Consider the following 576716-nt stretch of genomic DNA (forward strand, 5'->3'; position numbering starts at 1 on the left):
GTGCTTACACACAAAGACTAAAAAATTGTACTTCAGAATAAAAACTAAATGAAAACACTCCTTTGGGCACAGAAGCAGTTTGGCCAACACTTTTCTTGAAAGTGCATGAAGACAACTTTTATGAAGGTTGTTATAGTTCTTTAAAGATAACCTAGCAACAACAACCTCTATGAAAGACAATACAGCAGCAACAACCTCTAAAAAGGACAATATACAATCAACAACCTCTATGAAGGACAGAGTAGCAATAACAACCTCCTTGAAGGACAATGTCCCAGCAACAACCTCTGTGAAGGACAATGTCCCAGCAACAACCTCTGTGAAGGACAATGTACCAGTGAGAACCTCTATGAAGGACAATGTACCAACAGCATCCTCTATGAAGGACAATGTACCAGGGACAACCTCTATGAAGGACCATGTACCAGTGACAACCTCTATGAAGGACAATGTACTAATAACAACCTCTATGAAGGACAATGTACCAACAACAACCTCTATGAAGGACAATGTACTAACAACAACCTCTATGAAGGACAATGTACCAGCGACAACCTCTATGAAGGACAATGTACAATGACAACCTCTATGAAGGACAATGTACCAGTGACAACCTCTATGAAGCACAGTGGAGCAACAACAACCTCTATGAAGGACAATGTACCAGCAGCAACCTATATGAAGGACAATGTATCAACAACAACCTCTATGAAGAACAATGTACCAGTGACAACCTCTATGAAGCACAGTGGAGCAACAACAACCTATATGAAGTATAATGTACCAGCAACAACCTATATGAAGGACAATGTACTAACAACAACCTCTATGAAGGACAATGTACTAACAACAACCTCTATGAAGGACAATGTACTAACAACAACCTCTATGAAGGACAATATACTAACAACAACCTCTATGAAGGACAATGTACCAGCGACAACCTCTATGAAGGACAATGTACAATGACAACCTCTATGAAGGACAATGTACCAGCAGCAACCTATATGAAGGACAATGTACCAACAACAACCTCTATGAAGGACAATGTACCAGTGACAACCTCTATGAAGCACAGTGGAGCAACAACAACCTCTATGAAGTATAATGTACCAGCAACAACCTATATGAAGGACAATGTACAATGACAACCTCTGTGAAGGACAGTGTACCAGCGACAACCTCTATGAAGGACAGTGTACCAACAACAACCTCTATGAAGGACAATGTACCAGCGACAACCTCTATGAAGGACAATCTACCCACGACAACCTCTATGAAGCACAGTGGAGCAACAACAACCTCTATAAAGTACAATGTACCAGCAACAACCTATATGAAGGACAATGTACCAGGGACAACCTCTTTGAAGGGCAACGTATCAACAACCTCTATGAAGGACAATGTACCAACGACAACCTCTATGAAGGACAAAGCAGCAATGACAATCTCTATATCTTCAAAACATTATCAGTCATGTTCTTTCCACCAGTAATTCTTACTTCTAGTTATTTATCTAAAAGTTATTGTCACTACTGGGCAAGAATATATCTATAAAATAAAATTTTTTTTTTTTTTATTTTTTTTTTTTTTTATAAAATAAAATTTTATAGATTTTTTTAATCTATAAAATGACAGCTGTCACTGTTTTACTTGTTCTTACAAAATTTTAGAAATATCAAATTGCTACAATTTAACAACATTGCAGCAAAAGATGCTATGTGATGGCATCCATAAACCCTAGAAAAATAAAGATACAGGTCTGTTGGTTTTGGTATACAAAGTGATTACACTATACAGCATTATTTGGAAAACTAAAGTGTGAAACAATGTGTACAATTGCTAATGGAGGGTTCTTGGAGCAGAGCTGAAGGGCTTAGGTGGGGATGGTAGGAGCTCATTACACTTTCTACCTTTTACATGGCCTTTCTTGTGCATGATTTAAAATTTTCTAAAATTAAAATCAAAGATCTCAGTAGGGGCTGAGGGTACCTCAATGGTTTTGCTGCTTCTCAGAATCCAGAGACATAATGCGTACACATTCTATATGCCATGTTCCCATCACATTGGTATGTTGAAATAAATCTTCCCTGTGGCTTTAGTCTGACCCACACTCTGCCTAGATCCTGTTGAGTTCATTTCATCGATAGCCAGATGGTGTCATTTTGTCCCCTGCACACTGGCCCCTACCGAAGATGACTTACCCCAGAACATCAAAAGCCTCGTTTGTGAGGGTAGGGATGCCCCTGAACCCTGCAATGATGAACTCTCCGCTTCACTGGGGTCCAGGTCTGCCCCAGGGTCCAGACCTCTGGAGAACAGTAGGGCCCATCTTCAGAAAATAAGAGACATTTGTTCACTGAGCTTACTGAATGAAGGCATGTTCCCTTTCCTTTTGAATATTAAAAAGTAAATATTTCCAGCAGATGGGAAACAGGAAACAGAGCAGGGTCCTTACCGTCACTAGCAGCTTGGACCCAGAACATACACTAAACACACAGACTCAGTACGATGAAGCCGCAAGAACAGAGGAGCATCAAAGGGCCCTTCAGGCCAAGGGCACCCTCACCCTCCCAAGCAGGTGCTCACCGTCCTCACTGTAGCCTTTGTCTCTGAGCCTCCTCCTGCTGACATATAAACACAGGCTGACTCCTCACTGCCACACACTCGGGCTTCTGCTCTCTGTGCTCCAGGAGACCCCAGCATGAGGACCCTGGCCATCCTCGCTGCCCTTCTCCTGGTGGCCCTTCAGGCCCAGGGTGGACCACTGCAAGAGAGAGCTGAGGAGGCCCCAGCCGAGGAGCAGCCTGGGGCACAGGACCAGGATGTGGCCATCTCCTTTGCAGAGGATGAAAGCTCAGGTCTCAGAGCTGCAGGTGAGAGACCCCAACACTGCAGAGCTGGGGTGTCTAGAGAGGAGAACCATATGCCTCTAGAATCAGTCCCAGAAACTGGCTCTACCTCTTTAGGTGATTACTATACTGGGCCTCAGTTTCCTCTTGTATATACTGAAAGGTAATAACTAAATGATTTTGAGGGGCCTTTCTTTCTCCAGTGATTTTTCTATGACAATGCTGTGATGTTCACTACCTTTATACTATGGGGAATCGTACTAGGGGTATGTACTGTGTCATAGATAAGATTCCACCATTAAAGAAATGTATTTCACATTGTCTGTGAGAGGAGCCTAAGAAAGTGGAGACTAGCCCAAGGATGTGTATTTTAGGTGGAAGCCAAAAAAGTGATACAACAGGAGTGGGCCTCTAACCCCCTGTGGGACCAGCATTGCCGCCTACTTTTATTCCTATTCATCTGGGCTGATGGCGCTGCCAGCTGTGATGTTGCCAATAAAACAAACCCACTCAACCCAGAATGTAGCTGCAAAGGGATTGCCTCTCCCTCCCACCTCCGACCCCAGTCCTAAAGCCTGATTCTCTCTGTGTCCTCAGGCTCAACTAGGGGTTTGAACTGCTACTGCAGAAGCCGAGGCTGTACTCGGCCAGAGCGCGCCTATGGGACCTGCACCTCCGGGGGCCGCCGCTACACCTTATGCTGCCGCTGAGCATCAAGGACACAGAGCTATGGGCTTTGAGACCTAGAAGGGAACTTTCATTCCTTCTATTCCTTGTCAATTTCTTCCCTCATCCCAAATAAAGTCCTTGTAGCAATTTCTGTGTGGTTGCACCTTTTCACATTTGAAATGTGTCTTTTTGGAGACTGTTTGAGGTGCAAGTATTGGAAACGTAAATCCAGCGTTTGGAGGATAATACCATTCTACATTTTAGGAACATCATGTTGAGCAAAGGCTTCAGTCACAAACTGCCATGAAAGGGTGTACAAATCATGCTGATCTCTGCCTCGACCCCTGCCTCTTCTCACTGAGCCTCATTTAATTGGAATTGCTCCTCATGACAGCTCCACATGCCACACAAACATCAGTCTCTCGTTCACACAGTCACAATGTCCCCACTTCTCAGGAAAGACCACCATCCTCTTTTCCAAAGTGTTGCAGTTTTACTCAATAGTTCTTCATCACACATTTGCCCTCTAAGACTTGGGGTTGTATCAGCTCCATGAAATAATTTTAATTAAGATCAGAATATAACTAATAAACATGTCATAAGTAGAACAAAAAGCCTAGGAACACCACACTAGCAATTCACTCACTATCAATATCACACAGTGATACCTAGTAAATCGGGGTTTTATATCCATGAAGTGGGTTTGCACAGACACCCACACACAATGCACTCATGTAAGTCCTCAGCTCTTCTTTGCCACACACACTCTATTTGCCTTAAATCTACAGAGAATAGATTTGATTCTTCCTGTGAAATGCAGCTTCCCAGGGTTGCAGGGAAAAGAGCCCTGAGGGCAGCATCTCACCAGGAGCCTGAGTCCCTGCTGATGCTGTGGGTGCTGAGGTTCTGACCCCAGAATGTCACGTTCATCTGAAAATGAAGCAGGAAAATGGGTGTGGAGAAGAGATGGCAGCCGGGCCTCTCGGGTCCTCAGAGTATGTGCTGGGACAGCCGCAGCTCTCTTGCTGCTCTGTGTGCAACTGCCCAGCCCGATGAGCACACCATATTTGGGGTCTGTGTCCTGTGAGCTTGCCTTCCTCCTGTCCTCCAAGGGGACCTGCTCACTGCCTACACCTGGTGTCCTGTGGGGCCAGCGTGACATCTAGGTGGGCTGTGATGTGACTCTTCCTCTTGTCCCTTGTTTCTCTCTGTGTCCCAGACACTCCATGTTCCTTGAACAATCATCCAAGGTATCCTGAAAAAGGCCTATCAGGCCCTGACCGCAGAGCCCTGGGCAGTAGTCCAGTGTGGGCCTCAACATTCCCTGTGACCCTGTAGTTCTTGTTGTGATTCCACAACAGATATTGCAACAAAAACTACATCTGTTCATGTCATGTTGATACCCTCAACAGAGCACTCACTGACCAATGGGTGACAGAGAGAACACTGTGAAGAAAGGGACAGTGTGTCTATGACCACAATACCACCCTGAATGCACCCTTTCACGTCTGATCTCAGAGCTAAGCAGGATTGGGCCTAGTTGGTACTTGGATGAGAAAGAAAGGGACAGCACTTCAAGTAGGAATATTTGCCATTCTTGACTTACAACAATTTAAGGACCCATGGCGGTTGCTATGACCACCAACATCAACTGCAAGGGCTGAAATTTTTCAGTTAAAAAATACCACCTGGGAGTAGGTATTCTCCACACCCACTCCATGCTGACTCAGAGCAGGTCTCAGTCCCAGGCACAGGGTCTACCTGGCTGAGGACAGCCCAGGCTCCATGCACCCCACTGAGACCCCATACAGCTAGGGAGACATAACACACCCCTCAGGGAAGACAGAGTGGGCCTGTGTCTGACCAAGAAATGGTCTCCACTTTTCCACCTTGTGTAGAAAGTGAAGGTCACATTGGGGTTCAGGGTGTGAAGGCTGGACAGCCTTCCATGGGTTCTTCTTCCCCTCACTGAGTTAATGTCACGAATCCTTGAACTAGCTCTCCATCTTGTTCCTAAACGTGTCCTGGGCCAGGCTGACCCCTTCTCAGGGCATCTTCACTCCACCCAGAAAGACAGCTGCCTCCCTCCCCCAGCTCCTGGGGTCTCTGCTACAAATTCAGTTTGTCCCTGAGGTCTTTCCTGATTTCTCAATGCTAAATTGCAACAAGTTTCCCCTGGGAACCTCAATCTCCCTTCTTCCCTTTATTTTTAACTGAAAATTTTCAGCTCATCTCATTTTACACATTTCACCAGCTCCTTTCTGTAACATGTGTCTCCTTGTACAAGGAAAGAGCTCCAGGTTCCGCTTGTCTCTCTACCATAGTGCCCAGATGACTGCTTAAAGCATAGCTAGTGATCAGTAGTTTTAATTTTAATTGGACCCAACATCAAATATTGACAGAAAGGTATATTATTATTACTAAATTACATAGAAAACATGTGACACCTACAGAGGTTAAGAAGTCCATGTGTATAGCACATGGGACAGTCACCTTTATAAAGCTTACAAAAATCATTGAAGACTATGTTTTAGGAGAATATCATCGGTAAAAGGGGAAAGGGAGGGGACTAGGATGAGTGGAGGGAGGGTATTTGGTGGGACCACACCTACGGTGCATCTTACAAGGGTACATGTGAAACATACTAAATGTAGAATATAAATGTCTTAACATAATAAGTAAGAAAATGCCAGGAAGGCTATGTTAACCAGTTTGATGAAAATATCTCAAATTGTATATAAAACCAGTGCATGGTGTCCCATGATTGCATTAATGTACACAGCTAGGTTTTAATTTTAAAAAATCCAAATAAAGAGATAGTTTTCCAAAAACACACACAAAAATGTGGCATTAGGAAGCCTTGGGATTTCAGGAAGAAGAAACCATAATGATTCAAGTGGCAAGGAAATACTTCATGGTGAATCTTTTTTTTTTTTTTTTTTTTTTTGTGGAGACAGAGTCTCACTTTATGGCCCTCGGTAGAGTGCCGTGGCCTCACACAGCTCACAGCAACCTCCAACTCCTGGGCTTAAGTGATTCTCTTGCCTCAGCCTCCCAAGTAGCTGGGACTACAGGCACCTGCCACAACGCCCGGCTATTTTTTGGTTTTGCAGTTTGGCCGGGGCCGGGTTTGAACCCGCCACCCTCGGTATATGGGGCCGGCGCCTTACCGACTGAGCCACAGCCACCGCCCTTCATGGTGAATCTTAAACTGAAACAGGTATGTTTAAAGCATGGTTAGATTTAAAGAACAAGTAGAAGCAACATTTTAAGTAGAAAAACTGGAAATTTCAAGAGGAATTGATGTTGCAAAAGAAAAGGATAGAAGAAAATTCAAGCTGACATGCTCAGAGATAGCTCCCCATTCAAGGGAAGGGCAGGTGCAGGATGGAACATGCCTGTCTACTCCAAGCTGATGCAGGCACACTGGGGACCCCCCCCCTGTCTGCTGCTACCTCATCTATACTGGGTAATGAGAGATGCAGACTCTAAAGACAGAGATGGTGCAGGGATGTGTGAGGGCCTCCAGACAATAAGGGCAACTTGCCCAGGCTCAAGTAAAAGCCAAAACTAATTGTAGTACAACCTCTGTAAGTTGATGCCCCAAGGTACTGTAACAAACTGGTCAACATAGGGTGGTCAACATAAGAAACTAGGGAGGAATTCTGGGAAGATGGGTGACTAGTAACAACCCTCCGCAGAGGCTCCTGACCAGAGGGAGAAAAATTGGACAGAATCAAAAGTGGGAAAGCTGAAGCCAAAGGTGGGGAGTTGAGCCAAGAAAGAAGTTCGGCAAGCTGTGACTTCAAGGAAGAACATTCAAGAAAACAAATTACAGGTACAAAGCCTATCGACTAGTGGATGATAGGCTTTGTACCTGGTGCAAAGTGGGAGGCCCACCAAGTGGGAGACCCACTGCTGCTCTCTGAGAGTGAGCAGGGAACAAAAGATGTCTCATTCTACCTCACTGGAGACAGCCACTAAACATCAGGTCTCTTTCTCCAGGTTCCACTTGTGAACCTAGATACCACCTTGCTGGGCATAAAATTGAACAAATATTTTCCCCCACAATTCCAGACTCCCAGTCCACCCTTTCCCCCTCTCACGGCAGTCTGAAGTTCTGCTTCCTGCAGAGTGCAGAGTGTTTGGTCTTTTCCTGAGAGATCTGGGCAGAGTGTGAGCCACTGAACATTAGGATGGAATCTGTGACTAGTGGGGAATAAAGAGCATGGGAAGAAAGAGACACTTGGCAGAAGGAGAAGCAGTCCCCGGTTATGACTTTGCCCAGCCACAATGGTGGTGTTGACCCTCAGTTAGGGCTGTGTCTGGCAGGAGTGGGTGCAGAACCCCTAGTTCTAATGGTGCCTGCAAGCAGGAGAGTGGTTGCCCAGTGTGGACTGTGCTCAGTGGGCAGGGCTTGTCCCTAGCTTCTACTGGGCCAGTGAGCAAAGGCTTGCCGGATGTGAGCCAAGACCTGAAGGCAACAGTGTGGTCTCCTGACTCCATCAGAGCCAAGAAGCCTCTGAGTGTGGACTGAGACCAGCAGGGGCATGGTCCCCGTCTCCAACTGGGCCAGTGAGCACAGAAGCAGACACCAGTGTGGACTGAGTCTGGTCATAGGGGTGTGGACCCCTGCTCCAATTGTTGGAGACTCTTGAATCCCTCTCCATTGAGCAGTGTTTATACTGCCCAAAACAATTTGATTGGAACTTGTGTCTGGGGCAGTCCACCTGGGGACAATCTGAGGTTGACCTTGGAAATTCTGTAGTGAAAAGAACTGAGTAGTGGGGGCAGGGTGCCACAGCTGTCTGTATCTCTCCACAGCCAAGGTTTAAACCCAATACAGTGGCTTCTTAGGATAGGGTAGAGATTGGCTGATATCAAAACAGAGCCAGCTTGAGCTAGCTTATCAAGTAGGTCCTCAGAGTCTCTGACCAAAATTCTGAAAGGGGCCTTTTTAAGGTTGTAGGGGATAAGCCACAATTACAAAGCCAGGCACTTTGGTAAGGAGATGATTAACTCTACTACCTGGGAACCCCAATTCAATCTCACCCTACCAGTTCTAATAACAAATGGTGGAAAATAAACATGGCGTGGAACCAACAGAAGATTTCTGGCAACATGAACAACCAAAGTAGATCAACCCCCCCACACACACACAAGGAATGACAAAAGAGATACAACTGAAGATGCCATGAATAAACAGATGGCTGAACTGTTAGAAATAGAATATAGAATATGGATGGCAAATAAGATGAATAGAATGGAAGAAAAGTTAGAAATTTAAACCCAAAGAGTAGTTCTAAAGTTGTCTCAAGAAATTAATGATTTCAAAGACAAAGTCACCAAAGATATGCACATAATTAGAAAAGAGAAAGCAGAGCTCAAGGAAATAAAAAAGTCAGTTAAGGAGCTCCAAAATACAGTAGAATCCCTTAGTAATAGAGTTGACCAGGCAGAAGAAAGGATCTCTGAAATTGAAGACAAAGCTTTTAAACATTCCCAAACACTCAAAGAGGCAGACAAATGGAGAGCAAAAACGGATCATTCCCTGAGAGACTTGTGGGATCACTCCAAAAGATCAAACATTTTTCTTATAGGAATTCCTAAAGGAGAAGAGGATGTTCCTAAAGCTACAGAAGCTCTACTCCAAGAGTTTATGGAGGAAAATTTCCCAAGCATTGCAAGAGATACAGAAATTCAGATAGTAGACAGTTTCAGGACTCAAGCAAGACTCAATCCAAATAAAGCATCTCCTAGGCACATTGTGATTAACTTTGCCAAACTTAAGATGAAGGAGAAAATTCTGCAAGCAGCCAGGCATAAGAAAAGCATAACCTGCAAAGGGAGAAATATCAGAATGACTGCAGATCCCTCAACCAAAACATTTCAAGCCAGAAGAGGATGATCATTGACCTTCAATCTCCTGAAACAAAACACCTTTCAGCCCAGGATCCTATATCCAGCTAAACTGAGTTTCATTTATGATGCAGAAATCAAAAACTTTAATGACATACACATGTTGAAAAAATTTGCCATAACTAAACCAGCTCTCCAGGATATTCTCAGACCCATTTTCCATAATGACCAGCACAATGCTCTACCACCAAAGTAAACTCTCTCAGAAATTTTTGAACAAAACCCAACTTCCACAGTGGTGAAACAATTAAAAATGTCCACTGGACATTTGAAAAACATGACACCCAAAACACTACCAGCCTTATCAATTCTCTCAATTCATGTGAATAGTTTAAATTGTCCTCTAAAGAGGCACAGACTGGCTGACTGGATACATAAATGCAGACCAGATATCTGCTGCATACAAGAATCTCATCTTACCTTGAAGGATAAAAATAGACACATGGTGAAAGAATGGACTTCTGTAATACAGGCAAATGGAAACCAGAAAAAAGTAGGGGTTGCAATTTTATTTGCAGATACAATTGGCTTTAAACCAACAAAGATAAAAAAAAAAAAAATAAGGATAATATGGTCACTACATATTTGTCAAGGGAAACACCCAACATGAAGAGATTTTGATAATTAACATTATGCACCCAACCAGAATGCCCCTCAATTTATAAAGCAAACCCCAATGGAGATGAACAACTTGATATCTTCCTGCACTACAATAGTTGGAGATTTTAACACCCCTTTCACAATCTTGGATAGATCAAGCTGGCTTTATTCCAGGGTTACAAGGCTGGTTCAACATACACAAATCTATAAATATAATACATCACATAAATAAAATAAAAAACAAAGATCATATGATTCTCTCAATTGATGCAGAAAAAGCTTTTGATAATATCCAGAATCCTTTCATGATCAGAACACTTAAGAAAATAGGCACAGAAGGGACATTTCTTAAACTAATAGAGGCCATCTACAGCAAACCCACAGCCCTATCATATTGAATGGAACAAAATAGAAAACATGTCCACTCAGATCTGGAACTAGACAAGGATGCTCACTGTCTCCACTGTTACTCAACATAGTAATGGAAGTCTTAGCCATCACAGTCAGGCAAGAGAAGGTGATCAAGAGTATCCAAATAGGGTCAGAGGAGATCAAACTCTCATTCTTCTCAGATGATATGATCCTATACCTGGAAAATCTCAGGGACTCAACCACAAAACTCTTAGAAGTGATCAAGGAATACAGCAGCGTCTCAGTATACAAAATCAATACTTACAAATCAGTAGCTTTTATATATTCCAACAATAGTCAAGCTGAAAATATAGTCAAGGACTCTATTCCTTTTATAGTAGTGCCAAAGAAGATGAAATATCTGGGAATTTACCTAACAAAGGGTGTGAAAGATGCCTATAAGGAGAATCATGTGAAACCTTGAGAAAAAAATAACTGAAGATGTTAACAAAAGGAAAAACATATCATGCTTATGGCTGGGAAGAATCAATGTCCATACTACCCAAAGCAATCTACAGATTTAATGCAATCCCTATTAAAGCACCATTATCATACTTTAAAGATCTTTTAAAAATAGTGTTTCATTTTATATGGAATCATAAAAAACTCAAATAGCCAATACATTACTCAGAAATAAAAACAAATCAGGAGGTATCATGTTACCAGACTTCAGGCTATACTATAAATCTATAGTTATCAAAACAGCATGGTACTGGCACAAAAACAGAAAGGTAGATTTATGGAACAGAATAGAGAATGGAGAGATGAACCCAGCTACTTATTGCCATTTGATCTTTGATAAACCTATCAAAAATATTCCGTGGGGGAAAGACTCCCTCTTTAACAAATGATTCTGGGTGAACTAGCTGGCAACCTGTAGAAGAATGAAACTGGACCCCCACCTTTCACCATTAACAAAAATTGATTCTCACTGGATCAAAAATTTAAAATTAAGACATGAAACTAAAAATACTAGAAGAGAGTACAAGGAAAACACTTGAAGAAATTGGCCTGGGAAAATATTTTATGAGGAGGACTCCCTGGGGAATTGAAGCAACACCAAAATTACCTTACTGGGATCTGATCAAACTAAAAAGCTTTTGCACAGCCAAGAGCACAATAAGTAAAGCAAACAGACAACCTTCAGAATGGGAGAAGATTTTTGCAGGTTATACTTCCAACAAAGGTCTGATAACCAGAATCCATAGAGAACTCAAACTAATCAATAAGAAAAGAACAAATAACCCCATTTCTATGTAGGCAAGAAACTTGAACAGAAACTTCCCTGATGAAAACAGTTTCATGGCCTGCAAACACATGAAAAAATGTTCATCATCTTTAATCATCAGAGAAATTCAAATCAAAACCACTTTGAGATATCATCTAACTCCAGTAAGATTAGCCCATATCACAAAATCCCAAAACTACAGATGTTGGCATGGATGTGGAGAGAAAGAAACACTTCTTCACTGCTGGTGGGAATGCAAGCTAATACAACCTTTTTGGAAAGAAGTTTGGAGAATACTCAAGGAACTAACAGTAGACCTCCCATTCGATCCTGCAATTCCTCTACTAGGTATATACCCAGAAGATCAAAAATCATTTTACAACAAAGACATTTGCAACAGAATGTTTATTGCACCCCAACTCATAATTGCCAAGTCCTGGAAACAGCCCAAATGCCCATGAACGGAATAACAAATTGTGGTATATGTACACCAGGGAATACTATACAGCCATAAAAAAGATGGAGACTTCACATTTTTTATGTTTACCTGGATGGAGCTGGAACATATTCTTCCTAGTAAAGTATCTCAAGAATGGGGGGGGAAAGTATCTAATGTGCTCAATACTACTATGAAATCAATGTATAATCACTTACACATTCATATGAATGATAAAACACAACTATAGTCCAGAAAGTAGAAGGGAAGAAGAGATAGAGGGGAGGGGAGGGGGGGAAGAGGGAGGGTATTTGGGGGAAACCTCACCTAATATGCATGATGTAATGGTACATTTCAAAACTATTAAGAAAAGAGTATAATTGTGATGGTGTGGTAATCAGTTCAATGTAAGCATTTCACATTGTATATCAAATCAGTACACTGAACACCATAAATGCATCAATGTACACAGTTATGATTTAATACAAACAAAAAATAATAATAAAATAAAAAATATATAAGAAACTAGGCCTACTGTACTGATACATGATACATACATGTGGTGCATGTCCAGTCCATGAAACTTAGGTCAACTTAAAGAGGTGGTGAGTGTAGGGACATGGTCAAATGTAGAGGTTCTACTGTATTTAGATATGTACAGGCTATATGTTTACCGACTACGTACTGAACATTTTCTATCTTAAAGTAGCCAGTCATGGTGTACGATAAGGAAATAAAGAATAAATTAAATATTGTGCAACTCCCGTGAAATGCAATAATCCGAGCATACAGCACCCTTGTCTCTGTGAAAATATAAGAGCCTAATTCTATACCCTATATAAGAGCATAAATTGAGAAACACAAGTGGGCTAATCACACTCTCCACACCCCACCCCACGCACACATACACACAATGCCCTCCACTGTTGTCCCACCAGCCCTCATGCCCAGCTTCTCCTGCTCTGGCTTCAAGACACCTGACTCCACCCCTCTCCCTGCTGCACGGTCAGTCTCCAATGAGCAATTCTTACAACGCTTCTGGTGCAATTTTTCTTTTAAAATAAGGAACATTGGCTTATTGTTTATTGTTGCTATTATTATTTCTTTTTGTTTGGTGGATGTTCTAAACTCTGTTTCAACCTTACCAGAACATAAGGATGAGAAAAGTGCTTGTTCTCTTTTATCTAGTCTGCATTTTTTCTTTGCTACTCAAAGCCCCATGCCCCACCAAGACACTTACGATCAAAGGGGAAGGGTCTGCACTCTAACATGGCCTGGAAGCTCCCCCTCCCAGCCTTTCAGAATTATGACTTCCTAAAGAAGAGACCCTACAACTCTGTCCCAACCCTCTACCCTGCATTCACCCCTCACTCCTGCCATGAGCCAGAATTCCTCAGTCCCTGAGCATCAGGGACAAAACTCCTGGGCCCTGACCTCACCCACTGTTCTCTCAGCCTCTCACTCAGCTTCCTTCCTTCTCTGGGCAGCAGCACCAACAGGAAGTTCTCACAGGGCTGAGGGTCAGGACCCCGTGGGGAACTGATGTCCAGGCAGCACTCAGAACAGCTGGGTCTGCTTTTCACATCCTGCCCTTGTGGACTGCGATTCCTTTGCACAGAGTCCTCTGAGATTGGCACATTTCCTGTGGGCCATGCTGAAGTCTTGGATTCAAAGTGCAGAAACCACATGAAGCAGTGTCAACCTGGTAACTCCCTGGTAACACCTGAGACTTTTAAGGTGAAACTCTGGTTTCAGAAAATACTGGATCCAGACAGCCATTGCAGTACATTGAGCTCCATAGAGACAGCACTGGGGCAAGTGAGAGCCAGATGGGCACTGGGCGACTCTGTGCCCCGCTGAGGAAAAATAACTAAACATGGGCAAAGGAGATCCTAAGAAGCCGAGAGGCAAAATGTCATCATAGGCATTCTTTGTGCAAACTTGTCAGGAGGAGCACAAGAAGAAGCACCCAGATGCTTCAGTCCACTTCTCAGAGTTTTCTAAGTGCTCAGAGAGGTGGAAGACCATGTCTGCTAAAGAGAAAGGAAAATTTGAAGATATGGCAGAGCCAGACAAGGCCCATTATGAAAAAGAAATGAAAACCTATATACCCCCTAAAGGGGAAACAAGAAAGAAGTTCAAGGATCCCAATGCACCCAAGAGCCCTCCTTCGGCCTTTTTCTTGTTCTGTTCTGAGTATCACCCAAAAATCAAAGGAGACATCCCAGAAAGCTGTCCATTGGTGATGTTGCAAAGAAGCTGGGAGAGATGTGGAATAACACTGCTGCGGATGACAAGCAGCCTTGTTGAAAAGAAGCCTGCAAAGCTGAAGGAAAAAATACGAAAAGGATATTGCTGCAGACCGAGCTAAAGGAAAGCCTGATGCAGTGAAAAAGGGAGTCATCAAGGCTGAAAAAAGCAAGAAAAAGAAGGAAGAGGAGGAAGATGAGGAGGATGAAGAGGATGAAGATAAAGAAGAAGAAGATGATGATGATGAATACGTTGGTTCTAGCGCAGTTTTGTTTCTTGTCTATAAAGCATTTAACCCCCCTGTACACAACTCACTCCTTTTAAAGAAAAAAATTGAAATGTAAGGCTGTGTAAGATTTGTTTTTAAACTGTACAGGGTCTTTTTTTGTATAGTTAACACACTACTGAATGTGTCTTTAGATAGCCCTGTCCTGGTGGTATTTTCAGTAGCCACTAACCTTGCCTGGCACAATATGGGGGTTGTAAATTGGCATGGAAATTTAAAGCAGGTTCTTGTCGGTGCACAGCACAAATTTGTTATAGATGGGGATGGTAGTTTTTTCATCTTCAGTTGTCTCTGATGCAGCTTATATGAAATAGTTATTGTTCTGTTAACTGAATACCATTCTGTAATTGCAAAAAAAAAAAAAAAAAGTTGCAGCTGTTTTGTTGACATTCTGAATGCTTCTAAGTAAATACAATTTTTTTTTATTAGTTCTGTTGTCCTTTTCATAGGTCTGAAACTTTTCTTCTTGAGGGGAAGCTAGTCTTTTGCTTTTTGCCCATAATGGATCACATGAATTATTACATTGTTTATCTTTTTATATAATTAGCTGATAAAAAGCTTTTTGTCTACGCGCCCTGCATATCATGATGGGGGTAATAAAAGTTAAATTGAGATAGTTTTCATCTATAACTGAAACTCCAAAGGTGATGACAAATTTCACATAGCCCATTTATATTTTACAAAGTGAAGAGTAAGCAATCTACTCACAGCATGGGATTATTAGAATCAAACGTTTTGAAAGTCTGTCCTTGAAGGACTAATAGAAAAGTATGTTCCAATCTTTACATGAGGACTCTATTCTTTAACTCCCATTACCATGTAATGGCAGTTATATTTTGCAGTTCCCACATTAAAGAAGACCTGAGAATGTAGCCCCAAAAGTGTGAGCTTAAAATACAACTCGGCCATATTGCATTTTTTGCTGATGTTAGTCCTGGCAAAGACTAAGAAAGTGCTGGCTGTAAATGTCTATTTCCCATTTACCTAAATATGAACTGCTCAGGAAACTTCAGATTCTCCATTTAGAGTATCTTTAATTAATTGGGCCACCCTTTAAAATAATGCCACATTTAAAATCGGTTATATTTTCATGTATTGTGGTTTGCCCCTTTTTAAATCAAATTGATAGGAAAGAAGACGCTTAAACTTTGCATCTTAATACAAGTTACTCAATTTATTTGAATTTCATTTTTCCTTACAAAACCCACACTCATTCATTAGAGTCATGTTTATCTACTTAGCAGTTTAGGGAACAATTTGGCAATTTTGTGGTTTTTGAGATTATCATTCTCTTAAAGTGCCAGTATTTTAAAATAGCATTCTTGTAATTTTACACGCTTTTGTGATGGAGTGCTATTTTGTTATATAATTTTGACTTGGATTCTTTCTATTTGCATTTGTTTATATAATTTCAGGAGGAATACTGAACATCTGAGTCCTGGATTATACTAATAAACTAATAATTGCAGAGGTTTAAAAAAAAAAAAAGAAAAATACTGGATCCAAAGACTAAAAGGAACACTGACTTTGGTCATCTCTCTGGCTAAGCCCACCCCAGAATATTCCCCTGGTAATCAAACTGCATGGCTGAGAAACACCATTTTTACCACTTGACAGGCAGCTGAGCTAATACTCACTGTTGAAATTTTTTTTTTTTTTAAACAGGGTATCACTCTGTCACCCAGACTAGAGTGCAGTGCTGTCTTCATAGCTCTCTGCAACCTCAAACTCCTGTACTCAAGCACTCCTCCTGCCTCAGCCTCCCAAGCAGCTGGGCCTACAGGCATGTGACACCATGCCCAGCTAATTTTTTCTTGTTTCTTATAGATGAGGTTTCACTATGTTGCCCAGGCTGATCTCAAACTCCTGTCCTCAGAAGATCCCCTGCCTCAGCCATCCAAAGTGCCGGGATAACACCACTGCACCTGGCCCAAATGTCAAGTTGATATTTTGATAACCAATGAAACAGGACATGGAACACTTATTCCTCACTTAAAAGATAAAAACATACAAAAAAACTTTCTTTTTCAATTTCTAACTAGACTATGACCTTGCCACTCAAGAGGCTTGGCACTAAGCAGGAACTAGTTAGAATCTTCAACTTAAGAAGTGCTGTCCCTGAATACCCAAAATGATTTTTACTGATGATTGAGAGAATTACAGAACAGAATTACAACATAGGGCAGACAAGAATAAATTTATCAGCAAAACAGTCTTGTCACTGAATTTCAAAAAGGAAAGGATATGAAATACGATCTAGACATGCATGAGAAGAATGTCCCCCCGAAAAAATTTTCAACATGCACCCTCCAAACCTGCATCTCTCTCCTACCCCAGCTTCATAGCCATGAACCCGTCTCCAAATGCCGCCTTCTTTAAGCACCTCTGTTCCCATCTGAGCACCTGCCGAGATCCTTCTCTTTCCCCATATCTCAAGCTAGTAACCTGACTCAGGCAGTCACTCTGGCATGGTTTATGGGTGAGTTTGAATGTGGAGAGTAGATTTTTCTGCTCTATATTTCCACCAGAGGGATCTATAGGCCAGTGAATTCTGACCACCAGTGATTGTTCAACTAAAGTAAAAATGGCCACATTCCCCAAAACAGGTATTAACTTTCTTTTTATATAACAAATCCCTTCACAAAAAAAATCCTAATATGGAGAAGAGAAAATGCTTTTATTCATCAAGACACTAGCCTGTCTCCAAATCACTGCATCCTCATACATGTGCAAGAGAGCAATGTGTGTTCCTTTGTTGTTTGAAATACTGTGGACACTGAAAAGTGAAAAAAAAAATGTTGTTGGCTTGTTGCTGTTCCCTCCATTACAACTGCAAAAGCTGGAGATGGTGAAACATTTTAGTCCCAACTGCTCCATTGATCAGGGGAGGGAAGGGGTTAAATCCCATCAGTAAATGAATTCAGTTCTGGTCTTTTATCGTCAAGAAGCCACAGACATTTATCCTTCCTTCTGAGGGAGACTCTTCTCCGGCCTTAGCTTTGTTCTTCCAACCTTGAAGGCCAAGATTCGGCCTTACTTCTTAATATTTTTGGTATTTTGGCCATAGCCTTGGTCATCTCAAATTCCTTTTAACATGGACAATGGCATAATTAAAATAACTCTGGGCGGCACCTGTGGCTCAGTGAGTAGGGCGCCGGCCCCATATACCGAGGGTGGCGGGTTCAAACCCAGCCCCGGCCAAACTGCAACAAAAAATAGCCGGGCGTTGTGGCAGGCGCCTGTAGTCCCAGCTGCTCGGGAGGCTGAGGCAAGAGAATCGAGTAAGCCTAAGAGTTAGAGGTTGCTGTGAGCTGTGTAACGCCACGGCACTCTACCCGAGGGCGGTACAGTGAGACTCTGTCTCTACAAAAAAAAAAAAAATAATAACTCTGAACCTTCTTCGACCACCTCTTATATTGTTAAAGACTGAGCTTCCAGAATTGTTGGATTTCAGTGCTGATTCCAACACATGCTAGATGTATACTCTCCGATCAATAAACTTTCTCACCTGTAAAATAGGCATAGGTATGTTTTGCTGTGCTTTAAGTGCAGATACATTTTTGTATTAGAAAGTACCAACATACTATTCTTGAAATATGCAAAGAGCAATACTGATTTCTTTCAATGCACTAAGAACAATACAAAACTGTGCATTGATTATCCCAACTGATCCATACAATGGCACTAGAAGTGAAGCATATGATGCATATTCTATGGGTGAGGATGCTGAACCTTAGACAGCATATTTACTTTCCTAAGGCCCCACATCTGATCAGAAGCCAAGCCTTCTAAGTTTTCTACATTCTGAAGTAGTCACAGAGGATCATGCTTATTTTTGTGAACTCAGGGCCTCACGGGAGGTCATTAGACCATCATCAACTGCTAAATTCAAGCATCTTTTATGGAATTTCCTTTGTGTTTCCTTGGAACACCTGCTTGGGAACTAACATGGTGATATTTACACTCTGGGGTTCAGAGGAAAAGCCTGTTTGCTGAACACCACCTTGCAGGGCTCCCAGTTGAAAGGTCTCTGGGATAAATACTTGTTTTTAAGTCACGCTTGCCTCCCACTGGCCAGGAAATGCTACTGCATTGCTGTCTGCCCATTTCCCTGCAGGGGCAGGTCCCACTTGACAGGGAATAAATACAGCATGAGCAGCAGGTCACCCTCTGATGACTGAGGATGTTTCAGTGGAAACATACTGGAGCTACTGAGGAGAGAACAGAGACAGCCCTTGGCCCAAGCAGGCTGCATTCCGAGGGCATCTCCAAGATGTTCAGTTATTGTTAGAGCTTTGATGTTTTGTAAAAGTCTGTTGCTTAGTTTTGTCCTTTGTACCATTGTGGAAGCTCGGTTTTGTCCTTTAGTGTCTGTATGTTTACTTTGCTGGTCATCCATCGTGGTGGTCAGTGTGAAGCATAGGTCTAAGTATTTCCTACAGAGCTGATCTTGTGTCAAATTTCCTCAGTCTTTGCATGTCAGTACAAGATTTGACTTCTTCATCAATTTTAAAACTTAGCTTAGCAGAATACAAAATTCTGGCATAAAAATAAAATTGTTTTGTTTAAGAAAGTTAAAGGTACATGACCATTCTCATCTGGCTTGCAAAGTTTCAGCTGAAAAACCTCCTGTGACCCTGATGGATGTGCTTCTGTAGGTCAATTGGTGATTATTCCTGGCTGCTTGCAAAGTTTTCTCTTTTGTCTTGACTTTGGGCAGGTTCATTAAAATGTGTCTTGGAAATGTTATATTTGTGTTTAGAAAACCCAGGGATTGATATTTCTCCAAAAGGAGTGTATGGAATCATTAGTTAAAGTTGGGAAATTTTCACTTGTGATGTCCTCCAGTATGGCTTCTATTCCTTTGGGATGTTCGTCTTCCCCTTTAGTGATCCCTATAATTCATATATTTGAACACTTCATGAAGTCCCATAATTCTTTGAGTGAATGTTCTGATTTCTCTCTCTTCTTTTCTGCCTCTTTAATTACCTGAGTTAGCTCAAGAGGTTTATCTTATAGCTCTGAGATTCTTTCTTCTCCATGGTCTAATCTGTTACTGTATCTTTGAGTTCCCCAATTAACTTCTTCAATTCCTTAAGCTCTGGTGTATTCTTTCTATATTCCTCCTCTCATCCACTTTTTTGGCTCTGCTTTTTAATTTTCTCATCAATTCCCTTTATTGCCTTTGCCATCTACATTTTAACTTCACTTTCTATCATTTCCATTAATTTTTTATGGGTTGAATAGTCTGTGGTAGCTGCCTCATGGTCCCTCAGGGGGTTGCTCAGATTTGGTTTTCATGTTGCCAGAATTTTTCTGTTGGTTCTTCCTCATGTGTGTTTTCTTCTTGCTCACTTCCTTCCCCTACTTTTTCCTTCTCACTACCTCCTTCACTTTAAATTACCTTTTCTCAGAGCTTACGTGTTGAATTGGCCTTTTGTTATAGGCCAAAAGGAAGGGTAAAAAGTGAGAAGGGAGAAAGAAAAGAAAAGATAATATGAGAATGATAAAGAAAAGAAAATGGGGTGGTGAAAGAAAAGAATTTAAGAGAAGACAAGGGTAGAAAAAGAGAAAGAGAGTGATAAGAGAAATGATGGTGATTGGCAGGGTGCTGTGACCACATCCGTAAGTCTAGGCCTTTGTGGGGCTGGGCTGGGTGGGAACCTTGAAGTCAGGAGCTCCTTACCAGTCTGGGAAAAAGCAAGACCCCACCTCCACCAAACATAGAAGAGAAATAAAAGAGAAAATCAACAGTATGTCATGATACGGACCTACCTATTTCCACCACATCTGGCTAGTTTTTCTATTTTTAGTAGAGACGGGATCTCACTGTTGCTGAAGCTGGTCTCAAACTCCTCAGCTCAAGTGATCCTCCTGCATCAGCCTCCCAGAGTGCTGGGATGACAAGTGTGAGGCTTGTGAGGGCACCAAAGCCACTGAGGGTGAACTGGCCTGGTGTCCAAAGCTCAACACCGGGGACCTAGGACACGGAGAACGAGGGCATGCTGTAAGGTTTCTGAGGCATCTTCACACAGCATGTGTCTCAAAGCTGCTAATTGCTGGGAACTCACCCTTTCAGGCAAAGGACAATGTGGCCTTGGGGTACAGATGGCAGAGACCACCTGAACCTGAGAAACACCTCATGGTGATTGATTTCATGTGTCAATCATGCCTGGGCCATAGTCCCCAGATACCTGGCTAAACACTATTCCGAGTGTTTATATGAGGGTATTTTTTGGATAAAATTAACATTTAAATCAGTGTACTCTGAGAAAAACAGATTGCCGTCTGTAATTTGGATGGGGCACATCCAAGCAGATGAATGCCTGAATAGAGCAAAGACTGACCTCCCCAGAGCAGCAGGAAGTCCTGCCAGCAGGCAGTCCTCAGACTCCAACTGCAACTCTTTCCTTGTATCCAGCCTCCTAGTACTCCTGTTTCTCCGGAGAACCCTGACTGAGACACATCCAAGCCCGAGTACATGGTAGGAGGAGACCGTGGCAGGGCCGCAGGTCACCCCGAGGGCAGGTGGCAGCTGTCCAGGTTCTGCAGGGCTTAGACTTTCTCTGTCCAAGCTCCAAACCTTCATAATGGGCCCTCATGTAAGAAGAACTGGAAATTCTTCAAACCCCTCAATCCAGTCCCTTCCCTGTGAATTGGCCACAGGCTGTGACTGAAGATGGGTCAGTGCAACCTGGACCACGTGGCCCTGAAGGCCTGCACAAGACAGACTGAACCACAGACACACAGAGACAGGGTGGGCAGGAGACAGGGGCAGACACTGAGGAGCACATGGCCAGGCCACAGTGCTAGGTCAAGGGGCCCACCAGGGCCAGTGAAAGTGGAGAGTTGCAGGGACTCAAGGAGAGCCCAGCCTCTACTTCTCAGGGGACCACAGGACACGGGGTCAGTTCTCCCTGCAGCCTGGCTGGCCAGTGCTGGGTGGTGGCCCCAGCATCCCTCCCCATATCCCTCACCTAGCTCCGCCAGGCAGAGCAGTGCACTGGCCCTCTCAGCACTTCCCTCCCCAGCTTTCAGGGACCTAGATCTCCTGCCTTGGCTGGTGTGTCACTATCCTTACTAGAGCCACTTTCCATGAGATAAGAAAGGCTAAGGAGAAGAAACAGAAAAGAGGTGATCAAGAAGCAGACAGGGCACCAGGGAAGTGTGGAAGCATGAGCTTTAAAACCACCTCCCTAGAACCCAGCTTGCTGCCCTCCAGAGACACACAGTCAAAATCGCAGGAAAACATCAAGGCACTGGGCTCTCCAGCACGGGCTAAAGCAATGACAGCAACCAGGAGCATGTGCACTGCAGGGAGGGAGACTGTTGAACATACATAAGCATATTCTCTATATTTGACAAGTGAAAGAAAAAAATTGCTTTTTATCACAAGCTTCCAGAAAGATTGGAATCTTGTCTTGTGCTGACAAAATTTTGCAGTGTATTAAATAATTCTCAAACAGATTCCCCTAAGAACTATGGGTAAGGTTTTCATTTTATTCCAAAGTGATGTGGGTTTTTAAGGCTGGAAGATGGTGACAGAAGAAGGAGACACTCTTCTCCCCTGAGACAGAGGAGGGCTTATCTTGAGCCCAGTGCTATAGGGCAGCAGTGTGGCCCAGTATGGCCCCAGGCCCCAGGAGGCCAGGGCTGCTTGTGTCCGGCCATGGCCTTTCCATGCACAGGGAACCCCTTCATTCCACTAGAGCCCCACTAAAGAGTAAGCACTGTCAGAGAGAACCAAGGGATCCGAGTCCTAGGGAAACTAGCCCCACAGAGGTACCACCATCTGCACCTGCCAGTGCCCCCGTCTGGTGCTGCCACCTCCCTTCTGGTGGCCACATCCATCCTTCAGAGCAATACTTCTCAAATATTCCCAAGTGAAAAATCTTTTTTCTTTCCTTCTTTCCTTCTCCTTTTTTTTTTTTTTCTGTGTGTGTACCAAGCTGTCAACTTTTTAAAAAGTCATACAAATAATCAGGGGTGTTTTTTGTTTGTTTGTTTGTTTTGTTTTGTTTTTATGACTTCCAGGAGTCTTGTGGTTGAGTCTTTGGGATTCTCTAAGTATAAGATGTCATCAGCAAAGAGGGAGAGTTTGACCTCCTCTGCTCCCATTTGGATTCACTCTATTTCCTTGTCTTGCCTAATTGTAATAGCTAGAACTTCCAGCACTATGTTGAATAGTAAAGGTGACAGAGGACAACCTTGTCTGGTTCCAATTCTAAGAGGAAAAGCTTTCAGTTTTACTCCATTCAGTAAAATATTAGCTGTGGGTTTGTCATAGATAGCTTTGATTAGTTTCAGAAATGTGCCACCTATGCCTATACTCTTCGGTGTTCTAATTAGAAAATGATGCTGGATTTTATCAAATGCTTTTTCTGCATCTATTGAGAGGGTCATATGGTGAATAATGTTTATGGACTTGAGTATGTCAAACCAGCCTTGCATCCCTGAGATGAAACCTACTTGATCATGATGTATGACTTTGCGATGATAAGCTGTAATTTATTGGCTAGGATTTTTTGAGAATTTTTGCATCTATATTCATGAGTGAAAGTGGTCTGAAATTCTCCTTTTTAGTTGGGTCTTTTCCTGGTTTTGGTATCAGGGTGATTTTTGCTTCATAGAAAGTGTTGGGGAATATTCCTTCCTTCTCAATTTTTTGGAATAATTTCTGCAGTACAGGAATAAGCTCTTCCTTGAAGGTTTGATAGAATTCTGGTGTGAAGCCATCTGGACCAGGGCATTTTTTTGTTGGAAGCTTTTTTATTGTTTTTTGGATCTCAGTGCTTGACATTGGTCTGTTCAGGAGCTCTATTTCTTCCTGGCTAAGTCTAGGGAGAGAGTGTGATTCCACATATTGATCCATTTCCTTCACATTGTCAAATTTCTGGGCATAGAGTTTCCAGTAGTATTCAGAGATTATCTCTTGTATCTCTGTGGCATCAGTTGTTATTTCCCCTTTATCATTTCTTATTGAGGTTACTAGAGATTTTACTTTTCTATTTCAAGTTATTCTGGCCAAAGGTTTATCTATTTTATTTATTTTTTTTTTTTTTCAAAAAACCAACTCCTCGTTTCATTAATATTCTGAATGATTCTTTTGTTTTCAATTTCATTGATCTCTGATTTAATTTTGGAGATTTCTTTTCTGGGTTTAGGCTTAAATTGTTCTTCTTTTTTCCAATTCCATAAGATGGCTTGTGAGTTTGTTGATGTGTTCTCTTTCTGTTTTTCAAATTTAGGCATCTAAAGCGATAAATTTTCCTCTCAAAACTGCTTTTGCAGTATCCCACAGGTTTTGGTAGCTTGTGTTGTCATTGCTGTTATGCTCAAGGAAGTTAATGATTTTCTGTTTTATTTCTTCCTGCACCTAACTGTCATTCAACAGAAGGTTGTTTAGTTTCCATGCCTTTGTGTGGAGTTGAACGTTTTTGTTAGAGTTGAGTTCCACCTTTAGTGCCTTGTGGTCTGAGAAGACACACGGTAAAATTTCAATTCTTTTGATTCTGGTGAGGTTTGTTTTATGGCCTAGGATATGATCAACTTTGGTGAACGTTCCATGGGGTGATGAGAAGAATGTATATTCTTTATCTTTGGGATGGAGTGTTCTATATGCATCTATCAAGCACAGTTGCTCTAGGGTCTCTTTTAAATCTCTTATATCTTTGTTTAATTTCTGTTTAGAGGATCTGTCCAGCTCTGTAAGAGGAGTGTTAAAATCCCCTGTTATTATCATACTGCTCAGACTGAGTAAGGTCTGTTTCAAGAATCTAGGAGCATTTAAATTGGTGCGTAAATATTTAGAATTGAAACGTCTTCTTGTATTTTTTCCTCAACCAATATCAAGTGACCACCTTTGTCTTTTTTTACTTTAGTTGCTTTAAATCCAAATTATCTGAAAATAAGATTGCAACTCCTCTTTTCTTCTAAATTCCATTTGCCTGAAGAATTGTCTTCCAACCCTTAACTCGGAGTTTTAATTTGTCTTTTGAAGCCAGGTGTGTTTCTTGCAAATGCATGGCTTGTGTTTTTTAATCCAGTCAGCCAATCTATGCCTCTTCAGTGGGGAATTTAAGCCTTTACATTTATTGAGATAATTGATAAGTGTGGTAGTGTTCTATTCATCTTATTTTGTGAGAGTCCATTGCTTAGTTTTATATTTTGCATCAATGTGGAAGTTAGGTTCTGTCCTTTAATTTCTGAATTCATACTTTGCTGCTGATCCATTGTGATGGTGAGTGAGTAGAACAGGTTGAAGTATTTCCTGTAGAGCTGGTCTTGTAGCAAATTTCCTCAATGTTTGTATATCAGTAAATGATTTGATTTGTTCATCAATTTTAGAGCTTAGCAGGATATAGAATCCTGGGCTGGAAATTGTTCTGTTTAAGTAAATTAAAGGTAGATGACCATTGTCTTCTTGCTTGGAAAGTTTCATTAGAGAAGTCTGCAGTCACTCTGATGGATTTGCCCCTGTAGGTCAACTGGCACTTAATCCTGGCAGCTTGCAGAATCTTTTCTTTTATCTTGACTTTGGACAGGTTCATCACAATGTGTCTTGGAGAAGCTCGGTTAGAGTTGAGGTGACCTGAGGTCCGATATCCCTCTGAAAACAGTGTGTCAGAATCTTTAGTGATATTTGGGAAATTTTCCTTTATGAAATTCTCTAGTATGGCTTCCATTCCTCTGGGGCATTCTTCTTCCTTTTCTGGGATTCCTATAACTCGTATGTTAGAATGCTTCATAAAGTCCCATAATTCTGTCAGTGAATGTTCTGCTTTCTCTCTCTTCTTTTCTGCCTCTTTAACTATCTGAGTTATCTCAACAACTTTGTCTTCTACCTCTGAAATTCTTTCTTCTGCATGGTCTAATCTGTTGCTGATACTTTCTATTGCATCTTTAAGTTCCCTAATTGACTGCTTCAGTTCCTTCAGCTCCACTATATCCTTTCTATATTCTTCATAGCATTCATCTCTTATTTAATTATGTTTTTGGATTTCCTTTTGGTTATTTTCCACTTTAGCAGCAATTTCTTTCATTGTTTCCATCATTTCTTTCATTGTTTTCATCATGTGTATTCTAAATTCCCTTTCTGAGCTTCCTCTTTTTCCAACTGGAACCATGACAGCTGTTGAAGAGAAGAAAAAGAAGGTTCCTACTGTGCCAGAAACCCTTAAGAAAAAGCAAAAGAATTTCACAGAGCTGAAGATCAAGCCTCTGAGAAAGAAGTGTGCCCAAAAGATGCTTCAAAAGGCAAGGAGGAAGCTTATCTATGAAAAAGCTAAGCATTATTATAAAGAATATAGGCAGATGTACAGAACTGAGATTCGGATGGCTTGGATGGCAAGAAAAGCTGGCAACTTCTATGTACCTGCAGAACCAAAATTGGCATTTGTCATCAGGATCAGAGGTATCGATGGTGTGAGTCCAAAGGTCCGTAAGGTGTGGTAGCTTCTTCGCCTTCACCAGATCTTCAATGGAACTTTTGTTAAGCTCAACAAGGCTTCCATCAACATGCTGAGGATTGTAGAACCATATATTGCATGGGGGCACCCAAATCTGAAGTCAGTAAATGAGCTAATCTACAAGTGTGGTTATGGCAAAATCAATAAGAAACGAATTGCGTTGACTGATAACAGTTTGATTGCGCAGTCTCTTGGTAAATATGGCATCATCTGCATGGAGGATCTGATTCATGAGATCTATACTGTTCGAAAATGCTTCAAAGAAGCAAATAACTTCTTGTGGCCCTTTAAGTTATCATCTCCATGGGGAGGGATGAAGGAAAAAACAACCCGCTTTGTAGATGGTGGAGATGCTGGTAACAGGGAAGATCAAATCAATAGGCTTATTAGAAGAATGAACTAAGGTATCTGCCCTGATTGTTTTTGTAACCTGGTCAGTTAATAAACAGTGACTGCTTTCAAATTGAAATAAATAAATAAATTCCCTTTCTGTCATTCCTAAAATTTCTTTATAGGTGGAATCCTCTGTAGTAGCTACCTCATGGTCCTTTGGAGGGGTTGCTCTGGGCTGGTTCTTCATGTTGCCAGGAGCTTTCTGTTGATTCTTCTTCATGAGTGATTTCTTTTATCTGATTCCTTGCCCTAATTTTCCTTTCACTTCCTCTTGCTCTTTAAATTGCTGTGCCTGTGGACCAGTGTGCCAAAACCAGTCTCCCAGTTTTATTTTTATTATTAGATCTAACAAACAGTAAATTACATTTCAACAAATAAATCAGAAAAAACATAATAATATAGGAAAAAAAGATCTCTGCACTTGTTGCTCATGAGAGGTTGTGCTGATAGGTATTAAACTTGGAGAATTACTACTCCATTTGTAGCTTGCTGTTCTTTGTAATTAAACAAAAATTACCCATATTAAATGCCTATAAACCTTATGAATATCTTTTTTCCTTCTGCAGCAAGAAAGGTTTGAACCATAATCATCATTTTGCTTTTTCATCATCCAGCCTGAAATCCATCAGACACATGTTTTCTTGTTTGTTTGTTTTTGTTTTTGTTTTTTTTGGCTAATCAAAGATACCTAAATCATTCTTATGCTTATTTGCACAGAAAGATGTCCATTGAGTATATCAAATATGTGGCCTCACTGTTTTGTTTTGTTTTTTTTTAAGATCCAAAAAGCTTCAGAACAAAGTCTGTGTTCTAAAAATGTCTTTGGGTTCATTTCAGTCAGGCATAGTAGGACACACAGGCAGGAAGGACTACACTGAATTTAGCAGTTCATCTTCACAGATCCCATGAGAACCACGAGGTGGGGAGAAGGCAGGAGAGGAAGAGCCCCCCCGCCCCGGCCCAGAGACCGTGCTGGGGTTCTCAGAGGAAGAAACAGGCAAGGTAATCCCTAAGTAAGCTTGGGATTGGAGAGGTTGGATAATTTAGGCAGGTTCTGGACTATAGGGTTGTTCCCTAATTTTCCAATGCCTGGCTCTGGGGGGATTTAGGGCAGGGCGTACCACTCGGTGTGTGAGTTTGATAGAGAAGGTGGTTGGGGGTATGAGCTCTAGATTGGTACAGCAGAGGTGTGTTGACACAGGGAGATGTCTGCTGTCTCTAGCAATTAGCTGGCCTTGGGAGACGCAATCCTTCCAGCATCAGGCCCCAACATCCAGAACATCAAGAATTCAGAGAATAAGAAAATGTAATCAACAGAATCTAAGTAAAATCACTTCATCTGCTAAATGCTTCCAATGGGAGTCACTGAAGAAACCTTCTTTTACTTTTCTATCTGGCGTCATTTTGTTGACTTTGGGCCTAAAAAGGCTTCCCTAGTTGCTTGTCCATTTTCCTCATTGTTTACCAGATGTTTGTTGAATCCCTGTGATGTCCAGAACAATTGCAGGGGCTCCTGAGAGGGAGAGGCGAGGCCTGCCTGGAGCTGAAGCTGGGGTGACAACAGAGAAGTCTATGGCTACAAACGTAACAGGTGAGTGCTTAAAAGAGATGTGCACAGGCCTCTGGCCCTGAGAAGTGACACTTAGTTGCACTGTGAGGAGTGTGCAGCCCAGTCAGAGTGAGGGTGCTGCAGAGAGGGGTAGTTTTTTGTCCCCACCGTGTCCACTAAATGAAGAAAACTTTCAGTGTCCCCACAGGCAGTAGATGAGAATTTCACAAATAGAACAATAGTCTTAATTCTTGGGCAAGGTGGCTGAACAGTATAAAGACATTGATCTCTCTAAATCAATCTAGAAATCTGATACATCACAATAAAATACCAGTAAGCAGTTTTATGAAATTAGACAAACTAATACCAAAATTCAGATAAAAATTAAACATACAAGGACAGGTAATAAAATTAATGGGGGGAAACACAAAGGAATATGACTCTTACCAGGCATTAAAGCGCAATATAAAATCTGTATGATTAAAACAACAGTACAGAAATATAGAAACTCTAGAAGTAAACCCACATACAGATGGGAATTCAAGAATATAACAAAGACAGTGTGGTGAACAAGGAGTGTGTCCACCCGTCACCCAAGCCACTCAAGGAAGAAGTGGAGGACAGTTTCACTTCTATTTACAGAAAAGCCAGCAATTCTGGAGAGCAGCAGGGTTATCTATCTCCCCAAAGAACTCCTCTGCCCTCCTCTTTCCCTTTGTTACTTTTTACCCTCACAGTAAAAGTAAACTTCATCAATATTATTACTCATCACAGTATACATTAAACAGATTCCTACTCATAGGTTACAAGGTTACACAATATCTTCCTACTTTTTTTATTCTTGAGACAGAGTCTCTCTATGTAGCCCACAATAGAGTGCTGTGGCATTATAGCTCACAGCAACCTCAAACTCTTGGGCTTAAGGGATTCTCTTGCCTCAGCCTCCTGACTACCTGGGACTACAGGTGCTCCGCTATTTTAGAGACTGGAGTCTTGCTCTAGCTCAGGCTGGTCTCAAACTCATGAGCTTAGGTGATCTGCCCACCTCGGCCTCCCAGAGTGCTGGGATTACAGGCGTGAGCCACTGCACCTGGTCCAATATCTTAGGCTATATCTTCAAAGCATTTTTGCTCTAGACTAAATTTATAGCTAGTCAACACTTCACTGGGTGCACAGTACCATGGGTCCCTGACCAGCATCATGGAGTCCAGTTCTCCAACTTATCTATGACAGTAAGCCTTGGCAGTGAAGAAACAATCTCCACATAGGCTAATCCGGCCTTGTTAGGGCCTCACCATCAGCACCCTGCATGAAATGTGTTAACAGTGGCTGGTAACAGTAGCATCTCAAATTACCAGGGTAAAGATGAACTTTTGATACATGGGGACAGTGATGCAGGGACAATGAAGTAGTCATTGAGAAAACATAAAATTAGATGCTTATTTCACACCATGCAAATAAATTAGGGACCTAAACATCTCTGTCCGAGGCTAGGGTCAGAGGTTGAAACCTCTGTGCTCTCTATTGCAATTCAAAGCCCTGCCTTTCCCCCCTCCCCCACTCATTTATAAAAGAAAATATTGAGGGTCTGTTATGTACCAGGCACTCCCTTAGCAATGGGGGATATAGGATGAACAGAAGGGTCCCACCTCTGCTTATGAAAGTGTTAGGAATTACCAGCATGAGCCACCCTACCTAGCTAACAAATATTTCTTGAGCTGGGCCAGTTTCTTAGAGTGGGAAACACAGCAACAAATGAACCAGATGAAAGACCCTGTGTGCATCAGGCTGACATTTTACTGGATGCAAAACCATGTAAGCAAGGAACAAGTTCATCTCCCCAGGTAGCAAAGCTCACTCCCTGTCCAGGAGACACATTGGTGGAGCCTTCCACACTGGTGCAGTTTTTACCTCAGAGCTGCCCCAAGCTGCTTATGGAATTTCAGCTACTCACCTTCTCCATGTGGGACTCTAACTCCTTCGGGGGGTGGGGGGGAGCACAGATCCCATCAGGCAGAGCGTTCAGGCTGGCAGCTCCGTGCAGAAAAGAGCGACCAAGCAGGGGCTGAGCACCAGCCCGACATCCCCATACCAATTCACCACCCTCGGCCCACACGTGTGGCCACTCAAGCTCTCCACTACCCACCCAGCCTCCACCACAGACCAAGGTGAAGGCTACTTGTCCCGACCCGCGGGACAGCAACGGGGAACGCAGGAACCACCTAAAGGAGAAAAACAAACAAGGGGTGCGAGAAAGGGAGACAAGACAGTTTTCTGATCAAGTCTCAAACTTTATTGAAAAACTTGTGCCTTATAAGCATTACGGGGAAGGAGAATGTGTCTTGTTGGGAGGTTCAGAGGAGTTGCCAACTGGGGATTGACTAGAATAAGCAAGATGGGGCATAAAGTGATTGGTTGGCTAGTTGCCGGGTAAAGTTACCGGGTAAAGGTAAAACTGTTTTTTACTTAAAGAGGAAGTAAGACCGAGCTGTGCCTTATATGGCTTCTGACAGCTACTTCTCTGGTGCCCTATAACATACAGTTACTCCAAGGCAAAAAGGGCTTAACTTAAAGATATTCCTGCCTTATCCCTTAACTCCTCACCCAGGCCAAATGACAGCTTTCAAATATGGTCAACTTTCACACCTCTCACCTAGAGCTGGTCCCTGGATTTTCTTCCAACATAGCTATGGTTCTATTCCCACTGTGGCCAGCAGACATTGCAGACTAAACCATCAGCACAAGAGAATGAGCCACCCAGGGAGAATTGGCCAGCCCACAACTCCTAGCACAAAACACCCAGCTCTGGCAGGTGTTTTTACTCTTTCCTCTTTCTGTTTTGATGATAGTAGAAGTAATGATCCCTTACATTCAGAAAGTGCTTGTGCAGGTTTAAGTTAATGCATTACACATGCTATCCCATTGATTCCTCAGAACAATTCTGTGATACAGGCACTGGGATGATTATAGATGAAAGAAAACTGACTTCATAGAAAGGTTAAGTTGCCTGTGACAGCTCTGTAACACAGCCTAGCTGGGGTGCAACCTGCTCAAAATCTGTTGACTTCAATTCCCAGAGCTGAACAAGGGATGAAGTGCTCTTCCTAGATATTCTTCCTTCCCCCAAAGTGGGAAACACATGCACAAAGTCATCCTTCCAGGTAACATTCTAGTATTACCAGTAGATCTTCGTAGTCTAAGCAGGGAGATTCCAGATGACCCATCTCCACCTTGGAGGTCTGCAGTGCCCAGGTTATGGAATCTTCCCAGATGTTACCGTCTGGTCTCAGGCAGAGCAGGTGTTGTTTTACTGTTAATGAAAATACCACAAGGGCAGTTCAGTTATGTGCTTAAGGTCACACACCTAATAATTAGCCACGTGGGGTCTGGAATTCACTATCCCAGACATTGAAGCCTGAAATTCTTGTGCTGCTACAACCACAAGCCTGGCCAAGCACTCGGGAGGCACTGTGACATCACTACCCCAGACATTAGGATACACCAGACAGGCTAGGTCCTAGCTCATTCAGTCTTCATGACAGCCCCCACTGAGGGCACACTTACCCTCAGCCACCTGGGCAGAGGCAGAGATCAGAGACAAAGTTTCCAGATTCCACCGGCCTGTAGTTATGGACACCCCGAGGGCTGGAATTCCTCTGAGAGCTCTGCTATCGCACCACCAGGAAGGGTGGAAGGCGTCCTCTGTGCACTTACAGCTTCCATATACAGGGATTGCAGCCAGTGTTGAGTGCACCTGGAAGGCTGAGTGGGCCTGTGGCAGGCAGGGTCCCCAGGACTACACCTCTAGCCCATAACTCACAACAGTGTTTTGAGGCCCTGCAACAGGGCCAAGAACTCCAACCAGCTGTGTTTCTCACCCCCACCACCCTGCTACCCTGACTCCTAAGCCTGCCTTTCATCTGGGATGTGTCCTTGGAGCCAATATGAAGCAACTGCCCCAGGCCTCATTGCCTCCCACCCTCCAGGCTCTACATTAGGGGCCCCCCGGGTGGAGGACAGTGGCCAGGAAAACACAGTGACTCCTGAGTGCTTGGGCAAAACAGAGGAAGAGAGAGAACACTGGCCAGCTTGGTGTGTGCATGTGTGTGTGTGTGTTTACAGCTCACCCGATGGCTGATCAGACCACTCTCCCTCAACCCTCCACAGAGTTCTCAGGTCTCTGCTCAAACATTCCCCCCCAAAAGACACCTGTTCTGACCACCACTCTAGCCTAACTGCTCCCCCATCCTCCTGTCATGATTAGTTTTTTCACACACTTCTCCCTGCCTGGCACCACATTTCACACACACACTTGCACATGTGTCCATGGTTTACAGGTTTTTTGGCCCAACTCTCTCACTCAGCTAACCTCTTCCAATAGAATGAAAGTTCTAGAAGGGAAGGGACCTTGCCCTGTGAATTCATCTCAGCCACTACCAATAGAGCGGGGAGTCTGGGGAGTATTGTCCTCCAGGCCACATTCCAAAGTGACAGAAGCACCCCCACTACTGAGATCTGCTCCCCAGAATGCTGAGGAACCCGCAGGGGTTGTGGCCTGCACTTCCCTAGCACTCTCCAATGTCTCAGAAGCCCCCACCATGGCACACATGACTCAGACCCACTGTGGAAAGGACAGGAGTGTTGGTGCTGGGGACACTGCTGCCCAGCAGATCCATGAGTCAGAGTCCCCCGAGACACACATCTGCACTAGTGCCCATAAATAAGTGGGCAAACTAATAAGGAGCCCTTGATATTTGATTAAAATCCACTAGAAAATTCAAAGAATATGATTTTCAACCACAAGTAATTTTGTGTAGTTATTCAGAAGTATTCATGGCATTTTTATTAACATTTAAAGGAAAATCTCATTTGTTAACAGTTTGCACAATTTCCCAGAAGCCAATACATTTACACACAGAGGATTTGTCATCAGCTTTATTTGTGAAACCTTGTTGCTGTTCCTAACTTCAAAAGGAAAGCAGAGGTCACGCCCGTACTCAGTGGGTAGGGTGCCGGCCACATACACTAAGGCTGGCAGGTTCAAGCCTAGCCCGGGCCAGCTAAAAATCAACAATGAAAAAAAAAATAATAAAATAAAAATCAACAATGACAACTGCAACAACAAAAAAGCAGGGCATTGTGGTGGGCACCTGTAGTCCCAGCTCCTTGGGTGGCTGAGGCAAGAGAATTGCTTAAGCCCAAGAGTTTGAGGTTGCTGTGAGCTGTGACACCACAGCACTCTACCCAGGACAACACAGTGAGACTGTCTCAAAAAAAAAAAAACATTAGAGCAGAAACATCTCACATGTAACCTTAGCCAGGGCCTTGTTTACCAACTTTTCTTGGCCACCTGGGTCTTAGCTGCATGCAGGTGGGGCCAAGCTTTCTCGTGTCTAAAATCCCAACCCCACGCACAGTCTGGCACAAAATAAGCTCAGTAAACTCTTTCCTGAATGACTAAAAGGAAAGCAATCTGCACATGGTGTGCTCCATTGTTAACCAACTCTGATAAGATTAAGCCTCCACAGATCCCATTGTTTCTACTAATTACACACTCAGCTCACACTCCTGCTCTGTGACATATCATGAGCTGCTCTGTGCCATGAGCAGGTTCTGTGGTCATCACACTTGTAGAAATAGGATAGTCAATTGTATCAAGCCAAAAGGTACAATCTACCTTCTCACCCAGGGCTTCTCAACCTTGGTACTCTTGACGCTTTGGTCCCCACAAGCTGTCCTGGGCATGGAGGGATCCTTACTTGCCACCTGCTAGATGCCAAGAATATCTTCCTTGAGGTTGAGACAACCAAAAATCTCTCCAGACATTTCCACATGTCCCCCGGAAAACGATGTCCCCAAGTGAAAAGCGCTGTTCCAACTCGACATAAGAAGGGGGTGTGGGTGGGGGTGGATTGGGGAGATATTGGACAAGTTCCTGAATAATTATTTCTATGTATTTCATATTTTGTGTTGTCTTATTAACTTTAATCCTCTAATTGTTAATGGTGTACAATGAATATTTGTATATTGAACTTTAATCCCCCCCAAAAAAAAAAGAAAAGGAAAAGATAAGATTTCAGTAGACAGGAGGAATAAGTTCAAGAGATGTACTGCGTGATGACTACAGTCGATACTGCACACTGCATACTAGAAAATTGCTAACATTGTAGATTGTAAGTGGCAAAAAAAGAAAGAAGTATCTAGACCTGTTAATTAGTTTGACTTAGCCATTTCACAACTTATACATATTTTAAAACATTGTGTTGTGCACAAATGTTGTCGATTCTAATTGTTGGACTCCTTCTTCTCTTCCCCATGGGTTTCTGGTATCTTTTCCTTGCCTCTCTACTTGGTTCTTTTCTTCCTGTCCTTCCTGGACTTACGGCAGCATCAGTGGGACGGAAACCAGAAGACTCAGCATCTATAGGCACAGGGACTGCAAGACAGAAGGCGGGTCCTTCCACCTTGTCCAGCCTCAGTTTGCTCACAGGCACCTGGAGACAACGGATCTGCTGTGCTCATCTCACAGGCTGAGGTGGCGGTCACACGCAGGGACACACCAGACCAAGAGACCCCAGCAGAGATGGAGGTAAGGGGGTGCTCCCCTGAAACAACATGCACCCCCTTCCCAGGATGCTTTTGTCCAAGCTGGAGCAGGTAAAACATCCTTTTCATCACTGTACTATTACAACAGTGAAACAGACAGACCCTAACTGCTCAACCAGAGAATGCATGAATAAGTTCAGGTAGCTAAGCAAAAATTCTGTTTGAGTTCAACAGGTCATCTCTGAGCTTTCGTTTGTGCCAACTATTGTCACAGGTTTAGTTGGTATGAAATTCGAAGACTAGATTGCCTTCATGTTCTAATATGAAGGTGACAAAGACACCTATAACTATAATTCAGAAGTACCAGGAGAGAAGTAAAAAATCCAATGAAAATTAAAAAGGGAGGGAAATATTACAACATTCAGGAAGTCACAGGCCTTGAAGGACAAACAGAATTTCAACCTGCATCATGAGGAAAGTGTCTCCCAGGCCCAGGGGAGAGCCTTCCCAGGGATACAAGGGATTTGGAAGGGGTCAGTAAGACTAAGTATCAACATAAATGAGAAACGTGAAAGCCAAATCAGGAAAATTAGATTAGATCCAAAGAATGGATGTATCCAAATACCAGCTGAGGATTTTAGATTTACTCTATTTTTTTTTTTTTTTTTGAGACAGAGTCTCACTAGGTCACCCACGGTAAAGTGCCGTAGAGTCACAGCTCACAGCAACCTCAAACTCTTGGGCTTAAGCAATTCTCTTACCTCAGCCTCCCAAGTAGCTGGGACTACAGGCACCCGCCACAGCACACAGCTATTTTTCTGTTTTTGTTATTGTTGGTTAGCAGGCCTGGTCTGAGCTCCAACCTGCCAGCCCCAGTGTATGTGGCAGGCACCCTAACCACTGAGCTAGGGTGCCAAGCCAGATTTACTCTTAAGACAGGAAAGAGTATCTGAGTTTCTTTCAGGCATTGGCCTGCTCAGCTAATTTCTTTCTCAGAAGCACAGGTAATCAGTTACTATCTAAATAATTCCTGCCCAAACATATCTTGCTGCTATCCAGTATAAACAGTATAAATCTAGTATATACCTGGGTTTCTCTCTCTGAAACCCAGGTATCACCCTGTGTTAAATGGGATTAGCAATACCCAGATCATAGAGCTATTTGAGGAATTCACAGTGACAATAACTATGCAAGCGTCTGGCTTGATAATCTTCCCTGGCTGTCTGAGATTTGTTAGGCACAAACCCTAACCTGGTTTGAAAACCAAATGGGAAAGGACGCTGAGGAAAAACAACCTATGTCAGTTTAAAACATACAGCCTGCTCCCTTGGCAGAGTCACTAGGGTGTAATCTCAGGGTACCTAATAGGACACTTCTGAATCTAGAATATAGATGGTTCTCTTAAAGAATAAAAGCACATATTTGCCTTGGACTTGGTTTCATGTGCTTAGTTAACACACTCATAGCTGCAGGGTCACTTTGTCCCTACTGTTCTATGCCCTTCCGTGACTGGAATGAGGAGTGTGTCTCATCATCTCTCTCAGAAGCCTTCTGACCCTTCCAAGCCCTTTGATGGAACATAAAACAGTGTCAGTGAATCTGAATGATCTCAAATGAAAAACTTTCTGCAATGCTTGACTGTGTCCTCCAAAGTCTATGTATTGTAAAATTAATCCTTAATGCCATCATGTTGGAAGCTGAGAACTTTAAGAGGGGAGTAGTCATGAGGGCTCTGCTCCACTCACAGGTTTATGCTATTACTGTGGGAGTGGGTCAGTTATCACGGGAGTGGGTTTGTCACCTGGGGAGGAGGTTCCTGTTAGAAGGTTGAGTTTTGTTCTTTTCTGCTCTCCCATGCACCTGCTCTCCTGCCCTTTCCTCTGCCACCATAAGGTAATGCAGCATGAAGACCCTTGACCTTGGGCTTCCCAGCCTCCAGAACTGTAAGAAATAAATTTTTCTTTATAAATTACCCAATCTCAGGTTTTCTGTTATAGCAAACTACATAGCTTCTAAAAACTAGAAAAGAAAAGCATATTAAACTCAGAGTAAGTATAAGAACATAAATAATAAAAATCAGAGCAATTTCATTGATTATTAGAAATCAATAATATAGAAACACAAGACCAATAAAGGAAAATTAGTGAAATAAAAAGCTGTTTCATTGAGATGACTAATATTGACAACCTCCTCCTTCCAGATCAATCAAGAAAGAAAAACAGAACATACTGGGAATATCAGTAATGAGAAGGAAAACATGACCACAGATGTTATAAATGTAAAGGGATAATAAGGGAATGTTATGAACAACTTTAGGGCAATAAGTTTGATAAATAACAATACAATATTATTGTATGATTATATTATTATTATTACAATAGTAATATTGTATTAGGTGAAATACATAAATTCCCCAAAAGACACAAACTACTTAAAGCCCACTCAAAAAGAGACAGATAACCCGAATAGCTGTAATTAAAGAATTTGACAACTTAATTTGTTGTCAAAATCTTTCCTCAGAGAAAATGCCAGACCTGAATGGCTTTACTGGTGATGCTACCAAATACTTTAGGAAGGAATAACACTAATTCCACAGAAGCACTATTAAGAAATTGAAATGGAAGCCAGCCCAGTGGCTCAATGCCTATAATCCTAGCACTCTGGGAAGCCAAGGCAGGTGGATCACCTGAGCTGAGGAGTCAAGACCTGCCTGAGGAAGAGCAAGACCCAGTCTCTACTAAAATTAGAAAAATTAGCCAGGCATTGTGGTGCATGCCTGTAGTCTCAACTACTTGGGAGGCTGAGGCAAAGAGGATCACTTGAGACCAGAAGTTTGAGGTTGCTGTGAGCTATGATGTCACAGCACCCTACCAAGGGCAATAGAGTGAGACTCTTGTCTCAAAAAATAATAATAATAGTAGATATAATAATAATAATTAAAATGGAAAGAACAATTTGCAACTGATTTTATGATGACAGTATTTTCCTGTTTTATCAAAAATAGATTTTTTAAATTATAAGAAAAGAAAACCATAGTTTAATATCTCTTATGAACATAGATGCAAATTTTCCAAAATTTTAGCAAATTGTTACCAAATGGGGTTTATCTCAGGATCATAATGTTGATTCAGAATTTGCAAATCAATATAATCCACCATAGCAACAAACTAAAAAAGAGAAAACCATGTGATTACTTCCATAGGCGTAAAAACAGTATTTGTCAAAATCCAACATTCACTCCTGACCAAAAAATCCTCAGAAACTCGGAATAGAAGGGAAATTTCTCAACCTAACAAAGGAGATCTACAAAAACCCTACTACTAACATGATACTTAAAGTGAAAGACTGATTTGGGGGAGCTACCACATGACCATCCTCTTCAGGGTGGGGTTCTGTCAGGCCCTCACCCAGGGGTGCCCACCATCGCCCCCTTTGGGCTGAGGCCCAGGGGAGAGCCAGTTGCACAGAGCTGTTGCCACCTACTCTCTGTAGCTTGCTGTGTGGGAGGAGCAACTTTGCCTCCAATGAGGCTCTTGGTTCAGAACTTTGGGGCTCAGGGACACACTTTGTTGGTGAGTGCAAGGAGCACCACAGGCTGCACTAGAATTCCTGTCTCAGGTCACTTTTGGCACATCAAGTGGTCTGTAAGTTGGGCCAGAGCAAGAACTTTGACCTAAAAAAGATCACAGATGTGGACCACCCATGCAGAAACTTGGCTAGAGCTGGCAGCCTATGGGAGGGTCCCTCCATTGCAGAACTTCTGACAATGTTATTTTGGGAGTCAAGTGCATCCCAGGAATCCTCCGACCCCCTCACAGCAGATGTGCAGGGGCAGAAATCTCAGCTGAAAGTGGCAGAGGTAATAGGGAAGGTGCCCCTCAACTCTACTCTGGATTTATACATCAAGACTCATCATTGACTTCAAAAAGCCATCAAGTTTTACCACTCATGGGATGCAGTATGGCAGTGTGGCATGCACATGGCCTTCCAATGGAAGTAGATTTCCCTTGACATTCCATCACTGGGAGCCTGTTTCTGCTCCCAGTCAGGACTGGGGAGGATGGGCATCAGGTGGGTAGCAGGGAAAGAAAAGACCAGGACACGTGGGCTGCACTATTCCTCTCTAGGGGGCTGAGCAGAGACACTAGCCTGTATTCACACCCAGACATCAGGGGTGCCCAGGAAATATTTGTTGAGTGAATGATTTTTCTGAAAAGTTCTTGGAGGAAAATCTTAGCCCAGATTGATGTCTTTGGCATTGCAGACATTCCTACTATTTTATGTACTCAGTAATGGCAAGATGGAAATCCAATCAGGATAGGAGATGGATGAATATGGATGAATAAATATCGAAGTACAGATGGTTCCATCTGATAAGAGGAAGAGCAGAAATAAATCTACAATGTGGTACACACCTGGAACAAAACAGAAACTCTAGAAATACATACAAGATTTTGGTGAAGGAAAAAACAGCACCTTAAAATAGTGAGCCATGGAAGGATTATGCAAAAAGTGTTGAGAAAACTAATGCCTACTTCTAAAATAATAATAATGCTGGATTCATGCTTCACTATTTACAAAAATGTTTTAAAAATTCAGGTGTATTTAAAAAATTAATAAAAAACATTAAACCATAAGTGCTACCATAGAAAGTGGGTGAATATTGCTTTAATCAGAGAAAAAAAATCCTTTCCTTCTAAGTACCAAAAGAAGAAGAAAAGCCAAAAAGGAAGAGACTAAAATATTTTTATTACATTAAGCAATTCTGTCCTACAGAGCAAACAACATGAAAGAGGTTAAAAGAGAAACCAGAGAAAATATTAACATATATGACAAATGACAAATAGTGTAGGCTCCACTCAGATGAGGTGCATAGAGCACTCAAAGAGCATTGGACAGAAAGTAGAGTGGTGATTTCCTCAAACACAACAACAATGAAGACACAAGTTACCAAAACCTCCAGGATACAGCAAAAGCAGTCCTGAGAGGAAAATTATTATCGCACTAGATGCCTACCTTTGAAAATCAGAAAGCAAATGCATCAGCACATTCATAAACCACCTTCTGGAAGTGGAAAAAGAACAATCTAACCCTAAACCAAATAGAAGAAAATAAATAGCCAAAATTGAGTCAGAGATTAATGAAATTGAAAAAAAAAAATTCAAAAAATTAACAAAACAAAAAGTTGGTTTTTTGAAAAAGTAAATAAAATAAACCCTTGGCCAGACTTACTAAAAAAAGAAAAGTAAAATCTCTTGTAACCTCAATCAGGAATGATAAAGGGGAAATAACAACAGATGCCAGAGATACAAGAGATTATCTCTGAATACTACAAGAAACTCTATGCCCAGAAATTTGACAATGTAGAGGAAATGGATCAATACTTGAATCACACCCCCTCCCTAGACTTAATCAAGATGAAATTGACCTTCTGAATAGACCAATTTCAAGCACTGAAATTAAAGAAACAATAAAAATTCTCCCAAGAAAAAAATGCCCTGCCCCAGATGGCTTCAAACCAGAATTCTATCAAACCTTCCAAGAAGAGCTTATACTCAGACTGCAGGAATTATTCCAAAAAATTGAGGAGGACGAAATCTTCCCCAACATGTTCTATGAAGCAAACATCACCCTGATACCAAAACCAGGAAAAGACCCAGCCAAAAAAAAGAACTACAGACCAATTTCACTAATGAATAGAGATACAAAAAATTCTCAATAAAATCCTAGCTAATAGATTCCAGCTTATCATTTAAAAAGTCAAACATCATGATCAAGTAGGATTCATCCCAGGGATGCAAGACTTGTTTAACATAGGCAAATCGATAAACATAATTCACCATATCAACAGGAGCAGAAACAAAGACCATATAATCTTCTCAATAGATGCAAAAAAATTACTCAATAAAATTCAACATCCTTTCCTAATTGGAATGCTGAAGTATATAGGCATTGGCGGCTCATTCCTTAAACTGATGAAAGCCATCTATGACAAACCCACAGCTAATATTATACTGAATGGAGTAAAACTGAAAGCTTTTCCACTCAGGACTGGGACAAGACCAGGGTGTCCTCTATCGCCACTGCTATTCAACATAGTGCTGGAAGTTCTAGTCAATACAATCAGGCAAGAAAAGGAAATTAAAGGCATCCAAATAGGGACAGAGGAAGTGAAATTCTCCCTCTTTGTTGATGACATGATTTTTTACTTAGAGAACCCCAAAGACTCAACCACAAGACTCCTGGAAGTATTCAAAAAATATAGCAATATCTCAGGACATAAAATCAATGTCCACAAATCAGTAGCCTTTGTATATGCCAAGAACAGTCAAGATGAGAAGGAAATCAAGGACACTATACCCTTCTCAGTAGCTTCAAAGAAAATGAAATACCTAGGAATACACTTCACAAAAGAGGTGAAGGACCTTTATTTAAGAAAGGTATGAATTCCTAAGAAAAGAAATAGTAGAAGATATTAACAAATGGAAGAATGTACCATGCTCATGGCTGGGAAGAATCAACATAGTTAAAATGTCTATACTTCCCAAAGCAATGTACAAATTTAATGCTATTCCTATTAAAATACCAACATCATACTTTCAAGACCTGGAAAAATAATTCTTCATTTTGTATAGAACCAAAAAAAAAAACCTGTGTAGCCAAGGCAATTCCTAGTAATAAAAACAAAGCCGGGGACATAGCCTACCAGACCTTAGGCTGTGCTACAAGGCCATAGTGATGAAAACTGCATGGTATTGGCACAAAAATAGAGACACAAACATTTGGAACCAAACAGAAAACCATGAGATGAAACGAACCTCTTACAGCCATCTAATCTTTGATAAACCAAACAAGAACATACACTGGGGGAAAAAAATCCCTATTCAATAATTGGTGCTGTAAGAATTGGATATCCACATGTGAAAGACTGAAACTGGACCCGCACCTTTCTCCACTCACAAAAATTGATTCAAGATGGATAAAAGACCTTAGTCTAAGGCATGAAACAATTAAAATCCTCAAAGAAAGTGTGGAAAAAACACTGAAAGCTATCAGCCTGGGGAAAAAACACTGAAAGCTATCAGCCTTTATGAGGAAGACCTCCATGGCAATCACAACAAGAAAAATAAACAAATGGGACTGAAAAGCTTCTGTACAGCTAAGGCGACAACAACCAAAGCAAACAGACAACCTACACAATGGGAAAGGATATTTGCATATTTGATTCAGACAAAAGCTTGATAACTAGGATTTACAGAGAACTCAAATTAATAAACATAAAAAGAGCCAACAATCCCTTAGATCACTGGGCAAGAGAAATGAATAGAACCTTCTACAAAGAAGATCGACAAATGGCTAAGAAACGTATGAAAAAATACTCATCTCCCTAATTATTAGAGAAATGCAATTCAAAACCACCCTCAGATGTCATCTAACCCCAGCGAGAATGGCCCACATCACAAAATCTCAAAACTTCAGATGCTGGTGTGGATGTGAAGAGAAGGGAACACTTTTACATGGCTGGTGGGACTGCAAACTAATACAACCTTTAGAATGTAGTGTGGAGAACCCTCAAAGAACCCAAACTAGACCTCCCATTTAATCCTGCAATCCCATTTCTGGGCAACTACCCAGAAGGAAAAAAATCCTTTTATCATAAGGACACTTGCAGCTCAATTTACAATCACCAAAATGTGGAAACAGCCTAAATGTGTGCCAACCCAGGAATGGATTAACCAGCTGTGGTATATGTATACCATGGAATACTATTCAGCCACTAAAAAGGATGGGGACTTTACATCCTTTGTATTAACCTGGATGGAAGTGGAACATATTATTCTTAGTAAAGCATCATAAGAATGGAGAAATAAGAATCCTATGTACTCAATTCTGATATGAGGACAATTAGGGTCCTAGTATATAGTTGGGGGTTGGGGAGAGCTGAGAACAGGAAGGAGGGAGGTGGTGGGGGTCAAGGGGTGTGACACACCTTTGGGGGATGGGACACAAATATAAGAGGGTCCTTATCTAACAAAAGCAATCAGTGTAACCTGGTTCTGTGTACCCTCAATGAATCCCCAACAATAAAAAAAAAAAGTAGAATGGTGGTTGCCAGCAGTTGGGGAGAATGTGAGGTTATCATTTAATGAAGTTTCACTTTTGCAAGATGAGGAAAGACCATGGGGATGTACTTAACACCTCTGCACTGTACACTTTAAAATGGTTAAAATGATAAATTGTATGTTATGGACATCTTACCACAATTTTTAAAAATAAATATTTTTTAGTGTTCCACTAGGGATGAAATACTGATGTTTTGCAAATGCCTTATAAAAATGAAGCTGATCTGATCTGACAATATTGAAAGATGTACAATTGCCAAGTAGAAGGAAAAAGGCAGGCTTCAGATCACTATTACAATGTTTTCCTTATTAAACTATGTTATGTATAGAGGCAGACAAGAATGGTTACCTTTGTGTGTGCAGAGGAAATGTCTGGGAGTTGGCGAAATTAAATGGTTAGCAATTTGTATGTGTGGGAAACAGAAATCAAGGCAACTTTCATTTCTGCTCACATGTATCAGTGAGATAACAGAGCAGAGTTCTAAGACCAGGGTCCTTGGTGCGGTGGGCTCCTGCCTGTGCTGTGCTCTCCAGGGTGTCTGTGGTTGCTTTCCTTCACTCTTGGGTATCCTGTCTGCAAAAGCAAAGACGACTCTCACCACTCTGTATGGTTCAGTTCTGACATAACATGCATTAACAGTTTATTACTCTCTGCCAGCGTAGGTGGACCACCTCGGAAGATGGGATATTATTGACTGCATGATATGAAACAGGATAGAAATAAGCCTCATAAGAACTAGCACTTACTGGACACTATTCCTCTGTTAACATAAACAGATCTTTTTGAGATACAGTTTCATTCTATCACCCAGGCTAGAGTAGCAATCCTCCTGTCTCAGCTTCCTGAGTAGCTGGGACTTATAGGCACCCGACACAACTCCTGGCTAATTTTTCTATTTTTAGTAGAGACAGGGGTCTCACTCTTGCTCAGCTGGTCTCAAACTACTGACCTCAAGGGAGTTTCCCACCTTGGCCTCCCAAAGTGCTAGGATTACAGGTGTGAGCCACTTCAACCAGCTGGCATGAACATTTAAAATCTTTACAGACCTCTGGTACTATGACAGTTCATCATTCCTACCTAACAGTGGGTGGGTGAGTGCCGTGCCCAGGTGGCCCTGCCCTTGTGGGGAGCCACAGCCCTGAGCCAGTCTGCAGACCCAGCCTCGCAGTTCAGTGGTCTAAATGTGCACAAGGTGGCATCACACTTGGCACAAGAGGGGCCAGTTAGGCTGTGCCCTTCACTTTCTCTCATTCTGGCAGAAAGGAGCCGCTCCAACCTATGTCACTGAAACAGACTTTCTGGGGAGTGCCTGAATGAGGACTACAATCGGCTCCACCCCACTAGACGAGGGCTGTGTCCTGTTTGACTTTTCTCAGGGGGGCCCAAAGTAGCCACAGCCCCACATGGTTCCTTCCCCACCCATCCGACCCCCACCTGCACACCTCACCCTCCAGAGTGTGACAAACACCTGACACAAACAGTTCCTGCAGTGTGGCCTGTGAGATGTGACATAAACAGTTCCTGCAGTGGCCAAGGATGTGACCTTGACAGACCTTAATCAAAGTCTACCAAGGGTAAGGAAACAAGGAAGTGTTAGAAATTGTGCCCACTGTTTACAGGGCATGTACAGTGCCCTTGAAACAAAAGGAAACATTTAGAACTTAAAAACTCAAAGTTCCTCTCCAGAGAGGAATGAACACATTGCTTGGGTACCATACAAATTTTTAATGATTTCTACTTTCCAAAAAGCAATAAGGAATACAGAGTTGACCTTTCAGATGTGACCTCAAACAGTATAAATATGAAGAACAGGGGCCTTTTGTCTGCTTTCAGACATAGTGGAGCAGAACAGGAGCTGCTATTAGTTGTAACCTGGAGAGGGGATATCACTTGTCTAAAAAGAAAACCCCAACGTGCGACATGACACACAGAAGCCTGAATGCACACACTTGGTGCACACCTCAGACACCCTGGCCCTTGCGGCACCTGAAATGTCTTCCCACTGTTCTCCTTGCCTACCTTCTCTGTCCTCAGCCCGCACACAGGTGCAGTCATCCTCCCAGGTGGGTCAGGGCCATGTGGGGTGAGTACCAGGCATGGCTGAGACAGCAAAGCATCCGTTGTTCTCCCCCGTCAGGTCCCACCAGCAGGGCAAGTCCTAATGGCCGGGGTTCTGCCTTTGTGACCGTGAGTGACACGCAGGACTACAGCCAATCTCACTCAGAGCTGCAGGTCTGCACTAACGGGAATACTGCGTCTTGCCTATGTGTCGCTGGGAGCTCAGCCTGTCTGGAGCCCAGAGCCCCAATCCTCCAGGGGCACACAAGGGACTCACTTTCTCGGGAGCCAAAGGTGCACACTTCCCAAAGCACATGTCTTGTTGGGGGAAAGAGGAAGGAAAGACTAGTCAGTCAGAGGGAAAGTTCTGCCCCAGGAAAGGCATGAGAAGGCAGCATGACCTCAGGAGCAAGCCTCATCCTTGACATTATCTGAAGTAAACCAGGGTGTCTTTATAAGGGAAAGGGTGAGGCTGGGGTTGTCTTGCAGGAACACAAATCAAAGAGACAGCTGGCAGCCCCTGCTGACCCCCCTCCCCACATCCTCTCCTCCAGGGAGCAACTGTGGGGTGAGCCCCGTTCAGAACTGCCCAGCCTAGAAAAACAAACAGACCTGGCAGGAGGGGCCAGCCCCAGGTCTCCAGGCTGAAAACTAAATCCAGCCGTAGCCAGATAGAGACTATGTGCCACATGACGTGCAGGCTACTCAGGGCGAATGACAGGGAGGTAGTTACTAGAAGCTTACTCTGGATTGCGACACCTCCCTCCAGCTCTGTCTATGAGGTTGTGCAATCCTCCAGCCTTATAAATACAGCGACACTCTGGCCTCTGGACACCTCTGCCAGCTCCACCTCTGAGGCCCTGGTACAGCCTGCCAGCCACCATGAGGACCTGCCTTTTTCTGCTGATGCTCTGCTTGCTGTTCTCCCAGGTGGCCCCAGGTAAGCTGTGCAACTCGCTAGAGAGCCCCTCCCAGGGCTGGGGCTGACGAGAGCTGAGGACAGCTGCTGGAGAATGTCCTGGGTTGAGTGGCAGGCCAGCCCTAGGGGTCTGTGAGCTGTCCCCTTGCACAGCATGAGAATGAGCCTGGCAGGGATGTGCCAGTCTCAGGCAGCTCCATGCATCTCCAGCCCCTATGTTCATCCTGGACATCTAGAACACATCTTATGTACACAGCTCCTAAAGCTGGGAAGCCAGCTTCCTACCCAGAGAGAGGTGCCGCCCTGTCCTCTCCAGGTCACTGGGTGCAACTCCCAGGCGCCCTGCTATAGGCAGGTGCTGTCCCTCCCAGTAGCCCAGCTCAGCCGTGCCTGGGACTCACTCTGTGTGCAGCAGGCCAGGTGCACAGGCATCTCCTGCCTTCCTGCCAGGATAGGGCTTTCCCCAGGCAACAGGATGCCAGCTTCTCTGGGCCAAAGCAGCCAAGTCCCTGATGTGGTGCTGAGACCCTGTAGGAGGAACTGGGAATGAATTCACCCCAGCCCTGTCCTGTCACAGCGTGACCTTGAGCAAGTCACATACGCCTGAGCCTCAGTTTCCTTGTCTGCAATATGAAGGACTGAGGCAGATGAATCCAAAAGCACTTCAGCTCAGGAACCCTCCGCACAATCCTGTGGGTTTCATCCTACAGATCCTAGGCCTAGTTTACTCCAGTTATGTCTCAGTTTTCCCATCTGAAAACTGGATACAAAAGCATTCTAAAAGCAGAGTGGTTTTATGTTGCCCGTTGAGACCCATAGGGAGGTAGCTAAATCAATTCAGAGTTGCATGCATGCTCTTAAAGACTAGAAAACCCCAGCGCATGCCACAGAGTGAAGGTGCACACTGTTTTACGACACCTATATTTCACTTCAGGGTGTGTGCACTTGTTTTTACTGAACGACAAGATATTTCTTTCTTATGTCAGTTTGAGGCAAACTCAAAAGTGTTTGAAAGCCACATTGGTAACATGAAGAGTTTTTATTTTCAGTCTGTAACATTTAAATAGGATTATGAGTAACTTGTTCAAAGAACAGGAAATAAACCGTTTTTCCAAGGATCTGGAGGGAGGACCACACTTACTAATTGTTCCTTCTGAACCCAGCACCTGGCATGGTCACATGTCCAGGTCACCTAGTTTTGCCTCCTGGGCTCTGCTTCCCTCTGTCCTTTGCTGACATTCAAACCCTATCTGCACCAACCTGCCAGGACGTGAATGCTTCATCCAGGGTCACGCTCTCCCCTGGGAGGTGCTCAACACCAACTACTCCTGGAAAGGGTGAAGAGCAGACCTACTCCAGTAAGGCGCTGGCCCCGTATACCGAGGGTGGCAGGTTTGAACCCTGCCCCAGCCAGCTAAAACAGCAATGAGAACTGCCACAAAAAATAGCCGGGCATTGTGGCGGGCGCCAGTAGTCCCAGCTACTCAGGAGACCGAGGCAGGAGAATCTCTTAAGTCCAAGAGTTGAAGGTTGCTGTGAGCTGTGACACCATGGCACTCTACTGAGGGCAACAAAAAAAAAAAAGCAGATCCACTTCACCTCCGAGGTGCAAGCTGTGGCAGCTCCAAGCAGGCCCAGCACCACCTAAAGGGAAAAACTGCCCTGAAACATTCACACAGTGAAGGCAGCAGGGAAGGGCACTGCTCAATATGAGTTCCTTACGTTGGGATTTTATGTGTTGGTCTGAGGGGGGTGTCCTCTGCATGACATTGTGTGGGCTCCCCACATGCTTGGGCCGTGCTGCAGGCAGCCCCCACGTACAACTGCTTCCCTCTCAGGCACGGTTTCTGTTGGTAGTGGTGTTGTGTTCCTGCTGTTGCTGCTGCAGCCCTAGTTGTCCCACTGTCCACCCAGCCGGGAAGTCAGGGCAGGGAGGAAGCTGGAGGCGGCCCCTTGATGGTGGTGCTGGGGCCCTGGTCAGAAGCCCTGCCCACCCTAAGCCCTCACACAGCACCAGTGTATTCCCATCTCTGTAGAGCTGTTAGAATTCATCTATTCACACCTCACTGTTTCACATGAGGGGAAATTGAGCCCCTGCAACCCACGGGGAATGAAAGTCCCAAGACTTATTGTTCTGTTTTGCCAGTTTTCTACTGTCAGAAAAAAAAGAATGGGTTGCCTGCTCTTACATCACACAAATGGTCTTTCTGTGAACACAGAATAATGATCTCAAAATGACAAGGTGACTCTAGACCTTGCATCAGCCAGAAAAAACCCAGCCAAAGTCTTTGGGAATCAAGGTAGTTTGAGGTTGTTCTTTCACCAATTCAGCAAAAATTTAGTTAGCAGGTACTATGTGGGGGTTGCCCTGGGAATGGGGCAACAGCCAGGAAAACACAAGCACCACTCTGCTGACTGGCCACTCCAGAAGCAGAGCGCCATGTGAGCAGTCCATACATAATTTCCCACCTGAAGACGATCGCTGTGTGAGATGCTGGTGAACACAGGGTGCCCCAGAGCTGACCTAGCCTGCAGGGCTCAGGAAGGCTTTCTTGAGAAGGCTGAGAAGTGAATGAAAAATGGGCATCATTTTGGTGTGGGTGGTTTTTTAAAAAACTTTAATTCCTTTTCAACACTTAAAAATATAGATATGTCACATATAATTTTGATTCTTTTCTTTAAAATGCAAAAGCTGTGCAGTGAGCTGCAGGGAGTCGTGGCCCATGCTCCAGATGGTGTGACATCAGGCTGCCGCAGGCCCCCTGCTCTGTCACCTCCCTCAGTCCGCTCTGTGCATTTGCGTGACACACCTGCTTGTTCTGGGCACCTGAATTTGTGGCCCTGAATTCCATAAACTGGTGGAGGGGAGTGGCAGGTAGACAGCAAGAACAGCACCTGTAAAAGCCCAGAGGTGGAGGAATGAAAGTGAAAGTCATTGCCGCCACTTTGAGAGTATAAGTGACATGACTGGCCTTAGGCAGCACAAGGACCCGCCATCAGCTCTGAGGTGGCCACTGTGCTGCCTCTCGAGGTCCAGGCTGTGCCCGGGGCACTGACAGGGGTCAAGGGACAAGAAATCACACCAGGAGTGGCCCTGGGATGGTCTGTGGCCAGATCAAGTGAGGCCCGGTGGGGTAGGATAGGTGTTCAGGTTTGGGCGAGTCCCAAAGGTTTTCAAAGTGAGAGAGTGACAGAATCAGAAATGGCTATTCCCAGATACTGGAGTGTACAGACTAATTAGGGGGAAGAAGAGCAGCTCTGGGACAGTGGCTGGGGCATTGCCTGGCCACACAGTCATTTCTCTCCAACTGCACTTTCCCCCAGACCACCAACACTTCAAAGTAGCAAAATTAGCCTAATTTGGACATGGTCATTCTTCAGCATGCCCCTGCCTCCCTCCCCAGCCCTCCATGGTCACAAGGCTGGGCCCAGCTCCTCCCCATGAACATGAGGCAAACGACCCCAGCCTCCACTTCTGCAGCTTCACTCTCTATCCCCCAGGCCCCCACCTCTGCAGCCTCACTCTCCACCCTCCCTGACCCCCACCTCTGCAGCCTCACTCTCCACCCTCCCTGACCCCCACCTCTGCAGCCTCACTCTCCACCTTCCCTGGTCCCCACCTCTGCGCCTCACTCCTCACCCTCCCTGACCCCCACCTCTGCAGCCTCACTCTCCACCCTCCCTGACCCCCACCTCTACAGCCTCACTCTCCACCCTCCCTAACCCCCACCTCTGCAGCCTCACTCTCCACACTCCCTGGCCCCCCCACCTCTGCAGCCTCACTCTCCACACTCCCTGGACCCCCCACCTCTGCAGCCTCACTCTCCATCCTCCCTGCCCCCCCCACCTCTGCAGCCTCACTCTCCATCCTCCCTGGTCCCCCCACCTCTGCAGCCTCACTCTTCACCCTCCCTGACCCCTACCTCTGCAGCCTCACTCTCCACCCTCCCTGACCCCCACCTCTGCAGCCTCACTCTCCCTCCCTCTGCCCCAACTTCTGCAGCCTCACTTGCCCCCCCAACCCCACCTCTGCAGCCTCACTCCTCACCCTCCCTGAACCCCACCTCTGCAGCCTCACTCTCCACCCTCCCTGACCCCCACCTCTGCAGCCTCACTCTCCACACTCCCTGGCCCCCCACCTCTGCAGCCTCACTCTCCACCCTCCTTGGCCCCCCACCGCTGCAGCCTCACTCTCCACACTCCCTGATCCCCACCTCTGCAGCCTCACTCTCCACACTCCCTGGCCCCCCACCTCTGCAGCCTCACTCTCCACCCTCCCTGACCCCTCACCTTTGCAGCCTCACTCTCCCCCCCCGCCCCCACCTCTGCAGCCTCACTCTTCACCCTCCCTGGCCCCCCACCTCTGCAGCCTCACTCTCCACCCTTCCTGACCCACCACCTCTGCAGCATCATTCTTCACCCTCCCTGACCCCCACCTCTGCAGCCTCACTCTCCACCCTCCCTGACCCTCACCTCTGCAGTCTCACTCTCCACCCTCCCTGACCCCCACCTCTGCAGCCTCACTCTCCGCCCCCCGGCCCCCACCTCTGCAGCCTCACTCTCCACCCTCCCTGACCCTCACCTCTGCAGTCTCACTCTCCACCCTCCCTGACCCCCACCTCTGCAGCCTCACTCTCCGCCCCCCGGCCCCCACCTCTGCAGCCTCACTCTCCACACTCCCTGATCCCCACCTCTGCAGCCTCACTCTCCACACTCCCTGGCCCCCCACCTCTGCAGCCTCACTCTCCACCCTCCCTGACCCCTCACCTTTGCAGCCTCACTCTCCCCCCCCGCCCCCACCTCTGCAGCCTCACTCTTCACCCTCCCTGGCCCCCCACCTCTGCAGCCTCACTCTCCACCCTTCCTGACCCACCACCTCTGCAGCATCATTCTCCACCCTCCCTGACCCACCACCTCTGCAGCCTCACTCTCCACACTTCCTGACCCACCACCTCTGCAGCCTCACTCTTCACCCTCCCTGACCCCCACCTCTGCAGCCTCACTCTCCACTCTCCCTGACCCCCACCTCTGCAGCCTCACTCTCCACCCTCCCTGACCCTCACCTCTGCAGTCTCACTCTCCACCCTCCCTGACCCCCACCTCTGCAGCCTCACTCTTCACCCTCCCTGACCCCCACCTCTGTAGCCTCACTCTCCACCCTCCCTGACCCCCACCTCTGCAGCCTCACTCTCCACCAACCCTGACCCCCACCTCTGCAGCCTCACTCTCCACCCTCCCTGACCCTCACCTCTGCAGCCTCACTCTCCACCCTCTCTGACCCACCACTTCTGCAGCCTCACTCTTCACCCTCCCTGACCCCCACCTCTGTAGCCTCACTCTTCACCCTCCCTGACCCTCACCTCTGCAGTCTCACTCTCCACCCTCCCTGACCCCCACCTCTGCAGCCTCACCCTCCCACCCCCCGGCCCCCACCTCTGCAGCCTGACTCTTCACCCTCCCTGGCCCCCCACCTCTGCAGCCTCACTCTCCACCCTCCCTGACCCTCACCTCTGCAGTCTCACTCTCCACCCTCCCTGACCCCCACCTCTGCAGCCTCACCCTCCCACCCCCCGGCCCCCACCTCTGAGGCCTGACTCTTCACCCACCCTGGCCCCCCACCTCTGCAGCCTCACTCTCCACCCTCCCTGACCCCCACCTCTGTAGCCTCACTCTCCACCCTCCCTGACCCCCACCTCTGCAGCCTCACTCCTCACCCTCCCTGACCCCCACCTCTGCAGCCTCACTCTCCACCCTCCCTGACCCCCACCTCTACAGCCTCACTCTCCACCTTCCCTAACCCTCACCTCTGCAGCCTCACTCTCCACCCTCCCTGACCCTCACCTCTGCAGCCTCACTCTCCACCCTCCCTGACCCTCACCTCTGCAGCCTCACTCTTCACCCTCCCTGGCCCCCCCACCTCTGCAGCCTCACCCTCCACCCTCCCTGACCCCCCCACCTCTGGAGCCTTACTCTCCCCCCCTCCGCCCCCACCTCTGCAGCCTCACTCTCCACCCTCCCTGACCCTCACCTCTGCAGTCTCACTCTCCACCCTCCCTGACCCCCACCTCTGCAGCCTCACCCTCCCACCCCCCGGCCCCCACCTCTGCAGCCTGACTCTTCACCCTCCCTGGCCCCCCACCTCTGCAGCCTCACTCTCCACCCTCCCTGACCCTCACCTCTGCAGCCTCACTCTTCACCCTCCCTGGCCCCCCCACCTCTGCAGCCTCACCCTCCACCCTCCCTGACCCCCCCACCTCTGGAGCCTTACTCTCCCCCCCTCCGCCCCCACCTCTGCAGTCTCACCCTCCACCCTCCCTGGCCACCACCTGGTGTCTCACCCTGCAATCTCCACCCAACACGCTTGCTGTAGTTCCCTCCTGACCTCTGGCAACAGCTCCTAGGAATGTGCCTTCTCTGGCTGCTGGATCCCATCCAAAAAGACACACTCCGGCTTCTCAGACACAGCCCTGTGGCTCCCAGCCCAGGCCTAACAGAGGCACCTGGAGGGCAGCCCATGAGAAGCCACAGATGCTCCCCAAAACCCCAGTCATAAAAACCGTAGGTGATACTTTGCAGCTGAAGAAAGTGGCTTTACACACATCCACCCACTAAATGCCCCCAGGATCTGTATTTCGCAGAGAATAGAGTCTTTATATAGATCTTCTTTTTTTTTTTTTTTTTTTTTGTAGAGACAGAGTCTCACTTTATGGCCCTCGGTAGAGTGCCGTGGCCTCACACAGCTCACAGCAACCTCCAACTCCTGGGCTTAAGCGATTCTCTTGCCTCAGCCTCCCGAGTAGCTGGGACTACAGGCGCCTGCCACAACGCCCAGCTATATATAGATCTTCTTATAGTGACTCTCAGAGAGTCTGACTTTTCAAATACTCACTCCAGCAAATGACAAGGACTCAAATCCAGCTCTGAGTCCAAATCCCATATCTGTTCCTCCCACTTCCCAAAGATCACAGGATCTGTCACAGGGATTTATCTCAAGAATAGTCTAGGAACTGCATAGAAAACATTCATGACCTTAGTAAGAAGTGGTGCCGGCCCAGGAGTTGGAGGTTGCTGTGAGCTGTGTGAGGCCACGGCACTCTACCGAGGGCCATAAAGTGAGACTCTGTCTCTACAAAAAAAAAAAAGAAGTGGTGCCAATTGTCAGCAGCCGGCGTCAGTTTCTCAGGGACAGGGGCATGACTGATGCCTAGATGCAGAGAGAGCCTTGGATCGTTTTTGTTGTATTCCAATTTGACTTGGAATTGTGTTGTTTTAGAGAGGTAACTTGTGTATTTGATTTTATCCCCCCAGAAACCCTAAAAAGACACATAGAAGTCAAGTCTAGTTCTCTCCAGCACCCCCTGATGCTCCATCACGCTACCGCGGAGCCTACATGTACAACAGCCCGAATATTAGCACCCCTGACAACACACCTGATGCCCTGCCCTGCCCCTCGCGTCCCTGCCTACAGTCACCTCCTTCTGACCAGGAAAAAGTCTTTGTTAACTTACCAAGGCCCAGGCGGTCCAATAAGCTAATCCCTCAACAGCGACCATCTCAAGTCGATTCCCACTGCTGGGTCATTTATTTGTCACAGGTGTTGGAGTCTGTGGCAACTGCAAAGTCTAGATTGTGTACCTGCACCTCACAGGCCCAGATCCATCAGTCACTTGGACCCCTCCAGGGCTCTCCTGACCTTCTGCAAGTCTGTGCTTACATGCTGATGCAGTCCCAGGGAGAGAGAGAGGGACAGAGTTCTGGCCTCATTTCCCCCAAATGCTTGTCATTTTGGCACTTCCCTCCCACCTCAGCCTGATGGTCTTTCAGTACAAGAAATTTGTGTTTTAGTTCACAGTTCTCCAGTTTTTCCTTCTTCTGATCTTCCAAAACTTGACTCGTAGCTCTGATCGTACAATACAAGGCCACTCTTAGGGCCCCACACGTGAGTTGGGGGGTGAGTTTAGAGTGCAGGGACCAAGCACAAGAAGTCCCATCATCAACAGTCTCTCTTCCTTCCCCATCTCTCTTTCTCCAAAAGTCTTTTCAAGATATGTTATTTTCATGGCTTTTTTGTTTTCTTTCTGAGACAGAGTCTTACTATGTCGCCCTGGGTAGAGTGCTGTGCCGTCACAGCTCACAGCAACCTCAAACTCTTGGGCTTAAGCAATTCTCTTGCCTCAGCCTCCCGAGTAGCTGGGACTACAGGTGCCTGCCACAGTGCCTGGATATTTTTTTGTTGGATTTGTCATTGTTTAGCAGGCCCAGGCCAGGCTCAAACCTGCCAGCCTCGGTGTATGTGGCTGGAGCCCTACTCACTGAGCTACGGGTGCCAAACCATTTATGGATTTTTAAAATACAAAGTCCCAAAGATTCTTCTCTGTGTTTCCGATGTATCTTCTTCATCGTGGTCTTCATAGTCTTTCTTCCTGGAACCACCACCACATGACCTTCCTGGCTCTGATTTGCTCTCAGCAGCATCATCCTTTCTTCTTTCACACAGAAGTATTTTCTGACACTGTGAACAACAAGCTTACCGTGAGCTCACAGCTAGAAACCATCCTTTGCCCCTCTTATTTTCTTCCACAGTGACCCACTGCCACATAGTTCCTAAGTTAGTTTCCTGTTACATAATCACAATTGCCCTTCATTGAAACAACACCCATTGTTACACCTGGTTAGAAAAACAGGTGGTGTTTCAGGTGCACCTAGGTAAGATTATTGCCCATCCAGCTGTAAATGGCCTAGTAAATGTATGTTTTATGGAGTCACATTTTTAGCCACCAGCCTAACAACTGGCACAATCCTATTTTCCCCGCAGACCTGCCCTGTGCACACATCTTTTCATCCTTTGTTCTTACCTGTGAGTTGTCTCTTTTCTGTGTCCTTCTGGGTCATGGAACACCAGAGGCTGCCTAATGATGTGTCAGTTTGTACTCCTCAGTCCAGCTTAGTAAGGACCACGACGAGAGTGAGTGCCAAGTTCAAGTTCAGAGGGTATGTCATCCTCCTTGGGAGGGTGAGGAGAAGAATGGGGCTGGGAGTTAGACAGGAGCCCATGTGCCCAGGCAGTGGACAGAAATGGCCCAACGCAGTGATGAGAGGGAGGAGGCCAGAGCCTCACACAGCACAGGAGGTCCCCAGCTCGGGGAACATGAAGAAGACTTTTCAGAAGCAACTGTGTTTTAATCCATACTTTTAAAATAGCAAAACATAATCTTTATCCAGAAAAGTACATAAAATATTAAGCAAGCACCCCTGTAACCGTAAGCAAGAGGATTGGCTGGTACCTAGGAAGCCCTTCTTGTGCCTTCTCCATCAAAACCTTCTCTTCCCCCAAAGGTAATCACTCACTTGGCTTTTACAGCAGTGAATTTCTATATTTCTTATACTTTTACTGCATTAATATTCAAAATGAATAACATAGCTTGGTTTGTGCGTGCATTTCCGCTGGCCAAGAGGTCCCCATATGCTCCTATTTCTAAGTGCTGAAAGGTGGCCTTGCTGGACTGTGGGATGTGCACATACCCAGTTGTAATGGATATTGCCAAACTAGCTTGCACAATTGTTTACACGGATTTGCACTCCCGCCATCAGTGAGTGAGAGCTTCCCTTCCTCCATATACTTGTCAACACTTGATAACATCGATCATTTTTAAATTTTAACTATCTCAAGAGAGTAATGGTATCTTAATGGAATTTTAATTTGCATTTCCCTGATAAATAACAAATTGAATGCTTTTGTGTATAATTAATGACCACCTGGAACTTTTTGTAAAATGCCTGTTTGTTGTTTGCCAGATTATCTGTCTTATTGAATTGTAGAGGTTCCTTTTTTTTTTTTAATTTAGATATTATTGGGGCACGAACGTTTTGGTTACATTGATTGCTTTTGTGTATTTTGAGTCAAAGTGACAAGTGTGCCCATCATGAAGACAGGGTGCTTTCCATCCATCAGTGAACTCCCTCCCGCCTGCTGGCTTCCGTGGAGTTTCACTACCAAATACGCATGTGAGTGTTGATGGGTCAGTTCCAATTTAAAAGCAAGTACATGTGGTATTTGTTTTCCATTTTTGTGATACTTCACTTAGGTTGAATAAGGGTCTCCAGTTCCATCCAGGTTGTTACAAAAGGCTTTAGTTCACCTTTTTATGGTTGAGTAGTACTACCATGTACATATACCATAAACGTACACTACGTTTTATTAATCCACTCACGAATTGAGGGCGCATGGGTTGTTTACACATCTTTGCAATTTTGAGTTGTGCTGCGATAAACATTCAAATGCACAGGTCTTTTTGATAAAATGACCTTTCTTCCTTTGGGTAAATACCCAACCGTGGTATTGCTGGCTAAAATGGTAGATCTGCCTTTAGTTCTCTGCAGTGTCTCCACGCGCTTTCCACAGCGGCTGTGCTAGTTTGCAGCCCCACCAGCAGTGTGAGAGTGTTTCCCTCTCTCAGCATCCACACCAGCATCTGTTTGGGGACTTTAATATAGAATTGTAATCGTTCTTTATGTATTCTGTACGCAAGCTTTCTGTCAGTTATACATATTACAAATATCTTGTCTTGTGTCTTGATTTTTTTCACTCTCTTAGTGGAAACTTTCTTTTCATAGAGGTTTATACCATGATTTTAATATAGTCACATGTGTCATATCTTTTCTCTTAGAATTAGTGCTGTTTATGTCTTGTTTAAGGAATCTCTCTTTACCCCAAAGACATAAAGACAGTCTCAAATACTGTCTTCTAAAAGCATATTGTTTTGCCTTTTACATTTAGGCTTAAAATCCATCTGGTAATGGGGTGTGTTGCGTGTGGTGATAAGTAAGCATCAGCTTTTTTTGTTCTGGCATGAACGTCCAATTGTTCCAGAATCAACTGCTGAGAAGACTATTTTTTCTCCACTGTTCTGCTGAGTCATTGCTGTCCTATTTCTCTCGACATACACATGAATCTTTTCCTACACTCTGTTCTGTTCCATGTGTATGTTTATCTGTTCATGTCATAGCCACACTCCTAATCCCAGTGGCTCTACAATTAGTCTTGAAATCTAGTCAAGCCAGTCTCCTCTCCTTCCTCCCCAAGAGTGTCTTGGTTTTTTTTTTTTCTTGAGACAGAGTCTCACTTTGTTGCCCTCGGTAGTGTGCTGTGGCGTCAAGCTCACAGCAACCTCAAACTCTTGGGATTAAGTGATCCTCTTGCCTCAGCCTCCCAAGTAGCTGGGACTACCTGCACCCACCACAACGCCCAGCTATTTTTTTGTTGTTGTTGCAGTTGTCATTGTTGTTTTTTAGCTGACCCTGGCCAGGTTCGAACCTGCCAGCCTGGGTGTATGTGACTGGCCTACCCACATTTTCTTATATTTATCTAAGCATTGGATATTTTTTGCTCTTTCACATGGTATGATGTATTTTAATATCATTTTTGCTGTTGGTTGCTCATATACAGAAGTAAAATTGATTATAGTTTACTTTCTTTTGTATTTATTTCATATGAAGGAAATTTGCTAAACTGGCTTGCTTAATTCCTATTGAACTGTCTACATATAACCATAATGTCTGTTAGCCGGGCGTTGTGGCGGGCGCCTGTAGTCCCAGCTACTCGGGAGGCTGAGGCCCGAGAATCGCCTAAGCCCAGGAGTTGGAGGTTGCGTGAGCTGTGTGATGCCACGGCACTCTACCAAGGGCAATAAAGTGAAACTCTGTCTCTACAAAAAAAAAAAAAAAAAAAATGGGCAGTCCCTGTGGCTCAGCGGGTAGGGCGCCAGTCCCATATGCCGGAGGTGGCGGGTTCAAACCCAGCCCCGGCCAAATTAAAAAAAAAAAAAAAAAAAACCATAATGTCTGCAAATAGCGCCAATATTATTTCTATCTTTCCAGTCCTTTTGTTTTTTTCTTTGGCTAGTACCTCAAATACAATGTCAAGTGGAAATGGTGACAGCCATTGTCCTCATCTTGTTACTAATGTCAAATGCAAAGCTTTCTATTTCTGACCATTAAAAGTACTATTTTTTGGCCAGGCACAGTGTCTCAGGCCTGTAATCCTAGCACTCTGGGAGACTGAGGCAAGTGGATTGCCCTGAGCTCACAGGTTCAAGACCAGCCTGAGAGAACAAGACCCCATCTCTAAAAATAGCCAGATGTTGTGGCAGGCACCTGTATTCCCAGCTACTCGGGAGGCTGAGGCAAGAGGATCGCTTGAGCCCAAGAGTTTGAGGTTGCTGTGAGCTATGATGCCACAGCACTCTACCAAGGGCAACAAAGTGAGACTCTGCCTCAAAAAAAAAAAAATACTATTTTTTAAAGGCTTTTAAAAATATAAAAAAAGAATATCTGATATTCTTTATCAGATTAAGTAAGTTTTCTCCAGGTCCTAAATTTGTTAAGAGTTTTTATCTCGGGTGGCGCCTGTGGCTCAGTCGGTAAGGCGCCGGCCCCATATACCGAGGGTGACAGGTTCAAGCCCAGCCCCGGCCAAACTGCAACCAAAAAATAGCAGGGCGTTGTGGTGGGCGCCTGTAGTCCCAGCTACTCAGGAGGCTGAGGCAAGAGAATCGCTTAAGCCCAGGAGTTGGAGGTTTCTGTGAGCTGGGTGAGGCCACGGCACTCTACTGAGGGCCATAAAGTGAGACTCTGTCTCTACAAAAATAAATAAATAAATAAATAAGTTTCTCTTTGGGCGGTGCCTGTGGCTCAGTCGGTAAGGCACCGGCCCCATATACCGAGGGTGGCGGGTTCAAACCCGGCCCCAGCTGAACTGCAACCAAAAATAGCCGGGCGTTGTGGTGGGCGCCGGTAGTCCCAGCTACTCGGGAGGCTGAGGCAAGAGAATCGCTTAAGCCCAGGAGTTGGAGGTTGCTGTGAGCTGTGTGATGCCATGGCACTCTACCGAGGGCTATAAAGTGAGACTCTCTCTACAAAAAAAAAAAAAAAAAGAGTTTTTATCTCAAATTTGATGATCTCAAATTTTTCAAACTTCTTCTCTGCATCAGTTGAAATTATCTTAAATTATCTTAGCGTTTTTCTCCTTTATTGTTCATAGCATTGATCTCAAGTGTTAAATGGAACCTTGTATTTGTGAAATAAACGGGACCTGGTTTTATTTTATTTGCTAACAATATATTTTTTTATACAGTATACACACTGTATCTTATTTATTACTTGATAGAATTTGCTGATGAAACCATCTTGTCCTTGAGTTTTCTTTGTGGACTTAGTATCCTGATAGCTATGGGACTATTTAGATTTTCTAATTCTCATTGTGTTTATTTTTATAAGTTTTTTCCTAGAATTTCTTCTATTTCAACTTTTTAAAATTTTCAAGTTTATTACCATAAATTTATAATAATCTTCTTTTTTATATTAGTAGGATATAATATCCCTGCTTTCATCTCTGTCTTCTCCCAAATCTCAACCCAGTAATTCTTCACTGTTGGTTCTCTGACACCAGAAGGTATATGTGGCTACGTGTGTGCAGATGTTCTTGTTGGGCTGCCTGGTCCGCTATTACCAGAATCCAAAGGCCTTCAGAAGTACTTAAATTCCACAAACATCCACAGGCCCTGTTCCAAGTTAGAGTCATTTCTTCTCTTGAGAAGCATGGCAGCTGTTAGGAGAAACAGACATGTGTGCGGTCAAATCTAACACCAGGGGAAAGACGAATTGTACAAGAAGACAAGTGCTATGTGAAAGGTCAGTAGACTGTGAGAAGTCTCTACTGCTCAAGCAGGAAGAACCTCAGTGTTCTAGACCAAAGATCTTCAAAAAGTGTGGTCTCTGGACCAAAAGCTTTAGCATCACCTGGGGGCCTGTTAAGAATGCAAATGATCAGCCCTGATTCAAACCTACTGAATCAGAAACTCAATTGGGGGGTGGAGAGAAGTTGTGGTTCAATAACACTCCTAGGTGATCTAAATATATGCTAAAATTTGAAAACCATGAAGCAGTTCTCAATTCTTTACTGCACATTAGATTCATCTGACGTTTAAAATATAAACACAGAGACCCCCCCCTTAACAATTAAGTCAGTACTTCTAGGAACACCCCAGGTGATGCTAATGTGCACAGTGTGGAGATAAGAGCTGTAGACAAAGACTTGTCAATCGTGGCACAACTGACATTTTGGGACAGATGATTCTCTGTTATGGGGCTGCTCTGCACTTTGTAGAATGTCTAGCAACATCCCTGGCCTCTCTACTCACTAGATCCCTACAATACCCCTGTCTGGTCATGACTACCTACAATATCTCCAAACATTGCCAAATATCTAGTTGCCATAGATACCCACACACCTGGATCAAAGGGGGTGGCTGCCAACAGGACTATGCGGTAAATAAACTGTGTAATCCTTTTTCCCTCCCTTAATTCCCTTGGATGGGAACAGGGGAGGAATGGAGTGGGAATAGAGATTTGTAAAGGGATACTCTTAATATAGAACTGTAAATGTCTCCCCATTTACAAATAGCAAAGCAGACCATATTGTCTTCTCCTTCACCCCAAATTGTTGGCATAGAAGCCCATTTAGAGCCATTAAGAGAGACCACCTATTTTAAGAAGCCAACCCACCTTGCTAGGTAGAACATGATCTGGTTGTTACAGGATAACGGGCAATTCAATCAAACTCTTTGTTTATCTATAAATTAGGGGCAAAGCAATGCATTCCTTGGAGGATTACATGCAACTGTAACTATGTTAGTTATTCACCAAAAAAATCATCTTTAGAATATTAAGAATGGATGAGATTGGGGCAGCGCCTGTGGCTCAAAGGAGTAGGGTGCCGGCCCCATATACCGGAGGTGGTGGGTTCAAACCCAGCCCCAGTCAAAAACTGCAAAAAAAGAAGAATCCTATGTACTCAATTTTGATATAGGACAATTAACGACAATTAAGGTCATGGGGGGGAAGGAAAAGCAGCCAGAAGGAAGGAGGGAGGGGGCTGGGGCCTTGGTGTGTGCCACACCTTCTAGGGGCAAGACACGATTGCAAGAGGGACTTTACCTAACAAATGCAATCAGTGTAACCTGGCTTATTGTACCCTCAATGAATCTCCAACAATAAAAAAAAAAAAAAAAAGAGCGGATGAGATTGTATAATCTAGTCTCCTCAATTTTAAATTTCAGAAGCTAGGGTGCAGAAAGGTTGATTGTTTTGCCAAAGATCACACAGTAGATTAACCACAAGACACAGGATATAAATCAAGTGCCCTGATAACAGGTATGCTACTGTTTCTTTTCTGTCCTGTAATAAATGTACTATCCATGGAGCTAATGCCAGAACTCAGTTCTTGTTAAGTCCCATGACAGTATAAGCTACCAGCAGTGTGGTGAGGTGGAATGAGAACTAAGATGGGGTCCGGAGGCCATTCTGGTCTTGGTTCTGCCTGTGACTGGCTGCAGGCTCTGGGGACATGGCTGGACCGTCCTCTGCATCTGGGGAGAGGGTCACAAAGAGGTTGAATTAGTTGAGTTCTGAGGCCCATCTTGGATCTAAACAGCTATACCTATATTGAATTTGGGCCTTCTCTGCTTACCCAGAACGAAGAAGGAAAGGAGAAAAAATATATATTTATATACACACATAAACACATATCTCACACACACATACCAACAATTTGACTATTGACAAAAACAATCAAGAAAAAGAATGTGGGATAGGCATGGTGGTTCATGCCTATAATCCCAGCACTTTGGGAGGCCGAAGAGGGTGGATTGATTGAGCTCACAAGTTCGAGACAAGCCGGAGCAAGAGTAAGACCCCCATCTCTAAAAAATAGCCCAGTGTTGGGCGGCGCCTGTGGCTCAGCGGGTAGGGCGCCGGCCCCATATGCCGAGGGTGGCGGGTTCAAACCCAGCCCCGGCCAAACTGCAACAAAAAAATAGCCGGGCGTTGTGGCGGGCGCCTGTAGTCCTAGCTACTTGGGAGGCTGAGGCAAGAGAATCACCTAAGCCCAGGGATTTGGAGGTTGCTGTGAGCTGTGTGACGCCACGGCACTCTACCAAGGGCGATAAGGTGAGACTCTGTCTCTACAAAAAAAAAAAAAATAAAAAAAAATAAAAAAATAGCCCAGTGTTGTGGTGGGCGCCTGTAGTCCCAGCTACTTGGGAGGCTTAGGCAAGAGTCACTTGAGCCCAAGAGTTTGAGGTTGCTATGAGCTATGACGCCATGGCACTCTACCAAGGGCGACAAAGTGAGACTCTGTCTCCAAAAAAAAAAGAAGACTGTGTAGCCCTTCGTGATTTCAAAGTGCTCAAACTTATTAGTGCTCAATGGATCTTTCTCATAATAGATAATCACTTGGAGAAACTTCACTTTGCAGCAGGGGTGATCTAAACTAATCATCCTCTAAATATTCTTCACCACCGAGGACTTCAGGGGAGGGATATAAAAGCTGAAACTGGAGACTTTTGGAGAGTCTAATTGACCCTGATCTTACTTGAGGTCAATCCTGTGAGGAAGTTACTAAAACCTAGTTCAGTCTTGGACGGCATCAGTAAGAATCAATATGATGTAAACAAAGATATACCGGCCGGGAATTAGGAGACTGTGTTTTGTATGAGCAACTGAGTAGCCTTGGCCCAAAAAGCTTCCCTGAATAAGGGGTTGGTGGGACCAGAATGTCTCTCAACACTCTTTTATCTCCATCACAACAGTCCAGCAGACTGTGCTGTAGTGGTGGGAATGTCCTGCACTTGCCTTCCTCAACAAACACAGTAACCACTAGCTGCATGAGGCCGTTAAGCCCTGGTGGGGTGGTTGGTGCAACTCCAGTTAACTTAAATGTGAATAAAGACATGTAGCTGGTGGCTGCCAGCTCAGTTTTACAGTGAATAAGACTACAGAATTGAAGTAGTAGGGCACCGGCCCCATATACTGGAGGTAGTGGGTTCAAACCCAGCCCCGGCCAAAAAAAAAAAACTGCAAAAAAAAATTATTTTCCCAATTTTATCAAAGATTTCATTTCATTGGTTCATGTCGTGGTTTTCAAAACATATGGCTGCATTAATTAAAATAACTTTAAAGGGGAAAAAAAGACTACAGAATTGATACCTCTTTTGTTCTTATTGGTGGGACACACAGAAAGAACTTGGTATTTATTGCGGGCCTCAAACTTTAGGAAGTCTGTTGAGAAACTTGACCACATCTGGAGAAGAATGAATGGTACTAGGAAGTCCCTGGAAACTAGACCTTGAGAAAATGAGAACTAGAAGAATTTTTAAAAAGTAAAAAGACTAAAAATGTTTTCTGAAAGAGTGGTTTACGTTAACTATAAAAAGCAGGAAAAAAGCCACTAGAGAGAATTTACTGAGAGAACAACTTCTGTCAGTATAGAAACCACCTTTCCAGTAAAAAGAGACCCTTGGCATTAGAACACACTGCTCCTGCAGGGTTGGGGGTTCTCATGGTGCTGCAGCTGAGTACCACACACTGGTGGCGTATATAACCTACACTTACTTTCTCACAGTTCTGGAGGCTGGAAGTCTGAGATCAAGGTGTCACACAGTAGGCTCTACCAGCTTCTCGCTGCCTTCACGTGGTGTGTGTGTGTGTCCTAATCTCTCCTTAGAGGAGCGTGGGTCTTACTGGATGACAGCCCACCCTAATGATCTCATTTAGCCTCAGTCACCTCTCTAAGGTCCCTATGTCCAAAAACAGTCACATTCTGAGATGCTGGGGGGGTGGCCTTCAACATAGGAATTTTGAGGGGACAAAATTCAGTCCAAAATACCTACCAATGGAGTCACAAAACAACAGCTCGACAGTCACTTTCAAGGACATCTCAGAATGACTTTGTTCTCCATAGGGCACCACAGAAGACTGGCCCAGGGCCCTTTCTAATTATGAAATTCTGGGACATGGGGAGGAGGGAAAAATGAATTCCCAGAAAGTAAGTGAAAGCTCTGGAAGGTAGCCCTAATTTCTGCATTAGACTTCAGCAGACATGGTGATGAGGGAAATGGGAGGTCCAGGATTCAAGGCAGAAGGAATAGCAACACTAACCAGCCCCTGAGATTAATCACAAGAAAATTTGTTGGAAGAGAAAGCTGTCTTACTTTTACATGCCCTGGAGAATTGTTTTTCCTATTTTCACCAAATGTTCTCACATTGTGGGTATAAGCCATGGGTCTGAAGTGTTTTTGTTCCCTCCTTATAGGTATCACTCTTGGCCACAGATCTGACCATTACATGTGCATCAAGAATAAAGGGAGCTGTCTCTACTCTGCATGCCCACTTTACACCAAAGTCATCGGCACCTGTTATGGCGGGAAGGCCAAGTGCTGCGGGTGAGCTGGAACGGCCAGGAGAAAGAACAAGGATGCCCAGCATACTATTTGTAACCACTGGTTGTTTTTTTTGTTTGTTTGTTTGTTTGGTTTTTGGCCAGGGCTAGGTTTGAACCCGCCACCTCCGGCATATGGGACCGGTGCCCTACTCCTTGAGCCACAGGCACCGCCCTGTAACCACTGTTTTAATAAAGGAAGACTTTTTTGGAGTATACCTCCTTCGGAGCAAAGTGAATTTTGTGTCTCAATTGGAAAAAGTTAAGAAAGTAGAGGATTAGGGCATGGGGGGTAGAACGTGAGACATGCCAGCCCCCAAAGCATGCCTGGGACAGGGAAGTGAGTCAAGGCTTGAACAGTCTTGTATCCACTTTATTCCATCACCAAACCAGGACATGAGCAATGAAGAGAGGCCACCCAAGAGCAAGGACACGTGATGAGGCAGGCAGACCCTCAGATGGGCAAAGCCTGAGGACTCGACAGTGACATGAAAAGAAGTCACTGGCTGTCCAAAAGTAACCTTAGTATATAGGAATAAGGAAAAAGTTCTCTGTTCAGTCATTAGATTTTGATGGCTTATTTGTTACCATGGCTAAAGTACCCTAACTTTTAGATAAAGGCCCCGTAAATAGTCTCCAAACCGGGACTGACGAAAGGTGAAATCCACCACTGATAACCGTGTAGACCTAGGGAAGAAGGGGGACAAACTGGAGTAAGAGATCAGGATCCCACACTGAGCCAGTTAGTGTTGGCAGGCCCCCACGCATTGGATTATATGACACAACACCTAGAAAAATACCACAAAATGATAATGTAATACCAAAAAAGGACAGGAGGCTCAGTGCCTATAGCTCAAGCTGCTAAGGCACCAGCCACATACACCAGAGCTGGCGGGTTCCAATCCAGCCCAGACCTGCCAAACAACAATGACAACTACAAGCAAAAGATAGCCGGGCATTGTGGCAGGCACCTGTAGTCTCAGCTACTTGGGAGGCTGAGGTAAGAGAATCACTTAAGCCCAGGAGTTGGAGGTTGCTGTGAGCTGTGAGGCTACAGCACTACAACCAGGGTGACAGCTTGAGACTCTGTCTCAAAAAAAAAAAAAAAGTACAGGAACAAGTAGTTCAGTGGTTAGGGCAGCAGCCACATGCACCAGAGCTGGTGGGTTTGAAACCAGCCCCAGCCTGCTAAACAAAAAATATAGCCATGCGTTTTAGAGGGTGCCTGTAGTCCCAGCTCCTAGGGAGGCTGAGGCAAGAGAATTGCTTGAGCCCAAGAATTTGAGGTTGCTGTGAACTATGATACCCCAGCACTCTACAGAGGGCGACAGAGTGAGACTCTGTTTCAATACAAAAAAAAAAAAAAAGGGACAGAAAAAATCTCCAGAGAGCATCTCAACAACAAATTGTGATGCAAATATAAAAAAATTTCTTACTTTTCAACCTTTAGAATCAACCATAGACAAAGCACAAGACTTTTGGATCGCTGTGATCGCTGCTGATTTTGCAGCAGTTGGAAGGTAAACAGGGAAGAGACAGTAACATCATAGATTGGTGAGCAATCAGGGATGTTTTCTCAAGTTGTTGCATAAGAAATGTGTGTATAAGCATATTAGATAAAGGTATGAACAAAACCAATAAAAGAACTAAAAGTGATAACACACCTATCAAAGTTTGGAAGTAAAGGGAAAGTGGATTGGGTAGGTTCTTAACACATTTGGGCCACTGTAACAAAATTCTATGGACTGGATATCTTTTTAGGCAAACAATTATTTTTGCCACCTGGAGGCCCAGCTGTGCAAGTCTCTGTCTAGTGTGGGCCTGTTCCTGGTTCACGGAGGGTGAGGGAGCTCTGTGCACCTCTTATCAGGGCGTCAATCCCACTCACACCCCACTCATCTCTCTAAGTCCCCACCTCTAAATACCAGCATATTGGGGAATTGGGTTTCAACGGAAATATTGGGAAAGACATGAAGATTCAGGTGGAATTGACTAAATTATCATCTTTCATAGGATAATAGATAGTCTCCAAATTGAGGGCAGTCCCACGGCCAAATGTGAGACATTTTTTATAATTACAATGAATAATGAATAATGATTGGAGCCCACCAATAGATAAAAATCCATGAGTTCATAATGATACTGAAAAAGCACTTTTGTAGTTTGTTGAGGCACCAAGTTATCCTTCTGGAAATCAGCCCCTGTAGAGATGAAAGAAGTACACAGTGCCATCTATGAAATATTCTTGCCAAAGACATTGAACCTGAAACTAATTGAGTTTCTACCTCTATTAGTTCACAGGAAACACGTAAGTTAGAGGAACAAGTAAAACAACAGCATTAGGAAGCAATCAGTCAAACCCACTATGTAAAACATTCTATAGGAAAAATGACATAGTTTCTCTAAGACACCCATGGCATGAGAAAAAAGGAGAGAAGAGAGATAAAACAATCCAGGACTGCCCTTCTTTGGCTCTTGTGTTAAACAGTCTTCCCATATCAATGCACTCTGATTACATGTCTGTTGAAGACCAAGAGTGGTTTAAACCTGAGACTCACCAGTGGTCACCATATGGGATTGAGTGATGACAGCAATGGTTTAGCTGTTCAGGGGTTGACTTTTTTCTCTAAGGGGCCAGATAACAAATATTATCAGTTTTGTGAGTCATACAGCATCTGTCACAACTACTCAACTTTGCCACTGTGGAGTGAAAGAATCCTAAGGGAATAGGGGTGGCCATGTTTCAATAAAACTGTATTTACAGGAACAGGCAGACAGCCAGATTTGGTCAAGGGTCATAGTTTTCCAACTTTTGGTTTAGGGAACTGAGCTGACTCTGTCCAATGTTTAGAACCTACATAGAAATGAACAATTCAAGTAAACACTCAATGCACATACGGCTTTATCACGGCTGCTTTCTTCTGAAAATACACGAAGTATACAAAATATTGAAAGACAGTAGTAAAACTTTTGTAATCATAATAACAGGAAAGCTTGAGAGGAATACCTGTCTCCCCTGCATTTATTTCCTGTGTTAGATCACAGATTAATTAGGATTTATGAACTTCATTCATAACATCAGCAACATTAGCCAGGGCTTCCTTATTAGAAGTTCAAAACCTTGGAATAAAACAAGTTTTTAAAAGAAGGTTAGTGAGCTTGAGGACACATTTGCTCTGCTCTGAACAAGTCCAAGAGCTGATTAACTAAGTTCTTGTACCATAAACATTTTCATCAAGGATGTTTTGTTCCCACCAAAGCCTGAGAATCCACAAGGACAAATGGAAAAACATGCACTTGTCACAATCAACCAAAATACAAAACAGTAATAAAATGAAACTGCTCAAAGTACTATTTTTCCAATCAAGTCTTCTTCCACCTGTTTTTGCTGACACCTCTCATCCTGAATGGCAAGTGCACCCATCTGTCAGAACTGCACTCCCCAGGTACATGCAGTTTTGATGCCGGCTACAGCCACTATTTCCCAGATGGCTCTGTGTACCCCACTATGCTGGGCCCAGCACAATCACCATGGGGGTGACCTGAATCCCCCCTTTCACCCTCTGTTGAATGCACTTGGCTTCAGGTAGAGGAGCCCCAAACTTGCTCTCCTAACATGGCCCTTTATGATCCACAGCGAGGTTTATTGGAACAGCCTCAGGAGATGCGCGGACATGACCTATATAAGGAAGGGCTGCTGAATCCAGAAGGTGAATGAAAAGGTTTCCATTTACAGGAGGCCTTGCCCAGAACAACTATGAGTTAACTGCTTCCGCCAAACACTGAACAATGACTAAGGACTCAGAGTGCGCCACGTGACTCCTTCCTGAAGGATGGACCGACTTTTAACTAACTAAGTGTAGACTGATCACCCCATGCCCCTATGGTCTTCACAAGCACACACCAGCTTTCCTTGACTCATCCAGCCTGACCTTCCCTCTCAGTGAACCATGCAGGAATTGATTCACTGGTGCACATTCCCTGATGACAGGTAAATACATCAGTGCTAGCCTGGGGGCCACTCTAGTGGTCAATGCCTACGGGACCCTGAAGAGGAAAAGGAGACAGGCAGTGTCCCCATGACAGGGTAGGAGGCAGGCATTGTCCCCATGACCAGGTAAGAGGCAGTCAGTATCCCCATGACAGGGTAGGAGGCAGGCAGGGTCCCCATGGCAAGGTAGGAGGCAGTCAATGTCCCCAGTGACAGGGTAGGAGGCAGGCAAGGTCCCCATGACAGGGTAGGAGGCAGGCAAGGTCCCCATGACAGGGTAGGAGGCAGGCAGTGTCCCCATGACAGGGTAGGAGGCAGGCAGTGTCCCCATGACAGGGTAGGAGGCAGGCAGTGTCCCCATGACAGGGTAGGAGGCAGGCAGTGTCCCCATGACAGGGTAGGAGGAAGGCAGTGTCCCCATGACAGGGTAGGAGGAAGGCAGTGTCCCCATGACAGGGTGGAGGAAGGCAGTGTCCCCATGACAGGGTAGGAGGCAGGCAAGGTCTCTAGCTTTTGAAGGTGCAGGTGGAACCAGGTATTCACCATGGGGCTGGGAACTGACCTGCCTCTCTTTGTTTTCTCCCTTCCCTGGATCTTGCTCACTACCCTGGGAGCTGGGTGACCCATTCCTGAAAGCACATCCCACAGCCAGCTGACCTTAGCACACCCCTTCAAAAAGCACGTACTTCTATTTTTGCCCCCAGGAAGGCAAGCCCACGCAGGACCCTCTCCCCAGCTGGCCAGAGTTCTGACTCACTCGACCCCAGGAGAGTAGACAGAAGGTAGGTAAAGGATCTTGTTTTATTGGATTTCCATGTCTGCTTCTGTTTACTGCGCTTTAGTTTTGTTTTGCTCTTCCTAAAACCACAAAAACACATGGGGACACTTGCTGGAATCATTTGTTCCTAGGATAAGTCATGTCTGATGTGACTAATCTTTTCCCAGCAGGTAACAAGTTACCTAAAAGGGACTCTAAAGACAGCTCTTTCTGCTGCCTCTACAGCCACCTGGTGGAACCTGCTCGCCCTCAGCGCTCCACGGTGGCTCCGCCCTTCCCCACCCCACACCTGGCAGGGGCAGTCTCGCTAAAGTTCCCGATGTCACTTTAATGGGCGTGATAGACTTGGTTTGGAAACACACATGGCAAAGGTAAATATGCTAAACTTCTGCCTGGCTTTGCTGTAGTGGCTGACACCAGGCTGAATATGCTAACCTCCTACCCTGTTTCCCCGAAAATAAGACATCCTCCGAAAATAAGACCTACTTACAGGAAAGATAAGATGTCCCCTGAAAATAAGACCTAGCGCATCTTTGGGAGCACACCTTAAAATAAGACATTGTCTTATTTTTGGGAAAACAGGGTACCTTTAAATATACATCTCCCTGCCATACTTCCCAGGCAGGAGCCTTGGGGACAGATGATCACTGTGGCTTCACTGTGGCCTCACTAGGGGGCCCACCTGGGCAAAGCTTAACTTTGGTGGCTTAAATTGAGCAAATCTCATATCCCTTTTCAGCTGCTTCCTTCCTGGGTAACTTATGTGGGGTGTGGAGTAAAAGCTTCCTCCCCCTTGAGGCTCTCCCAGGCATCGTTCCAGCTGTCAGTCTCCTTCCACGCAGGGCCTGGACTCCCTGCTCCCACCAGTAGACAGGAATCCTTTCTGCATATATTTTCCTCTGTTAGTCTGATAGAGTCCTCTAAAATACAGAAGGTGTCTCGGCTCCCGTAGTACAGTGGTTATGGCGCCAGCCACATACACTGAGGCTGAGGGGTTCGAACCTGGCCTGGGCCTGCTAAACAACAATGACAGCTACAACAAAAAATAGCCAGGCATTGTGGTGGGCACCTGTAGTCCCAGCTACTTGGGAGGCTGAGGCAAAAGAATCACTAAAGCCCAAGAGATTGAGATTGCTGTGAGCTGTGATACCACAGCACTCTACCAAGGGCCACATAGTGAGACTCTGTCTCAAAAAAAAAAAAATACAGAAGGTGCCAAAATACATACACATTTTAAGAAAGGAAAAAACTGTATTAAAATTGTAATAGTCAACATATACTGATAACGTGTTATATTGTACATTATATCCTGTATATCTTGTAATTATAGAAGCCAAATGTGACTTTAATATTATAATTTTACTAGTTTTTTTCCTTTCTTAAAATGTGTATACATTTTTGGCACCCTCCATATATGTACCAGGCATTCCTGGACCTTTCCTAGCACAAATATTCAAATATTTGTTTGCATTTGTGAAACTAAATAAAATTTAAAAGCTGTTGGAATCCCAAAACACTTTCAGCCTTGAGAGAGGAATCTCAAGGACAGAGAGCAATCTCACACAGAACATGGAGCTGTAAATTCTGCTTCTCAGATCACAGCTTGACTCTCTTCCTCATTGCTCTTGTTCTGTAAAGACTAGAAGATTCCAGAGACCAGACATCCCCTTCCAATCAGAATCTCTGTTCCAGATTAATTGCCCCTTCATTGTCCTACATCTAACTCAGACAAGAGGGTGCACTGGCCAGGACCCCAGGACAGTTACATCCCTGGTGTGGCAGGTTAGCTACACCCATCCCGAAAGGAGAGGACCATCCACACTTATTAGATCTTTGTAACTGAGTTTTAACCCTTACATAGACAGATGCTGAAATTCTGTTAAAATGTCCTAAGGTCGGTCTATTTAAGCAATCCCTAAATGTCTACACTTTGGAACTAACTTTCATTCTTTTAAATCCATGCTTCCCTGGCCAGCCGTCTTTCACTTTGTGCCTGAATAGTTCTCTTTACACTAGATCTGACCCTCTTGATTATGTTAGGGTGACAGTTCTCTTCTTAAGCCCCCAAAACCTCTCAAGCATTCTCTGTCTACACACACACCTGAGTTTCCCTCCACCTCTCAGGCCAGAGCAACCCAACAGTGTCTCAGCGTCTGGTGCAGCCCTACTGCAGTACAGCGTCTATGCACACTGCCCGAAGAGGGAGTGGATTCAGCAAACTCAATACCTGGGTGTAAATTATAATTTCTGCGTTTGCAACCCACCGAGGGGCAGGAAGAGCTGCGGGCAGAACCCTCCGGTGTCACTCCCTCATCATACAGGTCTACTTCATGTTGATGCTGATTCCGGGTTGGAAAATATGCAAAACTAGGGGTGCTGACTGCTACAAGAAGGAACTGCTGCTGGGAGGTAGAGAAACAGGCAGGGCAGGACCTATGCCTCCAGCCTCACAGCCTTCCAGTGGGGCCTCTGTGGGCAGACCAAGGGTGGCCCAAGCCAGGCCAGCACCAGAAAGCAGATCCTGAGGAGGAACTCGAGCTGGAGACAATAATAACCAGCCCAGCAACTCTGCTCTATAGAAATCAGGTGGAGGGTGGCAGAGACGTCCTGGCCCAGGGACAGCAGCCACTGGCTGACACCACAATCTCACCCCCAAGGGATTCCTGCCTCTACTTTAGCCTGAGTGTCAGGTCCATTTTGTCCTCGACCCACATCAGAGACTTTCAACATCTCCTTACACTCTGTGAGTCCGTATCCCTTTAGATTTCCTCCTACCTGCTACTGGGGAGGCTCTTGTCCCTGTGTCCATGACGCAGCAACAAAGTAGGTCACATCAGGGGACCACGTGCTGATGTTGAAGTCACACAGCCGTGGCTCTTTGGATAAACCACATGACTTCTCTCACCCTTGGCATTCTCAGATATGTAAAAATGAGTAGGATAAATTTCCCCCCAGGGTTGTATGAGGATTAAATGAGATCATTGGTCCATGACTTAATTCAGCCCAGTCCCTGACTACCAGCCGCCCCCTCCCTAGTCTGGGTCTCATTCTCTGCTCTTAGAGGGCACAGCTGAGCCATCCCCTGCAGCCCACAGTGGGGAGGGGCCCTGCCACCCACCCACACATGCTCACCTCCACTGCCTGCATCCTCCTCCCTTGTCACTCACAAGCTGGTTTTTCCACTTCTGTGGATTGAAGATATTCAACAGTGGCCCAGAATCTGACTCAGGGCTGAATCAGAGCACACATGCAAGAAGGCACAAGTCAGGTGCTACTGGAAACCCAGATAATTTTGGAGCAGAAAGGACCACTGCCGTTGAAGTTGGAAAAGCCTAGAAATCACCCAGCAAGGTGAAAGCAAAGGATACCCTGAGTCCAAGGCCCCATTCCATTATTCACCAGTATGGCTTCTTGAACAAGGGCTTAAAACCCTCAGGCCATTATTCTTCTCCCTTAAATTATGGCAAATGTGATAATTAAAACATAAAACGTTTATGAGACTGCACTAAGTTATGATGGGTGCTTCTTCTACAACTGCTAACGGTCGGTTCCTGACCCCAGCTCATGACTCTTCAGGGACTGTCTGTTGTTGAAGAATCTTCCTCTGGTTCTTTAGATGTAGGTGTGTCTATTTTTAATCTTCAAGTTCACAGCCTCCTGGGCAGAGTCTAGACCTGAGCTGTGGGATATTGGGGTGATTATCTTACTTCTCTGTCTTCTTTGAACAAACTCCTTTGGGCTATGGGGATGCAGAGCAGTTGCTTGCTCAGGTGGAAAGCCTCTCAGGCCAACAAGCTGGCTGCTCCACAGGGTATGCAGTTTCTTCCAAGGGCCACCCAGAGCTTCCCCGTCCACACTCACTACACAGGGCATCCGTTCAGGCTTAGCCTCCCTTCCCTATCACCCCCTTCAGAGGAAATACCCTCAACTTCTCTCTTATGAGATCACCTCATGCAACAGGTGGCCTTCCAGTGAGAGGCAGGACCACATGCCAGCTAGATGGTCCACGTTCAGCCACTTTCATAGTGACCCTCTCAGACAATGACAGATCCCAGAATGCAAGTGGTGGGTGTTTAGACAGCCTTGCCCAAGCTCTCAGTTTCTCCTCCCTGCCCCCCTCACACCCTAGCAGAATCCATGCTCCACACAGAGACTCTCAAACAAGAGCTGAGACCAACTAAGCAAAATCTAGGGATCACCTCCAGTCTAGTAGGAGGGGAGAGACACAGTGTTTGCACTCCACTCTGGGAGAGGGAGGTGTGGGCCAGTGCAGCACCATGAAGCCAGTGAAAAAGACAGCAAGTGCCCAATTTGCTAAAAAAAAAAAAAAAAAACAGAACAATTGGTGGTAAAGCATTCAAAGGAGAATCTGAGGGAGAAGGCTAAATTTGAATGAAGTAATTTGGAGTAACATCACATTGAAAATTAGATGTAATTAATTAAAATGTCATAACCTATAAAAAAAAAAGATACTCAAATCATTTGACAGGAAAAAAAGAGAGTGAGTTGCAAAAGGAGAATAAAGAAGCAAAGATAGAAGGAAAGACAGAGAAGAAAGAAGGGAGGAGGGGAGTGAGGAGGAGAGAAAGAAAGGAAGAAGTAATAAAGCAAGAAGGAAAGAAAAGCAAAATTTTTAGAATTTGGTCTTTTTGTCACTGATTATTCTTTTCTGTTTTTACGGGCAACACCATGATTGAGCATTTGTCACAACAAAGAAAACAAATGTAGAGAATAAAAGTCATAAATCCTGAGTAGTGAGTTTCCTCTGAGCAGCCAGGTGCCAAGACCACCACACTCCTAGGTGCTGGAGGGCCTGCACTTCAGATTGGCCTAACTGCCAATCTATACGAGTCCCAAATGACAACTTTGAAAGTTAAGCTGTTAAAGTATTTGAATTCTAAACCTATTCAACAAACTAAGCCATTCCTGTGTGTTTTCCTGTGAATCTCTTAAAATCCATTCCTTTTCTCTATATTTGCCAGTGAACAGCTCTCCCGCCAGTTGAACAAGAGAAGCCGCAGAAGCTGAAGGCAGGTGTCCTGAGGCCCCAGAAATCTCTGACTACCCTTGGGGCACTGTTGTTTGTGGCTCCAGGGGCTCAGAGAAGCTTCGTGGGTGACTGTGAAAGTAAACCTTCTCCTTCAGCAACCTCCTTTACGTGACATTTTAAATGAGTTTGACGAAGACAGAAAAGTGAGATATTCACTCCCATATCCCACAGCCTAGGTGTAGAGGGGGTCCTAGGCCTCAGATTCCACCTATTCACTCACCCCGCAGTTTCAGGTAGGCACCTGCATTTCACTTTTTAATGCAAAAACCATAGAATTCAGAAACCAGCTCCTCGCATTTAAGAGCCACATGCAGCTTCTGCCTGGTCCAACGTTTACCTTTTCAGGCGCGCCATCTAGTGGCCACTGAGGGTAACAGGGGGGCTCCCAGGCAACTGCCATCTCCCTGCTCTGGGTCTGTTCTCCAAAGCTACAAACCAAATCTCTGACGCATCAGTTCTCTGTTATCCCATTTTCCAAAAAACAACTCCATGGATACATTTTTCCCAATGACCAATTGTCCCACACCTTTAAATTGCGTCTGATACAATTCACCAGACTCCTTTGACCTCCAGAGCAAAATGACATGGTGCAGGAGGGCAGGGAGAAGGATGTGGCATGGGCTGATCCTGGAAATGGGGGGCAAATCCAAACACTGGGGCTGGAGGTGGGGTGGGGGGAAGGTTTAGATGCTATAGCAAGATCAGAGAGGAAACTAGTACAGGCCTGGAGCAGGTAACAACTTGCAAAAATACGAGTTGCTAGCAATTTGTTAGCAATTTCAAGCATTTTTCTGTGGGCTTCAGCTTATTGAATGATTCAACCACTGCACTCCACCTGAGAAGGCGAATGAGGTGGAAGGCTCACCTGGTGGGCATTCAAAATGCCTTCAAAGTCTCTTGCTTTCTCTTGGAAATGCATGTTCCACTTTCCATTCTATTCCATTCCATTGGATTTGAAGATAATTTTGTTCTATAAAACATGAGAGAAAACATTGTATTCTATGAATACAATGTATTCTATGAATACAATGTTTACCTCATTGCTTCAAAACTCCAGCAGATACTCCTGCCCTTTGATGGGGAACACAACTGCAGGAATGAGGCAGTTTAGGGGGGATTCAGGACAGAGAGGACTCGCTCAGACATGAGGTTCAGAGGCATCATGTCGACCTTATGCTAAAGGATAGATGGGTTATAGACGAGATTAAGAAGGAAATCACCAAATTTTTGGAACAAAACAACAATGAAGACATAAACTATCAGAACCTCTGGGATACTGCAAAGACAGTCCTAAGAGGGAAATTCATAGCACTGCAAGCCTTCCTCAAGAAAACGAAAAGAGAGGAAGTTAATAACTTAATGGGACATCTCAAGCAACTGGAGAAGCAAGAACACTCCAACCCCAAACCCAGCAGAAGAATAGAAATAACCAAAATCAGAGCAGAATTAAATGAAATTGAAAACAAAAGAATTATACAACAGATCAATAAATCCAAAAGTTGTTTTTTTGAAAAGATCGATAAAATAGATAAACCTTTGGCCAACCTAACCAGGAAAAAAAGAGTAAAATCTCTAATTTCATCAATCAGAAATGGTAAAGATGAAATAACAACAGACCCCTCAGAAATTCAAAAAATCCTAATGAATATTACAAGAAACTTTACTCTCAGAAATATGAAAATCTGAAAGAAATCGACCAACACTTGGAAATACACCACCTACCAAGACTTAGCCAGAACAAAGTGGAAATGTTGAACAGGCCTATATCAAGTTCTGAAATAGCATCAACTATACAAAATCTCCCTAACAAGAAAAGCCCAGGACAAGATGGCTTTATGCTAGAATTCCACCAAACCTTTAAAGAAGAACTAGTACCTATATACTAAACCTCTTCCAAAATATAGAAAAAGAAGGAATAATACCCAACACATTCTATGAAGCAAACATCACCTTGATCCCTAAACCAGGAAAAGACCCAACAAGAAAAGAAAATTATAGACCAATATCCCTAATGAATATTGATGCTAAAATACTCAATAAGATCCTAACAAACAGAATCCAACAACACATCAAAAAATTATACACCATAACCAAGTGGGATTCATCCCAGGGTCTCAAGGCTGGTTCAATAAACATAAAAAACAAAGACCATATGATTCTCTCAATTGATGTAGAAAAAGCTTTTGATAATATCCACCATCCCTTCATGATCAGAACACTTAAGAAAATTGGTATAGAAGGGACATTTCTTAAACTAATAGAGGCCATCTACAGCAAACCCACAGACAATATTGTATTAAATAAAGTTAAATTGAAATCATTTCCACTTAGATCAGGAACCAGGCAAGGTTGCCCATTGTCTCCATTGCTCTTTAACATTGTAATGGAAGTTTTAGCCATTGCAATTAGGGAAGAAAAGGCGATCAAGGGTATCCACACAGGGTCAGAAGAGATAAAAACATTCACTCTTTGCAGATGACATGCTCATATATCTGGAAAACACTAGGGATTCTACTACAAAACTTTTAGAAGTGATCAAGGAATACAGCAATGTCTCAGGCTACAAAATCAATAAATCTGTATCCTTTATATATAACAATAGCTAAGCCGAAAAAACAGTCAAGGATTCTATTCCTTTCACAGTAGTGCCAAAGAAGATGAAATATTTGGGAGTATACCAAACAAAGGAAGTGAAAGATCTCTATAAAGAGAACTATAAAACTTTAAGAAAAGAAATAGCTGAAGATGTTAACAAATGGAAAAATATACCATGCTCATGGCTGGGAAGAATCAACATTGTTAAAATGTCTATACTACCCAAAGCAATATATAATTTTAATGCAATTCTTATTAAAGCTCCATTGTCGTATTTTAAAGATCTTGAAAAAATAATACTTCATTTTATATGGAATCAGAAAAAACCTCGAATAGCCAAAACATTACTCAGCAATAAAAACACAGCAGGAGGAATCACAGTACCAGACCTGAGACTGTACTACAAATCGATAGTGATCAAAACAGCCTGGTACTGGCACAAAAACAGAGAAGTAGACGTCTGGAACAGAATAGAGAACCAAGAGATGAATCCAGCTACTTACCGTTATTTGATCTTTGACAAGCCAATTAAAAATATTCAGTGGGGAAAAGATTTCCTATTTAACAAATGGTGCCGGGTGAACTGGCTGGCAATCTGTAAAAGACTGAAACTAGACCCACACCTTTCACCATTAACTAAGATAGACTGTCACTGGATAAAAGATTTAAACATAAGACATGAAACTATAAAAATACTTGGGCAGAAAATGTGGAAACAGCCTAAATGCCCACCAACCCAGGAATGGATTAACAAGCTGTGGTATATGTATACCATGGAATACTATTCAGCCATTAAAAAAAATGGAGACTTTACATCCTTCATATTAACCTGGATGGAAGTGGAAGACATTATTCTTAGTAAAGCATCACAACAATGGAGAAGCATGAATCCTATGTACTCAATCTTGATATGAGGACAATTAATGACAATTAAGGTTATGGGGGGGAAGCAGAAAGAGGGATGGAGGGAGGGGGGTGGGGCCTTAGTGTGTGTCACACTTTATGGGGGCAAGACATGATTGCAAGAGGGACTTTACCTTTACACTGCAATCAGTGTAACCTGGCTTATTGTACCCTCAATGAATCCCCAACAATAAAAAATAAAAAAAGAAAGTGCAGGGAAAACCCTTGAAGGAATTGGCCTGGCTGAATATTTTATGAAGAGGACTCCCCAGGCAATTGAAGCAGTATCAAAAATACACTACTGGGACCTGATCAAACTAAAAAACTTCTGCACAGCCAAGAACATAGTAAGTAAAGCAAGCAGACAGCCCTCAGAATGGGAGAAAATATTTGCAGGTTATACCTCCAATAAAGGTTTAATAACCAGAATCCACAGAGAACTCAAACGTATTAGCGAGAAAAGAACAAGTGATCCCATCTCAGGGTGGGCAAAGAACTTGAAGTGAAACTTCTCTAAAGAAGACAGACGCATGATCTACAAACACATGAAAAAAAGCTCATCATCTTTAATCATCAGAGAAAAGCAAATCAAAACTACTTTGAGATATCACCTAACCTCAGTAAGAGTAGCCCACATAACAAAATCCCAAAACCAGAGATGTTGGCGTGGATGTGGAGAAAAGGGCACACTTCTACACTGCTGGTGGGAATGCACACTAATACGTTCCTTTTGGAAGGATGTTTGGAGAATACTTAGAGATCTAAAAATAGACCCACCATTCGATCCTATAATTCCTTTACTAGGTATATACACAAAAGACAAAAAAAATCACAATATAACAAAGACATCTGTACCAGAATGTTTATTGCAGCCCAATTTATAATTGCTAAGTCATAGAATAAGCCCAAGTAACCACTGACCCACGAATGGACTAGCAAATTGTGGTACATGTATACCATGGAATATTATGCAGCCTTAAAGAAAGATGGAGACTTTACCTCTTTCATGTTTACATTGATGGAGCTGGAACATATTCTTCTTAGCAAAGTATCTCAAGAATGGAAGAAAAAGTATCCAATGTACTCAGCCCTACTATGAAACTAATTTATAGCTTTCATATGAAGGCTATAACCCAACTATAGCAGAAGAATATGGGGAAAGAGCCAAGGGAGGGGAAGGGAGGGGGGAGGTTAGGGTGGTGGGAGGATAATGGGTGAGGCCACACCTACGATGCATCTTAGAATGGGTACAGGCGAAACTTACTAAATGCAGAATACAAATGTCTACATATAATAACTAAGAAAATGCCATGAAGGCTAATTGGCTAATGCAACTTTCTCATAATTGAATAGTTCGAATTAAGGTGCCAGATTTATGTTTAAAATCTAAATTTTGGGCGGCGCCGTGGTTCAAGGAGTAGGGCACCAGCCCCATATACCAGAGGTGGCCACGTTCAAACCTGGCCCTGGCCAAAAAAAAAAAAAAGTTGGTTCCGAGCCTGTAGCTCAAGTGGCTAAGGCACCAGCCACATACACCAGAGCTGGAGGGTTCGAATCCAGCCTGGGCCTGCCAAACAACAATGACAGCTACAACCAAAAAATAGCCGGGCACTGTGGTGGGCGCCTATAGTCCCAGTTACTTGGGAGGCTGAGGCAAGAGAATCACATAAGCCCACAAGTTGGAGATTGTTGTGAGCTGTGATGCCACAGTACTCTACCCAGGCCGACAGCTTGAGGGCTCTGTCTCAAAATAAATTAATTAATTAATTAAATCTAAGTTTTGTGATTTGCTCTCAGTCATGTACATTGAAAGAACTGATTGATTACTTTTGATAGGAATGCCCTGCCTTGGACCTCTGGCCATCTCTAACATACCTGGGGCGCCCAACACTGAACTCCTGGGTCCCTTTCAGGTCCCTTTCAGTCTACTCAAACTATGCTTGATAAAGACTGTGCGTTAGAAGGAGAAGGATGTTGAAAAGAACTTGCTGGAATAGAGAGAAACCCTCAACTCTTGTCCATGGTTACAAGTTCTGCCTATTTCTAATCCACTGGGTTTCCAGAAGAGCCAGCATGACCAATAAAGCTCTCTTATGTGTTAAAAAAAAAAAAAAAAAAAGAAAGAAAGAAAAGAAAATGCCATGAAGGCTATGTTGAACAGTTTGATGAGAATATCTCAGATTGTATATGAAACCAGCACATTGTACCCCTTGATTGCACTAATGTACACAGCTATGATTTACAAATAAAATAAATAAATAAATAAAATGTCTATACTTCCCAAAGCAATCTACAGATTCAATGCAATCCCCATTAAAATAGCATTATCATATTTTCAAGTTTTGGAAAAAATAATTCTCCAAGGCAAGGCAATTCTTAGTAATAAAACCAAAGCCGAGGTCATCACCCTACCAGACTTTAGGCTATGCTACCGGGGCAAAGTGATCAAAATAGCATGATATTGGCACAAAAACAGAGACATTGACATTTGGAACCGAATAGAAAACCATGAAATGAAACTAACATCTTACAGCCACCAGAACTTTGATAAATCAAACAAGAACATACACTGGGGAAAAGAATCCCTATTCAATAAATGGTGCTGGAAGAACTGGATAACCACACGTAAAAAAATGAAGCTGGACCTGCACCTCACACCACTTACAAAAATTGATTCAAGATGGATAAAAGATTTAAATCTAAGGCATGAAACAATAAAAAATCCTTGAAGAAAGTATGGGGAAGACACTTGAAGATATCGGCTTGGGGAAGGATGTTATGAAAAAGACTTCCTGGTTGGCTTTGTGCCCGTAGCACAGTGGTTACGGTGCCAGCCACATACACCAAGCCTGGCAGGTTCGAACCCAGCCTGGGCCAGCAAAGCAACAATGACAACTGCAACAGAAAAATACCCAGGCATTGTGGCAGGTGCCTATAGTCCCAGCTACTTGGGAGGCTGAGGCAAGAGAATTGCTTAAGCCCAAGAGTTTGAAGTTGCTGCAAGCTGTGACACCACGGCACTCTACCCAGGGCTACAGCTTGAGACTCTGTCTCAAAAACAAAAGGAAAAAAAAGTAAAGAAAAAGACTTCCGGGTGGCGCCTGTGGCTCAGTCAGTAGGGCACCGGCCCCATATACCGAGGGTGGCGGGTTCAAGCCCGGCCCCGGCTGAACTGCAAACCAAAAAAATGGCTGGGCGTTGTAGCAGGCGCCTGTAGTCCCAGCTACTCAGGAGGCTGAGGCAGGAGAATCGCTTGAGCCCAGGAGTTGGAGGTTGCTGTGAGCTGTGTGATGCCATGGCGCTCTACCGAGGGTGATAAAGTGAGACTCTGTCTCTACAAAAAAAAAAAAGAAAAAGACTTCCATGGCAATTGCAACAACAATAAAAATAAACAAATGGGACTTAATTAAACTGAAAAGCTTCTGTACAGCTAAGGAAACAACAACCAAAGCAAATAGACAACCATCAGAATGGGAAAAGATGTTTGTATATTGTGAATCAGAAAAAGCTTGATATCTAGGATCTACAGAGAACTCAAATTAATCAACCAACAACAACAAAAAAAAAAAACAATCCCATATATTACTGGCCAAGAGACATGAATAGAACCTTCTCTAAAGAAGAAAAATTAATGGCTAACAAACATATGAAAAAACGCTCATCATCCCTAATCATCAGAGAAATGCAAATCAAAACTAGCCTGAGATGCCACCTAACCCTGGTGAGAATGGCCCACATCACAAAGTCTCAAAACTGTAGACGCTGGTGTGAATGTGGAGAGAAAGTAATTATTTTTTTTTACACTGCTAGTGTAAACTAATACAACCTTTTTGGAAGGAAGTATGGAGAATCCACAAGCACTGAAATTAGATCTCCCATTTGACCCCACAATCTCACTACTAGGCATCTACCCAGAAGAAAAAAATCCTTTTATCATAAGGACATTTGCACTAGACTGTTTATCGCAGCTCAATTTACAATCACCAAAATGTGGAAACAACCTAAATGCCCACCAACCCAGGAATGGATTAACAAGCTGTGGTATATGTATACCATGGAATACTATTCAGCCACTAAAAAAGATGGGGACTTTCCATCTTTTGTATTAACCTGGGTAGAGTGGGAACACATTCTTCTTAGTAAAGCATCACAAGAATGGAGAAGCAAGAATCCAATGTACTCAATTCTAATACGAAGGCAGCAGATGAGCTAATACAAGGGGTGGTGTAGGGAGATGAGGGAGAGGGGAGGAGGGGAATGGGTGGCACACCTCTTGGGAGCAGGACACGATTACCAGACGGACTTTACCTAACAAATGCAACCTAATTCTTTGTACCCTCAATGAATCCAAACAATAAAAGAAAAAAAAATTTTTTAAATGTCTGTGATAGCTGGGTGTTGTGGCAGACACCTGTAGTCATAGCTACTTGGGAGGCTGAGGCAAGAGAATTGCTTAAACCCAAGAATTTGAGGTTGCTTGAACTGTAATGCCACAGCACTCTACCGAAGGTGACATACTGAAACTCTGTCTAAAAAAAAAAAAAAGTCTGTGGGCAGATGGAGTGTTCCAAACTTACCGCCCCTTCTAGACCAAGGGCATTAAGGAATACATTTGAGGCTAAGGAGGGAGTCCATGGTTGGTTCAGTCCAAAGGTCACAGAAAGTCCATGGCCGTGCTGGGACTATGGTTCCTGAGCAGGTAGGTAAAGCCAGCTACTCCATCCTGCCTCACTCTCCTCAGTGGGTGTCACAAGTCAACTTGTTTGTTGTTAAAACAAGAAAGAGTTGAAGAACCCCGTGGAGAAACCTCGACTTGTGATCTCCCCTGGGGAAAGTTTCGTGGATCAAGGCATGAAGGGCCTTTCTCCTCCAGAGGAAAAGCTGTCCCCCTTGGCTCTGGGCTAGGGCCATGTGCAGAGTTTAGTTCAGGCATCCTCAAACTTTTTAAACAGGGGGCCAATTCACTGTCCCTCAGACCATTGGCAGGCCGGACTATAGTTAAAAAAAAACCCATGAACAAATTCCTATGCACACTGCACATATCTTATTTTGAAGTAAAAAAACAAAACAGGAACAAATACAATCACACCACCTCATGTGGCCTTCAGGCCGCAGTTTGAGGACCCCTGGACTTTGGTTAAACCACGCACATATGGCAGCACAGAATGTGGCAGACAGAAACATGCCTCCCCTTGGCCAGCCAAGCAGAAGGACTAGGCAACTGATGAAAGAGAGAAGCAGAGCAAGTGGTCTGGAGATGCGAACAGACTCTGGGGTTTGGAGCCTCAGGAAACGCCCAGGCTTTGGGGAGAGCTGCGACTGTGCATGACACTGGCAGGAAGCACAGTGAGCAGTTTTCCCTGCAGGCAGCTCAGTCCCACAAGAAATATTTGGGGACTCTGGGAAAAACACAGAGACTTACAGGCCAACAGACTAATATTTAACAGTTATAAATCAAACTATCAAACTGCTAACTAAAATATGTTCTATCCTCCTACCTTGAGCAAATGTACTTCCAAGACAACCTGGAAGGCCAGGTAAAATTGACACTCCTTGGACTCCTGAAAGGCCCTCACCAGAACGCACGGTTCATGCCCCCTTTGTCTTCCCACCCCATGGCTACCCCACCACTACCAAGGTCTCTCATGCTCCCACCCACGGCCCCCACTGTGCACCTCTAAGCCCCACCACACTCCTGCAAGCAGCCACCCAGTGGCCCATGACACTCACCCCAACAACCCAGTCTCCCCTTGGCTTTGCCTAGACCTGAACCCCCGGCTGAGGCCAAGTCATTCTGAGGTCGCAGGAATCAGAGGATGATCACCAGGGAGAAGTGACAACAGCCTGGCCCAAGAGGAGACCTCTGAAAGCCAGCCCCCAGCAGGACACCTCCTGCCTACATCTCCAGCTGGTACAGAGATAGGAAAGCCCAAAGAAGCTTCCATGTGGCCTCAAATGCTGAATCCAGAGAGCTTCCTGGATTCAGAGGAGTCCTGAACTAACCCTAATCTGGCTAGGGTGAAGACAGATTCCTGTGAGAGACACAGAGATGCCCACTGCAGACAGCACCCCTGCTAGTAAATGGCAAAATATAAACTTAGGGTTTGCACGCATGTGCATGGATGTGTGGATGTGCAAAGGTATTAATGTGTGTGCTATAGTGTATGTGTGGGCATGGGCAGGTGTGAACATACAGGTGTATATATGGTGGGTTCTTGCAGGTATGTGCATGAATGTGTGTGCTCTGGTGTGTGTGTGTGGGTGTGTGCTGGTGTGAACATACATGTATATGTACGGTGGGTTCTTGCGGGCATGTGCATGAATGTATGTGGATGTACACACGTGCAGATGTGGGCTATGCGTCTGCATATTGTGGCAGGAAAGGGAGTGTTCCCTGTGTGGTTTCCCTGCTGCCAGTGATCTGTCTTGGCCCCCAGCTTCCTCTTGCTGAGTTGTCTTTCCCAAGCTGTCTTTATTGTCAAGATTTGTGATCCAAATGGACTCTTGGTGCTGACTTAAGTGAGCCTGCAGGTTGGTTCTGTGCTGGGCCAAGAAGCCACTTGCAAGTTCTTAAAGCGAGAGTGGTATTTTCCTGGCCATCTGTGTTCCCTGAAGCCAGTTGAATAGACCATTGAATTGGAACCTCAGGCCACCTGTCTCTATCAGCCAGGAATAAGAACCCCAGAGTGGCACAGGATTCATCAGTGACAAATGAGGCAAAGTTCAGAAAAGGCCTCGTAAAACAGCACAGTTGGGGACTTGTCATCATTGCTGTCACTGTGATTCCTGCCATGTCTGTGTGCTTTGACTCCTCTCCCCAGAGGCTGTGCCTGCAGCACAGTGGCCTGTAGGATCCAAGTCCCCTGAGTTATGTTGTTCTTTCTTGCCAACTTCCTCCTGTCCCTTGGTGTCTGGGGAAAGCCGGGGCTGTGCACTCTTGCTTACGTGAGGTTGCAGATGTGTGTTGTAACTCTGCCCCTCTCAGTCTCTTTAGCAGGGAGGGACAGGTAACTGGGCACAGGGCAGGTGGAGGGAGCCATGGCACTTTCCGAGGTGAGGCTGTCCTGAAAACAAAGAGCCCTGAGCCCTGTGGCATTACAAGAAGGGAACAGGGCTCCTCAGGGATTTGGACAGAGGCATCTACAGGAGCCACCACTGCTGGCTTTTCACACACATGTCTCTGGTTTCTGCCTTACAACCTCGTTTTAGCAAGAATCTTTGTCAGTTTAACCAGAACTCGCCACCCTGTCACCCTCAATATCTGAAAAAAGTTCCTCACCCAATAGCCGAGTGATATCTGATCACCTTGGCCTGTCTTCAGCCAGAATTCCCCTCACACCTCATGTCTCCTCTTAGTAATTTTCCATCCTTGATCCCCCACCCCATGTCTGGGCTATAAATCCGCACCTTTCTTTGCTGTATTCTGACTTGAGCCCAATCTTCTTCCCCCAGTGCACAACCCCATGCAGTTGTGGCCATGGCCCTGAATAAAGTCTGCCTGAAACTCTTTTAACAAGTGTTGGAATAATTTTTCATGTATATACATATTGTATATCTTAAGAGATTTTTCAACGTGAAAATTTATTTCCTTCTTGCCCATTGGGTTCTTGATTAAGCCTCCAGCACATCTAGGAAAAGCTTTTGTGAGGACAGAGACTGTGGTGGGTTTGTGGGTGAGATGAGAACCAAGATGCCAGGTGTCACGTCCCATGCTTTTCAGGCTACATAATTGTTAAGATTTTAAAAACACCCAAGATCAAGGCCATTCCATCAGTGTTTTCAGACGCCCAGGGATCGCAGCTGGTAGAGCAGTTAGAGGCTGCAGTAGCAAAGGATGAACGGAACCCTGGAAAAGGTGCCAGAGGAACCATATCATTTTTAAGCAGGCCTTTTCCTTCCTGAGGTTTAGAACTTCAGGAGAGCATCCCATCTACTTTTCAGGTGTCCTTCTGCTGAGTACCTGCAAGCACTAGGAGACAAAGCCCACCCATGGCATTGGAAGATACAAGCACCTAACTAAAGCACCAGAGCCCAAGAAGAGGACAAAAGTGAAGTGAGAGGCATTAATTTGGGGACAGATTATGAGTATGGTGTTTTAAACATTCACCTGACTTCCTATGACATGACCCTGGCAGAGAGTTATGCCCAATATGTTCACAACCTCTGCAACCAACTCTCCATTAAAGTTAAGGAAAGCTACCTGATGCCTTCCAAAACCATGGAGGAGTTGCAGCTGCCAGACCAAGGCAACAAAATGGTCCTGGACTCAGTCTTTACCACCCACGAGCGACTGGTTCAGATGCATGGTTTTAGTGCTACATTTGCGTAGATTCTCTTGGAAATAATCCAAAGCAATCTTCCTGAAGGAGTCAGATTGCTAGTGAAGAAGACTTAAGGGACAGTTCAAAGCTTGGCCAGAACTGGAAGAACTGTTGGCAAGCTGAACTAGCTTCTGCGGACCTGCAGTGTGCCAGCTGGTCACACTGAGTGCCAAGGAGAGGAGCTTCCCGGGTAGTCACAGGAGACGGGAGACCCTTAGATTCCCTAAATTCTCATTCCTACCGCCAGGAATGCCTTCTCTCCTTTGTGGCACGGCTCTGCTTCCAGTTGTTACAACTAACCCTAATTATCCTTCATCTAATAAAAATTCGTTATTGCTGAAAAAAAAAAAAAAGATTTTAAAAACACCCAATTAAAGGTTCCAATCCAACTGCATATAGAAAGACGCTCAGACTAGTGTTTAACCGGACTTGTTTCTCGCGGTCCGAGGCAGTGACCAGCTTAGTTTAATCACCTCCAGACTGACCGCTCACGCATCACCAAGCGCTCTCCAGGCCGCAGCAAGGTCAGAGGTCTGCGGAGAACTTGCTTCTGCCAGTATCAGGGGCACCACCTGACCAGCGCCCTCCCCCACCCATACACACGCCGGGAGCGGGAAAACCCTGCGTTCCTCCCTCCCCTGCTACCTTCTTAGGATAAACCAGAACCACACACCGCGCGCCTAACGGCTCGGGCCGGAACGCCCCAGTTGCCTGGGCGCAGGCCGGAAGCCTCCCGGGCGCGGGGCGCTAGCAGGGGAAGGGGCGGGCGCAGGCGGCGGCCAACGAGGAGGATGCACGCGGGGCTCCTGGGGCTCTGGGCCCTGCTGCAGGCTGCTGAACAGAGCGCGCGTGAGTGCGGCGCCGCCACCCCCAACTCCCACCCACCTCGCCGTCTGGGCGGCTTTTGCAGTCCTGTCCCGGTGGGCAGCCTGCCGAGGCCGGCGCTGAGCCCTGCGTGCGGGTGCATGCACTGTGGTAACCTCCCCGCCTGCCCAGCACGCCCACCCAGTTCGCAGAGGATGCCAGCGGATGTGCGATCCCGCGCGGATACGCGACTTCTCCCGACTCCTCCACCTGCACGATCCCGCGCGGATGCACGACTTCTCCCGACTCCTCCACCCCCGACCCCTGCACCCCTGCACGCTCCCGCGCGGATGCACGACTTCCCCCAACCCCTCCACCCCTGCACGACCCCGCGCGAATGCACGACTTCCCCCGACCCCTGCATGATCCGGCGCGGATGCACGGCTTCCCCCGACCCCTGCATGATCCGGCGCGGATGCACGGCTTCCCCCGACCCCTCCACCCCTGCACGCACCCGCGCGGATGCACGACTTCCCCAGACCCCTGCATGATCCGGCGCGGATGCACGGCTTCCCCCGACCCCTGCATGATCCGGCGCGGATGCACGACTTCCCCCGACCCCTCCACCCCTGCACGACCCTGCGCGAATGCACGACTTCCCCAGACCCCTGCATGATCCGGCGCGGATGCACGGCTTCCCCCGACCCCTGCATGATCCGGCGCGGATGCACGACTTCCCCCGACCCCTCCACCCCTGCACGACCCTGCGCGAATGCACGACTTCCCCAGACCCCTGCATGATCCGGCGCGGATGCACGGCTTCCCCCGACCCCTGCATGATCCGGCGCGGATGCACGACTTCCCCCGACCCCTCCACCCCTGCACGACCCCGCGCGAATGCACGACTTCCCCAGACCCCTGCATGATCCGGCGCGGATGCACGGCTTCCCCCGACCCCTCCACCCCTGCACGCTCCCGCGCGGATGCACAGCTTCCCCCGACCCCTGCATGATCCGGCGCGGATGCGTGGCGTACCCAGACGAACGCTGGGAGGCCGCTGGAGGGAGGGATGGCAGAACCGGGAGACAGGGCCTCGGGGCTTGGAACAGAGATCTGGGTCTGCCTGGGACACGTGAAGGGTGAAGGGCCTAGCCCGCTGAGGTGAAGCAAGATGGCCACGCTTTTTGCGCGGTTCTGGTTTGAATTTGTAACCCTTTCAGTGCTGGAGGAGTGTCCCCGCCCACTTCCGCTGGGCTCCCGGGGGAGGAGCTTCCTGGGTCGGTAGTAGTGGAAGGACCGGGGGCCTTAGTGAGGTTCCAGCCAGTGTTCAGAAACTGGAGGACCCGGCGGGCTCCGGCTCCGACCTTTACACGGTGTTCGCACCGCGTCCTGCCTGCCCCACTGTTTCAAAGGAGCGCTGACAGGACTCGCACCGAGGAGGAGTCAGCGCGACGTTGGTCCCTGTGCCCCGGCCGGGAAGGGCTGAGACTAGCAGCGCCCGGGTGTCGGCCCCTCCCGGGCGGTCCCGGAAACGGCTTTCTCACCTTCCCTGCCCGGCCCGGCCCCAGCATTCTCTAGCCTGGGTAGCCCCCTCAGGGTGTGGCCAGCTGACTCCTCCAAAGGCTTTCTGTGCTTGGGAGGCCCTGTGGGCCGAGTGTGTGGCAGGACCCTCGGGATGGCTGTAGCGCTGGACAGAGCCCGGGGAGCCCTGACCACTCTGTTCAGTGCTGCGGGGTTGGCAGGCGCATCTCGGGCAGCACAGCCTGCGCTCCACTTAGAACTTTTCTATTGGAAAATCCAAGTGACCGTCACGGCTCACGTTCTTTCTGTGTGTTGCGAGGGCCTGTGCATTCACCTCGGTGTCATTCCCGTACAATCCTCAGGAGTGGCAGCGCCATCATGGGGTTGTTTCAAAGGAGTTGCCCCCGTGTGAAAGATGGCCAAGGCAGACCTCACAGAGTGAGCTGTGACAATGGACATCGGTAGTGTGGCCCAGGTGTGGCAGGCAGTGACAGTTCAGTAAGACTAGACTGACTGTTGATTGGGGAATGTGGAACTCGACCCTACATCATTTAAAAATTAAAGGAAAAAACGGAGAGGAGGTTTCTGATTTCTTGAGCACATCCTGGGTGCCAGGTACGTCACCCATGTTGTTAGGTATAATCCAGCAGCTCCTGTCACAGACCACAGTGTCCGATTGATGTGTGCCTGTCTCTGCTGCCCAAGGTTCTGCCCGGCCTGGGCTTTGTCAAGACTCGCCACTGGAGACTTGCTGGCAGTGGGGACCCTGTGTTGGTTGGTGACTGTTAGGTTTCATTTTTGTTTTGTTTTAATAATTTTGTCAATCATATATGGCCACACAAGAAGGCTCAGGAGAACATCGTCCTCACAGAGCCTAGGTCAGGAAGCAGGGCACTCCCCACAGGAGAGACCCCAGGGAGGTCAGGAGACCAAGGCCAGAACCGTCTCAGAGAGACAGGACAGGGGGGATAGTTTAAACTAGCTAGTTTGGATAATTCCAGTGGGCTTTGGCCCATAAGGGTGCTCTCTAGCCTCCTAGTGGTGCCTGCCAGACAGAGGAAGTGTGGCTCAGGGCAGGTTAGTTTGCAGACCATACACACGTTCCTCTCTGGGCCCTTTGCTATCTCAAAGAACTGACTGTCCCAGGAGGGCCAGCGTCTCCCCAGGGAGGAAGGTTTTTAAGATATCAAAACATCAGACATACAGAGAATTTAAAAACACTTGAAGAGCAGTTACCCAGTCTCACTGCAGCCTGCCAATAGGCTTCTTACCATTCTCTCCCCAGGCCTCTGCGCCATGGTTTACTACTTCACCACAGGACAACTCCTGTGGGGGTGGCTGGCCCTTTCCATCCTCCTGCCTGGCTTCTTGGTACAGGGCCTGAGCTACTTGTGGTTCCGAGCAGACGGGCATCAAGGGCATTACTCACTGATGACACTGCATGTGCTACAGCTTGGTGTTTGGAAGCGGTAAGAATAGCAGCCCCTTTTCACCTAGAGAGAGAGAGTGCATGTGCATGAGTGGAGGTTTCTTCTGTCCTGTGCATTTCATCCCTAAGATGGTGAAAGTTCAGTCTGTGAGAGGTTCTCCAGCCCCTGCTCTGGTATTGGTATCACCTCATCCAGCCTGCACTTCCTGGAAAATCTCTAATGGTGGGAAGGGGGCTCTTTCTGGATGCAGCTGTGACCTTTTTACAGGTTTTTCTGTAAAGCAGCAGCCAGGGCTAGATCTGATGCCAAGTGGACTCAACTGTGGTCTACAGGTCACCTCTGCAGGTGAGAGCTCAGAGCATCTGTATACAAGATGCTGTCAAAAGAGGCGTCATGGTAAGTTCACATCACTGCACATTCCAGCTTTCAGCTACCTCATAACCCATAGGGTTGATAGGAAGTTTTCAAAAAGGAGAAAAATTTGAGGGTCAGATCAGTGACACCCTGCAGCTTCAGTGTTTGTGCAATTGTAGACACTGAGGGCTAGAACACTGTTTAAGGAGTCATTTCCAGGTGCTGTCCAATTTCTGCCTTCGGATTATCCCAAAGGCTTTTTCTGGAGGTGCTGAAATGAGTCTGAGGCACAAATCCCATGAGAATCAGTGTTAAGGGGAATGAAGCTGTCCCACACAGAGTAGAAGTCAGGTAGGAGATAGAGGGTGCTTCTGAGAAAGATCTCAAGCATCCACTCCCAGACCAGCCTGAGCAAAAGCAAGACCCCATCTCTACTAAAAATAGAAAAACTGAGGCAAGAGATTCGCTTGAGCCCAAGAGTTGGAGGTTGTTGTGAGTTATGACGCCATGGCACTCTACCCAGGGTGACAGCTTGAGACTCTTGTCTCGAAAGAAAGGAAGGAAGGAAAGAAAGAGAGTCAGGTACTGTAAGCAAACATTTGAGAGCTCAAAATGAGATTTAAGCCAATAGCTTGAAGGAGCTTCCTGAATAATTATCAGATCAATCTACCTTCTGGGAATCTGCGAGGATGCTTGACCCCATCTAATCTGCTGCCTTCCTCAGGTGTTTGATGGTGGAGAACACACTCTGGTCTTCCCAATGTGCTTGAAAAGCTTCTTAAGTGATGCTGTGATTTTCTGGTATATATTTAAAAATAATTGGAATATCTGATATATATTAAAGAACTAATCAGATAAATAGAGACCTGCAAATTAGAAATTAGGAAAAATTAGTCATGTCTGTTTATTGTTATTTTCAGAAGAAAGTTAAGGTGACTAAAAAAAATACACATAGGGTAGCTCCTGTGGCTCAGTGAGTAGGGTGCCAGCCCCATATACTGAGGGTGGTGGGTTCAAACCCAACCCCAGCCAAACTGCAAAAAAAAAAAAAAAAATAGCCAGGCGTCATGGCAGGCACCTTTAATCCCAGCTACTCGGGAGGCTGAGGCAAGAGAATCGCCTAAGCCCAAGGATTTGGAGGTTGTGTGAGCTGTGACACCACGGCACTCTACCGAGGGTTAATAAGTGAAACTGTCTCAAAAAAAAAAAAAATACACATAATTCAAAAAGAAAAAAAAACAGAGAAGTGAGAAAAGCCAGGGAAAGGAATAAAATGTTAGAAAAAGAAATTAAGCTAGAATGGACAGTTACTAGAGGTGACCCACAAATTTGACTCTAAGCTTTATAATAGCCAGTACAAACCACACGGTTTGCTGTGTTTCTAAGATGAAAAATAAACCCTAGGCCAGGTGTGTTGCTCACACCTGTAATCCCAGCACTCTGGAAGGCCAAGATGGGAGGATAGCCTGAGCAAGAGAGAGACCCTGTCTGTACTAAAAATAGATAAAACTAGCTGGACGTTGTCTCGGATGGGTGTATCCCCAACTACTCGGGAGGCTGAGGCAGAAGGATCTCCCAGGAGTTTTGAAGTTAATATGAGCTGTGATGCCATGGCTCTCTATCCAGGGAAACAGAGATTGAGATTCTGTCTCAAAAATAAATTAATTAATAGAGAAAGCATTGAAATTTCAAATACAGGGCAGCGCCTATGGCTCAAAGAAGTAGGGCACTGGCCCCATATGCCAGAGGTGGCAGGTTCAAACCCAGCCCTGGCCAAAAACTGCAAAAAAAAAAAGAAAGAAAGAAAGAAAATACAAAACATTAGGTCTATTCCTCATTCTGAAAGTAGCATATTGAGTTCTCACCAAAAAAAAAGTTATAAAAATAATAATAAATAAATAATAGTAATAATAAGATCATGTTTTTAAGCAAATCCAGTTTTGCAATTTGTACATCAGCAATAGCATCTGTAGGGGGAGCCAAAACAATGGTGTTTTGCCCAATCCTCCCTTGCGTAAGAATGGATCCCTTTGAGAGTTTTTTTTTTTTTTTTTTTTTTTGAGACAGAGTCTCACTTTGTCACCTTAGGTAGAGTGCCATGGCGTCACAGCTCACAACCTCAGACTCCTGGGCTTAAGCGATTCTCTTGCCTCAGCCTCCCAAGTAGCTGGGACTACAAGCACCCACCTCAACACCTGGCTGTTTTTTTTTTTTTTTTTTTGTAGAGTCAGCGTCTCACTTTATGGCCCTCGGTAGAGTGCCGTGGCCTCACACAGCTCAGAGCAACCTCCGACTCCTGGGCTTAAGCGATTCTCTTGCCTCAGCCTCCCAAGTAGCTGGGACTACAGGCGCCCACCACAACGCCCGGCTATTTTTTGGTTGCAGTTTGGCCTGGGCCGGGTTTGAACCCGCCACCCTCAGTATATGGGGCCGGCGCCTTACCCACTGAGCCACAGGCGCCGCCAACACCTGGCTGTTTTTAGAGATGGGGATCTTGCTCTGGCTCAGTCTGGTCTCGAACCTGTGAGCTCAGGCAATCTGTCCACCTCGGCCTCCCAGACTGCTGGAATTACAGAGGCATGAGTCACCATGCCCCTTTGAGAGATTTCTTAATGAAATGCAAAAGCATCTACTAACAGAGAAATCTGTGAAACACAAAACTTCTCAACATAAAGTTACTTACAAAAGGCAGACACAGTGGCTCACACTTGTAATCCTAGCACTCTGAGAGGCCAAGGCAGGTGGATTGCCTGAGCTCAGGAGTTCAAGACCAGCCTGAACAAGAGTGAGACCCAGTCTCTATTATAAACAAGAAAACTAACTGGACGTTGTGTCAGACGCCTGTAGTTCCACCTATTCGGGAGGCTGAAGCAAAAGGATCTCTTGAGCCTAAGAGTTTGAGGTTGCTGTGAGTTGTGACCTGGTGAAGCAGGGGCCAGATGTAGGGCTTGAATCTCAGAGGACCTAGTGACTAAACCCCTACACTTTCCATATCAGCTCTCCCCTGGGCTCCCCAACAGCTGTCCAAGAGTCTTGGCTTACTTCCTCTCTCTGCAGTGGGTTCCAGATACCCCTTTTCAGAAAACCATGTGGCCAAGTTCTAACTTGTTCTCTGTTTCTTACCAGGAGGCCCAACAACTCAGTGGGACCATCAGAGCCTCAGGGCCTATGTCCAGACTCACGTTCCCAGATGAGGGCCCCCCTATTTCGATTCCCTACCCCTGTTCCACTGTCCCCACACACTCCTTTAGGCTCCCCCTGCCCCGTCTGTCTGTCCAGAGCTCGCCCATCCCTCTTCCAGGAAGCCCTCCACAACCGCCTCATCTCTCATCTGGACTCTGACCCCACCACTAACCAAACCGCTCATTTCTATCCATTCTTCCTACTTGAACTTTTCACTCTTGTCTCTTTTCTTTCCATAACTGAATCACAGGCTTCCAGAGAGCACCTTTCATTTCTCTCACGGCTTCTGTAATCTGTGCAAATGGGGAAAGCCCAATAAAGATGTACATTGAACACACGAAGCTTCCTGGGAGGGTAACGAGGACCCCTCCCTCCTGTAACAGGGACAAATGGTTTGGGAGTGAAAGGAAAACTACAGGCTACCTTCAGGGTTACATTTGGGGTGGGGGGAGTCGTGTTTTTCCTTAACATTTACTTTGTGTCAGAAATCCTGATTTGGTAAAAAATCAGTTCATGGCAAGATTCCACATCACAGAAAAGGAAAGATGTTTTCTTAAGCATCTTTCCTGGGAACTCAATACCACAAATAAAGCCATTTCAAAGAGGACCCCTGCCTTCTGTTCTAGATGTGGAAATGTTGGCCAAAGATCAGAGTCCAGCTTGTCATCTGCACATTCAGGGTCTTGGGGAGCTTTACCAGGTGACCAAGACACACCCAGCGCAGATTCAGGGCTTGGCAAATAGAAATGGCACCACTTTTTCTTAACTTGGACAAGGTGGGGAAACAGAGTCTCAAATGAGTTTCCCAGGCTGCAAGCAGGTGTGGACGTCCTCCTGGCTGCTGCTGCGCAGATGTGGGAAGGACACTGACATCTTAGCCCAGGGAAATGCAGAGCCAGGGAGCCCCGGGTTGCTGAGGTGCGGCACCCCTCCCACATGCTGTGTGGATGGTGGCTCGGGCCACTTTCTAGGCGGCTTTTCCAAGGTGGAGGATGCAGGAAAGGTCTCAAGGACGAATGTTTGAGAAGCAGAATGAAGCGCATTTTCTGGCTTCTTTCCCTGGTGTTTGTTTGTTTCCTAGACCCAAGCAGGGTCCCCTGGAAGGGGCTGAGCTGTGTGGCCTGTGGCCCTGGGCAGCCCTGCCCTATAGATCTGTGACAGATCGTTGAGCTTCCTGCTGTCCTGCGAGGCCTGTTTTGCAAGGGCCTCCAAGGGCAGCCGCCTCTGATCTTATGTGCCGTGGCCTCATTTCAGTACATGACATGCAGTCTCCACCACCCTTCCCCAACCTCTCTCCTTGTTGCCTGGTCCTCAGCCCCCAACCACTTGCCGGGGCTTCCCTCTCCCACCCAGGCTCTACATGGGAGCAATCATACCACGATCCCATCCTCGGGCCCCTGCTGCTCCCATACAGTCTCCTGGGGTCACCTCCAGCCCCTCAACACAACTGGTCATCCAGTCATCTCTGTGTGGAGAACCCTCGCTTTCCTCACTGCTGAGGACATTCCTGTTCTAACCAATCCAACACCCCTCAACTGGCTTATTTATATCAGTGGCATCACCATTTCCATGTCGTTTAGACCCAGAATCTCAAAGCCACCTCAGCCTTCCCTTATCACCCTGCTCAGTGCTCAGGTACTGGACTCAGGCCCCGTGTTTCCCATTCCTAAGGCTCCCCTGACTCAGCCCTTTATAACTGCCCAAGGCGCTATATCAGCTTTCCTCCCTACCTTCCTGTCTCCTGTACACACTCTCACCCACACGTGCATGTGTACATACTACATGCATGTGCACATGGTATGCACATGTGTACACATGCATACATGCACACGTGTGTACTTCACACATGCACGTGTATATATGTACATTGCACATGTGCACACATGCATGTGTGTATACATGCACACTGCACTTGTGTTCACATGCACACAGCACTCGTGTTCACACATGCACACAAGCATCACATACACAGATCCTCATACACACTATGCAGAGACATACACATTCATCCCATACACGGTGCATGCACCTCTGCCAAACTCATTTCTCCAGAGCAAAATCCAAATCCCATAGCCTGAAATTCAAGGCCGAGACGAACTTCCCTGGGACCCCAGCAGCCCTTGGCCTCCCGACATACTTCAGCACCCAGCAAAGCCCAGATACTTCTTCCCCCATCTGCTCTTTGTGTGCCCCAGCGTTAGTGGCACAGAAAGTTCTACACTCCCTGAGGATGTGCACGAGGGTTTTCTCACCTCTAAAGAAATGACGGCCAACATTGCCTTGTAACAAGCATCCACTGAGTAAATTAATTACCATCCCAAGAGGTTCTGGGGTAGAGACACAGGTTGGGGTGGCCATGGCAGGTCCCAGCTCCCCTCTGCCCATGGGCCTCCTGGATATTGGAAGCGTGTGCCTTTGCTGAGCACCTCGAGGTTCAGGCGTGTCTATTGGAGGTCTTTGTCTTGGAGTCAGAGCATGGCAACAGCCTAATCCATGACTCTGGGTGATCTGGTAAGGACATAGGATCTTCTTTAGAATGCTATATGTCTCTTAAAAAGGGATGTCCTGTTGGAGCTCATTGCAGTCTGGCTCTGTCACTGTGCCCTTTGCTTTTCTTTAGGCACTGGGACGCTGCACAGACCGCTCTGTCAAAGGAGCAGGATACCCCATGTCTGGGCCAGCTGTGGCTGCAGGAGGCCGACCTGTCAGCCCTGCGCCTCTTGGAGAACCTGCTGCAGACAGGGCCACACCTGTTGCTGCAGACATATGTCTTCCTGGCCTCAGACTTGAAGGCCATTGTGCCAGGTGAGTCGGGAGACACAGACTACCTGACTTGGAGGGGCTGGTGGTGGCAGGAATGTGAGCCTCAATTAGCAAAACGCTCCCATCTGCCTGGGGGAATTAAGGTATGGCCAAGTTCACTAGCCCAAGATGATGGTGAAAATTGACTTTTGTTTGGGCAATTAATTCTTTCTTGGGAGTTAGGTTCTAAAGTCAGTCTGTAAGATAGAAATTAGGCATAATCAAAATTACCTTGGAAATCCTTTGAGAAGGCTGTTATTCAGTGAAATCAGTGCATCTGTTTTTCCTGTATCTTTAGTTATTAGAATAGCTCTTGGTGCAGCCAGAGGCTTAGGCCCCAAGAGCCACATGGAAGCTGAAAACAACTCAGGACCCAGCAAGGACGTGTTTCCAGCTCCCATGGGGCATCCACATTCTTGTTCTCTTTCTTCAATTGCTTCTCGCAATACCCTCCCCTCCCTCCTTCTCCCTATGTCCTCCCCTCCCTCCTTTTTCTTCCCCTCTGCCCTCTTTGCTGAACACCCACAATTGTATGTGCATAAACTTAAATGCTTAAAATATGTGGCTGGTCTCTTCTTCCATGCATCTTTATCAGAGGGCCTGACATTATCTTATGTTCTCATTCTAGTTCTTTTATTAAACCTTCTTCATAAAAATTGAACAGCAAAATATGTTTTGGATAGGGCACTGTTCAGAACCTTGCAGGATCTGCTTGATTATAAACAGAACTTGGGCCAGAGGGCTTGGAGGACCAGGCACTAGGACATTGTTCTTAAACAGCATGGAAAGAAAGAGCCCAGGTCATTTGCTGAGTAGGAAGGTCCAGTGCATCATCATGCAGTGAAATTCCCTGTGTACCCTCCTTTCATCCTGTATAGAGACCTGTCTTCACACACAGAGTTGCAGAGTTGTTGTGTTACCCACCAGTCAAGGTGCTTGGTTATTTATACCCTCTATGGAGCCAAGTTTTAATAAGAGGTTACACATCCCAGTAAAGAAGGGCCATGAATGAATCTTCGCATGATGCTGTTGCTTTGGAACCATCAGTGCCTACAATGTTTTCCACTTCCCTTCCAGGGGTGAGTGCCCTACTCTCCTGGTCCTCCCTGTCCTGGGCCCTGGTGTCCTACACTCACTTCTTGGGCTTCATGAAGCCAGGCCCCCTGGCCACACGGTGCACTGCGCTCTTCTGTCAGCAGCTCTGGAGGATGGGCATGCTGGGGACCCGTGTCCTGAGCCTGGCTCTGTTCTGTAGAGCTTACCACATTTGGGTTTTGGTTGTTGGAGGTAAGCTGAGCTTATGATCTAAATATCTATTCCTTTGTAACAAACCATTCCAGAACTGAGTGCCTTGAAAATGACCATTTATGGGTGGCACCTGTGGCTCAAGGAGTAGGGCACCGGTCCCATATGCCGGAGGTGGCGGGTTCAAACCTAGCCCCAGCCAAAAAAACCAAAAAAAAAAAAAGAAAGAAAATGACCATTTATGATCACCAACTACTTCTGGGGGCTGGATGGGCTCTGCTGGGCAGTTCTTGCTTTGGGGGACCTCCACAGTTGTAGCCGGGTAGCAGTTACCTGGACTCAAAGGCAGGCTTGATGGGGATGGATGTACAGATGACATCTTTACTTTCTTGTCTGATACCTGGTGGTCTTCTTGTGGCCTTTCTGTTCAACTAAGTAGCCTGGGCTCATACTTAGCCATAGGGAATTCCAAGAGAAAAGAATTAAAGTCTGCCAGTCTCAAAAAATAGGCCCAGAACTGGCTGAGAATTGCTTCGCTGTAGTCTACTGACCAAAGCAGCCATGGCCAGCCCAGTTGCAAGAGCATGGTGGACAGCCCTGCTGTCCAGAGTGGGAGGCATGTGTGCTGGCTCTCTATGGAGATGCACAGCCATAGATGACTCCTCAGAAGACTGTTCTGTGTCAGGCTGAAATCTTTTCTGTAGAACTGTTACTCAAACAGGAGGGAGGTACAGGAGTCCACCTGCCCTTACTCAATACAATAATACCCTTCATTGTGTTCCTACCGATAGACTCCAAGTGCACCATTTCCTTCTAAGGTAATCTTGGACATCTTCCCTGTTCCAAATAGGACGGCTCTTCTGAACCCCAGCTCCCTCCTCCCTTAGTCTGGCTGCACACAGATATGAATGGTGATGACAGGAAGTCTGTCTGCCTGTGCAGATTCCCTGAATAGGGCCTGTGTGTTCCTGCCAAGGAAAACTATCTTCTCTGTCACCAGTGAATATACTGTGCAAGGAGGAACAGTGTACTCTTGTTTTAAGAGAACTGGGGACATTGAGAAATATTTGGCCCTTGGGAGGAAAGCAAACATTAAATACAGTTATTGGCAGAAAAGAGAATTTCTTTTTAAATATGCTGTTAAGGAGAAAATAGCTATTTTTTACTCTTTTTAAAAAAAAAATTCAGTTCAAACACCAGGATGATATTGTTAATAATAAAATATAGAAATAAAAAATACAGCTGGACCACACAGTGTTCTTTCCCTTGGGGTGAAGGTTTTTGCTCTTATAGTAACAATTTTAAAATAGTGGACAGTTTCATAACTGCCTCCTTAAACACATTCTGGAAGTAGAAATGTGTAAGTCCATAATATTTGGTCAGTATCATTAAAGCTGGTCTTTGTTTTCTCATGTTCAAATTAGGTCAGTTGCCCTTAGTAAGGATCAAATGGGATAATCCATGCGAAGATAAACTGGGTGGCTTTTCTGTGACCCTGGAATCTGTTTTGGTTTTGATGTTTCTTCTTGGATGCTGAGTCAGAAGTGGGTGGAGCAGACAGGAGGGCTTTGGCCCCTGGTCTCTGTGTCCTCGCCTCACCCCCTCCGGGCTCCCCCGGTGACCCTGGGTCCTGGCCTCTCCCCAGGTGCCCACTGGCTGGTGATGACCTTCTGGCTTGTCGCCCAGCAGAGTGACATCGTCGACAGCACCTGCCGCTGGAGGCTGTTCAACCTGCTTGTGGGGGCTGTGTACATCCTCTGCTACCTCAACTTCTGGGACAGCCCTTCCAGAAACAGGATGGTCACATTCTACATGGCAAGTGGAGATGGCAATTTTCTTCAATCCTGACTTTTATGGCATATATAGCATGTAGTGTGTGTGTGTGTGTGTGTGTGTGTGTGTGTGCGCGCGCGCGCGCACGCACGCGTTTATGCACAACTAGCAAAAGAGTAGCCTAGTTTTAGAAAACATTCCAAAAGGAATTATAGCCTTGAACAGAGATGACGAACTTTGAAAGTAGTAACCTGATGTCCATCCATTGACCCAGGTCACTGGCAGCAGCTGAGGCGTGTTGCGTAGGTTGTCTCTGCTGAGTTTGATCACAGCTGACCTGTGAGTGTTCCCACTCAGTGTCTTTGCTGATCACCTTGATTCTTACTCAGTGTTTATTGCTGAGCTCTAGGTGTGGTCCTAGGCAGAGTGGGAAGCACACAGGTGGCCTGTGACCTGTCTGCCTTCAAGCTGCTTTTAGCCCAGTAGAGGAGATTTCTACCTATCTTTTTTAATTCATAATAGTTGGTAAGCACATGTACCCAAATAACCAAAAGGTGGGGAGCTACCACAAGATGAAAAATGTTTGGGCTCCCAGGAGTACCTGTCAGTACCGCTTCCCATTGAGATACCAGAGACAGTTTTATTATTTATTTATTTATTTATCTTTGAGATAGTCTCACTTTGTCACCCTCGGTAGAGTGCCATGGGGTTACAACTCAACAACCTCAAATTCTTGGGTTCAAGCAATTATCTCGCCTCAGCCTCCCAAGTACCTGGGACTACAGGCGCCTGCCACAATACTTGGCTATTTTTAGAGACAGGATCTTGCTCTTGCTTAGGCTGGTCTCGAACCCGTGAGCTCAGGCAATCCACCCGCCTTAGTCTCCGGAGTGCTGGGATTATAGGTGTGAGCCACCACACCTGGCCTGAGAGACACTTTCAGTTGGAAGGTTTGAGTTGAGCTGCATAATGATAAGCAGAGGAGAGAAAACAGCTAGTGCGTCAGGGGGACGGGTTTTGGAGTGAGGCAACATTGTGCCTGGCCCCACTGTGCAGGCTGCTACTCCCAGCTGACTTTGGCCAAGCATTGAAACTCTGCAGACCCAAGTCCTTAAGCTATGCCCTGTGATCATCCGAAAGCACTGCCTTCCTCTAAGGTTGTCGGATCCTGCCGGTCCTGCCAGCTCCAGCCCTGGGGACAGCAGCACATGCCTGAGAGGCTGGCGGAGTCTAGCCCAGGGCTGACCAAACCTCTCCACCTTTGCTAAACTCATTGAGAGCTAGTGGGGAGAACAGCACTCTGACACCCCTGCAAGTGAAAACCTAAGGTTCAAACTGGAATGGGGGCCCTGTTCTCTGTCCCTTGTTGGGAGCAGAACCAAATTTCTCATCTCCTTCTGACAGGAGACAGGAGTCATTCGTATTAAAACAGGGTACTCAGCAGGCTTCCAGAATGATCACAAATGTGCAATGTGTATATGTCAAGGAGACAATTCTCAGGTCCTTGAGAAAACAGTTCTGGCTAGCACAAGATTTACGTCTCAAAGGGCAGAGAAATGATTTACAATTGCAAGCTTTCTAAAGTACAATAACTGCTCTGAGAGGGTGTTGTGGGCCCTATTCACCCATCACCCAAGTTTTGGCTAGAACTGGACAGTAAATTCTCCTGGCAGTGCTGAGCTTTCTTAGGGAGGAACTTAAGGAGGACTGGAGTCTTTATCCCCAGGATGCAGCCTGGAGCTCTTAGAGACCATTCAAGCGTTTGTTCAACTCTCTCAGTCTGGGAAGGCAGACGAATCACTTGTGCAGCAGGTTTACAGTCCTTGTTGGTGATGGTCGAGGCCTCACTGCTGAGAAGAGGGCTCAGTGTGGGGAAGGAGAGACCCTTTGTCCAGGGAGTACCATTTCAGGGGCAGGCAGTATGTTGGAAGATGACTCCAGAAAGGAAATTAGGGCTAAATGGTAAACAGGACTGCCCTCATTGTCAAGGAGAGGGTGCTTGGCCCTAAAGTTAACATGAGGCTATTTTGAGGTACATTAGGGAAAATGACCAGGCCCAGTCTGTGGGTGCAGCAGGTCACCTGGCACCAGTGAGGAGGAGACATTGCAGAGAGGATGCCTGGGCAGGCACGACTGGGCCAGAACCACGAAAGTGACAGGAAATACAGGGAAAGGTGATGGGGTTGCAACAGACTTAGGAATCTGAATCTTAAGGGCCAGACAGCTGATGGCATATAATTAAGGAGTAGAGACTCCCAAGACTCTGCACTCAGGGACGCAGAGTGGGCATCCTTAGGTCTCCCAAGCAACTTCTTGTAAGTTTATGCTTCCCTCCTTATTTGAATTCTCAATAGTTAAAATAAAGCCAATGAATTACCATGGTACATCTATTGAAGACTTTAGCAAATCAGTATTATAATTTAGTTTTTATTTTTTAATGTCTCATACATGGTATTTAAATACACCCTTGAGTTGTGTCAAGTTGATTTGATTATTTTAGTGAAGAAATACGTCTTTTTATTTAGAAATTAGAAGCCAGACTCAATAAGCCAGCCCCGGCATGGGCATGGGAAGAGCCTTCTGGGAGAGGCTGGTGTGGTGCCTCTGCTGCTGCCACCTGGTGGCCACAGGGCAGATTTACCTTAAATATGTGAAGGAAAAACAAATTCTGAAGTTGTGATGGAGGTTTGTGACTCTGGCTTCCAGGCATTCAGTGATACCAGAGCTATGCAGAGGCTTCTAAATTGTGTTAAAACATTAACTCATGCTTGCGGTTATGAGGATGGAGGCTCAGATCAAGTAGAAACTAAGAATGTCCTCTCTCAGCCCAGTCTGGCTCACTACCAGATTTGAGTGGGGTCCTTACATTTCCTGGGCACTTGGGATGTTTCAGACAGTGTAGTGAACTGAGAACTGAGAGACTGTCTCTTTGCCAGAGAAGTTCTCACTGGGACCATGGCCCTGCTTCCAGGAGGGCCCCGAGGACAGAAGGGACAGCCTCAGACGTGCAAGATGGGGAGCACCCTGTGGCTTTGTGCGCCTGGCAAGATGTGGTGACTTTCCCCTCCGTCCCACAGGTGATGCTGCTGGAGAACGTTATCCTTCTGCTGCTGGCCACTGACTTTCCCCAGGGGGCACCGTGGACTGGCCTGTGCACTATTGCAGGGGTCCTGTCTGGATTTCTGATTGGTAAGAGCCAGTGTAACCTTACCTGTATTGATTTCCTGGATCTATTTTCTTACTCAAAAGTCAGGAAATTGAACTCAGACAGGTGAGCTGGAGATGGGGGAACAGAGCTCACTGGGCTATGGGTGGCAGGGCTATCCCCAACAGCATGAGAAACTGAGCTCAGCCCTGGCTGCGTGCTTGGTTGTGCTTGGAGTGCAGAGCCTCCAGCTGAGTTGGGAATGTCCACTCCTCCGCCGAAGGTCTCATGTGTGGGGCTTTCTCCCTGGAGCTCTCTGCAGGATGAGGACATGGCTTCCCACTGCCTCCTGCTTTAGGGAGCTCATGCACCTTCCTGACACAGCATCCTGGGAGGTGGACGCTGCCACATGTCCAATTTAGAGTTGAGGATGGTAAGGCAAAGAGGAGGTTGAGTCTCCAAAAGATCAGAATGTTTGTAGGTGGCAGAGCTGGAATTCAGATCCAGCCCAAACACAAGCATCAGCACAGCGCCCTGGCAGGTCTAGGGAGCCAGCATGTTATCATAGGAATGGGTGGATCTAAGGTCTGTACCATGCCCACAATGGCAATCTTGCTTCCCAGGCCATGTGAGCTCAGCACAACACTCCTCTCCTACACTTCACCATATAAGCAAGAGGCGCTAGTGCCAGCTGCTCTCCTGCACCGGCAAGTGGCCTCCTGTCCCCTTCTGGCTCACGGTGTGAGAATTAGACTAGCCTGCATGAGCTTAACTGGACACACAGCATTTCACCGGGTGAAGGGACTATCCAGGGATCACTGAAGATGCATAAATTATGACCATCACAAACCACTCTGGACTTTGGGCTCCTGTCTCTTTTTCATAGATGTTATCAGTCGGGTGACCAAGCCCACCGCTTCCTTTAAAAAGTTAAACTTTTCCTCTTGAAATAACTGTAGTTTTAAGAAATAATACTGAGAGTTTTCTGTACTCTTCGGCTGTTTTCTCCGAGCAGTAACATCTTGCAACATCACAGCCACACCACCCTGTCACCAAGAGGCCCCTGCACATGACCCCTTCCTCTGGCTGCACACCCACTAATCAATTCTCTACTTCCAGAATTCTGTCACTGCAAAGATTTTGTGTAAATGGAATCACACAGGCTATAACCTCTGGAGATCAGCTTTATTCATTCAGCACAACTCTCGCAGGGGTCCTCAAACTTTTTAAACAGGGGGCCAGTTCACTGTCACTCACACCGTTGGAGGGCTGGACTATAGTTTAAAAAAAAAACTATGAACAAATTCCTATGCAAACTGCATATATCTTATTTTGAAGTAAAAAAAAAAAAAAAACGGGGGCGGCGCCTGTGGCTCATTCGGTAAGGCGCCGGCCCCATATACCGAGGGTGACGGGTTCAAACCCGGCCCCGGCCAAACTGCAACCAAAAAATAGCTGGGCATTGTGGCGGGCGCCTGTAGTCCCAGCTACTTGGGAGGTTGAGGCAAGAGAATCGCTTAAGCCCAGGAGTTGGAGGTTGCTGTGAGCTGTGTGAGGCCATAGCACTCTACCGAGGGCAATAAAGTAAGACTCTGTCTCTACAAAAAAAAAAAAAAAAAAATGGGAACAAATACAATCACAGCGCCTCATGTGGCCCGCGGGCCGTAGTTTGAGGACTCCTGTGAGGTCAGGTTGCTGTGAGTCAGTAGCATCTTCCTACCCCTGGTGTGGACAGACCATCTGCCCCCTGAAGGGTATCTGGGTGCTCCTTTCTAAAATAATAATTTGTATGTTAGGGCATTGGTGTCTAAGCTGGTTGTATGTATAAATGGCCTAAAGAAAGCTAAGGACATGGGGATGCCTGGGTGCCCGGCTCCTGCCCACATTACACTTCAAGCTTGGTGCTTTTATTTCTAGCAATCCCTCCAGGAGCAGGGGGCCATGAGACACTTGAGGTGAAGGGCCTTTGTGAGCTGGGAGGCCCAGCCACTCATTTGGATTTTCTGAGAGGCATGTAAGCATGGTGGGGTGGGAAGTAAAATGTCTTCTCATCTACTTTCTGTGTTTAATATCCTAATTCAGAAAGATGCCTGGCACCATTGCTGCAAGGTGTCACACTCCTGGGAGCTGCCACACTGGTTTCCCACCCAATTTCACTCCAGTGAGGTATTGTCACTCTCGGCACCCATGGAGGAGGCTAGAGCCAGCCTCTCCCAGTGTACCCTGGCTCCAGAAGGGCCTGGGGAATCCTCAGCAGATTGTACACGAATTACAATCAATTGCATGTATGTATGTACATGCATACACGCTCCCCACACATGCACACTCAACACACACATGCCCCCCACACACACTCAACATGCACACATGCCGCACACACATACTCTCAACACGCACAGGAGTGTGGGCCTACCCCAGCCCCTGCCCCTACTGAGCCCCTACTGTATGCCAGCTGGGGGCTACAACCAAAACCCACAAAGGGTAGGGCCTCTGAGAAAGTCTGTTTCCACTGAATATGGCTGCTTGGGCTTCTGTGATGGGAGCCTTGGTCCATCTTTTCTGGCCTGTGGTGGCTCATTGTAAATGGGAGATACATGTCCCTCACTGGACGGTTGTGACAATTCAAAACTATGTGCAGTAACTGTGTGAGCAGGGCCTGTTGCAGGGGCAGCACCTGGCACAGAGACTCAGTCTCCATCCACCGGGTTCCAGCCCAGCCAGGTCCATTCAGGCCCCCCACACATAAGACACCCAAGGGGAGTCCTGCGGTGGTCCTTCTGGGTCGTCCCTGCACCGTCACACCCCGTCTCCAGGCCCCTCAGACATTATTTCAGGCTTTGTCTGTTTGTCATAAGCGCCCTGGAACCAGGCAGTTCACCCAGTGGAACAGGAAACTGGAAAGAGCGTGGGCGGCTCCTTGGAATGCTCTGGGAAAGAAATCACCACAGAGGTCAACACTTCTGATCAAAATAAACTGACAACAACGGATTAAGGTGTTTATGCACAAAGGAAGTGTTGTGTTGTTCATGGAAATTCCTTGATACGGGGTTTTGACAAGAATGATTAACCTCTGTGTGGATCCTACATGTTTGCGAGGTTATTTCTTACCTCCTCCCATCCCCCAGCTTTGGAACCCATCAACCAGTGTGTTGGTGGCGCAACTGTGAGCTTCTGATTCAGTTACTTGCCAAGCAGGACTGACAGTTCCACTGAATGCTCCCCACACACGCCACACACATTCAACATGCATACACGCCCCCCACACATGCACACTCAACACACACATGCCCCCCACACACACTCAACATGCACACACGCCGCACACACATACTCTCAACACGCACATGTCCCCCACACACTCACTCAACACGCACACACACCCCACACACACATGCACAGTCAACACACACATGACACACACACGCACACTCAAAGGCACGTGTCCCACACACACGCACTCTTGACACACACACCCCCCACACATACACTCTCAAGACACACACACCACACACACATTCAACATGCACACACACACTCAACAGGCACTTGTCCCCCCCCACGCACACTCAACACTCACACACACACATTCAACACGCTCTTGCCCCACACACACACACTCAACACACACATGCACAGGCCCACACACATGCACACTCAACACGCACACACCACACACACACGCACACACGTCCAGGTGCTCAACAGGAGCTGCCTCCACAGAAGAAAGTGTAGAACCCACAGGATTTAAACTTTGGTATCTTGTGTTTGAGTTTAGGAACATTTGCAGTTTATAGAAGCTGGAGCCCATTTAATTTCTCCCCAAACATCCAGTTCTGAGACTCCAACAAGAGACCAGTCTTGAATCCTAAATCATAGAGCTCTACTCAAAAGGCTCAGAACCTGGAGCTCTGGAAACCACCAGGAGGACGCAAGACATCAAAAAACATAAGAGCGACAGTGAGACCCCGACTCATGAAAAAAATGGAAAAACCCAGCTGGGCGCCGCGAGAGCACCTGTAATCCCAGCGGCTTCCGGAGGCTGAGGCAGCGGGATGCCTGCAGCCCAAGTCTGAGGTTGTGGTGAGCTACCACGCCCACTGCACTCTGCTCAGGGGCATAGGGTGGGACCCTGTCTCAACAACAAAAAGAAAAAAAAAAAAAAAAGAAGTAGGGCGGCGCCTGTGGCTCAGTGGGTAAGGCGCCGGCCCCATATACCGAGGGTGGCGGGTTCAAACCCGGCCCCAGCCAAACTGCAACCAAAAAATAGCTGGGCATTGTGGCGGGCGCCTGTAGTCCCAGCTACTCGGGAGGCTGAGGCAAGAGAATTGCTTAAGCCCAGGATTTGGAGGTTGTTGTGAGCTGTGTGAGGCCATGGCACTCTACCGAGGGCCATAAAGTGAAACTCTGTCTCTACCAAAAAAAAAAAAAAGTAAAGAAATAAAAAATAAGCAATGAAATAAAATAAAAAAGCCAAAAAAAATAATAATAAAAAACATAACCATGTGATCTTCTTTTTTTCTTTTTCAGGCAGCATCTCCCTGGTAATTTATTACAGCCTGCTGCATCCAAAATCCACAGACATCTGGCAGGGCTTCATAAGGAAATCCTGTGGCCCTGCAGGGGATGACAAAACAGAGAGAGAATCTTCTGCCCCAGTCGAGGCCTCAGCCATGGGGAGAACCCAGGACTTGGTCCCATACCAAGTAGAAGATCATAAGGTAACACCTTTGGGGAAGCCCCACAGCCCAGAGGCCAGGCTGGGGAGCCACACTGTCGGGGAGGACTCTTTCTTCCGTCACCACCACTGGCTGTTGGTGAAACTTGCCCTAAAAACAGGAAATGTGTCTAAGATCAACGCAGGCTTTGGAGATGACAGTCCTGACTGCTCTTGTCTGCATGGGAGGGAGCCGAGTCAACAGCACAGTGTCCAGAGGAAGCCCCTGTTTACCCTGCAAGAGCCTCCATCCTCACCCTGTGACCCTCCAACCTTAGAGAAGGGTTCTGAGTTTGAAGTTGTCCCTAAAGCACATGCTGACCCTCTGGAAACCTCAAGTTATGTCTCTTTTGCCAGCGATCGTCAGGACAATGTGCCTTCCCAGGGGCCATCAGCTGCACAGGAAGCAGGCGGCCCCAATGGGGGAGGCGAGCCTGATTCTACAACACAGGGGTGGGGACCTGGTGGGCAGCTGTGGACAGGGGCAAAGCAGGAGGGCTCCACACTGTATTTCAGTGCCACCGTGGAAGGGGCTGTTTCCGCCTGCCAAGAAGGCAGCCCAGCTACTCTGCAGATGGCCCTCTCTGGGAGGAGTTCAGGGAAGGACAACCCTGCCCAACCTGTTTGGCCTCAGTCTGTCACGAAGCCTTTTCCCATCACTATGGCAAACATCAGCCCCATCCTCAGCCCGTGTAGATGCTTCTGCCCCAGTGCAGACTTCACTGGGAGAGCACTAGGTAGTTCAGAGCATGGGCATTGTCAGGAGCCCACAGGGGACTTCAATCCTCATGCCCCTGTGGGCCTGGGGAAGTCACTGCCAAAGGCAAGGTCTGCCCAAGAGCCCTGCCTCACGTCCACCCCCAAGTCTGAGTCCATCCAGAGGGGCTGTAGCTGCAGAGAAGAGATGAAGCATGAGACAAGTTTTTCATCTGACCACAGGTATAGTGGAATAAGACAGCAGGCTGGCAAATCAAGGTGGTCCTGGATAGAGTGATGAGAAGCCCTACTTCTGGCTCGGCACCCGTAGCTCAGTGAGGGCACCAGCCACATACACCAAGCCTGGCGGGGTTGAGCCCGGCCTGGGCCTGCTGAAAAACAATGACAATTGCAGCAAAAAATAACCGGGTGTTGTGGTGGGCACCTGTAGTCCCAGCTACTCAGGAGGCTGAGGCAAGAGAATCACTTCAGCCCAAGTGTTTGAAGTTGCTGTGAGCTGTGATGCCAGGGCACTCTACTGAGGGTGACATAGTGAGACTCCGGCTCAAAATAAATAGATAGATAAATAAAATAAAAAGTATGCACAAAGGAAGTGCATACTTCCTGCATAATTTTGTAAGATTATGTAAACTTTTGTTAGTAGTTGAGAACTGTATGCTTATAATCATCAACATACTGAAGGTACAATGCCATTACGAGCATCCTGTGTCTCTTTGGCAGAGCCTACATGGTATATTTCTGTTAAACGCATGGCTCTCCTTCTCACAGGCTGGCCAGCCAGCAGTTCTTTGCCAGCTCCCAATTCCTCTGTGAGCCCCATTTTCTACATCTGCAAGCTTTATTCCCTCATTCATTCCATTAAGACATCATCCATGATTTAAGCTCATCCAACGAAGGGAAGGGCATATCCCATTGCCCTGCTATTCTATTTCTTTCTAACACATCCTCTTAAAAATCTTCTTTATAGATAGGCGTCTCCATCATTTCTTTCTTTTATTTATTTTTTTTTTTTTTTTGAGACAGAGTCTCGGTCACCCTTGATAGAGTGCCATAGCATCTTAGCTCACAGCAACCTCAAACTCTTGGGTTCAAGTGATCCTCTTGCCTCAGCCTCCCAAGTAGCTGGGACTATAGGCACCCGCCACAACACCTGGCTATTTTTTAGAGACAGGGTCTCACTCTGGCTCAGTCTGGTCTCGAACCTGTGAGCTCAGGTAGTCCACCCACCTCAGCCTCCCAAGTTCTCCATCATTTCTTTAAGCCAGTGGTTCTCAGCCTTTCTAATGCTGGGATGTATTTTCATTGTTACAAAGGGGTCGCAACCCACAGGTTGAGAACCCCTGCTCTAAGCCTTCCTTCCTACTGCTAAGGAAGTCCAGTGATAGCCACCAGAGAGAAATGCACACAGAGGCTGATATCACTTGGAAATGGGTAGTTTTTATCCTCTTCACAAACTCTAGGTTTAGAGACAACATTAGAGCTCTAAAAAGGAAGCGTGAACAAGACCAGCCTAAGTGAGAGCGAGACCCCATCTCTAAAAATAGCTGAGCGGGCACATGTAGTCCCAGCTGCTCGGGAGGCTGAGACAAGGGAATCGCTTGAGCCAAGAGTTTGAGATTGCTGTGAGCTGTGATGATGCCACGGCCCTCTACCCAGGGTGACAAAGTAAAACTCTGCCTCAAAAAAAAAAAAGGAAGCGTCGAGCAACTTCCCTGAGCCTCACACAGGTGCAGACGTCTTCTGCCGTGAGCTCCTAGACCATCTGCATCCCTACCGCCACCCACACAAGCCAATCAGAGACAGCACATGGGTGGCTGAGAACTTCGGTACAACAGGTAAATATAAAGCAGAGAGAGTTTGTTAACAGGACAAGATTATTCACAATTACACTCCAAGATCCTATTACAGCATCTTGTTTTCGTCTCCACGCAGAGTCTCCCACACAGATGAGAAGAACATGGGCTTCTTATCCTAACTGGCCTTTCCACTCCTTCTGTGCCTCAAGATTCCACCTGAGCATTGCTTCCTGGGGGCCTCCCTGAGCTTTCCCATGCTCGCCATTCCGCCCAGCTATACCCGTTGTTCCTTGCCTTCTGGTGATCTCCTAAACTAGAAATCCTGCTTCCTCAAAGGCTAAATAAGAGTTGCAATCTTCGGCCCGAGCGGTGGCTCACATCAGTAATCCTAGCATTCTGGGGAGCCAAGGCCGTGAATTGCTTGAGCGTTGGAGTTTGAGACCAGCCTGAGCAAGAGCGAGACCATGTCTCTACTACAAATAGAAAAATTAGGTGGCTATTGTGGCGAGCTCCTGTAGTCTCAGCTACTTGGGCAGCTGAGACATAAGGATCTCCTGAGCTCAAGAGTTTGAGGTTGCTGGTGAGCTTTAATGATGCCACTGTTCTCAATCCCAGGGCTACAGAGTGAGACTCAGTCCAAAATAAAAAAAGACCTGCAATCTTAACTTTGAGCCCCGTAGCTCTGAGCCCCACCACAGTGTCCAGCACAAAATAGACACTGGGTCACACAGGATGAATTAACTAATTAGTGACAATTTTTGTCACAAAGTTTGGCTTGAGTGCATATGGGGTAAGAAGCTTTTGCCATGGGGAAAGGAATGGGTGGGATAGAGGGCATTTTGCTTATTCCTAATCAAGGGCTAGAAAGCTGGACATCATCTTCATTCATTTATTTATTCATTCATTAAGGAATACTGAGGGCAACAGGCACTGAGCAGATAAAAATCAAGGTCTCAGACCAGCAGGGGCCCCTCAAATGGCCTTTTCATTTCATATCTTCAGAAAATGTGTTACCAGGTGGTGAAAAGGATTATATTTATTAAAGACTAATAAATGAACACTTAATTCAAAAAACGCTTAGTGAATATCTACGAAAGGCTGGTCACACAGAAAAGGAAATGTGGCACGTGTGCTGTGGCATCTGCGGGGGGCACGAATGATGGTTTTGTCATCACGTCCCCTCTGAAATGGCTACAGCGTCCTGTGGCAGTTCAGCTCAGTGGGAAGGATGTGACTGCCATCTTCAGGGCCCCCAGGCTGTCCTGTGGAAGAGAGATTTGATTTTTCTTCCTGTAGGGCTAATGTGAACCACCAAGAAACTCATTAGGACCCAATATAGGATCTTTAACAGAGTTAAAGGGCAGAGCAGGCTGTCACGGGAGTGAAGGGTCACATTCCACTGGAGATGAGCAGATAAAGCCTGAACAGCACCTCAGCTTAGTGACAAAAAAGGAAATTCAAGTTCTAGAAGATTCAGCTCAAAGTGACTTCTCAGGTTCTGCCCCTGGGTCTCCACGCTGGCTGTGAGTGGTAAGTAGGTGTAACAGGACGACTTTAAAGGTCTGTTCTGGGAAATTCCCTTTCCCTGAGGAGAAGGGAAGAACCAGAAAGTCAAAACCAGTTTTGGAGTTACCCAGAATAGCCAGCCTTGGGTATCTATGACGCTTTACTCCAGGAGACCTCAGGCCTCTGCCTGGCAGATGGACATGGAGAGCTGAACTGGAGACTCTGTCGACTGCCCAGAACAGAGGAAGGGCCTTCTCTGAGCAAGGATGTCGTGATGCTCCTCTCCACACCACCAGCTCATAGGACTGAGTGCTCACAGTTGTCTTTAGGAATGGGCCCTCTGTAAACCATTGACCCTTTGGTGGTCTAGACTGTGACCTTTGACCTCCAGGCAAAGACATCCAGGAGCCACCTGGGTTGAGTTACTTGGGTTTACTGCTCATCTTCCCTAGGGAAGAACACCCCCGGTGGGGCGCGGTGCCTCACACCTGTAATCCCAGCACTTGGGGGGCTGAGGCAGGTGGATTGCCTGAGCTCGCAGGCTCAAGACCTACCTGAGCAAGAGCGAGACCCCATCTCTAAAAATAGCTGGGCATTGTGGCAGGTGCCTGTAGTCCCAGCTACTTGGGAGGCTGAGGCAAAAAGATCGCTTGAGTCCAAGAGTTTGAGGTTGCTGTGAACCATGACAACACAGCACTCTACCAAGGGCAACATAGTGAGACTCTGTTTCAAAAAAAAAGAACACATCCCATGGCTACTGAGGGGCATCTTGGCAAAAGGATGTTTGAAAGGACTTGCAGGATGTGGACTCTGCTGGGTGAGTCTGAGGGGCTCCCTGGGGATTGTAGTTCTGTCACTGTGTTGTGATAAGGCTGTCACTGTGTTGCGATAAGTCCCACAGGGAGGGACTAGCCTGGGGGTGCAGCTGTCACTGGTGAGGAGGCAGCTGTCACCCATTACACAGGAAAGCGGGGACACCACAGAAGCACACCACAGCCATCTTGAACACGATACCCAGTTCATGGAGATTGAGGACTGCTCTTTGTGCCCTTCAAACAGTCTTAGCAGCTTCACAACTGTTTGTCAGGCTAAATATTACATATCAATCGCGAGTAAAGCAGTGACTTTCCCACATCCCACCAGTGGCTCACTCTTCAGCTGCACCTGTTTCTAAGTTCGTGTTTTAGCCGACCTTATCCATAGCAGCTTGATGCTATCCGAAGTAGACTGGACGCATCTGTCCATAGCTTATGTGCAACTTAAGAAGAGAGTGGGAACAAGTGGCAGCAATCACGGGAGCTCAGTGTCACCAGACTGGGCCCACTGTCCAGGGATCAAACCTGTGCAGACAAGCCTCCGTGTTCCTCAGCAGTGATACAGGAAGGACAGCACAGGCGGCCTGGGATGAGCAAGGGCTCAGGACAGGAGGCTCCCCTGAGCCAGCTCATCTGACCTATGACACGTCATGGTGCCCTCCTCTGTCCCTGAGTAGTGAGTCTCTGGGAGGCAAAGCTGACACAGGGGTCAGGTCTCTATGCACAGAACACAGATGGACTCTACCTCCATTTACACCCTTCACCCTCCATTCACACCCCTCACCCTCCATTCACACCCTTCACCCTCCATTCACAGCCTTCACCCTCCATTCACACCCCTCACCCTCCATTCACAGCCTTCACCCTCCATTCACACCCCTTCACCCTATATTCACACCCCTCACCCTCCATTGACACCCCTTCATCCTCCATTCACACCACTTCACCCTCCATTCACACCCCATCGCCCTCCATTCACACCCCATCGCCCTCCATTCACACCCTTTCACCCTCCATTCACACCACTTCACCCTCCATTCACACCCCATCGCCCTCCATTCACACCCCATCGCCCTCCATTCACACCCTTTCACCCTCCATTCACACCACTTCACCCTCCATTCACACCCCTTCACCTTCCTTTCACACCCCTCACCCTACATTCACACCCCTCACCCTCCGTTCACAAACCTTCACCCTCCATTCACACCACTTCACCCTCCATCCACACCCCTTCACCCTCCATTCACACCCCTCACCCTCCATTCACACCCCTCACCCTACATTCACAAACCTTCACCCTCCATTCACACTCCTTCACCCTACATTCACAGCCTTTATCCTTCATTCGCACCACTTCACCCTCCATTCACACCCTTTACCCTCCATTCACACCCCATCACTCTTCATTCACACCCCTCACCCTCCATTCACAGCCCTTCACCCTCCATTCACACCCTTCACCCTCCATTCACACCCCTCACCCTACATTCACACCGCTTCACTCCATTCACACCCCTTCACCCTCCATTCACAGCCTTCACCTTCCATTCACACCCCTCACCCTCCATTCACACTGCTTCACCCTCCATTCACACCCCTCACCCTCCATTCACACCCTTCACCCTCCATTCACACTCTTCACCCTCCATTCACACCCTTCACCCTCCATTTCTTTCCTCCTAGTCCCCTTGGGCTTCTCCGTCACCCTAGCGTCTCCTCCCCAACCCCCTGCCCCTTTGTGACTATACTCAGGGAGCAGTGCTGTGTCCCTCACAGGCACACAGGTCAGCAGGCTGCTCTTGCTGTTGGAATTCTGTCCCTCTCTCTCCTCAACTGATGCAGTTGCATCAGGAAGTGGCCACCACACAGAACTTCAACATTGCCCTTGGTCTGGGAGCGTTTATCTCCTACCTCCTACTGTACCTGCCAGCCACTTTTCTTTTCTTTTTTTTTTTAAGTCTCTCTCACAGCCCTAAACACTGCAGACTTCTGCACTGCCATCTCTACCAAAAGCAGGAATACCCAGCTGCCAGGAACTGCAGAAACCTAGGGTTGATTTGCGTAGCTATTTCTATAACCCTTATGAGCTCTTTGGGGAAAGCTATTTTGTTCCACTGTTTGCATCTCTTGAGGCCCCATGTGATGAATGACTCACAGAAAGCACTCAGCACACACATCTTACGAGGAATTCAATGTCCAGGGTTTTCTGAAGGATTCAGGATTTCAATACAGGCAGTCCGGTCCCTGAGTTACTAACATCCAACTTGCATACAACTCACACTGACAAACAGGCTACTACAAGTAATAGGTAAATGTACCTATTCCAACTTACATACTAATTCGCCTGAAGAATAAACCTACAGAACCTATCTCATTCGTAACCCAGGGACTGCCTATTACTCTAGAAGCAAAGCTGCCAAACAGCTATTTTGGAGGTGGGTGGGTCTTTGTAGAAACAAAGAGGCTGTTTACCATGTCATGGGGCAGAGCAGCCCCCCACACTACTACCTCCCTGAGTGTCAGGCCCAGGAGAGAGTGCTCTCTGCTCATGGGCCCTCGCCAGCTGGGGTCAGTGAGGACTGCAGCCAACCCACAGTGACCAGCATGAGGAGACCAAAAAAATCAACGCCCTGACCCCTCCTGTGAGTACAGCCGTGGGCCAGACCCAACAGGAAGCCAAGGGCTAAGAGTCTCCACACAGTCTACAAAAATCATCTCCTGTAGCCCAGCTCTGGGAAGAAGAGTCAGTCTGGCTGAAAACAGCTGGCATGGTTACCGGCCAGAGGTGCCCTCGGGATTCTTCCATAGCAGTCGAGCACTGGGCCTCTGCACCAAACAGTCCCCAAGCTGTGGCAATTTAAAATGTGCCTGTCTGCTCCTTGTGCATGTGACGGCAAAACCATTTATCTTACTCAGCTATCTCCTAGATTCTGGACTGCCCATGAGTGTCTTCCTATGGCCTTTGCAGGCCTATCAACATAGGTCTTGTAGACACTTCTATTAAGAAGCAGAAAAATAAGAATGGAAATTTTAGATCTTCGGTCCTCCCATGACAACAAAAGACCCCTTTATCACTATCTTTTTTTTTTTTTTTTTTTTTTGAGACAGAGTCTCACTTAGCTCCCCTGGGTGAGTGCTGTGGCATCATAGCAACCTCAAACTCCTGGGCTTAAGTGATCCTTTTGCCTCAGCCTCCTGAGCAGCTGAGACGCACCATAGCGCCCAGCTAGTTTTTGTTTTTGTTTTTTTTAGAGGCAGGGTCTCACTCTCGCTCAGGCTGGTCTCGAACTCCTGAACTCAGGTAATCCACCCACCTTGGCCTCCCAGAGTTCTGGGATTACAGGCATAAGCCATTGAGCCTGGCCTATAGATATTTTTTTTTTTTTTGAGACAGAGTTTCATTTTGTCACCCTCAGTAGAGTGCTGTGGCATCACAGCTCACAGCAACCTCAAACTCGTCGGCTCAAACCATTCTTTTGTCTCAGACTCCCAGTAGTTGGGACTACAGGCACCCACCATAATGCCCAGCTATTTTTAGAGATGAGGTCTCGCTTTGGCTCAGGGCAGTCTCAAACTCGTGAACTCAGGTGATCCACCCGCCTTGGTCTCCCAGAGTGCTAGGATTACAGGTGTGAGCCATTGCGCCCAGCCCCTATATCTTATAACATACATGGATTGGCACATCTGAAGAAGAACCAGCCATGACCCTTAACTGGGTTATATTCTCTCTTTGCAAGTGGATATATTAGTTTGGATGAATCTCAGGGGCATAAAACAATAAGCATGTATTTTTTGTTGAGGTCTGGGGGTCATCTAAGGAGGCTCTTCTTAAGGCTGTGGGTCAGGTCACATTGCTCACATTCCAGGCTATGGAGCAGTGGCCAGCAGAGCATGTGACAGGGACACCTGCCTCACAGAGCCACCTGCACCAGCTTCTGGCCTCAAGACGCCCAGCTTCCACGGGGCGGAAAGTGGGGACAGAACAACAGCAGGTTGATATCTTCATGCCCACCTTCCTTTTACATCTTATGACCTGGAATAGTGTGTGATGGAAGCTACAGCCGTAGGAAGCATCCACACATGGTTACCAAAGGCTTGGGGTTTATAAATGCAGACACAGGATCTGCACATATGCTGAAGGTTTGCTGTCATACATCCAGAAATAGGTTTAACATTCATGTCTCAAAGGATCTGTTCTCATAAATCAAATTGATTTACAAAAATCAAATTGGTTTACATGTTTGAAATTGATGTACACTTTCTCCTGCCTTGAGCTACAGAACTGTCAAGGAGAGGAGGGTTCATGCGGCTCTTGCAATGTCCTTTTTTGTCTCAGTTTTCATTCTGTATTTCTTCTTTTCTTTTAACTTCACTTAGCCTACCAATTCCTAAAAGCCAGCAGTTTTCACAATATTTGGAAAGGCAACATGAACAACCTGGGAGATATGGAAAAGGAAAAGCTGTGGCAAGCAGGGCCTCCGGAGTAAGGCTCCAGGGGGCTCGGTCAGGAGGCTGAGCCCCCATGTGGGTCCCACAGTCCTTCTCTCCTTCATCCTTTGCCCTTCCAGCATGGTGAAGAGAGGTTTCCAAAGAACATTCAAGGTCCGATTATGAAAGGCTTAGAGAAGTGAAGCCTAAATACCCATGAAATGGCACATTCTGTTCATGCCTCCAAGTGAGCAAAGGTGTGCTAACCCATGACATTATTAGGCCCGGCAATGTCTTACCTGGTTTTTCAAATTATAGTCTGCCATACCAAGTGTGGGATTGTAACATTTCTTTTGAGCCCTTTTCCTGAATCAGTTCTCAGGGTAATGCTGATTCTACTAAGGATTTTGAAGCACCAAGAAAAGATCTTACTTTAAAACTCAGACGGGGGTGCGCCTGTGGCTCAGTGAGTAGGGCGCTGGCCCCATATGCCGAGGGTGGCGGGTTCAAACCCAGCCCCAGCCAAACTGCAACAAAAAAATAGCTGGGCGTTGTGGCGGGCGCCTGTAGTCCCAGCTGCTGGGGAGGCTGAGGCAAGAGAATCCCATAAGCCCAAGAGTTAGAGGTTGCTGTGAGCCGTGTGACATCATGGCATTCTACCCGAGGGTGGTACAGTGAGACTCTGTCCCTACAAAAAAATAAATTAAAAAAAAAAAAACTCAGTCTAGTTGCTTTCTTTAAAGTAAACAGTTACTTTGCTGACCTCCCAATTTTGACTCTATTTTCCATACAATTTAGGGTTACCCATTGTCCTGGCTCCCTGAGGAGTTTCCAGGCATGCGAGATTTTAGTGCTAAAACTGGGTGGTCCTGGGCCAATCAGGATATTTGGTTGCCCTAATGCCACATAGCCTTACCCAATCCTGGGCCAGTTAGGATAGTTGGTCGCCCTAATGCCATATAGCCTTACCCAATGATTCCACTTTAATGAGCCCACCAAGTCAGAGAAAAAAGGAAATACTGACTGGCTAAAAATCTGGGAGTTTACTGAAGTCAGATGCTAACCACCAAGCCCCCATCGCCCTACTCCTATCAGCCTTGCAAAAATCAATCTGACTAATATCTCCCTTGCTAATCATGACTACCAAAGTCAATATCATAGTTAACTTCAGGCTAGAGCAGTGCCAGGAGAGATCCTGGTTTAATGTCAAAGCTATAATCCAGATTGTAAATTAACATCTCTCAGGGAGGAAATCTCCCATGGAAAAAAACCATGGAAAAATCCGTGACTTTGACCACACGAATACATTCATTATAGCAAGACCATAATTACAGCATTGCCCGTCAGGGTTTCCATTGTAAATGGGGTCTAAATCTCGGTGGAACACAATTCTTTCCAGCTGGAGTAAACCATGCACAGGTTTTCAGCCCATTGGGAATTTTTTCTGATTTGTTTACAAATTGGCAAAGCTATGAGTGGGGGGAAGGGAAGGAAAGAGGGAGAGATGAGATTGGGAACAAAATAAACAATATGGATTTTTGGTTTTAGTGTGTCCTGAGAGCTGAAACTAAGAGAACAAAACAAAGAAACAAACAATCAAGGCCCATTAAAAGATGTCATTCAAGCCCTAAAATTTCAGATCGAAGTGACACTTGGTCTTTAACTTACTTTTTTTTTTTTGTGAGCCGTGGCATCACAGCTCACAGCAACCTCCAGCTCTTGGGTCTAGGCAACTCTCTTGCCTCAGGCTCCCGAGCAGCTGAGACCACAGACACCCACCACAATGCCCCGCTACTCTTTTATTGCAGTTTGGCCAGGGCCAGGTTTGAACCTGCTACCCTTGGTATATGGGGCCGGCGCCCTATTCACTGAGCCACAGGCACTGCCCACATTTTTTTTTTTTTTTTGAGACAGAGTCTCAAGCTGTCACCCTGAGTAGAGTGCCTTAGCATCAATAGCTCACGGCAACTTCAAACTCCTGGGCTTAAGCAATTCTCTGCCTCAGCCTCCCAGGTAGCTGGGACTACAAGCACCACCACAACACACAGCTTTTTGTTGTTGTTGTCATTTTTGCTTTAGCTGGCCCAGGCCGGGTTTGAACCCGCCAGCCTCAGTGTATGTGGCTGGTGCCCTAGCCACTGAGCTACAGATGCCGCCTCTTTAACTTACTTTTTAAAAAGGAGCATTAGATGGGCATTTCCTTTTTTCCTTTAAACCTGAAGTTTGGCCAACCACTAGGGAAATGAGTTTTGGGCTTATGATACCTTTGAGAGAAAAATAAAGTGGGGCCTGAGACCTGGGTTCTCTTCCTAGCTCTTTCTCTAGCTAATCTTGTAACCATAGATAAAGACTTAATCTTTCTGAACCTCAGGTTTCTTTTCTGTAAAATAGCAGCTCTGGTCACTGGTGTGGTTAGACTGTAGAATGCTTACACATAACCACAGGGTTATGGATCCCACAGATAGGATCCTTCTTTTTATTTCTATTCCAGTTCCTCCAGAAAGGGTGGAATCAGAGTCATCCTGTTTAGCCAGGACGTCCACTGCTGCCTGGCACTAGGGAAGAAAGGGATACTTGCGCCCCCTGTTTTGCCTTACCTGGCTCTTCCCACGGTAAATGCTCGGGGTGCCTTTGGAGGTTCCAGTTTGCTTGACTGTGAGGCTCCAGAGCCATAAAATCATTTAAGGACATCTTTCCTTTGTCTGGTGACCTTGTACCACACCAGGGGCTTGGGACACAGACCCTTCTTGGGACTTAGATATCATTATTAGGACTTATGATAAAATGATCCTTTTGAAGCAGCTAACACAGCCTCCTATTCCAACAGAGCAGCAATTCCAAAAACGCCAGGTCCTGTCTGCTTTCTCCTTTTACCCAAAGAACTCTAGGAACCATGGAGAAAAGGGGATTGATTCTAGTTATTAATTTTTCGTGTGGGTCTTTTAAATGACAGCCATTGCAGAGTGAATGACAAAGATTTACTTAATCAGACCCAACTTTCCATTCTAAACATCCTAAGAATTTGGAAGGGTGTGTATGTGAGGGAGTGCGTATCCCCTGGCTGCCAGGAAGTGAAGTGATAAATTAGGAGTTGGGTAGACCAAGGCCCAAGGTCAATTGTGTAAGGTTACAAAAACGTTCAGGACTTTTAGCCATTTGTTTTTCATTAACTGTCAACGAAAAAGTTAATCTGTCTCAGTTTTGTCTTAGGTTTAAAATAACATGTTCTTATTGAGCTATAATTCTAAATTGCAAAAGACAACTCTTCGTAGAGAACAGCCTCACCCTGACATTTGCAGATTCTCATAATGAAGACATTCTTCAATGAGCTAGTGAAACCGGCATAGGTGATGCAGTGTAGTATATTTCACATTTGGTTGCTTTAAGGGCGAAAGCTGATGCGACCTGTGACCTGCGGGCCACAGCTCCTAGCTGCAGCCCCGGGGCCCCCGGAGCTGGGAGCGCGGCTGCCCGTCGCGGGCGCCGGGTGGCGCTCGTGCGCTGCTGGGCCGCTCGCTCTCACCCGGGCTCCCTTTCCTGTCCTTCTAGACATAAACTCGGGGTGGGGGTTGATTTCAATCACCACGCCCGGGACTTTTGAAAAGCACGTGCACGGAATTTTGCATTTTCTCAACAAGCTGCTGGACTGACCTGCTTGGAGTCTTGTTTTGCAGGGTTCGTGGAGATCATTAGGTGTTCAAATGCAGTTACCATCTTCCATAGAAAGGAATGTGAAGTCAGCGCGGATGGAATACCCGGGCAGCTCAGCTCGCTCAGCCGGGCAGCACAGCGCCTCGGGTCTGCTCTGGGAGACTACGAATCAGGCTCCTGCTGCTGTTGTCATTGAGAAAAAAGAGGTCATCTGCTTCTCTTCAGGGGCAGTGAATTCCAGACCAGGCCGCCGGGGCTGGGCTGTCCCACGTCCAGCTCTAAATTCCACAAATCTAGAATGAACTTTTCATTTCTTTGAGGTGAAAATTATGCCCCTCTCAGGGAGGGGCAGCGCTAAAAAGTGAGTCCCCTGGCGGCACCTGTGGCTCAAAGGAGTAGAGCGACTGCCCCTTATGCCAGAGGTGGTGGGTTCAAATCCAGTCCCAGCCAAACACTGCAAAAAAAAAAAAAAAAAAGAGCCCCCAAGCCATGAAAAGACAAGGAAGAAAATTAAATGCGTATTACTCGGCGAAAAAAGCCCATCTGAAAAACTCCATGCTGTATGATTACAACCATATGGGTATGACTTCAGGAAGAGGCAAAACTATGGAGCCAGCAAAGACTCCGGGGTATCTGGGGGGTGGGTGGAGGGAGGAACAGGCAGAGCAGAGGAGTCTAGGGCTGTGGATCAGCCGTATGACGACACTGTAACAGTGGATTCAGGTCATTATACTGACTCAGGGAATGCGCAGCACCCAGAGTGACCTGTAATGTAAACTGTGGATAATGACAATGTCAATTGATCCACTGTGACAAATGTACCACTCTGGTGGGGGATATTGATAATGGAGGAGGCTGGGGGATGGGCACCAGTAAGTGTAATAGGAAATCTCTGTACTTTCCTCTCAATTTTACTGCAAACCCGAAACTCCTTTAAAAATTAAAATCTATTACAATTTTTTAAAATTATGCTTTCTCTCTCAGCCATGGGTCAAAAATATTCCAACCTAGCACCTCTGGGTGCCACGGCCTATTCCTAGTGCTGGAAATGCCAAGTCCTGTTCTGGAGCTTCTGGGCCCAGTAGCAGAATGTTTAGGAAACTTTGGAAGCCCCTTCCTTGTGGGCCGTCCCCTGCGACAACACCAGTGCAGCTTCTAGCCCCTGACAGATGCTCTGCACATGTCCACTCCACACCTGCAGGCTTGTTTGAAAAGGATCCCAAGTGACTAGGGCCAACACTAGAGTGGCTCCCAGGTTCTCACGCCACGATCCTTGGCAGGACATCTCCCTCAAAATCTGGTCTTGTGCAACAGGCATAGGTTCAGTTTCCTGCTCTGTCCCTCATGAGATGTGTAACTTCGGCAAGTCACTTAACCTTTCTGTATGAAGTTCCCCTCTCTCTGAAAGGAGGATGGTAAAAACAGCTTTGTGTCATAGGATTTCACGTGGGATTGGGTGAGATAAAACACATAGACTGTTAGCCACATGTCTGGGCCTGATGGAAACGCACTGTGAGTGAACGTGTTTCCCAGGTGGCAGGCATGTGTGGAAGTGAGGGAGCCACGAATTCATTGTCTCCTTGACTGCGTGTACAGACACATCTTTTCTACAGGACATTTGAAATCTTCCAAAAGCACTGACGATGCCCAGCCAGCTGCCTTTCTGCTCCGCGTGTTCCTCAGGACATGCCCACTCACTGCAGAGACAGGGAGAAAATCAAGCTTCCCTTCTTGGCTTTGCTGGACTCCTGATCACCCCAGCAAGCATGAGGGCAAGAATGCTCACACCTCCATAAAGCTAATGTGAGATTCCCACGAACGAGCTCCCTTTGGGTCAAAGGTAAGCAAAAGAAGCTTAGAACTTCGCTTAGAAAAATAAAAGGTTCCAGTTTTTTTTGGTTCAGAGAGTTACTGACGTGCTTCTTGTTATTTTTCTTCGTACTCGGGGACAGCAGCAATGATACATGGCCTCTCCACAATTGCGGGGTGCTATCCAGTGGACCATGATATATTTACTGAGAAATTTTTAATAAATAAACCATAGCTTTGAACCCATGTGCCCTTATAAACCAGCCAGTTCTCATGGGGAGAGTTCAGGAGTTTTTATGGAGCAATACTATGTTCTCATGAGAATTTTATTAGAAATCAGAGACTTGAAATGCATCGAGCAAGAAATTTATGAGGTTACATGGGAACCGTCCTTTCTTTTTGTCATTCTGGGTTAATTTACTTCTTCATATTATGTGGATTTACTTTGTAAATTTTAGTCATTAACATTGTTCTGAATTTCTCAGCAAATGCAGGCCAGCTAATTATTGATTTCTTGAACTTTTCACTTTCCTCTTTCACCCTTAAAATAAGATGGATAATTATTGATAGTCCATGAAAGAAAGGCCCCAAATCTATGGGAAACACAGGTTACTAGTCGAAACTGTAGCCGAGCAGGTCTTTCCTAACATCAAGATATAAACAAGAAGCTTAGTGGAAAACATTTTTAAAACCACAGACAATTCTTTAAGTCTCTAACTTTTCCACTTAATAGTTTCTTCGAACTTTTTTTAATTGTGTTTTGCAAAGTACCCAGTTAAAATTGTACTCACCAAAAAAAAAAACCTGTTGTTTATCATCATGTACCCCAACTTGGAAAATAGCCCAAACCCATAACACATGTTTATGCCGATGAAGTGGATAGGAAGTGCTCTAAACAAGCTTTTGCTTTGGGTCTGCTCCAATCTTTCATTAGTCGTGTTAATGGTATAGGGAACAATGCCAAGCTCAGACTGGCCTTGGCTCACACCGAGAAAGTGAGGGAATGACACAGGAACTGGCCTTTCTGTTAAAAAGCTGACCCATTGCCCATATTCAAGCTTGATTCCTGGGTAAAGTCCCCAAATTAGGTGATTTTTCTTCATGTCTAAATTTAATTCTTACATTGTTCATTATATGTTTTTCCAACTGAATATTTGCTTTGGGGGTTCAGGTTTACTGACCTGCCACCATGGCCTGGATGGTTTTTTCCTTTTTGTTTTCTTTTGAGACAGAGTCTCACTATGTCACCCTGGGTAGAGTGCTGTAGCGTCACAGCTCACAGCAACCTTGGGCTTAAGTGATTCTCTTGCCTCAGTCTCCCAAGTAGCTGAGACTACAGGTGCCTGACACAATGCCTGGCTATTTTTGTTTTTTTTTGTTTTTGTTTTTTTTTTATAGAGACAGAGTCTCACTGTACTGCTCTCGGGTAGAGTGCCGTGGCGTCACACGGCTCACAGCAACCTCTAACTCTTGGGCTTACGTGATTCTCTTGCCTCAGCCTCCCAAGCAGCTGGGACTACAGGCGCCCGCCACAACGCCCGGCTATTTTTTGTTGCAGTTCAGACGGGGCTGGGTTTGAACCCATCACCCTCGGCATATGGGGCCGGCGCCCTACTCACTGAGCCACAGGCGCCGCCCGCCTGGCTATTTTTGTATTGCAATTGTCATTGTCACTTTAGCTGGCCTGGGCTGGATTTGAACCCACCAGTGTCGGTGTATGTGGCTGGCACTATAACTACTGTGCTATGGGTGCCACTTTTTTTTTTTTTTTTGTAGAGACAGAGTCTCACTGTACTGCCCTCGGGTAGAGTGCCGTGGCGTCACACGGCTCACAGCAACCTCTAACTCTTGGGCTTACGCGATTCTCTTGCCTCAGCCTCCCGAGCAGCTGGGACTACAGGCGCCCGCCACAACGCCCGGCTATTTTTTTCTTTTTTTTTTTGAGACAGAGTCTCACCTTGTCACCCTCAGTAGAGTGCCATGGCGTCACAATTAAAATTAACAGCAACCTCAAACTCTTGGGCTTAAGTGATTCTCTTGCCTCAGCCTCCCAAGTAGCTTGGACTACAGGCATCCAGCACAATGCCCGGCTATTTTTAGGGATGAGGTCTCACTCTGGCTCAGGGTGGTCTCAAACCTGTGAGCTCAGGCAATCCACCCACCTTGGCCTCCCAGAATGCTGGGATTATAGGCCTGACCCACCTTGCCCAGCCCTGGTTGGTTTATTTCAAACTTTTCTACCCATTGTTTAAAAGCTCCTAAGCATTTATTTTAGGAAAAATATGTGTAGTTGAACAATGTGAAGAGGCATTCTCATTGCCAACTTCATGCTTCTTGGTACTGAAGAACAATATCAGCCGTCCTGCCCAAGCTCAGCAATTCTTTGGACTGAGGGGCTTTGGTCATTCTTTCACTCATTCTTTCAAAATGAAAATAGACTCATGATTGTCACCTCAACTAATCCTTCCTAAGTGTTCTCTAGATGTGAGGCTCTGTGCTACTTTTTATAATAGCACATTCACCACTCAACACAACTCTATAAATTAGGTCCTATCATTCTCCCCCATTTCACAGATGGGAAGTAAAAGGGTCAGAGAGATTAGGCTGCCTCCCCATGATCACATAGAGGGTGGCAAATGCCCCATTCTGATGGGGGTGCTGACAGTGGGGGGCTGGGTTAGCCTATGGGAGGTATCCGTACTTTCCTCTCAATTTTGATGTGAGCCTAAAACTACTATTTTTAAAAGTCTATTTTTAAAAAACTAGAAAACTGAAACAGCCAAAAATGATGCCCTGGACTTTTATTATTCATTCATTTATTTATTTATTTATTTATTTATTTTGATGCCCTGGACTTAGAAAACATCCATCCCAGTGCCTCCAGAGCAGAGCACTTTAAAACAGGACTGCTGTAGCTCAGCAGTTAGGGAGCCAGCTACATACACGGGAGCTGGCGGGTTCAAATCCAGTCCAGACCCGCCAAACAACAATGACAACTACAACCAAAAAATAGCCAGGCGTGGTGGCCAGCACCTATAGTCCCAGCTACTTGGGCAACTGAGGCAAGAGAATCACTTAAGCCCAAGAGTTTGAGGTAGTTTTAACTGTGACGCCATGGCACTCTACTGAAGGTGACAAAATGAGACTCTGTCTCAAAAAAAAAACAGTGGCGCCCGTAGCACAGTGGTTATGGTGCCAGCCACATAACACCAAAGCTGGTGGGTTCGAATTCAGTCCAGGCCGGCTAAAGCAACAATGACAACTGCAACACAAAAACAGGTGGGCATTGTGGTGGGCACCTGTAGTCCCAGCTACTTGGGAGGCTGAGGCAAGAGAATCGCTTAAGCCCAGGAGTTTGAGGTTGCTATGAGCTGTGAAGCCACGGTCGACACTCTACCCAGGGCGACAGCTTGAGACTCTGTCTCAGAAACAAACAACAACAACAAAAAAGAACGGACTGCACAATCCTTTTTTTCTTTTTTTGAGACAGAGTCTCAAGCTCTTGCCCTGGGTAGAGTGTTGGCCATGGTGTCACAGCTCACAGCAACCTCAAAATCTTGGGCTTAAGCGATTCTCTTGCCTCTGCCTCCCAAGTAACTTGGACTACAGGTGCTACTAAGTGTAAAACCTACTCATTGGTGTGGAGCACACATCCCACCCGTGGAGGAAGTGTTGGGAATGAGGTGGAAATAGGAAGGCTTCCAGGAGGAGGCCGCACTGTGGTGGGACTTGAAAGGTTGAGGGTTACTGTCTAGTATCAGGCAGGATGGGGAGGCAATGCCCGGGGCCTGGACGAGGGCTCACACCCACCTGTAGTCTTTGCCCTGGGACTCTGATCCTAGATTCTTCCCCTAGCTGGCCCCTTGTGCTGGAGAATTGTTAACAGATCAGTTCTCTTTCACCTCAGGCAGGCTGTACTTGGTGATGAACCAAGGAAAATACTCACCGAATCAAAGCAGCTCATGGAACATGCCCAGATTTGCCTTTCACAAGCATCCTGCCAAAGCAGCCTCCCTTGGTGAAGCCTGAAGTCCCTGACTGCTGTGGTGCCACCTGGACAGTTTTGGCCTCTGGTCACAACAGGCAGGCCTGGCAGGCCTCCTACAGGCTCAACAGGGACATTTCCAGCCACCACACACAGGGAAAATTCTTCCAGCCCTGGGAACAACCTCAGTATCCTGGGCAAGCTCCAGACGGCTGCAACCTCTGCCTCAGAGGCAGGAAGGTGTAGGCAACCCAGGAGTGGGGGCACTATAGCATCTTGAGGAGGTTCTGGCTTAGCTCCAGCCTTCCTGGCATCCAGATCCCAGTGGGGTGGGTGGCTCTAGCTCATGGGAGATGGAGGGAATATGCTCTCCTTTGCGATTCCAACCTGGCACCCACTGGGTGGACTCACTGCCAGCCTGTCCACAGGGGGCCTGTTATGATCTAAGCTGGGAGATGTCCTCTGAGCTAAATGGCCCCAACCCACTTTCCACTGTGTGAGGGATAAATGTTTGTGTCTCCCTTAAATGCATCTGTTAACTTCTTTGCCCGCAGTGTGATGTCCATTAGAAGACAGGGCCTTGGGGGTGAGTAGCTTTTAAGATTGGAGCCCTCAGGAACAGATTAGTGCCCTTTTAAAGGAGGTCCCAGCTGCCACCTGAGGACACAGGGAAAAGGCACTATCTAAGATCAAAGAAGCAACTTCTCACCAGACTTTGATCTTGGATTTCAGTCTCCAGGCCTGTGAGGAATAAATTTCTGTTGTCTATAAAATGCCCAGCCTGAATGGACTGACATCCACATCTCCTGCTGTTAACCAGTTGCCGTCTTTGGGATTAAGTCTTGGGGGTTAATGTGTTGAATGCCTCCCAGGATGTTTCCTTTCTTTTTCACAGAGAGGGAGTTCTGAAACATTTGAAAAGGCAGGGATTAGACTGTCGCCAAGGGATTCGAGGGGCTGAGGAGTCCTCCACTTTCTTCAAGGCTAAGTAAAGACTCAGTCTAAGCCAGCTCCATCATCCTTCATGACAAGGATATTCCAAATGATTAAGAATCCCCCAGCCTCTGCCCTTCTTCACCTCAAAAGACTGAGCAGACATGGGAGCACACAGGTCAGATTGTCAGGCCTGGAATCCCTGAGTCTGCTCTAAACAGAAAAGAGCTTCATCCCCAAGTGAGAGCAGCACAGTTGGCCAGACTAAAGCTAGATGACCGACTCCTCCACGCTGAAAATTGACCTATCTTCTTAAGTAGGTTCTTGCTCCAAAGAGAGCCAGCGTTTGAGCACGTATAGCATGGGTTAAAAATCTGCTAAAATGTGAGCTCCAGGAGACTAGGGGCACCCCCTGCCCCCACTCTGTCCCTGATTCTGAGTCTATTTGTGCTGCTGCAACAGCTTATAGTGAACTGCACAGTTTGCAAAGAACAGAAATGTATTCCTCAGAGTTCTGGAGGCTGGGACGTCTAAAATCAAGGTGCTGGCTGGTTGATTCATCCTTCTTTCCCCATCTCCCTGATTCACCTGCTCTGGCGAACTCTTCCCTGGGCCCAAGAGGCCTGCCCTGCCCTGTGACTACTCACTCCCCATGACCTCTCCCTTGGCGAGTACGCCCCGTCACTATTTTGACTGGAGGGGGCTGACAATATCGTTTTTTTCTCTCCAACAGGCCAAGAGACCAGTCCTCTGTGGTTTATGTTGTAGGCTCTGTTCTGGATACTCCAAGCCAAGCTTGAGCAATGAGTCCTTCCTATCTTATTGCGTTTGGGCAATAATGATGAAAGCAACGTGTACAGCATTTACAGAAGGACTCGTTGTTCCTTGGACAGTGGGGGAAACAGGAAATGCAGAAAACATTTTAAAATAGTTTAATATTTAATAATTAGTTTGTTACACATGAATATTTCCATAATTTCCTTTAAACATTATCTAGTTCTCCTTCTAGGAGTAAGATCCAATAATCCTTGTCCTTCTGAATTCTTTCCAAAGTCTTGAGTTAAATGTCCTCTGTTCGCCTTTGTGTCAAACATGAGATACGGCAGGTTCTGCATGACAATTAGGATCAAGATTCTTGTGTCCACCTGGTCAGCAGCATTTTTTTAAAGCAAATTGTCTTTGATTGAGGCTTATTTCTGTCTAGATGTAGCTCAACTACCGACTGTGTAAGATCTAGATATCCTGTCTGAAGGAACTAGTCAAAGAAATAATTTTCTTTCTTTCCTTTCCCGCATATCCCCAAGTCGGTCTTTGCACACACACAAAAAAAAACCCAGAAAGCAATTTTAGGGAGTGCTTACCACAGTCTAACAAGAGGTAACAGTAACACCTGGTGCAGTAATGTCTAACAATGTCATTCAAGATGCCATCTTTTCAAGAAAATTTCTCATCATGCTTTCACCATTCATGGAAAAATACTATTTCCATCTGAAAATTTACATAGAATCTATGAATGCAGGGTGCAAAACAAAAAGTACCACTGAGCAGTGACACCCCCCAAAGGGACAGAGCAGGGGCAGGGAAGCCCTGGGCTTTGGAGCGAGGTGGACCTGTTGCTTGGTAGCCTGCCCCTGGTCACTGTCACTGGTCAGTGCCCCTGGTCAGTGCCACTGGTCAGTGTTGCTGGTCAGTGCCCCTGGTCAGTACCCCTGGTCAATGTCGCTAGTCATTGCCTTGGTCAGTGCCCCTGGGTCAGTGTCGCTGGTCAGTGCCTCTGGTCAGTGCCCCTGGTCAGTGTCACTGGTCAGTGTCATTGGTCATTTCCTCTGGTTAGTGCCACTGGTCAATGCCCCTGGTCAGTGTCGCCGGTCAGTGTCGTTGGTCAGTGCCTCTGGTCAGTGTTCCTAGGTCAGTGTCGCTGGTCAGTGCCCCTAGTCAGTGCCCCTGGGCCAGGCTCCTCACCAGACAATGGGCCTCATGCTCACCCTTGTCTTTCAGGGAGCAAGTAAGAAGCGAGTGGTTTTGAGTTTTTTTTTGGTTTTTTTGCAGTTTTTGGCCAGGGCTGGGTTTGAACCCACCACCCCCCAGTATATGGGGCCCGCGCCCTACTCCTTGAGCCACAGGTGCCGCCCAGGTTTTGAGTTTTTAATAAGTGAAGTGCCTGCCACAGGGTGCAGCATATTCGACTCTCAATATATATTCATTTCGAAGAAAAGAAAACAAGAAAGAAATGAAATTGAAATATGACAGCAGAGCACGATGTTAGCTTCTTCCCCTCTAGGTTGTCAGTTGCTCGAGGGCAAAATTGACCCTGTCCTGATCTCCACACGTCACACTCACCACATGGCAGGTGGTGGGTTCCAGCCACCACCCGCGCTTGGTACATGTCAGAGAGAGGCTCCCCGTCTGCCTGTCCCCTCAGCCACAGACCTGCTGCCAAGTGGGACTCACAATTGAGCACTGTGGGCCTGGCGGACACAACCTCAGCTAGCCAGCGGATGAGAAGACTAAAGTAAATGCTTGCTCTCTCCCCTCGAGGGACTTCACGTTCAGTCCCCTTAACAGTTGGACTCACTCCCTGCAGGTAGGAAGCACCTGCAGGGCTTAATTTTCCACCATGTACCCAATTTAAAAGGCCTCCATGGGGCCTGGGATCTTTGCCAGACATTCACATAAATGGGCCTTTGAACCGCTGTCACCAAACCTAACCCCGATTCCTCCTAGTGGAGTTCTGGGTGCTGGTGGAACACAGTGTGTAAGCTGGGACCAAGGCAGATCTCAGGAAGAATGACATCAGCTGGAAAAACTCTACAAGGATCTGTCAGTGTCCCCAAGTTAAACTGTAGGGAGAGGGGAAGCAATTTCTGTACATGATTTAATTCGGAATGTGTGAGGAGGTGCCAATGAAGCTGCAAATACTCTCACTTCGGCCACGTCCTCCCCAGCCTTGGTGCATCCTGCCTCCTTGCACCGGCTGGCTATTCCCCACGGCGCCATGTGGCTGCTGTCTTTGCAAAGTGTTTGGGAAGTTCTGTTGATTTGTCCTGGCCTGGAAAATGGAAAATTGAAAGAGCAAAAACACATTATGTGGCCCCTGCTTGGTGCCTGGGGAGGTGGATGTGGAGAAGCCTTGCACGGTCAAGGTGGGGGTAGCTGTTGGCTTAAAGCCAACTGAGAGTTCATGAATCTCCCTGGAGGAAGGGGAGAGCTGATTAGAACAATCAGAGCTTCTCAACTTCAACGACAGCTTTTTTTGTCGGGGCGGGGGGGGGGGGGGGCGGGGGGGGGCGCTGGTTGGACGGAGGCTAAATTATACAGGTAATTACAACCCCAGAATCAAATCGTGGCTGTCACTGGCTGAGCAAACCCTGTGCTGAGAACATGACATGCATCATCTCAAGCTGATCTCTCATTGGTCTTATTAGCCTCATTCCACAGACAGCAGAACTGTTGTTTAGGAAATCAAGAGGTTCATCCAATATCCCAAGCTGGCAGTTGGCAGAACCAGGACTGTGACCAGGGTCTTGTGGCTGACTGGTGGCAGGGCAGTAATTCCAACCTAGATCCAGGGTGTGCTGTGTTGTACAAGTGGCTTTTGGGCAGGGCATGGGGTGCCTTGATTTGTAGCCTTTGTCAATTATTATGGCATAAATACTCTCACCATGGCCAATTTCCAGCCACCAACATGGAATCATTAACCAAGGAATTGGGAAGAAATATTCAGCTTTCAAAAACATGCCAGTTGCCTCCAGAGCAGCCCCTCCCCAAGATCTGCCCAGTTTGGGTTTTCAGGTTCTTTCTCCTACACTCTACTAACAAATGAGTTGATGCATGTGGTATGGCCAACAAGTGGGATAAAACCTGGGAAGTTGGTTCGGTGACTATAGTTCAGTGAGTAGGCCGCTGGCCACATACACTGAAACTGGAGGGCCCAGACCTACTAAACAACAATGACAACTGCAACAAAAAAATAGCTGGGCGTTGTGGCGGGCGCCTGTAGTCCCAGCTACTCGGGAGGCTGAGGCAAGAGAATCACTTAAGCCCAAGAGTTTGAGGTTGCTGTGAGCTGTGACACCACAGCACTCTACCAAGGGTGACATAGTCAGACTCTGTCTTGGGGGAAAAAAAAAACCTGGAAAGTTATTTTAAAACAAGAATAGGCCAGGTGCAGTGGCTTTACACCTATAATCCTAGCACTCTGAGAGGCTGAAGCAGGAGGATTGCTTGAGGCCAGGAGTTCAAGACCAGCCAGCGCAAGAACAAGACCCTGTCTCTATAAAAAACAAAAACATTTGCCAGATATGGTGGTGGGCATCTGTAGTCCCAGCTACTCTGGAGGCTGGGGCAGGAGGATCACTTGAGCACAGCAGTCTGCGGTTGCAGTGAGCTATGATGATGCCACTGCACTCTAGCCTCACTGACAGAGCAAGACCCTACCTCAAAAAAAGAAGGCTGTGACAGCTCCAAGGTTAGTAACACTGGGACTTGGTGGAAGGTCTTTAATCTCGCTCGCCTTCTCTGACATCGTTTATTTAAAACAAGGGGGGGCTTCACCGTGACAGTTTCTGAGATAGCTGAGTGGAAAACGTACACCACCTGTTTCCTGGGGCACTGAATAAGTGAGCCATTGAACAGTTTCTACTTCTAAAGTCTCGTCTGTTCTTGGGACGCTGTGTTACAATGGTAAAATTTCGTCTCCCTTGGGTCAAAATAGCATCATAGGACATGTCAAAGTGCACAAGGTGTCAACATGGCTTTATGGTCAAAGTGTCTTTATGGTGCTGCAGATACCAGGAGACCTCAGTCTCCTGGACAGCTTTACCCCAGCCTCCTAAGGCTGAGAAAAGAAGCTCCATGCCTCTCCGGACTAACGCATATCTACGGGTCCTCTTCACAGCCTTGTTGACGCTCTCCTATCGGCTTCCTTCTGGGAAAGTTTCCTGCCATTGAGCAGCACTCTGGCTGCCGTCCCAGACAGCACCATCTTCCTGATGGCTGCCTAGATCACCTTTTCTTTATTTTTTTCAAGGACTTTTTTTTTAAACTTTATTCAAATTAATATCAGGGTACAATAATTAGGTTACATTGTTCTCACTTCCAGGGCAAAGTTCCCTTTGTAGACAAGCCCCTCACCCAGGGCGCATGTTATACACCCTCAAAACGTGCACATTAGGTGAGATCCCACCTCAGGCCCCCCCCTCCTTCTGCCCTACGTCCTCCCCTCTCCCCCCACACTTCCCTCTACCCCCAAACTGGACTACAATAGTGTTTTATTGTTCTTAGGAGCATCTAATTATTTATATATTGATTTCATACTAGTATGGAGTACATTGGATATTCATCTTTCCATTCTTGTGATACTTTACTAAGAAGAAGGTATTTCAACTCCATCCAGGTAAATGTAGAAGATGTAAAGTCTCCATCTTTTTTAATGGCTACGTAATATTCCATGGTATACATATGCCGGTTTGTTGATCAATTCATGGGTTGATGGACACTTAGATTGCTTCCATCACTTGGCTATTATGAATTGAGCTGTAATAAAAAAAAGTGCAAATGTCTTTGTGATAAAATGATTTTTGTTCTTCTGGGTAGATACCTAGTAATGAGATTGAAGGGCCAAATGGAAGGTCTACATTTAGATCTTTGAGGGTTCTCCATACTTCTCTCCAAAAGGCTATATTAAGATATTACCTACCCCCAGCAAGATTAACCCACATCCCAAAGTCCCCAAACACCAGATGCTGGCGTGGATTTGGAGAGAAGGGAACACTTCTGCACTGCTGGTGTGACTGCTATTGCTACTCAAGGTTTTTTTCTGGTTCCATATGAATCCAAGTACTATTTTTTCAAGTTCTTTAAAGTATGACAGTGGTGCTTTGATGGGAATTGCATTAAATCTATAGACTGCTTTGGGTAGTATGGACATGTTAATGATGTTGATTATTTCCAGCCATGAGCATGGTATGTTCTTCCATTTGTTGACATCTTCTACTATTTCCTTTCTTAGAGTTTCATAATTCCCCTTATAGAGACTTTTTACTTCTTTTGTTAGATATATCCTTAGGTATGTCATTGTCTTTGTTGCTACTGTAAAAAGAATAGAGTCTTGAACTTTGTTCTCAGATTGACACTTTTTGGCGTATACGAAGGCTACTGGTTTGTGGGTATTGATTTTGTATCCTGAGACACTGCTGTATTCCTTGATCCCTTGTCAGGGCTTTGTAGTTGAGTCCCTGGGGTTTTCCAGGTACAAGATCATGTCATCTGTGAAAAGGGAGAGTTTGACCTCCTCTGACCCCATTTCTCTTGCCTGATTGTGGTGGCTAGGACTGCCATCACTATGTTAAACAGCAGTGGGGACAGTGGGCATCCTTGTCTGGTTCCAGATTTGAGTGGGAATGTTTTTAGTTTTTCGTTGTTTTTTTTTTGTCGAGACAGAGTCTCACTTTATGGCCCTCGGTAGAGTGCCGTGGCCTCACACAGCTCACAGCAACCTCCAACTCCTGGGCTTAAGTGATTCTCCTGCCTCAGCCTCCCGAGCAGCTGGGACTACAGGCGCCCGCCACAACGCCTGGCTATTTTTTTGGTTGCATTTCAGCCAGGACCGGGTTTGAACCCGCCACCCTCCGTATATGGGGCCGGGGCCTTACCGACTGAGCCACAGGCGCCGCCCAGGAATGTTTTTAGTTTTACACCATTCAATATGATATTGGCTGTGGGTTTGCTGTAGTTGGCCTCTATCAGCTTAAGGAATGTTCCTTCTAAGCCTATTTTCTTTTTTTTTTTTTTTTTTTTTTTTTTTTTTGTGATTTTTGGCCGGGGCTGTGTTTGAACCCGCCACCTCCGGCATATGGGACCGGCGCCCTACTCCTTGAGCCACAGGCGCCGCCCTTCTAAGCCTATTTTCTTCAGTGTTTTTATCATGAAAGGATGCTGGATATTGTCAAAAGCCTTTTCTGCATCAATTGAAAGAATCACATGGTCTTTGTTTTTTATTCTACTTATGTGGTATATTATATTTATAGATTTGTGTACGTTGGGCAGCGCCTGTGGCTCAGCGGGTAGGGCGCCGGCCCCACATGCCGAGGGTGGTGGGTTCAAACCCAGCCCCGGCCAAACTGCAACAAAAAATAGCCGGGTGTTGTGGCAGGCGCCTGTAATCCCAGCTACTTGGGAGGCCGAGGCAAGAGAATCACCTAAGCCTAGGAGTTGGAGGTTGCTGTGAGCTGTGTGACGCCACGGCACTCTACCAAGGGTGATAAAGTGAGACTCTGTCTCTACAAAAAAAAAAAAAAGATTTGTGTACGTTGAACCAACCCTGTGTCTCTGGACAAAACCCACTCGATCGTAGTGTATAACCTTTTTAATGGATCACCATTTCTTTAATAGCCACATCTCAACAATCATTAATTACCATCCAGTTCAGATGTTTACACCTAACCATCTTCCGCCCTTTAATATCACCCTCAAACTCTCCAAAGTCAGACTTGGTCTTGACTCTTCTGCAACTTAGAATCTCTGACAGGTGTTTCACCTGGAGCCTTGATAAGCTGTGGCCCTGTGGCCTTGTGTCCCCAGTGGCACTCACATCTTGGAATCCCCAGCCATGAGAAACCCAAAGGAAATTGTGACACGGAAGTCATTTCACTCTGATATGGAGGACACTGACTTTCCCTCCAGTGCCCTCATTCCTCAAAACTTCTTCCCAAGCAGTGTATTGAATTCTGTGCTTTTTAAATGGTTTCTTCAATACTCAACTGTTTAAAAAAAACACTATTTGGTATTGCCTAGTATGTACAGTTACTAGTTCAAAAAGGTGTGGAACCATGGAATATTATGTAGCCTTAAAAAAGATGGAGACTTTACTTCTTTCATGTTTACATGGATGGAGCTGGAACATATTCTTCTTAGCAAAGTATCTCATGAATGGAAGAAAAAGTATCCAATGTACTCAGCCCTACTAAGGAACCAAGTTATAGCTTTCATAAAGCTATAACCCAATTATAGCCCAAGAATATGGGGAAAGGTGATAGGGAAGGGAGGGGAGGGGGGAGAATGGGTGGAGGGAGAGTAATTGGTGGGACCACACCTATGGTGCATCTTACAAGGATACATGTGACATTTACTAAATGTAGAATACAAATGTCTTAATACAATAACTAAGAAAATGCCGTGAAGGCTATCTTAACAGTTTGATGAAAATATTTCAAATTGTATATAAAACCAGCACATTGTACCCCATGATTGCATTCATGTATACAGCTATGATTTAATTTTAAAAAAGGGGGGGGAGAGAAAAAAAAAGAATGTGTCGATCTGAGCCTTCAAAGGCTGAGGGGACTCACATGCAAATATCACATCAGGGGCAGCACCTCAGCCATCCAGCAGGTCCCACAGCCCATGTACAGCTGAACACAGCGGCACCTGCTTTTCAGGACTCACTTCACAGTTTATATTCCCAGTGAGAGGATTCTGTGGGTTGTTTGCCATCTGATATGGGTAGAAATTTACACCAAACTCATGAGAACTAACTTGGCTTCCTCGGCTGGGTGTGGCTGCTTTTAATCCTCAGCGTTGCAGGTGTTTATATTCCTCCCAGTACATGTGGTACCACCCGTAACGGTTCATGCAGGGATAACATGAGGATAATAGTTGAGGTCACTATTCTTAAAAGTAACGGACATCCAAAGTTCCAGAGACTCTACCAGAAGCCTTTAGGAAATAGATTACTTCTCTTATACCCACAGTAACAATGTTGCTTGGTACTGACCTACTTTATCAAATAAATAAGAAGTGTTCAACAGTGTATTTACAAATGTCCTAAAACTGTCTTCTTACGGTTTCCATAATCCCTGGTGATCTTTATATGACTCATGCGTTAAACCTTTTTTATCCCTCATACTCAGATTCCACTAATATATACATATACATATATAAACATCAAGCATTGTATAAGAAAACCTCAAATACTTTGGTTTTATTCTTCCTTGTAACCCCATTAGTTTTTATCACTTCATTTTACATACAAATTCATGGAGACTGAGAAGTAAGAACTTTCTCAAAAAATCACAGTTTGTAAACAGGATTTAAAACCAGATTCCCTGATTCTGAATCTCTTTGAACCAGTTTGCCTAAGCAAAGGCTAATTTCTATTCATCCTACAAGCAGTAATACTAATGAGTTGGCTCCACACTAACCAGGCTTTCTAGCTGCTTGAATTGGGGAAACTCCAGCAATATCAGGCTGACTTCATGTTTTCAGTGGGGTCAATGCCTTTGGGTGACTGGGCTCCTGTGAAATGAACCGGGAAATGCACCTTATCATAAGATGTAAAGGATCCCACAGCCATGATTTCCACTATGAGATGGGGTTTTTCCATGTGGAACAAAAGCAGTCACACACACACACACAGGGCTCAGAGGCCAGCGGGTAACCATCCTCACAGCATTGCATCACAGATGGAAAATCAGCATGCATCATTTTGTCCGGCCCTGGGAAGGGTATCTCCAGTGATTCTGTGGCTGCAGCAACGGAGCAATACTACTCCACCCTGTCCCAAGAGAGGCTGTCCAGGTGAATGACGCCCAACAGTTGTAAATTTCCTTTTGTTCATTTCCTTACATTTGGGGAAATACCTTTTTTAGTAGAAAACTGAACCAAGTAAGAAAAATAACAGTTCCTTCTCCTAGCCTAGAGATGCTAGTCTCTCATTCACAGAAAAACGTACCTGTGTAACATCTACTTTGATTTCCTTGGACTTGAGTTACATTGTCTTCAGATAACAAGAGCAAACTTTACTATGCCCCCCATGTGCCAGACATGATGCACCTTTCCCTGATTCCCCAACAACCCACAAGAAAGGAACTGTTAACTTTTCTCCATTTTGCAGATGAAGAATCTGAGGCTCAGAGACTCATCCAGTAGTTCCAGGGGACCCCAACCTTTGTCACAAATGAATCTGGTTCCAGAGACGCCTCACATGGCCACAGAACTCTCCTGTCCTCTTCCAACCTCATTTGATCTGGAAATGACCATACTTTAAAGGTTAGCCTGAGAATTATGATCTATTAGGTATTAATCTCACGTGGGACTACATGCACATTTACAGATATGTGGGCCATAGCCATGTTTTTGTTTTTGTTTTTGTTTTTTTTTTGAGACAGAGCCTCAAGCTGTTGCCCTGGGTAGAGTGTTATGTAATCACAGCTCACAGCAACCTTCAACTCCTGGGCTCAAGCGATTCTCCTGCCTTAGCCTCCTGAGTAACTGGGACTACAGGCGCCCGCCACAACGCCCGGCTATTTTTGTTTGAAGCCATCATTGTTGTTGGGCGGGCCCAGGCTGGATGTGAACCCGCCAGTTCGGGTGTATGTGGTTGGTACCTTAGCCACTTGAGCCACAGGCGCCGAGCCCCTAGCCACGTTTTAATAACATTCCACAATTCATTTCTGAGACCTCTGCGGAACCTCCTGTGTGCATTCAGCATCATTACTTCTCATTCTATGAAAGCAAAGTGAATACTAGAAAAGGTATTATTGTGGGAGGTTTCCTCCATGTTTTATGGGTTCCAAAATCCCCAAACACCACAGAACTCAAGGGCCATGGCCTCTAGGAGTCCTTTTCTCCACAGCTGTTGGAACCTGTGCCCTGCTTTGTGTTTACAGCAAATCTCTTTCTTCTTCAAAGAGAAAGCAGAATATCTGTTTTTACACAGAGTGAAAATCAGTCCCTCTACCTCCTGTCAGCTTGATCCAAGCTAGTTGTTGCTGGGATATCCCTTTGGAAGAAGAAAGCCCTAAACCATCCAAAAGGGGCTGTTGGATTTTAGTTGGGAGAGCTATCCCCAAATAACAAGAGTGCAAGTTCATGGCAGCGTGTGCTCCAGCTGTGCTGTGTGGCCCACAGCAGGCAGCACTCCCCACACGGCCCCCATTCACCTGTTGGAGCTGTCCTCCTCCACAGGGCTTGCCCTGACATCCAGAACCACCCGGATAGTATAAAAAGCAAGTTTCTGGGCTTCCCCCAGGTGAGCTGAGTCAGTCTCAGAAGGCTGGACCTGGGAGACTTAACAACTAGACCGTCAGCAATAGTCAAGGCCTGTCCACCGTCCCTGCTGGCAGGGAAACCCACGGCGCCCAGTGTCGAGGACAGGGAGCAGCTGGAGGGCTGGGAGTTGTGCTCCAACAGAGAGCAAAACCAGTGGGAAAATGAGCTTCTGTCCAGTAGGCAGGAAAGGAACCAGGGGAGATGGGAAACAGCACAGATTCCTCGGCAGTCAGGACTCCCTGCTCACAGCTTCTCTCACACAGTTGGCCCCAGGGGGCCAGTTGCTTGGCAGCTATAAGGTTCTCTGCCTGCTGGATGCCATCTGCTCGCAGTGCTGGTGGTTGCTTTTCAATTTCTTTTCTTTCTTTCTTTCTTTTTTTTGACACGACCTCACTCTGCTGCCCTGGCTGGAGTGAAGTGGCTCCATCACTGCAACCCCAAACTCCTGGGCTTAAGTGACCCCTCTGCCTCAGCTTCTTGAGTGACTGGGACTACAGGCTCATGCCACCATACCCAGGTGAGTGTTAAAACTCTTTTTGTGGTTCGGAGCACATAGCTCAGTGGTTAGGGCACCAGCCATATATATACACCAGAGCTGACAGGTTCAAAAACAGACTGGGCCTGCTGGACAACAAAAAATAGCCAGGTGGGGCGGCGCCTGTGGCTCAGTTGGTAAGGCGCCAGCCCCATATGCCGAGGGTGGCGGGTTCAAACCCAGCCCCGGCCAAACTGCAACCAAAAACTAGCCCGGCTTTGTGGCAGGCGCCTGTAATCCCAGCTACTCAGGAGGCTGAGGCAAGAGAATCGCCTAAGCCCAGGAGTTGGAGGTTGCTGTGAGCTGTGTGAGGCCACCGCACTCTACCAAGAGCCATAAAGTGAGACTCTGTCTCTACAAAAAAAAAAAATAGCCAAGTGTTGTGGTAGGTTCCTGTAGTCCCACCTACTTGGGAGGCTGAGGCAAGAGAATTACGTAAAAGAGTTGGAGGTTGTTATGAGCTGTGATGCCACAGCACTCTACCCGGGGCAACATAGTGAGACTCTACCTCAAAAAAAAAAAAAAAGTACAAAAACAAAAAAAAACAACTCTTTTTGTAAGTGATGAGGTCTGGCTGTGTTGCTCAGGCAGGCTTCAAGTGATCCTCCCAGCTTGGCCTCCCAAAATACTAAAATGAAGGCATGAGCCACTGACCCTGGCCTGTTCTTTTGATCTAAATATTGAAACTTGTTACTAAACGACTTGAATTGAGCCCTCATGGTTCAAAAACCAAACTGGCTGCTTTGTGCTCACCACTAGATGGTGCCAGAACCCTGATCTGTGAACTCCACCCTCTGAAGGGGGTCCGCGTCCCACTTCTGCTGGGAGGCATTTTAGAGGAGGGACAGTCTAAGGAAGTCAAATCTAGAAGAGAATTTCAAAAGGAACAAGGAAAAAAAGGGGCCAAATATAAGTGTACTAAATCTGGATACTAGCACAGGAAAATGTAGGGTGCCAAAATAATTAGTGGGTCACAGAAGCTGGGATGTTTTCGGGCAGAGTCATCGCCAGTGGGGTGTCCTACCACCCCACCCGGCCCCCAAAAGGTGAAGAGTGTGCAGGAAATGAACTGCCCCCAACCAGACCCTGACAGCCTGGGCAGCAGCCCCAGGTAGAGTCTTTCAGTCCCAGAGCTCCAGAGCGGACGATCTAATCAGGAGCCAGGCTGGTTTCTGTCTTCCTGTCAGTGTGCCCCTCTCCCCCCACAGGAAGCAGGAGCTGGTTACTGCCTTTGCATCCACAGAGGGGCCCTTTCCTCCCAGACAGGCCCAAAGAGCGGTGGGGGCTCCAGCTCCTGATGTTGATGAGGCTCACTATGTTGCCCTCAGTAGAGTGCTGTGCTGTCAGAGCTCACAGCAACCTCAAACTCTTGGGCTCTAGCGATTCTCTTGCCTCAGCCTCCCTAGAAGCCGGGGCTACAGGTGCCTGCCACAACACCTGGCTATTTTTGTTAGTGGTAGTGTTGTTACTTGCTTGTTTAGCAGGTCCTGGCCAGGTTCAAACCCACTGGCCCTGGTGTATGTGGCCAGCGCCCTAACCACTGAGATAGGGATGGTGAAGCAGTGGTACCTTTTCAACTCGTCCATGGAAAATGCCTTTCCAGGCATGTCACGGTGGGTCACAGTGGGTTGGCCTGGCCTGGAGGGTGGGTTGGTTCAAGGCAGGCGAAGATTCCACATCCTGTGGGGTCAGTGCCTCAAGAGGCTGGTGGCCCAGGGCCCACAGGAAGGCCTGGGGTAAAGCGGTAGCATGCCCAGCTTCCCTGACACTTACTTTGCTCATCTTTGAAAAATAATCTCTTGGGCGGTGCCTGTGGCTCAGTGAGCAGGGCACCGGCCCCATATACCGAGGGTGGAGGGTTCACACCCAGCCCTGGCCAAACTGCAACCAAAAAATAGCTGGGCGTTGTGGCAGGCGCCTGTAGTCCCAGCTACTAGGGAGGCTGAGGCAGGAGAATCGCCTAAGCCCAGGAGTTGGAGGTTGCTGTGAGCTGTGTGACGCCATGGCACTCTACGGAGGGCAATAAAATGAGACTCTGTCTCTACAAAAAAAAAAAATAAAAGAAAATGATCTCTTGGGCAGCGCCTGTGGCTCAGTGAGTAGGGCGCTGGCCCCATATACCGAGGGTGGTGGGTTCAAACCCAGCCCCGGCCAAACTGCAACCAAAAAATAGCCGGGCGTTGTGGCGGGTGCCTGTAGTCCCAGCTGCTCAGGAGGCTGAGGCAAGAGAATCACACAAGCCCAGGAGCCGGAGGTTGCTGTGAGCCGTGTGACGCCACGGCACTCTACCGAGGGCAGTAAAGTGAGACTCTGTCTCTACAAAAAAAAAAAAAGAAAATGATCTCTTTATCAAATAGAGAAAGATGATTTCTTTCCCCACCCCCTAAAATATTGAGATAAGATGCCTTCACTATTGTTTTGGGGATTTTTTTCCTTGCCTCTAAAATAGAATGAACTGAAACATAATAAGCTGAGTTTCAATAACATGTAACCTCCTCAGTTGCTTCAAGCCCTGGGCCATGGTCCATTGCATCCTAGCAGCTCATTAATTCAATTTGTGCTAAGGGAATTCCTTGTAGGAGCCATGCTTGGAGCAGGTGCTGAGTGCAGAGACCAACAGGCCCTCCCTGCAGAAGCCTCTCTGGCATGGAGACAAGTCAGCTCGGCTTCATCAGCTTGGGCCTTGGTGACAACATACCACAGACTGAGTTTAGCTTCAACCACCAGGCGTTTTCTAGGGCTGGTTCTAGGGCTGGAAGCCCAATGTCAAGGCAGAGAAGAGCTCAGGTAGAGCTGCTGCCTGTGGTGTCCACTCACGTGACACAAAGAGAAAGCTCTGGAGTCTCCTCTTCCTCCTGAGGACACTTAAGAATAATCTGTCAGCGGCGCCTGTGGCTCAAGGAGTAGGGCGCCAGTCCCATATGCTGGAGGTGGCGGGTTCAAACCCAGCCCTGGCCAAAAACCAAAAAAAAAAAAGAATAATCTGTCATCGGGTCCCATCCTCACCACCTCATCTAACCCTAACTCCCCCAAAAGGACCAGATACTATCACATTAGGGGTAAGATCTTATTGTTTTTATTTTTATTTATTTATTTATTTATTTATTTAGGAGACAGAGTCTCACTCTGTTGCCCTGGGTAGAGAGCCCTGGTGTCCTACTAGCTCACAGCAATCTCAAACTCTTGGGCTCAAGCCGATCCTCATGCCTCAGCTTTCCGAGTAGCTGGGACTACAGGTGCTCGCCATACACTCAGCTAATTTTTCTATTTTTAGTATAGATGAGGGTCTCACTCTTGCTCAGGCTGCTCTTGAACTTCTGAGCTCAAGCAATCCATCCATCTTGGCCTCCCAGAATGCTAGGATTACAGATGTGAGCCACAGTGCCTGGCAGGGGGTGAGGTCTTCAATGTATGAATTTGGGGGTGATACAAACAGTGCATAGCAACTTGGTCATTGGGATTAACAGGGGTGACAGTTTTAAGGAAAGGCTGATGAGCTCAGCTTATAGAGACAAAGAATCCTTCTAGGGAAACAAACTCTTGAGATAGGTCTTGAGAGATGAGAAGGAGTTTGCCAAGAGGGCAATGCATTACAGGCCGGGAGGAGGGTATCCTGTCCAAGACCTGTCAGTGTCAATCATTTTAATTGCTCAGAGAGCAAAAACATTAACAGATGTCTCTAATAAATCCTTTTTGAAAAATGATTTAGTTCAGCTCTTACAGGTGCCCCTCAGAGAACGGTGCTCTCCTAAGTGATGATTCTGCTGTAATGAGCTTTGAGAACTCTGGATAGATGGGCAAATACCATGTTGCTTTTAGAATGTCCCAGTCCTAAGAGGTATATTGATCTTGCCGGTTCCTCTGGGACTTAAGTCTCTGAGCTGGCTTTCCCCTGGGTGTGACCTCAGGGATGTGTGGTGATAATAACAATAAAGGCTGAAAGTGCAGCTTTGGGTGGCAGTCTGCCTGGGTTCTCCACTTCCTTGCTGGGGACCTGCGTCCTTCCGGGGCCCCCAGCCCCTGATCCCTCGGTCACTAACCAGGTCCCAACAGAGGCTTATGGTAGGTATAGCTTTTGTGAGGCCCCAAGGAGATGAGGTGGGGAGACCTGGGCAGATGCCTCAGCCTTTCCCTCTCATTTCCCAGGAGTAAAAAGGGCCGGCTCTCAGCCCACCAATCCTCCCCAGTCACCAGCTCATGAGAAGTACAACAGAATGACCCTCTGTTAAATAGATCTTTGTCCCCAAATGTGGAAGGAGGGGACTTTTTCAGATTCTTTTTAACCCTCCTCCCCCATTGTTTTCCCTAGCAAATGCTTGAACCTCACCTCTCTCTTTAAAGTTTGAGTTTAGAAAGTCCTTAAAAGAGACTCTAAGATTTTTACTGTGAAGAAAAGAAAGAGTGTCTGTGGAGCATCCACCATGTGCCAAGCAAATGTGCAAAATCCACATCCTGGTTCAATCTGCACATTCACACCGTGTGGCAACTGAGGGGTTGGTAATTTCACTGTTGTTGATTTTGTTTGCCTGGTACATTATATGGTTTAACTTAATTCCCACCATCTCTGCAAACCCATTTCCCCCATCTTCAAATGTTTCTTGGATGAGAAAACAGGCTCCTGTCCCATGACTTGCCCACAGTGACACTGAGTTCTCAGATGCTCAGCTACTCAGCCTGCTGGGCACAGCTGCCTTCAGCTTAAGGAACCAAGGAAAACAGTGAGAAGACAAGAGACAGCAGTGCCTGTCAGTCTCTGCAGACGGCCACACTCCTTCACGTGACCCACGAGCAAGGAGGAGGCATCTCTTAGGACCCAGTTCTGCTCTTGGATGGTGAGGTTTTAAAAAGGTAGTAAACTTGGGCGGCGCCTGTGGCTCAGTTGGTAAGGCGCCAGCCCCATATACCAAGGGTGGTGGGTTCAAACCCTGCCCCGGCTGAACTGCAACCAAAAAATAGCCGGGCGTTGTGGCGGGCGCCTGTAGTCCCAGCTACTCGGAGGCTGAGGCAAGAGAATCGCTTAAGCCCAGGAGTTGGAGATTGCTGTGAGCTGTGTGAGGCCACAGCACTCTATCGAGGGCCATAAAGTGAGACTCTGTCTCTACAAAAAAAAAAGGTAGTAAACTTTCATCATAGGACATCTGGGAACCCCTCTACTTCAGAATTATTGTGAAAATTAAGGCAGAATACAGGAAAAGCACTTGTATATTATCTATTAGCCAGTAAGTACTCAATACATGATAGATATTCTGATTACAAATGGAGCTTTTTTTTTTTTATTGAGACAGAGTCTCATTGTGTCACCCTTGGTAGAGTGCTATGGCATCACAGCTCACAGCAACCTCAAACTCCTGGGCTTAAGCAATTGTCCTGCCTCAGCTTCCTAAGTAGCTGGGACTGTTGCAGGAAGATGAGGCCCAATGGCGAGAAAGAGCACCCAAACATAATGTTTATAAGAGGAAGGGCTTTATTCACCAGCCGGAAGAATCCAAATGACCGTGCTCCCCAACTGGCTTAGTCTTTCCCTTTTTAGCTACAGTCAAAAAGTTCCAATCCATGGGTACCTTTTTCTTTTTTTTTTGTAGAGACAGAGTCTCATTGTATCGCCCTAGGTAGAGTGCCGTGGCGTCACACGGCTCACAGCAACCTCTAACTCTTGGGCTTCCGCGATTCTCTTGCCTCAGCCTCCCGAGCAGCTGGGACTACAGGCGCCCGCCACAACGCCCGGCTATTTTTTTGTTGCAGTTTGGCCGGGGCTGGGTTTGAACCCACCACCCTCGGCATATGGGGCCGGCGCCCTACTCACTGAGCCACAGGTGCCGCCCAATGGGTACCTTTTTCACTGGCCAGTTTGAGTCAAGCAGGACATGCTATTCTAGCCCCTACAGAATTATTCCAGGAAGTTAAGTTTACAAATTCCCAAAGCTGAGTCCCCCTGGAGAGGACCCTGAAGGTGTATCCTTGTGGTCTCCTTGAGAAGAACTGTTCTCCTAGACCTAACCCTTCTTGGGTATCCTCTCTCAGGACTACAGGCGTCTGCCACAATGCCCACCTATTTTTTGTTGCAGTTGTCATCATTGTTGTTTTAGCTGGCTGGGGCTGGGTTTGAACCCGCCAGCCTCAGTGTATCTGGCCAGTGCTGTAACCACTGTGCTCAAAGTGCCAAGCCACAGATGGAGCTTTTATCTGAATGTGAATGTGACTGATGCTCTGAGAATTTTGACAACTGTAAGATACATTACTTATTAAACATGGTTAAAGACCCATCACTATCTCAGTCTAGCAGGGACAGATGGGCATGATATGAATATACAATAAATGTAACATGTTTTAATAAGTAAATATTTTTATAAGGTGTTAAGAGGTACTTAATTGGGCATGTATAGAAATTAAGCACCACAAAATATACTGTAGAAATCCTGGTGAAACCCACCCTTTTCCCTTGGTTGGTTCGCTGAAAGATCAACTCACAATTATGGCAGATTAATAAGAGAGAGGTTTATTTCCAAATACCAAGGGCATGGGGTGAATCACGAGAAGGATTACCCAAGGTCTCAGTGATGGTCAGAGACTTTTATAGATGCCTTTTTTGGAAGGGAAGAAGAGTGAAAAGTCTATGTGCAGCAAGTGGTTGGTAGGGGGCGGAATGTGTATAGATGGGTGGAAACATATTGATTTGTAGATTAACCTGAGAGACAGGTCTCCTGCTTCAAATGACCTTGGGGCCAAGTCTATTAGCACCTAATAAGGAAGTCAGCAGCCCCTTTTGATTCTCAATTAGGTTTTAAGCAGATAGAGGAAAGGCCTCTTTCAATGCTTATTTATCATGAATGGCCTTTAATTCAAAATATTCTTTATACCAAGGAGTTATATATTGGGGGCAAAATTTCCTTTGCTGCTTCAATACAGCACTAACATTAAATTCTCCAATTAACACTTTTTTTTCCCCCAGTGGTAAAACAGACAGAAAGGAATGCAGAAGGAGTCAAAAGCCCAAGAGCGTCTGGCAAAGGGGAGTCTCTTGCACGAGCCCTTTGTCCAGGGGCAGATACAACATTTTGGCCAGGACTTTGTAGGTGGAAAAACACACTTACAAACTTAATGAGTATATTAACAAATGAATGAATGCAGTCCCTCCCCTAGGGCAAGGTTATTAGGTCCTTGCAGTGTTTTGTCTCAGGGAAAGGATTAGGGTGTGCGCTTTCTACTCAAAGTGGAAACACCCAAAATGTTTCAGGCTGTTTTGTTCATGACCTTGCTGGAGACTAGAGGGTGTAGCCTGGAAAGGGCAGCCTGTTTGTGCCTAGAGATGGGGGTCTGATTTCTGAGCTCACCTGGACCTAGAGGATGATGGGGTGGTGGTGAATCCTGTATCAATCCTCCCTCTCCGAATAGAAGCTCTAACTGCTGTTAAGGGAGAAGGGGCACTGACCACTCCAAACTGCTTCCTCTGAAGATGGACAGTGATGAAGGGATGCCAATTAGAGGTTCCTCAGAGGAGGATGATCCAGGGTTCACGGTAAATGGAAATCCGGGTTAATCTCTCTAGCTTGGCAAAATGTCAGGGCATTCTCTTCATGCAATTGCCCAGGCCTAGAAAACTGGGGTCTCTTGTCCAGCCTTGAATGGGGGAACCCTGTGTCAAAAGAAGGGGGCAGGTAGGGTTCCTCTGGAGGAAGGGCAATCCAGTAGTCCTCAGTAGAATCAGGCCTTGGGCTGGAACCCTTTTCACTGCCCTGATGATATCATCTCTGGAAGACAAATCTGATTAGTACATCATCTTACATCCAAAGATTGCCTTTTGAATTTAAGAGTCCAGTAAAGTTATGAGAAATAAAAACAATTAGGTCAGCCTGGTGCTGGTCCCATATGCTGGAGGTGTTGGGCTCAAACCCAACCCCAGCCAAAAACTGCAAAAAAAAAAAAAAGAACTAGTCACAACTAGCTGAAGTCTTAGAGAAACCTTAGGAATGACTTTGAACCTTTCCATTTATGCCAATAGACCAGGAAAAAAATCAAATACCCAGGGTCATTTTCTTTCCCTTTCTACTTTTTTTTATTTTTTTGAGACAGTCTCACTAAGTCACCCTGGGTAGAGTGCTGTGACATCACAGCTTACAGCAACCTCAAACTCTTGGGTTTGAGGGATTCTCTTGCCTCAGCCTCCCAAGTAACTGGGACTTCAGGCACCTGCCGAAATACCCAGCTATTTTTTTTGTTGTTGTTGTCATTGTTGTTTGGCAGCTCTGGGGTGGGTTCGAACATGCCAGTCCCTGTGTAGGTGTCCGGCACCCTAGCTGCTGAGCTACAGGTGCTGAGCCTGCCTTTCTTCATTTTTAAAGGTTTTCTTTATTTTGTCTTTTAAAGAAGAGACTAAACTGTAGCCTAGGATTTAGGGAAATTCTTGCGTGGGGGTTGCCCTGGTTCTCTTCAGAGGCTTCTGGTCACCCAGAGAAGCCATGTCATTTTGGAGCTGATTTCTTGGCCTCTAACTGTTAACATGGTTCACCTTTTTGCAGACATGTGGAAAAGCCAATTGAATTTAATTTTGGAGGAAAAGGCGATTAAAAGGACCTTTTTGAAACACACTTATAACATCTAAAAAAATCAGAAAAAGCCTGTAGAAACTTAACAAAGTATATAGTTAAGTCTTTATAACTAAATATATAGTTAAACTCTTTACTGATATTCACACAAACCACAGAAACTACAAAGAGAGGGAGAAAGTGTCGGGGGTCCATAGAGGTAAGAGGAAGAGGTTTGGGACCCAGGAAAGACAAGAGAGGATAGTACAAGAGCTGGGAGAGCACATTTTCCAGAAGGCCCTCCAGCACCGTGGGGTCAGAACCATTGCTGGAGACCCCAGGACTTCTGGGTGCTACTTCTGTTTGTGCAGCTCTCAAGTCTTCTCACTTTACCTTCCGCCCCTTTCTTTTGGAGCCAAGGGAAATTAGAAAGTTTGTTCCACAACAGCCTCTTACCCATGACCTGGAGATCGGCAGAGAAAAAAAGAATTCAAAAAGACGTTGAAGACGGGTGGCACCTGTGGCTCGGTGAGTAGGGCGCCAGCCCCATATGCCAGAGGTGGCGGGTTCAAACCCAGCCCCGGCCGAAAACTGCAAAAAAAAAAAAAAAGACATCGAAGACGTCATTGTTTCACTTTGTTGCCCTTGGGTAGAGTGCTGTGGCGTCACAGTTCACAGCAACCTCAAACTCTTGGGCTCAAGCGATTCTCTTGCCTCAGCCTCCCCAGTAGCTGGGACTACAGGTGCCCGCCACAACACCCGGTTATTTTTAGAGACTGGGTTTCGCTGTTGCTCAGGTTGGTCTTGAACCTGGGAGCTTAGGCAACCCACCCACCTCGCCAACTAGAGTGCTGGGATCACAGGTGTGAGCCCAGTGCTGGCCCTTATGATTTTCTTTTTTTTTTTTTTTTGTGGTTTTTGGCAAGGGCTGGGTTTGAACCCGCCACCTCTGGCATATGGGGCCGGTGCCCTGCCTTTGAGCCAAAGGCACCGCCCCCCTTATGATTTTCTTAGTAACATTTTTGTCACAGCCCACCACTGCCACCACTTGTCAGGGCCTGGGACTGGTTGGTCTACGGCCCTGGCTTATCTTGGTTCCGGACGTGGACCACTATGCTACCTTGCTCAGGAACAATTGCTCTTAGGTGCCTGAGGTCTATCAACTTGAGCAGAGGAGAGAGAAGAGAGATGTCTTTGAGAGAGTAAAGCAGTCTTAGAAAGATAGATCTTAGCAGTCTTTAGCAGTTTGGTAATCTTCAGCAGAGAGACACCATGCTGGTGCTCTGCAAGCAGGAGAGGAGACAGAGTCAGAGTAAGCCGGTCCATGACAGAATGAGATCTCTCCACTTCCTTCTCCTTCAGCCTAATATAAAGTTGAGCTCCTGCCTCTCAACACCACAGGTGTAGACTGCCAATTCATCAATGCTCTCATCTTGGGAGCTCTCTCATGCTGTTACGAGAGCTAAATCCCTCCCCATGCCCTTTTCACCAAGGTGTTCCATTATTGAGCTACTGGTGTTACTTACAACTCTCACTCCTTCTAGCCATAGGCTATACGGTCTGCTACGCATTTTCTTTCTCTAGCTGACTTTATTGTAGGAATACTGCATATAAACAGTATATCCAATGTACAAAATCTGTTTATTGACTGTTTATATTATTGGTAAGGGTTCTAGTCAACACTAGGCTATTAACGGTTAAGTTATAGAGGACTTAAAGTTACATGAAGATTTTGACTGCGTGGGAGTTGGGGCCCCTAGGGTCAGCTGTATTTCATTCATATAAAAATAAAATATTCCTTATAATAAAGTCACACAATATTTGCTTATTAGAGCCCAAACTGCAAACTGCCACGTTCTCATTCTGTTTTCACCACTTCCCTCCTCTACCTGGGAGATCTCGATGAAGTCTCAGTATTTCATTCTGCTGTCTTTGTAGCTTCCTCCTCTCTAAGATGAGCCCCTCTACAACCAAAATAATGCTTCACAATTCTGAGTGTTTTTTAAAATTTTAATACGTTAGAAAAAAATTATGGTTTTATAAATTTAGAATGCACGGCCAGTCATTAAGCCTATTTTATGTAATAGGAGACTGCTGGTAAATTTTTGGTCAAAAAATATTAAACACACTCTGGGAGGCTGAGGCAAATGGATTGCCCTGAGTTCACAGGTTTGAGATTAGCATGAGCAAGAGCAAGACACCGTCTCTAAAAATAGCCGGGCGTTGTGGCAGGCACTTATAGTCCCAGCTACTTGGGAGGCTGAGGCAAGAGAAGCTTGAGCCCAACAGTTTGAAGTTGCTGTGAGCTATCATGCTACAGCACTCTACTGAGGGTGACAAAGAGAAAAAAGAAGAAAAAAAAAGAAGAAAAAATGTTAAACGGCAGACATTAGAGATAGTGAAAAGTTTTATTTTATTTTTTTTTACTTTCAGCCAAACACACTCTTTTCTGAAAAAGATACAAGCATGCACATTGATGGTATTCTTATAAAGAAAAATTAATAACTGTCATAAATCAACAATAACAGTACAAACAAAAGTATAAATGATAGGTGAAAAATTTACAGGTAGGCATAGGGCTTTTAATTTTAGAAAATAATTCAAGTCAATATCAACATGTTAAGGAGAAAGAAGCTTCTAATTTTCCAACATTTTGATACAACTTTTTTGACTACCATGTTTTAGACCTTTTGTGAGAAGAGTGTAAGTCATAAGAAACATGACATTCGAATGATCTTACTTTATCTTGTTAAAGTAAGTCATAATCCACATAATTCTAGTAGTATTGCCTCTTAAAATTTAAATTTGGAGCATATCCATGATATTCAAAGTAAGTTCCACAATTTACATTTACTTTGACCTAGTTAGAAATAAATTCTAAATTTAGGGTTGTTAAAAAATGCTATTTAACAAAGATAATGGGATTTGAATTTTACTTTACAGGCGAGAGAAAATTACCTGCAGCCTGAGGATACTTTTCCTAAGTTTATGCATGCCCTGTTTGTAATTAGCCCCGCTGTAACCTGAGTGTGTATGAATGTGTGTGTACACATACATACTAAGGTCCACAAACCAACACACACCACAAAACTCTTAAAATGTGTTATTTGAAATGACTTACTCTTTAGTTTTGGAGAAACAGTGTAACACAGTCCGACAAAATTTCCCTTAATTTTTTTGTTTATCATTATTCAAGTGTTATGTTTCATCTGGGTCACTGATTCATGGGTCATCATGGAAGTTTAGAGATAACACAAAAAAAAAATCAAGAAATGTAAAATCCACCTGGTTAAAAACAAATGAAGCCTTCCCAGCAACACTAACAAGCTGAGCAAGTTAAATTTGCACAGATGAATCAGAAAGGACGCTGTCAACTGTGTTTCTTGGATGTGAATAATGGATCTCAACAGTCTGTCTCAAAACTTCCATAGTGACCTACATATAATTTTGCAACAAAAATTCACTAGCAGTAAGCAGAAATGTTAGAAAAGACAGGCAATCAAGTTTAAATTATAACATTAAAACAGAGCAGATTGGGCGGCACCTGTGGCTCAAGGAGTAGGGCGCCGGTCCCATATGCCAGAGGTGGCAGGTTCAAACCTAGCCCTAGCCAAAATCAAAAAAAAAAAAAAAAAAACAGAGCAGATTACACTTAAAAAGTGTCTTCTTCCACAGGAAATATTGTGTGATTTGGTTCCTGGAACTCAGCTTTTGTTCTGAGGTGGTGCATATTACTGTGTAGCTCCATTGAAAATAATGGGAGTGATGAATAGGAATAACCTCAGACTGCAGTGTAGCCAAAAAAAAAAAAAAAAGAATGGAAAGGAAACAAATTCACTCAGGCCTGAGGAGTTACATCTGTATTTCACTGGCTTGAGGAAGGTGAAATTTTTTTTTTTTTTTTTGGCCGGGGCTGGGTTTGAACCCACCACCTCCGGCATATGGGACCAGCACCCTACCCCTTTGAGCCACAGGTGCCGCCCCCAGGAAGGTGAAATTTTTTGACATGGACAAAGGGAAATGCCTCACAAGGGCTTAGACAGTTGAACTTTGACCCTGGCTGGCTTTTCTTCCCTGCAGGTCTGTGTGCAAAGCCGCAGAGCAGCACCACTGAGGGGAACCCAGAGGAGGAGGACTAGAGCACAGTGGAACTCCACCTTGGTAACCTACAAGTGACTTCTGAATGAAATACTTTGCTAAATCAAAGAAAAGTGGGTGAAAGGCACATGCTAGTAAACCTAGTCGACTCCCATCACCTCAAATATCTGTGAACGCAGGGGGTCCAGCAAAGATTCACACTGATTTGATGTAACATAAAAAGAAAACCTTAATGTTTTCAAGCACTTATGGCACTGATGTTGGGAAGTACTTAGTGTAGCTTAAATCTTTAAAAAGCTAGGCAATTTAAAGTTCTGCTACAATGAATCAGGCAAGATTTTAACTTGAACTCCTCTTATTTTATACATTATTCTTTTGTGTAGAGTACAGGGTGTGCAAATTAAGCAATTCAATAAATATTAGAAATGTTATTTTGGAAATATAAAATGAGTAAAACCAGCTAATAATACAATAAAAATGCGCGCTAAACAGAGCTTTTCCTTATGAACATTTTTTGCCTTTTTCTTTAAACATTTCAATACTTAAATATATCTTCTTTCATTGACTTGCAGAAATTAAGCAAAAAGTGAAATATTGCCCAGCTGTAAGATACTAAATACCTCAGTGATAAAAGTTTAGAGCTGCCAAGTTATAACAAATTGAAAATAATATACAGAAATATGTTGCAAATTAATGTTATAAAATACAGCCATCCGAGTTACAAAACAATAACAAATTATATAATCCTACTAGGCTTCTGAAGTTGTCACTAGTTCATGGGAAATGTGAAGAACAGCAGAAATTCTGTTTAGTTTTTTATCTTTCCAGGAGCTCCAGAGCTAAAGTTGCAAAACCATGCCCAAGACCAACTGCGTATCGGCTCTAGTCACAAATTCTATTTTATCCAATGTTCAATCAACAAGCTTTATTTACACTTCCAGGAAACAATCTGATATAATGTGCAGCACAGCGCTCCTTGGAGACAGCGCCCTGCCTATGCCTTGACAGTGACCCACAGGCAGCCCAGCAAGGTGCCGTACATCCACGTGTTCACATACAGCTTCCTGCCAGTCTCAGTCATGAGCATACCCGCAGTCAAACCACTTAAGATCAATACTGATGGTAAAGTCTTCTTGATACTTAATTTGGAATTAACACTTTCCCCAGGTAACTTGTTTCTTCTTTCTGGATCTGGTGAATCGTAGAATTCTATAAGCATCCTATGGCCAGAAAAAAAAAAAAAAAATTTAACATTTCGGTTTTAGTCATTTTTTTTTTGGTAGAGACAGAGTTTCTCTTTATGGCCCTAGGCAGAGTGCCATGGCACCACATAGCTCACAGCAACCTCCAACTCTTGGACTTAAGCGATTCTCTTGCCTCAGCCTCCCAAGTAGCTGGGACTACAGGCGCCCGCCACAACACCCGGCTATTTTTTTGTTGCAGTTCGGCCAGGGCCGGGTTTGAACCCGCCACCCTTGGTATATGGGGCCAGCACCTTACCGACTGAGCCACAGGTGCCGCCCCCGGTTTTAGTCATTTCAGTATTTTAATTAAAAAAAAAAAAAAATCCACTGGGTACTTATTTTATACTGGGGAAATTAATTATTATTATATTAATTATTATCTTGGAAAGTAAGGGTGAAAAAGAAACACCCATAATAGAAGTTTCTAGTCTTTTGAAATATCTTCTATGCCCTATAATATATATGAATGGTATATGTAATATTTCACTATAGATGATTATATGCCACACTTAATGAGTATGTCTTCCTTTCTTTTTTTTTTTTTGTTGAGACAGGGTCCCACCCTATGCCCCTGAGCAGAGTGCAATGGGCGTGGTAGCTCACCACAACCTCAGACTCGGGCTGCGGGCACCCCACTGTATGTCTTCCTTTTTAAACTCTTTTTTTTTTTTTTGAGACAGAGTCTTACTATGTCACCCTCAGTAGTGTGCCAGGGCATCACAGCTCACAGAATTGGCTTAAGTAATTCTCTTGCCTCAGCCTCCCAAGTAGCTGGGACTATAGGCCACGATGCCCAGCTATTATTTTGTTGTAGTTGTCATTGTTGTTTGGCAGGCCCAGGTTGGGTTTGGACCCACCAGCTCCGGTTTATGTGGCTGGCACCCTAGCCACTGAGCTACAGGCACTAAGCTGCCTTTTTAAACTTTTAAGCTACACATTTTTATAAATCAGAATCTATGGATATAGAGGGCCAACTATATATGGAAGTTCTCAAAAAGGTACTTACTCCTATGGGATTGTGAAAGCAGGTAAAAGAAGGAAAACAGCATGGCTAATTCATTTTCCTATTTCATTTAAAATGTGTCAATTTTAACAGCAGAACATAATAGTTTTAAACACACGCCAGGTGCGGTGGCTCACACCTATAATCCTAGCATTTTGGGAGGCCGAGGCCAGTGGACTGCCTGAGCTCATGAGTTCAAGACCAGCCTGACACTGACACTGCACCTATAGTCCCAGCTACTTGGGAGGCTGAGGCAAGAGAATCGCTTGAGCCCAAGAGTTGGAGGTTGCTGTCAGCTATGATGCCATGGCACTCTATGGAGGGCAACAAAGTGAGAGTCTGTCTCAAACAAACAAACAAAAAAAAGTCTTAAACACAAAAGTACAGAAAGGAGACGTCTTTGCTTTATAAATCACATTCCCCAGAGCTAACCACTGTTTTAAAATATCTAGAAACATCTAAATACATATAAATACTTATACATAAATGAGATACTGAATATAGTGTTCAATCTTTTTTCTGAGAACAGATTTTCATGTCAATACACACAGATCTTAGCATTATGGGAATATGAGGCAGGTGGATTGTCATGTGTTTAAGAATAGTCTGAGCAAGAGAGCAAGACCCTGTCTCTAAATAGAACCATGTGCTGTGGTGGGTGCCTGTAGTCCCAGCTACTCGGGAGGCTGAAGCAAGATAATTGCTTGAGCCCAAGAGTTGGAGGTTGCTGTCAGCTATGACTCCACGGCATTCTACCGAGAGTGACAAAGTGAGACTGTCCCAAAAAAACTAACAAACAAACAAACAAACAAAAAAACACAAAAAACAAACAAAAAGGGGCGGCGTCTGTGGCTCAGTGAGTAGGGCGCCAGCCCCATATGCCGAGGGTGGCGGGTTCAAACCCAGCCCCGGCCAAACTGCAACAAAAAAATAGCCGGGCGTTGTGGTGGGCGCCTGTAGTCCCAGCTGCTCGGGAGGCTGAGGCAAGGGAATCGCGTGGGCCCAAGAGTTAGAGGTTGCTGTGAGCTGTGTGACGCCACGGCACTCTACCAAGGGCGGTACAGTGAGACTCTGTCTCTAAAAAAAAAAAAAAAACAAACAAAAAAACGCCACATAGATTTTACTTTTAAATTTCTTCCTCAGCCAAAGTAGTCCTGAATAGGTGGCTTCATATGTCATATACAATGAAAGATAGAAATTTAACATAAAGTTTCATTTCCAACTTACTACACTTTTAATAATTTTCACCTATTAAAATTAAACAATGAGAAGGGCTAACAGTCTCCTATTAGGAGAATGAAACACTTGGGTAAAATGTTTGAATGTAAATATACTTTTGAAAGTATTTTTTATGTGTTTTTTTTAAAACTAAAAAAACATAATTTCAGTTTGGTCTTAGTAAATAGTACATCCTACAATTAATGGATACTTTTTTTTCAAAAAGAGGATAAAAAATAGAGATGTTCAAAACATATCTTTCAAAAAATAGGATACACATGAGAAAGGATGGGAAAACAGTAAATGAAAAGCCTAAAGTTTTCATCCAAGAAAATATTTTCATGTAATAAAATTCAATTTGTAAATATCATATTTAAACCTAAGACTCACTGTCTATCTTCCTAAGAAAAAAAGAAAATTCTAAAATTTCATTCTTATATGTGGTAAGAAATCAAAGATATTCTAATATACTCTACTGACTCAACCTGCTGCTTCAAAGGATTCAATGTTTAACCTCTTTACTCAGCCTTTCAGCATGAGAGAACTTGAACTAGAATAAAAAAGAAACAAATACCTTTCAATTACTTAAAAGTAACTCCTAGCAAGGTTCAATGCCTTTGTTTGCTTCAAAAATGGTATTAGCACAGGCAAACCCAAGGTAAATCCCAGAAACAACAGTTCTCAAAATACTAACGAAAGAAAAAAGACATTTTGGTTATAAAAATGTCAACTGCCTCTTCCTTTTCCAGCAGACAGAGTGGCATCGTGTCCATCTGTGCGGCAGACACAATCCTCTCTTTCCAAAGCCTAGTCGTCCCCATGTGTGCCTGGCCTGACCACTGATCCTCACACATTGCCAACTGCTTCCTTTGACCTGAGAAGGCAGTTTGGGCCATCTTACATCAGAAAGTTCTGTGTTTTTTTAAAATTTTATATCTTACCTCATAGTATTATCCAAGAAATAATGGGTGACTTGTAAAAATAATGTTTAAAACATGAACAGATAAGCACAGAACAAGATTTCACTTGAGTTTATAAAAAGTATTCTTGAGAAAATAAAACTGTTTAAATTGGTTTCAAAGGTTTACTATAGTGAAATTTTGTTGAACCAAAGTTTTTGAAGTGCTAGAACTGTTGTTACTCACTTATCTTTTATTTCAAAACGTTCATGAAGCCATCTTCTCATATATTCTTGCTTTTCTGGGACATCCTTTTTGTCTATACGATCAATGTGAATATGAACTTTTGGACATTCTTTGCAGAGAAATTCTAACAAAGAACAAAAATATTTCATTGTTTACTATTTTAGAACTCATGGTTACATAAAATAACACAATGAAAATAAGGGAAAAAGGCAAAGAAAGCTTAGAAATAACTTTTTATATATATATATATTTTTTTTTTTGGTTTTTGGCCGGGGCTAGGTTTGAACCCGCCACCTCTGGCATATGGGACCCACGCCCTACTCCTTGAGCCACAGGCGCCACCCAGAAATAACTTCTTAAAGTACAGATTCTTTTCTTAGTAAAAATAAAATAAGAATTATAAACGTGGTTTTCAGTTTCAAGCTGAAGTAAAAAAACATGTTGTAGTTTCAAATCAACTACAGTTACATAAGTCATTAAGTTAAAAAACAACTGTACCAGCTTGGCACTCGTAGCTCATTGGTTACGGGGCCAGGCACATACAGCGGGTATGGAGGGGTTTGAGCCCAGCCCAGGCCAGCTAAACAACAATGACAACTACAATAAATAAAAAAATAGCCGGGTGTTGTGGCAGGTGCCTGTAGTCCCAGCTACTGTGGAGGCTGAGGCAAGACAGTCGCTTAAGCCCAAGAGTTTGAGGTTGCTGTGAGCTGTGACGCCACGACACTCTAAGGAGGGCGACATAGTGAGACTATCTCAAAAAAACCAAACAAATCAACTGTACCAAATGTTATTTTTTATACACTGTTGAGTTCTATATGCAGCCCAGGGATGGGAAACTTGACCCTATCCCTACTGTAAGTCTGTACCCAACCCATCAAATGCCAACCACCACTAGACCCGTCTTCCTCCAGACCACCAGCTCCTCCCCCACTGTATCACCCATCACACATCCCAGCAGACTGTGAGCTCCAGAGAGCAGAGAGGGAGTCAGTCTGGTTCACTATTTTGCTTCCTGACCTGGTAAACACCAGGACACTTATGGACACTTAATAATGCTCCATTCCTAGGTACCTGGCCTGAAGTGACATCTTCCTGTCACTGGACTGCTACAATAAACTTGGATGAGCCATTGCCTCTCCTCTTATCTCGGCTGTTGGTTTCTAGTTGCTGGGACTCCCTTCCTCCTTTCCTGATACTTGCTGGATCTTAACATATTATATAGTTGGTTCAGGAACCAAAATTCTCACTGTGGAATAGCTATGAGCCGTTACATAACTACAGTTCTTAAGACATGCTAATTTGAAAAAAAAGGAGACAGTTGTTTTCGGCTTGAGTTGTACAGAAGACGAGGCCAGTGTTTATATCGCGTTAAGAAAGAAATTGGAGCCTGGAAACTCCTTTCTTTGTAGGCTACTCTTTGTGGAAAGGTGAGAATATTAACAAATTTAAGTTCTTTGGAGAAGAAATATTCCTAAGAGACTGAAGAGCATAAAATATAACATACATATTTTACAATATGGAAACATTAATAGAAAAAATCTATGTAGATTATATAAAATGCTTAAATAGAATATCAAGTTATCCTTAAACATACAATTTATTATGGTATACCACACACTTTACAAACAGAATTTTAAAAAATCAATTTTAATCAGGCTATCTTGTCTCACTGCTGCCCCAACGGACACTTTCCATGAATACAAAAACATGAACTATGAGAGAAGATGCCTAACCAGGCAGTACTCACATGTCCCTTCAAATTAAACCTGTACCACAGAAGGGGAGGAGGAGGGACACTGCTGCCTGCTTCCCTCTACAACAGGACGGCTTCTTCCTGGCTCTCACCTACAGAGTTTTGGCAGCGATCTAGAGTGGAGCTGAAGCCCTCCGGGCTTAACAGTCAGTCACTCCAGGTAATTCTGATAGAATTATAATCCTCCTACAATGCTTTGACCAACACTTGGGCTATGGCATATAAACAACCTAGCAACTTTAAGGAAAATTTATTTTTTATTTATTTACTTATTTATTTATTTATTTTTTTGTAGAGACAGAGTTTCACTTTATGGCCCTAGGTAGAGTGCCATGGCATCACACAACTCACAGCAACCTCCAACTCCTGGGCTTAAGCAATTCTCCTGCCTCAGCCTCCCGAGTAGCTGGGACTACAGGCGCCCGCCACAACGCCCGGCTATTTTTTTTTTTGTTGCAGTTCGGCCGGGGCCGGGTTTGAACCTGCCACTCTCAGTATATGGGGCTGGCGCCTTACTGACTGGGCCACAGGTGCCACCCTGGAAAATTTATTTTTTATTGAGACATAAATGTGACTGTTACATGATAGCTTACAATGCATATAGGTAACATTTAATACTAAGGAAACTTGGCCAAAATATATGTGTGTACTTAAAATATTATAAGTTACAGAATTTTATACCCAACACAACTTTATCAGACTTCATGTAATTTTAGGCGAATCTTAATCTATAATAAATTATAACTAGACCTGAATATTAACCAATTTATATTAACAATAAGAGGAGGGTTTTTCAAGCTTCAGGTCACACCTCACAATTAAAATCAACACACTAAAAAATAAAAATAAAAAAAATCAACACACTAAGGCTGCTAAGGCTGGGCGTGGTGGCTCACGCCTGTAATGCCAGCACTCTGGGAGGCTGAGGCAGGTGGGTTGCCTGAGCTCACAGGTTTGACACCAGCCTGAGCCACAGCGAGACCCCATCTCTAAAAACTAGCCGAGTGTTGTGGTGGACACCTGTAATCCCAGATACTTGGATGGCTGAGGCAAGGGAATCGCTTGAGCCCAAGAGTTTGAGGTTGCTGTGAGTTGTGACTCCATAGTACTCTATGGAGGGCAACAAAGTGAGACTGTCTCACAAAAAAAGAAAAAATAATAATAATAATAATCAACACACTATAAGGAAAACCATGTTATTTCTAATGTGCACAGTTATACATGTAGAATAATGACTCAGAAGTGAGATATTAAATCTAAAATATAAATGCATTTGTAAATTTGATAGACATGTCCAAAACAACTTTTTTTTTTTCTGAGACAGTGTCTCACTATGTCACCCTTAGTAGAGTGCCATGGCGTCCCAGTTCACAGCATCCTCAAACTCTTAGGCTCAAGTGATTTTCTTGACTCAGCCTCCCAAGTAGCTGGAACCACAAGTGCCCACCTCAATGTCTGGCCAGTTTTTCCTATTTTTAGCAGACAGAAGGTCTTGCTCTTGCTCAGGCTGGTCTCGAGCTACTGAGCTCAGGCAATCCACCCACCTGGGCCTCCCAGAGTGCTAGGATTACAGGCGTGGGACACCACACCTGGCTACATGTGTGTTCTTAAATGTAAAAACAATTAAAGGACTTTTTCAATAGTTTAAAAAGACAGAAAATATTAACATGGAAATCATTTTTATAAGAAGGACAAAAGAATAAGAATATGTACTTAGGGCGGCGCCTGTGGCTCAGTGAGTAGGGCGCCAGCCCCATATACCGAGGGTGGCAGGTTTGAACCCAGTCTTGGCCAAACTGCAACAAAAAATAGCCGGGTGTTGTGCTGGACGCCTGTAGTCCCAGCTACTTGGGAGCCTGAGTCAAGAGAATCACCTAAGCCCAAGAGCTGGAGGTTGCTGTGAGATGTGACACCATGGCACTCTACCAAGGGCAACAAAGTGAGACTCTGTCTCTTAAAAAAAATAAATAAATAAAACAAAGTGTATATAGATATATAAACTTGCATGTATATGACACAAGAAACTTAGACAATTGGTCACTGTTGGAAAGGGATATGGAGAGCAGAGGGATGAGGACAGAGCGGAAAGTGAGAAAGACATTTCACCATAGACTTCATACAGCTTTAATTTTTAATCTGATGCATTGTAGATTCTAAAATATATATATATATTTTTTTGGTTTTTGGCCGGGGCTGGGTTTGAACCCGCCACCTCCGGCATATGGGACCAGCGCCCTACTCCTTGAGCCACAGGCGCCGCCCTGATTGTAAAATATTATACTGAAAATGAAAACACCTTATTTTCCTACTTTACAATTACTCAGTGTTTAAGGCAATTATAAGAGCAATCATCTTGATATAAGCACTCCAAATTGTATAAAAAAATCAACACATGTACCCCACATATGTACAAATGTATTCATGATCTAGTGTATATGACTAGAATCATGTATATTCATGATTAAGTGTATATGACTTAATAAAAAGAAAATAAAAAAGAGAGCAATCATCCTCTAAATGTATCTACATCTGAGTAACCTCCATTTGGGCCACATAGACTCCTGGGCCTCACCTTCCTCCCTGCTCCCTAAATTCCAATTATAGGCAGCTACTCCCTTTTTCAGTCCACGAGCTTTTCTTCTAAAGCTTGAGTGAACCTCATCTTATTATTTAATAATCATTTTACAACCACACTCTCGCTATACTTTGAAAAAATCCCTGGCCCCTAATGAATATGAACAATATAGTTATTAGATAATCTAACGGTGTACAGTGCTATGTCCAGACTGTGGGAGTGTAAGGGTGGGCAAAATAATCTCTATCCTTGCTAACTTTAAATACTTTAATATTGTTTACTTTCATAAATGCTTCACTGCTGCTAAGAACACTGCATCACATATCCAAGGCATATCGAATTCAGAAGAATACTTCAGGAGTGGGTTTAGTGCAAAATATCTGATTGTTCATATTTTGAACATCTGCCTTCAGGAGATCCTACTGACAAACACTTTGACAAGAGCATGTTAGTTCAACTTCAAACAGCTGCCAAGATAAAATATAAACCCAGGGTTCTCTCTCTTGATGCTAGCTCAAATGGATACTTAGAAATAAAAATGGAAGTATCACACTTGGTAATTTGCCTATTTCCATGTTTAAATTTTTCTAATAGCCAAGAGAGCCTTTTGGTCATGTTTATAAACTATTCCACTCATTTAAAATTCTCTTTTTTCCTTGTTATATCTGACAAAGACATAAATAATAGCTCAAACATCCTTAAAAACTAGCACGTTTGAAAAAAAAAATCACACTCAACTGTCTTACAAGAACTAATTTAGGCTCGTTCAGCTCCTGTAGCACAGCGGCTGGTGGGTTTGAACCTGACCTGGGTTTGCTAAACAACAACAGCAACACCAACAACAAAAAAATAGCCAGGCGTTGTAGCAGGTGACTGTAGTCCCAGCTACTTGGAAGAGTGAGGCAAGAGAATCACTTAAGCCTACGAGTTTGAGGTTGCTGTGAGCTGCTATACCACAGCACTCTTCCAAGGGCAATGTAGTGAGACTCTATCTCAAAAAAATTAAAGTATCACACAGATCATTAATGAACATCTCAGTATTGCTAATATTCCCCTCCTCACGCCTTCCTCTAATTTATGGAACTGTGGGGATAAACTTCGAGTAGAAAGAGGCTGGACGGATGATAATTGGTGCGAGACCAAAGGACTAATGTGGCAGCCTGGAAATACCAAACTTAGCAGCACTAATGAAATTTCAACTGCTACACATTGACAGCATCTTGAAAAATACATCAAGTTTATGTAGTGAAGAACTAAAGTACGCTTATCTATTTTTAAAATACACACCACACACTCATAAATATAAGAATTATTCGGGCGGCGCCTGTGGCTCAAGGAGTAGGGCACCGGTCCCATATGCTGGAGGTGGCAGGTTCAAACCTAGCCCCGGCCAAAAGCCACAAAAAAAAAAAAAAAAAAAGAATTATTCATGCCATACCGCATATAGTTTCTTTTCTTCTTCTTCTTCTTTTTTTTTTTTTTTTTGGTTTTTGGCCGGGGCTGGGTTTGAACCTGCCACCTCCAGCATATGGGACCGGCGCCCTACCCCTTGAGCCACAGGCGCTGCCCTCTTTTTTTTTTGAGACAGTATCCCTTTGTCACCCCTGGTAGAGTGCCATGGCGTCCCAGTTCACAGCATCCTCAAACTTTTGGGCTCAAGCAATCCTCCTGTCTCAGCCTCCCAAGTAGCTGGAACTAGAGGCACCCACCACAATGACTGGCTATTTTTAGAGACGGGGTCTCACTCTTGCTTAGGCGATCCACCCGCCTGGGCCTCCCAGAGTGCTAGGATTACAGGTGTGAGCCACTGTGCCGGGACTTGTACAGTATATAGTTTCAAGAGCATGGAAACAAACTTACCAGTCATGGAGGGGGGCTCTTTTCGCCCTCTATCATCTTTCCCTTCATAAACCACTGTAACATCATAAATTGCATCTAAGTAATTCTTCATAGCATCAAAAGCAACATAAGTTGCCTTTATTCGTGGTGTCAGCACATATTTTAATACTGCAAGGCCTAGAAGAAAAGTTGATTCAGTGTGGCCATAAATTAGTTACCAAACACTTCTGCAAAAAGTTCAATAATTAAATTATTTTTTAAATTTCCACAAATAGACAAGAATATATTAATGCCATAACCTCAAATACAGAGGACTTTGAGAAAGCACTCCCACATGCCTTTTCCTATTTAAATCAACATTCATTTAATATATATTTATTAACATCTACACTTACAAGACACTGTGTTGGAAGCTGTCAGAAAAGTGGCCTCCAGGAAACTATGGCCTACTAAAACCCTTCAGTTTAGTAAACCCTGACAAGGGCAAATATTATCTCATTTCTGGAAGGTGGATAAAGATGGCAGCAGAGCGCCTGTGATCTCTTATGGCATGGTCGGAAACCACACTTTCTGACCCCTAGTTCACCACTCCTTTAGCTCTATTTCTGTTCAAATAGAGATGAAAGGAGGGGAAAGTCACTTAAGTGATCCCTCGCTATGTACAAAAGTTGAAGTGAGAGCTGATATGTTCCAGAGTGTGAAGAATTGACCTGATATATTTAGAATAAACTGAAGAACCTAGCTTCTTGATATACTTTAAAAAAAAAAAAAATTGAGACATAATTTACATATCCTACATTCACCTTTTTTTTTTTTTTTTGGAAACAGAGTCTCACTGTGTCACCCTCAGTAGAGTGTCATGGTGTCACAGCTCACAGCAACCTCAAACTCTTGGGCTTAAGCAATTCTTTTACCTCAGCCTCCTGAGAAGCTGGGACTACAGGTGCCCCCACAATGCCCGGCATTTTTTGGTTATAGTTGTCATTGCTGTTTAGCAGACCCAGGCTGGTTTCGAACCCACCAGCCTCAGTATATGTGGCTGGTGCCATAACCAGTGTGCTACGGGTACCGAGCCACATTCACCACTTTAAAGTATACGATTCAGTGGCCTCAAATCTATTCACAGAGCTGTGTAATTACCACGATCCACTTTCAGACTTCTAATTTGCATCACCCCAGATGAACACTCTGCAACGTCTGCACACACTGGATATCCTCTCTGCCTCCTAGCCCTGCTACCACTGCTCTATTTTTTGTCTTTATAGATGTGCTTGTTCTAGACATTTTATGTGAATAAAACCATCCAGTGTGACCTTTTCTATCTGGTTCTTTCACCAACCATAATGTTTCAGAGATTCATCTATATAGCCGCAGATGTCCGTACTTTATTCCTCTTTATGGCTGAGTAATATTCCACTGTGTGGCCAGAACACATTTTGTTTGCCTAGTCATCAGTTGATGAACAATTGGCTTGTTTTCACATTTTGGCTCTAATGAATAATGAACATTCATATAAACTGCATATAAATGCTACAGATCAACAAGTTTTTGTATGAACATATGATTTCGATCCTTTTGGGTAAATCTGACATACTTTAAAAAGCTTAACTGCGGAAATACTGCAGTTATCTAAAAGTAATCACATATTCAGTAGTGTACCTATTAGCATTAAGGATTTACTCTTCTCTATTTCCTGCTACCTTCCTTTTCCCTGACTAAACTTTTTATTAACAATTTAGCAGAAAACAGTACCCCTTAGAAGACAAACGAAAAGAGACTAGAAAAACTAGTCTGAATTTTCTACTAGACTCTCTCCAGGGAAAAGTAGTTGCATAAGGAAGAATAGCTACAATATGGTAGGACCATCCCACAGAAGAATGTTTAAAATGCAGGGTGGTGTGGGAGAGAAAGATTCCCACAGCCACACATCTGACGAAGTCCCCAAAGCAAAAGCAGTTTATTGACAATTTAGTCACAAACTTATGACAAAAAATCTGAATAATATACCAAACTAGGAAAAATTAATATACCAAATAAATTAGTTAGCACTTCCCTCTCTGCTATTAGAGTTTATCCAATTTTATTAAGTCAAGGTTTCAAAGAATTACTCTGTGGTGTTCAAAAAGAACAATTAATTATTAGGTGCTAAGTAAGTTAGTAAGAAAATAAAAGTGTATGGCTCAGCGCCTGTGGCTCAAGTGGCTAAGGCGCCAGCCACATACACCTGAGTTGGTGGGTTTGAATCCACCAGGCCCATCAAACAAGAATGACGGCTGCAACCAAAAAATAGCCAGGCATTGTGGTGGGCACCTGTAGTCCCAGCTACATGGGAGGCTGAGGCAGGAGAATCGCTTGAGCCCAGGAGTTGGAGGTTGCTGTGAGCCATGATGCTACAGCACTCTACCCGGGGCACCAGCTTGAGGCTCTGTCTCAAAAAAAAAAAAGAAAATACTGGGCGGCGCCTGTGGCTCAGTCCTCAGTCTGTAAGGCTTCAGCCCCATATACCAAGGGTGGCGGGTTCAAACCCGGCCCCGGCCAAACTGCAACCAAAAAATAGCCAGGCGTTGTGGCGGGCACCTGTAATCCCAGCTGCTCTGGAGGCTGAGGCAAGAGAATCGCTTAAGCACAGGAGTTGGAGGTTGCTGTGAGCTGTGTGAGGCCACGGCACTCTACCGAGGGCCATAAAGTGAGACTCTGTCTCTACAAAAAAAAAAAAAAAAAAGAAAAGAAAATACAAATGTAAGATCAATGTTTAAAAGTAAAAGTGTTATAATGGGCTAGGCACCCATAGCACAGCGGTTACGGCACCAGCCACATACACTGAGGCTGGCAGGTTCCAACCTGGCCCGGGCCTGCTAAACAACAATGACAACTACAACAAAAAATAGCTGGGCATTGTGGTGGGCACCTGTACTCCCAGTTACTTGGGAGGCTGAGGTAAGAGAATCCCCTTAAGCCTCAGAGTTTGAGGTTGCTGTGAGCTGTGAGCCATGGCACTCTGCCAAAGGTGACATAGTGAGATTCTGTCTCAAAAAAAAAAGTTATAATTAAAGTCTGAAAAAAATGGCTTTGTGATATGAATAAGAAATTGTCATTATTAATAATACATGAATAAAACCAAGAAAAAAAAATTTTTCCTCCCTCTTTATAACCAACTGAAAAAAACCTTCTAATTGAGGAATAAACTGAAACAGCTCTAATTACTCCACACACATTTTCTATGCCAAGTTCTCTGTTTCAAATCCAAATCCTGCATGTTCCAGCTCTCAAAAAGGAAAAGCCAACGAGGAAGGGGAAAAACAGCAGATGTGGTGACAGAGATGCCCAAGAGGAAAAGGATTTGAGAAGGACATGGTCAGCTGCCTTCTCTGGGAGACCCTGAAGGGCCGAGCTGAGAAGTGACCACCTGGAGAGATGGACGTCCTACGTTACTTTGACCAGTATTTTCAATGGAATGGTAGGAAAGGAAGCTCCGAGTGGATTAAGTGAGGTGTTGGTATGTGAGACGAGAAAAAAAACAAACCCAAAACCCAGCAAATTCCTGTAGGTATTTATTAATTTAATAAATTAAATTAATTTAATAAATTAAATTAAATCTATGGGCTACTGATTTCCATAGATTTGAATAATATGAGATATCTTTGCCATTAAAAAAACAGAACCTAGCCCTTCTTTGGTAACTCAGAAGTCACCTTCCATTTCTAAACCAGAGCCTATAAACTCTAGTCCACATCGGGAATTATTTGCAATCTCTGATCAAGTGGCATTCAATACAATGTAGGGACAAAGCAACTCACTACCCTGAAATCTTGGGTCTGTGTTACAATTTTATAATAACCATAGAGACTAACTGAAGGGCGGCACCTGTGGCTCAAGAAGTAGGGCGCCGGCTCCATATACTAGAGGGGTTCAAACCCGGCCCCAGCCAAAAACTGCAAAAAAAAAAAAAAAGGGAGAGACTGAAATTTCTTTTTTTTTTTTGTAGAGACAGAGTCTCACTTTATGGCCCTCGGTAGAGTGCCGTGGCCTCACACAGCTCACAGCAACCTCCAACTCCTGGGCTTAAGCGATTCTCTTGCCTCAGCCTCCAGAGTAGCTGGGACTATAGGCGCCTGCCACAACGCCCGGCTAGAGAGACTGAAATTTCAATGAGAGAAACCCAAATAGCTTATCTGCTCTAGCTAGTGCCCACCATATTGAGATTTGACACTGCCTCTAGAGAATGACATAAGATAAGGCATTGAGAGAAATATGTCAGTGCTGACCGAGCGACTCTGTTCCGTCAGGATCTGTGTCTGTCCCGGTACCTGCTTTGCCTTATTGGCACCTCTGGATTGCCTCAATTGCTAAGTACGAACCTACTGTAACCTTTGACAAAACTTCTACCTCACGGCCATTTGTGGTGGCATTTCAGTATAACTTAAATTTTGTAGTTAATATTACATTTTGAAAATGTTATAAATGATAAACACACTGGAGAAAAAGGCTAATGATCCATTTTAAAAAGTTTATGTTTACAGTTGCAGAGCATTTAACATTATTATCTCACTTGATTTCCACAAATTAACTGAGGCTTAGAAAGGTAAAATGACTTACTCAAAGTCTCACAGCTACCAAGAACTTATAATATCTAGTTCAGTATTTTTCTTTTTCTTTTTTTTTTTTGAAACAGAGCCTCAAGCTATTGCCCTGGGTAGAGTGCTCTGGCGTCACAGCTCACGACAACCTCAAACTCCTGGGCTTAAGTGATTCTCTTGCCTTAGCCTCCTGAGAAGCTGGGACTACAGGTATCCACCACAACGCCCGGCTATTTTTTGGTTGTAGTTGTCATTGTTTGGCAGGCCAAGGCCGGATTTGAACCCGCCAGCTCTGTTTTATGTGGCTGGCGCCTAGTTCAGTACGCTTGAGCTATAGGCACCACCTAGTTCAGTACTTTTCTATTCTGTAATTATTAATAAGCAAGACATTATTCTAAAACTATACACATGTATATTAGAGATAAGGAGGCAATAAAAAATAGCTGGCATAAATGATAGAGTATTTTAGAGATATAAAATGTTCTCGGAATATAAAAATATTAAAATATTTCGAGAGTATGCCTAGTTTTGTTAGTTCTTCTGTTTTCACCCTCAGTATCAGCTACCAATGTTTGCCATTATTAACAAATAGTACCGCTGTGATGGCTGCTTCCTGGAAGGCTGTGTGACATGGAACCTCTTAGCCTTAACATCCGTTCCAGAACTCCAGAAAAGGAAAAATTTCAAGTCCGATAGAATTATTATATATATAAACCATTTCTTTGGAACCTTCAGCCCTCAAGATCCCAACATCATGCCTACAGTTTCAATATAATTAATCTTAGTCCTCACTTCACTGCTGTTGGTGTTGCTTGTTGTTGAAGCAGTGAAGGCTGCAGATGCCATTGCTCTGTTACTGGGTGTAGTTCTCAGCATCACAGGCATCTGTGCTTGCTTGTGGATATATGCTCGAAAGAGAAATGGACAGATGTGACTTTGAAGGATTTCCTAAATCAAACCTTGCCATAAAAACCTTTGTGCTGTTGAGACTAAACGTGAGCTTTGGTGTCTGAAAGTTTCCAAGAAACAGTAAATAGTAGAGTTTCATATACTTGTTTCCCTTAAAATGGGAACAAATTGATACATAAATGGGAAAAAAATGTTTTCTTTACAAGTTATGCACTAAATATTTCTGCCTATACTTTATATGTGCTGGTTAGAAGGAAGTGAGATGGTTGAAATTTACATCAGTCATTCATAGTTTTAGGATTTTCAAAAGCCCGTGAGACAAGAAGAAGGAAGCTTTTGCCCAGAATCCAAGGAAATCTCCCCTGCTAAGTTACAGTCACTGCCTTCCGAATTGTTAAGGAGTGTTTTCTCCTTATTTTTTATCATATTTTTGTTTTATCACTCAAGTTAATATGGTATTTAGATATCACATAGCCAAACATTGAAACATTTATCTCTGGGTAAAAAACATTTAGAAAGATGTATTCAGTATATCTAATATTGAAATAGAAAAAAGATTTAATGTAAAAACAAAATCCTTTATATTAACATTGAAATGGAGAAGAGCTCTAATTTGAAAAAGAAATAAACTTTATATTAATTAACTGATTATCTCTATGATGAGAAGTACTATATTAAATATAAGCCCATTGTGTTGTAAAAAAAAAAAAAAAACAAAACAAATAATACCTTTTTCTCCACTTTCTTTCTTTTTTTTTTTGTGATTTTTTTGGCCGGGGCTGGGTTTGAACCCGCCACCTCCGGCACATGGGACCGGTGCCCCACTCCTTGAGCCACAGGCGCCACCTCTTTCTTTTTTTTTTTTAACTGTTGCCCTGGGTTGAATGTCCTGGCGTTATAGCTCATAGCAATCTCCAACTCTTGGGCTCAAGCGAGCCTCTTGCCTCAGTTTTTCTATTTTTAGTAGAGATGGGTCTCGCTTTTTGGTCTTGAACTCATGAACTGAAGCTATCCACCCACCTCGGCCTCCCAGAGAGCAAGGATTACAGGCATGAGCCACCACGCCTGGCCTTTTTCTCCACTTCATGAGTGGAGTGAAAGATGGGAGTTACTAAGATGGTAAATAGGAATATATGGCTAGAAAGATAAACTGTATCTTTGACCTACTGAGTTGGAGAGATGCCTTTGGGCCAGCCAAGTGAAACTCTCTAGAGAACAATTGTACATACTGGTCTCAAGTTAGGCAGAGACAGAAGAATGGGAAAGCTTTTTGTGAGTCATTAGCAGTCAAATGGTGGCTGAAGCCATAGATTTAGTGGAAGAGCATCATGAAAAACAAAGTGTAATGAATTCAAAACCAAAGTCAGACATCAGAAACAACCCACGAAACAGGAAAGAATATAGTCAAAGAGGAAGCTAGAAAAGAGACTGTGAAAAAGTTACTACAAAGGTAAGAAAATGGAGAACAGCCCTACAGAAATCTAGGGAGAGAATTTCAATAAGAAAAGCAAGAATTTCTTATCAGATCATAATGAATTGAGGGACGACTAAAAACTGAAAAGTAGACACAACCAAAGTTCAGATCCAGGAAGTGTTGGCTGTTAATGAAGGCGCGGGTGGGGAAGTGTGATGCTGTCAGGAGGACAATGTCTAAGACTGAAGGAGAACATTTTATCTTCTAAATGTGAGAAGGGCAACAGAGACGATGCTACAGCAGAAGATGACTGAAATGACAGACTATGATGATGTCCAGGGTAGCTTAAGGGAAGGGCAAGGAAGTCCCCTCCCCCCCCTTCCTGAGCCACTCCTGGATTGGAGGCGTGTGTGCCTGGAGCAAAATAAACAAACCAACATTTTTTTTTTTTTTTGAGACAGAGTCTCACTTTGTTGCCCTCCACAGAGTGCTTGGTATCATAGCTCACAGCAACTTCAAACTCTTGGGCTCAAGCTATCCTCTTGCCTCAGCCTCCCAAGAAGGGAACATGCCACAACAGCCGGCTATTTTTTTTTTTTTTTTTTGTAGAGACAGAGTCTCACTTTATGGCCCTAGGTAGAGTGCCATGGCATCACACAGCTCACAGCAACCTCCAACTCCTGGGCGTAAGCGATTCTCTTGCTTCAGCCTCCCAAGTAGCTGGGACTACAGGCACCCGCCACAACACCTGGCTATTTTTTTGTTGCAGTTTGGCTGGGGCTGGGTTTGAACCCACCACCCTCGGTATATGGGGCCGGCACCTTACCGACTGAGCCACAGGTGCCGCTCAACACCCGGCTATTTTTATAGATGAAGGTCTCGCTCAGGCTGGTCTCGAACCTGTGAGCTCTGGCAATACACCTACCTTGGCCTCCCAGAGTGCTAGGATTACAGGCGTGAGTCACTGTGCTGAGCCTCAAACTAGCATTTTAAAAACGTATTATTACAAATAATCTCGGGTACATGTGCTTATCGTCTCTGGCAAGAACACTTTAAGAATTCCACTTTATTGGGTGGCCCCTGTGGCTCAGTGAGTAGGGCGCCGGCCCCATATACCGAGGGTGGCATGTACGAACCCGGCCCTGGCCAAACTGCAACAAAAAATAGCCAGGCGATGTGTCGGGTGCTGTAGTCCCAACTTCTTGGGAGGCTGAGGCAAGAGAATCACCTAAGCCCAAGAGCTGGAGGTTGCTGTGAGGGCTTGGTGCCTGTAGCTTAGGAGCTAGGGTGCCAGCCACATACAGCGGGGCTGGTGGGTTCGAACCTGGCCCAGGCCTGGTAAACAATGACAACTACAACAAAAAAATAGCCGGGTGTTGTGGTGGGCACCTGTAGTCCTAGCTACTTGGGAAGCTGAGGTAAGAGAATCGCTTAAGCCCAAGAGTTTGAGGTTGCTGAGCCGAGACGCCTTGGCACTCTACAGAGGGTGACACAGTAAGACTCTGTCTCAAGGAAAAAAATCCACCTTAGATAGACTGTAACATAATCCACAGCATAGAAATATGCATTTTAACAAGCACTTAATTTACCACTAATCTCTTAGACATACAAACAAATTAAGGAGCAGAAACTCCATTTTCTTTTCTTTTTTTTTGAAACTCCATTTTAAGAGAGATAATATACACATTCATTCAAAGAATGAATATATTCATGCATTCAATTGTTGTAAAACATATATATCTTCTCCAGGAACAAAACTAAAAAAGTCATTATCTTTAAAAGTTGTTTGTTCAAATATAGTTGAATTTTTACTTACCTTGTTGAGCTGCAAATGCCTGACTAGTTGAAAGGACTTTTGTTTGTCCTGGATTATACCTTGTACCTTCTGGGAAAATCACAAGATACATCTGTGAGGCATAAAGAAAATTTGGTTTATTTTATGTAAGCTTTGTTGTTGCTGCTGTTGTTAACAATGATAACGATTTATAAGGGAGTATTTCCTATGGTGGAAAAAAAATAAGAATATTCATTAACTTATGACCTTCATTTCCCATAGAGCAGCCAAAAAAAAAAAAAAAAAAGAAGAAGAATTCATTAGACTCGGCACCTGTAGCTCAGTGGTTACGGCGCTGGCCACATACATTGGGGCTGGCAGGTTCAAACCCGGCCCAGGCCTGCTAAACAACAATGACAACTACAATGAAAAAACAGCTGCGCATTGTGGCAGGCGCCTGTAGTCTCAGCTACTTGGAAGGCTGAGGCAAGAGAATGGCTTAAGCCCAAGAGTTTGAGGTTGCTGCGAGCTGTGATGCCACAGCACTCTACCCAGGGCGACATAATGACACTTTGTCTCAAAAAAAAAAAAAAAAAGAATAATTCATTAACTTATTAACCTTTATTTCAAGCAGAATAACCAAAATTCAATTAAGTCTGAACATAATATGGACTATATTTAAAATTCAGTCTTACATTCACTGGTAGAACAGTCACTGAGAATCTAAAAACATTTCTAATTACATGCTAATAATTTACTAATTAAAAATCTGGCCATGAAAGGCTGGCTCACACATAAAGCTTTAATTAATGAAAAAACCTTTTCCCCCAAGATCCTGTAAAATGACTAAATTTTATAAAGATGTACATTTGAGAAATCATATTTTTAAGTATCAACACTAAAAGTATATGTTATTTGAGAAAAATCATATAAAACATCTAAATTTCCAGCATGTAAAAGTAAGTATTCACACTGCAAATGCTTCATACAGAATTCCTATATTAGAGAGCCTCTTTAATGCCCTATAAATGACTTAATTTATAAGCCACCTCATATTTTTTACATAAAGGAACTCGAAATAATGTACTTATAAATAAATAAAGGAGACTATGAAGCTGGATGTTTACTAAGTAACCAGTTAGTGTAAGCTTTTATACTTATTTGCTTGGGAAAGTAAAAACAGAAACATTAAAATTATATAGCAACTTGAGAACCGAGTTACAAAAACTACACTAATAATTGTGTTTGATAGCCAAAAGACAAAAATAAGACATTTACACCAAATCTTTTCAAACACAAATAGACTATGGAAGGTGTTCAGGGGAAAAAAACCATGTTCTTTTCATCCATTCTCACCAGATCCCAGACAATCCTGTCTATATACATCTGGCACAGAAGCATTTCGTTATCCAGATGACCTATGATTATAGGACTCTAATTTAATGAACCTATGTGACAGTCTGGATTTTTTTCATTAGACAAACTTAGGATTAAACTCTTCCCAAGTTTCATCTGAAATATTGGTATAATGGTTGGATCTCTGAAAATTAGGCATTTTTAGCTTTTTATTCATCTGTACATTAGTTCTGAGAACCTATTATCATATTTGATAATGAAGATTGATCAGATCTGTTAGGAAAATGTAGAAAAATGGAGATAAAATTAAGAAAAGAAATTCCTTAGCCGGGCGTTGTGGCGGGTGCCTGTAGTCCCAGCTACTTGGGAGGCTGAGGCAAGAGAATCGCTTAAGCCCAGGAGTTGGAGGTTGCTGTGAGCTGTGTGAGGCCACGGCACTCTACCGAGGGCCATAAAGTGAAACTCTGTCTCTACAAAAAAAAAAAAAAGAAAAGAAATTCCTTATTATATTCCAGCAACTAAAAGGAAAAACAGAAAGAAAAGTATTAAAGATAGTTCTCAAAACCACAAATCTGTTTTCATGAAAATGTATTTTATAGTTTATACTGAAAGCCATGAAAGCAATTACTGTGGCCAATTAGCTTTTAGCACAATTATTTATAAATAAATTGATTCATTCAAAGGTAAAACAAAGAGAAAATAAATGAATACAATGATTCATGATTTCCAAGATTATTAATAACTCCTATGGTGTTATTTTCAATTTTCTATTCTTAGATGTTTAATTTAAAAGACTTTTGAATGTATTATATAATATTTTTTCAAAAAAAAAAAGGTCTACCAGAGAACAAAAATAAGGTATATTTGGGCCAGGTATAGAGGTTCATACCTGTAATTCCAGCATTTTGGGAGGCCAAGGTGAGAGGACTGCTTGAGGCAGAAGTTCAAGACCATACTGGGCAACACAGAAAAACAACATCTCTACAAAAAATTTAAACATTAGCTGGATGTGGTGATATGCACCTGTAGTCTCAGCTACCTAGGAGGCAGAGGTAGGAGGATCACTTGAGCCCAGGAGTTTGAGGTTACAGTGAGCTATGATTATACCATTGCATTCCAGCCTGGATGACAGAGGTGGTTCTCTTTGAACAATAAAAAAGAGAGAGAACTATATTTATTCAGGGTGCACTCAAAAAATATTTCTTGTACACTTATGTGCTAATTACTATATATATAGGATAACAATAGATAAGGTCCTCCCCACTTGATGGTCTTCGAAGACAAGTGAGAAAAAAATACATTAAACAGAAAAATAATAATATATAATTACACATCATGGTGTGATTAGGAAGATAAAAAATAAGCTGCCACAAAGGATAGTAACAAGAAGGAATCTGGAAAAGATGATGGGGCTAAAACCTAAAGAAAATAAAAGAATGAGGGTTTTCTCAAAGATGAGGAATAAGGACCAGATGTCTATTCTCACAGTTCTACTCAAGGCTGTATTAGAGGGTCTACAGAGGAAATCTGGCAAGAAGCAAGATAAGGGCCATCCAGATTAAAAAGGAAAAAGTAAAATTTATACACAAATGACAAGACTATCTATGCAAGAAATCCTAATAATTTTTTTAAGTTTCTAGATAATAAGTTTGGTAAGATTGGGGGATGAAAAAGTCAATATACAAAAATCAACTGTGCATCTAGGACAAATAATAAGAAACTTAAAAAATTTAAATGCCGTCTATAAAAGCATCAAAAAATATGGAATTGCTAGGAATCAATCTGGCAAACAATATGTTTGTGCACTAAAAAATGATACAATTAAGCTAAAAGAAATGAAGATCTAAATAAATGAACGTAGGCTGTCTCCATAGATTAAAAGATTCAGTATTATTATATCAAATTTTCCCAGAATTAATCTGTGGGTTCAATACAACCCAAATCAAAATCCCAGCAAGTTTTCTCAAACTGATTCATTCTATAATTCATATGGAAATGCAATGAATTTAAAATAGCCAAAACAACTTCAAAACAAAGAACAAATTTAGGAAACAACTACCAGATTTGAAAACTTACTACAAAACCAGAGTAATTAAGACAGTATGGTATTGGCATAAGGATACACATATACAGCAAACCGTCCATTGAATGATAGTGGACCCATGTATACTCAGCCTATTTATTTCATTTTCAAACACTAGGGGGGAAATAACCTGTTCAATAGTGATAGATATCTATATTTAAAAAATATAAAATTCAGGTGGCGCCTGTGGCTCAAAGGAGTAGGGCACCGGCCCCATATACCGGAGGTGGCAGGTTCAGACCCAGCCCCGGCCAAAAGCTGGGGGGAGAAAAAAAAATAAAATAAAAAAATAAAATAAAAATAATATAGGGGTGGCGCCTGTGGCTCAGTTGGTAAGGCGCCGGCCCCATATACCGAGGGTGGCGGGTTCAAACCCGGCCCCGGCTGAACTGCAACCAAAAAATAGCTGGGTGTTGTGGCGGGCACCTGTGGTCCCAGCTACTTGGGAGGCTGAGGCAAGAGAATCGCTTAAGCCCAGGAGTTCGAGGTTGCTGTGAGCTGTGTGATGCCATGGCACTCTACCGAGGGCCATAAAGTGAGACTCTGTCTCTACAAAAAAAAAAAAAAAAAAATATATATATATATATATATATATATAAACTTCAACCTTATACTATATACAAAAGTGAACTCGAAATGGATCACAGACCTAACGGTAAAAGTAAAACTTCCAGAAGAAAACAGGAGAATATCTTACTAATCTTGAGTTTGGCAAAGACTTCTTAAATAGGACACACACACACACACAAAAATCACAAGTTGAGATAGGTGACTACATTAAACAGCAGATTTCAATGCAAACACACAGTAGAACACATTCTACTGGAAGATAATGCTTTCTAGGACTTATATAGCAGGAGAGAAGTTAACATCTGGCTTCGAAGTTATTTTTTTTTGTAGAGACAGAGTCTCACTTTACTGCCCTCGGTAGAGTGCCGTGGCGTCACACGGCTCACAGCAACCTCCAGCTCTTGGGCTTATGTGATTCTCTTGCGTCAGCCTCCCAAGCAGCTGGCACTACAGGCCCCCGCCACAACACCCGGCTATTTTTTTGTTGTTGCAGTTTGCCCGGGGCTGGGTTTGAACCCACCACCCTCGGCATATGGGGCTGGCGCCCTACTCACTGAGCCACAGGCGCTGCCCTGGCTTCAAAGTTTTGAAGGACAGGCTGACACCAGCTACTTGGGAGGCTGAGTCAAGAGAATCACTTAAGTCCAAGAGTTTAAGGTTGCTGTGAGCTGTGATACCACAGCACTCTACCCAGAGCAACATAGTGAGACTCTGTCTCAAAAAAAAAAAAGAAAAAAGAAAGAAAGTGGTTTCCTAAAATGGAATCTTCTCCTGGTAAAGATACTGTGAACACTGTTGAAAAGCAAACAAAAGGATTTAGAATATTATATAAACTTGGTAGATAAAAGGTGAGACTGAGCGGATAACTTCAATTCTGAATTAAGTTCTATGGGTAAAATGCTATCAAACAACATCTAATGCTATAGAGAATCTTGTGAAAGGAAAAGTCAACTGATGCCGCAAACTTCACTGTGGTCTTACTTAAAGAAATTGCCACAGCCACTCCCACCTTCAGTAACCACCAGACTGTTCAGTGAGCACCCATTAACAATGAGGCAAGACCATCTGTCAGTGGAAAGATTATATAACAAGCTGAAGACTCAGATGAGCGTTTTTTTTTATGTACATTGTCTCTATAGATATGACACTACCACACACTTAATAGTCTTTGTGTAACATGTGGCCGCAGACAACAATCATTCCTCCAATGTGCAGCAGAGAAAAAAAATAGATGGGATATCCCTGTGCTATAGTATGCTATGAATCTAACTTTTAAATGCACTGGTAAACCGAGAAATTCACGTGACTGGCTTCACCGTGGTATTTGTTTTATTGAAGTGATCTGGAATTAAATCCAGTTTCTAATTTTTAATAGTCCCAAATTGGATAACATCAGATGAATCGATGAACAAATTGTTATATATCCACACAATGACATATTAATCAGCAGTAAAAAGAAAAAAGCTATTCATACATATAATAATTAGGATGGAACTCAAAATAACTATGCTAAGTGGAAGAAGCTGGATCTACCCCAAGAGTACAAACTGTAATGCCACTTACAAAAAATTGCAGAAAATACCATCTAATTTATATCAACAGAAAAGAGAGCAGCAATTGCCTTAAGATAGAATAGGTGCAAGGATGCACAAAAAAACTTTTGGACAAAATGAATATGTTACCTTGATTGCAATGATGTTTTGTTTGTTTTTTTTTTTGTAGAGACAGAGTTTCACTTTATCGCCCTTGGTAGAGTGCCGTGGCGTCACACAGCTCACAGCAACCTCCAACTCCTGGGCTTAGGCGATTCTCCTGCCTCAGCCTCCCGAGTAGCTGGGACTACAGGCGCCCGCCACAACGCCCGGCTATTTTTTTGTTGCAGTTTGGCCGGGACCAGGTTTGAACCCGCCACCCTCGGTATATGGGGCCGGTGCCCTACTCACTGAGCCACAGGCGCGGCCCTGCAATGATGTTTTTAAGGATGTATACACATATCAAAATTCACCAAACTATGCACTTTTACCGTATACAGTTAATTTATACATCAGTTATACTTCAATAATGCCACAATACTTCAATTTATAAAAAGAATGAGATTGAAACAACAGACAAGAGATACATTATGTATAAAGGATATGATGTAAGAAAGCCTGATATGGAAGGAATTAAGAAAACACCAGTGTAATGTAATGCAAAAGTGAAAGAATGACATAAAACAAACTTAAGACAATAAATAAATAAGTAAAAACAAAATTAAACAAGACACAAAGATAAATCCTACAGTTTCCAGGTGTGAGGTGTGATGGGGAGAGTAAAGCATGAATACCACAGAGTTTCTTCTTGTGCAGCATTTCTTCTTGGGGTAATGAAAATGATGTGGACTTAGATAATGATATGGTTGCCTAACTCTGCAAATAAAATCCATCACTGCCTCTACTTTCCACAATTCAGCAAATAGGAATCAGAATTTTAAAAGGGACTCATTATTAAACAGAATAAAAGTTACATTTCAAAAGTAAAATACAATTTGGTGGGCATATAAAGTCAAGAATAACATAAAATAATGCTATTTTATGGCCATTTCTCCACAAAGTCAGTGATATTGTACAGGAAATCAATTTTACAAAAACTATAACTGGAGTACAGAACTGAGATAGCACAGCCTGAATACCTGGCTTCAAAACCCAGCTTCTTGGGTGGCACCTGTAGCTCAGTGGGTAGGTTGCTAGCCACATACACCAAGGCTGGTGGGTTCAAACCCGGTCCGGGCCAGCTAAAACAACAATGACAACTACAACAACAACAAAAATAGCCAGGCACTGTGGTGGACGCCGGCAGTCCCAGCTATTTGGGAGGAGAATCACTTGGCCCAAGAGTTTGGCAAGAGAATCACTTAAGCCCAAGAGTTTGAGGTTGCTGTGAGCTGTGATGCTACAGCATTCTACCCAGGGTGACAGCTTGAGACTCTGTTTCAAAAAATAAAATAAAATAAAATAAAATAACCCAGCTGCTCCCCTGACAGGACTTGGGTAAACTCTTATCTTCTTTGTGCCTCAAATTTCCTTGTCTAGAAAATAAAAATTATAATGTATAATTTTAATTATTATAATTTTTAATATATTATAAAAATTACAATATTTAATAATGTCTAGTTTAATGTACATTTAAATATACATTTTATATACATTTAATATACATTATATATTTTAATGTATAATATAAATAAAATTATAATGTATATTTAATAATTAATAAAATATATTATATTATATATTATAAAAATATTATAATGTCTTTGTGAAGTATAATCTCTATACTTCACAGAGATACGTGTATTATGAGGTAAAAGGTAGTAATACATAAAATCTACTTAATATGGTGCCTGGGGCGGCACCTGTGGCTCAGTCGGTAAGGCGCCGGCCCCATATACCGAGGGTGGCGGGTTCAAACCCGGCCCCGCCGAACTGCAACAAAAAAAAATAGCCGGGTGTTGTGGCGGGCGCCTGTAGTCCCAGCTACTCGGGAGGCTGAGGCAAGAGAATCGCTTAAGCCCAGGAGTTGGAGGTTGCTGTGAGCTGTGTGACGCCACGGCACTCTACGGAGGGCCATAAAGTGAGACTCTGTCTCTATAAAAAAAAAAAATATGGTGCCTGGAACAAAATCCTGCAATTTGCTCTTGTTTCAATTAAAACATAGATTTGCTTTACAAATCTAAGATGACCTATTTGTTGGAAGAAAACTAATGAGACACATATCACTAATCACCTATCTTAATCTGGTGCTCTGCTTTCCCACATCGGTCTTGCAGGTCACGATCTCAGGAACAAAGACTTCTAAAGGCACTACGACCTCAGTAGTACTCTAAGTTCTCTTTCTGGTATGCTAGCCATGCATGGCAGACAGTACAAATGGAACATCAAGGTTTTTTTTTTTTGTAGAGTCAGAGTCTCACTGTACCACCCTCGGTAGAGTGCCGTGGCCTCACACAGCTCACAGCAACCTCCAACTCTTGGGCTTAAGCGATTCTCTTGCCTCAGCCTCCCGAGTAGCTGGGACTACAGGCGCCCGCCACAAAGAACATCAAGGTTTTAAAATAAAACTTTTTGTCCTTCTTCAAGTGTACTCATATATTAACTTCTTTGCTATTGGTTTCAAATTGCTGACAAAAAACCAGCCATTTGTTTTTAGTTCCCACAGAAATGGAAAAGGTGGCTATAGAGGAGGAAGAAAGATTAAAAACAGATATCAACCTGGCTGCACTCTGGAAGGCCGAGGTGGGTGGACTGCCTGAGCTCAGGAGTTGGGAGACCAGCCTGAGCAAGAGTAAGACCCTGTCTCTACTAAAAACAGAGAAAACAGCCAGGCATAGTGGTGGACACTGTAGTCCCAGCCACTAGAGAGGCAAAAGGATTGCTTAAACCCAAGACATTGAGGTTGCTGTAAACTGTGACACCATGGCACCCTACCAAGGGCAACAAAGTGAGTCTCTGCCTCAATTAAAAAAAAAAAAAAAAAAAACACTCAGATATATAATACTTAAACTGCTACACATCAAAAACATGGAGAAACTTGAAGGCAGCCAGAGAAAAAAGACATATAATAAATAAAACAGGGTTTCTCGACATTAGCACTTTTGACACTATATTTACAGGGGGCAGGGTGAGGGAGGGAAGCAAGGGGAAACCACGTATAGAATGCTACTATTCATGTAAAAAGAGTGCTGTGCCTGTTTGCTTCCCATACAGAGCCTACAGCAGAATACACAAGAAACTCCACAGCAGCCATATGTGGCTAGCTGGAGGAAGAAGTGGGATGGACACATAAATTTATGAGTCAAAATTTAAAAAATTTTAAAGAAAAAAAAAAAATATATATATATATTGCTAATCAATTCTCTTTTAGAAATCTGTAAGCACTGAACCCCAATTCTGCCAAAATTCACCACACCGTTTCAAAATAAGTAAACTCTTTTAATAAACCTAGTTCGGCTCTTGAGGGTCAACAGTAATAGCATAAAGGAGCACAATTCACCTCATTACATTCTACTTCCTCCTCATTCCCAAAGAGGACTCGATTTCCTAACACAGAAACACCTAGAAAATGTACACAAGTAAACAAAGTTCACGCTGGGCACTTGACAGTGACTGTGGAGGACTCTTCCTTCACCAGGAGCCCTGACTGCTGCCCAGGAGCCCTGGTAAGGGAGAGTAAAGAGGAGGGAGGAGAAAGGGGACAAGAAAGCACGAAGAAGAGAATCTGGTGCGTGTGAGCTGAACTTGTAGGCACGCGTAATGCACTGAAAGGTAACGCCCAAGCAGTCATTACAATCTTGGTTTGTCCTAGAAGGAAGTCGTGAGGAAAACGACATTGCAGCAATTAGTAGTCTTCAAATAAAAGATTGAGACCCCACACATACCTTTTGTGGAGCAAAGTTTTTGTAAAATAATGTTTGCAGTGAATTATTTTTCATTTGCAGATATCCTTTTGTTGGTTTTTCAAATAACTCAGTCTACACAAAAAATCCAAATTTATACTGACAGAGAATAGCTCTGCTTCTAAAACTAAATCTGATATTAAAGAAGATAAAGAAATTTGATGAACCCTTAAAATAGCTTCACTGCAGGGTACAAATGCAGTTCTATTTTCTATTTATAAACTCTAAACACTCGTAAGTGTTCTTTTTACTCGTCTTGAAGGTCAATATTGACAACCATCAGCAAAAGATCTAACCAAAGAAAAATGCTTATCTATATTTAGAGGATTTTTTTTGCCTCAACAAAACTGAATTATTAATTAAATACAGGATGATGATATACTTTACAAAATAATTCACAGATTTTAACTTAATTCTTTTTTTTTTTTTTTTTTGTAGAGACAGAGTCTCATTTTATGGCCCTCGGTAGAGTGCCATGGCCTCACACAGCTCACAGCAACCTCCAACTCCTGGGCTTAGGCGATTCTCTTGCCTCAGCCTCCCGAGCAGCTGGGACTACAGGCCCCTGCCACAACACCTGGCTATTTTCTTTGGTTGCAGTTTGGCCGGGGCCGGGTTTGAACCCGCCACCCTCTAAACATGGGGCCGGCGTCCCACCGACTGAGCCACAGGCGCCGCCCTTAACTTAATTCTTAAGTTTAAAGATGAGAATTGATAAGAATAAAAAAGGCATAGTCTTACAGGAGTTCCTGCGTTCACGTAGCTCTGCAGCTTGTTTCTCATTTCTCTTTCATTAAATTTGGCACTTCGTTTTACATAGATTCCTCCATGCTGCCACATTAAAAAAATTGGGGGAAAAAGGATTTATTCTTAAGATAACCAATGGCTATAGTCATCAGAAAGACAACTATACTTCCAAAGAATACAGAGTGAACAAACATTTCAGAATTCAAACTATATTTAACGCATTTAAATATCAGCATCTTAACAACGTTTAGATAAAAACACTTGTTTCTGGCTCGGCTCCCGTAGCACAGTTATAGTGCCGGCCATATGCACTGAAGCTGGCAGGTTCAAACCCAGCCCAGGCCAGGTAAACAACAATGACAACTGCAACAAAGAAATAGTTGGGCACTGTGGCAGGTGCCTGTAGTCCCAGCTACTTGGGAGGCTGAGGCAAGAGAATTGCTGAAGCCCAAGAGCTCATTTGAGGTTGCTGTGAGCCATAGCACTCTACCATGGGTGACCAAAGTAAAACTCTGCCTCCAAAAAAAAAATAATAAAAACAAAACAAACAAAAAAAGACTTGTTTCAACATAACTCAAATAAAACTGCATGCTACATGGTATTGAAAAATACATGAACATTTTTGTTGAGTTAAAATAAAAATCTTTCCTAAAAACACTTTTGTTAAATAAAAAACTTGATCAGATGGATCTTAACCTCCAATTTTCCACTAAAAAGTGTCCTTAAAATGTCAACACACACGAATGATTTAAAACCAAACCAAACCAAACCAAACCACACCAACCCAAAACTCCTGCTTCCTCAGTACAAGCATTTCTTTTTTCTTTTTCTCTCTTCTTTTTTTTTTTTTTTTGAGTCAGAGCCTCAAGTTGTTGCCCTGGGTAGAGTGCCGTGACATCACAGCTCACAGCAACCTCCAAATACTGGGCTTAAGCGATTCTCCTGCCTCCGCCTCCCAAGTAGCTGGGACCACAGGCGCCTGGCTATTTTTTGGTTGCAGCTGTCGTTTAGTGGGCTCGGGCTGGATTCAAACCCGCCAGCTCAGGTGTAGGTGGCTGACGCCTTAGCCGCTTGAGCCACAGGTGCCAAGCCTATTTCTCTCGTTCTTTCTTTCTTTCTTTCTTTCCCCCGCCCCTCCCTTTTTTAGCATTTTTTTGGCCAGGGCTGGGTTTGAACCCACCACCTCCGGCATATGGGGCCACCGCCCTACTCCTTTGAGCCACAGAAGCATTTCTTTAAAGGGTTGTTTGCCCTTTAGAAGTAATAGAGGAAGATCTGGTTATGGTAACAGCTGTGAGTGCTAGACCGTCACAGGTGTAAAATATATTAACACTGCCTTATGCCAGTTTGGGGTGTACAGAGATGACCGTGAGCACCTCCACCATCCCATCCAAAAATGTGAATGAAAAAGACAAAATGTAAAAGGAAAAGCTCTCGGACTGACAGATGTGACAATACCTGGCTCGTCAATGGAAAAGAACCCCAAAACTCTGTAAAATAATTTAGTGAGGGGGCGGCACCTGTGGCTCAAAGGGGTAGGGCACCGGCCCCATATGCCCGAGGTGGTGGGTTCAAACCCAGCCCTGGCCAAAAACTGCAAAAAAAAAAAAAAAAAAAGTCAACACACACAATTTTTAGGGATTAAAAAAAATTGGCTTAGCTACAGATATTTGCGTGGCAAGCTTATGGATTCAATGGTGTTCCCTAAAATCAGTATATTAAAGCCCTAATTTCCACTCTGATTGTACTTGGAGACAGGGACTTTAGAGTTAGGGTTAGGACTTTAAGCCTAAAGAGTCCTATCAGAGGGTGCTCCCAATCTAATGCAACTTAACTATAATTGACCCTCCATATTCACAGATTCAATGAACTAGGGATCAAAAATACTTGGGGGAAGAAAATAATAAAAAATAACAATATAACAACAAAATAATAAAACAATACAGTGTAACAACTATTTACCTGGCATTTACATTGTATTGGGTATTATAAATAATGTAGAAATGACTTGAAGTATACCTGAGATAGCCCCCGGGTCATATGCAAAAACTTTGCCATTTTATACCAGGGACTTGAACATCTTTAGATTTTGGTATTCATGGGGGTCATGAAAACAATCCTTACTCCTCAGATGTTGAGAGACAGCTATACATGGATAACCAAACATGTACTGAATTACACACCATTAAAAATACCAAACAAGGGCGGCGCCTGTGGCTCAGAGGAGTAGGGCACCACCCCATATGCCACAGGTGGTGGGTTCAAACACAGCCCTGGCTAAAACTGCAAAAAAAAACATTAAAAAAACAAAAAAAAAAAAAACAAAAAAAAATTACTTCAATTTAGAATAAGCTATTAAACCCATTTTAGAAACCATACATTATATTAATAAGCTAACATGTTAAATTTTAAAATACAGAAGTTTTAAAGAGAAAGTGTGAACAAAACTTACCTGAGAAAAATAACACCCATACAAAGGAAGCCATTTTAACCCATCTTTCAGCACATAGCGCACATGTCCCAGAGCATCCTGCCTGGAGGCCAACATATCGGCAATAATCCAGTCAACTGCAAAGACAGAAACCAATCAGTGCCAGTGCAACACACGACTGCCCAGCACTCCCTTCACTGAAACAGAAGAAAGTCTCTTCACAGGACTGTATTAGGAATGTGTTTTGAAAAGAAAGTTTAAAATTACTTTAAATTGACAGTAGATACTTAAAAAATATAAATTCTGTGTTTTAGGAGCTTTTAAAAAATATTTCTCAAAAGGCTTTTTATTTGAGGCATAAAATACAATAAGTCACAAAACAGCAAAATAATCCAATAGCAGGATGTACACGGAATAAAATAAGCTTTTCTGATTCCTGAAGTCCAGAAAACAAAGTTGTTTTTTTAATGAAAAATGGGAAATTTTAAGCAAACATGGCTAAATGAAATTATCAAGTACAACTTCAGAATTCTATGTATGTGTGCATATATGTGTACAACAAAAGGTAAGAACACTTTACTAATGAATTTTAAGACTCAGTACGAGGTTGCCATGGCATTCAAACAAAGGTCTCACATACCTTACAACCCTGGTAGGTTAACATACGTGTTCCTTACATAACCAAGGGACACAGACCCCAGCTAGTAACTATAACTTTACAGATATGTTATTGACAAAAGGTCATAAAACAAGTATACTTCCTCAAATTAAGTTAGTTAAGCTTTGAAACAGAAGAAATTCCCAACAAAGAGTGGTCCTTGCCAAAGCAAAGAAACAGAAAGCAGCAAACTGCGTGCAGAAGATGGTAAACAAGGATACGGCTTAATGATTAAAAGGCAACAAAATGAAATTGAAAAGACCAATGATAAAAGGTCCTGAGAACCAGAGAAATTTGGATTTAAAAGTAAATGGGAACAAACTATACAAAGTACCCTATCTCTTAAAGAGAAAGAAAATATAAAAATGAAACATGAGGGAGACTTTTCTAGTTAATCCATAGATGAATTTGAAAGAGGAATACCTGAAAAGAAAATTGTTATGATTCTGTGGATATAGTCCTAACATCACGTATGTGTTCAGGCCATAGAATTTAAAACAAAAGAAGTAAACTGCATCCAACAGAGGGAGAAGGTACATTTTAGCAAAAGTCACAGGTTTCACATTCTTGACTTTCCAAAAAGTAAAATCACAAAAATACAAGGATATATCTGCATAGAAAATTCATGTTTTTTAAAAAAAAAAAAAACAACTAGGGCAGCACCTGTGGCTCAAAGGAATAGGGCACCGGTCCCATATACAGAGGGTGGTGAGTTCAAACCCGGCCCCGGCCAAACTGCAACAAAAAATAGCGGGGCATTGTGGCGGGCACCTGTAGACCCGGCTGAGAGAATCACCTAAGCCCAAGAGCTGAAGGTTGCTGTGAGCTGCGATGCCACCACACTCTACCGAGGGCAACATAGTAAGACTCTGTCTCCAAAAAAAAAGTAAAAGATTATTACTCTGAATGCCCATGTACATTTGTAGAAAAACCTGTTTTATGCAAATGAAATACAAACCTGTGCTTTGATGATTTGCTAAATATATTATATTTTCTTTATTTTTTGGCAAATCTCCATATAGGAATATCTAAAAGATAAAACAAAAAGGAACATTACTTTGATATTTTAAAACACATATTACTGAAATATACAAAATAAGACAATATATAAAAATTGACAAACACACAATGTTGTGAATATTTGCATCAATGATTACCAAAAACTAGATTTCTCTTATGAGCTCACAGACTATATAGAGTTCATATTTACAATGCAGCTGGGCAGGCTAATCATCATAAAGCAAAATAGAATGATCAATATCCCCATAAGAAAAATAAAAGACCCATTTGTTGATTACTGTGGAAGGCTGACACCACAGCATCTATTTTGTAGGCCAAGTGCTATTTCCGGTACTAACAGACTTAAGTTTCTATTTCCCTGAAAATGCTAGGCCTAAGTTTCTATTTCCCTGCAAACGCCAGGCCGCTTCTCGTAAATCATGAGCGAAACTTGGAAGCTTGCTGTTTGGAACTTATCTCCACCAAGGCCAGGTTGCTTGGATACCTGTTGACGTAAACCTCCTCCTTCACCTACCCTTATATACCCTGGAAGAACTTTGCAATAAACGAGCTTGATCAGACTCCTGTCTTGTCTCCATTCTTCGCGCCCCTTGCCCCTTCCCATTCTCACCCACTCCTCCAGGTATCCCTGTCGACTGACCCACAGGCCGGGACACGTGGCGCCCAAACAGGGACCTGGATACGAGGGAAAACGGTGAAGAAGACTGGAGGCAGCCGGCCAGCTCAGAGAAACATCGGGACCTGGCCACGCAGTAGCTTGCTGCACTGGAACGAGGATCTCGGTGAGTAGTAGCGATCATGGGGCAAGAACTCAGTCAGCATGAGTTATTTGTGGAACAGTTAAGAGATGCACTCAAGATGTGAGGAGTAAAGTCAAAATTAAACAGCTATTTCAATTTTTTGACTTCTTAAAAGAAGTCTGTCCTTGGTTTCCTCAAGAAGGAACCATAGACGAGAAAAGATGGAAAAGAGTAGGTGATGCTTTAAATGATTTTTATCAGATATTTGGACCTGAAAAAATACCAGTCACTGCTTTCTCGTACTGGAATCTCATTAATGATATTATTAGCTATCGCAGTGTTTGCCCCGCAGTTGCGGATGTCATAAAAAAGGGAGAAGAACTGTTACATCACCACAAAGAAAGGGATATTAAATCCCAAAATCCGTCCCAGGATTTTGGGGCTGCTGGAGGCACTCCTCCTAGCTGTCAGCTTAATGAGCAAGAAGATCTTATCTCACTAGAGTGATGAGGAATCAAACAAAGAGGAATCAGACCTTCCCAGCCCTCTATAAATTACCAAAAAAACAGACAAAAAAGGGCAAGGAAATTTATCTTAAGGGCTATTGCCATTCCTTCATGCCATGCAGATAGGATCACTTGGAAAAGTGACGAGCCTGTATAGGTTGATCAATGGCCCCTCTCAAAAGAAAAATTAGAAGCCGCTCAGCAGTTAGTGCAGGAACAACTAAAAGCTGGGCATATAGAGGAAAGCAACTCCCCATGGAACACTCCAATCTTTGTCATAAAAAAGAAATCAGGGCGATGGAGACTATTACAAGATTTAAGAGCTGTAAACTCCAGTAAGGTCCTCATGGGGGCGTTGCAACCAGGATTACCCACTCCTGTGGCCATCCCTCTTGGTTACTATAAAATTATCATTGATCTTAAAGACTGTTTTTTCACTATACCACTCCATCCATAGATCAAAAAAGATTTGCATTCAGTCTCCCCTCTATCAACTTCGAGGAACCTATGAAAAGATTCCAATGGAAAGTTTTACCACAGGGCATGGCCAACAGCCCCACCTTATGCCAAAAATTTGTTGCCGCAGCTATTCAGGAAACTAGGCTTCGCTGGAACTCCATGTACATCATTCATTTTATGGATGATATTCTTATTGCTGGACAGAATGCTCAGCAGGTTTTACTATGTTACAGTGATTTATCATCCTCCCTCACAAACCAGGGACTTCAAATAGCCCCGGAAAAAGTTCAGCTAAAAGATCCCTACCTTTATCTTGGTTTCCACCTAACTGGACCCAGAATTACTAATACTCAAGCTGCCCTCAGATTGGACAAATTAAAAACACTAAATGATTTTCAAAAGTTCTTAGGGGATATAAACTGGCTTAGACCTTACTTAAAACTAACCACAGGGGATTTAAAACCTTTATTTGCTATTTTACAAGGTGATAGCAACCCCAATTCTCCTAGAACATTAACAGAAGAAGGCCGTCAGGTTTTAGCATTAGTACAACAAGCTATTCAGTCACAATTTGTTACAACCATAGATTACACTCAGCCCCTGAGTTACATCATTTGTAAAACTTCTCTTACACCCACAGCAGTATTTTGGCAAACTGCCCCCATAATGTGGATCCACTTACCCGCTTCTCCCACGAAAGTTATTTATCCCTATTATCAGGCTGTCGCGGATATCATCATTATGGGAAGGGAAAATAGTAAAAAATACTTTGGTAAAGAACCAGATATCATTATACAGCCTTATTCTCAGGCACAAATTAATTGGTTATTTCAAACTACAGAACATTGGCCTATTGCTTGTGCTTCTTATTCAGGTAAACTTGACAATCATTATCCACCCAATAAATTATTAAAATTTATTAGTACACATGACTTTGTATTTCCCACAAGAACCTCCAATTCCCCATTGCCCAATGCCTTATTAGTTTTCACAGATGGCTCCTCTTCTGGTCATGCAGCCTACACCTTTAATACAGAGATTGTGCAAATTCAGGTAAAATCAAATTCTGCACAAATTGTAGAACTTCAAGCAATTATCACAGTTTTCTCCGCATTTCCCAATCGAGCTTTAAATATTTATACTGATAGTGCTTATTTAGCTTATTCAGTTCCCTTATTAGAGACAGCAGCACAAATCAAACATGTATCAGAAACTGCTACCTTTTTCTTGCAACTCCAAAATCTTATACACCAAAATCTTATACACCCTTTTTCATTGGACACCTTACAGCTCATTCCAATTTACCTGGCCCCCTAACTGATGGTAACCGCAGAGCGGACAAAGCCACTCACTTAGTCTGTACTGCCCAAACCACCACAGAGCCTGATCGGATTGCATTAGCCTCCTCTGCTCACCAATTACATCATCTAAACGCTCACACCCTTAGACTCATGTTTCAAATTACCCGGGAACAAGCCCGCCACATCGTAAAGCAATGCCCTTCTTGTGTAATTCTACTCCCTACTCCCCATCTAGGAGTAAATCCTCGAGGTCTCATACCCAATGCCATCTGGCAAATGGATGTTACTCACCTACCTGAATTTGGAAAACTCAAGTATGTTCATGTAACCATAGATACCTTCAGTGGATTTATTTATGCCACTGGCCAGTCAGGGGAGGCCGGCAAACATGTCATTGCCCATGTACTAGCCACCATGGCTGTACTAAGCATCCCTAAACAAATTAAAACTGAGAATGGTCCAGGATACACAGGACATGCATTTAACGCCTTCTGTAAACACCTTGGTATCAAACACATCACTGGTATACCATTTAACCCACAAGGGCAGGGCATAGTAGAACATGCCCACTTATCTCTTAAAAACACTCTAGAAAAAATAAAGAAGGGGGAATGGTACCCTGTTAAGGGGTCCCCAAGAAATCTCTTGTCCCATTCATTACTCATTTTAAATTTTTTTACACTGGACCCAGACAGCCGGTCTGCAGCAGACCACTTCTGGCACCCAGATACTAAATGGGATTTTGCCACTGCCCTATGGAAAGATCCATTAGATAATAAATGGCACGGCCCCGATCTAGTTTTAATTTGGGGTAGAGGTGCCGTATGCATATATTCACAGAAGATGGAAGCAGCACGATGTTACCTAACGACTGGTCAAACAAGTAGATAACATCATCACCTCTACATCCAGGGAGCAAGAGGCCCCCTGAGAAGGCTTTCTTTCCTTTTCTTTGCAGGTAACTGTGAGCACCTGGATGTAGCTGCTGCTGGGAATCTCTCTCCTGATACGAAAAAATGAAGGTGGTTTTGGTAATCCCCATGAGGCTCGGGCACTCTTACAAAAATTAACTGGTACTCCTTGCGAGTGCCGTGGTGGCACCTGGAATGGTGAGACAACCCCTCTCCTAAATGTAGATTGTGATGATAAAACAGCATACTTAGTAATGAGACAAAATATTCATGGAGCACAGGCATGGGTCTGTAGCAAAAAAGGCTAAAATTATCCCCATCTCTAATAACAAGCCTGGACCATGCCCTTGTATAGAATTCCATCCATCTGTACATAATACTTGTTATGAGCAGGTTCAACTATGTACTGGTACAGATAATCATACCTATTTTACAGCAATCTTGACCAGACATTTTTCGGGGACATTTGGAGGGGAGTGGGACACAGTCCCTCAGGTCCAGGGGACCTCAAATAAATATGCCCAATCTGGCTGTCCCGATACAGTAGGAAAAACAGTTTGCTGGAATAAGACTCCATCTGTGCACGTCTCTGATGGAGGTGGATCCCAAGATCAGGTAAGACAGAATATAGTCCAAAAGCAACTGGAAAACATTGTAAACCACATGTCTCCTAAATTTAATTACCATCCAATAGCTTTACCCAAAAATAGGGATGCAAATCTAGACCCCCAAACCCTGAAAATGGTAGACATCACACATAGGTTACTTAAACAATCCAACCCTTCTTTGGCTGAAAATTGCTGGTTATGCCTTCATTTAGGACTATCTATGCCTATTGCTATCAATGTTAATTCCATTGAATTATCATCTAATAACTGCATGCCCATCATGCCTTTACCTGTACAACCTGTCTTTTCTGAAGCACCCTGTATTGTGTCCCCTTATAGAGACGACAGTTATGCTATTGATATTGGCATACTCTCTTTGACCAATTGCACTGACATCATCAATATTACTTATTCCCCGTGTGCTCCCAATGATATGGTATTTGTTTGTGGCAATAACTTGGCATATACCATTCTACCCACTAATTGGACAGGATTATGTACTATCGCCCTTTTGCTACCCGATATAGATATAGTCAATGGAAATGAATCTTTACCTATACCATCCTTTGATTATATATCTGGCCGTTCTAGAAGGGCTGTCCAATTTCTTCCTCTCTTGGCCACTCTGGGAATCACTGCTGGCATGGCCACTGGTACCGCCGGTATGGGCATTGCTGTACATAAATATACTGAACTATCCCAACTTATGGCAGAAGATATACAAGCCCTATCAGGCACAGTTAGAGATCTTCAAGATCAATTAGATTCCTTAGCTGAAGTAGTACTACAGAATAGAAGAGGTTTAGATCTTCTAACAGCTAACCAAGGAGGCATCTGCTTAGCATTACAGGAAAAATGCTGCTTTTATGCAAATAAGTCAGGAATTCTTCGAGACAAAATAAAAAAATTACAAGATAATCTAGAGGAAAGAAGAAGAAAAATTATGGACAACCTGTTTTGGAGCGGACTAAATGGCTTTTTACCTTATCTCCTTCCATTTTTAGGGCCCCTCCTTGGCTTACTAATATTGCTGTCTCTAGGACCTTTTGTTTTTAACAAAGTCGTGGCCTTTATAAAACAAATTGATGCTATTAAAATGCAGCCCCTCCAGGTTCATTATCACAGACTTGCTATGGAAGATGAACGCATAACCATAACTACTTATGGGGACTGGCTAGTCAAGGACGGGTAACAAGGACCCTCATCTCAGACTTTGCTTATCCTACCAACCTAAGACAGGAGCCTGGTCAGATAGCTACCGTGTATCCCATGACGGGTAAGGAGGATCAGCTGAGATGGTAAGGCGGTCCCAACCTAAGACAGACACAGTCACTCCGCCCTCTCGGTCGAGAGTTGGCAAAACTTTAAAAGTAAAATGTACATTTAAAAATATTATAAAAAAGGGGGACCTGTGGAAGGCTGACACCACAGCATCTATTTTGTAGGCCAAGTGCTATTTCCGGTACTAACAGACTTAAGTTTCTATTTCCCTGAAAATGCTAGGCCTAGGTTTCTATTTCCCTGCAAACGCCAGGCCGCTTCTCGTAAATCATGTGAGCGAAACTTGGAAGCTTGCCGTTTGGAACTTATCTCCACCAAGGCCAGGTTGCTTGGATACCTGGTGATGTAAACCTCCTCCTTCACCTACCCTTATATACCCTGGAAGAGCTTTGCAATAAACGAGACTTGATCAGACTCCTGTCTTATCTCCATTCTTCACGCCCCTTGCCCCTTCCCATTCTCACCCCCTCCTCCAGGTATCCCTGTCGACTGACCCGTGGGCCAGGACAACTAACAATACAGACTACTGCTCCTACGACAAACCTTCCAAGAGCCTACAACTCAGTGGAAGAGACAGATGCATAGAAAATAACTGTAACGAGACACAATGCAAATATTATGGAAATGCATTTTATTTTAAAGAAGTATGAACTGCAGAGCAGGAATATTCATTAGGTGTGATTTCAGCAGATGGGATGAAAAGAAAATGTTCATAAAAATTAAGACCAAACAGAAGCAGGGATGTTGGAGGCCTTTTCTGGTACAGGAGTGGTGCCATGGCTGAGGAGCTGGTAGACTGGAACAAGGAAGTCACAAGGGTGACTCTGAATAAGAATGTCTTTTGAATCCCATGCTAAAGATTAAAACATTCTGTAAGTACTAAGGAAAACATGATTCCATAATTAGGAGTCACTTATTTCTATCAAGAACAGAATTCAAAGGCTGGACCTGGTGGCTCACGCCTGTAATCCCAGCACAGTGGGAGGCCAAGGCAGGTGGATTGCCTAAGCTCACAGGTTCGAGACCAGCCTGAGCCAGAGCGAGACCTCTAAAAACAGCTAGGTGTTGTGGCAGGCACCTGTAGTCCCAGCTATTCAGGAGGCTGAGGCAAGAGAATCGCTTGAGCCTAAGAGTTGGAGGCTGCTGTGAGCTATGACCATTTATAGTACCAATGATACAACATTACCCTTTTATTTTTTTATTTCCTTGCTTATTTTTTATTTTTATTTCTTTACTTTTTTTGTTATTGTTGTTGAGACAGAGTCCCACCCTATGCCCCAGCAGAGCGCAATGGTGTCATAGTTCACTGCAACCTCAGACTCTGGCTGTGGGCATCCCGCTGCCTCAACCTCCAGAAGCTGCTGGGATTACAGGTGCTTGCCACAGCGTCCGGCTGGGTTTTTCTTTTTTTTTTTTAGGAGTCGTGGGTCTTACTCTCGCTCAGGCAAGTCTCGAACTCCTGAGCTCAAGCAATTCTCCCTCCTCAGCCTCCCACAGTGCCGGGATTACAGGCGGGAGCCACTGTGACTGACACATTATCCTTTTAAAACCTAGAAGTTATGGCTCAGCACCAGAAGCACAGTGGTTACAGCGTCAGCCACATACACCAAGGGTGGCAGGTTTGTGGCCCGGGCCAACAAAACATCTGCAACAAAAAAATAGCCGGGCATTGTGGCAGGCAACTATAGTCCCAGCTACTTGGGAGGCTGAGACAAGAGAATCACTTAAGCTCAAGAGTTTGCAGTTGCTGTGAGCTGTTGACGGCTCAAGAGTTTGCAGTTGCTGTGAGCTGTGATGCCACAGCATTCTAGTGAGGGCGACACAGTGAGACTCTGCCTCAAAAAAAAAAAAAAAAAAAATTAATAAAACCTGGAGGTAAGTTTCTGAGACCTCTTTCAGGTCCCACATTCCAGTGGCTTGGCTGACCCACCCAGACTAGTGGCCCACACCAACAAACTGACTCAGCTGGAATCGTGACTCCAGGAAGTAAAGCAGTACAAGAAGCTGATTTCTACACCCCTATTATTTTGCCCCCAACCTAACCAATTAGCAAACCCAAAAGCTTAATCCTTTCCCCACCGAACTTCCTTCCTGACTCCCAAATTTGGGGGGAGTCAGATTTGAAAAATCCCTCCAATCTCCCTGCTTATCGCTATGCTCACCACTGTGCAGAATTAAGCTCTCTGCTCTAGCGTCTGCTGTCAGTGTATCGGCTTTCTCTCGGGTAGTAGTGGGCAAATGAATCTGGTAGGCAGCAAAACTGCCCCTGCTTCAAGACGTCCTGTGTTTTCAGAGCAAACCAAAGTACGCCTTCCATTTATTGATTTATGACTTTCTATGTTATCCCTGAAATGTATAAAACCAAACTGTAATCAGACCATGGGAGACCACTTGCTCAAGGCTTCTTGGGCATGGCTCTCCAGGCTATGGTCATACATGTTTGACTTAGAATAAACCTCTTAAAATTATTTTATAGAGTTTGAGTTCTTCTCCATTTGTACTTTCATTTGTCAAACTAGGTAAAGCCACACCTATGACAACTCAAAATGAGTGACCGACTGAGGCAAAGATCTCAATGAATGGAAGTTTATAATGCCAGAGTTGAGGACACAAACCACAGACAAATCTGTGTCTGTTTCTTCAGAGCAGCTGGGAACTCAGGTTTAAAAGAGGGCATCCAGAAAAAGACAAAGAGGAAGGGGAGTGGGCAGTGAGACAGAACAGGCACAGGCTTGTGAGACCTGGGAAATCTAGGAAGCATCGATTATGCAGCTGTTCCCAGGAAGTAAGCTTTATGTTGTCTCTGCTCTGCACCTGGGAAGATAAATCTGCAGTCAACATTATTAGTGTGGAGTCAACATTTTTAGGAGCTAGACTTAGCTTGCAGACGCAAAGTTACAATTTATAGGTCCTTGCTAGTGAGGGGCCAACAAGGAATTTCCTTACAAATGATCTGAGGGGTCAGTACTTTGCAGTAGCCTGAAGCCTTCCACCTGTTGCAGAGATCTGGCTGATGCATTACATTAGTAATGGCTACTCATTTGGAAGGGGGTGTTTCAACACTTAGCCTCTAGGTTTGACCCTTCCTTTTGCATAAGGAGTTGGGGGTCCTGACATTTTCACTTTTCATTTTTCCTTTACACCTCATTTTCAATGTTAAAACAGTTTCAGAATAAACTTAATGAATAAAATACTTTAAATATTTTAAATAAATAAAATACTTGAAATGCACCAGTAACTTTTTAAAGACATCACCAGGTAACTCCTCTAGTACTTATATTTCAAACCACATTGGTTGCTTCTATAAATGTATACTGCAGATAGTTTGTTCCTTCAAAACAAGGCACATGAAAACATATGTCTGGATGCTGGCGTGGATGTGGAGAGAAGGGAACACTTTTACACTGCTGGTGGGACTATAAACTAGTACAACCTTTCTAGAAGGAAGTATGGAGAAACCTCAAAGCACTCAAGGTAGACCTCCCATTTGATCCTGCAATCCCATACTGGGCATCTACCCAGAAGGAAAAAAATCCTTTTATTGTAAGGACACTTGTACTAGACTGTTTATTGCAGCTCAATTTACAATCGCCAAAATGTGGAAACAGCCTAAATGCCCACCAACCCAGGAATGGATTAACAAGCTGTGGTATATGTTTACCATGGAATACTATTAAAAAAAATGGAGACTTTACATCCTTCGTATTAACCTGGATGGAAGTGGAAGACATTATTCTTAGTAAAGCATCACAAGATTGGAGAAGCATGAATCCTATGTACTCAATTTTGATATGAGGACAATTAATGACAATTAAGGTTATGGGGGGGGGAAGCAGAGAGGGGGGTGGGGCCTTGGTGTGTGTCACACTTTATGGGGGCAAGACATGATTGCAAGAGGGACTTTACCTAACAATTGCAATCAGTGTAACCTGGCTTATTGTACCCTCAATGAATCCCCAACAATAAAAAAAATAATAATAATAAGCAAAAGGATATAGATTTGAGGAAACAATTAGCAGCCTGTGACACAGCAGAGTATCTACAGTTGCCAAAAGTCAACTTCTGAAGGCTGGACATGGAGTCACAAAGATTGTACAGAATATACACCCCTGTGACACTCCCCAGTTTATGTTCTATTCATCATCTTGCTTAAGCAGCCACAATCCAAAAAAAGTGAAGAAACCCTTTAGTTTTACACATTACAAAATAATTTTATATATTAAATTTCTGTTATTTAAATAAAGATAATTCTAACAAGGTAAAAACAAAAAACATATGTCTGGGTGTGGTGGCTCATGCCTGTAATTCCAGCACTCTGGGAGGCTGAAACAGTGGATCGTTTGAGCTCATGAGTTGGAGACCATGATCAGTTGGAGAGCAAGATCAGGACTCCGTCTCTAAAACTAGCCAGGTTTTGTGGTAGGTAACTGCAGTCCCAGTTACTTGGGAGGCTGAGGCAAGAGGATCACTTAAGCCCAAGAGTTTGAGGTTGCTGTGAGCTATGACACCACGGACCCTACCCAGGGAGACAAAGTAAGACTCTGTCTCAAATTAAAAAAAAAAAGAAAAAGAAAAAAGAAAACATATGGCTTTTGTTTTTCATAATTCTTTTTCTTTTTTTTTTTTTTTTGTGGTTTTTGGCCAGGGCTGGGTTTGAACCCACCACCGCTGGCATATGGGACCAGCGCCCTAGCCCTTTGAGCCACAGGCGCCGCCCACTTTTTTTCTTTTTGTAGAGACAGAGTCTCACTTTATGGCCCTCAGTAGAGTGCTATGGCGTCACACAGCTCACAGCAACCTCCAGCTCTTGGGCTTAGGCGATTCCCTTGCCTCAGCCTCCCGGGGACGGGTTTGAACCCGCCACCCTCAGTATATAGGGCTGGCACCCTGCCCATTAAGCCACAGGCACCGCCCTGTTTTTTCATAATTCTTTAAGTAATTTTATGTTTATCATAATTGTTTCTTCATAATTGTTTTAGGTTCATCCATTTTTTTAAAACTCCCTGTACAGAAAAAGGCTAATTTTCTTTTCACTTTATTAAGAGGTAGACAATAAAACTGCTTTTTGAGGCTTAGCACCTGTAGCTCAGAGGCTAGGGCGCCAGCCACACACACATACACATACCAGAGGTTCAGAAATTACAAAAGGTACAGGCTTTTACTGATAAGAAAACAAAGGTTTCTCTGTATTGCTGTCTATTCTGGAATTCCCTCTTTTATAACACCTTGGACTTCACTCATTCTATCTTACCCCCAAATAGAGTTCATGTTTCCTTCTCCTTTATCTATTTAAATGAAAAATGAATTAGACTCATTAGACCTAGAAAGATCTGGTAATCTTTTCAATCTCAATGTCCACTCTTTTCACTACCCTGCCATTGTGTCTCACCTGGATTACATTATTTTCCAAGCTTGCCCTTTTCCATGTTAGATCAAAATTCACCAAATAGTAAGGCCATTCAAGAAGCCCTACCCTTCCAGTGGCACCTGTGGCTCAGAGGGTAGGGTGCCAGCCTCATATACCAAGGGTGGCGGGTTCAAACCCAGCCCTGGCTGAACTGCAACAAAAAATAGCTGGGTGTTGTGGCGAGCGCCTATAGTCCCAGCTACTGGGAGGCTGAGGAAAGAGAATCGCCTAAACCCAAGAGTGGAGATTGCTGTGAGCTGTAATGCCACAGTACTCTATGGAGGGCGACAGAGTGAAACTCTCTCTCTAAAAAACAAACAAACAACAACAAAAAAGAATCCCTACCCCTTAAAAATGAGATTCATACACATTTCCACAGAAACACAGACTAGTATTCCCTATATTCTGCTATTTTTGTTACAAGGAAAAAACCAAGTCAAGCCATTCTCCCCTTAATTGTCACCTTCAAGAGAAGATCTTATAAAGGGGATGATTAATTAATCATTAAAATATGCTAATGTTAGTATATTATATATGTTAGTGTTACATAAAAAGATCCTGACACTGAGATCATGACAATGGGGGAAAAACTGAGGCTAAAGTTAGAATTCCATATACAGAGAAAAGCAGTCCAAAATATATCAACAATATATTATAAGGGGTAACGGTAACCCCTTTTCCCTAAAGCACACTATGTTACTTACTTTCAAAGTAAAGATTCACAGTAGCATATGACAATTGATACAGTTTAATAACCTAAGCAAAGAATTAAAGAGTTACTTTATTTTTGTACTGCAAAGCTAACAAAAACACTCCAATTTCATTGCTATCCTATACTGTAATTATCTACTTTTTCTTTTCCTGGCATGAATACCTTGATACCAGACCAGGGATTTCATTTCAATGAACACAACCACAGCACCAGGCAAAGCATCTTTGGGCTCTTAAAGCTAAATTGTGTAAAACAAAATCCTGGTGTGAGCCCCATAATATTCTTAAATAATAAATAAATAAATCTTGGCTTGACTACTACAGATATGAATATTTGCTTTTGTTTATCTATCTGTAAAAGGGGGAAAAGGGTTGCCTACCCAGTAAGAATGATATACATAACAGAACAATGTTTGTACGTAGTAGCATTCATTAAACACAATGGAGTTTATTACTAAACCCTACTTTCTTCTTTTCCCTCCACATCTAACCACAAAACCTTATCAGTTATCTCTAAAACACATAGATCAGTGGCTCGGCGCCTGCAGTTAGGTGGCTAGGGCACCAGCCACTTACATTGGGACTGGCAGGTTCAAACCTGGTCCAGGCCTGCCAAACAACAATGGCAACTACAACAACCACCAAAAAATTAGCCAGGTGCCTCTAGTCCCAGCTACTTGGGAGACTGAGGCAAGAGAATCACTTAAGCCCAAGAGTTTGAGGTTGCTGGGAGCTGTGACACCACATCACTCTACCAAAGGTGATAAAGACTCTTAACCTCTTTAAAAAAAAAAAAAAAAAAAAGAGAAATTATTATTATTATTTTAAGACAGAATCTCACTTTGTTGCCCTCAGTAGAGTGCTATGGTGTCACGGCTCACAGCAACCTCCAGCTCTTGGGCTTAGGCAATTCTCTTGCCTTATTCTCCTGAGTAGCTAGGACTACAGGTACCTGCCACAACACCTGGCTATTTCTGTTGTTGTTGCAGTTTGGCTGGGGCTGGGTTCAAACTCGCCACCCTTGGTATATGGGGCCGGCATCCTATTCACTGAGCCACAGGTGCTGCCCCTAAAATGAGAAATTATTAAAGAAAAATTACCTTCTAAATCCATTTAAGCCAACTCTCAGTTTGTTCAGCTCCACAAAATAAGACAAATGTACAAAGGAGGGGCAGTAAAGCAGGGTCACATTTTCCTTTGCTTTCCATCATAATGACACAGAAGTATCCCATTAAGTACACAGGTATATTTATTGCCACTGTACTATAAAACCCATCTGGGTGGTACCCGTGGCTCAAAGGAATAGGGCGTCAGCCCCATATGCCGGAGGCGGGGTGTTTAAACCCAGCCCTGGCCAAAAAGTGCAAAAAAAAAAAAAAAAAAAATCCAAGAAGGTAATCTAAGGAAGGAATTTTCCCACAATTTAAACATTAATTTAAAAGCTCTCTGAAGAAATCTAAAGCTAAGCACCAAACTGGTACATACCTGGGAAAGGTATATGCAGTGTAGGAGTAGGGAAAACTTTAACTTTTTCAAAATATTGTGGCTGTGTTTGCATGTTTATTGTATCTGTGATTTAAAATAGAAAAATAATGCATTAAAAACTATTCACAAATGCAACCTAAAATAGCTGGTTTGTTCAGAACTTTGCATTTATAAAAAGTGTAAAAATAAAGTTCTAATTACATTTCTCTAAGATTTTCTTATAACTCTAATAAGTTGTTATTAAACAAGTACTCTAGCGAGACTTAAATTGTGTTCAACTCAATTTGTATTTGACTGAGAAATGTTTAATTTCCTCTAGCAAAAGCTTTTATTATCCTGCTTAAACAAGCAAATGGATGGGCACATCTAAACCTGCCCCATTCATTCCTCTCCACTAACTGAAGGAAATAATCTAAGAGCTATTTAAGGTCTTCACATGAATGATAAGCAAGCAGAGAAGAATAAAATCAAGGTTACAAACTACAATTCATATTGACTACAAATATTAGAGAAAACTGACCGACATTTTAGCAGAAATACAGAAAGAATTCAAAAGTCATAAAAGGGGATGTACTAAAGAAACAACTTGTAATGTCCCTTTCCTATTCTAAATAAACGCCCTCATTCTAGTAGTTCAGCTGCTTTTACAGCAAGATTCAGAAAATAAATCCAGGCCAGGCATGATGGCTCATGCCTATAATCCTAGCACTCTGGGAGGCCAAGGCAGGTGGATTGCTTGAGCTCGGGAGTTTGAGACCAGCCTAAGCCAAGAGCAAGACCCTGTCTCTATTAAAAACAGGAAAACCAGCCAGACATTGTGGCCGGGGTTTGGGAGGCTGACGCAAGGGGATCACTTGAGCCCAGGAGTTTGAGGTTGCTGTGAGTTGTGATGCACTTTACCCAGGGTAACAGAGTGAGATTGTCTCCAAAAAAACACAGAAGAAGAAGAAAAGAAATTTAACTCAATTAAGAGTTTAGGACTGGGCGGCGCCTGTGGCTCAGTGAGTAGGGCGCCAGCCCCCTATGCTGAGGGTGGTGGGTTCAAACCCAGACCCAGCCAAACTGCAACCAAAAAATAGACAGGCATTGTGGTGGGTGCCTGTAGTCCCAGCTGCTCTGGAGGCTGAGGCAAGAGAATCGCGTAAGCCCAAGAGTTAGAGGTTGCTGTGAGCCGTGTGACATCATGGCACTCTACCTGAGGGCGGTACAGTGAGACTGTCTCTACAAAAAAAAAAAAGAAATGAGTATAATTGTAATGGATATGTTACTTAGTTCAATGTAAGCATTTCACATTGTATATCAAAGCAGTACGCTGAACTCCATAAATGCATCAATGTAAAAAGTCATGATTTAATAAAAAATAATTTTAAAATGTCATTTAAAAAAAGCTCTAATTTAAAAATTCTTCTTCAATGTACATATTTTAATGAACTTTTTGGGAAAATTTATATCCTCTTAAATTACTAAAACTCTCTTTAGAAATGAATCAACTATATTTTATGCAGAATAAGAGAATCATCACTATTCTCACGCCTGTAATCCTAGCACTCTGGGAGGCTGAAGCCAACCTAAGGAAGAGAGAGACCCTACCTCAACCAAAAATAGAAAAATTACCCAGGCATGTGGTGAATGCCTATAGTTCCAGCTACTTGGGTGGCTGAGGCCGGAGAGGATCACTTAAGTCCAGGAGTTTAAGGTTGCTATGAGCTGTTACACCATAGCACTCTGGCCTGGGGGCGAAACTCTTGTCTTGGGGGTGGGGCTGGGGGCGTGAGGGGAGGTAAAAAATAAGGTGACAGAATGTCCCTATAAATCTTCTTTCCTTGAGTATTATATATAAAGATAGCTATTTATTCCCCTATTGATTTAACCTTCTAGGAAACTATCAAAAATATCAGAAGGTAGCCGAGATTCCAGAAAGAGACTCTAACGTATTCAAAATGCCCTGCTGTTATTAAACAGCAAATAATTATTTGTCAATAAATAAATAGTAATAAAAAATAAATAAAATGCAAGAACTAGAAACTTCTTTTTTTTTTTTTGGAGACAGAATCCCACTCCGTTGCCCCTGGTACAGTGCCATGGCATTTTATCTCACAGCAACCTCAAAATTCTGAGCTCAAGTGATCTCTTGCCTCAGCCTCCTGAATAACTAAGATTATAGGCAATGGCCACAACGCCTTGTTAGTTTTTCTGTTTTTAGTAGAGATGAGATCTATCTCTTGCTCAGGCTGGTCTTGAACTCCTGAGCTCAAGCAACCCACCTGCCTTGGTCTCTCAGAGGGTTAAGATTACAGAAGAACTAGAAACTTTTTTTCTTTTTTTGAGACAGAATCTCACTTTGTTGCCCTCAGTAGAGTGCCATGGTATCACAGCTCACAGCAACCTCAGACTTGGGCTCAAGCAATTCTCTTCCTCAGCCTCCCAAGGAGCTGGGACTACAGGCGCCTGCCATAATGCTCAGCTGCCACAATGCCTGGCTAATTTTAGAGACCGGGGTCTCGTGCTAGCTCAGGCTGGTTTCAAACTCATGAGCTTAGGCAATCTGCCTGCCTAGGCTTCCCAGAGTGCTGGGATTATAGGAGTGAGCCACCACTCCTGGCCTAGAAAAAAATTTTTTTGAAGCAGAGTCTCACTAATGTCACCCTAGGTAGAGTACTGTGGCATCATAGCTCACATCAACCTCAAACTCTTGGGCTTAAGCGATTCTCTTGTCTCAGCCTCCCAAGTAGCTGGGACTACACACAACCGCCACAGCACCCAGCTATTTTTCTGTTGCAGTTGTCATTGTTGCTTAGCTGGCCCAGGCTGTGCTACGGACACCAAACCTGGCCTAGAAACGCTTGGTTCTACTTTTTTTTTTTTTTTTTTTTTGAGAGTCTCACTCTGTTGCCCAGAGTGCTGTCGCATCATAGCTCACAGCAACCTCATACTCTTGGGCTCTAGCATTCTTCTTGCCTCAGCCTTCTGAGTAGCTGAGACTACAAGTGTCTGCCACAACACCCAGCTAGTTATTTCTATTTTTAGTAAAGACAGGACTCCCCACCTTGGCCTCCCAGTGGGCTAGGATTAAAACTGCACCTGGCTGATTCTATGTTTTTATTAAATCATTGGTGTAAATGTTCAAAAACCTGTATTTGATGATTAGTGGGCAATCAGATCTAGGAGTCCTAATAAACTTTATCAAGAGACACATGTTAAACAAAATTTTGAATTACATGTAAGGGCCCTTTGATAAATACATGAAGATTAACACTGGATGCTAGCTAGATCCTTTTAATGGAACAAGGGGGGTGGGAGAGTGGAGAACCAACGAGATTAAATGTTGCATAGAAATTGATAAGTAACTGGATATCTATAGTCAGCAGTATATAAGGTAAAGTATGTAATTTCAGAAACACTACAAAGTTTTCCAATTGTTTAACAAATAAGAAATTGCCGGGCGGTGCCTGTGGCTCAGTGACTAGGGCGCCGGCCCCATATGCTGAGGGTGGCGGGTTCAAACCCAGCCCCGGCCAAACTGCAACAAAAAAATAGCTGGGCGTTGTGGCGGGCGCCTGTAGTCCCCGCTGCTCAGGAGGCTGAGGCAAGAGAATCGCGTAAGCCCAAGAGTTAGAGGTTGCTGTGAGCCGTGTGATGTCATGGCACTCTACCCAAGGACAGTACAGTGAGACTCTGTCTCTACAAAAAAAAAAAAAGAAATTGCCTTGGGGGCTCTTGTGGCTCAAAGGGGTCGGGCACCGGCCCCATTTGCCAGAGGTGGCGGGTTCAAACCCAGTCCCGGCCAAAAACTGCAAAAAAAAAAAAGAAAGAAATGGCCAAACAGGAAGTACTCCCTGCATTATATTGTATACTCTTTGAACAAAAATAAAGGAATTCATCATAGGTACAATTACTTTTCTAAGAGGTGACTGACTTTGTATTCTGAGCTTATACCACAGCTCAGACCAGTTATAGATGTGAAAGTAAACAATTATGAAAAAACCATACATTCAGACAAACTTGGTGAGATAACATTGTAAGGGGAAAGCATTAACCTGAATTACTGAAAATTTTAAAGAAGGCCCATTTTAAAAGTTAATTACCAGGGAACCATGATCTGGAACTGTGCTTTCTGTCTTTCCTAGGAAGCACAGATAATGGTTTAAACAGAAGCCCTAGCCTTTCCTAGTCCCTCCCCACCCCCCAGTCACCTCCAACTGGGAAAAACTCAGAGCCATCAGGGCTCAAACAGTAGCACAAGCGCAAACTCAAGGCAAAAAAAAGATGCTTCAGGTGGAAAAAAGAAAGGCAAAAAGACAAAACTATAGTATCTCATTCTCTCCACCGACTCTACCACATTCCCACCAAGAAAATTAAGAAGACTAACTGGACATTCGGAAATACCAGAAGGTATTCTTTTACCAAGAATGTAAAAGCTCTTCTTTCAAATTCAGAAGTCACGGGAAAATTCACAACTGTTATTTTTTTATGAGACTTCAAATAACTAATGTGAAGAGGCCTTCTACTTTTACTGTTTTTCAAGTTTAATCTACAAATCTCTATATTGAAGGAGCTAAGAAAATTTCACCCCAAAATACGGCTCCTTGGCATCGGCATAAAGAATATTTTGAATTACAGGCCATTCATGATCAGAAAGCACTATTGGAAGAGGCTTTCCCACTATCTACATAAAACCCGAGTAACCTGAATGGGAATCAAAAGGAGCAGCTGACTTCCTTTCCTGAATGCTAACAGATCTGGCCCCAAATCATTTAAAACACAATACCTGTCTCTCAGGTTAATTTACAAATCAATCTGTTTCCCTCCACCTACGCATCTCCCCAGCAACCACTTGCACTTGTACTTTGCACATTCTCCGCCCTCCCTCCCCCCTCCTTAAAGGCATCTAGAAAGGCAGCTGACCATCTGAGACCTTAGGTCATCATTCTTGCGGCTCCCTCCATGCGCACGGTATTTGGAAATAAACCTTTCTCTTATTAACCTGCCGTAATCGTGAGTTGATCTTTCAAGGAACCAACCAAGGGGAAAGGGCGGGTTTTGCCGTGATCCCTACAACACAGAGAGAAACAGTAACAGACAGTAATCAGACAACATCACTCTCGTTTTTAAGCCTAAAGTTGTCAAGAATTGTACCCACAGTAAGGCTTCTATCATAACAAAACGTATTCAAGTCTTCGCCCATCTTTCACCTGCACTGGGTAAGAACACAAAACGGCTGAACTTCTAGCCCAAATAGTGACATCAATCAATCAGTTTCAAGACAAGGTCACTTTTTTAAGGCGCACTTCCTTCTTGGGCCAAACGCCTGCCCAATTATTCAGACGTTCGCCTGCACCTACTTTGAGCTAAGCACGGAGACAGTAACATCGGACACGTGCGAGAAGCTGGTGATCCCACTAGTGGCCTCAGAACGAGGTTACCCCAGCTTCCTAGAGTTCTTGGGAGACATGTAAGGAAGCATCAGGCCAAACCTAAAGTAAGAAACTGAAAGTCCCCCCGGCGCCCCGTGGGAGGATGGGTGACTGCACTGGTCTCTGAAGCTGGATCCTGCAGGCGGGCCGGAGGGGAGGGATGCAAACCCGTCCGAGGCGCCGAGGGCCGGAGCGACCCACCTGGACCCCGGTGTAGTTCTCGAAGAAGAAGAGCACCATGCTCTGGTAGATGCAGTAGAGCCGGTCGTCCACCGCCTGGTAGAAACGCGCGGGCAGGAAGGCGGACAGCAGCCGCCAGACCCCCCAGGCCAGCACGTAGGTGGGCGCCGTGCCCAGGAGCACCATGCCCGGCAGCAGGTAGCGCATCGAGTACGTATGGAGCACCAGGGACAGCAGCATCTTCCCGGCTCGGCGGCCGAGCTCCGCCCGCGTTCCCGCCCCGGGCCCTCAGGCGCGGCGAGCCGGCGGCCCCTCACCGCCCGAGCCCCGGCAGCTGAGACGCCAAGCGCGCCGCCGGCTCCCGACCTCCACCCCCGGCCGCATGGGCCGCGCTGCCGTCGCGAGGCGAGCGAGCGAGTGCCGGGCTGTGCGCTGCTCGCGGCCGCGAGGACCTGGGAAGGCTCGGCAGTTTAGCAGCACTCACGCCCCATGACCCTCAGCCTTCACCACAACCCCTGCCGGGGGCGGGGCTCCGCGGCAACAACACGCCCCCTGATTGGCCGGTCTCACCATGGTCGGGGCGGGTCTCCACGGAAATACCGCGTCTCCTGGTTGGCCGAGCTGGGCCGGCGGTTGAAGCACAACTGCACCCTGCAGCGCGGATTGCCGCACTTGCGCATGCTCCGCAGGAGGGCTCGTCTGCTGACGCGGATTGCCGCACTTGCGCATGCTCCGCAGGAGGGCTCGTCTGCTGACGCGGGAAAGAAAAGGGCCGCGGCGAGCGGGGAGGGCCGTAGGGGGACGCTGAGCAGCCTCCTGCCCTGAGGCGGGGCGAGCGCGCGGGCTGGGGTGGGAGCCGGTCGGGCTGCCTGGGTCGCTCATCTCCTGGTTGCACGTCCTGCGGGCCCTTGGGCGCCTTGCGGACCCCCGGGCCCGGGCGTCCCAGGGTTGGGGTGGGCGTACTCCCGAGGCGCGGGGTGCTGCGGACGCTGCCGCTTGGAGTCAGAGGACTTAGGCATCCAGGAGATGTGTTCGGGCTTACTGTGGTAAGGCCGGCAAGACGCAGGTTAGAATACTGGGGGGTGCTGAAGGCATTGGGGCGCTGGCAGCCGGGCCCCTCCCCCCTCTTAAAGGCCAGTCCTCAGCGCGGGGCTCCCGCCCCCGGCCGGTGCACAGGGACCTCTCCTCCTATCCCTCCTCCTCCACTGGGGTGTTCTCAAAACTAGACATGATTCCCCCCCCATCACTGTGATGATGATAATTGCATGTTTATGCATAGCCGTAACATAACTTTTTTACACGGGTATTTCCACACCGTTTCATTAGACATTTTGAAAATTTGGTCTTGCTTCACTTCTCCACGGGTTTCCTGTTTGAGTTGCGTCTTTTTTGTTATTGCCCCCCAGCGGCCTCATTTGTGCAGTAATTAAAGTGCTTGCGTGTACATGTAGAACCCAGGAAATGCGTCCATACATGGACCTCACGAAAATCTAGGAAGGTAGGGTTAGCAAACAGATCGCAGGCCTTCTGGATCCTTCTACTTCCCTCTGTAGTAAAAGTGCCTTAATATGTAGCTCTTTCCAAGAATAGTTGCACTTTAAAAGAATGGCAGGATGGAAGTGACTCTGGGGGTGTCAGTGAGTGGTGAGTCAGTGCGAAGGCCCAGGACATCACTAGACTTTAGAAACAATGTAAACTTAGGCTACACTAAGTTTATTTTTTAAAGAGTAATTGTGCTACAGTGTTACTAGGTATTTGACATTTGTCAGCTTTTCCATAATCTTTTGGGACCACCATCTTTTTTTTTCTTTTTTTGAGACAGAGCCTCAAGCTGTCGCCCCGGGTAGAGTGCTGTGGCATCACAGCTCACAGCAACCTCCAACTCCTGGGCTTAAGCGAGTCTCCTGCCTCCACCTCCCAAGTAGCTGGGACTACAGGCGCCTGCCACAATGCCTGGCTATTTTTTGGTTGCAGCCGTCATTGTTGTTTGGCGGGCCGGGCTGGATTCGAACCTGCCAGCTCAGGTGTATGTGGCTGGCGCTTTAGCTGCTTGAGCCACAGGCGCCAAGCCGAGACCACCATCTTAAATGCAGTCCATCATTAACCAAAACATGCAGTGCATGACTGTACTAGAAAAAATATAGAATAAAAATTTTTATAGTTTTGAGGTGCAGAAGGTTTTACTTGGGATGATATTAAGGACAGTAATTACCATGAAGTATTGATTCCCAAGAAGTCTTAGAATCTCCACAGAGCAGTCTGACAAAGCAGAGCTGAATAAACTTGCCATTTCTGTACTGCAGAGTATTCAGCCTGGGTGCCGTGAGATCTCAGCCTGTTGCCAGGCCCTTAAGGAACACCCAAATTGAATGTACTTGAACTGGGGCTTGAAGTGTAATAAAAGAAGGCTGTAATCTCATCAGTTGTATTGTAAATTGACCTTCTTAAGAGGTAACAGAAAGGTTCTGATGTGTAGTACCCTGAAAAGCAAAAGGATACTTGCCCCTCTCCGTGAAACAATTAAAGTTCTTTAACTAGAATACCTCCTATCTTTCCACAAACAACTGTGCTAAATTGTAGCCAGTACTCTGGCTCTTTTTGGTCAGATCTCATTCATGCCTTTATTTTTCTATTCGCACAAATAAAGCAAGAAGGCAGGCTACTTCTAACAGATTTAAACAGTAGTCTGTTTTGAATATTGAACAAATTGAGGACGTCTCCCTCAGGCTGTCCCCAATCCCTTTTTTTACCTAGAGGGTACAGCACTGTACCGTGCTAGTTGCCTTCCTGAGCAAGTATGCTGTGAGCGTTTGGCAGACCATTGCGGGGTTGCTTTTGTGAAATCACTGAGACGTTCAGGCAGAGAACCATTTCTCCCAGTTCAGCCTATATCCTTGGGAGAAGTTGCCCCCACCCGCCCTACTGGCATGGGCTGTGGTAAGTCTCAAGCTCCTCAAGATACTTAGAGGTGGTCCAAGGCAAAAAGTATTTTCACAATGATAACTGAAATGTCACTGCTTTTTTTCCTCGTGTTAAATTTGCAGTGGTAGGTAAATTTACTAGCCCATTTTAAGGCAGCGACACCAAAAGGTATATTAGTGGCCACCATTCTGCATTAACACATACTCGTGACAAAAAACACTCATTTCACTTGAGAATATCTTCACTGATGCAGCAAAAATATTTGATTAACTCTAACCCCTGAGTACACATCTGGAATATTCTGTGTGACTAAATGGAGTCTGCAAGCAGCAAGCAAACCAAGGACCAAGAGTTCAGTAGTGGGAAAGACCCCTGAACGTCCAGCTGAGCAAACTGCTTTTTTCATTGAACATCATTTTTACTTGAACGAATAGCAGCTAAAACTGGTGATTCTGGCACACATTTTCTCAAAAATAAATTATCACTTCAAAGAAAACAAAAGGTATTATTGCCAATAATAAAATTTGAGCTTTCCAGTGAAAATTTAAATTTTGGGAAAATTATATATGGCTTCATGAGCTTGGCACTTCCCAGTTCTTGAAGACTTTTTTTTTTTTTTTTGAGACAAAGTTTCACTTGGTCACCTTGGGTAGAGTGCTGTAGCATCACAGCTCACAGCAACCTCAAACTCTTGGGCTCAAGCAATCCTGCCTCAGCCTCCCAAGTAGCTGGGACTGCTGGTTCTCACCACAACACCTGGCTCTTTTTTAGAGACGAGGTCTTGGGCTGGCTCAGGCTGGTCTCGAACCACTAAACTCAGGCAATCCACCCGCCTCAGCTTCCACGTGCTGGGATTACAGTTGTGAGCCACCACACCCAGCCCTTGAAGACATTTCTGAGGTCTGTGATAATAGTAACAGACATTTTGATTTTTTGGTTTTGTAAGATGAGTGTGTGAGCATTAGAATGATCTGCACAACTCAGTGAAACAGTATATTCTAAATAATACATGGTGTTTAAAAATCATGTGTGAGTAAATGGTTCTTACAAAGGATAAGATATGCCAATGGATTATAATGTAACTACAAAAATCTTACTGATGTAATTTTAAACTCTATTACTAACCTTTAAGTAGTTATCAGCTCCTGGCTGGCTGCAGTGGTCATGCATGTAATCTTTGTGCTCTAGAGGCCAAGGCAGGAGGATCACTTGAGTTCAGGAGTACAAGACCAGCCTGAGTAAGAGCAAGACCCATGTCTCTCCTAAAAACAGAAAAAATTAGCCAGGTGTAGTGGTGAAAGTACCCTGGAAGCTGGGATAGAAAGCTTGCTTGAGCCCAGCAGTTTAAGGTTGCTGTGAGCTAGGCTGATTCCATGGCACACTAGCCTGGGAGACAAAGACTCTGTCTCAAAAAGAAAAAAAAGGGATTTACCTGTTCCTGAGTTTCTAGTATTGAAGGAGCTAAGGAATTTTTTTTTTTTTTGGGCCAGGGCCGACTTTGAACCCGCCACCTCCTGTATATGGGGCCGGCGCCCTACTCCTTGAGCCACAGGTGCCACTCGAAGCTAAGGAATTTTTATTCCTAAATATATTTATCTTTATTAAAGATAAAATAATAAAGATAAATTTTAATAAAAATAAAATTCAATGTATTTTTAATTAAAGGCTATTCACAATCAGAAAGCATTGGAAAGGGCTTTCCCTCAATCTGCAAAAACCAGACTGACCTAATCAGGGGATCAAAGAGGGGGCAACTTTCTTTTCCCCTGAATGTTAGCAGACCTGGCCCAAATCATTTAAAACACAATACCTGTCTCTCTATTTCTCCCACCTATTCACCTTCCCTAGCAACCACTTGCCGCATCCCTATTCCATCTTCTCCCCCTCCCTTCAAAAAGGCATCTATAAAAGTATCTGACCATCCTTGAGACATTGGGTAATCATTCTTGTGATTCCCACCAAGTGCATGGAATTTAGAACAAATTTTAATCTGCCATAATTGTGAGTTAATCTTTCAGTGAACCAACCAAGAGAAAACAGTTTCGCTGTGATCCCTATGGTGCAATATGAAAGAACAGAGGCCGGACGCAATGACTCACCTACAATCCTAGCAGTCTGGGAGGCTGAGGCAGGTGGATTGCCTGAGCTCGGGAGTTGGGGACCAACCTGAAGAAGAGCGAGACCCGGTCTCTAAAAATTAGCTGGCATTGTGGCAGGTGCCTGTATCCCAGCTACCAGGGAAGCTGAGGCAACAGAATTGCTTGGAGTCCAAGTTTGAGGTTGCTGTGAGCTATGATGCCACACTCTACCAAGGGTGACAAAACTGAAACTGTTAAAAAAGGTAAAGAAAAGAAAGAAGAATAGTCACATTGTCTGGAAAGGCCATGAAAATATTCCTCTCTCAGCTTGGCGCCGGTAGGACAGTGGTGCCTACTGGCACTTGTGGGACATACACTGAGGCTGGCGGGTTTGAACCTGGCTGGGCATTGTGGCAGGTCCCTGTAGTCCCAGCTACTGGGAGGCTGAGGCAAGAGGATCACTTAAACCCAGAAATTTGGGTTGCTGTGAGCTGTGATGCCACAGCACTCTACCAAGGGGACATAGTGAGACTCTGGCTCAAAAAAAAACAAAAAACACTCCTCTCTTTTACCAATTACATACCAATTATAAGCTTCAACCAGAAAAACAACATGGCAACAGATTGAGTGCAGAAGCAGATATAAGACTCCTGCTATATTCTATAATATTAAGCTACACAGTATAGTGATTTGCAAAAAATGTAAAACAGTGCCACTCTTATTAAATTTATTGTTGTTGAAAATAGTTTTTTCAATCACACTGTTAACATAATGGGTTTGTCTTTTTTTTTTTTTGAGACAGAGTCTCACGTTGTCGCCTTGGGTAGAGTGCCCTGGCGTCACAGCTCACAGCAACCTCAAACTCTTTGGCTTAAGTTATTCCCTTGCCTCAGCCTCCCAAGTAGCTGGGACTATAGGCTCCTGCCACAACACCCAGCTATTTTTTTGTTGCAATTGTCATTGCTGTTTAGCTGGCCTGGACTGGATTCAAGCCCACCAGCCTCAGTGTATGTGGCTGGCACTGTGACCACTGTGCTATGGGCACAGAGCCATCATTATTTTTTAAGGAAGTAATAAATACCATGATGTGGGAAGCCAGTTTTAGATGAAGCTGACATCCAGAAGGCAGAACAGAAAAACAAACAAGAAGGTTGTGCTGAAATGGAGCTGTGGAATCAAACCAAGTGTCAGACCCACTCTGTCTCTTAACCCTTTACTCATGTGACCCAATCTCTATGATTGGTTTTGTGTGTGTTTGTTTTGAGACAGTCTCAATCTGTTGCCTTGGGTAGAGGGCCGTGGCATCACAGCAACTTCAAACTTCTGGGCTTGAGTGATCCTCTTGCTGCAGCCTCCCCAGTAGCTGGAACTATTGGCATGCACCACTAAGCCCAACTAGTTTTTCTGTTTTTAGTAGAGATGGGAGGTTGGTCTTGCACTCCTAAGCTCAAGCAGTCTTCTCACCTGAGCTCCCAGAGTGCTAGGATTACAGGCATGAGCCACCACATCCATCAATTTTTTGGTTTTTGAGACAAGGTCATGCTCTGTTGCCTAAGTGAGAGTGCAATGGCCTGATCATAGCTCACTGCACCTCAGGTGTTTGCGTTCATGTGGTCTTCCTGCCTTAGCCTCCTGAGGTGCTAGAACTACGGGCACCTACTACCACACCTTATTAATTTTTAAATTATTTTGTAGAGATGGGGTCTCACTATGTTGCTCAGGCTGGTTGTGGACTCCTGGGTTCAAGGGATCCTCCCTCCTTGGCCTCCAGAATGCTAGAATAACAGGCCTTAGCCACAATACCTGGCTAATACCAAATATCAATTATTAAACCTAGTTGAGGTGGGTTGTCACATCCCACTCCTGACACCACTTGTCAGAGCCCAGTACTGGCCAGGTTTTGGCCCAGCTTAACTAGGTTTTGGACACAGACCACTAAGCTACCTTGTTCAGGAATAATTTCTCTTAGGTGCCTGAGGGCTATCTACTTTAGCTGATGAGAGAGAGAGAGAGAGAGAGAGAGAGAGAGAGAGAGAGTAAAGCAGTCTCAGAATAGATAGATCTTAGTCTTTAGGAGAGCTTGGTAATCTTCAGCAGAGAGACACCGTGCTGGTGTTCTGCAGGCAGGAGAGGAGACAGAGTCAGAGTCAGAGTCAGAGTAAGCGACCCCGTGATAGAATGCACATGCTCCTGACTGCCTTCTCCTCCAGCCTAATATAAGGCTGATCTCGTGCCTCTCAACACCACAGGTGTAGAGACTGCCAATTCTCCACTGCTCTCATCTCGTGAGCTCTCATGCTTGCTACAAGAGCTAAATCCCTCTCCATGCCCTTTTCACCAAGGTGTTCCATTATTGAGCTATACAGGTATTTCTTCTAACTCTCCTAGCCATAGGCTATACAGGCTGCCACATTTCCCCCCTTTTTTATATACAAACAAACTTTTTAATATGGTAAGGGCAGTTCTTCCTCTTGTCTAGCCCTTTTCTTGCTAGGCAAAAGAATATGGTAATTGTCAAAGTTCAGAATTCCAGGTAATTGCTCTTTAAGAGGAAGCCCAATACAGATTTAAGCTATTACCTGCTGCTAGGGAAAAACAGTGATTGTAATGTTAATTCTTTAAAGGTCTTGTGAAGCTGAGAAAACAAACTGAAAATCTTCACTGAGAGAATTTACCATTTCTTTAACTCTATGAACTTTCCTTTGATATTTACTTAATGGACAAACAAAAGATAATGCTTTCCTTGCAATCTGTGGGAGCATGGATTTTTCTCCCGCTATTCCAAAGGCTTTGCTACTCACGGTCCTAATAAATCCACCCTTCACAGATCTCAAAAGACTGTTACTCGTGGACTAACGGTCTCGCACTTCACAGCTCCTCTCAGAGGCTCTGTTACTCGTGGTCCTTCAGGGGTCCCACACTTCACAGGACCTCAGTAGCAGAGTTTTTCCTGCTTTCAAGCTGCTTTTCCAGCGGAATTTTTGCGAATTGATTCCAGACTCTTTTTTTCAACTGGAGCTCCTTAGCACAAAGGTGGTTTAACCCTCAGTTACCCTCCCTCCCTTTGTCCTCCCTCTCATAATCTTCCAAAGGAGTCACTTGCTGTAGAGTGTCCCTTTCCCCTTTGGGCGTGTCCAGGCTCTTCAGATGGACCCGGTTATAGTACACAGACGCTGATGAGAGGTGGGTTACCCTTCACCAGGCTGGATAACCAAATATTCCACAAACATATTTAATCTAATTCTTCTCCATCATCATCCATTGGTCTGGCTTAATTTTCTCAGTTTTATGCTGAGGCACCACATGTCTAACCAAGCTGGCAGAGTGCTCCCATGGCAAAGAATTGAATTATACTGTTTTTCTGAGAGTATTTTGAAACGAAAATATTAAAGAAACTATGTTTTAACTTGTTTCATTTACCAGTGGGTCCTGATTCTGGCCCAACTGAATTTCCATACAATAAAGGTGTTCCATCTTTATCAAATTGAGAATGGCTGGCTCAGCGCCTGTGGCTCAAGTGGCTAAGGTGCCAGCCACACACACCTGAGCTGGTGGGTTCAAATCCAGCCCGGGCCCACCAAACAACAATGATAGCTGCAACCAAAAAATAGCCAGGCGTTGTGGTGGGCGCCTGTATTCCCAGCTACTTGGGAGGTGGAGGCAAGAGAATCACTTGAACCCAGGAGTTGGAGGTTGCTGTGAGCTATGACGCCATGGCATTCTACCCAGGGTGACAGCTTGAGGCTCTGTCTCAAAAAAAGAAAAAAAAATTTTTTTTTTGAGAATGGCATTCGTTTGCCCAATGAAAGCCTTTTTTACACTTGGGACATACACCTGGATGTTTACATGCCCTTTGTCCCTTTTCTTTAGCATTCAGCATTCTTTTCCCTTTTAAACACTCTTTTCTCTTATGGCTTACCTTCCCACATTTATGGCATTTGATGTTAACTGGGGGATTTACCCTCTGATCTTCCAGCTGCCCAATTTGAGTTTTCATGTCAATATAGCATTTACCTGCTTCAACTGTAAGGTTATTCATCTGATCTCTCAACTGTCTTGTGTCAGCTGCCATGATCTTAATCTGATCTTTAAGCTGTTCCATCTGATACTTCAACTGCTGTATCTCATTTGCCATGATTTTTCTCTACTGGCTTTTTCTTTTGGCCTTCTACTTTTTACATCTTTCCTTTTCAATTTTTATTATTTATTTATTTATTTATTTATTTTGTAGAGACAGAGTCTCACTTTACTGCCCTCGGTAGAGTGCCATGGCATCACACGGCTCACAGCAACCTCCAGCTCTTGGGCTTATGTGATTCTCTTGCCTCAGCCTCCCGAGCAGCTGGGACTACAGGCGCCCACCACAACGCCCGGCTATCCTTTTCAATTTTTAGAACCTTTGGCTGCCTTAAAGGGACAGGAGCGCTTTAGCTGTTTCTTTTTTACTCTGGAGTCTTAGATTTTTTTACAAAACTTCACTTCCTCTCTTTCTTTACCAGCCCCCCTTAATCTACCTCAACTCTTTTCTTTTAAACAGAATTTTTTTCTTTTCTTTTCTTTCTTTGCAGTTTTTGGCCGGGGCTGGGTTTGAACCCACCACCTCTGGCATTTGGGGCCAGCGCCCTACTCCATTGAGCCACAGGCACCACCCTAAACAGAACTCTTTTTATTTATTTTTTTTTCTTTTCCTTTTCTTTCTTTCTTTTTTTTTTTTGAGACAGAGCTTCAAGCTGTCATCCTGGGTAGAGTGCTATGGCACCACAGCTCACAGCAACCTCAAACTCTTGGGCTCAAGCGATTCTCTTGCCTCTGCCTCCCAAGTAGCTGGGACTACAGGCGCCCGCCACAACACCCGGGCTAATTTTGGGTTGTAGTTGCCATTGTTGTTTGGCGGGCCCGGGCTGGATTCAAACCCGCCAGCTCAGGTGTACGTGGCTGGCGCCTTAGCTGCTTGAGCCACAGGCGCTGAGCCCTAAACAGAACTCTTTTTTTTTTTTCTTTTTTTTTTTTTATTGTTGGGGATTCATTGAGGGTACAATAAGCCAGTTACACTGATTACAATTGTTAGGTAAAGTCCCTCTTGCAATCATGTCTTGCCCCCATAAAGTGTGACACACACCAAGGCCCCACCCCCCTCCCTCCATCCCTCTTTCTGCTTCCCCCCCATGACCTTAATTGTCAGGAATGGATTAACAAGCTGTGGTATATGTATACCATGGAATACTATTCAGCCATTAAAAAAAATGGAGACTGGGCGGTGCCTGTGGCTCAGCGGGTAGGGCGCCGGTCCCATATGCCGGAGGTGGCGGGTTCAAACCCAGCCCCGGCCAAATTAAAAAAAAAAAAAAAAAATTTAAAAAAAAAAAAAAAAAAAAATGGAGACTTTACATCCTTCATATTAACCTAAACAGAACTCTTAACTGCCAAAAAAAGGAATTCAGGCCTGGGTCTCTCAAAAGCTACTTCCCGTTGGCAATAGGTGAAGATATAGGGGAAGGCAGAAGTTCTCTTCCCTAACTTAATAAACTCTCACAACCTATTCCCAAACTTCTCTCTTTGCTGTTTTACCAAAGGCTTTTCTCACCCTTGAGGCTAAAGGCTTGTTTACTAAATGTTCTTCTTATCTCCTAGTTGTATCTTTTCTCTTTCCCTCTTATCTAAAGGCTTTTTTCTGCTTTTTTTCCTAGCCACTTCGCAGAAGAGGCTAAAGGCTTTTTTTTGTTTGTTTGTTTTGAGACAGAGTCTCACTATGTTGCCCTCAGTAGAGTGCTATGGCATTTCAGCTCACAGCAACCTCCAACCCTTGGGCTTAAGTGATTCTCTTGCCTCAGCCTCCCAAGAAGCTGGAAGTACAGGTGCCTGCCGCAATGCCCAGCTATTTTTTTGTTGCAGTTGTCATTGTTGTTTAGCTGACCTGGGCTGGGTTTGAACCCACCAGCCTTGGTACATACGGCTGGCGCCATAACCACTGTGCTACGGCGCCCAGCCAAGGCTAAAGGCTTTTATTGGCTTTTTTCCCCATAGAAGAGATAGTTAGAATTTGGAAAGAGAAAACATAGGAAAGAAGAGGAAAAACCAAATGAGGAAGGCCTATTGTTGGCTGTCTTTTTCTTAGATATTTCTTTTCCCTCCAAATATTTCTATTTCTCTTTTTTTCTTATTTGCTAAAGCTTATTTCCCTCTTGGTCTGTATTCACTGAATCCTGCTCATAGTGCCATTTGTCACATCCCACTCCTGACACCACTTGTCAGAGTCCAATACTGGCCAGGTCTCGGCCCCGGCTTAAGTAGGTTCCGGACATGGACCACTAAGCTACCTTGCTCAAGAACAATTTCTCTTAGGTGCCTGAGGGCTATCTACTTTAGCAGGAGAGAGAGAGTGTCTTAGAGTAAAGCAGTCTTAGAATAGATAGATCTTAGGGCGGCGCCTGTGGCTCAGTGAGCAGGGCGCCGGCCCCATATGCCGAGGGTGGCGGGTTCAAACCCAGCCCTGGCGAAACTGCAACAAAAAAATAGCCAGGCGTTGTGGCGGGCGCCTGTAGTCCCAGCTACTCAGGAGGCTAAGGCAGGAGAATCGCCTAAGCCCAGGAGTTGGAGGTTGCTGTGAGCTGTGTGATGCCACGGCACTCTACCGAGGGCAATAAAGTGAAACTCTGTCTCTACAAAAAAAAAAAAAAAAGAATAGATAGATCTTAGTCTTTAGTAGAGCTTGGTAATCTTCAGCAGAGAGACACCGTGCTGGCGTTCTGCAGGCAGGAGAGGAGACAGGGTCAGAGTAAGCGAGTCCGTGATAGAATGCGCATGCTCCCGACTGCCTTCTCCTCCAGCTTAACATAGGCTGATCTCATGCCTCTCAACACCACAGGTATAGAGACTGCCAATTCACCAATGCTCTCATCTCATGAGCTCTCATGGTTGCTACAAGAGCTAAATCCCTCTCCATGCCCTTTTCACCAAGGTGTTCCATTATTGAGCTATTCAGGTCTTTCTTCTCACTCTCACTCCTAGCCGTAGGCTGTATGGGCTGCCGCAATGGGTTATTCTTTTATCTGTTATCCATACTAGAAATCTAGAGGATATTTACAAATTTCTGTGTTCCTCACATACTGGTTTCTGTTCAGTCACTGTATTCATTCATTCATTCAATGAATAACTTTTTTTTTTGCAGTTTTTGGCTGGGGCTGGGTTTAAACCTGCCACCTCCCGCATATGGGGCCAGAGCCCTACTCCTTTGAGCCACGGGCACCACCCAAAATACTTTCTTGCTTTTTTTTTTTTTTTGCAGTTTTTGGCTGGGGCCAGGTTTGAATCCACCTCCTCCAGTATATGGGGCCGACACCCTACTCCTTGAGCCATAGGAGCCACCCCATTCAATAAATAACTTTTGGGTGCTAGTTATATGCCACCCCCTGTTCTAGGATCTGGTAATATGGCTGTGAATAAGGCAGATAAAGTAGATCCTCATTTTTGTGAAACTTAAGCATCACTGGTGAGAGACAGATAATAAATAAAAGCACTACAATGTTATAAGGGCAAGCAGTGAATTAAATAAAATAGGATGACAGGACAGAGAGTTACAGAATGGCACCTTTAAATTTTAAGGTCTAGAAATGCCTCTCTGTGGAGTACAAAGGTCCTCCAAAGGGGTGTGGGAGAGTTCAGATTGACCTGTGATCTTCTCTTCCCCATCTCATGCCCAGTGGTAAATTCTGTGGGTCTGTCACCTCCAGTGTCTATGGTCAGGAGGAGGACAGTATCTTTTATCTTTGGAACTTTGTTTGTTTGTTTTTGAGACAGAGCCTTTAGCTGTCACCCTGGGTAGAGTGCCGTAGCATCACAGCTCACAGCAACCTCCAACTCCTGGGCTCAAGTGATTCTCCTGCCTCTGCCTCCCAAGTAGCTGGGACTACAGGTACCCACCACAACATCCAGCTATTTTATTTTTTTGGTTGCAGCCATCATTGTTGTTTGGTGGCCCAGGCTGGATTTGAACCCGCCAGCTCACGTGTATGTGGCTGGCACCTTAGCCGCTTGAGCCACAGGCACCGAGCAACTTTGTTGTTTTTATAGACAGGTCTTTCTTTCTTTCTTTTTTTGTCACTCAAAAAGGGAGTTTAGGGGTGTGGTGCCTATGGCTCAGTGAGTAGGGCGCTGGCCCCATATACCAAGGGTGGTGGGTTCAAACCCAGCCCCAGCCAAACTGCAACAAAAAATAGTTGGGCATTGTGGTGGGCGCCTGTAGTCTCGGCTAATTGGGAGGCTTAGGCAAGAGAATCACCTAAGCCCAAGAGATGGAGTTTGCTGTAAGCTCTGGCGCCAGGGCACTCTACTGAGGACCCTGTCTCTAAAAAAAAACAAAGCAAAAAAAAAAAGGAGTTTAGATATGTCAAATGAACCAGGCTTTAAAAAAAAAAAGATTAAAATTTCTATCTAAGCCATGCTTTTTTAAGAGACTGAAACTTCTTTTCCTGACTAAAATTAGAATGAGAGAAAAGGCTAGTCAATGCAAATAAGTAGTTTAGTAAATAATTCTTAATTTCAGAGAAAAAGTAAAAATCATAATCTGTGAACAGTAGAATTTTTAGAAAATGAAAATGTTATCTTAAAGCAGAGCTTTAGGGCGGCGCCTGTGGCTCAAGGAGTAGGGCGCCGGTCCCATATGCCCGAGGTGGTGAGTTCAAACCCAGCCCCGGCCAAAAAAACGCAGAGCTTTAATTTTAGTTCTATCAAAAGTGAAATTGGTTCACTTCAGTGAAGTCTGAGTTTTAACTAAAGCCAGGGAGATCTGAAACCTGAGGGGAGCCTCTCCAGAGACCCCTGCTGGCTCCAGCCAGGTCAGTGAACAACAGCCCTTTGTGCTGGTATCAGGGCTCTCTTGTTGGGAGAAGCAACAACCAAATGTTCACTTTGAATTCCTTTGGGATCACCAAAATGTCAACTTAAAATAATAGAAGAGTCAGATGCTAGAAAGAGTTTATTTAAGTGCAAAAATTGAAGACAATCACTTGGGAAGCACAGATTTCAAAGAATGAAAGTCAGTGTTCCAAAATATAGAAGTTTGGGGTCATTTTTAGAGATAAGGTTTGGGAGCTTAAAATAATTTTTTTTTTTTTTTTGTAGAGACAGAGTCTCACTTTATGGCCCTTGGTAGAGTGCCATGGCATCACACAGCTCACAGCAACCTCCAACTCCTGGGCTTAAGCGATTCTCTTGCCTCAGCCTCCCGAGTAGCTGGGACTACAGGCGCCCGCCACAACGCCCAGCTATTTTTTGGTTGCAGTTCAGCCGAGGCCGGGTTTGAACCCGCCACCCTCGATATATGGGGCCTGCGCCTTACCGACTGAGCCACAGGCGCCACCCGGGAGCTTAAAATAATTTTAATAGCCTTTTATGTAAGACTTAATGTACAGTTACAATAATCTGATTAATTGATGTAGGGTTTTGGAGGGGGATATATTTAATATTTTATAGTGAAAATGTAGTAGTTCTGGGGTTTGAGTCGGGAACAAGACAATAAATGAGGCAGTTAATTTATAACAGAGCAGTGATTGGAAGGGGAGGGGGTCTGGTCTCTTGGTCTTTTTTTTTTTTTCTTTGAGACAGTCTCACTATGACGCCCTTGGTAGAGTGCTATGGCTCCACAGTTCATAGCAACTTCATACTCTAGGGCTTTAAGCGATTCTCTTGCTTTAGCCTCCCCAGTAGCTGGGACTACAGGCACCCAGCGAATACCCAGCTAATTTTTCTATTTTTAGTAGAGATGGAGTCTTGCTCTTGCTCAGAGTTGGTCTTGAACTCCTGTGCTCAGGCCGTCCACCAGCCTCGCCTCCCAGAGTACTAGGATTACAGGCATGAGCCACCTCACTTGTCTCTGCTGGTCATTTATAAAACAAAACAATGAAAAAGAGAGTTAATCTGGGTGGCGCCTGTGGCTCAGTGAGTAGGGCGCAGTCCCCATATACTGAGGGTGGCGGGTTCAAACCCAGCCCCAGCTGAACTGCAACCAAAAAATAGCCGGGCGTTGTGGTGGTCGCCTGTGGTCCCAGCTGCTCGGGAGGCTGAGGCAGGAGAATCGCTGAAGCCCAGGAGCTAGAGGTTGCTGTGAGTCCTGTGACATCATGGCACTCTACTGAAGGCAGTAAAGTGAGACTCTGTCTCTACAAAAAAAAAAAAAAAGAAAAAGAGAGTTAATCTATAATCTGAAAAAACAGAAGTTACAACTACATGCTACATGATTCCAATCACAGTCACATTTCTCTCAAGGCTTAAAATATTTTTAGAGTTCCAACAGTTTTTAAATTTTATTTTACAAGTTACACCATCAGAATATATCTATGAACTAAAATAAAATTTGGGGCCAGGCAGGGTGGCTCATGCCTGTAATCCCAGCACTCCGGGAGACTGAGGCAAGTGGATTGCTTGAGCTCAGAAGTTTGAGACCAGCCCAAGCCAGAGTGAGACTTCATCTCAAAAAAAACCCAAAAAAACAAAACATGCTGAGTGTTGTGGCAGGCACCTGTAGTCCCAGCTACTTGGGAGGCCGAGGCAAGAGAATCACCTAGGCCCAAGAGTTGGAGGTTGCTGTGAGCTGTGATACAACCGAGTGAGACTTTGCCTCAAATAAATAAATAAATAAAATCTTAAGGCTCCCCACTCAGAGACTGACTGGATGCCCTCTTGGCCCCAAAACTGAGTTGCTGGCCGTGAGAAAATAGATCAGACCTGCGTCATCATATCCCTGCCCCCCATTCTTAGAGACGTCCTTTGTGACTAACAGGCCTAAGGCTATGCAAGACCCACCTGCAGGTCCTCAATATACATAACAAACCCCTTGAGTCTGTCTGGAGCTTTGTCTCTAATTAACAGACCCTTTATTATTTGTTTATTTATTTTTAGACAGAATCTCACTCTACAGCCCTGTAGAGTGCTATGGCATCATAGCTCAGCAACCTCAAACTCCTGGGCCCCCTCAATCCTCTTGCCTCATCTTCCCCAGTAGCTGGGACTACAGGTGCCCACCACAATGCTCTGCTAATTTTAGACCTTTTATCTTCAGTATTACTTTTCACTGACTCCTAGTATTTTAGACCAGCCTAACTCAGAACCAGTTGCTAGCTGAAGGATCTTTAACCTGTAAACTCCTGCTTCCAGACGTCCCACCTCTTGAGGGCCAAACCAATGCATGTTTTCGATGTATTGATTTATGACCTCACCTTTTTTATTTTTTTTGTAGAGACAGAGTCTCACTTTATGGCCCTCGGTAGAGTGCTGTGGCCTCACACAGCTCACAGCAACCTCCAACTCCTGGGCTTAAGCTATTCTCTTGCCTCAGCCTCCCAAGTAGCTGGGACTACAGGCACCCGCCACAACGCCCGGCTATTTTTTGGTTGCAGTTTGGCCGGGGCCGGGTTTGAACCCACCACCCTCCGTATACGGGGCCGGCGCCTTACTGACTGAGCCACAGGCGCCGCCCTATGACCTTACCTTTAATCCCTAGCTCACTGAAACGCATAAAACCAAACTCTAACCCCACCACCTCAAGTCCACGTGCTTAAAGCTTCTTGAGTGTGGTTCCTGGTCATGGTCCTGAAATTTGGCTGAGAAGAAACCTCCTTAAATTATTTTACTGATGATGGCTTCTTTTCTGTGGACAAGACATCCAAGGCACCGTCTTCTCTCACCCACAAAACCATAATCACCTGCTAACTGAAAGATTTAAATTTAGGTTAGCTTGATTGAAAGGAGAGATGACTGCCTGGGCAGTGAAAAGGTGAAGTCTATACCTGGGGTAGTTAGACACCACTTTTATATGGGGCCACGGGTGGTGGGTGGATTCCACAGCTTGCCTGTCAACTTAGGAACTTCTCAAGGGGTGGGCTAGCCAGATCCTCTGTGTCTTTGTCTTAGGAGAGAAGGAGGAGGAAGAGGGGAAGGGTTTGGGGGGGCTGGGTTGAGACAGAGTTTCACTTTGTCAACCTCAGTAGAGTGCCTTTGCATCACAGCTCACAGTGACCTCAGACTCTTGGACTCAAGTGATTCTCTTGCCTCAGCCTTCCAAGTAACAAGGATTACAGGTGCCCACCACAATGCCCCGTTATTTGTTTTTAGAGATAGGGTCTTGCTCTTACTCAGACTGGTCTCCAACCTGTGAGCTCAGGCAATCTACCCACCTGTGCCTCCCAGAGTGCTAGGGTTACAGGCATGAGCCACCGCGCCCAGCCCCAGGAAAAGGGTTTTTGTGTGGCTGTGTTAGGCCCCCCACCACTAAGTGGTCTCCCAGTTTTCCATCCTTGCAATCCTCCTCTCTCTCTCCCCCCGACCCTACTCATTCTTGGTATATTCTACATACAGCAGTTGTTAGGGGTTGAATTGTGCCCCCTCCCAAATTCATATAGTGCGGTCTTTAGCCCCCATCAGCTTAGCATGTGACTCCATGTGGGTCTCCACAGAGATAACTAAGTTAAAATGAGTTCATTAGTATGGGCCCTAATTCTTTTAAAGAGGGGGTATCTGGACTCCTATTGATACAGGGTTACCCCTCTCAAGGACCTCCCCTGAGGCCCTTATCCATTCTCTAGGCCTGGGTAAGCTCAGAAATCAGACCCCCATCTCTAGGCATAAACAGGCCACCTTTCCAGTCTACACCCTCTGAGCTCTAGCAAGGTCATGAACAAAACAGCCTGAAAGGATTTGGGCAGTTCTTCCTGCAGTAGGGAGCACACACTCTAATTCCTCACCCAAGGCATAAACTGTAAGGGTGGCATTCCTATTCAAATTTTAGGATTATTTTCAGCCAGAAGACCTCTGGCCACTTGTGACACACTTCCCCAAGACCCCCTGTCCACAGGATAGGAAAAGCAGCATTTAAAGCCCCTAGACTGAAGACTCAGGGGACTTTTCTTTTTTTCTTTTTTATTTTTTTGAGACAGAGTCTCACTTTATCGCCCTTGGTAGAGTGGCAATAGAATCCTGTGGCATCTCAGCTCACAGCAACCTCCAGCTCTTGAGCTTAGGCGATTCTCTTGCCTCAGCCTCCCAAGTAACTAGGACTACAAGCACCTGCCACAACACCTAGCTATTTTTTTTGTTGTTGTTGCAGTTTGGCGGGGCCGGGTTCGAACCCGCCACCATCCATATATGGGGTTGGCGCCCTACCCACTGACCAAGGTGCCACCCCTCAGGGGACTTTTCCACTTGGACCTTGAAGGAGCTAAGAAAATTTCACCCCAAAATATGATTCCTTGGTATAAATATTATTTTGATTTTTAGACTCTCACTTTATTGCCTTCGGTAGAGTGCTGTGGCATCACAGCTCACAGCAACATCCAACTCCTGAACTTAGGCAATTCTCTTGCTTCAGTCTCCTGAGTAGCTGGGACTACAGGCTCCCACTGCAATGCCTGGCTATTTTTTGTTGCAGTTCGTCCAGGACTGTGTTTGAACTCACCACCCTCGGTATATGGGGCCGGCCCTACTCACTGAGCCACAAGTGCCGTCCAGTATAAAGACTATTTTGAATTAAACGTTATTCATAATCAGGAAATGCTGATTGAAGACTTTCCTCTGTCTACCTAAAATCTCAAAGGGCTCCTAGACTCCTTAATCACATACTAATAGACCTGGCCCTAAGGCCATTTGAAGCATAATACCTTAATCAACCTGTTTCCCCTCCATCTACCCCTCCTCCGCCCCCCAGCAACCACTCCTTACCTGTATGTTTTCCAGTTTCTCTCCCCACTCCTTTCTATAAAAGGTATCTTTAAATGCCACTATCACTGAGACTTTGGAAAATCATTCTTGTGGTCCCCCCATGCGCAAGGTATTTTTTTTTTGGGGGGGGGCCAGGGCTGGGTTTGAACCCGCCACCTCTGGCATATGGGACTGGCGCCCTACTCCTTGAGCCACAGGCACCACCCGCACATGGTATTTTGAAATAAACCTTTCTCTTCTTAACCTGCCATAACTGTGGGTTGATCTTTTCAGTGAACCAACCTAGGGGGAAAGGGCAAGTATCCCAGGCCCCTTCAACCCTCCTCCCTTTGCTGCTGGAGGTTTTGTTCTCCCTTTTCTGTTCACCCTCTTTTACTTATCATGCTTATCAATCTTTCTCCCTATCAATAAACTCTATCTTGTCACTTACCCTTGTGGTTTGTAGTTTCATTTTTCCAACCCAAGACCAAGGACTCAGCTTAGAGAGAAATTCAGGACACAGCGGAAGATAATATGAGGGTCAGGGTGGAAGATGGCCATCTAGAATCCACAGAGAATCTTGGAAGAAATCTTTCCCTCTGCAAGAAAGTTTATGTTTTTCCCCTGAAAGTTCAGTAATTTGAATCTACAAAACAAAATTCATAATAAGCAGATTAATAGGGTGATAGAGTCAAATGGAGGGACCTGCCGAAATAGAACCTCCCACCCAGGAGAAAGGGAACATGCCAACTCCTACCTTTCCAACCCTCGAAATTTCCACCCACCCTAACCCACATGCTGGCTTCCTTCTTGAGCTCAGCTCACCGGCACCAGGGTGGAAATAAAGGGCAATGTTGCCCACCAAGAACCAATTTCGTTTCACATTTCGGGATAATCTTTTATTTTCGATCTTTGACCTTTCATAAGGGGAAAAGACATACAAATGTATTAACACGCATACAGGCACTGATGTCATACAATACATAAAAAAATCAAAGAAAATGTCCAGATGATTGATGCTTTTTACCATCTTGTGGTTACAGAAAGAATGGGGGTGCGGCTCATGTCAGAGCAGGTCATGATGGGAAGACAGGTTATGTGGGGTGGAGAAGAGGAGACCTGGCCAGCAGGGTGGTTTTATTATGCAGAGAAACAACAGGCACCAGCTCTCCAAAGGAATAGCTGGCGGTAAACATTTTGTCAGAACTTTAAAAATATCAGACCCTCAGTTAATCTTTCCTAGATCCAGATAAGGGGGGATTCTGAGAAAGCGTGTCTGCATCAGTTGTTTACTGCACTTTATTTTCACCTCAGAGGCAGATCTCCAGCCCTCTGAACAGTCATCTCAAAATACGTCAAAGTAGTTAGTATACTGAAGTGAACTATTTTTGGTTTCCTGCACCTCTCAGCCCTCAGAAGAAACCAACCCTAATGACAACTTCTTTTCAAATAAGCCGCTCCTTCACATGTGCAGTGCTGTGTGACAGCAGGCCAGCAGATACTAATTCTGTCTGGTTTACAATACTCCCATCTTGGAATAAAATCCAAATGAGGGCCTGTCTGTGAGCTACAGGCCTGGACCATGGTCCACCGCTCTGACCTCCATGCCAGGCTCCTCCTGGGGTCTGTGTTCATATATGCCTGTGCTCAGGCGTATACATACTTAGGTGTGTCTGTGCTCAGATGTGCCCGTGCTCAGGTGTGTCCGTGTGGAGGTGTGCCTATGTTCAGGTGTGCCTGTGTTCAGGTGTGCCCGTGCACAGATGTGCCTGTGTTCAGGTGTGCCTGTGTTGAGTTGTGCCTGTACTCAGGTGTGCGTGTGCTCAGGTGTGTCTGTGTTGAGGTATGTTGGTACTCAGGTGTGCCTGTGTTGAGATGTGCCTGTGTTGAGGTGTGTCCGTACTCAGGTGTGTAATTACAAGAGGTAGAATGTTAAAAAGTTTACAAAAGTATAAAGTAAAAAAGTAATGGTATGCTAGGGTAATTTATTATTGAAATAAATGTATATATATGTATATATATATTTTTTGAGACAAAGTCTCACTATGTCATCCTCAGTAGAGTGCTGTGGCGTCACAGCTCACAGCAACCTCAGTCTCTTTGTGCTTAAGTGATGCTCTTGCCTCGGCCTCTCAGCCTCCCATGTAGCTGGGACCACAGGCACCCACCACAACACCTGGCTAGTTTTTGGCTGTAGTTGTCATTGTTGTTTGGCAAGCCCAGGCTGGACTCAAACCTGCCAGTTCTGGTGTATGTGGCTGGCCCTAGCTGTTTGAGCTACAAGCTCTGAGCCAAAAATAATTTTTGAATAAATTTAGTGTACATCATTTAGCAGTGGGGAACTATGGCCTTCTAAGGTCCTTAAGTGCAGTCTTTTGACCACTGCCACATACACTTCTTCTTTATCACTCACCACCTGTTTTCTTTTTCTTTTTTCTACTATTTCCCTCTCTTTTGATATTCTTTAATGGGAATAACCAATTACCTTTTATTTATTTATTTTTTTTGTAGAGACAGAGTCTCACTTTATGGCCCTTGGTAGAATGCCATGGCATTACACAGCTCACAGCAACCTTCAACTCGTGGGCTTAAGCGATTCTCTTGCCTCAGCCTCCCAAGTAGCTGGGACTACGGGCGCCCACCACAATGCCCAGCTATTTTTTTTTTTTGCTTGCAGTTCAGCCGGGGCCAGGTTTGAACCCGTCAGCCTTGGTATATGGGGCCGGCGCCTTACCGACTGAGCCACAGGCGCCGCCCCCAATTACCTTTTAATGTTCCATTTTATCTCATCTATTGGTATTTCACCTATAATTTCTTAGTATTTTTTTTTTTTTTTTTTTTGTGGTTTTTTGGCCAGGGCTGGGTTTGAACCCGCCACCTCCGGCACATGGGACCGGCACCCTACTCCTTGAGCCACAGGCGCCGCCAGTAATATGAAGCATATGTACAAGCTTTGGAGAGCAAGTACACAGATCTTTTTTTTTTTTTTTTTTTTTTTTTGTAGAGACAGAGTCTCACTTTATGGCCCTCGGTAGAGTGCCATGGCCTCACACAGCTCACAGCAACCTCCAACTCCTGGGCCCAAGCGATTCTCCTGCCTCAGCCTCCCGAGTAGCTGGGACTACAGGCGCCCGCCACAACGCCCGGCTATTTTTTGGTTGCAGTTTGGCCAGGGCCGGGTTTGAACCCGCCACCCTCGGTATATGGGGCCGGCGCCTTACCGACTGAGCCACAGGCGCCGCCATTTCTTAGTATTTTTTTTAATTATTATTTATTGTTGGGGATTCATTGAGGGCACAAAGAACCATGTTGCACTGATTGCATTTGTTAAAGTCTCTCTTATAACCATGTCCTGCCTCTAAGAGGTGTGTTGCACATCATGACCCTCCACACTCTCCCTCTGCCCCTCTCTCGGCTTCCCCATTCCCTGACCCTCACCATGTCATCGTGACCTAGTATCAGAATTGCATCAGAATTGAGTACATTGGATTCTTGTTTCTCTATCCTTATGATGCTTTACTAAGAAGAATGTGTTCTACCTCTATCCAGCTTAATACAAAGAATATAAAGTCTCCATCTTTTTAATGGCTGAATAGTATTCCATGGTGTACATATACCACAGCTTGTTAATCCATTCCTGGGTTGGTGGGCATTTAGGATGTTTCCACATTTTGGCAATTGTAAATTGAGCTGCAATAAACAGTCTAGTAAAAGTGTCCTTATGATAAAAGGATTTTTTTCCCTTCTGGGTAGATGCCCAGTAATGGGATTGCAGGATCAAATGGGAGGTCTACCTTGAGTGCTTTGAGGTTTCTCCATACTTCCTTCCAGAAAGGTTGTACTAGTTTGCAGTCCCACCAGCAGTGTAAAAGTGTTTCCTTCTTTCCACATCCACGCCAGCATCTGCAGCTTTGAGATTTTGTGATGTGAGCCATTCTACTGGGGTTAGATAATATCTTAGGGTGGTTTTGATTTGCATTTCTCTAATAATTAGGGATGATGAACATTTTTTCATATGTTAGCTATTCGTCTATCTTCTTTAGAGAAGGTTCTATTCATCTCATTTGCCCATTGATATAAGGGATTGTTGGCTTTTTTCATGTTGATGAATTTGAGTTCTCCATAGATCCTAGTTATCGAGCTTTTGTCCCATTCATAATATGGAAATATCTTTTCCCATTCTGAAGTTTGTCTATTTGCTTTGCTTCTTGTCTCCTTAGCTGTACAGAAGCTATTCAATTTAATTAAGTCCCATTTGTTTGTTTTTTGTTGCTGCAATTGCCACAGAAGTCTTCTTCATAAAATCTTTCCCCAGTCTGATAACTTCAAGTGTTTTCCCCAAACTTTCTTCGAGGATTTTTATTGCTTCATGCCTTAGATTTAGTTCTTTTATCAATCTTGAATCAATTTTAGTGAGTGGAGAAAGGTGCGGGTCCAGTTTTAGTCTTTTACATGTAGACATCCAGTTCTCCCAGCACCATATATTGAGTAGGAATTCTTTTCCCCAGAGTATGTTCTTGTTTGGTTTATCAAAGATCAGGTGGATGTTAGTTTCATTACATGGTTTTCTATTTAGTTCTAGATGTCCATGTCTCTATTTTTGTGCCAATACCATGCTATTTTGATCACTATCACCTTGTAGTACAGCCTAAAGTCTGGTAGGGTGATGACCCCAGCCTTGTTTTTATTACTAAGAACTACCTTAGCTATACGGGGTACTTTTTGGTTCCATACAAAATGAATAATTCATACAAATTGAAAGTATGATGTTGGTATTTTAATGGGGATTGCATTGAGTCTGTAGATTGCTTTGGAAAGTATAGACATTTTAACAATGTTGATTCTCCCTAGCCATGAGCACAGTATGTTCTTCCATTTGTTAATATCTTCTGCTATTTCTTTTCTTAGGGTTTTGTAATTTTCTTTATAGAGGTCCTTCATCTATTTTGTTAGGTACATTCATAGGTATTTCATTATTTTTTGAGGCTACTGTGAAGGGAATTGTGTTCTGGATTATCTTCTCATCTTGGCTGTTATTGGCATGTAAAGGCTACTGATTTGTGGACATTGATTTTATATCCTGAGACAGTACTATATTTTTTGATCACTTTCAGGAGTCTTGGGGTTGAGTCTTTGGGGTTCTCTAATTATAAGATCATATCATCAGCAAAGACGGAGAGTTCGACCTCCTCTGCCCCCATTTAGATGCCCTTTATTTCCTTCTTTTGCCTGATTGTGTTGGCTAGAACTTCCAGCACTACGTTTAATAGTAGTGGTGATAAAGGACAGCCTTGTCTGGCTCCAGTTCTAAGTCGAAAAGCTTTCAATTTTACTCCATTTAGTATATTAGCTGTAGGTTTGTCGTAGATAGCTTCAATCAGGTTAAGAAATGTGCCACCTATATCTATTTTCTTCAGAGTTCTAATTAGAAAAGCATGCTGGATTTTATCAAATGCTTTTTCTGAATCTATTGAGAGGATCATATGGTCTTAGTTTTTACTTCTGTTGATATGGTAAATTATGTTCATGGACTTGCATATGTCAAACCAGCCTTGTATCCCTGGGATAAAAGGATGAACTCTACTTGATCATGATGAACGATTTTTTTTTTTGCAGTTTTTGGCCGGGGCTGGGTTTGAACCCACCAATTCCGGCATATGGGGTCGGCGGCCTACCCCTTTGAGCCACAGGCACTGCCCTTTTTTTTTTGAGACAGAGTCTCACTATGTTGCCCTTGGTAAAGTGCCATGGCATCACAGCTCACAACAACCTCAAACTCTTGGGCTTAAGTGATTCTCCTGCCTCAGCCTCCGAAGTAGCTGGGACTACAGGTGCCTACAATACCTGGCTATTTTCTGTTGCAGTTGTCATTGTTGTTTAGCTGGCTCAGGCTGGTTTTGAGCCTGCCAGCCTTGGTGTATGCTGCTGGAGCCCTAACCACTGTGCTATGAGCACTGAGCCAATGAATGATCTTTTTAATGTGTAGCTATAATCTATTGCCTGGGATTTTATTGAGAATTTTTGCATCTATGTTCATTATGAAGGTAGTCTGGAATTCTCCTTTTCAGTTGGGTGTTTTCCTGGTTTTGGTATTAGGATGATATTTGCTTCATAGAACATGTTGGGGAAAGATTCCTTCCTTCTCAATTTTTTGGAATAATTTCTGCAGTATGGAAATAAGCTCTTCTTTGAAGGTTTGATAGAATTCTGGTGTGAAGTCATCTGGACCGGGGTTTTTTTTTTGGTCAGGAGATTTTTTTCTTTCTTTCTTTCTTTTTTTTTTTTTTTTATCTCAATTCTTGAAATTGGTCTGTTCAAGAGATCTATTTCTTCCTGATTAAGTCTAGGGAGAAGGTACGATTTCAGGTATTGATCCATTTCCTCTGCATTGTCAAACTTCTTGGCATGAGTTTCTTATAGTATTCAGAGATGATCTCTTCTATCTTTGTGGCATATATTGTTATTTCCCCTTTATCACTTCTGATTGAGGTGATTAGATTTTACTTTTCTGAGTCTAGTTAATCTGGCCAAAGGTTTATTTATTTTTTTCAGAAAACCAACTTTTTGTTTTGTTAATTATCTGAATGATTCTTTTGTTTTCAATTTCATTCACATCTGATTTAATTTTGGTTATTTCTTTTCTTCTGCTGGGTTTGAGATTAGATTGTTCTTTTTTCAATTCTGTAATATGGTTCATGAGTTTATTGATATGCTCTGTTTCTGGTTTTTTTTTTTTTTTTTGCAGTTTTTGGCCGGGGCTGGGTTTGAACCCGCCACCTCCGGCATATGGGGCTGGCGCCCTACTCTGTTGAGCCACAGGCGCTGCCCTCTGTTTCTGGTTTTTGAAGGTAGGTATCTGATACAATAGATTTTCCTCTTAAGACTGCTTTTGCTGGGTGGTGCCTGTGGCTCAGTCGATAAGGCGCCGGCCCCATATACCGAGGGTGGCGGGTTCAAACCCGGCCCCGGCCAAACTGCAACCAAAAAAATAGCCGGACGTTGTGGCGGGCGCCTGTAGTCCCAGCTACTCGGGAGGCTGAGGCAAGAGAATCGCTTAAGCCCAGGAGTTGGAGGTTGCTGTGAGCTGTGTGAGGCCACGGCACTCTACAGAGGGCCATAAAGTGAGACTCTTTCTCTACAAAAAAAAAAAAAAAGACTGCTTTTGCTGTATCCTCTAGGTTTTGGGTAACTTGTGTCTTCGTTGTTGTTATGTTTGAGGAATTTAACAATTTCTTCCTTTATCTCTTCCTGAATCCAACTATAGTTCAGCATAAGTTTGTTTAATTTCCAAATCCTTATGTGGGGCTGAACATTTTTGTTGGATTTGAGTTCTACCTTTACTGCCTTGTGGTCTGAGATGATACAAGGTATCATTTCTATTCTTTTAATTTTGCTGAGGTTTGATTTGTATCCTTGGATGTGGTTGATTTTGGAGTCATACTGGGTAGATTGCCTTCAGCTCACAGGTTCAAGACCAGCCTGAGCAAGAGCAAGACCCCGACTCTAAAAACAGCTGGGCATCGTGGCGGGCGCCTGTAGTCCCTGCTACTTGGGAGGCTGAGGCAAGAGAATCACTTGAGCCCAAGAGTTTGATGTTACTGTGAGCTTTGATGGCATGCACTCTACTGAGGGCCACAAAGAAAGACTCTGTCTCAAAAAAAAAAAATAAAATGAGTTTGGCACCTGTAGCTTCAGTGGCTAAGGTGCCAGCCACATACACCAGAGCTGGCAGATTCGAATCCAGCCCAGGCCTGCCAAACAACCATGACAATTACAACCAAAAAATAGCCAGGCATTGTGGCAGGTTCCTGTAGTCCCAGCTACTTGGGAGGCTGAGGCAAGAGAATTGCTTAAGCCCAAAAGTTGGTGGTTACTGTGAGCTGTGATGCCACGGCACTCTACCCAGGATGATAGCTTGAGGCTCTATCTCAGAAAAAAAAGGATATTCCTTAGCTTTGTGATGGTGTGTTCTGTATATCTCTATTAATTTCATTTGTTCTAGGGTCACATTTAAGTCCTTTGTATCTTCGTTTAGTTTCTGTTTAGAGGATCTATCCAGTTTTACCAGATGGGTGTTAAAGTCCCTGACTATTATGGTGTTATGGGATATCATATTGCTCAGACCCATCAAGATCTGTTTCATAAATCTGGGAGCATTTAAGTTGGGTGCATAGATATTTAGAATTGAAATGTCTTCTTGTTGAATTATTCCTTTGACTAGTATAAAGTGTCCATCTTTGTCTTTCTTAACTTCAGTTAGTTGCTTTAAATCCACTTGTATCTGAAAATAAGAATGCAACCCCTCCTTTCTTTTGATTTGCTTGAAATACTGTTTTCCATCCCTTTACTCCAAGTCTTGATTTGTCCTTCAAGGCTAGGTGTGTCTCCTGGAGACAGTATATGGGTGGCTTGTGCTTTTTTAGCCAATCATTCAGCATGTGTCTCTTCAGTGGTGAATTCAGCCCATTGACATTTATTGAGAGAATTAGTAAGTGTGGTGGAATTCTATTGATCTTATTTTGTGAAAGTCCGTTGTGTAGTTTTATCATTTGTGCCATAGCAGAAACTATGTTTTGACCTTTAGCTTCTGGGTGTTTACTTTGCTGGTGGTCCCTGGTGGTGGTCAGTGTTGAGACTAGGTCTAAGTATTTACTGTAGAGCTGGTATTATTGTGGTGAATTTCCTCAGAGCTCATTATGTCGGCAAAAGATTTGATGTCTCCATTAATTTTGAAGCTTAGCTTAGCAGGGTACAAAATTCTGGGCTAAAATTGTTTTGTTTAAGAATGTTGAAGGTAGATGACCATGTTCTTCTGGCTTGGAAGGTTTTAGCTGAAAAGTCTGCGGTCATCCTAATGGCTCTGCCTCTGTAGGTCAGTTGGGGCTTAGTCCTGGCTGCTTGCAGAATTTTTTCTTTCATCTTGACTTTGGACAGGTTCAATACACATTACGATGTGTATTGGAGAGGCTTTGTTTGAGTTGAGATGACCCAGGGTTTGATATTCATCTGAAAGGAGTGTGTTGGGGTCTTCAGTAAAACTTGACAAGTTTTCCTTTATGATGGTTTCTAGTAAGGCTTCCATTCCTTTAGGACAATCTTGTTCCCCTTCAGGAATCCCTATTATAAATATATTTGAACACTTCATGGAGTCTCATATTTCTCTAAGCACCTGTTCTGTTTTCTCTCTCTCTCTCTCTTTTTTTTTTTTTTTTTGCCTCTTTATCTACCTGGGTTAACTAGAAAACTTTTTTTTTTTTTTTTTGCAGTTTTTTTGGCTGGGGCTGGGTTTGAACCCACCACCTCTGGCATATGACCTGTCCCAGACCCACCACCTCTGGCATATGACCTGTCCCAGACCTCCATGTGGGGGCTGGTGGATCCTAGTCAGTTCTAATTACTTGCCTAATTCATCAGATTTCCATCACTCCAGATCACTGTATCCAGCTCACCACCTCCTTGCTGTGCTCCCTGAGCTATGACTCTAGGTAAGGTCCCGGCACCAGGTATGGCTGGGTTCTCTCTTTTTCCCCAGTTGGTCTAGGAGAGGTCAGTTGAATGATCCTTCTGGTTCTCCATCTTGCTACACCCCCCCGCCCCCGCTTTTTTTGAGACAGAGTCTCACTTTGTCGCCCTTGGTAGAGTGCCATGGTGTCATAGTTCATAGCAACCTCAAACTCTTGGGCCTAAGCAATTCTCTTGCCTCAGCCTCCTGATTAGCTGGGACTATAGGTGCCCACCACAACCTGGCTATTTTTAGAGATGGGGTCGTGCTCTGGCTCAAACTGGTCTCAAACTCTTGAGCTTAGGCAATCCACCTGCTTCAGCTTCCCAGAGTGCTGGGATTGCAGGTGTGAGCCACTGCAATCAGGCCAATATAGTCTAATTTTTTTTTTTTTTTGCAGTTTTTGGCTGGGGCTGGGTTTGAACCCACCACCTCTGGCATATGGGGCCGGCGCCCTACTCGTTTGAGCCACAGGTGCTGCTCTATAGTCTAATTTTTTTTAACATTACTTTTAATGCTAGATAATTTTGTTAAAGTCAATGTTCAAGAACTTACATGCTTTAAAACAAGTATTTATTCAAACTTTTTTTGTAATAAATCATTTCAAAAGTTCTGAAAAAATAAGATTGCTATAATTCAGCCATAGCATTTCTCCAATCTGTAATCTTCTAATAACTTCTGTCATTAAAACACATTATTCTTTCCTGCTGAAAGATAGATATTTTAGAAATGTTACTTCCCCCATTCCTTTCTTTTTTGTAAAGAAAACATGTTACCCATTGGGGACAAACTGTTAGAATAAGCATGGCTGTTTGTGACTGAACTTCAATCACGCTTCTATCTACTAGGGAAGCCCCATAAGAGTCCCTTTCTCTTCTGCCAAGAGATGTCAACAGCCATCCTATATAATGTTCTTCTGTCTGTGCACATGACCCCAGATATGTGTCCCTGGCCTCGGCCTGTGACCATTTTATTATCCAGCTTCCATGAGTCTTTCTGATGGCTTCATTTGGACAGGCACGGATACCTCACAGAGCAGTTCAGAAGGACAGTGCCCATTGTCTCCAGCTGTCAAGCCTTTTGTTCTGTATTGTTTAGAGGGAATAATTAGCTTTCCATCTTCTTTTATTTTCCCTAACACACATTATTACTATTTTTGTTATCAAAACTTAAAGCTTGAATTTTTTAATGATGTTTTTCTCTTTGAAAAAAATCTATGCTACTGGGTGGCACCTGTGGCTCAAGGAGTAAGGTGCCAGCCTCATATACCGGGGGTGGCAGGTTCAAGCCCAGCCCCAGCCAAAACTGCAAACAAAAAAAAAGAAAGAAAGAAAAATCTATGCTACTTTCTATTGTTTGCTGAATAGTATATTACTTTCAGATTTATCCTGTCTTCCAAGAGCTTTATTACTTAATATTACAACTGGAAAAAATCCTTCCATTTAACCCTCTCAGAATGCTGATACTCCTGGAGATTTTGCCACTAACCTCAAGCCTTAAGCAAAAGATACGTCATTCTCACATTACCTCACATTTACACTTGCACACATATTCTAGGTTAAATTCTGTTTTTAAAAGTTATGTCAATATTTTGTTGTTCATTCTTCTTTACCCAATGTTAATTAGTTCAACAATTATTTTGACCTTCCAGGACCAGGCACTATAATATCACATTATAGAAGACAGACCTGGCCTATGCCTTTATGGACCTAACGGTCCAGTCAAAAAGAAAATTCCATGTGAATTTAAATCATTAATATTTTAAAAAGCCCTTGTAGTCATTCCATTATCTTTTTTTTCACCAAAATATAAAACAGCGACATGAGTTTCCTGCACGTGACCTATTTTTGTTGCTGTTCTTTCTTTGCTTAATTTCCCTTTTCTTTCTTCCCAGTCAGAAATAACCACCAGCAGAGGCTGCTCGAACGCAGGCTTTAGGAGCCTCTGCAGTGGAGGGATGGGGGACTCTGCATCCTCCCGGCTGCTCTCTGATGGCCAAAGGCCGGCACTACAGGAAAGCTTTGCAAGACAGACATTTCACAGAGACGGAAGAATCCTGGTGTCCATTCTGCAGGGCCTCTCATGAATATTCCTTAAGAAAGGAGACAAATAGTCTGGACACTTAACAACGGAGGTGAATTCATCCTCTTTTTCTGGAGGCTAATGTGAAAGGAAAGTAGAATTCTTTTTGTGGCTACCAATGTGCCCAATCTTGCTAAGTTCTGAAGAATATTGTAAAAAATTTCACTTAAATAAGAAAGCCAGGGGAACAATTGATTTGGGCTTAATTTTATTATTTATTATTTATTTATTTCATAAAAATATGGAACGCTTCATGAATTTGCATGTCATCCTTGCGCAGGGGCCATGCTAATCTTCTCTGTATCGTTCCAATTTTAGTATATGTGCTGCCAAAGCGAGCACTTAATTTTATTTTTTATTTTTTTTAATCTTTTTTTTTTTTAAGTGAACAAGCAAATACTTATTTATTTATTTATTTATCTTTTTTTTTTATTATTATTTTTTTGTGGTTTTTGGCCGGGGCTGGGTTTGAACCCGCCACCTCCGGCATATGGGACTGGCGCCCTACTCCTTGAGCCACAGGCGCCGCCCTAATTTTATTTTTTAGAAGAAAATTTTTAGGAACAAGAGAAAATTGATGAAAATATTAATAGCTTAATTTTAAAATGCATTTCTCAAAAATACCTATTTAAATTTAATTCAAAATCTATTTAAATTAAGGATTTGTTAAATCATTTTGTTTTCACTTTTTTCACTATCTGAGGAATGTTTACAGTTGCTAAAAGGTTCATTAAAAGTGTTTTGTTAAACTTCCTCTGTAAAATTCTGAATGTGGTCTCCCTTTATTCCCAGAGGTTATCCAAGAAAGGAAATGGAGAATGTTCTTTTAGAAAGCATGAAGTGGGAAAATGTTTAAAACTATTTATAGCAGCACTTAGCTGTGGAAATCCCAGACGTTACCATCTATTTATAGTGGGTTTTGGAGGGGAGGGTTAAAAGGGTGAAACCAGAAATCTTGAAAATGCTACATGCTTTTATCCAGCAGTAAAAACTAATAAGCTGTCTTTCTGTGGTTATGATAACCAGATACTTATAAGAGTAAATCTAAGGCCAGGGTTGGTGTCTCATGCCTGTAATCCTAGCAGTCAGGGAGGCCAAGGTGGGCGGATTGCCTGAGCTCTCAGGTTCGAGACCAGCCTGAGCAAGACCCCTTCTGTAAAAAATAGCTGGGCATTATGACAGGCACCTGCAATCCCAGCTACTCGGGAGGCTGAGACAATTGCTGAGAATCGCATGAGCCCAAGAGTTTGAGGTTGCTGTGAGCTATGACACCACGACACTCTACTGAGGGTGACAAGTGAGACTCTATCTGAAAGCAAAAAACAAACAAACAAACAAACACAAAAAGAAAACTCCTGGGCTCAAGCAATGCTCTTGCCTCAGCCTCCTGAGTAGCCGGGATTTCAGGTGCCCATCACAATGCCTGGGTAGTTTTTGTATTTTTAGTAGAAATGGGGTCTTGCTCTTGCTCAGGCTGGTCTCAAACTCCTGAGCTCAAGCAATCCACATGCCTCAGCCTCTCAAAGTGCTAGGATTACAGGAATGAACCCCATGCTGGGCTCACAAACTGGATTCTGTCTATAACGTGGGATTTCTAATAAGTGGGAAACATGGTAGCTTTATAAAAATTTGCACACAAGTTAGTAAATTTCCAATATTAGTTGATCATCTGAAAAAGAAGGCCAGATAAAATTACTGAACTTCGAACAGCAGACTTTAAACATTGCTAAGAGGAATACCAATTTCTAAAAATTCTGCCAGACTCTAACATCAAACCCTTCTCTGGCCATGAATCATGCAATGTGGAATATATACTCTATTGACTGTTAGGAATTTGATTGTGTTCATTTCTTAATATGTATTTTCTAGAGGCAAAGAGACCAGTTAGAACGTGCTTACTACAGAATGTTCAGAGCTTCTAAGAGCCTGGGCAAGGAAGAGGCCAGTGAGGATGGACAGAAGGGTCGTATCTATCTGGGCATCTGTTTAGAAGTAGGAGTTGGCTTTGTTGAGGAGTTAACACGTTATCATTTTTAATTCTTTTTTTTTTGAGACAGAGTCTCACTCTGTCGCCCTTAGTAGAATGCTGTGGTGTCATAGCTCACAGCAACCTCAAACTCTTGGGCTTAAGTGATTCTCTTGCCTCAGCCTCCCAAGTAGCTGGGACTACAGGCACCTGCCACAACCCAGGCTATTTTTTGGTTTTAGTTGTTATTGTTGTTTGGCAGGCCTGGGCTGGATTTGAACCTGCCAGCTCTGGTGTATGTAGCTGGCATCCTAGCTGCTGAGCTACAGGCGCCGAGCCATCATTTTTAATTCTTTTAATTCTTCTGATCAAGGAAAATTTATTGCCTCAATAATAACACAAACTTTGGCTGTGTATAAAAATTTAGAGGTAATTTTTTTTTTTCTTTTGAGACAGAGTCTCAAGCTGTCACCCTGGGTAGAGTGCTATGGCATTATAGCTCACAGCAGCCTCCACCCCTGACTCAAGCAATCCTCTTGCCTCAGTTTTTCTAGTTTTAGTAGAGAAGGTCTTGCTTTTTGCTCAGGCTAGTCTCAAACCCTTGAGCTCAAGCAATCCACCCAGCTTGGCCTCCCAGAGTGGTAGGATTATAGGTGTGAGCCACCATGCCTGGCCAAAAATTTGGAGATGATTAAGAACAGATAAATACCATGATGCAGAAACACAACAAAATCTTATTGCTGCCTCAACAACTGACTCTTTGCGTATACCCCATACAAAATTGCACTTTAATGACTAGGAGTTATTAATCACCATTAATGCAAATCTGTAAGTCGAATGAAGAACCCAAAATGCTTTTGTGGTAATCAGGTTGGACAGAAATATCAGGCCTCTAAATAATCTGCAATTAAAAATGCAAAACACAGTGAAGCCTTTTCAACTACAATTCCCATTTTTAAATTAAATTCCATTCCTATACCTGGGTGGTGTCACAGAAAAATGCAACATTAACCTACTAGTGAGCCTTGCCCTCTAAGCTGGGAGATGAAACTTACCCAACAACTTCTTTTCCATCTGCCTGTGACAGGGGTTGCTTTTTATTTTACCTCCCAAAGCACAGCTGTCTACGCCATCCATTTGTCTCTTAATTGCGTGCTGTCTTACGCCACCTCTAACGTCACTGTCTTTTCTATTTGTTCCTGTGCAGCCCTATTTGAAGTGCGTGTTTCCTGTGGCCACTGTGCTGTGTCTACGTGCACCCCTGCAACTTCTCCTCAGCAACCTCAGCTTCTCTTGTCGAAGAGTTTCTGATTTCCCTGGAGACTACGTTAACCAGAAGGAACCTGGTGGGGAAAGTTAGACCCTGAAGTCCTCACCCTATTTTTGAAGTCCTCACCCTATTTCTGCTATCAACATTTCGAGTGATTTTGGACAATCACTTGACCTCTCTAAGTCTCTTTTTCCTCTGCTCTGAAATGAAAGATTAGGCCAGATTCTCTCTCAGGTCCTCTAGCTCAAGTGGCTTCATCCCTTTTCCTTCAACCCTCTTTGTAGACTGAATCACGCTCTAAGGAGTACATCATCCTGCTTACAACAGTCTCCCAAACTTGTAGGTAACACCTACGACCAAAAGTAAGTCTAAGAGTAGTTTTTTTTCTTTCTTTTCTTTCTTTCTTTTTTTGAGATAGAGTCTCACTATGTCACCCTCAGTAGAGTGCTATGGCGTCACAGCTCAAACTCAAACTCTTGGGCTTAAGCAATTCTCTTGGCTCAGCCTCCCGAGTAGCTGGGATTATAGGGGCCCGCCACAATGCCTGGCTATGCTCACCTGCTTTAGATCATAGGGAGTGTAGGTAGAAAGAGGGAAAATTTTACTTCCATAAAATATGGAAGATGGAGCATCTCATTTATTTATTTTTCCTAGTCTGCTAGCTTCTCTGGTGTAGGAACTTCCCTGTCAGTAGGTGCTTAGCAAGCTTGTATTCAGTTCAACCAGGAAACTTGAAGGGGGCTTTATTTATCAAGAAGGAATTTACTGAAACTTTGAATATATGCCTTGGGTTTATATCCCACATTTTTACATAGAAGATTTTTCAGTGAACTCAGTGAATTCCTATCAGACACTTATCGAAAAAAAGCAACAGGCTGTTTTCCAGAGTTGTTATAAATTCAGCCCAATCTCTTAGACTTTTCACAAAGGTAGTATGGTATAATAATTTTGAGGTTCTGGAATAAATATTCTCTGGTGAGTACATTGTATTTACTAGGACAAGAAAACAAAAAATTTTGAGAGGTTTTCAAAAAGAAGGATTGAACTCAAAAAGGGTTTCTGGTTAACCGTATTAACCAGGGAATTCAGAGAGCTATGGCATTCCTGTCGCTGAACATCACGGTTAGCTGAAGATTTATTAAATTTGAAAACAGTAAGTAGTGTGACGTATTTCTTGGTAAGTTGTAGCATTCCAACTATGAACCTAAGTGAGATTCTAAACCCCATTTCCTCACTAAATCCCCACAGCTTAGTTTTATTGTATTAACATAATTCAATTTAGATGGAATATTTAATTCTTAACATCATTTTATCTTTTCTCAAGTCTATTCATAATTTTTTTTGCCTATCCTGATGACTTTGAGAATCTCATCTATTTCATGAAAAACATGCAGACATTATATTTAATTTATTTCTTATTATGTCCCTGGGGAATAGCTTATCTTATTTGGCAGAGGTAGCATTATATTATTAGTTAATTCTAAATAATCTCAAAGTTGGCATTTTGGTTTGAGAACATTCACATGGTAACAACTCAATGTATTGAACTGATTTAAATCCTAACAGTTTCCCTCGGAAGCTGTTACTAGTTACTAAGGCTTAATTGGTACCTGCTGGCCAGCCATGTCAAGGAGTTCTCCAAAAAGGAAACCTGGAGCCAGCCAAGATGCGGTAACCAATCCCGGGCGGTGGATCAGTGACTGTGATTGTGCTTTTCTGATGCCAACCCACGCTCCCTCCTCCACGTAATTACTCTGTTACAGAGATTTCCCCTTGGTGCTTGGCAGCATATGTGGCTGCAGATCTAACTCCAGGCATAGATTTCTGTGGGGGACGGGGGATGGGAGCAGAACACCCTGAACCTGAGGTGACTGATACCAGGAGAGACCTTCCATCCTGAGGGAGAAAGTCCGAGCACGCTTTCTGTCTTCGTGGAATGTATTTGGAAAGAACACAGGCTTTGGGTTTAGAGATGTGAAACTTGAATCTCCTCTCTGCCACAGCGAAGTGGGTGACCTTGGGCAAGTCACTTAGCCCTTAATAGCAGACACCTCTTCCCTAGGATGGTGCTTCTGCTGGTTCAGTGAGACAATTAGGCAAAACCCCCACACGGAACAGGGACAGTTAATTCCTTTCATGCGTTATTAATCTTTTAACATGCAGGTAACCTTTGACCTTACTGTGGACTGCTTCACTCAGATAATTGAGGAAGATGGACAATGAATGCAAGTTCAATCTGGGAGCAGAAATCCAGGCGATGCAGGCTGGCCTGGGCAGCAGCAGCAATGTTAAGACCCCAGAGAAGCTTATGGGCACGTGGGGAGGTGGAAGGAGGAGGCTCACCACCGGGCAGGGAGGGCAGTGGGAGACCATGCTGGCTATGCAGGTAAGCAGGTGCCTCTGAGCGGAAGCCCCCTGGGGTGGCCACCCCCTCACCGCCCAGCTCAGTCCTGTTTTCCTGTGTCTGAGTCGTCTCAATCCAGACCTTGCCTTTCTTCCAAGGAAGGAACAAAAGGGAGTGAGGAGACACTAACCTCCCCGGTGCCTTCTGTTTTTTGTTTTTGTTTTTTTGAGACAGAGTCTCACCCTGCTACCCTGGGCAGAGTGCGTGGCGTCCCAGCTCACGGCAACCTCAAATTCTTGGGCTTAAGCGATTCTCTTGCCTCAGCATCTGGAATAGTTAGAGGCAACTGCCACTATACCTGGCTAGTCTTAGAGCCTTGCTCCTGCTCAGGCTGGTCTAGAAATCCTGCACTCAGGCAATCCACCGGCCTGCCAGAGTGCCAGAATTACAGGTGTGAGCCACTGCGCCCACACCTCCTCCTCCCCTTCTATGGTCTGTAGGGCGTTGTGGCCTTCTGTGGAATAACCTTTCCTCCTCCTTCCCTGCTGCCCAATGGGGCCCCCTCTACCCGCCTGCTGGCTGGGTGCCCTGCAGGCCCACAGGGCTCCCCCTGCTCTGGACCACTTCCTTTTCCTGCCCCTACAAAGGCAAAGGCTGGGGCAGAATTACAGAGGTAAGAGCGAGGTTACGGCTCCTCCCCACTGGAAACCTCCCATTGGAGCAGGTTCTCCTGTTTCCACACCTGCCCATAACCCAGTGGTCACTTTAGGACAAAGTCTGAAAGGCTGGGCGAGAAAGCGGAGCGTGGCAGCACTTGTAGCTCAGTGAGTAGGGCACTGGCCACATGCACCAAAGCTGGAGGGTTCGAACCTGGCCCAGCCCACAAAAACAACAATGACAACTGCAACAACAATAAAAATAGCCGGGTGTCGTGGCAGGCGCCTGTAGTCCCAGCTACTTGGGAGGCTGAGGCAAGAGAATCAACTTAAGCCTGGTGGTGCGTGTGGCTCAAAGGAGTAGGGCGCCGCCCCCATATGCCAGAGGTGGTGGGTTCAAACCCAGCCCTGGCCAGAAACTGCAAAAAAAAAAAAAGAAAGAAAAGAAAAAGAGAATCAACTTAAGCCTAACAGTTTGAGGTTGCTGTGAGCTGTGATGCCACAGCACTTTACCAAAGGCAACATAGTGACAGTCTGTCTAAAAAAAAAAAAAAATTGTATGTTGAAGCCTTCACCCTCCATGTAACTGCATTTAGAAATAGGGCTTTCAAGGAGGTAATTAAGTTTAAATGAGGTCTTCAGAGTGGGCGCTAATCCAATGTGATTGGTGCCTTGTACCAAGAAGAAGAGACACCAGGGATGTCACCAGAAATGGCACAAGTGAAAAAACAGGTGAGGCCACACGGAGGAGATGGCTATTTGCAAGCTAAGGAGAAAACCATCACTGTCAAAACTTTGATCTTAGACTTCCAGCCTTCAGACCTATGAGAAAATAAATTTCTGTTTTTAAGACACCAGTCTTCGTATTTTGTTTTGGTAACTTTAGCTAACTAATATAACATCCGAGGGATATTTTTTCTTTTTCTTTAAAATTTAGTAATTTTACAATTTTGAATTGGCATTTTTAGGTACGTGGTATACTGTTTGAATATGTGGCTTCAAATTTCTCTCTTTTTAAAAATTAAAGTGTTCTTGAATTGTCATTTTTTTGAGAAAGAGTCTCACTATGGTGTCACAGCTCACAGCAACCTCAAACTCTTGGTCTCAAGTGATCCTCTTGCATCAGCCTCCCAAGTAGCTGGGACTACAGTGTCCACCATAATGCCCAGCTATTTTTAGAGACAGGGTCTCGCTCTGGCTCAGGCTGGTCTCAAACTCGTGAGCTCAAGTGATCCACTTGTCTTGGCCTCCCAGAGTGCTGGGATCACAGGTGTGAGTCACTGTGCCCCGCCTGAATGGTCATGTTTAGTATTCAGGTTTTCTTTCCTTCTTTTTTAAAATTTGGTTTCTTAAAAAACTCCTGTGTGTGATTTCCTGTGCCTATTTTCAATATTTATCACTTCTTCTAAAATATTTTAAAATTCTTTTTTAATTTTTTTGATTTTTTACTTTCTACTTTTCTTACAGCATTACACATTGTGTTTATTTGTTATTGCGTTGCTTCTGAAATTCATTTTTAAAATTTTGAATTCTTTCCTGAATTTTTTTGCTCTGATTCCTATGTTCTTTTATGTCTTATATAATTTTCTTATAGTCTATTAGCTTGTTCTGAGGTAGGTTTTGGACTGTTTTGTGGCTGAAAGGGGTGATCCCTTTCCTCTCCATCATAAAGGATCAGGCCAACACCCCTATAACAAGACTAGAGAAAAGCCTAACAATTGTATTTGACTACGATGAACTACCCCACCACCCCATTTTATTCTCAGGTTTGACAAAGCAGAAACAGTTGTGTAGAAGTGGGACCGCACAGAGAGGGTGTGAGTGGGCAGGTGCAGCAAGGCCGGGCTGAGCAGCCATCCTTCCCCTTGCGTATGAGGTAGGACCCCTCTGGAATGAAATAGAATGAGGGTCTTTTTTTTTTTGAGACAGCGCCTCACTCAAGGTGTCACCCTGGGTAGAGTGCTGTAGCGTTACAGCTCACAGCAACCTCCTACTCCTGGCTTAAGTGATTCTCTTGCCTAGCCTCCCAAGTAGCTGGGACTACAGGCGCCTGCCACAACACCCAGCTATTTTTTTTTGGTTGTAGTTGTCATTGTTGTTTGGCAGGCCTGGGCTGGATTTGAATCCACCAGCTCTGGTGTATGTGGCTGGCGCCTTAGCCGTTTGAGCTACAGGTGCTGAGCCTAGAATGAGGGTCTTAACTTTACAGCCAGTCGTTGCACAGAAAGGCAGGGGAGATTTCATGTAATAGTTTTAGGATTTATAGCTGGCCTTGGGGAAAAAGGGTCTGGTTTTTATGATCTATCTTGAGGAAGAGGGATTCTAGTTTCTATGGCTTGTCTTAGGGGAGTCTGAGGGGTGAGGCCGGGAGGGCAGGAGATCAGAGAGAAACTGGACTTGGAAGGTTCTCATGTCAGGATGTCACTTCCTGAGCCTCAGCATGGCCATGTCTGCCCGTGCTTTGATCGTCTGTGTGTTATTCTGCTCGTCAGTCTCTTTTTCTTATAATAACGTTGTGGTATTTGGCCTTGATATTTTCTGCTACTTATTTTTATGTGGAATCAGTTTGTGGCATGATTTAAGAGGGCATTTCCACCTTCTCAGAGCTCCCTCTTCTGCAGTTTTTGGTGACATTCCTATACGAGGTGGCTTCCTTTCCCAGTTTAATGGCATCTTTTCCTCTAACCAGGAGTTGGAAAAGCAAGTCTGTCCTGCCACCAGTTTGCACATGCCCTGTTAACTAAGAATAGTTTTTATACTTTTAAATGGCACTAACAAAAAAAGAATACCATATCATAATATATGGAAATTATATAAAATTCAAACCTCTATAAGTGCTATTAGTAAGGTTTTACTTCCCCATGGTCGAGACTGACCATTGGTACCATCTGTGGCGGCTTCTGCACAATAACTACGGGGTAGTCATGGTAAAAGCCTGTCTGACCTTCCAAGCCTGAAATGTAGACTCTCTGGTCCTTTGCAGATGAGATTTGCTGCCCGAGTCACACCCTCCTGCCTGCTGTGACTCCTCCACTCTTCTGGGCAGGTCCCTGGCCTAGCCCGTCATTCAGCTGGGTGGGTTTTGAGATTTTGGGGATCCAGATGGTTCCAGCGCTGGCTCTTCAGTCCTTCCTACCGTGTGCCTGAGTGCACATCTGCTGGGTCCGGCAGAACTCAAAATGCGCCTGCTGATCTTCCGAGGAGTGACTATCAGCAATGGGGGATTCTCCGACGTCAGGCCCTTCAGCAGCTGCCCTGCAGCTCCTTTGTCCCCTTCTCTGCAGACATTAGTACACCAGGGGGCTTGGCTGGTGGCGATTTGTCCCCACCTTTGACTCTGTTTCAGAGTATACCTGGTTTGGTTTTGCTATCCGGGCTGTCTATTTTTATGCGCGGATTCAGAACAATTTAAACACTATTGAACCTTAAGATTAGAAACATTTCTATAAAGTCTATTTGGTTCTTTTTAAACTTGATCTGACCATTTTGGAGCATTTCTTGCTCACTTCTCATGCTTTTATGTTATTTTATTTCTTTTAGCATGTTGAACACTTACTTCATCTTCTATGTCTGGTGATGCCAAAATCTAGAGTTTCAGTCCATCTAGTTCTAGTGTCTGTTTTTCCTAATGACTGGATGATTGATTTGGGAGCGTGTGCGTGTGTGTGCATGTGCGTGTGAGACGGCATCTGTGAAAACAGTCAGAAACCCATGTTGGGGACATTCCTGGAAGGTATGTGTCTGCTTCTTTCAGGTGCTCAGGGATGGTGCTATTTTTGCCTTTGTGAAGAAGCTTTCCTTTCCTCTTCTTAATCTTCTTCCTAGCAGTGTAACCCTCCTAAGTGCCAGGTTTATCAGGATGGCCTCCATTCTAACTCTCCTTCCCTGTACACCCCCATGCACACACACACAGCTGTGCACAGACACATACACAGCTGTGCACACACAGACATACACATACACACAGCTGTGCACAGACACACACAGCTGTGCACACACAGACATACACATACAAAGCTGTGCACACACACAGACACACACACAGCTGTGAACACACACAGACACACACACAGACACAGACACACACACACACACAGCTGTTGGTCACTAGGATCTTCCCTGGCTTCAAGATTGACCCTTCTTTGTCACTTTATTTCCTGTCCTATTTTCCAACCTTTTTACAGGTTTGTCTATTATCCAAAAGGAAATTCATTTAAGTGTCCATTTGAATGTTCATAACTTGTTGGAAACATGAGCCGCTAATTTACTTTTTTGCACAACACAGAAGAATCAGTTTAGAAATCTGAAAATTACTGTATGGAATGTCTAATAAATCTAAAAACATAGTAACAAAATATAAAGTTTTCAGCTAATTTCTCTCCCTTTTCCGATGCTTGCACTGGACATGTGCTCTGTGCTGCTCAAGCTCAGCACACTGTGTCACTGCAGCTCAGGGATGGGGTCCCACTGGCATGTGGCTTCTCCTGGGAGAGCTGACACTCTGGGCCTGAGCTCTCCTGTCCCCCTGCTTGCTTGTACAGCTACTCAGTCAACATGTCCTGTTAATTCCATTTCCTGGAGTCTCTCATCCTATTTCCATCTCAGCACTTCTTTCTGAAAATCATGGGAGCCTCCTAACCCAGCTGACACCACACCTGCCTGCCTCTTCTGATGAGATGGAAGCATTCCTGAAGCCCACCAGCCTCTTTGCACCAGGGGACTGGACCTGGCCTGCTCCTGGGTCTCTTTTCCTTTCTGTGGACACCTATTCTTCTTTTAAACCTAACCCAGATGTCAGTTTCTTCTGGAAGCATTTACTAAGCCCTTCTCTTTGTGTAGGGAACTAATCACCCTTTCGCAAAGCCGCCTCTTTCTCTGGTCTGTGGTGAGCTTACGTCCTGCATTGTGCCTGTGCTCTGACCTCAGGCCCTTACAGGCCGTCAGCTTTCTGAGGGCAGATGCTCTGCCTGAGTTATTCCTGGCCCCTGTAGTCTGGTACAGGAGCTGATAAACAGCAGGTGCTCAGCAAGTGGCTCAGGAGGCTCAGCTACTTCTGTTTGGTATGAATGAATCCCAGATGTTTGTTAGAAGCCGAGGGTTGGCAGAGAAGGAGCAGAGCTGGCCCTGTGAATCCCAGGTGGGGAATACTAGGTGTAGACACGGCCGTCGAGAAGATGAAGCCCCCAGATTCTTGCTTCTTACTTCATTTTTCTGAGTCTCGTTGCTCTTTTAGAGCAGAAAGTGAACTCCTAACTCCTCCAGCACAGAAAAGTTGTGTGATAAAGTCTAATTTGGGCTCAAAGGATATTATGAAGTGGGCCTTAAATCTAATACATTTTTCAAAAGGGTAGGGTGAAAATTGCTCAAGAAAAGCAAAATGCCAAAGAGTTAAAAATAACCGAATTCCTCTCTTAGTCTTCAGCCGCCTTGGAGGGCTGCCTCCACCATCTCTTCTCAGCTCTGTGGCCACAAGATAATTGACAGTCTTTCATCACCTCTAGAATGAGGCCAGTCTAGAGCCCTTTCCCTCCTACTGGGCCTGTCGCCCCTGCCCCCACACAGAGGCCCCAGTTCTGTTTTGGGAACAAACCTTGTGGCATTGTGAATCACAGCCCTCCTGGCCGCACCACTGCATCTTCACACTCGATGACCAGTTCCCACTAACTTAATGATCGGGTTTCACATAATCTGGCTGATAATCGGCTCTTGGTGCCAGCATTGTGGTCTGGCAGTGTCCTCCTATCCTGCTCTCCCGGAGCCCTATGGCAGCCACTGTTGACAGATGGACACGGGGATGGCCGGAGAGCCCTGGGATGGCTTTCTTCTTAACGAGTGTTCTCTCTTGAGCTTTGGCTAAGATTTCAATTGCTGGCTTGCAGAAGGGGATACTAAATGAACTTTTTCAGTAAACCTCCTCTCTGCAATATGAAAGATGGAATAATTATGTGTTCCCATAGATAAGCTGTGAATGCAAACATTTAAGAAATTGAAACCAGATTAATAAAGTGACACTGCTGCCAGTATCTTCAAGTTCTACGTGGAGCTTAGTCCCTGGGAAGTCTCAAGGCTTTGGGAAAACATTAATTCGTAAACTAGAAACTCATACCAAATAAAATAATAGTTTAGCGTGAAGAATATTTGTATATTTTTGTTTAGTTTCAGGTCAATAATTTTAATTCTTGTCTCAGTTAACAGTTCAAATAAATATTAGAGGGATAACAGTAGATGCTATCAAGTTGATACAAAAAACATACTTTATAGTTTTAAACAAAGCAATGGAAGAATTAAAATTAAGAACAGGGAAAATAACACTTCATTTACAACCAGTTGTATTTCCCCTTTTCATGCCCAATATTGTTTTATTCCTTCTCTTTTTCTTAACTTTGATCAAACTTTCAAAAATTGGCCTTTTTAAAAATCAGTCTTCTCTAATAATTATCTTTTGATTAGTGGATTCTTTTTGGAAGTTTTTATTTTTTTCAACTTCTGCTCTTGACTTTATTTTTCCTTCTTGTCACTTTCTTTGATTTACTATGTAGTTCTTTCTCTACTGTTTTCAATAAATATTTAGCTAATGAATTCTTAGGTATTTTTCCCTTTATTAATATGAACAATTATGGCCATATATTTCCCTCTAAATATTGCTTTGGCTCGTATCAGGATTTTTTTCAGTTTCAAATATTTTTTTCATTTCCATTATAATTTCTTTTGATGTATCAATTATTTATAAGTATGTTTTCAAACTTATAATTTTTTTTTTTTTTTTCAGACAGAGCCTCAAGCTGTTGCCCTGGGTAGAGTGCCGTGGCTTCACAGCTCACAGCAACCTCAAACTCCTGGGCTTAAGCGATTCTCTTGCCTCAGTCTCCCAAGTGTGGAGACTACAGGTGCCCGCCACAGTGCCCAGCTATTTTTTGATTGTAGTTGTCATTGTTTGGCAGTCCTGGGCTGGATTTGAACCCACCAGCTCTGGTGTATGTGGCTGGCATTTTAGCTGCTTGAGCTAAAATGCTGAGCCTCAAACTTATAATTTTTAACCTTTCTCATATCATTGATTTTCTAAATTGTTTTTAGTTTAGAACACATGGCCCATATGAAAGCTATCACCTTAACTAATTGAGTTTCCTTTTTTGTTTCCCTGATTGGTGCTCTGAGCCAGGTGGTCCAGCTTCTTTGGCAACGGGTGCAGTTTTACCCAGCCTTCTCCTCGTCTGGGTTTGTACTCTTCTAGAAATTTGGTTTTATTTAGCAGGTCTTAGCTCTAATGCCACTTTCTTCTCTCAGGCCATAGTCTCGTCCGCTGACCCTATTTGCCACTAAAACCCAGGCCCTTGCTTCCCCAGAGCCCCACTCTCTTCTCCCTGGGCTGCAGCGCTGGACCCAAACCCTGGCTCAGCCCAGACTGGCTCCTTCCTTGCTCCACAGTCTGGGGATTTCCATTCTGTGTTATGAGCTCTGCAAATACGCTGAGAAAACAGCTTGTGCCTAGTGTGCTGGCTCACGTCTATAATCCCAGCTCTTAGGGAGGCTGAGGCAGGCATATGGCTTGACGCCAGGAATTTTAGACTAACTTGGGCCACATAACAAAATCCTATGTCTAAAAAAATAAAATTTAGCTGGGTGTGGTGGTGTGCTCTTGTAGTCCCAGCAACTTAGAAGGCTGAGGCAGGAGGATCTCTTGAACCTAGGAGTTTGCTGTGGGGTATGATCAGGCCCTTGCACTCCAGCCTGGGCTGCAGAGTGAGTCTAAAAACAAACAAACAAAGGCCAGATGGGTGGCTCATGCCTATAATTCTAGCACTCTGAGAGGCTAAGGCAGTTGGATTGCTTGAGCTCAGGAATTCAAGACCAGCCTTAGCAAAAGTGAGATCCTGTCTCTCCTAAAAATAAAAAAATTAGGTTTGGTGCCCGTAGCTCAGTGCTTAGGGCCACATACCCTGGGGCTGGCAGGTTCGAACCTGGCTCTGGCCTACCAAACAACAATGACAACAACAAAAATAGCCTGGCGTTGTGGCAGGCACCTGTAGTCCCAGCTACTTGGGAGGCTGAGGCAAGAGAATTACTTAAGCCCAAGAGTTTGAGGTTGCTGTGAGTTGTGACACCACGGCACTTTGTCTACTGAGGGCGACAGAGTCAGACTCTGTTTCAAAAAAAAAAATTTAGCTGGGTGTGGTGGCACATGCCCATAGTCCCAACTACTTGGGAGACTGAGGCAAGAAACAGGATCGTTTGAGCCCAGGACTTTGAGGTGGCTGTGAGCTGTGATGCCACCGGACTCTAGCCTAGAGCAACAGAATGAGTCTCAAAAATGAGTCTGTTGAGACACAACACAATGTGTCTCAAAAAAAAAAAACTAAACTAAAATAAAAATAAAAATAAGTGAAGAATCTTGTCTATTTTCTTCAGTATTTTGTAGGCATATAGTAGCAGAAGAGTTTTTAGGTCATTAAAACTACTGCTTAACCATTGTGTTTCTTTTTCTTTTTTCTTTATATTCTCTCCGAACAAAACCTATACTTTTTAATATGACTCCCTCTAATTAAAGGAAATGTCACATAAGGAAGTAATGACAAAAAAAGAGAAAAATTAATGTTTGTGATTGTTACCCCACTTGCTATGTGAAATAAACTATTTATGGCTTTATACACAGAGAAATGATATTTATGTTCACCTGAAGTGATTAACCCGCCATGATATAATACACAATACTGAATAATATGCTCTATAAAATAGGGCTGTTTTGCCAGGCATGGTGGCTCACACCTGTGAGCCTAGCACTCTGGGAGGCTGAGGTAGGGAGTTCAAGACCAGTCTGAGCCAGAGGAAGACCCAGGCTCTAAAAATAGCTGGGTGTTGTGGCAGGCGCCTGTAGTCCCGGCTACTCGGGAGTCTGAGGCAAGAGAATTGCTTGAGCCCAGGAATCTGAGGTTGCTGTGAGCTATGATGCCGCGGCACTCTACTGAGGGTGATAAAGTGAGACTGTCTCCTCCCCCCAAAAAGTAATAAATAAATAAAATTAAAAAATAGGGCTGTTTCATGGTGTGGTAGAATTTCACACATTTTGCTTTTGTTTTACACTATGAATCTCGTTACCTTAATTCTCTGTAATATGCCTTTGTTTTCCTTTTCTCCTCAAAGACCAGATGTTAAATGTGGATTTTGTCCTCGTGGACGTGGGTGTTCGGGTGCCCAGGAGCCCGTTATTAGGTGCTGCTTCAGGACGGCGCACGGCCAGATGGTCACAGACGGCGGGTGTGTGAGAGTTAGCTGGGGTGCTTCCCCAGGGGTCCTGCCTTAGTGGGCTCAGGAGGGACAAGTGTGGCTGACACTGCTGGTGACTATGAGCGTGGAGGTCCCTGGCTAAGTAAAATTCCAGCTCATAAGTAAACGGAATGTGAACACGTAAACTCTCTCTGCTCTGAATCCCTGATACTCAAACAGCATTGGCAGCAGGGTCTGGCTAGAGGCCTGCTCTCAGCCACCTCACCCTCCCGTGCTGCTGTTTTATTCCCTAATTGACTAATGTACAGCAGTTGCTGAGTTTCTGCTAGAAGAACAGCCTTGCTCTCCAGAGAACATTTGGGAATCTCTGAAGACATTCTGGACTGTCACACACCAGGTGGGGTGTGGTGGCATCAAACAGGTGGTGGCCGAGGGTGGCACTAAGCAAACTACAGTCCCCATGGCAAAGAATTACCCAATCCTGAATGTCAGTGTGCTGAGCTTGACAGACCCTGACTTGGTCCAGGTTGAGTTAATTTTGGGGTATGGTGTGAAGTAAGGATCTCAGCACATTGTTTTTTCTTTTTTCCATCACTGTTTGTGGAAAAGAATATTAGTACATTGAATTGCTTTGGCACCTTTGTTGAAAGTTGACTGACAATAAATATGAGGATTTATACCCAGATTCTCTATTCTGCTCCTTTGGTTCACGTGTCTATTCTTATGCAATATGACACTTCATGATTGCCATAATAACTCTTGAAATCAGGTACTGAAAATCCCTTTTTTTTCTTTTGAGACAGAGTCTCACTTTGTTGCCCTCGGTAGAGTGCTGTAGTTTCTCAGCTCACAGCAATCTCAAACTTTAAGCAATTCTCTTGCCTCAGCCTCTCAAGTAGCTGGGACTACAGGCACCCGCCACAACGCCCGGCTATTTTTGTTGTTGTTGTTGTCATTGTTTAGCAGGCCCTGGCTGTGTTTGAACCCACCATCCCCATTGCATGTGGCTGACGCTCTAACCACTGAGCTACAGGCACTGAGCCTGAAAATCCTCTTTTAAAAAAAATGTTTTGTTTACTAGCTTTTCTTTACATTTTCATATAAATTTTAGCATCAACTTTTCAAATTCTACAAAGAAGACAACTGGGATTTTGTTGGTGATTGCACTGAATCTACAGGCCAATCTGAAGGGAAAGGCAATCTTAATAATACTGCATCTTCTGGTCAATAGCTTTGTATATTCCTCCATTTATTCAGATATTTAATTTATCTCAGCAATGTTTTGTAGGCTTCAGTATATTGGTGTTACGTTTCCTTTGCCAGATTTATTCTTATTTTATTTTTAGATGCTATTGTAAATGGAATGTTTTGTTTCTTGAGACACGGTCTTGACGTGTTATCCAGGCTGCCTTCAAATTCCAGGCTAAAGGCCCCTGAGCACCTGGGACAACCGGTGCATGCCCTATTAGAGTTGTACTGATAGTATAAAGAAATTTGATACAGTTCAGTTAGTTTTATATATATTTTTTGTATCATATAATCTTATTAAACTTACTAAGTTCTAGTAGGTTTTTTTTGGCATTTCTTAAAATTGGTATAGTATCATGTAATATAGAATAAAGAGTTTATTTCTTTACTTCTAATCTGTATGCCTTTAATTTCTTTTTCTTGCCTTCTTTGGGTAGAATCGTTAGTACAATGATATAGAATAGAAGTGGTGAGAGCCATGTATCTTTCAAAACTAAAAATAAAAAATTGGAATTCTGAGAACTTTTAGCCCCACAATGTTTGGAGTAAGAGATTGCATAACGGACCTGTAGCAACTAATTCACAGGATTGTTAGGAAGACAAGTGAGGAACCACACATAACACGCTCAGTGTATGTCGCAGCACGAGTCAGTCCTCATAACTGTTAGTTTGTACAAAGAGAATCGTGACTGGCCACTGGCCAGCCTCAGGGCTCAGGCTGGGGCGGGCCAGTGGCGAGGTGGCACCTGTGTCTGATGGGTGGGGAGTGCAGTTCTTTGTGGCTAGTCCCTGGTATGAGTCAGCATAATTTCTGGTATTGCGGGAGTTCTGCCAGGCGCCTGAGACGAGGTCGCCTGCCTGGGTGCTGTGGACAGCATGGGCCATACGTGAAGTGCTCTCAACTGCTTTAGAGAAGGAGGATATGAAGATTATCTGGGTGCACACATTGCTTCAAAACCAGCAGGAAACCCTTCATGATGTACAGATGCACTGCTACCTCCTTCTCAAAGGTTTATTTCTAGAAGTTGGATACATTGTGTTTGTCCAGGGACTTGAAGGTTGAGATAAAAATGGCAGCTGAGATGAGCAAGAGATAAACCACTCCAAGAGGGAGGAGGACCACAAGGAGGTCTTGTGGCCCGTCAGCCTTGCGGCATTAGCGTTTCTCTCATTTAGAAAGTGACTGGTCAATCAGCTTTTCTTCTGTGGGCCCCAGCTGCTAATTGCCTCTTGCAGACAGTAAGTTACAAGTGGCCAGTGGAGATTGTGACCTCTTGTCTGTGACGCTCTCCATAAACTGAGTTTATAGAAGTAAAGCCAGTTGGATTATCACCTGTGATTCCAGTTCCTTGGGAGGCTGAGGCAGGAGGATCGCTGGAGCCCTTGAGTTGGAGGTTGCCGTGAGCTATGATGACACCATGGCACTGTAGCTTGGGTGACAGGGACCTTTTCTCAAAATCCAAACCAAACGAAAGCAACAAAAAGCTAAGATACAAAGACTGGTATTACATAGAAAAGGCCCAGAAAGGAACAGCTAAGGCATCTCTAGAACACAAATCCAGTTATTAGAAAGTCACACAAATGGGGTGGTGCCTGTGGCTCAGTCGGTAAGGCGCCGGCCCCATATACCGAGGGTGACGGGTTCAAACCCGGCCCCGGCCAAACTGCAACCAAAAAATAGCCGGGCGTTGTGGCCAAACTGCAACCAAAAAATAGCCGGGCGTTGTGGCGGGCGCCTGTAGTCCCAGCTACTCGGGAGGCTGAGGCAAGAGAATCGCTTAAGCCCAGGAGTTGGAGGTTGCTGTGAGCTGTGTGAGGCCACGGCACTCTACCAAGGGCCATAAAGTGAGACTCTGTCTCTACAAAAAAAAAAAAGAAAGTCACACAAATGAATTCTTTTTTTTCGCTTTTGTTGCCCTCAGTAGAGTGCTGTGACATCGCAGCTCATAGCAACCTCCAGCTCTTGGGCTTAAGCGATTCTCTTGCCTCAGCCTCCTGAGTAGCCCGCTGCAATGCCCAACTATTTTTTTTGTTGTTGCAGTTTGGCTGGTGTGGGTTCGAACCTGCCACCCTCGGTATATGGGGCTGGCACTCTACTCACTGAGCCACAGGCGCCACCCAACACACAAAAGAATTCTTAAGATAAAAACTGCAACACACATAAAGCAAACATGATGATAGCAATGTCATCCTTTGTAAGTTAGTTCCCTCCCTTCATGGTGCAGTGCTGTTTTTCATTTCACGTCCAAAGACAGCTTAGCGAGCTGCCTGCAGTTGCCATGGGCCACTGATGTCTGCGTCATCACAGCAACAGGTAGTTTTCAGGGGAACATACCTTGTGCTGAGTGATGGAATCTAGAGAGAGAGGAAAGAGTTTGGCATTACAATAGTGAAATAATATGCTTTTTATGTACACATGAAACCATATTTTAGGCTCAGCACCTATAGCTCAGTGTCTAGGGCGCCAGCTACATATATTGGGGCTGGCGGGTTCGAACCCTGCCAGGCCTGCCAAACAATGACAAGTAGACCAAAAAAATAGCCAGGTGTTGTGGTGGGCGCCTGTAGTCCCAGATACTTGGGAGGCTGAGGCAAGAGAATGGCTTGAGCCTAAGAGTTTGAGGTTGCTGTGAGCTGTGACGCCATGACACTGTCCCGAGGGTGACAGCTTGAGACTCTGTCGCAAAAAAAAAAAAAAAGAAACCATATTTTAAAACTTTTACTAGTCCTGAGCTGTCCAGATTGCATAGGGCACACATGGCTTCTTAAAATAAAATGAAATAAAATAAAGTAAAATAAAAATTCAGTTCCTCAGTCAACTAGTAGCAGTTCAAGTGCTTGCTCAGTAGCTACACACCTTGCCAGATATAGGACACGGATGATGTTCTCATCGCCAAGAACATTCTGCCGGGTCGGGGGTGGCAGGGAAGCTTGCCAGCCTGTGAGGGGACTTAAAGTCTGATCTCAGCTACTTCAAATGCTGTTATTACAAGGCAGAGCATGGCTGGGTGCAGTGGCTCACGCCTGTCGTCCCAGAACTCCGGGAGGCCGAGGCAGGTGGATTGCCTAAGCTCAGGAGTTCGAGACCAGCTTGAGCAAAAGTGAGACTACACCTCTTAAAAAAATAAAAATAGCTGGGCGTCGTGGTGGGAGCCTGTAGTCCCAGGTACTTGGGAGGCTGAGGCAAGAGAATCACTTGAGCTAAAGAGTCTGAGGTTGCTGGGAGCTATGATGCCACATCACTCTACTGGAGGGTGAAAAAAGTGAGATTCAAACAAACAAACAAAAAACAAAAAACAAGTCAGAGCATGAATAAACATACACATGAGTTTTAATTACAACACTAACAATACTGCGTAGGCTGTGTTATACTACCTATCTAGCATAGGATTGTCATATCAAGTAAAGTTAATAAGCACGCTTTCTAAAACTCAGTTCTTCATAGTTCAATCGAAGGAGCTGGCCTGCCAGCCTGAGCAAGAGCCAGACCCCATCTCTACTGAAAAATAGAAAAACTAGCCGGGCCTAGTGGCACTTACTGGCATTCCCAAACACTTGGGAGGCTGAGACAAGAGGATCGCTCAAGCCCAAGAGTTTGAGGTTGCTGTGAGCTATGACACCACGGCATTCTACCCAGGGTACAGAGTGAGACTTAGTCTCAAAAAAAAAAAAAAAAAAAAAAAAAAAAAAAAGGAGCTGGCTTGGTGAGCTGTAAAGTCAAATCAGTTTGCAACTTGATTATTTTATTTTATTATTATTTTTTTGGGGGGAGACAGAGTCTTACTATGTCACCCTTGGTAGAGTGCCATGGTGTCACAGCTCACAACAACCTCAAACTCTTAGGCTTAAGTGATTCTCTTGCCTCAGCCTCCCACATAGCTGGAACTACAGACGCCCACCGCAATGCCCAGCTATTTTTTGTTGTTGTTGTAGTTGTTGTTGTTTGGCAGGCCAGGGCCGGGTTCCAACCTGCCAGCCCCGGTGCATGTGGGCAGCACTTTAGCTGCTGAGCTACAGGTGCTGAGCTGATTATTTTATTAAAAGGATTTTTTTCTGTAAAAAGAATGAAGTAGCTGTTTATGTATTAAACTGGAAAGATTTTGTAGATAAAGAATTAAATAAAAACTCTTAGAAAAATATGTGATCTCCTATTTATATAAAAATGAATTCCCAAGCAATCCTTTGTTTATATACATTAATTTCTATTTAAATATATTTTTAACTTAAATCTGGAAGATACAATTCCATCTTCATTGGAGTAAGGAAAGGTAGTAAGGAAAAGGTGGTAAGATGGGGGGGATCCTATGTACTTCTCTATTATTGAATTATTTGACCATGAAATAATTAACACTATCCATTCATTCATCCATTGTGGCAGGGGAAAAGGCTGACTGGAGAAGCGCCCAGTTTTAAATTGACATGAGATACAACAGAAGCCTGAATATAACACCCCAGCAGAGTCTCTCGTGTGTGGTCCAGCACCGTGCTGCCTGACCCAGGGACTGCTGAGTAGTGGAGCCGAGATGCCCATGGTGGGTGCTCACACTGAGTGTGTGTGGTCAGTGCCCTGGGATCAGAGCGGAAGAGCATCTGAGGGACAGTCCAGGGAGCCCCTCCTGTTCCAAGTTAAGAACTGTAAGCATACACATGAGAATGATTTCTGTCCAAGTTCATCTGACATCTGAAGGTAGTCACACACCCCAATTCCAATGTCAGTTCCTTTGGACTATCCCCAAAGACCCGTTAAAATATGACACAGGGGCGGCGCCTGTGGCTCAGTGAGCAGGGCGCCGGCCCCATATACCGAGGGTGGTGGGTTCAAACCCAGCCCCGGCCAAACTGCAACAAAAAAATAGTCAGGCGTTGTGGCGGGCGCCTTAGTCCCAGCTACTTGGGAGGCTGAGGCAAGAGAATCACCTAAAACCCAGGAGTTGGAGGTTGCTGTGAGCTGTGATGCCATGGCACTCTACCGAGGGTGATAAAGTGAGACTGTGTCTCAAAAAAAAAAAAAAAAAAAATGGGACAACAGGACAGAAGTTAGGGAGATGTTGGTCCTAGATGGTGGAAAGAGATGCAGATAAGAAATTGAACTGCATGTGGGCACCTCCATGAAATTTATTTTTTTTAATTGCTTTTTAAAAAAATAATATTATTTAACAAGTCTTGGCACACATTCATGCACAAGCTCAGGTGTAGCGGCCACACTGCTGTGTGGTCTCACGGTCAGGACGTGGAACACACATGCTGCCAAGACCAGCTGCTCACAGTGCAGTGGGCCCATCACTTCACGGAACTGAGACCCCACGCCACGAGCTGAGTGTGGCCAGTGGTGCCGGGGGCACAGAGTTCAAGGACACTCAGATCTGCAGGCAGCTTTGTCTTCCTTCATCAAAATAAGTGAAGAACTTCAGGGCTGGAAAAAATACCTGTGGCCATGAAGCCAGGTCTCCTCTTGGTTAAGGAATCCCCTCAATTCACATGCTGCAATGGACACCCGTCTTTGGAGCTCACATTCAGGCAGTCCTTGGCAGTGGAACCCATCATCTTACAAATGCTCATGAAGGCTCTTCTCACTGTGTGAGCCTCACCTACTGGCCTCTCTTTTGTACAGTAAGCTCTTCTTCTGAATACTGAATAAACCATAGTTCCTTAAACTCTTTCTTCCTGGGTCCTGGTTTCTACAATAGACACCTCACCACCATTCCAGATTGGGGAACAGATCTATTCTTCTCTCTCTTTTTTAAGAGATAGGGTCTTGCTCTGTCACCAGGCTGGAGTGCAGTGGCATGATCACAGCTCACTGTAGCTTCAAATTCCTGGGCTCGAATGAATCTCCTGCCTCAGTCTCCCATGAAATCAATTAACAATCCACCCATCCATCCATTTTATTCATTCATTCATTGTAGTGGGCAGGTATGTTTTTTGATTATCCATTTTTTGATTATTACTTTAAGTTTTTTTATCAGTACATAACAGATGTACTTGTTTACCTATTTAATTTTTTCAGGGTACATGTGATAATTTAATACATTCATATAACTTATAAAGATCAAATTAGATGTACTGTCTGTCACCTTAAATATCTATCTTTACTTTATGCTAGAATCATTTGAATTCTTCCCTTCTAGCTATTTTGAAATATATAATAGGTCATTGCAAACTATAGCTACTCTATTGATCCATCTCAGTTTTTTATTTAAATTTAAATTTAATTTAATTTAACTTTTTGAGACAGAGTCTCACTTTCTTGTCCTTGGTAGAGTGCGAAGGCATCACAGTTCACAGCAACCTCAAACTCTTGGGCTTAAGTGATCCTCTTACCTCAGCTTCCCAAGTAGGTGAGACTACAGGTGCCCACTACAACTCCCGGCTATTTTTTAGGGACAGGGTCCTGCTCTTGCTCAGGTTGGTCTCAAACTCCTAAGCTAAAGACATCCACCCACCTCAGCTTCCCAGAGTGCTGGGATTACAAGTGTGAGCCACTGTGCCCAGCCTATCAATTTTTTAAATGGTTGAAATTGTTTAGACTATTTCTTCAATCAATTTTGGTAACATTTTTCTAACAATTAACCATCTTGCCTGTTTTTAAATTTATTGGCATAAAATGTTTATCATTTTTCTTATGATTTTTGTTTTTTTCTTTTTTTTTTTTGAGACAGAGTCTTAAGCTGTTGACCTGGGTAGAGTGCTGTGGTGTCACAGCTCACAGCAATCTCAAACTTTTGGGCTCAAGTGAATCTTTGCCTCAGGCTTCCAAGTAGCTGAAATACAGGTGCCTGCCACAATGTCCGGCTATTTTTTTTATTGCAGTTGTCGTTGCTTTAGCTGGCCTAGGCCGGGTTTGAACCCGCCAGCCTCAGTGTATGTGGCCAGCGCCCTAGCCACTGAGCTACGGGCACCGCCCTGTTTGGGGGTTTTTAAAAAATATTTTATACAGGAGGCATGATTTCATTTGTTGCCCAGGCTGGTCTCGCTGGTCTCAAATTTTTGGCCTCAAGTGATCCTACTTCCTCCGCCCCCCATAGTGCTGGGATCATAGGCGTGACCCAGAACACTGAATGCCTTAGGACTTTTAAATACCCTTCTGAATCCGCAGTTATAGCTCTAATTTTATCCTTAATTTTTCTCATTGGACCCAACCTCTTCCTTCTTTTTCAATACTGCTAGGATATCTACTACTCCTAAGTTTTCTCCCCCAGAGAACTCAGCTGTTGTTATCACTGAGCCCCGTTTTACAGTGCTTCACTCCTGTTAATATCTTGTATGGTTTTCACTGCCTCTTTTCTCCTATATTCTTCTGGATAACTTTACTGCTACGTATTCATTCTTCTTTAAACACCAAAGTCTAAGAAAATTTTATTTAACAATAAGATGAGATCATTTCACTGAACTTCTTTTTTCCCTTGCTGCAAATTGGGAGAAGTTTGTTATTTTGCCTTAAGGTAGGACCCTCCATCGCAGGCCCCTTGTAGAGTGCGGACTTCTGTGGTGCCCAGAGCACAGCTTGGGACCCATAACAGTTAGTGGTAGCAAAAAAGAAAAGACTTTCCCCTTACAAGCTCTTACTTCTTACAGAGGAAGAGTATGAACAACACGCGGGTGACTGGGCTGAATTCTGGGTGTTTTAGTAACTTGTGTAACTCTGGCCAGGAGATTTAGATGCCCCGTTTCCTTCTCTATAAAAGTGAATTTCTGTAGGTGATCTTAGAGTTCATCTGAGTTTGCTTGGGCTACCCTAACAGAACACAACAGGCTGGGTGGCTTAAGCAACAGAAGTCTATTTCTTCATAGTTCTGGAGGCTGGAAGTCCAAAAACATGGCAGCCGTACTGGTCTTTCTGAAGGCCTTGGTCCCAGGTGTGCAGACGGGCCTCAGCTCACTGAGTCCTCACACGATCTTGGTGTGCGCAGGTAGGTGCTGTGTCCCAGGTGTGCAGAGGGGCCTCGGCTCACTGAGTCCTCACACGGCCTTGGTGTGTGCAGGTAGGTGCTGTGTCCCAGGTGTGCAGACGGGCCTCGGCTCACTGAGTCCTCACACAGCCTTGGTGTGTGCAGATGGGTCTTGGCTCACTGAGTCCTCACACGGCCTTGGTGTATGCAGGTAGGTGCTGTGTCCCAGGTGTGCAGACGGGCCTCGGCTCACTGAGTCCTCACACGGCTGTGCTGTGTGCAAGTAGCTGCTGTGTCCCAGGTGTGCAGATGGACCTCTGCTCACTGAGTCCTCACACGGCCATGGTGTGTGCAGGTAGGTGCTGTGTCCCAGGTGTGCAGACGGGCCTCGGCTCACTGAGTCCTCACACTGCTGTGGTCTGTGCAGGTAGCTGCTGTGTCCCAGGTGTGCAGACCCCTCTGCTCACTGAGTCCTCACACGGCCGTGGTCTGTGCAGGTAGCTGCTGCGTCCCAGGTGTGCAGACCCCTCTGCTCACTGAGTCCTCACACGGCCGTGGTCTGTGCAGGTAGCTGCTGCGTCCCAGGTGTGCAGACCCCTCGGCTCACTGAGTCCTCACACGGCCGTGGTGTGTGCAGGTAGCTGCTGCGTCCCAGGTGTGCAGACCCCTCTGCTCACTGAGTCCTCACATGGCCGTGGTCTGTGCAGGTAGCTGCTGTGTCCCAGGTATGCAGACCGCTCTGCTCACTGAGTCCTCACACGGCCGTGGTGTGTGCAGGTAGCTGCTGTGTCCCAGGTGTGCAGATGGACCTCTGCTTACTGAGTCCTCACGGCCGTGGTGTGTGCAGGTAGGTGCTGTGTTCCAGGTGTGCAGACCCCTCTGCTCACTGAGTCCTCACGGCCATGGTCTGTGCAGGTAGTTGCTGTGTTCCAGGTGTGCAGACCCCTCCGTCACTGAGTCCTCACACGGGCCTGGTCTGTGCAGGTGCATGTTCGGTGTTTCCCCGTCTCTTATAAGGACACTGGTCACATGTATTACGGCCTCATCCTTTGTTCCTCATTTTTACCTCATCCACCTCGATCATGGTCCCATTTCCAAATGGAATCACATTCTAAGGACTGGTGGGCTTCAGTATATGAATTCAGGGGGACATAATTCAATCAACAACAGGAGCTCTATCACTTCTCTGATGTTTAACTTTAACTGCCTAATATACAAAGACAACAAAAAAGAACTAAAGTTCAACATACTCCAAAGACACAAGAAAATCTCTTAGAGGGTCACAACCCAAAGCCCTTATCAACTAGGTCAATGAGCAAAGACACCTTAAAACTGCTGGTAAACCCAGTATGGGGCGGAGCTGCTTTCCCATCCTCAGAGAGTAGAGCAGTTGTGAAGCACTTCACCCCTAATGAAGGGAATGTTTGCAAAGGGCTTTGTGAATTTGTGCAGCAAAAGAATCTTGTAAAGGTTACCCGTCAGAACCAAAATGCTTAGCATTAGTATAAAAATGACCAATTTGACTTCCCAAACCAGCAACTGACTACAAATGGATACACCATGTTGTCATGTTAGGGTGACAAAGTGAGACTCTGTCTCAAACAAACGAAAGAGGAAAAAAACAAAAAGCAAAACAATGTCATGTTTACAATATTTCCTATTCTGAATTGAACAGTTGACTGTTGTGTTCTAAGTAGAACAAGTGTTAGTTTTATTTTTAAAGTGGGGCTTGAGGAATGTGCCTTTATCTGGAAATGTACTTTCCCTTTAGGTTTGTCTGCCTGCCTTTAATATGCTTTTTAACCTTTACCTTGATGATACAATTTATATCAATTGAGTTGAGTCCCACTGGTGTAAATTTAACAAAGGGGACCCAATGGTTAGGAAATTTCAAAGATAACCATCTAGGACGATTAGTTGATCAATGAATGTAACTAAAGAAATTCACTTTCTGAGCAAAGTCTTCCCACGTTTTTCAGAAGTGATGCTAAAATGCTGTCTTAGGTGCTCATACTTAATTAAAAAATAGTACTAATTATCATTTTAAGAAATCTAAACATATTAAATGTCAAAATTATAAAATTCTACCAGTTTTGGGCCGTGCCTGTGGCTCAAAGGGGTAGGATGCCGGCCCCATATGCCGGAGGTGGCGGGTTCAAACCCAGCCCCAGCCAAAAACTGCAAAAAAAAAAAAAAAATTCTACCAGTTTTAATTTTCATTCTCTTCTATCTTAGTAGATGTCATCTCTTTTCAGAATAATTCAGGGCAAAAATAATTCTTCATATGGTCAGAAATCATATCTTAAAATTCTATAATCACTTTCTGAGTGATTGCTGAGCTCCTGGGTCTGGACACCTGGGTGAGGATAGATGGAGGCTGTCCTTCCGGAGGGGAGCTGGATAGGGGCAGACCTGCCTCCCATCTTCCCTCTCCTCTGTCAAGCTGTATGTCCTCAGCAGACAGCCTCCCCTTTCTGTGACTGATTGGTTTTTCATCTGTGTAATGAACAACCTCATACATTTATTTCACCAGGAAGCTCAAAGGCCTGAGGCTGCTGGAGTGACAAGTGTGGGCCTGTTTTTTCTTTTTTGAGACAGTAACACTTTGTCACAGTATCACAGTATCACACAGTGTTGTGGCATCAAACTCTTAGGCTCAAGCAATCCTCTTGCATCAGCCTCCCCAGTAGCTGGGACTCCAGGTGCCCACCACAACGCCGGGCTATTTTTATTTTTATTTTATTTAATTTTATTTATTTTTTTTGAGACAGAGTCTCACTATGTCACCCTGGGTAGAGTGCCATGGCATTACAGCTCTCAGCAACCTCAAACTCTTGGGCTCAACTGATTCTCTTGCCTCAGCCTCCCAAGTAGCCGGGAGTACAGGTGCCTGCCGCAACGCCTGGCTATTTTGTTGTTGTAGTTGTCCTTGTTGTTTGGCAAGCCTGGGCTGGGTTTGAACCCACCAGCCCTGGTATATGTGGCTGGCACCCTAGCTGCTGAGCTACAGGTATGGAGCCAGCCTGGCTAATTCTAGAGACGATGTCTTGCTTTGACTCAGGCTGGTTTCCAACTTGTGAGCTCAGAAGATCCACCCACCTGGGCCTCCCAGAGTGCTGGGATTACAGGAATGAGCCACCTCGCCTGCTGTGGCCTGCATTTTTTGGGTCAGCTGTCAGGGAAACTGTGAACAATTGGGGATGGTATGAGAGGGGCACACGTGTTAATCAGGGATCTTTCTCCTGAAAGCATTGACATGGGGAGACATGCAAATTAAATCCTCCTTATAAAGAAGTCATGTGGAGGCTAAACTTTTTAATCTTGGCAGTGTTGATGAGGACATTACATTACATTGCCACAATAGCATCAGTGTATGTCTTATCACTTGAACACGGCCCAGACAATAAAATGTCGAGGGAGACTGGAAATACACCTTAGAAGAAAGGCCAAACAAGCCTTGTGATAACACCAAGGGGTGTTGAAAGAGGGGACAGGACTGACCACCACGGACCCAAGAGGACTGCTCTGGGGGCTCTGGGCGCCTCCCACAGGCAGGCTCATGTTCTTACCCAGCCAAGTTCCTTCAGACCCCTGGGTCTTCATTTCTTTACATGTAAAATGGGAATTACATTTTTGGGGGTAAGTCCAATAACTATAACTGAATTCCCTGTATCAGGTACAGGTGATGCTTTGCTTCCCAGTGCTGGGAACTTGATTTTTGTCTTCCTGTTTATTTTCAAACACATGGAAGTGCCCACCAGTATGTTCTCTCCTAAAAACCCCCATTTCTCCTTTCGGTTGAATGACTAATCAAGAATCTTGGCCCAAGTACAGTGCTGTTTCAGGGAAAAAAGACTCTAGGGAATGAACTGGGAACACAGTCACGACTGTTCCAATAACCTCATTATAAGGCAAAAGGGGGCAGATGAGGAAGGCGCAGCCTCACTTGTGTGTGCTCAGGCCTGTCGACGACTCTGCACGTCCAGCGACTGGTGGCAGCTGGGAGGGCGGGCTGGGTGAGGGCTGAGAAGAAATTCTTATAAGTAGAATAATCATTAACAAGTTTTTTCTTTTTACATTTAAAACATTGGGTTGTTGTCTTTGAGAAGTAGACAGTGCAGGGGTGACAGGGTTATCTGATGGATTACAGTGCGAGGGTGTTGGGAGACTGGGAAAGACTCTCAGTTTTGGTGCCTTGGTGTTCCCCTCCTCTGGTTAAACAAACAAACAAGAAAACAAACAAAAAATTCCCTGGAGAGGCTGCCCGTAGCTAAACAATCTCCTGCTGTGTATCCTCATGACTTTACTATTATCTGCAAAACAAGACTAAAATATAGCAATAATATGAAGGTACATAAAAAAAACCTTAGAGTTTTCATTTCGGATGATAACTTAGTAAATACAATAAGCTACTTTTAAGACTTTTAATTGTTTTATCAAAATTACCCTTAAAACTCCTAAGGACCTTACCTTACACAGTGGCTGATAATCCAGCTGGAACAAATTTAATTTATATATTTTGAGTATTGCTTTATATAATTGTCGCAAAACAACCGTCTTTCACTTGAATTGGTGCTTTCAAACAGTTTTATATGTTCTTAATTTTAATATCACAAGATTTTGAGATTAACATTTTCTCTAGAGAAGTATTTATTATAATGGAAGTTAATGGGAGGAAAAAGGTCTTCAAGACACAGTGCTGTTGTGTCAAAGGATCAGGGACAAGGACGACTGGGGATACATCTGTGGACACTGTGGTTCAGATGTCCTGACAGCACCTGTTGATAACACGTGGCGTCTGCTCGCCCCTCTGTTATCTCCTGACCACCATGTGCACCAAGCAGGGCGCCGGTTGTTACTCTCCGTCAGGACGCAGCAAATGAGGTCCAGAGAGAGCAAGGGACTGGCCTCTGGACAGAGAAGCAGCCAGTGGCAAGGCCTGGGTGATGTGAGTGAGGCAATGCTGTGGGTTGTGTGTTCTGTAGGTTTGTATGTATGATGCTCTGGGTTTAAAACTAAAGGTCCTCTACTTGTACATAGCTAGAGCTATTAGATCTTATTCAACTCACAAAGAGAAAAATATAAAGTCATAAATATTTGAAAAATATATGGTCTTACATTGAAGAGATGGGGCCCTGAGTTGGAGGACTCGTCCCACACGGGTGAGGACTGCAGCGTACACAATACCCGGATGTGGCCAAGGTCACAGACTTATGGCGAGATCAGTGAGAAGTCAGAAACAGGACACGAGTTACCGGAGAGGAAAGGAAAAGAAACGGGGGTCCACCGCTTGGCCCTGAAACTCAGAGAATTCTGAAGGGCCTTGGAAAAAAATCAAGCCTTGTGGTTAAGTAGGTCGATATTTGCCTACCCGACACCCACCCTCCTGAGCACGGGTGGACCCACAGCCAGAGTAGCCGAGTGGGCAGCTGCATCCAGGGTGACCTATGCACTCACGAGGAAGGGCTGCGGGGGCCCAGCCTGGAGATGGTGAGAGTGCAGACCCAGACCCGGGCCTCTGCACAGTACATAATTTCCAAACTTTGAAAAAATCAGTGGTTATCCAGCTCTTGATATCAATCATGTGCGCACTCCCCTTAGCTGCATGAGACATTTTGTTAAAGCACATTTCTGGTCTGCAGTTGGTGTCATTTTGATAATATAATTTTCTAAAAAACAAAATAAGAACCTCTGTTTCAGAGCATAGAATATTTTGAAGGTTACATTCTTGGCATTTAGAAAAGAGTAAACAGCCTTTAAATCATAGTGTTTTTGAGTTAGTTTCCAGGAAGAAGATAAATTACTCTGTACCATACAGTAAAAAATTACTTTTGATCACGATACTTTTAAAATATATCAAAGGATGACCATCCATCGTTTCAAAAATATTCCTAAAATGTATGTGGTTCTGTATAAATGTAAGTAGGACAAACATGGTATCTGCTTATCTATTAAAGGGTAATGTCTAACAAGGGGTGAGAAAAACCAGAATTTGGGATTTAGAGGCAGGGAAAGCACGTAGAAGGGAGACTGAATAACAAGTATAGAAAGGGAAGGAGAAGGGCGGAGCGAGGGAGAGAGAGAAAACGCGCCTCGGAAGAAGCCAGGTGAGGATCTTGGCCAAAGGCCCTGAAACTGGAGAAATCCATAGTCATGGGCTGAGTTTATGTCCCATCTAAATTCATCTATTGAACCTTAACCCCCAGGGCCTCAGAAAGTGACAGCATTGGAGGACAGGGCCTTTAAAAACATAATTTAGTTAAAATTATGTCATTCGGGTAGGTTCTACCCCAATCTGACTGGTTCTTTACAAAAGAGAAAATTTGGTCACATGGACACCAGGGATGTGTGTGCACAGAGGAAAGACCACACAGGGACACGGAAGAAAGTGGGTGTCCACAAGCCAAGGGCAGAAGCCTCAGGCAAAACAACCTGCCGACGCCAGATCTTGGACGTGGGCACTGAGAGAAGTCGGTGTGTGCCGTTTAAGCTGTCCAGGCTGTGTATTCTGAGGTGTTTGGCCAAGCAGACTAATACATTTATTATTAGTCTGACAATAATAATTTATTATTAGTCCATGACAATGACCCTGTGAAGGGCCGGGTGCTGTGGCTCACGCCTGTCGTCCCAGCACCAAGGATTGCTTGAGCTCAGGAGTTCAAGACCAGCCTGAGCAAGAGCAAAATTCTGTCTCCACTAAAAATAGAAAAACCAGCCAGGCATCATGGCACATGCCCGTAGTCCCAGCTACTTGGGAGGCTGAGGCAAGAGGATTGCTTGAGCCCAAGAGTTCGAGGTTGCTGTGAGCTAGGATACCATGGCACTCTACCAAGGGTGAGAGTCTGTCTCAACACAACCAACCCAACCAATAAACAAAAACACCCTGTGGAGGAATTGGCAGAGTTTGCCCAACAGTTGAGCCCTAGGCAACTCCTGCCACATGTGGCCGCATCACTGAGAGGAAAGCTTTTGAGACAGTGTTGCCGCCCCGCTCCCTGCACCTGCTCACTAGCTGGCTGTCCTTGTTTCCCAAGCCTCCTCGCCCCTGCTCAGAGCGGCTGCCAGAGTCAGTGTGACTGCTTAGGCAGCTCCCAGCTCCTAGCTGAGCTCACACTACCTTTCCTTCTCTAGAATCCCAGGTAGCACCTGGCACGCTGCACGCGGAGCCGGTGCCAAACCTGCACACCATGCTCACACTGTGCTTACCTTTTTTTTTGTATTTTGAGACAGAATCTCACTATGTTGCCCTGGGTCACAGCTCACAGCAAACTCAAACTCTTGGGCTTAAGCTAGTGGTTCTCAACCTTCCTAATGCCGCGACCCTTTAATACAGTACCTCATGTTGTGGTGACCCCCAACCACAAAATTATTTTTGTTGCTACTTCATAACTATAATTTTGCTACTGTTATGAATCGTAATGTAAATATCTGATATGCAGGATGTATTTTCATTGTTACAAAGGAGTCACAACCCACAGGTTGAGAACCGCTGGCTTAAGTGATTCTCTTGTCTCAGCCTCCCAAGTAGCTGGGACTGCAGGCGCCCGCCATGGTGCCCAGCTATTTTTTTGTTGTTGTTGTCATTGTTGTTTGATGGGCCTGGGCCGGGTTCGAACCCACTAGCCCAGGTGTATGTGGCCAGTGCCCTAATCGCTGAGCTACAGGTGCCGAGCCTGTGCTTACTTTTTGAAGAAAAGAAGTATCTCCTTTTACATCCCTTTTTTTTTTTTTGCCCTGAGATAGAGTCTCACTATGTCACCCTGAGTAGAGTGCTATGGCTTCACAGCTCACAGCAACCTCGAACTCTTGGGCATAAGTGATTCTCTTGTCTCAGCCTCCCAAGTAGCTGGGAATACAGGCACCCGCCTTGACACCTGGCCATTTTTTGGGTGTAGCTGTTGTTGTTTGGTAGGACTGGGCTGAATTCGAATCTGCCACCTGCATTGTATGTGGCTGGTGCCCTAACCGCTGAGCTATGGGCTCCGAGCCTCCTTTTACATCTTTAATGCCACTTTGAGCCCATGTCACAGGTATGCCGGGGAGGGTGATGTGACAGGCACTGGGCTTGGGCCACAACTGCTGGTGCTGCTGGGACTCGGCTCTCAGGTGACACATGGAGAGCTGGTGCTTGGGCCTTACGGGTGGGGGCAGCTGTCACAGCCCGGGTCAAATCTACTCAGATTTCCAGTTCCCTTGTGGACTCTCCTTCAGCTGACACTAATGAGCAGGAATGGGAGGGGACAATCCTACTACTCTGTTCAGGCAACACCAACCCAAACGCCCCCAGCTGCCTGGAAGGAGGTGTGACCATCATACCACATTCCCCTTTCTCAAAACCTGTGACTGGGTCCCACAAACAGTGCTTTCTGCACCCAGGTTCTTACCTAAGATCCATTTTTCCGACAGATACTTGATTGTGGCTTTCTTCTTCCCGCTGTAGGGTCCGATGAAGATGCTGGCCTGGCGGGGGACTTGGCTGACGTGGCCTCCGCACAGGTGGACCAGTTCACCCAGCTTGGCCCTGGGCGGGCTGCTGGCTGGTGAGATGAACAGCACTGGCTGGTCGGCAAAGAGCGTCCCCCGGTACTGCCCTTCACACAGATGGCGCCTGTGTCGGCACACCTGGGACAGAGAGAGGGCGAGTCACCAGCTGGAGCCCTTCCACTAGAGGAGGCTCTTCCTTTCTTGGGGAAGAGCAGAGCGAACATGAGGTTAGAGGTGCTGGATGGACTGAGTCTAAGAACCCAGAGAAGATAAGGACATCAATGACGTAAAACTGACGTTTCCTGACGCAGCCGTGAGTAGAACACTAAGGAAACAAATGTATGGGCAAAAACGTGTGTAGGCATTTGAATGGTTACAAATTCTAAAACAAAACATCAAAAAGTAATCCACCGTTCAGCAGTGTGAGGAGAACTGTGGCTACATGCTATAAATCCCGTCTGTGTGATGAGGATGACGTGCTCAAGAGGCTCACGTTCTACAAACACAGGTCACACCGGGAGGGCGTCGTTCCACCCACAGTGCTCCAGATTCTTGGAGAAAACGACTTCTACAGGATGAGAAATGCTGCAAATCCAGCACGACGGTTTCGGCAGGTAGAGGAAGAATGAGGCGAGACGAAACCAGAATTCCTATGGCTGTTCCCCAACACACTGGGTTGGGGAACAGAAGTGTCTACAGTCTGCTTCAGTGAGCTACTATGAAAATATTCATAAACGGCCATGGACAGTGGAAAACATTTGCGAAATGGGATGTGAAACTGTGGTTCTGGTGCTGATAAGGTGTAGTTATCTGGCTGACCCGGGGGAATGGGGAGGATGTTATTCTAAATTCGTACTCAACTGACTACAGATTAGTAAAGGCAAATACCCTCAGAGAGATGATGAGGGTCATCTGTCATCTTCATGCTGTTTGGAGAATTTTTCTTTCTTTCTTTTTTTTTTTTTTTTTTGAGGCAGAACCTCAAGCTATCGTCCTGGGTAGAGTGCCATGGAGTCACAGCTCACAGCAACCTCAAACACATGTGTTTAAGTGATTCTCTTGCCTCAGCCTCCCGAGTAGCTGGGACTACAGGCACTCACCACAATGCCCGGCTATTTTTTGGTTGTAGTTGTCATTGTTTGGCAGGCCTGGACCGGATTTGAAACCGCCACCTCTGGTGTATGTGGCTGGTGCCTTAGCTGCTTGAACTACAGGCACTGAGCCTGTCTGGAGAATTTTAAGCTGCTTATTTCTCTTATATCTAAAATCAATGTGAGAAATTAGGTGTGTTGAGATAGCTATGTGGGAAAAGAGATGAAGGAGTCCTTCTCAGGGGCCATGATGTGGGTTGGTGTGAAGGAGCCCTCTTAGTCAGGGGCAGCAGATGGGCTGACTCCAGTGGTGGGAGAACAGCACAAATATGTCCCTCAGACAACATCTCTCATGAAATTGGAGAGTGACTTTTTCCTCGCGCTAGGTTTGCTTATTACTGTTGTTTTTAATGAAAGAGGATCCTACTATGAAAAACTATCTCCGACATTAATGGTATCGGCCCAATACACTTAAATACGGCTGTGGGATTCTCTCTCTTCCTCTGCCTGCAATTTCTCAACACAAAACCGAACATTTAACACCCTGACTTGTGTAAGTGGTGGCAAATGGTGATTCTACTTATGTGGTGATGCTGTTAGTGTTTTTGGAAATACTCCCTGTGACATAGGTAGTGGAAAGGGTTATTAATTTATTGTTAACTTTGCAAACAAAGACACAGATGTGAAGCTTTGGCTGAATGATGCTCAAGGTGTAGGAAACCACTCATGGTCACTAGTGTCCACTAACTAGGTGAATCACTGGACCAAGGGGCACCAAACAGGAGATCAGAGAATATCTTTCCTGTTAAAAGTTGGACATAAACACACATTTTAAAAATTAATTATAAAAGTAATTGATAATTGAAGCAAGAAAGAAGGGTAAGAAGTGAAATGGGGATTTTCCTGTGTCAGATACCATTGTCTGTTATGCAAATCAGTCCTATCCTTTCTTCCTCTACGGCAGAATTTGGACTTTTTTCAGGGGTGCTAACCTCTGTATGGCCAGGTGGTTGAGATAGTAGCCCCTAATCATGGTGGTTTCATTTCCCTTGCAAATGACAGGGTTAAGGCACGGGCTAGACTCAATCCTGGCCAAATCGATCTGAGGATAAGTCTGCAGGTGGGATTCTGGGAAGTTTTCTCACTATTATAAACTGATGTACGAGCACTTGGGAATTTACCTACAAATATGCTTCCTGATGTGTATAAGGATGTGCACGTGCAAGGTGCTCACTGACAGAGAACCTCTGAAGACTGGCATGTTTTATTTATTAATATAATATAAATAATATAAACACAAGCAAGGGATACCACCCCATACTTCCTGCGGACAGAAGCCCTTATTTTTCTTCTTTGCCCCGTAACCTTCACATCACAAGTACTCAGTGATTGAGGAAATTGTTTGAACACACAATTACCAACACAGCCTTACCCTTGGAGACCACTCTATGCCTTTGACGGCACACATCATACAATTGCTTTGCTGCTATGCCTTAAGGATTGTCATGTTGGCCAATTAACTTTCTTACCCACCAAAGCACCATTCTCCCCTCATTGGTACATTCTAAAGGTTACTTGAGAATTATAAGGCCACAGATAGCAACAAAGGTTGGCAGAGAGTGCTGGGGACACATTAGTGGTCCCTCACCACGTCCCTATCAGGAGCCATCCCCTAGGCCTGTGTGCTACTTTGAGATTGAGGTAAAAAGCCTCAAATGCACAAATTCTGAAGTCAATTTGCTGTTGATTATTTTCACAGTCTTCTCAATCCCCTTTGTAATATATAAATTCATGGCAATTTGTTCTAAACTCTAATTTCTTTTTTTTTTGTAGAGACAGAGTCTCATTTTATGGCCCTCAGTAGAGTGCCGTGATGTCACACAGCTCACAGCAACCTCCAACTCCTGGGTTTAAGCGATTCTCTTGCCTCAGCCTCCCGAGTAGCTGGGACTACAGGCACCCACCACAATGCCCGGCTATTTTTTTGTTGCAGTTCGGCCTGGGCTGGGTTTGAACCCGCCACCCTTGGTATATGGGGCGGCGCCTTACCGACCGAGCCACAGGCGCCGCCCCTAAAGTCTAATTTCATTTCAAACTTTTTTTGCTTTTCTGAGACAGACTCTTACTTTGTCACTGTCAGTAGAGTGCCATGGTATCACAGCTCACAGCAACATCAAACTCTTGGGCTCAAGCAATTCTCTTGCCTCAGCCTCTGGAATAGCTGGGACTACAGGCACTCGGCACAATGCCTGACTATTTTTTTTTTTTTTTTTTTTTTATGCCTGACTATTTTTTAAGACGAGGTCTTGCTCTGGTTCAAGCTGGCCTCAAGCGTGTGAGCTCAGGCAATCCAGCCTGGCCTCCCAGAGTGCCAGGATTACAGGTGTGAGTCACTGTGCCCGGCCTTTCATTTCAAAGTTTTACACACATTCCCTCCCTCCCCCGGCCGCAGGACATGCAGGTATTACAGGATGGTGGAGGAACAGGTATGAGTCAGGGAGGGATGGCTGGGTAACCATCATGGTTGTCACCTTGGTGAGGACCTCAGAGATAACCATGTTCATCTATATTGATCTGATGGTGTTTAGCTAAAAATTATTAAAAGGTAGTTAAAAAACAAAATTAGGACTTTTATACAGATGTAAAATAACACTTAAGATTGCTCATTTTAACCAGGCAAGGTCATGAATGCTATAATCCCAGCTACAGGGAGGCTGAGGCAGGAGAACTGCCTGAGCCCAGGAGGTTAAGGCTGCAGTAAGCTATGATCACACGACTGCACTGGAGCCTAAAAACCAACAAACAAATAATAGCAAGGTGTTGTGGTGGGTGCCTGTAGTCCCAGCTACTTCGGAGGCTGAGGCAAGAGAATCACTTAAGCCCAGGAGCTGGAGGTTGCTGTGAGCTGTGATGCCATGGCACTCTACCCAGGGCAACATCTTGAGGCTCTGTCTCAAAAATAAACAAACAAACAAACGAATGAATAAATAAAAAAATTTAAAAGGTTGCACATTTTATTTCACTTAGATGATATAACTGGTTCAGAGGAGAATCTGAAGAACACCATTTATAGATTAGGAATATTGACATAAACTTGCAAATGGGCAAAAAAAAAAAAATTGGCTTTTCCATGGGGAAGGGAGCATTCCCTCCACCAGACAGAATTCATTTCCTGCCCCAAGACAAGAGTGTTTGCATTGCCAGAATTTCTTTACAACTTAGGGTTGTAAAATAGCTCCAAGGCAGTGCAAACTGCATTCAGACAACCTGGCAGGGTATGCAGTCTAAAAAAATATGGTTTTTCAATGAGGCACAAATTTTTTCCTATAGAACTGAAGATGTCTCTGTAAAAGGGATCAGGAAAGAAAAGGGGATTAAAGTGGAGTTTCCTGATTGCTCCAGGGTTAAGCCGGCTCCAAAGTGAACAGCTCAGGTCAAGAGTCAGGGTGACTTTTGGATGGAGTTCAGAAGAGTCCTTTCTCTGATAATGGTGACACGAAGTGACTGTTCAGACTTGCATACATGTATGTCTGTGTATATACAAGTCCAGCAGACAGTCCACAGAGGGCCATGAGCTCTTCCCTTGAGCCCCTGGCTGCCAAGGATGTTGCTGACAGCCTGCTCCTCAAGGCTGAAGAGACATTAGCTTTGGTTGAAAACACGTTGCCCTCATTTGCGTTTTTGTCGTCATCAGAGAAGACAACTGTTTGAATAGGTTTGAGCTCAGACCCTTCAAGTCTGTTTACCTACAAGTCAGTCAGGGGAGACCAAATTGTTGACAAAGTTAAGCAGAAGAGAATTCCTCCTCTGCTTCTAGCTTCAAGGAATCTCAGCTATTTATTCACGACCAGCAAGTAAAACCCTAAGGGGGTTGATGGCTCATTACTCCAGCTACTGGTGCAGGATTTCACGAGTGCACCTACTCTTCCCTTTAGGTCAGAACTCACCTTTAAAAATCACTAGGGCAGTGCCTGTGGCTTAAGGAGTAGGGTGCCGGCCCCATATATCAGGGGTGGCAGGTTGAAGCCCGGCCCCCGGCCAAAACTGCAAAAAAAAAAAAAAAAAAAGAGGGGGAGGAGGCAAGATGGCCAACTGGAGCCAGCTTTCCACAGATGCTCCCGTCCAGAAGGAGAGTTAAAGGATAGAATTTTAGCAAGTAAGCTGATGATTTGGAGCTGAGCCAAGAGAGAAGGTTGAAGAATGCACATCAACCCTGCTGAGGAGAGCTGTAATCCCAAGGATATAAACAAAAGGTGCAAAATCCATTGCCAAGCCAGCAGGAGTCCCCTCCCCCATGAGAACAGCTCATAGTATACTTTTTACAAACAAGCCAGCAGAGTTCAGATTTCCTCCTATTTTATCCCATGGGAGAGACCCTCAAAAAACCAGAATTCCTTCCCCAGAGAGAACCTACTGGTGTGCCATGGCACTCTCCCACCAGGCATAAAACTGTATATATTCTCTATCTGCAATTCTGAACTGCCACCACTCCCCCTCCACTCTCACCCCAAGGTCAGGAAGCCTGTCCCCCATGGAGTCCAGATTCTTGGGCATTTTCTCAAGAGGTGTGGACAAGGCGTGGGCTGTTGTTGGTCTGTGCTGATTCTGTGGTATGGGTGTAAGGAGACGATGGTGGACAGGGGGAGCCATGTGAGTAAGGGAGAGGCGGTGCCCCACAGCACAGAGCAGCGGTAGCAACAATAGGGCTCACACCCCTGGGGATATTTTGGAGAGACACTCCCCACCTCTCTGGGCAACCAGAGAAAGCAGGGCATCTTCTCTGGTGGCAGCCACTGGTGGAACAGATCTGGGATGGAAATACAGGCCCTGTGAGCGAAGGGTATGCCTGAGGTGGTACCTGCCTGGGCGGGGTGCAGCAGGGACAGAGAGTAGAATACATGTGCCCAGAGATGGCATACTCTCAGGGTGGGGCTGAGTCAGAAGAGCTGCTTTAGTGAGTCTAAGATGCACCTGGCTCCCAGGGGATCATAGCTGAGACAAAAGCAGGTGGGGCAACTGCACCAGCCCAGGGAGAGGCAGGAATTGAGAGCTGAGTGTGAGCTCTAACCACGCCCACCCCAACACACAGTGCAGCAGAGACAGAGATGCCAGCTCCAGGCAGCGGCACAGGATGGGGCTGAATTGCAGTTTCTGTGAACTCAAACAGTGCCTGGTCTACAGGGGAGTATAGCTGGGACAGAAATACAAATTCTGTGAAAATATAAGTGCCAGTAACATCAATCAGGGGCGGGGCTGGAACTGAGCGAACTGCCCCAGCTTCCATTAAGCACCCGAGGTTGTCAGGCCTCAGCTACCCCTGCTGGATGGTGGTAGAGTGCAGGGGCCTGGCCAAGGAGACATAGATCTCCTTGTGACTGAGGCAGGTGCAAACCCACTGGAGCATCTGCTCTTTGGAAGGAACTGGGGCACAGCCCTGCAGGGTTACCAGGGTGTGACAGAAGTGCAAGGTGGGAAAGGAGGCATCAACCTTCCCAGGCTAATTCATTTGCTGAGTGGGTCCTTCTGACTCCATGGAGCACTGGAGGGAGTCATACTCAAGCTGCCAGCAGACCCCTGCTATATAGTTGATGGAGACTTTTTGAACTCTGCCACTTGAGACTAGGTGCTGACTGGGACAATTGATTTTGAACTCTTGAACTGGGCTAATCACCCGAGGACTACCCAAAGTAATACCCTGGATGTGTGGTTGTGGGAAGGTTTGATTTTCCTTTTCCAGTTGTTGCCTGTGTGGGGGTGGGGTGACTTAATTACTGGTATTTCTCCACAGCTGAAACTTCAACCCAGAGTAACTGATTCACTAGGATTGGACAGACCAGCTGAAAATAAGACAGAGCCACTTAGCCCCACCACACCAAGCAGGTCCCTGTGTTTCAGGCCTGAGCACTGTATAGGTCCTTTGTAAAGCTCTAGGGGAAAAGGTACAGATACCGGTACCAGCTCTTGGGCAAAGGGCCGGTTAATCAATGTTCCAGGAGCCCCCAACTCAACTTTACCTTATCTGCTCATCTAGCCAAATGGTATAAATAATCATGGGGCGGAATCAGCAGAAAAACTCTGGTAACATGAATAACTAGAGTAGATCAAGGAAAGACATGGCAGACACAACAGAAGATCCTATTCAAAAACAGATGGCTGAGATGTCAGAAATCAAATTCAGAATTTAGATTGCAAATAAGATTAATAGAATGGAGGTAAAGTCAGAATTAGAAATTCAAGGAGTGGATGGCGCCTGTGGCTCAAGGAGTAGGGCGCCGGTCCCATATGCCGGAGGTGGCGGGTTCAAGCCCAGCCCCGGCCAAAAACCACAAAAAAAAAGAAATTCAAGGAGCATTTCAAAAGTTGTCTTGAGAATTCAATGAATTCAAAGACAAAATCACTAAAGATTTTGACACATTGAGACAAGAACTTGCAGCTCTCAAAGATCTGAGAAATATAGTAGAATCCCTCAGTAACAGAATGGAGCATGCAGAAGAAAGGATTTCTAACATTGAAGACAAAGCTTTTGAACACTCCCAAATGCTCAAAGAGGAAGATAAGTGGAGAGGAAAAGCGGATAATTCTCTTACAGAGCTCTGGGATAATTCGAAGAAAACTAATATTTGCCTTATAGGAATTCCTGAAGGTGACAAGGTTGCTTCGAAAGGCACACATGCTCTACTTCATGAGATAATGAAAGGGAACTTCCCAGATATGCCAAGAGATTCTGATATTCAGATAGCAGTTTCAGAACCTCAGCATGACTCAACCCAAATAAGGCATCTCCCAGGAACATTATAATTAACTTCACCAAAGTTAATATGAAGGAGAAAATTCTGCAAGCAGTCAAACGTAAGAAAACCATAACCTAGAAGGGGAAGAATATTAGAATGACAGCAGATACCTCTGCTGAAACCTTTCAAGCTAGAAGAGCATGGTCATAAACTTTTAATCTCCTAAAACAAAATAACTTTTTTTTTTGTAGAGACAGAGTCTCACTTTACTGCCCTCGGTAGAGTGCCATGGTGTCACACAGCTCACAGCAACTTCCAGCTCTTGGGCTTATGTGATTCTCTTGCCTCGGCCTCCCGAGCAGCTGGGACTACAGGCACCCACCACGCCTGGCTATTTTTTTGTTGCAGTTTGGCTGGGGCTAGGTTTGAACCTACCACCCTCGGTATATGTGGCCGGCGCCCTACACACTGAGCCACAGGCGCTAGCCTGAAACAAAATAACTTTCAACCCAGGAACCTGTATCCAGCTAAAGTGAGTTTCATTTATGATGGAGAAATTAAATACTTTAGTGGCATTGACATGTTGAAGAAATTTGCCATAACTAAACCATCTCTCCAGGATATTCTCAGACCTATCCTCCATAATGACCAGCACAATCCTCTACCACAAAAGTAAACTCACTCAGAAACTTTTGATCAAATTCCAACTTCCACAGTGGCAAAAGGATTAAAAATGTCCTCTGGACTTTCAAAAAACTTGATACCCAAAATTCTACCAGGCTTATCAATATTTATAATTAATGAGAATGGCTTAAATTGCTCTCTAAAGAGGCACAGGTTGGCTGACCGGATACAAAAACTCAGGCCAGATATCTGCTGCATACAAGAATCTTATCTTACCTTAAAAGATAAATATAGATCCAGGGTGAAGAGATGGTCATCTATATTTCAGGCAAATGGAAATCAGAAAAAAGCAGGTGTTGCAATTTTATTCCCAGATACAAGGCTTTAAACCAACACAAGTAAGCAAAATAAGGATGGTCACTTCATATTTGTTAAGGGTAACACTCAACATGATGAGATTTCACATTATTAACATTTATGCACCCAACCAGAATGTACCTCAATTTATAAGACATAAGGCAATTTACAAGACTCTAAGAGACATGAGCAACTTAATTTCCTCCTGTACCATAATAGTCAGAGATGTTAACACTCTATTGGCAGTGTTGGATAGATCCTCCAATAAGAAGCTAAGCAATGAAATTTTAGACTTAAACTTAACCATTCAACAATTGGACTTAACAGACATCCACAGAACACTTCATCGTATCAGAACTGAATACACATTCTTCTCATCAGCCCATGAAACATCCTTCAAAATTGATCACATCTTAGGTCACAAGTCTAACCTCAGCAAATTTAAAGGAATAGAAATTATTCCTTGCATCTTTTTGGACCATCATGGAATAAAAGTTGAACATAGTAATAACAGGAATCTGCATACTCATACCAAAACATGGAAAGTAAAAACCTTATGCAGAACAATAGTTGGGTCACAGACGAGATTTAAAAAGGAAATGACCAAATTTTCTGAACAAAATGATAATGAATACATGAATTATCAGAACCTCTGGAATACTGCAAAGGCAGTCCTAAGAGGGAAATTTATAGCACTGCAAGCCTTCCTCAAGAGAACAGAAAGAGAGGAAGTTAAAAATTTAATGGGACATCTCAAGCAACTGGAAAAGGAAGAACATTCCAATCACAAACCCAGCAGAAGAAAAGAAATAATCAAAATTAGAGCAGAATTAAATGAAATTGAAAACAAAAGCAACATACAACAGATCAATAAATCCAAAAGTTGGTCTTTTGAAAAGGTCAATAAAATAGATAAACCTTTGGCTAACCTAACCAGGAAAAAAAGAGTAAAATCTCTAATTTCATTGATCAGAAATGGTAAAGATGAAATAACAACAGACTCTTCAGAAATTCAAAAAAATTCTTAATGAATATTACAAGAAATTCTATTCTCAGAAATACAAAAATTTGAAGGGAATAGACCAATACTTGGAAGCACGCCACCTTCTTAGACTTAGCCAGAATGAAGTGGAAATGTTGAACAGGCCTATATCAAGTTCTGAAATAGCATCAACTATACAAAATCTCCCTAAAAAGAAAAGCCCAGGACCAGATGGCTTCACATCAGAATTCTACCAAACCTTTAAAGTGGAACTAGTACCTATATTACTCAACCTTTTCCAAAATATAGAAAAGGAAGGAATACTACCCAACACATTCTATGAAGCAAACATCACCTTGATTTCCAAAACAGGAAAAGACCCAACAAGAAAGGAAAATTATAGACCAATATCATTAATGAATATTTATGCAAAAATGTTCAACAAGATCCTAACAAACAGAATCCAACAACACATCAAACAAATCATACATCATGACCAAGTGGGTTTTATCCCAGGGTCTCAAGGCTGGTTCAATATATGTAAATCTATAAATATAATTCAGTACATAAACAAATTAAAAAACAAAGACCGTATGATTCTCTCAATTGATGCAGAAAAAGCTTTTGATAATATCCAGCATCCTTTCATGATCACAACACTTAAGAAAATGGGTATACAAGGGACATTTCTTAAACTGATAGAGGCCATCAATAGCAATCCCACAGTCAATATCATATTGAATGGAGTTAAATTGAAATCATTTCCACTCAGATCAGGAACCAAAGTTGCCCATTTTCTGCACTGCTTTTTAACATTGTAATGGAAGTTTTAGCCATCGCAATTAGGGAAGAAAAGGCAATCAAGGGTATCCACATAGGGTCAGAAGAGATCAAACTTTCACTCTTCGCAGATGATATGATTGTATATCTGGAAAACACCAGGGATTCTACTATAAAACTCTTAGGGTTCCAGCAGGCTCACTGAAGCAGGGGAGAGCTGTAACCCTCATTCCACTTGACCCCAAGGCATGGTATGAGGGAGGGAGAAGAGGAGAGAAGAGGAGAAGGGCAGAATAACGTGCCCCTGCCAGGGGCTTCAGGTCCCCTGTGACTGCTGGCTGCCTGGCGGAACCAGTGCTCTCAGCCCCCTCCCTCCCCACAGGAGAAATATCTGCTCATCCTTTTGTGGATGAAAAACTCATGTTTTCATTCATTTGAGGATCAGGCTACGTTCTGAGTACAGAAATAAAAAAATAGAGTCTTTACTTCTCTGGGACCTTCCAGAGTTATAGTACAAAAAGACACCTCACTTCATGGTCAGGAGAACAAGAGCCTGGGCGAGTGTGGGCGGTTAGGGAGGGTGTGATGGGCAGCACCAGAGCTGGGGTCCTGAGGAGACAGACGTCTGCTTGAGCACCTTCAAGTGTCTGGAAGCCCATGGCATGCTGGAACAAGTAGCCCAGGGTACCGGGGAGTTAGGGAGGGAGTAAGGGATCGGCAGGTGACAGCAGAAGCAAGAGCTAAAGCATTTAGGTGAGTACCACGTGACAAAAGGGAACAGTGGGTCCCAGAGCAACCATGGCCATGGCACAGTGAAGATAGCGGGGCCAGGTCATGAAACCTGTGCAGGAAATTACTCTGCAGATAACACGGAGGACAGACGCAGGGACCAAGATCAGAATGAGGAAGGCCCAAAGGACAGGCGGAGAGGGCCAGGGACAGAGGGCAGGCCAGCCAAGAGTGGGCAGAGAGCTAAGGCAGTCGCCAAGTGAAGCGTGAGACCCAGGTGAGGGCCCAGGAAGTGCAGTGTGTGAGACGGCTCATGGGAAAGGGCAGGTCCTGGTGTTGGAAGAGCACAGGTGGACAGAAAGAGGGACAGTGACCCCAGGGCAGACCTCAGAAGACGGGCAGCAGCACTGACAGCATGTGGGGGAAAAGGGGCTCCAGGCAGGTCTACAACCGGACTCCAGGGAATGCACTGGCCAAGCCAGGGAGCTGAATCTGATGGAGCAACTGGTCACCAAGTTGCAAGTGTGATGTTGTGACGCTGTGATATAATAGAACAGCAAATATACATCTGGTCTCTGTCTCTGGCTACCCCACTAAAGCCCTTAGAATTCCCTGAATTGGGGGTGAGAGGTGCATCCTCTGTCACCAATGACAGGCCCCTTTCAGCCTCACCTGAGCTTATGTCAACAAGGCAACTCCTGGAGCTGGGGGCTGGTCCCAGGGGAAGTACTTGGGTCACCCACTGCGTTGGGGGAAGGAGTGGTGGTTGTTGGAGCTTTCAGCCCCACCCTAACCTCCAGGGCTTAGTCAGCACTGACCATCAATCTCGCCTACATAATGAAGCTCCAGTAAAAACCCTGACTTACGGCTAGGGCTCCTGGGTTGGTGAACCCTTGAGGTGCAGGGGAGTGGCACCCAGAGAAGCAGGAAGCTCTGTATCCCACTCCCCATGGCTGGGCAGTGTACCTCTTCTTTTGGGTTTGTGACAAACTGATAAATGTAAGTAGAATGTCTGAGTTCTGTGAGCTGTTCTAACCAATTATCACATCTGGGGGTGGCTGTGGTGGGAATGCCTTGCTATGCTGGTCACTCAGAGTCTAATGTGAGGCCTGGGGCATGCACCTGGCCCCTGGGGCGGGGGCCGTTTTGTGGGATCTGACTCTAAGTCCAGGTTGATAGTGTCGGGACAGAAGAGAACTGTAAGACATCCATCAGAGAAGCGGAGACCAGTTTGTTTGGTGTGGAAAACCCCCTAAGCTTGGTGTCCTGTGTGTACAGGAAAAACAGGAGCTTCTCCCCTTTTAGGGCACACTTCTGCAGCCTGCAGCTGGAGAGGGCAGGGAGTAATCCAAACAGAAGCAACAGCCAGAGGAAGGTGGATTCATTTTCTACTAAATTTGTACTTCAAGTTTCCAAGTTTGAATTTTGTAATTTGAAAACTATTAGTGAAACACCAAATTAGAATTTTGTAATTTGAAACACTGTTACTGAAACACTGTATAAAAGAACTAGAAAGGGATTTTGTTAAAAAAAAAAAAATCAACATCAGATGTGCTCAGTTTTGGGAAAATGGGCTGAAAGATACATAAAATAATCTCAGGATTGCATGAGGACAGATCTGCGGACTTCTGGCCTGGGAGACCCTGGGCTGTGGGAAAGGGAGTGGTAATAAACCCTAAATCCTTCCTCCTATTGGAAGTGTTTTGGGGTCAGCTCTTTCTGAGCTGAATGATGCTGGAGTTTTTCATTGTGGGGAAGAAGAAAGCCTGAAGACAGCAAGCTAAAAAGGAAGAAGCTATTTCTTCCCCTGTCTCTGGACAATTTTGTCATTGCTGAGAGAAAAGAGACTTGAGGAAGATCATGGCTATGAGCAGAACAGGAAAGACAGGAAGGATTGGAATGAAATGAGAGCTGATCCAAAACTCTGGGAGGGTGGGAAAAAAAAGTGAGATTGAAGTTACCAAAGAGTATCCTTATCAGTAGCCAAGAACATGGTTTGAAAAGCTTAACAAAAAGTTAAATGTCATAAATGAAGACACCTGCTTGTAACTTAGAATTTCTTTGTTTAATGTCACTGTGAGTAGCATCCCCGAACTGTGCGCCTGGTGGCCTCATGGGACTCACTCTACACTGTGATCTATCTGTTTGTTTTCCTATTAACATGTTTTAAGTTACTTATCAATAAGAAAACATCACACAAGAAAGAAAATTCAGGCCTGGTGCAATGGCTGACCCTGTAATCTCAGCACAGAAGATCCCTTGAGCTCAGAAGTTCAAGACCAGCTAGAGCAAGAGTGAGACCCTGTCTATACTAAACATGGAAAAAGTCAGGCATGGTGGTGCCTGTAGTCCCAGCTACTTGGGAGGCTGAGGCAGGAGGATGACTTAAGCCCAGGAGTTTGAGGTTTGAGCTATGACACCATTGCTCTCTAGCCTGGGTGACAGAGCAAGACTTGGTCTCAAAAAAAAAAAAAAAAAAAGGAAGTTTATATAACACATGCTTTAAAGCTGCTCATTTATAAAGGAATACTTTGGCAGTAAAAGGCATTATTCTGGTCCAACTGTTTCATTTGACTGATAAGCAACTGAGGTCTAGAGAGTTATGGGCACAAGGCCACACAGTGAGTAAAATGAAGTGTCCGAGACACAGGGATCCAGAGCTTCTGTGAGAGTCCTGGGCCACATTCCTACATAGCCGGGGTGGGGGGAGCAGTGTGGGTGCAGGGCAGGAGGACCTGTGGACAAAATGTGGGTGTCCCTCCAGTCAATACCTCCTATCCCTCCACCCCGTCTGCTTGCTGCAGCAGGAGCAGACACAGGCTGCCTTGGATGGCAGGAGAGTGACTGGACAGGGACAGGGCCCCTGAGGTGCTCAGTGACTGGTGACAGGGACAGGGCCTCTGAGGTGCTCAGCGACTGGTGACGGGGACAGAGCCTCTGAGGTGCTCAGCGACTGGTGATGGGGACAGTGCTTCTGAGGTGTTCAGCGACTGGAGATGGGACAGAGCCTCCGAGGTGCTCAGCATGGCGGCTGCAGGAGATGCCACCACCCCGACCAACTTCTCATTGCTGAGGATGCGGCCCCGGTGTACCTGGCTTCTTCCTCCACCCTCCCCTCTGCCCTGCCCATCTTCCCCACCTGCCAGCAGGTCCCAGGAGCTCCTCACAGTACCCCTTCCTCCACTAAGCCCCTCCTGGCCAGTCTGGTCCATGCCCACTTATCTCTCTCCCTCCTACTAAGGGACCAACATTCCTTGTCTCCATCTTTAACGGGGCCTTCCTGAGCTGCCTGCCTGTCATCCAAGGATGACACCTGGCACTCTACATTTGATGTGGCTAAAGGTCAGCCATGCTGGCCAATCCCCCCCTGGCCCCATCGGGTAACAGTTGACAGTCATTACAGCCCCCGTGTCCTGGCACCTCTAAGCAGTTCCTACCAACTGGCTTACAAAATCCTTGAGATAACCTTACCACAGGTTGTTATTTCCAGTGTACTGATGAAAATAAGGCACATGGGGGTTAACCTGCACATGAGGTCTCGTAATTAGGAGACTGAATTTCAATCCAGGCAAGTCGCAGAGCTCTGCTGCCCTTGGAACCTCAGTGACTGGAACCAGCCAGCCAGTGACTCAGTTCTGGAGTCTCTCTTCTTTTGGACACAGAGTCTAACTATGTTGCCATGGGTAGAGTGCCGTGGCATCACAGCTCACAGCAACCTCCAACTCTCTTGGGCTTTAGTGATTCTCTTGCCTCAGTCTTCCAAGTAGCTGGGACTAAAGGCACTTGCCACAATGCCCAGCTATTTTCTTGTTGCAGTTGTCGTTGTTTAGCTGGCCTGGGCCAGGCTGAACCTGCCAGTCTTGGTGCATGTGGCTGGCGCTGTAACCACTGTGCTACAGGCGCTGAGCCAGAGTCTCTCTTGACACCTTTCTACCTTCCCCTTCCATGTCTGATTCATCACCAAGACCTGTGGATTTATGTCCTAAATATCACTTGACTTCTGTCCACTTATCTTCCACTCCACTGTCACCACCCTGGGCAAGCTTCTGTAATTTCTTTTATGGGTTACTGAAGCAGCCTACGAGTGGGGCCTTACAACCAGAGCTTATGTGTGTTCGTTTCATGAGGTGAGGTATTGGGTACACACAGTAAAGTGTGGGAAGTACAGCACTTTCAAGTTTACAGTGTGAGACTTTTTTTTTTTTTTTGAGACAGAATTTCATTTTGTTGCCCTCGGCAGAGTGCCGTGCAGTCACAGCTCACAGCAACCTCAAACTCTTGGGCTCAAGCAATTCTCTTGCCTCAGCCTCTTAAGTAGCTGAGACTATAGGCACCCGCCACAACACTCTGCTAATTTTAGAGATGGGGGTCTCACTCTGGCTCAGACTGATCTCTAACTTGTGAGGGCAGGAAATCCACCTGCCTTGGCCTCCCAGAGTGCTGGGATTACAGGCGTGAGCCACTGCATCTGGCCAAATTGTAAGTTTTTGTACAGACACCCACCTGTGTGGGCACCGCTGCCATCCCATCAAGACATTGAGCATGTCCAGAACTATAGATGTTTCCCCCACGACCTCCCAGAGACAACTACTGCTCTGATCTATACCATCATTGAATAGCTTTGTCTGCCATGGAATTTTACACAAATGGAAGCATATGGTATGTATTCTTACACACCTGTGTGATGGTTAATTTTATACGAGGTTGGAGAATTAAGTTTGTGAACTCATCCTAGAAAAAAATGCCTCATACCTCTTTGCTGAACATCACTATAGTCACCTTTGAAGTACTCCCCTTGGGAAGCTATGCACCACGACAACTTACCTGGGGAGTTTTAAAAAATACCATAACAGGCTTGGCCTATAGCTCAGCGGCTCGGGTGCTGGCCACATACACCAGAGCTGGGGAGCTGGCGGGTTCGAACCCGGCCTGGGCCTGCCAAACAACAATGACAACTACAACAACAAAAAATAGCTGGGCGTTGTGGTGGGAGCCTGTAGTCCCAGCTACTTGGGAGGCTGAGAATCACTTAAGACCAAGAGTTTGAGGTTGCTGTGAGCTGTGACTCCACAGCACTCTATCAAGGGTGACAAAGTGAGACTCTGTCTCCAAAAAAAAACAAAAAAAAATCATAACAGGGCCCTCCAATTCCAAATTGGCTCTGTCTTACTATATACAGAGCCTATGTCCTTGACTGCACAATATGCTTCTTAAAATCCATGACCCCTGAACTCAAGAATGACCAGTAACCTCGAATTTGACAGTGTGACAGTTTTACAGCCACTAGCTCGTTGATATCAGTTCACTGACATCCGTTCAGGAGACCTGAGTATCTTCATTGGCAGAATTGAGGATATTCAGGTCTTCTACTCTAGAACCATCTTTTTGTTTCAGATAAGTCCAAATTCACTAAATTTCCATAGTCCAACTTTGAACTGGAGTTTTTGCAAATTCTTGGGATATGATTGATGAATATTGCATCTGGTGTCCCGCCTCTTCCTTCTGCCAGCTCTGTGACCTTGTTTTATACAACCTGGCTCAATCTCAGCTCCCTTAGAGCTGCCATGCAGAGGGCTGCATCCCGGAGCCGAGGCAGAGCTAATCTTTCATCCTGCTATTCCTGCCATCAAACACAGGCCCAACACTGCTGAACTCACAAGAGCTGGGTGTGGGGCTGCGCTAGGTGTTGCAGCGGCTCCCAAGGAAAACTACAGTGCCTCTGGTGAGTTAGAAACATGTGCACAATATCTAAAGAATTCTTCTACCATGCCCAAAGCGACAGCTGTTCAAGTAGAAAGTAGAGTCTAGACTACAGACAACTGACAGCAGCCACCTCAACCTGACTTCCCTCAGGCCTGCGCTCTATGGCTGGGTGGAGAGGGGCCTTTTGTCCCCATCCCAGCTCTTGCTGGAGAAAACTCAACTGCAACACATCTGCTTCTATTTAAGAGAACTGGAAGCAGAGAGGAGTTAACAGTCTGACAATGGAGAGGACAGCTCAAAGCCAGGAGACTCTGAAGACCAGTAAAAATGGTGCAAATGACTTAGAGAATCCTTCTGGCTCTTGGCAAGTAAAGGCCTTAGGCAAAAACATGTGTTGTCAAGCATGGGAGTATGGTTTAAATAATTTGTCTTGATTTTTAATACCACAATGCTTTAGAATGTTTCAGAAATAAAAGTTGAGAGAGATGCCAAAGAACTAATCTAGAAAAAATAAACAAACCAGGTGAGGACAGAGGAGGGGTGTGTTAAGGCATCCCTTGACTGCTGTCACCATGCTGGTTTCCTTAGCAACGTGAGGGTGACACTGCCGTAGGAGATACCTTGGGGACAAGAGACTGGGGAAGGGGTTTATCATCATTTAACATCACTCGTCTTTCACGTAAGAGTATGTAACGAGAACACTGGCATCACGGCATAGCAGTCTCCGCACCCGGGGTGCACTACTTCTATAAATAACCTCAGGAGAAGCTGCTGCTCAGATGGCGCCGAGATGCTCGCTCCTACTAATATTGACTGTGACTTCTAAGGTGCTTCAGCACGGAGACCAGAACGAGACCTATCCTCAATAAGCTGGTGCACCGGCCTGCATCCAGACAGTGTTGTGGGCCAGGGCCGGAGACCTAGCGTCCCGGCTCCGAGGAGGTCCTGAGTTGGGGCCAGAGACATGCCGTCCCCGGACCCCCACAAGTGGCACCCCAGATGGGACCCGACACACTGCTTTGGTGATGGGACTCTCAGCAAAAAGTCCCAATACAAGCCGTAAACGGTGGCTCATGCCTGTAATCCCAGCACTCTGGGAGGTCGAGGATAGCTCACAAGTTTGAGACCAGCCTGAGCAAGAGCAAGATCCCATCTTTGGGATCCCACAAAGCCAGGTGTTGTGGTGGGTGCCTATAGTCCCAGCTACTTGGGAGGCTGAGGCAGGAGAATCACTTAAGCCCAAGAGTTTGAGGTTTCTGTGAGCTGTGATGCTGTTGCGGGAAGATGATGCCCCACGGAGAGAAAGAGCACCCAAACACCATGTTTATAAGAGGAAGGGCTTCATTTACTGGTCAGGAGCTTATGGCATAGAAATTCCAAATGGCCTTGCTCCCTGACTGGCTTGGTCTTTCCCTTTTTATTGACAGTCAAAAAGTTCCACCCCACAGGTACCCTTCTCATTGGCCAGTTTGAATCAAGCGGGAGATGCTATTCCAGCCCCTACAGAACTAACTACAGGATTTCACAGAACTTGGAGTTCCAGGAAGTTAGGTTTACAAATTCCCAAGAGCTGAGTTACCATGGAGAGGACCCTGCAGGTGTATCCTTGATAGGTGAGAAGACCTGTCCTCCTAGACCTCATCCTTCTCAGGTATCCTCTCTCAATTGCACAGCACTCTACCAAGGGTGACAAAATGACACTCTGTCTCAAAATATATATATAACAGTCCTCATATTGCCAGACGGGATGGCAGGAAAGGCCTGGGAATGAGAAAAGGCTCACTCTCCTCAGACGTCTTATTTTATGCAAAAAGTGAAAACAAGTGCATAAGGAGAATCATTCCCAGTTTAACTTTTCCACAAGTTACATACAAATGGGACTTGCTGTTCTCCATGACAAACCGTAAGTTAAACAAAGGCAGAATGCACTTTTTCCTTACTTTTGCTGAATGCTATTCAACCAACATTGAAACTCAGTGTGTGCCAAACTTGGATTTTTTTAAAGTGTCATCTGAGTTTGTTTTTAAGGCTACATAAGTGATGGGAACATAATTGTCTTGGGAATCCACAAATAACTTTTTAAAAAGTCATAAATCTGGATTTCATGCCTCATAGTTTTCAACAACTGCGAGGAACATGTCAAAAGTTGAACATGGCAGGTTCCTTTTCTCTCCGGTGCTATAAAGGCTGACTGCCCCAGGGCCTTTCCATATGCTTCAGTGGTAACCACACAAACTGTTCAGCCGTGATTCGTTCTGAATTACCTTTGATAACTTTTAAGTCTCATTTTTCAAAAATCATTATAACATAACATAGGGAAATAACTCTTTGGTTTTACAGAAACTTTTATTTGATACTTTAAAAACTGTCTGGTAGATGGCAAGAAATTAGCAAACCTTATAAAAATACGAGAGAAGGTAATAATGTAATTCAAAGTTGAAAATCTTGGAAAGTGCTGTGTCCCAACAACCCTACCGAGTTTTCTGGGCTTTCACTCTTCAGAGGGTCAGTTCTGCTGCTGGCACCTTAGACTCACTAGGGGAACTGCTGAAATGCTGCTGCAGGGGCCTCACCCCACACAAATTAAGTTGGGGGGGAGCGCATTGCAGATTTTTAAAGCTCTCCAGGTGAATATAATAGGCTGCCCAGGCTGAGAGAGAATTAGAAGAGTGGTTCTCAAACTGACTGGTACTGCAGTCACCTGGAGAGTTTAAAAAAAAAATGCCAGTAACAGGGGCTCCCAATTCCAAACATTCTTAGTTAATTAAAGAAGGTGTAGCCAGAGTAGCTGGAGTTACAAAAATCTCCTCAGGCTATTCTAAGGGGAATGAATCAAATTAGAATTAGAGTCAAAGAAGCCCAGCAGAGTAGGCTGGTGTGGCAGAGCCGGCTTGTGGTGGCCAGGGCTGTGTGTAGTTTTGACAGCCGTGAACTTAGAAAACACCTGTAACTAAGCATTTACCTACCAAAGGGCACAGCCCTGACCCATCTACCAAAGAAGAATAAAAAACTTGAAAGAGGGCGGCGCCTGTGGCTCAGCGGGTAGGGTGCCAGCCCCATATGCCGAGGGTGGTGGGTTCAAACCCAGCCCTGGCCAAACTGCAACAATAACAAAAATAGCTGGGCATTGTGGCGGGTGCCTGTAGTCCCAGCTACTTGGGAGGCTGAGTCAAGAGAATTGCCTAAGCCCAAGGATTTGGAGGTTGCTGTGAGCTGTGTGATGCCACGGCACTCTACCGAGGGCAATAAGGTGAGACTCTGTCTCTACAAAAAACAAACAAACAAAAAAAAAACTTGAAAGACCAGGAAAAAATCATGAAAACAAATGAGTTCAGCTAGTGCAATTTCAATTCTAAAACAAATTAGCCATGCCAGTAAATACGAGCTTTCTGTTTATATGAATTCTGCGGTTCTCACAGTATTACTCTTTCAGACTATTTTTAGGTCACCACCTGTCTTTCTGCTCCTATTTATCTACAGGTGAAACTTGACTCAGTCCAGCTGCCAGCAGCAGGTGATATTTGGCGGTATGGCTGAGCAGCAGCTATCTGGAAGGCCTGACTGTGCCAGGCCCCAAAAAGGGGCTATTGCTCCACTTCGGTGCAGGTCAGCTTCTGCCTGTCCTAACTGGCCTGCCCTCCAGTTCTACTGAGGCCAGAATCCTGCATTGGGCTCCAGCCCCTCTTTACTGAGACTGAATGAGACTAGTATTCAAATGGTTGGCCTGGACTTGCTGGGCTCCACCAGCTTTTTGCAGATGAATGGGTGGCCTTCTTGCCAAGCACATCCTGGGCTTGAGGAAAGATTTCTTTCCTCACCCATTGCTAGGCTCATGGCTGAGGCCCCTTCCTACAACAAAAGACAAACAAGAGAATAGCATGCGAGTGTATTTAATGAAAGCTTTACGCGACACAGGAGCCTTTGTAAGGAAAGGAAGACCAGAAGAAACAAGGAGTGTGTATTTTTTACACTTAGGTTTGATGAAGAGATGGATAGATTTAAGATTGAACAGAGGCCATGTTTGTTCAGTCTTTTCTCTGTGCTTCTGTGTCTTCAGAGACAAGAACATTCCTTTTCTCTGGGAACCACTCAGATGACCCACTCATCTGGCGAGGGAGAGGGCCATGTGAGAGTGGCTTTCTGCTCTGCCGTGTCCCTGATGCTAAGGAGCCATATTGGAAGTTGGCGTGTCCTGAACCCCATCAGACTCTGCGTTTCCTACAGCCGCTGGTCCATCGTTTTGGCCGCCAGACTTTCTCGAAAGCATCCTGCCCCCCACACCCCCATGCTCCACTCAGCAGGGCACAGGTCCTGAGGAGGGTGGGGCGGGAAGCAGCACTTCCCCTCCCTCCTTCCTTGGGTTGATCAGGTTACTGCCCTGGCTGAAGCCGCAGGACCTAGGGAAGTTCCCTCCAACTAGGGCAGGGACCTTGTTTTAATAGAAAATGACCACACACCTAATGTAGGTCAAGTTTTTTAATAAAGCTTTTATTCCAGGGCATATTTTGCCTCAAGATAAATAAAACCCAACAGTGAATTTTCCGCTTGGAATTGGGATGAATTATATTGGATTTCTTAAAAGCTTCCCCCCCCCTTTTGAGAGTTGCTAGATATTTTAAATATATTATTCTAAGTATAAGTAAATGGAAACTTTATCATTTCAAAGTATCAAGAATTTGTTTTTCCTTATACTTTTAATCAGGTATGTTTTTCAAAGCATGCAAAAAGTACTCCCAGAATCTTGTAATACTTTTGGACACAGCAATTTATTACCTGCCTGTAGGAGCTTTGGACTTAACAGAATGAGGCCCTGAGTCTAAAAAAACAAACAAATAAAAATCAAACTGAATAAAACAAGTTAGTTGAATACTGATTTTTGTTTTTTTTTAGAGATAGAGTCTCACTTTGTCACCCTTGGTAGAATGCTGTGACGTCACAGCTCACAGCAACCTCCAGCTCTTGGGCTTAGGCGATTCTCTTGCCTCAGCCTCCTGAGTAGCTGGGACCACAGGAGCCTGCCACAACGCCCGGCTGTTTTTTTTTTTTTTTGGTTGCAGTTTGGCCGGGGTCGGATTTGAACCCGCCACCCTCAGAATATGGGGCTGGCGCTCTACTCACTGAGCCACAGGCACCGCCCTTGAATACTGATTTTTTAATCTTGTAAATGTTTCTGATATTTTTGCCAAACTAAATATTATAAAAAGCACATTTATTTTCATGGAAATCAGATCCCATAGTGGGCCTATTTTTTAATACAATATAGAATTTAGCATACAGAATATTGACTTAATGTGAAGTTCAAAGTATGCAAGTGACTAGTGATGGTTTCAGAGTTAGTTATCGACTAAGTTTCAGTTTGGATTTCTTAAAACCTTACACAACCTACTTTCTGATTATTTACTTGAAACCAGGGTTAGCCTTATGAATAAATGAAGCCTGCATAATTTACTGCAGGTGGGAAAGGTACTGTCATTCCCCAAGTCCCCACTGCACACTTTCTTCAACATTAGTTATATCTTAAAATGCAAATACCCCCAGGAAGGCTACGCTATGAACACCCTCCAGGCTTAGGCCCATTTCCTGGCAATGTGTCTGTGGGTGGCTTTAAAAAAAAATTTTTTTTTTAAGTCCTGAGCAAACTGATATTCTTGTGTTCCAGAGTGTTTAGCTTTTAAAATCAACTTTACTGAGGTATAATGTACAATTAATAAAATGTACAAAGTTCGATGATTTTGAAAAATTCAGGTAATAACATCTCAATCAAAATGTAGAATACTTTCATCACCCCACAAGTTCACTCCTGTTCCTTTGCATTCAATTATTACCCCATCCCCAGACAACCACCCACGAGAAAGCTGAAAACAAGACAGAGCTAGGCCTTTTGGAAACTCTGGCTGTTAATGGGGCCATGGAAATAAGCACATTCCTACAGGCCTTGAGACTGCTCAGAAATGGATGTTTACTAAAGGGAGTCAGGCGGTCAGCACTTATCACCCTCTGATCTTCCTTTTGTTTTTCTAATTTAGCCTGGACTCATTCTTAGGGAAACTGAGAACATAGGCTGCAGACTAATGTGGGGAAAACAGCATTACGTGCAAGCAAGCAATGATGTCAGAGAACTGATCCTTGAATTTGCAGCAAGCTGCCCAATCCAGAGGTGCACACATGCATGTGCTCGTGCACACACACAGACAGAGACACATACACACACACAGACACACAGAGACCCATACACACATATACACAGACACACAGAGACACACAGACATACTGACACACACAGACACACACAGACAGACACACAGAGACCCATACACACAGACATACAGACACACACAGACACACAGTCACAGACACAGACACACAGAGACCCATACACAGACACACACAGACACACAGTCACAGACACAGACACACAGAGACCCATACACAGACACACAGTCACAGACACAGACACACAGACACAGACACAGACACAGACACAGACACATAGAGACCCATACACACAGACATACAGACACACACAGACACACAGTCACAGACACAGACACACAGAGACCCATACACAGACACACAGTCACAGACACAGACACACAGTCACAGACACAGACACAGACACACAGATACACACAGACACACACAGACAGACACAGACACACAAAGACACACAGACACATTTTAATTTTTTCTTTTTCAAGACCACACATGTCAGGCTATATTTAGTTTACTGCTTCTCTTAAAATAGTCAACATGAAATAAAATCTGAAAACAAAAAGCAGATATGCCTCAGAAAGTGGGTAGAGGTCAGACCAGAAGCAGAATTAAAGAGTAAACCACGCAGAGTTGGGCCAAGAGGTGACTCAGAGGGAAGGAGATAAGATCTGCCCACAAATACCTGCAGGTGTAAACAACAGGCAACGCACAACCAGACCAGCCAACAACAAAGGCTGACCAGGAATTCAGCGTGTATTAAGGAAAGGAAATGAACCTCGAGGCAGGAGCCTTCCCACTTTGGGGCTCTCTGATTAAGACAGCACAGCCCCCCTTCTTCTGCGTCTGCCCCACAACCAGTCCTGGGGCCCTGGGTTCTCGCACACAGGGTTACAGCTGCTCTCCCTCCACTCTTAAGGGCCACTGCTGCGTGGGCTCCAGAGTTGTGTAGACACCTCTGGTTGCTCAACCACCATCACCGACCACCAATGAGACCTGTTTTCCAAAGATACCTTTACAAAGATAACTAAGACCTGGGAGGTGAAAGTCAGGGGAACCCTCTGCAGAGCATGCCACTGGCTGTGGCTGCAAGGCCTGTGGGGGAACGCTGGCCAGTCTTGGGGCTGCAGGGGCTTGGCTCTCCTTGGGGGGTTCCCAGGGGCAACCGGGCGGCGTTGTTTCCTAATGCCTTGTGATCTGTCTCCACAGGGTGCATTTACAACTTCAAGAGGCTGCACCAGAGCTGCAGGCTTTGTCAGGCAGAGCTTCCCCCAGGCCTGGACCATTTCTTGAATTGCCTCGGTACCTCTTGGATTGCTAGCTTATCCAAATAAGGTTAAAAGAAAAAAACCCTCATAAAAGTTCAATATTTTCATTTCATAGTAATACTGTTTTGTTCAGTGTTACTTAATCAATAAACAGAAGAATGTGACTGAAAGAAAGATTCCACTGAGGATGTGGAGCCATAGTTTTTGCTTCACCATGTGTAGCCCCTTGGTCAGCCTGGGAAGAGGAGCCATGGGGAGGGTGGAGCACGCTGCCCCAGCCTGGGGAGCATGGGCTGCACCCCACCCACAGTGGGGCACTCTTAAATATTTCTGAATTGGCAGGCTCCTGAATAACCAGAAGAGGTGTCACTGCTCCCCTCAGGAATGCCAGCTACGCCTCCAGCATGTTGAACAAAGGGCTAGAGATGGCAGAGCTGAGAAGGCCTGGGGACTTGGCTCCCCGATGCCCTTCTGTGGCTCCTTTCTGAGCTCCACCAGGAGCAGCACACTAGTAAGTTGTCAAAATGCTGAGCTCTGGCCAGGGTTGCTGTCATTTTTACATATTTTACAGCAGTACTCTGGCTTAATTTTTCAGAAGATAGGAGATTCTGGGCGATGCCTGTGGCTCAAAGGAGTAGGGCACTGGCCCCACATACCGGAGGTGGTGGGTTCAAATCCGGCCCCAGCCAAAAACTGCAAAAAATAAAATAAAATAAAAGAGTATGTCTATTTAAAAAAAAAAAAAAAGATAGGAGATTCTAACCTAAAGCTGTGTCTATACCAACTCAGTGCAAGAGATTTCTGTAACTTTTTAATACTATGAATCTAACTATTAACCAGTTCTGGTGACCATTTCACAGCTAATAGAACATAAAGGAATAAAACCACAATACATTCCACTTTTTTTAATCTCCAGCACAATCCCCCTGACTAATGGTTACCTTTAATTAGTAATTGCATTCAGGCCAATTATCATTTTTCTGTGGTTTCCCTTTCTTTGTATGCAGGTAATCACAAAAATACACAGATGTGCAGGAGGTGAGAATTCTCGCCTGCGGCTATGTATTTAATCTCTATCACATGCATTCCCACCAGCAGTGCAGAAGTGTTCCCTTTTCTCCACATCCACGCCAACATCTGTAGTTTTGGGATTTTGTTATGTGAGCCACTCTTATGGGAGTTAGATGATACCTCAAAGTGGTTTTGATTTGCATTTCTCTGATGATTAAAGATGATGAGCATTTTTTCACGTGTCTGTAGGCCACGCGCCTATCTTCTTCAGAGAAGCTTCTGTTCAAGCCCCTTGCCCACAATGAAATGGGATTACTTGTTCTTTTCTTATTAATAAGTTTGAGTTCTCTGTGCAAGCTCATACGTCCCTTTTGGAAAGAAGTTTGGAGAACACTCAGGGATCTAAAAGTAGACCTGCCATTTGATCCTGCAATTCCTCTACTAGGTATATATCCAAAAGACAAAAAATCACTTTATAACAAAGATATTTGCACCAGATTGTTCATTGCAGCTCAATTCATAATAGCCAGGTCATGGAAGAAGCCCAAGTGCCCATGAATGGATTAATAAATTGTGGTAAATGTACACCATGGAATATTATGCAGCCTTAGAAAAAGATGAAGACTTTACCTCTTTTATGTTTATATTGATGGAGCTGGAACATATCCTACTTAGTAAAGTATCTCAAGAATAGAAGAAAAAAATATCCAATGTACTCAGTACTATTATAAAACCAATTTACAATCACTCAGACTTTCATATGAAGAATAGATCACAACTGGGGGGATGAGAGGGAAGGAGAGAGGTCAGATCGAGGGAGGGTGAATGGTGGGATCACACCTATAAAAAAAGATATTCAGTGTGTGATAACTGCAAAAAAAAAAATCTCGATTGCTGACTTTTTTTCAACGAACACAATCTCTGACTGAATTTCTCTGTAATTTCCTACCCCCACTGCTTAAAAAAAAACACAACAAAACAAAATGAAGATAAAAAGTAAATCAGGGGAAAACTACCAGGCGACTGACTATTTCCAACAACAGATGACTCAACTAGCACCTGAGAATTTGTTGTACTTGTGTACTGAGGTTCTGAACTTCCTGTTTCAATAAAATACCAAACAAGTTGTGTTTCCTTTACAAATAAGCTATTACATCAAGCCCTGTTCCTATAATTTCAGAGTTTTGTCTCCATTCCAACATTTTCTTTGGCAAATGTAGAAACATTCTAATTAAAGTGGAGAGGAAAACAAGCATCATTCATCACGACGAGAATAATGCACAAAAGAACATCCTTGCTCTGTCATTCTCTCACTAAATTCTGCTCTACTTTAAACAGTTTGGGGACTGGCGTCACGCAGTCCCTGGCTAATTCCTAGGTAATGACTTAAAGTGAGCCTGAGTCACTTAAAAAAAAATTCCAAAGGTATCAATAATTCCTGTCACAAGCTTAACATTCTCTTAAAAATATCCTTCCGGGTCCGGAGAGGAAGGCATTCCTTTTAGGTAAACACGTAACAACATCAAGGTTTCTTTTTAAGATACTGAGATTAGGAAGAGGCCATTCTATTCAGGACCGTGGAAACCTGAGTTGAAAGAAATATTCTCATTTCCCAGGCCCTCTTTACATTTTCACTTTCATCAAGACTTTTAAAAGCTGCACATTTGCCATCTGAGTAGGTTTGACGCTTTTTTAAATACATGGCCTAACGAACCAGAAGTCATCAGGATCTTTCCACGGCTTTCCTCTCCCCGCAGTCCGCGTGTGCAGGCAACTTAGCGCTGCGTTCACACGAGACCAAAAGCTCCTTTTCTTTTAATTCAAAAGCATTTTGAAAGTCACATTCTGTAATGTGTCAAACTGGAAGCCATGGCAGCCAGAAGTAATACGTTCTTTGAAGCTCGAGGCTTTCTAGACCTCTGCGGTCCTGTTCATTAGGTCTTAGCTCTGCTCACCCGGGGGCCCAGGAGTAATCCCGGGGGCTCCAGTGCTAGTTCTTCTCCAGTGAGAGCTGGGCCACAACCTACAGGAGCATTGTGCTCCGGGTATGCCCTATAGCCGCCTGCAGACCCAGGTCACAGAGGGGTGGTTGGGGACCAGGGCAACTACATTTTCCTTGTTTATTTTATTGTTTATATCAGATTACTATGAGGGTACAGATGATTAGGTTACATTGTTCGTGTTTGTTAGGTAAAGTCCAAGTTGTGTTTGTGCCCTTACCCAGGTGTGCCCCTGTTCCTGTTAAGTCAGAGCTCACCAATCCTCCTTCCTTCTCTCCTCTTCCCCCTCCTCCCCTACTTGAGTTTGGGTTTCTCTCTCTTTTTTTTTGAGGCAGAGTCTCACTTTGTCATCCTTGGTAGAGTGTAGAGTCTTGTTGCATCACAGCTCACAGCGACCTTCAACTCTTGGGCTCAAGTGATTCTCTTGCCTCAGCCTCCCAAGTAGCTGGGACTACAGGTGCCCACTACAATGCTGGCTATTTTTTTGTTGCAGTTGTTGTTCAGCTGGCCTGGGTTTATGGTGGACAGTGTGGCATATTCAGGAAAGGAAAGCGCTCAAGTAGCCCAGGGGAGTCAGAGGAGGAGACAGCAGCACCACCTCGATGCCCTGCAGAGATGGGCAGACAGGGGAGGGAAAGGACACCCCTCAATCCCCTTCCCACCGAGAAATCAACTTGCAGGGTCCTCACAGCAGCAGCACTTCCTAGAGAAAGCCGAGGAGGGTGAAGGTTCTGGATCGGGAGTGAGCCCATGTTTATTGTTTTTTTTATTTTTGCACCATCTCCTGGGTTTCCAGTGCTAAGAAGGCACATAGAGACCTTTGACACACCACACCGCCACCTGCAGCCATGCCAGTGACTTGCATTAGAGTCTCCATTGCAGCCTGGTGTTTAAGGGACCTCCTTCCAGGTGGCACAGATGAAGGGACACTGTCTTGCCTCTGTTTCCTTTCTTCCATGACGGCCAGCCCTCTGCATGGCCAGAGCTCATACATTTGCTTCTTGAAATCTTGCAGCAGTTTATGGGCAGGTGCTATCAGGACCTCACCGAAGTTCTGGGAAGTTATTGGAAGTGCCCAAATCACGCCCCAGGATTAAGAGGGCTGTGTGCCAGCCTCCTCAACCCCATCCTGATCACTGAGCCCTCCGTCTCCCCTCCTCCTGTAAGTGTGGTCTGCAGTATTAGTTTCGATTCCCTGCTGATTTAATTTATCTACAGAACCAACCTATTGCTAAATCTTCTCACACCAGCTAAATAGGAGTTTCTCATTCACTTGCTACCGTTTGTCCTTCATCTTTTCAGCTGGGCCTTAGCCATTTTACAGTTGGTAATGATTATACCTTTTAGAAGGCTATGAATTCTAGCACAATAGGGGTTGATTTTGGCATTGGTCTCACAGGGTCCTACCAGATTCACTGTGTGTGGCATTGGATGTGCTCTGGCTCTGTGCTACTCTCTGGGAAGACAAAGTCAAGCCCCACAAGCCGCCACATCCCTCGTGCACCCTTCATCAGGCCGTCATGCTTGCGAGTCCCTGCTCCCTTCACATGGTGCTGGCCTTTGGCTTCCTTACTGCCCACTAATCTCCCGGTCATCTCCTCAGCTGCACAGGCATGTGAGACCTGAAACTGGTTGGACCTGATGGAGCCGACCATCCTGGCTGGGCTACGTTCCTCAACAGACACCTTCAGTTTCGTTACTGGTTGTGACCAGAGATATCAGTACGGAGGTGGCAATGTGGGTCTCCCGCCTTCCAGGGACACAGGCACACACCCAAAGGAAAGGTGCGACCGGGCAGAAGGCACAGCGCCAGTCGGCAGCAGAGCAGAGCCCAGAGCCCAGCAAGATCACCAAAATACCTTCCAATATTCTTTTCACAAAGATGAAAAAATGTATCACTTGAGGCTTCTTTTCAGCGTTGATAGCAAAGGTAAAAGTGAGATTCCATGCAGGTGTGTCAAAGGCTTATGAAAGCTGTTCTGAAGGATGCATAAATATTTTTTGTATAAATAAATAATTAGAAAATTTTCCATGTGACCATTATTATTTTATTTCTTCAATTCTTCATCTTTCATAGGCTCCTCTTTTGGGGATTAATCATCTTTTCTTTTGCGAACTGAAAATTCGTAACTATGCCTACCGCCATGATGGTGCTTTGTTGCTTGTGAAGAGCTTTGTCTGCACGGCTGGATCTGACTCCACCGCTGTCTATGGCTGCCTGCGGGGCTACTCCCCAGTCTTCCCCACGCAGCTGCCAGTATGATTCTCTCAGGACCTAAGGCAGATCCTGTGGCTCCCACACCATCTTCGGGGCAGAAGCCGGGCCCAGCCTGGCCCCATCCCCTCCTGCCGCTGTCCATTGTCTACTTGGCTTCCTCACCTCTTCTCACTCACTCACACACCGTCTCAACCCCACTCCTGACACATCTTCCAGGAATCTTTCTGTCTTCTTCCACAGCACACATCCTGCCTGCTCTCTGCCCTCATTCACTCCCGTCTGTCTCCTTTTCAGGCCCCTAATGCATCCTGGGTGCCCAGGCAGTGCCTTGCAGGAGCAGGTTCTCAGTATTTGCTCTGGACACAATGAATCCTCTCTACTTCACTGATGGGAAAACAAGGGGTGGGGAAGATGAAGTGATTCCTCTAAAGCCAGTAAGTTAGTTAGCAGCAGACTGGACCTCAACTCCTGTTCTTGATGATCATGTTGTCTTAAGATTTATCAAAGTTTCTTTGTTAATCAGTCAAAAGAAGTTGGGAAAAACTTCAATCTCAAAGAAAGTTTAAAGCCATCGTGGAGCCCCTGAGGAGAGGGAGCTAAAACAATCTCTTTTCTGTGCTTTTAAACCAGGTCCTTCTGCAGCCAGATTCTCTGACACCAGAGAAGGGGTTCTGGCCATCGTGGAGATGAGAGACGGTGGGCGGGTGTAGATTCTCACAGCATTACCACTTTCTTTTACAGAAGAAAAGTCCAGTTGGCAACCCCCCGATGACAGCAGACTCCGAGTCCAGGACATCCTCAGCAACACGGATGGATGAGATTCTACCTTCATTCACTGTTTCCAAATTGGCTGGCTTTCACTAGGGACTCCTCTTACTTGGTCATGCCCTCGGGGCTTTCAAGAGGGCCCAGGCTGACTCTTTTGGAGAGGTTAGCATGGTCCCAGGGAGTGGAAGCCCTCTGCATCCCCTGGCTGGGCTAGGCTGCCATGAGAGCACTGGTAAAATTCCACAGTGGTGACTCCCATGGTCATGAAGTGCTCTGGGTCAAACACTCATCCCTCTCTGTGACCCAGCTAATGTGCTCGGCTGAGTGTTCTTAAAATAAAGAGCTTTTTAACATAAATATTCTCCAGGATCCTGCACAAGGAACATACCTGGTGAGGTCCGATCTCGGCATGTTGGAGAATCCTTGGGTGGCTCTCTGCATTGCAGCCACACCCCGGGTCCCCTCAGCACCCCTCTGCTCGAATGAAGCCTTGCCTGGAAGCCACCAGTCAAAGCACTGACGATCAGGAAAGGTTGACCTGGGAAGACCCAGGGAAGACACAGGAAGAAAGGGATGGTGGGGGGGACACCTGCAGCACATCACCTGTCTCTGGGAAGACCCAGGGAAGACGCAGGAAGAAAGGGATGGGGGGGACACCTGCAGCACATCACCTGTCCTGGGAAGACCCAGGGAAGACGCAGGAAGAAAGGGATGGGGGGGACACCTGCAGCACATCACCTGTCCTGGGAAGACCCAGGGAAGACGCAGGAAGAAAGGGATGGGGGGGACACCTGCAGCACATCACCTGTCTCTTCCTTAGGCTTCTGTTTCACCTGAAGGTGGACTGCAGTGCCAGCTGGCATCCTGCCTGGAGGGGTGGCCACTTTTGCATAAGGAGGAAGAAATGAGCATGTCTGCTTTTGCAGAATGATTTCAATCTTTGTAAAAACAGTATCTCTCAGGGGAAAGGCCATCTCCTCTTGAGAAGACTTGTGCAACAATGACATAGCACTCTCTCAATAAAAATACATCAAGGGCATTCCTTGTAAACCTGGGTTCACAGAGGTGCCTAAAACTTTTTTCAACATGAGCAAAGGCAAACAACCCTTCATAACAAATAGTATCTGAACCACAGCCTTGGGACAGTAATTTGTCTGAAGCAAAAATGTTTATTTGGTGGAAAAACCCCAGAAAAACAAGAGCCTAGATTGCTTCTAAAATAAATAAATAGAGCCTAAATATTAGAGTGAATTTCATTTTTTTTTTTTTTTTTTGAGACAGAGCCTCAAGCTGTCACCCTGGGTAGAGTGCTGTGACGTCACAGCTCACAGCAACCCCAAACTCCTGGGCTCAAGTGATTCTCCTGCCTCTGCCTTCCAAGTAGCTTGGACTATAGGCATCTGCCCACCCGGCTATTTTTTGGTTGTAGCTGTCATTGTTGTTTGGTGGGCTGGGGCTGGATTCGAACCCGCCAGCTCAGGTGTATGTGGCTGGTGTGTTAGCCACTTGAGCCACAGGCACCGAGTGGAATTGCATTTAAAAAGAAATATTTTTGGAGCATTTCAGGTTGTCATTAAAAAAAAACAAACAAAAAAAAAACAGATGTAGAGAGATAAATTGACTCTTGCAGGAAAATCATCAGATGTCTGAATTATAATCAAATGAGATTTATAACCAGTCTTTACACCCAGTATAGGGGAGCCCAGAAAAACTGGGAGCAGAAGCTGGTTGGGTTTTCTCAGCAGACGCTTTCTCAGAGGGCTGGGATGTTGGGGTAAGAGCCCTGAAGTAGGGCTCAGGTCAGTATCCTATTCTACCACCAACAAAGGTCTGAGCTGGCTACCCCCCTCGCTCCTCCTCCAGGACTCAGTCTCCTTAACTGCTAAGTGAAAGGGGAGGCAGCACTGAGGTTGGTCACTGCTCAGGGATGTGTTACTCAGTCTGCTCCCTTTGAGACCGATAAGTGGTTAGGAGTCACACTTCCCAAAGGGAGTACTTTGAGGGTGACCGTTGTGATACTCAGCAGTGAGGTACCTAAGCTCATTTTCTAGGACAAGTTCACAGACTTAATTGTCTGGCCTTGTATCAATAGCTTGTTACCACAGCAGGAAAGCATGTTGGAAAGAAGCCTGCAAAGATGTTTCTGAAAAGGTCTTATAATATGGCTGCATTTAAGGACATTCAGGTTTTTTAAAACCTAGAGGAAAGGAGAGAAAAATATCTAGGTTCTAACCATTCCACACATGCGATGATCTCAATGGGAAAATTTCCTTGTTTTATGCCTATTCTGACTTCATGGGCCAGCAGTGAGGATTCACATCACTAGGGTTTATCACTCAACGTTTGATAATCTACAAACACCACTTGAGATCAAGACCTTAATAAACAATAGCCTCAGCGGTCAACTATGATGTAGCCAAAAACACAATAAGTACAGTCACTATAAAAAGCAGGCCTGAGGCCAGTGAGAACCATTTTAACTAGTCATTGTGCAGAAAGACCAGGCCTGGGTGGGGAGGCCTGAACTGAAGCCAGGCTCCCGCGGACCTCACACAGCCACCAAGTTCTCATCTCTGAGGCAGAGATCAACATAACACCTTCCCCGGAGTCACCAGAAGAGTAGAAAAAGATGATGTATGGAAATAAACCTAGAAACTCTAACGTGCTTTTCTTTTTTTTTCACTTTATGGCCCACAGTAGAGTGCCGTGGCATCACACAGCTCACAGCAACCTCCAACTCCTGGGCTTAAGCGATTCTCTTGCCTCAGCCTCCCGAGTAGCTGGGACTACAGGCGACCGCCACAACGCCCAGCTATTTTTTGGTTACAGTTCAGCCGGGGCTGGGCTTGAATCCGCCACCCTCGGTATATGGGGCCGGCGTCTTACCGACTGAGCCACAGGCGCCGCCCCTCTAACGTGCTTTTCAAGGTTTATTTTTCAAAAGTTATTATTATTTTGGTTTATTTTTATGCTTTTAATCTATTCCTTGTGACAGCATCCTAACATAGACAAACATTGGGCCCCTGGTCAACCTAAGCCCCGAAACCAGGAGATTCTCCTCTCATGGCCAAGAGGCAATTTGATAGGGGTTTGAGAAATGCCAGCCTCTTTAGCGTCCCACCCAGGGTCTGTCACACTTCTCCTCATGGCTTAGTGTTTGGTAACACGACTTATGACACATCCCAGAACACATAAACCACATGCTTTTCACTCTTCATGCAAGGAGAGATTACAGGCCGATGCATTCAGGATGTGCTGCCTCCCTGCACACTCTGCTCAGTTGCTGCTTGAGCCTCATGTTTACTTTTGTTGCTAAGTATAATTATTAACGGATTTCATCTGCATTTCTTTTCGCTTAGCATTATGACACTTTCCCATGCTACAGGAAACTCTCTGTAAAAATAATTTTCATCCCTGCATGATTTTCTCACTCTCCTGGTAGCAAATGTCTGCTCCTCACTCCCCTACCCTTTTGTTATTCTAAAGAGCTTTCTAATCTACGACATTTTAAAATGAAGGCAGCACTTGAAGTGCAATAGAGAAAGATAATTTCTGGGGACAATATACTTTTTTTAATGCAGTTTTTTTTACATATTTTAAAGTAAAAATAGTCTTTTACAAATTGAGACTTCTCTTGCATTATTTCGTCTCAATAGGCATAGATATACGGAAATGTCCAGTCTATACTCTGTGTCCTCACACCTCATCTCCTTTATAACAAGTTACAAAAGCATTTAAGTGGTTATATAATATATATATTTTTTGAGATAGAGTTTTACTATGTTGCCCTTGGTAGAGTGCTGTGGCATCACAGCTCACAGCAACCTCAAACTCTTGGGCGTAAGTGATTCTCTTGCCTCAGACTCCCAAGTAGCTGGGACTACAGGCACCTGCCACAATGCCTGGCTATTTTTGTTGTTGTTGTTGTTGCAGTTGTCATTGTTGTTTTATCTGGCCTGGGCTGGGTTCAAACCCGCCAACCTCAGTGTATGTGGCTGGCACTGTAACCACTGTGCTACGTGTGCCAAGCCAACATATAGTAATTTAAAAGTCAATGGATTCTTGAGACTTTACATATAATTTATTTAGTTGCAACAAATGCCATAGCAACATCTGAAACCAGTATGGAAAACTGGAAAAGTTATGACTGACAGTATTTATCTGCTCTTACTGTTCAGTTTAATAAAACACCAGAGTGAGATGAATACGAGAATGCCCGCACGCAGTAGGCACTCGGTGAAGTCCAAATGCCCGCACGCAGTAGGCACTCAATGCAGTTCAGCACCCTTCCCCTTCTTCACTAACCTGTCTTCCTGAAAACAAAACCTTTGTTGTTCAGGATTTCATCATTTCCAGGTGCTGGCTCTTTAGATGACATCCAGAATAACACACACTGATGTCACAAAGCCTGTTATTTCTGGTGGGAAATCGGCAGTAGATGAACTCACTGGATACAAAGATCCTGTTTTCATGTCAATACCCTTAGTCATGAAACACTAGGAAAGAGGAAGTGTAACATAAACATTCCTCACTCACTATGGTGGTTCCAATTTGTACCAAAAGAAGATTCCCCAAAATTGAGGTATCAGTTGTTCTTCAAAAAGAGAGGAAAAAATAGAATTCTTAAGTGACAAAACCCTCATGAAGGTCTGAGTTCTTTAAGATGCTTTACGTCTATGTGACTACATTTCTCCACTGTCCATTGCCATGAGACAAAGCTGCCCGCCCTGAGGTGACAGGAGGCAGACGGCCCAGCAGAATTCCTGCTGCCAATTTATCATCTGGGAGTTTTGATTACTTCACCATCTAATTCTCATATAATGATTATTTTGGAAAAACCTAGTTGTAAAAGCAAAAGAATGCTTTCAGGGTGCACCCTTCCATTCTTTAAGTGCTGTGGTTTCTGCCCAGTTGATCACTTTTTTCTGGTGGTCTGTGAGTAGCAGCTAGGACACCCCCCAGCCTGAGGGCAGCTGGAGAGAGAAAGGCAGAGGGAGAAAAAGGCACATGAGGCTTGGCCTTGACTGAGCAGTGCCGAGGACAGATTGGCAACTTAGTGATTCAGAACTGACGCTAATGGGTGGTCGTGTTTCACATCTAAAGTGGGGGACAGGTGACGGTGGAAGGGAGGACAGAGAAGGGGCTGCTAGACACGGCTTGTGCTTTCATGTCATTCTGAGCCACGTGACACCGGTGCAGACGCAGACAGCCGACCCTGAGCCTGGGAAGATCCCCATCTCGGGGGTCTGGCATGCCTTGGGGAGAGGGACAGCCTCACGCTTCCCCCAAAGAGCTTATCAAACAATTCCTTCCAACTACAGCGTTCATTTTCTAAGGCAAGTTCTCATAAATACAATTTTCTTTTTGTTGCCATCCTGTTTTATACATTTTTGAAAAAACATTTTAAGTGAATTTATAGTTCTTGCTCCAGCAATGGTTATAGACTGGGAGTTGCCTGGCAGGCTTGGCTCTCGAAGCATTAACAGAAAGTCCAACCGACAGTTCCAGCCGGCCTCTTCCTGGGGGAGGCAGGCGTGGAAGTGAGGTGTGGTTCCGCCCTTCTAGGCAAGTGTCAGCCTGCTTGAGACCCGGCCCAGACGATGCTGTCAGCTCTGCCTACCCACATACCATAATCACTGTGCACCCTCAGAACCCCTTATGTCCTCATTTGTCAACGGGAAGATTCTTTCACCTGTTTTCCTAAGGTGGCCACACTCTGATAGCTTAAGACAAAAGGTGCAGAGATGTGTCAGATCGGATAAGCCTAAACTCTATGAACTTTGGATTGGAAGGGTTTTTGCAGGTAGGGCCACCTCCCAGCAAGTGTCTAGGACGCTAGCTCGCTCCCTGAGACTCACAGCACACATCACACCAGCAGGGACGAGGTGGAGACGCGTCTTCTCCACATGCTTCTGGGTATTGCTAACTCCCCGTCCTTTGGTCTGGACTCTCTGGGTAGGGTCTCCACGTGGACTTGCCTTCTTTCTTATTTCTAGGGCACTCTTACAAGTAACAATGCATCTTATAAAGAAGCCCTGGGACCGGGTGCACTGGCTTATGTCTGTAACACCAGCAGTTTGGGAGGTTGAGGCAGGAAGATTACTTGGAGTTAGGAGTCAGAGGCCAGCTTGGAGAGTGAGACCCCATTTCTAAAAAAGAATGAATAATTTAGTGGGCAAGGTGGCCTGTGCCTATAATCCTAGCTATACACATGAAGCTGAGGCAGGAGGATCACTTGAGCCCAGGAGTTTGGGCACCCAGGAGAGGCTGTAGGGTTGCAGTGAGCTGTGATGATGACACTGCACTCCAGCCCAGGTCACAAAGTGAGACCCTGTCTCAGGACAAAAAAAGCACTAGTTTGCCACCTTATTATTGGGAACTTTTGAGACCACCATAAACCATTCAGGCTCCCCACAATGCTATTCTTCTGAAAAATTACCAAGGGATGTACAGCTACATAGCTATATACAAAATCTATGCTAAAAATCATAATCAGATTCATAACAGTTAGAAACTAAAAACAGTTCAGATGTCCAACAAGCTCCAGACGAGGGATGGACAGTGAGTGCTCCATAACACTCCAAGTATCTGGTGATCACATGACTTTCTATGGTTGCCAAAAGCCATTAAGCCGCACGCTGAGAGTGGTGAATTCTATCGTATTGTACCCCATAAAGTGGGAGAACACGAATCACGAGGTGAAATAAGACAAAACAAAACAGATTCTAGGCCAGAAACATATCTTCTGACCGAAAAGCCTGAGGATATCTAGTTAGAATTCAGTATGGCCAAGTTAGACGTCAACCGTAAGGCTCTGTATTTGCCAGATCTCAGTGAGTCATTTTTCCTTCCAAATTATTTTTTTTATAAAAGACGCGTCATCCGGACTATATAATTCAGACCGCCAGAGATGCTTAAAGCAAAGTCATGCCAAATTAATACACATTACCGACAGTAACAATAAATGGCCATTTCCAAAACCAAGAGACAAAGAGCAGGTCCCTCGTCTGGGAGGAGTGGAGAGCAGTGGTTGGTGAGGCAAGGAAGTTGTTCCCACCACCCGCCTGTCAGCAGGACCCACCACAGGTAACGTGTGGCCGGCGCAGCCACATTGTGGGAGGTTCATGCTAATACCAGGGATGGGATCCGGAAGGTGTATGTCCAAACCTCCTGCCCCTGCGACCCATCCTGAACATACTGCTGGGTCAACTTACTGAAACCTCCTCACAGGCTCCCAAAGCTCCTGTTGCTTGTAGAAACGAACAGCTCTCAGCCCGGCATTCAATCTCCCACCCTCAGTTCTGTCTGTATGTCCCTTGGTCCTTATGGAGCGGCTGTGGTTTGTTCTCTACACCCCAAACGTCTCTCCCTATTTGCCTTTACTGTGCGTGCTCTTTGCTGGAAACACCCTCACCTGTGCCTAAGCCCCAGGACCAGCACAGAACTGACGCAGCGACTCTCTGCTGCGAGAGCCGGGGGTGGGGGTAGGGGTGGGGGGTGTCTCCTTCCATGCGAAGCTGCAGGACTGCGACCACAGAAGGCACCAACCAGGGGGTTGCGGGGGCTGAAAGCAGATGGGTGACCTGGATCTGCCCCTAAGGAGGGGCAGGCAGAGGGAATATATTTTGTCTGTGCAAAACCATCCTCTTGCAGTGAAAAAATCAGTTGGTCCCAGCAGTATTACTGCCCAACTGTCTTACAGGAAGGACAGCTTTGTTTGTTTGGAGGAAATCTTTGTAGTTGTGGCTATGACTGAACTCGTGTTAACAGGAGGAGGAGCACAGAGAGGTGCACACCGCTCCTGCATGCGGTGGCTTCCAAGGCAGAGGAGCCGAGCTTCCGCACTTAGAACGTTGCCCTGCAGCCCCATGGCATGACTGGTAATGGTGAATAAAGAGCAGGCCAGACTTTTAGTCACCAGACTTTAGAAAAAGGAGGAAAAAAACCCCAGTTACATGTAATTTCTCTTCTTATGAAAGGTATTAATTCTGTGTAGGGATCAGCCAAAATGACTGAGGTGAAAGTACCATCTGATGTCACAAGTACATTTTCATGAAGGAAAAAACTTCCCAGCATGCTCTTAGTTTCGACACTCAGAAAGGCAGACCGTAGGAGGGGTGGATGAAGTTTCCCGATTGCGTATCTTAGAAGCTGAAAGTAACACCCAGGCAGCAAGCATGGGCCGTGCTCCTGGGAAGGGGTTCACAGGCAGCTGTTGGGGGCTCAGGTCACACTTCCAGCTGTGGTGACCATGTGCAGATTCTCTTTCCTACAGTGCCCACCCAGACCCTCTCATTTGAATAGGAAGTCCTGGGACAACGGCCATGGTGGTTACAGCTCCAGCCCCATGTGGGGGACTCAGTGGCTCAGACGGCTGTGCACTAGGGAGACCCACCCCTCCGCGGAGCCCCAACCAGGAGAAGAACTTTCTTTGTATTGTTGAATAAGTCCTTTATTTGCCACAGAAAAGTTCAGAAAACAGAGGCGTTGTGGACTAGACTGAAAATATCAAAAAAATATAGTTCGGCCACCAACACTCAGATGGACTTGCAGGAGAATAGCTTATGCTTAGAAACATGAGTTCTTCCACGCCCCACACCACGGATTCATTGGTCCCTGTCAGTCAAAACTGCCAGAAGGAATCTAGGAAGTTTCCTAAACATGAGTTTTATTTGGGCCTGTGGGCTTTGGGGCACTCGTGAGATCGCTTCTGTTCTGCCATTTGCTAATCAACTACAGAGTAGTTGTGTAACTAGGGACACAGGTTGATCCAACCTGTTTAGCAGAACTGTGCTTAAACACAAGGACTTCCAGAATCAATAAATCCTGTTGGAATATGACTGTAGTATTTGGAAAATGCAAGTAGGACAGGACGACTGTGTTGTAGTCACTGTAAAACAATCACTGCTGCTGCTGCTGCGTACACTGTCAAATTCTGGGAAACATTAAGCAAAGTTCTGACCTGCAGTGTGAAATGCTTTATAAGATAACCCTTTAAAACTTTTTTCCTCCCCTTGTTATAATGGTCATTTAGGGTTACAATGAATTGTGTTCTGGTTACAGTACTTTCCAAAAGTACTGAATATGCAGCTAAAAGGACTGAGACAAGTAGAGATTAAAATAAAAATGAATTAGTCTAGTCAGAGTTCTTTTCACAATAATCTCCATCCGCTATGTCTCCTTTTAAATCAGTTGAAATGTATTTAGAGGGTGACTTTTGTTTGCATTAACTTCTAACTTTTTATGGTTCACTAAACCCCAGATTGTGATATGAATATAAACATTTCATGACGAAGAGGAATCACATCTCAGATGGGTGACAAGCACCAGATGAACTTCAGAGATCCCCCCGAAGCTTCTAATTTTGCAGTGTACATATATACGTACCTATAGATAAGTATATATGTAAAATAAATATACATTTTATTTATTTATTTATTTATTTATTTTTTGAGACAGAGTCTCACTATGTCGCCGTAGGTAGAGTGCTGTGTCATCACAACTCACAGCAGCCTCAAACTCTTGGGCTTTAAGCAATTCTCTTACCTCAGCCTCCCAAGCAGCTGAGACTACAGGTGCCCGCCATAACACCTGGCTATTTTTTTGTTGTAGTTGTCATTGTTGTTTGGCAGGCCCAGGTGGCATTTGAACCCTCCAGTCCTGGTGTATATGGCTGGCGCCCTAGCCACTGAGCTACAGGCGCCAAGACAAACAAATATATATTTTAGATACAAGGTCACCCAGGCTGGAGTGCAGTGGCATCATCATGGCTCACTGCAACCTCCAACTCCTGGGCTCAAGCAATCCTCCCATCTCAGCCTCCTGAGTAGCTAGTATTATGGGTTTGCATCACCATGCCAGGTTGATTTTTTTCTTTTTTGAGATGGGATTTTGCTTTGTTGCCCAGGCTGGGCTTGAATTCCTGGGCTCAGGTGATCCTCCTGCCTTGGCCTTCCAAAGTGTGGGATTATAGGTGTAAGCCATTATACTTGCCTGTAGTATTATTTTTAAAGTGTGTATTGATTTTGGCATCAATTGTGACTTTTGATTACAAATTCAATGTGCCAATCTAAAGATTTCATTACAGACAAGCCTGGGGATTAGCAAGAGTTTTTGAGAAGTGACCATGGCAGGAATGTCAGAAGGGTTTGAAGGTGACCAAAGATAGTTTTGGAGGCAGCAAATGTTGCTGAACAACTAACGCATCCATGAGACGGGCCAGAGTTTCAGAGTCGACTCAGATGTGCACTCTGAATCTTGAAATGACCAGAGTAAAGCCTATCCACCTGGAGTAGTAAGAATTCAGAATTTAGGACTGCAGAATTTAGGTACAAAGTATCAAAGAAGATGAATCTTAAAAAGAAACACACAAGTAAACAGATGAACAGGTTTCCATAACTCCAAGACCGGGAAGCACCATCAGCTGCCCCTTCTGCGTCCAGTAATCTTGTGGGCCTTTGCCATAGATGACTCTGAGAACTGTCCATGAAATGTAGGATTGCCCTTATGCCCACAGGCTTCATTCTTATCATCCAGCCCTCAGTACTCCATGCTCCTCCTGTAGGCACTGAGAGGTCCTTTTCCAAGAACTCTGCCCTTCATTCGGTGTCTCATCTGAAAGACTTGTGCTGACTATGCTGGACGAGTCTGCTCCTTCCTCCATCATCTTGACTCCTCCGGCCAGCTTCATGTTGACATTATACGCACGCGCACTTGGCCTCCTCCCCATGCTAAGGCACCGTGCACATCCCCGTCTGCAGGGATTTTGTAGATTTTAGTACTTGACTCTATACAGCCAGCACATGGCAAACACATGAAAAGTGTTAAGCAAATACTTGCGCACGTTTTTGTGCATATTTATAACATCTGAGGAACACTTCACGGGTCATTTCAATTACTGCCTATCTCAATCCTTTCTCTGTGAATCCTGTTTCACAAAAATTCTTGGGCCCCTAATATTCATCAAGGCAGGAGTTTACCAAGATGAAAAGTAAAAATATCTTCAGAAGTTTTAGTTTCCTACAGAATAGGACCACACTGAATGCCCCACAGCCTATTATGTGCCAAGTGACTCGGCGCAGAATTTCAGAGCACAGAATCTCATGGCCCTCGGAGAAGCCTTTGTGGAAAAGTAAAGCAGGATGTGAGGATGAGAAAGGCTTTGAAAAGCAGAGGCCCTTGTGGTAGCAAAAGACTCTAAGAAAAAGGCCCAGTGGGAACAAAAGCCAGAGCTGAGCACAGTGCACTGGCAGAAATACGGAGCAGAGCGCCTGACGGTGGAAGTCAGAGAAATAATGAAACTGGGACGATGCCACACAGAGAAGGGCTTGAATAACAAAGAATTCCAGACACCAGTGTCCTCGGACAGGGACTCGATGGCAATGCAGCACATGGAGCTCAGAAAGGTGAGTTTCAGTGCTCTCGTCCTTGAGCTGAGTGGGGAGTTCACAGAGTTTACCATATTATCAGATACAAGCAAACAAAAATAACATTAAAAGATAAGAGAAGGAAGCCGGGTGTGGTGGCTCACACCTGTAATCCCAGCACTCTGGGAGGCCGAGGCAGGTGGATTGCCTTGAGCTTAGAGATTCGAGACCAGCCTGAGCCAGAGTGAGACCCTGTCTCTACAAAAAAAAAAAAAAAAAAAGCTGGGCATTGTGGTGGGCGCCTGTAGTCCCAGCTACTTAGGAGGCTGAGGCAAAAGAATCGCTTAAGCCCATGAGTTGGAGGTTGCTGTGAGCTATGACACCATGGCACTCTACCGAGGGCCACAAAGTGAGACTCTGTCTCAATAAAAAAAAAATAATTTTATAAAAAAAAAAAGATAAGAGAAGAAGCATGGAGGAATGAAGAGACCATGAACTTAAAAGGACTATGTTAGTCCAATTCCAAGTGTCGGAGTTTAAATAATCAAATATGCAGAATGATGGATGTGACGCTGTGGGTCAGACTCCGTTTGAACTCTAGCTCTGCAAAGTAGTAACTCTAGCTCTACTCTGTAACTTTGCTAAGGGCTAGTTTCCTCGACTGCAGAATGAAGCTACCTATACCCAGAAGGGTTACTGTTAGGACTGAAAGAGATCCTGAAAGTAAAATGGCTGATAAAAAATCGTGACCTATGAGCACTTCATTGCGGGCAAATGCTCGCCACGCTCGGCGAGTCCCAGCTGTGAGGCTGTGCTGCAGCATGCTGGCGCCAGATGCGACAGGGAGGGTGTCTGAAGCGATTCCCACTCAACATCTTTTATCTCACCCACTGCCCATCCAGCAGTCACGGAGCTGAGGGCTGAAGGTCACTTAAGGGAAGCAGGGACCAGATGCTGTGCTCTGAAAGCTCGTGCCCCTCAAGTTCATATGTAGAAATCTACTCCCCAGTGTGCTGGTTCTAGGGGGCGATTAGGTCATGAGGGGGAGTCCCCATGAATGGATTAGTGCTGTTACAAAACGGGCCCCAGACGGCTCCCTTGCTCTCATCACCACTCGAGGACATGGAGAAGGTGCTGTCCAGACACGGCATCTGCCCATACCCTCGCCAGACACGGAATCTGCCCATAACCTCCGAACTTCCTTGTAGGAATGCTGGTATTGTACAAACGCCAGAAGATACTGCTCAGTTTTCACATGGGATCCTGATGTTTAATAATAAAAAAATGGAAGAACAGAGAATGGTTGCTTTAACCTCAAATCCTGCATCCTTTTTGATTATAATCATCACATACAGTTCAATAGCTTTCCTTGGCTACACAGTTACAAACAGCAGCACAGGAGCAATGGATTTCTGGATATAAACACAGACCAGGGGTAGATCCATCCCCTGCTGAGAAGGTTAACATGCAGTTCTTCCTTGGTTTCACAAAGAGTGGTTTCAGGACCCCCTCATATACCAAAATGCACAGATGCTCAAGTCCTTATATAAAATGACACAAAATTTGTTTTTTTTTTTTTGAGACAGAGCCTCAAGCTGTCACCCTAGGTAGAGTGCCTTGGCATCACAGCTCACAGCACCCTCCAGCTCCTGGGCTTAAGCAATTCTCCTGCCTCCGCCTCCCAAGTAGCTGGGACTATAGGTGCCCGCCACAACGCCTGGCTATTTTTTGGTTGTAGCCATCATTGTTGTTTGGCAGGCCCAGGCTGGATTCAAACCTGCCAGCTCAGGTGTAATGTGGCTGGTGCCTTAGCCGCTTGAGCCACAGGCGCTGAGCTATGACACGATATTTGCATATAACCTATGCATATCCTCCCACATGCTTTAAATCAGTATTTTGTCAATGTCATTTCATCCTTCAAAAAGCCCATCAATTATTGTCATTAGACACCCAGGGCAAGAGGGTACAGGCTAGCCGTGCCAGCGTGGAGAAGTCAGAAGTATAAGTGAGTTCTGCCTACCTCAAGACACAGCTTACTCTCGGGCAGTCTTGATCCCAGGGCCAGAGTTTTCTGCCCCTGAGACAGCCCCAGGCCAGATCACACAGCTCTCTACTTGCTCTGGGCAGCTGGCCCAGTGCTAGGATTCTGGGTCCTGTCTGCATAAAAGCCACGTGCTCTACTCCATTAAGGAGCTTCCTATTCCAAAGGAGCTAGAAGCAGCTCTCCTGAGACCAGCATCCAAGTTTGAACTGTATTAGCTGCCACCTGCCTTTGGTGTTGAGAAGTGGTACATTTGCTCAGCCCTTTCTTGAGCCTGTATTTGCCACTGAGAAGCTTTTGGGAGGCCCTGCTTAGCCTTCAACTCCCCCTTCTGTGGACGATGGTACTTCTGAAATTGCAGTCGGCTTCCCTGGCTGACAGGTGCCAACACACATCTTCTCTGCAGAGTTCTGTGTTTGCTGACTAACTCACTATTGACTATTCTATTTTCTCCAAATTACTGGCATTTTGGTAGTAATGAAATAGTCTATTCTGAAAAAAAGGGAAAAATCAATTACATAATTGGTGAAATTTAGACTGTTATAAAATGATCAAGTATTTTCCTCTTTTAATCATTAAGGGGTTTAAATGAGAAGCATAGAAAAGTTGGATATTAGAGATTATGTTTTGAAAATAGGCATATTTTTAAGTCTTAACTAAGCACATTATGAACAGGGGTTTCCCAAAGTTTTAGGCTCCAAGCCTTGTTGTTCTCTCACTTTTCTTTTGCCAACTAAAATGTTGTTTATAATTGATACTGGATAGCGAACAGCTGCAGGTTCTGGCTGAATGTTTTCCTAGAAATACCAGTTTGGGAAGGAATTTCCACCCGTTTCCCTCTCCCATGAGCTGTCACAGTGGCCCAGGCTTGTTCTTCTCACAGACCGTGGTCCACATGTTTACAGGACAGTCAAGTGTCTGGGAAACAAGGCCAGCCCGGTATTTTTAGCTGTTGGTGAAAGGAGAGATCACTTCTGATCTACTCAGCAGGGGAATGAGGCTGTCCCTAAACATGGCAGGGAAACCCCTCATTTCAAATTCAGAGACGCAGGAGATACTTTGCTGTCTCATGGGAGGGTCCAGAGGCAAAGGAGACCTGTTTCCCATGACACTGAGACTAAGAAGGGTTTGACTTTTCTTGCAGCTACTTTGGAGGTAGGTGGAAGACATAGATTCTGGATTAATTAGGCTTTGGATCACTTAGATAGGTGGTGAAATTAGCAAAAATCACCTAATGATCTTTCATTGAAGATTCCCTAATTTGCATCTCTTGTACAACAAGCAAAATCTTTCACATTTATCAAACCGAATAAAAGAAAATCAAAACCAGCAGGATTGTGCTCAGCTGCGTATTAAACATAGGTCAACACCACAGTTTTGAGTATATTAAAAATTGTCCTGCCTTTAATAAGCAAAGATCTACCATCGTGGAAGATATTCAAACACAAGCCCTCAGCTTACGGCAGCTATGCAGTAGAAACTCTAAAGAGGTCTGAATAGGGGCATCAGGAAAAGTGCATATAACCTCGGAAAATTATCTTAAAAGACAACGCTTTCTTCTGATTATTTAAGTCCTAGTACATCTATTGAACAGTCATTGGGTCATTTGTACATTCAGAACATGCGAGTGTGCATTTGATGGCTCCACTGTTCCAAGCTGCTGCCTCTACATTCAGTCATGTGGTGGCTCCAGGCTGTGGGGTGTGCGCAGTGGTGGGGAGACAGGCCCTGCTCAAACTCTGTCTGCAGCACCACTGCAGTGTGGAGAGCAGAAGCCCTGTGCAGAGAGGCTGTGGCCCAGGCACCACAGATGCTCCAAGGAAGCAATGTCCAGCCACCAGGTTTAATTTGTTCATTAGTCCAGGCAGCGTTTATGACAACTTCACGGCACTCTGGCCACTTCTACTACAGCCTAAACCCAGGATGGCTGGGGCTGTCGGGAGTATCCTGCAGCTCCTCCAGACCACGATTCCAGGGGCAGGACTTTCAGGCTCAGTGGTGAAGGGAGGCTCGTCACAGCAGGCAGCTGAGATAAATATTTTGCAGAACGGGAGAGGGCCTGCACTGGCTTCTCTCGGATTTCATTGTAGATGCCACTGCTTTTGTCCGAGCAGGTGCAGCGGAGATGAATGCACAGATATCCTTCTAAAACAGGAGCAGCAATCCAGCATGGACCACCCCAGACTACTGAGTCCACAGTCAGTGGAGATAATGAGCCATCAGCAACTAACTTCACCACAATGCTGCTGCAGAGGCCAAGTGCAGGCCCGAGGTCACCCAGCCCTCCCTGGGTGACAGAGAGCGGCATCTGGGATGGGCTGCACGCAGGTCAGTCTCACACAGGTTGACTGCAGGTAAAGAGCCTCAGGACTTCTAGGAAACAGTTTTTGTGCTGCAGTATGAATCTCTGCATAGTTATTACCATCATTAAAACCAAGACCTCCTGGACTGTTCCCCCCCCCGAGGTTAAACAGGAAGCATAAGAACCAGAAGACTAAAGTGTTTGGTGGAGGCTGTGTGGGACCAACATATTTTAACTTCTTTTCTGTTACTAATTTTTTTGGAGGCTGTATTAGTTTGCTAGGGCTGCTATAACAAAGTACCACAGATTGGCTTAACCACCAGCAATTGATTCTCTCCTAGTTCTGGAAGGCAGAAGTCTGAGATCTAGGTGTGCAGTAGGACTGATTCCTTCCTGAAGTTAGGAGGGACAATCTGCCTGAGGACTCTGCCCTGGCTTCTGGTGGCACAATCTTTGGCGTGTAGAAGCATCACCTTGAAGATACCAGTCACATTAATCAGGGCCCTCACCATCCCAGGATGACCTTATCTTAATAAATTACATCTGCAACAACTCGCCTTCCAGATGAGGATTAGGACTTCAGTGTATCAAACACAGTAAGTTTCTACTGTTTGGGGTTTCCCAGTTTTGGTCCTTTGATATGGCAACCCTAGGAAACTGATATAGTGAGGATGGTTATTTTATAAGATTTGTCTCATAGTTTCCATATATGAAGTTTGTGCCGTCTGTTTTTGCTATTTCTTCGTTCTGATTTTTGCTAATGGCACTGTGTTTTCTTGGTGCTTATTTATTTTTGCCTGTTGAGCTGTTCATTTTCCCTGGGAAAATGTAAGACTTCTTTGAGGACTGTCAGGAAGGTGCATTCTTTCAGAAAGGTTCCCATTTGCTTCCACCACAAACCTGAGGTGGGGGAAGGGGTTTATATTTCCAGCCTGGGATCATTTTGGAAAAGTTTACTGTGTTTTTTTCTGACCACCTAATTTGTGCTGTAAGACTAAAAAGGGTACACTTAAAATTCTCAGGAATGTGTTTCCCTTTCTGGTTCTACATAACATCAAGGTGCATTTTCTTGCATTCATTTGGAGAAGTGGGGATGGGCGGGTTTCCTTTTGCTCCACCTGGACCCTGCAGACACAGTCCCCCTGGAAGGCTGCTTCTCCCTGGACTCTCCCATCTGTGTGGGCCCTGGCCCTGACCCTGACCTTTGCCTTTTGCCTAGACCACTCAGGCCTTGAAAAAGTAAGCTCAAGTTTGTAGGTTTGGCACATGATTCAGGACAAAGCTATTTAATATTTCACTTGACTCCTGCCTTCATTTAAATTTGGGCCTGACATTTGCTTATTTTCTTGTGATTTCAATGATGCCTCTCCCCCCACCCCCTTTTTTTTTTGCAGTTTTGGCGGGGGCCGGGTTTGAACCCATCACCTCCAGTATATGGGGCCAGAGCCCTACTCCTTGAGCCACAGACGCTGCCCTCAATGATGCTTTTTAAATAATTCTTATTTTACCCAGCACTTTTAGTTGTTTTAAGTGGAAGAATCAGTCCTAATACTGCACTATCCCATCACTGGAATCCCCACAGCCCATCAATCTAGGAGGCTTACTGACTGTGTGCTAACATTCTCCAGCCCCGTGTTACTATTCTGGCTCAGGCCACCATAATATCTGACCTCAATTACTGCAGTAGCTTCTGCTCTGTTCTCCCTGCCTCAGATCACATCTCCTCCACCCTCCCCTCTACATGGTGGCCTTCCCTGCCTCTACTGGCTTTATGTCCCCTCAGGAAATAGTCCTAAGGAGACTCTGGGAGCTGCTTCCAGGTGGCACCCCAAGGTCCAGCACTTCCTCTCTTTGTGTATTTAAGTTCCATGGTCTTGTGTGTATATATATATATATATATACACACACACATATATATTTTTAATTGTACAAGCCATTTGTTGGCTTGGAATATCATTTCCCTCAGTTTTGGTCTCTCCATTTGGGGAGCTAAGAGAAGGGCGGAGAATGTCTTTTTAAATGAGTAAACAATTCAGATCTATATACACATTGAAAGCATTCTTGCTGCTCACTTAGCCCCCACCTGGCTCAGGAGCTTCCCTGGGTATGTTCCTGCCTGTGTTTTTGCAGCACATGTGGAGATATCTATCTGCCCCAGCAGACTGTAAACTTGCTGCAAGGAGGACTGGGCCTCTGAATTCACTCCTTATGAAGACAGGCAGTACAGATCTCTACTTTTTTTTTTTTTTCTTGAGACAGAGTCTCACTCTGTTGCTCTGGGTAGAGTGCCATGGCATCACGGCTCACAACAACCTCAGACTCCTGTACTCAAGCGATCTGCTTGTTGCAGCCTCCCCAGTAGCTGGAACTAAAGGCTCCTGCCACAATGCCTGACTAGTTTTTCTATTTTTAGTGGAGACAGGGGTCTTGCCCTTGCTCAGGCTGGTCTCCAATTCCTGAGCTCAGGTGATCCACTCACCTTGGCCTCCTACAGTGCTAGGATTACAGGTGTGAGCCATGGTGTTCTGCCAGCCTGTACTTTTTCTACCATCACAACAGTAGAAACATCATCGCTGCCAGAGGATACAGAAAAAGCTCATAGCCAGGTGTTAAATGAATGCTTAAAAATATGTTTTTACATGTATGTATGTGTGTGTGCATTTATGCCTAATTTCTGCCTCTTTTGAATTAAAACTGTAAGGTATTCTAGGTTATATTAACTTTAATTAATTTAGGCCCTAAATTACCTATCATTTCTCTTAATTTAATAATGACATGAATAGTTTTGCCTGTCATTTTGGTTATAACACCAGCAGAGGGAGACAGTGAGTAGTATAAGTGGGTTTGGTATTTGCATTCTCAAATGGGTACCATTTCTTGCAGACTTGTTTTAATTTTTACTATAGTCAAGTAAGACTTTCTGATTCATAAATTAAAAAGGTTATTTAAATATGCATCAGGATTTTGGGGGAAGTAATTTTTTTACTAGAATAGTTCTAGGCTTTCAAAAATCACTATTGAATCTTTTTTCTTGAGGGAAACAGATGTGAGGAACTCGGTACCTTATGGTGCCCTCTCTTTACAGTCTTGGTACAATTTACTTCATTTTATTTTTCTCTTTTGTATCTGTCTTTCTTTGACTGTAGACACTTTCCTTGAAATGGAATACTTTGAGGGAGTACAGTTATTATTATGGAACACGAAACAAACTGAGAGAGCAGTTAATAGAAAAAGTGGAGACTATACGTATTAGATTATTATGAAAAGCTCAAACCATCACCGGACAACTATAATTCATGAGGGAACAAAAATGACATAGAGTATTTTTATATATGTAAATCAAACATCGTTCTCTTTTATGCAGCTAGAGATTATGTCCTAATTAGACATAATCCATAACTATTTATTATGACTCTAATACAATCCTTCAAAAACTATTGAAGGATTCATATAACTCAAAGATCAAGCCTAATTTCCCACAGGAAGATTTTTTTCATGTTAGGTCAGCCAGATGGACGGGAATACCAAAAGAGCCATGTGCTTTTTTTACTTTTTTGACATAAGCAATTTTATTTATGTTAACCTATAACCAAGAGAGATAATATATCTTAATGTAAATAGCGCAAATGACATTTATATCTTTTAAAAAAAGTTCTCCCAATAATTAAGATGAAAATTTTATAGATTTAGATTAAATGAGGACTAATCTAGTTGGCTAAGCCACTTTCTTTCAAGTAAATTCATTCTGTGAGAAATTTAGATAGTTTTTTCGTAGAATTAAGGTTATGATAAAAAGACGGACACATTTTTCAGAAGGAATAAAATCTGAATTTCCACCATTTTGCTGAAATAGATTTGGGAATATTTGATGTAAATTATAGGTAATAAAATCTACCTCAATATCTAATGAAATATTGTATTGGTCAAAGGAAAGATTTTATTTGACTTAACATAGGTCATGGGTAAAAGAATAAACACCAACATCAATCCATTGGAAAAAATGTTTAGTATCTTTTTCTACAGGGAGAAAACAGTACACAGAATTACTGGCAAAAATATTATCAGACTACTGCACTCATCTATTGTGTTAGAGTTTTAGCCACTATCTTTTTAAAGTTGTGACTTGTATTTTGAGTTTTTTGGCTTTCTTTTTGATGGGAAGATAAAATGTTCCATAAAAAATATTAAGAAATGAAAATATTTAAAAATCAAATGGCATATGAAAAAACATAAATACAACAAGACAATTATATACACTAAAATGTTCCTAAAAATTCAAGGAATTTATGGTGAAATCTTAAACATTAGATATTATCCAAGTTACTAGTAAATAAAAAGTTATCCCTTTCAATTCCTTAAGATAACATAAAAAGTGTAGCTTTAAAACAAAAAGTTTTTTCAGCAGATGACCCCCACCCCCAGTTTATGGCATTGCAAACTGTAAAAGATACAGGAAACTTTTAAGTTTCTTTAAAGAAAAATCTTTTCTTTTTCAATGTCATTCAGACGTAATTTCAGAGTTAACATTCCAAGCCCCTGAGAAGTTATATGAATAATAAAGGTTTTCTTATATTAATAACTCTGATCCTTCCCTCAGTACTAACCCACTAGCAACTAAATAGGTTCTGTGGGTCTGTGTCAAACAGAAGTTACACAGCTGCAAGGAGAAAGATAATCGTCAGAGATAAGGACCTGGCGATGGAGGCATCGGTCCTTTAATGCCCGCACTTACTCAATCTGCCCAGGAATGAAAACACAGCGGGTAATGCAGGGAAGCGGCTGTTTCCCAGGAAAGGAAACTGCCTGAAAACACATCTGGCAAAATGCTTTCTCTTCCGCTTTGGCAGATGCTTATTTTAACAAAATATACATTTCCTCACCTCTTACAAAGGTGAATTCTATGGAGCCAATGTCCAATTCTAAGTGGATGACATTTCATTTGTACTCTAAATACATTGGGCCGGCTATTTCATGTCAAATGCTGTATTTAATTGCAACTGCAACAGGAAATTGTGCTAAACTGGGCATTGTACCTCATCTCAGAAACTTTCTCTTCTAAAGCGTATATCACAGGGGTATAGCTATCTACATTCGACGAAATTCAAGAAGAAAAAAGGCAGAACAAGCCTTTAAACCAAAACAATGGGAAGATTCACAGAATGTACATGTAAAAATTTAACTGATGCATTTAGACAACATGTTGGATTTCCCGAGATCTTGTCCTGAGCTACTGTGTAACAATTTGACTTTGATTCTGCATTGATGGATTGCACTTGTAACAAGATGGTCTGTGTCCACAGATGATGCAGCCTGTGCTGGGGTGCACGGTGGCTTCCACATGAGATGCGGTGGCTCCAGCTCAGGACGACCAAAGGCCACACTCAGTCTTTGGCAGTAAAATGGACTCTGGGATGTGAGTGTGTGCAGCACAGAGAGGGCAGCTGGTGCTAAGTGGTGATTCTTGATCCTCTCCAAAAGAGGCTGAGTTTTGCCATGTTAAAAATTAGGGTAAAATTATTGCTTTAAATTCTCCTTAAATTCCTCACCTTCAATATAAAAGAAAGATAGAGATGCCCTTGACTCAGGGAATCTTGCCCTCTCACCTGGGTTTCCTCATCTGTGGGATCCACCTCACACGTTTAGACACGTGTGTTTATACTTTTCTTCCTTTTCTTCTGTCCTTACAGTAACTTGAAGGGGCTTTCCTTGGGTACTTTTTCCAAATCCCATGGCTGGGAATTATTTTTTGTAGCATTCCAGATTCAGAGTTTTATATTCATTCAACTTGAGGAGCAGCTCTGGAAAGTAGTAACAGTTGATGCCCCTCCATTTTCTTTCCAAATGGCTCTAGACTGTGATTGTGGTTCTTCAAATTCAGTTCAACAAATATCAAAATGGAGCAGAAACGGAGCTCTCCTGCGTGTAAGAGCTGCAACCTGTGTCACAGAGGTGTGTAAGGGAATCACTATGGTAGGGGCCTGCTTTCAGAAAGTTTTTTTTGGCAGTTGTGGCTGCTTCTTTAGTTCTCATTATTACATGCAATTTTAGGTGGAAAAAGTGGCACAAATAACTTCTTTTCTAATAACAGTTGTATATCCAGTGAACTTTCCGATGGTTTCTCTATGTAATGACTGAGGTTTATTGAGCCGATTTTAAGCCAGGCATAGGCAGGGAGGGAGGAGATGGCCATGATGTTTTAAACGTCCATCTCAACTCCAGCACGCCAGGTGCCCGGAGTCCTGAGCGTGCCCATCTGAAAATGGCCAAAGTCAAATCAAAACATCCTGTCTCAGCTTCACTTTTTAGAGTATTTCAGCACTGAAACTTCTTCATATACCAACATGGCATTTACCAAAACTTAAGGACAAAAACAGAACAAAACAAAACAAAATAAAAAATCCCTGCTCCCAGTGGTGATGGTGAGAGGAAAGTGGACTTGGCTGGGTGGGTGGGTAGGGGAAGTGGGATAAGCAGGAGACTGGCTCAGGTGAGCTGTCCGGGTCTGATAGAGAACCATCCCAGCACAAACGATCCTATGAAGGCAGGTGCCAACGTGTTTTTTAATCAGCCACGGCTTTTCAAAGCTTGCACCTGCAGAGTGCTGTCAGGAGTCTCTGGGTCTCGGCTCAGGCTGGTGGTCCCACTTCCATCTTACTAGATGCAGCGGAGGTCACGCAGGCTGCTCGTAGATTCCATTTGGCAACCCACACCTGGCGGCTGCCCCACTTTGTGCTGATTTAAAGTTGGCATCTGTTTTTTTGGTTTCTTCCTTCTGTGGCAACAACACAGACTGTTCTGGGGGACCTGAGGCCTCTGTCAGGCTGTCAGGTCTGACTCACAACCCCGACAGCAGCAGGCCTGTTGGTCTCCTGGGGTGGGCAGAGAGGCCACAGACATCCTTTGGTGTTAGGGTCTTTGTTCACAGGCCAAAACGAAGCAGAGATTTCTTGTAATGTTGATCTCTTTCTTTAGGGGTGTTGGTAACTGGTCTTTTTAGTTCTACAGAGAATAAATGGGAGCCTCTGAAATGTCAGCTGATGACACACAATATGGGGAGAAAACAAACGTTAAGAAAACGACAGTGGACACAGCTGTTCTGCAAAACTATAAGGAAAAAACATGGTGGGCAGGAAGGGTGGTTTGGGAAGCCTGTAATAGTATTTCTCATTTTATTGCCTCATCTGCTTCACACTATCCTCTCTGCAAGTCACTGAAGAAGAAAACCAAAGATTTCCCATAGTTAAGCCTCATAAGAAAGTGTAGGGAGGGGGGCGGCGCCTTTGGCTCAAAAGAGTAGGACACTGGCCCCATATGCCGGAGGTGGCGGGTTCAAACCCAGCCCCGGCCAAAAACTGCAAAAAAAAAAAAATGTGCAGGGGGTTCTAAGCTGCCTTTGAGCCTCTTCCCCTGTGGCCCGGGTGGGAGAGAACATTAAGGCCTGGCCCAAAGCACACCCATCTCCAGGCTCCTTGGAGGGCCTCCTGCTGGTTCTTGCAGCGGCCCGGGCTGGTGGCCGTGAGACCCTGTGCGGCTGCACCAGTGTCTCTGCTGCTCCTGCGGTGTGGCCTGTGCTCTCCACTGGGCCCTCCACTGGGCACTTTCCCAGCACTTCTTCCCCACATTGCATTTCACATCCAGCTTCAAAGAGGCACTTTCTTTCTGGGCAACATTCCTGCTCCTTTCATGAGCCCCTTTCCTTGACCTGTCTCATGCTTCCCAGTTCTGAGAGCTCAGGCTGCAGAGATTCCCCTGTTTATACTGGCTGCGTGTAGTGGACGGCCTTGCTGACCACTTCCTAGTCCCCCAGGTCCTAACTCAGAGGTCAGCAAACTACAGCCCATGCCTGGTTTCTAATGGTCTATGAGCTAAGAATGAGTTTTACATTTTTAAATGGTTGGGAAAAAAATCTAGAGAAGAATATTTCATAACGTGTGAAAATTATGAGGAAGTTAAACGTCAGTATCATGCACAAAGCTCTCCTGGAACCCAGCCCTGTCTGTTCTCTTACACGGTGTCTCACAGCTGCTTCTGTGCTGCGACAGCAGAGTTGACTGGTGGGGATCAGGGCGCACAGCCTGCGGAGCCTGCACTATTCACTACCTGGCTCTTTACAGAAAAAGATCACTGGTTCCTGGTCTGCCTAGAGCTTCTCCTGACTCTCTGGTTCAAACAATTTTCAATTACAAATCTACAAAGAGCTGGTCCTTCCATGTTCTGATCTGGAGGGGACCGGGTAAGGACAGTCCCTCCAACTGCACGCAGGACCAGGGTCCCAGAAGCAGCACTGTCTCCCTTCTAGGTTTACTCACAGCTCTTTCTCTTATCGCATCCTATTTGTTCACGGATCCCTCTCTCACCCCATTAGCTTCTGTAGGTCTGAAACCCAGCTGTATCCATCTCTCATCTGGAGCCTTGCGGAGTGTCTGATACAAACTGGTAGACAAGACATCCTTGCGGTATGTCCTTTCCTGTTTGTTTCTTTTAAACCACCCTATTTGCCTGGAAGACAGTTGAATGATTTTTTTTTTTTTTTTTTTGAGACAGAGCCTCAAAAGCTGTCACCTGGGTAGAGTGCCTTGGCATCACAGCTCACAGCAACCTCCAGCTTCTAGGCTCAAGTGATTCTCCTGCCTCTGCCTCCCAAGTAGCTGGGATAACAGGCGCTCGCCACAATGCCTGGCTATTTTTTGGTTGCAGCCATCATTGTTGTTTGGCGGGCCTGAGCTGGATTCGAACCCACCAGCTCAGGTGTATGTGGCTGGCGCCTTAGCCACATGAGCCCAGTTGAATGATTTTTAAAACCACATATGTAATGTTAGTATCTTATAATATACTTTTTCAAACAGGAAATAAATTTTGAAGAAAAAGCTCGCACCCTCTGGTACTGTTTTACATTCAAGCAGAGAACAACACAGTTATACTAATTGATGACAGAAGAACTGATTTCCATTTAATGGAAAGTGCCTATAAAGACGTAATTAATATTCCTATACAAAACTTAGGATTAGAAACTCTACAAAGAAAGGATGAGGTTTGGGGAAGCTCAGCCAGTGCTGGAGGCCGCGCAGAGTCAGGCTTTGGCAGAGGACTAGGCTGGGCTGGTGGGCCACATGCTTCCCTGTGGTTCGCTGTCTGAACAGGCACATTTTCTTCAATGTGTTTCCTTAGTGGAAACCATGCCCCAGGAACTTGGTGGAGTCATACCGTTTCTCCTACTGTGATCCTTCTCGTGGGTGCATTCTAGCTTTTTATACAGTGGAACCCTTTCTCCAGAGATAGCTGTGCTCTTCATTCAAATATTCAATAACAAGATCTAGGGACGGGTTTACTAACAATGTAGTCCTGAGTGTGAGTGACAGGAAATAAAAATATCTATGATTTTGATTGATGAGAAAGACACAGATATTGACACTTGTTTGTTAAGTATTCATGGAAAGGCTGTACTTCTGTTAGAGCTTAGTGAAAAAGATATTTTTCCCCCATCTAAGCTCATGAATCCTATGAATTCTGCCTATGGACCTCAGGTTCCCTGTTGTAGAGGTAATTTGGGAGAAAGTCCATTAACAGGAAGAATTTATTTGCAGTTCTAATTATGTCTCCTGAAAACAGATCTAAAGAAAATCAAATTCAATGTCCAAAGTCTGCATTGACTTAATAATTAAAACCATCCCTCTTTAATCCTCTGAAAGATGGTCTTGCATAATATAGATTGCTATTTGGCTTTCCTGGGCAGACATGGTCCATTAAGTTAGTGTACCAGTTAGTCCGCACTTACCGGGAATAATAAATGTTATACCCTGAGATATAAACAGATCATAGCAAAGGCTGGAATTTTTTTCCCTATGTATGCTTGGGCTGGTGAGTTAATATGTTGTTATAAGTATTAAGGTTTATTTGTTAAAGGAAGTAACTCACCTAACCCATAGAACTGAAGTAGAAAAATCTTGGAAATTAACGCAATGCCTGAATTTTAAAGATAAGGACATCAGAGCTTAATCAAAAGGGGAGTGATTTGTCTGGGTAATTGATAGTATATTAGAAAATTATGAGATTTGAACAATGCTGATACTATAAAGAAGTTTGTGTTCCCCTTTCGACCCTTATTTAAATTCTGATTTCTCTACTGTAATTTACTGAATTATTAGTCAGTCTAGTATAGTTTGAGTTTATTTTAAATATTTAAGTGGCTATTTTGTTTAAAATAAATGTCAGAGCTCAGAAAACTGATCTTCCTAGCATGATTTAACAAACCAAGACCTTCCTAACAAACTTCAAAAATGAAAATTAACTTAGCTAACAGTTCAGAAATCAATTAATACGAATGGAACTGTTTTTCCTTATGAAAAGGCATAGAGTTTACAAGAGCCAAACTTCTTCCTCTTTATTTGTAATAACAAAAATAAACTGAAGTCCTGACATACTTGTAGTATTTTTATTCCTAAAGGAAAAAACAGGAACTTTCATTGTACTTTAAATTTAAAGTTACTACCTCAGATATTTTGCCAGCTTAGCACTGTGAAATCAGTTTCAGACAAAAGAGACCAATTGCTCTCTCTAGGAAATACTTAATTAGGGTGGTGCCTAGGAAATGCCCAGGGGTCCTGTAACTGATCAGTGTTTCCCAGAGGCTTCTGCACTGTCTGAGTCCTGGCCGGACCGCAGGCGCTCTGCTCTGATTTTTTCCTGTTGCCTGGCTAGTGACCCCCTACAGGAAGATAACGGGTAAGCCAGGAGGGCGGAGCAGTGCGCTACACACGTCTGGCTGTTCTTATCAACTTATCATATAAGGAAAGGAAAGTGATTGATTCAGATACTGACACTGTAGAATCTGGGGAGAGAGAGAGAGAGAGGGACACAGGAACCTGCAAGCTGCTCTGCAAAGCAAACGCAGCCCTCCCAAGTGAGCAGGACTGTTCTTCCCACCGCAGTCTGACAGTTCACTGCATGCCGGCAGAGAAGACAGCATTCCAAACCAAGTTTGCCACTGGAAAAGGAGGGAAAAGAAGACTTTCATCGATGCCCCCAGTCATGGCAGCATAGCCTGTGTTTCAGACTGCCGCTTGGGACTCTGCACTCACATGTGCCTTGAGGTTTGCTAAGTTGGTGGTTTATTACCCGAAGAAAGAAAGAATGTGGCAGATTGTTTTCTTTACTTTGAGCTGTGATCTTGTCTTGGCTGCAGCCTACAGTAACTTTCGGAAGAGCATGGACAGCATAGGGAAGAGGCAGTACCAGGTCCAGCACGGGTCCTGCAGCTACACTTTCCTCCTGCCGGAGATGGACAACTGCCGCTCTTCCTCCAGTGCCTACGTGTCCAACGCCGTGCAGAGGGACGCGCCCCTGGATTATGACGACTCAGTGCAGAGGCTGCAAGTGCTGGAGAACATCATGGAAAACAACACGCAGTGGCTAATGAAGGTAAGAAAAGTCCAGTCTGACTGTGGGCACAGCTGGTGTATCAAGACTGGGTGTTGGGTTTTACCAACCAAAAAGAAAGGATAAAAAGGATTAGAGCTGCTGGTTGCTGGTACTATGGAATGAATGACCATTTCTTTTATTCTATCCCAGGGTGTAAAGTGGTCCTGGGGTGAAAAGTGAAAAGAATTATTTGAAAAGGATGCCAGAATCAATACAGAAAATCTCTAAACTTAGAGCCCTTTACTAACAAAGTAGAGGAAATACACTGCTCTGTAAAACTTGTAAGCTGTTGAGTTTGTTTATGTCGCTTAAGCTCAGCAGCACCCATTCCCAGGGGCGTCCTAAACTGGCCCCAGGCAAGTGAGGGAGGCTGTGAACAGCCTGGGAGCCAGGAAGAACATGATAACCATGGAGGGCCGACACACAAAGGATGGAGTAAAGTGCTTTACCAATTTCCTGAATTTATTTACTGAAATAGATTGTGACTCTTGGTAAATGAGAGGAAATTAAATAAAGCAGACCTCATATTTCTCAGAATCTCAGGGCTCTGCCCCCAAGGGCTTGCCATCTGGAGACGAGGGCACATTTCCCAAGTTCCCGCAGGGATTCAGGCTGCAGCCCCGGCACTCGGTTCCAGCAACTGGCTCTGAATGCATCCCCACGTGGGATGGTTGTGCTCAAGTTAAGCCGCAACAGGACGGCTCGACAGTTTGTTCTCCTGGCTGAGATGATTCCACTATTTCATAGACTTTTTATAGAAAGCATAACCAAAATAGGATATTGAAGGCTCTATTTTTCCTTCGCCAGTGATAATTTTCACATGTAAGCATGACAATGATTTGTACAAACCCCCAAATGACCCTGGAATTTTATTTATATAGACTATGTATATGTATCCTAAAGGAAGTTTAAACAAGACGTGGCAATCGATTGATCAGTAAATATTGTGATGACATTACATTCACAGGGCTTACTTGGCAGAGAATCTGGTCATTTTAAAGCCACATAAAATATTTTAAAAGTTAGTGAGTCTTATTTTAACAAAAGTATAATTATTCTCTCAATCCTTCATTTCCCCATAAGCTTTTTGTTAGGATACCTTATCTTAATCTCAGAATAGCTCTTAGATCCTAATCTGTGTTTCTCATTAACTTCCTACCTTCAGAGAGGAAACAACTAAACTATTACTTGAGCCATATGCCTGAATGAATGGATGCTCCCAGCACCACTGTTCATTGTGACAAGGGGGGGAGATCACTTTAAATCAAAGGATAGAAAACAATAAGACTTATCAAAGGAACCTAACAAATATAGATGTGAGAATCATTAGTGATGTCTTTAGAAGCTCCTGGCTAAATTCTCCACTAACTCTCTCTCCTTTTTTGACTCTCTGTAGTGTGCTTTTGAAAATCTCTGATAATTCACAGACGTGCAAATAATAAGGCTAAGCTTCAAAGGTGGGCAGCAACACAGGTTAAAGTGTGTGGAAAGCAAACTGTATCCCAAACATCTGCTTCACTCAAATTTCCGATTTCTTTGTAAATTGTGATGCTCAGGTTTAATAACCTCCCAGGGCTACCCTGGCCTGGGGAATGGCTAACATAGCCTCAGCGAGGGATACAAGTCGCATTGTAGTAAACATTCTAATCTGCCTTACCAGCAAGTCAGCTCTAAAATAAACACTCAGGAAACATGAAAGAATGTTTGGCAATGCTTAATTGTACTTGCTAAACTAAGGCCACGTTAGGTGTACCTGAAACCCCATAAACAAGCTCCTATTTCTTTCTTAAACTACCCCCTTTTTCTGGGTCTTTGAGACATCATTTAAGGATGGAACAGGACAAGGAATTTTACCTTAGGTGACCACATTTTCTTCCTTCCAGGATCTATTAGCAAATATTTGAACAGTAGTAGCACAAGGGTAATTCAAAAGCCCTACTTCAGCTAAATTCTGTTTCACCAAGAGTGGCTTCATGTTTATCTTTTTGTGGGCTCAGCACCTGTTCTTCCTGGCCTGTCTCAGCGATGTGCAGAGAGAGGCAATTGGTGCTCACACTTCACTGACAGGCGTCTGGCTTGGGAATGAAAGTGAGAAAGCAAATATGAAACCTGCTTAGAGTGATTAAATGCAGCCTCTCTGTTTGCTTTTCTCTTCTGTGTTCAGTCACCTGTGATAATAAACGCTGCTCTTCTGGTAAGGACGAATATCCCGGTAAGATACAGGAGCCACATGACAGAGGCTCAGCGTCGCAGCTTAACATCTTTGGTTAGATTAGCATAGAGAGAAGCACCACAATTCTGTGTTTTTCACTGTTTTAACATATTTCCTTTTGGGCTGACTTTTTGTTGTTGTTGTTGTTGTTGCCATATTTCCTTTCTCTCTCTGATCAACTAAAAATGAAAGAAAAAAAAAACGCACAACAAAAATAACCCCCCAAAGCACTTAAGTTTTAAAGACATTTAAAAACTTGTCAGAAAATAAAATAAAACCAAGCTTCTGGTTAATTTAGGGCAAATGAACAGCAGTTCAACTTCTGATTGGTAAGCCCAACCTGATCTTAGTCTGAGAAAGCTGTTTTGCACATCGCAAGATCCTCTTCGGTCCCTTGAACCTGTTAGGGAGAGGAAGCCTCAGACTTTGGCTGCAGAGGGACATGAACGCTGGCACGGCTCCCTGGCTGGGTGGCGATTGCACAGGGAGGAGATAACTCCATCATGGTTCGTGTACCAAACCCACCACGATGACCTGAGAGGCCACTAAGTGTCACATTTCCCCTGCTAATCCTGCAACTGTCCTAAACCTCTTCTTGGTGACGTTAAACAAATACTACTTTATAAAAACTCAAAACAACCTAGCAGAATGGAGTTTTTTTTTTTTTTATAAGAGGAAATATGGAAAGGAAATAAACAACTATTTTACAGTGATGAATGAATGCCTTATATTTTATAAGCAGCTGCAAACTCCATGGACACTCTAAAAGAGAATGATTTGAAAAATAAAGCTATTGCCTATTAAACTAATATAAAGCTGATGTAAACATTTCCTCTGCCATCTCACTTATTAAAAAAAGAGACACAAGTACAGGCTGGAAACTGTAAAGTTGAATTGCAATCCTTTCTTTAAAAGTGTTAACAATACATCCTTTTAATAAGGTATGAGAGTGACCGCTCACTGGCCAATGTGCAGGAAGTAGTGTGGTTATGCATAATTCCTGTCAGTGGGAAAGGCTGAGGACTGGAAGTGCACAGAGAGCTCCGCTCACCAGACCCACCCCGCCCTTGCTAGGGCCTGCGTGCGCTAAAGTTTTATCATGTGTGGTTGCAAAATGATCCTTGGCTGTGTATCAAAAAACAAAACAAAACAAACAAACCCCCCGAAAACCTCAGAGCTTGGTTCATTAAAGGAAAGAAAAAAATCCCATCCTGTCCACAGCCACTGGTCTCCTGCAGTAGTGAAAGAGAAGAACCACTGCTATGCTCCAGCGATTATCCTGAGTCACGAGACAGACCGGGACTGTGTTCAGTATTAGAAGCAAATTTTGTGTATTCACAGAAGCTGATTAAAACCTGTATTTAAGAATGCGGGGAAATAACTGCTGTTATATTAATTACATGTTAATATCATTGTAGGGAAGGATGAAGAGACTAAGATCCACCATAGTAGAGGAAGTGCGAGGTCTCTGCTTGAAAAGTGTAACTGTAACAGTTTACTACGTAATGAAATACGCAGTGCAGGGCGGCACCTGTGGCTCATCGCAGTAGGGCGCCAGCCCCATATGCTGGAGGTGGCGGGTTCAAACCCAGCCCCAGCCAAAAAAAAAAAAAAAGAAATATGCAGTGCAGGAGGTGATTACTATACACAGTACATGACACAATAAATGTTTATACACATACAGAGCGTGCCAAAAATGTATATACTATACACATTTTAAGAAAGAAAAAATGTATTAAATTTGTAACACTCCAGTCAGTTTGACTTCTACAATTAGAGCAGGGGCTAAACATGATTTGTGTTCATCTTTTGTTATTAATATATATTGAATATTACAATAGAGTTTACTCCTTTCTTTCTTTTTTTTTTAGACACAGTCTCACTTTGTGCCCTGGGTAGAGTGTCATGGCATCACCATGGCTCACAGCAACCTCAAACTCCTGGGCTCAAGTGATCTTCTTGCCTTGCCTCCCTAGTAGCTGGGATTACAGGTGCCCACCATAATGCCTGGCTAGTTTTTTTTTTTTTAAGACAGAGTCTCACTTTGTTGTCCTCGGTAGAGTGCTGTAGCATCACAGCTCACAGCAACCTCAAACTCTCGGGCTTGAGTGATTCTTTTGTCTCTGCCTCCCAAGTAGCTGGGACTATAAGTACCCACTACAACACCCAGCTATTTTTTTGTTGTAGTTGTCATTATTGTTTGGCAGGCCTGGGCTGGTTCAAACCTGCCAGCCCAGGTGTATGTGGCCAGCACCCTAACTGCTGAGCTATGGGCACTGAGCTATGGGCCCTGAGCTCTGGCTAGTTTTTCTATTTTTTTTTTTTTTTTTTTAGTAGAGACCGGGTCTCACTCTTGCTTAGACTTGACTTGAACTCCTAAGCTCAGGCAATCCAACCAACCTTGGCCTCCCAGTGTGCTAGGATTACAGGCATGAGTCACCTTGCCCAGCCTATCTTTTTCTTAAAATGTATATAATATGTTTCTTATTTTCAGGCACTCTCTGCTTATTAAATGGGGCTGTCTAACATACTGGATTAACTACTTTGGTACCATACTATGGGGAGCTGGTTATTTGCTTGCAGAGTCTAGAACTAGGAAATGGACTTCCATAATATCTTAGTTCCTAATGAGATGCTAAATAATCCATATGGTTTCAACCCTGAAATTGAAAAATCTGTTGATTTTAATCAATATGGCTCTTTACAGTTGATAATCATCTTGTAATCCAAAAGTTTGTAAGCCAGTTACTGTACTGGAGCTTGAAAAGGGAAACCGTCTTACAAATGGTGTTCAGGTGCTGATGGTGGGCTGCCCCATGGTGCTTATTTTAATCTGTTTGTGGATAATTTAAAAAATATACATCATGAAAGTAAGCTATGGGTGAGGAAAAAAAAAAGTCAAACTATTAAAATAGTAGAAAATAGAAAATAGATTCTCCTCCCAATCTTCAGTGCTTTATAAGATCAGCACTTTGAGATTCACACTAGCCCTTTATATAGAGACAGATTTAATATCAAAACATATGACTTTTCTTCTTAAAACATGGCATTGTAACATGATCAAAATCTTTCTCACAAATGACATGTTAGAAAAACATTTTACTTAGAGAAAAAGAGCAATATTTGAAAGATTGAGGTAGAGAAATATATGGATTAAAGGGGTGTGTGTGTGGCCGACAGGGAGAAACTGGGGCCCCACCTCACCCTATCAAGGTGAGGGAAAAGGGCAGTGGGGAGTGACCACACGGACAGGGAAGAAGGGAGGTTGGGTGCATCCTGTCATTTTTTGGTTACAAAATGCCAAGAGGGTCTGGGCAGCTTTGTGGATTTACTAGGTTGAGATGTAGAGGGTATATGCAATGAATCATGAATGTACACTGAATGTCTTCAAATCAGGTGTTCAAAATTTGCAAGATACTGTTATAATAATAATGACAACTCAGTAGGCAAACTATATACTTTCTTTATATATAAAGAATATATACATTTATTCTACATAAATATATATTATGTATATTTATAACATTAAAAAATATATATATTTGTTCTAATGGACCCTTTAAACCAGGCTTTGTTTGGGCAGCTGATGAGGTCTACGCTTACTGAGAAGAGCCCATGGACAGAGCCGACGCCCATTCTGTCTTCACTACATCCTGACTTTAGGAACCTGACAATGAGAATTTTCTGATAAGTTATACCAACATCCTTCTGATGTAAAGAGAGACATTCACAGGAACATTATAATAGGAGTAGAACTGAATTGCTCTGAAGTACTTTCCACACCTCACCTCACTTTGCCTCTAGAACACACAGGTATGGCAGACACCATTGTACTCACTTTGTCAAATCCCTGTAAGCCGTAAGCACGAGCCAGTGCTCATGACACCAGTGCACTCAGCAGCTCAGTAGTCGCGCACAGATGAGGAAAAGCAAACATGGGAGAGCACGCCTGTCCCTTCTCTGACGTGCACAGAGTCTTCCATGGGGCTCGGAGGGCTGTAGAGAGCTGAAGGAGGAGTGTGTCTGGACACGACTTGTGCTGCCCCAACGTCATCTGTCGTCCTCGACACGAGAAGAGGGCCACGAGGACCCTCTTACTCCTCCTGGGGGGCTTCCAGTTCCGGGCATTAAAGTTTATTTATTTGCTCAAAAAATATTTATTGAGGGCTTACACGTGTCCAGGCAGTGTTTGTTCTGTGTGCCTGGAATAAATCAGAGAGGAAAGAAAATGCCCAAGCTTTTTACCCTGGGGGCAGAAGGGATGAGCTTTGTCCGGGAGGGGGCACTGCACGTCACTACATGGACACCCTTTTATAAAAGTAAAATCTATTAACTGTTTCTGGATGGCTATTTTTCCTGATTATTATAGAAAGTAGAGTATGCAAAGACTGTACCAAAAATAAACATTATGTATAATTCTACCACTCCAAAATAACCATTCTTAATACTTAATATTAAATGTATAAATGCGTGTCTCTACATGAATAATTATTTTTAAACATATTGTAATACTTACCATACAGTATGTATTTTAAATTACCTATCGATAATTTATTTTAATTAAAAATAAAGAAGAGAGCCTGAGAAGTTAAGGAATGGGCTGACACCCAGAGTTAGTAATGGGAGCAGTTCCTACCATCCATCACTCCTGCCTTTGGACAAGGACAGGGGTTTCTGGGCCTGCATCAGCCCCTGGGATACAGGATGCTCCAGCAGGTGTAGCAGAGGCTGGCTCCTGAGAGTCAGGTGCAGACAGGTGAGATGTGCCCACCATTCTGTGTGAGCACAGTGCCAAAGCCTCCAAGAAAACAATAAAAGCAACCAGGAAGGTTTGTGCATAAAGTAATGACATAAAATTCTACTTTATAGACCAGACGGGTAAAAACAAATTATGGGATAACCAAGAGGCAATGCATGTGGAAATTCTTACAATCCATACATCTAGTTACCATCTTCTTCTGGAAGTTGACAGAGAGTGAAATCCTGAATTTCATGGTACACCACTTGAATATCAGGCTAATAAAATTCAATCTTAGAGATGTGCTGAGTGGCCTTCCTTTCCCACTGTTAGAGTTTAAAAACTACTTGTGTGAACCATCCACCTCGCATTCTATAGACGGGATTGCCAAAAACAGCTGGGCACTAGCATAACATTAATGTTTAAAAGAGGTAAATGATGTGAAGTAACTAACATCAGTAAAAAATTCATGGATAATGTTTTTGAATCAAAGTTTCAATAGTTTATTGAGATTTAAATGAATGGTATAGTAATAAGGGAAGGAACTCTGCCCATTGCCATCTGGATCAAAGGTCGAGTGTGCTAGCTAGCTGGCTGTCTTTGAATTAATATTTTAATTAGATATTTCCCCATGAAATCACCTTTCTTTTTTGCCCTGCTCCTAGCTTGCACCAGTTGACAAAAGATGAGAAACCTATTAAAAACCTCCTAAGAAGTGGACCTAATCCTTTTAGCACTACTCTTTCCACCAGCTAAAAAAATCCATTATCTTTGCTGTTCAACTGGAACCTAATTAAATCCCTAGTCAACCCTCCGCCTCCAGAGGGCTTCTCCATTGGTAATTACTTTGCTCCAAAATCAGCCTCAATAGTCCCTTTGAATGATTTTTCACATCTTGAATTACTTTTGAAACTTTCACATTAACCTGACAACTTAATGCTTCATAGTCAATATTTAATATTTAAAAAAATTAACCAAATTAAAAAATGCACATTAAAAAGGTGTTATGTTTAATATATAATTTTATACTATTTATGGACAATGTTTTCTTCTTCTCTCTCTTTTTTTTTTTTTTTTTTTAAGGAAAAGATACCAAGATATAGAGGTCTTCGAAAATAGATTATTTTTTCATGTTGATGCAGTCTTGTAGAGAATACATTATAATTATTATTGACCTTTAGGGGAGAGGAGTCAAGCATCTCGCCTGCCCACTCCTCACTTTTGTCACTTTCTGTCTGACTGGGCGTCTGTCAGCACCTACTCATCTGTTAACACTCTTGTTGACTTGAGGTGGCTTCTTAATCTGGTGATTAGTTTGGTGATAAGACTAGCAGCAGTCTCATCACCAGACTACTTGATACCACCTATACCTCCCTGTACTAAGATAAGTACTAGGTATTCCAGGACACACATTAGCACCTTTGCTATGATTGTTCCAGCAAATTCCCGGGATAAAGGTTAAATCTGAATTGTGGGTTTGCTGCTGTGTGTCATGATGATCAGTATCCGACTGAACATGCTACATGTGCAAGATTTCTGCTTTGGCTATTTATGCACATCTTGGTAGGAAAAAGGTATGTCAGAAATTATCATATTTGTGAATCCACAGCCAGGTGGCCTCCCTCCCGGTTTCACTGGCTGAGTCGCGTGCAGCTTCATGAGGAAGTGGAGCTGACATTAGTCATTCTGTCTGGAGATGTGCTGGAAGGGAACTGGGAAGTTGCCCATTCTTCTCTACCCGAGGGGTCTCTGAGGCCCTCAAGACCACCAACCAGAAGGAAAAAGGGAGAGGTGAAAAAATTGAGAACATTTGCTTCTGGTCCAAGCCAGCCTGGGGAATTTAGCCAAACTCTAGAGCAGAGCAGAGCTCTCTTGCAGTGTGAACAAAAGCCTTCTTTACAAAAAGAAGTGAGGTCTTGGACATGATCAGATTCAAGAACACCTAAATGTTAAAAGAAACATGTTTACATATGAGGTTGTTGCCATTATCATGAGACCAGCATGCTGGGCAGAATGTAACAACAGTGAGGAGTGGACGAGCTCCCGTGCTTGCTTCCTTTTTAGACTGTTCATATTCTGTCCTCAAAGGTCAATAATGATTATAATAACGTATTCTCTACAAGATTGCATCAGTGTTTGCATTTTTAACCATATAATCACAGGAAGACCTGAGTGAGGGCCAGATAGGTTTACTGGTATAATCTGGAGCTACAGAATAAAATTCTGTTGTTTTGTTTGTTCCTTTTTACATGTAGTAAATGACCTTAACAAAAAAGGACTATTTTTTTCAAGAGCAGTTTTAGGTTCATAGTGAAACTGAGAGGAGATTACAGAGATTTCCCATACACACTCTGCCCAACATAGGCACAGCCTCCACCCAGAGCAGCACCCCACATCACGGAGATGCTCATCACCACAGCTGAGTGTGCACTGAAGTCACAGCAGCGTCCCTCTTGGTGCTGTGGCTTCTGTGTTTCTCAACAGTGTGGAATGACCTGCGTCCCTGCTGCAGCTTCACATGTAGTGGCTTCACGGCCTCCAGATCATCTGGGCTCTGCCTGTGTATCTCTCCCTCCCCAGTAACCCGTGGCAACCTCTAATCCTTTTACTGTCTTCATAATTTTTGACATTTTTTGAAAATGACATTTTTTCAAAACCAGGAATAGCTGTACAGCATTTGTTTAGTGCTCCTCGCATTATTCGACTAAGTTAACTGGCTAAAGTCATCACAGTGTGTCTTCAGAAATGGTACAGGCTTTCTGCCCTACCTTAGTGAGCTTGTAGTATTGTAAGGTGACGGAGGCCAAAGTGTGTGGGAAACTGTAAGATCCCGTGCAGCTACAGGGACTATGATTGTCCCAGTTGATTTTAATAATACCAGAAACATACTTAGCAAGATAGTACTCTATCTCACCTTAAAGATTCTAATTCCACTCACTCTTTTCAGGTTAAGTGATCTTATTTCTACACCTTCTGAGTTTCAGCCCTGTAAGATAATGAATTCCCTCTCAACACAGAATAGGACAATTTCAAGTGTGCATGTACAGATGTCTTCATTCTGTATATTGTATGAGCCTCTAAATCTGTCCCTGGCAGGATGTTGTCTTCCAATCCTCCCTGCCTGAGATCCCGTCGCACTCACAGGTGACATGCAGGGGCCTACAGAGCCTGTTAAAGTGGTCACAGCTTATCATGAAATGTCTTCATATCAGGGCAGGTTTCAGGGACTTACACACAATGCTGCCCTTTGGCATGTTCTGTTTTTACATAGCAAAAGTCAGGAACTAAATGAATATCACACAGTAGCCCCAAACTACCTGTGAGCATGCATGTCAGGTTAGAGCCGTCAAGGTGCAAATGCTGATGGAAGAGGTTCAGAATTGCTAAGAGGTTCCATTTCCTCTTATTTTCTCTGGGTTCCTGACAAAACATTTTCTGTCTTTAGATTTCTGGAATCAGCAGATGATATCAATCTTTGGTATCAATATACTGGATAATTATAAACATTAGTTGAAGATAGTGGAGGTATTACTTTGAGTTTTATTAGACTATTCTCTGGAATCTTGAAATTATTACATACAGATGTTGCTTAAAAAATTCCTAAACAAACTGGTTTTCTTAATGAGAAATTATGGTACAAAAATGCTAACAGGAAAATATGTTCTTATATTTTGCTGAATAACATAAAACCATCAAATTCTGACTACAAACTAATTATGCTTAATATTTGGAGTTAATATTTTTAACTATTAAGGGACAGATTCTTAAATTTCCTAAAAAACAAAAAGGACTTATCCAACTTAACATCATAAAGTGTTAATAACAGGAATTCTTGTACAGATTCATTTTTAATTGAGCCAGTGACACGTTCTTTAAAGTGGTGATAGCTGGGATAAAGAAGGACACAAGTTAAAAAATCAAGACTACTTAGAACATCATTTTGTGATGTGGAATTAATTGTCCATATTTTTGAATACAGTATGGTTCCCTTCTGGGTAATAATAAACATAATTAGCCATACATGTCTTTGTTTTAATTGGACAATCTATAATACATATAATTATACAATTATATACAACGTGACCAGCCTGTCCCGAGCCTGTTTCACAGTCACACTGTAGGATTCACTGATGGCACACCACTTTCTCTTACCACTTCTTCACCCCAAAATGCTATTGCCATCCAAATAGTCTCTGGGCAAGAAAGGGAAAAAGGGAAAAATATTTCATAAACAACTCTCCCAATTCCCTTGAGACTCTTCTTCTTTTTTTTTTTTTTTTTTGGCCGGGGCCGGATTTGAACCCGCCAGCTCCAGTATATGGGGCTGGTGTCCTACTCCTTTGAGTCATAGGCACTGCCCCAAAACTTAGGTCTTTTTTTTTTTTTGCAGTTTTTGGCTGGGGCCGGGTTTGAACCCACCACCTCCAGTATGTGGGGCCAGCGCCCTACTCCACAGGCATCACCCTTCCCTTGAGACTCTTTCTCTGTCCATGTTAGCTGGCACTTAACAGGTGCAGGCCATGCGGCTGCACTGCCTCATTTAATACCACAATGGCCCATTTAAAGTAGATACCGTCTTCTTCCTTTATAGATAAGAACCTCAAACTCAGAGAGCTATCAGAAGGTATACAGCAAAACCACGATAAAGCTTTTTCCTGTCAGAGCTTCTTACAATAAAACAGATTTTCAAAAGATTGAAATAAAAATCCCACACTACCTTTTGCATAGATCAGGAGAGCTTACAGACTTTACCTCCAACAGCTGCCACCCTGCTCTGTATACAACTGTCACATTCAAAGCACCCCTGTCACCCTGAGAGGGACTAAATATGGGAAGTTTGAGAAATGCTGAGAAGCCAACTTTGGTGGGCACAATTGTTCCCATTTTACCCCTGAGCAAAGGTTAAGAAGTGCTAGGATGCTCATTACTGGGCATCTACCCAGAAAAAGAAAAATCACTTTATCACAAGGACATTTGCACTAGATTGTTTATTGCAGCTTAATTTGCAATCGTCAAGATGTGGAAACAACCTAAATGCCCAGCAACCCAGGAATGGTTTAACGAACTGAGGTATATGCACACCACAGAATATTACTCAGCCATAAAAAGATGGACACTTTACATCTTTTGTGTTAAGCTGGATGGATTTGAAGCACATTCTTCTTAGTAAAGTATCACAAGAATGGAAAAGCTCAATACTCATATGAAGCCAGTAGATGATCGAATACACGCCCACATAAGAGAAAAACTCAATTCAAGATGGGGATCAGGGACACAAGGATTGGTGGCGAGGGGATAGGGAGGAGGATTCTGTGCTTCCATTGCCTGGGCACCATGTAAGGGTGTATGGCACACCTCTTGGGTGTGGGACACAACTACAAAGAGGGGCTCTACCTAATAAATGCAAATATTATAACCTAGTTATTTGTACCCTCACATTAACCTGAAAAAAAAAAAAAGAAGAAGAAGTGCTGGGATGCTTAGTGAACTGCTTGGTCCTAGAGAAAGCAGCCTGCAGAGCCAGAATTCAACCCCCATGTCAGCGTCACAGCCCTGCAGTGGGTAGCAGTTTCCACCAATCATGGAAGTGGGACCTAGATGGAGAACCAGGAGGCTGATGCCCCAGGAGTTCAACCTTTGTGTGACTGCAGCTCTGGTGAAGCACAACAGTAGCTACCACCCTGTGCTGTCACAGGACATGCAGCACCCAGCAGCCAAGTGGCGCTAGTGAAGTCTGGAGATGACACAGGCTTGGCTGGGCTTTCAAGGTCGGGGAGAATTCATGAATAAACACGTTAGATGGTATAAAACTGAAATGGAACTCTTTTGAAGGCAGCATTCATGTAGGAATAAAGGCCAGGCATAGGAAGCCTGGGAAAACAGGTCACTCCACTCACAGGTGCGCACACACACACACACACACGCACGCACGCACGCACGCACGCTGGCTTCCCAAACGCTTCCCTGGGCAAGGTCATGCTGTGGGCTTGGCTATGCCTGTGACTCTGTGTTGTGGCATCTCAGAGGTACAGCTTACACAGAATAAAATTCACAGATTAGAAGTGTACGACTTGCGGGCGGCGCCTGTGGCTCAGTCGGTAAGGCGCCGGCCCCATATTCCGAGGGTGGCGGGTTCAAACCCAGCCCCGGCCAAACTGCAACCAAAAAATAGCCGGGCGTTGTGGCGGGCGCCTGTAGTCCCAGCTACTCGGGAGGCTGAGGCAGGAGAATCACTTAAGCCCAGGAGCTGGAGGTTGCTGTGAGCTGTGTGAGGCCACGGCACTCTACCGAGGGCCGTAAAGTGAGACTCTGTCTCTACAAAAAAAGAAAAAAAAAAAAAGAAGTGTACGACTTGCTGAACTTTTGTATCTGTACACTCCGTGTGATGACTGCCCAGCTCACGACACAGAAGGTCCCTATCACTGCAGGCAGCTCCCCCAAATATAACCCTGATGTTATCATATTTCCCCACGCAGTTTAATTTTGCTATGTTTCAAATTTCACGTGTTGGAGCAGTATAGCACATGTTCTTTTTTGGCGTGTTTTATTATTGCTGTGATTTATCCGTGTTGCTGCGCTTGTTAACATTTCCATTACTGTGTACTGTTTGTACAACACAATTTATGTATCTATGGTGGACTGATATTTCTGATCTCTTATGAAGGGCAACACTTCAAAAATTCTTAATTGTACAGATCCATGCATAGTTTTTCTTGTACTGCTATCTTTGAAATCTATACAGTTGGAATGACTTAAAGTTGCTGCGTGAGTTCCAAGACTAATCTGCCTTTTAACGCAGTGCACTCTTTAGCACACATGTTGAGGAGCGGTATTGCTGTTTATTCCTGAGGTACCCAGAACAAACTTTTGAGAAATAGATCATTTCATTAATTTTAAGTGCTAGTCAAACTGAAGCACAATGGATGGCTGAAGAAGGACGGATTCCATCCACATTCAGTGGAAAAGAAAAGGAGGGATGACAGCTTGCTTCTGTGAGCACCAGAACTTTTTTTCCCCTTTTCCAAATTTTTCTAAGTAGTATTAAGCTTTGCCTTGTATGACTTACGGTCACTGTTCTGAAAGCTCCTCAGCCCCTCTTCCTGGTCTGACTTTGCTTTCTGAGCAGTTACTGGCCACTGATGTGCAGAGTGAAGGGCCATCCACAGCCCAGAGCCCCTCATGCTGTCCAAACACAGCTGAAGGCTGCTGGGACGATCATGAAGATGAGGATTCCAATAGCAATTCTGAACTGACCTCTGCCCTTTTCAGAACATTCTCTGGGTGAGTGTGGACTTTTCCCTGAAAGGCCTCCAAGCTGCCAGGGACCCAGGGCTGGGGACCGGAAACAAGTGCCACTGTGCTGCTGGGTCAGCGCTACCACCTGGAAAATGCTGGGTGCAGGAAGGTGCCGGAACAGAGCCTTCATTATGTTGTGCCCATGGCCTCTGGAGCCACTCCAGGAGAAGGCCAAGATTCCAGTGGAACCAACGACTCATAATTTGAATCCCAAAGAGCAGCAAAACTCCAGGGTAGGTCCTTCCACCCGGGGGATTCAATAAAGACGCTAAACCACGAAGTTTAAGCTGGCACTTGGACCACTCCAATTTGAAACTAAAATTCTACAACTGAGGAAAGCATTCAAGAATTCACTACCACTGATAAAATTAAACTGGCTTGCAGGAGTCAAGACCCAATTAGAGAAGTAACCACAGTGAGTTTTGGGTAAAAAAAACAAAAGTGGGGGCAAGATGACTCATACTTTTTTTGAAACAAACAAACCAAACCGACCGTAGGAAGCCCTCTGCCGCTGCTGCCTTGTCCCTGGGCTCCGCCGGCATTCCCACCAGCATGTGAGCGTCTGTGCCCCACCATGAGGCAGTCAGACGGGGCTCCCAAGTGACTTGAGTGAATGTCACTGTGGCTCTGAGAAGAGGTGCTGTCAGGCTGCATTGTCACCCCTCGAAGGTGAAGCAAACTGGGCCAGCCATTCCGTGGTGGCTGAAAGTGATGCCGCAGCCCCCTGCCCACTGATACATAGAGAAGTGTTTCTTGAAATGACTTTTTTCTACCTTCAAGTTGTAAGTAAAAATTCAAGCATGAAGAAGAAAAAGCCAATTCCGAACGGCATGCTTTTTATAACTCTTGCAGTGGAATGAAAGGGGATAGGAATTTTCCACGAGCTTCCACTGCAACAGACGTGCATGCAAGGCAAGCGGGTGAGGGAGAGGGGCAGACCTCCAGAACCGAAACTGATTATGGGAAAATGATTCGAGTCCCTTGTACTTTTACCACAGGCATTTGGAGAATCACACTGGATATTTTCTTCCCAAATTGCTGTGGTGTTCAAGTAAATTTGGCTTTTCTGTATAACAACATTATAAAACTAGTTCATCTTAGAACAAGTGAGGATGGCAAGGACGCAAACCGTAAGTTACAGGCAGAAGTGAGCCACATCACTTTTGTAAAACTGGCACCATTCTGTACTTCTGCTACATCTCCAAAAACGCATTTGCCTGGAGGCAACCAGGACGCCCCACAGAACACACACACGGGGCTCTCAGAAAATTCCTCCTGAGCTACACTGTGCTTATGAAAGCCGTCTGCCTAAAGCAGACAGAGTGCAACCAACCAGCATGCAGGGAATGTGGTTGTTTTTGTTTACGGGTTCGAAAGTTAGGAAAGCCTTAAAGCATACATTTTTTTTTTTAAAGCATACATCTTAATGAAGTTCTTATACAATTCATTCTTTTTGCTTTGCAAGTTTTCCAATACATATATCAAATAAAAGATAACAATTAAAGACAATATCTAGACCGGGGAGGAGAAAGGGGGTGGATTGAGTTTACATTCTACCAAATGCAAGGTTCTCTGCAAGATGTTCACAAACTTCCTTAGCTTACGGCACCCTGAGTGTTTCGTTACTTATTTTTTCATAACACCTCTAGGTCAACAGAAATACCTAACAGGTATTAATTAGTAGCCAATTTGAAACACAAATACATATAAATTGGTAGAAAGAAATGATACATTTATTTTTTCTTAAGTCACTCCAGTGACTTATGAATGGATTACACCTGCCAGTTACACACTGCCTGGTTTCTCAAACTCCTGGTCAGATCAGACACTGCCACCCCCATGTTTCCAGCTCCATGCTGATTTTATTGTAGTAATTGCTTTTTATAACAGCAATCACTGAAAACTAGTCAATCTAACAGTGTTGAAACTGCAAGCTATGTCAAGCTACTGATCGTTCCAGTGGCTGACAGATGCTGAGTGTTGCTGGGTTTGCCTTGAATGACTAAAATGACCCCCCACTGCTCCTAGGAGTCTGCTGCGGGGACCCAGGGGTCCTTGGCACACAGTCTGGAAACTTTGTTAATTGTTCACATTAATAAAGCACAGTAGGCATTTATGGACCTGCTTTACCAACAAGAAATGTAAAGTTTGCAAGTCTTGAGCCAGTAATTCCTAAGAGCTGAGAGAAGACCCACACCACCAGTGTTTGATTCCCAAACCTTAACGATGACTCAGCAACGACACTTTCAAAAAGCTGTAAATACAACTTCTTCCCCAACTTAATTCAACACAAGTAAAGCTATAGTATTCAGGTGTTTATATGATTCTTTTTTTTTTTTTTTTTCGTAGAGACAGAGTCTCACTAACCGCCCTCTGGTAGAGTGCCGTGGTGTCACACAGCTCACAGCAACCTCTAACTCTTGGGCTTACGCGATTCTCTTGCCTCAGCCTCCCAAGCAGCTGGGACTACAGGCGCCCGCCACAACGCCCGGCTATTTTTTTTGTTGTTGTTGCAGTTTGGCAGGGGCTGGGTTTGAACCCGCCACCCTCGGCATATGGGGCCGGCGCCCTACTCACTGAGCCACAGGCGCTGCCCTATATGATTCTTCAAAAGGAAGAAACACTTGCATCGGAGTAGCTCCAATCAGAATTAAATTCAAAGCATTTGTTTTTCTTAGTTTTTTAAGACTGATTCTGTGCTCATTCTAGTGGGCAGTGGGTAGGACAGTGATTCATCATGTACTTCATTTTCTTCCTACACTGAAGGCACTCAACTCCAACAAGATGCAATATATGACTCAGACATTTATTTATTTATTATTTATTTTTAGACTAATGGGAACCGCATAAATTCTTTCTTGGTCTTCCAAGAGCAAATGCCTTTTATGCTTGATCCGGAAAGAATTGTGTTTTGGAATGTGAAATTACCAGTTTACCTAACTGAATATTTTTAACCCTCTTTGGGCAGCTGGAATAATTTAATCCACAGTTCTTTGCAGACAGCCACTTCAAAATTACTTTTCCAAAGTCCATTATTTAGGTTCCGATGAAAGCTGAAGAGAAAAAAAATCACCCACAGTAATTATGGTTATAGTGTCACAGCAAAATTTGTCAAGCATTTCATTTTTAAATAACTTCTCCTTTTTTTTTTTTTGCAGTTTTTGGCCAGGGCTGGGTTTGAACCCGCCACCTCTGGCGTAATGGGGCCAGCGCCCTACTCTGTTGAGCCACAGGCGCTGCCTAATATCTTTTCTCCTTTTAAAAATCTTTTTATGGAGACATAAAACATAGGAAACGTAAAGTGTACTAACCTTAAATTTATAGCTTGACAAACTTTAAAATATGAAGTTGCTCATGTAATGAGCACCACGATGGAGACCTACGGAACATGTGCAGCCCCCCAGAAGCTCACGCAGCCTGTCTCAGTGAGCTGTCTTGCAGTCCCCCAACTCCTCCCACCTGAAAGGCGTTATTCTGATTCTACCACCATCATTAGTCTGATCTATCCTTTATCTTTACGTCCACGGGATCAGAGAGCAAGCATTCCTGCAAAGCTTCTTTCGCTCAATGTGACGGCTGTGGCTGCATTTAATTTTAACAATCTATTATGCTATTTTATAAAACTGAATTGCCAAGCGTTAGCACATCATGTCAGTCTCCAAGGAGCAACATTAACAAATCAAAATAATGATTTCTATTGTGAGGAAAGAAGTAGTGAAAAGTATGTTGTTTAATTTGGAATCACGTAATTGGCCACAAAACGTATTTTGACTCCTTCTGACCTGGACAGTTTAACAGATGTTATACAAGTTAGTATGTAAGAAAGGTTCTTTCCAACACAGTGTAACTCTCTAAATGCCACCCGTAGGCCTTTATTTAAATGAATTCCTTCTCAGACTGTAATTTTATGCAAAAATTAGGATAAGTAATCCTATAGAAATAAAATAAAGGGCATTTTAAATTCTATCAGAGCAGCATTTTATAACCAAATGCTGCACATCTGTTCCTCCTCCAACATCAGAGAGAAAGACCCCCTGCTCTCCAATGTATGAATGATACACCCCTGACACAAAAATCTGATGAACGCCTTCTGAAAATGAGTTACAAAAACATCATCGTGGAGCTGGTAATAAGTAAAAAGAAGTTTGACACAACATATATTTTGTAATAAAACACTCCGTATTTTGGGTCAAGAGGCTTTGGAAGACATAATTAGAAGGTCCATGATTTGCCCACAGTCATAATCACCACTGGCAGCTCTCAGTCTGTCTCTTCAGCGCAGTGAGAAGACGGTAATTCACCCAGCCCAGCACCTCTGGTTTTCAGAGCATTTTCACTGGACTCAGCCACACACAGTAGTAGCACATGCTTATGGGTTTTCTATGGTCTAATAAAATGATCGGTAGTCCCAGCTTAACTATCAGAATTTCCAGTGGCGAACAGTAAATGTGTTGATATAAAATTAATACACTTTCTATCAAATTTCAGATCAAGAAATGAAGATAAGAGTTTATAAATAGAAAACAAAAAGTCATACTATTCTATGTCTGGCCACATAATTTGGGTATTGAATATTTGCTTTGCTTTTGCTTTGCTGCTGCTTTCAAAAAATTCTACTGCTGATCAAATTTCAAGTAAGTTAAAATGCTTAAAAATATATTATAACTTTAAATATTAATTTGCAAAACAAAAAAGGTTGGTCATAAGCATAGAGGGATGTACCATTTCTTTTTTTTGTAGAGACAGAGTCTCACTGTACCGCCCTCGGGTAGAGTGCCGTGGTGTCACACGGCTCACAGCAATCTCTAACTCTTGGGCTTACACGATTCTCTTGCCTCAGCCTCCCGAGCAGCTGGGAATACAGGCGCCCGCCACAACGCCCGGCTATTTTTTTTGTTGTTGTTGTTGCAGTTTGGCCGGGGCTGGGTTTGAACCCGCCACCCTTGGCATATGGGGCTGGCGCCCTACTCACTGAGCCACAGGCGTCGCCCGATGTACCATTTCTTAAAGTCTGTGCACAGAAGGGGACTGAAATTATATAAATAAATATGAAAATTTGTAAAAGCTTGTAGCTTTAAATGTTTAGGAGAGTAAGAACTGAAGCAGAGGTCAAAGGACAGATAATCTAATTGAATAGACAGGGCACATTTCCCCTCATAAATAGTTCAGAAAAACAAACTTTAGTGGTTATAAAATCACTGAATTTAAAAAGGTATGCCTATAGCTTTATGCACATGAAAATCAAAATGAAAAGATCACATTTCTTGCCTACAGATCTCTTGGCCTTATGCCTCAGGAGCTCTCACCGAGAGCCTGGAAGCTGCACCCACAGGCGTGCCCGCTGCTCATGAGCCTCACCTGCCCACGCCCCCCGCCCCCCACCCCCCAGTGCCCTCTGACTGCAGGAAACTCAAATCGCTGGAGAACATGCAAGTGTGTATTTACGTCCATTCCCTCTAACCTGGCAAAAGGAGAGAAGAGCGTTGAGGCAAGGAAATATGAACGGTTTGGAGAGAGCGGCGCTGAGAAAGTAATGGTAAAAACATATCTGCTGATAGCGGGTCACGGAGTGTCTTCACACAGAATGTGGCGTGCGTTCCTGCTGAGTTTCTTCTTCTTTTTTTTTTTGCGGTTTTGTTGGGGCTGGGTTTGAACCCCCCACCCCCCCCACCGGTGTATGGGGCCAGCGCCCTACTCCTTGAGCCACAGGCGCTGCCCTCCTGCCGAGTTTCATTAATCCTATGTATTTTGAGCATCTTCCACTATTATCTCAAAAAGTCTTTCCACTTTTTGGGTGCCAGTAGAAAGAAAGATGAAGCAGCAGTGAGTCTCGGCTGGGGGTCTGTCTGGCAGGCAGTGGGCCCAGGCATTCCCACCACAGTCCCAAGGCCAGTCCTTCCCTGTTTGAACAGAAACAACACAAGCTTCCTGCCGTCCCCATCAACGACAGCAAAAACTAGTGTGTCTAGAAAAAAAATCACTTAAATTTCTTTAGCCTTTTCCCTTTGCTAGCCATCTAGAATAGTCCTTGTGACTGAGTAAATTCAGTTGTGTTAATAAAAAAAAAATCTGTTTCAAAGAAAATTACACTACCTTGTCCATACAGATCCGTTCAGGATTTTAGCAAATCCACATAGTAGAGAAAAAGCAGAAACAGGACAAAGAAAAGGACCAGCCTTCGCATCTGAATACCTCATCACGGACAGGAAAAAGTAAGAATGTTAGCAACACTCAGGTAGTCTATTTTTCTAAGGAAAGCACAGCCTCATCAGTATAGTGGTCAGGCTTCTGGAGGAAGCATTAGGAGACCTGGGTTCTGATTTCTACCCTGCTACCAGCTAGCACTGCCCCTCATGTCCCAGCGTCCTCACTCTGAGAGGACAGTTCAACAATATCACTACTTTCTAGAGCCTCTCCTCAACCTCCTCCATCCTTCTAACTTTATTATTCCATAGAGAATTGAAAAGACACACACATCTCACAAGCACAGCTATATATATGCCTATAGATCTATAGATCTACATGTTTCAAAGATTCTATCTGGCATAGAAAAACACTGAGATACTTGGTCACTTTATTTTTTCCCTTTCAGTGTACGTTAAACTCAGAAGGGTAAGAACACGTTAGTTTCATTAAATAAAGAAATACCTATTATGCCGTAGCCAAATTCACCTATCTCATTTCAAGAGCTGAGTTCCAACTGCTTCTACTTGTGAACATTTATCATTCAGTGCATTTTTAATCACAGTTTTATATTTCCTTTCTATCACTGTAGGAAACATTACAGCATCTTTTAAGCTGAGAATTCAACAAAATACCCCAAGAAACAGACAAATGGCAGTTGGAAGAATATAGTACATGTAACTAGGTATTTGATGAGGTTAAATGAATTTCCTCTCAACTGCTTTGGCTGTGACAGCCTTGCCAAGCTCATGTTCTATCTTCCTCTTAGGGAGATTTCTGTCTTGGTTTCCCATCTCCAGCCTTGCTCTCTCCTCTGTCTACTAGAAATGCTGTCTTCTTCAGAGCATTGCTTTGGCCAGACTCTCCTCTCCAACAGACCTACTGCAGCAATGCTAACTGTGGGCTACAGACACAAGCCCCCATTCGATGCAGGTCCCAGCATCGCTCCTGTTAGCCGGTCCTCTGCCACATCCATGGGACTTGGGCTGAGGCGCAGCCGCAGCCCCACGGCCACCTCTCGTGCTAGAGAAGCCTCTGGTGCTACTTGGAATCCTCCAGGCCCCAACTCCTCCTCCTGCCACACCAGGCACAGAGGCCTCCAGCAGATCCCAGCCCCCTGCCCAGGGACCTTGACTCTAAGGGAACTTCCTCAGCATGCCTGCAGATATAACCCCAAACCTGGAGAGTTAATGCCCTCCGAGGGGTAGGAGTTCTCTTTCTTGCCCCAGGTGGAGCATTCTGAAACACAGGAGTGCTGTGAGGTCTCTTGCCAGCTGCCACCACAGGGGCTGATTGAAGCCACACATGTGAACCGGCCTCCCTCGCCCGTCCCCCACTGCCCTCTGGGACCACTTCCTAAATAAACTTCCTGCATGCCTGCCTTGATCTCAGGCTCTGCTTTTGGGGAAACCCAAGCAAAAGCAGTGTGAGAATCCAGTGAGATTATATATAACACACACACACACGTCACATGCTGTGAACTGTAACTGGCTGTGACCGTTCTCGCTGTGCGTGTGTGAGTGATCTCACCACGTCCACTGCATTTGCTTCTTGGCTTAGAGGCACTTGCACTAGTGTTGGCATCTGTAAGGTGCTGTGAGCCTGAGCCCCGACAGACACGTGAGCACATGTAGGTGCACCCTGAGCACCCAGAAGGCACTGACATAGCTAATGTGACATCTTTTGCCATATGAAATGCCCAAGCAAATTTATCTAAGGTTACTATGCCAGTCTCTTTAAACCTCTCTGTGTTTAAAATGACTGCTGTTGATGAAAAATAGCCACTAGTAGAAAATGACAGAAATGTTTCGAAGGGAAAAACATTTCCTTGTTAGTAAGAGGAACACACAAGATAAATGTAAGTGTATGTAAAAAACAACTCCCCTCTGAACAATGAAAGGAATAAGCAGTTACACTGACAGATAAGAGCTCATTAGACAGGACTTGATGGGGCACAGAGGTACTGACGCAGTCAAATTATTTCAGGCATTATTTGTTATACCACAGCACTCTACCAAGGGCGACATAATGAGACTCTGTCTCAAAAAAACAAACGAACAAAAAACCCAAAAAACACCCTGTGTGGGTGGGAAAGAGACTGTTGTAATATCTTATTTCTACACTGAAATGCTATAAAGAAAAATGTTTCCAAGGGAACCTCAAATCATTGGTCAATTTATTAGGAAAGTTAGGTTACTCCAATCGACAAAACCTAATTAATGAAAAGAGATGAGGACACGGGACTTTATTTAAATAGAAATGATCTCTCCACCACATTCTCAGTTGGTGAAAGACTAACGTCATATTCTCCACGTGGGGCATAGTTTTCGTATACTACCCACATGTTCCTTTACTGAGCCAATTTCAAGATTACTTTTTGGTATAAAAAACAATAATGATAATTTTTTTTTTTTTTTTGAGACAGAGTCTCACTTTGTTGCCTTTGGTAGAGTGCTATGGTGTCATAGCTCACAGCAACCTCAAACTCTTGGGCTCAGGTAATTCAGGTGCCCATCACAACGCCCGGCTATTTTTAGAGATGAGGTCTCACTCTGGCTCAGGCTGGTCTTAAACCTGTGAGCTCAGTCAGTCTACCTTCCTCGGCCTCCCAGAGTGCCAGGATTATATGCGTGAGCCACCACACCTGGCCATAATGATGGTAACCTCAGTGAGAAGGAAGACAGCCAGAGAACCATCATTTTTCTTTTTAATTTCAGGTTAATGGGAGGGTTACAATGTTTGCGTTTGTCAGGTAGAGCCCCTGTTGTAGTTGTGTCCTCACCATGTGCCCATTCAGTGGAGCACACCAGGCCCCTCACTCCTTCCTTTTCCCCTCCCACCTTGAATTGAACTAAGTTTTTCTGTTATGTGGGTGTGTATTAGATCATCTACTGGTTTCATATTAGTATTCAGTACCTTGGATACTTGTTTTTCCATTCTTGTGATACTTTACTAAGAAGAATGCGCTTCACCTCTGTCCAGGTTAATACAAAAAAATGTAAAGTCTTCATCTTTTTTATGGCTGAATAGTGTTCCACGGTATAGATATGGCTCCATTTGTTAATCTATTGCTGGGGTGGTGGGCATTTAGGTTGTTCTACATCTTGGCAATTGTAAATTGAGCTGCAATAAACAGTCTAGTGCAAATGTCCTCATGATAGAATGATTATTTTCATTATTTTGGGTTGATGCCTAATAATGGGACTGTGGGATCAAATGGGAGGTCTACTTTGAGTTCTTTGAGGATTCTCCATACTTCTTTCCAAAGAGGCTGTGTAAGTTTGCAGTCCTATCAACAGCGTAAAAGTGTTCTCTTTGCTTCACATCCATGCCAGCATCTGCAATTTTGGGACTTTGTGATGTGAGTTATTCTCACTGGAGAAGAAACATTTTAATGTATAATCAATCTACATAGTTGCCTCACAAATGGTTTTATTTTTCCTGTCAAATTTGATCATTCAAAATGTTGGAGGAGCAATAAAGGACTTCAGAACATATTTTTCTACATTAAAAATATATAAATTTTATGTTAAAATATTTTATTACTAGTTGCTCGAGCTATGATGCAGTGCCAAGTTTTAAAAACTGTGTTTGGGGTGCAACTATTTTTAGCAAATCAAATAACACTAACGCAAGAATCCGGCAACTATAATGATAGCTACAACCCTGAAATGTTAAATTTGGATCATTCATTTGAGTTTTGAGAAAAGTGGAGTAGCTCAAGGCCTGACCTTTTGCAGAGTGTTTGAACCATTCAGAAGAGGACGTGATGGATGCACTCTGTCCATTCCCACTGTGCAAGGGGATCTTTTCAGAGACATTTGTGCCCACAAATCCCAACCACACTGTAAGCCTCGTCAGATACAAAGGTGATATCAAACGTTCTTGCAACACGTGCATCTAGTCCCCGCACCACATGTGAGTCAGAGGAACCATGTTCCACAGGGGTTTCCAGTGTCTCTGCCACTGCTTTGATGAGAGCAGGAAAGTGCAGATGACAAAGACGAAAACATTCACCAGACGGGAGCACAGTGTGATGCTGCCCAAGGAGGACAGACCACTGATCTCATTTTTTTTTTTTTTTCTTGTACGAATATTTCTTTATACTGGATTGGAATATCAATGGGCAAATTTCTATGTTTCTGGATTTCAGTCACAGACAGTAAAAATAAGAGAGATGCTGAACAGAAAGACGTTTCAGGGCAATAAACTAGAAAAGACCTAATCCGTTCAGTTCAAGAGGCAGGGACATTTCAGGGTTCCTCTATCAGTGGGGATCAGCCAGACAGGCTTCTTTCCCAGATCAGGGCTCCTGATCCTTGATATGTACAACTTACGGAAAGACTGTATTAAATGGGAGATCTTTATTTGGAAATGTTCATTTTTTCACTATGTTATGAACGTGTTAGTTTGTCAGGATGTTCCCAGAAAATGAAATAGTCTGTTGGTAAAAACAGCTTTTCTCTAATGGTAGGTGGTCTGCGACTTGGAATTGAAAGGCAAACTCAGGCCAATGTTGAGATACATCACTTTTGGCTATTAAAAGGCAGGACAAGTTTGAAGTGGCCTCTGCACCGAGCTAACATTCTGCTTAGGGCACACCAGTCCGTAGCAGGCCTCCACCTGCCCTGACACCAGGCACCTAGAGGCCCAGAAGGAGGTTCACAAGGTAGTTGAAGTATCACAAGTAACCAAGAAACATCAGTTAATACTGTTGTGGGCATTAGAGCTGCTATTCTTTCTGGGGCGAAATATACAATTTTCTTCCCTTGTTGTTCTTTTTTTGAGACTTGCTCTGCCGCCCTGGCTAGAGTACCATGGCATTATCATAGCTCACAGCAACCTCAGCCTCCTGGGCTCAAGAGATCCTTTTGCCTCAGTTTTTCTATTTTTAGGAGAGATGGGGTCTAGCTCTTGCTCAGGCCATCTTCGAACTCATGAGTTCAAATGATTGTTCCTGTTAAAGATTGGAATATCCAGCTGTCATGCGTCATATTTCTCTTAAAGGGTCAATTCGCTGCTTCACATGTAAGAACACAAATTTTTTTTAATCAATATAAAATGTCTGTAGCTTGATATTACTCTTTCTGTTCCAGACACATCAAATAGTAATTTGGTATCATATTGAATCTTCCTTTATTTAAATGATAGGATGTATAGTCACTATACACATTTACACTCTATGCATAATATCTGTATACAAATACACACATTACACATATCCACATATCTGTAATTTGCCTTCATGTAAGATTAATACAAACATATACATACACTCTCACCCACCCACATACATACACTTTATCATCTTGAAAAACTGAAAACATTTGCAGTTTGATTTAAACGGCATTTTCTTTTCTTTTCGAGACAGAGTCTCAAGCTGCTGCCCTGGATACAGTGCTGTAGCATCGCAGCTCACAGCAACCTCCGACTCTTGGGAGGTGATTCTTGCCTTAGCCTCCCAAGTAGCTGGGACTACAGGTGTCCGCCACAACACCAGGCTATTTTTTTGTTGTTGCAGTTGTCATTGTTATTTTAGCACGCCCGGGCTGGGTTCAAAACGGCCAGCCCCAGTGTACGTGGCTGGCGCCCTACCCACTGAGCTATCGGCGCCACCCTAAATGGCATTTTCCATTCTATTATTTTCAAACTTAGAAAAAGATACCTTTTCTAAATAAAGAAATTTTATCTTTAAAAATTAGGCCTGTATGTCTTTTAAAGTTCTTAAGTTTAACTTTAAGTTGAGAGTTGACTTGTATTTCCAAATTATAAACAATCCTCTGGTGTCTCTCGATAGGTATAACCACATTTGACCCAGGAGCATTAGAAACAGGGGGAAGGGGATCATAGAGGATCCATTTTCCCTAGACTGTGATAAAAGACAGAATGATTTCTATTCAGTTCTTAAGTACTCAAATCAATAAAAAGATTAAGACTTTTTATTTATATTACTTTGTAAATTTTTATTTCTGAGTATGGACTTAAACTAAACTCCAGCTTGGGTCTATCTTTATAGTTCCAAACTTCCCAGAATAAATCTTTCAAATATTATCTTTGCTGGGTGTTAAGAGTTACAATGACGCCCCTCTGGATGACATACAGCTTTAACTTTAACCTCAAAAATTCCATTACTCCCATGGTGATGAGGGGAGAATTATAAACTGCTATCTATGAATTCTTTTCAATAGCTTATTTCAATTATAAAGCTTATAATTTTTAAAGGGCAGGGGAGGAAGAAGAAAGAATGAATTACGAAAGATCACAGACACTAAAAGCCTGAGCTCTGTTAAAGGATTAGCAAGGGTTTCAGAGCCTTCGAATTTTATGAGGCCTACAAGAGATGGCTATTGAATTGCCAAGTAATAGTACTGTTTTTATTTATTTATTTATTTATTTATTTTTTTTTAGAGACAGAGTTTCACTTTATGGCCCTTGGTAGAGTGCCATGGCATCATACAGCTCACAGCAACCTCCAACTCCTGGGCCCAAGCGATTCTCCTGCCTCAGCCTCCCGAGTAGCTGGGACTACAGGTGCCTGCCACAACGCCCGGCTATTTTTTGGTTGCAGTTCAGCCGGGGCCAGGTTTGAACCGGTTGCAGTTCAGCCGGGGCCGGGTTTGAACCGGTTTTGAACCGGGTTGAACCATATATGGGGCTGGCGCCTTACCGACTGAGCCACAGGCGCCGCCCAGTACTGTTTTTTTTTTTTTTTTTTTTATAGTAGTCTACTCTATTTTGATTCATATAGAAAAGTAAAGGCTTCAACAACATTTACCAATGTCTGGAGCTCTGGTGGAGTTACCCCTTGGTGTGTGTAGGAGATTGTTTCCAAGATCCCTGTGGACACTGAAACCCACACAGCTCAAGCCCTGTATGTAAATGGGGAAGTATTCACAAATAACCAAAGCATATCCTCCTGTGTACTTAAAGCATCGCTAGATTACTTATGTTGCCTGGTACAATATAAACAGTTGTTCCACTGTACTATTTTAAAATACATATTTTTGTTGTATTGTTATTTTCTATTTCTAAATTTTTTTGAGTATTTTAATTGATGGGTTGAGTTCACAAACGTGGACCCTGTGGCTGCAGAAGGCCACTCTGGGCGTCAAGTTTCCCACTCATTCATCTGCCAGGAACTGAGGGGGAAGAATCACCAGAGAGAGACCCTGGAACCAAGACAAGTCACATGGAGGGAGTGGGAACAGCGAACGTGCATCCCAGCCTGACCCCAACCATGAAATATTATCGCCAATTACGAGACACCATCTATCAAGTGCCGCGGCAGAGAAGGCCCTTGAACTCTAAGAGAGAAACTCCACGGTTCCATTTTCCCCTTCTCATAGACAAAAAGTACAGAGTTATTTATTGGTTAACATTTTGGGAGAAGTCATGTTTGATAACTGATTCCATGAATGGTTTTTCTGCAGAAAATTTCAAGTTTTAAAGAAAGGCACTAGATAGTTTTCTAATCTATTTTCAACTTAATAAAAAATGTGTTATACTATATTATACTATGTGGAAAAGGAATAAAAATATAGTTCCTACCTCATGAGCTTATAGTTTGGACCAATGGATAGAATAGTTGTACCATATTAGATTATTATTTAAAAATAAAGGAAGATAAGAAATTAAATGTTAAGTACCTAGAGTTCTAAACAAACAATGGCTTTAAAGGCATAGCTTAATTTATTCATAAAACGCTTCTCTGACCAATCAGGAGCCCTATTTTATATCTGAGGACCGGGTCCCAGTGGCTAAGCAATGTTAGATCTGGAGCCTAAAGCTGTGAGGTAGGGCTGGTTTCTTTGGCTACAAGCCCATGTGCTGTTCCCATATAACAAGTCATCCCTCATTTAGATTCATAGGTATATTATCTATACTTATGGAAGTGAAATTAGCATCTTCATTCTCTTGTGTTTAAGCTGATGCTAAGCCATGTCCAACTTCCTTAGCAACTGAGTGGGAGAAGAACCAATCTTATGGCATATTTAAGTGGTGAATGGACCAGTGTGGGACTAAATTTTGCCTGATACATGAAATGATGATACTGTAAAAATGCATACAGGTCAGGAAAAATTCAATACTGAGTAGAATGAACACAGTAAAAAGTGAGTGGGGGCAGGCGTCACAGAGTAGGGGACTGAGGTTAAAATGTGAAGATGGTCCTTTCCTCATACTCCAATCTTAGAGAGTCATCAGAAGTCTGTACTTCAAGAAACAAAAAGCCTGGAATGTGGTGGAAATAGTGACGCTTCTTAGTACCAAATTTTCATTTCTTGTGTGACATGGATCGATCCAACACCAAAGCAGCTCTCCTGTGCTGTCTGTGCTGCTGCACACACCCCCACCCCTCACCCCGCCACCTCTGAGCTATGGCCTGGCCCCTGCCTTCGGGAGGAACACAGAAATAACATGCAGTTTGCATCAATCTTGCACACGATGTAATTAAATAGTTGGATTTCAAGTAAACATAAAAGCACACTGCTAATGATAAAAAAAAAAAGCAAGATTTCAAAACGATGGCAAGGTATGGTCTTTAAACAGGTATTTTTTAAAGATAGGGGAAAGATGACAGAGACTTAGGAGCAGCATTTCTGATCGCTTGCCTAATGGCTGCCTTCTCCCACTCTTCCTTTCTAGCTCGAGAACTACATTCAGGATAACATGAGGAAGGAGATGGTGGAGATACAGCAGAATGTCGTCCAGAACCAGACAGCTACGATGCTAGAGATAGGGACGAGCCTGCTGAACCAGACAGCGGAGCAGACGCGGAAGCTGACCGACGTGGAGGCCCAAGTGAGTAACCAGACAGGAAACGCTGCCTGCACAGGAGGCCCAGGCCACCACAACGTTACTCGATGATACGATGGAAAACAAATGAGGAAAAAGCATAGCCGCAGAAGAGAAAGGATGAATTTATAAGAAATCATGGCTAGTTATGAATTCACAATCAGTAAATATGTTTTTATTTTTAATACTGAGGTTAAATTACAGTTATCTTACTAAGGACATCCAGGTAATTTTCATGCTCCACATACCTGACTATTACAAGGTAAAGGCCACTCAGCCTCACTGGTATTTTCTGGACTCTACATATCACTCTTCGTTTCTAAGTCCTAAACTCTTGGTGCATTTGAGAAATGAAAAGCACTGAGGCAGAGAGATAGAAAATTAGTCCTTAAATCTATAAAATAAAAGCTAAATCTCATGGAACTGTTAAAATGATTTGTGGAATGAGTTCATAGAGAAGGAAAAGAACGGAGCAGCGGGAAGCAGCAAGGGGCAACACAGACAGCGCGACCGCCAGCCACAGGCCGGGCTTCCCCGTACTTGCAGTTTTGCCGTTAACTGGATGGATAAATTGCAGCATGGCACCTACCTTTTCTGAGCCTTAGTGTTTTGTTTTTTTTTTTGGAGACAGAGTCTCATTATGTTGCTCTCAGTAGAGTGCTGTAATGACACAGCTCACAGCAACCTCCAACTCTCTTGGGCTTAAGTGATTCTCTTGCTTCCGCCTCCAGAGTAGCTGGGACTACAGGTGCCTGCCACAACGCCTGGCTAGTTTTTGTTGCAGTTGTCATTGTTGTTTAGCTGGCCTGGGCCGGGCTTGAACCCGCCAGCCTTGGTGCACTTGGCTGGCGCTGTAACCACTGGGCTATGGGTGCCGAGCCAGCCTTAGTGGTTTGAACTACAAAATAAGGGGCTGAGCCAGACAACTGATGGCTAAGTTCTCTTTCAGCTTTAAGATTCTATCAGAACAGCTTAGGAAAATGTAAGTACAGATTTTACACAATAGATCATAAAGTATAAAAATTTAATCCAAGAGGTAAAAGCTAGAAATAAAAATTTAAAAGGAAATATATCAATATATCCATAGTCTGTTATCAAGATAAATTAGTAAGGTTTAGTTACATGCTCCACACCTTTTGATAATAAAACTCGTGGTCAGTAGAACTCATCCAAAAAATGTCCCATAGGTATAACATTTATTGCTTTTAAATAATTGTAAAGGAAAAGTGTTAAGACACAGAGCAATGATGCAACCCTTCGCCATATCCTGTGTAACTCAGAGACTTAACAGCATTTAATATGTATTTTTATTGGGTTACATGATTTTTAAAAAAATACATATTCCAGAATTAGACATCATTTGATCCAAGATAATAACAGGAAAACACATGGAAAGAGGCGTCTATACAAAGTGCAACTATACACAGTGACAAGGCCGCACCTAAGGAAGGCCAAAAAAAGGGCTGAATCCTGCACCCCTGTGCCCAAAGGCTTTCACTGAGCAGTTCCTAACTGTGTGAAAGGCTTTAATTCAAATATAGAAATTTCTGAATAGAATCAAGATTCTTCTTGCCCACCAGAATGAGAAGCTTTCAAGGGGTTATGGCGGACGGTTGAGGTAAGAGATCTTGAAGAGAGACCTAACCTCAATAATTTAACAGTTGCCCACAGACAGAGGCCTTGAGGCCTGTCTGGCTGCCTGACACTCTTCAGAAAAGGGACGTAAAAACATGCTGGGTCATCACAACCTGTGTGCCAGGCTTCCCTGCCTCTCCCGCAAATAGTACTCACTTAGTAATCCCTACGAATTTCCCAGTTCCTTTTAGAAATAACTAACACAGAATGCTCAAGCTGGGGGCTGTGGTGGCACCTGTGGTCTCACCCAACTGGGAGGCTGAGACAGGAGGATCTCCTAAAGCCCAGGAGTGTGGAGTTGCAGTGAGCTGTGATGCTGCTGCTTCAGTGTACCTGCATGGCAGAACAAGACTGTGTCTCAAACGAAACAAAACAAAACAAACAACCTCCCCCTCCCCCAACAACAATAAGGAATGTTTGGACCCAAAGAAGATGTAGTCCAAATCAAACCTATATTCCAGGTGTAATATTAAAACCAAAACCCTTATGTTGGACAAGGACTCCATTCATTTACAGAAGAGTTTTCATGATATGAACTCAAGCTGGTTTTGACTGAGGAAAACCACCCCTGAAACCTGCATGGTGGGGCCAGACCCCGGCGTTTGCAAATGACATAAAGACACTCAGCAAACAATGCTTCTTCCAAGGTCCTTGGTTCCTGGGCAACAATTCTACTTGAATTTACTTGTGATATCACATCCTGAATAAGCATGACAAGCAGGATGTGAGTAATGATCCTTCCTGCTAAAAGGCAGCCAAACATTAAAGAATTGTCTTTCAGGTTGCTCGACTATAATGGGAACGGCAATACCACACATGGTGCGTGTCTGTCAGACAGGGCCACAAAGCAAAACTGAGTTCCCACTTCATAGTGACATTTTATTGTTTCCTGATTGGTCGAAATGATTTTTAAAATAGGAAAAAGAAAAAGGGTAAAGACAAAATAGTCCTTATGAATTTTACACATTTTGAGTGAAAGGGTAAAACATGTGGATATAGGCTAGAAAATGCCAGGCCAAAAGTCAGCTATATTTTCATATAAGGCAAACATGTGACTCCTAATCCCTTTGCTGAAAAATAAATATATATGAGAAATGCATTTTGTTTTGAGCCACAGGAAAATATTTTTTCATTTATCAATCACTTTTGATCTGTGAAATATGACTGTTTTATATTTCCACTTATCTCACTGGGTAAAAAGAAATGAAAACTATGGCAGAACTAGTAAAATAACATTCTAATATTTGACACAAATACCATTGTCCAGAACTACTGATCACTTTCCAAAAGAAAGACATGGTGGAAAAAAGAAGATGTTTAACATACTTGGATGTAATCCTAAACATCAAGCCTTTTCTGAAAATGAAAAATATGCCAAAATAAGATATTTGAGCTAAGTATGTTTTAGTTAATGTTTTCCTACAATATGGGTACTTTAATTAAAAAGAATTTATAAAATTAAAATAATTAAAGTGATAAATAGGAATTTCATTTTGTTATATTTAGGTATTAAATCAGACAACAAGACTTGAACTTCAGCTTCTAGAACATTCTCTTTCTACAAACAAATTGGAAAAACAGATTTTGGATCAGACCAGTGAAATAAACAAATTGCAAGATAAGAACAGGTAATAACAGTACAAAAATATTTGTAATTCAGACTTGGATACTTTCCAGATATGAAAGCCTATCTCACATGACGCATTCTCAGAATGATGCGTTTCTTCATGACTATTGTAAGGACCAGAAACCTCATAAGAAACAACATGATCACAAAGTCTGCAGATGGTATTTCACATTTCACAAAGTGTATTTTAAATAAGTCTCAGTAATTTCCAAAAAGTACAATTGATTTCTTCATAAAATTGGTTCAAAGGAAGTCAAAATACTTCTTAGGGTCAACATTTTTCTCAAAATTGTCACTACTATGCTTTTATATTTATCCGCTGAATTTGAAAATTACTATGTATTTTTCATCTTACTATTCTTTTTTACTTCAAAAATTATGTTATTAATTTAGGGGCTATTTGTATAAGTACAATTAAATTGTGAGTATTGCTAAGGCCTTGAAAAGCGCTGCCACTGATATCCCCTTTTGAAGAGGCAATGAAACCTCATAAAAGACATGTGATTAAAATTCTTGACATTTTTGCTGACATAGAGTAATATTGCTCCACACTTCTCAATTAACCATGAGTTATGTTAATATAAAAATTAAATTGTACCTATGTCCAACTTTTATGGTGGTGATCAAATTGATTATTCTAATCAGAAAATCATATAAGGCTGGGCATGGTGGCTCACTTGTGCTAGGGAGTTAGAGACCAGCCTAAACAAGAGTAAGACCCCTGTCTTTACTAAAAATAGCTGGGTGTTATGGTGGCGGCACCTGCAGACCAGAGGATCACGTGGGCCCAGGAATTTGATGTCGTTATGAGTTGTGACGTCATGGCATTCTACCCAGGGTGACAGAGACTGTCTCAAATTTAAAAAAAAAAAAAAAAGTAAGAAAAAGAAAAAGAGAAGACTATCAAATAAGATGTTAATGAGCAAAATACCAAACCGCGCATGTCTAGTCAGGGCACGTATTCACCATGCCTGGTCCACTTCCTTTCCTCTAGTTCTTAAATCACAACCGGTCATGGTATTTTTGCAATGCGCAGATTTGTTGTTAGGAATTTACACTATATTTTCATTTGTATTCTCATTTCATTTCATTAAAAAAAGTTGCTAACTCACTAAATTGATTTTATAAGCCATTCATGGGGCCCAATATGTAATTTAAAAATGCTTTTCCAAGATACCCCTAAGATTCATTACTAACTTCAAAATGCAACGATCTGCCCTGCTACAGTCATGACATGTGCTGCTCTTAGTGGAGTCTGGGGTGAGGGCATGCTGGCTTCATTTTAAATGCATGCTTACATTTAATCTTAACTTGTTTAGATCAGGATGTGACTGGCTGCAGGGTTAGACCAGCACAGGCTTGGGAGAGAGAACCTGAAGTAGCTGTTTTTACTGTCCATTCCAGAGAGCTGACCTCTGATTCAGGCTCTGGACTGGGTGCCTGTTGCACGTTCCTTTTACGCCTCTCTCCTAGATTGCTCGAAACATCAAAAGAGGGTTGTGTGGTAACTTTCAGCAACATCATTTGGAAGATGATGTAAGGATTTAAAGATGCCCCATGTATTTTGTGTTAATTCTCTAGGTCAAGATACTACCAGAAATCATTTTAGGTAGAAAACAGAAAAAAATGTATGTAGTTTTAGTTTACCTTCTATTTATGACAAGTCCCCTTGGTTTATAAATTAATGAAAGTGATATGCAATTTTCTTTTAAAATAAATGTTAGCTGATACCGCAAAAATATTAAGAAATAATAGTTGAAGAATGGATATGGAAAAACTGATGAAAGTCGAATGCAAAGGACTATATTATAGTAATCCATTAATTGCTGACTTGGTTATATTGACAGTATATTCATTGTTACATATTGATTTACAATGACCAAAGGACTGGAATAAATTTAAGAGCTGTGATTACATTTAGACTAACGATTAGAAATACTAATTGTTATTGTTTATGGGCAAGATCTGTAATGAGTAGTCAGTTCCTTGGATGAGGATACTGTTTTCAGGGTTAAAGATTCAGGAAATTTTACTGTCAAAAAAAGGCAAAATAGATTTATAGATTATTTGAACAAGAAGGGGCCTCATATTTCACCTAGCTAAATGCCTTCATTTTAGATACTTAGATAGATGGATGGATATTCACTTAGACAGACACACACCTGCCCACGATGACACCTGTAGTCACATACAGAGGTGGTATTCTCAGCCCAAAGATCCTTTTTGCTCACAGGTGCTTGTGACACCAAGGGTGACTTCATAGGGCCCCCATTTCCTTTCAGTATAACCCTGGTCTTCATATGCGCTCCACGTGGTAACTTCTAATTATGGGCATCATATTTCCACAAGAATGTTTCCTCTCCAGTGGACATTAGTAGCTTTGCCTATGTTGTCTGCTGATGTAAACATCATCAGAACATCTGGATTTCCAGTATCTTTTTTTTTTTTGTAGAGACAGAGTCTCACTGTACCGCCCTCGGTAGAGTGCCGTGGCGTCACACAGCTCACAGCAACCTCCAACTCTTGGGCTTACGCAATTCTTCTGCCTCAGCCTCCCGAGCAGCTGGGACTACAGGCGCCCGCCACAACGCCCGGCTATTTTTTTGTTGCAGTTTGGCCGGGGCTGGGTTTGAACCCGCCACCCTCGGCATATGGGGCCGGCGCCCTACTCACTGAGCCACAGGCGCCGCCGGATTTCCAGTATCTTGAGACAAGAGTTCATGATGTGTTCATCCTGATTTTTCTCCAGAACCCTAAAAATCACCTTGTACGTTGTAGGTGTTCAGTCCATCTCTGTTGAAGAAACTGTGTGATAAGTAAGCCCAGGGTAAGATGCGATCCAGCCCTGAGCACGAGCCGAGTGGCTCTGCCTCTTAGGGAAACATGCATGCTGATTTCACCTGCTTTTGTTCCCTATGAAAGGAAAGGCATAGGGATTCAGGAGGCTTTAAATAATTCACAACAGGATTAAATGTCTGGTTCAAGTTGTCTTCATCAAAAAAAGTAGAGAAAATTGTTGTTCTCTGCTTTCCAAGTATCCTCCTAAATTCCCCCCAAGCTTATGAGGAATATTTCATTAGCTTGTAACAGGTCATTAACAGAGGCTGGGGTTGGTTTTTAGTGGTTGCAAAATACCTCTGAAACATGAAGATGTCATCACTAACATGCTTCATTTTTAAAGGAGAAAACTGTTTATAGATGACTTTTATTTTTTATTTTTTTGAGACAGTCTCACTTTGTCCCCCTCAATTGAGTGCTGTATAGTCATAGCTCACAGCAACCTCAAACTCTTGGGCTCAAATGATCCTCTTGTCTCAGCTTCCCGAGTAGCGAGGACTGCAGGTACCTGCCACAACTCCTGGCTACTTTTAGAGATGGAGTCTTGCTCTTGCTCAGGCTGGTCTTGAACTCCTGAGTTCAGGCAGTCTATCTGCCTTGGTCTCCCGGAGTAATAGGATTACAGGCATGAGCCACCACGCCCCTCGCTTATAGATGACTTTTAAAAAGCAATGGGCAAGTTCATTTCTACTAAACTTCATGCTAGGGGAAAATGTCAGAGATACAATGGCATCGGGTTACCGTTTTACTGTTAAGCTTCACTTACTGGCCTGTTCCAACAAGGGTGAAGATCTTGAAGGGTTTTTGCTGCTTCTTTCTCTGTAGTTATCATAGAAAGCCTTGTGTGTGCTAAATACTATAGTGACTGAACAGAGAAAGTAAGAATTACCATCAAGGGATACACTATACAAATTTTCTCTTGCATATTTTTTGCAGCCTCTTGTATCTTATTAAAGAATAAAAATAAAAAACTAGCTAGGCACAGTGTCTCATGCCTATAATCCTAGCATTTTGGAAGGCTGAGGCAGGAGGATCACTCAAGGCCTGGAGTTCAAGACCAGCCTGGGGGCAACATAGCAAAGCTCTATCTCTTAAACAAACAAACAAAAACCCCCAAGGAATTAGCTAGCAGTGGTGGCAGACATCTGTAGTCCTGGTTACTAGGGAGGCTGAGGCAGGAGGATTGCTTGAGGCTGAGTTTAAGGCTGTAGTTAGCTATGATTGGACCACTGCATTCCAGCCTGGGTGACAGAGTGAGACTCTGTCTCAAAACAAACAAACAAAAAAACAACTGCCAAGTATCTTTACTATGCAAGTCTTTGAATCTGTTGCAGGGAAACAGTTAACACTCTTAAGCATTTAGTATTTACATAGATTCTATGTACTTGGAATTGTTTTCTCTAGTTTAATGGGGAAGAATTTTCCAGTTTAATGGACAGTAAATTTCCAGTTTAAAACTGACGGTGTTCTTAATTGAACATATGCATAGTAAAATATCTTTATAAATTGAAATTACAAAGACAAACTATACAACTATTAATAAAATTATTTGGAACTTATGTGGCATAACTTTATCAGCTCTCTAAATAATAAAAAAAAATTTTTTTAAGGGGCTAGCTCACATTTGAACTAAGAGATAGTGCTGGTTAAATTTCTTAGAGCTGAGAGATCTGTATTTGAATTCTGTCCCCATCACTTGTATGTGTGACATAAGCCATGAGATCTACTGTCTCTAAGTTTCAATTACCTCATTAGAAATGGAGATAACAATGTGGGTATTAACACTAACTACCACCTGGGTATGATAACTCATGCCTGAATCCAGCCAGCACTTTGGGACGATGAGGCAGGTGGAGCACCTGAGGCGAGAAGTTTAATATGAGCCTGGGTAATATAGAGAGAACTTTGTCTCTATAAAAAATAAAAACAAAAATAAAAACTATCATTATTTAAGGTTCTGTGTAGCAGGAACTAATCTAAGCATTTACCTGTTAAAATTCCTTGATTTCTCAGACCAACTCAGTTTGCAGAGGAGGAAACTGATGCACAGAGTGATTAACAAAATTGTTCAGAGTCACAGAGCTTGAACCGGGTAAAATACCTCTCTGACAGAAGAGCATTTTCCACCTAGTATTGAATGCTATTATTATTAGGAATAATATTAAAATACAAATTATTTAGGAGAAAGCTAACTGCCACCTAAAGGGCCAGCCCGACTCACTCTTCCTTCACACAAAAAAAGCAGTTCACGAGCACTAAAGCTTAAATGCTGTCACCCTTCTTCTACTTCTTCTGCTACTACTATATGAGCAGATGCGTCTAACACTCGAATTTTATCCATTACGGCTCACAAGTGTCTCTGTGCCTGCATGTCTACATGGGTGCAGACACACACTTACATTTATGGGTAGATATACACATATATCTATATATCTAATCTCAGCAAGTTTAAGAGATTCTTTCGGGCTATGGCAACATCTTATTACTTTATAACTTCTATAAAATCTTTTTTTTTTTTTTTTTGTAGAGACAGAGTCTCACTTTATGGCCCTCGGTAGAGTGCCGTGGCCTCACACAGCTCACAGCAACCTCCAACTCCTGGGCTTAAACGATTCTCTTGCCTCAGCCTCCCGAGTAGCTGGGACTACAGGTGCCCGCCACAACGCCCGGCTATTTTTTTGTTGCAGTTTGGCCGGGGCCGGGCTCGAACCCACCAACCTCGGCATATGGGGCCGGCGCCTTACTGACTGAGCCACAGGCGCCGCCTAACTTCTATAAAATCTTAACAGAATACCTTAGAGAAGTAGAAATTCAAATATAAGATATTTTATTAGACTTATGAAAATTGGATGTTTATAAAACACCTGGCTTTGAAGGTAATCAGATAATTAGAATACTTTTAGGTGACTAACATTTATTTTCCTTGTAAGTTTCCTAGAAAAGAAAGTGCTGGATATGGAAGACAAGCACATAGTTCAACTGCAATCCATAAAGGAAGAGAAAGATCAGCTCCAGGTGTTGGTATCCAAGCAAAACTCCATCATTGAAGAACTAGAAAAACAGTTAGTGACAGCTACAGTGAATAATTCAGTTCTTCAAAAGCAACAACGTGATCTGATGGAGACAGTTCATAGTTTATTGACTATGATATCAATATCAAACTGTAAGTGTACATGTCATTTTTTTCTTCAGTTTTAATAACCTTTAGTCAGTGACATCCCCCAGATTCTAAAACGTTCTCATCTTTCAGAAAAGGTACCATTTTTCAGATATTTCATATGAAAGCTCATTCTACAGGGTCTCAATATAGAACCAGTTAAAATGGAGAAGGAAGAGAAGGGCGAGAGGGAATAGACATCATACTAATGATTACGAAGCAAAACACGCCACTATGCTCTGATTATGGCAGCAGAAAGCCTCTTTTGAGTCAGTTCCGTCATTAACTGGATGGCTGGGGCTGGGCCTGCCACCAAACCACAGTGAGCCTGGGTCTCTTTAGTTTTTTAACAGGGAAAACAACACTGGACCCATGGGATTGTAGTGAAGAGTAGACCACATAATACTTTCAGTGCTGGCATAAACTGGCAGGTAGGAGACGTTAGCTCCCTTCTCCCACCAAGCCCTTCCACGCATTCTGTCCAGGAAGGTTTACCCTTTCAGCTTCTCTGAGATATTAGAGGGAAGAAGGATGCACGTTTGGTCATTAAAGATGAGATATATAATCCCTGTGGCATTTAAAGTGTATTTCCTTGAAAAATTCGTCTAGTTGTTACTATGGTTTATTTCACAATGTCCTTTCAAACTGCAACCCCTTGACACAGAGAACTTTGCACGTGAACCGTGGAGATGTGTTCTCCACTGTCATAAGCAGTATCTTCCCACATTTTCCTTGAGTCATGCCAATGCCCCAGCTTTGCAGAAACACTTCGACAAAGTTCCTTCTTAACCAGGTAGACAAAGAACAGGAAGAGCGGCACATCTGCTGAGAGGAGGCCGCCAGTCTGTGCTGCCGGGGTGCAGCCTGTGCTTTCCAACCAGAGCTTCGCTCTGTCACAATTTAGAACAGTCCCACTTTTGTCAACATTTATAAAAAATGGAAGAGCCAATCATGTGATGCTGTCTGGTGGGACCAAGACAGTGTAAAGGACCAGCTTTGATGAGCCACCAGGATCACCTGCCACACAGCAGCTTCCCCTTCTCTTGGCTGTTGTCTGCCCAACCCACCCTCCCCCACAGTGGCCTTCCTTCAATAACAGAATACAAACACACACACACACCGACCCCACACACTCTTTTCTTAAAATGTGCCAAAAAAGGAATGGCAAGTCCAAACACTGAGAGCAGGATAAAAATGTGAAGGAATTTTTCAACCCTAGAATTCTTTAGACTTATAAGAATTCCAAAGATAGAGACAGAATTGTGTTCTTCTTTAATGCAAAGTGTTACAGTGTAGATGCTAAAAATCCAAAGAAAACTAAACATCTCCATCCAATACTCTAAAGAAAATTAAGACTTGGCATCAGTTATATGAAAAGAAAGCAAAAAAAAAAAAAAAAAAGAGCAAGAAAGAAAGAAAAATGAGGAGGTGGAGGGCTGAGCCCGCAGAGTGCAGGGGATGCGGACGGGGCCACGTTCTTCTTTATTTTTCTGTAATAAGTTTACCCTATTTTACTGAAGATGAAAGATTTTTAAGAAGTAATAATTTATTATAGCTGACTGTGAAGTACTTGCATTATATATAATTGATAACAAATGAACATTTGAATTATTTGTAACAATCTTTGAGAATTAGTAGGAACACAGGCTGAAAGAATAACTTCTGGAAAAGCTAAAAAACAGGCATATCTTTTTGCTTATTATAAAAATTCAAATGTAATAAAACTCATCAAATGAATGGGTTTTGAAATAACAAATTTTTATCCTTTCACGAACTCCATTTAAATACTTGCTATTTTTCAAAAGCAGCTAAGAACGCTTTTGCTGCCAAAGAAGAACAAATCACATACAGAGACTGTGCCGAAGTATTTAAATCTGGACTTACCACTAATGGCATCTACACGCTGACATTTCCTAACTCCACAGAAGAGACAAAGGTAAGATTTGTCCCCCATTGTTACTGGGTCATTTTAGACGTGAGGAAGGACTGAGGACTCTTACCCTGGGTCCTCTGGGCCTCACTCCGTGCAAAGCCATCTCCACTAAGCAGCCACCTCACCTACAGTGTGGGCCACAGGCTCTAAATTCAAAAGCTCTGCACAGAGTATTGACATTGTTTATTAGCATGGAGAAATATCCTCCGTAAAAATATATTCTCCTTGGATTTTGCTTGAGTAATGCACACTATGGGTTGTTTTCCTTGACGAGCCAGACTCATTTCATTGATTTTAAAGAAAATATCTTCTAAAAACAAGTTTGAATAAACAGTTTGTTTTATGATCGCCCTTTCAAGCAAAAATTGTATTCAGTGAACAATAAAAATATTCCTACAGCTAAAACAATCACAAAAAAGTGATTTCTTCCAGACAACCATGGTACTTTGATATGCGGAAGTGATTTATACATATTTCCCATTTCGTCATTAAAATAGGAATGATAAAAAGGCATGTACTCTGCAGTAGAGGTTTGATAACATTAATAAGTTTTACTGCTTGTCAGGGACATCTTTAAATAATATTGGCTTTTAAAGAAATGGTGTGTGTAACTGAAGAATATAGAGACTCAAACACTTTGGTACTACCACCTTGCCTCATGCCAGGATGCTAGCAGCTCTACCCGCAAGGACAGTGTTGTCTTCAGGTTCTGAGAATAGTTCCAACCTTGTGCACTTGCTGATGTGGTCTCAGGGACACCTAGGACTCTACAGTCCACACAATAAGAATTGATGGGGCAGGCTAACCTCACCTAATACAGTCTTAAAAGACTTAAAACACACCATCAAAAAGAATATTCATTTTCCTTTTAAGTCAATGTGCATGTTCAATTTCCATCATTCAGTGACTTAGTTGGGCTGGGTTCTCGGGGGGCAGATCTTCTGAAGTCACTGTGGGAGACACTGAACTTTAGATGAGGAAAAAAAAAATCACTCCCCCAGGGAATATTTCTATGTGATTTCTCTCAGAAATTTGATAGGGTAGAATGATATTCCATGAGAATGAAGTGTTTTATGTATATAAATATTGGATGACTTTATATATTAAATGCCTATAAATATGTTTGTGCCTAAATGTAAAAGCAGCTAACATTGATACAACATAAGCTGTAGAAAATATACTGGATACTGTATCAACCAGGAATTTTAGAGGCTCCTGGAAGTAACATCTCTTTGAACTCAGCATTACCCTAAGTATTTAACATGGTATCAAAGAAAAATACTTTGTTTTGTTTTCCCTCCTCTATTCTGAAGGAACAAAGAAAAACACTTCTAAAATACAGACATTAGAGTTTTAAAGACCTGGAATTTGAAACAGAAATATACACCTTGATTATAAATTTAAAAGATAAATATTGTGTTCTTCAAGAGAATACTTTCCAAAGAAATCTTTCTAATTCACTCCTGCTGCCTTGAATCAACCTTGGCAATCAGTTAATGTCCCTAGCGCCCTGGAAGCAGAGCATGGGGGAGGAAAAAACCGCAAAACTAAGTAGCCTGCTGCAGATGAAACAGCAACAAACAGAGTAGGCCAAGCCCTTTAAGCCTCTTTGCTCCAGTTTTTATGACAATTCTTTGCATGCCATTGTCTGTCACCAGATGTTGGCCTGGTCTTGTGATAAACTAGTGACAATGGAGTGTTGTGATGTGTGAAGCTGGCACCATGGAGGACACAGGCCCAGAGGGGCAGTCGCTCACCGTGTGGCCATCACACTGCTAAGTGAACATTTTTTCGCCTTACTGTGGGGTTCCCACCACAGTGCACTGTACCACCCCAAAGACTGCCTGAAATGCTCTGCAGAAAGATGCAAATGTATTATACTCAGGGATGATGTGAGTCTAATGTCAACACCTTAGGATTTATAATCCCTTTAAACACAGCAGTAAAAATAACGCATTTACACAACAATAATTTTCAAAAAGTGCAATTTTCTCATATCTAAAATAAATGGTCTAAATTCTTACCTGTAAATTCCCTTCCAGACTTAAGATTCCATAATTCACAATCTGATCAAGGGACAGACAGACGACATGGGTTTATTTAAATTCTGGCTCTGCCAGTTTGCGCCTATGAGCATCATGTGACTTTTCTGAGCTCTTAAGTTTCTGGGTCTGTAACTTGACACACCCACCCTCAGCCTTGGAGGTCATGACAACAGAGTTACGGCACCTAGGATAGGACTTGGGATAATCAACGGGAGGTGTCGTCATTTTAACCCCCAGAGACTACTACACAACCTCTCCGCATGGCTGGATTCCCAAATTTGTCCTGGCTCATTTAATTCAAGAAAAGAATGTTCAATAGATCTTTGGGCCAATCTTTTCCTGAAAGATCTAAACACTACAATTTTGTTTTTGAAAAATTCATTAGATTTTTGTACAAGAGAAATACTGCAAGATGGTATTTATCAGACACACAAATGTGTGCTTTTGTTAGTTAGAGAAATAATAGTTTTTCTTCCCTAATTTTCATAGGATACCTGTCTCCTAATTTTTATCTCTGTGTTTGCTATTTAATCAGTCATTTAACCATGCCCTCAGAGTTGAAGCACAGCATATAATTCAAGCATTATTTGCTGAAAAACATTTACGAGATATTAGGTTTCTGAACTATGCAACAGTGTGCTAATTAAATGTATTAACTGCCCTCAGGTTTTTTGTAATTGGAATACTAAGGTTTGGGGCAGTATCTGAGGACTTCAGCTTTTCTGATCTTGATCTAATTTATTGCGGCATTTTCACTCAGCATCTTCTGGCAGGTGGGTCACTCTACTTGACCACCGTCTCTGCAAGTTTCATGGCACAATTAACCATAAGGCTCCAGGATTTTTATAAATCCTCCTTTAAAAAATATCTGGATGAAATATTAAGAAAATGCTCTAACAATCTTATCATCATCACTAATGTACAGAGAATTTTATGGCACGAGTCATCTATGCACTGGCAGTGACTCTCAGACACTGGGGATTCTTTCTCCTGACTTCCAGAACAAGATCAACAGGAGACAGCACACATTTAAATATCAGTAACTTCAGAAAGGTGATTTTGAAATTGAAGTATCAAATATTCTTGAAATAAGGATAGATCAGCAAACACTGTATTAATTTTTCCAATCCACAGCCTGCCATTCAGGGTACAGGTACTATGCTCTATACACACACGGCTCCTGAAACCCATGTGGCTTAGTCAGCTGGTTTACCAAACGGCTTTGTAAAGAGACATAGTGATGGACATGAGCAGCAAGGGCCATTTTGTTGACCACAGGCAAATACGAGGCAGTATTATTCATGAACTGATTTCAACTTGGAACTGTGTTGAGGGACTTCTGGCCTATTGACAAAAGGGTTGAATTTCTCTGTTTTTGGCAACATCATGTGGTGGGGAAAATATGACACAGTTAGGAATTAAAGAGACCTTATTCAAATCCTACACCCCACTTAATAGCTGATCAAATTCATCTAACTTTACTAAATCTTTTCCCCTTTTAAAAAGTACAGGATTAAGATATCATGGCAGAGTTGCTGTGAGATTACAGATAATATATGCAGAGGGTCATATAATATATGCCAAGTGCTTGAAAGAGGGTGGCACTCACAGTGCTAACGGTGATGGGAACAGAATGCACACAGAGGGATGAGAATAAGATGTGCCTCCAGCAGACAAGTTTTCTATATGTGACTAATTTAAAATGGGAAAATAATTTTCTTAGTAAATGTAATTTTCTTTAATGGCGTGAGGCCCACTGAGGAAGGCAACGTGAGCCATGTGACCTTCCTGGAGAGACAGAAACAGTGGTAGACAGATGCTCCCAGCAGAGCGGGCTGATCCAGGGAAGCTTCCTCTGGCGATGAGAAATCAGGCAGCTTAATTCACTTCCATGGGTCCCTGAGTCCTCATGTGTGAAATGAAAGTACAGGATTGGGTGCTCTCCTGGTTTTCTTTTAACTCTCCTATCTAGGATTCTAACTTGTAAGTAAAGAACAATTGGCATTTAAGCTTGTCTTATCAAAATTGTCTCTATTATACTCAGAAAGACCATGGAGAACAACAAAGGAGGCACATTTACAATTGGTTCTGAACCTTAACTTTAATATTTTCTACCTTGCATGTTGTAGGACAATTATCTTCCTTTTTGGAAAACTCTTTTGTTCTACTATAATCTCATTATTTAAAACTATTTATGTAATCTCATTTTCAAGGGTTTTTAATTTCATAATAAAACTCCAACTGAGTTGAAATTGAGCATACATGCTTTTAACCCAAGAAAGAATTCTGTGTTCTGGACAAAGCTGAAACCCACTGAGCCAGTTTAAGAGCAGAAATAAAAAGTTAGGAAGAGAAATACCATGTGTGGTGAGCAAAGTTCAGAGGAGCTTTATGTCCCGACCTGTGGGGCAGAGCTGCCAGGCCAAACTCAGGGCACCCACCTAGCAGGACACACTGTGGCCTCAAGGCCTTGCACTAAGGGATGAACTTAGAAACCTGATTTTTTTTTATTTTTTTATTTTTTTGCAGTTTATGGCTGGGGCTGGGTTTGAACCCGCCACCTCTGGCATATGGGGCTGACGCCCTACTCCTTTGAGCCACAGGTGGCACCTAGAAACTTGATTTTTATCACACATTCAAGAAGCCTCACAGTTCCACAGCACGAGAAACTAATAAAGGAGTATCTCCTTTACAACACTGTCTGCAGAGCTGACAGGGCTGGCAAATAGTGAAAGGTTTTTTCAACCCTGTGAACATGAATCGACAGTTTTTTGCAGTTTGGAGAGGTGGGAGTTGGGGCAAACCTGCCAAGACGTCCTGTTTACCATGAACTTCTACAACACAGCAATGTCTGGGTCAGCTATGGGGGGGGGGGGGGGTCTTTAGCCTAGAACAGATAATAAGAAAGTCATATATATTTTTCTAATTATTTTTTATTTTATTTTTATTTTTTAATTCTTTTTCGAGACAGAGTCTCACTTTGTCACCCTCGGTAGAGTGCCGTGGTGTCACAGCTCACAGCAACCTCAGACTCTTAGGCTCAAGCAATTCTCTTGCCTCAGCTTCCTGAGTAGCTGGGACTACAGGTGCCTGCCACAATGCCCAGCTTTTTTTTTTTTAGAGATGAGGTCTCACTCTGGCTCAGGTTGATCTCAAAGTTGTGAGCTCAGGCAATCCACCTACGTCGGCCTCCCAGAGTGCTGGGATTACGTGTGTGAGCCACTGTGCCCAGCTGAAAGTCATATTTTTTAATCAACATTTCATATTATATTACTGCTTACTTTTCTTCATCATTTTAAATCCACCATTTCCAATTTATTTAAAACAATCTGGTTTCTTATGCCTTACCCCAGAGGACCCTGTCAGCATGAGTCCTGCACTAGGGGTCTGCGTTCACCTCGTTTCTTTACTCAGATGACGGCCTCCCTCACCTGCGCTCTCCTCCCCCTCGGCAGGCTTACTGCGATATGGAGACTGGTGGAGGTGGATGGACAGTCATTCAGCGACGCGAAGATGGCAGTGTTGATTTTCAGAGGACTTGGAAAGAATATAAAATGGTATGGATACCCTTTAAACCATGTGAAAAGAAATAATTTTCCTCATGAAAACTAACTTTCAAGATCTGCAGACCTTTAACCACAAACTAACCAATAACTTTTGACTTAGTTTTTTGCTGAAGGCTTCTTCAAACTGGTGTTTCAGTCTCCACAGTAAAGAATGGTCAGTGTCATATGAACTATATTTCAAGGCAAAGGCATACAGGTGCTTGGCCTATTTTTAAAGGCAGGCTCAGCATTTTTTGGTAAGCTGTTTCACAATGCTTCACATTTTTATCAACTTAGCTGTTTATACTTACATTTCTACAGGTAGTTTTCTAATTATTCTAATAGTAATTTTTTTCTAAGAAAACTTAGTTTCTTAAAACTGATCTTTCTAAGATCTACCTTCCTCTATGAAAGACTTTGAATTGTTATAGTATTAGAAGTAATTTCTGCTGATAGTTATTCTGTAATAAATTGATGGAATATTGATTTCAAATACATACAGAAAATAAATGAAGTAATTGAATTTTACATCTTGGATTCCAGGGCTTTGGTAACCCTTCTGGAGAATACTGGCTGGGAAATGAGTTTGTTTCACAGCTGACCAATCAGCAACGCTATGTGCTTAAAATACACCTTAAAGACTGGGAAGGGAATGAGGCTTACTCACTGTATGAACATTTCTATCTTTCAAGTGAAGAACTCAATTATAGGTAAGTAAATTCTCGTAATTGAAAAAAACTAAAAAATGAAAGCATTGCTGGATGGTTAGTCCAGAAAGTGAGAACCACAGTAAGAAAGATCTAAACTACCTTCAATGAAAAACATCTTGTTACTGGGATGGCGCCTATGGCTCAAAGGAGTAGGGTGCTGGCCCCATATGTCAGAAGTGGTGGGTTTGAACCCAGCCCTGGCCAAAAACTGCAAAACAAACAAGCAAACAAAAAAACCCTATCTGTTACCTAGTCTTATTACTGTTGTATTATTACTATTATATTGGTTATAACAATGCAAAGGAAACTTCATGAGGAGTTGTGTTTGCTGTGTACCTTGAAAGCCTAGAAGAACTGTTCCTGGAAGGTAATGAACATTCATAACTATTTGAAGATAAATTACTGTTAAATGCCCCCTTTTAACATATGATATGAATAGCATAACTCATGCCTATATTGTTTTCTTCCAAAAGGTTTTAAAAATTAATATTTCTGATGTTTAAAGTCATTCAGTTGTGTTCAATTCTGAAGTCAGGATTAGTTGCCAAGTTTTTAAAGGGCAGACTTAGGTAAGGTGGTGCTGCAACTCCCCTGCTCTCTCCTACAGTGAGTCTATTCAATTCACAGCACTCTGTCAGTATCTGCCTCGTCTCTGCCCATTTGGTGGCAATAATCTTAACAGCATGGGCAGCCTTGACCAGGAATTACTCTCTGGCTCTAAAATGCCACCAGAGCAGGGGAGCTACCATGATCAAGAAGGTGGTTTTCTCAGGACGAGGCTTATCCATTGCACTCCGGATGTGCTGACCCCTTCGATTTCCCCAAATGTGGGAAACTTGATTGCATAATTTGTGGTAGTGGGGGACCGCGTTTGCGCTTTCCCCTGATTAAAAAAAATGCCATCAGAGGAGGGGTGGACGACAGCAGGGGGCCTGACAGTGTCCTGTGTGAGACAAGCACGGTGAAGTTGCGTGCACAGTTATGCTAGGACACGATGCACGCAGAGCTGGTGAGGGGAGAGGAGGGAGACTGTGTGCTGTGTGGCACCACAGGAACGGATCTGAGAGTGGTCAACCCACCAACACTGCTCTGACAGAGTCTAAAGAGCACAGACCGTGGAGGCTGGTGAGACGTTCAATAAGAACATCACAGAAAGTAGCAATCAGTCAGCCCGGGGTCCCATCTGAACATAATGCCCAATGCAGACCCTTTATTGAACAAAAATCCCAAGACCTGAACATTTTGGAGAGGAAATAATGATTTTAAAGTGCTTGAGCAGGCTTCCTTCACAAGGGCCAGTGGGCAGCATGGAGAAGAGGCTGAGAGTAAGGTTGTCTGGCCAGCCCCCTGAAAACCACACGGTGCCCAGCACATCCTGCTTTACAGTGGACTGAAATGCAGGAGCATGTTTGGAAAACAGACACTGATGTGACTTCTAGAAAGTCAGGGAAACATATTCTACCAGTTCTCACTATAGAAAGAGTGACGTTCCCTTACAGAGGTAACAACTGAGATGAATGAAAAGATGGGTGTTGGGTCTCACAGCAGTTCCCAACTGACTCCAAAGAGATCAAAACTCAGTGAATTCTGAGACACAAGTGGTCGGTCATTGTTTTACTTCCAAGTTAAATATTTTTGCAACTGGCAGCAGTTAGGGATCCACAACAGAGAAATTAAAAAAAAAAAAATAGAAACACAAAAATTAAGGATTAGACTGTAAACAGTCAATTTTACAAAATGGGTCATTACCCTTGTATGGTGACATTATAAAAATATTTTAAACTGAGATGTTCTTAACAGATATTTCCTTTAGAAATGCAATCAAGTTTTAGATATGCCAGTTAAAAACACACAGTGGTTTAAAGCTTAGTTTAATTTGCTTGGCAATACAAGATAGATGTTACATAAAATTATTATCCTATTATAATAAAACATGATGCTAATGTAATAAAAGAACCGTGAGGGGCTAAATGCCTGAGACACTGACTGCACGCAGCCGCAAAGGCTTTCCCTGAGGAAATGTTCCCCAAATCCTCTCAAAGGAAGAGTACGTGTCACAAGAAGTAGATCAATGCCTCCATAGAATTTGATTCTTTTTTATACAGACTATGGCAGTTTTTTTTAATAAATACTGAGATTTAATTGTTAAATGTTGGTATTACCTCTTTACTCCCCTGTTAATATAAAGTCAACTGGTACCAATGTAAAGCAATTTCACGAATAAGGCTGTTCTTAGTAACCTAAGTTTAAAGAAAACATTTTATACCAGTGGAGCACAGAAAGGTCTAAGATCGTACAACCTTTCTAACAAAGACCCATACAAACAGTGTTCTTCATAATTCTTCTTGCCTCAGGGGAAAGGAGTCCATGAGAACTGCAGTGGTGCGAGGAGGCAGCAGAGTGGACAGGAGGAGACAGTGTCTCAGAGTGGACAGGAGGAGACAGTGTCTCAGAGTGGACAGGAGGAGACAGTGTCTCAGAGAGGACAGGAGGACAGGAGGAGACAGTGTCTCAGAGTGGACAGGAGGACAGGAGGAGACAGTGTCTCAGAGTGGACAGGAGGAGACAGTGTCTCAGAGTGGACAGGAGGACAGGAGGAGACAGTGTCTCAGAGAGGACAGGAGGAGACAATGTCTCAGAGTGGACAGGAGGACAGGAGGAGACAGTGTCTCAGAGCGGACAGGAGGAGACAGTGTCTCAGAGAGGACAGGAGGACAGGAGGAGACAGTGTCTCAGAGTGGACAGGAGGACAGGAGGAGACAGTGTCTCAGAGTGGACAGGAGGAGACAGTGTCTCAGAGTGGACAGGAGGACAGGAGGAGACAGTGTCTCAGAGTGGACAGGAGGAGACAGTGTCTCAGAGCGGACAGGAGGAAAGGAGGAGACTGTGTCTCAGAGTGGACAGGAGGACAGGAGGAGACAGTGTCTCAGAGAGGACAGGAGGACAGGAGGAGACAGTGTCTCAGAGTGGACAGGAGGACAGGAGGAGACAGTGTCTCAGAGTGGACAGGAGGAGACAGTGTCTCAGAGTGGACAGGAGGACAGGAGGAGACAGTGTCTCAGAGTGGACAGGAGGAGACAGTGTCTCAGAGCGGACAAGAGGAAAGGAGGAGACTGTGTCTCAGAGTGGACAGGAGGACAGGAGGAGACAGTGTCTCAGAGTGGACAGGAGGAGACAGTGTCTCAGAGAGGACAGGAGGAAACAGTGTCTCAGAGAGGACAGGAGGACAGGAGGACAGGAGGAGACAGTGTCTCAGAGTGGACAGGAGGACAGGAGGAGACAGTGTCTCAGAGTGGACAGGAAGACAGGAGGAGACAGTGTCTCAGAGTGGACAGGAAGACAGGAGGAGACAGTGTCTCAGAGTGGACAGGAGGACAGGAGGAGACAGTGTCTCAGAGTGGACAGGAGGAGACAGTGTTTCGGAGTGGACAGGAAGAGACAGTGTCTCAGAGTGGACAGGAGGACAGAAGGAGAGAGTGTCTCAGAGTGGACAGGAGGACAGGAGGAGACAGTGTCTCAGAGTGGACAGGAGGAGACAGTGTCTCGGAGTGGACAGGAGGAGACAGTGTCTCAGAGTGGACAGGAGGACAGGAGGAGACAGTGTCTCAGAGTGGACAGGAGGACAGGAGGAGACTGTGTCTCAGAGTGGACTGGAGGACAGGAGGAGACAGTGTCTCAGAGTGGACAGGAGGACAGGAGGAGACAGTGTCTCAGAGTGGACAGGAGGAGACAGTGTCTCAGAGTGGACTGGAGGACAGGAGGAGACAGTGTCTCAGAGTGGACAGGAGGACAGGAGGAGACAGTGTCTCAGAGTGGACAGGAGGACAGGAGGAGACAGTGTCTCAGAGTGGACTGGAGGACAGGAGGAGACAGTGTCTCAGAGTGGACGGGAGGAGACAGTGTCTCAGAGTGGACAGGAGGAGACAGTGTCTCCGAGTGGACAGGAGGACAGGAGGAGACAGTGTCTCAGAGTGGACAGGAGGACAGGAGGAGACAGTGCCTCAGAGTGGACAGGAGGAGACAGTGTCTCAGAGTGGACAGGAGGACAGGAGGAGACAGTGCCTCAGAGTGGACAGGAGGAGACAGTGTCGCCGAGTGGACAGGAGGACAGGAGGAGACAGTGTCTCAGAGTGGACAGGAGGAGACAGTGTCTCAGAGCGGACAGGAGTAGACAGTGTCTCAGAGTGGACAGGAGGACAGGAGGAGACAGTGTCTCAGAGTGAACAGGAGGACAGGAGGCTCAGTGGCTCATCTCAGCCCCATCGAGGGAAGATGAGGAGAGGCTAGACAGGAGGGAGTGTTTCACGGTCCCAGTGACGATGAGACTGAGCTTTCTATTTAGACTGAGCTGCGGCCAGACTCACTTCTGACACATTTAGAAAACACTGAGTTTCAGATGTCAGTGCTTCATGATGTTCTCAGTGCTGATATATTAAATACTTTTAAAAGTGTAAGTCATTAACACCAAGGTAACTCCGCACCCACACTCAGGGAGCTCCCCTTCACATTGCCTCACCCCATCTCCTCACGATTTCTTCCTCAATAAGCAAACATTCCCAAAGGGGTGTGCCAGGGAAGCACAGCAGAGCCTGCCACACGCAGAGCTCCATGGCTCCATGAGTTCTGACTTTGGACAGATTCATGGCTCTGAACCTTGATGGCTTTCTTTGTGAAAACAGGGATGGTGCCCAGGTCTGAGGGTGTGAGGAGCACCCATGCACACATCTGTGTAAGTGCCTGGCCTAGCCGGGTTGGCAGGTAGAATGCAGCAAACCTTTCTTTCCTCTCTGCTCTAACACAAACTCTTGGAAATTGTATCTTCCAAAGTAGTAGTTAGCAAATGTCAGCAGGTTTTTCAAAGAGGAGCATCATTTTGGGGCTTAAAGAACAATTCTCCTGCTGCCACCACAGGATTTTGGTTTGTAGGCTCCTCCCTTGGGTTTCCATGTGCTGGTAAAGGTTAGATGCTCCAGAACCCAAGGGTCAGACATACCTCGTCATGTGGGTGTCTGCTCTGCCTGTCTTGAACCATCTACCTCATCACATGGGTGTCTGCTCCAACTGTCCTGAACCATCCACCTTGTGACATGGGTGTTGGCTCTGACTGTCCTGAACCATCTACCTCATACATGGGTGTTGGCTCTGACTGTCCGAAACCATCCACCTCGTCACATGGGTGTTTGTTCCGACTGTCCTGAACCATCTACCTTGTCACATGGGTGTCTGCTCTGACTGTCCTGAACCATCCACCTCGTCACATGGGTGTTGGCTCTGACTGTCCGAAACCATCCACCTCATCACATGAGTGTTTGTTCCGACTGTCCTGAACCATCTACCTTGTCACATGGGTGTCTGCTCTGACTGTCCTGAACCATCCACCTCATCACATGGGTGTTGGCTCTGACTGTCCTGAACCATCCACCTCGTCACATGGGTGTTTGCTCCAACTGTCCTGAACCATCTACCTCGTCATATGGGTGTCTGCTCCGACTGTCCTGAACCATCTACCTCATCACATGGGTGTCTGCTCCGACTGTCCTGAACCATCCACCTCGTCACATGGGTGTCTGCTCCAACTGTCCTGAACCATCTACCTCATCACATGGGTGTCTGCTCCAACTGTCCTGAACCATCCACCTCGTCACATGGGTGTCTGCTCCAACTGTCCTGAACCATCTACCTCATCACATGGGTGTCTGCTCCAACTGTCCTGAACCATCCACCTCGTCACATGGGTGTTGGCTCTGACTGTCCTGAACCATCCACCTCGTCACATGGGTGTCTGCTCCAACTGTCCTGAACCATCTACCTCGTCACATGGGTGTCTGCTCTGACTGTCCTGAACCATCTACCTCGTCACATGGGTGCCTGCTCCAACTGTCCTGAACTATCTACCTTGTCACATGGGTGTCTGCTCTGACTGTCCTGAGCCATCTACCTTGTCACATGGGTGTCTGCTCTGACTGTCCTGAACCATCCACCTCGTCACATGGGTGTCTGCTCTGACTGTCTTGAACCATCTACCTCGTCACATGGGCAGGAACTCTTGAGCAAAGTTATGAGAAAAAACTAAAGAAAACCTATTGTTGTCTCTCTCCTTCTCTCTCCTCACTGGCACACAGATCACTGATATGAGACATGTTTTTTCAGTCCAGACAGTCCTCAACTTACTATGGTTCAACTTAGAATTCTTAACTTTTATGGTGGCACAAAGGCAGTATGTATGCAACCAAAGGCATACTTTGAATTTAAAATTTTGATCTTTTTCAAGACTAGCCATACGAAGTATGATACTTTCTCGTAATGCTGAGCAGCGCCAGCAAGCTGAAGCTCCCAGCCAGCCACTCGATCCTCGGGAACAGCAGGGTACTGTGTAGTCCAACAATCCTGCCCTACTGTGGGCTGATGTGAGTGCTCTGAGCAAGTTTAAGATAGGCTGGGCTAAGCTATGAGGTTTGGTAGGTCAGGTGTATTAAATGCATTTCCAACTTACAATATTCTCAACTTAACAATGGGTATATCAGGACATCACCCCATTGTAAGTAAAGAACAGCTGTATTCTAAGCACATGGGCTATTTTTCAGAGTCTCACTTAGTAGGATATTCTTTCCTTTCTCAACGTCTAACAGGTTCATTACACCACTACATAGACGTGAGGCAACATGAGGCCAAGCAGCCTCCTCTTCAGGGATCACCCCTCGCTTATTCCTTCCTGCCCTTTCCATCATCTCCTCCCAACCCCCGAGGGAAAATCACACGGTTAAGGTGTCCAGTCAGCGCAGGACTCTTGTTTCAAAAGGGATGCTGCTGGCAGACCTGGGAAGTGGTTCCCTCATGTTGCATTTCTCTCTCTTTTGTTTATCTGAAAGCAGCAGGCAAATAAATTACAGGGCCCTACAGTCACTGTTGATGCTTGTGCAAGTGATATGTGTTGAAGGTTTCATGAAAACATCCTTCTTTTCCAAAGGATTTGATGATAAGTTGGTTCCTGTTTATGTCAGTGCAAAATATTTTGTCCAGAGTATGCATTAGTACACTAACCAGTCCAGAACACACTTCAGAATGGAATTCTTCAGTATAAAAAAATTTCCACTACAGTAATCTACAACCCCAGCCAATTACATTTTTTTTTCCTTTGCACGCTTACAGGATTCACCTTAAAGGACTTACAGGGACAGCCGGCAAAATAAGCAGCATAAGCCAACCAGGAAATGATTTTAGCACAAAGGATGCCGACAACGACAAGTGCATCTGCAAATGTTCACAGATGCTGACAGGAGGTAGGGATGACTTTCTGTCTTCCTATTTATATTGGCAAAGAACAACTTCACAGAGTGAGAGGTTGGTGATTTGGACTTCAAACTGTGTTTGGTAACAATGTCCAAAATTGCATGAATAGGCAAATTGATATAGGTCAATTTGTTTTTTACCTTTTTAGATTTGTTAGGTTTTGAGTGAGAATATGATTTGGACGTAGACTTGTCAGCAGGCCAACCATGTCTTCCCAGGACCTACCACTGGCAAGGAGAGGGCCACTGGATATTCAGCCAATTCTCAAGTTTGTGTTTGCTGAATATTAGATGTCAGGGAGATGGTTTAATTCCTTTGATTGTTTAAAAAAAGTTAAAAATTCAAAATGGCAACCAAAAATAACGATATAAATTACTACAGAAATATTTCCAATTAATAATTTAATATTCAAACAGGGAATTTTTAGTTGTCTTTCTTAAAAGGATTTCATTTATAGCAAATACTTAACAAACACAAAGAAACTAACCAATCTGCTTTTTTAGTGTATCAAATTAACATGAGTTGTCTACTTTACATTAAGGCCTTTCATGTTTTCTACCTTTAGTATCAGATTGCTTTAAGACTGATAATGGCGACCACCTGCCAGCCTGTTGTAGCAGTCACTGAACAGTCACTTACAATGGCGAGGCTGGTGTTCAGAAACGTGGGCGTGCAAGCCACTGCTGGGAAATTTGTTCTTCCAACTTTGGAAAGTTTAGAAATTGACTAAAGGGAACAAGCTGGCAGTGACTGAGAGAAGTGACTAGGTCTGACGAATGTTATCAGGTTAGGTCTGAAAACGTGACAGATTAAGACAGCAACAAAATTCTCCCAATAGCACAAACTGAATGAAAAGGCAAAAAGGAAAACTGGCCAGGTTTAATAATTGGCAGAGAACATAGATTTTACAAATTAATGCATTACTCAACCAGGAAAACCAAAGGTAAGACTATAGTCAATATATTTCATAAATACAAGGTACTACACAAAACAAACAGAAGATCTGAATTATAGTATGTATACACTATGACAACCATTGTTTACAGTCAAAGGAGTTATTTATGAAAATAAAATTTAGTCATTTTACGTTTTTAAGTTTCAAATCTTTAATACTGAAAAAAATTAGGTTCTATTTAAAATATTATCTGATTCCTGAGATAATATAATATTTGGTAACACAGGTCCTCCTTATTAGCCACATGATGTCAGCAAGTGAAAGCTATTACATTGACTTTAAAAATTTATTTTTTAAAAATTCAGATTAATATGAAGGTACAAATGATTAGGTTATATTATGTTTCTTTATTCCTTTATTTATTTTTTTTATGAGACAGTCTCACTCTACTGTCCTGAGTAGAGTGCCGTCATGTCATAGCTCACAGCAATCTCAAACTCCTGTGCTTGAGCAATCCCCTTGCTTCAGCCTCCTGAGTAGCTGGGACTACAGGCATGTGCCACAATGCCTGGCTAACTTTTCTATTTTTAGTAGAGACAAACAAGGTCTTGCTCTTGCTCAGGTTGGTCTTGAACTCCTGAACTCAAGCAATTCACCTGCCTCAGCCTCCCAAAGTGTTAGGATTACAGGTGTGAGCCATTGTGCCTGGCCTTTTTATGTTTCTAAGATAAAATTCAAGTTTAATTGAGGCAGTTGAGGCCTTCATCCTGGGGGTGTGCTGTGCACGCTCACAACGTGTCCATCACGTGAGAGCTGACCAGTCCTCCTCCCTCCTCTGCTTCCCCCACTTGAATCTACTTGTGTGATTCTCTAGTATGGGCATGTAGTTGTTTTTCTATTAGATTCATATTAGTATTGAGTACATCGGATACCTGCATTTCCATTCTTGTGATACTTTACAAAGAAGAATGTGTTTCAGCTCCATCCAGGTAAATACACAAGATGGAAGTAACCCAAGTGCTCATCAACCCATGAATGGATCAATAAACTGTGGTATATGTATACCATGAATATTATTCAGCTAGAAAAAAAGATGATGACTATTACACTGACTTTGTAAAAAGCTGCTGTTTTCCTCATCCTATCATTATAATTCTTTTTAAAGCTGAAAAAGGGGAAGGCACCGTGCGAGGGAGCATGTCCTCCTGCAGCTCTGCTCCGCACTGCTGTCCCCCCACGTGAGTGAGGCACTCCCTGGAGAGCGTGTTGGTTTTCAGGCCTCTCGCATGTCACAAGCTACTCAAGAGCAGGAGAATTACATTAATAACCAAGGAAACAATATATTTATTTGCTCAAATCAAGATTTAGGGGCTGAGAATGGAACTGGAAAAGAGGCTGGAGGGGAGAAGAGCAGCCCAAGAGAGAAAGTAGAGAGGCCCTGAGCACGAGGAGGCCGATTCCAGCCAGCATCAGCCCTGCCTACCACTCGGTTCATTCACTTTATTTAAAAATTTATCATAAGTGATATTGTACTTATGCCTCTGACACAGAGCTTCTGAGATTTATTCAGATTTATACATGTAAACCAAGGTATCTATTAGAGGACATATCCCAAGATTCCCAGTGAATGCCTGACATTGCACATAATATTGAACCCTGTATATGTGTACATACTATGTTTTTTCCTATATATACATACACAACTATGATAAAGTTTAATTTATAATTAGGCACAGTAAGATAACAGTAACTAAGACTAAAATCGAACAATTATAACAGATACTGTTCACAATTTCACAGAGAAAAGATTCATTCTTATGTAGATCTTAGCACCCTCAGCATACAATTATTTTTTACTTACTAAGTCTAGAACGTTTACCCTTTTGCTTAAGAAAGCACTTTACATCCTCTCTTTGGCATATCAGAGTTGCTAGCATCACTACTCTTGCGCTTTGGGGCAATCAAGTCAAATTCAGGCCACTGAACAGAGACACCGCAATGTTGCATCCGCTGATTTGATGACCCAGAGGCTGCTGAGCCACTCGCAGTGGTGGCACACACAGCACAGGGATGCTGGACAAAGGGATAATTCATGTCCTGGGCATGATGGAAAGCATGGTGGAGATTTCATCATGCTACTCAGAATCTCATGTAATCTACAATTTATGAATTATTTCTGGAATTTTCCATTTAATATTTTTGGACCATGGTTGGCTGCCGTATCTCAAACTGCAGATAAGTGAGGACTACTGTAATTCTTTCTCTCAAAAATCCTGGCACCTAGCAAACTCCTATTTTTGGCCAAGCCTAGGGATTAAGATGCAGATGGGTTTCCACTCCTGCACCCTGTCACGCTGGGCACTCCTCCTGCCCCTGGTTCTGGCTTAGTAAGCACACCACTCTAGTTCTAAATTTCCCTTTTGTGCCTCTGGAACTTGCCCTGTTTTCCCCAAAATAAGACATCCTCCGAAAATAAGACCTACTTACAGGAAAGATAAGACGTCCCTTGAAAATAAGACCTAGCGCATCTTTGGGAGCACACCTTAAAATAAGACACTGTCTTATTTTCGGGGAAACAGGGTAGAGATTTCTTTTTTATTTAGCTCCACTGAGTACTTAACATTTGGTGTCATAGTTCAACCAAAAAACTTTTTTTAGTAGAGAGAGGAGCCTGAATGAGTCCAGCCCACCATGTTGCTGGGACTGAAAAATAGCCCTGGCCTGAAGAAAGCCGCCTAGCAGTTACTCAGATGTCACCATCTGTGCTGTAAGTGCCTACGCAGCACGCTCCCCCAAGCAGGACAGTGGGGATGATGGGCCTTTCTACCCAGCACCAGAACCTAGCAGTTACTCAGATGTCACCATCCGTGCTGTAAGTGCCTACGCAGCACGCTCCCCCAAGCAGGACAGTGGGGACGATGGGCCTTTCTACCCAGCACCAGAGAAGAAGAGTAAGAAAGGTGTAAAAACAATTGCCATAATGGTGTAAACATGCATATACCCATTTAAATGCATGGAAAGTGATTACTAGCCTAGCTGAGTATTTCTACCTTTACAGGGAGAGAGCTGGCAGCACCTAGTTCCTAATTCCTTCCGTTTTATTTTTACAGGCTGGTGGTTTGATGCATGTGGTCCTTCCAACTTGAACGGAATGTACTACCCACAAAGGCAGAACACAAATAAATTCAACGGCATTAAGTGGTACTACTGGAAAGGGTCAGGCTACTCACTCAAGGCCACAACCATGATGATCCGACCCGCAGATTTCTAATGCCTGTGTACACCCGACGAAGACTGTGTCATGTTATTTTCAAAGACTTACTCCCAAAGCACTGAAAGACATGACTGCATGCTGCTCCTCTTCCACCTCAGAGGAGGAAGGCTCTCATCTGCTCTTGGGGGCCATGGGCTTCACATCAGAGCCCCACAAACTCCATCACTTAAACCCCACATCACATAACGAACCAAAGCAAAACCTCACACATCTGGTCTCGCCATGTGGTACAACACCTGTGCAGAGATGGATCCAAAGTCCAGAATTAAACTGACCCTTTACAGACTCTGCTGTCAAATCAGGAATGTTATGTGTGAGTTTATCAGCAAATAACTGGAAAACAGAACACTTATATAGTACAGATAATCTTGGAACTGCATTCCTCTAAGCACTGTTTATAGATTGTGTAAATATCCATATATCTGAATTCAGCATCACTATCACAATTAAAAAGAAAAAATTCTCTAAGCCATAAAAATATATTAAGGGATATTTTGAGAAGTGCTTATTAGCAGTTTAATACACACATTTGGAAAAACAGTGCATTTTTATTCTTCTTAGGGGCTTTAAATTTTCTTTTTGGAAATAGCATATTTACATATATGTTGACAGCTTAGTTTTAAGTTAATGCTCAGATATATATTTCAAGTTTATATGGTGGGAAACTTTCAGGATCTCTGAAATTATCAATAGAAATGTGTACTGTTTTAGTTTATATAAAGATTGTACTATTTTTTTCTGCCCAGCTGTTAAATATGAAGGTATTTTTAGTAATTAAATATAACTTATTAGGTGAGATGACTATGTTTAACTTTTATGATAAAATTTACAATTTTGTAATTTGGTTATGAAATAACTGATTATGCCTCATGGCAAGGAAGTTTGATTTTTAGTAATGAAGAAAATTATACATTTAATTTTGTGACAAAGAGACTTTATCTTCTATTATAAGACAGAGCTCTATTTTCTCTTCCAATAAGCTGTATTTCTAGAGAACTAGCTACAATTTAATTTGTGGTTGAGAAAAACCTTTGATTAAGACATATACAAAGTTATACTTCTTAAGATTCATGCTTAAATTTATTTAAGGAAAAAAATAATTGGCACTATTAAGTTTTTAAAATATACATTGGCAAACTTAAAAAAGCAAAGCAGCAGCATTTTGGAGCGTAAGAACAAAATCTGATGTTCATAGTATATTCGGACAGTTACAGAAAAATTTGAGAACACGGCTTTATGCTCAGGACTGCAAAACTTGTACAGATTTATTTTCTTTGGAAGTTTTCATAGTACAACTAATATCAATGAACATTGGTGTAATGCTTTACAACTTAGAAGCACTTTCTCGTAATGCTCCTTTTTGTGGCATCTGCCAGGAAGATGAGTTAAATCTGCAATCAGCTTTTACTCCATGTCTGTCTTTACCTTGTACTATTCTACCATTATTTTTTCTTTACTCTATATTTTAAATCTAATTTATTTTACCCCTACATTGCCTCCACAAACCCCAACTTAGTTTTAAAATACTTACATGTTGTTACATGTTTTGAGCCAGTTACGGACTCGGGAGAAGTCAAAGCACTTTTTTATTTCCACCTTGGTACAGTTTTTCAACAACTTATTTAACTAAATAAAGAACCTCCTTATCTTAGAACTGTTTCTATTTTACATTTAAGAAGGCTTTATAAATTCAACAGAATTATCATGGCTTTGTATCAAGTTTAAAAACATCCAATAATAACACAATTTCACAGCATCAACAGGCAATGAGTTTCCATGATACCTCAGTGACCACAGTGACAGATACTACAGTAAGGAAATGATAATATAAAAAAAAACTCTCAAGAACATAATTAATTTATATGAACTCCCCATGTAGGCAGGTAAAATGAATTTCAAAAGCAAATATCGTCATGTTATTCAGAGTTATATATAATCTCTTATGACAGAGAATGGGGAAATTTATGCTTTTACTTTACACTTTACTTCCTTACACAGTATTTCCAACAGTCTTGCTGAGCAGAATTTTTTCTCTCTTTAAGAAAATATTTACAAATTTGAAAACAAAACAAAATAGTAACCTTAAAAATGAAACAAGAACAACCCAACATAGTGGTAAGAGAGCAGAGTTCAACTTCTATTGTCATAGTCATATGGCCTACTCAAACGACGAAATAACAAGACTGGTCGCAGATTAAAAAAAACTGACCATTTATAGCTCATACATTAATCTTCTGAAAGAAGAAACTGTCACAAACCAGTTAACATTTCTGAATATGAAAGCCAACTTCTACACAATCCTGCTTTTAATTATAGCTTAAATTACCCATTTATATAATCTAGAACTTTTCCCATTAAACATATGAAGTCAGTAAAGTTGAAGTGGAGTTCAGGGAAAAATATCAAAATATAAAGACCACATCACAATGCTACCAAGCCACAATTTTTATACCTATCAATTCTATCTCTAGTAACAATATAAGCATTCAGTAGATACATATTATTGTCCTAAGAATCCAGTGTTTTTTCATTTTTGTTTTTCCTCCATTTTGAGGAGTTTCATAATAAAAATTTCTTGGGACAGCATTCCTGCTACTTTTTGTAGAATGTTCTCACATTCCCTCATTTATTCTTACAAATAAATAGATAAAAGTTATTAAGTCCTGTGAATGTCTTCTTAGTTATAAGCATATTTGCTTTTGACTTGCTAAAAACTTGAGTTTATCCCTATGCTTATAATAATTTCTTGACAATACTAAATTTTATTTACCATCATAAAACAACATCTGACTTACAGGAGCTGCAGGGAAGTAGGTAGACAATTCAAATGGCTCCTCAGAAATCCAATGACCCGATTCCAAAGACCACAGTACCTACAAGTGATACAGCAAGCAGAACATTTATTACAGATTTATTAGGCTTAGTGGGCAAAAAACCAAGGGTTGCTTCAAAGACATGACAAAAACTAAATAAAGTGAACAAAAAAATCAGCAGTGATAGACTCCATAGATCTGAAATAGATCTGTTCCCAAATACCAAAGTGCCTTCAGAATCTTCATATTACTTAAATGCTAGGAATATGTATTGATAAACACTTGGTTAATAAAAAAGTCTCATGATGAGTAGAAATATGGGTCACTATCCTGGTAAGGCCAAATATTTAAACATCTCCTTTTGCTTGATACTCGATGATATAAAATTAAAAAAATTTTTCTTTTTTTTTAACAAATGAAATACTACATATGTTTTTTATTTCCGAGTTTCCAATTTGTGGAATCATTTATAAGCAGCCCTTCAAAAATATTCCAGAGTTTTGTTACTTTAAAAAATAAATTAGGAGAAGATAGATTACACTTAAATTCAAAATCCTTTTGGCTTTGACTTTGTTTTTGACATGGGTTAATATTTTTAGGAGAAGAGGTCCTCCACAACACATTTGAAAATGTTTCCCAAACTTTGGAAGAGTAAAATATCTCATAAACAAGCTTTCATTATATTCATCATCATCATTATATGAAGTTTTATTATTTGAATCCACACATTTTTCAATAATCAAATAATCTTTTCCTTTTTAATTTAACAATGTTTGAGATCTGCCGTCGTCTCTACTCCATGATTAAATTCCCTGAAAATCTGTATGTTTCCATGTACTGGTATAATTTTTCAGCTAAAATAATCAAATGGAATTATATAACTCACATTTACTTTTAATCTGCGATTTTATTTTTTATATTCAGTGAATCCATTTTTTTTTCTAAAGTTGCTGCCTAAGGCTCTTTTTTGCTGCAGGACCAGGAAGGAGGCCTGTGTCTTCTCTTTTAGTAATTTCTAAGGTGCAGTACCATCAATTTTAAATATTTCCTTTCTTTTTTTTTTTTTATTAAATCATAGCTGTGTACATTAGTATGATCATGGGGCACCATACACTTGGTTCATAGATCGTTTGACACATTTTCATAAAGCTAGTACTTATCCAGCATGAGACAGTAAGATCTTTTTCTAAGAAAAAGTGAGCAGGATAGTGTAATGTATAAATTCAAGAACAGTATATATAATCTGATCACTAATTTATAACACCGGCCTGGTTCTTACTTTAAACACATGTATGTGCTTATTCAACAATTGTTTCTTCTGTTCACTATCCTTTCACCCGTTAGCAATTTATGAAAGCCCCCCATAGGTAAGAATGCAAGCTGGGTCCTGCAACCACAGGACCTAGAGAAGCCCCAAACCTAGAGAAGCCCATGGTGGGAGCCATGAACACAGCATCAAGAGGAGGCAAAGTCACTCCACTGGGGAGATCAGGAAAAGGATGAACTGATGGGTAAATGTTCTTTTTCTTTTTTTTGTGTTTTTTTTTTTTTTTGGCTGGGGCTGGGTTTGAACCTGCCACCTCTGGTAAATGTTCTTTTGGCAAAGACAGAGATGTTGGCGAGTAGAGAGGGCTTGGTTTGGTTTTCTTCCCCCTCCCCATCCCATTTCTTTTTTGGCTGTCTTCTCCATCATTCTTTAAAAAACATATTAGGTAGGCTGTAATCATGAAATGACACACCAAAGTTTACAGCTGTAGGAGACAAAAACATTCCTAGGGTACCTTTGGAAGTAGATGATAGAAAGAATATGAGCTATGGATTTAGAAGAGATGAATTAAAATTCAAAGCACCGTTTCCAAGCACTATGACCGTGAGCAATTTGCTCAAAGTGTTCAAGCCAGTCAGAGAATTGGTGTATTGACCAACTGATTTAGCATATGTAAATCATCTGACAAAATATCTCCAGATCCTTAAATATTCTATATGATTAATATCATTGGAAGCAGCCCCATCTCCACCCCAGAATTTGGCCGGTTGTTCTTCCAGCTCCTTCCCATCCAGCGCATGGTCACAGGACCAGCACTGCCGTCATCTCCTGGGAGCCTGCAGCCGGGGAAGCAGGTTGGGACCCAGACCTACTGCCTGGGGCTCTGCATTTGAATAAGATTCTTCCACCTGATTCTCTAGTTATTAAGGTTTAATAAGCACCTGCTTTAGCTATCTCATAAAGAAAGTGGCAGGAAAACTAAAAATTTAACACAGTTATTTAACCAAGATAGAGAAGATAAACAATAAAGTGTTGAAAATGAGTAGTTTAGAATTCTTTTCCCTCTTTAAAGGATGTTAATTGATAGAGACTAAATACCAGATGATGAGAGGAAAACAGTCTGTATGTTGATATATGCTTGATTATTCTTACTAAAAGCTCAGCTCTATTGAATACAGGTATTTCAGTTAGATTTTTTTTTTCTCCTTGTATTTTAACACAACCTTTTCCAGTTTCTAGAAGTGAAAATGAATTTTTTTGGATGTTAAAACTAAACTGCTCAGTAAGATCTACTTTTTAAATATTGCTAAGCAATGACCAGGGTGACCCAAAATTTCACCACTGTACTCAAATGTGAAGTCCCAACATCTTTATAAATAACACAAGCATGTGCTTTTCTTATCAAAATGAAAACAAAGAAATAAATATAACAAATTCCAATGTAACTAAAATAAATAACAGAAACATCACTTCATTGTATGAAAACAAAACAGAAATTATTATATCAACACGGATAATAAACCAAATATTATGCCTACTAAGAATAATCACTGTTTTTTTCTTTCTGTGAATTTGAACCATATTTTTTCTTAAACAGACGTCAGATCCATCTTAATGAATTTTAACAAGAAACACACTAACTATATAGATAATTTGTAATTCAGAATGTTGTATAATGTTTTTATATGACATTTTAAACTCATCAGGGACAAGAAGAAATTCTCATACTTTAAAAAGTCATCCATCTACTCTTTCATTTGTTCTGCAAATAAGTACTGAGTTCCACATCTAATCCTATGCCCTGGGGCCACATAAGCCAAAACAGGCACAATTTCTGCCCTCAAAGGGCAGGTAACTGCTAAATTACCGGTGTCCACTGAAGAGCTTCTGCTTCGATCTTTGAAATATTCTCCCTTGTGCCAAGGAGAGAATGGCTGTTTTTAAGTTACATTGCCGAAAATACTGTTGTTGTGCCCAGATCTCAAAATCCCCCACAAAGACCACCAGGGAGCCGAGTCCGATGCAAAAGCAAAAGGGCCTTTTATTGCAAGTTCAAACTTCGGCTCCCGGGGACTCCGTGGCAACGGATCTGAGCCAGGAGCCCTGAGCTCTGGAGCAGGGGGTTCTTATGGTCCCACGCAGCGGGTGGGCGTGCACAGCTTGAAACAAAGAAGGTGCTTCTGGATTGGTTAGGTGGGAGGTCCCTGATTGGTGGGCGGTTGTCTCATGATTTTGGGGAATTGCCTGGGCTTGTTTGGAAAGTGGAACTTACTGAGTGAAATGGCAGGGAAAGGGAAACTTAACTCTTCAGATGGTGCTGGTCTGGTTCTTTCACTGTCTACAACTGAACAATTGAAATCAGTGTTCTACTGTAATCAAGTATACATAAAATATTAGAAATACATAAAAAGAAAAAATCTGTAATGATAAGTGCCAGAGCTGCATGAAGGAAACAGCCAGGACTTGGATTGAGAGTACAAGCTGCACCAGAGGTGCAGGAGAGCCCCAACAACTTTTGCAGTGGATATTTATTGGGGGGGGATACACAACAGATGTGAAGAGTGCTAAGTAAAGACGTGCAGGAGCTACGTGCTTAAGGACCACACAAAAAGGAAATTATGTGCTTTTTCTCCACAACTCCCACAATGAAGTACCATAAAATGTTTAAGGTTTAATACCTGCTTACTATTGAGGGACCGATCTTATCTCATTCTGGAACACTGAATTACTAGGGGGCTTGCCTTCAAGTTACAAGACACCTCTGGGCTTGCCAGGAGAAGGTCTTGCTTTCAGTGTTTCCTTTGATGTGTTAAGAACTAGTGACTGTCCTTGCAAGCACGATGTTCACTCCTCCACAGGTAAGTATTTGTGTACTATTCTTTCTTGTTCTGTTGTTATCCAACAAAACCAAAGTTCAAAAGAACCACATACATTCAGGGGAGACATGTCTTCCTGCTCACTCAAGGACACTGTTATGCCTAGGAGTCTCCCAAAGGCCATACTGCCAGACAAGTCAAATTTAAAGAGGCGTCTTTTTAATGAAGGGCTGGCTGGTGACTGCCTGAGTGTCCCAACATGGGGTTTCTGAGAGCTGCCCCGAGGGCTTAAGGGGTTGGGTTTTTAAGGCTTGGTCTGCATCCTGGTTGGCATGCAGGCTGCCCACGTGCATTCGGGTAGAGTAGCAAGCATTGTACAGAAGCAGAATTTTGCAGTTAGTCAATCATACATTTTTGTTTCAGTACTTTCCCCACCTGGTATTTCTTAAAGGTCACTCCAGGGACAGTTGGTACTTCCTGGTCCGTTTCTCAGGGAGTTAGTCAAGCAAGAAGTCAGTGAGTGCTTTCCCATCTATCTTGGGAGTGAACCAGACTTATTCCATTTTGTTGCAGGCTTGTGGCCCAGAAAATTGTCAGGAGTAAACTGGTGTTTTTTCACCTTAGTCTAGGCCTAACATATCCATGTGTGCTAAACAAGGTGGGTCATGACCAGACATGTGGAAGCCCCTGGAGCATTTTAACTAGAGAATGGCTGTGTTTATTTCCCAGGCCTTTCTGTAAAGAATGGGGTGCAGGGAGGCAGGAGCAGAACAGAGTGACCAGCAGGAGGCAGCTAGAATCATTGAAGTGAAAAATGATCGTGGTCACAGGACGACCGTGTCCACAGGCAAGGAGGTGAGAACAGGTGGTGTGCTTCCTAGGCAGCTTTAACAGGATTTGATAACATGAGATCTGTGGAAATGGAGAAGTCAAGATGTCTCCCACCTGAATTTTTTGCTAAAGCAGCTGAGGGTAGGTAGTGCTGCCATTTACAGAGATAAGGAATTCTGGGGGGGAAAAATACGTGCAGAGTTTGGGGTACAATAAAAAAATTCTGGTTCAGACATATTGAGTTTGAGATTCAAGTAGAGATTTCAGATATTAAGTTATATAGTTGTATATGCTCAGGGGAAAAGGTTAGGGCTATCAATATCCAATACAGCCCTGGTGGGTAGGAAGGAGGTGCAGAATAAGGAAAGAAGTGAGTTGAGGCCTAAGCCCTGGACAGTGCCAGCACTTAGACCTCAGAGAGAAGGAAGAGGAGTGTGCAGGGCAACCAGGCAGGGTCAGCTACGACATGGTGAAGTACTAGGAGGACGTGATGGGCAGTCAGAAGAGGAAATGGGTGCTGCTGGCAGGTGAGCGGGGGAAGACAGAGAAGTGGCTACTGGATTTGACCAGATGATTGTTGGCAGAGATCTTGAAACAGCAAGCTTAACTGAATGACTAAGAGGGTGGCAGAGTTAACAGCATGTGAAGCCATGGAAGCAGCAAGTGTGGAGCTGCCTGAGGATGTGATACTGCAGCTGGAGCGGAGGTGGCAGCTGGCAGCTGACAGGGCAGCACCTGGGTGTGGCTCCAGCCTTCTGATGGTGCCTGAGGACTGGGTGGCATCATGACAAATCAGGAGTGGTCATGGGAAGCCCCTGAAGGTGCAGCTGTCTCTTCTTTGCCGCATGACTGAGAACTGTAGGGTCTCCACTTAGTCCATGCTGAATTGTAGCACACCGACTGACTTTAGCTATGCCCAAACGTACATCTTTACTTAACCTCCACAGCTTTCTGTCAGGTCCCTAAATTTTCACTTCTGTTGCTGACATCTCAGTCAAGCAGGTCTTGCTTTAAATAATAGCACTGAATATCTTAATTATAGGTACTCATCAGAAAATTCAACCATGATTTGATCCTTCTATAACTTCTTGAAAATTGTCTTGAGCTGTACCTCATTTAGATATCAGATGTCCACCAGTGACTTTGGAGACATTGTTAACTGTCCTTTCAAGGTTTCTAAACTCTGTCCTTGAGTTAAAATAGATCACCAAAGAACATCATTCTTGAATTCTATTGATCTCTTCATAAATTTGCTCTGGGAATCAGGCTTTAGTGACATGTTAACATCTGAAAAGAGCTGATGGAAGAAATACTAGATTATAGAAAACTGTTAGAGTTTTTCCAAACCAATTAATTGACACCATCATACATTTTGCTATGTGATGTTTTTAATATATCATACATGTGATATAGTTCCCCTAAAATTTATTTTGTAAAAAATGAATTCTACAGAAAATTCTTAGGCTTTCCTTTAAGCAGAGAATGAGAAATATATAATTCAAAGCCATTGTGTCAACTCAAATAATAGCTTGATGTAGGTTCCAAATAGGTCTGTTTCTTAGTCCTTTTTAATCTATTTTTATTCTTTTGAAAGAAAGTTTCTTTGCCTGAATATTAGAGTTCTGTATAACCTAATAATTTGTGAAGAATTGATGGTTCTCAGGTAGTACAGACCTTCCCACTTCAGCCTTGGCACATAAATGCCACTGTATGGCAGAGGCCCAGCTAGCTCAGTCGTTAGAGCGTGAGGCTCTTAAAGGCCATGTGTGATGGCTTGCTATTGGCTTCCGGGAGGCTAAGGCAGAGGGAAGTGCTTCAGCCCCCATCACAGTCTTGTTCTTTCTCTGCAGGTTGGAATTTATTTTTAGAATGAGGTGAGAAGTTAATCTGGGAATTGAAGGCACAGAAAGAGGTTTCTAAGATGATCCCCTTTGAAGTCTTCAGAAGCAGTGTGATGAGTCCAGTTCTGCTTGTATCCTGCCGCGGGTTATGATTTTAGGATAATGACTTCATATTGTGCAATGAAGAGCAAGAGGCATGGACTGCATGAACTGGGCATCTTATTTTAATTCTAAAATTTGACCGATGCTATGCTCATTGCCAATAAAATATATCTTATCTCACTCACTACTTACTGAATTCAAGGTGAGAAAATCCAAACTGGATCACATTATTTCAAGAAAATCAACTCATCATGATATTATTTTTGATCAATGAAACATTATTTATAGTAATAGCCTGACATTTTGCTGTAAAACTGATCCAGCTTTAAGCCCTACATTTACATTTACAACTGAGCTAGCTTTAAAACCCTATTATCAAGCCTTATTGATAAGCTGTTCAGCATCAACATTTTTTTTAACCTGAATATAGGCTGAATTATTCCTCCCTACGAAGCTATGTTTTTGGAAGGGAGACAGAGCAACAGGGATGGTAGATGGAGAAGGAAGACTGGATCATAGGATACTCCATTGTCTTAGCAGCCACCAGGAGCTGAAAGGTAGACTAGAATTCTAGCTAAGTCACTGGAGGATGTAAGAAATACCAAATGAGAGACAGTGAGATAAAGACCCTCTAGAGATTAAAACCAACAACACTCGACAAAACAACGTGAGTCCGTTGGGACACTTTGGCCAAATCAATGGCTGTATTTTTCTGTTGTGTTACTTCCTGTCTCCCATGAATAGGAAATTGAGTGACTCCTGACATGGTTTTCTATTTTCTATGTCTCTGCCAGACAATTTAGTCATGAAGCAGGAAGAACACAAATTATTCTCTTTCCTGAAAACAGCAGAGTTAACATTTAAATGATGGACTGATGTAAACAGGTAGAAATTGCCAAAAAACTTTTCTCAAAAAAAAAAAAAAAAGGTAATAATTCAAAATGAATTTTGTTATAAAATCACCACAGCTTTTCTAATTTGAGTTTCTGGGCCACATAGAGCCACCTAATTTTTGAAGAATTGCTACAACTCTCCTTTACAAGAAATTTCCAGAGTATACCACACAAACTCTGAAATAAAAACATTCTTAGTAATGTTTTTCTTGGAGGCAAATTTATACTGCTCGCCAAAGAGAATATTTTAAGAATCCCCCAACTGCAGTGGAGACAGGGTTGGAAGGAAAAAGATGAGAAAGAGAGCGGGAGAGAGGGAGAGAGGGAGAGAGAGAGCAAACGAGAGACTGGCTCCTTTTACTCTAAGTCAATATGATCCTATAAGAATACACTATAGACACTTCAAACCTTGACCCTAAAAGAAATTAGAGTGGGAAGTTCATATCTAAAGTTATAGACAAGTTGCAGATGAACATTAAATTATGTATTAAGCTTTAGAAATTGTGGGTGTGTAGTAGCCTTATTAATGGTGGTGGCACTATTCTCTCTCTAAGAAATACATTACATTTGTATCATTTAATTTTGTTAAAATAGTAAAGGCAGGAGGCCATGCAAGAAGGCACAGTTATCTTTGTCTTACTGAGGATAAACAAAAAAAAATGTGGCTTGCTTTTTTGGGGGTGCAAGTTGGCAGGAACCTATTAACATCAATGCACACATCACACCAGCTGGAGGGAACATCTGAGGGCCAATACAATTACGTCCATAACTGCGTGAAAAGATATTTTACTGTAAGCCACAGGATATCCAGGCCTTTTCAGTTCCCCAGGACTTGGTACTTTTTACAACAGCAATTGTTTGGGCATTTTGCTGGTAAGGCGAGAAGGATAAGGACAAACGTGTATCTGTCACACTCTGCTGTGAAAGTGGGAGAAAGGGTAGCACAGAAAGAGAGCAACCCAAGGAAAGTTTTTAAAATCTTTTTCTTTTCATTTTTTAAGATAGAACAGATGAGACAGAGCTTAAATGCTGATGGGAAACAACCAGAACAGAGGCAGTGGCTAAAGATATAGGGGAACTGTAAAAATATTTAGTGTGCAGAGGCGGATCAGGGTCTGAAACCACTGCGCCAAACTAGCACAACCTGCGTGCTCAAATATCTCCACCTAGAAAGCCCCATCAGGCAGCACTTTTTAATTCCAGTTTATAAACATTGAAGGTCACTTGTATGTGGATGCGTGTGCACTGCCCTCTGCGTTTTAACACTCACCTAAGTTCTTGCAACCACCACCACTAACAGAACACAGAGCAATTCCATGCCCCAAAGAGGTCTAAGGTGCTGCCACTCTGCCCGCTGACCCACTCCCACCATACCTCCGGGGAGCCACTCAGCCCTTCTCTTTCCCTGCTGCTTTGCCCTTTTCAGAAATGACATATGAGTGACCTTCTGAGATTGCCTGTTCAACTTGATAGAATGACTGGACAGCAGTTCTGTCCTTGCCCGTAACATCATTTCTATTTGTCACTCAGTAGTTTCCGAAGTGTGGCTGGACCCATCTGTTCATCCACTCACCCAATCTTTCATTTCTTCTGGGCAAACGTCTGGGACTGGGACTGCTGAGTGAGATGTAGGTGAAAGGTTAACTTCACATGAAATTGACCAACTGTCTTTCAGGGTGGCTGTGTCACTTCCCCTCCCTCCTGTGGCATCTGAGGGTTCCACCTTCCTGGCTCCTTGTACCACTGATACATTCTATTTTAGCTATTCTACAGATAACAGTGGCATCTCTTTGTGGTTTTACACAGTATTTCTTTAATGACTAATAATGTCAAGTGCCTTTTCATATGTTTATTTACCACCTGTCTGTCTTTGGTAAAGTGTTTGTTCAAACATATACACATATACACACACATATATATATATATTTTTTTTTTTGGTCTGTTTTTGTTTGGGTTCTTTCTTTTCTCATTAGTGAGCTTTGAGAGTTCTTTACATATTCTAGGCATTACCTTGTGGCAGATATGAGATTTGCAAATTTGCAATGTCTTTTTATAATGTCCTTAACAGAGTAAAAATTTTCAATTTTGATAAGTCTAATTTATCAACTTTTTCTTTTATAGATCATGTTTTTGGTGTTGCACCTAACAACTCTTAAGGTCCTGAAAAACTTTCCTCTACACTTACTTCTAAGAGTTTATTTATTTATTTGTTGTATTGTTTGGGATTCATTGAGGGTACATATAATTAGGTTACAATAATTGCATTTGTTAGGTAAAGTCCCTCTTATAATTGGCTTGCCCCGAAAAAGTATGCCATACACCATGATCCCCTCCCCCCTGCTTTTTCCCTCTTTCCACTACCCCCCACTCTATATTAGATCATCTACTGCCTTCATATTAGAATTGAGTATATTGGATTCTTGCATCTCCACTCTTACGCTTTACTAAGAAGAATGTGTTCCACCCCAATCCAGGTTAATATAAAAGATGTAAAGTCTCCATCTTTTTATGGCTGAATAGTATCCCATGGTATTGATATACCTCCATTTGTTAATCCATTCCTGGGTTGGTGGGCATTTAGGTTGTTTCCACATTTTGATGATTGTAAATTGAGCTGCAATAAACAGTGTAGTGCAAATGTACTTATGATAAAGGATTTTTTTTCCTTCTAGGTAGATGCCTAGTAATGGGATTGCAGGATCAAATGGGAGGTCTAACTTGAGTGCTTTGAGGTTTCTCCATAGTTCCTTCCAAAAGGTTGTATTAGTTCGCAGTCCCACCATCAGTGTAAAAGTGTTCCCTTCTTTCCACATCCACGCCAGCATCTGCAGCTTTGAGAATTCGTGATGTGAGCCATTTTCACTGGGGTTAGGTGATATCTCAGGGTGTTTTTGATTTGCATTTTCAGATAATCAGGGAAGATAAGCATTTTTTCAAATGTTTGTTAGCCATTCGTCTGTCTTCCAAAGAGAAAGGTCCGTTCATATTTCTTGCCAAGTAGTACATGGGATTGTTTGCTCTTTCTTTGTTGCTTGATTTGAGTTCTTGATTCTATGATTCAAGGTGGATAAAAGACTTAAATTTATGACATGAAATGATAAAAATCTCGGATGAAAGTGTGGGGAAAACTCAAAATCATGTTGGACAGGGGAAAGTTTTTATGCCAAAGACTTTAGTGGCATTGCAATGATGACAAAAATTAACAAATGGGACTTAATTAAATTGAAAAGCTTCTGCCCAGTGAAGGACACACAAGGAAAACAAAAAGACAACCTTCAGAATGGGAGAAGATATTTGCATGGTATGAATCTGACAAAGGGTTGAATATAGAAACTTCTAAGAGTTTTATAGTTTACATTTTCTTTATGGTCCACTTTGAGGTAATTTTTTTTTCTTTTATAATCTTAATGCATTTTAATCCCTTTGGCTTTCCATTGAATACAACCTTAGAGTTCACTTTGAGGTAATTTTTGTATACCCAGTGAAGTTTAGGTTGAGATTTCTTTTTGCCTACAGATGCCTAGTTGCTATAGCATCATGTAGTTGAAAAGACTGAGTTCTTCCACTGAATTAGCTTGGTGACTTTGTCAAAACGTATGGAATATATTTCCACTGGCCTGTTTCTAGACTCTCCATCTGCCGACCCCACATTGCCTGGATTACCATGCTTTTAAAGCATGCCTGAAAATCAGGCTGTGCCAGTCTCTCTACTTGGTTCCCCTCTTTCAAAGTTGTTTTGGCTATACTGATTCCTTCACCAGTTTTAGAATAGCTTGTCTATTATTTTTTTTTTTTTTTTCAGTTTTTGGCTGGGGCTGGGTTTGAACCTGCCACCTCCAGCATATAGGGCCGGTGCCTTACTCCTTTGAGCCACAGGCGCCGCCCAGAATCAGCTTGTCTATTATCTTCAAAGATTTTGCTGAGATTTTAGCTGGGAATGTATCAAAGCTATAGATCATTTTAGGGAGAAGTGACACTTGATACCAAGTCTTCTAATCTGGGAACACAGTATGTCTCTCTTTACCTTTAGTTCTTTGATTTTTAAAATCAGTGTTTTGTAGTTTTCAGCATACAAATTCTGCACATATTTTATTAGATTTATACTTAACCTGCAAATTTTATCCTTGTATTCTGACAACTTGTTTAACTTAGTTATTAGGTCTAAGAGCCATCTTGTAGATTTCTTTGGACTCTAGATAATCATGTAGCCTATAGAGCTTTAAATCTTCCTTTCTGACCTGATTTCATTTCTCTTTCTTGCCTTATTGTACTTACTCTTCATTGACTTGTGACTGAGTGTCCCGGTTGTCCCCTCCAGGTGAGAAATCTAGCCTGAACATTAGAAGTTTATTAAATAATATGTTTTGCTGCCCACTATTCTCATATCAGGTAATCCCTTAAGAACTATCATAACCTAAATTTGTATCCAGCTCTGTTTCTATGTGTCATGATTGGTAGAATATTGGCAAGACACTGAGCAAAGATGTGGGCATCCAGACAATAGGCCTTTACACATGTCAACAGTAAATACGGTCAACTCTCTCGTCTAACCTCTCTGGGCTGCTCAAAGCTCCAGAAGACTAGTCTGGATACCAAAACAAGTACAGATATTCATCTTTATAAAGGATATGGAACATTTTTTTCCCTCTGAAACCTGATGGAAGGAAGAGCTGTCTAATGAACATACAGACATATTTTAATTGGAGAAAAAACAGAGTTCACTCATTGAAGCTAGAGTTATAAATTATACAATAATGTACCCTTATCCAAAAGGAATAAGTTCTAAGACCCGCAGTGAATTCCTGAAACTATAGATAGCATTTAACCTATGTATATTATGCACAAATTTCTTTTTTCTTCTTTATAATTTCACAGATGGAAGAGTTATTCTTACCATAGATCCTAGCAGCCTCAGTATAGCATTTTTCTTTCTTTATGAAGTTGAGAACTTTCACCTTTTCACTTAAAGAAGGCACTTTACAGCTTCTCTTTGGCACGTCAGAATTGCCAGCATCACTACTCTTGAATTTGGGGGCCAAGATGAAGTCGAACAAAGGAGACTTGAATACACACACTGCGATGGGATGGCCCAGAGAGCCCCAAGTGACTCACAGATGGAGCATCCACAGTGCGGACGGAGTACTGGGTAAGGGGAGGAGCCCTGACCCGACCAGGATGAAGCAGGAGCGAAGATGTCACCATACTGCTCAGAAAGGCATGCAACTTAAAATTTATAAATTGTCTATTTCTGGAATTTTCCATGTAATGTTTTTGGACTGTGTTAACTGAAATTGCAGAAAACAAAACCGAGGATAAGGGCGCGGGTGTGGGTGTCTATTGTATTTCACACAAATAAACACAAACCAGTACTAGTACATATTAGGTGAGGTAACCCCCAACTGCCACCAATACAAGTGGGACTCATATTTGGAATTTCCACCTTTCCCACTCCACAACTTTAAGCACTAATCTCTAATGCCTTAAGTCTCTTGCAACAGGGAGCTGCAGGGCTAAGTTATAACATGGAAAAAAGACGACAGCCATTCTCAATAATATACCTTTAGTTTTTGCATATTATAATTCTATGGGCCAAATTAACACAGTATTAATATAATACATTCTTGGGGCAGGAGGGGAGAGGGTGGATATTCGACAGATACAAAATGGTAACTCAAGTAACAAATGATGCTACTGCTATCAGAAAGCAATGCTTCTGATTGACCTTAGGTCGAGGATCAAAGTAAAAATAAAACTATTAACAGACAACTTCAATTTTAATGAGTAATGAACACACTGATATATTTTCTAAAACTACCTTTAATGCACAGAAATAAGGACAAACAATGTTAAAGCTAGATATACATGAGATAAAACACATCCAAATGGGATTAAAAGAACATGTTTCATCCTAAGTAAATCCATCTGTGAAAACAAGCACTGAATTCTTTTGGCTTTTCAAACCATCACTAGCATAGGTCACATTATTTCTTGGTCAAACACAGAGGAAGGCTCGTTTGACTGTGGGAACACACACTTTACATTTTCGTTCCGCATCTTTCCAATTTTATTCCTGCTTTATCTTGAAGGCTGCTCATTTCCTGCACCCCACTCTCCCATCTCCTTTCCCCCCCAAGAACTTGGCTCTGGCTCGAGGGTGCCAGCAAAAAGAGAAGAGCTCCAGGGAAGAGCAGTCCGCCCTGCTCACACAGGAGTGTGCAGATACCCAAGGGTGCACATGGGCAGGAGACCAGTGTCATCACCTCAGGATGAGCAAATCTGTCACAACGGTCTTCTGTTTTAAAACATGTAATTCAAGTGCAGAGCTTACCCATTCATAAGAGAGAACCCAGCAGCCGCGTGCAATTCCCAGCAGCACATTCAGGGTGCGAAGAGGCTCCCCGGAAAGCACATGAGTGGTGGTCTCACAGACTTCCCGAGCAAATGAAAAGCCTTTCAGTTTATTCACCACCTGGATGACAACATTTTGCTTTCTAGCAAATAGAGGAAGAAACCAAAGTGTTTGTATGTGCTGCATATGAACATCAAGGTGATTACACTAAATAATAATAAAATAACTAAAAAGCTAAAATTTTAAATTTACTAATATTTCAGTTACACTGCTCGTGTCTTAATGACTTGATATTTGGATAAATTAAAAAAAGAAACAGATCACGAGGGTAGAGAAGATACACGCATGTGAGTCAAGATCTGGGCCCCTTTACCACTCCAACCAGAGCATTGGTACTTATTTTGATTGTGAAAAATATGACATTTGGAAAAAATAAAGGCAAAAAGGCAAAAGAAAACAAACACAAAAGAAAAAAGTAAAACCTCTAAACTAGATGCTCTCTATAACTCTTCACTTCTGAATATCTAATTTTCTCCGTCCCCAGTCTGGCAGCTGCCAGCTGTTTGTTGGATGTGACAGTAAGTAACAAGTCTCTTCAAGGGATAGTTAATCTGTACGGAGTCAGAAGGTCCCACTTCTGCTTTCAGCTCACACAACAAGTCCATGTGAGGAACAAAGAGTAAGAGAGGATATGGCGTAAATGAAAAGTTTTATCTTTAAACCTTTAATGAGAAAATAACTATTTCCCCCAAATACAGACTTAAAAAAATAACGTACCCACATTCAATATTCATTTCTGTATTAGACTATTGAGAATGTTCAATATATTTCATAATATATTAATAAAAATTTTCAGTGAGTTTCTTTTTTACTATGTAATGTATGGTGTTTTAATTATCAATACTTTTATTTTTAGGCCATGAGCAGGAAAAGGATCCTAATGTCTGCTCTTTATGTAGCATATTTTTCACTGAAATGTTCCAACGTGGGATGAATGTCTTAAAACTTTATAAAACCTCTGATTGATATGAAAATCATGGTTTTCCCCTTTAAACAGGAATTCAAAAATCTGTTACAAAGACTGTAGCACTATATTTTTGTTGGATGTCCTTTATTATGTTGACTGTTTAAGGGAGATGTCAGAGCGTGCAGCACGCTGTTAACCCTCCACAAACATGGAGGCAGCAGCTCTAGAGCCCTCTGGGGAACTTTCTACCACAGTATTTCTTTAAGAACCTTAAGGGGAAGGTTTTGGTCAGCGTTCCTCCGTTTATTGAATGTTCATTGGGTGGGAGTGGTGGACAAACAAAACCATTTTAACCAGGCAAAAGGAATAGCAGAAAGAAAGAAAAAAAAAAAGCACAAACCCTCATAATGCAGACTAAACAACTCTCAAAAGTTTTCAGTGCTAAACCATTCACATTTAACTACAATTTTTATTTTTAATGATTTTCTCGTTCAGGTATTTTGTAGAGTGAAAGTAATATTACAGATTCATGAATTGCCTAAAAGTACTCAGAATTAGAGTATATGGGAGAAAAGGTTAAAATTTTACATTGAATAGAAAGTTATCAAAACAAGGAATACTTACTCAGATGGCATGCTTGTCATGACTAATGTTCTTGTTGGCTAGAGATTTCAAAAGAGAAGGAACAAAAAACAGTCAAAAATATAAAAAATATTTTTCCCACAGAAATAAACTTTAATAAGTTTTTTTTAAAAGTTACATCATTTAAAAATAAACATTTAAGTATATATCAAAGAAAAAAACTTCATATTCCTGGAAAAAAACAGCCTAAGAGATAGAAACTCAGATACTATCCCAAAATCAATCCACAATAATCCAGACATGAGGTAGAAGAGCAAAAACAAATACTTCCCGTTAGAAGTCTGTGTGACAGTCAGCTAGCAGAGCTCTGAGCATGTCATCCTTCTTAGGGAGTTCACACTAAGGAGTGAGAATAGCGTTTCTGTAGGCTGAACAACTGCTTTCCCTAAGACTTCCAGGCCACCACTTTCTCATTTCACACAAATGGGCACAAACATTTGTGGCTCTGTTACGTGGGTCTAAATCCCTTGTACACAGTGGCCTGTGTACAAGGGATTTAGATAATGGGACTTACTTGTTCTAATGGCATCTGCTATTAATTGGAATTGTAAATATTTTTTAAATAAAAGATTTTAAATCTTTTTTAGTTTCATAAGAAATACATACTGACTGCAAAAAAGTTAAATGCTATGGAAATACACGATTAGAAGTATGAATTTCCTGTAATTCCACCAGCCAAAAATGACTAATGATTAACAATTTGGTAATACATTCAGCTAATGTTCATTCCATTGGAGTGCATGTGCATGTGTGTGCGCACGTGTGTGTGTATAAGCAGAAATGAGTTCACATTACTCATCTACTTTTGTAATTCACACGAGATACTTCAAATGCACCAACTGTGTCTAATGATATAGTTCTCAGAATGTATGTCCATAGTTGGGTGAGGTGCGACTGTATGTTATATGGAAACATACATACAGTCATCTCTACATGTATTGTGGGGGGATTGGTTTCAGGACCCCCAAAGGCACTATGGTCCATGGATGCACAAGTTCCTTATATAAAAATGGTGCAGTATTTCCATATAACCTACCTATGTTGTTGTTTATATTTTAAATCATCTTTAATTACTTATAATAAAGATTTAATTAATTTAACTAATAAAAATATGTAAATTTAAATCATCTTTAATTACTTATAATACCTAAAATAATGAAGATTACATATAAATAGTTGTTATGCTGTATTATTTACAGAATAATGACAAGAAATCTGTATATGTTCAATACAGGTAGAACTATCCTTATTTTTTCATGAATCTGCAGTTGGTTAAATTCATGGATACAGAACCCATGGATATGGAGGGCAAACTGTATTTATTTATTCTTTAACAACTAAAATTGTTTATGGCGTGACGTTCTAAAACAAATTTTTTAATTTCAAATTAATATGAAGTTACAAATTTTTAGGTTATATTGTTTTTACTTCTAAGGTAAAGTTCACATTGTAGTTGAGCCCCTGAGTGCAGAACATACCGTGCACATTAGGCAAGATCCCACCAATTGCCCTGTCTCCTCCCCGCCTCCCCTTCCCTCTCCCTTGCTAGAATATATTTGTGTTTTATCATTCACGTAGGTGTGTAGTTGTTTATATATTGGTTTCATATTAGTATTGAGTACATTGGATATATATATATATTTTCTATCTTTAATATACTTTACTAAGAAGAACGTGCTTCAACTCCATCCAGGTAAACACAAAAGATGTAAAATCTCCATCTTTTCTTGTGGCTCATGGTATACATATGCCACAGTTTGTTAATCCATTCATGGGTTGATGGGCATTTGGGTTGTTCCCAGATCTTGGCAATTGTAAACTGAACTATAATAAACATTCTGGTGCAAAAGACTTTGCACCATTGTAAAATGATTTTTGTTTTTCTGGGTAGATACCTAATTATGGAGAAACTACACTTCATATATGTGTGTATATACATATTATATGTATATACATATAATAGATCTGTTAATCTATTCTATTAATGTCTTATCTATTAATTTCATTCAAGAAAAGGGAACCATGGGCAAGAGCCCTATCAGTGTCAGGAAAGGAAGGGCTGAATAGAGTCAAGTCAACCATGGGCTTACACAGCCCATCCCAGGCTGAAAGAGAGGAATTTTTCCAAGGAAACCCCAAACCCAAAATTGAAGTCTAAATGGAAAGAAAAGGTATATAGAAGTCAAGAATATCCAAACAAAAAAGAATACTGTGTTCCTATATCCTCCCAGCTTGTGGCTGTTAAGATGTCTGTAAGACTACAGGCTCATTTGCAGCAGTTCTCAACCTGTGGGTCGCGACCCCTTTGCAACAATGAAAATACATCCTGCTTATCAGATATTTACATTATGTTTCATTACAGTAGCAAAATTACAGTTATGAAGTAGCAACGAAAATAATTTTATGGTCAGGGGTCACCACAACATGAGGAACTGTATTAAGGGTCGCGGCATTAGGAAGGTTGAGAAACACTGATTTATAGGGTCTCTAGAGACAAGTACACCCTACCAGAGGTCCTCAAACTTTTTAAACAGGAGGCCAGTTCACTGTCCCTCAGACTGTTGGAGGGCCGGTCTATAGTTTAAAAAAAAACTATGAACAAATTCCTATGCACACTGCACATATCTTATTTTGAAGTAAAAAAACAAAACGGGAACAAATACAATCACACCGCCTCATGTGGCCCATGGGCTGTAGTTTGAGGACCCCTGCTAGGTAGGGGTTCTCAACCCTCCTAATGCCGCGACCCTTTATACAGTTCCTCATGTTGTGGTGACTCTCAATTGTAATTTTGCTATTGTTATGAATCGTAATGTAAATATCTGATATGCAGGATGTATTTTCATCGTTACAAAGGGGTCGTGACCCACAGGTTGAGAAACGCTGAACCAGTGTGAGTAAAGACAGCATATGTTAAGGCTGTGTGACAGAGGTACCCTGACCTGAAATACAGGGATGAAATGAATAGTGATCTATAATAAGAGTAAGCATATCTGTTTTTCTGATTTCATAAGCCAGGAATTTGAAAATATAACCAGTATGATCCTCTTGATTAATCAAGGAAATTCCAAAAGTGACATGTATTTTGGTCTCCAGGATACTTGGAAATGAAATTTTAAAATGAGATGGACAAAAGGATAAAGATATGACAAAGTAAATAGAGTAAAAAACGTTAAGATTTGTGAATCAAGGCAGGAGGGAAAAATGATGGGTTGACAAAGTAACCACAAAGTGAAGGTACAACCTCTGATTCTTCTAGTGTGGCCACTGGTGAACATGGTTTAAAGCCTAGGACGTTCACATGTATTCACATATTTCTCATGGGTTTTCCTGTATTCAGCAAACGTGAGAAGGAAAAAAAAAAGCAAAAAAAAAAATATCTTAACAAGTTAGTTAAAATTATGATGATTTTGGTAATGAAAAAAAGTACAAAAAATTATGTTATATGGATTGCCGCAAAAAACAGCTGAAAGCTTAATCTTATTATTTGTAATATATTAACATCAAATTTTACTTTCCCACTTTTGTTCACTTTTCTGATATATTTAAGTATTTCAAAGTGTCTATTAGAGAAAGCCTATTACAGAAAGAAGAAAAACAGTACTTTTATGGTTTTGACACTGTTACTTAATGAGAAAAAAATCTTGGAGGATGCTGTCTTAACAGGAAAAGCACTTGTCCAGACTGTCACGCAGCATTGAAAGGTGCTTAGAGTAACTGTCAGCAAGGTGCTCACGCGGGATAATCTGCTGACCAGCAAGAGACAATTAAAATACTGTATTTAAGCAAAAACATTTTTTTGGAAGTTCTAAAGGAGTAGGGAGAGAGAGAATATGAATATTTGGAAAATAGTCTAGTTGATGTTGTTTTAGTAAGATCAAAGATAAGTCAAATTAAAAAAATGTACTTGTGGGCGGCGCCTGTGGCTCAGCGGGTAGGGCGCCGGTCCCATATGCCGGAGGTGGCGGGTTCAAACCCAGCCCTGGCCAAAAAAAAAAAAAATAAAAAAATAAAAATGTACTTGTTTTATTAGTGATAAAAAGAAACATTTAAGAAATAAAACACTCTTTGAAATCTTTTGGGTTAGGTACCAGTTCTTTGGCAAACAGTAAAACTACTTTTCTTTAAAACGTAGAATAAGAAGATATAGTCACAAAGATGACTGATCTTGTTTACTACTGACATAAGCCCACCTAATTATATGGCACTATCAGGATCAGATATCTACATGAATTTTGACTATAGAGAGAAAAAAAGCAAATCCAATATGGCAAAAGATAAATTCTGGAAAAGCATCTTCAAATCACTTCCTATGGAGAGTCTGTTATCTAGATCTGCTGGAAGCCAGGCAACTTAAAACGCCTTCTGATTCCACCCGTGGGCCCCAGAGTCCCAGGTTATTTTAAACGAGTAGCACACTACAGACAGTCTTCATATTGTTGCTATTCCCCATTTTTAATCTGATAAATTTATGTGCTAAAAAGCTGGGTTCACTGCAGAATCCAGGGGCTAAAAACTTTAATTTCTTCTATTAATGATTTCAAAATTTAATGGTTCTTCCTTATACGTGTATCATTTTTTCCCTATTGTGAACTGTTTATTGGGAGAAGTCCAGAGATTCTTACTACTCAGGTTGCTTTTTCTTTTTTTCACATTTATAAAGTAATTTTACTTTTTTTAAAAAAATTTTTATTTCAGATTGATGTGAAGGTACAAATGTTTAGGTTACATTGTTTTCAATTCTAAGGTAAAGGTCAAGTTGTTTTGGACCTGCTGAACACCCTCACGTTGTGCACAGGAGGTGAGATCCCGCCAATCCCCCCTCCTCCCCCTCCTCTCCCTCTCTCTCTTCTCACTCTTGCTAAACTATACCTGCGTTTTTTTCTTTGTGGGCATGTAATTGTTTATATATTGGTTTCATATTAGTATTGAGTACATGGGATACTTTTTTTCCATTTTTGTGAAATTTTACTAAGAAACTGTTTCAAAATCTACAGACTCCATCTTTTTTTTTTTTGTAGGGACAGAGTCTCACTGTACCACCCTCGGGTAGAGTGCCGTGGCGTCACACGGCTCACAGCAACCTCTAACTCTTGGGCTTATGCGATTCTCTTGCCTCAGCCTCCCGAGCAGCTGGGACTACAGGCACCCTCCACACCACCCGGCTATTTTTTTGTTGCAGTTTGGCCAGGGCTGGGTTTGAACTTGAACCCACCATTTTGCACTGTTGGTGGGATTGCAAACTAATACAACCTCTATGGAAAGAAGTATGGAAAATCCTCAAAGAACTAAAAGTCAACCTTCCTTTTAATCCCTCCAGGCCATTACTAGGTATCTACCCACACACAAAAAATCATTTTACCACAAGGACTTGTGCACTAGAATGTTTATTGACACTTAATTCACAGTTGCCAAGGTGTGAAATCAAACCAAGTACTTGTCAGCCCGTGAATGGATTAACAAACTGTGGTATATGTATACTGTTCAGACAATGAGAATTTTTTCAGGTATTTGTTGGCCATTCGTCTATCTTCAGAGAAGGTTCTGTTCAAGTCTCTTGTCCAATTATAAATGGGGTTATTTGTTCTTGTTGATTAATTTGAATTCTCTGTAGTTTCTAGTTATGAGCCCTTTGTCAGATTTATAGCAGGTTGCTTTTTCTAACAACAATAACACCTTTCCTTAACATTCTCAAATATTACAATAATTGTGATCAGTATAGCATCAATATCAGTTTTGAATACTCATTATCTTGAATAAAGACTTTAAAATTTTATAGTAAAAGCAAAATAAAGTGTACTTCTTCATAATTCATCATTACTGTCCAAATTGTTAAAATAATATGTACTTATCCTCTCCCTATGTCTTTATCTAGAAAACTTAATCCCTAACTCTAAAGCCCCTTCTGGGTCTACGCATAGGCTCACCTCCTGGCTCTGAACATGGAGAGAGATCAGAAGCAGAGATACAGATCACAGAAGGTCAAGTTCTCTCATAACCCTTCCTTTTTCCACTTACCAGTATCCGGGCTGGGGTGGGAAAGTGGGCAGGAGCAGGCACACTTGGGTGTGTGGAGGGGAAGGGGGAGAAAGGGTGTGCTTGAAGAACAGGGCTCATGGGAGGACAGTGCAAAGGGCTCTCACTGGTTAAACCTGGACCATCTGGACAATCCCCTTTCTCCCCAAGCTAAGGAAGGTAATGAACTTGGGGGAAAATGTGCAAATTCCTGGGATTTTCTGGCACACATTTCTATCTTTCAGCTTCTCAAGAGTTATATGGCAATTCTAACCTTTGAACTGTTTGATGTCGAGTTTCCTATTTCTTGTCCCTCCTCTTTGTTAAAACTGTACTCAAAGAAGTGGAACACCACAGCAGAAAATAATAACAAAACAAAAGAAAAGGCACAACCCTATTAATGCTCAGATAAGATTTTAGTGCCTTTTTAAATAGTCAGAATGAGATCATAAATAGCAAATATATTAAAAAATGAAAAGGAAACAATAAATAAAGCAGTATGACTCAAAAAAGTTTTTAAAATGAAAATCATTAATAATGAAGACCAGAATCAGAAGTGCTTTACACCAAGTTGCCCTGTTTGAAAGTCACTGTATATTACAGTATTTTCTTGTAGAGACTTACAATGGATATATGAACTAAATCTCAATTTGTATCCAAAAGCCACAAAATGTATGCCAAAAGTCTATTTGAAATGCCTCATATTTTATTGTTTTAACAAACTCTATTTTAATGCCTCATTGATTTTGAATTGCAGTTTTTAATGTGTCACTTTTCATTTAACCCTTTCCCTCATGAATAATCCCATTTTTATTCCTTTTATAAAAAATGTAAATCATCCTCATTTAATATCCAATAATTGATAAACCTAAATGTTATTTTAAAAGCAATAACTTTTAAAAAGAGTACAATTAAAAAGACTTAGGAAAAGGCAAAGGAATAAATATCTTATGGTTGGGAAGAAATAATTGTTTTTCTAGAGAAGAGATGGAAAACCACCCACATGTAAATTAAAATCTAGCCTTCAGGACAAATAAATGCAGCTATGCATTTCTGTATATACAAGAGACATCATATCTGAGGAGCATAACAAATGAAGCAGCTTTTCCCGATAAAATAATCTCCCTGATGTCAGTGGAAATAAGCAGTAAGATCTGCAGGCCGCCTGCTCCTTCCTCCCTTCCTGTCTCTAGTTCACACTCTTGGCTTCCCCCTCAGGCTGTGGCAGTTCCAGGAGCCATGTCCAGCCTCAGCAGAGCTCCAGGAACCAGGGAGATTTCATCCCAGGACTATCTGAGCGGGAGAACACTTTTTCCAGAAAGCCCCCAGTAAGACTTTCTTTTACATCTTATTGGACAGAAATGAGTCATGGTCTCAAACTAATTACTGGTAAGAGGAAAAGAGTGACTGTGCTGAGTTAGACCAGTCACCAGGGACAGAGTGCATGCTGGGGAGGGTGGGCAGTGCAGCAGCCAGTGGCACTCACACACGAACAACTCCCCTCCTTACTAAAGAGGAGGTTCGTTGGTTGGGCGACTTGCACTTATCTACAGTTCCTTTACCTGCAAACAGTCTTTTTTTTAAAACATAAGGATTCCAGTTAGCACTTCAGCAAATTATTTTGTTTCAGTTGCTGCATATTTCAAACAGACTTATGTGATAGTTCTAAACCAATTTACCATGATTTACTATCATTCACTTAACATCCCCCATATGGTACATTAAGCCAGACCTTACAAACTAGCATCTAGAACTACTGTAGAACCTCTGTATGTTGACCACTCAAGGGCTGTAACAAACTGGTCCACATATGGAGGTGGTCAACATAAGGAACTTCTACTGAGTACATGTGGTGCATGACCAGTCTATGAAAATTAGGTCAACTTCTGGGGATGCTCAATGTAGGGAGGGGTCGACCGTGGAGGTTCTGCTGCATTTGAATTGGGCTCACACATCTGCCCTCTGCCCAGTGCACGAGATGCCTGCCAGCAGATCTTAAATCAACTTCTTCAGATAGCGCTTCTCTGTGCCTGTGGCTCTCTCTCAGTGGGGACTGTGCTCTGACCTTGGCCTCTAACCTTACATGGCCCAGGATGACCACTGAGGGCACAAGAGGATTTACCCTGACTGGTCTCCATTTCTACCAGAGTACATCTGATAACTGCTGAACCACGTTATTTCATAATGCATGTAAAAAATCAGTCATTCTGTACTGAACAATTTAAAAGAGTTCTTTGAAGATTCCATTTAGTATTTTGTATAGAAATATTTTGTTTCCCTCACACATAACAGGAAAAAAATAACATGCTAATGGGAGATGAAAGCAACTGTCTGGCCATCAGAGGCAGCTGATTTTTAGATGGATTGGTAAAGCAACATCTGCTGGTGGCGCCACACCTGTTAAAACGAGCACATCCCTATCATTGCCAATTTTAGGTACACTTTGCCAAAAGTGATTTATCAAAGCAAGTGCAGCTCACTCAAACAGCTGTGTTTGAAATCAAATCAAAGGCACCTTTGGGTGTGGTGAGCTCATCTGCAATATGATCGCACCCAAGGACCTACCCATGAGACAGGCCCTGTCATTCTGCATACATCAGGGCTGAACAAGGGGACATTATGTACATGGGTATTTATAAAGGGTATCATCCTTGAGGAAGTGTGACAATTTATTTAATATGTAATAATAATATACTGAGGCTGAATTTTCAAGAAAAAAATAAACAGCACCTGTCAACCATAAAAGTATATACTTCTAGACAACTATGCCATCAAATGGCAAACAAACAAAGTCCTGGAATTACTGTAAACCACATGCATAAAATATTAGGGTTTCTGTTACAGCAGTGAAGTACTCATCCCGGGACCTTTTTCTTAGCAGTTAAATAATATATTGTAACCAGAAAGTGGCTCAAAGAGCCTATTTTCCTTACTCAAGAAGGCTAATGTGTCCTGGTGGCTGCCTTATCATCTGCCCCTAGATGACTGTGTATGAGGTCTGACAAGTTCGTGAACATGACACAGTGTGCTCACATTGGCACTGTACAAACAACTTGGTAAGGTTTTATAACCTTGGTTTCTCAATGTCAAACACCTGTGTTCAGGTGGACTTGTGCTGGTATGCATTTGATCTGGTATGTAATTCTTTAATTATAATAATTATTTTTTATTAAATCATAAACACATAGATCATGTATATATTAATACATGGGGTACAATGTATTGATTTCATATAGAATCAGGAATGCTTACATCACACTGGTTAATATATACCTCATCTTGTTTACTCAATTATTGTGTTAAACATTTATTCTCTATACTAATAGATCAGACATGTACCCTTGCATTATGCACCATAGGTGTGATCCCACCATTCACCCTCCCTCGATCTGACCTCCTCCCTCCCCTCCCATTCCCCCACCTCCCTCCTTCATCCTGGGCCATAGTTATGATCTACTCTTCATATGAAAGTGTGAGTAATTGTTAATTGGTTTCTTAATAGTACTGAGTACATTGGATATTTTTTCTTCCATTCCTGAGATACTTTACTAAGTAGGGTAAGTTCCAGCTCCATCCATGTAAATGTAAAAGAGGTAAAGTTTCCATCTTTTTAAAGGCTGCATAATATTCCATGGTGTACATATACCACAATTTATTAATCCATTCGTGGGTTGATGGGCACTTGTGCTTCTCCAATGACTTGCCTATTATCAATTGAGCTGCAATGAACAATCTGATGCAAATATCTTTGTTATAAAGTGATTTTTTGTCTTTTGGATATATACCTAGTAGAGGAATTGCAGGATCAAATGGCAGGTCTACTTTTAGATCCCTGAGTATTCTCCATATTTCTTCCCAAAATTAGCTTACATTCCCACCAGCAGTGTAGAAGTGTTCCCTTTTCTCCACATCCACACCAACATCTGTAGCTTTGGGATTTTGTTATATGAGCAACTCTCACGGGACTTAGGTGATATCTCAAAGTGGTTTTGATTTGCATTTCTCTGATGATTAAAGATGATGAGCATTTTTTCATGTGTCTGTAGGCCATGGGCCTATCTTCTTCAGAGAAGCTTCTGTTCAAGTCCCTTGCCCACAATGTAATGGGATTACTTGTTCTTTTCTTATTAATAAGTTTGAATTCTCTGTGGATTCTGGTTATCAAACCTTTGTCAGAAGCATAACTTGCAAATATCCTCTCCCATTCTGAGGGCTGTCTGCTTGCTTTACTTACTGTGTTCTTGGATGTGCAGAAGCTTTTTAGTTTGATCAGATCCCAGTAATATATTTTTGGTGTTGCTTCAATTTTCCAGGGGGTCCTGCTCATAAAGTATTCTCCCAGGCCAATTTCTTCAAGTAGTTTCTCCGGCACTCTCTCCAAGAATCTTTATAGTTTCATGTCTTAAATTTAAATCTTCTATCCAGTGAGAGTCAATTTTTGTTAATGGTGAAAGGCCTGGGTCCAGTTTCAGTCTTCTACAAGTCGCCAGCCAATTCTCCAAGCACCATTTGTTAAATAGGGAATCTTCCCCCAATGTACATTTTTGATGGGCTTATCAAAGATCAAATGATGATAAGTGTCTGGGTTTATTTCTTGGTTCTCAATTCCGTTCCATACATTTACCTCTCTATTTTTGTGCAATACCATGCTGTTTTGATCACTGTAGATTTATAGTATAGTTTGAAGTCTGGTAGTGTGATTCCTCCTGATTTGTTTTTATTTCTGAGTAATGTCTTGGCTATTCGAGGTTTTTTCTGGTTCCATATAAAATGAAGTACTATTTTTTCTAGATCTTTAAAATATTAAAGATGGTGGTGCTTTGATAGGGATTGCATTAAATTTGTAAATTGCTTTGGGTAATATGGACATTTTAACAATGTTGATTCTTCCTAGCCATGAGCATGGTATATTTTTCCATTTGTTAACATCTTCAGCTATTTATTTTCTCAGAGTTTCATAATTCTCTTTTTTTTAATTAGTATTAGATCATAGCTGTGTACATTAATGTGATCATGGGGCACCACGCACTGGTTTTATAAACAGTTCGACACATTTTCATCACACTGGTTAAGATAGCATTCCTGGCGTTTTCTTAGTTATTGTGTTAAGACAATCATATTCTGCATTTTACTAAGTTTCACAAGTACCCTTGTAAGATGCACCGCAGGTGTAATCTCACCAATCACCCTCCCTCCGCCCAACCTCCCCCCTACCTCCCCTCCCTATCCCCCTTCCCCATATTCTTAGGTTTCCCATCCAAGTACTAACCAGGCCCGACCCTGCTTAGCTTCCAAGATCAGACGAGATCGAGCGCGTTCAGGGTGGTATGCCGTAGACATATTCTTAGATTATAACTGGGCTATAGCTTTCCTATGAAAGCCATAATTTAGTTTCATAGTAGGGCTGAGTACATTGGATACCTCTTCCTCCATTCTTGAGACACTTTACTAAGAAGAATATGTTCTAGCTCCATCCATGTAAACATGAAAGAGGTAATCATAATTCTCTTTATAGAGATCGTTTACATCCTTTGTTAGGTAAATTTCCAAATATTTAATCTTCTTTGGCACAATTGTAAAGGGAACAGTCCTTGATTGTTTTTTTCGGCTTGATTATTATTTTTATTATTATTTCTTTTTCTTTTTTTATTATTAAATCATAGCTGTGTACATTAATGCAATCATGGGGTACAATGTGCTGGTTTTATATACACTTTGAAATATTTTCATCAAACTGGTTAAAATAGCCTTCATGGCATTTTCTTATTGTGTTAAGACATTTATATTCTACATTTAGTAAGTTTCACATGTACCCTTGTAAGATGCACTGTAGGTGTGGTCCCACCAATTATCCTCCTTCCACCTATCCTCCCCCATCCCTTCCCCTCCCTTTCCCCTTTCCCCATATTCTGTAGTAGGGCTGAGTACATTGGATACTTTTTCTTCCATTCTTGAGATACTGTACTAAGAAGAATATGTTCTAGCTCCATCCATGTAAACATGAAAGAGGTAAAGTTTTCGTTTTTTTTAAGGCTGCATAATATTCCATGGTGTACATATACTACAATTTATTGATCCATTCATGGGGTTGATGGGCACTTGGGCTTCTTCCATGACTTAGCAATTACGAATTGGGCTGCAATAAACATTCTGGTACAAATATCTTTGTTATAATGTGATTTTTGGTCTTCTAGATATATAAGAGAGAAATTGTAGGATGGAATGGCAGGTCTATTTTTAGATCTCTAAGTGTTCTCCAAACATCTTTCCAAAAGGAATGTATTACTTTGCATTCCCACCAGCAGTGCAGAAGTGTTCCCTTTTCTCTACATCCACGCCAACATCTCTGGTTTTGGGATTTTGTGATGTGGGCTAATCTTACTGGAGTTAGATGATATCTCAAAGTAGTTTTGATTTGCATTTCTCTGATGATTAAAGATGATGAGCATTTTTTCATATGTCTGAAGGCCACACACCTGTCTTCTTCAGAGAAGTTTCTCTTCAAATCCCTTGCCCAGCCTGCGATGGGATCACTTGTTCTTTTCTTGCTAATATGTATGAATCCTCTGTGGATTATGGTTATTAAACCTTTGTCGGAGACATAACCTGCAAATATCTTCTCGCGTTCTAAGGGCTGTCTGCTTGCTTTACTTACTGTGTTCTTGGCTATGCAGAAGCTTTTTAGTTTCATCAGGTCCCAGTAATGGATTTTTGGTGTTGCTTCAATTGCCCGGGGAGTTCTCCTCATAAAATATTTGCCCAGGCCGATTTCTTCAAGTGTTTTCCCTACACTTTCTTCTAGTATTTTTATAGTTTCATGTCTTAAGTTTAAATCTTTAATCCAGTGAGAGTCTACCTTAGTCAATGGTGAAAGGTGTGGGTCCAGTTTCAGTCTTCTACAGGTTGCCAGCCAGTTCACCCAGCACCATTTGTTAAATAGGGAATCTTTTCCCCACTGAATTGGCTTGTCAAAGATCAAATAACGGTAAGTAGCTGGGTTCATCTCTTGGTTCTCTATTCTGTTCCATACATCTACCTCTCTGTTTTTGTGTCAGTACCATGCTGCTTTGATCACTATTAATTTATAGTATAGTCTGAGGTCTGGTAGCATGATTCCTCCTGCTTTGTTTTTATTTCTGAGTAATGTCTTGGCTATTTGAGGTTTTTCCGATTCCATATAAAACAAAGTATTATTTTTTCAAGATCTTTGAAGTATGACAGTGGAGCTTTAATAGGGATTGCATTAAAATTGTATATTGCTTTGAGTAGTATGGACATTTTGACAATGTTGATTCTTTCCAGTCATGAGCATGTATGTTTTTCCATTTGTTAACATCTTCAGCTATTTCTTTCTTTCTTTTTTTTTTTTAGCCCAAACATATTTATTTATTAACCAAAGAGAGGAACCTAATTAAACCAACACTTTGAAATAGTTGCATGTAAAATATATGTGATAAAGATAATTGGATAGTTATGAAAAAAGAAAAGCAGTATGGAGACTTGCTCATTGAACTGAGCTTATTCATTCTCATAACTAATTCCTGCCAAGAGTGATGATGGAATTTCTATTCTACTTTTTCATAGGCCTGAGTACAGGTGACATTGTTCATGATGCATTCCACCACTAATTTCCCATCTGTCAATTTTGTTATCGTGCTTTCTTTTCCATTCCATTCTTGATGTTGAACCAATGTGCCATCTGTATAGTTGCAGACAGTCTGAGTTTTTCAGCCATCAGCTGTATTTTCTACAAACTTCTCTCCCAAGACACAAGAAAACTGTGTTGTTTTCAAAGTGCTTTCAGTTTTTATGGTGAGGGTTTTGCTGTCACAAGTGATGATACAATCTGGTTTGGCCATTGCACCCATTTTTCATAGAGCTAGCCCCACTCCTAGTTCCTTCATGTATCCATCAAAGCCTTTGCTGTTCACCAGGTGCCATCTTCCTACAAGCTGCTTAATGGTGGCCATGGTGGGTGCAGGTGGCGGGTGGGCGGCGCGAGCAAAGGACAGTCTGGTGTGGGGCGCTGGCTGTACATGAGCTGGCGCCTGCTTTATCTCTTCAGCTATTTCTTTTCTTAGAGTTTCATAGTTCTCTTTATAGAGATCTTTCATGTCCTTTGTTAGGTAAACTCCTAAATGTTTCATCTTCTTTGGCACTACTGTGAACAGAATAGAGTCCTTGACTGTTTTTTCAGCTTGACTATTGTTGGTATATATAAAGGCTACCGATTTATGAGTGATGATTTTCTGACCTGAGACGCTGCTGTATTCCTTGATCACTTCTAAGAGTTTTGTAGTAGAATCCCTGTTTTTCTCCAGATATATAATCATATCATCTGTGAAAAGCGAAAGTTTGATTTCCTCTGACTCTATGTGGATACCCTTGATTGCATTTTCTTGCCTAATTGCGATGGCTAAGACTTCCATTATAATGTTGAAAAGCAGTGGAGACAATGGACAACCTTGCCTGGTCCCTGATCTGAGTGGAAATGATTTCAATTTAACTCCATTCAATACAATATTGGCTGTGGGTTTGCTATGGATGGCCTCTATCAGTTTAAGAAATGTCCCTTCTATACCCATTTTCTTAAGTGTTCTGATCATGAAGGGATGCTGGATATTATCAAAAGCTTTTTCTGCATCAATTGAGAGAATCATATGGTCTTTGTTTTTTAATTTGTTTATGTGCTCAATTATATTTATAGATTTATGTACACTGAAGCAGCCTTGAGACCCTGGGTAAAACCCACTTGGTCATGGTGTACAATTTGTTTGATTGTTGCTGGATTCGGTTTGTTAGGATCTTGTTGAATATTTTTATATCAATATTTATTAGTGATATTGGTCTATAATTTTCTTTTCTTGTTGGGTTTTTTCCTGGTGTGGGGATCAAGGTGATTTTTGCTTTATAGAATGTGGTGGGTAGTATTCCTTCTTTTTCTATATTTTGGACAATGTTGAGTAATATAGGTACTAGTTCCTCTTTAAAGGTTTGAAAGAATTCTGATGTGAAGCCATTTGGTCCCAGGCTTTTCTTTTTAGGGAGATTTTGTATAGTTGATGCTATTTCAGAACTTGATATAGACCTGTTCAACATTTCCACTTCATTCTGGCTAAGTCTTAGAAGGTGGCATGCTTCCAAGTACTGGTCAATTTCCTTTAGATTTTTATATTTCTGAGAATAAAATTTCTTGTAATATTCATTAAGGATTTTTTGAATTTCTGAGGAGTCTGTTGTTATTTCATCTTTACCATTTCTGATTGATGAAATTAGAGATTTTTACTCTTTTTTTCCTGGTTAGGTTAGCCAAAGGTTTATCTATTGTATTGACCTTTTCAAAAAACCAACTTTTTGATTTATTGATCTGCTGTATAATCCTTTTGTTTTCTTTTTTTTTTTTCTTTTTAATAGAGACAGAGTCTCACTTTATGGCCCTTGGTAGAGTGCTGTGGCCTCACACAGCTCACAGCAACCTCCAACTCCTGGGCTTAAGTGATTCTTTTGCCTCAGCCTCCCAAGTAGCTGGGACTACAGGCACCTGCCACAACACGCGGCTATTTTTTGGTTGCAGTTTGGCCGGGGCTGGGTTTGAACCCACCACCCTCGGTATATGGGGCCGGCGCCCTACCGACTGAGCCACAGGCTCCGCCCCAATCCTTTTGTTTTCAATTTCATTTAATTCTGCTCTACTTTTGGTTGTTTCTTTTCTTCTGCTGGGTTTGGGATCGGAATGTTCTTTCTTTTCCAGTTGCTTGAGATATCCCATTAAGTTGTTAACTTCCTCTCTTTCCATTCTCTTGAGGAAGGCTTTCACTGTTATAAATTTCCCTCTTAGGACTGCCTTTGTGGTATCCCACAGGTTCTGATAACTCGTGTCTTCATTATCATTTTGTTCCAAAAATTTGGTAATTTCCTTCTTAATCTCATCTATGACCCATCTATCATTCAGCAGGTTATTTAGCTTCCATGTTTTTGTATGAGCATGCATATTCCTGTTGTTACTAAGTTCAACTTTTATTTCATGATGGTCCGTGAAGATTCAAGGAATAATTTCTATTATTTTAAATTTGCTGTGGTTTGACTTGGGACCTAAAATGTGATCGATTTTGGAGTATGTTCCGTGGGCTGATGAGAAGAATGTGTATTCAGTTTTGTTAAGTTGAAATGTTCTGTAGATGTCTGTTAAATCTAAATGTTGAATGGTTAAGTTTAAGTCTAAAATTTCTTTGCTTAGCTTCTTATTGGAGGATCTATCCAACACTGCCAAAGGAGTGTTAAAATCTCTGACTATTATGGAGCTGGAGGAAATCAAGTGGTCATGTCTGTTAGAGTCTCTCTTATAAATTGAGGTGCACTGTGGTTGGGTGCACAAATGTTAATAATTGAAATCTCATCATGTTGTGTGTTACCCTTAACAAATATGAAGTGACCACCCTTATCGTTCTTTATTTTTGTTGGTTTAAAGCCTATTTTATCTGCCAATAAAATTGCAACACCTGCTTTTTTCTGATTTCCATTTGCCTGGAATATAGATGACCATCCCTTCACTCTGAGTCTATATTTATCTTTTATTTTTATTTATTTATTTTTATTGTGTATTTATCTTTTAAGGTCAGATGAGATTCTTCAATGCAGCAGATATCTGACCTGAGTTTTTGTATCCAGTTAGCTAACCTGTGCCTCTTTAGAAGACAATTTAAGCCATTCACATTAATTGAGAATACTGATAAGCCTGGTAGTATTTGGGGTGTCAAGTTTTTCAAAAGTGGACATTTTGAATCTTTTCACCACTGTGGAAATTGGGTTTGGGTCAAGAATTTCAGAGTGAGTTTACTTTGATGGTAGAGCATTGTGCTGGTCATTATGGAGTACGGGTCTAAGGATATCCTGAAGAGCTGGTTTGGTTATGGCAAATTTCTTCAACATGTGTATGTCATTAAAGATTTAACTTCTCCATCATAATTGAAGCTCAATTTAGCTGCATACAGGATACTGGACTGAAAGTGTTTTGTTTTAGGAGATTGAAGGTTGATGACCATCATCTTCTGGCTTAAAAAGTTTCAGCAGAGAGATCTGCAGTCATTGTAATATTCTTCCCCTTGTAGGTATGATTTTCTTATCTCTGGCTGTTTGCAGGATTTTCTCCTTCTGATTAACTTTGGTGAAGTTAATTAGAATGTTTCTAGAAGATACTTTATTTGGATTGAGTCATGCTGGGGTTCTGAAACTGCTATCTGAATTTCAATCTCTTGCTATGCTTGGGAAGTTCTCCTCAATTATCTCTTGGAGTAGAGTATCTGTGCCTTTTGGACCATCTTCTTCTTCAGGGATTCCTCGAGAGTTTGGGAGCATTCAAAAGATTTGTCTTCAATGTCAGAGATCCTTTCTTTTGCCTACTCCATTCTATTACTGAGGGATTCTACTGTATTTGTCAGATTTTTGAGGGCTGCAATTTCTTGCCTCAATATGTCAAAATCTTTGGTGATTTTGTCATTGAATTCATTGAATTCTTGAGAAAATTTTTGAATTACTCCTTGAATTTCTAATTCCATCTTTACCTCCATTCTGTTCATCTTATTTGCAATCCAAATTCTGAATTGGATTTCTGACATCTCAGCCATTTGTCTATGTTGTGTCTCCTTTGGTCATTCCCTGGAGGTGTTGATCTACTCTGATTATTCATGTTGCCAGAGTTTTTCTGCTGATTCCGTCCCATGATTATTTTTCACCATTTGGCTAGAGAAGCTGGCAAGGTGAAACTGAATTGAGGGTTCCTGGAGTTATAATTAACTAGCCCTTTGCCAAAGAACTGGGACTGATGATTGCAGCTTTTCCCTTAGAACTTTACAAAGGTCCCATTCAGAACTACAGCCTGAAACTCTGGGGACCTGCTTGGTATGGTGGGACTAGATGGCGCTGACCAGTATTCATCTAGTCTCTTTCCAATCCTAGTGAATCAGTGGCTTTGGGCTGAAATCTCAGCTGAGGTGATATATAAGCAACTATGACACTCCACCTCCCTACAGGTGACAACTGGAAGGGGAGAATCCCATACTCCCACAACAACACAACCTTGGTGGGTCCCCCAGTGATTGGCCCAGGTGAAGAGTTCCAAACCAATTATCCTGGTCAACACAAACACCAATCAGGTGGGAAAGTTTAAAAAGTCTTCAGCATCTAGGCATCAGGGGGTCCACTGGCAGCTCAATTTGACCCCAGTGGGAAGGACCGTGGAGCCACCACCACTGTCAGGGGCAGTGCTGCCACTGTCGGGGGTGGTGCCACAGTCTGGGATACTGCTGTGTGCAGGTTGCAGGAGCCGGGGCAGTCATCCTCTTGCCTTACCCTCCTGAGTAGCTGGGAATACAGGTATCTGCCACAATGCCTGGCTAGTTTTTCTATTTTTAGTGGAGACAGGGTCTCACTTTTGCTCAGGCTGGTCTCAAACTCCTGAGCTCAAGCAATCCACCCACTTCAGCCTCCAAAAGTGCTAGGATGTAAGAGTGAACCTCTGTGCCCTGCTTTGAGACTCTATAAATTTTTCTGAATCATATTTGTTTTCACTCTGTAAGAGAAACTGAATTAATGTCCTGTTAGATGTTTAGTGTCTTTTGTAAACAATGATTTGCATGGTAAAAATCTTTAAAAATTCTTTCTTCTCTTTACTTGGCCTCTTACTGCCTTTCCCCCTATTTAGAAAAGTTTTCTTTTTCCAAGTGGCCTTTAAAATCCAACCATTATTTCCAGTAATGGTAGCCTAATTGATTTGGAACAGCCTCCTCACTGTGATCAGTTAGAAAAGCTGGGCAAGATTCAAATGAACAAAGAAGTACCAGCTCTTTGAAGATATTGCCTAGCTAATAAGAAACAAGTCATGGATGAGGAAACCCTGAGAGGTGAACCAGCATCCAAGGGCCAGGTCTCCTGGGGGCTAGTTGGCCTCACAGACAGAAGCCAACTTCAAATCATCTCAATTCCTGATACGAAGATAAATCTAAAATAACCAACATATCAGATACCAAACATATGACTGAAAACAACAGATAATAAAAACAGAATCTAAGGGGAGCCATGAAATGGAATGATCAGGTATATATTTCAGAATAAATATGCTCAACATGAAGAAATAAAAGACAAGATTAACAATTTTGGCAGAGAACTGGAAATGATAAGAAATTCACACACAATTACAGGGACTGAAAAATAATAAATGAAATATTAAAACTCAATTTACAGGAATAAACTTATAGAAGACTTATAAAAAAGTAAAAGGTGAAATGGAAAAGAAACCAATAGAAAATATCCAGAATGAAATGCAGAGATATAAAAGGAAAGAAAAATATTTACATCATGGGCTACACAGGAGACTGCGTTTCCAGCAATGGAGGCGTGAGAAAACCAGCGTAAGAAATCACAGCTGAGAATTTTTCAGAATAGATCAAAGACAGGAAGACCTGTGACACTTAAGTAAGCTACCCTGTTTCCCCGAAAATAAGACAGTGTCTTATATTAACGTGTGCTCCCAAAGATGCGCTAGGTCTTATTTTCAGGGGATGTCTTATCTTTCCTGTGAATAGGTCTTATTTTCGGAGGATGCCTTATTTTCAGGGAAACAAGGTAACAACAAAAACAACGCTCTGGTATGGCAATCACACTGAAACTACAGAAAACCAAGGACGAGAACAAGCTGTGCTCAGGATCTTCTGAGGCCTATTTCAGCATCTCCCTTCTTGTAGGTTCCAGGCTCCACCCTGGACCACACCTTCTACTGAGATTGTGCTGCTCCACCCACAGAATCTACACTTTGCCACATTTTTGGCCTCTGTACCTTCTGCCCTGTGCCTTTATGTCACACGTATTGGGGATGAACAGCTCTCATCCAGCCTGCTCTGCAGGGCTGCCCAGATAGGATGTTACCTATTCAGGGGTGTCTAACCTTATTTCTTTCCTCTGGCACACATTGGAAGCATAAGAGCTATATTGAGCCACACATTAAATATACAAATACTAATGAAAGCTGATTAGCAAAAAAAAGTCCGTGCATAATTTTCCTGATATCTGACACCACAGATAAGCAATAAAAGTCCTCACAAAATCAGTTTGAAACCTGTTGAACACACCTGAATATGTACTACTTCTAGTTTAAGATCTTTAGGGCCATTGGACTCGTGTGAGTTTCAAAACATTTCATAACTAGAGAAATGGCTCTCATGTAAGAACATAAAAATATCAGTCTTATTCTATACTCTAGACCTCGGTGTTCGCCATCTCAGTAGAGACACATGCTTTAGTAATTACCTGTTGAAAGATATGTCCTGTAAACTTACTTTTTTCACCATTAGAATTCAATTAAAAGATTTTGAGAAATAGCAATAATTTTTGTAATAGGATCTAATCCCTTTCTGTATATTCATACATAAAAATATGACTGTTAAAAAGTTTCAAATTTAGTTTAATACATACAGATTATCTTAAATGTAACAAGGAACAAAAACACACCTCAGTTTCAGTGGGGAGAAAAGGAAATGACTGAGGTATTAACATAATGGTCAAGACTAATATTATGAATTAAAGTTACAAGTCAAAAACATTTTTTTTTTTTTTTTCTGCTCGGGAGGCTGAGGCAAGAGAATCGTGTAAGCCCAAGAGTTAGAGGTTGCTGTGAGCCGTGTGACGCCACGGCACTCTACCCGAGGGCGGTACAGTGAGACTCTGTCTCTACAAAAAAAAAAAAAAAAAAACAAAAAAACTTTTTTTTTTTTTGCAGTTTTTGGCCAGGGCTGGGTTTGAACCCACCACCTCTGCATATGGGACTGGTGGCCTACTCCTTTGAGCCACAGGTGCTGCCCATGTCAAAAACTTTTTTAATTCACCAGTTCAATCCTCCTACAATTCTATAGTACACTTTTAAAATCAGGAAACTAACCTTTGTGTTTCTGCTGACATAATACAACATCAGATACAGATACTAACACAGACCCCTATCTCCACCCACATTAAAAGATCTCAAACTACTGGGAACCTATATCTTTACACTCTAAAATTGTGTCTTAAGAAATCTGTATCATTATTCCTTCTAATCTGTAAAATGATAAACCATGATCATTCATCTCTCTCTATAACTATCTAAATTTGCACTTCTAAAACATTCACTCAATTTATAAGCAAACAAATCAAGACTTCCAACCTTTGTCTTTAAAGAGTCTAAATGATGAAAAAGGTTTATATGGAAAGTGTTTAGAGATAAAACTTCTTTCAGGATAATTATTTATTTAAACTACCAGATAAAGTCCCTAAGGGTGGCTTTCAAACTTTGCTTCACATTAGGATCACCTCAGGAGTTATAAAAAATACTAATGGCCAGGGTGGCACCTGTGGCTCAGTGACTAGGGCGCTGGCCCCATATACCAAAGGTGGCGAGTTCGAACCTGACCCCGGACAAACTGCAACAAAAAAATATCTGGGCTTTGTGGTGGGCACCTGTGGTCCCAGCTACTCGGGAGGCTGAGGCAAGAGAATCGCTTAAGCCTAAGAATTGGAGGTTGCTGGGGGCTGTGATGCCACGGCACTCTACCAAGGGCGACAAAGTGAAAAAAAGTGAAAAAAGTGAAAACAAAACAAAACAAAACAATCAAGGGACACCAGGCTGCCAGGTGAGTGTGAGCCAGGCATCCACAGACCTAGCAGCTCCCCAGGTGACTCCAACATGCAGTGCAGCTGGGAAGTAGCACCCAATGGCACGACTGACGCAAACTGGAGTAACAAATGGGTTAGGAAGAATACCATGTCAAATAAAGAAAACCTACATCTCATTCCTTCCACTGCTAGCAACACAGGATACCTGGGATGAATTTTTTACCGTCTCAGAGAGTTAGTTTCCTTCCTATCAAAGAATTATATGGAATGACAGCTTCACAAGCTGGCCTGGGGGGTGCTGGTCTAGGGGATCACAAGTGAGGCCAGAGAATCTGCATATTAAAAAATTGTTTCATGGCGGCTCCCATAGCTCAGTGGGTAGGGCGCCGGCCACGTACAGCAAGGCTGGCGGGTTCGAACCTGGCCTGGGCCAGCTAAAAAACAATGACAACTGCAACACAAAAAATAGCTGGGCGTTGTGGTGGGCGCCTATGGTCCCAGCTACTTGGGAGGCTGAGGCAAGAGAATTGCTTAAGCCCAAGAGTTAGAGGTTGCTGTGAGCTGTGATGCCACAGCACTCTACCCAGGGTGACGTAGTGAGACTCTGTCTCAAAAAAGAAAAAAAAAAATAATTGTTTCAGTTGATCCTTCATGTAGAACCAGAAGTGATGGATCCCTTTCAGCACTAATATTCTATTATTCTCAATTGTGAGGGCAGAAAGTTTACTAATACTTTAAAATACCTTTTCAAAAAAATGAGTAAAAAATTTTTGACCAAGTTAGGCAATTAAATTCATTAAAATATCTTTGCTCCTAAGCATAGGAGTTGAAGGCAGATACACAGGTGTGTATATATTATTTGGCATTTTTGTTTTCCTCTTTGACTACTTATTCTTTTATTATTATTCATGAGTAATACCACCTTATATTATGTAACACTTAATTTTTGATCTATAATGTCAGAAAGTCAAACAGGTATGAATCTCCCATGTTAGGGGCCACTGAGGGTGAGATGCTTCACATGAAGAAAGGACCACATTCCCGCCCAAAATGTGCATCTCTAACCCAGTGCTCTTCCACAGACCCAGCCCAGCAGGTAAAGGGTTATCACCAGGCATAAGGTAGCAAGGTCATATGTTTGAAAGTCCAGCTTCATGCTTTTTGATAAGATACAAGGGAACATTTTTATAGTAACAAGTAAGTCAATAATAAATATTTACTGAGTGCTTTCTTTTTAAAATGCCTGGCCAAGTATCAAGTACTGGTACAACAGTGATGAGCTGGGGCTTCTGCTTCCCTGAGAAGGCCTCTATCAAGGGGCAGGAAGCGGGTGCACAGTCACAGGTGGCAAGCGGCTAGGGGCATGTCCGTGGGGGTAGTGAACCAACAGCAGTGGATACTGAATTAACACCAAAAAGGCTTTTTCTTTATTTTTTTCTAAAGGAAACAGGTCAAGTGGCCATGTGGCAATTAGGGAGAATAGAAATAGGAAAGCAAAATGTAAACGGGGTCACAGGGTCACGATTTTTTGTACGAAGGGCTTGATTCCTGGGAGGCAACTTGCTGGGCAGGTGGCACTCAGGGACACTCAATGCAATCGTGAGACAGAATGCCAGATGCCTTGGAGGCCCTTATATACAAATTTGTGATGGGGCTTCAACAAATTTGTACAAATCTGTTCTACCTAAAATATGGTTCCTTTCCATTTTTTAGCTTTTTTTACTCCATTTTTTTTCTGAGACAAACCAAAAAGCAACAGTAAAGAAATCTAAGTTCTTACAAGTCATGACAGACTTTCCATGAACTTGTGTAATTTTAAATATCTTTTAGCCATTGCCAATACAAGAAGCAAAGCAGTCAGGGTACCATTAATCTATCTGTTCAAGGCTGAAGTGTCCAGAGACCAATGCCCTAGGGTGAACTCTACTTATTGTAATTGCTGTTCTTTTCAATTCTTGCTTATCAGAGCAGTTTGAATCCACACTTCACTATAATAAAATTCCTTGGCCTCATGAAGGGGCACAAAAGAATTCTAAACGGCTAATTTTAAATGTAAGCAATGAGAGCAGACGTTGAATAATCAGAAAGATTAAAATCCTTCTTACATTATTGATATAGGCCTATCTTAGGATAAGAGAATTAAAAAAAATTCTTTTAGAGAAAGAGCTAAGTTTTAAAGCTAAAAGCACAAAGGTGTGTGCATCCCTGTGTGTTAGTATATAAACTTCTCACTTTGCGGTCTTGAGGTCAAACTTTGATTAGTTTACAAATGAAAGATGTTTGGGTTTTTCACTTCCTATCTAGCAAATATTTATTCAGATTATAAAATAGTGACAAATGCTGGCACAATCAATGTTCTCTGTTTAAGAGAAGCTGTAGGCACTTTTATAAGAAATGAATTGGCAAAGTGATATGAGAAATCTTTGTCTATTAATAGTAACTCTCGGTCCTGAATGCAACCAATGCTCTCAGTTTTATATTCAGAGTTGTCTGACGTTCAATGTATAATCAATGTTTTAAATAAAACACAAGTTGAATAGACTAGTTTACGTCTCATTAACCCAGAGTAGATGATGTAGCAGCAGTTAAAAGTTTAAGACATTTTCACACACTGACCTTTGTGCTTTTTCCATTTTTCTTTGATTCTTCATGAGGTCTGATGAGGTCCTTTGAGCTCTCACACGAGTCATGTAAAACATCATGCCCTGCTGGTCGACTGTTAACATCTAAAGCCCAAGTGGATTGAAGATTAGTTAGAACTTCATATGGCCTGAATACTAATACAACTTAAGCAAAACTCAAAAATTACATTTATTTGTACATAGCGGTAACAGGAAACCACAGGCCCTTTAAATAAACATCCTATACTTCTAGCTCTTTGAAATCTTTTTAGAACTTTCGGTTTATTCCACTCCAATATCTCAATTAATTAACGTATCTCAATGGTGAGAAACAATTTAGCCTGCCAGGTTAGAATGTGCTATACGATCACATTTGTTCAAGTGGTAATGTAAGAAAATGTATGCCTGTTCCTTATATAACTATTCAAACTTCAAGTCTTGGATTTTAAAAGAACCATCAAAACCCAGATCCTCAGAGAAGGCAGTTCTGTATTAGCAGTAATACATAATCTCAGCTTTGGGGGCAATTTGAGTTTTTGTAGAAGAGCCTTCAGAACAAAACATTAGATTTCAATCTACATGTGACAGATGATTCTACACCTCCAACATGTCCACCACAGACCAATATTTCACTATGAAGATACACAGGCCAAAAGGGAAAAACTTGAGTGCAATGTGGCAGGCACAGCTCAGTGAGTAGGGCACCAGCCACATACACAGAGGCTGGTGGGTTCGAGCCCGGCCCGAGCCTGCTAAACAATGACAACTGCAACCCCAAAATAACCGGGCATTGTGGCAGGCACCTATAGTACCAGCTACTTGGGATGCTGAGGCAAGAGAATCGCTTGAGCCCAAGAGTTTGAGGTTGCTGTGAACTGTGACGCCACAGCACTCTATGGAGGGTGACAAGGTGAGACTCTGTCTCAATTAAAAAAAAAAAAAGTGCAATTTATTTTGCTGAGCTACGTGGGCCTAAGTAACCCACAGTGGAGTGTACAAGTTCAGATGACTTTGAACTGACTGACCTCCTGCTATTGCCTTAAATGCTTTTCCTTATTCTCACTCTTTCCCCCCTAACAGTCTGCCTACTTTATGACTGAGTTGGGGTTTTGAAGGCAGACATGGCACAGACCCTAATGTGGCTGCAAGGGCACCATGCACACCCTGGCACAAAGCACATCTGCCTGGGGCACCATCTCCACTCCACCTCCATCCATCTATTCTCTCACTGACAAATACCTGAGGACACAGGTTGCACAATGGTGATGCAAAATGTACAATATATTATCCTACTCTTAGAGGGCTCACAATCCAATAGACAATGCAGACACGGATAAATAAATATAGGCAAAAATAATGCTGGTGCCCTCAGAAATTAAAAGATCCTTTAACAAGAGATAACATGGGCCAATAGGATGCTATGGTAAAACCAGATAGAACTAAGTTTGCTCAGTCAGATTCAAAAATTTTCACTCTTTTCAAAAACAGCATTCTACCAAAATGAAAAAAAAAAACAAAAAAACAAAAAACCAAAACAGAACAATGGTTAAATGTCTTCCTGGATTTAAACTAGTTATTTGCACCCTCAGCCCTAGAAACATTTTAAAGATTGAGTTCTGAACCACAAACCAACAGTCTTTGCCATAAACTCCAATACTGAATTCCTTCAGAGGCTCAAAGCCAGGTGTCCTTAAACTTTTTCAACAGGGGGCCAATTCACTGTCCCTCAGACCCTTGGAGGGCCGGATTATAGTTAAAAAAAAAAAACAACTATGAACAAATTCCTACGCACACCGCACATATCTTATTTTGAAGTAAAAAACAAAATGGGAATAAATACAATTCACACTGCTTCATGTGGCCCGCAGGCTGCAGTTTGAGGACGCCTGCTCAAAGCAATCACATACTGATCCTCCACGTTCTCAGCTCTCTCTTCTAGTTGATTTGTACTCACTCTTCTCCTAGTCCTACTTCAGCCCAGATGACTGCCCAACACACTGATGACCTCAACTAGCTAAATACAGATGGACCAGAACAATTTAAAGGCTATGTACAAAGGTATCGTTTGGTAGATATTTTGTCCTAAGATCTACCTAAGTTTCTCACCTTTGTTCTTTTCTTTTGAAGAAAGAGTCTTGCTCTGTTGCCCTAGCTAGAGCAGTGGAGTCATCATAGCTTACAGCAACCTTAAACTCCTGGGTTCAAGTGATGCTCCTGTCTTGGCCTCCCAAGTACCTGGGACTACAGGTGTCCACAGCGATGCCTGGTTAAATTTTTCTATTTTTTTCTTTCTTTCTTTCTTTTTTTTTTTAGAGAGATAGGGTCTAGCTCTTGCTCAAGCTGGTCTCAAACTCCTGGCCTCAAGCAACCCTCCCCCTCGGCCTCCTAAGTGCTAGGATTACAGGTGTGAGCCACTGTGCCTGGCCTCACTTTTGCTCACTACGAAGGTAGAGGGTAAAATTACCTGTCTCTTTATCTACCTACTTATCATCTAAGTGTTACTTTCTATTACTTTGAACTATCTTTTTTTTGAAAATGTTGAGAACTCCTAATCCCTGGGGTATAATATGGATGCAACTTGCATTTCATCTTTGAGATCTAAGATTAAAAGAAATTATAAGATTAGACTATTAATTGCATATACTATCATTTTCCTTTTTAATACAAGTATTTATTTAAAGCACAAGTATATCAAAATAAGAAAAGCAGTGGACTAAAGTTATAATTTGGGCCATAATGAGACAGTGGCTCATGACAGTTCCAGCAGCATTTTTCAGATTATATTCAAGAACAAAAAGAATTTCCTATTTCAAAAGTCCATTTAACTGTATAACTAAGGAGCTTCCATCTTTCAATTAGAGTGATTAATTTACAATATGAGGACATTCTCAAAGGCACCTATCAAGAGAAGAATCTATTCTGTGGAATAGATTTTTTTTGGGTGGGGGGTGTGGGGAACAGAAGAATCTGACAGAATTCCATGATTGTCTTCTAAGGATGAATATGTTCCGTGAAAATGATCTGCTTGTAGATTGGTGTCAGAATTTGGAATTACGTGTCTTTCTGAAAAGGTATTTCAAAGGTGACATACACAAAATCTTATTACATGTTAGCCATTATAAAGATCTTCAATGTTGATGATGGGAACATTCAATTTGAAACCCAATTTTATGAAATGTTATTCTTACTGCTCCCCTGAAAGGAATTCTATTCTTCTCATTAGTGGATTCTATTCAAAAAAACTGTATTCAGTTTCATTTTGAGTTTTGTTAATAAAATTTTTGTGGAAATGTCTTTTTCTCACGTAATTTTCTACCAAAGTACTGATATACCTCAATTTGGCCTCTTGGCCCACAAAACCTAAAATATTTAATATCTGACCCATTACAGAAAAATTTCACTGACCCCGATATAGACTGTATTAAAAAATACAGATCTATTGGTAACAATATGGAAACACATTGGACATATTTAGTTTAAAAAAGCAAAATTTAAGACAATAATATATGTATGCCAAAAATCCCTTTCAAGTATCTACCTGCATTTGTATGTTTGTACACACACACACACACAGAGACAGGTGTCTGGAAAGAAACAAACAGTTGACAGCAATTGCTTAGAACAGAGTCCAACCCAGTTTGTTCTCTATGAAGTAACCACGGCACACTTAAAACATAAATCCACTTGGTTACTCCCTCGTTCAAAACCCTTCTCATCATACCACCTTGCCACCTCCCTCCCTCCCTCCTGTTGTCCTTCAGCCCAGTGAGTGTTGCTGCACTGGCCTCCTTGTGGCTCCTGCAAGCATTTTTCTCCACCAGGATTCGTATCCACTGCAACCTGGGGCTAGGACATGGTTTCAGCAGTCACAGGTTCCCCTCTGGCTCCCCAGGCCTGTGATCTGATGTCACCTCCTCATGGACGCCCTGCTGGCTGCCTCACCTGATGCACTATTATCTTTCTCTTCATCACTAATTGCTCACAAGCTGACAGTGCTATGCATTCACTATTGCCTGTCCCCCTCCAGAAGGGGAACACACTGCTTCATTCTCTGCTATTGCTGCACCTGCCCCACAGGTGCACGACTAGCTTCCCTCAGTTATTAAGTGAATAACAAAGGGAGATACATGATGAGGACCAGGAGATGGGAAGGTTTTATTCTTTTTTAGCAGTCTTTGTTACAGTGGAATGTATTTGTACGTTGTTTATAAAATTACAGAATAAAAATGTAAAAGGGAAAAAAATGAAATGGTATTAAAATTATAAAAAACAACTTTGTCATTCCACATAAAAATAAATGTCTGCTTTCCTGAAAAAAAAAAAACAAAAAACAAAAAACAAAAAAACAAAATTAAGTTTCTCACTCAGTTCCTGTTCTATTAATGTTTATTACTGAATCACCCATAATTTGTTCTTGAATCCTTTATTATACTCTATCTTAGATATTGACAACAAGAAGCCAAGTGAAAACAGAAATTGAAAAAAGAGCTTTATTTCAACACGCAAGATTTGAAGGGTATAATTTGACATATAGAATTCTTACTGCTCCACAATTTCAGCAGGTAGGGGATGTGCATATCTGACATTTAAACTGAAGCCTTTATGGTTTTATCTAAGGTAGTTTCCAAAAGAGAGTTGGTTTACCTGAGTCCCAGTGGGTTGACAGTAGACAGTTTAAAACATCGCTAAGTCTCAATTTTATTATTATAAAAGAAAGATGTTAGATTTAGGAGAACACATTAAGTTCTTCCTGGCCCAGAATCCAAGGATTTTCTGTCTTTGGATAATGATGAGAAGTAAGGTAGATGACTTCAGAAGAAGCCCTTACATGGGAGCATACTGAATGCTCCCATCTGAGCCACGTTTCACCAGGGCCTGTCCCCTATGCGATGGCCCATCCATACTACTGCCAAAATTTCTAAATCACAAGTCCCAGTGGGTCAACCAGTGCCTGCTCCTCATCCTCTTCTATTCACATCAGACCCTAGGGGGCTGTGACGCTGGGCCTGAGTTCTAGAACGTGAATACACTTGCTTCCAAGGACTACGGATGACTCTTGACAATACTGAGATTTCAGGTTGTGCAGCACTATTTGAAAACAGCTTTTTCCACTTAAATTACATTTGCATGTCACTAAGTATTATTCAAAGGCTTAAAAAATACAGACTAAAAACTAAGAATGAGAATGTAAGAGAATATTGTTAACTATCAAAACAATTCTATACATCTATTATTTTATATTTAGAGTGAACATTTTAAAATAAATATTTTAAAAACACATACTAAGCCTAATGGAACATAAAAGATTGCTTATCAAATTAAATAATTATTAAGAAAGTTAAGATATAAATAGTAGACTAAAATACACAAAATCATTTTATTTCTGTGAGATGATTTTGTATTCAAGGAAAAAAATAAGTGATAGATCTGTTATTATTTGAACCCTCACCATGACTTCTCCAACCTGAAAATGATAGTTAAAACTTCTTGAAAAGTAGAGAAATGATGAAAAGTAAATTTGGTTTTATTCTAATTTTAATCAAATCTTTGGGCAAAAATGGTCAAAGTTTAAGATTTTGATTGTTGGAACTTATTTGTGCTTAAAATGGCAAAACTGAAAAATGTTTTTTGTTATTGATACTTCTGCTCCAGTAACTACAATTACAGCCATATTATGTTCTTCATTACATAACATACTATTATGATTACAATTAAACTATGGATAAGAATAAATCTGTTTAAATGTTATGTTTTTAAGCAAAATAAGTAGAAGTCAAGGCCTATTACAAACGAATTTCTTACTTGAGAAAAAATGTTAAAAAAAAATTTATAGTTAACATTGCCCCCCAAATTTTTAAACAGCCTCACTATTAAGCCCCTAGATTTTTTTTTTAAACTCTGTTAGTATTCCTCTTTATACAATACTTATGTTGTAGTGACACACTGTACAATATATAGTAAGAGGCTAAAATGGAACCAGGACAAAGGATTCACTCTAAGTCAATTATCCATACCAGGTTTTACTTGTTCTTTGGATCTCTAAGAGGGGAAAAAACTTGGAGAAAGGTATTCATAACAATGGATTTGACTAATAAGCCTACAGATTCCACAGGGTGGGAAGTCATCTATTCCTAAAGAATTTATCATCGGAAAATATCAAACATATAATCTTTAACTTAAAAAGGGGAAGTAATTTAAATTATAAAAAAGGTGTGATAAATTTAAAATATGACTGCGGTATTACATATTCATTTAACAAAGTTACTTGGAAAAGGAGATTCATATATTTTCACTATATCTTCTGGCTAAGTTTTCCTTTTCTTCTGTTAAATTTTCCACATTACAGTCATCTACAGAATATAGTCTATAGTTATTTTGTGCTTCACCTTCAGAAGAGTTCAACATTTTGGAAGTGGCACCTTCTTTCTGTGTGCTTTTTATATCAACTACTTCATTAATTTCATTATACCTTCCTTTCAAAGAAGATAAATCTCCATGAGGTCCTTCTAGATGAATAGGGTTGTCAATGGCACAGGAAAAGCTATGTCCACCTGGGCAGGTGTCTTCTCCCTGTGGGCCAGCCTGTCGAAAACACACTGGAGCTTCCTTACTGGCAGATGTTTCCTCAGATGTAGTGCAACTCAAAGTTGTACCACCTTCATCATTTGCAGTTTTCTGCAGATTGGAGCTGGGTTTTGCTATTAAATCAGTACTGGCTGGTGTGGTATTTTTGCCAAGACAGGAAAAATCAGACATTTCTAATATGCTGATTCTCTCCCTTTTAGAAAGACTTTTGCAGCTGAAAAGAGCAGGGCTTAATGGTGGCTGAGACTGAGGAAGACTCTCTGAATGTCTTTCCTTAAGATTATCAGGTGAAAAATAATCATCGTAGGAGGACTCCCAGCAATCAAGACTCTCTGCAGCAGATCTGGTCATGGGCTGCAGGCTGCTTTCCAACTGACACAGCTGCAGCCCTGGCATGATGGATCTCCTGGTAGATCTCTTTCTTTTTAGTTTTTCTTTTGGAATTGAATGTAAGTCCTCTGATGCTTTTTTCCTCTTTACTGAGGAACTCTTGGGTTTTGCTGAATGCACTAAAAGGTGGCCTTTCTTCAAAGATAATGTAGGAGACAAACTATACTTCTCATCAAACATCTCTTTAGGGACCTCTTCGGCTCGCTGTCTATCAGGGGTGACTATTTCAGCACAAGAATGTCTTTGCCAATTTCTCTCTTTCTTGGAAAAATTACTCATCGATTTCTGAGGACTTAATTGGCTGAGGTAAGTGGAAGATGCTGATGAATTAATACAATATGCTTTTAGTACAGGTGAAGAAACACACATATCAGTTTTAATTTCATTAATGGATCCTCCTAATTTCCTTTCTTGATTTCCACAAACTGAGTTTCCACAAAGAGCATCAAAAGATGAGTATAAACCACCAGCAAAGGATTCATCTGAAAATCATTAATCAAAAATCAACTTTTAAAAATGGTTTAAATTACTGTATCATTTTCAGTTGACCACTAAAATAATACTTGTTAAGTGTAATTATTAGTTAAGAATAGTATTGACTGTATTTTGTTCTTCTTGTTTTTATTTAAGGATAAGGCCAGTATTTTTAACTAAGGAACCTATGCTTCAATGAATATATGAAATAAAGGCTGGAGTAGAAAAGGTTAACAAACTTCTAGAAATTTCTTGCAAATTTCCCAATGCAGATGCATTTCTTTTTCCAGTAAGAGCACCCATAGTTTGTCACTAAATTCTTTGGGAGGGCAGTAATTCTAAAACTTAAGAGCTACTGCTTTAAGGCCCAGGTCAATTTCTAGTCTTCCAGGACACATTCCTCCAATTAACATAGCTCACTTTTACCATTTTTGCCTTCTAGTTAAGTCCTTGCATAGTATTTATGTTCAAAAGTGAACCATCTATAGCTTATACATTTCTTGAGGGTAACACTAGGCTACTACTTCTCTCCTGAAAATTCTATACTCTTCTGCCCCTCTGGACCTTGCCTTTCCTCTACTTTACTCTGGATACATACCACTCATCCTTCAAAGCCTACCTGAGTTATCAAATTCCTGTGAACCTCCTATTGCCCTTGCTAAGCCTAGTTGGCTATGTCCTTCCCGCTCCCGTTGCACTGTGGTATGCATCTGCCCTCTCACTACCCTGTTTCCCAAAAATAAGACAGTGTCTTATTTTAAGGTGTGCTCCCAAAGATGCACTTGGTCTTATTTTCAGGGGACGTCTTATCTTTCCTGTAAGTAGGTCTTATTTTCGGGGAAACGGTATTTTGTGAGCCACTAAAGGACAGGCATGAACTCTCTGCTCATTTAGGAGCCTAATGTCTCCAGGCTCAAGCTGGCTTCCCAAGAAGGGCTCAGCCCTTGCTTGTAGAGGGCCTCTATTTTACAGAAATCACTCTATCTGGAGATAACCTAAGTGTTGCAACTTTGTGAATGAAATCATTAAAGCTCTACTTTTAAAAAAGAACAGAGTAGACTTCAGAGCCCTTCCTGTGCTGCTGTCCTGAGGGAAGGAAGACCAGTGGGCAGGGTGGTGCTGGGTCTGTGTCAAGTCAGATTCTGTGTCCTTAAGGCAGAGGTTGGAAACAGCCGTCACTTTTAATTGTAGCAGCTAAATATGTTTATTGCACATTTCAAAAAGCTGACGAACAGTGCAACATATCATTAAGAGTGTAAACACTTAAGTGACACTGCCTAAGTTAGAAGCCTGGGTTTGCCACTCATAAATCATATGACTAGACCATGTACAAGCTGTTGACCCGTGTCCTGGTTTTCTTAGTGACAAAATGAGAATGGTGATAGTACCTACTTCATTGGCTAAAGAATTAAATGAGATACAGTAAATAAGACACTGAGAGCAGAGCCTACAACATAGCGAAAGTGAAGTCAGTGTTAGCTATTATTATTACTTGTTTCTAACTTATAAGAAATAAATATGTCAAGTATAAAGAAAAAGATGGAGATTATTTAAGATAAATGGGTAATTCCAACATACACAAAAGAGACCGTAAGAATAAAACAAGCACTGAAAAGAAACTTTAGTTTAAACTCCTAATGTCTCGATACTGACTTGCGCATTGCCTCTGCTGTGGCGACCCACAGCATTTCAAGCATTTCTGAGCACAGTTTTTCTAGGGATCAAGGCTACTTGAGTGGCCTGAGTAAGAAAGTTATAAGAAATTTTATACATCTGATATAAAGATCTGACCATGCAAAATCATAATCTCAACCCAAACAAGGGTTCTTACCATAATAAAACATATATGTATATATATGTAACCAAATCCATTAATTCTTACCAACGCTCTTTCTGCTTGTAATGAGAAATCTTTACTTATCTCCTATATTTATTGATGACCTTATATATTTCACTGACCCCATGTCCTAACATGTTCTGTTAATTATATATTGTGTGAAACAATTTTTCCTTAGTTCTGACTGTTCCCCATTACAAAATAAAAAATACCATACTATTCTCAGAACTTAGATATATTACAGTAAAGAAAATAATAATTTTACCTGAACCCAAAGTAGTATGTGAATTGTTCAAAGATGCTTCACACACAGAGTTACCTGGATTTTCATGAGGGTGTTTGATGACTTGGCAAGCTGAAAACAGAATTAAAACATTTCATTAGATACAACTGCAATATTTTTTAGATGAAGCTATGGTGATTCTATTAAATCATAAAATCATAAAAGTTAGAAGGGATATTACAAAGTCAACTTGCTTGAACCTGATCAGAAGCTCAACAAAGTTAATGAACATTTTCAGCCAGTCTTCTTGTTTGATAGTTATGGCCTTTTCTTTAAGGATGATTATAATAGTTACTTCCTTTTTTTTTTTGGTCAGGGCTGGGTTTGAACCCTCCACCTCCGGCATATGGGGCCGGTGCCCTACTCCTTTGGCCCACAGGCACCGCCTTATAATAGTTACTTCTATAACTAGAGCAGTGGTTCTCAGCCAGGGGTTATCCGGGCTCCTACCAGATATTTGGCAATGTCTGGAGACATTTTTGAATGCCACAGTGAGGAAGGAAGGGAGAGGGAGGCATGTTACTGGCATACAGTGGGGAGAGGCAGAGATGCAGCTGAACATCTCACCATGCATAGGACAGTGCCTACAACACAGAATTTTCCAGCCCAGAATCTTAATAAAGTTGAGGATGATAAACATAGTTTCATAGGAAACATCTAGAATATCAATGATTTAACAAATAAGGTCAAAAATGTTATCTTCAAAGGCAGTATGGACAACAGACAAGGAACAAAAGAAATGCCTGAGTCTAAAATCCAAAAATACTTTTTAATGAAACTCAAAAGGATACTTTTCTGAGAAAATCTGAGCAGATAATTGAAAAAGAAAATAAACCCTACGTATCTTGGTTTATTCTGCAGCAAAAAAGTCAATGCCTATGAGAAAACCCACGGAACCAAAATGAAACTTTAACCTATACCTTTATCTTATTGTAATACCTAATTTTAGGGGAAATGTATGAGTTCTTGTTTTAGGTAAGAAAATTTTGAGAAATTTAATATATCCAAAGTAAAGATATAACCAGGAAAAATTATCACCCCAACTGAAACAAGAGTTTTCACATTTTACAAATATGTATGTTTGTGAGTTAGTTATTTTATTACAGAGATAAAGTTTCAGTAGTTAAGTTTAAAACTATGTTGGATGCAGTGAAATGGTAGAATTTAACACAGTGAAGTGATGAAAAAACAGTTTAAGGCAAATCAGTTCATATACATAACTATAGGTTGAAACATTGTGGATGTCTATTTAGGACACAGGTAGTTACCTACTTCAATATCCGCTCTCAATTTCCTCTAAGAACAGAACTTTGATTTCATCAGGACAGCAATGCACCCTAGGGAAGACAATACTTGGGCAAGCTAGAGTGTCTGAATGCCCAAGTCCCAGCCAATGGAACTGGGCAGAATACTGGATGGGGCACCTGGAAAGCTGTCCATGGGAACTGGCTCAGCTGGGAGGCACACACATTTTAGAACTAAAGCCAGGCACCCAGGAAGGCAAAATAGAAAGATAGAAACCCTGATTCTTGGGCGGCGCCTGTGGCTCAGTGAGTAGGGCGCCGGCCCCATATGCCGAGGGTGGCGGGTTCAAACCCAGCCCCGGCTAAACTGCAACCAAAAAATAGCCGGGCGTTGTGGCGGGCACCTGTAGTCCCAGCTACTCGGGAGGCTGAGGCAGGAGAATCGCTTAAGCCCAGGAGTTGAAGGTTGCTGTGAGCTGTGTGAGGCCACGGCACTCTACCGAGGGCCATAAAGTGAGACTCTGTCTCTACAAAAAAAAAAAAAAAAAGAAACCCTGATTCTTAAAGACAGCATGGAATGCCACCCAGACGTTCTGGATTTGACATGACAGAAAGGCAATTCTAATTTAAGTCGTTGGTTTGTGTGTTGCTTTGCTTAAGCTCAAACTAACCTTAATTGACACAGGTGCCCAATTCATAGCATACACAAATATAAACCCAAGACAGACTAGATAGCTAACCTTAAACACAGATCTTACAAATTAGAAAGAAAAATTAGGTGGGACTCAAGATGAACTTTTACTATTAGCTAAGTTTTAAAATATGTTATTAAAATGTGCTCAATTACTTCAGTGATTAAAAATGTTAAAGATGAAAGATATAAAGAAAAGTATAAATTGATTCCTTAGATACATTAATCTAAAGCAAATTCTTTTCCATGCCATCAGGACTTGGCAAACAAACAAACGAACAAATAAAAAAAAAACAATAAAAACCCCAACCAACCAACCTAACCCAAATTCCTTAGAGAGAAACATGATTAACTCAACTTTTAAAAATAGAGAAGAAATTCCAAAGACAGAAATGACAAAGGAGCCACAGCAAGTAGCATTTTAACCCTGGAGGTCACTAGACACCTTCCAGAACACCAGATGTATGCTTGAAAAATCTTAATGATGGAACAAAATATTAACAAAGTCTATCATGATATAGGTGAAAATTTGTTAAAATCATGAAACATTAAATATCTAGGAAAAAAATCTTTCTACCACAATTTATTATTTGCATAATTTTCATTTTACAAAAGGTAGTAACTTACAGGTAGGGGGAAGATTTTCCCTTTTTTCCTTCATCTGTTGTAATCTCTTCTCCACTGTGCTGTGGTGACTACTACTATTACTTGGGGGACTATATATTAATGAACCATTAGATTCAAATAAGAGAACAGGTACATCATTATCTGAAAATAAACAAAAATTCAACTTTACAGCTCAAAAAAATGCCTTCAAACGTCAACATAATTCGAGGGACACCTGCCCCCCACCCCCATAGCTTTCCTTTTCAATATCATCACCTCCTCCTACTAATGTTCTGTGACCACCACCTCCTCGATCAGTGATGATGATACTGTGGGTGATGGTTAACTTGCTGGGCAGTAACTTTTCCCTAGGAGTTGTGCATTATTTCACCCAATTTCCCAGCCAAACCTAACACGTTAGGTGTCTCCATTTAAAGACAAACCATGATACAGAAATTAAATAACTTTCCCAGAATCTTACAAGTATTAAGAAGTTATAAAGCCAGAATGTAATTTGATTCCTAAAAATGGTTTTTAAACAGTGTTTCAGAAACCACTCCTTATTCACTGCTCCCACCGTCAACACACACTCACAGACCCACAAATTAACTTGAATGCATGAAGTAGGTGCAGAGTGGTCCCTAAACCATGAAATTATGGGTTGGTTTTGTGTGGGTGATGAGTTGTGCATTTTTTGGGCACATATCTTTCCTATGTTCAAAGAGAACGTCAGGATTTTAACATCTTCCCCCAATAAAAAATGATCAAGATTCATTCAATTATCTTCTCCTTTGCAAATCATAAGTCTAAATACCCTTACTATAGTTCTGGCAATATACAGATATGTACTAGTTGGATCATTAATAACTTATATCTGTATTTTTAAAAGGCAATTTCTAGATATATATTTGGTCTAAAAAGAGAAAATATTGGCTCAGCACCTTTAGCTCAGCAGCTAGAGCGCCAGCCACACACACCGAAACTGGTGGGTTCAAATCCAGCCTGGGCCTGCCAAACAACAATGACAACTACAACCAAGAAATAGATGGGCACTGTCCCAGCTACTTGAGAGGCTGAGGCAAGAGAATTGCTTAAGCCCAAGAGGTTGCTGTGAGCTGTGACACCACGGCACTCTACCGAGAATGACAAAGTGAGACTGTCCCGCTCCCCACAAAGAGAAATATTGCATCTATCATTACCATTTTGACAAATTCTTTTCAAATAAATATCACTGACATAGGGAAGAAGGCCAAGTGGCAAAAGTATAAAGAATTATAGGAGACTGTGCAATATTGATTTGAGGCTAAAGAAGAGGCCAGATCATATAGGCTCTAGTAGGTGGGGCATGTTACAATTCTCCTTGGGATGACACCAAGGAATTTTAAACCAAAGTGGAGAAGGAGACAACAGAAGGAGTCAAGCAGTTATTCCAGAAGCAAAGTCACGGTCTTGAGAGGTTTTGGTGTCAAGGACAAATATTTCTGACTTCAGCAGCAAGAAGATGAAGGCAGATGGCGTGGGTTCATGAGAGAAGGACCAGCACACACACACAGAGGCAGCACAAAAACAAATGAAGAAGGCCATGGTTTTGAAAAATCATGTGACAGTACTGTACAGGCTAAATGCTCTACTCAATTCTGTTGCATTATCATCACAGATTAAAATAAAGCTTGATAATTCTATTTGAATAATTTCAAAATGCTGAGTAGAGAATTTGGGACAGAGAAATATAGGATTAATTCAAAGGGAAAAACTAGAAGAACTAATGCTTCCCCTTTCTGTACAATACATAACCTCATCAGTACAACTGCTGATGTGTAGTAATGGTGTGTCAGGACTGGAATGTTAAGCTAAATTTAGAGGACAGTGAAAAAGGCAAACGAGAAACAACAAAACCATACAAGATACTTTAAATATTTTCAGATATTCTAAATCACTAAAATATATCATCTAAGATTTGCCTATTCTATCTGGGTAACAAAACAAAAAGACCAAGTATTAGGTAAAAATATAAAGTTAAATATAAAGATAATTATTTCAAACGAGGCTTATTAGGCACAGCTTGCCTTTCTTCTATAATCATTCCTAGAAGGAAAAAGTTCTGTCAATTTGATGAACTGAGATGGTGGCTGAACAGCTCAATTATATACCTCTATAATGGCTCCTAGTCCAGTTTCCTGTGGGCTAATGACATTTTGTTTTCTCCTTCCTAGCCTTGAACTACTGCAGTCTTCATTAACTACCTCGTCCTGAATGCTACTGGTCATTTGGCAAGTTAAATGAGATGCATAAACACAGACGCAAAGGGCTGTATTATATTTCTTGGCTTACCTAGAGTTGTTTTCTGCCTTTGTAGTTCTTCAGCCATTTTCTCAAATTTCTTCTGAAATCTTTTATCATTTTCTGGTGTCTTAAAAATAAAATCTTTGGGCTGCATACACTTACGCTATGCAAAAAGTATATAAAAATTAATACTGTATTGCAATTGCTTAACACGGGAAGAAAAGTTCTTTCATGTACATTTTGTATACAATTTATAATATCAATAGTAAAATAAAAGCTTCTTAAAGAGATGTTTCTTGCACTATATGTGAACTGACAAGATTTCTTTTTGTGCAATTATAAAAAAATAAACAGAATTGGAAAGACTGAATAAAAGGCTTTGGCTCACTGCCTGTAGCTCAAGCAGCTAAGGTGCTAGCCACATACACCAGAGCTGGCAGGTTCAAATCCAGCCTGGGCCTGCCAAACAACAATGAGGACTACAACCAAAAAATAGCTGGGTGTTGTGGCAGGTGCTTTTAGTCCCAGCTACTTGGGAGACTGAGGCAACAGAATTGCTTAAGCCCAGGAGCTGGAGGTTGCTGTGAGCTGTGATGCCACAGCACTATATCCAGGGCGACAGCTTGAGGCTTTGTCTCAAAAAAAAAAAAAAAAGGCTTTATATTATATAACTGTGTTTTCTAAGTCATTTTCATGAGATTGATGAAAAGTTCAGTTTCTGTATTCATGGTGGTGCTGGGTTAAAGGTGGGAAATAAATGTGTAGTTCTGAAGAAGAGAAAGTAGGTAAGGAGGGAACATGAGGTACACAGTAAAGGAGACACTGCCCCCCTCTGTCTGAAGATGGCAAGACACGAGAGTCAACCCAGGACTTCCCTGTAGGTATCAGTTTCATGTATTTCTATGTATAGTTACAGCTTTAGGGTTTTATTGGCAGAATGGAGTTCTTGTGATCTAAACACAATAAGGCAAGATTAGATAACGGTTCTTTTGGTTAATTTTAAGATAGTAAATTTTTTTTTTTTACTCATCATGATTTTAGGGGGCAGATATGTGAGAGCAGTCAAAAAATGGAAAGAGACTAGTTTTGCAAAGAACCTTCATAGAAACTAAGAATGTTGGAATGTTTTTAGACAAGAGTACAGTGAATGATATTTATGGCTTTAAATTAGAAAAAATTAAAAAGATTATTGTTAACATTCAGCAATGTGGTCAGAGCATCAAGAAATAGGCACTCTTGTATACTGCTGGGAGAACTGTTAAATCAAAACATGTATGTATTTCAACCCAGTAATTTCCCTTCTAGAGATCCAACTTAAAGAAACAAACTCCAATATGCCGTATGCTGCATGAATAATAAACTCAGTAAAAGCTGACAGTGATTTAAAAGTGCATGAATACAGCACATTCATTCACATTGTATGAAACAACACAAGAAAATGAGCAGCTCCATCTACTGACATGAAATGACCAAAGTGGGGAAGAAAATGCAACCCAAGGACACTGAAGGCAGCAGAGCCTTGTTCTTGTAAAGCACGTGAGTGTGTGTGCACTACGCACCCAAGACAAACCACCCAGAAGGGTGTCTGTCACATTGAAAAGAGAGACGTCCGCTCATCTATGTTTAATAAATGCTTCACAACGAACATACATATGGATTGTGGGTGGCTTTTTCACAATAAACACATTGCATGTCACAGAGAGTTAAGAGACTCTGTGAACACTTTTTCTCCTAGAATCAGACAAGAAGGTCAGGATGGAGAGTGAAGGAAGCTCATGTATCACTGCACTAGCAATCTCTGGCATGTCTGAGATAAAATGTAATAGAGAGTATCATTTCTATTTTCAGAAAATGTGCAGAAGTCCACGGCTATTTCTCCTTTAATCTACAGGAAACATACAGTTCTCATCTAAATCAGTTTGAAGAAATCAGGTGACAGATTCTTATGTGAAAAGAAAGTGGCTCTAGATGGTTCATAGTATACTACCCTCAACTAAAGAAATCACAATTAAAACTATTAAATAAATAGAAAACTGACAAGGCTGTTTAGAGACTAAATGTTAATTAGGTTCAAATGAAAGCAGCACCTTTCACTCTGCAGTTGGCCCTCCATACTCGAGAGCTCTGCACCTGCAGATCCAACCAACTGTGGATTTGAAAATACTCAAACACAACAAAAGAAACCCCAACTAAACAAACAAAAACCCTCCATACATAAAAAAATAATAGTATTAAGAACTATTCACATAGCATTTATACTGATTAGGGATAGTCTGGAGAGGATCTGAAGTCTACACAAGGATGTGCACAGAGTGTTCGCAAACATCAACCCACTTTACAGAAGGGACTTTTGCATCCGTGGATGATGGCACCTGCTGGGTGGTCCTGGACCAATCCCTGCGGTTGCTAAGGAACAAGTTTATTTGTAAAGCGAAATTTTTGTAATAATGACTTTGCACACTTGCATGTATCTGCTTCAGACTTTTGAGATTTTTCTGCCTAACAGAATAAAGGCATTTTACTACAGACGTAACAAACTGAATTCTGAAGTGATTACCAAATGCACCTGAATGTGTCTGCTGGTCTCTGGGCAATTTTAAGTTTTCCTGTGGCCAGCCACTCTTGTTCAATCTCACAAATTACACGAAAGCACTCATAGGACCAAATAATCTCTATAAATTTACTAAAAAAATGCTATGTGAGAAAAATAATACCATCAATGACGCACATAACACAACTTTGAGTCATACTTCTAAAAATTAAAAAATAAGAACGAATAAATTCATAATCACTAGTGTCTATGTTGAAATTGTTTACTCACTTTTTTTTTAATTAGACTTGGTAAGTGTTCATTAGAATTAGCTGCAGGGAATAATGATTCATCGACGTGTACTCCAGCTGTCCTGCATCTGTATAATTAAAGGAGTCTGATGAACATTTCTATACATAATCACACAGCATTAAATCTGCACATGTCAGCAATTTAAAAAATTCATACATAGGTCATTTTAATAGACACTTGTTTTAAAATAAGTATACAATACCAAAGTCAAGATAAATTCAATTTAAGCATCAGAGAAATGCAAATCAAAACCACCCCATAATATCACCTAATCCCAGTGAGAATGGCCCGCATCACAAAGTCTCAAAATTGCAGAAGAGAAAGGAACATTTTTACACTGCTGGTGGGACTGCAAACTAACACAACCTTTTTGGAAAGAAGTATGGAGAATTCTTAAAGAACTCAAAATACACTTTTCATTTGATCCTGCAGTTGCATTACTAGGCATCTACCCAGAAGAAAAAAAATCCTTTTATCATAAGGACATTTGCACTAGACTGTTTATCACAGTGAATTTACAATTACCAAAATGTGGAAACAACCTGTATGCTCACCAACCCAGGAATGGATTAACAAGCTGTCGTATATGTTTACCATGGAATACTATTCAGCCACTAAAAAAGACAGAGACTTTTGTATTAACCTGGATTGGGGTGGAATGCATTCTTCTCAGTAAAGCATCACAGGAATGGAGACACAGGAAGCTAAGGTACTCAATTCATAGTATGAAGGCAGTAGATGATCTAATGCAGGGTGGGGGGTAGGTGGCGGGAGTGGGGAAAGGGAGAGGGATGACGACAGGGTATGGCACACCTCTTGTGGGTGGGACATAATTATAAGAGGGACTTTACCTAACAAATGCGATCAGTGTAACCTCTTTGTACCCTCAATGAATCCCAAACAATAAAAAAAAAAAAAATTCATACACAGGTCATTTTAACAGACACTTGTTTTAAAATAAGTATTCAATACCAAAGTTGAAATAAATTCAATTCCAAAACTGTCTCTACATGGTGCTTTTTATGTAGCAATTTTTGACTTATAGCATATTATAAAATTATTGGTGCCTGGTACTCATAAAGGTATAAGCAAATGCTATTACATGTTTAACTTAAAGACTAAAGAGGCCATAAAACGGATAATGGAGAGACAGAAGTGACTGTGAGGCCACAGAGTCTATCTCTCCTCCAAACTTTGATTGTCCTTTTTGTTTATTTCTGTCAAGAAACATCATCAGCCCAGAGAACACAGTGTGCCCCTAGCTGGACACAGCCGTGGCTCCTCCGGCCACCAACTCTGGTCATCCCAGCCCTTTCTTCCCTCAGTCTACTGCTCACTCTTAGTATCTCTGGATTCCCTCCACCATTATCTCCTTCTAAGCTTACAATGCCTCAAATCTAAACAGTTAAAATCTTCTGAAAGCTTTCCCCTCTATTTTTTCTCCTACTCTAATTCATTATATGCTATTGAAAAATATCTTAAAACATTTTACTTACGTGTCCCCACTCCAGATCAAAAATCTTCCATCACTCTCATGGTCACAGAATAACTGACCTACCTGCTGTCTGACTCTAACAAGCCCCTTCACTACCTCCCTATCTTTCATGAGACTTTCACTGTACAACAATCTACATTCAAACTGATATTTGAAAAAATAATTAAAATACAGTATAAAGGCCAGGTGTGGTAGCTCACACCTATAATCCCGACACTTCGGGAGGCCGTGGCAGGTGAATTGCTTGAGCTCAGGAATTTGAGACCAGTCTGAGAAAGAGTGAGACTCCGTCTATTAAAAATAGCCAGGCACTGTGGTGGGCACCTATAGTCCCAGCTACTTGGGAGGCTGAAGCAAAAGGATCACTTGAGCCCAAGAGATTGAGGTTGCTGTGAACTATGATGCCACAGCACTCTACCCAGGGTGACAAAGTGAGATTCTATCTCAAAAATTAAAAAAAAATACCGTATGATAAAAATACATACTCATGTTGATATGGAAAGCTCTTTAAAATATATTATGAAGGAAAAGAAAGTTTTCATGTGTACAGTATAATACAGTCTATGCAATATGGTAAATGACACCAGGCTAGCCAACCTCACAGTGTGTTCAGAAGGGCCTTGGACTCCCTGACACACTTGACAGCATTCTCTTAAGTACACAGTAGAGTTTTCAGAAGCTGAGTGACACAGGCTATCCCAAAACATTCAGTGCAAAAGCAAAAATGAAAATGCAACTGTATTCTACTAAGACATAGAAGAAATTTGTAAAAATGTAAAAATTAAAAAAATAGAATGCAGTACATTAATTGTAATAACGTCAGAAAAGAAACAAAAGGGAGCATAAACGACACTAGAGGAATCAAAACAAGATTTAGGTCAGAGATGATCACCAGACTCAGTTCTGATGAGGATGGAGATCTTCACATGGAATCAGAGCATGGACTACTACATGATGGTGGAGCAAACAGCATGACCGTCCCCGGAAAACCACAGTTTGTAAAATTGAGTGAATTAATGGGAGTTAGATAACAAAGGAAGAACTCAAGTCATCCTTTTATCTGCCAAGCTAATGAGCCTGGGCCCCCCTGTGTGGACTCTGGGGTGGGAGAAATGTGAAGGAGCCATCAGGGATGTGTCTCTGTCCAGGGAGGAGGGCACAGAGGGCGAGCAGACTAGTCAGGGGCAACTGAGACTCCGAAGACTTCAGCAGAGGCAGTGGGGCGAGGATCCTTAATCAAGCGATATTTAGGCAGTAAAAACACAAAGTTCTTGACCTCTGACAAATTCCGGTAGGCTGAGCACATGCTTTTTTCTTGCCTCACAAAATCCAATAAAATGACATTTAAGGAAAACAAAAAGACATAAAACAACAAAAAGAGTAGTAAGAGTTGTCTGGGGAACTGAAAAATCAAACGAAGAAAAAGGAAACTCAAGCCTGGCAGGAAGAACAGAGGAGGAGTTAGGAAGGCCCCACAGGGCTGTGCCACTCAGGGGCCAGAGGCACGTGGCAGGCAGAGGAGCCTGTGGGCACAGGCCCTCCTCACCTCTGCCACTCACTGCTACCAAAGTGGGGTGCTGGGTCGCTGTTCAGACAGCCAGGGTCTCAGAATCTTTGGACTTGAAGGACACCAGGCCAAGCTTAGGGAAAACAGAAAGTGTCACAAGAGGAAATGTATCCAATGTACATCGTGACAGTCTGTTCACACAACGTCTACAGTTGTAAATACAACTACTGATTTAAATAAGATTTATATGTGCATTTTGGTAAGAAGTGGAAAAAGTATGTGAGTGTGTCTGAGCAAACAGCTGACGCATGTACATGAGATGGGGAGCCCTGAGTGGAGCTAGTGACCTCACTTCCCAGCAAAGAGTCCTTAGATGATGTCCAAAACTGGGATGTCATGACAGCAGGATGGCCACAATATCTAGAAATATGGAGGTGAGTGAACAGCTGCAGAAACACCTGCCTGGGTATCTCAGAAGGGGCTGCTTCTGGAGAGCAGAAATCGGGGGTGAAAGGTCCAGAAAGGACCAAAGTTATTCACGATAAGCCTTGTAATATCTGGTTCTTCTCTCTACTTTGTGCTGTGAATGTGCACATCCATACAATGGAATCTTATTCCATCATATAAAGGACTGAAATTCTGACACAGGCAGCAACGTGAATGGATCTTGAAAACATTATTCTAGGGGAAAGGAGATAGGCACAGAGGCCACGTATTGTGTGATTCCATTAATATAAAATGTCTACAATAAGAAAACCCCAGAGACACAGAGTAGGTGAGTGGCTGCCTGGGGCTGGGGGTGGAGGGGTACATGGGGAATGATGACTAAAGGTTTTGCTATGAGTGATGAAAATATTTTAAAATTGTGGTGATGGTTGCTATGAATATGGTCACTGAGGTACCACATATACAATGATGGCCCCATAAGACATTATAATGGAGCCTAAAACTCCCTAGTGATGTGTTGATAATCTTGACCCTGTGCAGGCCTAGGCTGGTGTTTTAGTTTCTAACAAGAAAACTTAATTTATTTTTTTTGAGACAAAGTCTCATTTTGTTGCCCTTGGTAGAGTGCTGTGCTGTCACAGCTCACAGCAACCTCCAACTCTTGGGCTCAAGCAATTCTCTTGCCTCAGCCTCCCAAGTAGCTGGGACTACAGGCGCCCGCCACAACACCCGGCTATTTTTAGAGATGAGTTTCTTACCCTGGCTCAGGTTGATCTTGAACTTGTGAGCTTGGGCAATCTACTCACATTGGCCTCCCAAGTGCTACCATTACGGGCGTGAGCCACTGTGGCCGGCCTAACAAAAAAGTTTCGAGGGTAAAAACATACGAAATTTTAAAAGTAGAAAAAAGCTTATTTATTATAACAAAGACATAAAGAAAATATATTTGTAAAATTATAGAATGTGTTGTAAGTTAAGCATTATTATAAAAGGGTCAAAAAATTTAAAAAAAATTAAAAAGTTTATAAAGTAAAGAAGTTAATTTATTATTAAAGAAATTGTTTTTGCAAATTTAGTGTTGCCTAAGTTTTTGGCATTTATAAAGTCTACAGAAGCACCTGGCACTGTCTTTGGCCTTCATCGTCACTCACCACTTACTCACTGATACACCCAGAGCTCCTGCAAGCTCCAGCCATGGTAAGTGTGCTAGATAACTGTACCACTGTTGAGCTGTTATATCTTCTTTGTACTGTATCTCTTCTGTGTTTAGTTATGTTTAGAAACAGACACTTGTGTTACAGCTGCCTACAGTATTCAGTGCAGTGACAGGCTGCACAGGTACAGCCTGCGAGCGACAGGCTACAGTATTACACAGCCTAGAGGGGCAAAGAACTGTATCTTCTAGGTGTGTGTAAGCACACTCCACAATGTTCTGCACAATGGAGAACTGCCTAAGGACAAGTTTCTTAGACCTTATCCCTGTTAAGTGACAAAAGCCTATTTATTTAAAACTATCCAATTATACACTTAAATGGGCAAATATAGTATATATGAGCATTAGATCTTAAAACAATTTCACAAAAACCCCACAAAGATACTACTACATATCCACTTGGATGGCTAAAATTCCAAACATGGACAAATTCCAAGTATTGGTGAAGACATGGGGCAAACCAACCGCTCACATACTGGTAGTGGAAATGCAGGGCAGCATGACCGCTCTGGAAAAGTCTGGGTGACAACCCAAGAGAGACAAAAACATGAAAAGACACAAACAGAAATGTCCATCGCAACTTTATTCATAATAACCCCCAAACTGAAAACTACTCAAATTTCCATCAGCTGGTGAATGGATAAGCAGTATATGCAACAGAACATTACTCACCTACAAAAAGGAAATGGAACTTGCTACATACAACATGGACAAATCCCACAGAAACAATGCCGAGTCAAGAAGACAGGCAAAAAGACTAAGTACTGGATGACTCCATTTACGTTAAATCCTAGAATAGGTGACACTGACCAGATCGGGGGCTGCCCTCAGACAGGGACGCTGACTACAATGGATACTGCGCTACTTTCTGGGGGTAATGAAAATGATCTGTATTTTGGTTAAGTGGGTGGTGACACAAATATATACATTTCTTAAAACTCAGTGAAGTGTACACTTAAAATGGGTATATTTTACTTTATATAAATATTTTTATAAAGCCAATTTTACAAAACAAACTAGTGCCTAAGCCTGCAGAATACTGACTCTGATGAAAGAGACCGGAAACTGGTGGGAAAAGGAGAAGAGAAGGAGAGGGAAACGCTTCTTAGGTGCATCTCTTTTTAAATAATCATGAGCAGTTTTTACCAGGCTCTCTTTGCTCAAACAAAGTATCACCTATTTACCATTATTACAATAATGAAACAGCAAAAAAAAAAAAAGTATGGGTGGGACATATCTGGATAGATGACAAAACCTGGATAACTATATTATCACATGCATAGTATTAAAGTTATCACTATTATAATCAAGTTCAGCCATCTCATGAGAAATCTCAAAACAACCCCGGTGTGTAAACATTACCATTTTCCCCTATTTTACAACAGAGAAAACAGGCTCACAGACGATTATGTGCTAAGTTTACAAAACTAGTACATTCTTTACAGTTAGCAGTTTGGGGAAAGGCTTGATTCAGTCCAGTGACGTAGAAGCTTGTGGACCATTTTATGGATTACTCTGACGTGTGCTCTAGCTCACTTAGTAAATAAAATATTGAAGCTGCTAAATTAAACCCCACATTTACCTGGTGCTCAATCAAAATCTACTGAATAGGCAAAAGAAATTTCCAATTAGATTTTATTTTAATTTTTCTTCAGAAATGTAAAATGATTAACATTATTCCCCCATCTAGTGGTCAACAAGAGAAGTGTTTGATGAGATGGCTAAAATCACAAAATCACCTTTTGACCTTCATTTTCCAATTGCTACTTCAGAGCCAAAGGAAATCAAAGTAGCACCCTTCTTCTCCAGAAGCCCTGCTCTGATAAACTTTCTCCCCAGACAGCTGACTGACTCCAGCACTTCCTTCTACCAACCTGCGAGGTCCCTTAGGGTCCTCAGGCTCCCTTTCTACCCTTAGGATAACCCCTGAATTTCACCTGCATCAGTCCTGCAGTTTTTCCTACTCTATTGCCAAACTGCCCAATGTTACCTCCTTATTCCCTACACTCAGTCGATAAGATAGTTCAGCAAAACTTCATTAATTTCCTATGCAGATGGCATTGTGCTAGCCACTAAGGGGAAATAAAAAAGTGAATGACATCTTTTTGAAAGTCTCAGACTGCACACATGCAATCTCAGCATGTACTTCCCTTTGGCACAAGGAAGAACACAGTAGAGGAGGATGAGCCCTGCGAGCACAGAGACAGCAGATAAATCCAAATTGGGGTGTGAGTCTGGAGCATCTGCTGTGGTCCAGCACTGGAACCCTCACCGAGAAGAGATAGGTTCAGGCATTGCAGGAGGAAACAGTTCCCAGTGTTGGGGTAATCAATCTGCCTAGGCCTAGGCAGCTGCATCCCACAGCCCTACTGTGCTCCAGCCCATCTGGCTCCAGAGCCTGCATCTTCACAATACACTGTACTACTTTCTTGGAAAGCCAGAGAGCAGACTGAAACCAGGCCTTCAGGAGGAGAAGAGAGTTTAGTAACTGTATACAAGGGAAGGGTATTAGAGGGAAGCACAGCAGCAAATAACCAGTGAGGACACGGGAGAGGTGATTTGTCCACTGCTACTAAATCGTTCTGAAACTCACCAGCTCACCCTCTTTTTTGCTTACACATATATTACAAGCCAACTGCTCTCTTACTTTCCATAAATCATATCAACTTAGGGTCAGCCCACCTTTCCCAGGAGGGGCTACATAATTACATTCAGCCCTGTTCATGGCTCTTCAAACTATAAGATGCAGGGGAGATATGAAACTTCTCCAATGAGTCCCCAGACTGGGCAGTTTTTTTTTTTAATTAAATCATAGCTGTGTACATTAACGCAATTATGAGGCACAATGTGCTGGTTTTATATACAATTTGACATACTTCCATCAAACTAGATAACAAAGCCTTCACCTCATTTTCCTAGTTATTGTGTTAAGACATTTATATTCTACACTTAGATTTAACATGAGACTGGGTAGTTTTAAGTCAACATTTGCTACATTTCCTTGTTACCAACTATAAAGTATTTCTCTCCAAAACTGAGCTAAGAATTGCAGGTTTCTCCACAATACAGAGTCACTGACGGATCAAATCTCTGGCTTCTCTCCCTTTCCTCGGGGGTCAGTAGGTGGTGCTAAAGTTGCAGGCCTCTAATCATGCCAGGGCTTTCTGGCCACTAGCTTCCACCCTGAAGTTACACAGAATGGCCTCATTAGGACAAAAAGGAAATTCTAAGGGACTTAGGAGTTGTGTGTCAGGGACCAAACATGCGTGTATTCCTATACACACATACATGAAAGTGTGATGAAGAGTAATTATTTACATAGTCTGAAAGAACCTTCCTGCAAGCAAATGAACTGAAAAAGGGAGCACATTCGCTTTACAGTGTAAGTGTGCTGATGACATGCACGTCGATCCCTGGGTGCACGTCATCAGCCCAGCACCCCAAGGTCACGCATTGCCTGAGGATGCAGTAAGAACCCACCACCTCTTTCAGGCATTCCTGTGAAATAGGCCTAACTCCGTAAGTTCACCAGGAGATGCTGGGTAGGCCAGTCACTGACTGGTGAGCTTCAACAGTATCAAAGTCACACAAGCCAAAGAGAGGCCTAGGAATGGCTGCAGTATGAGAAAGACTGCATTACTGAAACTGCTGGTGAGATTGAGTCTGAGGAATCCTTGGCAGAAAAGTATCCATGCTAAGTCCCGAATGCTGACAATTGTGTTGTGGGTATGAAGGAAAATGCCCTGATTTGCAGGAAACACTAAATGCAGGGGCGAGGAGCTTCAGTCTGCAGCCTACTCTAAGATGGGTGAGAGCTGACTGTGAGAGTAAGATTGTGAGTTGCTTCCAACTTAGCTGTTGGTTTGTGATTGTCAAAAAAGTTTTAACTTATAAACCTTCTCCATTAACTAAAATCTCTTTTATAAAGAGGACTTATAGGTGAGATCTAAGTTGACTTTTGTTTCTTTCATGTTTATTACTTAAGATAAAAAAATTCTGTCCATAGGAAATGTCAGAATTTTGATCAGTCTGCTCTTACAACAACATAGGATTCTCGTGACACCTAGTGACCTCACATGTTAATGCTCATGTTCTCAGTGGAAAATACTTAACAATGGCCCTGGACAAGTAGTTAACAAAGGAAAAACAGACACTTGATATATAAAATGAAGGTCAGTTTGACTCTCACCTCTTCTATTGAAGAAAGTTCATGTTCACTAAAAATCAGGGAAATGTAAATGATAACTCTTATTTTTCACCTAATGTTTGTAAAGATTAAAAAGATAACTCATAATTATGAGTAAAGGTACTAGAATATAGATGCTCTTTTATACCGCTGAAGAATGGAAACTCGTACATGTGTTCTATGAGGTAATTTGGGAAAATCTATCATAAATTTAAATACGCAAACCCTCTGAATTCAAGTCCTCTTCAGGAATTAAAACCTATGGAAAAAAGTAATGCATAGAGAAGCTCCATGTCATACTGCTACCGATTGAGCAAAGAGCAAAAAAGAAATAAAAAACTTCATATTTATCAACAGAAGATCAGTATGTATGTAATGTGAAGTCTTGATATATATACACCATGTGGTATGATCATATCTATCTAATTAACACATCCATCATTTCACATACTTAATTTCTTGTAGTGAAACCATTTAAATGCTGTTATTTTAGCAACTTTGAAATACATTCCACAATATTATTAACTTGTATATACATTTTTAATATGCCTAGAGAAAGTCTGAAACTATATACTCCAAATTCTCAATGGTAGCTTTTCCCCAAGTTACAGGAAGGAAGATAAGACTAGAAGTAGATTAGGTGGAGATTTTTCACTTTAAAAATATATACCTGCTTTTTAGTTAAAGAAACTGAGGTTAAAAGATACTAAATTACTTGCCTAAGAAAGAGGCAAAGATTGCAAGCACACTTTATCTGGCTTTGTGATATGCATAATGTATCTTTACACTTTACCAACAGTAGACACTTAAGAGAAAAAAATCAAGAAAAACTTACTTTTCAACCCACAGCACTGAGACAAGCTTTACCTCTCTCTGCTGAGCTTTGTCCCAAGTGCTCTGATAACCATCTTTGAACACAACGTGAGTTACTTGTTTGTTAAAAGTTTTTGAGACCTGTAGACAAAAAAGCAGAAAACAAAATGCGCATTAGTATTTACTCACAATTTAAGTATAATTGACCAAAAAGGATACTATATTTAATATTTGTTAAAATATAAATGTCCAAAACTCTTACCCCAGCAATTCTATAACTGCCACAGAGAAAAATACTCTAAAGAATGTATAACACTGCTCAAAAACACATCTGTTCCACTTAGAACAGTGCATCATACGCATGATTTGGAAGTCTCAGAATAAGAGAAGGGGGTCTGATAAAAGCCCTTCAACCTTGGGTTGAGACCCAAAGAGCTGCATCTAGAAAAGTTATAATGGTCCTCACAGGTCTGCAGTTTAGTTTTAAATCATCTCAAATCCTGAAATTAGATTAATAAATCTTGGATTATGAATACTACAAATATCCTTTTTGAAGCAAATCTGAATCTTTGAAAAAAGATAATGATTCTAGTTCTCAAAGTACTGACAATTAATTTTAAATATACAATGCTCAAATTTTTAATACAAAACACAACCATAGGAGAAGATGGAAGCGACATGAACAAAAATCATTGGATAAAACAATAAATAAAAGCAACCCTAGATACTTCAGTCTACCAGATGAAGACTTCTTGTAGACCACAGTGCAGCTCATGTCCTGCCTAGGAGAATGTGTGCTTTAAAATGCACAAATAACCAGGTAAGAAGGCTGAACATCAGTGTACTCATCTCAAGAACAGTCAGTTAAAACCAAAGGAGGAGTTAGATAATACTAAGGGGAGGCTAGAATTAATAAAGGGGAAAATAAATGTCAAAAAGATCCAAAATGCCAAAAATTGGTTCACTGGGAAGACTAATTAATAAAATCCAGATAAAAACATGGTCAAGAAAAAAGAGAAAAGACGCAAAGAACCATTGTCAGGACTGAAGGATCATCACCACAGATCCTCATTAGAAAGATTCAAACAGGAGATTTTAATATCTTTCAGGCAATATACTTGAAAATTTAGACGAAATGGATGCATTTCTTTAAAGAAAACCCCAACTTCCTAAAATCGCTGATAGTAAAAAGGAAATAGGCACAATCTTACAATAACCAAATAAATTAAAACTAATTTTAAGTAGAAATTTTAATACCAATTTTATACAAACTCAGGATTAAAAAAGAAAGAAACACTACTCTTGAACTTGTTTTACGAGCCAGTAGATTATTAGTAATTAAACTTCATTATTAGTATTACATATAAGAAAAATTATAAGCCAATCTCACACTGGAAACATTTGCAAAAAAGCAAAATAAAAATATCAGCAAATTGTACAAGGTATGAACAGGATAATATATCAGCACCACTAGAGTTTATTCCAAGACTGCAAGATAGGTTGTTAATGCTAAGAGAAAAAAACTGATAACTATTATTCACCACATTAACAAAATAAAAGAGAAAAATCATATGATCATCTCAATGCATGCAGAAAACACATTTGATAAAATTAAAGTTTATTCACACAAAATTACATTAGGGAAAATACTTTCAGCTTTCCCTTGAGAAGAGGAACCAAAAATATGATATCACTATTTTCTTTTTAACATTGGGTCTTGCCAGAATAATACATCAAGAAATCATATACACATATGATTCAATTGTGTACATTTTAAAAAATCTCCCCCAAACCATAAAATTTACAAATGAGTTGACAAGTTTTCAGATTATGAAAAAAGTTAACTGCATTCTACATAACAGAAGAAAATAAAAGACATGAACAATTTTTTTTAAACAAGACACACAAAAAAGTTCACCATAAAGGAAAAATAAATTGAACTACAGTAAAGTTATCTAGAGAGACCATTAAGAATATGAAAGACAAACCACAGAGTGAAAGAAATACTGCAATTCATACGGCTGACCAAGGAGTCAATTCTAAAATATAAAGAATATTTACAGGAGGAAAATAAGATAGTGGACTAGAGATATCTCCTTGGCAGCTATCTGTAGTGACACTGGGGAGAGGACTCCAGCCACCTCTGGCTGGGGTGTCCTGCCCAGAAACATCACTCCAGGGGCACAGTGAAATAGCAAGGGACTCCAGGAGCCAACGAGGAGATCAGGAGCAGTGTAAGACGGGCAAAGAAGTGAGTGCCTGGGGTGGACAGAGGCCAGTTGACACTCTGGGGGAGGGCTGAAGACAGGGAAAACATGTACTGTAGTTATTTTTTTGGACTTGGGTGTTTGCCAGATCTACCCTGGGAGAGCTTAAGTGAGTAAACTTGTACAATACTGGTGGCTGGAATTAAGCCATTGGGCTGGGTGGAGCTCTCACTGGTCTGGCTGCTAGCAGGGTGGTGCCATTGTGGGAGGTCTTCCCAGGAGGACAGCCCACAGGGTCCGAGGGTGAGGCCAGCTCTGGCATAGGTAGTAACCCTTGAGGGAAGTAAGGCAGCTTCTGCTCCCCCAGGCAAGCCACTTTGTGGCCAAGGATCAGTTTGGAAAGTCAAGGCATGTCTCCTACATACTCTAACAAGAACTTCAGGCTCCCAACCCTGTGGAGATTGAATGCCAACAAAGCAACTAAGACCTTATTGAGGACAAATAGATCAGGAATATAGGACCAGGTCTCCTCGGCAACTATATAGTGGCTTCTGGCCCCCATATTATATAGCAGTGTGTGTTTTGTGACTCCTGGCCCCAGAGTGTGACCTAGTGTCCAGGGAATATATTGGGATTATATACTTCTTTTATCTTTTTTGCTACCTTCTTGGAGTACCAACTGGAGTCTAGGCAATACACTGGAATACATATATATTTTTCCTTTTTCTTCCTTAGTTTTTACTGGTTGCTTTACTTTGTTGTACTTTTATATTTTCATATTCACTTTATTCAAATAGTAAGGGCCCCACTTCGCTATGGTTTTTCTGCCCCTTTTATTCTTTCCTTCTTTTCTATTTCTCTCCTTTTTTCTTTTATGTAGAAATTTTTCTACTTTTCTCATCTTTCCCACATAAATTTCTCAAATAACTAAGATATCACTTTTTAAGAAAATTTTTACATCTTATTTTAGTTTGAATTTCCTTTACATGTTATTTTTTTCCCGATTTGTTTTATTCTATTTCATTCCGTATTCTATTTATGGGACATCACAGAGCCTGAGATGGGGTGCCACGGCATTAGCCTGGCTCAAGAAGGCCTTAAGCTCCTGGTCTAGGGTGTCCCTCCAGCTTTGGACTTTGGAAGGACAGTATTAGTAGGTCCCCATTGTGATGTACTGCTCATTTTTTTTCTATATTTGGCAGAGGTGGAGTCTTACTTTCGTTCAGGCTAGTAAGAAGCTCTTGACCTTTAGGGAAGCCCCCAGCCTGGTACTCCAAAGTCCTGGAACTGGGGATGTGGGTCAAAGCACCCTGCTGAATACCACTATTACTCCCATCTCTCTTTCTGTTTTTCCTTTCTTCCTTTCTTTAATTTTTTCCTTTCATTCCCCCTTTTTTCCTTCTTTTTCTTTCTCTTCTCCTTTCTTGCTTCTTACTCTTCTTTTTGGCCTTATACCAATAGGGGCACTTCAACACTTAAACACAGAGACAAGGTAATTTAAAGGAAAGGAAGAAGTGAGAGGAAAAAGTAGGGAAAGGAAATGACCAAGAAGAAAACACACATGAGGGGAAAAAAAAAAAAAAAACAAACAAGAGAAAAATTCTGGCAACACGAAAAATCAGAAAAGGTCAATCCCCTCCCCCACCACCTCCCCCCTTCCAAGAGATCATGAAGTATCTACCGCAGATCTTACACCTATTAAAAAAATAATGGAAATGACAGAAAGGGAATTTAAAATATGGATGGCAAAAACAATGAAGAGAATTGAAAGGAAAATGGAAAATAATCAAAAGGAAATCCAAAAACAAACCCAAATAATGAATGAAAGATATGAAGAAATTAGAAAGGATATAGCAGAGCTTAAGGAGTTGAAGGAGGCAATCAGGGAACTTAAAGACACAGTAGAAAGTATCAATAACAGATTAGACCATGAAGAAGAATCTCAGAGCTTGAGAATAAGGCTCTCAAGCTAAGCCAGGCATTTAAATAGGCAGAAAAGAAGAGAGAAAAAGCAGAGAGTTCACTTAAAAACTACGGAATTTCATGAAGCATTCAAATATACAAATTATAGCTATCCCTGAAGGGGAAGAAGAATGACCCAAAGGAATGGAAGCCCTACAAATATCATAAATGAAAATTTCCCCAGCATCACACAAGGTTCTGACATACTCCTTTTAGAGGGATATCAAACACCAGGTTATCTCAACACAAAGAGAGTACCTCCAAGACACACTGTAATACACCTATCCAAGGTCAAGATGAAGATGTAAGCAGCCAAGAGTAAGTGCCAATTGAACTCCAAGGACAGGTCCATTAGGGTGACCGTGGACTTCTAAGTTGAAACTTATCAAGCCAGAAGAAAATGGTCATCTATCTTTAACCCTCTTAAACAAAAAAATCTTCAGCCCACAATTCTGTATACTGCTAAATTAAGATTCAAATTTGATGGAGAAAGCAATCTTTTACTGACATGCAAACATTGAGGAAATCTGCCACAAGATCAGCTCTACGGTAAATACTTGCACCTGTTCTCTATAAAGGACCACCAGCAAAGTAAACCAGAAACTAAAGGACAAAATCCAGTTTCCACAATGGCACAAAGAACAAAATTAAGCCACAAACTTCCACAAAATAAGATGAATAGATCTCCACCACATTTATCAAGTCTCTCAATAAATGCAAATGACTTGAATTTCTTCCTGAAGAGGCAATGATGCTGACTGGATAAAAAAAAGCACACGCCAACTATGTGCTGTTTCCAGAAAACACACCTAACCCTGAAGGACAAAACAAGACTCAGGGTGAAGGGCTGGAAAACAATATTTCAGATAAATGGAAATAAGAAGAAAGGAGGGGTTGCAATCTTACTTTCATTTCAGATACAAGTGGCTTTAAAGTAACTAAAGAAAGACAAAGATGGTCACTTCACACTGGTCAAGGGAACAATACAATGAGAGGACGTTTCAATTCTAAATATTTATGCACCCAACTTAAATGCTCCCAGATTTATGAAACAGATCTTAACTGGTTTGAACAAGCTGATTTTCTATAACACCATAATAGTAGAGAACTTTAACACCCCTCTTACAGAGTTGGACAGAACCTCTCATCAGAAACCAAACAAAGAAACAAGGAACTTAAGTGTGACCCTAGAACAATTGGGCTCAATGGACACATACAGGACATATCATCTGAAAGCTAAGGAATATATTTCTTCTTGACAGCCCGTGGATCATACTCCAAAATAGATCAGATCATAGGACGCAAATCAAATCTCAAAAAGAATAAAAGAACTGAAATGATATCTTTTAGTTCTTTTCTCAGACCACAAGGTAATAAAGATGGAACTCGACTCCAACAAAAATTTTCATCCCCACACAAAGGCATGGAAACTAAACAACCTTAAGCTCAATGTTGGGTCAAGGAGTAGATAAAAGAGGAAATTATTAAATTCCTCAAATATAAGAACAATGAAGACACAAGCTACCAAAAACTGTGGGCTACTGCAAAAGCAGTCCTAAGAAGGAAATTTATCGTATGAGATTGGACTACATCCAAAAACAGAGAGCACATAAACACCCCAATGAAGCATCTTAAGAAAAAGGAAAAAAAAGCAATCCAACCCCACATCTAGCAGAATAAAAGAAATAACCAAAATTAAATCAGAAACAAATGACACTGAAAACAAAGAATCATTCAGAAAATTAATGAAATAAAGTTGGTTCTTTGAAAAGATTAACAAAATCGATAAACCTTTGGCCAGATTAACCAGAAGGTAAGATCTCTAATATCATCAATCAGAAATAAAAAAGGGGAAATAATAACAGATACCAAGTGATACAAGAGATTATCTCCGACTAATATAAAAAAACTCTATGCCCAGAAATTTGACAAGATGGAAGAAATGTACCAATACTTGGAATAACACACTTAACTAGGAAGAAATAGCTCTCTTGGACAGACCAATATCAAGCAATGAAATTGAAGAAACAATAAAAAAGCTTCCAACAAAAAAAAGCTCTGGACCAGGTGGCCTTCACACCAGAATTCTATCAAACCTTCAAAGAGCTTATTTATATCTGCAGAAACTATTCCAAAATACTGAGAGGGAAGGAACCTTCCCCAACACATTCTATGAAGCAAACATCATCCTGAGACCAAAGCCAAGAAAGAACCCAATTAAAAAGAACTACAAACCACTTTTACTACTGAATATTGATGCCAAAATACTCAATAAAATCTTAGCAAATAGATTATAGCTACACATTAAAAAAAGTACACAGCTTGATCAAGTAGGCTTTATCTCAGGGATGCAAATCCATAACTGCAATTCACCGTAGCACAGAAACAAAAACAAGGACCATATGGATCCTCTCAATAGATGCAGAAAAAGCATTTGATAAAATTCAGCATCCTCTTCTAATAAGAACACTTAAGAAAATTGACATAGATGGCACATTTCTTAAACTGACTGATGACATCTATGACAAACCCACAGCCAGTATCATATTGAATGGAGTAAAAATGAAAGCTTTTCCACTTGGGAACTGGAGCCAAAAAGGATGCCCACTATTGCCAATACTATTCAGCATAGTTCTGTAAGTCCTAGCCAATGCAATCAGGCAAGAGAAGGATATAAAAAACATCCAAATGGGGGAAGAGGAAGTAAAATTCTCACTGTTCACAGATAATAGGATCTTACACTTAGAAAATTCCAGAGACTGGCTTGGTGCCCATAGCACAGTGGTTACAGCGCCAGCCACATACACCGAAGGTGGCAGGTTTGAACCTGGCCCAGACCAGCTAAACAACAATGACAACTGCAACAAAAAATAGCCAAGCCCTTTTGTGGACGCCTGTAGTCCCAGCTACTTGGGAGTCTGAGGCAAGAGAATCACTTAAGCCCATGAGTTTGAGGTTGCTGTGAGCTCTGACATCACAGCACTCTTACCATGGGCGACGAAATAAGACTCTGTCTCACAAAAAAAAAAAAAAAAAAAAGAAAATCCTAGAGACTCAACCATAAGACTTCTGAAGTGATCAAGAAATTCAGTAATGTTTCAGGGTATAAAATTAATGTCTACTGATCAGTAGCCTTTGTATATGCCAATAACAACCAAGTTGAGAAGCAAATAAAGGACACAATTCCCTTCACAGTATCTCCAAAGAAAATGAAATACTTAGGAGTATACCTAACAAAAGAGGTGAAAGATCTCTACAAAGAGAATTATGAAACCCTAAGAAAAGAAATCCTAGCCAATAGATTACAGCTTATCATCAAAAAGGTCATATATCATGATCAAGTAGGTTTCATTCCAGGGATGTAAGGCTGGTTTAACATACGCAAGTCCATAAATGTTATCCACCCTAATAACAGAGGCAAAAATAAAGATCATATGATCCTCTCAATAGATGAAGAAAAAGCATTCGATAAAATCCAGCATCCTTTTCTAATTAGAACACTGAAGAGTATAGGCATATGTGGCACATTTCTGAAACTATTGAAGCTATCTATGACAAACCCACAACTAATATTTTACTGAATGGAGTAAAACTGAAAACTTTTGCTCTTAGAACTGGAGCCAAAGTTGTTCTCTGTCACCATTACTATTCAACAGAGTGCTGGAAGTTCTAGCCAATATAATCGGGCAAGAGAAGGAAATAAAGGGCATCCAAATAAAGGGCAGAGGAGGTCAAACTCTCCCTCTTTGCTGACGACATGATCTTATACTTAGAGAACCGCAAAGACTCAACCACAAGACTCCTAGAAGTCATCAAAAAATACAGTAATGTTTCAGGATATAAAATCAATGTCCACAAGTCAGGAGCCTTTGTATACTCCAATAACAGTCAAGATGAGAGGCTAATTAAGGACACAACTCCCTTCCCCATAGCTTCAAAGAAAATGAAATACCTAGGAATATACCTAACAAAAGAGGTGAAGAACCTCTATAAAGAAAATTATGAAACCCTAAGAAAGGAAATAGCAGAGGATATTAACAAATGGAAGAACATACCATGCTCATGGCTGGGAAGAATCAACATTGTTAAAATGTTTATACTTCCCATAGCAATCTACTGATTCAATGCCATCCCTATTAAAATACCAACATTGTACTCTTAAGACCTGTGGCTCAGTGAGTAGGGTGTCGGCCCTATATACCGAGGGTAACCCGGCCCCAGCCAAACTGCAATAAAAAATAGCCAGGCGTTGTGGCGGGTGCCTGTAGTCCCAGCTGCTTGGGAGGCTGAGGAAAGAAAATTGCCTAGGCCCAGGAGTTGGAGGTTGCCGTGAGCTGTGACGTCACAGCACTCCACCGAGGGCGGCAAAGTGAAACTGTCTCTCAAAAAAAAAAAAGACTTGGAAAAAATGATTCTGCATTTCGTATAGAACCAGAAAAAACTCCATATAGCTTACCAGATTTTAGGCTGTACTATAAGGTCATAGTGGTCAAGACAGCATGGTACTGGCACAAAAATAGAGACATAGACATTTGGAATTGAATAGAAAACCAAGAAATGAAACCAATATTTTACAACCACCTAATCTTCGATAAATCCAACAAGAACATACATTGGGGGAAAGAACACTTATTCAATAAATGGTGCTGAGAGAACTGGATATCCACATGTAAAAGATTGAAACTGGACCTGCACCTTTCTCCACTCATAAAAATTGATTCAAGATGGATAAAGGACTTAAAGGCATGAAATGATAAAAATCCTCAAAGAAAACATAGGAAAAACACTGGAAGATGCTGGCCTGGGGAAAGACTTTATAAAGAAGACTTCCATGGCAATTGCAACAACAAACAAAAATAAACAAATGGGACTTAATGAAACTGAAAAGCTTCTGTACAGCTAAGGAGACAACAACCAAAGCAAACAGACAACCTACACAATGGGAAAGGATATTTGCATGTTCTGAATCAGACAAAAGCTTGATAACTAGGATCTATAGAGAACTCAAATTAATCCACATGAAAAAAAGCCAACAATCCCACATATCAATGGGCAAGAGACATGAATAGAACCTTCTTTAAATTCTTTAGAGACGAATGGCTAACAAACACATGAAAAAATGCTCATCGTCCCTAATTATTAGAGAAATTCAAATCAAGAATGGAGAAGCATGAATCCTATGTATTCAATTTTGATATGAGACAATTAATGACCTAGTACATGGTAGGGGGTGGGGGAAGGGAAAAGCAGAGAGAGAGAAAGAGGGAGGGGGGTGGGGTCTCGGTGTGTGATACACCTCTTGGGGGCAAGACACAATTGTAAGAGGGACTTTACCTAATAAATACAATCAGTGTAACCTGGTTTCTTGTACCCTCTATGAATCCCCAACAATAAAAAAAAAACAACAAAAAGATGAAACTAATCTCTTATCATCTGACTGTTGATAAATAGAAACAAAAGCATACACTGAGGAAAAGAATCCCTATTCAATAAATGGTGCTGCAAAAACTGGATAACCACATGTAAAAGACTGAAACTGGACCCACACCTTTTATCCTTTACAAATCTTGACTTAAAAATGGATAAAAGATTATCTGAGATACAAAATGTTAAAAAGAAAATGTGGGGAAATCTTTTAAGGATGTTGGCCTCGGGAAAGATTTTATGAAGACTTCAGTGGCAATCACAACAATAAAAACAAACAAATGGGCCCACCATGACACCCACCTGACTAGTTTTTCTGTTTTTAGCTTTCACTCTAGCTCAGGTTTGTCTTGTAACTCCTGAAGTCAAGTAATCCACCTGCCTTGGGTTACCAGAGTGCTAGAATTACAGGCGTGAGCCATAGTGCCCAGCCTACAATAATGTCTTTATCTCAAGTAAATTTCAGGCATCTTAAGATGGAACCTCACTCATGTTCCCATATTCCAATATATCAAAAGTAGGCCCTACTTCTTTATTCTGTTCCTTTCCACTTCTATCTGTTCTTAAACCTTCCCTTCTCACTCAAGGAATGGATTTGGGAGAACAAACAAGACACCTACTCTTTGCCTGGGAGGAGAGTGTCTCTTCAGTTTTATGAGCTGGAGGGCCTCTCTGGCCTCTCCCTAATCTCTTCTCACCCATTTTAACTGATCCCTTTCACTCACCTACCAAACACATGTCAAAAAATATAAATACAGTGGTGCCTCCTAATGCATGGGGGTTGAGTTCAAAGACCCCCAGTGGGTTCCTGAAACCTGACATTGCAAAGCCCATACGTACTATTCATACATACTAATTTTTCCTTTACATATGTAACTATGCTACAATTTAATTTATAAATTAGGCATAGTAAGAGATTAGCAACAATAACTAATAATAAGAGTTATAACAATGCACTATAATAAAATTATCATGCAAAACTAGCATGAATATTTTTCCTTTTTCAAAATTTAAGGAATAGAAGATTCACTATTTTAGTAACCTCAGGTATAATTTGTTTTTCTTTTCTTATTAAATTGAGAACTGCCACCTTTTCCCTTAAAAGCAGCACCTCATGGTTTCTTTTTGGCACATTTGAATTGCCAGCATCACTACTCTTAATAAAGTCAAAGAAGGGTTCCCTGAATACAAGCACTGTGCTGTGCAGTAAGTCTGATGATCTAGATGGCTCCTAAGGAGCCAAATAATTCTCAAACAGTTCTCAAATTATTGGGAACTTTTATAGTCTACATTTGCTATCTCCATTTCCTGAATGATTCCAGGACAATTTGGATTCCCTTTACCCATTTCACTAAAAACTACACTAAGTTAGTTTTCAAATCGAAAGTACACTTGCCAGTCTTATCTTTCTTGAAGACTGCAGTGTTTTAAAATTCTGCCTTTAAATTTCTTCTCTCCTTTGAGTTGCATAATTGCCTTCCTCAATCTCCTGGCATCCTTCTCTCTCTGTGTTCTTCGGTCCCTGATCCTATCAACTGCTGGCAATACCAGATAACAGTTCCTCCTTCAGCATTCTCCATCCTAATCCTGCCCCACGTGGGACAAGGGATGATATCCAGACCTATGGCCTCATCCAAACCCTGTGGTCTTGACTTCCTGAAATCAACTCTAGTCTTGACCACCTCAAGTTAAGACTATACAAGACCTATGTATACAAGTCTATTTGTATATACAATAGGTATTTTTAATATACCCAAATATATAAACTTTAGAATACCGTTCTTCTTTCTGTATTCCTCACTTGATTACCAGCACCATGTACCCAAGTAACCAACGTTAGAATCCAGATTTTCATCCTAGATTCCTTTCTCACTCAGTGGTTATAAGCCCAACTGTTCTATAAATCCTACTTTTCTAAATTCTTCACATTTTGGCTCTATTCCCCCCCCCCACTACTCACCCATTGTTTTGTCCTTCATATTCTAAGTAATAACTCCTGACATAAAAAAATACAAATGCTATCTTTTTACTCATAAGATTGTCATATATAACAACTGGAAGATGAATTTCTTACCTTTGCCCCCATGTCTATAAGTTGGTTTGTAAATGTCTTTGAATAATTTTCTGCTCCAGTGGATGACCACACTTCAACATAGGCCACTACATCTGGAAACAAGATATCGTCAGCATGAAATTTTTATTTCTAACTGCCCAATAAAATTTTTTCTTGTTGTATTTATATTAAAAAGTGAATTTGAAATTTCTTCCATTAAAAGTTTCTTCAAAATAGCATCAGTACAAGTTATGATTATTAAAATTTTAAGCAAAGAACCTTAGTCATACACGTCCCAGTTTACATTCCTAACACCTGATGTTCTTCCCAAATTCCTAAACTAGGCTTAATTTTTCTAGAACAGAAGGAATAGCCTTTGCAGCCTGTACACTATTTGTCACAACTACTCAACTTCATAGAGCACAAAAGTAGTCACACTCAATATGTTAATGAGCTGGCCCATGTTCCAATAAAACATTTATAGACAAGGGACTTGGGATTTGATATAATTTTCACTTGAGAATCTTCTTTTTCTTCTTTTCAACCACTTAAAAATGTGAAAAATAGCTTCTTGGCTTGCAGGCCTCACAGAAAACAGGCAACCAGACAGACCTGGCCTAGGGGAGGGCATAGCTTGTGGATCCCTGTTCTAGTGGGTACCTTCTCAAAATCTGACTTTTTTTTTTTTTTTTGTAGAGACAGAGTCTCACTGTACCGCCCTCGGTAGAGTGCCATGACGTCACGGGACTCACAGCAACCTCCAGCTCTTGGGCTTCCGCGATTCTCCTGCCTCAGCCTCCCGAGCAGCTGGGACTACAGGCGCCCACCACAACGCCCGGCTATTTTTTTGTTGCAGTTTGGCTGGGGCTGGGTTTGAACTCGCCACCCTCGGTATATGGGGCTGGCGCCCACCCAAAGAATTTTCCAGGCGTGCCATTGGTAAATAATTGTGAGCAAAGATACAGGAAAACCAAATTAATTTAGCAAAATAGTAACATTAGAAAGTAATCACATCTGATTAGAGGAGTTTGGCTATGAGACTTTACACCACTCCAAACTCCTCAAAACAGACCCCTTTTCTCCAAGGACAAACTCTGTGAGACCTGCCATCCTCCTCAGTTCTTCCAGGTGATCAGGACTGGGTGTAGTCTCAGACACAGGTTAGGACAGTAGCTTAGGCGCGAAAATCCTGTCTGCACTGACTAGCACTTGGCTAGTCGGGAGAAGTGTCTACACTTAATTTTCCCACACATAAAATGAGGTAGCAGAGTCGCTGGGCAACTCCGGTTCACAACTTCTTACTGAAAGGCCACTCTCGGTACTACAATAAACACACAACAGAAGACCTAGTGTTTCTTTTTCCTAGTCCCACTACGGCCGCACGCCCCCAAATTCGTCTGGACGTTCAAAGCCGTCGAGAAGCTCCAGGAAAGCTGACAGCCGACCCATCCTCAAGCCCGGTGTTTTCTCCGAGGTTTCTCCACGTGCCGGACCTGCTGCCTCACCACGTCCAGGACGACCTCGGGGGTGGCGGGGCCCGGGGACCAAACCCAGACCCTGACTTCCGGCAGGCTGCCCCGCACCGCGAGCTCCGCGGGGCCGCTCCACGCACACACTGCGGACGGGGAGGGATTAGGGGTAGGGGACGAGCGAAGTGGGGTTGGGGATCGGCGGGGAAGATTTAGGGGTCGCGGGTCGGCGGAGGAGAGAAGCGGAAGCATGGGGGAGCGGGGCGCCCCCGAACGCTCCCACACCAGCGGCGTCAGTCCTCAAACCCACCCCCTGAGGGCGAAGGGCGGCTCTGCACGTCCAGGGAGCCGGCAGTCCCCTCACCTTTCAGGATGGAACCCCCTGGAGTTCCAGGGGCCGCCATAACGAGCTGCGGGCAGAGACCCGGCGGGCGCGCGCACAAACGGGCGACAGCCCGACGGCGCGCGCTGAGCATGCGCGGCACCGCCCCCTCCCCCGCCGTCCGCCCCCCTCCCCCGGCGGAGACGCGCTAGTTCGCGTTTTCCTGACAACCGAGGGGGCGGGCCTGGGAGCCCGAACCGGGCAGGGCGGGAGGAGCGGAGCCACAGCTCTAGGAGGGTTAAGTCCGAGGTAACACGTCTGTGTTCGTCACATGACTTAGAAGCTTCCCAGCTCCTCACCTGGGTCCAATAGGGGCGGAGGTCAGGGGAGCGGCCCTCAGTTGTCTCAGACTGTCGGCTCTTTGAAGCCACCGGCTCACAGGTGGTCAGCGCGGCGCTGAGCGCACTGGGCCGAGCGGGCTCTCCCAGCTCAGCGCGCGGGGGCGCGGGGCCGCGGGGCCGCGGGGCCAGGCCAGCACCCTGGTGACCCGGACCTCGGACCTCAGCGAGGCCAGCCCGGACCGCTGCCCGCCGGCCCGGCGGTTCCCGGGGCTGTGCGGCACACAGATGCCGAGCCCAGTGGAGCTGGCGGGGCGGCGCTGCCTGCCGGTTCTTAAGACCTCGGGCCCAGGCCTGGGTCACTGCCGACCTGGAAGCTTCGGGCCCGGGCGGGCGTTGGTTGGGGCGGGAAAGGTCCTGCTTATCTGCTGATAACGGTTCTCTGTGCAAACTCCCTGCAAAACGGGCCGGGTAAAGGGCCCTATTTATTTATTTATTGAGACAGATTCTCAAGCTGTGGCCTTGGGTAGAGTGCTGTGACATCACAGTGCTGTGAGCTCAAACTCAAACTCTTGGGCTTAAACGATTCTCTTCTCTCAGCCTCCCAAGTAGCAGGGACTACAGGTGCCCGCCACAACGCTCGGAGATTTTTTGATTGTTGCAGTTCTCATTGTTTTAGCCGGCGCGGGCCGGGTTCGAACCCGCCAGCTTTGGTGTCTGTGGCCGGCGCCGCCCAGGACCCTATTTATTAACATTAAAAAGTGAACCAAGTATATAAAATTTTTCTCTACCAGCGAGTTTGATACCATCTTCGTGTTCCAGCATGGAGAACGTATTCCATTCTCAAGCATAATGAACATCACCATATAAAAGTTAAACGGACTCCCTCATAACTTAGGCTAGTACCGACTCTGTTTTGGAATCAATGAGTTCTGGTTTCCAAGTTTGGATCAGCAGCTAACAAGCTATGAGACATTGATGAGTTCCTAAATTTTCAAGCGTCTTTCTGTTTCTGAAGTCCAGTCATGCCAGTTCTTAGGGGAATTTGTCTTTTTGGTTTTTAACGTTTTAACACTATATTGAGATATAATTCATGTTTCATTCAATTTAGCCTTTTAAAATGTACAATCGAAAATAAAATATACAATCCCGTGTTTCTTAGTATGTTCACAGACCTGTGCAACCATAACTATAATGTTTTAGAACATTTTCATCATTCGATAAATAAACTCCATAACTATTATTAGTCATTCCCCATTTCTCTCTCCTCACCCCTCTCCTGTAACCCAGGAAATTACTTGTCTAGTTCCTGTTTCTATATGTTTGCCGCTCTGGGATATAAATATATATAAATATATAAATTATATTAATTATTTATATAATTTATATATTATAAATATATTTATATATTATTATATTAAATATATATATTTTGCCTATTCTGGGATATATATATATATATATATTTTTTTTTTTCCCCTCCTATCTACCAATCATTGGGTAAGCTTTGTTCTATATCTCTGCATCGTCCCTCCTCCCTAACCACCCAGGCCTCTGATAACCACTATTCTGCTCTTGACTTTTGTGAGATCAGCTAGTTTAGATTCTACATATGAGTGACGTCATGCAGTATGTCTTTCTGTGCCTGACTTATTTTCTTTCATACTCTCTAGGTTCATTCATATTACCACAAATGATAGGATTTCATTATTTTCTGTGGGTAAGTAGTATTCCATTGTGTATATATGCTGCATTTTCTTATCCATTATCCGCGAATCAACTCAGGTTGATTCCATGTCTTGGCCATTGTGAATAATGTTGCCATAAATATGGGAGGGAAGATGCTTTTTAGACATTGATTTCAGGTCCTTTGCATGTACATCCACTACTGAGATTGCTGGATCACATGGTAGTTTTAGTTTTAATATATATATATATTTATTATTAAATCATAGCTGTGTACATTAATATGTGATCATGGGGCACCACACACTGGTTTTATAGATCATTTGACACATTTCATCACACTGGTTAACATAACCTTCCTGGCATTTTCTTAGTTATTGTGTAAAGACATTTATATTCTTCATTTACTAAGTTTCACATGTACCATGTGAAAGATGCACTGTGGGTGTAATCCCACCAATCACCCTCCCTCCGCCCATCCTCCCCCCTCCCTCCCCTCCTTCTCCCCCTTCCTCATATTCTTAGTTTTAATATTTTGAGGAGCCTCCATACTGTTTTCAATGGTGGCTGTGCTAATTTACATACCCACAATATATGTGTTTCCCTTTCTCTACGTCCTCACTAACACCTTTTGTCTTATTGCTAGTAGATATTCTAATAGGTGTGAGGTGGTATTTCATTGTGGTTTTGATACACATTTTCATAATAATTACTGATATTGAGTGTTTTTTCATATACCTGTTGGTCATTTGTGTATCTTCTTTTAAGAAGAGTCAAACCCATTTTTTAATAAGATTTTTTTTGTTATAAGTTGAGTTCCTTATATATTTTGAATATTAACCCCTTATCAAAAGTATAGTTTTCAAATATTTTTACCTATTCTATAGGTTGCCTCTTCACAGTACTGATTTTTCTTTTGTTGTGCAATAGCTTTTTAATTTGATGTAATCCTATTTATCCAATTTCCTTCTTGTTTTCTTTGTTTGAGGCTTTTTAGGTCATATCCAAAAACAATCCTTGCTCATACCCATGTCCTGAAGTGTTTTCTCCTATGTTTTCTTCTAGTAGTTTCATAATTTTTATGTTTAAGCCTTTAATTAATTTTTAGTTGATTTTTGTGTGTGGCAAAATATAAAGGTCTAATTTCTTTCTTCTGATTGTAAATAAGCCAGTTTCCCCAACATTATTTTATTGAAAAGACTGTCCTTTCCCCAATGCCTGTTCTTGGGGATTTTTTTTTTTTTTGAGACAGAGTCTCACTTTATCGCCATCAGTAGAGTGCTGTGATGTCACAGCTCACAGCAACCTCCAACTCCTGGGCTTAGGTGATTCTCTTCCCTCAGCCTCCCAAGTATCTGGGACTAAAAGCACCCTCCACAATGCCCAACTGTTTTTTTTGTTGCAGTTTGGCCGGGACCGGGTTCGAACCTGCCACCCTTGGTATATGGGGCTGGTGCTCTACCCACTGAGCCACAGACACCATGCTGTTCTTGGGAATTTTGTTGAATATCAGTTGGCTATAAATGCATGATTTATTTCTGAACTCTCTATTCTGTTCCATTGATCTATTTGTCTGTTTTTATGTCAGTACCATGCTGTTTTGATCACTATAGATTTGTAATACATTTTGAAGTCAGATAGTGTGATACCTCTGGTTTTTTTCTTTTCACTCAAGATTGTTTTGACTGGGGCCTTTTGTGGTTCCATATGAATCTTAGGGTTGTTTTTCTATTTCTGTGAAGGATATCATTGATATTTTGATAGGTATTGCACTGATTCTATACATTGCTTTGGGTAATATAGACATTTTAACAATATTCCAATCCATGTACACAAGACATCTTTCCATTTATTTGTTTCTTCTTCAATTTATTTCATCAGTGTTTTACGCTTTAATTGTAGAGATCTTGGTTAAATTGATTTCTAGAATTATTTTTGTAGCTATTATAAATGGAACTATTTCCTTTCTTTTTTTAGATAGATCACTATTAGCATATAGAAATACTTCTGATTTTTTTTTCTTTTTGTAGAGACAGAGTCTCACTTTATGGCCCTTGGTAGAGTGTCGTGGCCTCACACAGCTCACAGCAACCTCCAACTCCTGGGCTTAAGCGATTCTCTTGCTTCAGCCTCCCAAGTAGCTGGGACTACAGGCGCCCGCCACAACGCCCGGCTATTTTTTGGTTGCAGTTTGGCTGGGGCCGGGTTTGAACCCGTCAGCCTCGGTATATGGGGCCTGTGCCCTACCGACTGAGCCACAGGTGCCACCCAGAAACACTTCCGATTTTTTTTACATTGATTCGGTACGTGTATCCTGCAACTCTACTAAATTCATTTATTCTAATAGTTTTTTGATGGAGACTTCACAGTCTTCTGTATATAATAGCATGTCATCTGCAAAGAGGGTCAGTTTGACTTCCTTCTTTCCAATTTGGATATCTTTTCTTTTTTTTTTCCTGTCTACTTGTCCCGGCTAAAATTCCAGTCCAATGTTGAATAGAAGTGGTGAGAATAGGTATCCTTATCTTGTTTCTGTACTTACAGAAAAAGCTTTCAATCTTTTCCCATTCAGTATGGTGTTAGCTGTGGGATTATCATATATGGTCCTTATTACATTGAGGTACATTCCTCCTATACCTTGTTTTTCAGAATTTTATCATTATTACATTGAGGTACATTCCTCCTATACCTTGTTTTTCAGAATTTTATCATTAATGGATGTTGAATTTTGTCTGCCTTTACTGAAATGGCAGTCACATTTTGTTAAGATAATATATTTATTGATTTACATATATTGAATAATTCTTGCATCCCTAGGATGAATCTCACTTGATCATGAAGTGTGATCTTTTTAAAGTGCTGTTGAATTTGGTTTGCTGGTATTTTGTTGAGGATTTTTCTGTGTATGTTTCTCATAAATATTGGCCTGTAGTTTTGTTTTTTGGTTGTGTCCTTGTTAAGTTTTGGTATCAGGATAAGTCTGGCCTCATAGAATGAAGAATTTCCTTCCTCTTCAGCTTTTGGGAATAGTTTGAGAAGAACTGGTAACTAGTTCTTTAAATGTTCAATAGAATACAACAGTGAAGCCATCAGGTCCTGAGCTTTCCTTTAATGGGAGATATTTTATTACTAATTCAATCTCCTTATTCATTATTGGTTTGTTCAGATTTTCTATTTCTTCATAATTCGATCATGGTAGATCATAAGTGTCCAGAAATTTATACATTTCTTCTAGATTTCTTAATTTGTTGGCATATAATTTTTCACAATAAGTTGTCAAGTCTCCTTTTCATCTTTGATTTTATTTATTTGGGTCTTCCCTCCTTTTTTCTTAGTCTAGCTAAGGTTTGTCAGTTTCATTTATCTTTTAAGAAAAATAGGCTTTCATTTTGTTGATCTTTTGTATTTTTTTAGTCTCTTTTTAATTTTTTCTCTGATCTTTCAGGAAAGTATCAGAATAAAATAATAACTCTCTGTGAATCACAAAAGGCTTAAAATGGCCATGGTAAAGATCTGATGAGAGTTCATTATAACACATCATCAAGGACATTCAGTTGTTACTGTGGCATACAACATTTAAAATGATAACTGGAATTATGACTGATGATATCATACCAGGATATATCATGGATGATGAGGACATTGACAAATTTCTAGGAACTTCATACAATTTCTGAAACACTAACATTTTGCCTATGTAAATATTACCTAAGGAAGGTTAAGTATCTATTCTTTTTTTTTTTTTTTTTTTGTAGTTTTGGCCAGGGCCGGGTTCGAACCCGCCACCCCAGGTATATGGAGCCGGTGCCCTACTCCTTGAGCCACAGGCACCGCCCAAGTATCTATTCTTATTTGACAGTACTTCTCATGCAATTTAACATACCAAATAAACCTAATTAGTTTGAAAGAACAAATATTTTGAGATTTTCTAGGGACCCTGTGGGAAATCTCAAAGTCAGTTCAAAGTAAAAGAACTTCATTTAGAATTTGATTTTTGGAAGTTGTCAAAATGTCAATATCTTTGAACACTTGATTAAATAGGTTCACAGTGACCTGAGAAACAGTACTTAATTATCCAGCTAACCAAAGTAGCAATGTAAGACTTTTAAAGAAAATACAAGCGATTCTATGGTTATTAAAAAATAGCTTTTAAAAAAATAAATGAGAAGATTCAGTTCTCTTAAATAATCAAAGATATGCTAAAGCACCAGAAATTATCTTGATAAGACACAGACTGTTTTCTACATGGTGCTCAAAAAAAATTATTCTGATGCTTGTTAAAATGGGAAGGAAGATGTTATGCAAGAGTTTTGCAACAGGGGAGAGAGATTGGGCTCCACTCTGCATACAGTGAAGGCAGTGAAGACAGGTGAGGATTTATGGCCACTGAGGAGAGTAAGGGGATCAGAGGATAGAAATTACTAAGAGAAGTTATCAAAGGTAGGGAGATTCTTGCTAAACCAACTGCTATGGTCTGAATGCTAGTGTCCCTCCAAAATTCCTACGTTGAAACTTAACCCCCCAGTGTAGAAGTACTAGGAGGTGGGGCTTTGGGGAAATGATTAAGTAATGAGGACTCTATCCTAATGAATGGATTAATGCTCTTATAAAAAAAGTTAAAAGAATTTGCCATGCACCTTCTGCCAGGTAGGGACACAGTGTTCACCTTTTCTCCTGTGTGAGGATGCATAGAAGTTGCCATCTAGCCCACATCACAAAGACTCAAAGCTGCAGATGCTGGCATAGTTGTGGAGAGAAGGGAACACTTTTTCATTGTTAGTGGGACTGCAAACTAATATAACCCTTTTGGAAGGAAGTATGGAGAATCCTTGAAAAACTCGAACTAAATCTCCCATTTGATACTGCAATCTCATTACTGGGCATCTACCCAGAAGAAAAAAAATCATTTTATCATAAGGACATTTGTACTAGATTGTTTATTGTGGCTCAATTTATAATTGCCAAAATGTTGAAACAACCTAAATGCCCACCAATCCAGGAATGGATTGACAAGCTGTGGTATACCATGGAATACTATATATAGCCACTAAAAAGGATGGTGAGGCTTGGTGCCTGTAGCACAGTGGTTATGGTGCCAGCCACATACACCGAAACTGGCAGGTTCGAATCCGGCCTTGGCCAGCTAAACAACAATGACAACTGCAACAAAAAAGAAAAAAAAAAAAAAGGATGGTGACTTTACATCTTGTGCATTAAATTGCATGGAGTTGAAATACATTCTTCTTAGTAAAGCATCACAAGAATGGAGAAGCAAGAATCCAATGTACTCAATTCTGATACAAAGACAATTGATGCTAGTACATGCTGGGGGGAAGGGCAATGGAAGAGGGGAGAGAGGGAAGGAGGGCGGGGTGTGCATTTCGGGGAAGGACACTGGGACATTATTAATAGAGGGACTTCGCCCAGCAAATGTAAGTAGTATAACCTGGCTCATTGTACTCTCAACGATTCCCCAACAACAAAAAAAGTGGCCATCTATGAGGAATAGATTTTCACCAGGCAGTGAATCTGCTGATGCCTTCAGCTTGGGCTTCCTAACCTCCAGAACTGTAAGCGACAATTTTTTGTTGCTTATACATTTCACAATCTAAGATATTTTGTTATAGAAGCCCAAATAGATTTATACAGAAATTGGTACTACAAAGTGTGGTGCTGCTGTAAAAAATATCTAAAAATGGGGAAGTGGCTTTGTAACTGGGAACTGGGCAAAGGCTGGAAGAGTTTGGGAGAAACAGGATAGTAAAAGCGTATATTGCCATAAATGGACCATGAAGGGTGATTCTGTGAAGGCTTCCAAGAGGAGAGCTATGGAAAAAGCCTCAGTCTTCTAAGAGATTACTTAAGTGGTTGTGTTCAGAATTTGTGATCAGAATGTTGGTAGAAATATGGACAGTAAAGGCAATTATGGTGAAGTCTCAGAAAAAAAAGGGGTGACTTTTGAGGGGTAGCTTAGTGGAAACTGGGGGAAAGGCCATTCTTATTACAAGATGGCAAAGAACTTGCCTGACTTGTGTTTGTGTCCCAGTGTTTTTTGGAACAGGAGGAATTATGAGCAATTAAAGAGGATATTTGAAAGAAGAAATATTTAATCAAAGTGTTAAGGGTACAGCATGGCTTCTCTTGACTGCCTTTGGTAAAATAAAAGAAGAGAAACAAATGAGGAGTTTATAATCAAAATGGAGGCAGAACTTAAATAATAATAATCCATCGTGAAGCAAAAATAATATCTAAGAAAACTACACCTGCTTTTGCTTTTGTACCCACCAGTCCCAATGATCAAAATCAGAGCATTAACCTTTATACACCACTATTATGTAATCTACAAAACTTTTTCACATTTTGCTAATTATCTCATCAATAGTCCTTATAGCAAACAATTTCCAATTTTTTGTTCTGGACCATGATTTGACCTGAATCTAACATTGTATTTAATTGCTGTGACCCTTAAGTTGCCTTTAAGCTGGAACACTTACTTATATTTCTTTTTTTTTCCCCATGACCTTGACATTTTTGATGTATGTAGACAAGTTATATTGCAGAAAAGCCCTCAGTTTGAATGTATGTGATGTTTCCTTGGAATTAGATTTAGGGTATCCATTACTGGGAGGAATACCTCAGAAGTGAGATGAGCCCATCTCAGTGCCTCAGATCAAAGATTCATGGTATCTATTTGTCCCTTTGCTGGTGATATTTGATCACTTTTTAAAGGTGATATCTGCTATGTTTCTCCACTGTGGAGTGGCTGTTTTTTCTACTTAGTTAATACATACCTTGTGGAGAGATGCTTTCAGGTGTCCAATTACCCTGTTTCACAGGATGCATTCATTCCCAAGTTTTAACATCAGTTGGATCATTGTTTGAAACAATCATTATGGCTAACAATTAATAATATTCTAATTCCATCATTCTTTCAAATTAATTAGAATCCCACTATAATTAAGAGTTTCCTGTCTGCATTGATCTAAGCATTCATTAATTTTTTTTTTATTTTTTTTTTTTGAGACAGAGTCTTACTATGTCACCCTCGGTAGAGTGCCGTGGTGTTACAGCTCACAGTAACCTCAAACTGTTGGGCTTAAGTGATTCTCTTGCCGCAGCCTCCGAAGTACCCGGGACTACAGGCGCCTGCCACAATGCCTGGCTATTTTTTGGTTGCAGTTGTTATTGTTGTTTAGCTGGCTTGGGCCTGGCTCGAACCCTCCAATCTCAGTGTATATGGCTGGACCCCTACTCACTGACCTACAGGTGCTCAGGCTGGGAAGTTCAATGTCAATATGCACCAGCTGATTTGGTATCTAGTGAAGATAGGTTCTCTGCTTTATAGATGGTACCTTCTTGATGTGTCCATATGTGGTAGGAGGGGCCAGCTAGCTGCCTCAGGCCTCTTTTGTAAGGGCACTAATCCCATGCATTAGGGCTCATAACCTAATCACCTCCCAAAGGCCCCACTTCCTAATACATCATATTGGGAAATAGGATTTCATCACATGAATTTTGGTGGGGACACACACTTTCAAACCATGGCAACATCTTGTCCTATTAATAGAAAATCAATTCTTGCTATTCCATTTAAAAGTCATTTCTGTAAAAGGTAGGATGAATTTAGTATAGAAATTCTTTATTTTATTTTATTTTATTTTATTTTTATTGTTAAATCATAGCTGTGTACATTAGTGCAATCGCCTGTACCCATTCTAAGATGCACCATAGATGTGGCCCCACCCATTACCCTCCCTCCACCAAAACCTCCGCCCTCCCTTCCCCTTCCTTGGCCCTTTCCTCATAGTCTTGTGCTATAGTTGGGTTATAGTCTTCATGTGAAAGCTATAATTTAGCTTCATAGTAGGGCTGAGTACATTGGATACTTTTTCTTCCATTCCTGAGATACTTTGCTAAGAAGAATATGTTTCAGCTCCATCCATGTAAACATGAAAGAGGTAAAGTCTCCATCTTTCTTTAAGGCTGCATAATATTCCATGGTATACATGTACCACAATTTGCTAGTCCATTCGTGGGTCGATGGGCACTTGGGCTTCTTCCATGACTTAGCAATTATGAATTGGGCTACAATAAACATTCTGGTACAGATGTCTTTGTTATATTGTGACTTTTGGTCTTCTGGGTATAAACCTAGTAAAGGAATTATAGGATCAAATGGCAGGTCTATTTTTAGGTCTCTAAGTATTCTCCAAACATCCTTCCAGAAGGAACATATTAGTGGGCATTCCCACCAGCAGTGTAAGAAGTGTGCCCTTTCCTCCACATCCACGCCAACTTTTCTGGTTTTGGGATTTTGTTATGTGGGCTACTCTTACTGGGGTTAAGTGATATCTCAGAATAGTTTTGATTTGCATTTCTCTGATGATTAAGGATGATGAGCTTTTTTTCATGTGTTTGTAGATTTTGCGTCAGTCTTCTTTAGAGAAGTTTCTCTTTAAGTCCCTTGCCCACCCTGAAATGGGGTCACGTGTTCTTTTCTTGCTAATAAATTTGAGTTCTCTGTGGATTCTGGTTATTAGACCTTTATCAGAGGTATAACCTGCAAATATTTTCTCCCATTCTGAGGGCTGTCTGCTTGCTTTACTCACTATGTTCTTAGCTGTGCAGAAGCTTTTTAGTTTGATCAGGTCCCAGTAGTGTATTTTTGATACTGCTTCAATTGCCTGGGGAGTCCTCCTCATAAAATATTCACCCGGGCCGATTCCTTCAAGAGTTTTCCCTGCACTTTCTTCAAGTATTTTTATAGTTTCATGCCTTAAGTTTAAATCTTTTATCCAGTGAGAGTCTATCTTAGTTAATGGTGAAAGGTGTGGGTCCAGTTTTAATCTTCTACAGGTTGCCAGCCAGTTTACCCAGCACCATTTGTTAAATAGGGAATCTTTTCCACACTGAATGTTTTTAATTGGCTTGTCAAAGATCAAATAACGGTAAGTAGCTGGATCCATCTCTTGGTTCTCTATTCTGTTCCAGAAATCTACTTCTCTGCTTTTGTGCCAGTACCATGCTGTTTGGATCACTATGGATTTATAGTACAGTCTCAGGTCTGGTAGTGTGATTCCTCCTGCTTTGTTTTTATTGCTCAGTAATGTTTTGGCTATTCGAGTTTTTTTTCTGATTCCGTATAAAACAAAGTATTATTTTTTCAAGATCTTTAAAGTATGACAATGGAGCTTTAATAGGAATTGCATTAAAATTATATATTGCTTTGGGCAGTATGGACATTTTAACAATGTTGATTCTTCCCAGCCATGAGCATGGTATGTTTTTCCATCTGTTAACATCTTCGGCTATTTCTTTTCTTAGAGTTTCATAGTTCTCTTTGTAGAGATCTTTCACATCCTTTGTAGGTATACTCCCAAATATTTCATCTTCTTTGGCACTACTGTGAAAGGAATAGAGTACTTGACTGTTTGTTCGGCTTGCTTATTGTTGGTATATATAAAGGCTACAGATTTATGGGCCTTGATTTTGTAGCCTGAGACATTGCTGTATTCCTTGATCACTTCTAAAAGTTTTGTATTAGAATCCCTAGTGTTTTCCAGATATACAATCATATCATCTGCGAAGAGTGAAAGTTTGATCTCTTCTGACCCTATGTGGATACCCTTGATCACCTTTTCTTCCCTAATTGCAATGGCTAAAACTTCCATTACAATGTTAAAGAGCAATGGAGACAATGGGCAACCTTGCCTGGTTCCTGATCTAAGTGGAAATGATTTCAATTTAACTCCATTCAATATGATATTGGTTGTGGGTTTGCTGTAGATGGCCTCTATCAGTTTAAGAAATGTCCCTTCTATACCAATTTTCTTAAGTGCTCTGATCATGAAGGGATGCTGGATATTATCAAAAGCTTTTTCTGCATCAATTGAAAGAATCATATGGTCTTTATTTTTAAGTTTGTTTATGTGTTGAATTACATTTATAGATTTACGTATATTGAACCAGCCTTGAGACCCTGGGATAAATCCCACTAGGTCATGGTGTATAATTTTTTTGATGTGTTGCTGGATTCTGTTTGTTAGGATCTTATTGAGTATTTTAGCATCTATATTCATTAGTGATATTGGTCTATAATTTTCTTTTCTTGTTGGGTCTTTCCCTGGTTTGGGGATCAAGGTGATGTTCGCTTCGTAGAATGTGCTGGGTAATATTCCTTCTTTTTCTATATTTTGGAAGAGGTTTAGTAGTATAGGTACTAGTTCTTCTTTAAATGTTTGATAGAATTCTGATGTAAAGCCATCTGGTCCTGGGATTTTCTTTTTAGGGAGATTTTGTATAGTTGATGCTATTTCAGAACGTGATATAGACCTGTTCAACATTTCCACTTCGTTCTGGCTAAGTCTTGGTAGGTGGCGTGCTTCCAGATATTGGTCGATTTCTTTCAGATTTTCATATTTGTGAGAGTAGAATTTCTTGTAGTATTCATTAAGGATTTTTTGAATTTCTGAGGGGTCTGTTGTTATTTCATCATTACCATTTCTGATTGATGAAATTAGAGATTTTACTCTTTTTTTTCCTGGTTAGGTTGGCCAAAGGTTTATCTATTTTATTGATCTTTTCAAAAAACCAGCTTTTGGATTTATTGATCTGTTGTATAATCCTTTTGTTTTCAATTTCATTTAATTCTGCTCTGATTTTGGTTATTTCTTTTCTCCTGCTGCGTTTGGGGTTGAAGTGTTCTTCTTTCTCCAGTTGCTTGAGATGTTCCATTAAGTTGTTGACTTCCTCTCTTTCCGTTTTCTTGAGGAAGGCTTGCAGTGCTATAAATTTCCCTCTTAGGACTACCTTTGCAGTATCCCAGAGGTTCTGGTAATTTGTGTCTTGATTGTTGTTTTGTTCCCAAAATATGGTGATTTCCTTCTTAATCTTGTCTATAACCCATGTATCCTTCAGCATAAGGTTGTTTAGCTTCCATGTTTTTGTATGGGTATGCTTCCTGTTGTTATTGAGTTCAACTTTTATTCCATGATGGTCTGAGAAGATGCAAGGAATTAATTTCTATTTTTTTAAATTTGCTGAGGTTCGATTTGTGGCCTAGGATGTGGTTGATTTTGGAGTATGTTCCGTGGGCTGATGAGAAGAATGTGTATTCAGTTTTTTTGGGAGGAAATGTTCTGTAGATGTCTGTTAAGTCCAGATGTTGAATTGTTGAGTTTAAATCTAAAATTTCTTTGCTTAGCTTCTTTTTGGAGGATCTATCCAGGACTGCTAAAAGGGTGTTAAAATCTCCAACTACTATGGAAGTGGAGGAAATCGAGTTGCTCATGTCTGTTAGAGTTTCTCTTATAAATTCAGGTGTGTTGTGGTTGGGTGCATAAATATTAATAATTGAAATCTCATCATAATGAGTATTACCTTTAACAAATATGAAGTGTCCATTCTTATCCTTAATTATTTTGGTTGGTTTAAAGCCTATTGCGTCTGCGAACAGGATTGCAATGCCTGCTTTTTTCTGCTTTCCATTTGCCTGGAATATAGATGACCATCCCTTCACCTTGAGTCTATATCTGTCTTTTAATGTAATATGCGATTCTTGGATGCAGCAGATATCTGGCTTGAGTTTTTGTATCCAGTCCGCCAACCTATGCCTCTTTAGAGGACAATTTAAACCATTCACATTAATTGAGAGTATTGATAAGTCTTTCAAGAGATCGGTGGACATTTTTAATCCTTTTGCGACTGTGGAAGTTGGAATTTGATCAGAAATTTTTTGGGTGGGTTTACTTTTGTGGTGGAGAATTATGCTGGTCTTTATGGAGGATAGGTCTAAGAATGTCCTGGAGAGCTGGTTTAGTTGTGGCAAATTTCTTCAACATGTGAATTTCATTGAAGTATTTAATTTCTCTGTCATAAATGGAGCTCAGTTTAGCTGGGTACAGGATCCTGGGTTGAAAGTTATTTTGTTTTAGGAGATTAAAAGTCGATGACCATCCTCTTCTAGCTTGAAAGGTTTCAGCAGAGAGATCTGCAGTTATTCTGATATTCTTCCCCTTGTAGGTAATGGTTTTCTTTCGTCTGGCAGCTTTCAGAATTTTCTCCTTCATATTAACTTTAGTGAAATTGACTATGATGTGTCTGGGGGATGTCTTATTTGGGTTGAGTCGTGCTGGAGTTCTGAAACTGTCTGTTATCTGAATTTCGGAATGTCTTGGCATGTCTGGAAAGTTCTCCTTCATAATCTCATGGAGAAGAGACTCTGTGCCTTGTGAAGCCACTTCATCACTTTTGGGGATCCCTATAAGACGAATATTGGTTTTCTTCTGCTTGCTCCATTCTGTTACTGAGGGATTCTACTGTGTTTCTCAGATCTTTGAGGGATGCAACTTCTTGTCTCAATGTGTTGAAATCTTTGGTCATTTGGTCTTTGAATCCGTTGAATTCTTGAGATAACTTTTGGAATTCTAATTTGATCTTATTTGCTATCCAGATCCTGAATTCAATTTCTGACATCTCAGCTATTTGTTTGTGCACGGGGTCTTGTGCTGTTTCTGCCCCATTGATCCTTGGGGGAGTTGATCTACTCTGATTATTCATATTGCCAGAGTTTTTCTGTTGATTTTGCCTCATGATTGTTTTTCACTGTTGCCTCTGGCTGTCCTCAGAGTTGAGGAGGTGTCTCTCCAAGATTAGACTCCAGCGGGATCACTCTATTGTTGCTGGATCTTTGTAGGGAGTGACCCTGTGTAGTTCCTCTGGGTCTGCTCTAGCTAGGGAGTTCTGGTTGTGGAAGCAGCTCCGGTTTGTGACACACCCGGATCCAGCAACAGGGCTGGGGGTGGTGCGCACGGTTCTGGGCGTGCCAGGTGCCTAGTGACTTGGCACAGAGAGCCCAAGGCTCCAACAGTCTCTGGCCAGGAGAAGAGCTCTGCGCAGAGGCAGGGAGGGCTCCAAAGGGCATGCAGCTACCAGAGTCCCTGTCCAGATGAACGGGTTAGTGTGGAAGCTGGGAGGACACAGGAGGGAGGATGCAGGGTTGCGTGGCTCCCGAAGTTCCTGGTCAGGGAATGCGGAGGCCCGGTGGGTGCTGGTCACCGGTCGGGGGTCGCTGCACAGCTCTTATGGAGGTCTGGGCGGCACCAAGCCCAGAAGTTTGAGGTTGCTACTAGCTGTGATGTCATGGCACTGTACCCAGGGCAACAGCCCAAGGCTCCAGTATGCCAAAAGCGTCTCACTCTGCCCCTAAGGATTAAGGCTGTAAGGCAGCTCAGTCCCCGCCTTTAGGCTGCTCAGTTAGTAGGTTACTTTGACCCACCCAATCCTTGCTCTGAGACCCTGAGGGCGGAGCTTGCCAGGGCAGTTCTTTCACAATGGCTTCCTGTGCCCAGCTCAGTGGCTCAGTCTGAGGCCCCAGACAATGCCCAAAGTTCTCCACACTCCTGCTCAAGCTCTCCCCAAGGCAGTTCAACTGAGTGCCTAGTCCAAGAACACTGAAACAGTTCACAGGTAAGGCCTTTCCGGTTTGCAGTCTCACTGCTGCTTGTACTTACGGTTGCCGGTGTGATTAGGTGGATCGAACACATGCAACCACTTTCCAGTTTTCCACTGTTTTTGTCCTCTGGTTGAACACACGCAACCACTTGCCAGTTTTCCACTGTTTTTTTCTCCTTTTGGGGTCGAGAAGTTCCTTGCTGGCTCCCTGTATCCTCAAAGGGATGATTATAGGCAGATCACACCAGCCAGAGATGCCTGGAGTCTTGTCTCCCCAGACTCGCTGTTCCCAGTTGCAGGGAAGCTGTTACTCTGCTGCCATCTTTAATCCCATAGTCTATGCCTAGTATAGAAATTCTAATGATTCTAATGTCTAGGAAGATACTGGTATAAAATACTATATTAGAAATATCTAGGTATTTCATTTTCTTTGAAACTATGGTGAGGGGACTGCAAACTAGTACAACCTTTCTGGAAGGAAGTATGGAGAAACCTCAAAGCACTCAAGCTAGACCTCCCATTTGATCCAGCAATCCCATTACTGGGCATCTACCCAGAAGGAAAAAAATCCTTTTTATCATAAGGACACTTGTACTAGACTGTTTATTGCAGCTCAATTTACAATCGTCAAAATGTGGAAACAGCCTAAATGCCCACCAACCCAGGAATGGATTAACAAGCTGTGGTATATGTATACCATGGAATACTATTCAGCTATTTAAAAAAATGGAGACTTTACATCCTTCATATTAACCTGGATGGAAGTGGAAGACATTATTCTTAGTAAAGCATCACAAGAATGGAGAAGCATGAATCCTATGTACTCAATTTTGATATGAGGACAATTAATGACAATTAAGGTTATGGGGGGGAAGGAAAAGCAGAGAGAGGGAAGGAGGGAGGGTGGTGGGGCCTTGGTGTGTGCCACACCTTCTGGGGGCAAGACATGATTGCAAGAGGGACTTTACCTAACAAATGCAATCAGGGTAAACTGGCTTATTGTACCCTCAATGAATCCCCAACAATAAAAAAAGAAAAAAAATCTATTCCTCATATATACTTTGGAAAGAAATGTACTCTGTCCAAGATATATTATCAAGTGTAAAGTTTTTTGATTTAATGCAGTTTCAAGGGTGGGTTATAGCAGTAACGAAAGCCTTATTAAAGAAAAATTTTTTAAAAGTCTTGACTAAGCAATAGCATGTTGGAAAAGACTTGTCCCTGACACAAGAAAATACTAAATATAAACTATGCTGTCATCCAATCCAACTTGTTTCATAGTTTAGAGAGATAAGGCTAACAACTCAGAAGCACAGAACTAATTAAATTAGTATTAGATCTAGAACTCAGGCCCCTGCCATCAGGCCTGCTCTGTTCATGTCTTCATTCTTCCTCCTGCTGGTTGATATGTATTGTGCACCTACTGTGTCCCAGGAGCTGTGTTGGGCTTGTGTATATGACAGTGAATCTCTTCTGATTTGACTAACACCCTCTTCATACTTGGGCTATCCCCCATCAGAGCCTAAGGACTCTCATTATTAAGAACAATGTGAATTAAAATTAATGAGTGCAAGGAAGCCTGACTTTCACACTAATATACTCTAGGGTTTGTTTTTTGTCAGTGCATTTCTATTCAAGATTTTTTTTTATTGAATCATAGCTGTGTATGTTAATGCAATTATGGGGTACAATGTGCTGGTTTTATATACAATTTGAAATACTTTCATCAAACTGGTTAACATAGCCTTCACCACATTTTCTTAGTTATTGTGTTAAGACAATAAAATGCACCATAGGTGTCCCACCAATTACTCTACCTCCCGCCATCCTGCCCCTTCCCCTCCCCCTCCTCTTTCTCCTTCATCGTGGGCTGTAGTTGGGTTATAGCTTTCATATGGAAGTGTGGGTGCTTATAAATTGGTTTCAAAGCAGGGCTGAGTACATTGGATACTTTTTCTTCTATTCTTGAGATACTTTGCTAGGAAGAATATGTTCCAGCTCCATCCATGTAAACATAAAAGATGTAAAGTCTCCATCTTTTTTTAAGGCTGCATAATAGTCCATGGTACACATGTACCACAATTTATTAATCCATTCATGGGTTGATGGGCACTTGGGCTTCTTAGCAATTAAGAATTGACCTGCAACAAACATTCTGGGGCAAATATATTTCTATAAAGTGATGGACTCACACCTTTCAACATTAACAAAGATAGACTCTCACTGGATAAAAGATTTAAACTTAAGACATGAAACTATAAAAATACTAGAAGAAAATGCATGGAAAACACTTGAAGAAATTAGCCTGGGAGAATATTTTATGAGGAGGACCCCCCCAGGCAATTGAAGCAACACCAAATATACATTACTGGGATCTGATCAAACTAAAAAGCTTCTACACAGCCAAGAACACAGTTCATAACCGCAAGCAGACAGTCCTCTTTGTCTCTGACAAAGGTTTAATAACCAGAATCCACAGAGAACTCAAAGGTACTAGCAAGAAAAGAACAAGTGATCCCATCTCAGGGGCAAGGGATTTGAAGAGAAACTTCTCTGAAGAAAGGCGCATGGCCTGCAGACATATGAAAAAATGCTCATCATCCTTAATCAACAGAGAAATGCAAATCAAAAGCACTTTGAGGGGCGGCACCTGTGGCTCAGTGAGTAGGGCGCCAGCCCAATATGTGGAGGGTGGAGGGTTTGAATCTAGCCCCGGCCAAAACTGCAATGGAAAAATGGCCAGGCATTGTGGTGGGCACCTGTGGTCCCAGCTACTCGGGAGGCTGAGGCAGGAGAGTCACCTGGGCCCAGGAGCTGGAGGTTGCTGTGAGCTGTGATGCTATGGCACCCTACCAAGGGTGAGACTGTCTGTAAAAAATAAATAAATAAATAAATAATAAATAAAAAAATTTAAAAAAGCCCTTTTAGATATCATCTAACCCCAGTAAGATTAGCCCACATCACAAAATTCCCAAACCAGAGATGTTGGCGTGAATGTGGAGAAAAGGGAACGCTTCTGCACTGCTGATGGGAATGCAAACTAATATGTTCCTTTTGTAAAGATGTTTGGAGATCACTTAGGGATCTGAAAATAGACCTGCCATTGGATCCTGCAATTCCTCTACTAGGTATATATCCAGAAGACCAAAAATCGAGATTATTAAATATCTTATTCAAGATTTTTTTTTTTTTTTGGTGTGTGTTTTTTTTGGCTGGGGCTGGGTTTGAACCCACCACCTCTGGCATATGGGACCGGCGCCCTTCTCCTTGAGCCACAGGTGCTGCCCCTTATTCAAGATTTTTAATAAAATAATTCCATCTAAAAAAAAGGATCTAGTAAAGCTTAAAATAGGGCCTCTCTGCTTCTTTATTTTTACTCTCCACAGAAGGATAAAAGATGAAAGCCATTTTTCTCTACCAATAGTTACCCACAATAAAAGGAATATATATGAGAAAACCCTTTTAAACACACTCAGGCCAAAGGAAAGCTGAAAATACTGACTTTTGTGAGGCCCACACTTTAGCTCAGCAGGTGGTGGGCTTTTCAGAGTTTTCTTCCTAACAACCTGACAACACTTGGACTGGAATCAGGACATGACTATGTCTAAGAAGTCCTGGCAAACAAGTCAGATAAAAGGCCCGGTGCTTCAGAAGAAAAATTCTGGCACCCTAGAGTCTGAAGTTGCCTGTAGAATCTTCCATTCTCAACCATACAGTGTAAACATTTAGGGCAGCTGTAGATTTGGGTTTCCTAGGAGTTCATGAATTTCAAAGGTGAAAAGCATAGATGATTCAGGTACACTTTCCTTCATAGTGTTTTTATGAAACCAATAGAAATGAAAAAGACAGTGGAGAAACCTGACTAGAATAAATTAAGTCTAAAAGAAAGAAAATTTCATCTTCTTTATTAATATTATAAAAGCTAATATGCCCTATAGCAAAATGCCCTTCTCTGAAAATTAAGATTTTATATGTTCTAAATTAGAACATTATTTTCTACAGAATAACTAATATGCTTGTTCTTACAAATATCAAAACATTTTAAAAGCTATGAATACCTGAATGACTAGAAGAGGATGAAATAAGAGAGGGTATGACAAACTGCAGATCTGAAATGATTTGCAGGAAAAATAGTGAATTATTTTGGTTTTGTGTGTTGGCAATGTTTTTCAGAAATAAAATTAGAACTTAATGGATAACTGAAGGACCTGAGGTAGTAGAGTTCTTATTGTAATGAACTCGAATATGAATTCAGTTAAATCAGGATTTCTTGGGACTTGACTAGGCATTTCTTGTAAGTGCCAAGAAATATGTAGACCATTCTCTTTATTCCTACCCCATTTCCCTGAAAATAAGACAGTGTCTTATATTAATTTTTGCTCCCAAAGATGCGCTAGGTCTTATTTTCAGGGGATGTCTTATTTTTCCATGAAGAAGAATACGGTACACATTTATTGTTAAATGAAAATAAAGGAAATTTATTACCTGTATACAGTACGGTAGTAACTTGAGTATCTTCCAGCCTAAACAGTGTTGTGGATCTTCTTAAAGACAGTTCACTTCGCTGAAGGAAATTATCCAGCCAGTGTTGTGATGCTTTGAAGTCTTCGGGGGCTATGTCAAACTGTGGTGCCATTGCAAGGGCAAATTCTTGAATCTGAGCCCTATTCACAACCAAAGCCTTTGCTCTCCTGTCAACAACCCATTCACAGATCAGGTCTTCCAGCTTGGAAAATAATGGTTGCCAACCATTATTGATCCACACTTGCACTTTTCAGCATTTCCCTTGTCCACTTGTTCAATGAGATTACCATACTCTGCTTGCTATTTTCGGACCAATCGGATACTCAACATCTTCTCTTTACAGAAAGCAGTAAGATTTTGGCCCCAAGAGTCCTCCACGATTCCTTTCTTGTACTCCATGGAGTAGCTTTTTCTTTTTGCACTCATTTCTAGGGGTAAAAAAAAAAAGGAACTGGGGTATCAGGGTGGGGGGAGGGGGATCACTTAAAATGACACAGGGGGATCAGAGGGGGGAATCAAAATGGCACAGGAGAATCAGAGGGGGGATTACCATTTTAGTAACCCCTTTTGATCCTCCTGTGTCATTTTGATTGCCCCCTCTGATCCACCTGTGTCATTTTAAGTGATCCCCCCCACCCCTTTATCAGACATTTTCCCCCTGGGGCCTGCCTGGGGACTGTCACTGGGCTGGCTGGGGCCTGGACCTGGGCTGGAGCAGGGTCTGCCACTGACTGAGATCCTTCAGTCATCATGAGGATGGCCGCGAGTATCAGGCAGTGTCACCAGAGACAGACCAGCACTCACCACCTTCACCGTGCCCTGTCGGCTCTGATACTCCTATTCTTCTACACGCATCTGCGAAAGTCACCTCCTCTCTCCCACCTCGTGCTCACCACTCACTTCGTCCTCTTCTCTGCCTCCACACAGCAGTGACGTCAAGACTCTGCGTAATGTCACTGGTTGCTAGACGCCAGTCGGGGTGGCCCTAGCAACCAGTTTATGGCAAATTAATATTCATTCTGAGACAGAGCCTGGAGGGGCCTTATTTTTGGGGGGATGCCTTATATTTCACCAAGAAGGAAACCTGTAAGTAGGTCTTATTTTTGGAGGATGTTTTATTTTCGGGGAAACACGGTACTAGGATCTCTATAAATCTTAATCAAAAAACCTGTAACCATTATCCATTTTTTGTCCTGAGCAGATGAAAAATGAAGACAGACTGCCAGAGAATTGATTCTATTCTAAGTACTAGTTTTTTAAATGTTGTTTCCAGTTAATCAAGTAATTATGATAAAAATATGTAAGTTAGCTTCTTTCCTCTCCAGCTATTCTTCCTGCATGTAGGATGTGCCTGTTCCTTCATCTGTTCGACAGATGTTTGCTTACCTAGAATCTAGGCACCGTGTGTAGGAGGCTGTGCAAACACAGCAGCGAACCCAGCAGACAAGGTCCCTAGGTCCCTTCCTCATAAATGGGAGAAGAATGCACTATTATGAAGCAGGTTATTCAAAATAATTTTACTGTGTCCTAAAGCAATTGTCCTTCAATACTCTTATTCTGATTCAAAACTAAATTGCCTCAGATCCTTTCTGGAAGCAAAGAGACAAACGTAGAAAATGCCTATTGTGGGAGAATGCTCACATTGCATAGTGTACTGTTAAACTGAAAAAAGTAGGGCACTAAATTATAGATGGTATGACTTCAACTGTGTTAAAAATTTGCTGGTCAGGGGCCATGTTTGACAGGATACATTGGTATAGCTCTGCTGTTTGCTAAAAAACTGGATTACTCTTGGGTCAGGCAAAAATGGTCACCCTAGGATTGGCTGCCAGTCTCCTGGTTCCCACCAGGCTTTCCCAGGACCCAGCAGCTGGAAGGGTTACAACTAGGCCCATCAGGGCCAAGAGACTCAGCTCTAGACCTCAGCTGATGTCCATTCTAATTGGGTGCTGCCTGTGTCACACTGTTTTTATATACTATTCCTGTTTATACAGAGAAGGATGCAGGTCGAGGGTGAAGAGTGGGTAGGGACACAACTCACAGTTCCCTGTGGGGCAGGGGAGTACTTTGGACTTCATTCTAAGGACCTAGGTATAACAAGTTAAGCATTATACATAAACTTACTGGCAGTGGCAAAAGGTTTGTATTGGGCCCTAAGAGGAGCAAGACTGGAAGAACAGGGATAAAAGGTTCTGGGGTAGCTGTAATCCCAGCACTCTGGGAGGCCAAGGGGGGTGGATTGCTTGAGCTCACAAGTTTGAGACCAGCCTGAGCAGAAGCAAGACACATCTCTACTAAAAACAGAAAAACAAAGGCCAGAGGATCGCTTGAGCTCGAGTTGGAGGTTGCTGTGAGCTATGACATCTGGCACTCTACTCAGGGAGCCACCTTGAGACTCTGTCTTAAAAAAAAAAAAAAAACCAAATAAACAAGCAAATTGTTCTGGGGTAGGATCATATGGATGGGCTTTTGGGAGTGAGCTCATGGTGTGATGACCTTTGTACTGCATGTTATTGTCCATGACAGTGTGTCCATTGTAGGAGGGGCACTATACATACAAGTAGATATGATAACTTAGCTGGTAGATATTAGCAAGATTCTTTCCTGACCATGCAGTGCTTGTGCAATAAGCTCATGAATGGAGTAGTTATTGTGGAAGAGGTGGGAGGCTAGTTGGTCTCAAGATATATTTTCCATCTTACCCAAGCTGGTCTAGTTGCTGCTGATGATGATTAATGATGACTTGTCGGAAGCTCAGATACGTGCCACCATCTGAGTCCAGTCATTTGCTGGTTCCCCACAGGATTTCATCTTGACTACAATTGATGTGTATTCCACATTTGGGTCTTCCCTGTCCACAGTACCTTGGCAAACACCATTATTCAGGGATTCAGAGTGTCCAGCCTACTAATACAAGATACATATAAGATCTCTTCAGACCGAAAGTTCCCCTTTATACAAAAGAGGACACACAGCATGGGATCACCCACTCCTACCTATAATCACTGCTCATAAGCTACCAAGTTGCAGGGGTGGTAGAATAGACTGTTTAATATGCAGGGGAGTTAGTTGCAGCTTGGAAATGACACTGCGCAATAGGGTATTGTGTTAGTCCAGGTCTTCTAAGATGCAGGCAGACAAAACAAGATTAAATGTGCAAGGATTTTTTTTTTTTTAATGCTTAACATCATTTATTAGTAAAGAATTGCCAATTAAAATAACAATTTGAGCTTATAATCCTAGCAACCTGGGAGGCTGAGGCAGAGGATTGCTCAAGATTAGAAGCTGAAGACCAGCCTGAGCAAGAACAAGATCCCATCTCTACCAAAAGTAGAAAAATTAGTGGGACATGGTGGTTCCTGCCTATAATCCTAGCACTCTGGGAGGCCATGGTGGGTGAATTGCTTGAGCTCAGGAGTTTGAAACCAGCCTGAGCAACAGCAAGACTCTGTACTAAAAAAAAAAAAAAAAAAAAATAGAAAAACTAGCTGGGCATTGTGGCAGCACTTGTAGTCCAGGCTACTTGGAAGTAAGAGGATTGTTCAAGCACAAGAGTTCAAGGTTCCTGTGATGTATGACACCACAATATGCTAACCAGGGCAACAAAGCAAGACTCTGTCTCCAAGAAAAAGAAAAATTGGCCAGGAGTGGTGGCACATGCCTGTACACCCAGTGCCTGAGTTATAAACATCCAACTGACATACAACTCACACTTATGAACAGGAGCTATTATAGGTAATAGGTAAATATACCTGTTCCACATATTCTTCTCAGCAAAGTATCTCAGGAATGGAAGAAAAAGTATCCAATGTACTCAGCCCTACTATGAAGCTAAATTTTAGCTTTCACATGAAGGCTGTAACCCAACTATAGCACAGGACTATGGGGAAAGGGTCAAGGAAGGGGAAGGGAGGGGGGAGGTTACGGTGGAGGAAGGGTAATAGGTGGTGCCACACCTACAGTGCATCTTAGAATGGGTACAGGCAAAACTTACTAAAGGCAGAATATAAATGTCTACATACAATAACTAAGAAAATGCCATGAAGGCTATGTCGAACAGTTTGATGAGAATATTTCAGATTGTATATAAAACCAGCACATTGTACCCCTTGATTACACTAATATACACAGCTATGATTTAACAATTAAAAAAATAATAATAATTAAAAAAAAAAAAAGAAATGAGACCTGGTACATAGTTCTTCCAGAAGGAATAATGAAATAAGTTGGAAAATGCTTTTCTTCTCATTTCTTTTCTTCTTGTAATTCAGAACAATGCTAGAAAATAGACAGTAAAATAATTTCAAAGTCAAAAAATATATATATACACACACCTGTTACAACTTACATACAAATTCAACTTAAGAACAAAGCCACAGAACTTATCTCTTATAACCTGGGAGCTGCCTATAGTCCCAGCTACTCAAGAAGCTGAGGCAGGAAGATCACTTGAGCCCAGGAGCTTGAGATCACAGTGGACTATGATGATGTCACTGCACTCCAGCCAGGACAACAGAGCAAGACTCTGTCTCAAAAAAAGACAAAAATTGTTTTAGTGTAATGAGATATCTCTGCACACCTATTAGAATGGCTAAAATCCAAAATGTGATACTACGTTGATAACTCGTGTCTGGTAAGACACAGACCAAGATGAGTACTCATTGGTTGCTGATGATAAGGCAAAATGGCACAACCACTTGGTAAAACAGTTGTGCTGTGCAAGGATTTTAAAAGAAGAAATGCCTGTGTGAGCAGAAATGGGAGAGTTGTTAGAGCAATGCACACCTGACCAAGAAGATGTTGGGAGGAAGCACTGTACCCTGCAGCATAGTCTGAGGAAGGGTTTGCTATGTCCTAGACCCAGTCATCTATCAAATGAATCCCACAGCTTCAAGGAATATGACTGCCCTAGTGCCCAGCCACTCTGTAGCTTTGAGCAGCTCTCTACAAGTGTGGCCTGGTGGAAACGTGGTTGTGATTTCAGAGCCCAGCAGTTGGGACCGGGGTCATTTGTGCTTTGTATAGGTGGAGACTTGTGCAGTGTATTTTGTGTCTGCCACGGGCACTATTTTTCAGGATGTAGGCTATACCTTGAATCAATGTCTATTTTATGGTGTCCCCCCAAAAGATGAAATAAATGGATCTGAGAACTAAGAGTAAAAAGTAGGAGTGGCCTTGCTGATCATCATTTCCAAGGGCTCTCTTACTGTGTTTGGGTTTCTCAAGCCCGTCAATTCTAGGCCCTGGCTCCCAGAGGGAAGATGTTTCCACCAAGGGACATGGCAAGAGTTAGTTAATTTTAAACTGTAGTAGCAGCCACTTGTTTGTTTTGAATGATTTGTGCCAAAAGACCAACAGGCTATTGAAAGGGAAAATAAGCATAGGGTAGACTTCAACAAAGGATAACCAACTGAAGACTTAAAATAAAATGGATAATTTTCCAAGAACATATATGCACCTAACAACATAGCTTAAAAATACTCAAATCAACAACTCACAAAATCATAATGGAGAAATAAATGACAAACATACTTGGAGAGTCACATGCATCACTCTCAGAAACTGATAGAGCAAGCAGAAAATAAAATTGTAGGTGACTTATCACAGTTATTACTACTAGGTTTTTTTTTCTTTTCTTTATTTTTTTTGAGACAAAGTCTCACTGGGTCACCCTGGGTAGAGTGCCGTGGTGTCACAGCTTACCGCAACCTCAAACTCTTGGGCTCAAGTGATTTTCATGCCTTAGCCTCCCAAGTAGCTTGGGACTACAGGCGCCTGCCACAATGCCCAGCTACTTATTTATTTTTGGTTGTAGTTGTCATTGTTTGGCAGGCCCAGGTTGGATTCAAACCTGCCAGCTCTGGTGTATGTGGCTGGCTCCCTAGCTGCTGAGCTACAGGCGCCAAGCCTACTACTAATTTTTAAAAGTACTTTCTTGACATATATGGCCCCCCAAAGACATATGCATTTTGGTTATACCCTATTTCTCTGTCTCCTTCAGAATTTACTCCTCCAGGCTCCCCTACAAATTTTGATTTTATTTCACCCTTCTCTCTCATCTACCAGTTCTGTTCTTTCTTTTCCCTTAAGTAACTCTTGTCATTTTTTTGTATTAAGTCCAGCAAGTTCTCCTTCCTTACCCATTCTCCCCAATCTGACCAAAAATAAACCATTACTGCGCTAGCAAAGTCAGAAATTCCTTAGAAGGTTAGAAGAAAAGAGGAGAGATTATCGATACTTGCAGGTTAATATTTATTGTCACCTATTTTTTTAATTAAAAAAATTTCAATTACAGTAAATAACACAAAACATAAAATTTACCATCATAACTATTTTAAGTGCACAGTGCAGTAGTGTAAACTATATTCACATTGTGTGCAACAGAGGTCCAGAAAGTTTTCTTTTTGCCAAACTGAAATTTTGTACTTATTAAATGACAACTCTCCAGTCTTCTCTTCCCAACCCTGCAAACTACCATTATACTTTCTGTCTCTAGGAATATGACTTCTTTAGGTACCTAACATAAGCAGTATCATATACTATTTGTTCTTTGTGTCTGGGTTATCTCACCTAGCATAATGTCCTCATGTGCATTCATTTTGTACCATGTGTCAGAATCTCGTTATTTAAAGGCTAAATAAAATTTCATACTACGTTTTATTTATCCATTCATCCCTTGATGGACATTTGGGTTGCTTTCACATCTTGGATATTGTGAATAATGATGCTATAAACATGGGTGTACAAATTTCTCAGAATCTGGCTTTCAGTTATTTTAGATATATATCCAGAAGTGGGATTGCTTGAATATGGTAATTTGTCACCTAATAATTTAAAAATATGTCTTAAAAGTATAAATTCTCTGACATAGTAATAGCAGATAAAGAAAGGATCACCTGGGGAAAACAGAGACCTGGGCATTACTGTTACAAGTAAATATAAATACCATTATTATATTTGATACTCTTCTTGTCCCCTTTACTCCTTAACAATTCAATAATAAAAAAGAAGATGTAACAAATCAGGAAGGTAAGAGTAGTGTAAATATGATTCCTCAGAGAGCAGTATTCAGTTTCACAGCCCTGAGAGCTGAAAACAACCAAACCAAAAGTGGGTAGAAAATGGAGATTTGAAAGAATAAAAATTGAGAGAAAACAAAAACACTACTTTGAAATTGTGGAGGAAGCTGCTATTTACCTTTTCATTTAAATTTTTAGGTAAAATTTCATTTAAATTTTCCATGTAAAATCTGGATCAAAAGATGCCACAGGGAGACCTCTTCCTTTAAGGCCTTGTTGGAGTGCCCAGGGGATCAATAACTGTCTTTTTTTCTCTTTTGAGCCAGCAGTACTGAACTGAAACACTCAAAAGTGTTTTTACATTTTTTTTCCATGACAGCTTACCATTGCATATTCTTTTTATTTCCATTTCATTTGGTGTTTCATTTATATTTTCTAGATGAGAAATTACTTAAATGGCTCATACTCTGATATCAACCCTTTAAAAAATTCTAATTGAAGAATCAAGACAGCAAAATCTTTATTAGTTTTAATAATTTGTATAATTAAAAATTGTTGATTATACAATTAATGAGAGAAATATCAGAACTGAGACTTAGAAAGTTCACACTAAAAATCTCCTGAAATAGAGGTGCTGACCAACTTCATGGGACCACCTGGGACTCTGCTTTTTGTCATTTGAAGCCCACCTTGAGTGGGAGATTAGATTGAAGACTGAAAATGCATGAATTGAACACTGATCAAAGTAATTTTATTAGCACTCTTGACACCGGCATCAGTTATATTGAATTGAAAATCATCCAGAAGTGAAATTTGAGGTCCCTGAAATTTGGGATCAGACAATGAGGTGGGATCCCAGAGCTGCTTCTTATGATAGAACTCTTCTCTAAGCCTGTGAAGTTACACAACACTGAGTAGGTAGAGAGGTAAAGAAATAGCGATTGCAAAGATCAGCTGACTCAGAAGAATGGTTGATGTGGGACTAAGGGTTGTATTCAGTAAAGAAGTGACTCCAGTTTTTAATACCCAACTGGCTGCTGATAAACTGTCTCCATATGCCAGTTTTTGTGTTAAGATACATTGAAGAATAGTAGCTGTTGAATAGTTTACATCCTCGTCTTGTGGTACAGAAGGAGAAATATGTACACCAAGGTCATAGACTAAAAGAAACTAATAATGGGCAGGGGTTATGGACTTAATTATGTCTCCTCTCAAAGTTCATATGTTGAAGTTCTAAACCCCAATGTAATTGTATTTGGAAATGAAATGCTTAAGGATGTAATTAAGGTTAAATGAGGTTATAATGGTGGAACCTAATCCAATCTAACCAATATTCTAGAGAAAGAGACATCAGAGATCTCTCTCTCTCCAAAAGCCACAAAATAAAAGTCATATGAGGACACAGCAAGAAGGCAGGCCAGGAAAAAGGCCTCCATGAGGAAACAAATCTGCTGTTGCCTTGATCTTAGATTTTTAGCTTCCATAACCATAAGAAAATAAATTTCTGTTGTTTAAGCAACCCAGTCTGTTATTTTGTTAAGGCAGCCAGAACAGACTAATATAACAGATTATCTACTCAATACTATTTTCTTTTGTAATATCCACAAGATATTTAAAGCAGGCTGTTCTTTAAATACTTGGGACTCATTCAACAAAAAATTATTGTGATATTTTCAGTAAAAGTCCACTAACATAGCTACATCTGTCCTTGGCAATGATGGGTTTACATTTACACAATATCGTGGTATGGAAATAAATGGTCCAAGACATCCTAGTGATAGTATGTTCATTTTTGCATTATCACACGGAAATGTGTAGAGAAGAGTCTAGATCAACTCTTATTCCTGGGGAGATGAATGGCTTTGTAGGAGTGAGTCAAGTCAGATGTTTAACTTTTATTCCATGCACTTAAAATTATTTTTACAATGAACATATATTCATGTGTTACTCTTGAATTTTAAAAAATGGAATAAAAATAGTAGGGTGAAAATATGTCACATTGGCAGTTACATTCATTGGAGAACAGCAATAATGTATGTGAAGAAAATGTTTTGAAGGCTATAAATGTAAGCTTGATTGGGAGTGATGGGTTTTTTTGCTACTCCCATGCCCAACCTATCCTTACTACTGGAGCCAGAGTGGTCTTATAAAAACACAAATCAGATCAAGTAATTCCTCTGTGTAAAATCCTTCAATGACTTTGTTGCTTTGTTGTCTTTACAGAATATGCACAATCCTTACTGCAGCCTGTAAGGCCCTGCATAATTTTTCACTCATATATTTTCCTGACTCCTCTCTTGCCTCTTCCTCATACCATTATCCACTCAGTGATTGTCTCCGTTGCTCACTCCCCAACCCTTGTAAGTGCTAGCGCATTGTTGTTGAATTAATGAGTAATGAGTAAAGAAAAGGTAGGACAAAGCAGCTTAGAATAAGTCTCTGAAGGGTTTTAACATTTCTAAGTGAGGTAAAGAAGGTGCACCAGGCAAAGGAACCTGAGAAGGAGTGGCCAAAAGGTAGGAAGCAAAGGAACAGAGGGAATAGTTAACAATTTCAGATGTTGAAGTGTCAACTAGGATAAAGATAAAAAGTGTCTACTTTTTTTGTTTAGTTTTTTTTCTTTTTTTTATTAATATTAAATCATAGCTGTGTACATTAATGCGATCATGGGGCACTATACATTAGTTTTATAAACAGTTTGACACATTTTTATCACACTGGTTAACATAGCCTTCCTGATATTTTCTTAGTTATTGTATTAAGACAATTATATTCTACATTTACTAAGTTTCACATATACTCTTGTAAGATGCACTGCTGGTGTAATCCCACCAATCACCCTCCCTCTGCCCAACCTCCCCCTCCCTCACCTCCCTCTCCCCCTTCCCCATATTCTTAGGTTATAACTGGGTTATAGCTTTCATATGAAAGCCATAAATTACTTTCATAGTAGGGCTGAGTACATTGGATACTTTTCTTCCATTCTTGAGATACTTTACTAAGGAGAATATGTTCCAGCTCCATCCATGTAAACATGAAAGAGGTAAAGTCTCCATCTTTCTTTAAGGCTACATAATATTCCATGGTGTACATATACTACAATTTATTAATCCATTCGTGGATCGATGGGCACTTGGGCTTTTTCCATGACTTAGCAATTGTGAATTGGGCTGAAATAAACATTCTGGTACAAATATCTTTGTTATGATGTGATTTTTGGTCTTCTGGGTATATACCTAGTAGAGGAATTATAGGATTGAATGGCAGATCTATTTTTAGATCTCTAAGTGTTCTCCAAAAATCTTTCCAAAAGGAATGTATTAATTTGCATTCCCACCAGCAGTGTAGAAGTGTTCCCTTTTCTCCACATCCACACCAACATCTCTGGTCTTGGGATTTTGTGATATGGGCTAATCTTACTGGAGTTAGATGGTTTCTCAAGATAGTTTTGATTTGCATTTCTCTGATGATTAAAGATGATGAGCATTTTTTCATATGTCTGTAGGTCGTGCGCCTGTCTTCTTCAGAGAAGTTTCTCTTCAAGTTCCTTGCCCAGCCTGCGATGGGATCACTTGTTCTTTTCTTGCTAAATATGTTTGAGTTCTCTGTGGATTCTGGGTATTAAACCTTTGTTGGAGACATAACCTGCAAATATCTTCTCCCATTCTGAGGGCTGTCTGCTTGCTTTACTTACTGTGTTCTTGGCTGTGCAGAAGCTTTTTAGTTTGATCAGGTCCCAGTAGTGTATTTTTGAAGCTCTTCAATTGCCCGGGGGGTCCTCCTCATAAAATACTTGCCCAGACCGATTTCTCGAAGTGTTTTCTCTGCACTCTCTTCTAGTATTTTTATAGTTTCATGTCTTAAGTTTAAATCTTTAATTCAGTGAGAGTCTATCTTAGTTAATGGTGAAAGGTGTGGGTCCAGTTTCAGTCTTCTACAGGTTGCCAGCCAGTTCACCCAGCATCATTTATTAAATAGGGAATCTTTTCCCCACTGGATGTTTTTAATTGGCTTGTCAAAGATCAAATAATGGTAAGTAGCTGGACTCTCTTGGTTCTCTATTCTGTTCCAGACATCTACTTCTCTGTTTTTGTGCCAGTACCATGCTGTTTTGATCACTATCGATTTATAGCATAGTTTGAGGTCTGGTAGTTTAATTCCTCCTGCTTTGTTTTTATTTCTGAGTAATGTCTTGGATATTTGAGGTTTTTTCTGATTCCATATAAAACGAAGTATTATTTTTTTAAATATCTTTAAAGTATGACAGTGGAGTTTTAATAGGGATTGCATTAAAATTATATATTGCTTTGGGTTGTATGGATATTTTAACAATGTTGATTTTTCCCAGCCATGAGCATGGTATGTTTTTCCATTTGTTAACATTTTCAGCTATTTCTTTTCTTAGAGTTTCATAGTTCTCTTTATAGAGATCTATCATGTTTTTTGTTAGATAAACTCCCAAATATTTCATCTTCTTTGGCACTACTGTGAACGGAATAGAGTCCTTAACTGTTTTTTCAGCTTGATTATTGTTGGTATATATAAAGGCTACTGATTTATGAATGTTGATTTTTGTAACCTGAGACACTGCTGTATTCCTTGATCACTTCTAAGAGTTTTGTAGTAGAATCCCTGGTGTTTTCCAGATATACAATCATATCATCTGCGAAGAGCGAATATTTGATTTCTTCTGACCCTATATGGATACCCTTGATTGCCTTTTCTTCCCTAATTGCAATGGCTAAAACTTCCATTACAATGTTAAGGAGCAGTGGAGACAATGGGAAGCCTTGTCTGGTTCCTGATCTGAGTGGAAATGATTTCAATTTAACTCCATTCAGTACGATATTGGCTGTGGGTTTGCTGTAGATGGCCTCTATCAGTTTAAGAAATGTCCCTTCTATACCAATTTTCTTACGTGTTCTGATCATGAAGAGATGCTGGATATTATCAAAAGCTTTTTCTGCATCAATTGAGAGAATCATTGTTTTTTAATTTGTTTTTGTGCTTAATTATACTTATAGATTTACATATATTAAACAACCAGTCTTCAGACCCTGGGATAAAACTGACTTGGTCATGATGTATAATTTGTTTGATGTGTTGCTGGATTCTGTTTGTTAGGATCTTGTTGAATATTTTTGCGTTGAGATTCATTAGTTATATTGGTCTATACTTTTCTTTTCTTGTTGGGTCTTTTCCTGGTTTGGGGATTCAGGGTGATTTTTGCTTCATAGAACATGTTGGGTAGTCTTCCTTCTTTTTCTACATTTTGGAACAGGTTGAGTAATATAGGTACTAGTTCCTCTTTAAAGGTTTGTTAGAATTCTGACATGAAGCCATCTGGTCCTGGGCTTTTCTTTTTAGGGAGATTTTGTATGGTTGATGCTATTTCAGAACTTGATATTGGCCTGTTCAACATTTCCACTTGATTCTGGCTAAGTCTTGGAAGGTGACATGTTTCCAAGTATTGGTCTATTTCCTTCAGATTTTTATATTTCTGAGAATAAAGTTTCTTGTAATATTCAAAAGGATTATTTGAATTTCTGAGGAGTCTGTTGTTATTTCATCTTTGTTGTTTCTGATTGATGAAATTAGAGATTTTACTTTTTTTTTCCTGGTTAGGTTCGCCAAAGTTTTATCTATTTTATTCAACTTTCCAAAAAACCAACTTTTTGATTTATTGATCTGTTGTAGAATTCTTTTGTTTTCAATTTAATTTAATTCTGCTGTAATTTTGGTTATTTCTTTTCTTCTACTGGGTTTGGGGTTGGAATGTTCTTCCTTTTCCAGTTGCTTGAGATGTCCATTAAGTTGTTAACTTCCTCTCTTTCCATTCTTTTGAGGAAGGCTTGCAGTGCTATAAATTTCCCTCTTAGGACTGCCTTTGCGGTATCCCAGGGATTCTGATAATTCGTGTCTTCATTGTCGTTTTGTTCCAAAAATTTGGCAATTTACTTCTTGATCTCATCTCTGACCCAGCTATCATTCAGCATAAGATTATTTAAGTTCCATGTTTTTTCATGAGTATGCAGGTTCCTGTTGTTATTGAGTTCAACTTTTATTCCATGGTGGTCCAAGAGGATGCAAGGAATAATTTCTATTCCTTTAAATTTACTGAGGTTAGACTTATGACCTAAGATGTGATCAATTTTGGAGTATGTTTCATGGGCTGATGAGAACTATGTGTATTCAGTTTTGTTGGGATGAAATGTTCTGTAGATGTCTGCTACATCCAAATGTTGGATGGTTAGGTTTAAATCTAAAATTTCTTTTCTCAGCTTCTTCTTGGAGGATCTATCCAACACTGCCAAAGGAGTGTTGAAATCTCTGACTATTATGGAGCTGGAGGAAATCAAGTTGCTCATGTTTGTTAGAGTTTCTCTTATAAATTGAGGTGCATTCTGGGTGGGTGCATAAATATTCATAATTGAAATCTCATCATATTGAGTATTACCCTTAACGAATATGAAGTGACCATTCTTATCCTTCCTTACTTTTGTTGGTTTAAAGCCTATTGTGTCTGCAAATAGAATTGAATGCCTGCTTTTTTCTGGCTACTATTTGCCTGAAATATGGATGACCATCCTTTCACCCTGAGTCTACATTTATCTTTTAAGGTAAGATGTGACTCTTATATGCAGCTAATATCTGGCCTAAGTTATTGTATTCAGTCAGCTAACCTGTGCCTCTTTAGAGGACAGTTTAAGATGTTCACATATATAAAGAATATTGATAAGTGTGGTAAAATTTGGGGTATTGAGATTTTTGAAAGTCCAGTGGACATTTTTAATCCTTTTGCCACTGTGGAAGTTGGAGTTTGATCAAAAGTTTCTGAGTGAGTTTATTTTTGTCGTAGAGGATTGGGCTGGTCATTATGGAGGAGAAGTTTGAGAATATCCTGAAGAGCTGGTTTGGTTATGGCAAATTTCTTCAACATATGAATTGCATTAAAGTATTTAATTTCTGCATCATAAATGAAACTCAGTTTAGCTGGATACAGGATCTGGGGTTGAAAGTTATATTGTTTTAGGAGATTAGAATTCGATGACCATCCTCTTCTGGCTTGAAAAGTTTCAGCAGAGAGATCTGCAATCATTATAATATTCTTCCCTTTGTAGGTAATGAATTTCTTACATGTGGCTGCTTTCAGAATTTTCTCTTTCATATTAACTCTAGTGAAGTTGATTATGATATGCCTGGGGGATGTCTTATTCGTGTTGAGTCGTGCTGGGGTTCTGAAACTGTCTGCTATCTGAATTTCAGATGTCTGGAAAATTCTCTTTCATAATTTCATGGAGAAGGGCCTCTGTGCCTTGCGAGGCCACTTCATCACTTTCAGGGATTCCAATGAGGCGGATATTAGCCGTCTTCGAAATATCACAGAGCTCTCTGAGAGAATGATCCATTTTTGCTCTCCATTTCTCTTCCTCTTTGAGCTTTTGGGAGCATTCAAAGACTTTGTCTTCAATGTTAGAAATCCTTTTTTCTGCCTGCTCCACTCTGTTACTGAGGGATTCTACTGTATTTTTTCAGACCTTTGAGGCCTGCAAATTCTTGCTTCAGTGCATCAAAATCTTTGGTGGTTTTGTCTTTAAATTCATTAAATTCTTGAGATAACTTTTGAATTTGTCCTTGAATTTCTAATTCTGACATTTTTAATTGCTCTTTGAATTTCTAATTCCAAATATTCCTCCATTCTATTAATCTTGTTTGCAATCCAAATACTTAATTTGATTTCTGACATCTTGGCCAGCTGTTTATGAATGGGATCTTCAGTTACATCTGCCATATCTTTCCTTGGGGGGTTGATCTATTCTGGGTATTCATGTTTCCACAGTTTTCTGCTGATTCTGCCCCATGATTATTTTACACCATTTGACTTTACCCCTGGATAATGCTGCCCCATGATTATTTTACACCGTTTGACCCATACAATGCTACAGCCTGAGAAACTGGGGACCTATTTGGTGTGGTGGGGCTAAGTGGTTCTGTCTTGTTTTCAGCTGATCTCTGTTCGACCCTAGTGAAACAGTTACTCTGGGTTGAAGTCTCAGCTATGGAGAAATACCAGCAATTAAGTCACCCCACCTTCCACAGGCAACAATTGGATAAGGAAAATCAAACCTTCTTTCAACCACACACCCAGGGCACCACTTGAATAGTCCTCAGGCGATTGGCACAGTTCAAAAGGTTCAAATCAATTGTCTCAGTGAGCACCTGTCTCAGGTCTGAGAGTTTCAAAGGTCTATGGGAACTGGATCACAGGTGTCTGGTGACAACTCAAATATGACTTGCTCCGGTGCTCCATGAAGTTAGGAGGACCCACGCAGCAAATAGAGTAATCTGGGAAGGTTAATGCCTCCTTCCCCATCTTGCACCTCTGTCACACCCAGTCACTGATAGCCCCACAGGGCTGTGACTCAGTTGCCTCCCGTGAGCAGATACTTAGGGGTTTGCACCTGCCTGAATCACAAGGAAATTTCTATCTGTTTAGCCAGGCCATTGCTCTCTGCCTCTATCCAGCAGGGGGTGGTGAGGCCTGACAACCTTGGGCACTTGATGGAGGCTGGGGGGTGTTCACTCAGTTCCAGCCCCGCCTCTGATTGATGTTATGGACAGAACAGAAAAACTCTGTGGGAATTTGTTTCTGTTCCTGCTAAATTCCTCTGCAGAAGAGAAGCTGTTTTGAGTTCCCAGAACCTGTGCCTCAGGCCCTGTTTTTACTCCTGCACATTTGTATTCATAGCATGGTCAGCTCTAGCCTCCTTTCTTCCTTTGTCAATAGGCTGATGATCCCCTGAGGGCCGGATGCATGTTCGGCTCAGTAAAGTGGTCCTCTGTGTCAGCCCCACCCTGGGAATTTCTTGGCTCTGTGTGTGCGTTTTCTAGTCCCCGTGCTCCACCCAGGCCGGTACTGCCACAGGCAAACCCTTTACTCACGAGGCCTGTGTTTCAGTCCCAGATCTGTTCCGCTGTGGTTGCTATCTGAGAAGATGCCCAGCCTTCTCTGGTTGCCCAGGGAGACAGGGGTTGTGGCTTTGGAATTTCCAGGGGTGGGCCGTATTGTTGCCAAAAATGGCTGCTGTTCTGCGCCTCAGGGCACTGCCGTTCCAGTGTGGTTCCCTCTCAGCTGACTGTCTTCTCCTCACTCCTGTGCCACAGAATCAGCACTGACCAGCTGCATTCCAGGCCCTGTCCACACCCCTCAAGAAATCACCCAAGAATCTGGACTTCTCGGGGGACAGGTCTTCAGACCTCAGAGTGAGAGTGGAGGGGAGTGCTGGGAGCTCAGAATTGTAGATCAAAACACCAAACTCATTGAGAGCAAATAAACAGATAAAAAGGCTACCAGACTCACAAGCCCACAGATGCACAAACAATCAGAAACACATAGACATACAGACAACAACAACGATGACAAAACTACAATAAAAATAATGATAATCATAAAATAATTGAGAAAAGAAAGAAAAAGGGTAAAAAAATACAAACAAAATGAACAAACAAACAAAAAACCCTCTAGAAATCTGATGTCACCACTCTCAGAAACCATAGTAAGGGAAGAAGAGGAAGAGAGAAGGGAGGAAAAAAAAGTGGTGTTCATAAAAAAGTTAGAAAAGAAGAAAGAAAAAAATTAAAATAGAAAAAAGAAAAAATATATACATAATAAAAATTAATGATAGTTCCTCCATGAAAATGATGATTAAAAAGGCACCAACCACAAAAATATTATTCTTGTATATATGTAGAAATATCCATCTATATATATGACATAGGGATCAACTTTTGTAGGAATATATTTATAATGCAATATACTTTCTGGACACCAGGTGGCACTGTGAGTGGTTACCAGGCTTATACCTGATTCACAGTTTATACTGTTACCAGGGTAACCACCCTACCTGGCCGATCACCATTTTTGAGTTTCTGTGTAAGTTTTTTTACCTAAATGTTGTGCAACCTCAGGTGCTCTGTTTCAGACAGCACCCCTATCCAACCTCCCAACTCATTGCAGGAGTCCACGCTTAACCCCTCTGCTCCCGTGTTCTCCTGCAAACTGACAACTGCAATCGGCTATGGGAGAGGGTGCTGGCTGCCTCTGGGTCTTATTGCCACCCCAGCTGTGGCACGCAGAAACCTTATACTCAGTTTTTGTGGCTCAGAGTGTCACTTTTGAATCTGGAATTTTGAGTCAGCCACCCGCCAGTTCACCGTGCAGCCTGAACTGCCAGCCTGCACCGATATTTCCCACCAGGAATGGTCTGGTGTATTTAATCACTCCTGTTGTTCTGGGGGAAGGTGCCTGCCATTTTGGACAATTCAAAATGTCTGCTTCCTGGGTGGGATCCCTTCCTTTCAATTTTCCATCATGTTGCTTAGTTCCTTGTGATTCTGAGTGGCTTGCTTTTTGAGTGCCAAACTCTGCTCAGGAATAAATTTTCGTCAGTTGGGTTTTGCCAGGAATTGCAAACTGCTGTCCCCTGTGAGGGAAGGGCCTGCTGGCCAGCATGGCCAAACAGGGAAAATCCCTACAACAGAGTCCATGGTTTTAAATTACATCTCATATACAGCAATATGCCAATTCGCTGCACGTCTTCAGCTGTCTGTCCACACCAATAATCCATGCAGGGAAAAGGTCCAGACCCTCCTTCCTCTCACCTGATGACTTGGGAGAGGTGGGCTACACGTCCATCCCATCTGCCATCATGCTCCGCCTCCGAAAAGTGTCTTTTTTTAACTCAGTGACAAGAAGACCATTGAGGACATTATTAAAGGCAGCTTTAGTGGATTGAAGAGCCTACACAACAAATTTCAGGGTTAAGTTCTCTTATTTTGGCAGTGTGGTAAGTGAGAATGAATATAAGGTTGGGGCTCTAGTTTCAGACCTTAGCCCTACCGTTTACTAACCACAGGCCTCAGCAACATAATTCATCTTTGTCTTATCTATTAACATGGGAATGATAATGATACCCACTTGTTGAGTTTGGATAATTAGAAATAATCAGTGTCCCAGATTAAGGAAATCCTCAATAAATGGTAAAAAATCATTAAAACATTGTTCAGCTTATGTATTTAAATTTGCTATTTTGTGAAAATGGACTTAACTGAATCATAGATACTGTTTCTCAGATACATTATAATCAAGTCAAGTTACTGTCAACTCACTTGCTTTTTAGGTAGAATGTGACATAAAGCACTACTCTGTGCATCTGTATGTGTGTGTGTTTTACAGGAAATACAGAAAAATTCTAACAAAATAGTATGGATATTTCACAAAGAATTCTTGGAATTTGGTCAGTAGATAAATATACAAACCTTTAGTGAAATTATAGTGCTGACAAACACTAGATAAAAAAAAAATTCTGATTCTGATTCTAGGCAAAAACACTTGGACCAGATTTACACATCCCCGTAACTCTTCTTCTCTAGTTAGGACATTTATGAAAGTTATTAGTGGATAAACATAAATCTCTTCTTCTATGACTTGAAATAGTTTTGAAGTATATATCATAATTTGTACATAATATATACAGAACTTAACAATTGTGTTAGGCTATGGACTTGGCACAATCTTTTGTTCAATATCAAAATTCAGCAAGTGTAGTCAGTTCATATTAGAAAATGTTTATGTTTTATAAAGATTCCCCCCAATTTTTACACATACTGTTAAATGTGAGTAAAGGCCTAAGCTATCAGCAAATGTGCAGGTAATTTTGTCTTCATTTGTAAAGGATAGTTTTGCCAGTTATAGAATTTTTGGTTGGTAGTATTCTTTTATGATTTTTAATATGTCATCCCACTGCCTTCTGGCCTCCAAGGTTTCAAATGAAAAGTCAGCTGTTAATCTTATTAAGGCCCCCCTATATGTGATGAGTTACTTCTCTTTTTTTTTTTTTTTTTTTTTTTTTGCAGTTTTTGGCCGGGGCTGGGTTTAAACCTGCCACCTCTGGTATATGGGGCTGGCCCCCTAATCCTTTGAGCCACAGGCACTGCATGGTAGGTTACTTCTTGATGCTTTCAAGATTCTCTTTCTAGATTTGGCATTTCACATTTTGATTATAATGTATTTAGGCATGAATCTCTTTGAGTTTTTAATACTTGGAATTTGTTGAGTTTACTGGATGTGTATATTAATGAATTTCATTAAATTTGTTAAGTGTCCAGCCATTATTTCTTTAAATATTCTTTGTCTTCTTTTCTTTCTCCTTTCATTCTGATACTGCCATTATGCATATGTTGGGTACAGTTAATATTATCCTATAAGTTTCTGAAGCTCTGTTTATTTTTCTTTCTTTAATTTTCTTTCTGTTTCTCAGACTACATAATTTCAATGTATCACTAAGTTTTCCAATTCTTTCTTCTGCCTGTTCAAATCTGCTGTGAAGCTCTTCTAGTAAATTTTTTCTATTTTGTTATTGTATTTTTCAACCCCAGAATTCCTATCTGGTTCCTCTTGATAATATCTGTCTCTTTATTGATATTCTCTCTTTGTTGAGATGGTATTCTTACACTTTACTTTCATTCTTTAGACATGGGTTTCTTTAGTTCTTTGAACATATTTAAAATAGGTGATTAAATTTTTGAATAGTAAGTCCAATGGGCTACCTTAAGGACAGGTTCTACTGAGGGCTTTTTAACCCGTGTATGGGCTTTACTTTCTTGTTTCTTTGCATGTTTCATAATTATGAAAACTGGACATCTTTTATGTAATGTTATCTCTGGAAATCAAAGTCTGCTTCTTCCCCACTGTTTGTGGTTCTTGCCGCTTGTCATTGCTGTTTGTTTGTTTAGTGAGTCTTCTCAAAATCCATAAAGTCTATATTTATTTTCATTTCTGTTACTGAAGTCTCTACTTTGTTAGCATAGTGTCAGCTAATATTTGTACAGATATTGCCCGATGTCTTTGCCAAGGGACTCCGTGTGCCTCTAGGTTTCAATACTCAGTCCAGTAGCTTACTATTCTTCCTTACCCTTCACTCCTTATGAGAAGGAAAGGATCTGGAACTCACCTTTTCTGCTTTGTATCCCAGGTTTGAATAACTTTCTTTGTGCTTAGGAATTTCTATGTCACAATGCTGTGGCAAATACAGAGGCAAATTAATTATAGCCCAATGCAGCTCATGAAGAGAGCAGTGCAATGTCCTCCTGACACAGGACATGTCCATGAATATCAATTGTCATTATGTCCTGACATAGGGAAATAACAGTCAAGAGATATTTTTAACAAATAAAATTCTAGATGAAACCCATTACACTGTTGCTGCTATTCATCGAAAAAACAATATATGAAAAAATAATAAGATTATAAAATTGTGGCTAAGAGTCCAAAAGAATGAGGGAACTTAGGATCAAAATAAAGCCAGTGTTGTTGACAAGCAATATAACTTCACATATAGTGAATATTTCATATAGAATTGGTTATCTGCACATTTTACATATTACCCAGAAATGTCACTAAAACCAAAAAATGTCTGTCACAACAATTAATGTAAAAATATTTTCTTCACGAAGCCTACACAGTTAAGAATTTCTAAAAATCCATTAAGAGATAAGTAATGAGAAGACAGTAAATCTAATGATAGAATTTGCATAGTATATAATTTGTAAAATAATAAGAACAAGTGATTTATAGATTGGGGCTCACACTCTCTGATGTAATTCTATAAAAGAAACAATCTTTTCATCGTTAAAACACATCTATCTATGCAAAATGTGTATGATCTTACCAAGATAATACTAAATTTATAAAAAGTTTAAAAAAGTTATTGTTAAATTTACAGGAAATGCTGGAAACATAATACCACTACTTATAAAGAGTTTTGATGTTTTGATACTTTTGTGATCGGTTGTCTTGGCAATGAACCGAGAGTGGGACTGATGATGAGAGTTTAATCACAGAAAGTAATTCAAAGACTCACCTGAGGGAAGAGGGAGCCAGCAGTTCTTGTTACAACCGCTAGATGGCGCCGCTCTGCTTTGAGATGTGCAGAACCGCAAAACCTTTAAATCATCCAGCAAAAGTTCACCAGGAAACAGCCACGTTCCCTTTTACTCCAGAGGCGTGTGCTAACAATCTCTCGCTTGCCAACAGTGTGCATGTCATTAGGCGATCATTGTGCAAATTGTGTCACAAGCACGTACCTCAGCCTCTTCAATGTAGTCTGTTATTCCGTATGTTAGGACATACACAGGAACTGGTAAAATTAACGTAGGTGGAACAAGAAAATATTGAATCATGCAATATTGCTAGTGCAGGTAATCTAAACGACAGTAAAAATATTTACAACCTTTCAACATAGCTTTTCTTACAGCAAAGCTGGTCAGTATTGATGATGTTGGGCATCTAGACTACCAAAAGGGCCTTGTCATTGTAGGTTTTAACCCTGTTACCCCTACATATCCTTCCCTGGGAGCACAGGTGAGGGACTTGGGTTTTAAGTGCTGTATTTCATCAATACTGTGATGCATGTGTGTTTCACATTCTGCATCTCTGAAACTGGGGCACAGTCTACTATGGGTGCTATCTTACCACCTCTGAGGACCAGGTGGCAGTAGTGGTGTGACTGTTGAGGGCTGAGCCTGGCAGCGCAATGGCAATAAGACATGCGGCAAAAGAATCTGAAACCAGGGTGGCTCCTGTGGCTCAAAGGAGTAGGGCCCCAGCCCCATATACCCGAGGTGGTGGGTTCAAACCCTTCCCTGGCCAAAAAAAAAAAAAAAAAATCTGAGCCCGAAAACTCCTTTTTGTTTTTTAAATTCTGGAAACCAAACTGTTCTGGAAAAAAGTGAAAGAGATGGTGAAGGAGGTGTAGTTACCAACATCCCTGAGGCATGATATAAAGTAGACCAAAACTTCAGAATTGTAAAGCAGACTGAAAACTCCAGCAATAAAAGCTTTTAGTTGAATTATGGATTATTTTAAGAAATGCTTTATCACCAACACTTTAAAAGATGCAAAAAATGAATTTTGGGTAAAAAAAGTAGACATCTCTGAGACAAGGTGTCAGAAGAGTTAGACTCAAATATGAAATAATTTTGGGAAAACCTTAGTGATATGTTTTTCTTATATTTGCCCTTTTTGTAGATAAAAAATTAATATATAAAACAAATCTTTGTCTAAGTACAGAGTGCCCAAAAAGTTCGCATGCAATTTGTATTTTAAATTGCATGTGAACTTTAGGGACACCCTATATAAACAAGTTCTTTTAAGATTTATATATAAATATTCTAAGTGATAATTGTGTCAGTTTATGTGGCAGGAATTTTTTCTTTCTCAAACCAATGGTGCATCTTATGATCTGTGGCAATTTAGATTAGATGGAATACAGGTAGCAAATGTGTGGCCTACCCAGTTAAGAATTTCTAAACTTGACAGGTGTGGTGGCTCACGCCTGTAATCCTAGCACTCTGAGAGGCCAAGATGGGTGGATTGCCTGAGCTCATGAGTTCAAGACCAGCCTGAACCAGAGTGAGACCTTGTCTCTAAAAATTGCTGGGTATTGTGGTGGGTACCTATAGTCCCAGGTTTTTGGAAGATTGAGGCAAGAGAATTGCTTGAGCCCAAGAGTTTAAGGTTGCTGTGAGCTATGATGCCATAGCACTCTACCAAGGGCAACAAAGTGAGACTCTGTCTCAAAAAAAAAAAAAAGAGAAGAATTTCTTTTTTTTTTTTTTTTTTTTTTGTAGAGACAGAGTTTCACTGTACCGCCCTCGGTAGAGTGCCGTGGCGTGACACAGCTCACAGCAACCTCCAACTCTTGGGCTTACGTGATTCTCTTGCCTCAGCCTCCCAAGCAGCTGGGACTACAGGCGCCCGCCACAATGCCCGGCTATTTTTGGTTGCAGTTTGGCCGGGGCTGGGCCCGAACCCGCCACCCTCGGCATATGGGGCCAGCGCCCTACTCACTGAGCCACAGGCGCCGCCCAAAAGAGAAGAATTTCTAAACTTTCTTATTCTTATACTGATGTCAGTGCAAAGTAGTGTTATATGACCCAGAACTGACGCTACCTATTTATGTCATGCACGTTGTTTAACTTCTCTAATGCTCAGTTTTCTCACCTGTAAACAGGGTATAATGATCCATCTCCTTAGGAAATAATATATGTACTGACTTAGCACTGTTTCAGGCATGTAGTATACAACCACTAAGTGCTAACATTTGAATGATTATTAGACATCACAGTAAATGGACATCACGAAGTCCTAAATTATTCTGAAAATTTGTGAACTCCATAGTTGTCGTATGTAAAAATCCTTTTTCTCTTTCCTAAATTTTCATGTAAGAAAAGTAGTCGTCTATCAACTCTGCATCTGATTTCATCTCCTGCAGCCTCAAATACCATGTTTAGTTGACACCCTCAAGTTTGTGTCTCCATACAAGACCTCTTCCTGAGTTTCTATGTTATACATCAAACTGCTTACTCAGAATGTATTTTTAACTATGTCTTATGTACCTTAAACTTAATGTGGTCCGTAAAAAAATTGATTTGTGTTCATTTTCTTTCCCAAATAGTATTCTACCTGAACAGCCCTTTCAACAAGTGGTAGCCCTATCTAAATACCTAGTTGCTCTGTTTTGCTTTCCCCAGTATTCAATTTGTAGTATATCTTGATGGCTGTATCTTCTAATATATATTGACTCCAAATACTTTTCAACATCTCCACTGTTAAAACCCCAGCACCTGCCTGCTCCAGCAATTCCCAGGTGGTCTCCCAGCTTTCACCGTGCCTCCTTAGCTTGTTTTATGCCTCATACAGCAGCTGGGAGCAATCTTGCTAAAGTCTAAGTTAGAGCACATTTGCTTGGCTTGAAAACCTCCAATGGCTTCTCATTAATCTCAGAATAAAGTTCGAAGGTTTCATTATGGCACATGAAGTTGGCCAAAATCCTCTCTAGCATTGCTTCTGTTTTTTCATTGTTGACCATATTTTCATTCACTCTTTTTTTTTTTTTTGAGACAGTCTTACTACGTTACCCTCTGTAGAGTGAAGTGTTGTCACAGCTCACAGCAACCTCAAACTCGTGGGCTTAAGTGATTCTCTTGCCTTAGCCTCCCAAGTAGTTGGGACTACGGGCGCCCATCACAACACCTGGCTATTTTTTGGTTGCAGTTGTCATTGTTAAGCCGGGGCAGGGCTTGAACCCACCAGCTTCCGTGTGTGTGGCCAGTGCTCTACTCACTGATCTACAGGCGCCGAGCCTGACCTTATTTTCTTAATCATTTTCTGCATCGTAAACATGGCTCAATGAGTTCTACTTCAGGACCTTTGCACTTGGGGTTCCCTTTGCTCTTTGCTTACTCGTTGTTACCATTCTGGTCATTTCAACTGAGCCACTTTTTCATAGGAGGTGCTGGCCCTTTTTTAGTCATTCTTCTACTGTATTACTTTGTTTTTATCTTTTTCAAAGAATCTGTCAGTGTTTGAAAATTTTACCCACCTCTTTTTTTTTTGTAGGTCTCCATCGATCTATCTATTGTGTATTTTCTGTCTTCCTGCTACTAGAATATATGCTCCTTAATGGCACAGGACTTGATTTTCCTTGCTGTTCTACCCTTAGCCCTTAGAATAATGTGAGACTGTTGTGGGCACTCAGATCTCATTGACAGCATGACCATTTAGGAAAAGAAAGAAGGCACTTCATTTGGACTGAAAATGTCTGGTCTGAATCTTAGCTATTCTTACTAGTTGTTTATTATGCTGTAAGCATTTTGTTAAATAGTTTCAAAACTTTCCAAAAGATTGGAAATATGAATAAATAAACAAGTAAAAACATATATTGTGATCCAGGATAGATTACTATTTTTTCTTGCTGGTTTCTTTGTTGTGAATAAGAAAATGCCAGCTGACATGTATATGATCAATGAATTTTTTAAATAAAGGGGCTAAGATAATGCAATGGAAAGAGGATGATCTTTAAAAAAAAGGTGCTTTAACTACTGGATATCCATTTGGAAAAATGAGCTCCAATTCTTACACTGTACACAAAAAATGGACTGAAAATAGATTATAGACCTAAATATAAACACTAAAACCATAAAACATTTAGAAGAAAAAAATAAAGGAAAATCTTGATGATCTTAGGGAAGGCAAAGGTTTCTAATACACGATACAAAAAGTATGAACTCTAAGACTTCAGTCCATCAACCTTTAAAACGTCTCATTTTCAAAAGACACAATTAAGAAAATGAAAAGGAAAAAAAAAAAAGAAAATGAAAAGGAAAGCCACAGGCCGTGAGAGACTTCACAATACGTATGTCATATGTATATTTTTATACAAGTCCTTCACAATATGAAGGACTTGTATAAAATATTTATGTAACTTAAATTCTTTAACAAAAAGGTAACTCATCAGGGAGAACTGGGTGAAAGATTTAAACAGAAGGTAAGTTAATGACCAATGAAAAGATGTATCATTAATTATCAGGGGAATGCAAACTAAAACCACAATGTATTCTGTGGTTTTGCACCTGTAATAATGGCTATGTTAAAAACTAACAATACAAAATATTATGAGGATTAGGGCAATTAGAATTCTTATCCAGTTCTTGGAGAACTATATAGTGGCACAACTACTTTGGAAAACAGTTTATTACAAATTTAAAGATATGCATACCATACAATCCAGAAATTTTACTCCTAGGTTTTTATCCAAGACATATTTAAACCTGTGTTTATACAAAGACTTGCTCATGAATGTTAATTCATAAAATCCTCAAATGAGAAACAACCTAGATGTCCATTAACAACAGGTGAATGCAGTGTAAATAAACTGTAGTTATTATACAATGGAATATTATGAAGCAACCAGAATAAATGAACTACTGACACTTGCAATAGTGTGGATGCACCTTGTAAACATTATGGGAAGAGAAAGAAACTATATAGAAATATGCATGCTCTATATGGTTTCACTTATATAAAAGTCTAGGAAAGGTTACAATGTAGTGACAGCCTATCAGAGGCTGCCTGGGGTTGGGATGGTGGAGGGAGAGGGAACTCTATGGCTTGATGGAGATATTCTATACCAGCGGTTCTCAACCTGTAGGTCATGACTCCTTTGTAACAATGCAAATACATCCTGCACATCAGATATTTACACTCCGATTCATAACAGTAGCAAAATTACAGTTATGAAGTAGCAATGAAAATAATTTTATGGTTGGGAGTCACCAAAACATGAGGAACTGTATTAAAAGGTTGCAGCATTAGGAACATTAGGAAGGTTGAGAACCACTGTTCTATATCTTGATTATGTTGGTGGTTACACAGGTTTATACATTTGTCAAAATATATCAAACTGGACACTTACAATGGGTACATTTTTTTGTACCCAATTATACTTCAATATAGATTAAGAAAAAATAGTACTTATCTGGAATTGTTATGAGAACATCTGTAAAAATCTGGCTTTTTAAAGTATATGATAAATATAGCTGAATCTGAATCTAACTGAGCCAATACTTTGTTTCCTTTCAGAAAGAGCAGTCACCTTAATTGACTTTCTTTTTTGTGAGTTATCAGGGGGTTGCCTTGGGTTCTGGGACATGAAAGTTCACTGGGCAAAGAGCCAATCTTCTCATTATTCGGAATGATGATCTGGGGATTCAGCTTGGCTTTTTGAGGCCAGGAAATAGTTATGATATTCAGGGCTCACTGAAGTCTGACTACAAAGGGCATCTTTCTTACCCACTATTTTCTCTGTTGGCATAATATAATAGTAGGTGTTGAGTGGGAAGAAACCTTGGAAATTATCTAGTTCAACCTTCAATTGCTTCATCATCACCATCATCTCTGACTCGTTTTCTTATTTTCACCTTTGTAGGAGCTAAAGAGCTCTCACTCCCTTTCTTTTTCAAGTCTGCGGGACCTGGCACGGCCTTATTTATTGGTGTTTCCCTTTACTTAATACATGCTTCCCTCTACTGCTTCGACTTCTGTATCTAAATTTCACCTACCCGAAGTCAAAGGTTATTCATGATGCAAAGTAAAGTGAGACTGAGGCTGAGACTGATGTGTGTCAGGCTTGTTTACCCCATTCACACAAACTGGTGCATTAGGAGACGAGTGAAGTTTTGATCTCTTTGCAGTGGCCGTCATTATGTTCCTGGATTAATTTACTTCCAAGAAGTTTCTTTTATTTGTTTACTTTCCCTTTGAATTTATTTAAAATTTTTTTTACATATTTATATTGATTTTTTTAACTTGGGGTACATGTGATAATTTACTATATTCCTATACTTTGTACAGATTAAATCAGTGTAATTGAGATGTTTATCACCTTAAATATTTGTCTTTTCTTTATGCTGGAAACATTTGAATTTTCTCTTCTAGCTATTTAGAAATGTGCAATGGGTTATTGTAAACTGTAGTCACTGTGCTCATCTATTGAACACTAGGTCTTATTTCTGAAGTCAAACTGAATATTTGTACCCATTAATCAACCTTCTTTCTGCCCTTCTCCCCCACCCCTGCCACCCAGAAGTTTCTTTTAGTTTTGTGACTCTTGGAGAATAGCAAACAATGTTTCTTTCTTTCACAGTGGGGAGCTGAACCCTGGTAAATGGTGGGGTGACTCTGGGTCATGTTCTCTGTTGTCTGCTAATAACGTGATTGCGTTGGTCTTAGCCAATTTGCTCAACTTCTCTACTTCTCCAAGTCCTTCAAATGGGAGTTATTCTATCTACAAGGATTTTTTTTTCCTCTTTTGAGAATGAGAGAACATAGAAACAGTTTGGCCCATAGGAGACACTCCACAAAAGTTGGCTTCTTCATCTCTCCTGCATCCCCTAGATTCACTTGACTTCCCCAGGAGTCAGACTCTGGTGTAAGAGTTGTAGAAAGCAGAAAAGGTCTTGGGTAGGCCAGGACAGGGCTGCAATATTTATCTGTGAAATCTCTACTTTAGCCTTGGCCAGCCATTATAGCTTTTTTTCCAGCCTTTGTCTCAGAAGTTTGCATTTAAAGAAGGTATATTGCAAAGTGCCTTCTCTCTTGACTCAAAGTTGTTGATGGTGGAGAATTCTGTTTTTTCTTCCTGGACTAAACAGGGTGAGTCCACCTAGCTTATGTCTGCTTATTTGTCACCTTTGTGTAGTGAAAGATTCATGATGGCTGTATCAGTTAACTTTAAATGATTGGGTTTCCAGCCTTTGCAAAGAGAATCAGAATTATTTGTAATTTTACTTAAATTGTAAATATATATAGACCAGACTATCTCACATGTAGAGCAATTGCCTTTGTCTAAGTAGGAGCCCCATTTTTCCCAATATTTGGTATATAATGTAGTAGGTAACTCACTTCTTTTGCAAGGAAGGAGAAGCAGGCAGACCAGGTGGTGGGTGATCTTGAGTGACATCCTCTCCTCCAGAGGGCAGAGTATCTATATATAATTACAGAAAGTGATTCTGGATTGCAGGATGAATAGGAATTTCCAGTCAAAATGGCAGAACCTTCCAGTGAGGAAGATAAACCATGGGCCAACAGAATTTGCAATATTGGCATGAGAGTGGTTGGAGTGATAAGCCCCAGGGGAGCTAAGCCATAGGGTGGGTTAAGTGAAGAGGGAGAGGTTGAAAGAGGAAATGGAGGGGACCTTGGGCTGGAGCCTCAGTGAGGTTGAGGACCTGCCGCTGTGGGAATTAGTGAGCATGATAGCTGACGTTGGGCATCTCAGAGTGAGATTTCTGAAATTATGATTAGACAGTAGATATGTGTCTAGTAATGACAAGTCAGTGTGTGGCTTTGGGGGTGGACATGGTCATGCCTTGGAAAGGTGGAAAGGATTTAAATATGAGGAATAATGCGTGGGGCAAGAGAGTGGAGGCTGTTATCACCAGTGTTGGGGAAGGATGAGTGTGGAGTGTCTTCTGATGTTGTCTCAATCGTTAGTGTTACATCTCAGAATAAGAAAAGCAAGTGTGCAGGTCAGGAACAAGTGGATGGATGTGAGGAGAGCAGAGCCACATGAGTTTTAGGGTTCACATGCTACAGGTAGGAGGAAAAGATCGCCAGTAAATGTTTCTCTAAATAAGGATGATGGCACATTATGCAGGAGAGTAGGCAAGAACACTTCCTTTTCCATTGCTGTAAGTCACAGTGGCCTATTTAGGTACTTTAAAATTTTTTTAGAAATAGGGTCTCATTCTGTCACTCATGTGGAAGCACAGTGGTGCGATCATAGCTCATTGCAGCCTTGAACTACTGGGCTCAAGAGATCCTCCTGTCCAAGTCATTTAAAAAGCTGAGACTATGGGTGGTGCCCGTGGCTCAGTGGATAGGGCGCCAAACTGCAACAAAAATATAGCTAGGCGTTGTGGCAGGCGCCTGTAGTCCCAGCTACTCTGGAGGCTGGGGCAGGAGAATCCACTGAAGCCAAGGATTTGGAGGTTGCTGTGAGCTGTGATGCCACAGCACTCTACCGAGGGTTAATAAGTAAGACTCTGTCTCAAAAAAAAAAAAAAAAAAAAAAAAAGCTGAGACTATAGGTGCATATCACCATTGGCTAATTTTAAAATTTTATTATTTATTTATTTATTTTTTTGAGACAGGGTCTCACTATGTTGCCCTCAATAGAGTATTGTGGCATCACAGGTCACAGCAACCTCTAATTCTCAGGCTTAAGTGATTCTCTTGCCTCAACCTCTCAAGTAGCTGGGACTATGGGCACCCGCCAAAATGCCCAGCTATTTTTTTGTTGTAGCTGTGATTGTTGTTAGGCAGGCTCAGGCTGGGTTCAAACCCACCAGCTCCAGTGTATGTGACTGGCACCGTAGCCACTGAGCTACAGGCACTGAGCCAAATTTTTTGTTTTTAGAGATGAAGTCTTGCTATGTTTTCCAGGCTGGTGTTGAAGTCCTGGCCTCAAGCAGTCGTCCTGCTTCTGCTTCCAAAGTGCGAACATTACAAGTGTTAGCCACTGTGCCTGCCTTATTTACACGCTTTGAACTCTGGAGTTCAAACTGAGGCAACATATTTATTTCTAAAAATTCATGTTAATCAGAAAGTATTATTACTATTCCATCTGTGTTTTTATTGTAAAAGTATTATTACTATTTTCTCTGTGTTTTTGATTTTCTTTGTATTATAGATTCTTTTCAATATTTTAATAAAAATAAATCTCTAAGAAAACTTTTCCAACTTTAAAAATATTGTTTGGGAAGATACTGAAAAACCACTTGGTATTACTTTTTTAAAAAACATTTTGTCTTCAGAGCACTTTACTCATACTAGAATTTTATTGTTGTTTGGTTTATACGTAATTTTTTTCTTTATATTCATCCCATCTCATTTAATTTCATTTTTTTTCTATATAACAACTGACTTTTACCTTTCCTTTCTTTTTCTTTTAATTGTTTGTGATTCACTGAGGGTACAAAGAATTAAGTTACACTGATCGCGTTTGTTACATAAAATACCTCTTGTAATTGTGTCCTGCCCCCAGAAGGTGTGCCATACACCATGACCCCCCCACCCCTCCCCTGGCCCTGCTCCCTCATTCCCCTACCGCCACCTTGTATTAGCTCAACTACTGCCTTGATATTAGAATTGAGTAAATTGGATTCTTGCTTCTCCATTCTTGTGATGCTTTACTAAGAAGAATGTGTTTCAACTCCATCCAGGTAACTACAAAAGATGTAAAGTCTCCATCTTTTTAAATGGCTGAATAGTATTCCATGGTGTACATGTACCACAGTTTGTTAATCCTTTCCTGGGTTAGTGGGCATTTAGGCTATTTCCACATGTTGGTGATTATAAATTGAGCTGCAATAAACAGTCTAGTGCAAATGTCCTTATGATTAAAGGATTTTTTTTCTTCTGGGTAGATGCCTAGTAATGGGATTTCAGGATAAAATAGGATGGCTAATTTGAGTTCTTTGAGGATTCTCCATACTTCTTTCCAAAAAGGCTGTATTATTTTGCCATCCCACCATCAGTGTAAAAGTGTTCCCTTCTTTCCACATCCATGCCAGCATCTGCAGTTTTCAGACTTTGTCATGTGGGCCATTCTCACTGGGGTTAGGTGATATCTCAGGATAGTTTTGATTTGTATTTCTCTGATTATCAGGGATGATGGGCATTTTTTCATGTTTGTTAGTCTGTTTTCTTTAGACAAGGTTTTACTCATGTTTCTTGCCCAGTGATATATGGGATTGTTGGGTCTTTTTTTGTTGATTAATTTGAGTTCTAGTTACCAAGATCCTAGTTATCAAGTTTTGTCCAATTAATAATACGCAAATATCTTTTCCAATTCTGAAGGTTGTCTGATGGCTTTGGTTGTTGTTTTCTTAGCTGTACAGAAGCTTTTCAGTTTGATTAAGTCCCATTTGTTTATTTTGATTGTTGTTGCAATTGCCACAGAAGTCTTCTTTATAACGTATTTTCCCAGGCTGATATCTTCAAGTGTTTTTCCCACACTTTCTTCGAGGATTTTTATCATTTCATGCTTTAGATTTAAATCATTTATCCATCTTGAGTCAATTTTTGTAAGTGGTGAGAGATGCGGGTTCAGTTTCAGTCTTTCACATTTAGTTATCCAGTTCTCCCAGCGCCATTTATTGAATAGGGATTCTTTTCCCCAGTGTATGTTCTTGTTTGGTTTATCAAAGATCAGGTGGCTATAAGAGTTTAGTTTCATTTTATGGTTTTCTATTCAGTTCCAAATGTCCAAGTGGCTCTGTTTTTGTACCAATACCATGCTATTTTGGTCACTATGGCCTTATAGTATAGCCAAAAGTCTGGTAGAGTGATACCCTGGCTTTGTTTTTATTACTAAGAATTGCCCCAGCTATCTGGGGTTTCTTCTGGTCCCATACAAAATGAAGAATTCATTTTTCCAAATCTTGAACGTATGATTATGCTATTTTAATGGGAATTGCATTGAATCTGTAGATTGCTTTGGGAAGTATAGACATAATGTTAATTTCATAATGTTAATTCTTCCCAGCCATGAGCATGGTACATTCTTCCATTTGTTAATATCTTCTGCTATTTCTTTCTTTTTTTTTATTGTTGGGGATTCATTGAGGGTACAATAAGCCAGTTACACTGATTGCAATTGTTAGGTAAAGTCCCTCTTGCAATCATGTCTTGCCCCCATGAAGTGTGACACACACTAAGGCCCCACCCCCCTCTCTCCATCCCTCTTTCTGCTTCCCCCCCCATAACCTTAATTGTCATTAATTGTCCTCATATCAAGATTGAGTAAATAGGATTCATGCTTCTCCATTCTTGTGATGCTTTACTAAGAATAATGTCTTCCACTTCCATCCAGGTTAATACGAAGGATGTAAAGTCTCCATTTTTTTTTTTAATGGCGGAATAGTATTCCATGGTATACATATACCACAGCTTGTTAATCCATTCCTGGGTTGGTGGGCATTTAGACTGTTTCCACATTTTGGCGATTGTAAATTGAGCTGCAGTAAACAGTCTAGTACAAGTGTCCTTATGATAAAAGGACTTTTTTACCTTCTGGGTAGATGCCCAGTAATGGGATTGCAGGATCAAATGGGAGGTCTAGCTTGAGTGCTTTGAGGTTTCTCCATATTTCCTTCCAGAAAAGTTGTACTAGTTTGCAGTCCCACCAGCAGTGTAAAAGTGTTCCCTTCTCTCCACATCCACGCCAGCATCTGCAGTTTTGAGATTCTGTGATGTGGGCCATTCTCACTGGGGTTAGATGATACTCAGAGTTGTTTTGATTTGCATTTCTCTAATATGTAGAGATGATGAACATTTTTTCATGTGTTTGTTAGCCATTCGTCTGTCATCTTTAGAGAAAGTTCTATTCATGTCTCTTGCCCATTGATATATGGGATTGTTGGCCTTTTTCATGTGGATTAATTTGAGTTCTCTATAGATCCTGGTTATCAAGCTTTTGTCTGATTGAAAATATGCAAATATCCTTTCCCATTGTGTAGGTTGTCTCTTTGTGAGATTGTTGATGCGGTCTTTCTGTTTTTCGAATGTAGGCATCTAAAGCGATGAATTTTCCTCTCAAAACTGCTTTTGCAGTATCCCACAGGTTTTGGTAGCTTGTGTCTTCATTGTTGTCATGCTCAAGGAAGTTAATGATTTCCTGTTTTATTTCTTCCTGCACCCATCTGTTATTCAACAGAAGATTGTTTAATTTCCATGCCTTTGGGTGGGGTTGAGCATTTTTGTTAGAGTTGAGTTCCACCTTTAGTGCCTTATGGTCTGAAAAGATACAAGGTAAAATTTCAATTCTTTTGATTCTGTTGATATTTGTTTTGTGTCCCAGGATATGATCAATTTTGGAGAATGTTCCATGGGGTGATGAGAAGAATGTATATTCTTTATCTTTGGGGTGGAGTGTTCTATATGCGTCTGTGAAGCACAGTTGTTCTAGGGTCTCATTTAAATCTCTTATATCTTTGTTTAATTTCTGTTTAGAGGATCTGTCCAGCTCTGTAAGAGGAGTGTTAAGGTCCCCTGTTATGATGGTATTATCAGATATCATATTGCTCAGACTGAGTAAGGTCTGTTTCAAGAATCTGGGAGCATTTAAGTTGTGTGCATAAATATTTAGAATTGAAATGTCTTCTTGTTGTAGTTTTCCCTTGACCAATATAAAGTGACCATCTTCGTCTTTTTTGACTTTAGTTGCTTTAAATCCACATGTATCTGAAAATAAGATTGCAACTCCTCTTTTCTTCTGAATTCCATTTGCCTGAAAAATTGTCTTCCAACCCTTGACCCAGAGCTTTAATTTGTCTTTTGAAGCCAGGTGTGTTTCTTGCAGACAGCAAATGGATGGCTTGTGTTTTTTAATCCAGTCAGCCAATCTATGTCTCTTCAGTGGGGAATTCAAGCCATTAACATTTATTGAGATAATTGATAAGTGTGGTAGTATTCTATTCGTCTTATTTGGTGAGAGTCCATTGCTTAGTTTTATCTTTTGCATCAGTGTGGAGGTTAGGTTCTGTCCTTTAATTTCTGAGTTCTTACTTTGCTGCTGATCCATTGTGGTGGTCAGTGTGCAGAACAGGTTGAAGTATTTCCTGTAGAGCTGGTCTTGTTGTGGTGAATTTCCTCAATGTTTGTATATCCGTAAATGATTTGATTTCTCCGTCAATTTTTAAGCTTAGCTTAGCAGGGTACAGAATTCTGGGCTGAAAATTGTTCTGTTTGAGTAGATTAAAGGTAGATGACCATTGTCTTCTTGCTTGGAAAGTTTCATTAGAGAAGTCTGCGGTCGCTCTGATGGATTTGCCCCTGTAGGTCAAGTGGCGCTTACTCCTGGCAGCTTGCAGAATCTTTTCTTTTGTCTTGACTTTGGACAGGTTCATCACAATGTGTCTTGGAGAAGCTCGGTTAGAGTTGAGGCGACCTGGGGTCCGATATCCCTCTGAAAGCAGTGTGTCAGAATCTTTGGTGATGTTTGGGAAATTTTCTTTTATAATATTCTCTAGTATGGCTTCCATTCCTCTGGGGCATTCTTCTTCCCCTTCTGGAATTCCTATAACTCGTATGTTGGAACGCTTCATAAAGTCCCATAATTCTGACAGTGAACGTTCTGCTTTCTCTCTCTTCTTTTCTGCCTCTTTTACTGTCTGAGTTATCTCACGAACTTTGTCTTCTACCTCTGAAATTCTTTCTTCTGCATGGTCTAACCTGTTGCTGATACTTTCCATTGCATCTTTAAGTTCCCTAATTGACTGTTTCATTTCCTTCAGGTCTGCTATATCCTTTTTACATTCTTCATATCGTTCATCTCTTATTTGATTCTGTTTTTGGATTTCCTTTTGGTTATTTTCCACTTTATTAGCAATTTCCTTCATTGTTTCCATCATTTCTTTCATTGTTTTCAACATGTGTATTCTAAATTCCCTTTCTGTCATTCCTAACATTTCTTTACAGGTGGAATCATCTGCAGTAGCTACCTCATGGTCCCTTGATGCGGTTGTTCTAGACTGGTTCTTCATGTTGCCTGGAGTTTTCTGCTGATTCTTCCTCATGAGTGATTTCTTTTATCTGTTTCCTTGCCCTAATTTTCCTTTCACTTCCTCTTGCTCTTTAAGTTCTTGTGCCTGTGGACTAAGGGTTACAGGACCAGAAGGGTGAGAAGGTTGAAGAGCAAAAAAGGGATGAAAGAAAGGAGGACTGAGTGATAAGAAAAAAAAAGAAAGATAGAGAAAGGAGAGGGGGTGGGTATAAGGAATATTGACAAAAAGAAGAGAGGCACAGAAGGAGGGAGACAGAGCAATATAGGTGTACAGTAGGGTACTTTGACACAACCTTAAAAAAAACCCGCCTTCTGGGGTGCCCAGTTGGGTGGTTCCCTTGAGGTCAGCAGCTCTTTGCTAACCTGATCAGACACAGTACCCCACCTCCACCAAGTAGAGAGGAAAGACAAAAATGCTATAAATCAAACCAAAACAAGCAAACAGAAAACTTTACGGGGATAAAATTGGGTGAAAAACCAAATGATAGCGGTAGAAACACTAGGAAAAATGAAGTTGTAGTTATTAAAAAAGGCAGCAATGGGAAATTATAATTAAACTAGAAAAATTGAAAAAGAAAAAGGGATCTGTATGGAAAAGATTGAAATTAAAAAACAAGAGAACATCAACAACGTCAAAATAAACAAAAAAAAAACCAAACAAAAAAAATACACAACCAAAAACAAAGCAGTTTGTATATGTTATTGAATATTGTCTGGGCAACATGTGGTCTTCTGGGGTATGAGATGTTAATCACAGTTCTGATACGACTGGAGGCTGCTGATTTCTCAAGCCCCAGCAGGTAGACACCCTAAATCTCTCTTCAGCCCACTTAAAGGCACTTTGAACTTGTAAACTTGCTGAGCAGAAGCTTTCCCAGCTTTCTCGCTGGACTCACTGCTGAAGTGGCTATCCACTTACCCAGTGTGCCAAAACCGGTCTCACTCTGCCCCCAAGGGTTAGGGCTGCAAGGCGGCTCAGATCCTACCCTTAGGCTACTTGGTTGCTGGGTTACCAGCTCCCACCCGTTTCTAGCTCTGCGACCCTGAGGGCAGAGCTTTCCAGGGCAGATCACTGACAATGGTTCCGTGTGACCCGCTGCCAAACACTATTAGCTCCGTCTGGCTCAGTGGCTCAGACTGGGGCCCTAGACAACGGCCAAAGTTCTCCGCACTCCCACTCAGGCCCTCCCCAAGGCAGTTCAACTCAGTGCCAAGTGCAAGGACACCAAAACAGTTCACAGGTAAGGCCTTTCTGGTTTGCAGTCTCGCTGCTACTGAACTTACAGTTGTGGGCGGGTTTAGACGGATTGAACACACGCGACCACTTGCCAGTTTTCCCCCCTCCTCTTGGGGTCCAGAAGTCTCTTGCTAACTCCCTGTATCCTCATAGGAGTGATGATAGGCAGATCCCACCAGCCAGAGATGCCTGGAGTCCTATCTCCCCAGACTCACGGTGCCCAGATGCAAGGAAGCTGTTACTCAGCTGCCATCTTGCTCCGCCTCTCCGGAAATGCATCTTCTGCTATTTCTTTTCTTAGGGTTTCATAATTTTCTTTGTGGATGTTCTTCATCTCTTTTGTTATGTATATTCCTAGGTATTTCATTTTTTGAAGCTACTGTGAAGATTGTGCCCTTGATTAGCTTCTCATGTTGCTTGTTATTGACATATACAAAGGCTACTGATTTGTGGACATGGATTTTATATCCTGACACATTACTGTATTTTTTTGATCACTTATAGGAGTCTTGTGGTTGAATCTTTGGAGTTCTCAATGTATAACATCATATTTCAGCAAAGAGCGAGAGTTTGACCTCCTCTGCCCCCATTTGGATGTCCTTCATTTCCTTCTCTTGCCTGATGTTTTGGCTAGAACTTCCAGCACTATGTTGAGTAGTAATGATGATAGAGGACAACCTTGTCTGGTTCCAGTTCTAAGTGGGAAAGCTTTTAGTTTTACTCCATTCAGTATAATATTAGCTGTAGGTTTGTTGTAGATGGCTTCAATCAGTTTAAGAAATGTGCCACCTATGCCTTTATACTTAAGTGTTCTAATTTGAAAAGGATGCTGGATTTTACTGAATGCTTTTTCTGCATCTATTGAGAGGATAATATGGTCTGTGTTTTTCTTCTGTTGATATGGTGAATTATGTTTATGAACTTGCATATGTTAAATCAGACTTGCATCCCTGGGATGAAACCTACTTGATCATGGTGAATGATTTTTTTAATGTATGGCAGTAATCTATTTGCTAGGATTTTATTGAGAAACTTTGCATCTATATTCATTATTGAAATTGGTCTGAAGTTCTCCTTTTTAGTTGAGTCTTTTTTTGGTTTTGGAATGAGGGTGATGTTTGCTTCATAGAATGGGTTGGGGAAAATTCCTTCCTTCTCAATTTTTTGGAATAATTTCTGCAGTATGGGTATAAGCTCTTCTTTGAAGGTTTGATAGAATTCTCATGTGTAGCCATTTAGACCAAGGCATTTTTTTGTTGGGAGTCTTTATTTATTTATTTATTTTTGAGACAGAGTCTCAAGCTGTTGCCCTGGGTAGAATGCTATAGTGTCACAGCTCACAGCAACCTCAAACTCTTGGACTTAAGCTATCCTCTTGCCTCAGCCTCCCAAGTAGCTGGGACTACAGGTGCCTGCCACAATGCCCAACAATTTTTTGGTTATAGTTGTCATTATTGTTTGGTGGGCCCAGGCTGGATTCGAACCCACCAGCTTCAGTGTATGTGGCTGGCTCTCTAGCCAGGAGATTTTTTTTTGTTGGTTTTTCAATTTCAGTTCTTTAAATTGGTTTGTTCGAGAGATCTATTTTTTTTTGGTTAAGTCTAAGGAGAGGGTATTGATCTATTTCCTCTACATTGTCAAATTTTTGGGCATAGATTTTCTTGTAGTACTCAGTAATGATCTCTTATATCTCTGTGGCATCTGTTGATATTTCCCCTTTATTATTTCTGATTGAGGTTATTAGAGATTTTACTTTTTTGTTTCTAGTCTGGCCATAGATTTATCAATTTTATTCAAAAACCAACTTTTTGTTTTGCTAATTATCTGAATGATTATTTGTTTTCAATTTCCTTAATCTCTGATTTAATTTTGGTTATTTCTTTTCTTCTGCTGGGTTTGGGATTAGATTGTGCTTTCTTTCCCAATTCCATAAGACTGATTCATGATTTTGTTGATGTACTCTGTTTCTGTTTTTTGGATGTAGGCATCTAATGTGATAAATTTTCCTCTTAAGTCTGCTTTGACTGTATCCCACAGGTTTTGGTAACTTGTGTCTTCATTGTTATTATGTTTGAGGAATTTATTGTTATTATATTGAGGAATTTAATGATTTCCTCTTTTATCTCTTCCTGAACCCAAATATCATTCAGCATAAGGTTGCTTAATTACAAAGTCTTTGTGTGAGGATGAATGTTTTTGTTGGAGTCAAGTTCCACCTTTATTGCCTTGTGGCCTGACAAGATACAGGGATAATATCTATTCTTCTAATTTTGCTGAGGTTTGATTTATATCCTAGAATATGGTCTATTTTGGAGTATGTACCATGGGATAATGAGGAAAATGTATGTTCTTTAGCTTTTGGATGGCATGTTCTGTATATGTTTATTAATCTCATTTGCTAAGTCCTTTATATCTTTGTTTAGTTTCTGTTTAGAGGATATGTCCAGTTCTGTCATAGGGGTGTTAAAGTCACTGGCTATTATGGTGTTATGGGATATCATATTGCTTAGACAGCTCAAGGTCTGGTTCATAAATCTGGGAGCATTTAAGTTGGGCATAAATATTTAAAATTGAAATGTCTTCTTTTTGTATTGTTCCTTTGACCAGTATAAAGTGTTCATCTTTGTCTTTATTAACTTTAGTTGCTTTAAATCTGCTTGTATGTGAAAATAAGATCACAATCCTTCCTTTCTTCTTATTTGCATTTGCTTAAAATACTGTTTTCCCTTAACCCTGCATCTTGCTTTGTCCTTCAAAGCTAGGTGTGTCTCCTGGAGACAGCATAGGTATGGCTTGTGCTTTTTTATCCAATCAGCAAGCCTGTGCCACTTCAGTGGTGAATTCCATCCATTGACATTTATTTTGAGAATCCTTAAGTGTGGTGGAGTTCTAGTCATCTTATTTTGTGAAAGTCTGTTGTGTAGTTTTATCCTTTGTGCCATTGTGGAAGCTAAGATTTGACCGTTAGCTTCTGAGTGTTTACTTTATTGGTGGTCTATTTTTGATGTTCAGTGTTGAGAATAGGTCTAAGTGTTTCCTGTAGTGCTGGTCTTGTTGTGGTGAATTTCCTCAGTGTTTGTTTGTTCTCAAAAGATTTGATTTTTCCATCAATTTTGAACCTTGTTTAGTGGGATTAAAAATTCTGGGCTGCAAATTGTTTTGTTTAAGAATGTTGAAGGTGGATGACCATTCTCTTCTGGCTTGAAAAATTTCAGTTGAAAATTCTGCTGTCATCCTAATGAGTCTTCTTCTGTAGGTCAGCTGGCGCTTACTCTTGGTTGCTTGAGGAATTTTTTTCTTTCTTCTTGACTTTGGACAGGTTCATTACAATGATTCTCAGAGAAGTTCTGTTTGACTTGAGAGGACCCAGGGTTTGATATCCATCTGAAAGGAATGTGTTGGGGTCTTTAGTAAAACTTTTCATTTTTGATAGTCTCCAGTAGGGCTTCTATTCCTTTGGGACAATATTCTTCCCCTGCAGGTATCCCTATTATTTGTTTCAAGGCTTCATGGAGTCTTGTAGTTCTCTAAGTGCCTGTTTTTCTTTTTCTCTGTTCCTTTCTGCCTCTTTAACTACCTGGGATAACTTGAAAATTTTATCCTTTAGCTCTGATGTTCTTTCTTCTCCATGATCTAACCTATTTTTGATACTTTCTAGTGCAACTTTACATTTCTTGATTGTCTTCTTCATTTGTTTAAGTGCCACCATATCCTTTCTACATTCTACAAATTTCCTTTTATTAAGTCATATACACGTAAATCATGAATACATTTATGCATATGTGGGGTACAATGCGTTGATTTTTTAAATACAATTTGGAGTGCTTATTTCAATTAATTAATTACTAATTAATATAGCTTTTGCCTCATTTACTTGATTATTGTGTTAAGACATTTATGTTCTATACTTGATAGATTTGACTTGTACCCTTGCAATATGCTCCATAGGTGTGGTCCCACCATTTACCCTGCCTCTATAAAACCTCTCCCCTCCCCTGCCTTCCCCCTCCATTTCTCTCATTCATCCTGGGCTATTATTGTGATCTATCTTTCATAAGAGAGTGTGAGTAAATATAAATTGGTTTCATAGAAGTACGGAGTACATTGGATACTTTTTCTTCCATTCTTGAGATACTTTACTAAGGAGAATATGTTCCAACTCCATCCAAGTTTATAAAAGAGGTAAAGTCTCCATCATTTTTTTAAAAAATTAAATCATAGCTGTGTACATTAATGCAATCATGGAGTACAATGTATTGATTTTATATACAATTTGAAATATTTTCATCACACTGGTTAACATAGCCTTCACTGCATTTTCTTGGTTATTGTGTTAGGACATTTATTTTCTACACTTAGTAAATTTCACATGTACCCTTATGAGATGTACCATAGGTGTGGTCCCACCAATTACCCTCCCTTTACCTAATCTCCCCCCACCCCCTTCCCTTTCCCCTTCTTCTTGAGCTATAATTGGGTTATAGCTTTCATATGAAAGCTATAGATTGGTTTCATACTAGGGCTGAGTTCATTGGATACTTTTTCTTCCATTCTTGAGGTACTTTGCCAAGAAGAATATGTTCCAGCTCCATCCATGTAAACATAAACGAGGTAAAGTCTCCATCTTTCTTTAAGGCTGCATAATATTCCATGGTGTACATATACCACAATTTATTAATCCATTCATGGGTCGATGGGCACTTGGGCTTCTTCCATGACTTAGCAATTATGAATTGGGCTGCAATAAACATTCTGGTACAAGTATCTTTGTTATAATGTGATTTTTAGTCTTCTGTATATATACCTAGTAGAGGAATTGTAGGTTCAAATGGCAGGTCTATTTTTAGATCCCTAAGTGTTCTCCAAATATCTTTCCAAAAGGACTGTATTAGTTTGCATTCTCACCAACAGTGTGGAAGTGTTCCCTTTTCTCCACATCCACTCCAGCATCTCTGGTTTTTGGATTTTGTGATGTGGGCTAATCTTGCTGGAGTTAAATGATTTCTCAAAGTAGTTTTGATTTGCATTTCTCTGATGATTAAAAATGATGAGCAGTTTTTTATGTGCCTGTAGACCATGCACCTGTCTTCTTCAGAGAAGCTTCTGTTGAAGTCTCTTGCCCTTAAGGAAATGGGATCACTTGTTCTTTTCTTATTAATAAGTTTGAGATCTCTGTGGATTCTGGTTATCAGATCTTTGTCAAAAACATAACCTGCAAATATCCTCTCCCATTCTTAGGGCTGTCTACTTGCTTGATTTACTGTGTTCTTGGCAGTGAAGAAGCTTTTTAGTTTGATCAAATCCCAGTAATGTATTTTTGGTATTGCTTCAATTGCCTGGGGGTCCTACTCGTAAAATATTCTCCCAGGCCATTTTCTTCCCCTGCACTCTGTAGCCTCAATGTGCCATTGACTACTTATGTTTAAAGAAGCTTTCTCAGAGTCCATATGAAGGGATTTTCCTTTAAGACCCTCCGAGTTGATTAGCAAACTAGTCAATGGGAGGCAGACTCTGCAAATAGAGTCTGGCTGTCTGTGGAATGTCCTGGAAGGGACCTTGGAAGTGGAAAACAAGATAAGTTAATGTGCATTTCAGTTACATGTTGCACCTGTTTTCTCAGACAAATGGCTAAATAAGTTTTTGTGGTTGCTCTGTATAGCTTCTTTGTACTCTTATCTTTTAAACCATTGACTGCCAATTAGTATTATTATTAGAATGTGTACGTGCAGAACTTAGTGTTGTTAAGAGTATATAAGCTTATACGAAATGAACTGAGGTTGCTGCATGCCAGTGCAAGCTGTAGTCCTCTGCTTCTTCATAAACATTCTGACTGCTAATCTTTATCTCTGCGACTCTGGCCCAGATCATTTAAGACAACACACTCTCTCTAAGAATCTGTATGCTTCATGTCTTAAGTTTAAGTCTTTTATCCAGTGAGAGTCAATTTTTGTTAATGGTGAAAGGTGTGGGTCCAGTTTCAGTCTTGTACAATTCGCCAGCCAATTCTCCCAGCACCATTTGTTAAATAGGGAGTCTCTCCCCCAATTTATATTTTTTGATAGGCATATCAAAGATCAAATGATGATAAATGTCTGGATTCATCTCTTGGTTCTCAATTCTGTTCCATACTTCTACCTCTCTATTTTTGTGCCAGTACCATACTGTTTGGATCACTATATATTTATAGTATTGTCTGAAGTCTAGTAGCATGATTCCACCTGATTTGTTTTTATTTTGGGTAATGTTTTGGCTATTCAAGACTTTTTGTTTCCATATGAAATGAAGTACTAGTCTTTCCAGATCTTTAAATTATGACAGAGGTGCTTTAATAGGGATTGCATTAAATTTATAGATTGCTTTGGGTAGCATGGACATTTTAACAATGTTGATTATTCCCAGCCATGAGCATGGTATGTTTTTCCATTTGTTGACATCTTCAGCTATTTCTTTTCTCAGAGATAGACCCCAGTGGGATCACTCTATTAACCCTGATGCTAGGTGGGAGGTGTTTCCACTTGGGTTACCATGCCTCAGCAGTTTCTGAGTCTCCACCCATTGCACAGAGACCCAGGCCTCTGCACACTGAATTGTACTTTCTCAGAGCCAGGCCAGACACCTCTCACCATGTGCCTTTCTGCACTGTTGCCAGATTCACAGATACAGCATAGTTTTGCTGCTGCCATCCATGCAATTTCAAGTCCCAGCAAAGATCCATGGACATTCTGGTCTCTGTAGGAGTTGGATTTCTACACCACTAGGCAAGGGGGGAAGGGTGGACTGGAAGTTCAGAGTGGCAGGGAAAATATTTGTTCAACCTTCCTCCAACAAGAAAATTCCCAGGCTTATAGCAGGGACTCTCTGGAGAAGCAATCTTAGCTTCCAGCAACTTTCTCCAGTGGAGTGAGAGAAGAGAACCTCAGTTCACCTGTCACTAGTAGAGAGCCCACAACAAGCAAGCAACTCTCTTGTGGGAGGAGACGGACATGTGTCCTCTTTGGGATGGGTTCTGTCCCTGAAATTTGTTTCCTTGGAGTTGCAGCTTGCCTCAGCAGAGAAAACGTGTAATTATCTATCTCTTCTCTCAGCTCAGCTCCCACCCTTCAGCTTTGCTGGGTCTTTCTGGCCGTTATCTCTCCCTCTGGACCAGACCTTCTGTTGAAAGCTGGCTCCAGTCAGCCATCATCCCCCAAACCCCCTTGTTCTTGTTGAATGTAAAAATTGGAATTAGGGAAAATAGCCAACCCAAGGATTTAGCAAAACATAAGACACATTGAAACAAAATGAACAAATAAACAAACAAAAAAGCAACCAGACACACAAACAAACAGATGCACAAACAGACAATCAGGAACAAACAAACCAAACAAAACAAAAAAAAAAAGAGAGAAAAAAAACCTCAAATAGCTGGATGTAAGCACTGTCAGCAACCATAAGAAGGGAAGAAGAGAAGAAAAATAGTATTAACAATAATTAAAAAATATTAACAATTACTCTAACAAGAAAGACAAAAGGAAACAACACAAAAAGCAAAAAGAATGAGGAAAGAAAAAGGCACCACCAACAAAAATATTACTTATATATAAATATAAACATATGACTATATGTATGTTGTAGAGATCAACTTTAGTAGGAATATATTTATGTTGTAATATACTTTATTGACACAAGGTGGCGCTGTGAGTGGTTCCCAGGTTTATACCTGATTCCCGGCTTACTTTGTTCCTGGTGGTTGCCTGGCTACCCACTGGGCGCTTAGACCCTGCCAAACTGTTGATTCCACCCATCTCAAAAAATCTTCACAGGCATGTTTCACAGATTCTCCCTGCAACAGTTCCTGTGAAGTGCGGGATGTCCTAGGCCTGTTTTGAGTGCAGGATGACTGCCTGCAGGGGAGACTCAAATCGCTGAACCTGGCAAGCATGGAAAGGTGCCTGTGGTGACTGCCATTTTATGAATTTTAAAACAATGTCCGCTTCCTATCTGGGATCTTTTCCATCTGAGTGTCTCTCCTGCGGCCTAATCACAGTGGTGCCACTCCAGAAGGCACCCCACTCTGGCTGCCAAATTCTGCTCAGGAGTCCACACGTCACCAATCTTTCCACATAACGCCTAATTTTCCCCTCAAACTGGGAATTGTAATCCTCCATGGGGGGGAGGGCTGGTTGCCACTGCTGTGGCCTGCTGCCCGCTGCCCTCCACTGCAGCTGCAGCACAGAAACTTTCCTGGCAGTCTCCATAGCTCAGGATTACACTCCAAGTCCAGTAATCCACCATTTCACTGCACACCCTGAACTGCCATTCCACACCAATATTCCATGCTGGCAATGATCTAGCCCACTCACTCTCACCTGTTGTTCCGGGAGAGCTGAGCTAAATGTCTATGCTGTCCACCATCATGCTCTGCCTCCCCCATATTCTATATATTTCTTATCCATCTTTTGGTTCTTTCTTTCCATTCCCTCATCCATTCTTTTTATTGTCTTTATCATTCATATTTTAAATTCCCCTTCTGTGAATTCCATTAATTTTTTTATAGGTGGAATATTCTATAGTAGCTACATCATGGTCCCTTGGGTGAGTTCCTCTGTTTTGGTTTTTCATGGTGCCTGAATTTTTCTATTGGTTCCTCCTCATGTGTGCTTTCTTCTTGTTCACCTCCTTGTACTCATTTTCCTTCTCACTTCCTCCTTTTCTTCAAATTACTTTGTAATTTGAAGGAAAGCTTAGGCCTTGAAGTGGCCTCAGTCTGAGCAAAGTCACTCTTTCTCATTGCCAAAAAAAGGAATCCTTGCTCTTGAAGACAATATGTTGCAGTATGGGACACCAGGTGTCACTGTGTCTTGTCTAGGAGATGGAGGACACGGCAACCTCTATGGTCCTTATTCCTAACTTAGTTGTCTTTGGTGATTACCTGATTGTTTCCTCTGCATTCAGACCCTGCCTAGTTGGGATTTTAACACTCACAAGAATCCTTCAGGGGTAGGTCTCACAGTGACCTCTGACTCCAGTTCTCTTGGGATGAGGGAGTCCCTCAGCCTGTCCTAAGGTTTGGAGTTTTGATTCCTCAAGGTGGAATTAAGATGCCGTGCTTTAGGCCCCTGCTAAGACCTTCCCACAATGGCAGTCCCCTGACTGCTGAGACTTTCTCAAGATGGCTGCTTTGCCAGCCACCAAACCTATGGCAAATTCATTCCAACTGGTATTCAAATCTGATTGCTGTATACTGTTCGAGTCTGCCCGCTCTTCCAAGCTTTCCACTCAATGTGCAGCTTCCCCCAATAAATGAAAACTCTGGAAAGGCTTCCTCCCCTCCTCAGACCTCCATGGGAGGCCAGCAGATCCCAGCAGATCATGATTACTTGCCTAATTCATCAGATTTCCATTGCTCCAGATCATATGCTGTATCCCGCTCACTGCCTCCTTGCTGTGGTCCTTGAGCTAAGCCATGGCAGGTAATGCCAGGTAATGCTGGGTTCTTTCCTTTTCCCCAGTTGTTCTAGGAAAGCTCAGCTGAATGATCCTTCTGGTTCACCATCTTGCTCTACCCCCTCCTTTCCTTTCGTTTGATTGTGGTCATCAGGTCTTTTTTGTCTGAGTACAATCTAGCATGAGTAGATAAGAATAAAATGTGAAAATAGGTATATTTTCCTTCTAGAAATGTGTGTTATAGTGTTTTCACCTCTGATAAAGTTTGTTTGTTTGTTTTTTTTTTTGTAGAGACAGAGTCTCACTGTACTGCTCTCAGGTAGAGGGCCATGAGGTCACATGGCTCACAGCAACCTCCAACTCTTGCGCTTAAACAATTCTCTTGCCTCAGCCTCCCAAGCAGCTGGGACTACAGGCGCCCACCACAATGCCTGGCAATTTTTTGTTTTGTTGCAGTTTGGCTGGGGCCGGGTTTGAACCTGCCACCCTTGGCATATGGGGCCGGCACCCTACTCACTGAGCCACAGGCGCTGCCCAACACCTCTGATAAAGTTTTTTTTTTTTTTTAATTTTTTTATTAAATCATAACTGTATACAATGATATGATTATGGGGCATCATACACTCACTTCATAAACCATTTGACACATTTTTATCACAGTGGTTAACATAGCCTTTCCGGCGTTATCTCAGTTACTGTGCCAAAACATTTACATTCTACATTTACCAAGTTTCGCAAATACCCCTGTAATATGCACCACAGGTGTGATCCCACCGATTCCCCTCCCTCTATTCTGATAAAGTTTTTATCTTTCAGTTTGGCCCCGACACTATCTTACATATAGCTCCAGGCTCCATCCTTAGATCTGACAGCACACCATCCATGAGCCTCTACCATCCTCAGTATGGTATGGTTCTCAGACATTCTTTTTTTTTTTTTTTTTTTAAATTTTTTTATTAAATCATAACTGTATACAATGATATGATTATGGGGCATCATACACTCACTTCATAAACCATTTGACACATTTTTATCACAGTGGTTAACATAGCCTTTCCGGCGTTATCTCAGTTACTGTGCCAAAACATTTACATTCTACATTTACCAAGTTTCGCAAATACCCCTGTAATATGCACCACAGGTGTGATCCCACCGATCCCCCTCCCTCTACCCACCCTCCCCCTTTCCCACTTCCCCCTATTGTTAAGTTGTAGCTGGGTTATAGCTTTCATGTGAGAGCCCCAAATTAGTTTCATAGTAGGGCTGTGTACATTGGGTATTTTTTCTTCCATTCTTGGGATACTTTACAAAGAAGAATATGTTCCAGCTCCATCCATGTAAACATGAAAGAGGTAAAGTCTCCATCTTTCTTTAAGGCTGCATAGTATTCCATGGTATACATATACCACAATTTATTAATCCATTCGTGTATTGATGGGCACTTGGGCTTTTTCCATGACTTAGCTATTATGAATTGGGCTGCAATAAACATTCTGGTACAAATATCTTTGTTATGTTGTGATTTTTGGTCTTCTGGGTATATGCCCAGCAGAGGAATTACAGGATTGAATGGCAGATCTATTTTTAGATCTCTGAGTGTTCTCCATATATCTTTCCAAAAGGAATGTATTAATTTGCATTCCCACCAGCAGTGCAGAAGTGTTCCCTTTTCTCCGCATCCACACCAACATCTCTGGTCTTGAGATTTTGTGATATAGGCTAGTCTCAGACATTCTTAATCTCATCAAACTTCATGCCTTCCCCAATGGGACACAGCACACTGTGCCTCTTTGTTTATTCTCTTTGTATATTCAGCCTTCTTGGTCACCAGGCATATAGACATAAATGCAGGAGAGGCAGTTTGGGTGAGAGAAATGTTTCCTTTAAAGGCTGAGTCTCCTGGGTTTGAATTCCTACCCCAATGTTGTAGTAAGAAAATATCAGTTTTCTGTGTTTTTTTTTAAAGTTGTGTTGGGGATAATAGTACACTGATGCTCATAGCATCACTGTTCACAGTAACCAAGAGATAATAGCAACTTAACTATCCTTTGAGGGATGAATGAATGGATAAAGAAAATGTGATCTATACCCACAGTAAAATGTTATTCTGCCTTAAAAAGGAGGAAATTCTGGCAGATGGTACAACACGATTGAACCCTGAGGCCATCATGCTAAATAAAATGAACCAGTCTTGAAAGGACAAATGTTGCATGATTCCACTTAGATGCCTCTCAAGGTGGAAAGAAGAACTCTGGAAGAAATGAACTTCCTCATTTTTATTCACAAAAAATGGGAATCCTAGTACTACTTATTAAGATATCTGAAAGTATTTAAGTGTGATATTGACTCAAAGGGCCTAGTGGTTGCTCAAGAAATATGAAATTAAGACAGTTGTATGTTAATTTCCAAGGGCTGGAGGAAAGGAGGATGGAGATGTAGTTTCAGTTTGGCAAGAGGGAAAATTTCTGGAGAAGGATGGTGGTGATGCCTGCACAATGTGAATGTACTTAATGCCACTGAATTGTAGATTTAAAAATAGTTAAAATAGTGAATTTTGTGTTGCAAGTATTTTACTATAATAAAAAAGTTAAAGAGGGGAATAATAATACTAATTATTAGGATAGCTGAAAGGATTAAAGAAGACACTGATGCAATTAATCCTTTCAAGAAGTATTAATTGCCTAACCCTTTCACAGGAATAAAACTTGACAATCCCAATTCTCCAGAGGGAGGATACTTTGTCTCCTAGAGTTTGAGGTTTGAACCTTAATTCCACAACCTGCTGTGGGGCATAAATCCTCTTCTAAAAAGCCCCTTGTGATCTTCAGTAGGGGTGGATGGATATACATACTTGATATTAGTTGAGAGCATCCTAGGAATGTGTGTGTGGTCTCAGCTCCTTCTTGCGCAGAAGTGGTGCAGGACATCAGAGAATGGTTTTCCTGGAAGAAATAGAACTTCTGAAGAAGGGTGGAGCTTGTGCAGGAAGAAGGTTTATACAAACTATATCAGAATAAAGGAGAGTGAGCAAAGTCATGTGGTTCCAAGGTCCTCCAGGTGCTTCAAACATACTTGTGAGTAAACAAATGCAAGGAATATGAATGAATGAAAGTGAGCATGCAAAGGACACATAGGGCAGAGAGTCTCTAGATTGACTTGTCTCCTTGAGAGGCTTTGTATGTATCATGTAGTGAATGATATTAAAAAAGACAACAGATGATAAGAAAAGGCATTGGAATTTAATCTGAAAGCAGATCAGAAGCCATTATAGGTTTTTTGTTAATTTGCTATGTTTAGTGAAAAGGTGGGCATGCAGGCATTTCATTTTGAATGGTCTACTCCAAGTTAGACTCACTGTTCTTGCGGAGATATCAGGACATCTTGCAAGTGGCCTGCTTGTGTTTCCCTTTTGATGGCATTTGCCCATCCTCAGTGGGGCTCATGTTGTTTTAGTCCATTGTGTGTATTGACCTTTAGTCCATGTAATTGGCTAAACATTGTTTCCCACTGTGAACTTGTGGGTGTTTCTCAGTTGTATGATAAGGCAAGAAAAAGGCTCAAGTGTTTCATGAGCAATAAGTACATTAACAACCGATGATAACAGGGATGGGGTAATTCAGGAGCTTATGGAAAATGAGCCAGTACATGCAATTATCAACGGTTACATGGAAGAGTTGAAACCTAAAGACTCTGAAGAATAAAGAGTAAATCAAAGTTTTCTGTTTAGTTTCTGATTTTTCATTTTTTATTTATGAGAATTTTTTTGTTATTTTATTGTGTGTTGCTTTGACCTCTACTTGAGGGCAACTTTTTCGGTAATACATCTGCTTTTGTTTTAATTTTATGTTACCACTATATTAAAAAAGACATTGACTATCCAAGAAGACCTTAGTAATAAAAGCTTTTCTGTTTTCACTGCACAAGGAAAACCAGTACATTTTCTGGCTAGCTGAGACTGCATTGATTCTTGTACATCAGCAGTAATTGAAAAATTAAACTTTGTAGGTTAAAGGTAGGTTAAAAATGTAAAGATGAACATGGACTATAAAGAAGATAACTTCTAAAGTTATATTTAAAATGTAATACCACTGGTGAGAAATGATTATTTTGGCAGAGGTAGTACTTAAAATAACACTTGGATTTGCAAATTGAAGAACATCAACAGGATAATTAAAAAATGTGGTAATTTCCTCCTTGCTGGCTATTAGCCAGAAATACAGTACAGCAAATGGCTTATTATTCTGGTAGTTGGTGAGAGCAAAATTAAATCCAGAGATGAATGACAATTTTTTCAGCCAATTCCAAGCTTGTTCACCTTTCCAGGAACTGGATAGTTATCATGGCATATGGTTTTGCTGTGAGACTGAGGGCCAAGTTAGGGATAGGGAAGAAACCCACAGGGTCATCTTTATAACAAGTGAGACATGAGCATGAATCCAGCTTTAACCCTGATCAAGTGCCTCCCTAGAGTGCAGGTATTTGCATGTGGCTTCTGGAAGATGGAGTGGAAGTACTTTTTCTATTGTTCCTGCCAAGTCAACGAAAACCCTGGGCATTATATATAAAACAGACAGAAGAAGCCCCTGGAAGGTGGAAGAAAGCAGATGGCTATTGACCTTGGTGCCTGAGGAACACCATCATGGCTCAGAGGGAGCAGCAGGACCTCCTGGCCTCTGTCAATCAGTAATGAGGGGTTCCCTTCTACTTTGGGGTGTCAACAGAGGCTAAATAGGGAATCCAGACTTCTACTTCCACCTGACAGTAGCAAGGTGGCATCTCCCTTCCCTTGACACTTGGTTTTATGTTTGCTTCTTGTTATGTCCTTGGGTTATGTTAGGGCTCTTGGACCTATGCCTTTTCTACAAAACTGATTCCTGGGATCTCTTCAGATGGCTTCTGATTTTTCAACAAGAAATTGTGAGTCTCTATATTAAATCTTGGTTTCCTTAAGAGCACGGGTGGACTCTAATTCATCTTTGAATTGGAGTCTAAATACTCCATAGCACTTAGTATAGTGTCTGGGCACATAGATACTTGATGAATATTGATTGAATTCTTGGTAGGGTTGTTGAGTGTGTTGCTTGATCTTTGGGAGGATCTGCCTTTACGCCGATTAACTGGACATGTCTGGCAGAGTCTGACCTAGATAGATGTGAAGTTGGGATGGCTCTGTTACTATAATTAAAAGCTGATGTGACAGAAATGCCACAGAGGAGCTCTCATAAGCCCAGAAACTCCATTTTTCTTGGGAACCCACAGAATCAGGAGAACAACTCTTGGTGATCAAGCTAGCAAGAAGATGGTGGGTAAATCAGAGTGACTATTTACTAATTAACCACAAAAGCAGAAGTTCTAGAGTAGACTGGCATCTTCCTTGCTGGAGAAGGCACATGGGCACTGAAGTGAAAGAGGGAATTTGCTTGGTGCTCAGGGAACCACTGGATGGCAGCCTTCAGGCTATGATGGCTTGAGAGCTCCAACTTTGCAATGGAGAATTGCCCTCTAAGGGAACCAGAATCTGCTGCTGAGAATATTCTTTTCTGTAGATAGCATTGGAGACATTTGAGTCCTTACTTTTTTTCTATTGGAAGGAATTTTGGTCAGACTTTGACTCAGATTTCATCTTTGTGTTCTTGGGTAAATTACCTGGCCTCTTTGCACTTGTATATTCTCACCTGTGGATTAGAACTCTTCCAAAATTATTAAGGAAATTCAATGAAGAAAGATACATGAACGTATCTAGCATGGTGTGTAATACCTAAATTAGTCTAACTTGTCAACTTCTAATATTTACTACACTATTCTTCAAACTAAGTACAATGAACTATAAGTGTTCTTAAGCAATAAGCAATATTTTCCACGACTATACATGATCACTTAGGGCAGGTAATTCCTTCTATGAGTGACTAGGCTTACTTATCACAAACTCTTCCTTTTAATATTATTAGGGAAAGTAGCTTTTAATCTTAAGTTCATATTTTAAACTACCTTGCTTTTGACCATATAACTTGTCTACAGATACTCATATTTGAAATAAGTATCTAATAATAATGTGTTCAACATTGAACTGCCTTTCTTTCTTTCTTTTTTTTTTTTTTTTTTTGTAGAGACAGAGTCTCACTTTATCACCCTTGGTAGAGTGCCGTGGCCTCACCCAGTCACAGCAACCTCCAACTCCTGGGCTTAAGCGATTCTCTTGCCTCAGCCTCCCGAGTAGCTGGGACTACAGGCGCCCGCCACAACGCCCAGCTATTTTTTGGTTGCAGTTCAGCCGGGGCTGGGTTTGAACCCGCCACCCTCGGTATATGGGGCCAGTGCCTGAGCCACAGGCGCCACCCCTTTATTTCAATTAATGCATCAAAACCCTAATATACACAAAAGCCCTATTTGGAAGATAATGTATCTCCCAATAAGTGGAAAAGTCCTTAGTTTTTCAGCATATCACTTTTATTAAAATGCTGGATTTCATGTGAGAGCAGTCAGTTTTTGTCCTCATTTTATTTCCATTTCTTGTCACTTATCCAGCTTCTTCTTCTTTTTTTTTTTTTTTTTTGTAGAGACAGTCTCACTGTACCGCCCTCGGGTAGAGTGCAGTGGCGACACACGGCTCACAGCAACCTCTAACTCTTGGGCTTACGCGATTCTCTTGCCTCAGCCTCCCGAGCAACTGGGACTACAGGCGCCCGCCACAACGCCCGGCTATTTTTTTGTTGCAGTTTGGCAGGGGCTGGGCTTGAACCTGCAACCCTAGGCATATGGGGCCGGCGCCTTACCAACAGAGCCACAGGCGCCGCCCACTTATCCAGCTTCTTATTGCCAAGGCCAGGAATGAAGATAAATGACTTTTTAAGGTGTAAGATATAGAGAAAAAAAATAGCTGATAAATTTAGTGAATATGGTAGCTGAATAGCCACAATCTATTAGCTACCTTGTACCTATCAGTCAGGGCAAGGAGACAAATTTTTCAGTATTTAGAATAACTGGGGTTAAGTTTTAATTCCATTTGTATCCTGAAAAGAACACAGACTTTGGACTTAGATCTGCCCTTGGATCTTGGCTTTGATGCTTGCTGCCTTGGGTAAACTACTTATTCTCTGGAAGCCTCAATTTTCTTTTGAACATAGCAAAATGGCAAAATGAGTTGATGCTTACTATGCATAAGCAGCTGTAATTTACATATGTGTCACATTTAGTTCCCACAAGGTCCAAATAAGTTTGTGGTTAGTATAACCTATTTTTCAGGTGAGAGAACTAAGAATTAGAGAGACTAAACAACTGGCCAGGGTCTTGTCTATGAGTAAATGATGGAATCAGCAGTGGAACTCAGGTCTCTCTGGCTCTGAAAACTGTACTCTTAAAACTGCACTATGGAAGATCAACTCTGAAGGAGTTTAAAACGATGAGATGATGTATGTAAAATTTGCAGAGTAGTGCCCAATATGTTTAATAAAGTTAATTATTGTTAAATTATTAAGAAAAATCTTGAAGAGTTGCACATGATATTTAACAAAGTAATGATTGCTTTTTTTGGTATTTTTTTCTTTTTATTAAATGATAGCTGTGTACATTAATGCATTATGGGGTAAAACATACTGGTTTTATATACAATTTGAAATACTTTCATCAATCTGGTTAACATAGCCTTCACTGCATTTTCTTAGCTATTGTGTTAAGACATTTATATTCTACATTCAGTAGATTTAACATGCACCCTTGTAAAATGCACCATAGATGTGTTCCCACCAATTATCCTCCCTTCACCCATCCTTCCCCCTCTCATCCTCCCCACTCCCATCTCCTCTCCCTCCTCTTTCCCCTTCATCTTGGGTTATAGTTTTCATATGGAAGTGTGGGTGCTATAGATTGGTTTCATAGTAGGGCTGAGTACATTCAATACTTTTTATTACATTCTTAAGATACTTTGCTAAGAAGAATATGTTCCAGTTCCATGTAAACATAAAAGAGTAAAGTCTCCATCTTTTTTAAGGCTACGTAATATTCTATGGTGTACATATCTCACAATTTATTAATCCATCATGGGTCGATGGGCACTTGGGCTTCTTCCATGACTTAGCAATTATGAATTGGGCTTCAATAAACATTCTAGTACAAATATCTTTGTTATAAAGTGATTTTTGGTCTTCTGGATATATACCTAGCAGAGGAATTGTAGGCTCAAATGGCAGGTCTATTTTTAGAACCCTAAGTGATCTCCAAACATCTTTCCAAACGGAATGTATTAGTTTGCATTCCCACCAGCAGTGCAGAAGTGTTCCCTTTTCTCCACATCCATGCCAACATCTATGGTTTTGGAATTTTGTGATACTCGAGTTAGATGGTATCTCAAAATGGTTTTGATTTGAATTTCTCTGATGATTAAGGATGATGAGCATTTTTTCATGTGTCTATGGGCTATGCGCCTGTCTTCTTTAGAGAAGTTTCTATTCAAGTCCCTTGCCCACACTGAGATGGGATCACTTGTTCTTTTCTTGCTAATATGTATGAATTCTCTGTGGATTCTGGTTACTAAACCATTGTCAGAGACATAACCTGCAAATATCTTCTCCCCATCTGAGGTCTGTCTGATTGCTTTACTTACTGTGTTCTTAGCTGTGCAGAAGCTTTTTAGTTTGATCAGATCCCAGTAATGTATATTTGGTGTTGCTTCAATTGCCCAGGGGGTCCTCCTCATAAAATATTCACCCAGGCCGATTTCTTCAAGTGTTTCCCCTACACTTTCTTCTAGTATTTTTATAGTTTCATGCCTGAGTTTAAATCTTTAATCCAGTGAGAGTCTATCTTAGTTAATGGTGAAAGGTGTGGGTCTAGTTTCAGTTTTCTACAGATCTCCCGCTGGTTCACCCACCACCATTTGTTAAATAGGGAGTCTTTTTGCCCACTGAATGTTTTTGGTTGGCTTATCAAAGATCAAATGACGGTAAGTAGCCAGCTTCATCTCTTGGTTATCTATCCTGTTCCATATATCTACCTCTCTGTTTTTGTACCATGCTGTTTTGAGATCCTCCAAGAAGAAAATAAGCAAAGAAATTCTGGACTTGAACTTCACCATACAACAATTGAATTTAATAGACATCCACAGAACATTTCATCCTAACAAAACTGAATACACATTCTTCTCATCAGTCCATGGGATGTCCTTCAAAATTGATCACATATTAGGTCACAAGGCTAACCTCAGCAAATTTGAAAGAATAGAAATTATTCCTTGTATTTTCTGAGATCATTACAGAATAAAAGTTGAACTCACCAATAACAGGAATCTGCATACTCATACGAAGACATGGAAACTAAATAACTTTATGCTGAAAGATAGCTGGGTCAAAGATGAGATTAAGAAGGAAATTACCAAGTTTTTGGAACAGAATGATAATGAAGATATGTATTATCAGAACCTGTGGGATACTGTAAAGGCAGTCCTAAGAGGGAAATTTGTAGCACTGCAAGCCTTCCTTAAGAGAATGGAAAGAGGGGAAGTCAACAACTTAATGAGACATCTCAAGCAACTGGAGAAGGGAGAACACTCCAACCCCAATCCCAGCAGAAGAAAAGAAATAACCAAAATTAGAACTGAATTAAATGAAATAGAAAACAAAAGAATTATTCAAAAGATCAATGCATCAAAAAGTTGGTTTTTTGAAAAGTTTGACAAAATTGATAAACCCTTGGCTACCCTAAATAGAAATAGAAAATTAAAATCCCTAATTTCACCAATCAGAAATGACAAAAGCGAAATAACAACAGATACCTCAGAAAATCAAAAAATTCTTAATTAATACTATAAAAACCTCTATTCTCAGAAATATGAAAATCTGAAAGAAATTGACCAATACTTGGAAGCATACCACTTCCTAGACTTACCCAAAAAGAATTAGAAATATTGAAGAGACCTATATCAAGTACTGAAATAGCATCAACTATACAAAATCTCCCAAAAAAGTAGAGTCTGGGACCAGATGGCTTCACATCAGACTTCTACCAAACCTTTAAAGAGGAACTAGTACATATATAACATAACCTTTTCCAAAGCATAGCAAAAGAAGGAATACTTCCCAACACATTCTATGAAGCAAGTATCACCCTGATCCCCAAACCAGGAAAAGACCCAACAAGAAAAGAAAACTGTAGACCAATATCTCTAATAAATTTAGATGCAAAAATATGCAATAAGATCCTAGCAAATAGAATCCAGCAATACATCAAACAAATAATACACCATGACCAAGCTGGTTTTATCTCAAGGGTGGTTCAATATATGTAAATCTATAAATATAATTCAACACATAAACAAAATAAAAAACAAAGACCATATGATTCTCTCAATTGATGCAGAAAAAGCTTTTGATAATATCCAGCATCCTTTCATGATCAGAACACTTAAGAAAATAGGTATAGAAGGGACATTTCTTAAACTGATAGAGGCCATCTACAGTAAACCCACAGCCAATATCGTATATAATGAAATTAAATTGAAATCATTTCCACTCAGATCAGGAAACAGGCAAGGTTGCCCATTATCTCCACTGCTTTTTAACATTGTAATGGAAGTCTTAGCCAATGCAATCAGGCAAGAAAAGGCGATCAAGGGTATCCATATAGGATCAGAGGAGATCAAACTTTCACTCTTTGCAGATGATATGATTGTCTATCTGGAAACCCCCAGGGATTCAACTATGAAACTCTTAGAAGTGATCAAGGAATACATCAGTGTCTCAGGTTACAAAATCAATGCTCACAAATCTGTAGCCTTTATATATACCAACAATAGTCAAGCTGAAAAAACAGTCAATGATGGCTATTTATTAAGCACAGTATATGCCAAACTTCCTTCTGGGAACAGTAAGTGTGGGAAGCTGAAAAGGCCAGGTTCTTTCTTTCCTACTGTGGACAGCTGGAGAGGAGCAAGTGACTGGCCCTGGCAGCTAGATTGTCTCCTAGAATTCCGAGGCTGGAGATAGTGGCTGGAGGGTGCAGGAAGCTTGTGCTGGGACCCATCCCAGTCTGGATGTGCTGCTGGGTCTGCCTCTGCTACCATGCAGTTGCTGCAGTTCTGGTTTCTCAGTTTCCCTGGTGGGCTGCCCACTTCATTAGCCTTTTATAGATTTTTTTTTATGACCCTCCAACATGCTTATGTCACTTGTTCAAGTTAGTCTGAGGCAGTTTCAGTTATTTATAACCAAGAAGCCCTAGATGAGGCACTGCCTTAAGCAACTTTGGGGCAAAGTAGGAGGGAAAGGCTACTGGCATGGCACTTGTGGCCTGACAGAGCAAAGGTTAACACTGAAGGAAGGACAGTGAACCAGTCTTCACTAAGACCGAGTTCAAGGCCCATAACTGCCAGTAACTAACTGTGTCTTTAGTTAGTCTCATATCTGAACTTCATTTTAGAAGTTGTATTAAAATGGCTGTAATAATACTTCCTTTGTTTAAGGTTGTTAGAGAAACTAAATGAATTCATGTGCGTGAAAGAGTCCTGTGAGCTCTAAGGTGCTGCCTTCAGACATATGAAAAAATGCTCATCATCTTTAATCATCAGAGAAATGCAAATCAAAACTACTTTGAGATATCATCTAACTCCAATGAGACTAGCCTATATCACAAAATCTCAAGACCAGAGATGTTGGCGTGGATGTGGAGAAAAGGGAACACTTCTGCACTGCTGGTGGGAATGCAAATTAATACATTCCTTTTGGAAAGATATATGGAGAACACTCAGAGATCTAAAAATAGATCTGCCATTCAATCCTGTAATTCCTCTGCTGGGCATATGCCCAGAAGACCAAAAATCACAACATAAAAAAGATATTTGTACCAGAATGTTTATTGCAGCCCAATTCATAATTGCTAAGTCATGGAAAAAGCCCAAAGTGCCCATCGATCCACGAATGGATTAATAAATTGTGGTATATGTACACCATGGAATACTATGCAGCCTTAAAGAAAGATGGATACTTTACCTCTTTCATGTTTACATGGATGGAGCTGGAACATATTCTTCTTAGTAAAGTATCTCAAGAATGGAAGAAAAAGTACCCAATGTACTCAGCCCTACTATGAAACTAATTTGGGGCTCTCACATGAAAGCTATAACCCAGTTACAACCTAACAATAGGGGGAAGGGGGAAAGGGAGGGGGATCGGTGGGATCACACCTGTGGGGCATCTTACAGGGGTATTTGCAAAACTTGGTAAATGTAGAATGTAAATGTTTTGGCACAGTAACTGAGATAATGCCGGAAAGGCTATGTTAACCATTGTGATAAAAATGTGTCAAATGGTCTATGAACCGAGTGTATGATGCCCCATGATCATATCAATGTATACAGTTATGATTTAATAAAAAAAAAAAAAAAAGCTCCCTGTCATTACAGAGTCAGAGGGCTAACTGCCTTGTAAGCTTTCCTCAACAGCAGAACAGGTTTCTGCAGAGATGCAGACAGCATTCAGTTATTCATTTATTCAATCAACATATTCATCCAGTGTCTCCTATGTGCCAGTAACTGTTCTGGGCAATTGTGAGACAAAGATAAAAGAGACAGAGCTTTGTCTTCCAAAACGTCAAAGCCTGATAGTGGAGACAATTGCAATCCACTGTGTCTAGTATAAAACTGAAGTTTGGCAGCAGCAGCTTAAGTGATGGCATAAGAGGAGAATTTATTTATTTGGCTTAAGGAGGTCAAGAAGCCCCCATGTTTGCTCTTGGAAAAAGAATAAATTTGCATCAGATGGACAGCAAAGAAGGGTATTCTAGGCAGAGGGAATGGCATGGCATGCAGCTATTTGGAGTGTATAGTAATTTTGATGTAGCTGAAGTGTGGAGCACATGGAGGTTCTGGAATGAGGTCCCAGGTCTCTTTGATGCTCAAGGTCATAGAGGGGGCCAGGTCTGCATGGAATAAGGGAGGAAGGGACCTAGAATAAGTATGTGATGGGTGAGTTCTCTCACAGCCCTGCTCCCTTCTGCTATCATTCTTCCCTGCTCTGCGGCCTTGGATGTATTTAGGAACTGCAAACAACTCCATGGAGGGTAGATGTCCCTTTCCTAAGTTAGTTTCAGCAGCCCATCTACTGTAAAGAGATTAGGCCCGCTCACTGGAGGCTGTTCATATCACCGTCTATAAGGAAGAGAGAGACTTTCACACACAATTTTGCTTTTAGCAAGGATTGTTTTCATGCTGAGAATTCAATAAAACCAAATTCCACTGTAACAGCCTAAGCAAATCAACAAACAAGCCTGGGATTAGAGGCGATGGGGAAATACAATGTAGGGAAGGCAGAAAAATCTAGAGAAAGGAACAAGAAAAACATACAACAGTGTAGAAATGTTGGCTTTCCTTCTCCATTTTTCTATTTGTTTTTCTTTCAACAGAAGGAAAACAAATGGTTTACAAACTATGGTTGTGTAAACAAAAATACAATGTGAATCATCATAACCTGATTAAACACTCATTGCTATGTTCCTAACTCACAGAAAAAGCAAAGGTCTAAAAATTACAAAATTTAAAATAGAAAGTAATTTGCTTTCTTCAAGCTATTTCTATTTCCCCATTCCCCACTCAATAGGTTCCAAGTTATCAGGAAAGAAAAGTCCCAGGCAGAGGGATCTGTACTCCTTTCTTTTTGGTTGAAGATTTTGACTCATGTGGGAGAATGCTGGGCTTCCACAAAGGGATCCCCATCTAATTTGGAAGGAGCTAGCCCTGAATCAAGTCACAGTCTAGAGGAGAGTATCCCAAACTTATGAAGTTCATGGTCTCAGTAATTTTTTCATGGTGTCCTGAGGCTCAGTATATCTAACAATTCTTTTTATTAAGTAGAGATGTTATAATAAATTAATAAATATGGCCTGCCAATGTAGCAGTTATCTGAAAAAATTTATAAATTGAAAAATAAAATAATACATTTTATCATTAAATAACCACAATTACTTATGAATAGAACGTGAGAACTATTGAACATTGCCACTGCCCATCGTCTCAAACTTTGGAATCAGATGAGATGCCACCATCCTCATTTTCTGTTCTAACTTGATTTTCTTGTGTGCTTGCTTTTTACCTGAGCAAATATTAAAGTTCACTCTGGCAAAGATACCATGCCAGAAGACATTATATACTTTTAACTTGTGCTTGCTTGCTACGTGTTTTCACACAAGGATCAGTAAGTTACAGCCTGTGCACCAAATCCAGCTTACCACCTGTTTTTGTATGGCCTGTAAGTTAAGAATGGTGTTTATGTTTTTTTTTTTGCAGTTTTTAAATGGAAAAAAATTAAAAAGATGACTAATACTTTGTGATGCATGTAAAGTGTATGGACTTCAAATTCCAGTGTCCACTCATAAAATTTTGTTAGAACATAATCATGCTCATTCATTTCTGTGTCAGTCTATGGTTGCTTTTGAGCTATGACAGCAAAGGTGTGCAGCTACGGTAGACCTATGGGTCCTTATTACTTTACACTGCTGTTCCTAACATAATAAATCTCAGGCAGCTCAGTTATAACTTGACAATGTTTCAAGTGCTACATGTATCACCATGCTACTACATTTATTTATTTGTTTTATTATCCAATGCATACCCATTTAGTCAAAACAAAATAAACCAAAACAAAAAAAGGACAGAGAAAGTGGACTTTGAATGTCACACTTTTAAGATACAGCAAAGTGTCAATTATTTTGTTATTAAATTAGATGACAAAAAATTGTATTTATCAATGAATAACAGTATGGTTGTGTAAACAAAAATACAATATGAATCATCATAACCTAATTAGACACTCATTGCTATGTTCCCAATTCACAGAAAAGCAAAGGTGTAAAAAATTACAAAATTTAAAATAGAATATGTTATCACAGGAGAATTTCTTTACAAAAATAGACAATGAAAATGATGCTGCAAGCATAGGAAGTTTCCATGTGACTCATTTGTTAACTAAGCAAGCAAAGCTATTCATTGATGGTAAGTTAATTACATTGTGTTTGACTTGGCAGCTAATGAAATGTGTCTAGAGAAAACAAACTTGCTTAAGAGTATAAGCTTTTCAGCAAGAATAGTTGCTCAAAGAGTTGAGGAATTTGGGAGCAATAGCAATATCAAAAAACAAAGCAAATAATTTAGAGTAGTTTCTCTTGGTTCTTGATGAGTTAACAGATGTTTCCAATACTGCTTAGTTGTGTGAGGAGTTGATGCTGAGTTTAAAGTAATAAAATAATTTCCTCTACAATAAATGGTCTAATTATAATACTTCTAATGAGAACATACTCAAAGAAGTTGAGGAAACACAAAATGCAACCTGAAATAGAATCTGATAAGATGTGTTAGAACTGATGATGGCAAAATATGTGCGGAGCAGAAAAAGTCTTAGGTTGGACAAAATTCTAAAGCTTGTGAAAATGCAAAGTGTGTAAAGCCTATAGTTACTGCTTTTATTATCATCACTAGGTACTGTGCAGTTGGAATAGATCATATGTTATTGAACCAGTAGTTTCAATGTTAAATTTCATTTGCTCTTGTAGACTTAATCATTGTCAATTCTATAAAATGTTGTCAGAAATAAAACCTGAATGACCTGCCTTGTTTTACCTCATGGCAGTCTGATGGCTGAGTAGAAGTGAAGTTTTAGAATTGAGATCAAATTTTGTTGTTGTTGGTAATGAGAACTTTGAATGGCTTTGGAAATTTGTTTTTTATGCAGACTTGTTACCATTTTAAAATGAATTACATCTAAAATTATAAGACAAAACAGTGCTTGTGTGTGAAACTTACCTTGCTGTAAAGTCATTTTGACAAGAACTAATGTCATTTGGATCACAAATAATGTCAAGCTGGTTTATACATTTGCTGTGATGTCAAAAGTTAAAGCAAGAAGTAAGACCTTTACTCCCATACAATTTTGGAGGGGATATAATTTCTAAGTTCAAATGATAGTTCCAGTAGAATTTTTTTTTGAAATTGTTGTAAGAGCAAAGAAAATTTACATACTTCGAAATCTGTTGAACTGTGGAATTAAGGAGCTTCCCCCTAGCTTTCAACTGGAAGTAATTCATCTGCAATGTAGTAATGTGCTAATACTATGACGAAAAGAATCTTATAAAATTCTAAAATATTTCTTTTCAAGTGATGAATATACTTAATAAAAATCATATGTTCATGGATTGAAATCCATTATTTATATCATGATTTGATTTAAATTCATGGATTTATATCAGTATCTGGCAGTTCCTATTTGTGTGAAAAGACATTTTTCAAAGATGAAATACATCAACTGACAGTTAAACACGAACGAATGAACATTTGCAATTGATTTTGGTCATAGAAAATACTAATTTGATTCCCAATTAGGTAAATAATTACCTACTCCTCAAAAAAACAACAACAACAATTTCATTCTTTGTAATAGTAGACCTATATTAGGAAAAAATATTCAATTATTGTTATTATATTTTGAATTTCATCAATAAAAATTTGTTTTATAAATATTTCTTGTTATGTGTTACCTAAAAAATTGTCCTCAATTTTACTTCTTGGCCTGCAAAGTCCAAAATATTTACTACTTGGTTGTTTATGTAAGTTGCCAACTCCTGTTTTAATGTCAAATATATGCAAAAAGGGGCAGATATATTTGGTTTATTATTCTTGCAATGGAAAATACATTGTCAGGTTAATCTCTTGGCCATAAGTTTAGTCACTTACTGCTAGAACATTAATGAACATTCATATCAACCAGGTTAGGAAACCAGGTTAGGAAAATGTATATTCTGAATTGAAGTCAGGCAGAGGGTCAGCAAATAGGAAGCTGGTAGGAAGGACAGGACGATAACTGGACATCAGGGATCAGGGACCCAAGTACCTGACCAAAATGAGTCAGAGACCCAGAAAGAGTGATTTTGAGAATGAGCCAGCACTTTGCTTATTGACGCTTGATTTCATGAAGGGAGCAGAGGGAACACGGTAAGTCTGGGGTTCAAAGTTGGAAGACAGAATCAGTAGCTTGAGTGGGGAAAATAAGTGGAAACTAAGAGAAGGCAGAATGGAGAAGGGGCTGTGGGTATTGCACCTGACCCTAGAGAATAATGAGATGGAGAAATGTATGTATCCATTATAGCCAAATCCAACTCAGAGAGAGGGTCTAACAGGAGTCCTGCTGTTGTACATGTGATTTAGTTCAACTACCAGAAAACCAGTCTGTCTTTCTCTCTCTGTGTTCCGCAGGATAAGGGAAGAAAATTTAGAAATTCAATGCCTTTCTACCATATCTCACTTGATTTCATCCACTTCCTAATTTAGCAAGTGCATATTGAGCAAATTTGCTGGACTCAACTCAGGCATCAGAGTCTTTTGAGGTCAGTGTCTGCCACAGAGATCAGATCCTGGGATGAGGGAAAGAGCTACCGGCTGGATAGGACTCCAAAGACCAGGAGGGCAGTATGAATCAAGAAGTCTCACAGTGAATAGGAGCAATGAGGTGCCATCAAAAAGCCAGGGCAGGCAGACATCAGAGGGACAACATCAGGATCAGATGGGATGCAGACTCCAACGAAACAAGGTGGAAATAGTTAAATGTGGCTATGGCTAGGTGGGAATTCCAGGGATTCACAACAACTGCTGAAGTCATGTTTATTAGAGTTAGACAAGCACACATTTTTTTTTAGCCTCAGGCTCAAATCATAGCTGCCTAAAACTCTTCATTATCAAGCCCTTGAATTATAGAAAAGTGATAACAACACACCCACCAGCATTTTCTTATATTGAAAGAGAAAGAACAGACCATTTGTAGCTGCTGGCTTTGTTGGTAAGAAAATAGAAATACATAGACTTCCTCAAACAAATTCAGTGAATTTATCTTTTAGGAACACCAAAAGATCATCCAGTATTCTTTTCCTACTTAGGAACTTTCAAGTTCCAGAAAGAACTTGGCAACATGTAATCAAAGCATTAAAAAAGTGCATGTCACTCAACAAATGATCTTTCAGTCTTAAACAAAACCTGGCACGTTTGTAATCAAAAAACTGGCAGGTAACACCTCAACCAAACGATCAAACTCATCATCAACCACAATGGAACAGAGTGACATCATGTGTCTTCTGATGTGATACCTTGAGGACACAACACTGACTACTAACTATGGCCACCAAAAAAAGTGTAACCTGAATCTGATCATGAGCAAACAGTCAAATCTAAATCAGGGACCCTTCTGCAAAGCAACTGGCTGAGAACTACCAATTTCATGAAAAAAAAAAAAATCAGGGATCACCTGGTTGAAGGAGGCCACAGGGATGTGGCAGTTTGATGCAATGCATTATCTTTGATTGGCTTGTGCATAGAAAACATATAAAGCATATTTTGGGGACAATTGAGAAAATTGTTAGATATATTGGTAATAATGGTATAGTGTCAATCTTAATTTTCCTGAGTTTGGCAGTTTATGGACGATAATCTTGTTTTTAAGAAAAGATGTTAAAGAGTATAGAGGTGAAAGGTCATGGGGGGGACCCTGGGTTGGGAGGAAGAGAGAAAATAAGGGAGACGTAAAAGTAAATGTGGTGAATATCTTTCATCTCGAATCACTAATGGTTAGCATTGTGCTGTTTTTATAACTTTTATATTAATTTGTCATTCTTTCAAAATAAAAATTTGAAAAGGAAGGTATAGTGATTTACACAATAGTTCTATGAATTTATCTTAAAGAAATAGCTATAAAGTTACATAAAGATTTATGTGCAAACACATTTATCTTAGCCTTGCTTATAAATGTGAAACATTAGAATAATCTGTTTAAGAAAATTATGTGCTGCATTTCCAAATATATGGTCAGGAATATTAGGCATTCATTAAAATTATTTTAAAGGGTACTGTTACTTGACTCGGAAAACATTTATAATATACTGCTAAGTAAAAAAATTGCAAAAACGTGGTTTATATTCATGTATCTCTAAAAATATATATATATAATCACACATATTCATAAACATTTAAAATATTGAAAGGACATACGCTGAATTATTAATGATGTTTTCTCTGAGGCTAGGATTGAAAGTAACTTTGAGGGGGATTTTTTTTTGTGTATTTATCATAATTTTTTAATGTAATTTGCTATTTAATTTATAGAAAAAAATCCATTTAAATATGATTAAAAATCTTCCCTCAAAGCCGGGAGTTGTGGCAGATGCCTGTAGCCTCAGCTACTTGGGAGAGTGAGGCAAGAGAATCACTTAAGGCCAACAGTTTGAGGTTGCTGTGAGCTATGACGCCACAGCATTCTACTGAGGGTGACATAGTGAAACTCTGTCTCAAAACAAAAAATAACAAAAAATCTTCCCTCAATATTATTTAGAACACCTCCCAATTGTTGATATTTGGGTTTTCTTTTCTATTTGGCAGTATCATTGTTTTGTGTCAAACCTCTATAGATTTTTATCTATCACTAATACAGTTTACTTATTTATTTCTGCTGTGGACAAGCACCTTTTTCTGGAAGCCTCTGCTTGATAGCTTAGACTTGGAAAAGGGTATGACATGCTGAAGGTTAAAAGGCTGATACTCAGAGAAACAGAAATATAAAGTGGTACTTAATGCTTGGCTACTCAACTCTCATCTGACTGGGGAGTTAGTGCCAAGAGGGGAAGATCTGACACACGTACGTGGAATAGTTTAAATAACAAGGCAGGCTCATTGCTAAAAAGAATGTGTCCAGAAAATAGGAAATTCCTGACTTTTGAGGAGGAACTTCCAGAGACCTTTCTGAATTCCCAAATTCATAAATACCATAATCGCAATAAGTGCCTACAAGTGCTCATGCATGAGTAGTGCTGAGTAGATCATAATGCCTTTCTCCTTCTAGGAATGGCAGAAGGTACTGGCATGAAAATCTAGAAAAATTGTCCTCTTCTTAGACAATATTTGATGTTAGTGTTGCTAATATTAAACCAAAGAAGGAGATAAAAACTCTTACATTCATTTTTTGACCTCATTTTTTACTCTATGAGAAGGAATGTTTATAACAAGGAAAATAGGCTCCATGTCCCACTCCCACCACACATGAACAGGGGAGCTAACAAAGGAAGATGCTGCCCTTTCCAGGTCGTTTCTACTAACATTATCAATAAGGTTTCCTACCTGTGGCTTAAGGGAGAAAAGATTTTGCCTATTTCTTTAGAGGGAAAAGCCAACCTCATATATCGAAGATCCAAAATTTCTAGAAATTGTTACTTGGTTGAAACTCCCACCCCCTAATATGACTACTCTTCAGAAGGTAAGAACTGCGGGCCAGATTTACTGTGCTCCATGACAACTGGATAGATAGTTGTCTTCAAACTTGGTTATTCCCGTGTACTAGTTTGTCATTCTTATCAATCTTCCGATAAAAAGCACTTTTCATTCTTTATTACAGTTGCTTTTTTACTGGTTTATCCTCAAAGAGAACTGTGAAACTTTCAACATGTTATAAGGTATAGTGTAGGCACTTAAATGACAGTTCTTGAATGAATGAGACCAGCCTCTCCCTCATATGCTAAAAATTTTCTTTCCCTCTATCATCCTTGAGCTCCAAATTCATCCATTCAAGTTGAAGTACTGAAGTCTATTTTTTTTATTGTGGTAAAATATGTGTAACATAAAATTAACCTTCTTAACTATTTCTAAATGTACAGTTCAGTGGCATTAAGTATTTTTGCATTGTTGTGCAATCATCACCATCATCCATCTCTAGGTCTTTTCATCTTACCCATCACAAATTCTGTATCCTTTAAACAATAAATTTTCATTCCTTCTTATGACATTTTTTCTTTCTTTTTTCTTTTTTTAAGGGAGAATATCAAGCTGTCCCCCTGGGTAGTGTACCATAGCATCATAGCTCACAGCAACCTCCAACTCTTGGGCCCAAGTGGTCCCTTTGCCTCAGTTTTTTCTATTTTTAGTAGAGTCAGGGTCTCTTACTTTTACTCAGGTTGGTCTCGAACTCGTGAGCTCAAGCAATCCACCCACCTTGGCCTCCCAGAATGCTAGAATAACAGGCGTGAGCCACCGCACATGGCCGGCTGTCCTTTTTTCACTTCTCATACCCTTTAAAGTTTTTTCTCATAATAACATATGTCAAAATTTCCTGCGTTTTTCTCCTTTTTTTTTATTATTAAATCATAGCTGTGTACATTAATGCAATCACGGGGCACCATACATTGGATCTATAGACCATTTGACATATTTTCATCACACTGGTTAACATAGCCTTCCTGGCATTTTCTTAGTTATTGTGTTAAGACATTTATATTGTACATTTACTAAGTTTCACATGTACCCTTGTAAGATGCACCGTAGGTGTAATCCCACCAATCACCCTCCCTCCGCCCATTCTCCCCCCTCCCTCCCCTCCCTCTCCCTCTTCCCCATATGCTTAGGTTATAACTGGGTTATATATGGGTTTCATATGAAAGCCATTAATTAGTTTCATAGTAGGGCTGAGTATATTGGATACATTTTCTTCCATTCTTGAGATACTTTACTAAGAAGAATACGTTCCAGCTCCATCCATGTAAACATGAAAGAGGTAAAGTCTCCATCTTTATTTAAGGCTGCATAATATTCCATGGTGTACATATACCACAATTTATTAATCCATTCCTGGATCGATGGGCACTTGGGCTTTTTCCATGACTTAGCAATTATGAATTGGGCTGCAATAAACATTCTGGTACAAATATCTTTGTTATAATGTGATTTTTGGTCTTCTGGGTATATACCTAGTAGAGGAATTATAGGATTGAATGGCAGGTCTATTTTTAGATCTCTAAGTGTTCCCCAAAAATCTTTCCAAAAGGAATGTATTAATTTGCATTCCCACCAGCAGTGTAGAAGTGTTCCCTTTTCTCCACATCCACGCCAACATCTCTGGTCTTGGGATTTTGTGATATGGGCTAATCTTACTGGAGTTAGATGATATCTCAAAGTAATTTTCATTTGCATTTCTCTGAGGATTAAGGATGATGAGCATTTTTTCATATGTCTGTAGGGTGTGCACCTGTCTTCTTCAGAGAAGTTTCTCTTCAAGTCCCTTGCCCAGCCTGCGATGGGATCACTTGTTCTTTTCTTGCTTATACGTTTGAGTTCTCTGTGGATTCTGGTTATTAAACCTTTGTCAGAGACATAACCTGCAAATATCTTCTCCCATTCAGAGGACTGTTTGCTTGCTTTACTTACTGTGTTCTTGGCTGTGCAGAAGCTTTTTAGTTTGATCAGGTCCCAGTAGTGTATTTTTGAAGCTGCTTCAATTGCCCTGATGGTCCTCTTCAAAAAATACTCGCCCAGACTGATTTCTTCAAGGGTTTTCCCTGCACTCTCCTCTAGTATTTTTATAGTTTCATGTCTTAAGTTTAAATCTTTAATCCAATGAGAGTCTATCTTAGTTAATGGTGAAAGGTGTGGGTCCAGTTTCAGTCTTCTACTGGTTGCCAGCCAGTTCACCCAGCACCATTTGTTAAATAGGGAATCTTTTCCCCACTGAATGTTTTTAATTGGCTTGTCAGACCAAATAATGGGAAGTAGCTGGGTTCATCTCTTGGTTCTCTATTCTGTTCCATGCATCTATCTCTCTGCTTTTGTGTCAGTACCATGCCGTTTTGATCACTATAGATTTATAGTATAGTCTGAGATCTGGTAGTGTGATTCCTCCTGCTTTGTTTTTATTTCTTTCTTTATTTTTATTGTTAAATCATAGCTGTGTACATTAGTGCAATCGAGGGATACGATGTTCTGGTTTCATATACAATCTGAAATATTCTCATCAAACTGTTCAACATAGCCTTCATGGCATTTTCTTAGTTATTGTATGTAGACATTTGTATTCTGCATTTAATAAGTTTCGCCTGTACCCATTCTAAGATGCACTGTAGGTGTGGCCCCACCCATTATCCTCCCTCCACTCTAACCTCCCCGCTCCCTTCCCCTTTCTTGGCCCTTTCCCTATTTTCTTGTGCTATAGTTGGGTTATAGCCTTCATGTGAAAGCTATAAATTAGCTTCATAGTAGGGCTGAGTACATTGGATACTTTTTTTTCCATTCCTGAGATACTTTGCTAAGAAGAATGTGTTCCAGCTCCATCCATGTAAACATGCAAGAGGTAAAGTTTCCATTTTTCTTTAAGGCTGCATAATATTCCATGGTATACATGTACCACAATTCGCTAGTCCATTCCTGGGTCTTTGGGCACTTGGGCTTCTTCCATGACTTAGCAATTGTGAATTGGGCTGCAATAAACATTCTGGTACAGATGTCTTTGTTATATTGTGATTTTTGGTATTCTGGGTATAAACCTAGTAAAGGAATCATAGGATTGAATGGCAGGTCTATTTTTAGGTCTCTATTTTAGGTGCTCCAAAAATCCTTCCAGAAGGAATGTATTAGTGTGCATTCCCACCAGCAGGGTAGAAGTGTTCCCTTTTCTCCACATCCACGCCAACGTCTCTGGTTTTGTTATGTGGGCTACTCTTACTGGGGTTAGGTGATATCTCAAAGTAGTTTTGATTTGCTTTTCTCTGATGATTAAGGATGATGAGCATTTTTTCATGTGTTTATAGATCGTGCATCTGTCTTCTTTAGACAAGTTTCTCTTCAAGTCCCTTGCCTAGCCTGCGATGGGATCACTTGTTCTTTTCTTGCTAATATGTTTGAGTTCTCTGTGGATTCTGGTTATTAAAACTTTATCGGAGGTATAACCTGCAAATATTTTCTTCCATTCTGAGGGCTGTCTGTTTGCTTTACTTACTATGTTCTTGGCTGTGCAGAAGCTTTTAAGTTTGATCAAGTCCCAGTAATGTGTTTTTGATACTGCTTCAATTGCTTGGGGAGTTCTCTTCATAAAATATTCACCCAGGTCAATTCCTTTAAAAGTTTTCCCTGCACTTTCTTCAAGTGCTTTTATAGTTCCCTGTCTTACGTTTAAGTCTTTTATCCAGTGAGAGTCTATCTTAGTTAGTGGTGAAGGGTGTGGGTCCATTTTCAGTCTTTTACAGATCTCCAGCCAGTTCACCCAGCACCATTTGTTAAACAGGAAATCTTTTCCCCACCGAATGTTTTTAATTGGCTTGTCAAAGATCTAATAACAGTAAGTAGCTGGATTCATCTCTTGGTTCTCTATTCTATTCCAGACATCTACTTCTCTGTTTTTGTGCCAATACCATGCTGTTTTGATCACTATCGATTTAGAGTACAGTCTTAGGTCTGGTAGCGTGATTTCTCCTGCTGTGTTTTTATTGCTGAGTAATGTTTTGGCTATTTGAGTTTTTTTCTGATTCCGTATAAAGCAAAGTATTGTTTTTTCAAGATCTTTAAAGTATAACAGTGGAGCTTTAATAGGAATTGCATTAAAATTATATGTTGCTTTGGGTAGTATAGACATTTTAACAATGTTGATTCTTCCCAGCCATGAGCATGGTATGTTTTTCCATTTGTTAACATCTTCAGCTATTTCTTTTCTTAAAGTTTCATAGTTCTCCTTGTAGAGATCGTTCTCTGTTAGGTATACTCCCAAATATCTCATCTTCTTTGGCACTACTGTGAAAGGAATAGCGTCCTTAACTGTTTTTTTCGGCTTGGTTATTGTTGGTATATATAAAGGCTACAGATTTATGGGTGTTGATTTTGTAGCCTGAGACATTGCTGTATTTCTTGATCATTTCTAAAAGTTTTGTAGTAGAATCCCTAGTGTTTTCCAGATATACAATCATATCATCTGTGAAGAGTGAAAGTTTGATCTCTTCTGACCCTATGTGGATACCCTTGATCTCCTTTCCTTCCCTAATTGCAATGGCTAAAACTTCCATTACAATGTTAAAGAGCATTGAAAACAATGGGCAACCTTGTCCTGATCTAAGTGGAAATGATTTCAATTTAACTTCATTCAAAATGATATTGGCTGTGGGTTTGCTGTAGATGGCCTGCATTAGTTTCAGAAATGTCCCTTCTACACCAATTTTCTTAAGTGTTCTGATCATGAAGGGATGCTGGATATTATCAAAAGCTTTTTCTGCGTCCATTGAGAGAATCATATGATCTTTATTTTTTAGTTTGTTTATGTGCTGAATTACATTTATAGATTTACATATATTGAACCAGCCTTGAGACCCTGGATAAATTCCACTTGGTCATGGTGTATAATTTTTTTTATGTGTCGTTGGATTCTTTTAGGATCTTATTGAGTATTTTAGCATCAATATTCATTAGTGATATTGGTCTATAATTTTCGTTTCTTGTTGGGTCTTTCCCTGGTTTGGGGATCAAGGTGATGTTTGCTTTGTAGATGTGTTGGGTAATATTTTTCCCTTTTCTATATTTTGGAAGAGGTTTAGTAATATAGGTAGTAGTTCTTCTTTAAATGTTTGGTAGAATTCTGATGTAAAGCCATCTGGTCCTGGGCTTTTCTTTTTTAGGGAGATTTTGTATAGTTGATGCTATGTCAGAACTTGATATAGGCCTGTTCAACATTTCCACTTTGTTGTGGCTAAGTCTTGATAGGTGGCGTATTTCCAGGTATTAGTCGATTTTTTTTCATATTTTTCATATTTCTGAGAGCAGAGTTTTTTGTAGTATTCATTAAGGATTTTTTGAATTTCTGAGGGGTCTGTTGTTATTTCATCATTACCATTTCTGATTGATGAAATTAGAGATTTTACTCTTTTTTTCCTGGTTAGGTTGGCCAAAGGTTTATCTATTTTATTGATCTTTTCAAAAAAACAACTTTTGGATTTATTGATCTGTTGTATAATTCTTTTGTTTTCAATTTCATTTAATTCTGCTCTGATTTTGGTTATTTATTTTCTTCTGCTGGGTTTGGGGTTGGAATGTTCTTTGTTCTCCAGTTGCTTGGGATGTCCCATTAAGTTATTAACTTCCTCTTTTTCTGTTTTCTTGAGGAAGGCTTGCAGTGCTATAAATTTCCCTGTTAGGACTGCCTTTGCTGTATGCCCGAGTTTCTGATAATTCGCGTCTTCATTGTTGTTTTGTTCCATAAATTTGGTGATTTCCTTCATAATATCATCTATAAGCCATCTGTCCTTCAGCGTAAGGTTGTTTAGCTTCCCTGTTTTTATATGGGTATGCAGATTCCTGTTGTTATTGTTATTCCATTATGGTCTGAGAAGATGCAAGTAATAATTTCTATTTTTTAATATTTGCTGAGGTTAGACCTATGACCTAAGATGTGATTGATTTTGGAGTATGTTCCTTGGGCTGATGAGAAGAATGTGTATTCAGTTTTGTTGGGATGAAATGTCCTATAGATGTCTGCTAAATCCAAATGTTGGATGGTTAGGTTTAAATCTACAATTTCTTTTCTCAGCTTATTCTTGGAGGATCTATCCAACACTGCCAAAGGAGTGTTAAAATCTCTGACTATTATGGAGCTGGAGGAAATCAAGTTGCTCATGTCTGTTAGAGTTTCTCTTATAAATTGAGGCATATTCTTGTTGTGTACATAAATACCCTGTTTCCCTGAAAATAAGACATCCTCCGAAAATAAGACCTTACAGGAAAGATAAGACTTCCCCTGAACATAAGACCTAGCTCATCTTTGGGAGCACACCTTAAAATAAGACACTATCTTATTTTTGGGGAAACAGGGTATTAATAATTGAAATATCATCATATAGAGTATTACCCTTAAAAAATATGAAGTGACCATTCTTATCCTTCCTTACTTTTCTTGGTTTAAAGCGTATTGTGTCTGCAAATAGAATTGCAACACCTGCTTTTTTCTGATTACCATTTGCCTAAAATATGGACGACCATCCTTTCACCCTGAGTCTATATTTGTGTTTTAAGGTAAGATGTGATTCTTGTATTCAGCAAATATCTGGCCTGAATTTTCATATCTAGTCAGCCAACCTGTGCCTCTTTAAAGGACAGTTTAAGCCCTTCACATTAATGGAGAATATAGATAAGTCTGGTAAAATTTTGGGTATCAAGTTTTTCGAAAGTCCTGGGGACATTTTTAATCCTTTTGCTACTGTGGAATTTGGAGTTTGATCAAAAGTTTCTAAGTGAGTTTACTTGTTATAGAGGATTGGGCTGGTCATTATGGAGGATAGGTCTGAGAATATCCTGAAGATCCGGTTTGGTTATGGCAAATTTCTTCAACATATGAATGTCATTAAAATATTTAATTTCTCCATCATAAATGAAACTCAGTTTAGTTGGATACAGGATCCAGGGTTGAAAGTTATTTTGTTTTAGGAGATTAAAATTTGATGACTACCCTCTTCTGGCTTGAAAAGCTTCAGCAGAGAGATCTGCAGTCATTCTAATATTCTTCCCTTTGTAGGTAATGGTTTTCTTACATCTGGCTACTTTCAGAATTTTCTCCTTCATGTTAACTTTAGTGAAGTTAATTATGATGTGCCTGGGGGATATCTTATTCAGGTTGAGTCATGCTGGGGTTCTGAAACTTGTCTGCCATCTGAATTTCAGAATCTCTTGGCATGTCTGGAAAATTCTCTTTCATAATTTCATGGAGAAGGGTCTCTGTGCCCTGCAAAGCTACTTCATCACTTTCAGGGATTCCAATGAGGCAGATATTAGCCTTCTTCAAATTATCCCAGAGCTCTCTAGGAGAATGATCTGTTTTTGCCCTCCATTTCTTTTCCTCTTTGAGAGTTTGTGAGTATTCAAAAGCTTTGTCTTCAATGTCAGAAATCCTTTCTTCTGCTTGCTCCACTCTGTTAGTCAGGGATTCTACTGTGTGTTTCAGATCTTTGAGGGCTGCAAATTCTTGCTTCAAAGTGTCAAAATCTTTGGTGGTTTTGTCTTTAAATTTGTTGAATTCTTGAGACAACTTTTGAATTTCTCCTCGAATTTCTAATTCCAACTTTTGAATTGCCCCCAAATTTCTAATTGAAAATTTTCCTCTATTCTATTGATCTTGTTTGCAATCCAAATTCTGAATTCAATTTCTGACATCTCAGCTATCTGTTTATGAATGGGATCTTCAGTTACATCTGCCATAGTTTTTCTTAGGGGGGGTTGATCTACTCTGGTTATGTTACCAGAGTTTTTCTGCTGATTCCACCCCATGATTATTTTACACTGTTTGACTTTTCCCTTGGAGCTTTGCCAAGGACCCATACAGTGGTACAGCCTGACAAACTGGGGATTTGTTTGGTGTGGGGCTAAGTGGCTCTCTCTTGTTTTCAGCTGGTCTATACAAGCTTAGTGAAACAGTTACTCTGGGTTAAAGTCTCTGCCTGTGCTTGCTTATCTTCTTAGTCCTGAAATGTTGTTGATTTTTTTTTCCTAGAAATCTCCATGATCCTCTTCACCTGACTATTCCCTCAATATCCCCAGGAAATGTTATCTTCTCCAAGAGTCTTTGTAATGACCACTCTTCCCAGGAAGGAAGGCACCGATGCAAGGAAATGGAGACCAGCCAGCCTGGAGGAGCAGCCGTGCTGTGCTCTGAGCTTGCTGAAGAGACTCCATTCTCTGCATACCAACAGTTAAGTCACCCAGCTCCCCCCCACCCCCAGGCAACAATTGGAAAAGGAAAATCAAACCTCCCTACAACCACACACCCAGGGCACCACTTGGATAGTCCTCTGGCAATTGGCTCAGTTTAAAAGGTCCAAATCAATTGTCTCATTCGGTACCTGTCTCAGGTGGAAGGTTTGAAAGGTCTCTGGCAACTAGATCACAGGGGTCTGCTGACAACTCCAATATGACTTGCTCCGGTGCTCTGTGAGGTCAGGAGGACCCACCCAGCAAATAGATTAGTCCGGGAAGGTTTATGCACCTCTGTCACACCCCACCTTGCACCTCTGTCACATCCAGTCACTGATAACCCCTCAGGGCTGTGACCCAGTTGCCTCCAATGAGCAGATATTCCAGGGGTTTGCACCTGCCTGAATCACAAGTAAATCTATGTCTCCTCAGCCAGGCCACTGCTCTCGGCCTCTATCTGGCAGGGTGAGGTGAGGCCTGACAACCTCGGGGGCTTGATGGAGACTGGAGGGTGTTCACTCAGTTCCAGCCCCACCCCTGATTGATGTTACTGACCGAATAGAACAACTTTGCGGAATTTGTTTCTATCTGGCTAAATTCCCCTGCAGAAGAGAAGCTGTTTTGAGTTCACAGAACCTGCGTCTCAGGCCCTGTCCTTGCTGCTGTAAAGGTTTGTATTCACAACTCAGTTAGCCGTCAGTTCTAGTCTCCTGCCCTCCTTTGTGTAGGCTGACAATCCCCTGAGGGCCAGGTGCATCTTAGGCTCAGTAAAGTGGTCCTCTGGGTCAGCCCCGCCCTGGGAGTCTGCAGCACTGCGTGTGCATTTTCTAGTCCCTGTGCTCCACCCAGGCTGGTACTGCCTCAGGCAAACCTTTTACTCATGGGGCCTGCTTTTCCATCCCAGCTCTTCCACCAGTGTTTGCCATCTGAAAAGATGCCTGGCCTCCTCTGGAATATCCAGTGGTGAGCCCTATTGTTGCCCAAAAACGGCTACTGTTCTGTGCCTCGGGGCACCACAGCTCTGGCATGGTTCCCTCTCAGCTGACCGTCCTCTCCTCACTCCTGTGCCACAGAATCAGCACTGACCAGCTGCAGTCCAGGCCCTGTCCACGCCCCTCAAGAAATCACTCAAGAATCTGGACTCCTGGGGGACAGGCCTCCAGACCTCAGAGTGAGAGTGGGGGGGGGTAGTGCTGGGAGCTCAGAATTGCAGGTAGAGAATATATACAGTTTTGCACAGTTTTATGCCTGACGGGAGAGCGCCATGGCACCCTAGGAGGGGAAGTACGTCCAGTTTTTAGAGGATCTCTCCCGTGGAGTATAATGGGAGGACTTTTGAACTCTGCTCATTTGTTTATGGTACTCCAAGCCATTTTCATGGAGGAGGGGACTTCTGTCTGCTTGGTGATTGATTTTGTATCTTTTGTTTGTATCCTTGGGGTCTTAGCTGGCCTCAGCAGGGTTGATGTGTGTTCTTCAACCTTCTCTCTTGGTGTAGCTCTAATCTGCCAGGTTACTTGCTAAATTTCTGTCATTCAACTCTCCTTCTGGATGCAAGCCTCTGTGGAAAGCTGGCTTCAATAAGCCATCTTGTCTCCTCCCCATTTCCTGCATCTTTAAAGCTGAATAATAATCCCTTGTATGCATAGACAACATTTTGTTTATCCATTCATCTCTATGGACATCTGGGTTGCTTCTATCTTGGGGCTATTTGGAATAATGTTGTGCAAACATGGATGAACAAGTGCCCATTCAACTTCAATTTTCAGTTCTTTAGGGTATATACTCAGAATTGCTGGATCATGTGGCAATTCTATTTTTAACTTTTTGAGAAACTATCATACTGTTTTCCACAGTAGTGGTCCCGTTTTATGTTCCCACCAACAGTGCACAAAGGTTCTCTACAACTTGCCAGCATTTGATATTTTGTTTTATTTTTTTGATGATAGCCATCCTAGTAGGTGTGAAATATCTCATTGTTGAAATATTTTAAAGAGTGTTTTATCCAAATGTCTATGCTATGCTTCTGAGAGGAGTAAATTCCTGGCATGATACCTATGATCTCATGTAAGGATTAGGAGACAGGAATAGGAACAGGATGAGGGTCCAGATGAAGTTGGGATAGACATTTAGGGGTGGGGAACATGATTAGAACCAAAGGAAAGTGAGGGTCCAGAGTCAACTTTCTAGACTGACCAGGGGTGCTGCCATCTGGTTTTGAATCCTCTGTTAGTAGGAGCAAGATCAAATTTAGTTGTAAATCACAGTGCTCAGTGGCTACTGCAGTCAAGAAAACTGTCTCCAGAGCAAACCTAGGTGTATGTATTGTCTTCAAGCTAAATTTTAAGCATGTCTTTTCTCCTTTAAGACAAAAACAGTAAGATTTTATTTTGTGATCTGATCTGCAAATCTGTTTTATAATAGCCCTTTTATATTTATCAATATAAAAGTGATGTTTTTGGGGGGTCACATTATATTGTTTAATTACATTTTGCTTTCTGTTTTTATGTTTTATTATTAAGACAGTTTGGTAGTTTCTTATAAACCTAAATATATTCTTACCAGGTGATAAGTGGCAATGGGGGAGGGAGTGATGAATAGGTGGAGTACAGAGGCTTTGGGGGCAATGCCCTGAATGATGCTGTAACTGTGAACACATGTCATCATACATTTGTCTAAACTCACAGAAAGTGCAACACCAGCATTGAGTCCTATGTACACTATGGGCTTTGTGTGATGATGATGTATCTGTGTTGGTTCATTGATTGTAACCAGTGCACCTGTCTGGTGCAGGATGTTGATAGTCAGCGAGGCTGTGAATTTGTTTTGGGGTAGGGAATGTATGGAGATTCTCTGTACTTTCCATTCAATTTTGCTGTGAACCTAAAACTGCTCTAAAAAGAAAGTCTATTAAGAATATATTATTTACTATGTCAATTGACTGCTTTGTTTCTTTGCTTAATTATTTTGATAATTAGAAAATTTGGTATTTTGATTCAAAAGTTACTTTACACCATTATTATAATTACTTTGGAACTCTGTTTTCTTAAAAAATATCTATTAGTTTCCTTCTAAGAGTAATCATAAAATTAGTTTGTTTCTTTTTTCTTCTAATCCCACTTCTCAACCACCTATTTTACATTTATTCATATTATTATTATTAGTGTTATATGTTTATACTTTTAATTACTTTATTAGCTCTAAGCTATATTTTAAAACTTTCAGCTACTTTGGATTAAGAATTAGTGAAATTACTCTAATTTCTATGCATTCTTCTCACTTTCCTGCCTCATTTCTACTAATTGAAACTTTTCTACTTTGTCAGGGAATATAATATATACATTGCAGTCTCCTAGTTCAATCTTTGTTTACATCTCAGTTCTCTATTTAAACATCACAGTCATGTTTTTTTCTAATTTGAATGGTAAGTTTCATCCTTTATTAATTTCCTCAAGAAGACTCATGGGAACAATGTTTCCTGAATTCTTGTAGGTTTATTACTGTTTGTGGTTTTTATTCTTTTTTCTTTTTATTGCTTGGGATTCATTGAGAGTACCAAGAATTCGGTTACTCTGATTGCAGTTGTTAGGTAAAGTCCCTCTTGTAATTGTGTCCCATCCCTTAGAGGTGTGCTATACACTGTGCCCCCCACCCACTTCCTCTCCCCACTCCCTCATTCCCCTTACCCTACCCCTTATATTAGATCATCTACTGGCTTCATATTAGAATCAAGTACATTGGATCCTTGCTTCTCCATTCTTATGATGCTTTACTAAGAAGAATGCGTTGTACCTCAATCCAGTTTAATACAAAAGATGTAAAGTCTCCATCTTTTTAAATGGCTGAATAGTATTCCGTGGTATACATATACCACAGCTTGTTAATCCATTTATTAGGCTGTTTCCTCATTTCGGCAATTGTAAATTGAGATGCATTAAACAGTCTAGTGGAAATGTCCTTATGATAAAAGGATTTTTTTCCTTCTGGGTAGATGCCTAGTAATGGGATTGCAGGATCAAATGGGTGGTTTAATTTGAGTCCCTTCACATTAACTTCGAAGAAAATCACATACTTAGGAATATATCTAACAAAAGAGGTAAAAGATCTTTTCAAATAGAATTATGAAACCCTAAAAAGAGAAATTTCAGAAGACATTAACAAATGGAAGAACACATCATGCTCTTGGCTGAGAAGAGTCAACGTGTTTTACATTCTTGAAAGACAAATTCTGGTGGTCACAGAGACAATCATGACTCCTCTGTTTGGTCCCTGCTTCCTGATTTACCTGAACCACTCAGGAATCCAGGAGAGCTGCCAAATTCTCACTCTTCCCAGACTGCACACCTGCTGTTGCAAACAAGTGATACAATAGCTCTCACCTGCAGCAAGAGCATTTTTGCTGGTGTTTTTCTTTTATTTTATTTTTATTAAATCATAGCTGTGTACATTAATGTGATCAGGGGGCACCATACACTGGTTCTATGGACAGTTTGACACATTTTCATCACACTGGTTAACATGGCCTTCCTGGCATTTTTTTAGTTATTGTGTTAAGACATTTACATTCTAGATTTACTAAGTTTCACACGTACCCTTGTAAGATGCCCCGCAGGTGTAATCCCACCAATCGCCCTCCCTCTGCCCCCATTCCTCCCCTCTCTTTCCCCTTCCCCCTATTCTTGGGTTATAACTGGGTTATAGCTTTCATGTGAAAGCCATAGATTAGTTTCATAGTAGGGCTGAGTACATTGGATACTTTTTCTTCTATTCTTGAGATACTTTACTAAGAAGAATATGTTCCAGCTCCATCCATGTAAACATGAAAGAGGTAAAGTCTCCGTCTTTCTTTAAGGCTGCATAATATTCCATGGTGTACATATGCCACAATTTATTAATCCATTTGTGGATCGATTGCTGGTGTTTTTCTTTTTTTTTTTTTTTGTAGAGACAGAGTCTCACTTTATGGCCCTCAGTAGAGTGCCGTGGCGTCACACGGCTCACAGCAACCTCCAACTCCTGGGCTTAAGCGGTTCTCTTGCCGAATAGCTGGGACCACAGGCGCCTGCCACAACGCCCGGCTATTTTTTGGTTACAGTTCAGCTGGGGCCGGGTTTGAACCCGCCACCCTCGGTATATGGGGCCGGCGCCTTACCGACTGAGCCACAGGCGCCGCCCTGATTGCTGGTGTTTTTCAATGTTAACCTTGGCTGCACTCTCTTTTCTTCAATTCATCTGGAGTGGCTTTTGCCCCAAATCAGTAGCTTTTGACAGCTTGTATACATAATTTGTAGTCTATGGGTTATATTTGTCTTCTAGGTTTACTGAATAAATGGAGTTTGCAAAATGGCTTCCGTTCTCCTTATTGCTTTTTTATGATTTCCAGGAGGAGAAGGGGAGCATTGTGACTCACAAAAGTTTCTTTGCCCTGACGTTTCAGAAGCTTTTTAAATGGCATTTCACTTTCTTTTTGTTGAACTTTCAGATATTTCTGATTTTATTGCTTTATGGTCATACAACATGGTCTGTATGATATTGATTTGATTATGGTACCTAAGAATTCCTGAGCAACTCAGTCTGTAGTCGATTTCTGTAAATGTTCCATGCATATTGTACTTGAAAAGAAAATGTGTTTATTGTTGTTAGATTCTACATATGCTCATTAGATTAGGCTCCTTGATTATTTTGTTTATATTTTTGGAATCATTTTAGTTTTTTTTTTTTCTTTTTGTTTGTTCTATCATTTGCTAAGAGAGGTATGTTAAATTCTTTACCACAACTATAGATTTGCCCATTTTTCCTTGAAATTATTTTTAAAAACATTAATTTTTTTCTTTTCTTTTTTTTTTTCAGTGTAGGTTTTGAAAGAGGGCTTTATGGCAACATTCCTCACAGGTTCCCAGCCTGGTCAGTTTATGCAAATGAAGGAGTCAAACCTGCTGAGTTCTGGTTGGTTGGTTCAGCTGATCCCGGATTGTACAAGGCAGGTTAGCTCTGATTGGTTGGTTCAGGCTCTGAAAGTCTCAAAGTTAAATAGTCATGGATTTTCAGGGAACTCAGAGTATTTGTGTGACCTCTAGTCAGCAAATGCCTGCTTAGCTGTATTTGAATTTAGTCATGGTTAATGACTAGGGATTCATCTTGAAGAACTGGCTCTTTCAGGTTCACATTTGTCTTTTTATCTGTCTACTTAGCTACCTGTCAACTGCTTTTTTTCTTAATTTCAATTGTGAGTTTCTGTCATTGAATTTGAAGGACAGTCTTATTACTGCTATACATATTTTTGGATTTATTTATACTTTTTATTTATCATTCTTATGATAATATTATTGTTATTATACTTATATTAATGTTTCTTTTCTATTGAATGGGTTGCATTTTATTTATTCACCTCTTTTCTCTCTTTCAATTTATAACTTATTCTAGTTCTATTCTTTTAGCGATTGTATATGTATGTGTATATGTTTAATATGCATGGTATATTTAACAAGCTCTGAGGTTATTCAATATTGCCATTATTCTACTGAATAACACAATATTAAGACAAGGATATTTAACTCTGACTAATAATTTCCATTCTTATATGGTATTTTCTTCAATTATTAGTTCCAACATGTTTTTAATTTCCCCAGATATGTTGTTTTTGTTGTTCTACATAGTCAGTGTTTGTTTAAATGTACTCACATGCTTATCTATTCCTAGCTCACCCTTACTTGATTTACTCCTTCTTTGTAACATGCATCTTTCAAGAGTTCATTCAGCAAGGATCTGTGAGTTGTAGATTGTCTTTGTGTCTACTGGAAATGTCTTCATTTTCCCTTCACTCTATGATGAGAGTAGTTGGGTATAAACTTTTAAGCAGAGATTATTATTATTATTTTAGCATTTTATTGATTGGTTGTCTTCAGGTAGTTGAATGTTAGTCTTTGTTCTTTGTAGGTATTCTATATATATTTTTTTCTTTCTTTTTTTTTACCAGTTTTTAAAAAATATTCTCTTTGGGTGTGTTGAACTTCATTGTACAGTAGCTCAATGACTATTTTTATTTACTGGGATGCTTATTAGCTATCTATTGCCATGTAACAAATTACCTCCAAATTTAGTTGCTTAAAATAATACATACATTTATTATCTCACTGTTTCTGTGGGTCAGGTCTCCAAGCATGGAAAGCAGAGCTCCTGTGGGGGCCCAAGGCATTTCACCTTTCCTGAATATCATTGTGTTCACTAACCAGGAAGCTCCACTGAGCCTTGAGGCCACAGGTTTTACTGGGGTTTCATCAACTGAGTATATCATTGGCCACATAATTGAACTCAGTCTGTGGCCTTTCTTTCCTGAGATTGAGCAGCTGGAAGTCCCAATCTTCTTATGACATTTGATCTTCCAGGTGGCTGGCCCCGATCATGGTGGGGACCTACTGTAAGGTCTCCTCATTAGCATAACAAAGACACTTCTATTTTTCAGGAAAATTTTCAATAACTCAGGATTTTTGAAGTCCTGTTCCAGGGACTGGGGACAATACCAGCTCTTTTGGAGTACTCTCTTTGAGTTCTCTTTGAGTTTGGATTTCCTCATATACCCTCTCTTCATGACACAAGTGAGTCCAGAGCTTATTCCTTTTTGGAGGAGGCACCAACCTTCTTTACCTTCTTTAGGTGGCCAACTAGAAAACATAGGGAAATTTGGAAGACAGAGGCTTATAGGAGGCCATTTGTTTTCAGTTATCCTTCCTTTAGTTCAGGCAAAATATTTTTGACTCTGTTCGTGGAAGCCAGAGAGCATGGGGCCAATGGAAGGATCACAACAGAGTGTTCATTTGCCAGGACTTGTTCTTGTGGGCACACCTACTGGCACCCAGCAGGGGGCTGCAAGTGTGGTGCTTGACCAGCTGAGAGTCAGGGGTTCAGGATCCTGGCATGCATGATGAGAACTCACACATAGTTAGGAGAACGTCTTCATTTTGTCTTTCCTCATGTTCTTGCTTCCTTCCTAGCAGCTTTATTTCTACACAGATTGGTATATTTTTCTACATTGCCACTGTATATAATTTTCCTGTCCTAGTTATTGCCTTTGTCAAATTGTATCTCTCCTTGGTGCTTCTTTCTGAGATCTTCAGCAGTTCCAAATAAAACCACATGTGTTTATGTGGAGTGAGTAATGCCTGAGTCTATTCTTTTCAACACATGAAATTGTGTTCCTTTTAATGTCACCTATTAATCTATGTGGCAAAAAATGGTAGGAGAAGGTCAATATGGCTAAAGATAATTAGCAATTGATTAGCACCTGAAAAACTAAAGAAAAAGACACATTTTCCTCCCAAGGGCTTGAGTTGATAAAAACAAGAACTCTTATTGGAGGCATATCATAGTGTTCAGGACTATGATATAGAAAAATCTTTGCACTCAAATGGGCATGAATCAAAGTAAAAATTTATTTGGGAAGAGAAACAGGAACAATTCCCTGTTTTCATGATAATGTATTTTGTTAAAGAATACCTATCACCAGGAATCTAAAATCCTTATAAACGTTTAGTGGCAAAAATGTGAAATGCTGGTATTGTAACACCAATTAAGCCTACTGTTTTCTCCACTGTATTCAATATTTTAAAGACTATTTCTCTTCCTAACCTTTTTCAAGTGGACTCCCCAAAGCCAACTCTGATGGGAAATGGGTATGTGCAACTGAACAGTGGTGGTGTTTGCTGGGGGCTAAGATGTAGAGACCACCCTCCCCAAAGCTGCAGGAACTTGCACGCAGGAACTGTGTGTCACTCGTAGTAGTTTTTCCAGGGCCTTACAAATGTCTGAACATTAAAGATGCTCAGTAAGTTCTCAGAGAAAGAGTCCTCACTGCAGAGATTGTCAGCAGGTATAAATGGCTTAGTCTCAGATGCATTTTCTGTTTGTGAGCTTTCTCTGACTTCTACTACTCTCAACTATTATTCTTCCTGTTCTTTTCCTTTTCCTGTGGCACTAGGAGTTTTGGATGGACTTATGACAGTCCCTCCTGTAAGCAGGGTGAAGTAAAGGAGGGATATAGGTTATAACACTTTTCAGTCTAAAATTCCATTAGCTCAAAAGAGGAAGTCAGAGGTGCATATCAAAATTGTGAATCATAGAACATCAATATTCATTCTCACATTTAATCATGACAAAAATTTTATCAGAAGCACTTTAGGTATTTTCATATTTCTATGAAGGCATGCTATAACTTAAAATGTTGGTTGGGGTGGGAGGGGGACTTTATGTAAAAAGAAAATAGACATTTATAAAAAAGGGGCAAAGGATAAAAATGCATCCTACCCACAGAATTGGTACATCAAGGGAGCTGTGTCTATGACTTAGACCTTAGAGGTTAGTAATCATAAATTATGCCCATTAAACAGAGGTGAAGTGAAATGTGCAAGCAAAGAGGAAAATATTTGAATTTCAGGCTTTTTTTTGCTCCCCCCAAATTCTTCACATTATCAAGACCTGACAATAATTTCTTAAGGTGGAATAAAAAAGCCAACATTTACTAAAAATTTTCTTTGTGGATTTTCTTATTCCACTAATTACAGAGTGTTTGGTACTAACTCTTTAGGACCCCAGACTCCATTCCCCCTGTCTTCCTTCTGTAAAGTCCAATGAAATCATTGTGATATCAAAAGCACCTAAATTTCTAAAAGTCAGAATTATCTTTGCTTTCTTCTTGGTTTTTCTCATGGTGGAGGACTTGAGGACTGGGATAAAAAAATGTTTTTATTTTTTTCTTGTTGCATAAACAGGTTTCATTTTACTGTAAACTTAGTGGGACATCTGGTGGAACAGGAAAAATACAATTTGACCAAATTGTACTAAATATGTCTTCATGGACCTCCTCATCACCATTTGATCCTTCTGTTTTCACTGCATATTGTTTAGGATAATACAATAGGACTGTTTCTCCAAGAAGAACCTGGCTACCAATGATAGTGATAAAGTTACTCATAATAAACTTACATTGTGGTAAGGTACATTTGTGTTGTACACAAATCATTAATTGCCATGTTCACAATAAGCTTCTGATAGAATCAGATCATTGTTCCTTTTCACATAGGAGGTGATGAGGTTTAGAGAGTCTACCTTGCCCAGGTTCCACAGCAAATGATTAGTGGACCCAAGACAGGGTCCTTCAGGCACTCTGACTCTAAATCAGCCTTCCTAACAACTTTGTAACTAGTCATCTCTTATCCTTAGACCTTCAAGTTTAGGGACCTTGCCAGAGCCTGTTACTGAGAAGATAAGAAAAAAATCTTTAGTATCGTAGTAATGTAATATTCAGGCCAAACATTGTCAATCATCATTTTTCTCTCCTTACTAGGTTCATTCACAAGCTTGTTTTGGATAGATATACTAGCCCCAACATAGGAAGATTCTGTTGGAGAGGATGCTGGAGTCTCAGTGGTAGGCTGACAGCAAAGGAGAGGGAGATGGAGTGCTACAGATGGAGCCAGGGGAATCAATGCAGTCATGACGACTCCTAGTGAGTAGGATAAGCCTATATTCAAAGGCCACAGGGCTTCTGCTTACTTTGGGCCTGTGTCTATCCATATCCAAGGGAGTCTGAATGGCAGGTTTGGTCAAACAGCATGAGTCATAAGGTGCTGGGCACTGATGGGATGTGACACAAGGGAAAGCTCACTGTTCTGGCTGCATGAGTTCTGTGAGGCTTGGAGGAGTTTTGTGATGGTGAATTTTATATATCAACTTGACTGGGATATAGCATACCCAGATAGCTGGTGAGATATGATTTCTGGGCATGTCTGTGGGGATGTTTCTGGAGGAGGTTAGCATTTAAATCCATAGACTGAGTGAAGATCTATCCTTCCCCCACATGGCTAGCTGTCATCCAAGCTCTTGAAGGCTGGGCTAGGACAGAAAGGTAGAGGAAGGGCAGATTTGCTTTCACTGCCTGCAGGGGGACATCTGTCTTCTCCCGCCTTGGACATCTGAGCTTCTGGTTCTCAAGCCTTTGGATTCAGACTGGAACTGACATGAGGGGCTCTTCTCATTCTCAGGCTTTTGGACTTGGACCAAAACAATACCTGTTTCTCTAGTTTGCAAATTGCAGATTGTGGAACTTCTCAGTCTCTGTTATCATACTAATCAGTCTCTAATAATAAATCTTTTTTTCATAAACTATATGTATATGCTATGGATTTTTTTTTTTTTTTTTTGAGACAGAGTTTCAAGCTGTCACCCTGGGTAGAGTGTTGTGGCATTGCACCAACCTCCAACTTGGGCTCAAGTGATCCTCTTACCTCAGTTTTTCTTTCTTTCTTTTTTTTTTTTTTTTTTTTTGTAGTTTTTCTATTTTAGTAGTGACAGGGTCTCACTCTTTCTCAGGCTGGTCTCAAACTTGTGAGTTCAAACAGTCCACCCACCTCACCTCCTAGAGGACTAGTATTACAGGTGTGAGCCACAATGCCCAGCCTTATGAATTCTGTTTCTCAAAAGAATCCTGACTAACATAAGTACCTTAGCCACATTTAATTTTTTAAAATCTATGATCCATGATATGAGGAGGCTCTACATACATTCTGGGTGTACTAAATATATCAAACCACTGTTAATGTATGGAATGGACACTGGTGATCTAAGTTTATAACAAGGCTTCTACCCCAACTCACTGTAAATAAGAAATTCATAAAGAGAGAAACTACTACATCAGAACGGGGCAAATATGATGGAAAAGAGGAGATGGATGCAGTCCTAGGGCATGACAATACTCAAGGAGTTCTCTGGCTGGCCTGCCCCTGCAGATACAAGCAAGGTTAATTCCAGAGACTCACCCACAGGATGAGAATGGGTCTCTCTACATATGCCAGCTCCTGTGCCAGAGGCCTAAAAGCAGGAGAGGCTGAGTGTGCACTGAAGTCACCATTTCCCATGACTCAATGACAGCCCCAGAAGAAAGCCAGGTGTTGACTTGGACTTCAGAAGAACTCATTCTGCATTTGCAGGTGAGCAAACTCCTCTAGAGCAAACCTTCCCTGGCTTTCATCCTGAAACAAAGCAAATCTAAATGTGGTAGACTGATCATGCCACGCTTGGGAAGCAGCTAAAACCCTATTAGACAAAATTGATTTGCTATGTCTTGCACAAAGGGAAAATATGTTTTTCCTAAGAGCTATTTGTATTCTGTTCAGTTTTCCTTTTGAATTCACTGTGTTCTCTTAGACTTAGAAGTTAACAGTCAGTTTCTAACTCTCTTGTCGATTCTAAAAAGGCACGCTGGGTAACTTCTAGTAGACTACACAATCAAAATGAACTAGACAAAATCATTAGAAAATGATAGTTTTAAGTAATACCTAGTTAAATCTTTTTCTTTCTTTCTTTTTCTTTTTATAAGTTAAATGACTCTTTTCTGGGAAAGATATATGTGATTTTTTAGATTAAGTGGCTCTTTCCTGGGAAAGACATGTGATTTTAGAACTATATTCATATACAGGGTGGCCATAAAGTTTGTGTGCAATTTAAAATGACAACTATTTTGTGAACTTTATGGCCACCTGTATATTAGGGGAGGGCATAAAATGTCATGGACTCCAGCAAACCCATGCTTGTGTGTCTGTTGATTTGAAAATATGGAGCCAGGGATTGGAGGATGGCAACTGAGCAGAGAAAAAGCTGAGGTGTGAGGTGCTGGTGACAAATAGTAGGTCAGTGACAGGAAGGGCAGGTGTGTGACTTGCTCACCCTGGCACAATGATTAGCCTATAACATGTGTTTGACATAACTGTATTAAGAGAGTGAGCAAATTCAAATTGTAGGGTCAAAAATCTCGGAGTGTTTTTTGGGTGCTGGCTGCTCCCTCACACAGGCCTGGAATTGACCAGATCTTTCAGAGTTTGGCCCTGGGGTGGTTTGTTCTGCCAGGGTCTCTATCAGATGTTTAAGGATCTTCTTTAGTGGGAAATTCAGCTACAGAGCTTGAGGATTTTCTGATATTTTGAAGCCAAAGTGGTTCTTATTTATTATTCTATCACAAATTATTCCAGATCCTAGTGGTTTAAAAGGGCCCTTTTATTATATCTAAGAATTTTTGGAACCAGAGATCTGGGCCTGAGTGAGCTCAGTGATTCTTGTGCTATAAGTGGCAGTGGCTGAGGTTCCTTCTGCTTCTGGTGGAAATGCTGGTTGGGAGGCCTAAAGTGGTTTTCTTCATGTGTCTGCTGTCTTGGCTGGGCTAGAATGTAGTCCCTGTAGCATCATGGTCCAGAGTCACAAGGAAGAGGAAGCTGTCAGTTTTTTAAGCTTGGCACAGACACCAGCAAAGTTTTAATTCTACTCTATCATGCTGGCCAGTCGTGGGGCTCAGCTGCATTTCAGGGCAGAGAACATCAATCCCACCTTTGAGAGGAGGAGTGTCATCTTTATTTGATCACAAAAAATGTCAAATTAAAAATGTGCCACAACAGCTAAAAGTGAAAATAACAGAAGTGTCCATTGGTAGATGAATCCATAAACAAAATGTGGTCTCTACATACAACAGAACATTATTCTTCCTTAAAAAAGCATGGAATTGTGACATATGCTAAAAACGTGGATTAAACCTCCAGAACATTATGCGAAGTGGAAGAAGCTAGTCATGAAAACACAAATAGGGTATAATTCCATTTACATCACGTTTCTAGAGCAGTCAGATTCTGAAAGAGAAAGTAAAATGGTAGTTGCTAGGGGCTGGGAGGAAGGGCATGAGGAATTAGTGTTTAATGGGAATAGAATTTTGCAGGATGAAAAATTTTTGGAAATGGATGGTGGAAGATGGTTGCACAACAATGTTAGTGTACCTAGTTACATGGATGAGACAGTAAACTTTATGTTATGTGTATTTTATCACAAAATATAATAAAATACATTATATTAAAAATGTGGCAAATCTCTGAATTTGAATTTTTTTGGCATATCTATTGATATCTGATTTTCCTGGAGGTCTGAGACATCATAAAGTTTTCTTTAAAGGTCATGAGTTTTTCCTTATCCATCTCTGGGGTTTTGATATTTAACTTGATTTCCTTTTACATATAGAATGAATTAGACTTGCTGAAATAGTAGATAGGTGTTTTCACTCTTGGCATAAGTCAGAATAAAATGATTAGGTGATTTGTGAGTGTCATTTAAAAATTAAGTCCACTGAAGACTTCCTTATTCCTAGAAAAATTTATTTCTAAATAATTAATGTTGTTTTGTTGCCTTAGTAAAATAAATAAAACAGAGTAAAATAGAGCTACTGAGAAGTACATTAAGTCACCTGTCAGCATCAGTCAGGAGAACCAACATGATGCCTCGCCAACCTTGCCTATTATTTGTATGCAAATTAATTCAATTTTGCTTCACACTGTAACTGCTCCATGACAGAATGACAGGCCCTGTGGGTTTAAGGAAGCAATCGTACTAAACTATCTTCAATTTAGAAAGACTTTCTGTTGTCTTTTTTTCCTTAGTAACCGATCATTTACTCTCCTGTACTCTTAAATAATGCTTCTGTTAATAACTTTGCAAAAAAAAAAAAATCAGTATAACATATACTTAGAAAAATGCACAAATCTTCAACATAGAGTTTATTGCATTTTCATAAAGTATTTTCACCCATGAAAATACTTATTTCATGACTAGGTCAGAAATAAGAACATTTCCAGAGCATCTGTAGTCTACCCCACCACCCCGTCAAGGCTAGACTTGCTGCTGAATTTTAATACCATAGATACATCTTTCCCTGATTTTCAACTGTTTTTTTTTTTTTTTTAAATAAACAGAAGCATGCAGTAGTTATTCTTTTTATGTTGGCCTCCTTCACTCAGGTGTGTGTTTGTGAGCTGCATTCATGTGCTGCTTGTGGTTATAGATGATTTTATTCTCATTGACACGTACCACAATTTTTTTCTCCATTCTATCAGACATTGAGTTATTTCCAGATTTTTGGTCATTAAAACTGTTACTATCATCATTATTATACAGATCTTTTGACACTGATGTACCTGTGTATTTGCTGGATTTGTATAGAGAAGTTGAATTATTATTAGTGGCTTCACTAATAACAACATTAGGCTGGGTGCAATGGCTCATGCTTGCAATCCTAGTACTTATGTTCTTACGACTGTATGAGTTCCCTTTCCTCTCCAAGGTTGGAATTACTAGCATTTTTTTTTAAGTATTTTATTTTATTTTTTCATACTGTGTATGAACAATGTTCCACAGAATATGTTTGGAAAAATCAGTTTTATTTTATGTTGTAAAAAGCTTTTACAACAAACAGTCTGTTTTGTTGGTTAAAGTACTGAATTAATGAGATCAATGTATAAAATTGATCTTTATATGACAAATTAGTCTCACCTTGTAACACTGCCCTATCTTGGACTAGACACTATTGGTTCTTCCATAAACCCATTCACCCAAAAATATTTATGGGTCACCTAATAGGTTCCAAGCTTTCTGCTTGGTCTTAGGGATAGGAAGATAATTTAATCCTGTTCCAAGATCTTGATTAGTTTGAGGTTAGTGTGAGAAAAAAATTAATTAATTATAAAGTAATGTTTCTAACATTCTCTATGACTACAATTTATGAATCCCTCCAAACATCTAGGGAACACTATCATGATTCTTTGGATTCATGAATATTGGCTGTGCAAACACACTGTCAGGCTCTTGGGAAAGCTAGGGAGAGATCTGAGCCAACTATCCAACATTCACATCTTTCAAAACAAATTTTTGTTGATACATAATACGTGTATCAATAAAATTTTGCAGAACAGGGGATAACTTGACACATTCACATAACCACATCAGGGTAATTGAGATACTCATCACATGAAATCCCTGTCTTTTCTTTCTTTTTTTTTTTTATTGTTGGGGATTCATTGAGGGTACAATAAGCCAGGTTACACTATTGCAATTGTTAGGTAAAGTCCCTCTTGCAATCATGTCTTGCCCCCACAAAGTGTGACATGCACCAAGGCACCACCCCTCTCCCTCCGTCCCTCTTTCTGCTTCCCCCCCCATAACCTTAATTGTCATTAATTGTCCTCATATCAAAATTGAGTACATAGGATTCATGCTTCTCCATTCTCGTGATGCTTTACTAAGAATAATGTCTTCCACTTCCATCCAGGTTAATACGAACGATGTAAAGTCTCCATTTTTTTTAATGGCTGAATAGTATTCCATGGTATACATATACCACAATTTGTTAATCCATTCCTGGGTTGGTGGTCATTTAGGCTGTTTCCACATTTTGGCGATTGTAAATTGAGCTGCAGTAAACAGTCTAGTACAAGTGTCCTTATGATAAAAAGATTTTTTTCCTTCTGGGTAGATGCCCAGTAATGGGATTGCAGGATCAAATGGGAGGTCTAGGTTGAGTGCTTTGAGGTTTCTCTATACTTCCTTCCAGAAAGGTTGTACTAGTTTGCAGTCCCACCAGCAGTGTAGAAGTGTTCTCTTCTCTCCACATCCATGCCAGCATCTGCAGTTGAGATTTTGTGATGTGGGCCATTCTCACTGGGGTTAGATGATATCTCAGGGTTGTTTTGATTTGCATTTCTCTAATATATAGAGATGATGAACATTTTTTCATGTGTTTGTTAGCCATTCATCTGTCATCTTTAGAGAAAGTTCTATTCATGTCTCTTGCCCATTGATATATGGGATTGTTGGCTTTTTTCATGTGGATTAATTTGAGTTCTCTATAGGTCCTAGTTATCAAGCTTTTGTCTGATTGAAAATATGCAAATATCCTTTCCCATTGTGTAGGTTGTCTCTTTGCTTTGGTTATTGTCTCCTTAGCTGTACAGACGCTTTTCAGTTTAATGAAGTCCCATTTGTTTATTTTTGTTGTTGTTGCAATTGCCATGGCAGTCTTCTTCATGAAGTCTTTCCCCAGGCCAATATCTTCCAGTGTTTTTCCTATGCTTTCTTTGAGGATTTTTATTGTTTCATGCCTTAAATTTAAGTCCTTTATCCATCTTGAATCAATTTTTGTGAGTGGGGAAAGGTGTGGGTCCAGTTTCAGTCTTTTACATGTAGACATCCAGTTCTCCCAACACCAATTATTGAATAGGGAGTCTTTCCCTCAAGGTATGTTCTTGTTTGGTTTATCAAAGATTAGGTGG

General features: G+C 42.2%; 6 protein-coding genes, 2 non-coding genes and 4 pseudogenes across 13 annotated transcripts; 8 read left to right on the forward strand and 4 right to left on the reverse strand.

The window, feature by feature from the left end:
* The first annotated feature begins 2681 nt into the window (after positions 1–2681).
* Positions 2682–3660, forward strand: LOC128590811 (defensin alpha 4-like). The gene is made up of 2 exons (XM_053598236.1): positions 2682–2876; positions 3450–3660. Exons 1-2 carry the CDS (start codon positions 2705–2707, stop codon positions 3560–3562), a joined length of 285 nt encoding a protein of 94 aa, XP_053454211.1. The 5' UTR covers positions 2682–2704; the 3' UTR covers positions 3563–3660.
* Positions 3661–25775: 22115 nt separating this feature from the next.
* LOC128590721 (60S ribosomal protein L7-like) lies at positions 25776–26522 on the forward strand (annotated as a pseudogene).
* A 19042-nt stretch (positions 26523–45564) lies between these two features.
* Positions 45565–274801, forward strand: DEFB1 (defensin beta 1). Of its 3 annotated transcripts, none has more exons than XR_008381142.1 (3): positions 45565–45729; positions 63857–64062; positions 132646–132662. XR_008381142.1 is itself a non-coding variant. In XM_053596668.1 (2 exons), the coding sequence occupies exons 1-2, from the start codon at positions 45672–45674 to the stop codon at positions 63988–63990; spliced, it is 192 nt and encodes a 63-aa protein (XP_053452643.1). In that variant the 5' UTR covers positions 45568–45671; the 3' UTR covers positions 63991–64200. The 3 variants fall into 3 exon arrangements, 1 of the variants encoding a protein (XP_053452643.1); XR_008381141.1 differs by lacking the exon at positions 132646–132662 and adding an exon at positions 274777–274801 and having other exon boundaries at positions 45569–45729; positions 63857–64075; XM_053596668.1 differs by lacking the exon at positions 132646–132662 and having other exon boundaries at positions 45568–45729; positions 63857–64200.
* LOC128590428 (39S ribosomal protein L48, mitochondrial-like) lies at positions 85134–86273 on the forward strand (annotated as a pseudogene).
* Positions 86412–107626, forward strand: XKR5 (XK related 5). The gene is made up of 7 exons (XM_053596661.1): positions 86412–86469; positions 89231–89414; positions 95533–95717; positions 96792–97001; positions 98605–98774; positions 101810–101921; positions 106405–107626. Exons 1-7 carry the CDS (start codon positions 86412–86414, stop codon positions 107583–107585), a joined length of 2100 nt encoding a protein of 699 aa, XP_053452636.1. The 3' UTR covers positions 107586–107626.
* AGPAT5 (1-acylglycerol-3-phosphate O-acyltransferase 5) lies at positions 151349–203721 on the reverse strand. Of its 3 annotated transcripts, XM_053596664.1 has the most exons (8): positions 203216–203721; positions 184130–184199; positions 182535–182650; positions 180077–180166; positions 169935–170025; positions 161240–161395; positions 155049–155172; positions 151349–151658 (listed from the first exon to the last, which is right to left on the reverse strand). In XM_053596664.1, exons 1-8 carry the CDS (start codon positions 203432–203434, stop codon positions 151433–151435), a joined length of 1092 nt encoding a protein of 363 aa, XP_053452639.1. In that variant the 5' UTR covers positions 203435–203721; the 3' UTR covers positions 151349–151432. The 3 variants fall into 3 exon arrangements, with proteins under 3 accessions (XP_053452639.1, XP_053452640.1, XP_053452641.1); XM_053596665.1 differs by lacking the exon at positions 180077–180166; XM_053596666.1 differs by lacking the exon at positions 161240–161395.
* LOC128589862 (small integral membrane protein 30-like) lies at positions 166410–167144 on the forward strand (annotated as a pseudogene).
* Positions 233703–233809, reverse strand: LOC128590917 (U6 spliceosomal RNA). Its single transcript, XR_008381379.1, has one exon. It is a non-coding gene; the product is annotated as a U6 spliceosomal RNA (small nuclear RNA).
* MCPH1 (microcephalin 1) lies at positions 245850–465573 on the reverse strand. The gene is made up of 15 exons (XM_053597745.1): positions 465488–465573; positions 463676–463767; positions 452031–452149; positions 442327–442414; positions 439554–439668; positions 437244–437384; positions 434664–434753; positions 431397–432569; positions 425108–425217; positions 400820–400857; positions 399208–399370; positions 385112–385189; positions 266447–266684; positions 252509–252528; positions 245850–252032 (listed from the first exon to the last, which is right to left on the reverse strand). Exons 1-15 carry the CDS (start codon positions 465525–465527, stop codon positions 251952–251954), a joined length of 2586 nt encoding a protein of 861 aa, XP_053453720.1. The 5' UTR covers positions 465528–465573; the 3' UTR covers positions 245850–251951.
* ANGPT2 (angiopoietin 2) lies at positions 323381–383109 on the forward strand. Of its 2 annotated transcripts, none has more exons than XM_053596662.1 (9): positions 323381–324145; positions 353218–353373; positions 356509–356630; positions 362398–362630; positions 364430–364560; positions 370058–370159; positions 370691–370857; positions 378007–378137; positions 382153–383109. In XM_053596662.1, the coding sequence occupies exons 1-9, from the start codon at positions 323858–323860 to the stop codon at positions 382311–382313; spliced, it is 1491 nt and encodes a 496-aa protein (XP_053452637.1). In that variant the 5' UTR covers positions 323381–323857; the 3' UTR covers positions 382314–383109. The 2 variants fall into 2 exon arrangements, with proteins under 2 accessions (XP_053452637.1, XP_053452638.1); XM_053596663.1 differs by having other exon boundaries at positions 364433–364560.
* On the forward strand, positions 371580–371743 carry LOC128591108 (U1 spliceosomal RNA). Its single transcript, XR_008381533.1, has one exon. It is a non-coding gene; the product is annotated as a U1 spliceosomal RNA (small nuclear RNA).
* LOC128589860 (fatty acid-binding protein 5-like) lies at positions 414354–414881 on the reverse strand (annotated as a pseudogene).
* Positions 465574–576716: the final 111143 nt, after the last annotated feature.

The sequence above is a fragment of the Nycticebus coucang genome, chromosome 7, assembly GCF_027406575.1.
Source record: "Nycticebus coucang isolate mNycCou1 chromosome 7, mNycCou1.pri, whole genome shotgun sequence".
In the NCBI taxonomy this organism is placed as follows: domain Eukaryota; kingdom Metazoa; phylum Chordata; class Mammalia; order Primates; family Lorisidae; genus Nycticebus; species Nycticebus coucang.

What these genes read in the sequence shown, in the direction of transcription:
- ANGPT2 (XM_053596662.1), top strand. Translation starts at nt 323,858, where the DNA reads ATGTGGCAGATTGTTTTCTTTACTTTGAGCTGTGATCTTGTCTTGGCT. An exon ending in TATGATATCAATATCAAACT is followed by an intron (nt 362,631 to 364,429) that starts GTAAGTGTACAT and finishes ATTTTTCAAAAG; the next exon opens with CAGCTAAGAACGCTTTTGCT. An exon ending in AGTGAAGAACTCAATTATAG is followed by an intron (nt 370,858 to 378,006) that starts GTAAGTAAATTC and finishes GCACGCTTACAG; the next exon opens with GATTCACCTTAAAGGACTTA.
- MCPH1 (XM_053597745.1), bottom strand. Translation starts at nt 465,527, where the DNA reads ATGGCGGCCCCTGGAACTCCAGGGGGTTCCATCCTGAAAG. An exon ending in AAGGCAGAAAACAACTCTAG is followed by an intron (nt 437,385 to 439,553) that starts GTAAGCCAAGAA and finishes GTTTATTTTCAG; the next exon opens with ATAATGATGTACCTGTTCTC. An exon ending in ATGACAAGCATGCCATCTGA is followed by an intron (nt 399,371 to 400,819) that starts GTAAGTATTCCT and finishes TCTATTTGCTAG; the next exon opens with AAAGCAAAATGTTGTCATCC.
- XKR5 (XM_053596661.1), top strand. Translation starts at nt 86,412, where the DNA reads ATGCACGCGGGGCTCCTGGGGCTCTGGGCCCTGCTGCAGGCTGCTGAA. An exon ending in TTGGGTTTTGGTTGTTGGAG is followed by an intron (nt 97,002 to 98,604) that starts GTAAGCTGAGCT and finishes GCCTCTCCCCAG; the next exon opens with GTGCCCACTGGCTGGTGATG. An exon ending in GGATGGTCACATTCTACATG is followed by an intron (nt 98,775 to 101,809) that starts GCAAGTGGAGAT and finishes TCCGTCCCACAG; the next exon opens with GTGATGCTGCTGGAGAACGT.
- DEFB1 (XM_053596668.1), top strand. Translation starts at nt 45,672, where the DNA reads ATGAGGACCTGCCTTTTTCTGCTGATGCTCTGCTTGCTGTTCTCCCAG. An exon ending in GTTCTCCCAGGTGGCCCCAG is followed by an intron (nt 45,730 to 63,856) that starts GTAAGCTGTGCA and finishes CCCTCCTTATAG; the next exon opens with GTATCACTCTTGGCCACAGA.
- AGPAT5 (XM_053596664.1), bottom strand. Translation starts at nt 203,434, where the DNA reads ATGCTGCTGTCCCTGGTGCTCCATACGTACTCGATGCGCTACCTGCTG. An exon ending in ATGGGTGTTATTTTTCTCAG is followed by an intron (nt 180,167 to 182,534) that starts GTAAGTTTTGTT and finishes TTAATGTGGCAG; the next exon opens with CATGGAGGAATCTATGTAAA. An exon ending in CGTTTTGAAATAAAAGATAA is followed by an intron (nt 151,659 to 155,048) that starts GTGAGTAACAAC and finishes TTCTGGCCATAG; the next exon opens with GATGCTTATAGAATTCTACG.
- LOC128590811 (XM_053598236.1), top strand. Translation starts at nt 2,705, where the DNA reads ATGAGGACCCTGGCCATCCTCGCTGCCCTTCTCCTGGTGGCCCTTCAG. An exon ending in CTCAGGTCTCAGAGCTGCAG is followed by an intron (nt 2,877 to 3,449) that starts GTGAGAGACCCC and finishes CTGTGTCCTCAG; the next exon opens with GCTCAACTAGGGGTTTGAAC.